The 576,716-nt window shown below is 38.5% G+C and overlaps 6 protein-coding genes and 1 long non-coding RNA gene across 7 annotated transcripts in view; 5 read left to right on the forward strand and 2 right to left on the reverse strand.

The window, feature by feature from the left end:
* The window catches only part of slc7a8b (solute carrier family 7 member 8b), a 23,155-nt gene extending 1,336 nt beyond the window's left edge, over positions 1-21,819 (reverse strand). The window contains exons 1-11 of the mRNA XM_059344648.1: positions 21,703-21,819; positions 19,858-20,047; positions 14,458-14,662; positions 11,367-11,518; positions 7,934-8,059; positions 4,769-4,922; positions 4,497-4,620; positions 3,561-3,664; positions 2,088-2,184; positions 1,837-1,986; positions 589-766 (exon numbers count right to left, since the gene is read on the reverse strand). Of these exons, the coding sequence (XP_059200631.1) occupies positions 589-766; positions 1,837-1,986; positions 2,088-2,184; positions 3,561-3,664; positions 4,497-4,620; positions 4,769-4,922; positions 7,934-8,059; positions 11,367-11,518; positions 14,458-14,662; positions 19,858-20,020 (1,453 nt within the window). The 5' untranslated portion in view covers positions 20,021-20,047; positions 21,703-21,819. The remainder of the gene's footprint in view (positions 1-588; positions 767-1,836; positions 1,987-2,087; positions 2,185-3,560; positions 3,665-4,496; positions 4,621-4,768; positions 4,923-7,933; positions 8,060-11,366; positions 11,519-14,457; positions 14,663-19,857; positions 20,048-21,702) is intronic.
* Positions 21,820-27,771: 5,952 nt separating this feature from the next.
* On the reverse strand, positions 27,772-42,480 carry prmt5 (protein arginine methyltransferase 5). The gene is made up of 16 exons (XM_059344644.1): positions 42,272-42,480; positions 41,832-41,950; positions 38,802-38,887; positions 38,490-38,624; positions 36,965-37,077; positions 36,794-36,843; positions 36,514-36,677; positions 35,585-35,746; positions 35,414-35,491; positions 33,423-33,481; positions 33,125-33,247; positions 31,620-31,795; positions 31,257-31,460; positions 29,872-29,982; positions 29,711-29,775; positions 27,772-28,465 (listed from the first exon to the last, which is right to left on the reverse strand). The coding sequence occupies exons 1-16, from the start codon at positions 42,463-42,465 to the stop codon at positions 28,313-28,315; spliced, it is 1,992 nt and encodes a 663-aa protein (XP_059200627.1). The 5' UTR covers positions 42,466-42,480; the 3' UTR covers positions 27,772-28,312.
* A 1,447-nt stretch (positions 42,481-43,927) lies between these two features.
* Positions 43,928-44,935, forward strand: psmb11a (proteasome 20S subunit beta 11a). Its single transcript, XM_059344428.1, has 2 exons — positions 43,928-44,523; positions 44,608-44,935. Exons 1-2 carry the CDS (start codon positions 43,928-43,930, stop codon positions 44,933-44,935), a joined length of 924 nt encoding a protein of 307 aa, XP_059200411.1.
* Positions 44,936-44,946: 11 nt separating this feature from the next.
* psmb5 (proteasome 20S subunit beta 5) lies at positions 44,947-58,450 on the forward strand. Its single transcript, XM_059344429.1, has 4 exons — positions 44,947-44,969; positions 47,201-47,462; positions 51,636-51,942; positions 57,801-58,450. The coding sequence occupies exons 1-4, from the start codon at positions 44,947-44,949 to the stop codon at positions 58,082-58,084; spliced, it is 876 nt and encodes a 291-aa protein (XP_059200412.1). The 3' UTR covers positions 58,085-58,450.
* A 33,494-nt stretch (positions 58,451-91,944) lies between these two features.
* Positions 91,945-200,401, forward strand: LOC131980421 (uncharacterized). Its single transcript, XR_009395226.1, has 3 exons — positions 91,945-92,166; positions 93,467-93,558; positions 200,355-200,401. It is a non-coding gene; the product is annotated as an uncharacterized LOC131980421 (long non-coding RNA).
* Positions 200,402-200,750: 349 nt separating this feature from the next.
* On the forward strand, positions 200,751-375,807 carry LOC131980217 (uncharacterized). Its single transcript, XM_059344430.1, has 13 exons — positions 200,751-202,217; positions 236,139-236,433; positions 254,602-254,721; positions 270,489-270,656; positions 316,329-316,510; positions 340,001-340,257; positions 344,737-344,873; positions 351,262-351,383; positions 354,978-355,095; positions 360,994-361,314; positions 368,837-369,044; positions 372,641-373,130; positions 374,815-375,807. Exons 1-13 carry the CDS (start codon positions 200,784-200,786, stop codon positions 375,805-375,807), a joined length of 4,845 nt encoding a protein of 1,614 aa, XP_059200413.1. The 5' UTR covers positions 200,751-200,783.
* A 60,359-nt stretch (positions 375,808-436,166) lies between these two features.
* The window catches only part of carmil3 (capping protein regulator and myosin 1 linker 3), a 193,435-nt gene continuing 52,885 nt past the window's right edge, over positions 436,167-576,716 (forward strand). The window contains exons 1-23 of the mRNA XM_059345443.1: positions 436,167-436,256; positions 447,291-447,385; positions 475,768-475,818; positions 478,670-478,729; positions 478,822-478,943; positions 484,546-484,640; positions 484,998-485,068; positions 487,182-487,255; positions 500,451-500,526; positions 502,265-502,353; positions 505,887-505,981; positions 522,666-522,752; positions 530,441-530,550; positions 532,670-532,747; positions 541,455-541,531; positions 549,692-549,796; positions 555,609-555,678; positions 555,779-555,860; positions 561,760-561,856; positions 561,955-562,009; positions 568,230-568,402; positions 571,739-571,807; positions 572,216-572,309. Coding sequence (XP_059201426.1) covers positions 436,199-436,256; positions 447,291-447,385; positions 475,768-475,818; positions 478,670-478,729; positions 478,822-478,943; positions 484,546-484,640; positions 484,998-485,068; positions 487,182-487,255; positions 500,451-500,526; positions 502,265-502,353; positions 505,887-505,981; positions 522,666-522,752; positions 530,441-530,550; positions 532,670-532,747; positions 541,455-541,531; positions 549,692-549,796; positions 555,609-555,678; positions 555,779-555,860; positions 561,760-561,856; positions 561,955-562,009; positions 568,230-568,402; positions 571,739-571,807; positions 572,216-572,309 — 1,983 coding nt within the window. The 5' untranslated portion in view covers positions 436,167-436,198. The remainder of the gene's footprint in view (positions 436,257-447,290; positions 447,386-475,767; positions 475,819-478,669; positions 478,730-478,821; positions 478,944-484,545; positions 484,641-484,997; positions 485,069-487,181; positions 487,256-500,450; positions 500,527-502,264; positions 502,354-505,886; positions 505,982-522,665; positions 522,753-530,440; positions 530,551-532,669; positions 532,748-541,454; positions 541,532-549,691; positions 549,797-555,608; positions 555,679-555,778; positions 555,861-561,759; positions 561,857-561,954; positions 562,010-568,229; positions 568,403-571,738; positions 571,808-572,215; positions 572,310-576,716) is intronic.

Genomic DNA, 576,716 nt, shown 5'->3' on the forward strand with positions numbered 1-576,716 from the left:
CTAACGATGACTGCTGCAAATGATGATGCTAGGTGAAAAAGATGATGCTGGGTGGTTTAGGTACCCCCCACCCCAGCTGTTCCTGTTCTTCATTCTGTATAAAATGTTAAAAATTCCTCAATAAAAAGTGAATAAAAAAAAAATAGAACTAGAGATTATCCTCATCTTACCTGTCACATGTTATATTTGCAACCTGTTTTCATATTGGCAACATTTAAAATTCTGTGTTTTTTTTTTATGTTTTCCTTTGTTTCTTTTGGGTTCAACATTTTTATCAAGTAAGTCAAAGTTAAAAAATTAATTATCAGGACATATAAGTGAGGTACAAGTAAAAGTCCTGCATTCAAAACTGAAGTAGAAGAACAAAAGTATCAGTATCAAAATCACATCACATTTCCCTGTTCTTGTGGAGAATGTATTAGCCTTTACTAAAGCGTGTGCACCCTTAAAAAAGAGGCATGTGCAACTTAATAAACCATGTGCATGTAAGAAAAAAAAAGAAGCATGTAACACCATAGAAACACAGTAAGTGAATGAAATGATCAAAAGTCAAGGTCTATTATCAGAGACATAAGAATGCTGCTTTACCAATAGTAATATCACAACACTGAGGCTTGTTTTCCCAATAGACTCCCAGGAAATATACGGGGACCCCGGTCATCATGATGGCCAGACCAACACCACACACGACGGGTTCAGACCAGATGGAGAAGACCAGCAGGAAGGCCCAGAACAGCAGGTAGATCACAGGCCAGACCAGGCTCACCTGGAGGACCAGGGGCACACGGGGTGGGAAAACAGGAAAAAAAACAAGTATTTATACATTGTTTGTGTGACACATATCCATTTCTTAATCAGTCTGTGAAGAATTGGTTTAAAAGATTTGTGAAATTGGATTATTGGTTATGAATAAAGAGAAAATGATAGAAGTCTGGCCAAAAAGTCAGTGCGTTTACATGCAGAGTTTCATCGAGCTTCGCTTAAAAGTAAATTTTGGCGTCTTATCGGACTTCTGTCCTTGTCCCAGTTTACATACAACTGGGGTATGAGAATAACTGACGGGAACGTGTCCTCCTCCTAAACACTGGATAGAGATATGAGTCGTTTCACTGGGATAATATGACGCCCTTTCTAGTTGTAGTTTATTTCTTTGTAATTCTTTTAAGTCTATTTATAATTATTTTGTGTCTATTTATAGTTGTTTTATGTTTCTGTTTAGTCATTTTAAGTCTCTTTTTAGTCCTTTTGTGCATCTTTACAGTCACTTTGTTTCTTTGTAGTCATTTTAAGTCCCTTTTTTAGTCCTTTTGTGTCCATTTATAGTCGTTTTCTGTGTCTTTGTAGTCCATTTGAGTCTCTTTTTAGTCATTTTGTGTTTCTTTAAACTTGTTTTGTTTCTTTTTCTACATTTTAAGTCTCTTTTTAGTCCTTTTGTGTCTCTTTATAGTCATTTATTTCTTTGTAGTCATTTTAAGTCAGTTTTTAGTGCTTTTGTGTCTATTTATATAGTCATTTTATGTTTTTTTGTAGTTCTTTTAACTCAGTTTTTAATCCGTTTGTGTCTATTTATAGTCATTTTATGTTTCTTTGTAGTCATTTTAAGTCTCTTTTTCGTCCTTTTGTGTCTATTTACAGTCATTTTGTTTCTTTGTAGTCATTATGAGTCACTTCCTGGTTACTACAAGTCTTTTTCAAGTGACACTGACTATCTGGGCGCCTTGTAGGCCCATCCATCCATCCATCCATCCATCCATCCATCCATCCATGGTGCCACGGCACTTGATGGTTAGTATAAATGGAGTCATCAGCCCAAAGCTGCTGCATTCGTGTCTTTACCTTGATGGGCCGATGCAGGTTAGGCTCTTTGATGCGCAGCACAATCTGCCCGGCGACAGTGACGCCATAGAAGAGGTAGTTGACGAACCCCACGTAGTTTATGAGGGTGTAAATGTCACTGGTGCACAACATCAGCAGAGTGGAGATGAGCTGAATGTAGAGAGAGAGAGGAGGTTATATTTCTGGACAAGGTGAGGACAAAGGACACAAAAAACCGACAAAGTAGAAGTGTTTCTGTTGTTGGGACTGACCGTGAACACTAAGGCTGGGATAGGAGTGCAGCGTGTGACGTGAATCATGGCCAGCAGACGGGGGAGATGACCTTCCCTCGCTCCGGCAAAAAACAGCCTGAGAGACAGAGACACAGAGAGAGTCAGGTCCTGAGAGCAGAACCAGCTGCTTCCTGCTGACTGTGTACTCGCCAGCTGAACGCTCAGGAAACACAAAGTTCAGGTGATTATTGGAGCACCAGTGAGCAGACACCAGACAGAAAGGACAGGGGGAAAATGGACCAGAACAGGAGTACAGTAGTAGGAGTACTTTGGGATGTGCTATTGGTCAAGTGGGATCATCTTAAATGTCAGATATGCTTCTAGAGGCAAACACATTTATATTCAGGCTCTTTCCCTACAACCTGAAATCCAGCGTGTGGCTCCAGAGATGAGCATTTACACTGCTCATGCATTTTCTTCTTGTCTGGCTTCTCATTTCTCAAAACTGCCCAAAATTTTGCATTGAAATGGATGGGACGGCCGACAAAAAATGAGCGAAAAAGAACAATGATTGGAGATCATCACTTCTCCGGCATAATTTCACCTAGAGACTCCATTTAAACTTTAAACAGTAGACACAAGTCTTGTGTATCGGTGTATTAATCCACGTTTCGATAGGTAATATAGTTTTTTATCAATCCCTGTTCAATGACCATGATCATTTTTGGAGAAATTCTGAGATTATAATGGGTGTGTATTGCACGGAATGTTCGTGTCACAGTGTGTGACATCATCGCCAGAGTGTAGAGGGAGAGAAAAAATTGTCAAATTGGGGGGTGGGGGGGTGGGAAGGCCTCTTGATTTTAAGGGGTAATGCTGTCGCAGGTTATTTTGCTTTAGGCACAAAAAGAGTTAGATGGAGTTAGTTAGTAATTTTAAGTCTGTTTTTAGTCTATTTATAGTCATTTTATTTTCCTTGTAGTTCTTTTAAGTCTATTTTTAGGCTTTTTGTTTCTATTCAGTCATTTTCGGTTTCTTTGTAGTCATTTTAAGTCTTGTTTTAGTCCCTTTGTGTCTCTTTAGAGTTGTTTTATGTTTCTTTGTAGTTCTTTTAAGTCTCTTTTTAGTTTAAAAAGAGTTGGATGGAGGTGCTGTGACATCACTTGCACCTGCTGAAACCACCAATAGTGACCCATTTCGCAGAGTATTCGAAAGAAAACAATATTGGAAGTAGTACTGAAAGAGTATGAATACAGGTGTGCCTGAGATTTAAAAACCACTGATCTACAGATATGGGTAGCGATATCAACAAAGATTCAACTTTTAAAAAAAGAGAAAGAAAAGAAGCTGGATCGAGGAGAGAGGGAGGACAGGTGAGGAGGGGGGAGGACAGGTGAGGAGGGGGAGGGAGGACAGGTGAGGAGGGGGAGGGAGGACAGGTGAGGAGGGGGGAGGGAGGACAGGTGAGGAGGGGGAGGGAGGACAGGTGAGGAGGGGGGAGGACAAACTGACCGTGACGATGTGAAGAGGGATCCATTAACCCCCCCGAAGGTGGAGAGCGCCACGGAGATCGGCATGATCCATGACATCACTCCCAGCAATTTCTCTCCAAATGTCTGGGAGAAATATGAGGAGTCGAGAGAGACGAGGAGGAGGAGGAGGAGGAGGAGGAGGAGGAGGAGAAGTACACACTTGATACACATCCTTGAATAACAACGACTCATCATGACATTTCAGAACGAAGGACAAAAGAGTTACAAGCTTTCTGCTGCAGTGACGAGCCTCAGATCAGAGAGGTGATTGAGACGGCTGCTGGGAAATGAAACGCTCCACTCAAAGTAATGATGAACTCAGATAAACGACAAGAAAAAAAAATTAAAACGCAAAAAATTCAACCCAAAAAGATTTTACCGAAAAAAATTCAACTGCAACATCCGGGGACCGGGGAATTTTTTGAGGTTGAAATTTTTGCGGTTGAATTTTTTGCAGTTGAAACCATGACATTTTTATCTGGACGCATTACGGTAATGAATTTGTGAATAAAAATATGTTTAAAAATATAGACAATATTATTTTAACACAAAACAATGATGTTCATTCATATAAAAGTGAAATATATTTAGTTTAATAAAGTATGTCCTTATAATCTTCACAGACAGAACTTAGACTGGCTTCATGAGAATCACCCATATATATATCATATATATGGGTGAGAATGATCGTCTGTTGATATATATATATATACACACACATATAGATATATATACATTTATCAACAGACGATCATTCTCACGCTGTGATTGGAGAGATACAATTGTTTGATAAATCACACGTGAACCCTGCCATAAGACGAAATATATGCTAGTTTCTACACTCCTTTGATAAATGGAGGGCCAGTGTGTGTGTGTGTGTGTGTGTGTGTGTGTGTGTGTGTGTGTGTTTCCTCACCACGGCCACAGCGTTGGAGGCCAGCAGCTCCTGTGGGCTCATGGCCGTGACGTAGGCCACGTTGGCAAACACGTAGACGAAGGTGACCACGGGGATGGAGATGAAGATCGCACGAGGTAGATTCCTACAGGACGACAGACAAGATAAATAATAAATTATTAGTTTTCCTTTTAGCCATTTCTTTCTGTATGTTGGACCAATTATTTGTTTTTTTGTATGTACTAGGGGTTATTTGGGTTTTTTTGCTGCTTGTGATAATGTGCTTGTGTTACTTGTGTGGCTCCACCAGCTCCTCTGTGACGTAGTTGAGGAAGTTCCAGCCTCCGTAAGCGAAGGAGCCCTGCAGGAAGGAGAGCGCTATGTGACCCACGTCGTACTCTCTGAAGGAATCGAAGGCGTGCTCCGGCTCCAACCAGTAATAGTGACCTGTCGACCAACAGGCAACCGTCACATTTCAGAGCAATAAAGTCCAAGTTGGTGTGAGCTGCTTCTCAGTACAACAACCTGAGCAGCAGAGGTCACCAAACACCACATCACAGTTCTCTTCTACAGGCTGTTCAAAGGCCCTTTTCTTGGGATTATTTCATGTTTTTCACACTTCACTTTCTGATCATGAAAGACTTTTATTTTGAAAGGTCTGGAGTTTTGTTTGTGTTGGTACTCCCAAAACAGAGTATGGCTTCGTATACATTAACTTTAATTTACTCACCTTTCAGGCCCTTAAGGCTGAAAATGTCCACTTACAAAAAAAAAAAAGGCAATAAAAACTTTTCAGATTGATATTTTTTTCTACTTTTTTTCTGCATAAACCTCTTAAACAACTTCCGCCCTGCTCAAAACTACAGAACATTCAAAGATTTTGAGGATTTTAACCCGTTAAATGCCAGTTTGATTACATGATGTCACTGTTTTTCAATGCAAAAACACACAAAAATTGAGGTATTTTCCATATAATAAATCATTTTTGTCTGGGGCATTTTTTATTTTTTTATCACAGTCTTGAATCAAAGATTAGCAACAAAACTGATTTTAAATCTGACTCTGCAAAAAAACTTTAAATGCATCAATTTCAATTTTGTTCTTAATCTTTGACAAATCATAAGGCTGTGATAAAAACCAATGCCCCAGACAAAAAATATTTATTATATGGAAAATGTTTGTGTTTTTTTTTTCCATTTCTTTTCTTAAAAAAAAGACATCACTGATTGTGCAATCAAACTGGCATTTAAAGTGTTAAAATACCAAAAATATTTAAACATTTGGTAGTTTTACAACCCAATTTTTGTGTGTTTTTTTTTGCATTGAAAACCAGTGACATCATGTAATCAAACTGGCATTTAACGGGTTAAAATCCTCAAAATCTTTGAATGTTTGGTAGTTTTGAGCAGGGTGGAAGTTGTTTAAGAGGTTTATGCAGAAAAAAGTAGAAAAAAATATTAATCTGTTAACTTTTTATAGCATTTTCTTGGAAGTGGACATTTTCAGCCTTAAGGGCCTTCAAGGGTAGTACACAGTGTATTATATATAATATATCAAGAAAAAAATCCCTTTCCATATGCAGTTTCACAGTCAAAATTATTGCCAAAACAAAAGTGAAAAATGACAAATATGGCTGAAAATGTCCCTAATGGCCCCAGTGGGTTAAGTTTATATTATATTTAACTTGTTGAAATCTAGAGATCTAGAAAGGTGAGCATAGTATTGATGATCTCTGCAATTAAACATGTAAAACCTGCAAATATCTTCAACTTTTCTCACTGATTGAAAGTAATAAAAGGTCACATAAAGGTCTGAACAAAGACACATTACTTAAACTGCATCACTGGCTTTTATGTCACACAGAGTGGGATCTGAAGGGGCTGAAAGTCACATGAATGAGTTTGCTGGCTGAGCCTGGCGGTGTGTGTGAGTGTGTGTGGATTATAAGTGGGATGAAGAGCTATGAGGGACTGTAATCCCTCTTTCACGTTGGAATCACAAATCCTAAGAAGAAGCACAACGGGGCTACAGTGTTATGGCAGTACAAGTGTTTCTACTTCAAAATGTTTTGGCACCATACCTTTAGACAGGTATGCCCAAATAAGGAGTGATGAGATGATTAGCTAGAGTTAAGGGTAAAACTACAACATCATGGTGAAATACTGGACTGTTTTACAACTACAGAGTTCTTAATACGACTCAAATGAGACACTGAGAAGGAAACCTCACTCTTTGACCTGCTCACATCTCAGACAACCTGCAACATGAACTGATGCTGTTTCACTTTAACCCTCTACTACAGTAGTTCTCAACCTTTTTGAGTCGCAACCCCCAATTTAACATGCATGTTGTCCGCAACCCCCGCTCACTGAACACAATCTCACACGCACAGTTCAGATCATACAACTCAGTGTGACCCAAAAAAGGAAACAAAATGACCAAAAAGACACAAATTGACCACAAAATGACCAAAAAAAGACACAAAATGACCAAAAAAAAGACACAAAATGGCAAAAAAAAGACACAAAATTACCAAAAAAAAGACACAAAATTACCAAAACGACTAAAACACATTAACACATGAACACGTTAACACAGTGGAGACAGAGCTGACTTCCAAAATGATTTGGCGACCCCCAGAAATCATCTCGCGACCCCAAGGTTGAGAATAGCTGCTCTATGGTACGGTGTCAAATTTCTACAATGCATGTTTTTAAGTGATGCAATACTTTAAAAGAGAGGGAAGAGTATAGGGAACCAATAGCAATGCCATTTTGCGCCTCAAAAAAGCACTCAAAATGTCATTTTTGTCATCATTCCCGGCCCTTCTCCATCTGGAAAAAAATAATAATTGCTACTCCAGACAAGAAACCGGTTAAAAAAAGTTCCTTTTATGTTTTTCCAATTTAAAATGTTGTGTATTGTACCCTGTTGAAGCTACTGAATCTTCTACACGTTTTTTTTTACTTCGTTTTTTCACTTGTGCACAGTTATGGTACAAAGTTGCCTACGGGCAACAAACCCCAAAAAACTTCTCCAATTTTTTTTTTTTTCTTTAATAAAATTTCTTCAGATTATGTTTATTTAGTCTATTTTAAGACAAAGAAAAACACTCCAAACATCTTTTCCCCTAACGGTTTAAATATTAGTTAGTTTTGTCTGTTGTTTTTGTAAGCTTATGGGTGCTGACCTCTTTTTGTTCTTTTGAGCCAAGAGCTTGGTAACTAATTTATTCAACTTTGCATAGTGCTTTGGTTATTTGTCAGTCCCTGTATAGCCTCTTTCTGTTATATTTTATTGTGCAGGAGCATTCTCTCTCTGGTTAAATAAACGCCTCCACCTCATTTCCTTTCCCAAATATACGTTACTGCTCTCCAAAACGAGCCGGGTCGTAACAGCACCATAATGCGTATCATAGAGGGTTAAAAGAATTGCCAGACTGACAGAGCAAGTACTACCTTTACATATCTGGACGAAGCCCATGATGATGATGAGGCCCAGGGCCAGGAGCTTCCCGGCGGTGAAGATGTCTTGGACGCATGTGGCCCATCGGACACTGTGGCAGTTCACCCAGGTCAGAAACACTACGGGACACAGAGACAAGAGGTAGAATGGGAAACAAATAACCAAAACTAGAATTGAAAAAACATTTTCATTAACTGAAATGAAAACAAAAACAAGAGTTTTTAAGAAAACAATAACTAATTGAAACTGTATTGTGTGGTTACAAAACTAAAACTAATTTAAATTATAGCGAAAATGTCTTTCGTATTTGTCTTTCACAACTTTTTCCATACATAATCCAGTGTCTCCAAAGAGGATTATGTTGGTGAACATGCAGGAACACATTGGTAAATATGTTTATGGAGACTGTTTTGAATGCAGGACTTTTACTTGTACTAGAGTAATTGTTGTATTAGTACTTTTACTTAAGTAAGGGATATTTCAGGGATACTGAAGTTCTTGAGTCCTGATGTTGGACTCGAGTCGGACTCGAAGCCTGATTTTTGTGACTCAGACTCGGTAACAAAGCCTCGACCTGGACTCTTCTTGGAGACTCGGACTCAAACTCAGGTATTGATGACTTAGGCTCTTTTTTTTGGTGACTCCGACTTGAACACTTAGGGACTCGAGACTGACTCGGCCTTGAGGATTGAAGACTCGACTAAAACACTGGTTGGAACAAAAACTTGCAGCCACATCGGCCCTTTAATGCAGCTATTCTCAACCTTGGGGTCCCGACCCCAATTGGGGTCGTGAGATGATTTCTGGGGGTCGCCAGATCATTTTGGAAGTCAGCTCTGTCTCCACTGTGTTCAAGTGTTCATGTGTTTTAGTCTTTTTGGTCATTTAATATCTTTTTTTGGTAATTTTGTGTCTTTTTTGGTAATTTTGTTTCTTTTTTGGTCATGGTGTGTCTTTTTGTTCAACATTTTGTGTCATTTTGTGGTCAATTTGATTCTTTTTTGGTTACTTTGTGTCTTTTTTGCTTAATTTTATGCAATTTTTTGGTCATTTTGTGTCTTTTTTTGATCATTTTGTGTTCAATTTGATTCTTTTTTGGGTAATTTTGTGTCTTTTCTGACAAATCCCAAAGTATCAAGTTGTTACTTTCCAAGGAGTCTCTGGCTTGAAGCTGACGGTTACACACTCAGGAGGTCAGAATGGACCTTTAAACTGATAGCAAAGGATTTAGATTAAAAGTAACAATAAAATATAAAAAAATGTATAAATGCACAGAAAGAGAGATGTTTTAGTTGTTGTCTGCTTCATTATTTGTCCAAAATTCGTCGTATCATCTGAGTTTGTCTGATCTGAACTGTGAGATTCTGTTCAGTGAGACAACATGCATGTTAAAATGGGGGTCGGCACTCAAAAAGGTTGAGAATAGCTGCTTTAATGCATCAGTTTGACGCCCCTGAGCTAAATGCTAACGCATCTTAGCTTAGCGTGCTAGCATGCTAACTCATTCATCATCTTCATCCTTCACATAGTTAGAGATATTTCAGTCTGCAGCACGGGGCAGAGATGTCCTGACTTTTGTCTTCAGTGTGGCTCAAGTTCCTACACTGCTTATAATGCAACTCATGCATTATTAATGCAGCATCTTGTGTTGCTTTGCACATTGATTTCAGTTTGCATTTCAGGCATTTTGTTGAAAAAAAAAAATTGTACGAAGCTTGTCATCCAGCTCAAGCCAAGAACACTTAAAATATCTCTGGAGGGTTTTTTTCAGATTTAACAAAACTACCAGAGAACCAGATGACATTTAAAACTGTTTAACAGACTGCAGGACTCTGGAGTGCTGCATTTGTTGAGCGTTTGCTGCTCACAGTCAAGTCGTGTTAGCACAGCCTCCAATAACACCAACAATTAGATCTGACACCTATAAGGGAATCTTTGAACCAGCTGAGCATCTCAGAAACAACAACGGTGGAAAGAAGAGTCTTGATAGAATCAAATAAATTCACCAAGTGGGTCAATATCACTATAAAGTGCCTTTGGTGTCCTCATCAGAATTGCCCAGTCATCATGAAAATGGAGCAAAATAATGAAACTCTGAGGTCTTATTATAAATGGACAAACATTTATACACATATCAGTACAATGAAAAGTCTGCTAAAATGTGTTTCCTTCATTTTATACTCTTTTTACTATTTTTTCATGAGATGTATGTGATTTTGGCAGCATGTCCCACACACTGCTCCGCCTACTACAGTGTGTGTAATTAGTAGTTAAATGATACTAATTCAGAAAAACAATTACATGGTTATATTGTCCGCAAAGTTATTTGATAAAATTAGTCGTTTTGATCATTTATATTTTATTTTCATAATCATATCAAACTTTTTTCATGTGTCCCTTAAATGTCAGTCCACCCTGTAATTATGGGGACACTGGCCCTTTAAGAAACCCTCTGACGCTCTCAGTGACACTTTTCCCGTCAATTTGTCTTTCTTTAACCCTTTATCGGGCGAAGAACCGTATTTGGTAACTTGATATTTCGAGAAAAAAGTTGCAAATTTACTAGATAAAAGTGACAAATCTACAAGAAAAAAGAGTCGCAGATTTAAGAGATTTAAAGTAGCAAATCTGCGCCCAAAAAGTTGAAGATTTACGAGAAAAAAGTGTAAAAAGCTACTTTTTTCTCGCAGATTCACCACTTTAAATCTCATAAATCTGCGCATTTTTTCTCCTAGATTTACAACTTTAATCTCGTAAACTTTTTTCTCAAAATATTACCCCCCTCCCCCGTATTTTTTTTTTTTTACACATTCTGACTGTATGTAATATCCTCCAATATTCTCTAGGGTTGAAATTTGGAATTTGCAAGTATTCCAATGAGTGTCCTATTAAGGGTTAATGGAGAATGAAACAGTGGCTAGTTGCAAAATAAGTATTAACGCTTATATTTAGTAATTTTCATCAAACCATGTGTGTAGCTGAATGTTGTCAAGCTTAACATATCCACCCTGTCATAGTGAAATATCAGGTAATATAAAAAAAATTCTGAAATATATTTTCTAAACAGTACTTGCTAACTGAGTCATGTTACTAACTGAAGGTCCATCCATGTTAAATGAAATGCTAAATTTAGCCCAATTTTGCTGTTTGCATGTACATTGTCTGCCTATAGTTACTTAAAACAAAAAAAGTGTGGGAGCTTGACCAACATGCATTTCTAAAAGCATAACCTCTACTTAATACAATAAATATGAAATGAAATGGAAAATCTGAACTTTTTTTCTTTGTAAATGGGGACGTCTCAAAGGCACCTTTTGTTGATATTGACTGGAGTCTGACTCTTCAGCTTTGTCTGCTGTGTCAGTAGATTTACTAGCCTCAACCAGCAGACATTTAATCTTTTATTTTGGTAATTTTATGACTCACGCAGGCAGACTGCAGCCAGCAGGCGGAGGCCGGTGTCTGGAGGGAAGCAGGAGGGGAAGAGGGGCTGCAGGACGTAGTTGGAGAAGGTGAGAGCGATCACAGCCTGGTTAGTGGGGTAGATGATCAGCAGGGCGATCCACAGACGCAGGAACCTGGAGGGGGGACAACAAGGGGGTTAATGAGACACAGCAAAAGACCAGCAAGTACAGTAAAGTACATTAAGAACACAAGCACAAAAAACAAACAAAAGAAAAACATAGGAAATGAAAAGATTTCCCTTTATGTAATAAATAATGCAAGAACCATTTTCAACACAATTCGCTTCATAATTATTCAGTGTAGGGCTGGACAATATATCAATATAAAAGACATAGATATATTTTTTAATGTGATATCGAACTAGACCATATCGCATATATCAATTTAAAAAATGTTTAATATATAAATGCTGCCCTTGCTAGGGTTTGTCATATTTAGTTCTTTTGTAATGTTTTTTATTATTTTCTCACACACACTTTTTTTTTTTTTTTTTTTTTTAAATCAAAGCTCTATAAAGTGCACATTTAAATAAAAAAATTGATATTAAGTAATCTGCCAATGGCAAAAAAAAAAAAAAAAAAAAAAAAAAATTATATATATATATATATATATATATATATATATATTTATATATATATATTTTTTTTTTTTTTTTTTTTTTTTTTCCAGAAAAAGATTGCCATTGGCAGATTACTTAATATCAATTTTTTAAATTTAAATGTGCACTTTATAGAGCTTTGATTTAAAAAAAAAAAAAAAAAAAAAAAAAAAAAAGTACTCCTGTTATTATACAGTATTTATGTTCACTTCACAAGAACACAAGCACAGTGTGTGAACATGCGAGCCCTCGTTACTGCAGAATATATTGGACAACAAAAGAAAGTTAAGCATATCAGCTCAGCGTATTATAGAAACACACTGGGGCATTGTTGTGAGAGACAAGAGAAACCAGTGGAAATGGGTCAGTGACATTCTGGGATACTGGGAATACAAAACATGACAGATTAGGGGAGGCTTTCATTATAATGTGGACGGATGAGGGCGGGGCTTTACTGCTAGTTCTTAATTACAACATGCTTGCTACAACCTGTGCTATGTAAAGGTCTGTGGAGTTTCTGTTGGTGGGAACAAATGGGACAATCCCAGTTCAGACTGGTACAGTATTCTGTTTAACACTTCCATTAGGAGACAGCTACAGGTACATCTCAAACATTAGAATATCATGAAAAAGTTTTTTGGTAATTTTGTGTCTCTTTTTGGTCATTTTGTGTCCTTTTTTGGGGATATTTTTGTGTCTTTTTTGGTCATTTTATGTATTTCCTTGGTATTTTGTGGCACTTTTGGTCATTTTATGTCTTTTTTTTGTCATTTTTGTGTCTTTTTGGTCATTTTGTGTCTTTTTTTGGTCATTTTGTGTCCTTTTTTGGGGATATTTTTGTGTCTTTTTTGGTCATTTTATGTATTTCCTTGGTATTTTGTGGCACTTTGTCATTTTATGTCTTTTTTTTTGGTCATTTTTGTGTCTTTTTGGTCATTTTTGTGTCTTTTTGGTCATTTTGTGTCTTTTTTTTTGGTCATTTTTGTGTCTTTTTGGTCATTTTGTGTATTTTTTTGGTAGCAAAGGACGATAAATCCATTGACACTTTTTCATGATATTGTTAATCCCTGTTCAGACTGGTACAGTATTCTGTTTAACACTTCCATTAGGAGACAGCTACAGGTACATCTCAAAACATTAGAATATCATGAAAAAATTCAATATTTTTGGTCAATCATTTCAGAAAGTAAAACTTGTTCATTATATAGATTCATTACACATAGAGTGACATATTTCAAGATTGTGTATCTTTCAAAAAACTATAAATAGCAAACAGCAGTATAGTAGTAATAGAAATATAAGAGGTATTAGCAAATAAAAAAGTACAAATATAAAGTATGAACAATTTACAGTATAAACAAGTAAAATATAAGAAGTATTAATTTAAAACCAAAATAGATTTTTTTTAAAACGTATGAACATTAAATACAATGTAGACAGAGTCAGCAGTTGGATAGGGACCATAGAATATTGCACATTTACCTATTGCATATTTGCCTTAAAATTTAGTGAAGTAGAAGTATAAAGGTTCATAAAATGGAAATACTTAAGTTAAGTAAAACTAATTAACACATTTACTGAAGCACAGTACTTTGAGTACATGTACTTACAGGTACTTCGAAAACAATTAGAATATCATGAAAAAGTGAAATATATTTTGTCAATTATTTCAGAAAGTGAAACTAATACATTGTATAGATTACGCAGAGTGAAATATTTCAAACCTGTTTTTCTTGTAATTTTGATGATTCTGGTTTAGAGATAATGAAAACACTAAACTCAGTGTGTCAGTATAAAAGTATATAGAATATATAGAATATTGCTGGTCAGTATAATCTGCTGGTCCTGGGTCAGTGGTGGTTTGGGGACATGTCCTCTGCTGCTGTTGGTCCACTGAAGTCAACGCCGTATTAATGCAGAAATTCATGTAAAAGGAGGCCCAACTCTTGGTAATTTTACATCCTTTTTTGGTAATTTTATGCATTTCCTTGGTATTTTGTGTCACTTTTGGTAATTTTGTGTCCTTTCTTTTGGATATTTTTGTGTCTTTTTTTGGTAATTTTATGTATTTCCTTGGTATTTTGTGGCACTTTTGGTAATTTTGTGTCTTTTTTTGGTAATTTTGTGTCTTTTTTTGGTAATTTTGTGTCTTTTTTTGGTCATTTTGTGTATTTTCTTGGTAGCAAAGGACGATAAATCCATTTACACTTTTTCATGATATTCAAATTTTTTGAGGTGTAGCTGTAATCTATAAAATGACTAAGCCAGAATCATCAAAATTACAAGAAAAACAGGCTTGAAATATTTCATATAACAGTTTCACTTTCTGGAATAATTGACGAAAAATATATAACTTTTTCCACAATATTCAAATTTTTGGAGATGTACCTATAAATCTGATCCTACACATAAAGGTTCTAATCTGATAATCAGACAGATAGCTTTGGTTCTCACCCAGCCAGTCCTCCAAAGATGTCCTTGACGTAGGAGTAGTCTCCCCCTGACTTGGGGATGGTGACGCCTAACTCTGCATAGCAGAGAGCTCCGATGGCTGTGATGAGTCCAGTGGAGGCCCACACAATGATGGCCACGCCCACTGAGCTGGCGTTCTCCAGGACGCCCTTAGGACTCACGAAGATCCCTGATCCAATGATGTTCCCTGAAGAAGGAAAGATGAGGAAACTAATGACACGCTGGGCTGGATGCTCTGCTTTCAAATACACACAAACAATAATGTGAATCAGGCACAAGTTTTCTGTGTAAAGCATGGGTCTCAAACTCGCGGCCCGCGGGCCAATAGTGGCTCTCGTGACGATATTTTGTGGCCCCCACCTTGATATGAAAGTTTAATGTGAGTTTTATATGAATGGCACTTTACTGTGTTGTGTGTGGAAGGTCCCTTTAATTACTGTTTTTGGTAATTTTATGTATTTTTTTGGGGGTAATTTTGTGTCTTTTTTTTAATAATTGTGTGACTTTTAAAATAATTGTGTCTTTTTTTAGTAATTTTGTGTGTTTTCTTGGTAATTTTGTATCTTTAAATAATTTTGTGGGTCCTTTTGTGTCTTTTTCTTAATCATTTTGTGTCTTTTTTGGTCATTTTGTGTTTTTTTTTTTAAATAATTGTGTCTTTTTTGGTCATTTTGTGCCTTTTTAAAAATAATTTTGTGTCTTTCTTAAAATAATTGTGTGTCTTTTTAAAGTAATTTAGTGTTTTTTTTCAATCACTTTGTGTCTTTTTTTGGTCATTTTGATACTGCCTCCAGCGGCCCCCAGGTAATTTGAGTGTGAGACCCCTGGTCTAAAAGTAGAACATTGCAGGTAATACACTCATCCACAGAGTCATGTACATATTCAAAAACAAGCTTCAGGTCTCCGAAACAGATAAAAAAAGGGAAAGATGCAATTTCCTGTCACGTGATGCCCCATTTCCTGCTCATGTTTTGCTCCAGATAAGTGTTTTCTAATGCACAATTATGAGTTTCATGGGACTCAGTTTCCTTAAGCCAAGGCTGCTGCTCAGTCTAGCCACTAACAGCACAGACAGAAGTACTAAAGAAGTGGGTGTAACCAAAATAAAGTCACCCATTGGTAAACCTCACGTTTGGCATTCTGGATGTTGCCGTATTAGTGTTTTTGGAGCCAGAGGTCTAGAGGAGGACCCAGTATACCTGCAGCCTGACTGGATCTGGCTTACATAATTACAGCTAAACCAAAAGTTTACAGCTATTTAAATGTAGCCAGTGCCATTGACATGCATGCATTGCTACTACACTTTTATGATCGATTGATTTTATGATTGACTAGTTGCCATTTTAGTGTCTCGTCAATCACAAGCAGTTGTGCAATGTAACTAAGTAGGGCTGGGCGATATGGCCCTAAAAGAATATCACAATATTTCAGGCTATTTTTGCGATAATGATATTCTTGACGATATTAGGAAATACTTAAAAAGATATAGAAAATTTGATTTATTTTTAGTCTGTACAAATAAATAAAAATCTAAAATGTAGTTTGAAGTGCAAATCTCAACAGTTGCCAAATACAAATAAAATTTACTCTTGACTTTTGAGTATGAGAAAATAATAAAAATAACCATTTAGGGGTTCTGGTGGATTCTCTTAACACACTGTGCTCTTATTTTGAAAGCTGCATGTGTTTAGCGATAGAGAGTAAGTAGCTTTTTGTGATTAAAACAACTTTAACCACTACATCAAGAAGTAGGAACATTGCCAATATCATGATATGCATTTTAATCATAAAAAAATATACCGATATTATCGTGAACGATACGATATGGCAAGTACATTTACTCAAGTACTGTACTTCAGTTCAATTTTGAGGTACTTGTACTTTACTTGAGTATTTCTATTCATTGTTTCGTGTCCGTTTATTTCGGTCAATACATGTCATTAAAACAGAAGTAACAAACCAGAAAAAAACATTGATCAAAGTAAACAATAAGTAAATAGAGAAAGAAAATTGATAATAGACATTTGGACCAAAAATCTTATCACTCCTACCCTGTTACAACTCAAGTTAATTTAAAAATTAGAAATGTACAATCTGTTATTTATTAATAAAAGAAATAAGCGGTCACAAAAGAGAGAAAAAAAAAAGAAGCCGCTTGATTTTTCTTTTTCCTAAATAGTAGCCGCATAGATTCATTCAATCATTGTAACTTTTACTCCATTACATTTTGAGGCAAATATTGGACTTTTTACTACATTTAGCTGCCAAGTTTAGTTACTTTTCAGGTTGAGATTTAACATAAAAACATGATAAAGTTAAAGTGATTAGACATTTTAAACCTCATGACAGAGGATCTATATTAAATAGTTAAAATAAGCCTTATCTTTACAAAATCAAAACACTGGGTACATAAATGCATTAATACAAATACTGAATACTTCTTCCACCACTGAACACAAGGTAGCCCCGCCCTGAAACAAATCCTGCTTTATCTTCTATTTTACTCTAAGAAAATTTAAAACTAGTGATTGAGACTGTAAACTAATTAAGAAAATGTTTACTGAGGTAATAAATCAAGTAAGAAGTAGGGTCATTTTCTCTTCTGAGCATGACACACACTTCTTGCTTAGATTTTCGTTTCACATCGGGCCCATGTGGGGAAAACTTTGCTTGTTTTGGATTCATTTTGTTTTGAGTCAGAGTTTTATTTTGCATTTCACTTTCCACATAGGTGGTTGAAAATAGCACAAGGCTGCTACAGAGGTAATAATGTCACCAGAGAGCCAATTATCCTCTTTGGTGTTTTTTAATATTTCTTTCTGTATTATATTTACGTTGTCTTTGTTTCAGGAGAGAAGATGTGGCAGAATGAGTTCATGTCTGGTGTGAGCTCTTGGGACCAACAAACAAATCCAAGTCTGAAGGAAAACAAGGTATGTTTGTTACTTTGTTGGAAAAAAAACATCAAAACCTCCACTGTGAAATGTTCAGCAGCAGACTTATGACACGGCCGAGCCTGAATTCATGGAAATAAGTCACTTGCTCCTTTGTGTCGTTTTAATTAACTGACACCTCATCCGTTACAGCAAAAGTGAATCAATTATCACTGACTGGATGTATGAGCTGTTGAGCTTGTGACTAAGAGTCTGACTCAGCAGAGTTCAATACATTAAGGATTAGAGGTGATACAGCATTGTATCACAATATTATATCGATTCATGGCCGCCAAGTATGGATATTTAGTTTTTTGGTTTTTTTCTGGAGGACGTAGTGGGCTCACTTTTAGGAATACAGTCATTATTAGATTATTGTTTTCTTCAATTTCCTGTTCATTTTAATGCCTGGTACAATGAAAGGTACATTTGTTTGGACAAATATAATGATAACAACAAAAATAGCTCATCAGAGTTTAATTTTAGAGCTGATATCTAAACATTTAACATGGTTTTCTTGATAATAACCAAAATCATTATCAAGAAAACCATGGAAAATGTCTACACATTTGTCGACACAAAATGACCAAAAAAAAGATGCAAAATGACAAAAAAAAAAGGACACAAAATGACAAAAAAAAAGACACAAAATGACCAAAAACAGACACAAAATGACCAAAAACAGACACAAAATGACCAAAAACAGACACAAAATGCCCAAAAAAAAAGACACAAAATGACCCAAAAAAAGACATTAAGTGACCAAAAAGACTAAAACACATTAACACATGAACACTCACACAGTGGAGACGGAGCTGACTTCCAAAATGATTTGGCGACCCCCAGAAATCATCTCGAGACCCCAATTGGGGACGGGACCCCAAGGTAGAGAATAGCTGCCATAGAGGGTTAATGATAACTCATAAAATGACTATTACTCTTTTCTGTTGATCAAATTTGATCATTTCTTTGGACCTTTTCAACATGACAGCAGGTCATTGTTCTTTAGATGGTCTCCAGTATATATATATATATATATATATATATATATATATATATATATATATATATATATATGTATGTATGTATATATCAGGGTTTGGTCTCTGTTCTGTTTGAGGCCCAGTCAGACCCTCATGGTCCGGTTGTTTCTGGTCCCTGGTTCAGTGAACTCGCTCCAGCCGTGCTTAAGGAAACGATGGAAAATGCAGCCTCAACAAATGTGGACACTATCATTAGCGGGATTGCTTCTTATTGACCATTCTTTTTTTCTCCACATGCATGGGAGGTAACCCTGACGGAGCAGATCTCAAGGCGTCGGACAGTTTCCTGGAAACATTAGTGACGATGAAAGAACACGAGCAGGATGGATGAGTCCAGGAGTAAAAACAGAGAGAGACGATACACTCAGTAAGGCTCAAACACTTAACGTAAACAGTTGTACTTTTTTATATTTTTAACTTAGTTATTTGCTTATATCTTTCTTATATTTCTAGTTTATACTGCGGTTTACTATTTATTGTTTTTTTGCTGTACACTTTGCTGCTGTTACTCTGGAAATTTCCCCGTTTGTGAGACTAATAAAGGAAATCTTAAATGGATGTCTTGAATACGTTCAGCTAGATTCAGCGGTTTTCTTTACACATGTACAGAAAGACTGTTTAGCAACATCATAGAAAATGCTTTTAGCATGCATTTAACCCATTTAGGCCTAAAACGGCTGGAAAAAATGCCTGTAAAACCTCTGTGCGATTTTAAAATAACCCCCTAAAACCTGAAGGGTTTTTTTTGGTAATTTTATGTCTTTTTTTTATTTTTATTTTTTTAATTATGTGTCTTTTTTTTGTAATTTTATGTCTTTTTTTTGGTAATTTTGAGTCTTTTTTTTGTAATTTTGTCTTTTTTTGGTAATTTTATGTGTTTTTTTTATTTATTTATTTTAATTCTGTGCCTGAAGGTTGTTTTTGGTAATTTTATGTCTTTTTTTCTTTTTAATTCTGTGTCTTTTTTTGTAATTTTATGTCTTTTTTTTGTAATTTTTAGTCTTTTTTTTGTAATTTTTAGTCTTTTTTTTGTAATTTTGAGTCTTTTTTTTGTAATTTTGTCTTTTTTTTTAGTAATTTTGTGTCTTTTTTTTAAACCCATTTAGGCCTAAAACGGCTGGAAAAAATGCCTGTAAAACCTTTTTAAAATAAGCCCCTAAAACCTGTTTTAGTTTTTCTGGTAATTCAACAAGTGTCAACTCTTCCTACTAAATAATAGATGTTTCAGCCTCTGTAGCAGATAGAAATGTAATTCACCTGTGGCTTTCATGAGAAGTTGAGTTTATTTGTCCAAACCTTCAATAAAGTTTTTTTTTTTTAAATCAACGTGTTGCATTGCGACACTCCCACATTATTACAATAATAATGTCATTTTCTGAGTTTTCCTGCTCGATGGATGTACTTACCGATTATAATGGCACAGCCGCTGACCAGGCCGATCTCTTTCTTCAGAGCCACCCCGGAGCTTCCTGCTGCATCTTTCTCCAGCCCAGCCTGGGGGTCCTGGGGGTCCTGGGGGTCCGAGGCCCCGGCCCCGCTGCTGCTCCTCTTCCTGGGACCTTCTGTCATCCTGAAGTCCTGTCCAGTGTGTCCAGTCTGTCAACAATTGTTTTAACGGACAAAGATATTACCATGAAACTTCCCCAGATGATTGGAAAAACCTTTTGACCCCAATATGGCAAGACCTGATTTGTACATTTAAACATAAAATGTCTGAAAACTTGTAATAAATCAAGATAAAAAATGTATTGTCTTAATGTTCGTAGAGGGATTTTTGGTTATCTTTTTATAATTCCATAAAATCAGAAAATACTGTCAATGCCTTTTTAAAGTGAGAAAAATCCATTTCATCATGTTTTTAGGAATAAATGTTCCATAAATCAGTAAAACATACATTTTACAACATAGTACAGGTTTCAGTTTTCTGACATTTTGTGTTTAAATATACTAATCAGGTCTCGCCATGTTAGAGTCAAAAGATTAATGCAGAGGGAGTTTTGGTTATCTTTTCATAATTCCATAAAATGTTGTCAACACCAATTTAAAAAAAAATCTATTCTTATCATGAACAAAACATTCCATAAATCAGGCTGTGAATGATATATGCACAGACCAACAAACAATATAGATAGGAATGAAACAGGAAAGGAGATTTCTGGTTTAGTGTATGAGAATATCAGTTGTAAAACTCCATACATTTTACAACACACTACAGGTGAAACAAAATATTAGATATCATTATGAAACTTCCCCAGTAGATTGCTTACATTAAGACAATACAGTTTTCTGACATTTTATGTTTAAATAAATCTATTAAAAATCTATTTTCATCATGTTTTTAGGAATACAGTGTTCCATAAACCAGGCTGTGAATGATATATGCACAAACCATAAAACAAAAAAATAGATAGGAATAAAACAGAAAAGGAGATTTCTGGCTAATGTATGAGATTTTTTGTGTGTGTGGAGAAAACATACATTTTACAACACACTACATGTGATTTTTTTTTAAAATTAGATATCATTATGAAACTTCCCCAGTAGATTGCATACATTAGGGCAAGTATTTTTGTGTTTTAATATGCAAATTGAGCATTATCCAATGCTTACTTCTGGTGAGTTTAGGAGACGTTTACACAGACAAATAGACACAGTGTAGGGAAATTTAAGCATCGAGAAGCAGCATTTAGACATATACTATACATACAGTAAACTTAACCTATGATAAATCTGAATTTAAATTAAAATCTTTGCTAAAATATCTATCTATCTAATATGATACTAATTCTAGGCATTAGAAATTGAGGCAAAACAGCCAAGAAACTGAAAACTGATGAGAGCATGAAGCTCCTGTCTGAACAACCATCCGGACACATTTGCTGAGTAATTTCTCCCCTTGTCTCATTAACAGTCAGAAACAATGCAGCCGGCAGCAGCAGAGGTTTCCATCTTTAGTTGGTGCTAAAATTAGAAACATGGTCCCAGCATTATTAACTCAGTGCGGCAACATGCACGGCCACACACACACACTCTGACATGATTTAGTCTGTTCAACACAAAGAGACTCAGGCTAACTTTGATTAAAGAAGAAAAAAACATTGAGTCAAGTTTAAATTCACCGGTTTAACACGACCCGGAGCAGCACACACAGCTTCTGTGTAAAACACTCACGAGACTAATTAGTAATAATTAGTAATAATTAGCCAGCAGCTCTAGCCTCGTGGTGAACTAATATGAGAGTGAGGACTCACCTTTCAGCAGCTAAGGAGACTTTAAACCCTGAAACGTCCCAGTTAAGTGACGGTCCTCATGTTGGACATCTTTCTGTCGGCTGGCCGTGATAACAAAAGACCTCCAGCTGACAGCCTGGATAAATAGAAGAGCTGGTTACTCTCAGCCAATCAGAGGAGCCCAAACTGTCAACACGCCTCAAGCCCCGCCCCCTTCCGCGTGGACCCTCTGCTACGTTTTTCCCATTGAAGAAATATATAAATCTATTATAGGCCACTATTTTTAGGTTTCTTGGCTATTTTGCCTCAATTTCTAATGCTTATAATTAGATGTTTACACTGTGTCTATTTTTCTGTGTAAACGTCACCTAAACTCACCAGAAGTAAGCATTAGATAATGCTCAATTTGCATATTGACCCATAAGAACCCACGGTGACACCCATGTAACAAACACTTTAAATCTTCTAGGTTAGGGGTCTCAAACTCAAAATGACCAAAATTAGAAAAAAGAAAAAAAAAAGACACAAAATCACTTAATTACTTAAAAAAAGACACAAAAAAGACACAAAATTACAAAAAAAGACACAAATTGACCAAAAACCCCAGACTAAATTACTTTAAAAAGACACAAAATTACTTTAAAAAGACACAAAATGACAGAAAAAAACTAAAATTATTAAAAAAAGACACAAAATTACTAAAAAAAGACACAAAATTACCCAAAAAAACCCCACCATAAATGTGTTTTATGTGGTCCACTTGGTCTGTGATATATCCCCCATAATTTTCTTTATGGACAACTGGGTCTGGGTTCTTATGAGTTAAAACACAAAAATATTTGCCCTAAAGTAAGCAATTAGGGCTGGGCGATATGGACAAAAAGTCATATCCTGATATATTTAGGGCTGAATATCGATATACGATATATATTCCGAAATTTTATTGCAAAGTGAGAGCAAATGTTCAGTCAAAGTCAAAGCCGAGTATGACATTTATCCGTTTAACCGTTTATTTAAGTGAACATAAATACTGTATAACACAGGAGAACCTTTTTTTTTATTTTTTTAAGTCAAAGCTCCATTAAGTGCACATTTAAATAAAAAATATCTTAAATCAAAATAGCCTATGAAATAAAATAGGCCAATCCTTTTCTGAAATAAATATATTTATGGGAGAAAAGAATAACGAACATTACAAAAGAACTAAATATGACAAACCCTAGTAAGGGCAGCATTTATATATAATGAAAGAAAATGTTTTTGAACTATATCAATATATGTGATATGGTCTAATTCCATATCACATTAAAAAATATATTGATATGTTTTTTATATAGAGCTGATATCTACATATTTTCCATGGTTTTCTTAATAATGATTTTGGTTATTATCAAGAAAACCATGTTAAATGTCTAGATATCAGCTCTTAAGTTAAACTCTTATGAGCTATTTTTGTTGTTACCATTAAGTTTTCTCAAACAAATATCATTTTAGTTGTACCAGACATTAAAATGAACAAGAAATTTAGGAAAACGATGGTCTTATATTTTTTCCATGACTGTATATTGTTATATTTATATAATATATTGTTTTTGTTACCTATTTTGTTCATTGTTTTTCTTATTTTATCCTATATTGTGATTTTTTTACATTGTTTTGGAGGCTTTGGAGCAATCTGGAACCAGAATTTTCTATCTTAGTCTACCTTGTTTACTCTATAAAGTTCTATCTTATCTTCTTGCTGAACAAAATTATATCCAAAATACTGCATTACAAAAAATAAAGGTCAGGTTACATTGACAACTTTAGTATTGCCCTTAGTCATCTTTTTTAATGTTCATTTAAGCAAAAACAAACAAACAAACAAACAAGAAAAACAGACCAATTTTAAAAAAATATTTGTAATTATTTATAATTATCAAATTATAGCAGTGTCAGCTCATTAATGGTCAAGGATTTTTATATTTTAGAGAAAGGTTTTAATGTAAATTCATATTGATCATAGGTCAGTTATTTATAGGTTAAGTTTATTTTTAATGTATGTTTGAATGCTGCAACTGGATGCTTGAATTTCCCTTGGGGTAAATAAAGTAATAAAGTATCTATCCATTTTCTTTTTTGCAAAAGTAGATTAAAATTAATTATTAATCTTATTTGCTGAAAATTTAAATGGTTGTTCAATTTCATATGTAATGTCAAAATAATACAATCTTTATATTACTTGTGTCAGCATTTCAACTTACAAGTAATTATACTCTCCTGAATAAGATAATTATGCTTTACAGTGTTTGATTTTACATGGATTCATTTACTGTCTGCATTTTTTAAATTTAACCCTGTGGAGTCTCCAAAAGCTCCAAATAATCCAGACTTGTTGACTCCATCCAGACTAGAAAACAAAGCAGCGTGGAGCCCTACTGTAAATTTACCTCTAAAGTTCTGGCTGTAAACTCCATGAGGCCAGTTTCAGTTTGATGATGATATACCAAGTAAAACTGGAGACAAGCTCAAATATATTTAGTATAAAATGATAGAACTGGATGGAACCCTCTTATATGTGAGATTTGACACCTTTGTTCACATTTGCAACATTTCAAATTCTTTATTGAGCATGATAGTGTTTTGAAAGTAAAAAAAGATTCAAAATCACATTTTATGTTGGACTAAAGGACTAAAAAAGACACAAAATGATTAAAAAAAGACACAAAATGACTAAAAAAAGACACAAAATGACTAAAAAAGACACAAAATGATCAAAAAAGACACAAAATGACCAAAAATGACACAAAATGACCCAAAAAGACACAAAATGATAAAAAAAAACACAAAATGACTAAAAAAAGACACAAAATGACTAAAAAAAAGACACAATATTATCAAATAAGACACAAAAAGATCATAAAAAGACACAAAATGACCAAAAATGACACAAAATGACTCAAAAAGACACAAAATGATCAAAAAAATACACAAAAAGACACAAAATTATTACAAAAATACACAAAATGACTAAAAAAAGGCACAAAATGATTAAAAGACACAAAATGACTAAAAAAGACACAAAATGACCAAAAAAACACAGAAGACACAAAAAGACACAAAATGATCAAAAAGACACAAACTGACTAAAAAAAAAGACACAAAATGACAAAAAAGATGCAAGAAAACACAAATTAACTAAAAAAGACACACAAAAAGACAAAATGACCAAAAAAGACACAAAATGACAAAAATTGTTCGGCTAAACACACAAGACACAAATAAAATAGTCCCACTAGAATAGAAACCAGAGTTGATGACAGGATCACACACAATCACAAGATCACATTTATGTTGGTTTTCTTTTGTTTCTTTTTGGTCCAAATGTTGATCCAGTAAGTCAGAATTAAAAAATAATTATTATCAAAATATACCAACATGGCATTTAAACATGTTTAAGTGGTGTATACAGGCAGGATGAAAAGGATTCAAAAATAGACAAAATAGCCAAAAAAAGATTCCATAGAGTTCAGAATTGCTCAAGCAGGCAAAACACTTAAAAATCCTCTTTTGACGCAAATTGTGTGTTTCTATCTTGAACAACCGCACCTTCTAAGATATGTGCACACTAGTGTATGCAGCATGATAAGAGCCGACAGGCTGCACTCTCAACACTCATAAGTAATGGTAATGTTGAACTAAGCCAGGGTGAATGAGTGTGTCAGGCTCCAGAAATGCTAACGCTGGCATTACATCACACTGAGCCGGATCACTGTCGGCCATGATTGAAGAGCATATTTAAGTGCTTTTGTAGTGTGTGTGAGAGTTAAATTGATCTTGACAGTGGCACCGAGGCAGAAACACACTTGTCAAGAGAGCATTTTAGTGTCAAGTCTCTAACTGATGACTAAGTTTTGTTGCATCAGACGGAGCTTCAACCTGTGCTAATGAGGTTCAATGCTCTCGGGATAATGAATTTCCACTCAAATTAAATTTAAACAGCACACCTGCCAGTTCTACCTCTGCTGGGCTACACATTAGGTTAGTGAGAGCCAAGAATACTACTGATACAAGTCCTCGTGGTGCAGCAGCTCTTCATCATCATCATCATCGGAGGGTGATGTCTTCTGGACACACACACTTAGCTCGCCAGCTTAGTCACACTAACTAAAAAACATTTAAATAACTAGTGCTGTGCCCGTATGTATTCGTATCTTGGGAGATTAAGGAGATTTTTCAGTTATGGCCAAATGAGGTTGTGTGTGAAAGTGGGATGTACAATGAGGTGTAATACTCTATACGCATAGTGTTAATATACAAAGTGTATATTGGGTAATACATGGATGTACATTGAGACAGAAAGTTATTTTAAGAAAAATAAACAATCATGCAACACTTACTTTTCATAAGGTACCACACCAGCCAGCACATACACATTAAACATTGATATTCGCTGGAAACTATTAGAATATTATTGTTAAATGGAGCCTTGTAGCCACTTTAAAACTCCTAAAGATAGGTAGGCTAAATAGACTTCCAGATGAGATGAGTCAGGGTGGAAATCCAGAGTGAATTGTGTTACTGACCAGGTGTAGGCCTATCACACAAGGGGGCGGAGCTACTGTAAAAGGCGTCCGATCGGACGTGTTGCTGCCTACGTAAATAATATTTTGAAAAATGATTTCAAAAATCTTCAAAATTGAGGATGCACACCTTTGTGCCATGTGGAAGACACATACAAAATCTGAGGTCAGTCTGACTTACGATCAGAGAGATATGAACTGGACACACACATTCTTGTACTTCTATCTTTGTGAGGACCCTCATTGGAACAGTGAATTCACTACCAAGGTTATAATAGTTTGGGATTTTTCATTTGTTTTCAAATTCAGTTAGTTTTAATGATTTTTTTAGAGTGAGTTTGCTAGTTTTAGTTTAGTTTTTATTAGTTTTAGTTTTTTGTAATGGGGTATTTGTTGGGTGGGAGATTAAAAGAGGTCACAGTAAATTTTACCTTTATTTCCATTGTCTGATCCATCTTCATTATGTATGAAAAAAGTTAACAAAAATGAAAATGAAGGACATTTTCACGATAATTTTAGTTAGTTTTGTAACCACACAATAGTTTGTTAGTTATCGTTTTTTACTTTTAAACTCTTTTTTTTTTTAGTTAACGAAAACGTTTTTTCAATTCTAGTTTGTTATTTAGTTTCCTTTTCGTTAACTATAATAACCTTGATCCCGAGCCCCTTAAATTAATCCTTACCCATACTCCACTATCACAACTAAATGCCCAACCCTAACCATGATACATGGTTACCTTTACATGAACCTAATGTAACCTGAACTCCTAAAGTCTGAGCTCTCAAAAAAAGCATTTAAAGTGAGGACCAGCCAAAATGTCCTCACTGTGTTGGTTAAAAACGTGTCTAATCCCCCTCTCGAGTTCTTGACTCCACTCATCTGGACGTTTTTTGTTTCGGTTTCAATAACTATATTAGTATTAGTCAGTGCTATACATGTATACAGCAAACTATCTTTATTTAATTTACTAGTATTATCATTTGACTTGATGTTGCTCTTGTCATCAATGTTATCACCCCATGATAAGATACTATTTGCAGAAGAAAACATGGATGAAGGAAGGTGCACATGGGGCAGATAAACTCACTATTAATACGGTTGTTATTGTGATTTTCTAATTATTATTGTCTATTTTTTTCTGATTTTCAAGTTGCCTATTAATTTAGGTATACGTATGTCTTTATAGGAGTATTGTGATAGAGAGTACATGCTTTTGCAAGGATGTGATTTTGATTTTATTTCTATATATTTTTTTCTTCTCTTTAATTTTTTTAAAAACCGTTTTTTTTCTTTTTACATTTTGATGAAAAACTTGATACTTGATATTTACAAGATGTAGAGCAACATGTATGTGCTGTTTTGTTTTTCTTCAAATAAAAAGTTTAATAACAAAATCGTGTTCTGGTCCTCACTACGTAGGAAGTACAAGAACACACGCATGCATGCTTCTTGCTTTCACAGATAGATTTACATTCCCAACCCAAAACCCCACAGTGCATGTTGGTACCAAATAAAGTGAAAAGCATATTGGAGAACATTACAGCGTTGTTTTTATTGACATGGTTCAAACATACAGAAAAACAAAAAAAAACAAACGGGTATGAAGACACAGCCCCCCCCAAACGATACGGTATGTGACCTGAATAGCCTCGGACCCTCGTGTGTGTGTGTGTGTGTGTGTGTGTGTGTGTTTCATCAGTATGTCAGTGTGGTATGGAATGTGTGTTTGATAAGGCAAAGGTTGGATTGAGTGTGTGTGTGTGTGTGTGTGTGTGTGTCAGTTCTGGGGAAGAAAAGATTGAAAAAGATGAACCAGTGGTGAGGGGTTTGACCTATATCTGAACACAGCAACATACAGTTTGTGGAGGTGGAAGTCCTGAAGAAACAGACGTTTTCATTTCAAAAGTGCCTTCAACTGGGAATTATAAAAACCCTGATTAAGGGTTTTTTGCACCACGAGTCCAGGTTTAAACCGTGTATATAAAAGGAGCCGGGACACCTCGTCTTACAGAAACCTGTGTGTGTGTGTGTGTGTGTGTGTGTGTGTGTGTGTGTGTGTGTGGCGTCTTCACAGGCCGATGGTGTAGGAGCGTCCTGCTGGGTTGTGGATGGCGGAGCTGGACGGCTCGGTCACGGCCCACTCGTACCAAACCTTCTTCCCGTTGTTGCAGCGCCAGAATCGCACTGTGACATCATCGTCCCGGGAGATGGGGATGGGTTGCTATTGGAAGGAAGAACAAGGGATTCATTTAGAGCAGGGGTCTCAAACTCAAATTACCTCACTGGGGTGAAAAAAAAAAAAGACACAAAATGACAGAAAAAAACCTAAATTACTTAAAAAAGACACAAAATTACTAAAAAAAGACACATTGACCAAAAAAGACACAACATGACTAAAAAAAACCCTAAATTACTTTAAAAAAGACACAAAATGACCAAAAAAAGAGGCACAAATTGACCAAAAAAAGGACACAAAAAGACCCCAAAAAGACACAAAATGACGGGAAAAAAAACAACTAAATTACTTAAAAAAGACAAAATGACAAAAAAAGACACAAATTGACCAAAAAAAGACACATGACTGAAAAAACACTAAATTACTTAAAAAAAAGACACAAAATTACCAAAAAAAGATGCCAATTGACCAAAAAAAGGACACAAAATGACCCCAAAAAGACACAAAATTACCAAAAAAAGACAAATTGACCAAAAAAGACAACATAACTGGAAAAAACCCTAAATTACTTAAAAAGAAGTCACAAAATTACCAAAAAAAGGACACAAAAAGACCACAAAATGACTAAAAAAGACACAAAATTACCAAAAAAGACACAGAATTATATAAAAAAAAGACACAGAATTATAAAAAAAAAATAAAATAAACAAAAATGTAAAATTTAAAAATTTAAATACAAAGGGACATTTAGAGGAGGGATCCAGAATACTTGGGGGGGAAAAAAAATAAAATTTGCTCTAATAATTTGTATATGTTGTGCCTAGAGTTCGACCACCGAACCAACATCCCAAAAACAATTACTGGCCATTTAAAAGTTGTATCAGTTTATCTTAATTAGAACCATCTATCTTAATCATCTAAGGATGGAATGGACTCGATTAAGTTAAAAGAATGGGATTCCAAGTTTTATTAAATTTGTCGGAGCACCCCCCAATACTGTACTTGATTAAAGTGTAGAAATGACGTTAGATTATCTGTGTGTTTTTTAACAATGTTATAAAATGTACGTGCCATATTAATAGTGTGTTGTGTATCTGCTGGTTAGAGGGTACAGCACGTTCTGTAGTCGCTACAGAACATTCAAGACCAGATGAAGAAAGAGAGAGCAGGAGTGGAACATTGTAGCAAACCAAAACATTTCAAGCATCAGTGAAGAGCAGAGAAACTCTACTAGTGTTGTGTGAAGTTGGTTGCAGCAGTATTGTTAAACTCAGACTCATTAGAACTTACTTTCAGGGGGAAGAGGATGGGGAACCAGGAGAACATTCCAGGTGAATGTGTTTCTGGTTTTATACCTGCAGCAAACACAAAAAACAAAGGAAACATTTACCTTTTGTTCTAATCTGAGCAACAATAACAACACGTCTTCTTCTTTATAGAAGAGGACTTACTGAGTGTGACGTCTTTGTACAGCGTGGTCTCAAAGTAGCCGGCGAAACCATGGAGCACCGAGTTACAGCCCACGGAGAACTTGAGGCACTGATACCGGTTATTGTTCATATCTGAAACCAGACAGAAAAAGGTGGTCAGCACAGGAACATGTTTCAAAATAAGGGATGGGGAGAAACCTGCCAACTATAAAATATAAAATTAATCGCTATGTTTTTATACATTGTCCAGTTTGGATAAAAACATGCATACATGGGAAAAATAAAAGATATATATACAGTTCAATGCAAAAGCCTGTTTTGATAACGGACGCTTTTATTTTGAAAGGACTAAAAGAGACTTGATCGTGTCAATTGTAAAACTAAATCAACTGAGATGATACTGTAACGATAACGTCAGGGAGTTCAATGTTTTATGTTGGGTGTAGGTGCTAAAGTACTACATATTTAATTTATAAAAATTAAGAATGTAGCAGTAGTAACAATCTCAGATATATACTCAGGCCAAAAAAGTAAAAATGTTTGCTTCAATTTTCCTACAAATCACTTGAATAAAAATGTACTGCCATCAAGATATTCAGCAGAATGGGAACAGCCTTTTCAGTTTCTGATTTTCTTATAGGACCAAACATTTATGATCACTGGACACCTTTATGTATTGATAGTAGGGATGAAACCTGCCAACTCGATTATCTATAACGATCAATTAATCAGTTAATCGCTGCATGCATACATGGGCAAAATAAAAGATATATTTTCAGTTCTATGCAAAAGCCTGTTTTGATCGACTTCCTGTCGTTCGTAAAACTAACTCAAGTGGGATAAAACTGTAAAGATAACGTCAAGAAGTTCAATGTTTTATGTTTTAGCCCCCGAAGAGGCATGAGATTAGTTTCCACAGTAATCTTCATATTTAAATGTGTTTTTGTGTTTAAATAAGTTTTGGATCAAATTAAACTCAGTAATTCATGCTAGCAAGGTTTGATACAGTAAGATAGTTTTGCTGAAATTAATCCTCTTGTGTTTCTGTGTGTTTTATAATTGTTATTGCAACTTTCAGTTTGTAAACTGAAGCTTTATCCAACTTAATTCTCAGCTTATTGGTTTATTGACGTACGGCCACAGAACTGAACTGTAAAAATTATTGTTTTGATATTTGATTTGACTCTACCTAGGTTTTTATTTGTTTGGTTTTTTTTTTAATTACTTTTATTTTTTTTACTACCATTCTGTTCTTTTGTGTTGATTTCAAGCATAAATGAACATGTGTATCGTGATCGACCAAATTCTTAACGACCATTAATTGAACATCGATTAATAATTCCCATCAGTAGTCAAAATGTCCTTGTTTGTGGGCGTTCACACTATAAATGAAGGTGTGTTTCTACCTGTTGTGGGGTGTTTGAAGGTGAAGCACGCTTTGGGTTCGGCCAACTGGTGGAAGTTATGGAGGCGCACCACGTAGGGGGTCTCAAAGTGGCACTCTGGGTCCTTGTTGCGCTCCCGGCAGCCCCGCACCTCGTTGTAGAGCTTGGAGGAGGACAGAGGAGCCAGGAAGGAGGTGTAGGAGCAGGGGATGCTCACTCCGTCATCTGAGAGAGGAGAAGGGAAAGTGATTGGAGCTGCGAGGAAGCATGGAAGGTAATGGAGGATGACGGATGCTTGGCTCATGTTTGATGTGGTAAACAGCTGAAGGATGCTTCATGTGTTTGATCAGGTGAAGAAGGGGAACAGACAGCTGACTGAAGTACCTTTGAGGAAGTGCTGCGCTCCGTCTAAGCACTCGGGGGAAAGTTCGTTGTCACCAAACGAGCCCAGCAGCTCGCTGACGATGATGTCGGCTTTCTCCGGTGCGGCCCAGTCCCGCATGTCACATGACACCACCGTCACCTGATCCCCCCACTCCTCAAAGCGCCAGTTCTCCAGCCTGGACAGGTACGGAGCAGAGAAAATGTTTCAAATGCATTGAATCAACACCAACATTAAAAAATGTCTATGCTTTACTAATATTAAGTATTAGGGTTGTCAAAAATATCGATACTCAAAAAAGTATCGATACTAAAACGTTGTATCCGGATACGATACTAATCCCCCCCCCCCCCCCATTTTAGTTGACTTAAATGTCAAAACTTTTTTAATATGCTGTAAAAAGGCTATACAATTTTACAATTGAAGAATATAAATCGTTTGTACGTGTCGTGGTCTACACCATTGATAAATGAAAATTTAAATGTAAAAATATATATATAATTTTTTTGTCTCAGCCATGGGGGGACCCTGCAGGCGGCCTAAAGAGCCACATGAGGCTCTGGAGCCACAGGTTGACCACACCTGATCTAAGGAATCTATAGTCATTGTGTGTGTCAGGATATCGTTTCGGAAAGTTGTCGAAATAACGCTGCAAAGTTCGGCTTTTTTTGTGTTTCATTCAAAAAAATTTAGAGCAGTGAAGCTTGTTGTTTGTGAAAGTTTGATAAAATGCTGCAGTTGTTGTCGTCCAACATGTTTGTTATCAGTTGAGTTCAGTTTGACTGAATACTTTGTTGGTCAGTCTGTGGCTTTGACTCTCATTGTGGAGAAATAAAAAGACTGAAGTGAGATGAACAGACTGAGAATTTTCTCTTATTTGACAAAACAATTCTTGATTGAATTTAATTTCGTGGACACAAAATGCAGTTAAACAGTTAAATCGCAATATATTGTATCACAAAACGCTTAAAATCACAATAATATCGTATCATGACTCAAGTATCGGGATAATAATCCAAGGTTCGTACAATTTAGCAGTGGTCAAATTCAAGCATTTTTCAAGGACTTTCCAGGTCCATTTTCAAGCTTTTCCAGTATCTTCCACCTGTTGTAAATTGCATGTTTTAGATGAGTACTTACATACTAAAAGGGGGAGATTTCACTGAACCATACCAACAGAGATGGTGTTACACTTTTAGGAGGAACGGTCTTCATTTCAGATAGGCTACTCATTATTTTTCTACATTGAACATGTGATTATCTATAGTCTATAGATGGATATAGTCAGATTGAAGAGAAATACAGGAAGAATTTCAAGCATTTACAAGCACTATATCCAAAATCCTTGAAGCACTTTTAAACCTTGAAAAACATTTAAAGTCAGGCATTTTCAAGGATTTCAAACACCTGTACCAACCCTGATAATCGTATCGTTTGGGCCTCTGGTGATGATAAAAATTAAACTTAAATATTCACCCACTTGGGGACAGATGTGTATTCCACTCACGTGATTACAGCATTGGGGTTTTTCTCCACAGCATACACCTTCAGCTTCCTGTCTGCCTGTCTGGCAGCACGCAGCGACGCGTTGACCAGAGGACCCCGCCCTGCTCCCAGCACCATCAGCACCCTGGAGAGAGAGGCCTCACTTTACAGGCTGCAAATATGGTCCCTTCTTCAACTACTACAGGCATCATATGGAGCTTTATAAGGAAGTGTGTCTAGGCTGGAACATTTAAAACTCAACCAGACACCAACAGCAGTTTAAGTAGTCAAACTCTACAGTTTTGGGAGCAGATACTCACTGAACGTTTGTGTCTTTCTGCTCCTCTGGAACTCTGTCAAGTAGACATTTATATACAGCCTGGAGACACAAGGACAGAGCAGCAGCATCAGTATGTTGAGTGTCTCATCAAACCAAACTTCACAGCAACACAAAGACATGTGAGTGGTGTCAGAGTGCTGCGTCAGCAATCTGTCCTGTCTGCACACGCTCTCCCATCACTGTTTCTACTTCCATTATACTGGGGGAGGCAGCCTGCCTGGCCTGAGCAGTGGGGAATTATTAATTTCATTTAATCATTGATCAGAAACAAATATATATGAAATGAACTCACACATTGTTTTTATTACTGGCAGTCATCAATAGTTGTTTCTTTGCAAATGAAGATTTTACATATTTGCAAAATATGATGCATTGTTATACAATAAACTCAATTATAATATTAATACCCTATTGCATGGGTCGCAAACTTGCGGCCCGCGGGCCAATTGCGGCCCTTGTGACGATATTTTGTGGCCCCCACCTTGATATGAAAGTTTAATGTGAGTTTTATATGAATGACACTTTACTGTGTTGTGTGTGGAAGGTCCCTTTAATTACTTTTTTTGGTAATTTTGTGTTTTTTTTAAATAATTTTTTGTCTTTTTTGGTAATTCTGTGTCTTTTTTTAAAATAATTTTGTGTCTCTTTTTTGGTAATTCTGTGTCTTTTTTTAAAATAATTTTGTGTCTCTTTTTTGGTAATTCTGTGTCTTTTTAAAAAAAATAATTTTGTATCTCTTTTTTAGTAATTCTGTGTCCTTTTTGGTAATTTTGTGACTTTTAACAGTAATTTAGTTTTTTCTGTAATTTTGTGTCTTTTTCTGTCATTTTGTGACTTTTTTTAAGTAATTTAGTTTTTTCTGTCATTTTGTGTCTTTTTTTGGCCATTTTGATACTGTAGTTCAAGTATTGTGTTTCTGAATTTTGTGGTTTTAATACATCATGTTTTCAGAGTTGTCTGGAGGTGACTGAGGCTGCAGTCAGGCCAGTTATCACTAGTATCTCTGTGGTCAAACCAACTGTAGTCTCACACAGCTAGACCCAGCATCTCCACAACATCTCATACACCTATTAATATTTTTTTCAGGATAACAGAGAAAAAGCTCACTCGTTATTGTATTTCTTTAAAGTAATCACAGTCTCCTGGGGCATCGCTCAGCCCAGAATACAGCAGAGAAATCAGAAGGGAGAAGCTGTCTGAAAGAAGCAGCCAGTCCCAACAGTCCACATCTGCTGAGTCAGACTGAACCAGCTGATGAAGTTTGGAGTCATTTCAAAAGGCATAAACAGTCCTGGATACACGTGACTGACAGTGGTGGAAAGCCTTTGGATTAGGTGTTTAGTATTGTTGGTTTTAACTGAAATGTTACTATAAATGCAATTGTAAAAAAAACATGTACATAAGGTCTTTTTTCTCTATTACCTCACCCCGTCTGACACTTCAGGAGACAAAAAACATGTCACATGGGATAATATCATTTCAACTTTTAAGGAGATTTTTTTGATTTACATTATTTATTGGTCAGATAAAACACCAGATTATATTAAAATTCAAGCATATACCTAACCTGAAAACAGGGAAATTATTTCATTCTTTAAATTAAGGTAACAGGGAGAAAAATCCTGACAATGAACTTTGTTTAACATTTTGTAGACTTACTGAAATTAAAGTCATATATTTGTATATGCCAAGTAGCTAAGACTTAATGTTTTTCTTTAGCCATTATGTGACTCAACACCACACCCCAACTACTTTAACGATGGGACCCTTTATATTTCTGTCTTGAATACGCTACCAAACCAGTGGCTTCTTTACATTATTTTCCCCAGTAAGCTACACACATGAGCCTGCAACTTACCCACAGTGTAGAGAAATCCACTAAATATACACAGACTTGGACGTGTGTGTGTGTGTGTGTGTGTGTGTGTGTGTGTGATTTGAACAGCTGACTTCATTGTTTGATGATCTTACCTGTTGGTACTGGGAGTATTTTATAGGATCCTTCTCAAACACTTCATATGTCTGAGACTCCAGGTTGTCCATGAGCGGCTAAAGGGAGAAAAAAAAACCTTCAGTCTTCATCAAAAGGAAATCTCAAATATGTGAAGATATATGATATATATATATTAATATATTCCTGACCTGGAGGGGAGACTGCAGGTAGTCTTCGTAGCCCTTGGCGAAGAGCTCGTAGGCGTTGGGAGCAGGCCGGTTCTGGTTGAGGTATTCCAGGTACTGCAGGTAGGAGCGGAAGTCCTTCTCAGTGTGGCGGCTGGTGCCTGTGAAGATGAACTGCGCCTCCAGCTAAGAAAAGAGACCGTTTTAGTTCAAACACTGCAGCATTTGGCTGGTGACCTACGACCCCGTTTCCATTTAGCAGTAAAATGTGGTCTGAGTGAACACAAGTGGACAGCCATCTATCAGCTATCTAAGTATCTATCTATCTATCTAAGTATCTATCTATCTATCTATCCATCCAAGTATCTAAGTATCTATCAAAGTATCTAAGTATCTATCAAAGTATCTATCCAAGTATCTAAGTATCTATCAAAGTATCTAAGTATCTATCAAAGTATCTATCCAAGTATCTATCTAAGTATCTATCAAAGTATCTAAGTATCTATCAAAGTATCTAAGTATCTATCTAAGTATCTATCAAAGTATCTATCAAAGTATCTATCTAAGTATCGATCTAAGTATCTATCTAAGTATCGATCTAAGTATCTATCTATCTATCTTTGTGGCTTTTACTTCCTAAATCGTGGAGATTCAACCTTAAAGCACCTTCTTCCATTTCCACAAATATGTGGCAGAGTGCTGATGCTAAAGCTACATCATGTCGTGAATTGGTGAATTTAAGCAGGACGTCCAGTTACGCATTACACCTGCACACTCTGAAGGCTGCTCCATTATATTCATGCGTTATTACTGTGAAAGGACGGACTCTGGCCTCTGGAGGACCCGACTCTGAAGGAAGGATCCCACCAAGGAAGGATCCTTGACATTAGGATACAGCCACTTGGCTGCCCAATGGAAACAGCGTCTCTGTCAGTTGAAATGTGGCTTCATACCTTGAATAGACTGAAGATTATCCGCTGGTGGGCTTTGGACAGAACAGGGAAGCCCTTCTTATTAGTCAGGAAGATGTTGGTGGGGAGTATGGCTGCTTTGATGGGTTCCCCGAGCCACTTATCGATCACTGAGTCTGACGGGATGTCTGCTCCGATCTCAATAGCTTCAGGAATACAAAACAAAAAGAGCATTTTTAGTGGCAGACAGCGACATAATTATTCCTTAATGCAGTGACTGGGCCACAGGCTGATGCTGCGCTGTGCTCTCTCTCTCTCTCACCCAGACAGATCCTGTTGTTGTAGTCACAAAGGGTTCTGAATGAGTGCCACCTAAAGGAGCAGAGGCAAGTAAACAGAATGAGTCACGATTCTTAAAGGAAATCAATGGCGGCTGTTTTAGCATGCAGACGGCACTCGGCCGCTCGGGAAGTGTAGTCGGGGTGAAACCCACCAGCTCCAGGTCCTCTCATCAACTATTCCTTCATCGATGGAAGTGCTCGGCTCGTTCTCGATCAGATCCTCCCGCACGTCCTCTGATGCCATCAGCGGGACACGAATCCAGAACTAATCAGAGACAGAACGGGGACAACAACGGTTAGATAATTAATTCAGCCGTCTGTCTGTCTGAGAGATAAAATCCAATCTACTTGTGCAGCTTGTTAACCCTTTGATGCTCAACATATAAACACCTTCTAATGCTCAACATGATGAGGTCAAAAATGAGCCGCATTAAGCCTTTGGAGTCTGAGGCTATTCTGTTGGTTTTGGACTCTTTTTCATTCTGCCTGTATAAACCACTTAAAAAGTGTTCACTATGCCATGTTGGTATCATTGTTTTCAGTACAACCTCACATATATGACCTGATTATTCATTTTGACATACTGGATCAACATTTTGAACACAGAAACACAAAAAATACAAAAAACACAAAAAAACAACATAAAAAACACAATACAATTACAAAAAAACACATAAAAACACACAAAAAAACACATAAAAATTACACAAAAAACACCAAAAAATTTACAAAAAAAAACACATAAAAAACATTAAACACAAAAGATTGCATTAAAAATGCATTGAAATGCTGAATGCACACTGCAAAATTCAAACAAATCTCTTCAAAAACTTCAGTAAAATCATGTTTTTTTTTTTTACTTGGTCAAGGTAGTTTTAACCTTTGCTGAAAAAGAGTTGATGCGATAATGGGACATGGAAACTTCTAGAAAAGCCAAAACTTTAGAGGGAAGCTGACAGCAGCAGGGCTCTCCGGCGCTTTTGTGGACTCCAGAAGGTTAATTCCCCACGTTATTTCATGCTGCTGTGTGTTTGAATATATTTTCTTTATTACAACAGATCATTATATCCATTTTTCCTTTCATATTTTATGAAGAAAAATATTTTTTGTATTATAACATCAAGTTTACACACATGGGTCAAAAATGACCTTGTGCATTAGAAGCGTAGTGATACAAAAAGTGATTCACTAAATTAACAATTTGAGTATATGTGTAACTATGTTTGTTTTATTTTGAAGGTTTCACTTTAAAAGAGTTGTTAGAACCACCAGGTTACATTGGAAAATCACATATTTTAACATTTGAGACTTATTAGAACCACCAAATAATAATTTCCATTGGAAAAACACCAATTTAACAAAATAGGATAGTTAATATTAGTGTCTTCTTCGTCAGGTTTTAAATTGGTGACAACATATAAACACCTTCTAATGCACAACATGGGTCAAAAATGACCTTGTGCATTAGAAGCGTAGTGATAAAAAAAGGGTTTTTACTCAAAAAGTAAGAAATGAAAACAAAAAATTAGGACATATGATGATCAAAAACAAGTTAATTGAGGAAAACCTGCAATACTGAATGATGAAATGAATGCATTGCAAAGATATAGAATATAAAAACTTAGTCGGTTCACTTTAGACCATGTTGTGCATCAAAGGGTTAATGCTCTGTCTTACATTTGAGGTATGGTGTCCGGTGTGGATGTGGTTTAGCAGGACCCGGGCTACATTGGCGTTGTGAGGACCCCTTAGAGGGATCATGAAGACGGGCAGACCCAGGTAGGCTGAGAAGTTTAACTCCTGTGTCAGAGCCTGGAGAGAAACACGAGGAGAAGAATGAGCAATGAGGAGAGATGATGAAGGGAGACAGATGGATCAGGGTGAAGGCAGGACACACTGGACAAGAAGAGTTCAGCACGCCATAAAATCAGGAGATCAAAGAACCCTTTTATCATTAACATCCACTAGTACATCAAAGAAGAAACTTACAGCCTCCGAGTTTCTGCGCTCTGTCTCGATTTCTGAATCTGCATCGATCCAAGGAGAGAGCTTCCCCACAATGAGGGTGTTCCAATCTAGACGAAGCACAATGGAGATTTTTAAAAAAAGCACCAACAGACTTATTATAGTTTCTTATCAGCTCCTTTAGTCATTTCGTTAGCCTCATAGCATATTTGCATAAGTCATATTTGAACGTTTTCGGGAAACAAGAAAAAACACAATTTTTTGTAAGCCCATTGGTATTTTTAATTGATATTGTAACAGTAAGTTCAAATAGAAGTGTGAACAAGTTTGCATAAAAAAAAACACATCGATTTCATAACAGATAAAAGTGACTTAGGCACAATATGCCTCGACTAAGGCAATCTTTCTCTTACATATAAATAATGTAAATTATGTATATAACATGTAAATAATCTTTCCTGCCACATGCCATCACCCTGTACAATAACAGATAATAGTCTGGTTCATTACATACTGTCTATGCACTTTATGTGTTTTTTATGCACACTGTTCATTGCACCTTATTTGTTTCATAGCACCAACATTTTTATACTGTATATACATATTTATTCTGCACTGGAATTCTATTCTACTCCTTAATACAATCTCCTTCTTTAGACACTTTATTTTTTATTGTATTTTTATATTTTATTGCTTGAAGTATGTCTAGGTTGTTCTTGTATTTAATTGTGTTGTCATTGTCTCTGTGTGTAATGCTGCTGCTACGCTGTAATTTCCCAGCTTGGGATAAATAAAGTATATCTATCTATCTATCTTAGTATCTATCTATCTATCTATCTATCTATCTATCTATCTATCTATCTATCTATCTAATGTTGTTTGGTTTGTATGTAGCGGCAAAAATGCCTAAGTCAAAGAGATGACTAAGGCAGAAAGTGATTTTGGACTCTAACAAGTGTTCTGATAGGGAGAACATAGGCAATAAGGCAGAAAGATGCAGCAGTGGTAGGAGAGTTAAGTTAGGCAGATATCGCAATTTGGCCAAAAAATTACGTAGGCAATTATGCTATGAGGCTAACGATTTAAGAACTCAATAATAACATGTCCATATTTAATTTGTTTGTTCCAACTATTCTTCTTCTTTTCGAACCGAAAAATAAACACAAAGTACAACAGCGTAGGCCAGATGCATACACATACTCACATAGACACCATTAAACAGATGTACATAAATATATCAACATTTACACACATACAGTATATATAGCCCTATACATATACATGCATCTGCCCCGTCTAAGTAATTAGATAGAAATAAGAACCAGTTAACTTAATATTCACTACACATTTCCTTATATCATTATCACTAGAGGTGTGAATCAGCGTGTCGGCCCCACGATACGATTTCATCCCGATACTTTAGTCACGATACGATATTATTGCAATTTTAAGCATTTTGCGATATGGTGAGTATTGCGATACAATATATATTGAGATTTAACTGTTTAACTGCATTTTGTGTCCACAAAATTAAATTCAATCAAGAATTGTTTTGTCCAATAAGAGAAAATTCTCAGTGTTTTCACCTCACTGCAGTCTTTTTATTTCTCCACAATGAGTCAAAACTTGAAGCTTCACTGCTCTGAATTTTTTTGAATGAAACATAAAAAAGCCGAACTTTGCATCGTTATTTCAACAACTTCCCGACACGATATCCTGACTATAGATTCCTTAAATCCTCTAGTTTCATGTGATACCAGTATCTCCAGTATATTAAGAAAATTGAGCGGAAAAACACTAAAAATACTGTTAGCCCGCCAGCTGCTGTAACGCTAAATATCGATACTTGGCAGCCATGAATAGATATAATATTTCCACACAAAATATCTCAATACTATGCTGTATCAATTTTCCCCCACCTCTAGTTCAAACCAACACTGCGTTGGAAAATCAAATGCTTTATGTACTTTTAGTTGATCTACTGTTGCATGCAGTGTGCATACAATTGGGACATCCTACATCATTATAACATGGTGTCTTGAGCTTTGGCTAATGTATATGTGGCGCAAAATCTAAACCATTTTTTTCTGGCACATTAATATTACAGTTAGACTCAGGCTTGCAGCTCTTCTGTGTGGAGTTTGCATGTTCTCCCTGTGTCAGTGTGGGTTCTCACCGGGTACTCCGGCTTCCTCCCACAGTCCAAAAACATGCACTTAGGTTTAAGAGGTGACTCTAAATTGCCCGTAGGAGTGAATGAGAGCCAATTTCAGCTGGGATTGCCTCCATCCCGAGTGTGGATAAGCGGTTAAAGATAATGAATGAATGAATATTAATAGTCTGGAATTATTGGAATGCACAGTAGGTGTTAAAAAGGTTAATATTTGATGTATACACCAAATAGGACATGCAGGGTTCCCAACACATTTTCCAAACTAAAATTCAAGCACTTTTCAAGTCTTTTCAAGGTGCATTTTCAAGCTTTCCAGCACTATACAACTGTAGCAAATGGAATGGTTATACTATTGCCAAATGGTTTGATAATTTCACTTCGTTGTCACTTTAAAGCAACTCTGCCTGTGGACAAAAACAAGGCCTCTCATTTCACTGCAGCAGTATCTGACACACTGCTCTGCTCAGTCCTGGTTCTGGTACTTCCATGGTTTTCTTGATAATAACCAAAATCATGATGAAATTTAATGTAATTTTTTGAAACATGCTTTGATTTTGAATAAAGTTTTATATTATATAGGATGCCAAGTCTACCTAGAAACAGGTGACACATTTTGAAACATTTTCCATGGTTTTCTTGATAATTATTTTGGTTATTTTTGGTCTTCCTTTAATTTTTTTTTTTATAAAATGCTGTCACTGTGATTTTTTTTCTTTTCTTTTATGTCTGAGATGTACTGCACATTGTCTGCTTTATAAAAAAAACTTAATTTGAAGTTGTTACAATTTAAAGCAAAATCCCTAATTACATGCATCCACCACCGGCCTTACAGTAGTTTAACGCCTGCCACGTTAAAAGATAAAGAGATATTAATGACAAACCTCTTCCACACAGCAGCAGGTCTGACCGGGTATGGGCTCCGGATCGGGATTTAGCGGGCTCCAACTCAAACTCTCTCTTGAACCTCGAGTGGAAGAGGGGCATGCACAGGAAGTCAAACCTGCACCCCAGAGACACAAAGCACACAGTTAGAACATCAACATGATGTATAATGTCAAGTAGAGGTGAAACACTAAATTATTTATACTTATATAACTATTGTCCAGGCAGCTTATGCAATGCTGCCAGACTAGTGTGCATGAGTAAATAAACCCTTGACACCTGGATCAGCATCGCTTTGATTGGGCACGTGTTGATAATTCACCGGCTAGCTTAGCAACCATCACTGACATTATGCTAGCAAACCCACGCACACACATTGTCCTGGAAACCCGGCGCCTGTCTCTCAAAACCACAATTCTACGTCAATAAATGTCCTCACCCGAGTTTGGCGACCGCAGCTAGAGTGTCAGCGACCTCCGGCACACAATTCAAATCCCTCCCGCAGGACACTCTGCTCCCCGAGCTGCCGGACGCCATGATTTTAGCCGACTGTCTGAATGGATTGACTGGGACCATGGTCTCGTAAACTACTGGTGGTTTTCGAGGAAACTGGCGGCCATCTTGGATCCGCATGGACGTGCGTGCTCATTGGATATCAAGATCGTCTCGAGCCAGAATGGCTACACAAGAATGTCAGTTTCAGATCTCGTAAATTCTCGCGATATTTGTGTATTCAGGGTCTTCAGTTTGTGGATATTGAATTCAAAAGTTTATTTTTTATGTCAAAGCCTTTCTACATATTTTTTTGCAAAACATTTTTATTTCATTTTTTGTTCTTAATACTTCCTATTTCTTCTTGTTGAAATTGTATTTTTTTATACATTAAAAAAAAAAATATATATATATAATATATATATATATATATATATATATATATATATATATATATATATATATATATATATATACATATATATATTACTTGTTAATTGCTTATACCTTTCCTATATTTCTAGTTCATACAGCTGTGAACTATTTATTGTTATTTTGCTATCCACTTTGCTGCTGTAACTCTGGAAATGTCCCTGTTGTTGGACTAATTAGGGAATATAAATAAATAAATAAATGAAAATCAAAATGAACATTATAGTTCCACCATCACGTTATCTCAATATTTCATTTAATCACAATATAATTCCATTTAAAGACAACAAATGATGATATTTAATTATCACCCAGCCCTACTCACAGATTAAGTATTACTTAAGTCTTATATGTCTCTCTTATGTCTTATAAAGATAAAGATATGACTTTATTTATTCCGCAGTATGGATATTTAGTTGTCACAGCAGCTTCAAGATACAGACACAAAATAAAGAATATAAAAAATGGGACATATACATACATTCTATACACATTCTATATATACATTTCTGCTATTTAGCATTTTATTATTAATAATGTATATTTCTTGCCTTTGTTTTCCTGAAAGTACTTTGCATTTTACAGATGTTATAGATACTTTTACAGATAATAATAGTGTTAGTAGGTCTCTGGGCCTTTTTAAAGTCAGCTACAGTATGGAAAGCAGGTTTGTCAGAAGATCCTGCTGCTGCATAACAAACTGAAAATGATAAAAAAAAAAAAAAAAAAAAGATATGTATGAACTTGCACACAAAGAGCAATGACTCTGTCACTCTGCAAAACATATAGGGTTTGCAGAAAAGGGCTTCTCTAGATATTACGTTCACAGCAGGTAGGATAAAATATCACTTATGTCAACTCAAATGGTTTTGAACATAGGCCTGCCTACGTGTCTGTGTAGTTTTATGCAAGGTGTCATATTTGGAGAGGCTATATAAGGGTGAACACCTTTCAGACGATGGATTAGATGTTAGACTCAGTGGCAGCAGTCACCATTACAAGACAAAGTGGAATTTATCAGATTTATGACTTTGTTTGACCAATTTTCCGAAAGATGACTGTGGTTTAATCTGTGTTTAAGGAGTACTTTTTGCCTGCTGATCTCTGGGAAAAACACTCTTATAGATATTTTAACCAAGCAATCTCTCTGTATCTGCTTCATTACACCGTTATGGCTTTGGAAGATATTTGTGGCTTCACAGACTCTGCTGGGCATGGCAAGGGGTTTCCTGCGTCTCATTTCGAAGATACAGTCACGTCTTTTCACACGACTGACGATTACAATTTTGGATTAAGGAGAGTAAAGAAATCTGGGAGACGAGATGGGACCCCACTGCAATTCTTCATCCCAACTGGACCAAATTCTGCCTCTTACAAACACAAACCTTCAATGGTGCACAGGCCTTTCCCTCTGTCTCATGGAACAACAACCTTGGGTTTCATCTTCCAAGGAGGGGTCATTGCAGCTGCAGACACACGAGCCAGTGCCGGGGGCCTTGTTGCCTGTCCAGCTGTGCACAAGATTACCCCTCTTCACTCCCATTTAGTGGTCACCTCCTCTGGCAGCGGTGCAGACTGCATGCTGTGGGAGCGAATCCTGACCAGAGAGATCAGACTGTACCAGCTGCGACACGGACGTTGCCTTTCAATACGTGGCACTGCCAAGCTCCTCTCATTCATGCTGCACCCCTTTAAAGGGACTGATGTGTGTGTGGCTCTGACACTCTGTGGCTGGGATATGGGAGCAGCAGGTAACACTGCAAAGAGGTCAGAAGACTCATCCTATATGACTGATGCTGATAGCTCTATTGTTAGTAAGCAGGACGCTACACATTGTGCATCCCCTAACAGCGGCCCACAGCTGGTATATGTGTGCAGCGATGGAGCCCGGCTGCAGGGGGACGTCTTCTCTGTGGGCTCTGGTTCTCCTTATGCCCTAGGAGTCCTGGATGGAGAGCTGAGGTGGAGCCTGAGTAAAGACGAGGCTATCTCCTTGGCAAGAGAAGCGGTGTTCAGAGCCACTCACAGGGACGCCTACTCGGGAAACAATGTGGACCTCTTCCACATCACAGCCCGAGGATGGAGGCAGAGAAAGAGAGAGGATCTGAAAGAGGAATATTATAGAGACATGGAGAGGAGGGCCAAGATGGTGGAGGAGAGGAGAAGAGGGCTTGAATAAGATGCTTCAGGATGAACCAAAAAGTAGAAATAGTGTAAAGTCAGCCACCTGCTTCGTCCACTTAAATCATGGACTTTAGTATAACCTGAAATATTGCTTTAAAATTATTGTAATTAATTGTTATTATATGTTCTTAGATGCAGTGGTGGAATGTAAGTACATTTACTCAAGTACTGTACTTAAGTAGAATTTTGAGGTACTTGTACTTTTCCACATTTGTAACTACTTCTACTTCACTACATTTTGAGGCAAATATTGTATTTTTTTACTACACTATATTTAGCTGCCAGCTTTAGTTACTTTTCAAGTCGGGATTTGACATAAATACATAATAAATTTAAAGTGATTACGCATGTTTATAAATTAAACCACATAAAGTATATTAAGTAGTTAAAATGAGCCCTACATTGACAGCAGTAAAACGCTGCTTACATAAATGCATCAATATTAATAATAATAATCTAATAACCTATTTAGAATATATAAAACAATCTGAGTGGGGCCATTCTGCATAATGAGTACTTTTACTTTTGATGCGTTAAGTACATTTTAATGCTGATACTTTTGTACTTCTACTTCAGTAAGTTTGGACTGCAGGACTTTTACTTGTAGTGGAGTCATTCCACAGTGTGGTATTAGTACTTTTACTTATTCTGAATATCCCTCCACCACTGATTAGATGTTTGTTAGTCAAGGCACAGTTTTTACAGCTTTATATTTACCTCTACATCTCATATATACAGACCGTTATATCAAATCAAATCAATCAATCAAAATCAAAATTACTTAATTTATCCCTGAGGGTAAATTCAGTGAGTGTGTTATCTCTGTTAGAATGAGACAGTCTGATGGCTGTAGGAGAGAAGGATCTTTTGAATCTCTCCGTCCTGCAACAGAGAGAGGAGCCGTCCACTGCTGTTTTTTTGGTCCATAAAGGTTTTGTGTAGCGGATGATCTGGGTATTTCAGGATGGCCTCCAACATGTTGACAGGTCATCTCTCCACCAGAGATGCACTGTCAAGATGGAAGAAATTATTAGACCACCCTTGTTTTCTTCAATTTCTTGTTTATTGTAATGCCTGGTGCAACTAAAGGTAAAATTTTTTGTAAAAATATAATGATAACAACAAAATTGGCTCATAAGAGCTTAATTTAAGAGCTGACATCCAGACATTTTCCATGGTTTTAGATTTAGATTTAGATTTGACTTTATTAATCCCACAGCGGGGAAATTTCTTTTTTACAGCCGCAGAAAATCACACAATTTTAAGATAAGATAAAAAACAATCTAAGAAAAAACATTTAACAATATACAAAATATACAAAATAATAATAATAATATACTATATACAACTTAGTGCAAATTAAGTGGAGAATGTGCAGAGTGCAGATTATATGCAAAAATGTTCAGATTGTGCAGGTGTTGTACAGTCTTGATAATGATTTTGGTTATTATTAAGAAAACCATGGGAAATGCTACAACTAAAGGTACAGCCTCTAGTTGTACCAGGCATTAAAAATTAACAAGAAATTGAAGAAAATAAGGGTGATCTAATTATTTTTAGATTAACCCTATAAAGCCAAGTGTATTACATTTGATACACACGTTTTTGAGACCTCTACATCATCAGTGTGATATTTTTTTCCTGATAAACCTGATACATGATACATGTGTTGAAGATTTAAAAAAAACTGAGCAACAAATTGCACAAAAATACCAGATGTATCAAAAATGATATGCAGGTTCCACTGGTGGATCAGTCATTGCAGCCTGAAAACTTCATATCAGCAGATGTATGATGTTGTGTTATATGGAAAAAAAATATTTTGCATGTTTGAGGAAAATGTTAAAAGGAAATTCAAAGTTTTAGGATAATAGGATAAAAATGTTAGGCTTTATATGTTTTTGTTAGTTCAAGAAAACAAACTGAAAGCAAAAAACTGCACAAAAAGACCTGATGTGTCAAATATGACACAAATTACAATTCATGTATGCAAATTGATATAGATTTTTTTCTTATTTGTCAGCAGGTTCACTAATCATTCCAGTTTTAAAAAATTAGAATTTTCTGGCAATTATTTCATGGTTCAGGCTTTATAGGGTTAATACATCTCCGCAGTAAATTATTCAGTCCTCCACAAACACAGGGGGCGCTGTGTGGTTTCCCTCCACTAACACAGGGGGCGCTGTGTGGTTTCCCTCCACTAACACAGGGGGCGCTGTGTGGTTTTCCTCCATGTCCCTATAAACATTCTCCCCTTCAGCCGGCGGAAGTTGCTTGCTCATCAGACAGTTTCAAAGATGGCTCTTGCTAGTGTGCTGAGCAGTGATTGTGCGGATTTTTCATATAATAATTGCCAACCTTTTGGCTTCGGCGGTGGCCGCGAACAGAGCGGTGTGGGGTTCGACTCCACGCCGGGAGACGGGCTCAGCTTCTCGGTCCAGAACCCGCTGTGTGCCGGAGAGGAGGACGGCGTCGAGAGGAAGATAGAGTTCCTGCACGGAACCACCACACTAGCCTTCAAAGTAGGTCCATTACTGTCTAAAACTAGCTATGTGGGGTCGGTAAAGCATAACAAACTGTATTATTGTCATATTAGGCGTTTAATAAATCATTCAGACTGTACATAATGCTCACGGGTTTACGTAACAGTCCATCTCGACCGTTAGCATCCAGCTAACGGCTACAAACCGCTTTCTCATTGCAGATGTTAACACAACGTGAGCTCTGTGATTGGTCCACTTTGACATTTATTTCTGGATTAACCCTATAAAGCCTGAACCATGAAATAATTGCCAGAAAATTCAATTTTTGTAAAAACTGAGTGCTTATTAACCTGCTCACGAATTTTAAGAAATAAATAAATTGCATATATGAATTCTAATTTCTATCATATTTGATACATCAGGTCTTTTTGTGCAATTTGTTGCTCACAGTTTGTTTTTCTCGAACTAACAAAAACATATAAACCCTAACATATTTAACCTATTAAGACTTTGACTTTTCCTTTTTCCTCAAACATGCAAAATACATATTTTTTCCATATAACACAACATCATACATCTGCTGATATGAAGTTTTTTAATGCAGCAATGACTGAGCCACTCGTGGAACCTGCATATCATTTTTGCTACATCTGGTATTTTTGCGCAATTTGTTGCTCAGTTTGTTTATCTTCAACACATGTATACATCAGGTTTTTGATGATGTAGAGGTCTCAAAAATAACTGTATCTAATATGATACACTTGGCTTTATAAGGTTAAAGGCAGTTTGGCAAACATAAACTGATCATCTCCTGTGTTGATTTGACAGCCACGAAAGGAATTATTATATTAGTGTCACAAGTCAATAGCTGTAGCTAGCTATAATGCGGCTTTATTTGCTCCTGCGTGGATGGGAGATGACTTAGACTGAACTTTATTGGTGCCTTTGGGATGACTCCCTCAAGGAAATTGAAGTTCCATTAGCATACAAATACAAATGCATTTTAAAAAAACAATCTACAGTAAACAAAAACAATACACTAAAGTTAATAAGTGAAAAAAGATCAGGTAAATAAATATAGAGTTATTGCACAAGAAAAGGAAGAAGATGAGTGTCCAGCTTATTATTGTGGGAAGAACGGTTCAGCCTGGTTTTATTAAATTAATCAAAAAGTATTTTCTCAACTCGATGTTTTAATGTCCCCATGACCTGGACTGATCTTCAACTTAATTTACACTGAGGATCAATACGCCTATAACATTTTTTCAATTTCGTTGCTTGCTTGCAGACTTTCCTGCAACTTTCTGCAGCTGTTTTGAGCTTTGGTCATCTAGGGCTGGGCAATATGGACCCAAAAGTCACATCCAGATATATATATTTAGGCTGAATATCAATATACAATATATATCCCGATATTTTTATCGCAAAGTGAGAGCAAATGTTCAGTCAAAGCCAAATATGACATGTCACATGTAGTTTTATTGAACAGTTAATTTAAGTGAACATAAATACTGTATAACAGGAGTAACTTTTTTTTTTTTTTGCCTGGAGCGAGGATCACAGCGCAAATTTAAACTTCTATATTTGTCGATTTATACTACACTGATATATGTGATATGGTCTAATTCCATATCACATTTGAAAATATATCGATACATCGCCCAGCCGTATTTCAAATAGCATTTTCACGTTATTTATCTTGTCTGGTATCTGTATTTCAAATTTGTATTTCTGTAGTGTTTGTCAGTGTACTCGTCATCACTATAAATGAGAGAAACCTCAGTACCTTATGAGTTTAAATAAAGTGTTATATAAGTGTTATAAATGTCACCTCAATTTGTACTCACACAAAGGCATTTAGTGTTTCCAGTAGAACAGGTAGTAGCATTTTTTGCATTGAGGAATAACATTAATATTAATAAAGAGCTGTCTTTAAAGTCTTTCCTAAGCTTAACATGTCAAAGAGGATTGGGGTGTTAGCTTTATTGTACATTATTCACTGTGCTCATCAGATTTTGTACAATTTTCTTTTAAATCTAATAAACTATGTGTGCCCTAAAAAGGCCATTTAAATGTTTACTATCTGATTAAACAGGCTAAAATGTGAGTTAATGTATTCAGTAATAATATATTCTAGCTTATAACTCCTATGATTGGAAGAAGGAATTCAATTTTTAAATACAATTTCTTTTTTCACATCCACTATTTAATTTAATTATAAACAAAAATGTAAAATCAATTCAATTCGAAGGCTTCATTGGCATTAAAGTTTCAAAAACACATTTTGCATCAAAGTACAAATTGATAAATTGTTCAGGCAACATATAAAAACAGTAATATAGTAATATCATACTCTCGGTAAATGTTAATATTGGGGCAGATGTTTCCCGACCAGATGATCTATATATCATCTGGTCAAACTAGAAGATGTAATTGAAAAAAAAATTAAAAAAATGTTGGTACGAGCCTTCAATAACTGATGAGTCATAAGTATCACACTACAAGTTTATCTCACAAAAAGCAAACAATAATACTATGATGGAAATTCTTATTGGATTTAGTCGGATTAAAGGAAAAAGCTCTTTAAGGAAAATGAATGCCAACAAAAGAAGAATTCAGATTAGAGTTTATGGCACATTACTTTTTTGTGCTGTGAACATTTAAGCAAGGCTTAAATTATGTTTAAAGTGAGTCTAGATGTGTTTATATTCCACTGAAAGAACACTGCTATTTTGTAAATAACAAGTCCCTTTAAAATGCTGAGTACAATAAATTCATGCTGCTAACAAGATAACAGCCTGATATAAGTTCTGCTTCTGTGCCACAGAACACAATTGTTGTCCATAAACTATTATAAGCACATAAAAAATACCCTTGTTATTGCAACTGAGTGAGAAATGCTTTCATTACAATGAAAAGCAGCTTTTTCGTCTCTCTGTCAAACTAGCAGAGCGCTGCAGACACTGAACCACCTTCCTGCACTCGGTTTTGGTCTCTTCAGGGGATTTCTTGATAAAAAGAAAAGATAAAATAACGCCAACTTTATCCCTTAATCCCTCAGTGGAAGGAGGCGGGTGGTAGATGAAAACCTCCCCAGCAGACATCTCCCTCCTACCGGCCAAATCTGTTGTCTTCACTTTAGCACAATACAGCTGTTGTGACTGTCACTTCAGTGATAGAGGATTTTGGAGGGAAGAGCAAAGGTCTTTCCTCTTATCCAGCAGCTTTCTGGCAGAGCTCAGCTATATATTGTATCTCTTAGACAGGAGGAGAGCAGCAGCACATCTCAGCTTCCTCTCAAGAATAAGAGGCAGCTAATGGGGAGTTAATCTGTACATATGGATCACTGATCCATCACTGACTGCTCTCTGTGTGTGTGTGTGTGTTGCCCACCTGCTGTAATGTGCTTCATTAACGTGTCCCCCCTCCTGCTGTTTCCTCTCAGTTCCAGCATGGCGTTATTGTAGCGGTCATCCCTATCACAGTCTTATTGTAGCGTTTTAATCAAATAGAATCGATTCTATAAACGTTTAGATCAGGGGTCTCAGACTCAAATTACCTGGGGGACGCTGGAGGCAGTATCAAAATGACCAAAAAAAGACACAAAATTACAAAAAAAGACACAAAATTACTTAAAAAAGACACAAAATTACTTAAAAAAGACACAAAATGAAAAAAAAAAGACACAAAATGACCAAAAAAGACACAGATTTACTAAAAAAGACACAAAATTACCAAAAAAAAGTATTAAAAGGGACCTTCCACACACAACACGGTAAAGTGCCATTCATATAAAACTCACATTAAACTTTCATATCAAGGTGGGGGCCACCAAATATTGTCAAGAGGGCCGCATTTGGCCTGCGGGCCGCAAGTTTGAGATCCATGACTTGCATGAATATATAAATATATTCAATGCGATTAAAAAAAAATCTTAATAAAATGCAATAAATACAAATTTAAGTGAAGAAATAATTATAAAAGTAAATAATAAATTGGTAATAAAAAATAAAATACATTTTGAGAGCAGCAGCACATCTCAGCTTCCTCTCAAGAATAAGAGGCAGCTAATGGGTAGTTAATCTGTACATATGGATCACTGATCCATCACTGACTGCTCTGTGTGTGTGTGTGTGTGTGTGTGTGTGTGTGTTGCCCACCTGCTGTAATGTGCTTCATTAACGTGTCCCCCCTCCTGCTGTTTCCTCTCAGTTCCAGCATGGCGTTATCGTAGCGGTGGACTCTCGGGCCACAGCGGGCTCCTACATCGCGTCTCAGACGGTGAAGAAGGTGATTGAGATCAACCCGTACCTGCTGGGCACCATGGCCGGAGGAGCCGCAGACTGCAGCTTCTGGGAGCGCCTGCTGGCCCGCCAGTGCCGCATCTACGAGCTCCGCAACAAGGAGCGCATCTCCGTGGCAGCAGCCTCCAAGCTGCTCGCCAACATGGTGTACCAGTACAAGGGCATGGGGCTCAGCATGGGGACCATGGTGTGCGGCTGGGACAAGAGAGGACCAGGTAAATATACCAGCAGATAATCCTCTGATAGGAGTTTCTGAAATTATAACCCAGAAATCAGTGAAGCAGACCCACTCATCACTCATTCTCCATTCATCTGGATTATTTTTATTGACATATTCAATTTTAACCTTTTCACTGCAAGCATGAAGTATTTCTGTTATTTGTCAGCATTGAAGCACTGGTTATACATATGTACAGGTGTATTGGGTAGGGCTGGGCCATATGGACCAGAAGTCATATCCCGAAATATTTAGGCTGAATATCCATATACATACTGTATATATCTCTCGATATTTTTATCGCAAAGTGAGAGCACATTTAAATAAATATCTTATGCCTATGAAATAAAACAGGCCAATCGTTTTCTGAAATAAATCTATTTATATGAGAAAAGAATAACCAACATTACAAAATAACTAAATATGACAAAACCTAGTAAGGGCAGTATATATATATATATATATATATATATATATATATATATATATATATATATATATATATATATTATATTAGTTTTAATTAGTTTTAATTTTTTTGAAAATGCTTAGTTTTAGTGTTAGTTTTTTTTATAATGGGGTATTTGTTGGGTGCCAGATTCAATAAGGTCACAAATGTTAAAATAAACAAATAAATGTTGTGACCTTATTGAATCAAAGACGAAAACAAAGGACATTTTCACTATAATTTTAGTTAGTTTTGTAACCACACAATACAGTTACAGTTAGTTATTGTTTTTTAAAAAACTCGTTTTTATTTTTATTTCAGTTAACGAAAATGCCTTTGGGTCAAGTAAGATGGCTTTCCATTTACATAATTAACTATATAAACACCCTTTTGTTTAGAATATCGTTTATTTTTTACATTTAGTCAAATTAATTTAAGGTAGCAACATTTCTCAAAAAGTGAATATAAATATATATATATATATAGCATGTTCGAGGTGGTGTTTAGAATGTAATATCAGATTTAAAACATACAAACTTTATAGACATAAAACTAAATAGAACTTTTGTATTCGAGAAATAAAAACTTTTTTTGTTGCATTAGTTTCAACTGATTATTTTCATCATTGATCAATCGGCAGATTATTTTCTCAATTAATCAAATTAATTACAATGATATAAACAGACAAAAGCAGCAAATCCTTGGATCATTTTTCCTTGAAAATGACTTTAATTAACGATCTCCATGATTAATCAGTTATCCAAATGAATTTTCTGTCGGCCGAAAGACGGATCTGTTAATCTTCTCAATTAATCTACTAATTCTGATTAGTTTGAATAAACTAAAGATCTGTGATTTACTGAAACAAATGACACAGTATGGACTTATAATTCTTTTCACTCTCTTAAAGTTCTGTTCTGTTGAACTGCATCTTTTGGAAATGTAGACTTTTTTGTCAGTTGGGTTTTTTTTATATTTCTATGTGAGTTTAGTATCTTTGTCAGTTATTTCAGCCTTACCAGACCTGTATTTCACTCCAATCATGCTAAAATGAACACTGCAAATTTATTTGCAAATGAAATGTAAATTCAGGTTTGAGTGACACACTCAAACTTACTGAAGCACACATTAACTGCCCACTCTTGGAATGTGATTTTCACTAATTAATTTTGACTTGCAGCTCACGCGGTGAGCCAAATAATCCACTCATTTAAATACACACTGTCAGTGGCTTTAGTGGTGACAGACCGGCCATATGCTTTAGTCCCAGAGAAATTATTTGATGGCATGTATTACTTCCAAAAATAAAGTTCAACTTGAGTGGCCAGCTGTTCAGTATAAGCCTGAAATATAGGTACTTTTGTTGCAGTGTCGTGTTAGAAGTTTCTCTGTTGTATATTATGTTATGTTTGTTGATGTATCGCAGGCTCTCCACAATAATTATTAGATGTATATATTATTTTGCTTAAGGCTCTTTTTTTTAAATATTTAAAGTAATATTAAATGCAATATGATACAAATACAATTAGACGGAATATTTCCGCTCCAACTGAGCACCATCCCTATCACAGTCTTATTGTAGCGTTTTAATCAAATAGAATCGATTCTATAAACACTTAGATCAAGGGTCTCAAACTCAAATTACCTGGGGGACGCTGGAGGCAGTATCAAAATGACCAAAAAAAGACACAAAATTACTAAAAAGACACAAAATTATTAAATAAAAGACACAAAATGACTGAAAAAAAACTAAATCACTTAAAAAAGACACAATGATTTAAAAAAAAGAAACAAAATGACCAAAAAAGACACACAATTACTAAAAAAGACACAAAATTATTTAAAAAAAGACACAAAATGACCAAAAAAAAGTATTAAAAGGGACCTTCCACACACAACACGGTAAAGTGCCATTTATATAAAACTCACATTAAACTTTCATATCAAGGTGGGGGCCACATAATATTGTCAAGAGGGCCGCAATTGGCCCGCGGGCCGCGAGTTTGGGTCCCATGACTTAGATGAATATATAAATATATTCAATGTGATTAAAAAAAAATCTTAATAAAATGCAATAAATAAAACATTTGAGTGAAGAAATAATTATAAAAGTAAATAATAAATTGGTAATAAAAAATAAATGATGTGGTTTATAATAAGTATAAATCTACAATCCATTGGCACCCATTTGTTCTATAGTATTAACAATGATTTCCCTAGCATTTCTGACCACAGCCTCTTAGAATAGTGAAATTTCTCCAATGTCAAATGATGTAGGACGTCTCTAATCCATATTTTAAAGGTCGGAGGATTTTTTTCTTTCCATTTAAGCGGAACAAGTCATCTGACTACAAGAGATGTAAAAGCTATCATCATTTTTGCCTGGTGACTAAGATGTATAACTCTTACTCTGAAGAGATCTGAGGAGATTTAAAATATTGATTTCCAGAATCTATTTAGTTTTGGATCAAACCAAAGGGTGGCTGATGATTGCCTGTATCGGCCATGTAGGAATTATTAAATAATTTCTAAGGAGATTCTCCAGATTTCCTCGTCAGCCGTGAAATGTAACGATCCATTTTGTACGGAACAGTTAAATTATGTGGCTTTTCCAGTTACATCTGTTGTTTCATCCAAGTGTAACCTCTCCTGTAGTTCCCTGAGCTGGCCACTAGATGGTACTGCAGCCTCTCTAATGCTCTGCCCCCTCTCTGTACTTCAAGCTGTGGCTTTTGGATGCCACGCAGTGTGAGGCCGTACATCACAGAAGGTGTGCTTAAAGAGGCCGCCACAGTGACACAGTAATGGGAAATCGATGAGGCTGGGACTGCGGGCCAGCGGGAACGCGGCGGGATGATGGACGTTGGGTCTCAGCCCCGGACAATTGGGTCGCATGCATAATGCCAAGTACACCTGCTGAGATCGATGCCGGCTTTGTCTGGAAAGCAGAGAGGGCAGCGTGAACAATGGCGGCCCGCCCGTATGCCAACAAAACGTAAATGACACGTGTTAAATCCTGGGCAATCAATTGGGGAAATAATGATCCCTGTATGAGTTCAATAGGTGTGGGAGCCCGGCCACGGCCCTACAATGCCAATGATTGAATGGAGAGGTAAATGTCATGTAAATTAAATCAATCGCGATTAGGAGGGAAGCTCATTAGCCGGCTACAATCATGTCAAGAGCACTTACTCCCCTGATGGAGTGTCTTAAGCTGCATGCAAAATAAATCGAATAAAAGCTATGTTGAGGAGCTTGTCAAATAAGACTCTATGTAATAACATCAAATGTTATGACACTTGTAATCAGTGTATAGTTAATTGATATCTCAGTAGAGGCTTCAGACAGAGAAAATCGACTGTGCGCCGCTATGTAGCCGCCGCCTCCGCTGCTCCCTGCAAGGACATGAAGGGTTTGCAGTGAGGTGATAATGTGATTAAATGGGATGCGGCCCTCATGACACACAAGAGCAGCGTATGATATGAGACCTTGTCGGAGCAGACCCATGTGGCACTCCGTTTTACAGCCACTCCCAAGAGAGTGATGTAATAGTTTTTTTTTTCCCGCCCTCTGTTCAACCGCTGCTCTCTCTTTAACTCCTGATCCAGTGGTGAATCGTAGTGGGAAAGGACAGATGACGGACAGACACTGACCCTCTTGATGCCGGCCACCCATCCATCCACTGTGCTCCTCACCCTCCTCTAAAGGCTGTCAGTCCAGCCAGCTGCACCGGCCGCTGTTTAAAAAAAAAAAAAAAAAAAAAAAAAAGCACCTTAAGCACCTGTCAGTGGATTGACAGAGTGGAAGGAGTCTCTCTTGGCCGCTGCTGCTGCTGCACTGCTCCACCATCCAGGCATCGCCCCCCCACCACCACCACCACCACCACCACCCCGCTTCCACTTTAAACAGGCCTCATGAATTTCACCCCACACACCATTTTATCCCCCTTTCTGAGCACTTACTGGCGCCTGCATGCTTTTCTGCGTCACAGTTTGAGGTGTGGAGAGCAGTAAGCGATATCGCATTGGGCTCTACAAAGACCCAGGTGTGTTAGGAAAGGAATGGATACGGGAAGTGTTTTTCGGTGCCGCTGTGCTTCTATACTTGGACCTCCGAAAGAGTCCTCATCCACCTCCGTCAACTGTGCTACTCAACACAAGAGGCCGCCTTTACAACTCTCTCTCCCTGCCTATTATGTTTTTAACGAGTCCCTTACAGTTTTCAAGAGGAACAGACAGGTCTCAGAATGGCAAATTACCCCCGTGCATAGACGGGCACTGGATGATTATCATGGCAAGCTAACGACAGGCTGAGGAAGCTGCAATTTGCCCGTTGAAAGCAATGGTAAGCCCCTTTTTCAGAACCGCAAGTGGCTCTCTATCCCTAATAGACTGTCACTAGTTTAGCTGAGGAACTCTGCAAGCGAGGATGTGCAATCCGAGGGCATTTTGAAGTGGTTTTTAATGTGGGAGATGAGCAATAGCGGTGGATATTGGGCAATTTCATATGCATGTGTCTGTGTCACTTTGCGAGTATCATTTTCACAGGTTTCGCTTTGTAAAGCGCGATGAAAAACATGCCTTTTCGCAGGCTGTCTTTTTACCATCTGCAGGCTGGCAGTGGGCGAGCTCACAGGCTGGTGCTAGTCACCCGTTCCACGTCACTCTGGGATCAGGCCTAGCGAGTGTGTCATGGCGCGGAACAAAATGTCTTGCATGCGTCCACGAAGCGTGGTGTGGAGCAAACTGTCCCTCACAGGTTCATCAGAGCATTGTGGGTCCGCAGTGCACGTTGGATTACATGTTTGTCAGTTTGAGTGTGGGGTGAGCGCGCTCCTCGTGTGTCATTCAAGTGTGGAGGTGAAGGAAACATCTCCTTAGAAGCGTTTGTGTGTGTGTGTGTGTGTGTGTGTGTAAGAATATGCTGTACTGGTCTCGTGTCTACAGGATGTGAAAGCGCTCTTGTTTTATTTGTCCTCTCTCTTGAGGTGCGAGGTGCAGTTACCTGTGCAGCTCGGGTTGCGGGTCGATAGTTAATTTTTGGCGTGTTTGCTGGGATCAATAAGGGCCGGAGCAGGGCCCCCGGGCAGACAGCGATGTGGCCCGTGCCTCGTCAGCAGGTTCCTGCGGCCGGCTTCGTTTTACTTGAAGAGGATGCAGCTGTTCATATCTGCCAGCCTTACTTCACTTTGAGAGGTTGCAGCTGTTCATATTCTCTCTCTTGAGGACGTGGTGCGTGTGTGCGCGCTTACAAGTTTGTGTGTGTTTGTTTGTGTGAGAGCGGTAGTATTAGATGTACACCATCTCCGTTTTCCTGACAAAGCTCAACACCCGAGTCAGGAGAACGGAGGAACACGACTCCCTTTGTCTTCTCGCCCTCCTGACCTGCCGTTTGTCCTCTGTCCTCAGGTCTGTACTACGTCGACTCGGAGGGGAACCGGGTGTGCGGCGACCTGTTCGCGGTGGGCTCGGGCTCCATGTACGCCTACGGTGTGATGGACAGCGGCCTGCGGCAAGACCTGTCGGTGGAGGAGGCCTGCGAGCTGGGCCGCCGCGCCATCTACCAGGCCACGTACCGCGACGCCTACAGCGGAGGGCAGGTCAACCTGTACCACGTCCACAGCGAAGGCTGGACCAGGGTCTCCCAGGAAGACGTGCTCATGCTGCACCAGCAGTACAGAGATCAGGCATAGGCACGAGAACCAGAAAGTAAGGGAGCGTTAGGAGTTTATTCTAGTATGTAATGTTTAAAATGTTCTGAGATATGAATAAAAAGGACACACCTGCCCATTGATTTCCACTTGTATTACTTCTGTGACCCGTTTAGACTTGTTGCTAGCTTCAACCTTTATATTGTACATTTTTTCAACAATGTTGCCGAGCACCACTCAACCCTCACAGTGTGATTTGAGGGGCTGGAGAGACGGGGCCGATGACTCAAACATGCTTTAATACAGTGTGGGAGTAGTGTGCTGCTTGCCCTACATACATTTAATTTGGATCATACCCTGGAAAAAAAAAACCATTTCTCAATAAAAACCTGTGATATTCTTTTTCAAGGGCTTTGTTTTTCTTATTTTAACCTTTAGGTTTGAACACAGTTCCTCTGAATGTACTCTTTATGTAAATGCACCGCCCTGATGCCAAATCTTCCTTTGATGTAGTCATTTTGCCGCTGTTTGTGTTTACATTTCAGTCATCTGTTCCCCCAGCTGTTGGGATTGGGAGGTACACCCAGAGCCTGTTTTGTCTCCCCTATATGTTCTGGGTTTATTAGCAGGGAGTAGCACTGTCTAAATAGCACTATTTAATTGCATACCACCAGACTCAGTAATTGTGCCTCCTGAGTTGTAACAGTGTGTTTTCTTCCCCTCATTGATAATGTTCCCTTCCTCCGCTCACGTTGCACAAATACGTCTTTTAATTGGAAGGGGGAAATTTATTCTTTAATTCCTCCCCGACACACTTAGCTTCTCAATGCGCAATGTTGTGTGCCACCCTGCCATGGTGTTTTACAATGTAACGACCTGCGCTGGCAGTGTGTGCCCCTCCAGCGGTTTTATGGTTGGGAATAAACACTAATAAAGGGGATGGGGGAGACATCTGAAGCCAGTGCACTTTCAAACCGTGGTTAAAAACTAGTTTCACAGGTGACTAGTTAGCAGATGGAATAGAAATGGGATTTCGATAAATGGAAATGAGCGGGGTCTCGTCTGTGATGCTCTTAGTAAATGAAGTGATGGGAATAGTGCTATCAGTGGAAGCAGAAACTGAGAGCCACTAAGCATGTGCCCATTGAGATATGCTAAAATAGAGCAAATGTGGATAAAAGCATTAACGCTTTATGGGAGACATAGCCCCTTAACCATCCTCTTGGGTTAAGGGGTTAAAGGAGTGATTTTTCAACAAACGAGCTGAATATCACTCTAAATGATTCCCTCAGAGTAGCGGATAAAGGCCTGCAGCACCATTATATATCCAACATATTGTATTGTCAATTTAAGTGTGCCATAGGAAATCTTGCCTTAATAAAAAAAAAGGCAGCTTTTAGAGACTGCAATTTTACTCTGTAATTGCTTGATGAGATACTATGTGAGCAAAAGTGGAACATGTGTACAGGGAGCAGACTAAAAACCTTTTTTTATTCTATTCCAGTGTAACACATGTACCACATGTTTAACTAGCAACAGATACATTACTCAAACTAAAAAGCTACTGTACAGGTGCATAACAATGCAGGCACAAGCATGTTAGGTGTTTTTTACTCTGTCTTAATTATTGTGTGTATATATAGTTATTTCCTAGAATAACATACAGTACAGGTGCATCTCAATACATTAGAATATGATGTAAAAATCCATTTCCAGTAGTTTCCAGAAGTATAGAGTCATATAGATTGACTATTTTCAGAGGCCAACATTTCCAATTTAAACATACTTTTTAAAATTGTTCTTTTGTAATATTACATTTTTTTTGAGACACTGAATTTTAGGTCTTCATTAAATGTAAGCCATAATCATTATAATTAGAATAAATTAAATAAATGAATAAAAGACATGGAATGTTTCATTCTGTGTGTAATGGATCTATATAATGTGTTATTTCCACTTTTTGAATTGAATTACTGACATAAATGAACTTTTCTATGATATTCTAATTTATTGAGATGCACCTGTATCGATAATATTTTATCATTTGCATCTGATTTATCATTAGAGCATGGGCTCTGTCACCTTTGTGTTCAAGTCTAGATCTTAAAAACAATAAGAAGAAAGCCTGTGTGACTGTGAGAAGGGGATCATATGGCACTATTTTCCTATTTTTCTTTGCTGTGTTGAAAGCTTTCAGGTTAAAGGCGTCAGTCAGTTTGCTTCAAATGAAATACTTGTCGGATTGCCAAACAGCGTCTGAAATCCCCTTCAAACACCTTTCTGAATCTGGAATTGGGGGAAGCAATAATTCTTGTTACATGTGGAGGTGGACAGTTTTACACTTCAAGTTGAAGAACAAGTGAACAGGTTCTCTCTTACTTATATTTTGCAGTCACTTTTTCGCTGGGTTAGCTTTCGTTGGTGAGCAGCGTTGTGTGGTCAACCAGTTCATCTTCCCCTGACTCACAGCTGTTGGATGGATTTCCATTTAATTGACCATTGCTAAGACTTGCCTTGTTCTTTGTGCTCCAATAACAGCTGATCAGGCTTAGTACCAGCCGTAACCTTGGTCAGCTTTTCCCTCACCAGTGATACTTTGATATTCTATGTACTGGGCTTGTCTATTTTAAAAAATCAACCCATTATTTTGAAGAATGTTACCTGTAAAAGCAATACCCAGCACCTCAACAGAGTCTCAATCCTCACAGACACATTACATTGTATAAAATAGGGCTGGGCAATATGGGCATTTTTTTAAATCTTAAATTTAGTAATTTCATATATCCATAATAGTATATTTCACAATATAGTATGTTTTCTGGTAATTGATTTAATATTAAACAACCACATGGTCAACCCTAGTTTCTACTTACTGTTAGCTTAACAGCTTCCTTGTAGTTTGCTCAAGTTTTGCTCCCACATGCAAGGATCAGAACATAAAGCATCCTGCAAATAATGTAAATATTGCCATAATGCAGTTCGGCCACTGATTTTTCAACATTGTGATGGAAACGATAAAGTAAAAACATACTATGGATATTTTTATATAATTTTTTAATTATGTATATCATCATATTAACCAGCCCTAGTTTTCGGTCACATCTTAAGTTAGCCAAAGTTAGCGAAACACTATCTAACTAAGCTACTAGCTAACGAACTTATAGCTGCATCAAGAGTTAGCTTAATGTCAGATCCCGACTGTCCGCCAGGTTTGCTTCCTCCTCGTTTCTGGGGTAATGTTGAATTTCGATAAGAACAGGATGGTTACTGAAACATTTTTTTAAGATGTCATGAAAAGCCAGAAAAGTTCAAGACTAATGTTTCTTGGTGTATATTATTTCTCTTAACGCTTCGTGCTGCCTTGCAGTAACTTTTGGTGTTTTTTATTTGGATGTACATGACATTAAGCAACCCAACAAAAGTATTATAATCTTGCTGTATGCTTCTTGAAGCTATAGGTGTGTTTCCACTGAATACTTTTTAGAAAGTGGCTGAGTTTTTTGGCTCCGCCCACTAGTTAGTTCCCCTCGGTATCTGTTCCCATACAGGTACTTTTGTAGCGGCTAACCAACGGAGTCCGAATGTGACAACAGACCGACACGGCAAGAAGTGTTGCCAACTTAGCAACTTTGTCGCTACATTTAGCGACTATTCAGACCTCTCTAGTGACTCTTTTTCAAAAAAGCGACTAGCAACAAATCTAGCAATTTTTTCTGGTGTTATTAGGGACTTTTGGAGACTCGTTCCTACTCTTCTTAACGAGTAGTGCCGTCCCAAAGCACTCACAAGCGGCCCAGTCCTCCTGCAGCAGTCTCTCCCAGCTGCAGTCAGAATTGTCAGAGATGTTAAACCCTCAGCGTCCAGTCACCAAATTAATCGCGCCTCAACCGCATCCAATCAGCGTCGACTAGTTCGTAGCGGCTCAGAAAGAACCTAACCTAACTAGACAGGTACTTTCTGAGCCAGTAGCTAACTGGTGAAGTTGGGCAGATCCTCTCTCCCAAGCCACTCTCATAGCGGCTCACTAGAGGGAAAAGTATCTAATGGAAACGTGCCTTATATTGCCTGATGCCCAGAAAGTAATACACATGACAGCACCGGCTAAGCGGACCTGGCATCACAATGTTTCCCTTTTTCTAGCTTGTCCAACGTAGCAACAATAACAAAAGGGGCGGGGCTTTGAAATGGTCAATTTTGTACAAAGTGCATTGAAGACGTTACTTTTTTTATCTTGTGGAAAACGTGTATAAACATGCCTCTCGACATGCTCAGAAGAGTACGAGCTGGGTTGTTTGAAGTTTTTTGACCTCCTAAGTCACTCTTATTTGGTAGTGAGATATTTTTTTTTACAGATTTAGAATTATAACCCTGTAGTTACTGGTGTGGATCTTCCTGTCGGCTCTGTTGGCCCTTTTGGCCTGTCTGGTCATGTATAGAGGAAACACTTCTCACCTGCGGTTTTGCTCCTTGTTTGGACTCACCCGTCCTGTCTGAGAGCGTTGACCTTGGCGTCGGACCAGCAGACAGTAGGCAGCGTGCTGTCAGTGTCGGCGGTCGTCTGTCTGGCACAGAGATTGCAGGTTGTCAACAGGTATAGCTGCTGGTAAGTACCAGCTTTCAGAATATTTCACAAAGCTTTACACTCAGGGCAAGATGGTGACACTCTGGGGAGGCATGACAAAATGAAGAAAATAGCTTTCTTTTTTTCGCCTAAATTAGACGGGAATGCTATGAAAAAGACCAGCTGGCGATATTGAAAGACGCCAGCACGATGATTTTCACACTGTCAGAAAATAACCCCTGTGCCCACATTATGCCATCTGTCAGGTGGTCATATGTGTTTTCAGTCCCAGACACCAGATCATATCAGTCCTAAGGGTGCTCTGACAACCTTTTTGGGGATTCACACACACCTCACATGTGTGAGGCGTTATTTCCCATCATTTGATGCTAGGACTTTGTAATTGGATCTTCAAAAAAGGGAAAAACACCCTCTGCGAGGGTGCACGCTTTTGGTGATTGAGTATCTATCAGCCATTGTTTATTCCTGTTGATGCTTTACCCCGATGGAAAAATAAATGAGAAGTCTATTTGGTTTGGATAATGACTCCCGGCTGGCTGCCTCTTGTCCACCCCAAAGGCTCTCTGGGTGTCATATAATCAGTACACCCAAGTCCTTAAATGCGTGCCAGTTTCTGACAAACAACAAAGCTGGCGTGAAGATAATTGCGTTTGTGGTCCCTGCGCATCCCCTTCTTTGCTGGCGCAAGAGGCAGCCGCTGCCTCGCCTCGTCTGAGAGGTGCTGTTTTTCATCCCTCGCGATGACAGCAACACTCTTGTCATTCCCGCCGCGTGCTTGCCACTGCCGCCTCGCTCTACTCGAGACTGTTCTTTTCTTTTTTCTCCACACCCCCTCTCCTCCCCAGCAATGTTTTTTGGCAATTGCTTTTTCTTTTTTTTTTCTTACTCGATTAATTCAGTGACACGAATGAATACGGCCCGGCAAAGTAAACAGTGCAGCCCTTTGAGTTTTGTCCGGTCCTCGTCCGATCCCAGCAGGCACCCAGGAGCTTCTGCCAACACCTCTATTGCTGCTCTTGATGATGATGATCATGAGGGTGATGGTGAGGATGAGGACAATGATAGCCCCTACTATTAGTGTAGACTGTGACTCAAGAGGCCCGAAGCGGTGGGCTGTTTATCCCTTGTCATGACACCTGACTGTATAAATGGGGCCTGTCTGTTTGTTTTATCGTCAACAGCGCCAGGCCTTGCCTCCCAGGCAAACACAGACAGGGTCAGGGAGACTACAGCTAAAGACGTGGCAGTAAGAGCGATGGTGGCTGCCACGGTCACTCCACTTACTCCCATGTGGCTCCTGGCTTTTTTTTTTTTCCTCCTTCTTATATTGTCCTTTAATACGTGGTGACTAAGTCCCTCAGGGTGGAGAAAAGTGAATGTGGATTCTGTTGTTTCACCGTATCAATTGGCTTTTTCCCGGCCGTTTTAGCTGCAGTTCAGTTCCGCTCATGTGAGCACTTACATTTGTTTAGGTGACGCACCATTATGGGGAAATGTCTGTTGGTTTTCTTCTTCTTTTGACTGACCTTGCACAGCAGTCGATACTTTGCTCCTATAATCTTATCTGTTTAAATTTTAAATTGTGGGTTGTGGAGGTTGTCATTTTCTATAAATCATTGACAAGTATGAAGAGTATCTCCAACCATCACTTCCAGCTTTTGGATTCCACATTATTTTCCCTCTGGATGTCTCCGCTCTGCAATTCTGATGCAGGAGTACAAAACTACAGTGTGTTTTTTATTGGTTTGAAGTGTCACTCAGAGCTGCAGGCTTTTTGACAGAGTGGCCAGCCCCAGCGGAAGTCCCATCTCAAGAGGAACGACTCTGCCAGGCTTAAAGCCCCACCATCCCTCCTTCTCTTCTTTTCCTCCCTCTCTTTCACCTCTCCATCCATCCATCCATCCCCTTCTTTCTGTTCCACATTTTGACTTAATCCCCCCTGCAGAGCTTTCGGCCTGTTGCCCGCTTCCCTCCGGCCTGATCCCACTCTGATCAATGTCACATCCCCCCCCGACAATACCAATGGGGGGAAATGGAGGCATTAATTACCCACCCCAGAGCTCGTTACCCAGACTCAGCCCTTTCAGCTTCCTGGCTCTTCAACTGACTCTGCAATTGTAATTCAGCTGGGGGCCCGAGACGTGAGGGTAATAACAGAGGGTACCCGTCCAAACGGACGATCGCCCACTGATAGATGATCCGCTGGGCCGGACGTGACGGAACTGACGCGAGGGGGCCGCGAGTGACTCCGAAGTGATTGACACGCAGCCCTGGCACTGGGATTATGTGTGAGAGAAATAATTTATGACTTTCTCTTCCGGAGCCGAGACGAACGCCAGAAATGAGTAATGACCTCTTGGAAGTTCAGCTCCTCTGATCGCAAACAATAGCCCAGGTTGTCACTTCGGTGGAAATGACAGAGTTGATGGCGTTATGAGAACGAGAAGCTAATGGACTAAATCATGGAAATGGCAGTTTAATTAAATATCAGGACCTCGCTACGAACAACATTTTTAAAATTAGAGACGTCCTCGTTGCTCCGTACTGTTCCTCGTTGCAGCACAGCAAAAAAAATTAAGGTAAAATTGTTCCTTTCTTTCGTTAACTGCCTCTCTTTTGCTACGTATCTTGTCATCCTTTCTTCTACCTACCCTATTGTGTTATGTTTTTTCCTTGACAGCTTGAGTGCCAAAGTCTAAAGTGCCCAGCAGTTGGCCTCCTTTGTGTAATTCAGCCTCTGATGTTTTCATGGGAGCACTTGCTGTGGAAAAATAAACATTTATTTTCCAAGCCTCCTCGAGCATTTTCTCTCCATCCCCCATTTTTCACCTTAACCCTTAGTCCGTGTTCCCTCCATCCCTCTATCAGAAACTTTTCCTCACCTCCCATGCTATGTTCTATATCAGGGGTGGTCAACCTGTGGCTCCAGAGCCTCATGTGGCTCTTTAGGCCGCCTGCAGGGTCTCCCCGTGGCTGAGACCAAAAAAATTATATATATATTTTTACATTAAAATTTTCATTTATCAATGGTGTAGACCAAAAACTATTTGTATTCTTCAATTGTAAAATAGTATAGCCTTTTTACAGCATATTAAAAAAGTTTTGACATTTGTGTTTCATATTTTTATTGATGTGTATACAAAAAAAAACAGAGGGACATACCTACATCAGGGTATATTGGTGTCGACATTAAACATGTTGTACACATCCTTAGATTTAAATTGTATGATTTTAAGAACAAACAACAGTCACACAAAACGAAACCAAATAGACTATACAATATTTAGATATTTAGACATAGTCTGTATAAAATGAATAAACTGACCACATAAACATAACAGATAAAATACATAAATAATAATAAAGGAGAGAGGGGAAAGAGGAGGAAGTAAAAAAAAATAAATAAATAAAAATATATATATATATATATATATAATAAAATAAATAAATAAAAAGGGACAAAGAAAAGAAAAGAAAGGAGTGGGGGGGGGGGTTACATCGTCACAAAAAAGTCCATAAACGGTTGCCATTTATCGTAGAATTTGCTCAAGTTTCCCCTTCTTGAATATCTAATTTTAAAGTTTTGACATTTAAGTCAACTAAAATGTGCTTCATGTCTTACGAAAGTCTCCGGCCCGGCGCCTTAACCTTTAAGTTTTGAGTTTAGTTTTGAGTTCCCCAAGATAGACTAGTTTTCAAAATCATATTAATAAATGCTCAATATTACTATTAATAATGTTGGTAGGCTACTTTAGACTCATTAGGCTGTTTAATTTTCTTGTTTAAATTTTTTTAGGCTCAATATAAGGTTTGCGGCTCCATTCCGCGATTTTCTCTCCTTTTTTTGTCCAACAGTGGCTCTTTAGTTCGTAAAGGTTGCCCACCCTTGTTCTCTATCTATATCCCATTTTCTCTCAGCCCCACCGCTTTCCACCTTCCACCCTCTTCTTTCCCCATTACCCCTGCCGTTCCTCCCTCTTCTCCCTCTTCTCCCTCCTTGCCTTTTCTTTGCTCAGGACCGATCTGCTCTCATTACATTGATGGCCCTGATGATTCAGTTGAATGGTGCACTCTCTCCCCGGTGTCTCTCCAAGGCCTTTTTCTCTGCAGCTTGCTCATGCAGCAGCACTCAGCAGTGACAGCAGCCTTGGCTTCTTCTCTGCAAGCACAATGACAGAGTGGCACCTGCTCCTCCAGCCCTGTGACCTCTTGATATGATCAAACAGGTCACCCAGAGATCTGAGCTTTCTCTAACAAGGACTCTCCTGGTGTAAATGTTGCGAGACGATCGATCAAACACCGAGACGCGGCGAGGAAAACTCGGCTAGTTTGTATGTGTGCAGGCAGGCGTGTTTTTTTTCTTCTCCTAACTGTGGGAGTATTTAATAAGCTTCATGTTTCTAACACTGAAGCGCTCTATTTCAGATCTCCGCTATAAGACTTCCCCTTTGATTTTGGCCTTATCCAGCGAGTGCCAACACTGCACGCTACCTGAACCCCAACCACCTTCTATTATTCATTCCTAAAGGCGCATGTTTCACACATTCAGAATTACCTGCAGTGCAGCTGACTGTGGTTTGCCTCCACTCAGTGGCTCTCACTACTTCCACTGCATTTCTTGCTGAAATGCAAATGTGCAGGCTCAATCTAACACTGTGTCCCATTTCTTCTCTCTCTGCCCTCACCCTCCATTCTTCCCCATCTGGATGTACACTCGTGTGAAATGTAATGTTATTTCAATACAGAACTCAATGTAGTGCACTGACTGTTTATCCTTCCATCTCTTATTTGAAACAACACTGATATCAGCACAGTTTCACCCCTTAAAATCCATGATTTCGATTCCAAGCTGTGGCCTTTTTTTTTTTTTTTTTTTGCTGCATCTCATCCCTTCTTTCTCTCCACTATTGCACCATCTATCTAATAAAGGGGAAAAAAGCCCAAAAAATAATCCACTTCCCTCTTTTAGCTCTCCTTCAGTCACTTCAAGAGTTCTCCAATCATGTGGCTTTGCACCCAAATTACATTTTCTGACTCACCACAGACAGTCAAAAGGATCCAAACTGATGCAGCAGAACCAGACATATCTCTCTTACTCCACGTGTCCTTCTTCCTGGTAGAAACCATGCACCTAGATTACCCACAATGCATGCATGTTGCAGACGGTTTCGTCAGAGAGGTAGCCTCGAGTCACTAGCCTTAAGCAGAGATGAGGAACTTGCTATACTTGATATTTATTTCATTTTCAAACTTAGGGTCTTGAAGTCTGACTCAGGTGACGTCACTTGAGGCTATTCCTGGTGGAGTTCCACTTTAAAGTTACACTGTAAAAAAATGTTTGTAGAAATTACAGGAAAACTGTCAAATTGCATCAGAAATAGGGCGTAAATTAAAAATTGAACGTCACCATAGTAGATGCTTTTAGATACCATAAATCAAGGAATAGTACAAAACTTTTAAACTGTAGAAAACACACAGTTTTTAACCCTTTGATGCACAACATGGTCTAAAGTGACCCGACTAAGTTTTTATATTCTATATCTTTGCATTAAATTAATTTCATCATTCAGTATTGCAGGTTTTCTTCAAATAACTTGTTTTTGATCATCATACATCCTAATTATTTGTTTTCATTTCTTACTTTTTGAATAAAACCCTTTTTTTTATCACTACGCTTCTAATGCACCAGGTGATTTTTGACCCATGTTGTGCATTAGAAGGTGTTTATATGTTGTCATCAATTTAAAACCTGACAAAGAAGACACAAATATTAACTATCCTAGTTTGTCAAATTGGTCTTTTTTTCCAATGGAAATTATTATTTGGTGGCTCTAATAAGTCTCAAATGTTAAAATATGTGATTTTCCAATGTAATCTGGTGGTTCTAACAACTCTTTTAAAGTTAAACCTTCAAAATAAGACAAACACAGTTACACATATACTCAAATTGTAAATTTAGTGTTTCACTTTTTGTATCACTACACTTCTAATGCACAAGGTCATTTGGACCCATGTGTGTAAACTGGATGTAATAATACAAAAACTATTTTTCATCATAAAGTATGAAAGGAAAAATGGATATAATGATCTGTTTGTAATTAAAAAAAAGACATTCAAACACACAGCAGCATGAAATAACATGGGGAATGAATGCGGGTCATTTTGGACCCATGTTGTGCATTAGAAGGTGTTTATATGTTGTGCATCAAAGGGTTAATGTAAAAATAAAGGAGAAATATAATGTCACAAGGACACAATAACCCTCAAAATAAAGTTGAATCTTGAATGTATAAAACATGCATGCTGTTTTTACTACAACGCCTGATTTCCTCTTTTGCTCCCGTCAAAATTTCTACAACCACTAGAGGTCACCGCTGAACAAGAAACATAAAGAAACATAAATAATTTAACTAGTCGATCACTAGTAGGTGTAGCAGACCCCTTCTCACCCATTTATATGAGGCTGATTATGTTCATTCATCTGAGTAATAATATTCAAAGTTTCGTTGAGCCAGGGAGGCGGGGCTACGTTATTATGTTGTGTTTACAAACATTATGTGACAAGTCCTGCATAATATCCCTTTAATCCTTTACTGCAGACCCAAGAGATATTATTTTTGTCATTTCTCACAAATGCTTGATTCTATCATTCCAATTATTAATTAATTTGTCATCAGTTGGCTGCTGATGACTTCATATCATTGTTTACTGCTTCTTTTTGAATTAGTGCTTCTTTGAAACATCAAAAATATAAGTATCACACACTCGCACTCTGTACGACAGACGCAGATTTCCTTTGTCTATTTTTGTTTTACACATGCAAATCAACTAACTTTACTAAAATATTAATCAGTTTTTCCCCTTCAGATGGCATTATAGTTCATATTTTGCTATGATGATTTTTTTTCTTACAGTAGTTTATTCTTGTTTATTCAGTTCCTTGTCTGTTAAATATGTTGGCAGGATGAGGGTAAAGGTTAAAAAAACAACATTTTATTCCACTCTGTTTGGCAGTATCATATATATTCTGTATTAGCATGTTCCAACTCTTCACTCATTTATATTTACAGAGTTAATTATTCAAATCCCAAGACGCCATGCTGTTAACGCTGCACTATTCCATCAAATGGAAATATTCACGATGCCTTCTGCACCGTTTTACATTTCACTATAAAGTTGTGTGGGCTTGAACAATGCTCGGCTGCAGAGCATGAATATATAATGACTGTCCCACACGTGGATCAGCCGGGTTTTTAGATGTTATGTTGGAAAGCCGATGTTGATTATATTAGCATTAAACTGGATGTGATCGCCAATTAAAGGGTCCGTTTTTCCAAATCAAAAACAAATAAAAAACTCTGCTGATGAGCTGAGACAGTTGATCGGATATTCTTTTTTTTCTCCAACTTTGTTTATTGAATTTTCATCACATAAATGACAGTTATAAGAAAGCAAGTGTCAAGTTTTACATTATTATTATTATTATCACAAAACTCTAATAAAGACAAACGATGCACAAGACTAAAATATAAACAAACAAAAATAATAATAATAAAACAAAAACAAACAAACAAAAACAATTAAGTAGTCCACCTATACAAATTGAAGAATGAGACAGTTACATATGGCAGTTATTAAAGTCACATTGATGTGTACAATCACATACATCTGTACAAAGCACATCATTGTTGTTTGTCAGATCAGGATGAGAGGAAAAATCTACTTATTTGCATACTCAAAAATGTTTCAAAAAACATGTTTTCCTGAAAGTACCAGATGATCCCCTCAGTGTGCAACAGATTTTCTCTATTTAATAAAGTAAAAAATATCCTTTATCCATTCATGGCAGGTTGGTGGAAGTTGATCGTATATTTAAGTTGGAAAACATTCCAAGGTTTTTAAATATGTATAACTTTGAAAATACTAACTCAATTGCTTTCATTTTCTGCTACAAAATAGTGTTGATTGTGGTCTTTTTATGAGATTTTTTCTTCATAGACTTACACTACCGGTCAAAAGTTTTAGAACACCCCTATTTTTCCAGTTTTTTTTATTGAAATTCAAGCAGTTCAAGTCAAATGAACAGCTTGAAAGGGTCCAAAGGTAAGTGGTGAACTGCCAGAGGTAAATAAAAAAAGGTAAGCTTAACCAAAACTGGAAATAATGTACATTTCAGAATTATACAAGAAGGCCTTTTTCAGGGAACAAGAAGTGGGTTAACAACTTAACTCTATGGAGTCTTGTAATTTTTTAATTATTTTCATGTCTTTCTGTCATTTTGTGTCTTTTTTGGTAATTTTGTGTCTTTTTTTAGTCATTTTGTGTCTTTTGGTGTCGTTTTTTGGTCATTTTGTGTCTTTTTTTAGTCCTTTAGTCCAACATAAAATGTGATTTTGAATCTTTTTTTTTACTTTCAAAACACTATCATGCTCAATAAAGAATTTTAAATGTTGCAAATGTGCATTAATTTCAGAGTACACTGAGACATTAAACTGCATCATTTTCAATTAAATTCTGGAAAAGTTGGTGTGTTCTAAAACTTTTGACCAGTAGTGTATCTTTATTGGTTACAATTGTAAAAAGCATCAAAATTTCCATTTTTCTTGCAGTACCCACTCATTAAAGGGGTGCTAATGCGTTTACTTACTCTGCATCTACACTTGGAATAACATATTACACATTGGGAATTACTAAAATTGTTGGAACTTAGGAACCATATATCACATATTGGGAATTTACTTTCAGGCCTTTGAAACTGAATTGAATTGGAATTGAAGTATGAAAGTGATGTTTGCATTTTTTTGTTTAAGTATGATGTTCAGTTTGCAAGATTTCAGTTTGTTTGTATAAAAATGTATGTTGTGCTGCTAAAAGCAACACAACAACAGTCTGTGGTGGTTCTATTGAATTATCTCCAGACCTCGCTGTAAACAGTTTCTAATGGATCCACTCTGTAGCAAAGAAACGGCCCCAGTGAAACTCCAGTCCTTACAAGAAGTGAAGTGGTTCCATTGTTCAGTTCAACTGCCCGGAGTGCTATTTTCCAAAGCCAAAATCGCTCCAGTGCACTCGATGTCCGACTGAGTAAAGTCCCAGGATGCACTGTAAAAAGCAGTGAGCATTGATTGGAAGTGATGTCACTGCATTTCCTCTCCTCTCTGCACGCCCCAGAGAACCGTGCACAGCCTCGTATCAAGGACACGGCGCTGCAGAGCTGCCACCGCCAGGAAGACAAGTAATGATTGTCAAAGTATCTTATTATATTAAAGCTGTCTCCTAACGACTGTAGGGGTTTCCTCATGAAAGCAACATTCTTAATGCAAGACTTTATCCGCAGTTATAAAGAGAACGGGGACTAGACTGATGCCTGGAAGTTAGGCAGAAGATGAGAGAACAAGCTGTCCCATAAGAAATTATGCAAAATATTGAATGGCTGTTTCGTGAGTGGAAGTGAAAGAAAGAAAACCTCGCAACAAAGCGGCAGATAAAACTAAATCTACTGTAGTGTCCTTTTACTGAGAGGAAGCTTCATGCACGTTACTGAACATGAGCAACATTTCATAGTTTCATATTACTTTAAGCCCAAAAATAACCTTCCAAAAAAACCCTTCAAAATAAGAAAAACATAGTTACACATATACTCAAATTGTAAATTTAGTAAATCACTTTTTGTATCACTACGCTTCTAATGCACAAGGTCATTTTTGACCCATGTGTGTAAACTTGATGTAATAATACAAAAACTATTTTTCATCATAAAGTATGAAAGGAAAAATGCATATAATGATCTGTTGTAATAGAAAAAAAGATATTCAAACACACAGCAGCATGAAATAACATGGGGAATGAATGCAGGTCATTTTGGACCTATGTTGTGCATTAGAAGGTGTTTATATGTTGTGCATTAAAGGGTTAATGTAAAAATAAAGGAGAAATATAATGTCACAAGGACACAATAACCCTCAAAATAAAGTTGAATCTTGAATGTATAAAACATGCATGGTGTTTTTACTACAACCCGCCTGAGGTTTTTCAAATTTTGCAGTGTGCATTCAGCATTTTAATGCAATATTTTGTTCTGATGTTTTTTGTGATTTTTTTTTTGTATTTTTGTGTTTTTTGTAAGACAAAATATGTTTTTTGTGTGTTTTTGTGTTTTTTTTCTATGTGTTTTTTGTATTTTTTGTGGGGTTTTTGTGTTTTTTTAGTTCGTGTTTTTGTGTGGGTTTTATGTAGGATTTTCTGTATTTATATGTATGTATATTTTTTTTTGCATTTTTTGTGTTTTTTATGTGTGTTTTGTGTATTTTTGTGTTTTTTTTCTATGTGTTTTTTGTGGTGTTTATGTGTTTTTTATGCATGTTTTTGTGTGTTTTTTGTGTGGGTTTTATGTGGGTTTTTTTGTAAAAATGTTTGTATTTTTTATGTTTTTGGTTAAAAAATGTTTTTTGTGTTTTTCTGTGTGTTTTGTGTGTTTTTTTCTGTGTTTTTTTGTATTTTTTTTGTGGGGTTTTTGTGTTTTTTATGCATGTTTTTGTGTGTTTTTTTGTGGGGGTTTTATGTGGGATTTTTTGTAAAAAATGTTTGTATTTTTTGTGTTTTTGGTTAAAAAAATCATTTTTGTGTTTTTTTATGTGTTTTTGTGTGTTCAAAATTTTGATCCAGTAAGTCAAAATAAAAAAAATAATGATCAGGCCATATAGGTGAGGTTGTGCTGAAATAATGATACCAACATGGCATGGTGAACATTTTTTATGTGATATATATACAGGCAGAATGAAAAAGAATCAAAAACCAACAAAATAGCCCCAGACTCCATAGGTTTAACCTTCCTCTTGTGTTAGCTTTCTGTTGCTATCCCTGATGTTAGCGGGTCTTAAATGATCCATAAATTACCCTCAAAACAATTACTTATCATCCAATTTGTGTCTAACCTCTTGGTCACCTTGTTAGGCTTCTTTATCAATGAAAAGATTAATTTTAATATTCTTGGTGTGGCCTCCTGGGCCTCTCTTTTGACAGCATACCCCTCGTTTTCAATTTTTAATAAAATGGTAAAATCAACCTCAAGAGGATGACATAAATGAATAAAATATTATTATGGTACCTGACTATTACTGAAGGTTATTAGAAGACATCTTTCAAATAAATTGTTTTATTTATTTTTTATTTTAATAATATTAACTATAGTAACATCTACGGTGTTAGGGTCAATTTTGACATTTATATATATTTACATTTACATATTATAACTGGGTCGAAAACCAACCCAAACAACACAGGGTATTTTATAATTTAATGACATTGATTTTTTTTTGTTTTATTTTGTTTAAATAGAAGTTCCAGACAAAGTCAAAAGCCTTGATGCAAAAAAAACAAAAAGTTTTGTGGTACTTTTCCAGCATTAACCCATAAGAACCCACGGTGACACCCATGTCACAAACACTTTAAATCTTCTAGAACAGGGGTCTCAAACTCAAATTACCTGGGGGCCGCTGGAGGCAGTATCAAAAAATCTAAATTACTTAAAAGACACAAAATGACCAAAAAAGACACAAAATTACTTTTAAAAAAAGGACACATAATGACAGAAAAAAACTAAATTACTTAAAAAAGACACAAAATGACCAAAAAAAGACACAAAATGACTGAAAAAACACTAAATGACTTAAAAAAGACACAAAAAGACAGACAAAATGACTTAAAAAGACACAAAATTACTTAAAAAAGTACACAAAATGACAGAAAAAAACTAAAATACTTAAAAAAGACACAAAATGACAGAAAAAAACTAAATTACTTAAAAAAGACACAAAATTACTAAAAAAAGAGACACAAAATGACCAAAAAAGACACAAAATTACTTAAAAAAGTACACAAAATGACAGAAAAAAACTAAAATACTTAAAAAAGACACAAAATGACAGAAAAAAACTAAATTACTTAAAAAAGACACAAAAAAGACACAAAATTACTAAAAAAAGGACACAAAATGACCAAAAAACACACAAAATGACAGAAAAAAACTAAATTACTTAAAAAAGACACAGAATGACAAAAAAAACCCCACATCATAAATATGTTCTGCGTGGTTCACTTGGTCTGTGATATATAACTTTCCTTTATGGATAACTGGATCTGGGTTCTTATGGGTTAAAAACCTAAAAACGGGTCTGTGGCGATCCTAACACAAGAGGAAGGTTTAATCAACTCTTAAAGCTGTGGGAAAAAGAACTTTCGTCAAACTTTCTTTTCATACGGACAGAATGTGAGAACTAATTGTGTAATTATGGCTGTTGTTTAAAGAAGGCACAGCTGCGTGGTATAAAATTAACAACAGGTTAGTGTTAGGTGAGTCACTGAGTACGCCCTGAGACCACACTGATTGTATAAACGCAATCAAACCTACCTATAATTAATTTTTTACTAGCTGCAGCTGTGTTTCCAACAATATGACAGCTCTGTGAAAAGAGTCCCTTCAGAAGGAAATGTAAGCACTGTTACACCTCCACATGCTGCACAAATTGGTCTTATTTTGTGACGCTGCAGCCCAGCAGACTTAGAGGAGACACTGTAGGTCACACGGTAAATCCACATGGCTCTTTATAGGGTGCCACTCCGAGCTAAGGTGACTTTGAAATGAGGGTGCATACTGGGACAAAAGCCCATTACACAGTGATAGCATACAGTGATGTGTACTGTCACAGAGGAGGCCAACCATATGCCATGGAGAGCCTAAAGTCTGCAGGTTTTCAGTCCAACAGATCTCCTCAGCGGGGGACTGTGCTGATGAGTTCTTCCCCTCCACCTGACGGAGCGCTAATTAGTGGCTCTGGAAACCTGCAGCAAGTGGTTGGCTGCACTCGAACTACAGCGTACTGTTGCAGTTATTTAGGGGGAAAGCAACAGGTGTCAATCAAACTTCACAGAAATGCATTGGCAATTAGCATGACTTCTTCATGACGTCAAAAAAAGACACAAAATGACTAGAAAATAGACACAAAATAAGCAAAAAAGACACAAAATGACAAAAAACAGACACAAAATGACTAGAAAAAAAGAGACAAAATAACCATAAAAAGACACAAAATGACTAGAAAAAAAGAGACAAAATTACAAAATGACCAAAAAAGACACAAAATGACAAAAAAGACACAAAATTACTAGAAAATAGACACAAAAAGACACAAAATTACTAGAAAAAAGACACAAAATAATCAAAAAAGACACAAAATTGTCAAAAAAGACACAAAATAACCATAAAAAGACACAAAATGACTAGAAAAAAGACACAAAATAATAAAAAAAGTCATGTCAAAGTCAGAGTCATGAATTTGATGACTTTTGACTCAACTTGACATAATGTAAAGAACTTGCAACTCAACTTGGACTAATAACTTGTGACTTGTGACTTCACTTGGACTTGAGCCAGTTTTTATAAACAAATAAAGAGTTTAAAAGCATACATGATACGTGTAAATATTATTACTCTGTTGTTAAAAGGACTCGAAAGGACACGAAAGTCAAACTCTAGGACTTGAGACTTGTCGGTCTTGACTTGGGACTTGACTCAGGATTTGAGGTCAAAAAGACTTAGTACAGGCTTCGTACAGGTCCTTGAAATCCTTGAAAATGCTTGAATTTAAATGTTGTATTTAGTAAAAAGTGCTTTGATTTTGGATGAAGTAGAAATGACCCCTTTTAGCATGTTAGTACTCATCTAAAACATGCAACTTACAACCGTTGTAAGGTAATGGAAAAGCTTGAAAATGGATCTTTAAAGTCATTGAAAAGCGCTTGAATTTGACCACTGAAAAAGTGTATGAACCTTGAGATAGACAATCACGCTCTCATTCACTCCTACGGGCAATTTAAAGTCACCAGTTAAACTTAAGTGCATGTTTTTGGACTGTGGGAGGAAGCCGGAGAACCCAGAGAGAACCCACGCTAAAACAGGGAGAACATGCAAACTCCACACAGAAGAGCTACAGGCCGGATTCGAACCGGGGACCCTCTTGCTGTGAGGCAAGAGTGCAACGTGCAGCCCACATCGGCATCATGTTGTAGTTATTTTGTCCTACCGATTTGTTTATTGCAATGAAATCAAAGCAAAACCATTTTATTCAGGGTTCCTACCGCTGCAGTAGCACTGTACAGACAGTGTGCAGAGGCTGAAGTAGACCTTTCTACACTGTAAAAAAATTCTGTTGCTTTCACAGTAAAAAAATGTCAGCTGTGGTTACCAGAATAATTCTGCAAAAAATACAGTACAAATGTAAACAACTTTACAGAACAACTTGTAAATTTAACTGGTATTCAGTGTACAATAAATAATAACTGAATGTTAATTTACTGGTATTCAATGCACAATAAGCAAAATCTGCATGTAAATTTTGCATAAATAATTAGTATAAAAGCAGCATCGTCCTGTTAAATGTTAAAAAGCAGTAAAGGGTGATATAATCTACAACTTTAAAATGTTTTTTTTTAAAAACTACTACAATTTTAGGATGTAAAATTGACAAGTTGTTCTGTAAAGATGTTGATATATGTACTACGGAAATATTCTGGTAACCACAGCTGCCATTTTTTCCTGTAAAAACAATGGGACACATATTTATTATCAGAGGTGGGTAGTAACGCGCTACATTTACTCCGTTACAAATACTTGAGTAACTTTTTGGATAAATTGTAATTTTAGGAGTATTTTTTTTGGACCATACTTTTACTTTTACTTGAGTATATATTTGAAGAAGGAACGGTACTTTTACACCGTTCTATTTGGCTTCGTGATGGTAGTTACTTTTTTTTTTTTAATCTTTTTTTTTACTACATGCAAGATCTATTTCTGCGTCTTCAGCTTTCAACCAATAAAAAACATTAGAAAATGATCTTGCCAATCAAATGGGTCAGATGACATGTGTTGTCATGTTGGTCGTAGCCATAGCAACAGTGAACGCGCACTTTTTAACGGCCCGTCACCTGCCTTGACTCACATATGAACTAGTGACATCCCATTCTTAATCCATAGGGTTTAATATGATGTCGGTCCACCCTTTGCAACTTATGGCAATATATTGTATCTTTAGTTTGAAGATTGCTGTTTTATATGTTGTTTGCTACTATTTTATACTGTTTGTGTTGCTTTCAAAAATAAATCCGGAGAAAACGCAGTACTTGTACTCTTGAGTACTTGAGTAGTCTTTTCACTGCATACTTTTTTACTCTTACTTGAGTAATTATTTTTATGAGTACTTTTACTTTTACTTGAGTAATTATAATCTTAAGTAACAGTACTTTTACTTGAGTACATTTTTTGGCTACTCTGCCCACCTCTGTTTATTATTGTAGTTTATTTATTTATTTAGGTTTTTTTTTTTTTTTTTTACTGTGTTTGTCCATTGGTGATTTATGTTGTGTTTTGTTTAAAATAAAAAAATAAATAAAATAAAAACAAAGGGACATTTTTACAGTGTTCTAAAAAAGAGCTGCATATGATGCTGACTGGAGCGCTGAGAGTGAATCAAAGAGTTCCTGGCCATAAAAACCAAAACAATGAGCTAAAATATGCTAAAAAAAGGTCAGGTTGTAACAACACGTCCACATTATGCACAGTTATTTCAGCCATTATTTATGTAAAATGGTGATTAAAGCAGCTTTAAGGGTTAAATTGACCCTGAAACAATACAACAATACGCCTCCCTGTCACTGAGGACACTGGCACAGCAGGGAAAGCACAGGTGTACCTAATAACACAGTTAATGGCATAATTTCACGTAAGCGTACCATGACACAAAGCCAGCATGCACAATAGCAGGTCCCTGGAACTGGAACACATAAATGGCACACAGCTGTCATTAATGTCATTAGATATGCCTGTGTGTGACAACGTCCACTCTGAGAGGGGTCCAGGTTTTTAAAATGTCGCTGCAGGTGTAACTAATAACATTAATAATAGCTGCATTCCATTCAGGTGTGCCAGTTCCAGGGTCCTGATATTGTACATGCTGAGTCACTGCCAGTGGCTTACTGGGACACTTCAATGGAACATTAATGTGATTAGTTCCACCTGTTCTTCCCTTTGCTATGACTTGTAAAAGCGTCTGCTGTGTGGGAAAAAAGAGGCTTGTTTGCAGTGTTCTTTGATTTCTGGGTTTATTTTTTTGTTCTACTGGTGTCTTTTTACTTTCCTTTCCTGTTGATAAAACCTAGACACAGCAAAAAACTTTCAGCTATCGGAAAACTTCAAAGGTAAACATCTGATTCAGATGTCGGTCCCTCAGAAGAGAACAGGCTTCTGTACAGACTCGCCGTTTTACACTGACATGTAGGTATTAAACCGGTGGAGAGCCTTTACAGAAGACGCAGAGATACCAATTACTCCTCCGACAGAGGCCTCGATAGACTGCAGTGCAGCACAGACGTATGTTGTGTTTGAGGACGGGGCATGCCTCTGATGTTTGTTGAAAGCAAAAACTCTAAATCTGGCAACAAAATAAAATAAAACAACATTGCTTTGTTTAAAGTATCAGAGACGGTTCAGAAACTAGATGGCTCACGAATTACTTAATTTCACGTGGGTTTCACCACGGCCCCGCCCCTCTGGGACACAATCGGTCCTGTCGAGTCACCACAAGTCAATATTGGACCCATTTTTCACACTGAGGGTTTTTCCACCAGAGGCGGTTCCCGGCCAGTGCCCAATTGCGAACGGTTCTTTGGTTTTCCACCGCCAAAGAGCCGGCTCCCGGCTGCTGGTCTGCTGGTCTTGAACTGCTAACCGCTACACAAGGGGCTGGGGGCGGGGCTATCACAGAGACCAACTAAAACATGTATTAGACTAGGGTGACCATATTTTGATTTCCAAAAAAGAGGACAATCGGCACGGCCTCGAGACAAAAATTCAGACAGGCTTTTCGGAGGTTGATGAACATGCTTTATTATGCTTCAATGGTGCAAAATTAAGTTCTGTAATAAAATAAAATGAAATCTGTAAAAACAAAATAATAGCTCTCGTAGACTCTTTTCAAATAAATGAATAAATAATATGAAATAATGTTCTAAATATGAACTCTTCTGTTAGAAAATCTAGCTTCAACAATATATCTCTTAATAACTGCAATAAGATAAATAATAGAAGAGTCTCACAAAGATACTAACTTCACAAACAAAAAGGATCTCTACTTTTCATCTTTAGTTGTCTTTGAGCTTTGAGATCTCCAGCACCTTTATTAGACACTGAGACTTATGTGCCAGCATTGCACACGGTGCACTCCGCCTCCAACCCGACCTGTACGTCGGAAATTTTTTTTGCAGTTCATCTGTGAAGCTGCACTTACGCTTTGGCATTTCCTGTGCAATGCTGCTCCGCTGTTCGATCTGCCCTCTGTCTGCTCTGCTCTGTGTGTGTGTGTGTGCGCGGCGCTGATCCGCCCACAAGGCAGCCTCTTGGTAATTACGTCTCGCAAAATTGTGTGCAAAGCACCGGTCAATTTATGTGCACGTGTACTGGTCCTATGAAAAACAGTGAACACCGGACATTTTCGTGAATTTATAAAACCCGGCCGGACGCCCCGGACAGGACGTAAAAAGTGGACATGTCCGGGCAAAAGAGGACGCTTGGTCACCCTTTATTATAAATTTTTTTTATTTGTTTGCCTGCAATGTGATTGATACGGGCTAGCGGGCTAACGTTTGTTGTTTGTGGAGAGGGACAGTTGGTTGTCAAAAATCACGCCAAGGTTTTTGGCGGTTTGTGTGGAGACAACCACTGTGTCCTGGACAGTGATGTGGGGGTCAGTGGTGGGAGAGCCCTTCCCTGGGAGGTAGAGTAGCTCAGTCTTTCCCAGGTTGAGTTTGAGGTGGTGTGAGGACATCCACTGGGAGATGTCGGCCAGACATGCAGAGATACCTGCCTGTGTTTCAGACTGGGGAAATGAGAGGATTAGCTGGGTGTCGTCGGCATAGCTATGATAGGAGAAGCCATGCGAGTGGATGAGGGAGCCTTTTTTGGCTTCATGCACCACTGAGCAAATTTCATAGGAATGAATGGAGCCCTGCCACCAATGCTGTATCCAGTTCTTCTTATACATCACTCTTGGGCCTCACAGATACCATTTGTGTCTTTTAAGCTAACGTTAAGTAATTTTTGGCTTAAAAGCTTGTTGGTTTCTGTTTGCTGTGTAAATAATAAATAAATTTATCTAATTTTAGCAATGAAAACATAAATTCATTATGCTTGACATCCTCAACACTTTAACACCCACACTTAGGGCACAGAAGTGTTTACCACTTCATACTTTTAATAGAGCATCTTTGGTTGTATTAAATATTATCTGAGAGTTTGTTATTGTATATTTTTCCTTTAGATCATGGTGTGGTTTTAAGCAGATGTTAAAATTCTTGCTGTGTCTGCGCACTGGTTCCTCCACGTCCCATCTGTCTCTTCCAAGCCAGCTCTGCTATTTTCTTCCCTTTTTTCTCTTGTTAAAACATATCAGAGTAAGCCTAGTCTTTGCTTCGCCTTTGCCTGTAATCCCTATAGTGCTTGTTACTACAATACCCTTCATCTAACTATTCAGTAGTGGGGTTTCTTATTGCTTTGGGAGGGTCTTCCAGCACCGACGCTTGTTGTGGATATTTACTACTGCGTCTCTCTGCTGCCACGCATTGTTGTTCTTCAACACAACCTTGTAAAACTGTTCAGGTGTATTTATACAGTGTCTCCTCCACAGTATGCGCTGGTGCCACTGTCCCACAACATAAAACATTAAAGTGTTTTTCTCACCTCTGAGTGTGGAGACACTTCTGTTTGTACAGTTTTCCCTTTCATAAATATATTTTTTTCCGAAGCCGTAACCATTATCCATCGTCAAAACAGACATAAACCCTTTTATGGTCTCATTCGTTATCTTAACCTTTTGCTTGTTATTGTACCCTGTCTTCTTCTTGTAAATAAATGTAAGCTCTACGCTCACAGAGAAGAAAAAAGCCCTTGAAGAGCCTCACTCTGCCTCCCGTTGTCCCTCCTCTCAATCTGCAAATGATATCACGATGATTTGCAGCTTTAAATTAAATTTGTTTGTTTGCTTGTTTCGCTGCTCACCTGAGTCCTGATAATCTCTCCTCGCCGCCTGTGATCTGGCGGCCCAGCTTCGGCGTAGGCTTTCATCTTGCCTAATTGGTTCTGATGGCCTCTGTGGGGAATTTCAGGGGGGAGATGCTGCGGCACTCGCCTGGCGCCGACGACACGGGGAAGAGGGGGAAGAGGGGGGGGTAAAACGCACCGCGTGGGATTAATGAAGGGTTAAAGCAGCAGATGACAGGAAAGGGCAGGAGGTCTGACCGCCATGTGAAGCTGCATAACCCAACTGCTCGTCTTCTCCTCCGCCGTCTGCTGCCAAGACTCCAGGCGCAAGCCGAGGCTACGGCGAGGAGTCGGTGGCGGGGGTACACTGTCGAGCATTATTATGCTTGTTAACATGTGGAATGCATTTTGCTCACTTGTCTCCGCCTGTGGTGCTTTCTCTAATTTGTTTGTATCTGGTGGATGTTATGTGAGCGTGTGCATGCGCGGGGTAGCATCTGTGCATGCTGCGTGCGTACAAGTGGACGCCATCAAGGCCGCCGTTCCCTATTTTCCGTGTGGTTTCATCTCGTGCGTCAGGGGACTCGGGTTTCTGATGGTCTTCCACTTGAATACAGTTGGCCTGGTGCCCGTAGCAACCCCTGTGACCTCCTTGTTTCTCTCCCTCCTCCATCCTCTGCATTGTCTCGCCACACCTGAGGTCTCCAGGCGCGGGCTGCTTCTTGCCAGGTGTGTCCCTAATACCGACTAAAACACACACACACACACAACGAGCCAGAGAGTGTGTGCACCATCTACATCAGGGATGGGCAACTGGAGGCCCGGGGGCCACATACGGCCCGCACCCTCACTTGAAGTGGCCCTCAGTTCAACTACATGCATTTGAGCATGAAATCTTAAAAGTGCAGTGTCAAAATGCACAAAATTACTTCTTGTAATTAATGTTGGTCTGTTGTTCTTGCACTGAAAAAAAAAGAAATCACAGAAAGTGGTTATTTTTTATTTGCTTCAAACCTTTTGTATTCCTATTTATACTGTTATACATGCATTTGAGCATGAAATATGTTAATTTACTGCACTGTAAACATATTTAAAATTGCAGTTTCATCATATCTGGTTAAGTGCACGCTCCTATATGTGGCCCTGTGGTAGTGCTGATGAAAAATTGTGGCCCCCTGCAGCATTAAAGTTGCCCATCCCTGGTCTACATGAAGAAGAAATAAAAGCAGCGAATGATTCTCATCCTATGCATGTATTTCACATTGTTTTCTGTCCTTTATTGAATATTTGAACAAGCAGAACGTCTGAAGAAATGTCCTGTCACTGCGCTCTCTATTCTCTCTTTTCTTCCTCAGAAGACTGTGATCACATTTTTGACATAAGTCTTCCATCTCTAAACCAAATATCACTGTCTCTGCATCTGAAGCGCACAGACTTTGTGCTGCTGAAGGTTATGTAGGTATATGAGATTTTTTGAAAATGTCAAAATTCTGTTTGTTTTTCATTTTTTTTTACGCTTCTGCTTAGATATTCACATCAGGGTGAGGCAGCAGGGGCTTGCATAGCAAAATATCAGTCTGCCTGTCCGTCTGTCTGTCTGTCCGTCTGTCATTTTGCCCATCTGTGCATCTGTGTGATTGTCCAGCATGCCTGTCAGACTGTATGCTTTACCATTTCCCCCCCCCCTCTCTTCTTCTCCTCGTTGCCACGTGTCTGAAGCAATCACTCCACTCCTCGGGCTTATATGCTGTTTATCTCCCTCTACGCCTGAAATTGTCTCATGGCTCGTGCGTGTGCGCCTACATGTGTTTGTGCCTGACCATCCACATGTGGGCTTAAGATGTGTGTGTCTATCTCAGTGTTTGTGTAAGACCGCGGCGTGCCCACCTGTCAGTCAAACGTCTCTCAGCAGGGTATTAGCTATCTGTAAAAGCAAGGTCAAGGTGACTGGAGACACGCAGAGACAGGTAGAGCTACCTCCGAGCCTCCAAGCCAGCAGTGCTCTGCTCTTCGTCTCTTTCTCTGAATGAGGCAGCTGAGCACGACATGTTCTGTTTATTACAACTTGGATCCCATTTAGGTAGTTCTGTCAGTCTAATTGGTGATAATTAGGGCCGGGACTTTAACGCGTTAATTAAGATTAATTAATTACACAAAAATGAACGCGTTAAAAATTTGTACGCATTTTAATCGCACTTATTTTTTCCACGGCGGAACGTTTCTCACTGGATGAGTTTCAGGAGGACCGATTATACTGGAGCACCAACTAGTGTTGATGAGTTGAGACAACAACAAACCACAGTGAACATGAAGGAAGAAGCTGATGAGACCTTTGGTTGGCCCCGTGCATGATGGGACATTTAGTTACTAAAAACCAACGGATGGAAGCGTCCATAAGAGCATGGTTGTGTTGCTATGCAACAAGGAATTCACATATCACCATAGCAGCACATCCAGCCTCAAGTATCACCTCAATGCTAAACATATAGCAGCTAGCGGCTAGTGTGCTAGCTAGCGTGGATTGTCTTTTACTTCAAAAACCAAAGTATTATAGTTTACAGAAGGTCTGTTTTGGCTTCACTTTTAGGGAGCCGGCCATCTTTAAATACAGTCTATGGTCCGAAGGGAACAAAATCTATCAAACAGCAATCCTAAAGCTAACTGATTATTGTATCAAGTCTAGTTTGTTTAATCTGTACAGAATCCCAAGTGTAACAGCAGTAAATTGTGATTTTGTGGACAAGGCTTCCATATTTAATTTTGTTTGTAGTTTTCAATATGATTGTAGGTGGATTTTGTCTTTGGACTCAGTCAGGCAATCTGTTTTCCTGTTTTCAGTCTGAATGCTAAGCTAAGCTGCCAGCTGCTGGTGGCAGCTTCATGTTTATTGTACGGACACGAGAGTGGTATCAATCTTCTCATGTAATTCCCAACAAGACTATGAATTTTTATATCCCAAAATGGCAAACTATTCCTAAAATGCTGGTCAAACAAAGATGGGTGACACAAATATCGCATGTACACTTTACTCTCAAAACACATTTTAGTGTATAATCAGACTAACACCCCACAAATGCAGAAATACTCCAACAGATGGTGGGTGTGCTGCACACACACGCAGACAAATTTGGCTACCTAAGCAGATGTGTACACAAACTCGCACAAACACACACACACACACAAGGAGACACAAGTTTCAAGAAGAGCTGTCGTCAGAAATGGCTTCAAAACACGGGCAACCAAACAGATGCGTGCAAACACGCAATCAGTGCAAGAGGGAAGCGAGTCACCCCAGTGAGCGCTCGGCGTCTGAGGGAACTGAGGGTCCTGTGTGTACAAAACTTGGATCTCAACCACATGAAGCACAGAGCAGTGAGGGAGAGAGAGAGACGGAGGTGGAGAGCGAGGGAAAGAGGGGGAGCAGATGGGTCAGCCATCTGGTGGATGGAGGAAAAGCGAGGGAGATGAAAAGAAGAGGGAGGGTGCGCTGGAAAGAGAGAGAGAGAGAGAGTTGGAGGGATGTGTGAGGAGGGGGAGGGAGGAGGGGGGTTTCATGGGAAATATCCATGTGTGTGTGAATAGAGTAGGAGTGAGTGTGTTCGCGTGGGATTGTTTATGTGTGCAGCAGAGTTGGTCAGCCGAGACTCAGGTGCCAGCAGACAGTGCAGTTGAGTTATTCTGGCACACTGTTGAATACACTTACGTCATACGCACACACACACACACACACACACACACACACACACACACACACACACACACGTATGGATGGTAATTAGGACCCTACAGACACACACAAGATTTTGCTTTCAAATATGAATGCGCGTAACATATATCTTAATTGGAAAAAAACCTCAACCATTGACTCATTATTTCTCATTGAAAAAGTAATGACATCACTCTCCCATTCACTTCCAACAACTTCCAAACCGGTTGATCCTACTATACAAGTGTTGGCTGTGTGGTTAAAGCTCATTATAGCTTGCCCCTCTGTGCCATGGAGCTCCGTTGTTGACCAAGAACGATTAAAAATACATCAGTGAGGCACACTGTTGCTCTGGATGACATGCTCTTCACTACCATGAACACACAGTTTATTTTCAGTCAATCCCACATACACCGTCCTGCTGCCAGGACTACTCACTAGAGCACCAAATGTGTATTAATACATGGCTGAAAATAGTTCTCAACAAATGCAATCGCACTATTTACTCCTGTGAGACGTGTTGCTCACAAACAGTATAGTAAAAGTCAACTCTTGGAGAGACAATGAGAGGGCAGGCTCTAATATATTCTCCTGTGTATATAAGTGCCAACCTCTGGACCTGAACAGTGAAGTCAATGCAGAAGTGCCTTTAACGTGTATTCTTTCTAATGGCCAGCAGAGGGCGACACCACCGACTGCAAAACGAAAACCGTCTGCAGGTAAGTAGGAAAAGGACCTTTCTTACTTGATTTATTACGTCAATAAACATTCTAATAATGAGTTTATGGTCTCAGTCATTAGTTTCAGGTCTTTCAGTTGGTGACAGCCATAAATAAAGATGCCAATGGCCAAAATACCCAAACTCAGGGTCCACAAACCAATGGGTGACATCTGAGCAGTGAAACACCCAGAAGTGCCTTAAGCCTGCAAAAATCCAACTCCGGTCCTATCTATCCCAATATAAAATGAGACTACCTCTCACTTGATTTATGACCTCAGAAAAAATAATTGTGGCAACATTATGGTCTCAGTCGCTAGTTTCAAGTCTTCTTCAACCCAATATGATGTTAATTGTGTAAAAAATGGTTCCATTTATAAGAAAATAGATAATAAAGAAGCTTATGATTTTGGGCGTGGCTACCTTTGATTGACAGGTCGCTAACATGTCGAGCAAAACAATGTGTATCTGAACAGCTGGGAACCTGTTTGTCGTTGTCTTTGTTTTTGCCTCAGAACTTTTACTTTTTCACTGTGTGTTTTCAGTTTATTATAACATTTTGTTCATTTAAAAATTTGTCCAGCATTCAGTTTTACTAAAAGACTCTCCAGGGAGTCTGTAGATACCTGTCCTCGCACCTCCCCAGTCCAAATATGGTCTCTCCCGGTTTCAAAAACAAAGATGGCCGCAGACATAACGCCGAACTTGATGCTTCATGATGTGGCAGTGGTTTAATCTAAAAACCATTATTATTGGATAATGTTTTATATTTGTAAAAACTGTTTAGCTCCTTCAAGATAATGTTAGCCAGCTAAGCTAACCAGTGAAGTAGCTTCTCCAGCCTGGCTAACTCTACTGTCCAAACCAAGAAACAACCGTAAGAATCTCAATTTGAGTTAGAAACTCATATATCAGTGCTATAACAACAGCAGAGTGAAACACCTTGTAGTGTTAATAAGTAGCCAGGTTTTATTATGTACTATTGCTGAATTTCTGGCTATTTCACTGAGTTGTATGTCTAGGGATTTTTGTGTGAAATGTAAGAATGGAAGATGTATAGTGTGATTGTGTGGGAGGCAATAAAGAGTTTGCTCTTGGTTCAGGCCATTTTATTACCTTCATAAGAACAGACGTGATTCATGCACTATATAGAGCCTTTATTCTCCTGGGGGACCGGCCCTTGGTGCACTGATGCTGATGGTTTTATTGTTACTATTATTGTGTAGCAATTCTATTGTGCGATCAAGTTTTGCTTCTAAATGGTCAGTTAAAGCAAAATACTTGTCCAATAATTCACATACTTACCAGTTGTGTTTTTTTTTACCCTTGCTTTATTTCAATTTTCTATTTTATTTATGATGTGTGTACACACCAGTGAGGGCTCTGCTAACTCAGAATGTATCTCAGTCATCACACAATAGGGTTGTCAAAAGTATCGATACTCAAAAAAGTATCAATACTTAAACGTTGTAACCGGATACAATACTCATTTTCAAAAGTAAAGAGTATCTGAAGCTTGTTATCATAGTTGCAGTTTCTTTTTCCACAACTATTTTTTATTATAAATATTTAACCTGTGGTTCTGTTAATTTTTTACATGTTGCATATTTCTTGTTAATAAAAATATTTCTGTTAAATTTTGGGGTCTTTGTTTTTATCCTTGTGGTATCGAGAATGGTATCGAGTTGAACATTTTAGTATCGTGACAACCCTATCACACAACCATGACTCAAATTCTAAACAAAACTGATCTTTTTAATTTATATGTATTTTTTTTTTTTTTTACATTTATTAGAACAAGTTCCTTGACAGAGTTTCACACATTATGGCAAGTATCAATACTCATATTGGTATCAAACTGACAAAATACAAGGACAATCAAATAGCAAAGAGGTGAAGGAATATTCTTTGTAGATCTAATTAGCAATAGTAATAATAAAAAACACAATAATAATGATAATAATAATAATAATAAAAAATAAAAATAATAATAGAAAAGTAAAAAACACCATCCAGCCCAGTTGAACAGAGACAGTATTCTCACCTTTCCAAATACATTATAACACGCGACCATTTTTCAAGATACAAGTCCGTCTGAATTTATATGTATTTTAAGAAAATAAAAACATAGATATCAAGTCAGAGAGTGTGGAAGCACGGAGGGGTTTGAAGTCTAGATGGGGTGAAATAACACTCAGGTAGCTTCTCCGACAGCCACACTCATACTTTGGATCCCTTCCCTGGTAGATGTATTTTTCATGGGAATTACAGCTTAAATTTACATTTTGACTTGTGTAATATGAAATGGAACTGACCAACAGAAGTGAGAATAATTGCTGCCCCATCTGGCCATCGAGTCCGCCCCGTCCACAGAACCATGGCAACCTGCAGATTGAAGACATGTGAGCGGCGGCCCAGACCTTCTGCCCAGGAACTCTCACATATTGGATAAATTGGCACGGGCCTCCACGGCTCGGCTTCACTTCGACTGGAATGGATTCTGTACCAAATGCATTAAAAATTAATTTTATAGCCTTGATGGTAGTTTTGCACTTTATTCTTACGAATGTGATGAGTAAAGATGTGAGTCTTTACCATCAGCGTGCTGGTTGGATGCATGTATGATGAATTAATAACACTTAGGGTCTATAATGCCACAGCTGTGCGTAAAGATGGCACTTCTTACATTCTAGAAACACCTTGCTAGTGCAACATAAACATATGGTAAAGTGATAATTTCCCTTTGTCAATGACAGGTCTGAAGACTTGTGGAGCTATGTAGTTAGACACATCACCACACACATTGGCAAATCTCAGGCACAGCAGATGTAGGAAGCATAAGCCACGTGTCACATAGCAGCCAATGGAGAGGTGTGCTCGAGGTGGTTTCATAGTACATGTACAGTGATTCTTTATTTACATTTACATTTAGTCATTTAGCAGGCGCTTTTATCCAAAGCGAGTTACAGGAAAAAGGGGGTATTGCGGCCCTCGTGACAATATTTTGTGGCCCCCACCTTGATATGAAAGTTTAATGTGAGTTTTATATGAATGGCACTTTACCATGTTGTGTGTGGAAGGTCCCTTTTATTACTTTTTTTGGTAATTTTGTGTCTTTTTTAAATAATTTTGTGTCTTTTTTGGTAATTCTGTGTCTTTTTTTTGGTAATTTTGTGTCTTTTTAAAAATAATTTTGTGTCTTTTTTTTGTGCAATTTTGTGTCTTTTTTTGGTAATTCTGGTCATATTGGTCATTTCATATTCATTAGTCATTATTCATATTGGTAATTTGGTCATTTTGTTCTTAAGTAATTTTTAGGTTTTAAATTCTAAATTAAAAAGACAGTTTGCAGAATCAAACCATTAAATTATAGCCATTTGGATTAAATGTAAATGTAAAATAAAAAGACACTCTCTTTTTCCACCCCGCGGCTGGGGCAGTCGCAGGCGCATCGCGTCGCCTTCGTCCCCCTAAGTGCAGATTTGGTAATTCTGTGTATTTTTTTTGTCATTTTGTGTCTTTTTAAAGTAATTTAGTGTTTTTTCAGTCATTTTGTGTCTTTTTAAAAATAATTTTGTGTCTTTTTTGGTAAATCTGTGTATTTTTTTTTGTCATTTTGTGTCTTTTTTCATTTTGTGTCTTTGTAAAGTAATTTAGTGTTTTTCCAGTCATTTTGTGTCTTTTTTTGTAATTTTGTGTCTTTTTTGATCATTTTGTGTAATGGACATTTAGAGATGCATACAGGTGCACCTCTATAAATTAGAATATCATGAAAAAGTCCATTTCCAGTAGTTCAAGTCAAACAGCCCCAACCAAGTATTGAGTCATATAGATGGACATACTTTTCAGGCCAACATTTCCATATTAAACATACTTTTAAAAAATTGGTCTTTTGTAATATTCACATTTTTGGAGACGCTGACTTTTAGGTCTTCATTAAATGTAATTCATAAGCAAGTATAAGTAGAAGAAATTAAATAAATGAAGACATGAATTGTTTCATTCTGCGTGTAATGGATCTATATGTGAGAGGACGCTGGCGCTGTTTGTTTCACCGCCATCCAAATTTTATTATATGTATGTTTATGTATATGTATGGACGGGTTGATGGCTAATTCTTCCATCCCTGTCTTCCTGTCCTGTCCACCCCTATTGCCTGTTAAGCGTCTTTGGGTGTCTAGAAAAGCGCTATATAAATTAAATGTATTATTATCATTATTATTATTATTATTATTATTATTATTATATAATGTGTTATTTCCACTTTTTGAATTGAATTACCTACATAAATAAACCTTTCTATGATATTCTAATTTATTGAGATGCACCTGTAAATCGGAGTATGCATTTAAAGATTGAGATATAGTTTCACAACTCTTAACATACATTAAAAAATATTGGTACAATAATATCCCTAAACAAGTCACAGCAAATCTGTACAAGCCTTTAAATCAATTGGGGAATTGTATAGTGCTTTTGATAGGGAGCTAAAATCTCTTTATTATACTGGCTGGGAATAACAAGTTTGTTCTTAATCTATTAAAAACAAAAGGTTTTGTGTTGGGATTCAGTTTTAGGCTTCAACATAAGCCACAGCTAAATTTGTCTGTACAGGGAGTTCCTTTTTAACAGGTGGAGGAAACCAAACTCTTAATAATAAGAGAGAATAAGAGAGTAATATTGGAGTCTCTTCATATTTGGCTCACACCTGGTATTAGAATACATCTCCACATGCCTCTTATGGTTGGATACTGAATATCTGCAGTAATATCCTGCACAAATGTTACTTAGGGGACATTTTAGGAACCTAAAATTATGTTTTTTTTGTCTACTGGTGATTCCTGCAGGCCTCTGTGCTGCTGACACGCCACCTTTGCCAGGAAACACAAAACTACTGAGAGCCATGGAGGAGTGTAGGCGGGCAGGCAGCTTAGCGGAAAAAAAGGCAGACATCATAGACAGTATGATAGGCTTAAAACACAAGATTCTCTCTCAGTAGTTACTGTGTGTAACCCAGCTGAACGAAACAGATAAAAAGAGACATGTATCATCTGTTCTGAAAAAAAAAAAGCATGTTTATTCTATCAATTAAAGAGATTTTCCGAAGTAAAAGTCCAACATTTCTACTGTAAAATAGCTACATTTCGTTTCAGATCTTAATTCATTTAAGAATGTTAGTATTTAGAGATGTCATTGTCAGAATTATAGAGCCATATATTTTTGGTATTCACAAGTATTCACAAAGGTAGCCTAGCTATTTCAAAGTAAAACTTTTGAACATGTCTAAATTGATTCAGTAAAAAAAGTGCTTTTGTCAAATATTTCAGTCATTGACATAAATTATTTATTAAGGGACAACGTTGAAATGTTTATATGCAGTTCCATTTAGTCATATTTTAATAAATGTACAGTCATGGGAAAATTATTAGACCATTGTTTTCTTCAATTTCTTGTTCATTTTAAAGCCTGGTACAACTAAAGGTACATTTGTTTGGACAAATATAATGAAAACAACAAAAATAGCTCATTAGAGTTTAATTTAAGAGATGATATCTGGACATTTCCATGGTTTTCTTGATAATAACCAAAATCATTATCAATATATCATATCTTAAATAAAACTTTTATGAGCTATTTTTGTTGTTTTCATTATATTTGTCCAAACAAATGTATCTTTAGTTGTACCAGGCATTAAAAGAAACAAGAAATTGAAGAAAACAAAGGTTCTAATAATTTTTTTCATGACTGTATTTTGTATTTACTCTGATCAGCTCCTTTTATTTTGAAAAACGGACATAATCACACGTGTTTCCGTCCGTTAACTTTACCAAGTAGCGAAATAAACAAATAACGAGACAACCGTTGATTTAAAGTGTTGTGACCATGACAACCGTTGATATAAAGTGTTGTTACCATGACAACCGTTTAGGACTTTCGTAGCTCTCATATAAGAGAATGAAGGATACGAGTTAAACATTTCCCGCGTCTGAAGCTTGTTTACATCTTAATTAGTTGCACCTGGAGTGACTTGGTAAGCTATCTTTCCACTTCTGTTTAGCTAGTATTGTTTTGTTGTGTGTTACAACCGAAGTAATTTCCACAAAAAGGTCATTTTGGCATCTTAACCTACTTTCGTTTGTTAATAATATGTCAAATGTATGACGGCTAACATATTTGAAGCTTAAAATGTAAGTTTCAAAGTAATATTCACCATGTTACAAAGAGAGAAAAAAAGGTTATTATAATTTTGTGTCTTTTTTTTGGTAATTTTGTGTCTTTGTTAAATAATTTTGTGTCTTTTTTGGTAATTCTGTGTCTTTTTTTTTGGTAGTTTTTTGTCTTTTTTAAATAATTTTGTGTCTTTTTTGGTAATTCTGTGTCTTTTTTTGGTAATTTTGTGTCTTTTTAAAAATAATTTTGTGTCTTTTTTTGTGTGCAATTTTGTGTCTTTTTTTGGTAATTCTGTGTCTTTTTTTTTGGTAATTTTGTGTCTTTTTAAAATAATTTTGTGTCTTTTTTGGTAATTCTGTGTCTTTTTTTTGGTAATTTTGTGTCTTTTTAAAATAATTTTGTATCTTTTTTGGTAATTTTGTGTCTTTTTTTGTGGTAATTCTGTGTCTTTTTTTGGTCATTTTGTTCTTTTCTTAAGTAATTTAGTTTTTTTTTCCTGTCATCTTAACTTACTTTCGTTTGTTAATAATATGTAAAATGTATGACGGCTAACATATTTGAAGCTTAAAATGTAAGTTTCAAAGTAATATTCACCATGTTACAAAGAGAGAAAAAACAATTATTATAATTTTGTGTATTGATATTATATGATATATGTAATATTGACTAATTACTCGTCATGATGCTGAGTGGTATTTTTTGATAAGAATCAGTGAACTGCAAAATTCGTTTTTTTTTTAAAAAACATTGGAAATGTGTATGTTTTGTTTGTTGTTTACTCAAATATTGAGTATGAAACGGTTTATTTTTATTTTCAGAGTTGATATTTGTATTCGGTTATAAGCATATTTTGTCACAACAAAAATAATTCTAATATCATTTTGTCAATTAGAATAGAATATCTCTAAAAAAGGTATTCTATTCTATATTCTACTCTGATCTATCCTAATTCTAATATCACTTTGTGAATTTGGAAGTTGAACTAGAGAGTAACAAATGGTTATTTTTTACGTTTTAAAGAATTTATATTCAGTCAGGGCTTACTTTGATGTTATGCTCTAGTATGATGTTGTTTAGCACAATAGAGACATAAAGAAAGAGAAAGAGATGAGATATAAAGAAAATCAGAGCAGACACTATAAGCCTGTTTGTTAATGCAGGTCAGGTCTTTATTGAGCGAGCAGATCCAGAGAGAAGATCAACGAGATGGCGAGCCTTCCAGCTGGACTTCCAGGAACCTGAATCTCATGTGGTAGGATCATGCCATTTCATTTTGATTTTGGATTGGTGTTAGCTTGAAACCACATTTTACTGAAAGAGTGCATTCATCAGACCCCGACAGATCACACTTCCAACTGATCTGAACTCAGAGTTGACTTTGGCCAATTTTCACCGACTGGAAGTTACTTGAAAACTAACAATTATCCAACATGATCTCACAGAAATCCGTGAAATAGCCACGGAATCGCTCAAATTTCCGTGAAACTGACACGGATTTCGGTACAATGCAAGTTAATGACAGTCATATCCCGTGGCTATTCCAACATACAAAGTGATTATGTACATTCACTGAGTGAATATTTAGAAAATAAAACATATATTTCTCGCTAGAAATGTGATCAAAATCCATTTTTGTGCAGAAACAAAGTCAAAATATGAATTTTTTCACTAAAAATGAGAGAACTGTCCGCCATGTTTTTTGTTCTGACCGCCGGAACCTTGAAAGTCACGTGACTTGGAACAAACCAATAGGAACAAATATCAATGGGATGGCCATGGGATATGACTGTCTTTAACTTGCATTGTAGCGAAATCCGTGTCAGTTTCATGGAAATTTGAGCGATTCCGTGGCTATTCCACGGATTTTGAGTTAAGCGAAATCCGTGGCTATTTCACGGATTTCTGTGAGACCAGGTTCCAATTATCTTGAGTTTAAAGGTGTAAATTGCATTGTTTTAGTGTTAAGAAGTACACTTAACTGGCAGTACGTAATCTGGCCAAGAAAGGAGCATTTGCTGCTGAAAGAATGTGGCCATATTTGGCCAAGATCACCTCAAAATGTGGTCTGAGTGATTGGATCTTGAATGCGTCCTCTGTGCGTCTTGAGTGCGTTCACACCTGCTCTTGGAGCTGTCCGCTTGTGATGGACGCATGTTAATATCAGGTCTGAATGGGACCCAAAGCCGCAGATTGACTGTTGCAGTTATGGGGAGAGGGCTGGCACTTATTAAGAGATGTGCTAAATTTTTACCACAGCAATGAATCTCTCACATTGTTCAATCAGTATTATTAGTAGTCAGGGTGTCTGCCGGGTCTTAAAAAAGTCCTAAAACGGCTAAAATCCAATAATTTTAATTTGACCCTTTATCGGGCGAAGAACTATATTTGGTAACTTCAGTGGATATCAAACTGGGTCCCCATGTCTCTCTGTTTGGTCGTAGAACCACATGGATTTCTTCCAGCTAATCAGCAAAGATCAGGCTACGTCACAGACAGTGACACCATGACATCTGACCAGTCAGTATGATAATCCTATAATAATATTCACTTTATTGACCTTGACCTCCAATGTAAAAATGAAAAATTTAGAAAAAAAACATGCAAGAAACAGTTGTACAAACAGAGTTATTCTTGAACCTATGACGGCATATTAGGGGCAAGTATGAATAAAAATAAAAATACAAACCCGGGGAATGGGGGGTAATATTTCGAGAAAAAAGTTGCAAATTTACTAGATTAAAGTGGCAAATCTACAAGAAAAAAAGTTGCAGATTGAAGAGATTTAAAGTGGAGAAACAACAACTTTTTTCTCGCAGATTCACCACTTTAATCTTATAAACTTTTTTTCTCAAAATATTATCCCCCTCCCCTGGGTTCCTATGTTTTTTTTTTAAGTAGCCAAATAAACAAAAAACAAAAAATAAATAAAATAATAATAAAAAATAAATAAAATACAATAAAATAAAATAAAAAGGGACATTTAGAGAAGGGATCCAGAATGCTTGGGGGAAAAAAAACAAAAATTAGCTCTAACAATTTGTATATGTTGTGCCTAGTGTTCGACCACCAAATCAACATACCAAAAACAATTACTGGCCATTTTAAAGTTGTATCAATTTATCCTAATTAGAACCATCTATCTTAATCATCTAAGGATGGAATGGACTCGATCAAGGAAAGAATGGGATTCCAAGTCTAACAAATGCATAAACTTCAGTCTCGCTTTTAAATGCTTCGATTTTTGAGTTCAAAACAAATATTGGTTCGCAATAGAGAAGCTTCTGGTGTTTTTAGTTAGGTTAAGCATTTTTTTTATTCCATTGTGAAAGAGCTGTGAATAAATTCATATACTTTGCAAGTAATTCCGGGCCAGTATGGATGTGAAATGGGTCTTAAATTGTATTCATTATGGTCTTAAAAAAGTCTTCAAAGGTCTTAAATTTGACTTGACACCTGCAGAGACGCTGGTGTGGTCAAGTGTGTCAAACACGGCCTTTGAGCTAACATCATCATGATGCACATGACTTTCAACTGGTCTTTGGTGCTGGACCGGCTGCTTATTTCTCTGCTCTGTTTATGAGTAATATTGTCAGAATCGTGAATGTCCTGTACCATTAACTTTCACATAGTAGTAATGGCCATAACTTCTCTAATAGGCATGTATCTAGAGGTTGTTTTTTGCTTCCTGTCTGTTTTGTTACGTTCAGAGGAATGCAAATATGTTTTTTTTTGCCGTGAGACATTACCGTTTAAAAAGTAAATCCGTGTTTAGAGTTTGAGGAAAAACTTTTTTGTCTTGTTTTCTTGGTGTTTTTCCTTTTTATGACACATTGGATTTACATTATGATTTTATCTGTATGTGGACACCAGAAAGAGTTGTTGCTACCTTGGTAGCGGCTAATGGGGGATCCAAATGAATAAACATCTGTATATGCGGAAGAACAGATACACGCACAGAAATACACATACAAAGACATAAAACACACACGGCATGTGATGGATGCTAAGATGCAACCAAAGGCATGACATGGTATGTTACTGATAATGACAGCGGCACAGCAAGAAGGAAAAGAAGATGAAAGTAAGATAAGTAAGACAAGCGATAAAGAAAAGATAAGTGACAGGATTGCGGGAAAAAAAAGACTTAGGGGAGGCAGATAGTTTGATGATGAGACAGAAAGAGAGATAGACAGGACGAGAAGAAAGAGAGAAGGAGGCAGAGAGGGGCGATGATGTAAAATGGAATACCAGAAATCGTCTGGTGGGGCTGAAAAGATCAAAGAAATCATACTTCCAAAAGCCTAGATGTCAGAAAATGGAGACCAATTTATTGTGGATGGCAGCGAGCCTGGCTCCACCTGTGAATTACACTCTGTCAGCCGGAGCAGTGCCGAAACAATGCCGGCCCCTGATGAAAGAGAAGGAGAACATGATGGGAAATGACTTTACACAGAGGAAAGACAAAGATTCCACTTTCACACTCCAACCTTCAGCAGGACCAGTTTGCATGCGGCTCACGGACTCCACTTTCATCACTGTATGAAATACACTAATGCAATAATTATTGTTAATATGATGGCAGGTATGGACAATTTATCATTGTTAGCTGCTCAGCCACTGCCAACTCAATTCTGTGCGTGCGCTGGGTGCAGGAAAAATTAACCAGCATATAATTTGTTCAAACTTTATTTTCTCCCTGCTCGGATGGTCGGTGATTATCGTCATTATTGTGATTATCACTCACTCGGCTCTTGGTGTGTTTGTTGTGCGCACGTCCAGACTGATTGTGCAGATGTATCGCAGATCCTTTTTCTCCCTCATATTATAACTCTTATGATGTTTATGCAGGTGTGCGGACTCTTTGTTGTCTTGGTATTCCGGTGTGGTCGTTTACCTCGGGGGACACACTGATGCAGAATCTTTACTCCGGGAACGAGGACGAGAAACGCGAGGGGGAGGGGGGGCGAACAGAAGCCATCTATCAGCTGGCAGCTTGACATTGAGCCTGTACTCTTGAAGATGAAAGATGACACCACACACACACACTCATATTCACATCACACATTTTTTTTTACAGACGGCAGATACATTTCCAGACATTTCACACATTAACAATGCATCGTGAGACAATTCTACAAAATTCAGTTTGAAATCCCGCGGAACTGTTCATTTATTTATCGCGGATGAAAAGAGTCTTTCAAAGGTATTCACTTGACTTGTTTTTCTTAAAGTTTATAATGTATTTATCAGAGCCTCACGCAGTACTGTCATATGGAAAAAAGACATTTTTAGATGTTTTAATGATGAATAAATTATAGATAATAAGGAAATGACAAATATACAAGACAACATTTCCAACCACTAAGATTTAATTGCCTGAGACCAGTTTTACCTACTCATTCCAAACTTATATATAATAACAATTTTCATGATAATGCAAAAGTATTTTGTCATTGTCATTAATGTACAGCAGTGTTTCCAACACATAGGCTTTACTTTGGTGGGCCGCCCAGGAATATTAGGTAAATTAAGCAACCCACAGACTGTATAATAAGTGATAAGCTGATTATGGTGCTGCTTCACTCTCTTCTAGGCTTGGGCCACTGGTTGATTGATATTGAATTGATAATTGATGGTGGTCTGAACCAATTGGCAATGCCTATCTGACTGCAGATGGTTTGGCATTTTTTCTTTCTTTTCTTTAAAAAAAAAACACTGCCATGGTGAATTTTAAGGTGTACAAATTTCCCTCTTTTACCAAGGCAGTTCAAAGGACGGTTTGGAGCTGGGGCCTCATCTCGAACCAGTTCTTTTGACAGCCAAATAACCAGCTCTCGGCCAGCTTTCTGTGCTAGGTAGTAGAGGTGGGGGAAATTATCAATACGGCATAGTGTTGCGATATTTTGCCTGGCAGTATTATATTGATTCATGGCCACCAATTATCCATATTTAGTGTTCCGATAGCCGGCCCGCAGTATTTAAGTCTGTTCTTCTGTTTGTTCGGGAGGCCGAGACGGGCTCACTTTTACGAATATACTGGACAACTAGAAAATCTAAGTAATCTATTGGCGTCAGGGTATTATGTCGGGAAGTTACAGAACAGAATTACCTTTATTGTCATTGTTCAGAGTAACAAGTAGCATTACAATGAAATTAGCCATCATCCCGTCCAAACGTATACAACACACACAAACAGTAAGACAAAGTTGTCGAAGTAACGCTGCAAAGTTCAGCTATTCGGCTGAATTTAATTTTCTTGTCACAAAATGCAGTTGAACACTTAAATTTCAGTATAATGTATCGCAATACTCACCATATCGCAAAATGCTTAAAATCGCAATAATATCGTATCGTGACTCAAGTATTAGGATAAAATCGTATTGTGGGACCGATACGCTGATTCACACATTAACATCTTACGTTCAGTGTTAATAAGGACCTAATTGCTGTCCATATTGATCATGCCAATGTCATCTCGCAACATTTGTAGAGAAATGCAGTCCGCTATTGTTATTATGCTTGAAGTTGGCCACACTGAATCGACTATTGGATTGACGATGCTTAGGGAGGTCAATGCGATGATGGAGTTTTGCAGACAAACATTACTGACACCAAATTGAATGGAGTTGTCACTCTGGAATGAGTGCTGAGTCAAGCTGGTCTGCCTTTTGCCTAAATCAAACTGGTTGAAAACTTTTATACCGGTCCAACCAAGGTAAGGTAAGTGAATATTTAAATAAATAAATAAATAAATAAATATATATATATATATTTCTTTACCCCTCACACACAAAAAATGTATTCACTTATGGCTCTCCATTTTAAACACACACCTTAGTTGGACCGGTGTAAAAAAAATAATATATATATATATATATATATATATATATATATGGGACCAATATGTTTTCAAATGATTTGTTTTTATTATGATAGTCTATGCTGACAATATTATGGAAAGAACCCCACAGGGACAAACAACACTTCTCTTTACTCCGTTTGTTATTGTGCCCTAGCAGGCCTTACTCAAGGAGCAGTCTTCCCTTGAAACATTGTGTGGCCTCTTCCACATTGACAAAATAATGTAAATTTTCTGCAGTGTCATTGAAAATATTTTAGACAACAGCTGCACTTTCTGTACTCACAACAGAACACAACAGAATGTTCATGGACTCCTTCATTCAACTTCCGTTCACCTTTTCACCGTCGGCTCCTCTCATGAAATCTTCAGAACAAGACGTCTCCTTGAGCCAGACATGGTCGAACACAATAACAAACAGACCAGATAAAGCAATATTACTGTTTTATTTATCTACAAGGTCCTTTCCATTATGTTTTCAGACGCTTCTAATATCAATGTGAGCCTGTCTCGGGCAAAATCTAGCACTTGTAGTGAACATTTATTGATTAATGTCTCCATCAGTGACTTAGACCAGCGGTTCCCAAACTTTTTTAGCCGCGCACCCCTTCTATGTCCCAACCGGGTTGACACACCCCCAATCCCCCACACCTTAAAAAAAACCCAAAATGCAATAAGCTGTTTTATAGCCATATTAAAGGCGACATGTTTAATCATGCTCAAATGACCAGAACACGCATATAATTAAATAATCACCATCACAACAATGAGCTCTCACATTTGATTTAATCTGAAACACAGTTTCAATACAATGTAACAAAGTTATGCGCAAGCTTCCACTTTTAAGAGCAGAAAGCAGATAAGTTGGGGAAAACCTTATAATATTTTGAGCCGCGTCGAACAAAAATTGCAGCAAGTTTAAAGGAAGCTAACACAATCACGTCATCATAACACGGATTGGAAATTGGAAGAAGATTCTTCTACTTCTTCTACGCTTCATTTTAAGATGAAGTGCATTTTGAATAGCCTGCATTTATTTATTAATTAATATTACAGTTTTTGATTTTACATTTTACAACGGAAATGTTTATTTACACATCTTTATTGTGTGGGGAAAAAATTTAATTGTGTAATTATCAGACCGCCATTACAATTTTCATCTCGCGCACCCCCGAGCAGCAGCTTGTGCACCCCCAGGGGTGCACACACCACACTTTGGGAATCCCTGACCTTTCTCCACAGCACTGTGTCAGGGCTTCAGAAAGCTTTGGCGGTCATTCTGCAATTGGGGAAATTATGCTCCAAGTTGTATGTATTTCTTTCAACCAATCACAATTGCATTGCGGGATGCAAAGCCCCAGATGCAGCAATGGTGCCCTTGAAAGTAGATAGTGGAGATAGCGGAAGTATGCTGGCCTACAAAGTTGTCTCCGGTACTGCTCCTACCTACCTGAACGCCCTGATTCAGACATATGCTACCTCACGACCGTTGCGCTCTTCCAATGAACGGCGCCTGGCTCTGCCCCCCGTTGGTCCAAGGCAATCCAGACTCTTTGCACTTCTTGTTCCCCGCTGGCGGAACCACTACCAGTTCCTACTAGAGCAGGGGCGTCCCTCTCTACCTTTAAAAACCTCCTGAAGACCCATCTCTTAGAATAGAATAGAATAGCTCTTTATTTGTCATTGTCACATGTACAACGAAATTCAAAGTGCTCTCCAGTAAGTGCAACATTTAAGAGTCTCTAAAAATATGAATATAAAAAGAAAAAAAAATATGTACAATTCAAAATACCCAGTTTAGACAAACACATAAACACACCCAGACATACATGTATAGTCGCACAGGAAAAAAAACAACAAACAAAACAGCATGAAAACACAGTCGAGACAACAACAGTACAGAACATATCTCAAATGTGTTGAGCCATCAATGTGAATACAGTGCCAATATTATCGTTTTTTTTTCAGTATTGAGGGTGGTTATTGCAGTTGGATAAAAGCTGTGTTTGAGTCTGTTAGTCCTTGTGTTGAGTGATCTGTACCTTCTGCCTGAGGGCAACAGTTCAAACAGTGAGTGACCGGGATGGTGTGTGTCCTTAATAATGTTCTGGGCTTTTTTGAGGCAGCGGGAACTGTGTAGTTCTTCCAGTGTGGGGAGAGGGCAGCCGACAGTCTTTTGGGCGGTGTTGATGACCCTCTGGAGCGCTTTTCTCTGAGCTGCTGTGCTTCAGAGAGCATCTTCTCTCCTAGACCACACGATAATTCTACTCCTCAAAGAATTGTCACTAGCACTTATTGATGCACTAATAGCTCTTATTGCACTAAACCTTGATTGCTTGCTTTTACTCTTCCTGTAAGTCGCTTTGGATAAAAGCGTCTGCTAAATGTAAATGTAAATGTAAGGGAAAAGAAAATAGCGCGTGAGAAACATGAACGATGGCCGGCTAATATCAACTGTATCTGTATCTGTATCTGCATAGACCCTGTGAGACCATAGACGGTATACAGAATGGTGGACATGTTTCCACTTCCTCTAACTGTACAATAGTGAAGCCAAAATATCCCCAATACAGCAACTTCCATCCTGCATTGCTCATGAGATTTGGAGCCAGAGTCTGTGAAGTAGTGACAAAAAAGATCCTGGATAGAAGGAAGATGACGCATTACAAGCTTTGCCAATGCTATGAAATTGTATAAAAAATACAAATTAGTGACAAAGACTGGAGCTACAGTATCAAGTTCCCACCTAAACACCAGTCTAAACAATAGTGAGTCAATCGCTGTCAATCATGGCGTTACACCTCTGTTTTATATAATCAAACATATCAGAAAAATGAACATCAGTGTGATGAGAACTACCTGAAATGACAGAAACCATCTTTCGGAAAAAAATTATTTGACTTATTTGATTAATTTGACCTATTATTTTTATTTTTTATTTCGAACATATGCGAGTAACACAACAAAGTAAACTGAAAAACAAACAAATCCAATGAGAATAATCAAAACAACAATAGCAATAGTCAAAACAAAAGCTATAATGTGAACGTAACATGTCCGAAATTTAAGTTTTTGAGTTTGGTCCATGTCCCATTAACTAACAATGAGGGAGTGCTGTTTATGAGCTATACTGTGGCCCACCACCAGGGGGCGATCAAGATGTTTTGTCATCTCTTGGCCACATCTTCATATACAGTCTACTGGTGAGACAGACTACTCTAGATGGGGACTTTCATAGTCTCTACAGATTTTAAAAAGACTCTGAGTACACACTACATGACTGGTTTGAACAGATTTTTGTATGACGACTGAAAGACTGGGGATCACACACTTAACGATGGGGGATCACAGACTACATGATTTGTCAGACCGACTAAAGCCAACTCAAACTCTGGCAGGGGCGACAGTTTAAAGGGTAAACGAACATACCAGTTGGAGGCGGTAATGCATCAATTTGTTGTTTGTCAACTGCCAACAAAACTTAAAGAAGAAGAAAAAGAGGAGAAGGAAGACGTAAACAAACATGGATGACGATCAGCTCGCTGCTGCTGTTGTCTGTGCAGCCATCTGTTTGGAAAAAAACATCAAGGAGAAGAAAACGGGGTTTGGGCCGATATATTCCTGCTACTTCCTGTCGTCTTCTGATGCTTTCCATTGGCTGTTGGCAACACATGTTTGTAGCTGGGTTTGTAAAATGACCTGATACCTGATAACGTCCAGATTCGGCTCAAAAAAAGTAAACGACTGAGTTCAGGTGGGCTCTGTTCCCCTCACACACTTGCAGATTTGCATCTTTACCCCTCACACACTCTAAGAAATCATTCAAGGAGCCTGTAAATGTGACAGTAATATAAAGGTAGGGATACTAAATAAAAATGCTGAATATTATCATGATGAGTATTTGAGTTGACTTCATAAAAATTCATTAGTAGAATTCCAACAGGAATCTTTGTGTAAAATATCCATATAGAAACTAAGTTTACTTCTTCAAATAACAAATAACAAATATTTAAACCATGTTATCTGTGAGTCAAATATTTGTAATAATAAGTGTAAAATCAGTCAGTACAACACATTTTTTAAGAAAAACAAAAGCAAATTTGCAGTTATATCATACAAATGTTTTCAATCATATTTTCTTAGTTTGTTTAGTGATTTCTACTCAGTTTTCCATGTGGTTAACATAATATTTCAGTTACATTTACTCAATCTATGTGGTAATTGAGCCAATTCATTCAGATGTACTTGAAAATATTACTCAATTTTTTTATTTAATATTTAGTCATAACTTACGTTTTGTTTAACCGATTTGAGAGCTTTCAAATCAACTCAATACTTTTAAGTGTAAAAATGTTGCACTGATTGATTATTTGCACACTGCGAGTGCACACTAACAGATTTTTGTGCCAACTAGCCGTGCCGACTGTCCCCAACTAGTGCAGACTGGTGCAGACTTTGCCCAACTGGCAATCATGGGTAAAATCTGGTAACAAATCTTGTAGTGTGTCCTCAGCTTTGGCCACAAAAAGTCCAGTTTAAAAAATAGTTTCCCATTATTAGTTACAACAGGGATGGGCAACTGGAGGCCCGGGGGCCGCATACGGCCCGCACCCTCACTTGAAGTGGCCCTCAGTACAACTACATGCATTTGAGCATGAAATCTTAAAAGTGCAGTGTAAAAATGCACAAAATTACTTCTTGTAATTAATGTTGGGCTGCTGTTCTTGCACATAAAAAAAAAGAAATCACAGTAAGTGGTTATTTTTTATTTGCTTCAAACCTTTTGTATTCCTATTTATACTGTTATACATGCATTTGAGCATGAAATATGTTAAGTTACTGCACTGTAAACATAGTTAAAATTGCAGTTTCATCATATCTATTTAAGTGCACGGCCCTATATGTGGCCCTCAGTGGTGGAATGTAACTAAGTACATTTACTCAAGTACTGTACTTAAGTATAATTTTGAGGTACTTGTACTTTACTTGAGTATTTCCATTTTATGTAACTTTTTACTTCTACTCCACTACATTTTGAGGCAAATATTGTACTTTTTACTCTAGGATAAAGCTGCCAGTTTTAGTTACTTTTCAGGTTGAGATTTAACATAATATATATGATCAATGTAAAGTGATTAGACATTTTTTTTAATTAAATCTTTTAACAGTATATTAAGTAATTAAAAGAGCCCAATCTTTAATTAAAACACTGCATACATTAAATCACCAATACAAATAATGTAATAATATATTTAGAATATATAAAACAATTATAGTGGGTCCATTCTGCATAACCCGAGTACTTTTACTTTTCATACTTTAAGTAGATTTTGATGCTGATACTTTTCTACTTTTACTTCAGTAAGATTTGGATGCAGAAATTTTACTTGTTGTGGAGTCATTTCACAGTGTGGTATTAGTACTTTTACTTAAGTAAGGGATCTGAATACTTTTTCCACCACTGGTGGCCCTGTGGTAGTGAACATGAAAAATTGCAGCATTTAAGTTGCCCATCCCTGAGTTACAATATATAAATAGTTGATAACTATAAGCTTCCAGTCTTTGCAGTCATGTTTGGTATACAACTTTTTAGGGAGATTGTTGTTCCTCTATGGCTCACTCAAACTGAACAGCCAGTTTTCCTGACACCGAAGCACAGAAGATTGGATTGTTCATGGTCACCAATTGCCGCCTCCAACAGATAAAGGTAGTCTATGTGAATGTGGATGTTACTCAGTGTCAAAACACAAGTCTGAAATGTTGTTTTTTTTGACAGAGGCTTAGTGGGACAAAATTACAATGATGTACCACTTTTGTCCAACCTCCACATGCTAGCTGTTAAGGTGTCAGGTGAAGTGCTTGTTGATCATACAACAGCACCTAAAAACTCTTCCCCATTCACCTTTCTGACTTGAGAATCAGAAGAGCTGAGTCCCAACATTTCTGTAACTTTGTGAAAATGACAAGCACACCTGCTCTGTGCTGAGAAAGTGCTCTGCCTAGCTTTACCTGTCACTTGGTACCAATGAGTGAAACACAATGAATGGCTTTGAAAAAAGGACAGTGAAAGTGTGCACGCTCTTATCCCCATTTAAAAGATTATTATCTTTTTTCTATGACAGCAGACTCTTTGACCCGCCTTTAAGAGTGGCCATTTGGAAGAGCAAAAAACACTTTTGCCTTCAGATGTTGGCAGAACACACGTGCCAGCACTACTCTTCAAAATCAACAAATATAGGATAATGAATCGACAAATGTAACACAAATACAGCCCCGCCATTAACCCTCTGGAGTTTGGGGCTATTTTGTCGGTTTTTGACTCCTTTTCATTCTGCCTGTATATAAACCACTTAAAAATCTTTATCATGATGTGTTGGTATCATTGTTTTCAGCACAACCTCACCTATATGAACTGATTATTATTTTTGAATTTTGACTTACTGGATCAACATTTTAAACACACAAAAAAACACACATTTTTACAACACACAAAAACACTTAAAAAACACAAACATTTAAAAAACACACATAATAACACACCAAAAACACACACATTAAATACAAAAGACACAAAAAAAAAAAAAACACACACAAAAAACACATAGAAAAGACACTCACAAAAACACACACAAAAAACACCACATAGAAAAACACAAAAACACACAAAAAAATTACAAAAAACAATAAACACAAAAGATTGCATTAAAAATGCATGAATGCACACTGCAAAATTAGAAAAATCACAAAATAATGTTAGGACACTTGGTCGAGGTGTTTTTTTTACCTTGTCTGAAAAAGGGTTAATGCATTAAGTTGGACATGGAAACTTCTGGAAAGACACGTTTTTATGTTGTGACGTCATGAAAAAGTGGTGGACTCCAGAGGGTTAAGAAACAATCTGAAACTTACAAATTTGTGGTCAGGGAACATTATGCAGAGAACAGGGTTTTAGATGGAACATTATGATTTCACAGAGATGAATTACAATGAATAATATTCAATAATTTTTGCTTGTCTTCTCTTTTTTTGTCCTAAGTTCCGTAAGCTCATGGTTAGGGTAATTTATCAGATGACAATACAGTCTAGCCTTGTCTAATAAAACTGTGCTTTGTGAAGTTTAAAAGTATAATATGTAACTTTTCTACATTATAATGTCTTAAAACAAGTTCATCTACAGTACCAATCAAAAGTTTGGACACACTTTCTCATTCAATGGTTTTTCTTTATTTTTATTGAGTTAATTCATGGAATTCCTTGCCTTCTTAATGTGTTTGAGACCATCAAAGCAAAAGGTGGCTACTTTGATATAATATTTATAATATCGTCACACAGTTAAAATAATCGCCTAACTCAAAATTGTTTTTTTTGCCTAAATCATCTCCTCCTATAGTAAAATCTCCTCCATCCTCAGTGGATCAGATCATGTGATTTTACCCCTTTAAGATAATGGCCTATGTCAAGTGTGTGACTTAAGCGGATTTATTATGCCTAAGTCAAAATAAAATGTGACTTAGGCATTTTTTTGAACATGCCTTTGTGACTAAAGCAAGATATGGTAACACTTTATTTTGAAGGTGTCTACATAAGAGTGACATGAGCGTGTCATAAACATGACATGGGATGTGTCATGAACATTAATGACACTTTGAAGTAACATTAATGCTCATGATACTTGTCATGTCATGTTTCTGACAGGCTTGTGTCACTCTTATGTAGACACCTTCAAAATAAAGTGTGACCATATCTTGCTTAAGTCACAAAGGCATGATCAAAAAATTGCCTAAGTCACATTTTATTTCTCTTAAGTTACATCATTTACACACAGTGTTATTACTATGCCAATAGCCATCCTTTGTTACATCCTTTTTGAGTGAAATGATCAATAAATGTCATATGTTACACTTTTGGTGAAGTTTTTTGTGTTTCCTGCAAAACTTGAAAAAATGACATAGGCGATTTTATTTTAACAGGGAGACGATATAAAACCCATTCTGGTTTGTTTGACATGTTTCTGTTTACTACATAATTCCCTATGTGTTCCATCATAGTTTTGATGTCTTTAATACTAATGTATAATGTAGATTTCATAAAAATAAAGAAAAAAACGATGAATGATGGTGTGTCCAAACTTTTAATTGGTACTGTATGTTATGTATGTTGTGACCGTCTGTTAGTGGAATCATGTTAACTCTGCACATGCCACATTTTCATGCTGCACCTTTTAGATTTTCTAACAGGATGAAGGATTTTAGTCATCAAGTGTTTGGCTATTAAGCAAACATTAGTGGCAGCTTTCCAGTAAACAGCATGGGAGGAACACAGATTTTTACATGAAATTGCTTTATTCAGTGCTTTTGCTGGTTTTAATCACCTGTTCTGTTTATATTGGAAAGGAGAAGACCTCTGCGGATAAATCTGCTGAATATCCGGATCTTAAGTTATCAAAGAATCTTTCTGAACAAATGTTAGTGGCAGCTATCCACAAACGACTCAATAGAAGCACGCTGAAACTGCTTTATTCAGTGTTTTTACCAGCTTAAAAAACATCAAGGACAGATTTTAGTATGAGAAATTAACACAGAGATTTATGAAATTAGATTTTTTGAGATCTAATGAATGCTTATACACCAATGTGGAACATTTGTAATAGAGGTGGGGGAAAAAATCAATAGTATAGTATAGTATCGCAATATTTTGCAGGGCAATATTCTATCGATTAATGGCCGCCAAGTATTGATATTTAGATATTAAGGCAGTATTTTTGCCGTTTTAGAAATATACTGTATATACTGGTATATATAAGTAGAAGATCTTAGGAATCTATCGGCACCATGTGCATCAGGATATCATGTCAGGAAGTTATAATAATGCTGCAAAGTTCAGCTTTTTTTATGTTTCATTCAAAAAAAAATTCAGAGCAGTGAAGCTTAAAGTTTTTGAAAGTTTGATAAAATGCTGCAGTTGTTGTCGTCCAACATGTTTGATATCAGTTCAGTTTGACTGAATACTTTGTTGGTCAGTCTGTGGGTTTGACTCTCATTGTGGAGAAATAAAAAGACTGAAGTGAGATGAACAGACTGAGAATTTTCTCTTATTTGACAAAACAATTCTTGATTTAATTTAATTTTGTGGACACAAAATGCAGTTAAACAGATAAATCGCAATACTCACCATATCGCAAAATGGGCAATATCTTAAAATGAGCAGTCCGTGGCCTAAAGGTAAGGAATCGGGCTTGTAACTGGAGATTCGCCGGTTCGAATCACCAAACCCCCCTGCACAGCTCCCCGGGCACAGTAATGTGCTGCCCACTGCTCCTTGCATGGTGTGTTCACTTGTGTGTAAAAAAGGGTGGGTAAAAGGCAGAGGTTTCTCCATTGTGGGATTAATAAAGTAATTAATCCTAATCTAAAATCACAATAATATTGTATTGTGACTAAAGTATCGGGATAATTTTAATTTTTTAATTCGTATGGGGGGAAACTATACGGCTGTACACATTTCCACCTGCATGAAATAAAGCCAGTCAACAAATATATTTTTTATTTATTTTATTTAACCTTTATTTAACCAGGGAATATCCCATTGAGATTAAGAACCTCTTTTTCAAGGGAGCCCTGGCCAAGAGGCAGCAAACACAGAATACAGTTACATATTTACATAACATACAGACCTTAAACACATCATGAGAAACAAGTGCATGTTATGGAATTGGCCTCAATAACTCTTAGTTTGGATTTAAAAGTGCTCAAAGAAACAAATTCAGTTAATTTCCATTCTTTCTGTAGCATATTCCATGCATATAAGATGGGCTGAGACTTTTTAACCCCCTGAACAACCTGTCTCTGTCTGTCTATTTCATGTATGTTTGACTGATGAAAAACCTTGTTACAAGTGATGTCATAACTCCAGGTCAAAGGTCATAGCTGCTGAAAGCACGGGAGCTTTGTGTTGGACCGCAGGGAGGAGGACGTTTCCAGGCCCGGGGCAGCAATAAAAGGCAGAGACAGGCTGCTCAGGGGGTTAAAAACTCTCAGTACATCTTACATTTGTTGTCTGACTTTATTTCATCATGTAGCAGCTTCTTCAGGACATTTCTCTTTGCAGAAGTGAAATCCTTTAACAACAGCATTACTGCACACTATTTCAAGTCAGATGTCGCGGCAGTAGTGGCAGCTGGTTTATTTCTGCTTAGAAAACAGATTACTCTTTATTAAAGCCTCAAATGTATTTATCAGTGCGCTGCACACCTATAAATAAAGTGAAACGAGGTTAAAGTTGACCAACTCCACTCGTTGGTTCGGCTCCACCGGGCCAAAAAAACTGCAGCTGCATCTCCACAGGCTCAGACTCATTTGACAGGGAATCTCTCCTGTTGTTTGGGCAGCGGTCCTTGAGGCCAGACTGCGGAGCTTTTTTCTCACCATGGGAGCCGGTTGTGAGCTGGCCAGGACAGAGGAAATAGAAGCCACAGTCGCTGGCATGACTCCTGCACAGCCACTGGCCTCGAGCTGCTGGAAGACGTGGGACAGGTGGCCTTCGAAGGAGCCCGGCTACTGAGAATTGAAGGCGAGCCAGAGGGCAGTGGATATTTGACAGCGGAGAAGGGAAACCAGACGAGTGTATTCAGCTTCTTAAAGCATTCGGCTGCAAAGACTCCTGAGAAGATAATGAACAAGGTCGGCTTAAAATTAACTTTCTGGAATGAACCGTAACTATCTGTGACGGTATTTTATTCACTGGCTGTAGCCCTTTTTCACGGGCTTGTTTGAAAGGCTCATGTTTTCAACAACCTTGTCAGTTTGCTGCTTAACAAAACAGCAAAGTGTCTGATCATAACACAGTGCAGATTAACTGACTTATTGAGAGCCTTGGGATAAAGAAGAGAGCTTTTGTCTCTTCTCAGCAGGTCCCTGAGTACCTGCATCTCTTGGACACACTGCAGGTTTTGAATAAAAGTTAAATTATTTAACCGTCATGACAATCGGATGACATCTTCATCATTCCACAGAGAAATAAAGGAGCAACAGGACTCGGGAGTGTTCGTTGCCAACAGTTGTTTCACACTACTTAACACTCCATTTAAGAAATCATTAACTCAGTTTGTCTCCGTAGAAAATTGAACAACCTTGGAACACTGATGTGATCATACACTAATTCAATGTAAAATCGTTCAGAGGCAATAATTAGAAATGAATAGCAACAGAAAAAAGCAAGAAGTTAGCCAGCGGGAGGCCTCTGTTCCATCAGTCCCCCGGAGCCAATGTGCACTTTCTCCCATTCAATTTCACTTCATCGTCGCCGCATTCAAGTCATGAGATTAGGATTAAAGAATTTTGATGGATTAGATTCATTCCATGCATGATCGATGAAAGAGGGTATTTAACCTGCCATAAAATCAACTTACAAGGCAAGTTATAAAGCTCTCTGCAGCCCTTAAGGTGTTGGGGAAAATGTTACGCTTGCTGCAGCGACTTAAATTAGGCTGATTTAGCCAGCGGCCGGGTGTTTTACCTGGTTTTTTTTTTCCCGCTCTGTTGGAGCCGCTGCTGATGCTGACAACATCTTCTGCTTGTAGGCTCTGTTTGACTTTTGTTTGCAGTTGATATCCAGCTGGAAGGAAGCAAGCATCTGGATGCACGGGCATATCTGCTCTCCAGCATGCACACTGCAATTAAATATGGCCACTGACACTGCTAATAATCATCAAGCAATTATCTATGTCATTTATTGACCCAGTAAGTGATTGCTGTCCTGCTCTAACATCAACTTAATGTTAATACAGTTACCGGATATGATTAATTTTGGCACTGCTTACTTTCTACTGTCTGATTCTGTTAAGTGTGTGTGTGCTTTCTTTGATGGAGAGTATAATGTTCCACAGAGCAAACCAGCTATAGCCAATAGGCTATTACCACAAGGCACATTTATTCTCCCACACCTCTAAAAACATTGTCTGATGTCGACGTATAATGTGTTTGTGAGCGTCATTATCACGGATAGAATGATTTCTTTTGAGATTTCATCTTAAAGAAAGGTACTTTTTAGCAGTTTGTGGGTGTGAAGCAAAAAAAAAAAAACCCCGGAATTGCATCTGTGCTTCTTGCAGCTCAGACGAAAAAGGGGTCATTTAAGTTCTGTCTAAACAGATGTTCACTATCACACTAAAATTATCCTGAGCAAGCATTCCTAGACTACTTATAAATATGCTGTGTACTCCAAGTTTAGGGGGCCTTCAGCCATGGGCTGTGAGGTTGCATAAATCCCATCAAGGTCTTGTTTTATTGACACACAGCACATTTTCCCAACTCATCCTGATATGCATGAGTTTTAATTGAATATATTTATTGTGTTGCTTAGTAGTGGTAATATAGGTGAGACTAATTTGCAAAATAATACATAATAATACATATAATAGAATACATAATACAATAGAATACAATCAAAACGAGTCCAAAATGAACCAAGTGGCAACCTCCAGGCCTCAAAATAGAGCATTTAAGTGTTTAAACCTGCATTCTTTCTAATGGCCAGCAGGGGGCGACTCCACTGGTTGCTAACATGGTGTCGTCCAGTTTAGGTGTTGTCTGTGTTCTCAAATTCTTACCCTTTAAGAGTGTACTTACTCACCGATTTCCAGAATTTTGCGGGATCGCGATCGGCCGATTCTTTTACGTCAAACCGATCTTATCTACCTCCGCAAATGTCTGAAAGTGCGTCTGCGCGTACGCGTACTTCTGCATGACTGTGTTGTATGTATGTTGTACTATAACGAAACCAAGAACTCAGGACACTTTATTTATGGTTGCAGTTCTTTTGTTAGTTTGTCCTGTAAATTGTTGCTATTTATTTTAAGTTCAATGCTTTATTAACTACCTCAGACATTGTGATTTCCTTTATTTGTTAAAGAAAAATACTGCTGTGTTATTTTTTTTCAGTAAAATAAGATTCAAACATTGTAGGTGTATGCTGTGAGTTATAAAAAAATCGGTATCGGCCAAAATCGGGATCGGCAGGTCAGGCTTTTTAAAAATCGGTGATCGGCCAGAAAATTGCAATCGGTGCACCCCTAGTACTTACAGTTTACATTATTTTGGTCGCCTATCAAATCTGGTCACTCAAGGCTTAAAAAAACAAAGATCTCAAAGTCAGAAAATCTAAATATCCAAAATACCAAACTCAAACCTTCACATTGGTAGTTCAAAAACCAATAGACCAATTATTTGTATACCAACATTGACAATGCATGAGCATGCTGGTTGAAAAGAAAAAGGACCGCCATTAAGAAAACTGTGATCGCGAAGAAAACTAGCTAGCAAAAAAGACTACTTTCTCACTGGACCTTTCCTGATTTTGCTGTTGAAATGCTGTCTCGATATTATAATAACTTGTCACTATTGGATTGATAAGTATAAAAAAATGTATAAAATGATAATGTAATGTATATGACTCTATTAGTACCTTTACGGTTTTGGCAGCCCACCGCACAATACGACATGAAAACAGATCTTCCTGTGATTAAAGTTTTCTTGTGTATTTATGCCGAATTCTGACTCGTTCTGCAACCGAGGTGCACGTGAAATCGTGTCTGATGCGAGAGTGACGTGTTCTGATCGGGGGTCTATTGGTGACATCACGGCGACTACATCTAACGGAGACACTACCGCCGCAGTCTGCAGACCGCGAGCCACTGTGCTCTGCAGCCGGCTTGCACTACTCTTTTGGCGGTCAACCTAGCATGCAAGCAGTGTTGATGGTGGACGCCAGATCCAGAAATTCTCAGTTCGGGAGGAAGAGCAGACTTGCTTCCAGTCCTTTCTCAAAGTTTCGGAAAACTAAATATTAATCATAGCAAAGTATAATCCATGTCCTCAGGGAGACTTTAAATAAGAAGTGCATTATAAAAATGAAACTCAAATAACAAAACTCCAGTTAATAGAAGAACAAATTAATTAACACATTTGATGAAATTTTGCTCTTTTTGGTCATTTTCCATTTAGTAGGTAGATATGCACAATACATAAGTATTGGCTTTGAATATTTCTGAGCTGACCCTGAACTCTCTGACTGCACTTGGCATTCATTAGATATCTGTGATTCAGATTCTGGGGAGTGGGAGCCAACCTTCACCAAATTAAATAGTAATTAGCCAGCCAGGAAGCAAATTACTATTTTTACTGTTTGATTATAGGTGTGGGGTTTATTAGCATTTTTTGAATCTACCATGAAAAACATTTGACTTTAGCTTTAAATAAGTAAGTAACAAAAGACCTTCTGTTGGTCGAGAAGGCAGAAACTCTTGTCTGTTCACAACCTGTATAAGACGAGCAGCAAACTGAATAAAATGTTTCGCAAATATGTATTTATTTTTCATGCTTCAGAACTATTAGGTTGTTGCGCTCAATCGATTTTATGGAAGCAGCTGATTGCTTCACTAGAAGAGACTCGCTGCTCTGTCGAGCCGCTGAAATCCTGATTATAGCAGTGTCACAGAATGGTGCTTCTATCAAACAAACAATCTCTGGCTGAATACAGACACCAGAGGCTACAGAGAACATGGTAATTAGGAGTTGACCAAGTTATGTTTGGTTTTTTGGCAAACATTTCTTAAAAAGAATGCAACAGCTTGTGTTGTGTCACAAGTTTGTTCCGTTATTAGAGCCGGTTCCAGGTTGATAAAAAAACTCTTTAAAGCTGCACTAATCAACGATTGGAAAAGTAAACACATGTCATGTGAAAGGGGTCACTCTGAGAATTTTAGTAATTATCAATTTTCACCCGACTCAGCAGTTCAAATCAGTTTTATGGAGCATTTTAGCGTCTTTTAACTAATTGTTTTGTTTTTTACAGCCCTCAACTTAACTGCTCGAGTTCCCTCTCAGCACGCTCATCAGTGCTGTTTCTGGATGCAGCAGGCAGCTATTTTCAATGCAAAAGCTTTGATAAACCCACTGTACACAACAGGCACAACACAGCAGACAGACAAAGTTAATGACTAAGCTGGTGAACATGGTGGAGCTTTGTCACAGCTTTGAAACCAGTTTTTTATTCAGAGGTTACAAACAATACAGCTAAAAAGAGAGAGAATATTGGACGTCTGTCAGATGACAAAAGATGCAAATCATTCCCCTCACGTTCTGTGTGTTCTTAAATTAACATTACATACCTAAAAATACCTTTATATCCATTTTGACACTGACTTGTAACAGGGAGAATGGTTCCTCTGTCATTCCCAGTTGAAGCCTCTAAAACCATTTCTTGCACTATGTAGTTTGATCAGTGTGTAAGAACTGCTGCGAGAAGAAGCTTCAGGGACTAACACACCATCATGTACTGTATGTCACTGGTTTTGGTGAAACTGGGTCATATTTTATGGACAAAAGTGTTTTTTGGTTTTCCGACTTATTTATAGGTTCACGAAAAAGCTCCAGAATTAACAGGTATGTAGGATATTACTTAAGTCAAGTCAAGTCAAACTTTATTTATAGAGCACATTTAAAACAACCAGGCTTGACCAAAGTGCTGTACAGATATCACAGTTGCAGGAAATAAGGTAAAAACTAAAATACTAAAACACATAAACACAATGCAACAATATAATAAAAAATAAAAACAGACTTAAATAAATTAAAATTTTAAAATTGAATTTTATGATTTTAAACACAGCCAAGAAATCTAGTTTTATTTCTTTTTACATGTTTTCAGCTGTTATTTTGTACCTTGTAAAATAGTGATGGGAATAATTAATCGATGATTGTTTAATGGTGGTTAAGAATTTGGTCGATCACGTGGAATTTTGAATTGATCTGTGTATTTTTCATTTTAATTTTATCTCTGAATGGTATCAGTATCACTGAACTGAAACACGTTGAGCGTTCAGTTCTGCAGCTGTACGTCAATCAGCCAATGAGCTGAGAATTGAGTTGAATAAAGTAAGAGTATTAATTTAATAGTTTAATTTTATCCAAAACTTATTTAAACACAAAACACATCTAAAAGTGAAGATTACTGTGAAAACGAGTTCGTTTTTTACGATTAACAGGAAGTCTCTTTTCATCCTTTCAAAATAAAACAAAAAAAAAAATCAAAAAAGGCTTTTGCATTGTACTGTATATATATCTTTTATTTGTATGCAATGTATGCATTTAAACCTAGCGATTAATTGATTAATTGATTAATTGATCAATTGATCGTTAACGTTATAGATGCTTGAGTTGGCAGGTTTCTTCCAAATGCCCATCCCTACTGTAAAATTAATTATTGTAAACTTTTACTTTTGGTGTCACAGTGGACACATGCATCACTCTCCTGGCTGAGGCCTGTGTGTGATTCCTGTGTTTTTCTAGTGTTTCTTAACTCATCTCTCAATGCTCCTCCTCACAAAGACTTTGTTACTCTTTATACTGCATCACCTCCCTTTCTCCTTTGCTGCTGTCTTAATCACTAAAGCCTCCATTATGAAGTGATATCAGTGTGTTGTGTTGTTGTGCTGCCACCTAAAATAAGTCAAAGATGCTTTTTATTGAATATTTTCTCTCTTGCTTTCCTTGAAGAGAAATGTAAAATGTTAAGAAGCCTCACTTTATGTCTGCACTGAACCTCGTAATCACCAGTTTAAATGACAAGTGTTGCAAGCTCCGACTAATACAGTTTTCTATTTGTATTCATAAAAGCAGCCTGCCAGCAAATATTTTCAGGTATGTGAATGTTTGGCTTCATGCAGAATAATACAATTGCCAATTGGACTCAACAATCCTACTGTATCAAATGTGACCAGCTGGACTGCTAAAACCTGCTATATCAGACACGCGGCGATGCTATTCTATGAATATTTTCCAACGGCCCTGTGTGAAGGACGATTGTCCGGATTTAGCAGAGCCGAGCGGCTTCTTCACCTACACCCCCTTCTCCCCTTACTCTTTTCTCAATTCATATTTTTGTCCCTTCCACCGATTGTCAACAGCCGTTTAAAGGCTGATATAATTTGCTAGAAGAATCTTTGCCAGTTGGATGAGTGACAGAGACAAAAGGAGGCAGGAGGAAGAGCTAAATAACAATGCATCCATATATGGTCATTTGCATTCAGACAATGGCTGGTGCACCCTCCCTGGCACAAAGCCCTTGTCATATTCATACCTGGACTCTCGCCACCAACAGACACACCATTATACAATCCGCTCGCCGCTGTCCTGTCTGTCCATGCTATTCTTTTGAGGGCAGCAGCGCTCTAAATGGCAAATGCCACAAATAAAATAGTCAGAAAAGGGAAAAAGGAAAAGGAAAGGAAAAGGAAAGGAGACTTGAGCGAGGAGGAGAGAAAAAGAGAAGATGACAGTGCCTTAGGGAGCAAACATCACCTCCTGTCTGGCTCCCTGACAGCAAGGAGCAGACAGGTGGAGAAGGGAGGAGGATGGAGCGGAGCAGTGTGTGTGTGTGTGTGTGTTTCTGCATGTGTGTGTGTGTGCAGAGGTGCGGCATCTCTCCAGCCGAGAGAAGGGCATCTGTCCGTCTCTGCTCGACTCGGACTATAGCGCGCGGCAGCTGTCTGTGTCTGCCGTGCTATTAAACACTATACCTGGCCCGCGTCTAGCCGCAGATCTGGACTACCATCATGCATCAGTCCGGCCGTCTGTTATCCTCATGCTATCTGTCACTCTGCCTGTCTGTCCTCGTGTCCGTCTATCACTGAAGCCAGGCTGCATGTTCTTATTGCAGTGAGCACAATTTTCTGTCCATTTGCCCACCTGCTTGCCAATCTGACGCATCCATCCCTGGCTGTTCTTCCTCTCCGTCATTCTACATATCATCACTGGCTTTTCTATCCCGTGCCAGCGCTCTCTCTGTTCCCTGTGGATCTTATATACTGATAGATGACTGGAAGATATACTGGGATCAAAGCTCCCTATTTGCTGCAGGGAGCTCCCCCTCCTCCCCACTTCATAGCACATGACAGTGGCCTTCAAAACACACATGCTGTCAGCCTCTACACATATACCGCTGCACATATACACTCGCTGGCACACACGGATAATAAAGTGCCTGCGAGGGCAGTGGATAAATAAAGTGTGCATGTGTGTTTGAACATGAATCTGCGAAGGTTTGTTTGATTTTTGTGGTTGTTTTTCTGTCCCTACAGGGTTAAAGAGCTTAGTATTAAACCGTGGACAGCAAAAGAACAGCAGTTGAGATTTTTTAACCTCACGCCAGCATCGTCTGATATCAGTTCTGAGTTTAAACAACTCACTAAATAATTATCTTTGATAGTATAATTTAAATATATATCAGTTTTGCTACTCTAACCCTGATTAACATGCCTCAAAAGTGATTCATCCTGCTCCCGGTTCATGAAAGCTTTTACATTTGCAGGTAGATCTTACCTGTGGTAAAATTGCTTTGGTACAAAGGTAGTGATAATTTCTGACATAAGAGGAGCTGATTATTGTGTATGATCAGAGATAGCCCCCGTGGCCTTACAGAGGAAAAAAAACCTTATGTACAGACGTAAAAACTAGACATCTTTTAAAGATCTCCTCCAGCTGTGTTGAGCCTATTTTTAACACAAAGCATCTTTTCCTAAGCCTAATTAAATCATCTTTGTATCCAAACTTAACCAAGTAGTTGTGTTTCACAAGGTTAACCACATGTTTAATCCCACAACCATTTCATAACATTAAAAATAATGATTTTTTTAAAAAGTCATTTTTGGGGGTGGGGGGCACTCTTGACTCACACAAGAGGGTCACCGGTTCGACTCCGGCCTGCGGCTCTTCTGTGTGGAGTTTGCATATTCTCCCGTGTCAGCGTTGGTCCTCACCAGGGACTCCGGCTTCCTCCCACAGTCAAAAAACATGCACTTAGGTTTAATTGGTGACTCTAAATTGTCCGTAGGTGTGAATGAGAGCGTGATTGTCTGTCTCTATGTGTCAGCCCTGTGTTAGTCTGGAGACCTGTCCAGGGTGAACCCCGCCTCTTGCCCAATGGCAGGGATCATCTCCAGCCCCCCTCCACCCCCCTCTAAATTGCCCATAGAAGTGAATGAGAGCGTGATTGTCTGTCTCTATCGCCGTGTTTCCATTAGGGTAAAAAGTGTCTGCTGGGAAAGTTTCAGGCCACGCCCCCTCAAATGGTATTCCACTCGGTGTGTCTCCATTACAAAAATAAAGGCCCCAGAGGGATTTACGGGACTCTGGAGGTGACGTATGGTTTTTGATCGTCGCGTAATCGCTTAGCGACAGTTTCGACTGTGATGTCACATACGCAACGGATTTAATGGGAGAGGAACGTAAACAAAAAGTAAGGAGACACCGAGATGGAAGGAGCAGAGCTGGCTGTGTTTCTTGTCGCTGTGTTCATGCACATAGTGGTTCATGCAAATTATTGTTGTGACAACTCGCTACTTCGCCGGCTTTTAAAAATGGCGCGTGTTGTTGTGGCATCGAGTACTACGTCACATCCCGCTTAGCGTTCTATCCAATCAGCAACCAGGCTTTTTGCAGGGGAGAAAAATGGCCCTGCTCTTTGACAGGGCCAAAAAACGGCTGGTCAAACGACTGCTAGCGACGGCTCACATTCAAATTAGGTGCGTTTGGCGAGGGAGACCCGCCTCATTCCGGTAATCGACTCTAGTGGAAACGCACCTTACGTGTCAGACCTGTGATAGTCTGTCCAGGTTGTACCCCGCCTCTCGCCCAATGTCAGCTTAGATCGGCTCCAGCCCCCAGCGACCCGAGTGCGGATAAGTGGTTAATGCACATTTTTGGGGGGTGCTACCCACACGTTTAGCCCCGTTGCTCATTCCATGAATGCACGATCCTTACAAGCTGTACCTCGTTGTAAAGGTGACTAATCAGGCTTTCCAACAATATACAATTCTTCACCAATTGGTATTATTAAAAGGGCAGTTTTTATTCATTATTGGTTTATTCGTATAACAAATGCCTGCCACGGCCACTAGGGGGCGCTTTTGAGGTGGCCCAATATCCAGATTTGTTTGAAACATATTCACCAACACATCTACCAAATTTCATGCTTTTATCACAAAGTGAACGATTGGTGTAAAATATTGAGCTAATCCGCCCCACTATTAAGGATAATGAACGAATGAGGTCATTTTGGGGGTCATTAGCATCATTTGTGGGTATACATAGTATCTCAAAACCAGTACATAAAACCACCAAAATCACTAGTGGTGATTTGTGAGGGGGAAGTATTTTTTTTATAATTTGGGTCAACTAACCTTTTTAACTAGACTAACACATAGTTTACTAGATCATAACCAGTAGAGCAAATGAAGAACTGGCCTGACACACAAGTCGAATTTGCAGCTGTGATGTTGTGAGGACACAATAAACCCCTTTAGCTTGTTGTGGCTCAAGTTGTCTCTTTACACAGTGCCTGAAAGCCTAAAAGTGTATTTTCTGGTGCTGTGTACAGTACATTCAGCCCGGTCCTGTTGCCTGGCCAGCTGACTTAGCCTGCCAAACACATGTATGGCAAAAACTGAGTCCCCGGGCTGCTGCAAAATGCAGCACATCCAGGCAGACGTGCTCCTTGGCCCTGGGAAGAGGAGGAAGGAGGCATTGAAAGCCCACACACACACACACACACACACACACAGACACACACACACAGATGTGTACGTTTAATTCAATAACGTACACAGACACTCTGTCGTTCAATAATAAAGAGAGCAAAACAGACAAGTACACACTGCTCGCTCTCTTTCTTTCTCTCTTCCTCCCTCTCTCTCTCTCTCACACACACACACTCACACACACACACATAGTCTCTCCCTGGTGGATAAATCAGTCCTTTCATGCTCTGTCGTCTGCCTGGCCCTGTTCTACTGTGTTTCTATAATAGAGAAGGAGCAGTCCCTCTCTTTTACTATTCCAATGGTCACACATACATCTTCCTCTTCCCTCCTCCCTCCCTCTGTTCTTCAAAGAGCTTCTGGTGGAGTCAATCTACAAGTACACTGTAGACCGCAGATATGGGACTTAGAGCACGCGTAATGACTGAGGAGGATATATCCGCCTGATGAAATGTGTGTATGCATGTGCACGTGTGGGTGTGCGAAGATGGTATAATTTGCTCTTAAGTGATAAGGAAGGAGGTAATGGCTTTTTGAAATAGGACCGCGACGATGATGAAGGTGGTCTGATTAACATGGATATAATAATGTTATCATTGGCCTGTAATCAGCTGATGGCTTAGTGTTGATAATGATGATGTTAATGATGATGATGGTGCCCCTGTTGAAAAAGATATGTACTGATTCAAAAGGCACATTTATTAAGATTAGTGTGCAGTAAGTGGGCAGCAAAAAATGTCATAGTTTGGAGAGGAATGTGTGTTGAAAATGCCCTGTGGAGTTTTCTGTGTTTTCATCCAGTAAATGCTAGAGGTGGCGGAAAAAATCAGCATAGTATCGCGATATTTTGTGTGGCAATATAATATCAATTCATGGCCAACAAGTTTCGATATTCACCGCTCCGACTCCGAAAATGTTTAAAATCGCAGAAATAATATCATATCGTGACTCAAGTATCAGGATAAAAATGTATCGTGGGGCCGATATGCTGGTTCACACTTCTAGTAAATGCATTGGATGCATCCATAAAGTCAAACAATTGTGTTAAGTCCAGCTTCTTGCTTATGAAACATTTGTGAAAACTAATCATTTTAATCGTACAGTGTTCAAACTCATGTCTTTGTTGGCACATTACTCATTTTCTTGATACATTACCACCATTGACTGTCAATCAGCTAGATAGTGTGAAACCATATGCTCGTATTTTTTTTTTTCTTTTTTAACTTCTTAAATGTCCTTGTTCTATTCTGTGTTTTTTTCTATTGTTGTTTTTATTTATGCTACCTCAGTATTTTATTCTATTGTATTTTATTGTACTTGAATACCGGACTGCTGTGACAACCGAATTTCCCTTCGGGGATGAATAAAGTAGTCTATCTATCTATCTATCTATCTATCTATCTATCTATCTATCTATCTATCTATCTATCTATCTATCTATCTATCTATCTATCTATCTATCTATCTATCTATCTATCTATCTATCTATCTATCTATCTATCTATCTATCTATCTATCTATCGGAAGTCATGTACACAAGATGCTTGGTGGCGTCGTGAGGCCACATGTCTAGAGGCTAATAATAATTTCAGCAAGCTATAATGAACAGGTAATGTTAATGCAGGGAATGCTAATGTGTAACGGCTCTTTGGAACATTATTATTGTCCTTGTGACATTACCCATTGTAAGATTATGAAGAAAAACTCTAAATGCCAAAAATCACAATATATTTACTTATCATTTACCAAAACATCAAAGGCCTCAGTGATTTTCTGAAAAAATCAGCACATACAGTACAGGCCAAAAGTTTGGACACACCTTCTCATTCAATGTGTTTCCTTTATTTTCATGACTATTGACATTGTGATTCATCAAAACTATTAATGAACACATGTGGAATTATGTACTTAACAAAAAAGTGTGAAATAACTGAAAACATGTCTTATATTCTAGTAAGCAAAGGGTGGTTACTTTGAGGAATCTAAAATACAAGACATGTTTTCAGTTATTTCACACTTTTTTTGTTAAGTACATAATTCCATATGTGTTCATTCATAGTTTTGATGCCTTCAGTGAGAATCTACAATGTAAATAGTCATGAAAATAAAGAAAACGCATTGAATGAGAAGGTGTGTCCAAACTTTTGGCCTGTACTGTATGTCACAACTTGAGAACTCTGAGCTTTTAGATATTTTCCACTTTCCGAGTTGTAAATAAAACAAGAGGGTGGCGTTCGAATGGGCCGTCTCGTAAACATGCTAAAGACGCTAAACACTTCCCCATTTAAAGGCAACACATGAAAGAACAACAAGTTCTCCAAACTAAATGACAGAAGAGGTCGTATCAGTCCCACAAATTACGACACGTATGTACATATTGCAGCTCGCGTTTCCAGGCTCATGGTACAGCGAATATAGCAAACACATCGCACACTCGCGGTTGTACAAAAGGCTGCAGTTTTTGTGGATTTATGTTATAAATCCACTGACCTTAGGTTTAGGGCAAAAAACTTCCAAGTAAGGCGTTAAACAAGACAGTTTAAACATAAAATAAATGTATGTAAATGCCGAAAGTGAAGTAGTTACAAGGGCTAAATGACTGCTGCAAGTTACGTAAAAAGCGCAAGTTACGTTCAAAAATGTGATTGACGTAACTTAAGTTAAAAATAATTTACTTTTGTCTTCACACGGGAAGCGAACCCTGCTCTCCTGGGTGAAAATTGGCCATTTGTTCGACCCATTCACCACCCCTTCCTCCAACTGAACGCGGGAAACTGCCTTTTTAACTTTGCTTGGCTGTCAATCACTTCTACCTCAACAAGTTGCCAGCAGTCGCCTTACAGCGGACGGTGAAATACAGTACAGGCCAAAAGTTTGGACACACCTTCTCATTCAATGTGTTTCCTTTATTTTCATGACTATTTACATTGTAGATTCATCAAAACTATTAATGAACACATGTGGAATTATGTACTTAACAAAAAAGTGTGAAATAACTGAAAACATGTCTTATATTCTAGTAAGCAAAGGGTGGTTACTTTGAGGAATCTAAAATACAAGACATGTTTTCAGTTATTTCACACTTTTTCCTTAAGTACATAATTCCATATGTGTTCATTCATAGTTTTGATGCCTTCAGTGAGAATCTACAATGTAAATAGTCATGAAAATAAAGAAAAACGCATTGAAAGAGAAGGTGTGTGTCCAAACTTTTGGCCTGTACTGTATGTAAATAAAGCTTGTTTTCTGCTGCCTGTACACATGACCTATACTGGCGTTTTTGAAAGGAGAACAGGCTAATAAGAAACAAAATGGGGACCCACTTGTGAAAGCATTGCTCCATCGTCAGAAGGACATTTGCTCATTTTTAATGGGGGTGTGGGTGGTGCTTCTGTATTAAACCACCCACCTCTCCACCTCCACAGCAATACAGTTTAGCGGATATTATAAAAGTGTGGGACTCAGAGACAAAGACACAATTATAAATCTGTCTGCTACTTCAGCACCATGGACAGCGCCATGGTTTTATCAATTCACAGCAGAGTTAGGCCACTAAAATTGAACAGCCGTGGTAGAGACCATAGATTCGAACATGCACAAACCTGGCTCGGATAAATTAGTAGTGTGTCAGGCTGACTACACTAACAAATTCATCTAAAACAACCCCTCTGCCCCGGCTCTTCCTCTGCATCCACTCTCACACTGCCTACTGTCTGTAGCCCTAATAGTGCACTAATATGGTCAAAACCCCCACAGGGTACCTTTAAATATTAAGGTAATAGAATAATGATAACCTGCTGTAAGAGTTTAAAGGTTCCAGGGTAAATGCCAGAATGGATGGTCTGCAGGGAGGAATAGTTAAGGTCAGGATAGTCTGTAGGTTAGGGGATAGAAAACATAGGCAGGAAAGGGAAGGACCAGGCAGGGGTCCCTCCAGACCATCTATCCCAGCATTAACTCAGTTCAAGACGCTATGGGAAGAGGTCACTATATGATAGGTAGCAATGGCTGATAGTCACATCTACAGCAAGGCACTACAGGAACACCCAGGATTCTGCAGGAAGGACAAAAAGTTCAAACAAGCAAACTTTATGAAGGGTTTATTCTTTTATTCTTTTATATTGAGTTATTGACTGATGCTTTATAGCTCTATTACAAGACATTAACAAGCTTATGAATGAAAAATTGCTTGTCATGTAAGTAAGAGGTTAGTGTGTGAACATAACAAGAACACTGTGTATCACTTTTTATAGAGACCACCTTTATAAAGGGTGTAACTAATGTCTTAATGAATAAGTACTTATTAGCAATTAAGAATATAGGAAACGTTCATTTATTCATTCATTCATTATCCTTTACCGATAATCCGCACTCTCCAGACTACTGCAGGGCTGACACGTAGAGACATTCACGCTTTCATTCTCAACTCAACTCAACTCAACTTTATTTGTAAAGCACTTTAAAACAACAACAGCCGCAACAAAGTGCTGTACATAAACAAACAGAACAAGAGACAATAAAATAAATAAAACAGGAAATAAACACTAAAATAAATAGATTTATTGCTTTTTAAAAGACAATTTAAAAAACAATAAATAAAAGCAAACCATAAAACACTAAAAACAAGAGCAGAGTCTCATGCGTGGTTAAAAGCCAAGGAATAAAAATAGGTTTTAAGATGACTTTTAAAAATGAACATATAACAAATGAACACACATACGGGCACGTTAGAGTCACCTTTAAACCTCAGTGCATGTTTTTTGGACTGTGGGAGAACATGCAAACTCCACACAGAAGAGCTGCAGGCCGGAGTCGAACCAGCAACCCTCTTGCTGTGAGGAAAGTGTGCTAACCAGGACACCACCGTGTAGCCCCTGTGTTCATTTAATGTGTCCTTATACAGCTGTTCATATAATATTTTACAAAATATGACCATCTATTTAATGGTTGTGAAGTGGTTGCTGTTTTAAACATTTGGTTATAAAACAGAAATACTTGGTCCTTGGTTAAGTTAAGAAAACATGTAAATAACAAGGTCACGTAGGACTAGTTATGTAGTTTTTTTTAAAAGTTCACTTTCACGTGGACTTTCTCACTCTTTATACTTCATCACCTGACTTCCTATTTTGCTCCTGTTATATTCACCGACCACTAGAGGTCGCTGCCTAACAGCAAATGTCAATATGGGCCGTAATAAGCTGCACCTCCTGGCTCACGATTTCCTGAACTATATATGAATTATAATGCATTACTTTTTGTTGCTAATTGAGATCAGCCTGATTTATTCATATTTGACACTCACTGGTTTCTCCATTCAAATAATCCTGGTTACTAAACACTATAAACCAGGGGTCTCAAACTCAAATTACCTGGGGGTTGCTGGAGGCAGTATCAAAATGACCAAAAAAAGACACAAAATAACTAAAAAAAGACACAAAATGACAAAAAAAAGACACAGAATTACCAAAAAAGACACAAAATAATTTAAAAAAAGACACAAAATGACCCAAAAAAGACACAAAATGACCAAAAGACACAAAATGACAGAAAGAAAACTAAATTACTTAAAAACGAAAAAAAAAACACAGATTACTAAAAAAGACACAAAATTACCAAAAAAGACACAAAATTACTAAAAAGAAACAAAATTGCCAAAAAAGACACAAAATTATTTAAAAAAGACACAAAATTATTTAAAAAAAAGACACAAAATGACCAAAAAAAAAGTAATTAAAGGGCCTTCCACACACAACACGTAAAGTGCCATTCATATAAAACTATTAATCTTTCATATCAAGGTGAGGGCCACAAAATATCGTCACGAGGGCCGCAATTGGCCCGCGGGCTGCGAGTTTGAGACCCATGCTATAAAGCATTAGTATAACATAATAAACATTAATAAAATGATGAGTTTAGTGCTTACTGTGTTCCAAAAGTTATTTTTGAAACGTGTTCCTGTAGCAGCTTGCAGTACTGTATGTCCTTGATGGGTATTAATAAATAACTCGTCTTTCATTTTCTAAACAGCCTGGCAACCCAGTGTGGTTAACTGCATTTCTTATCTGATTAATGTCTTCTTAGTGATCAATAAAGCATTAGTATATTATTTCCAAGCAGTTAATTTGAGGCATTAGTTACAACATATAAACCCTTTATTAGAAAGTGGTATTAAACTTACGATCTATGATAGTTATTGGAATATTATAGGGGGAAATGTGAGAGGATTTCTTAACGTTATATGAATTAGTATGCTGTATTGATTCTTGGATGTCATGATGATGATGGTGGTGATGATGATGGTGAGGACGTAGTGGTGATTTATGAGTGATGATGGACATCATACTAATAATAATCACTTCCGAGAGAAAGAGAGAGAGAGAGTGGTGATGAAGAGATCAAAAAAGGAAAAAAGAGACCAAACGGAAAAATTTTCAAGAGTCACGTTATTAGAGGAGAGAGAGAGAGAGAGTGAGTGAGTGGGTGAGAGAGAGAGAGAGAGAGAGAGAGGCGCGATAACAGCGTTTGTCCTTCTTGGACTCAGTTTTGTGACCGGCTGACGGGCTGAACGGGCGACGGACGAGGAAGAAACTTGAGACAATCACATCGAGATCCGACATTCAGAGGTAAATTCTCATCGATCTGACTGAAAGCAGAACCTGCTGTCATTGTGAGCGTGTGTGTTTCTCTCCGTCGGTCAGGCTGACTGAAGATCAGACCTACTTTCTCCTCTCGCTTGGTATTTGGGAATTGCGTTTCTCTCTGCCTGCTCTGCTCTTTGGCACCGCTGCTTGACATTCCCCACAGCTCACATTTTAAATTGAAAAAAAAAAGAAAGAAAGAAAAGACGGTACGTGCCACTTTAAATACTTCAATCTAAATGTGTCGATTCCTTTAATTGTTTCTGTGAGATAGATGCATGTGGTTTTATTCTCGCCGCGGACGGACTTCGTGCGTATTTACGAGACCCCGAAGGGTTTTGCAGGATTTCTGTCGTCATAAAAGTACATCCCTTAAAGCTTGGTGCTAAATTGGCTGTGACTTGTTGTTTTAAGAACACCCGGATCAGTTTCATAGCGGACGACATTGAACATGCAGTCCTAATTGGGAGCCCTTGGTCAAAGAGATTGAGGACCTGTCCGCTGGCGCACACTCATATGTGCTTTATGTCGGGGAATTTCAGCGCCATAATAACTCCTGTATACACTGATCGATTCTCCTATCGATCCATCCATGTATTCTGCCAGATTTGTAGTCCGTGTTTTCTCTCGACCACAAGGTTGAGGAGAAGAGGGCTGTCACTTTTTGTGCAAATTGGACCGGCGCAGTATTTTTACGCGTGCGAGCTCCGATTCCCTAACAGACGGCGTGCGTGTGCGCACTCCTGTCTGTCTGCACGCATCCGTTACCGAAGGACGGCTAAGGGGCAGCGGCTGCCAGACTGTCACATACCGAGCGCCGACATCCCGGGGGCAAATATTTTACCTGCTCGCCGTCTGTATGCGCAATTTCTCCGCGGTTCAGCGCGTCTCTAATGAGGTTGATCGGCTCCGAGTCGCTCCAAAAACCCGGCTTAATTGCGTCCATTTATAACGCGACCCTATAAGTCTGTGATAATAAGTATTTGGCTTCATATCCATGGGTGTCAGTGATTGCACTTGTGCAAAATGCTCCTTTTTCTTTTACGCTGTGCACAAATAGTAATAATGTTTGTGTTTGTGTGTGAAACCTTAAGCATCCATTGCCCTTCTGGGAAATACATTTGCTTGGATTTACGACCTGCCTTCCCAGGTTATATCGATTATCGCAGCCTGCTGTGTACTATATTTCTGTAAGAGCAAGAAAAGTGGGTCTGCCATATCTATATATAATTTCTTGTTGATGTAGAGAGCAAGGCGAGCTTTTGATATAGTCATCTGTGCAGCTGGGGCAATTCTCAAGTGGAAAATCTGTGCTCTTATAGCCTCTTGTTGAGCATATACATAACAACTAATGTGCTACATTGATGACTCCCACATACACACACACACACCTATGATGGGCCTTAAGCGCCTGTAATGCCTCTGATCAGTGTGAGACATGTTTATGTATGTGGAACGCTCATGTATTATACATCACTGTCCCACCAGGGTAATAGGGTACAATCAGTTCAACGTCACGACTATTTTTGTTTGCGTGCATGTGTGACTGCTATGATAAGCGCGTGTATCTCTGCATATGATTATTTTCTACCATGTGTAGCTCTGATTGCACGAGCACTTTTCTGCAATTTTCATCCGAAACACCCGTGGCATCAAGAGTCTTTTTTTGGTTGTTGTTGGAGAAAACAGGATGAGGGAGACTAGTGATTGGACACACACTCCTCTTATAATGTGGTTAAGAGAGAGAGAGAGAGAGAGAGAGAGAGAGAGCACCGCAATCTGTGTGTCAGCATTCAGTTAGCGATTGTTTACACCAGATAGCTCTTGCATTTGCCCAGATAGGGGCCATAGAGTGATAGGGAGAAGAGGGAGAGGAGAGGTAAGGAGACATAAAGAGGAGGAGAGGAGGGGTAGTTAGATGGAGAAGGGGAGGGGGGTAGATGATCGGTGGCCAGAGGTAGGGAGGGGTGGCACAGAACATGAGGAGAGATTAGAAGAAAGACTGGAAAATGAGTGGAGAGTGAGAGGAAGATAGAGAGGAAGAGGTGGGGGTGGCGGTGGTGGCAACAGACGGGTCGCAGTCCGAGTCAGTGACTTATGCTGGCGATAAAACTGGCTGAAGAATGGAAGCTGGAAAGAAAGGTGCTGTAGTGTGACAAGCGAGGGACACAGCGAATCCCATTAGCGGACATTACTGTGTATTATGGCCGACAATGAGGACGGGGTTGGGGATAGATGACAGGATACTGAGAGAGAAGGGAGAATGGGACATAAAAATCCACCACCAAGGACACATAGAGAAGGTGTGTGTTCAAGAAAGAAAACTAGAAAGTCGAGGATGCACTGGGGAACAGAATTTGAATTCAGGTCTTGAACGAAAGATTTTCTTTAACCATCTTCCCCCACCAAATGTTACATAACCTTGTTGCCTCTCCTGCCTGGAGTGCCTTGTAAAGTTTTGCCAGGAAGACAGATTACTTACTAATTATGTTCCAGAGGCTCCACTGGCTGTCTTCCTTTAAAGACTCAATCAAACTCCATCAATGACGTGCCCCTGAAGATGTTAGAGACGCTTTTAAACATGCTGATCACCCTTCTTTGGTGAGAAATAATGGCCTTATATGGATGCCCCCCCCTCCCTATCTCACCGCCACCCCCCCAATGGGACACACACAGAGGCAACATTGTAAACGATCAGTGAGCTTCTATTTCCGTTTGATTCCCTCTTAATGAGAATGGGTGAATCCCCAAGATGTGCACCCATGGGGGCTTTTCTCTTCTGACAGAGTGTGTGGCAGGCGACGGACGCGTACCATTCATTAGCTGACAATTCTGTGAAATGAATCAGACAACATGGCCTCCCAGGGATCCTCGCGGAGAACAAGGAAATAAATGCTTAGTGTTCAAGACAAGAACATTCCCAAGGGCCCTCGAGCACAGAGATAATGTAATGGCAGAATTCCCTTTCCGATTGTTTCAAACGGGAAAGGAAACAAGGAGCTTCCAGGATCTAACACTCCCTATAATCCCGCTTGTACTCCCCTTTATTCGCTTTCCAGACATGGGGAAAATGGAATGAGCTGTTGAAACCTTCGGCAGAATGCTTTCCCTCTGGTGTCAGTCTTTTGAAGGGGGAGCAGAGCGCCTGTGACTCTGCAGTGACTTTGTGCGGAACCGAATCTCGACTATATCATCTCCAATTACCTACTCAAGGCGAGTGACTGACGAGCAATTTCTCATCCATACGTGATGCTCCCCTTTAAACTCCAGCTAGATGTGAGGGATGATGTACTATAGCTTCCCTCAGTGCCCTTTGATGGTGATCGTGCATCAAAGGAGGTGAAGACGTATGATTGCTGATCCAGACACTTTTTAAAGACGGGGGAATTCACGAAGGGTTTCACGTCATGCATCTCCCAGGAAAAGTGTGGGAATTAGCTCCAACATCCTTCACGCTGTTTCCCAGTCGTCCCCAATACGGCGCCGTGTCCCCAGCGTGCCCCGATGCAGCGCCGCGTCCCCAGCGTCACCAGATGCGGCGCCGTGTTCCCCAGCGTCCCCAGACGGAGGTTAGAGCAGGACACGTTGACCCCCAGTCTGAGCACCGCTATGCCGAGACATGGAGCCATTCTCTCCCCGGTGGTGATTGGAGAGAAGGGAGGGGAGGAGGGCGGTCATTTAGAGGAAATGGCTATGTCTAGCGGTGCAGTGTTTTTCCTCTGTGGAGGCCTGTGGGATGGTGCTGCAGAGTCTGTCACGGTCTGATTGTTCTCAGACCAACATCGCTGTTTACTCGCGGGCACGTGGTAATGCAGGCAGGTGAAGATGCACATATGCAAGCATCTATCAGAGAGGAGACACACACACTTGTTTGCGACTTTGAAATCTCATACATAGTCATTGTCTTCAAACTGTCTGGAAATTGCACGCATGCACACACACACACACACACACACACACACACGTAGGCGCATGTTATTCAGATTTTCCTCAATTTTTTGCCCTTCGACAAGAACTGAAAGTATGGAGGCGCATTCTCTTTCCGCTGTCAGCAGGGGGTCTGAATTACTGCCGGAGAGGACTGAATTTCAGAGTGGGATGTTAGATGGGTGGAGGCAAGTCCCAGCGCGTGCTAGATAGCTGCTTGGATGGGTGGGATAAAGGAAGACTCTAGTGAAAAAAGTCCACCAGCTCGTTCCAACGGAGACACTATTATGCACAGAGACGGGAGGGTGCTCCAGGCTGAATGTGTGTGTTGGTGTGTGTGTATTTTCTGTGTATTTACATTTATACCCTGCTGTGTAGAAATGACGAAGAGAGAGGCCAATAGATTCAGACATTGACAGAACGAGAAAGCTTAAATGACTGCCGGTTGTGTGTATGTGGTGAATATAGACTTACTGCCACTGGCTAGTGTCGGAGTGTATTGGAGTGGTAAGCTAAAATTAATCTTTTCTCTAGTTATTTCTGCTAAAAAGTTGAATGCGATCCAGCAATCGAGTGCTGGATAATGATACTGAGCATTTCATTATATTTCTGTCAAATCCTATTGGAAGGATTTCAGTGGTTGCATGCATCAGGTGTACAAGGGTATGTAAGGAGAAGAACACTGTTTAAATGGTTAGATTCTCAGGGTCCCACATATATATGGGATTACTTGTTTCAGAGTAGAGATTTCTATTTAAAATTCAACAATAGTGACTGTTGCTAGGTAGGACAAACTTGACAAAAAGAGACATGGGCCGCACATTGTTGGCAAATTACCAAAAATCCTACCAAATGCACCAAAAATGACATTATCCCAAAAACAAACACCCATTGCTCCAAAGGCCCAAGAGTCTGAAAGTACACACTGGGTTTGTTGGAGTCCAGTGATTGCTGAATGATTGCCAGTCAAGGAATTATAAGGATTTGGGTTAAAATGTTACTTGTAAGTCAAAATACTAACATATTAAGTGCTAAAAAACTGTAAGAGACTGTGTATTTTTGGCGCAACTGGCCTTTGGAGCAGTAGGTTTATCTTTTAGGTATAATAGGTTGTCGGAATTTTGGTCCAATGGGAAACTTTTGGACAATTGGGCTGTCAAAAACAAATGCATGGCACCAAAAGAAATTTGGCATTGCCAGTTCTGTTTAGCTGGGTGTCTTAGTGTGTTAATGTCAGAGAGTTTGTGGGTGTCGGGCTTCAAGAAGCAGACAGATGGGCTGCAGCCTTTTTCCCGTTGGGATGCTCGACGTGCTAGATAAAAAAAAAATAAATCCAATAGTTATTTTTACAGAGATATGAACAAAGGACTGTTAGCCTCTATATTTTCTGGCCGATGGTTATTCATGTCATCTTCTGAATCGGTTCATTTTCCCAAGTAACATATCCAACACTGCATAAAACTCATTCATGTCCACACAGTTTTTGTCTCCCTAAATGCACTTAACCTTAACTTCTCAGTGGAAGTAATGTGAGCCTCAACCAGACAGCACTCAAATGCATAGTGCTTGACGTATTGACCTACTCTTCTCTGCTCTACATGAGAAACCAGAGAAATGATTTCCCATGTAACTCAAGCTAAGCTCAAAGTTTTCAAAGTCGAATTTTGGTAGATTTTCTGTATGGAGCTCTGCCTTGGAAATTTGCTTGCTCACAACCTTCATTTACATCATGAGTCACTGTGGTGGGAGGACTAAGGTGTACAAGTGAAGAACAGATCAAAGAACATGCAGATCATTCACACAGCCCGTCTCGCATTAGTTACATGTAGAAGGATAATGAAGGTGGATTCTATAAGAGGGGTCAAATCTCACTTAGCTGCACTGGAATGAAAGAAGGCTACAATTAGCACTGTAGCAAATATGACCTAGAATATTCAATGTTTATTCATAATTCATATTCAGACATTACATTGAAGTGATAGTAAGTGGTGCAAATATCAAATGTACCAGCATTGGTAGTTTTAGACCATTTTAAAGTGGAGAGCCAGGTTGGAGGCCTAATGCGATTTTAGGGGTACCAATAATAATAAATAAACCCCCCCCCCGTGAATATAGTTTTTATTTATTTATTTTAATTTCCAGAGTATTGTATACAGTCATACCAGTTTTTTTCTGTTTACAAAAAATTATTCAGTATTTTCATGCAGCTGTTTCTGTTTAAGACCTACAGTTTTTATTTGTATATATTGTTTTATACATTATATTTAAATACAGACAAGCTAGCATTCATTGACAATGGTTGGTACCAATGGATGACTTAAGTTGTCTTGTTTCATATAATGCTAGTACCTTTATTGTAGTTTAAAACCCGCGGCAGCCTCTTAAAGTCCAAATTGTTAAAGTATCTTTAACTTCTGTACTGTATATTTGATTGGATCGCTTTAAAATGGGCAGTTTTAGAGTTGAGTGGAGCTACTGCTAGCCAGAGCTTGCTAGCTACTTTCATTGGAAAAGAGCGGGCTGGTGGCGCCAGCGTTCATGCACAGAGCCGCTTTAATAAGCAAAGCTCCTTCTGAGTGAATCAGAACTCAGATATATTGTTAATTAAAAGCAGTTTTGAGTACTTTGCCAGGCGTTTATAAGTTTGTCTGTGGATGTCATGATGTTATTTGTTGAAATTGGCTTGTACCAACTTACGTAAGAACACTTTATACTTTTTGTTTTCCAGGAAAAAAGTATGATTGTGTTTTGATTCTTGTATTTTTTTTTGGACTATTTCTTTAAAATAGGTACATAATATCCACAGGAATATAATCTAAATGTGCTCATCTCAACTATAAACAGAGATCTTTACAGAGACACTGGCCCCCCCGCCCGTCCCCCCCTTAGAAACGCCATTTAGTACCAGCGGTTTTCATTTTCACAACATTCATTGACTTTCCATTTCTTTCCCCATTTCTCTATTCATAACATGAAATTGAAGGCAGTAACTGTAGCTACTTAAACAATTTCACCATGGTTTAACACAATTTAGGAAGACTTTAATAAGCTGTGCAACAAAAGGTGCCAATGACTGTAACAGGCGTTTTGGAATTAAATTTATCGCACTCAGGAAATTAACTGTTTTTCTGAACAATTGCCTTTGAATTGAATTTGCTTATACAGATGGTAGCTCATTTTTTTGGTCTTATTTATCACTTGTGTGTTTTGCCTCATCTGCATCAAGGCTGACAGTTATCCTGGGGAAGGTGGGAGGGACTGTGTAGGTGTTCGTTTGGGCTGGTGGTGGTGCGCATCTGCACGGCTGCATGTATCACATCTACTGCAGACCTGCGTGTGTGTATGTGAGTGTGTGTGTGTGTGTGGCCGTGACAGAAAGGAACCTACAGACTAAGCTGCCACCCCTGACATAGGAGTCCTGTAGGAATTGAGTAAATCCTATTGTAAATTTGCCTACTCCATGAAGATAATTGGCTTATTCCTGTGTTAAATAGCCGGTCCTACAGGACACTGACTGGGCTTAGCATGCTCCGTGTAGACACTGTGTCTGTTCATCTGCTTCTTAGGGACTTAGAGGCACATTACATACTGAATTACTGTATGACAATGATGAACTGATAGCTGCAGCGTGTAGCCCAGAGCTCCTGTGCAGGGACTGACATGCACAAGAGTCTGCAAGGGCATGAGTTTGATTCCCACAAGGTTCCCCTCTTATTCAGCATAGTACTCGCTGCTTGATGCATGAAAAGAAGTCGGGCCGGTCTAGCAACAATCTGCACATCCAAAACTTCAGAGCTACATTTCCCATGCCTCGTAAAGCTCTCAATTTCTGGTTTTCATGCTGAAGTCTATACAACAGTTCCAGGCTTCAATTGGGCTTGGATGTGGAGAAAGTGTTGCTTAGCCTTACCTAAATCATTATCCACACATCAAACACCATCTGGGTTTCACTGCGTTACTTTGAAGATTCCTTCCTCATCAGTCCTGTGCCTAAAGGAATCGCCGCAAAATAAGTGTGCGCGATGGGCGCGCGCATGCAAACGAGCTTACATGTGGCTCTTTTCATGCTCGTTTTAACCCCGTAGTTGCTCAGTAACCACGCTAACAGCGGTTGCCTCTCTCGTTCCTTGGCCTCTGGGCAACTGCTTAGTAATGAACGCGGCCCCAGCTGATCCAGCAGCTCAGAGAGAGGGGAAAAAAAGGCACCAAAATGCTCAAACCAGAAAATGAGAGATTCAGAGATGGATGAATTGTCAGCGGATGTGCAGCTGTTCGTGCCTGTGTGAGTGTGAGGGAATCTAGAGAGCTAACACGCATAATTCTGGGACATGACCGAAAACTGTCTAGTTAGAGTGCATCAGGAAATGGATGAAAGGGAGAATTCCCTGCACGTGGCGAGAGGAGAGAAATGGAGCTCAAAATGCTTCATCTGTGTGTGTCCTGATGGCTGCTTAGCCGAACAAAGACAAGCGAGAGACAGCCACTACAATACCTTTTTAAACCAGTGCTCAGTCTCCGTCAAAACATGCCGGACATGCTGTGAAGAGAAATGGTTGAAAGCATCTTTTTAAAGGTTGACTGATGATATTGAGCAGATGAAATGGCAGCACCTCAGGGAGGATTTTTTGAAGCTAAAAATACGGAGGCAAAGGGAATGTTTGTTCATGCTTATCCCAGTGTCAAACTACACTGATAAATATACCATGAGTTTTATTTAGTTGGTGTGATGTGATACACCCGATCCTGTCCCAACAGTGTTACGACTCTCTCCCAGTGACTCTTGTGAACATGTGTCCAGGTGTGTGTGTGTGTGTGTGTGTGCATCTCTGCCTCCACCGGCACCACAAGGGGCGAGCTCCGGAGCACAAGTTCATCAGTAGTGTAATTAATGTAGTGCGGTTCGGTTGTCATGCGTGATATTTCAGCGCCGCAATCTACTTGAGAAGGCTTTTTGATGAATGGCCAATTAGAAGCAGACTCCTCAAGCCTGGTGGCTGACTGATCTCTTTTTAATGGCACTCCTGTTTCTTTGATAAAACGCAAAATGAATCATCGATACCCTGGCCCCGAGGAGCAACGAGCGCAGAATTTAATTGTAATTGGGTGTGTAGCAGCACTTTGGGGTCGAGGCTGTGCCTGTGTGTATATGTTAGAGTGTGTGAGAACACTTTTGTGGTAATGGCGGTCAATCCCAGTCATCCTCTGATGCACACGGCTGAGCCTCTAAAGCATTATATATAATTCACTGGTTATGTGTATTCATCTTTATTCCTCTATCCACATTATCATTGATCTGCTAAATGTACATTTCAGTTGTGCAGCCCAGCTGTGTCTGCTTACAACAACACCGCTCGGCCCTCATTGTCACTGATTTTTTTATGCGTTTGATTGCTATTAAAGCATGCTTCAATTAGGCCTGGCAAGTTTCCCTTCCCGAAAAAATCCATGCTGCTGCGTTTCTGATGCTTTAATCAAAATGGAAAAAAAATCTCATTTTTTATGCATAATTAATGCTACAGAAATGAAAAGACGAGAGCGGGAAAACAGCCTTAAAACCTTCAAAGAAATACAAAGTCTCTTTTCTTCTTTATTTGCCAGTTCCTCTGGAGATGGCCAAGATGTGTTTGCTGTTTCTCAGAGGGGGGGTGTCATGGCAGGGAAGGGTATTGTTTGAACGGAAGCTGTGAAAACACACCGAGTAACAATTTGAGCAAGCAGCTAGCATCTTGAACCAAAGAGCCCACCAGGAGTTTTTGGACCACCCAACGGGCGGCAAAGATCTCTGCTACGCCTTTTTATTTTTGCTGCAGTGTTTTCCCGGGGCTCAGTCACAGGAGACTTCTCCGCTTCCCTGAGCAAACAGAACAGGTTCAGAATGAGGTGATTAGTGTTGTCAAAATGTCACACCATCCCCCCATTGATGCCCAAGGCTTGGGACAATACCGTTATAATTCACTGCATGAAACCTCAGGAATGTGTCTCTTATACCTGCCTCCCTGCAAATGGCACATCCACTACGCGCGCTCTGATTCTGAGCTTGATGTGTGCTTTCCTCAGCCCTCCGTCCTCAGCTCTGCCACACAATATGATGCGGCTTTCCAGCTGAAATTGCGAACCAGACCTTTCACACTCGGTCACAATGGAGGCTTGCTCGGCAGGTAGGCACTTGGGAAGATACAGAGGGAATCTTATTTTGTGGATTTAGACTTCATAAACATCATTATCATCTCCCCGACCTTGAGTTGCCGCGCTGTTCAGCGGCGACCCCAATTTTGTCAGAAACCTTGAATGGTGATGCGTGCGCTTTTCTCGGGCACATGGGCAATCGAGTCAACAAAAAGGATTTTTTTTTGTGTGTGTGTGTGTGTGTGAGTGGAGCGTACGCTATATGTGCTATGTGTGTCTGAGAGCGCACGCTCCACGTACGTGAGCTGACTCAGTAATCTTTCTCGCTTGCTGCCTGAAACCGTCAGCATCTTTCCCCCCAAACAAAGTTTTCTGACTGTGCCTCTGCCAGATCTAAACTATGTAGAACATTAGTGTAACAGCCCACGCTCTTAGAATACAGATTTGTTCTTGAGTGCACGCCAAATGGCCTCTATATTTTATGAGCCTTCTCTCTACTAACATACCGTCTTGAGACTAATTATCATGGTCGCACTCAAACACAAAGCTCGTTTATTATTGCATTGACATCACATTTGTTTTGGCTTGGCCTACATGGCAGGCACTTCACAGCGCTACAATGCTGGAATCATGTTTAGAGCTTGACAGAGCATGCTTCGGATGGAGAATCTGTTCCGTGTTGCCTTGTACACGGTGAGAGGCAGAAAGGTTGTTTGTTCTTTAAAGTCTTGTCACTCATCTCTCTTCAAGTGGACTGTTATTCCTTTTTTCCTTTTGCACGTAGAGGGCGCCTACACACTGAGTGAACTGCTCGCTGGGGAGTCATGCTCGATTCTTGGGAAGCAGTTTTCCTCCCTTGGCCTAGAAATGCCTTGATACTTTTTTTTTTATAATCATAATACTTTTCCCCCTAGCATATTGTTTCTGTACACTGATTCCAGCTATTTTTACACATACTGCAAGACTATTAATAAAAGCTGGAGTCTGAAAAATGGAATGGGCCATGAAAGAGGAGAAAATGTAAGATCTTTTAGTAATTGATTTATAATTGATTCTATCTTTTGGTGTGTTTCTATGATGTGTGGACAGAATTTAAATATGCTTTATACACTGCAAAACACATCACAGGCTATTTTATTGTTAAGGGGGGAATAGCTGATGAATAATAAGTATTTTACCAATCTTAAAAAAACAAAAAAAAGGCAGAGAATATTCATTTAACATGCCAACTTATTCCTGTCTAGGGTCATAAGTTCCCCTGAGCCTATCCCAGCAAGCACTGGGCAGAGAGCAGAAAGCATCCCGGGCAGGCTGCCAGTCTATTGCAGGGTGAGAACAGACTGACAGGCTCAGATAGAGACACAAACACAATAATCCTCTAATAACAGAGGAGAGTTTGAACTATGGTGCTTTCAATGGGGTCCCAAAAAATACAATTTTGGTTTTATGTCTCGGAGTCAATGCTTTTTTTCACATGCAGGGCATAAAACATGGCATTGTGCTGAACACAAAAACTCAACAGACTGTCTGTGAATAGAGGCCGGTGTACAATCACTGCACAGCAGCATTACAGCCCCTACTCATTCACTGTAAACCCACACAGGTGTTTCCACTTTATTGGCCGATTAGTTCTAGTCCTCCATAGGTTTAAGAGGAAATGAATGCAGTGATTTACCAAACCTGGTTCACACTTGTGAATCACCACCCATGTCCCAGATGTGAGCAGGGATACAAATAGCTCCTGTGTGTGCAGAACGTCGTCTGTCACTGTCGTCCAATCGGCTGCAGGGACACGCTATTTAGAGGTGTGAATCAGCAGAGGCCCCGTGATACGATTTTATCCCGATACTTGAGTCAGGATACAATATTATTGCGATACAATACACTGTAAAAAATGTTTGTAGAAATTACAGTAAAACACTGTCAAATTGCATCAGGAATGGGGCGTAAAATTAAAAATTGTGTATCACCGTAGTAGGCACTTTTAATTACCGTAAATCAAGGAATAGCACAATTTTTACTTTTACTGTCATGAACTGTAGGAAACGCACAGTTTTGCTGTAAAATATAACATTTTCATGTAAAGTTCATGGAGATTTGCTATGATGTGTGAATGAATGACACAATTACCTTAAAAATAACGAGAATATTCAGTCTAAATTAGTTTTTGCTGATATTTAAATTTACAGTAGAAAACTCACTCACTGTATTTTTTATGGTGAAGTTCTGGCAACCACAGCTGCCGGTAATTTACTGTAAATTTAACAGATTATTTTTTTACAGTGTATACTGAGATTTACCTGTTTAACTGCATTTGTGTCCACAAAATAAAATTCAATCAAGAATTGTTTTGTCAAATAAGAGAAAATTCTCAGTCTGACCAACAAAGTATTCAGTCAAACTGAACTGTTCCTAAAAGTGAGTCACTAAGGCCTCCGAATTTGGCGGACATGAATCGATATAATATTGCCGGGCAAAATATCGCAATACTATGCTGTATTGAATTTTTCCCCCACCTCTAATGCTCTTCCTGTATTTCTAAAAGTTTCAGTTTATCACATTTATCTCTATCAGGATTCAAGTACATTAGAATAGAATAGATAGAATAGAATAGAATAGCCTTTAATGTCATTGCACAGAGTAACAAGTACAAGTACAATGAGATAAGCCATCCACCCGTCCAAACGTATAAAACACCCACAAACAGTATGCATATCTGTATATGTGGAAGTTCGAGTGTGTAAGCCTGAGACCCGCCTTTGTCCAGCACCTAAACATTCATTTAGGAAAACTCCGGCCTGTGGCTCTTCTATGTGGAGTTTGCATGTTCTCCCTGTGTCAGCGTGGGTTCTCTCCGGGTCTTCCGGCTTCCTCCCACTGTCCAAAAACATGCACTTAGGTTTAATTGGTGACTCTAAATTGCCCGTAGTGTGAATGTGAATGACCATTTACTTGACATATTTCTTTTGTCAGTGTGAAAAGTGTTTTTGCTAGACTAAAAATTACAGTTGCAACATATCACTGTCTACTGAGTAAAAATAAGTGACCTAAAAGAGGCAAGAGTTAATCTCAGACTGTTTTTTCTTGAGCTTTGCAAAATAAAAAGCTGCAAGGCGGATGGCAAGCAGGTCTTTTTTTTGCCGTTGGACTAGGAAGCAATACTAGCTGGTCTTGGCTTTTTTGTAGCTCCTGGTTCATTTTATTTGAACCAATCTCAGCGATACGAACCCATCGTTTGGCATTTCTGCTACCCGGGGATCGATACTGTAAGATACTTTATTGAGTTGTGGGCTGTTTTGGTGAGTTGTGAGTTTTATTCCATTCTCAGCTATTTTGCTTCTTAGCAAAATGCTCTCTGGTAGGCTTTTATTGTGAAAGAATGGAATGAAAGAAGTTAGGCTGTAATGTGCTGCTGATGACATTGTGCCATCTTGGTTCAGACTACGGAGCCTCCATGCTATTATGTTATTATGTTCATAAGTATAGGCGCAACTCATGAGCACTTGCTTTTTGCCGTAAATCGAACCTTCATTTTCCCGAAATGTTGGCAGACGGAATTGCAAAGTAAAAGGAAGGCTTATAGGAAACCATTTAGACACTGATGGTGCCATTATTCTATAGCCATTACATTGTGCAATCATCATTTACTTCATATTGATAGGTTAAAGCCAAAAACGTGTCTATTGCCACTATAAGTTTTCGGGCTAATATCTCCCGCCATTGGGCAGGTGTTTGGTGTGACTTCATTGACATCTCTCTGCCTCATCTGTTACTTTTCCAAGGAAGCCAAGTTTAGTGACCTCAGCAGTCTCCCAGCAGAGCTCTGCACTCTAATCAGACGGCGAAAACACCTGTGTGGGTGTGCAGGTCAGTTTAGGCCAATGTTGCTGTGCAAAACAGCTGAATATCAGTGTTATTACTCAGTGCCACCGTCAGCTGAATTAATACCTAATACACACCGACAGATCTATTTCTGTCAGGATAAGGGGTGGGCTACGTATCACTGTTCACTGGATGCCCACAATATATTTAATCTTGTTGCAAAGGTCATAGAATGCAAATTGCATTCTGGAATATTTAAAGGATATGTACACCCTTAATTTCTCCTCCTCGCCAGAATAAAAAAAATCCATTGCAGGGGACGAAAATGAAAATAATAAAGGTCCTGAGTCATATCCTTTGGCCTTGTAGATGCTGGGTCTACAGAGGTCAATGACAGGGCGAAGGATGTACAAAGCTAACGTTAGCTAATCTTCATTCTTCCTAGATTAGCTGCTGTTATGGCCAGTTTCAGTTTTCACTAAATATTTTGGTATGAGCTACACAGACCAGGGTCATTATATTGTTTGTGGAAGGGAATGGGTCTGTTGGCGTTCCTGCCTTTTATTTACAGAAACTATTAGGGGAGGTCAAACAGAGTCCAGTGTAAATTGCCTTTCAAATCCAAAGAGATTCATTCAAGCTAGTTGTAAACAACAAAAATGTATTGTTGGAAACATTTAGTCACAAAATACGAGACTGTCCTCCCCCTAAAAACCACCACATTTCCGCAGCTTATTTCAATCCACACTATCGTTTATTGTTCGGCGGCCCCCTCTGGTGGCCAAAGTAATTATGACGGGAGCGAAGGAGGAAGTCAGCTAATGTAGTATAAAGAGTAACAGAATAGGGAGGAGTCCAGGGTGGCCTGATGGGACACAAAGTGTAGTTTTAATTTGAACTTGTCTATGTAAGTAATGTACCTAACGTCACAGATAACATAAGAACATAAATTAAGTTACATAACAAACCGATTTCAACTCAAATGTGACCAAACTGTGAGGTCAACCACGTCTTTAAAACTGCAGCTGTTACTTTTCAGGAGTCGAGGTAATGCCCCTGTGGTAATTTAGGAAAGGAACAAATGGCATTTGTTGTGTTGAAGGACTTGTTGCAAAATACACCAACAAGAATCTGTGTGCCAATGTGCATAAAAAAAATATCTCTTTTATTTTTTGTAAGAACGATGTGTACGGCAGTGCAGGTATTTCTCAGTAGCACTTTGCTTTTTTGTGGCTCCCCTCTGTTTAAAAACCACGAATGAAACATCATCTGGAAGCCTGCAGCGAGAATAAATTCCAGTATAGCACTGCAGGAACAGATTGTTCCTATAGCTGTTTGACATTTCTCCTTATCCATGAGCAAATAAATCATACTTGTACCCAGACTTTTTTTTTTCTCAGTACATGTTATCATGTCCTTGATGGCATAGGTGTTTGCTCACCTGTTGCCAGCTGTTGTCTTTACATCCTCATCACTATGGAAGCATACACTGTGTATTTGTCACCTATAATCACAAACTGTGATGGTGACTAGACTGCTGACGTGCAGCTGACTCACACAAATTGGCTAGTAAATTTTCTGTCGGAATACTTTGGAAAATTGAATCCTTCTTTGATGTGTTTCAGTGTGTCAGAGTGACATGTTTACAATTGTTGATTCGTTCCTGTGTTGTCCCAACTCGATGCACATTAACATATTCCTCTGTTCTACTTTTGTCACCGTCTCTCTGCGTGCATCCTCACAGATATGCTGTGACATACCCAATATGGCAAATGTCAGCAAAGACAAAAGTATGCATGATCTGTAGGTGCACAAACACAATCACAAGCTTGAAGTGCAACCCCCCCACCACCACCCATCCCTACCCCACCCTCTACATATGCAGGGGGAACAGCTGGAGATAAAGCAAATGTGTAGGGATTGTGTGTGTGTTCTGGTGTGACACATCTGGGTAAAGCAACACGAGGGGGTCCTGACAGATAAGGGCTGAGTGAGAGCCTGTTTCTGTTGTGCTCTGTCACGTTGAGGCTCCTTCCACATGCCTGCCTTCCACCGTCTGCCTGACGCTTCTGCTAGCTGTTAGGTAACCCGATGCTAGCGTGTGTGTGTGTGTGTGTGTGTGGTGGTACCTCCACCACTCTCACACGGATGTGGCGTGGCCTCCACACACTGTAAAAAATGTTTGTAGAAATTTCAGTAAAACACTGTCAAATTATATCAGAAATAGGGCCTGAAATCAAAAATGTAATATCACCGTAGTAGACACTTTTGATTACCGTAAATCAAAGAATAGCACAAAACTTTTACTTTTTTCTGTCATAAACTTTAGAAAACACAGTTTTGCTGTAAAAAATATTAGATTTTTCATTTAAAATGAATGAAGAAATACCATAACGTCACAAAGACATAACTACCCTAAAAATAATAGCAGACCAAAGGACCTAACAAAGGACCTAAAATGACCAAAAGAGTCACAAAACGACCAAAAAAAAAAAGAACAGAAAACGACCAAAAGAGACATGAAATTATCAAAAAAAGACACAAAATGACCAAAAAAATACGTCAAATTATCAAATGAGACACAAAATGACCAAAAAGAGACACAATAGGGATAAAATGGCAAGTGATTTTTCAGTCTAAATGACAGATTTAGCTGATATTAATTAATTAATTAATTACCTTAAAAATAACGAGAATATTCAGTCTAAATTAGTTTTTGCTGATATTTAAATTTACAGTAGAAAACCCACTCACTGTATTTTTTACGGTAAAGTTCTGGCAACAACAGCTGCCGGTATTTTACCGTAAATTAAACAGGATATTTTTTACAGTGTCCTGTAAATTTACCTAGACTAAGGGACTAGAAAAGACACAAAATGACTAAAAAAAAGACACAAAATGACCAAAAAAAGACACAAAATGACCAAAAAAGACACAAAATGACTAAAAAAAAGACACAAAATGACCAAAAAAGGCACAAAATGACTTAAAAAAGACACAAAATGACTAAAAAAAAGACACAAAATGACAAAAAAGACACAAAATGACAAAAAAAGACACAAAATGACCAAAAAAGACACAAAATGACAAAAAAACACACAAAATGACCAAAAAAAAAACACACAAAATGACGAAAAAAAGACATAAAATGACGAAAAAAGACACAAAATGACTAAAAAAAGACACAAAATGACAAAAAAAAGAGACAAAATGACAAAAAAAACACACAAAATGAAAATTACTAATCATCACTATTCATTTAACCCTGTGGAGTGTCCAAAAGCTCCAAATAATCCAGACCTGTTGACTCCATCCAGACTAGAAAACAAAGCAGCGTGGAGCCCTACTGTAAATTTACCTCTAAAGTTCTGGCTGTAAACTCCATGAGGCCAGTTTCAGTTTGATGATGATATACCAAGTAAAACTGGAGACAAGCTCAAATAGATTTAGTATAAAATGATAGAACTGGATGGAACCCTCTTATATGTGTGACATGACACGAGGGAGGGTCCCACGAGAGATGGAGGGTGAGAGATTAAAAGGGCGTGGGAAAAGAGGGCGCTGCTTTGTGTGGCGGGGAAAGTTCAGGTGATGAATGAGAGCGTGTGGCATCAGTGCATCAGTGTGTGACCATGGAGACGCTACGAAGGCCACAGAGAGCACAAAACCATTTCTATTCTGTGTTATATTCCGTTTCTCTCGCCACCATGTGCTCCAAGGTTAAGCTTCGAGTATGTGTTGAATTTTTTTTTTTTTGTGACTGTGCATGAGCTTTCATAAATGCATGTGCGTACCTAGTTGTGTTTGCGGGCTCCCAGTGGGGATTGTATTTCGGTCGGTCAAGCTTGACAGATAACAGCCCACCGTGCTCGTCACATCTATTATTGAGAGGACGGGAAATTGATCGGCTCTAACAGTGAATGTTACCCTGCCTTCCTCGGCGCTCCAGTCCCTCTGTCTCCTCTCTCCCTGCGTTATTTGTCCCCTTCTGGCTGTCGGACTCCCCGCCGCCCTTGTTTTCAGTCATCCGGTTACTTTTCGCCTTCTCTTTCATCTCCCAACCTCCAGGACCGTCCCACTTCCTGCAGCTTTCTGCCCTCTTTGATTTCTTTATTCCAAATTTTTAAGTGAAACTTTCAGATCTAATCATCCCCGCTATCTCTGTTTCTCAATTACCAGCATAATTTGACTTTTCTGGCAGGCTCTTCTCCTGTTGAAGTTGTTGTTCCACAGTGTATCAACACAACTCTTTCCCCCGTCAGCTCACAAGTGAGTCGGAGACCTTTTCACCCTCCTCTCCTGCATTCTCTCCTCATCTGCCCTCCTCCTCATCAACGAGAAATCACGACTCCGGCTCACCTTTGATCACACTCCCTGGGAACTCTTTATCGCCAAGAGTCAAGTGTTTTATCTTTGTTGTGTGACAATTCAACTCTCGGAAAAAAAGACCACGTGCTGCCAGCCAACACGGCTGTTTGCGGCCCGGAATGTGCGGCGCGGAGAAGAAGAAAGCCTAATTTGAGCTCAATTCATCATGGCAAGATTGCCCTGCATTTATTGATAATTGCTTTTTTCCGTTTAAAGGGATGGCGTTTAAACCGTCAGTCGTGTAAACATGAGAGATGCAGCTGTTGCCGCAATTAACTTCTCACTTTCCCTAATGAAAGGATTAATCCGCCAGCAAATCTCTCGGCTTCCTTTCAAATGCCAAGCCTCCATTCAGCTGGCTGCCAGTGGAAGAAAGGCGGGCCGTGTCGAACAAAAATGGGACTATCTATAACCAGAGCCAAAAGTCACATTCATTTGCTCAGCCTGGTGTCACATCATCAGGGTCTCTTTACTGCTGTGGAACAAGAGAGACCCTTAACCAACTGCTGTTTGATGATTTCCTGAGCGGAGCGTCTGTTTTCACATGCAGGCCTCTCCTCAGCACCTCCTCCTCCCCTCAGCCTTTTCCTCCCTCTCCATCTCCAGCTCCGATCTCCGCGTTCAGCCCCCTCCCCCCCTTTAAAAAAACTCACCATCGCCTCTTGTCAGTATCCTTCAGAATGGACGACAGGGAGTGCTTTACTTTCCACAGACAGCTGAAAGCCAGAAAGTGAATAGCTGTCTCCTGTTGGAATAAGACGTGTTTGGGCAGCCTGGGGTGAATGACAGCACGTTGACAACGGAGCAGAGCTTAGGCTAAATCTTTGAAGCCATCGATCTCATTTATTGATCAGTTTTTTTTTCATCACTTTGCGAGACGGAGACGGGGGACAGGTGTGGAGAAGAACAGATAGATCAAATCCATGACAAATGCCAATCATCCTTCCCTTTCCTGGACTGGGTATTGATCAGAAAATGAGAGCGCTTTCTTATCAATGTCAACATTTACCCAAGCTCGGCTTTGAGATGTTAGTTTAGATTATGAGTCTGGTTAAAGAGAATTTTCTCTTCAAACTGGCTTTTTTTTCAAACAACCCGAGAGCTTAAACATAAAGTTAAGTAGAGTGACAGCACTTTAAAGAGCCTAGAGTTCAGGCAGAGCACAAGTCGTGCTTGTAGATGATTAACATCAGCTGTTTCATACATACTTCACAATCACTGACTCATTCATTCAGCCAGCAGCATGAAATCATATTCATCCAGGTGTACAGCACGTCAGTCAGAACTGACACTCCCTCCTCCTAACACTACTGTTTCACATACACTGATCTGTTGGTACTTATTATTTTTTTAACCTGGTCTCACAGGAATCCGTGGAATAGCCACGGAATCACTCAAATTTCCGTGAAACTGACACGGATTTCACTACAATGCAAGTTAATGACAGTCATATCCCGTGGCTATTCCATGGATATTTTTTCATATTGGTTTGTTCCAAGTCACGTGACTTTCAAGGTCCCGGCGGTCAGAACAAAAAACATGGTGGACAGTTCTCTCATTTTTAGTGAAAAAAAACAATATTTTGACTTAGTTTCTGCATAAAAATGGATTTTGATCACATTTCTAGCGAGAAATATATGTTTTATTTTCTAAATATTCACTCAGTGAATGTACATAATCACTTTGTATGTTGGAATAGCCACGGGATATGACTGTCATATGTCATTAACTTGCATTGTAGCGAAATCCGTGTCAGTTTCACGGAAATTTGAGTGATTCCATGGCTATTCCACCGATTTTGAGTTAAGCGAATCCGTGGCTATTTCAAGGATTCCTGTGAGACCATGTTGTATTTTCTACTATTTAAAATGGGTAACAACAGACCAGTGTGAGTGAATTGCTCCGTCTAAAGCGGGGGTGGGCAATTCCTTTTCCCAAGAGGCCACATGAGATACTGTGAAGGTTGCGGAGGGCCGGACCAAAACTCTGAACTTAATTCTGCTCAATATTGATTCCATCGCTTTATAAAATGCAGAAAATTATCTGGTTTTGAGCTGCTGCTGGTGAGAATACATGTTATGATAACACTATGCTAATGTAGAGTCAGTCAAATAAAGTGGTAGAAATAGTAAAAACTCCGATCATTATCTCACTTTTCAATTTACTCTAAACACAACATACATTTAAACCACAAAAACAATATACAGCATGAATGTTTTGTAGTAAACCATCAATTTATTCATATTTTTCATATTTTTAAGGTCCATTCTGTCTTGGGCTTGAATGTCTCATATGTTAAAAAGTTTACATCCCGTGTCAACTTTTCTTTTTTTACAGTGAGATGCCATTTTAGCAACAAGGTAACTTTTTTTTAACCTTTGAACACATTTCTGTTCAGGTGTGTATGCATGCACACACAAAAAGACTTAAATGGCCTTCAAAATAAAAGCGCTGCGGTTGTATTGATATCTAATTTCCCGGTAATGATTGTGACATGGACAGCCAAGTCTTAAAATGTCCAATAATTTGAATCTAAGATCTTAAAATGTCTAAAATTCTCTTAAAATCACAAAAAATGTCTTAAATTACATTTATAAAGGTCTTAAAAATGTATAATGTAATGTAATGTATTTAAATGTTTCGATTATCATTATTATTATTAGTTGACAATAGAGAGGCTCTAGTGTTTTTAGGTTAAGCATTTTTTAATTCCAATGTGAAAGAGCTGTGAATAAATTCATATACTTTGCAAGTAATTCCAGGCCTCAGATTTTCCTTTATGTCTTTTGTATTTTTTTGCCAGTATGGATGTGAAATGGGTCTTAATATATTCATTATGATCTTAAAAAAAGTCTTGAATTTGACTTGTTTAAACCCGCAGAGACCCTGAACGTACCACCCCTGCTGTGTGTGTGTTTGGTAGATAGAAAAAAGTTCTCAAGTTTGTTAAGGTTTGATGCTAAAATACTGGTGAAGTTCTGACTTGAAATGGATCTCAAGTACTGCTGTTAGCTGTTTGAGTGTCTGTTTTATGTGTTTGAGTGTGTGTGGGTGTAAAATGCTTCATAATAAGTGTATAAATATTAAATTACTACTTTTTATTAGTCTTTTTTCAAAGCAAGACAAGTTAGCAAGTTAGTTAAAAGACGATTAGCTGGAGGCGATGTGGAGCCGGGTTGCCCATCTGTCCATCATTGTGACCTCACAAATCATGTTTTTGGCATATTTTGGGGCATTTTTGACATTTTATATCTGAAAGGTCAAAGGTCAACTTCTCTGTGAAATCATAATGTTCTGCAAGAGCACTTTTCTGGCCATTATTCAGTGCCATAACTCAGGAACAGAAGGAGAGATTGTGAACATATTTCACATTTTTCTCAGATATTGAATTGGTGACACTTATCTTGGGTGCCCACTTGGGTGAAAATGTGGTGATTGATGGCTTTTCTGTGCTGCTAGGTTGAAGATATGTGTGAATCATCCACCATAAGAATTTCTATCTTCTATGTAGCAACATCCATATTTGAAGCATTGCTACTGTCATGGCTACACTACAGAAATGGATGTAAACTGGAACTTTGTTGTTTGGCAGACACATACAAGACTGAGGCTATAATTCTAGTTAGTGTTGTTGATTTAAGTAAGATTTAATACTCATATGTGTTTATTAAAGGGAATTGGCTCTATCAGCAGAGCGCTTATTACTACACACAAGATCCCTCAAAGAGCCGTTTCTGCCACATCTAACTTTATAACCATAATGTTAAAATTCACATTAGTGTGTCTCATTGAACTGCTATTTATATGTATTTAACTACTTTTCTTGAGTCTCTGCCTCACTGTATAAAATGAGCTGCTGTGACCTCTAGGATAATCACAGCCTCGTGAAACTTTACATCAGTAAACTAGAGACCTAGAGCAGGGATGGGCAACTGGAGGCCCGGGGGCCGCATACGGCCCGCACCCTCACTTGAAGTGGCCCTCAGTACAACTACATGCATTTGAGCATGAAATCTTAAAAGTGCAGTGTAAAAATGCACAAAATTACTTCTTGCAATGAATGTTTTTAATGTCTGCTGTTCCACAGTAAGTGGTTATTTTTGCTTCAAACCTTTTGTATTCATATTTACACTGTTTTACATTCATTTGAGCATGAAATATGTTATATAAGTTATATAAATATAAGTTACTGCATTGTAAACATGTTTAAAATTGCAGTTTCATCATATATGGTGAAGTGCACGGTCCTATGTGGCCCTGTGGTAGTGACCATGAAAAATTGTGGCCCCCTGCAGCATTTAAGTTGCCCATCCCTGCCCTAGAGCATTCAGAGGATGTGCAGCTTTCTTGGGTGTATTGACAATAAGAGGGTTTCTCAGCAGTTTAGAGAAGGGAAGTGCTTGTCATCTAATAGCTGAAAATACAGAAATCTCCAAAATGACCAAAGTTTGTGAACCCAAATCTCAGCATGGACTCTTCTATGTTGGTCCAAAGGTCTTGGCATATTGATGTTTTATTCTGGAGGGTTTTTTGACCATTTTTATCCATCCTCAGTATGAACAAAATTGCATTATTCAGCCACACAAATGGTATCAACCCAAAAATTGGGACATTGTTGAACATGGAAATGGACTTCAGATAGCAACCTATAAATGTTATGATCCCTTTCACACCTTAATAGGTTTCAATAAATAATGAATAAACTAATTAAGTCATTATAATTAGATATTTTTGACCAGAACAACTTGACACACAGTGCTGATATTCAGGTTCACAGCTTTTAGACCACTTCTATGTTGCATTTATAGTTGACCTGCTATCTCCCCCTAAACATCCACTGCCCACAACCATCAATTCTCAAAAAAAGACCTTGAACACTAGGTGGATAAACACTCTCTGCTGTTACAAAAAGCAGAAAGAAATAACTGATTATGAGCATCATTAACCAAGACTGCCACTTGACCATGTATTTAAACTAATGATAAACAGGGTGAAATGAAAATAAGGTGAAAATAAAGCATAAACCTCATAATTTAGCCTTTGAATTCATGCTTAAATATCATAAGAACTATAACAAACATAACCCGCCTTTGCAGGAGGTGCTGGCCCAGCTGTTAAGTCTGCACCCGGTTTTGATTGACAGCTTTCAACACCAGCCGAATGAAATAAATTCAAAGGCTAAACGGATACAAATCAGCTATGAAATCCATCTGCTGATAGTGAACTGTTAATATAGCGATCTCCCGATCTGTATAAAGGGACGTTTAGCCTCTATTTATACAAGATTATTTTGTACAGTGCAGGGATTTTCCCTGATCAGTCAGACAGAGGAGAGGAGTTAAACCAGATGTGTGTTCAGCTTGTGCCCTGCTCTGCAGCTCTATAATAACAAGTGAGTCAAAATGTGGCTCCCATACAGTGACTGTCCTCCTATACACAATCCTTTTATTCGACCTGACAGTTTGTCTTTATTTATGATGGTGGTCCTGCTGCAGACTCGGCCAATAATCGGCCATTTCTTGGAGAGCTCAGACAAGATAAACAAACACATCAGGTTCAGTAAAATGCAGCTTATAAAACAGATAATTCCGCTCCTCAATCATGATTGGCTGGACCGCATCCAAAGCCATTGTAAAACACTCTATAAACCCACACCTGTGACCGCAACACACCTTATATTACTGCCTCATTCAAATTGTTTCAAAATGTCAGATTTTGTTGTGGATTTTGATTCACTGGCTGGGCTTGTAAATGATAATTAGAGGTTGGAAGAGATGGACAGGATAGAGGAGGACCATAAAAAGCAGGAGACACGTTGAAATTATTGAGAGAGAAATTGAGAAGCCAAGACCAGGACCTTTTAACAGACTGTGTGGTTCTTTTGCCACATCGTCAACCAACCACTGCTAGTGGTGCACCACCGTACAAAAACACAGGACACAGAACACAGGATACCAGTGTTCATGTCCCCTGTAAAACCAGAAATGTTGTTATTTTAAATCAACTTGTAAATTAACTTTCTTATGTAAATACCTCCAGTTCTACATCACATCACCTACATAACCAGCAGTTACATACAAAGTTATTTTAACCCAACCCTTTACTAAGAGGTTTCATGTGACAATATTAACCACATGCTTAAACAGCAACTATCATGTGTTTTAAAAAAACCCAACCATTTCACAATGTTTAAGAGAACTGTCACATTTCGTAACATATACGAACGGTTGTGCACTAGTTAGGGCTGGGCGATACGACAGAAAAAATGATCACGATGTATTTTTTCATATCGTCCGATCTCGGTTATTATCACAATTTTTTATATTTTTTGCAACTGCCACTTTTCAAACTATCTGTATTGAAAACTAAAGAAACTAGAGATTAGTTTAATATTTGATTAACACACAAAGTAAATAACAAAGCAAATAAAATAAGATGAATTTTGAAAGATATGAAAACAATTTTTACTCAGTAATACAACAAATTTAGAAAAATATAAAAAAAAACACAGTGAACTACTTTACAGTCCTGAGTGTTTTTGCAGGTATACTAGACCCAAAATAAACACATTGTGAGCCTATTTTCTCCTCTTGAAACGTCCCTGTGTTGCTTTACAATCATTCAGCTAAATGTTGCTAAAAACTATATTGCTTGGCGGATAAAGTATTGTTTTTGATTGATCAATTATTGCTGTTTTTGCTGTGTGTTTATTTTATGAAACCTTGTCCGGTATATGTAGTAACCATTGTATAAAAGCAATGAACCATGTAAGGCCGTGGTTTACAGTGATTATACAATGTTCTAAAATCACTGTAAAGCACGGCTCTTTGGGCCTTATTGCTTTAATTTTTGCTGAATTTGATTTCTACATATTGGTCCAAGTGGCACTGATGATGCAGTATGACGGTCCCCAAAATATCCAATGAATGAGCTCCTCTTCGGTCCATTTAAGGCCCTTCTTACAGCTCTTTGTAATAAGTCAGTGGGGACATAAACCGGACTAGGACAAAGGGACAACAATGTTCATGTTTGTTCCTTGGACCAGAACAAAATATACTAAACTGCAGGTGTCAAAGTGACCCTGGTTATTCAGCCCCCAGCAGAGAGCGATTAACATCCTTCACATGAGCCTAAACGAACCCAACCACACGAACAAATGTCCATTTAAACCCGACCAAACATGTTCGCTGTGAAAACACTTCTCAAGTTCACATTTAAAGTTTGATACAAGCCAGTTTGAAAAGGTTAATAACCTCTCTCCTGCTAATATTACCAGAGTAAAGTCATTTATATGGCTTCACCCAAGTCCATATCCTTGGTTATTAGTCCATCGATTGAGTGAGAGAGCTCTGGCTAAAACAACCATTATTGGTCAGGCTTGGATCGCTGGGTGTTAAGTGGCTGCTCTCTTGTTTAAATAATCATCTGCGGCGGCTGGACCCATAACAATTTAAATTCATTATTCCGTCTTATTTGTTTTGCTATTTTTGGATCTGTAGCCTATTTTCCCTCATTTCTATTCAATTTGCATACATCATTGACACAGCCTGTGTAGTGTGTGTCGTTCACTGAGGTACGTATTACAGGTTACAACTCAGAGTGATTTTGCACAAAAGCAGCTGCAGAGAGAAGAACTTTTATCTGAGACAAACACCGACTTCTTATTTATGCATTTTTTTCTCCCCGTGTCTTGTGTACAGTTTGTTCCGCTTGAGCTAAATGAAGTGATATTTGAAAGAGGGGGATTAAGTATATCAAGACGGCGCGCGGATTCATAAACAGCTATTGTCTTTATCCTCCGGATCGCAGACCCCTTTATCTTCGTCATTATTAGTGTCTCTGTATCGCTACCTATTTCTCCCACAATCCCCTCCGTTTATAATCTCAATTTAGAGCTCCTATTCTGACCACACCAGTAGCCAAGTCATTTTAAAACCCAAGATTACACAACTGCCCTTCTCCGTATCGCGACCTCTTCATCTCTCACTCTCTAGCTCTCTCTCTGCTAATCCAAGTATCTTATCTCCCAGCTTTGACTGTCTCCCAACTGTCCATTCTCTCCCTCCCTCCCTCTCTCTCTCTCTCTCTGTCTGTCCCCCCCTCACCCCTTCATTCCTTGACTTTGCCTTTGCTCTCTCTACACCCCCCCCCCCCTCTTTTTCACATTTAGGGCCTCACATTGAGTTTATTGCGATGACAGGCGATCATCAGCAGAAGCTACAAAGCGTAATGGGCGCATGCACGCACTCACACAGGCATTAAAGCACGCAGGCAGCTGGAGAACACACACACACACACACACACACACACACACACACACACACACACACACACACACACACACACACACACACACACAGTCTCTTTCACAGCTGAATGAGCATTCACTCCCTGCGTGCCCCGTTCTCTCTGTCTGCAAAGAAAGAGAGAAGGAGAAAAAAGTGGCCGGCTCGGACCTCAGCAGATAGAAACTAATGACTGTCTGATTAATTCATTAGCCTGACACTTTATTGCCTGGCTGCTGGAGTCATCGCTGTTTACTTTTTTATTATAGCCCGACCCCATGTACACACTCTGCTCCTGACACTTTCTCTCTCTTGCTTTCTTTTTTTCCCCGCAGCCGGAGAAATAATAGGCAAAAATGATGATGTTTTTTTTCTTCAGCCTGGCCAAAGCAAGATGATACAGTCTTGGAGGGCTCTTTGGCTGGCCCCTCAGAGTCTAGTTTTTCCTCATCTCCATCAAATCCTTTGTCTTACTGACAATCTCTGGTCTCAGCTGGCCCTCCGCTATGGAGGCAAAGACTTTCTAAAGTCTCATTTTGGCCGAGGACGAGATAAACCGGGACCGGTCCTCTGCGAGTTCAGATTGATCCGCGGGGCTGATTGGTGATTAGTCTGCCACTTAATTCTATCTTTAGTCAAACCTGGAAAACAAAGTACTTTCCAGAGCACTCCAGTTGGCCAAGGAGTTTTGAAGAGCGAGATGAAAGAGCAAGCAGCTGTCGGAACGGGCTTTTTCCATGGCGCGGGTTGGCTAACTTGGAACGGAAACGAGTAGAGCAAATGGATTTGAAGAGTCGAAAAATGAACGCGCAGAGCGGAGCGGAGCAGAGAGAGCTGTCCTAAATGAGAACAGTCACCTGTGGGGAGTGATAAGAGCTGGCAGATGGATAGAGCGATAAATAGACAGATGGGTAGTTAGATAGATGGAGGGCCCTGATTTGCTGAGATGGAGAGGTTGAGAGAGATGATGGGCAGATGGGGTAAAGAGATACAGGAGGAGACAGGCGAAACTTTCTCTCCGTGCTTTAAGGCTCACTGTTGTCTTTGGGTTTGTTTCGCCAGTCAGTCAGCTCTCTCTCTCTCTCTCTCTCTCTCTCTCTCTCTCTCTCTCTCTCTCTCTCTCTCTCTCTCGAGCTTGGCCTCGTGTCTCCTACCGTCACTCCCCCCCCCCCCCCCCCCTCTTTCTTTTCTCGCCGTCTCCGTCTCAGCCACCACTGCACTCACGGGATATTTTTAATAGAATTAGGCTGCTCTTGTTATCAGTGGAGCGGGTAGCCACGGAGTGAGGCGAGATTGAAACAGCGATTTCCAATTTGAGATTGTGTCACACACATCTCCCTGTGCCCAGATAGCATCAACGAATCACCGCCACCATCTCTCTCACTCACTTTGTCCCCTCTCGCTCTCCCTCGCCGGGTATTTTAGCCTCGCGTCGGGCCTTTTCCGCACATGCATGACTAACATCTAAATGCATACATGCTTCCTCCTCTGTCGCTCTGGATTCACTGGCTCCTCCTGACAGTTTATCTCCTTGTCTCTTTCGCTCTCATCCGGGGACATCTCCCCCCGTCCTCCTCTTAGAGCCCTGTCCTCCGAGTCACTTAGTACCTCCAAAATACCGCTCCGCTTTCTCTCTCCACTTCGTGTCTTTTCCCACTCCTCCTCCTCCTCCTCCTCCTCCACACTTGTTCATTCCTCATACCTCCACCTCTCCGTTTCTCTCCTTCGCATCTCTCCTCCCACACCGCCTCCTCCTCCTCCTCCTCCTCCTTTCTCCGCCGGTTTCCGCCTCCCCTCTTTCTCTTCTCATCTCGTCCGGTGTCACTCTCTCTATCCCCCCTGTGAATCCCCCTCTCTTCCCCTTCATCCTCTCCTCTCTCCTCATCCTCTCCCCTCTGCCGCCTCAAGGCGCTGGATCCCTTTGACTTGTCTTGTCAGGTCTTTGGATTTCTGTCTTACCTCCAGAGATATATAGTGTGTGTGTTCATGCAGTACAGTCCTCATTGCTTGTGCGAGTTTTGTGTACGAGCCTGAGAGCCGGAGAGGCGAGATTGATGCTGATGCTGCTGCGGGTGTGTGTGTGTGTGTGTGTGTGCATGTGCATGTGTGGGTGTTTGTTGGGTCCTTTACTAGTTTCCCATGGCCGGAGGGTCTTTTTTTCTCTTCAGCACAATGCCACAACTCCACCTTTTGAAATAGCTCGACACAAGTGCTGCCTTAACACGCAGCCCTTATTTAATATCCTCTTCCATTAGCCAAGCCAGCGGAGCAACCTTGATTCTCCCACTTCATTTTTAAAAAATGTATTCCTCTCCATGCCAACATTTCTCTCATCACAATAATTGCTAAATCCACAATGTGTGAACACTTCCTATTACACACGTTCTCGACTTTGTTATGGCAATGAATGCGGAATGTGACCTGTGCTTGCCAACATTTGACCCCTCCACTGAGTAAAAGTGTCTTTCTCAACGTTTTCCACCTCCTCCACTCTCTCTCCATGAATTCAATATACTTGGAAATCTATGCAGACTCGTGTTGTTGTGCTGAAGCTTGTAGCTAAGGAGCCTAAATGGAACAGAAGGACAGGTCTTAAGTCTGCTCCGTCAACTGATTGTGTACGTCAAAGAGCTTAGAAAGGAAAAACGATATCGGCAGAGAGCCCACTTTATGTATAATTCAACATATGGGTTGATAGTTCAAAGACACACATTGGAAACTTCAAACTAACTTCCATGATGCAAGTATTTGCATGCTGTCTACGCCCACATGCATGCACAAATGCACATGTGCACGTGGAAACAAAGAGAAATCGCTCTCCTTTCTCTTTAATTTACTCACTTTGGACAGCGTGTGCTGAAGGCTGCAGTCGGATGCACTAACATGTCTGTAAAAGTCCCCTCAAGCTTGTCGGTGGATAATAAGAAGTGGAAAAAGTGCTTTTAAATGTCAGCTGTCAAATTCGCCCACATGCACCTGGACGAGGGCGTACGTCTCCCTTCAGCTAGAGCACGGCAAAGCCCTGCTGCTGAACTGTGGCATGTTCTGAGCTGCTACATTTCACTTCTGAGCTGGATCACGTGTTCGGGGGGGAAACAAGCACCGCTCTGAGATGAAAACTATTTTTCGCTTAATTGCATTCGGATATCTACTGGCTAAAGTAACTTTGCACCCTAAAGATTGCTTGAGGCGTTTCATCAAGTAGAGGGAGAGAGCTTTGGAAAGGCGAGACGGAGCTCCCGGCCGATAAAAAACAGATGCTTTTAAGCTACTGTACTTTTATGTTTCCCAACCAGTTTGTGTCTGCCTGTATTACAAAGTGATCCTTTGGACAGAGCTTGTCAGTTACACTAAAGAGTCATTTTTTTCAGTTGTGAAGTTCAGGCTTCAACTGAAATATAGTTTTGTTGCAGTGGAAAGCTTAAAAAAAAACTGGCTGAACCTTGAGTTGTGATTGTTTCATCAAACTTGTCTCGGCAAGGTCAAGTTATTAAATAAACATAATTAAAAATCATTGAAATTGATTTTATTATTTTAACCCTCTGAACCCAAAGCAGTTTCAGGGTGTTTTTTGCTCAGTTTTTTGTGCAGAATAACACAGTTATAATGACATGTATCATAAAAAAAAACATTTTTATTTCAATCGGAATAAAATTGAACTTATAATATATTATTATACAAACAACACTGTTCCAAGTGCCAACAAGTGTCATGAATATTTAAAAAAGGCTCTTCACATGTTGTAGATATTGAACTATTTGCTTTTTTACACCCTCTACTTGCAACCTTTCTTGTCCTCTCCTCTCTGCTCTGTGTAAACAACCTGCTGTTATGTCCGTTGTTTTAGTGAATATTTTCGTCTCATCATGGCTTCCTAATGTTGATTTTTTATGTTTTTAACAGCATCTGGTTACAAACAGTTTATTTTTGGCAACGTTTTAAATTATATATATATATATATATATATATATATATATAGATATATACATATATCTCACAATTTTGAGCTTTGTTTTGGTTACTTTTTCTAACAGAAACTTTTGTAACCTATAATCTGTTCAAGGACTGTCGGAAACTTCATCTTTTGACGAGAATGCCTATTTTTTTCAGTTTGTTTCTACAATAAAGGGTACATTTTTGGCATAAAAAACATATATTTAAATCCTAGTGGCGGGTTTAGAGGGTTAGAAGACTATAAAGGGGGCCATGTACAATTTTAAGACATTTTCAGCAACATTTAAAACCATTTTTTCAAAGTCTGATGTGAGAAATCAATCTCATCAAGTGACACATACTGTATTGTAACAATCAGGAACTCTGATGGTTTTCCAACTTGTCTGCTTGTAATTACAATCTGCATCACAAACTCGGCATAAGAATGAAACTAGTCAGTTTTGCCTTTTGCCCAGCATGAAACTACCTCTATAACCATAAATTATGTATGGCTAGACCAAACAGAATTACAGTATTTTATCTTCAGCCTTAGAGATATAAAGGCTAAACACACCCTAACTCCAGCTTTGCAACATTATCTAATGTCTTGACAAGAGATTGGTATCAATCCAAAAGTGTCTTTGAGATGAATAAACATTATGTTTTCTCAGAGCTTCAAGAGAGAGTTCAGATTTTGGGTTGAATGTGGTACTTATCCACAGTCAGTGTATCATCTAAGTAGACAGGAATACTGGCATGTAATGTCAGTTATGTACTGCTGTGTACAGAGGCAGCAACAAAATATATTTTAGCCACCTAAAAAACATCAATATCAGTTTAAGTGCACATTAGATTTAGAATATTTTCCCCACTCTACCTTGCTTTTAGACGACACACAGGTTGTTATCTGTTCTCTCTTCAAAAAGCCACCACACTCCTTTGATAAAAAACAGTAATTTTATATTGCAGAACACGCGAGTCTACCACTTCCTCCATTGTTTAGTTTGTTGTTTGTGTTATTTTGTGACAATCTGAACCAACCCCTAAAAAACCAAAGTCACAAAATAATAACACAAACAAACTAACAGCAGTAGAACAACAACTCATGTTCCCATGAGGTAAAATTACTGTTTTTGTCAATGGAGTCTGGTGTCTTTGAAGAGAGCATAGATGGATATAAAACGGCTCCAGTTCCCTTTTGAAAACCACTCTCTGACTGCAAGGTAAAGTGGTGGAAATATTCTTAATATAGCATACACTTGGACTGATATTGATATTTTTAGGTGGCTCAAATACATTTTGCCTCTGCCCCCACAGCAGTACTATGCTTAACTTCTGCCAGCTCTCCTGCCTGCTTCTATAACCTGGGGGCGTGCTGACCGCCAACAACTCTACAGTAGGTTATACACTGATAAGTACCTCACACTAGGGCTGGGCGATATGGACCAAAAGTCATATCCCGATATATTTAGGCTGAATATCGATATACGATATATATCCCGATATTTTTATTGCAAAGTGAGAGCAAATGTTCAGTCAAAGTCAAAGCCAAATATGACATTTATCCATTTAACCGTTTATTTAATTGAACATAAATACTGTTTCATAGCACCAACATTTTTATACTGTATTTTCATATTTATTCTGCACTGGAATTCTATTCTACTCCTTCTTTAGACACTTTATATTTGATTGTATTTTTATTGTATTTTTATATTTGATTGCTTGAAGTATGCCTAGGTTGTTATTTTTATTTAATTGTGTTGTCATTGTCTCTGTGTGTAATGCTGCTGCTACACTGTAATTTCCCAGCTTGGGATAAATAAAGTCTATCTATCTATCTATCTATCTATCTATCAATCTATCAATCTATCTATCTATCTATCTATCTATCTATCTATCTATCTATCTATCTATCTATCTATCTATCTATCTATCTATCTATCTATCTATCTATCTATCTAACAACAGGAGAACCTTTTTTTTAATCAAAGCTCCATAAAGTGCACATTTAAATAAAAAAATCTAAAATAAAAATGGCCTATGAAATAAAATAGGCCAATCTTTTTCTGAAATGAATATATTTATATGAGAAGAGAATATGTATATGTATATGTTATATGTGGCCTATATGTATGTATTGTCTGTACCTGTACTGTTATTACTGTAAAGCAGTTTTTTTATTTTTTATCTTTTCTATATGACAGCATTGGAGTCCAAGACAAATTTCCTTCCAAGGACAATACAGTGTATCTTATCTTATCTTATCTTACCTTATCTTATCTTAATAACGAACATTACAAAAGAACTAAATATGACAAACCCTAATAAGGGCACCATTTATATATAAAGAAAAAAATGTTTTTAACTATATCGATATATGTGGTATGGTGTAAAACCATATCACATTTAAAAATATATATCGATATATTTTTTATATCGATATATCGCCCAGCCCTACTTCACACAACACAAAAATCTGAACTATCCCTTTAAAGCTACTTTTAACTTTGGATCTGCGGCCTCTTGGCAGGTCATGATTAATACATACACACAATTACTTAAGACACTAAACAAACAGGATAGGACACTTAATGTGATCATACACACACTGGGTATATAGGCACATATACACACTAATATAGCAAAGTGAGCTGTTTAGTCATGAATGATGAGCTTCTGATGGGAGTGATTTGATTACGCCGGTTGTTTGTCCTCGGATATATCTTCCCCTCCACCTCTCCGTCTCCCTCCGTCTCTCTCTCTCTCCCTCTGTCTCCTCTTCCCCCTCCCACCGCGGCAATCCATTTCCCTCTGAAAGTGACACTTTAAAAGGCTGATAGCTCTTTGGCCAAGTCTCAGAGCCTCAGATCGATGGCTGGCGGAGAGCGGCGTCGAGGTACTGCGTGTGTCTCGCGTCTCCAGACACGGGGAGTTGAAGTCCACACACCAGGTGGAGATGCTTTTCGATTTGTTGCCACCACATGATCGTCGGGTCCCCGCGGACCGGGAAATGGAGGAAAGGTGACATTGTTTAGCTTTCTACCGCTGCCGGTCTGAAAGCAGTCGGGGCCGTGTTGTTTTAGTAGACAGGTTGGAGTGGACTTCACACCAGCACAGACAGAAAGTAAAAGGCCCAGAAATGTACTTTGTTTAATTTTAGGGATGTAATGATGCATCGTGAGACGGTTAAATATCGATATACAAATGTGACGATTAAAGATGATGAAAATTAAATTGCGATACCATTCACTGTCAGAGTGCATTTCAGCTCTGAGGGGAAAACAACAAGTTAAAGAACCAGAACTAAGTTTTTACAAGCTGACAAACCAAAAAAAATTAAGATTAACCCTTTGGAGGTTGAGTCTATTTTGTCGGTTTTTGATGACTTTTCATTCTGCCTGTATAAACCACTTAAAAAGCCTCACCATGCCATGTTGGTATCATTGTTTTCAGCACAACCTCACCAATATGACCTGATCATTATTTTTTTCATTTTGACTTACTGGATCAACATTTTCAACACAAAAAAACACACAAAAACACACTAAAAACACACAAAATTACAAAAACACACATAAAAAACATTTATTTTATTTTTTACAGAAAACAAAAAAAAACACTTAAAACACACACAAAATACAAAAATTTACAAAAATCACACAAAAAAACATGAAAGACAAAATATTGCATTAAAAATGCTGAATGCAAACTGCAAAATTTGAAAAACCTGCAAAAACTTACACTTGGTCGAGGTGGTTTTTTTTTAACCTTTGCTGAAAAAGGGTCGATGCACTAAATTGGACTTGGAAACTTCTGATAAAGCTGACAGCAGGGCTCCGTGCTGCTTCGTTTTTACGTTGCAACGTCATGAAGAAGTCTTGCTCCGGTGCTTTCGTGGACTCCAGAGGGTTAAATATCTTCAGCTTGCTTCCATATAGTTAACAGGGACACTGTCAATGTGCAGAAAGCTCAGCTTATTATATGCTGATCTTCCTGAGAAACAACAACATGTAAATTCCAAAATAGGAACACATGCAAGACTTAGTTTGTTTATATGAAGATATTTTATTTATTTGTATTATTCATGTAGTTATTTTGAGAGATTGAGAGAGAGAGATTTTTCCTTTTTTTTTTTTTTTTTTTTTTTACATAAAACATAATTTCAGTTGCAATATTAAGAGGACATGCATTGTTTTGCACAGTTTACTCTTTCTCAGAGAAATAATACGGGATCCTCTTTAATTTGTTAAAGATAAGAAAAATATATTTTGTAGTTTTTATATATTTGCATGTATAGTTTGTGTTTTGCAGTAACACTCTACCTCAGAAATGTTTTGTTTTTTGTCTGAGAAATAATTTCAGTCACAATCTGTCTGCAAGCTCATTCTGTTGTGAAAAAAAAGCGGAAAAAATGATGTGTATGTAAAAAGAGTTGAGTGTATCATTACATCTCTATTTAATTATATAGGACGAGATACATGTGTAAAAAGAGCGCCATTTTTTCTATCCGTTCCCACTCCACCACTCTCCCCCGTTGTTTCTTATTGTTGTAAAATTCTTCCCTGCAACATTATTCTGCAATCAGAGAGCTCATTCCGGCTCCTATAATTATTCTACCTCTTGTGTTCAGCTTGCTGCTCCTGAACAAAGTTGCAGTGAAAATGGAACCCATTTTTATTTTGACAATGGCTGCTGAGGTGTGCAGCTGATTGCCAGGAGCAGCAGATGAGAAAGACATGCAGAGGAGTCTGTCTGTGCTGCTGTGTGTCTCCAACCAGCCCTGTGGTTACCAGTGATCTATCCACACTACCTGGCCCCAGTTCAGCTCCCGCTGAGCCCCCCAGAGGAGGACCTCCAGCCCCGGCTCTGCTGTTTCCCTCCCTAAAGCGGCCCGGCCTTGGCCTCCGCATGCAGCCAGAGCGGCCTTAGGGGAGCCGAGAGCTGTGGAGCACGGATGGATAACTATCCAGGGCTAAAGCCCACCTTGAGGTGCAATGAGCGGCATGGGAGAGGGGTAGAAAGGCCCCCTGGAGGTGTGGAAAAGAGAGAGTAGCCAGAGTAGCGAGCCAAGCCTGTTTCCACACCAGCTCTGTACACCCCAGGGCCTGTCACACGATCAAACCATGGAATCAGGGACAAGAAGTAGGAAGAGTATGGAAAAAAACACACACACACACACACACACACACACACACACACACACACACACACACACACACACACACACACACACACACAGACATTTCCCCATTAGAGACACAGTGTCCCAAACTTTGCAGCTTTATTCTCACATTCACATGTAGCGCATCCAGCAGGGCAAAATGGCAGAGCTGAGATCAGGCTGTGTTAAAGTGTGAACAGTATAAATATTCATCAAGTCAGTGTGGAGCAGCAGTGTGGAGGAGAAGCAGTGGATCTCAGAGGGGGAACTGAGATTTTCTTTTTCATATTCTCGCTGCTGTGAAACGGGGTATTACTGTGTCAGAACATTTGCTCCACTACAGTTAGAAATGTCATCGGTGTAACTATAGGTTAAATCTATAACAACCTCTTGCTAGAGGACACTTTCTTGTCGACCGGACTGGTGGCTTTTTGTGAACCCTTTTTGTAGTTTCTCACAGACCCACGAAGGGAAAACACAGGCTTTTAGTCCACTTTCATGCAGCCGGATGAAGCTCCGCCTCAACACAAACACACAAAAACACACTAAAAACACACACAAAATTACAGAAAAACACATAAACATCACATTTTGTTATTGTTATTTTTTTATACAAAAAACCCATAAAAACACACTTAAAACACACACAAAAATTGACAAAAATCACACAAAAAAACATTAAAGACATAATATTGCATTAAAAATGCTGAATGCAAACTGCAAAATTTGAAAAACCTCTGCAAAAGGTTTGCTGAAAAAGGGTCGATGCACTAAATTGGACTTGGAAACTTCTGATAAAGCTGACAGCAGGGCTCCATGCTGCTTCGTTTTTACGTTGCAACGCCATGAAGAAAACTTGCTCCGGTGCTTTCGTGGACTCCAGAGGGTTAAATATCTTCAGCTTGCTTCCATATAGTTAACAGAGACACTGTCAATGTGCAGAGAGCTCAATTTACGCTTATGCTGATCTTCCTGAAAAACAACAACATGTAAATTCCAAAATAGGAGCACATGCAAGACTTAGTTTATTTATTTATTTTATTTATTTATTTACATTTATAACCACCTCTTGCTAGAGGACACTTTCTTGTCGACCGGACTGGTGGCTTTTTGTGAACCCTTTTTGCAGTTTCTCACAGACCCTTGGAAGGGAAAACACAGGCTTTTAGTCCACTTTCATGCAGCTGGATGAAGCTCCGCCTCCTGCCGGTGACCCTCCCTAGGCGCTGGATGCACCCCAGCATGCGGGGGCCTCCGGGGGGCCCCTCTTCTCTCCTCTCCTCTCCTCTCCTCCCCTCTCCTCCCTCTGAGCACGCTCTCCTCATATCGCTCCATCTCCCTGAGTCTTTATCGCAAAAACACAGCACCACCACATTTTAATCATGCCCCCGAATGGAAGACACTTTTCCAATTAATGGAACTGCCGCCGTGATGCACTGTGACTCCGCGACGCCGCACTGCGCAATCGGCCCAATAAGCCACAGCCGCCGCCACCGCCGCCGCTTGATGTATGACCGCCTCACAAGTTTTGAATGTGAACAAGATGATTTTTTGAAATAGAGAAATCCGTAGTGAATGGAGGCCTATTGGCGAGGCAGCAAAGGGAGGAAAGTGAATGAGTAATGCTCCGGTGAAGCTGCTGAGTGGCCAACAGTGGATGTCTGTGGTTGTACTTGGGCACCTCTCGGGCATGAATGTATGGAATTATGAATGTGAAGCAGGGTATTACTAAAAAAAAACAGCGTGCACGCTCAGCAGAAAGCCGCCACGGATAAATAAAGGGTCAGAAACTGTTGTCATCACTCCAGATTGTGTCATTTTAAAAATCACAATCTATTGATAGGTCATTCGGTCACTAACAGACAGCCCTTGTTATCCTCCCCCAGGCAGGCACTGAGTTATTTCCCAACAAGTGAATGACTTTAAAGAGGGTTTTTAGTTCCTTTGCCTGGCACCGTAAACAGTGAGAGGAAGTTTAGCAATAAATGGAAGCGTTGCACTTGCTTCTGTATTGCTCCTGCTTTATTTCAGGGATATATTTCCCAGTGTGTATTTATAACTCTGGGTTCATTCCAGCTTAGACAGGGACCTATCACTTCTCCCAGAGATACAGCCCACAAACACAGCGGTGCTAGCGGTTGTGTGTGTGTGATTATATTTGGGTGAGAAGACATAATATACGCTCTGAGTCATTTGTACTCCAGTCCAAATGTATGTGTGCACTGTCGTAAAGGGAGGGCATTCAATTTCTACATGTGCACACACACACACACACCTGAGAGCATAACATTTCCAGCGCCAGACACACTCATGCCGCAGCTCTTTATGCAACTTCACAGCTTGCCTTCTTGTTGCTCCGTATATTAACTTGCCCTCCCACTCCATCAATCAGCTTGACACCAATCAGCGGGAATCCGCTGCGCGTAACATGTTTATGAAATGAAATAATTTCCTAATGCCTCACTAGTCTCAGAAATATGTTGAGCATTTTATACCTGGCTCTCCTCGAGGACACACTCCTTCGAACAGAATTAAGAGGAAAATGGCTTCTCTCCCGCGCTGACAGGGAAGGTTGAGCGCGCGTATTAACCAGAGGTAATTGAATGTAGAAGTAACAGGGCACAGTTTAGTGTTCGGATTAACCCTTCGCACCCCTGCTCCCTCCACCAAGTTCTGGTAGAAGAGGCCGGTGGAAGTTGGGCTCCCCCTCGGTGGGTGGGAGAAAGAAAGTTGTTGTGTTGGTCTGGAAATATTTAGAGTTTGGGACCTGCGAGACCGCCATAGTTCAACTCAGTTCGTTGCTATTTATCATGAGTGACGGGTCGGGAGTGAAAAAACTCAACACCTTTCTGCGTGAGCAATGGAGCTGTCTTATTACCCACAGTTAGGAAGCCAACTGGGTGCTTACTAGAGTTCTTTTCTGAAAAAGACAGAAAAACAAGCGCCGGCAATTCATTTGTTTCTTGTTTTTCTAACTGCAGAATTCACTCTTCTAAGGAGATTTCATTATTTTGAAGGAATCACATTGCTACGGAGAATGTCCCTGCTTGCAATTATTTTTTAATTTGATGGTAGACATGTGGCATTTTAATGGATAATCTGTTAAGTTATGCAGTAACAATGCTTTCAGAGGTGTCCTGAAGTGAAATCTATCATTTATTGTCAGGCAGTGTGTTTTTTTTTTATAGCACCTCAGAAATAAAGCCCAGCTATTTCAAGGTACAGACATGAGACTTTCACTTTGGAAAATCAAATGCTTACTCCTGTGGAGATGTCTTCAGCTCAAATTTACATCTCTGACTCAAAAAAACAGAGTGAAAAATTCAAATTCAGAATGACTGTATATATAATCTGGAGATAACAAAGCTTGTTTTCTCAAGATAGGGATTTAATTATCTTGATATATTTGAGATAGCAAAATTCATATTAATTAAGATAACACAGCTCATTTTATCTGATTAATGAGTTATAATATAAATATCTCAAGTAAACAAAGCCTGTTTTTCACAAGATAGTGACTTAATTATGTCGAGATAAAGAGATAACAAACTGATTACCTTTCGAAAACAAATTATCTTGAGTTAAAGGGACAATTAACAAAACTTGTTTTCTCAAGAGATCTCGAAATAGCAAAGTTTATAAGATAATGCATTCATTGACTTATATAATAATGTCAATATCTCAAGATAACAAAGCTTGTTTTTGCAAGGTAGTGAGTTAATTATATCATAATCTTGAGATAACGACATAAAAAACCCCAGTTGTGGATCTTCTGTAGACAACAGAGAAGAGATGTAAAAATGATAAATGTACATCCCTGATTCAAGAGAAAGTTGAGACACTGTGAAATGTAAAAATAACCCAGAATGCATCAAATTCAGAATGACTGTGTATATAATCTGGAGATCATAAAGCTTGTTTTCTAAAGGTAATGAGTTAATTATCTCTAGATAAAAAGATAACTAACTCATTACCTTTCGAAAACAAGCTTTGTTATCTTGATAAAGAGATAATTAACAAAGCTTATTTTCTCAAGATAGGGATTTAATTATCTCGATATCTCTAGATAGCAAAGTTCATAAGATAATTGAGATAACAAAGCTCATTTTCTCAGGTTAATGAGTTAATTATGTCAATATCTCAAGAAAACAAAGCCTTTTTTGGCAAAGATAGTGAGTTATTATGTCATAATCTTGAGATAACGACATGACACAGCTTGTGATCTCGAGATAATGGCATAAAAAAACAGTTGGGTTATGAGTTTATTTTGTCAATATCTCAAGATAACAAAGCTTGTTTTCTAAGGGTAATGAGTTAATTATCTCAAAATGGGGGAATAACTAACTCATTACCTTTGGAAAACAAGCTTTGTTATCTTGAGATAGCAAAGTTCATAAGATAATGCATTCTTTTTCTCAGTATAATGAGTTAATTATGTCGATATATCTAGATAAAAAAGCTCGTTTTCATAAGATATTGAGTTAATTATGTCATAATCTTGAGATAACGACATGACACAGCTTGTGATCTTGAGATAATCGTATAAAAAAACAGTTGGGTTGTGAGTTTATTTTGTCAATATCTCAAGATAACAAAGCTTGTTTTCTAAAGGTAATGAGTTAATTATCTCAGATAACTTACTCATTACCTTTAGAAAACAAGCTTTGTTATCTTGATAAAGAGATAATTAACAAAACTTGTTTTCTCAAGATAGGGATTTAATTATCTTGATATCTCGAGATAGCAAAGTTCATAAGATAATGCATTCTTTTCTCAGGGTAATGAGTTAATTATGTCGATATATCTAGATAAAAAAGCTTGTTTTCATAAGATATCGAGTTAATTATGTCATAATCTTGAGATAATGACATGACACAGCTTGTGATCTTGAGATAATGGCATAAAAAACAGTTGGGTTATGAGTTTATTTTGTCAATATCTCAAGATAACAAAGCTTGTTTTCTAAAGGTAATGAGTTATTTATCTCAAAATAGAGAGATAACTTACTCATTACCTTTTGAAAACAAAAGGTAGAGATTTAATTATCTCGATATAGCAAAGTTCATAAGATAATGCATTCTTTTCTCGGGGTAATGAGTTAATTATGTTGATATATCTAGATAAAAAAGCTTGTTTTCACAAGATATCGAGTTAATTATGTCATAATCTTGAGATAATGACACGACACAGCTTGTGATCTTGAGATAATGGCATAAAAAACAGTTGGGTTATGAGTTTATTTTGTCAATATCTCAAGACAACAAAGCTTGTTTTCTCAGGGTAATGAGTTAATTATGTCGATATATCTAGATAAAAAAGCTTGTTTTCATAAGATATCGAGTTAATTATGCCATAATCTTGAGATAATGACATGACACAGCTTGTGATCTTGAGATAATGGCATAAAAACAGTTGGGTATGAGTTTATTTTGTCAATATCTCAAGATAACAAAGCTTGTTTTCTAAAGGTAATGAGTTAATTATCTCAAAATAGAGAGATAACTTACTCATTACCTTTAGAAAACATTCTTTTTCTCAGAGTAATGAGTTAATTACTTGAAATATATAGATAAAAAAGCTTGTTTTCACAAGATATCGAGTTAATTATGTCATAATCTTGAGATAATGACATGACACAGCTTGTGATCTTGAGATAATGGCATAAAAAAACCCCATTTGCTGATCTTCTGAGGACGGCAGAGAAGAGATGTGAAAATAATACAAATGTGCAGTTGTTGGATTATGTCTTGACATGCCCATGATGATACACCAAGATGACATCTGGTTCAGCAGTCCTGACTTGGAACCCATTTTACAACCGTTTTTTATTACAACATTGAATCTGACAGGGAAAAGCAGATATAACCTTATCATGCGAAGGTCAGGATCTTTTCAGTATTCTGCAAGCATTTCAAATCTTTTTCTTCTTCTTTTTTTCTTGCTGCAAAACTTTGTGAAGCTCAGCGGTGTCATGTGGCCCCTGGAAGGTCATGCAGGGAGACATGGGCGAATTGTCGTCCCGATGGAGATGTCAGAGATGGCCATACCTTTTTACCAGTAATTGGTTCTGGGGCATAATAAAGAGGAGGGTCAAGATCACACGAGCTGGGGTCAACCAGTAGAAGTACAGTATACATAGTCAACCAAGGCCAAAGGAAAGGTGAGAGATTTATCCACAAATCTTTTAAAAACGACAGGTACCGAAATAGAAAAGAAGGAACCTGGTCTCACAGGAATCCGTGAAATAGCCACAGATTCGCTTAACTCAAAATCCGTGGAATAGCCACGGAATCACCCAAATTTCCGTGAAACTGGCACGGATTTGGCTACAATGCAAGTTAAAGACAGTCATATCCCGTGGCTATTCCATGGATATTTTTTCCTATTGGTCTGTTCCAAGTCACGTGACTTTCAAGGTTCCGGCGGTCAGAACAAAAAACATGGCGGACAGTTCTCTCATTTTTAGTGAAAAAAATCAATATTTTGACATAAAAATGGATTTTGATCACATTTCTAGCGAGAAATATATGTTTTATTTCCTAAATATTCACTCAGTGAATGTACATAATCACTTTGTATGTTGGAATAGCCACGGGATATGACTGTCATTAACTTGCATTGTCGCGAAATCCGTGTCAGTTTCACGGAAATGTGAATGATTCCGTGGCTATTCCACGGATTTTGAGTTAAGCGAATCCGTGGCTATTTCACGGATTCCTGTGAGACCATGTTGAAAAGGAGAGAAGGTAGGGAGAGAGGGAAAAGCAAGAAGCTGTGAATGAGAATGGAAGCAAAAAGTACTCTAATTGCTCCAAAGGGAATTTGCCTTACACATGAGTAGCTTCGACAATGCGTGGAGCAAAATCAACAAGACGAGAAAGCGGGAGGCGGGATGAGTAGAAAGAGCCGGAGAGTGGATGGAGGCGGGGCGGGACGAGACGGAGAGGGAGATAAAGAGAGACAAAGTAAGAGAGACAGAGAGTAAGAGCACTACTACGTCTCCATTTCCACGGAACCACAAACCGAGCTAGTTTCCACCAATTACATTCATGTCAGCGTGCGTCCTGGATTCAAAATGCAACAACAGCCTAGAGGGGCCTTCACTCTCCTGGTACACACTCAACATCTCTCTCTGCCTGCCACTCCAGCCTCCTTTCGCCACACACACACACACACACACACACACACACACACACACGCACACCAAATATCCACCCACACGCGCAGACGCTGTGTGTGCACATATCACACTCGCACACATAATAATCTCATCACTCCCTCTAGCTTTGTCTCTCTTTGTCACCCACACACACTCGCTCACACACCCACCTACCAACCAGCCAAACACATTCCCACCCAGCACACACACACACACACACACACACACACACACACACACACACACACACACAAACACACACATACTTCGACACACACAAATCTCCTCTGTCACTTCCCTCCACTGTCTTCCAATTCCATTTCTCTCACTCTCTTCTCCTCAGGCTCTCCATCCATCCATCCACCCCCTACTTGTCTCATTCTGTCTGCACACACACACACACACACATGCAAACACACACACACGCACACACACACTACTGCCTATACTTGTGGGTCTCGGTGTGTGTGTGCCCTCCTCTCCTCTCAGATGATAGTAATAAGGCCGGTGATTGCCTGAGATGGAGATGAGGGATGGCGCCTATTGATGATGGTGCCTGTGACAGCCTGGCAGCAAGCTAGACGTAGGGCCTTCATTATTAGTGGTAACAATAACAGCAACACTCGGGCCTTAATTGAATGAAAAAAGGGCGCTGGCAGGCTGCCTCACGATCTCGAGGTGGGTGGGAGAGTTTGAGGAGAAAAAAACGGACAGGGGGTGGGAGTGACGGCGAGGTAGAAGGGAAGAAAGATGATGACAGGGAAGCTTGAAGAAGAAGGGAGTGTAATAGAAGTAAGGGGGAGGCCCACAGAGAAGGAAATGCAACGAGAAAGAGGATAAAAAAAACAGGAAAGTATGAGGTGAAGTGGAAAGTGTGACAGGCGGCGGCCCAGTGAGTGCTCTGGGAAGAGCGTGACAAGGCGCGCAAGAGAAGCGTGGACAATTAGAACATTATTATTGAGTGGAGAGATTAATAAATAATTGACAACATTCTGTTCGAGTGGCGAAGAAGGGGAGAAATGAGGGTTATAAAGCAGCAGAGGGACTGCCAAGAGTGGAGGAGAGGGAAGCACAGAGAGGGAAATACAGACAGAGAGAGAGAGAGAAATATAGTCAGGATTGGAAAAAGTCCCCACACGCTACATGTCTCACTTTCCTTCTGGATAGCTTTATTTTGTAGCGCAGCTTAAGGAGATATTCAACATTTCTGCTCCCATTCAAATGTCAATGGATTCAATAGTGGTGCTCAAAGCGTTGATATAACATTGTATTTAACTCTCTGGAGTCCATCTATTTATTGAAAATACACGTTTTATTTACAGTAATAACCTTATTTATATATGATGTGTGGACAAGCTGAGAAAGCCAGTTGAAAGTTCAATCATAGGAGCTTTCACAGTGTGCCCCTTATGTTTCTAGACCATTTTTAAAATGTGAATTTTCTTTCTACAAGGAAAACTATTATTATTTTTAATTTAAAAAAGACACAAAATTACAAAAGAAGACACAAAATGACCAAATAATACACAGCGTTGCCAAAAAAGACACAAAATGATTAAAAAAAGACACAAAATGACCAAAAAAGACACAAAATGACCAAAAAAAGACACAAAATTACAAAAAATACACAAAAATGCAAGAAGACTGTTTTGTAGTTTTATTATTCATTATTTTTTCTTCTGTTTTTTTGTGTATTAATGGTTAAAAAAAGAAAGTACATTTCCATAGACTCCTGTGTCTTTTGTTTGTATTTTGGGTTCCTGGCAGCTTTATACTTTGTTAATTAAAATAAAATGAAAAAATCTGACTGATAGCCAAGTTTGTGTGGAGAAAAAGGAGCCATGCATGTGATGTAAGGACAGACTGAAAGATGCTGAACAGAGACAGAAGTTAATGCAGAGGAAGTTGACAAATTTGAACCAAAATCTCCTGGACTTCAGAGGGTTAAGCAAAAAAAATATTTCAGCTTGATCAGATTAGATAAGGTGGAGATTCTCAAAAGTTTGAATACGTTTAAATACTCGGATTTCCATTATGTCTCAAAATATTCTGGTATTGCAAAAGTAAAAAAAAATCCAAACCCTTTAAAAAATGAAAGAGCAACATCGCTGTCTGAAATCAGTGACCCAGTTGAGGCCCTGTCACACCAGAAAGTAGCACAGCAGATACATGTCGCTGTCTGAAGCTTTGTTACATTAAACCATCTGAGAAGTCTTCATTGGAAACTGTTTGGAAAAGGGCAGACACTTTAAAAAAACAACTACCTGGCAGGTGATTGGATGAACCATCTGTCCGTCATCGCCACACACCGTCTGTGCTGAAACCGAAACCACTCGGGGCGAGAGCTAAAGCCTTCAGTGCTGTTCTCTCTAGGTCTCTTAATGAAGCAATATTCTTCATTTCTAATGTAACAGATGCTTGTACAGCATCTACGCTAACCTCTTCAGGAGTTCCGCCATTGTTGTTATTAAACAAACTGTCACCTCTCCCTGTTCACAAACATGTAGCTGTCAGTAACTTCTCATCAACTGGAGGGCTGAACCTCCAGTTGACCCATTAAAAAGAATGACCTGTATTACTGGCAAGTTGATAGATTTGCGATATATATATATATGTGTGTGTGTGTGTGTGTGTGTGTGTGTATAGAAGTCTATGAGAAAATTACCTTACTTCTAGCAAGTTGATAGATTTGCGATATATGCATAAAAGTCTATGAGAAAATTACCTTCTAGCAATATATATATATATATATATATATGCATAGAAGTCTATGAGAAAATTACCTTCTAGCAGGTTGATAGATTTGCAATATATATATATGCATAGAAGACTATGAGAAAATTACCTTATAGCAAGTTGATAGATTTGCTGTATATATATGCATAGAAATCTATGAGAAAATTAGCTTACTTCTAGCAAGTTGATAGATTTGCGATATATATGCATAGAAGTCTATGAGAAAATTACCTTACATCTAGCAAGTTGATAGATTTGCAATATATATATGCATAGAAGTCTATGAAAAAATTACCTTACTTCTAGCAAGTTGATAGATTTGCGATATATACATAAATATATATGCATAGAAGTCTATGAGAAAATTACCTTCTAGCAATTTGATATATTTGCTGTATGTATATATATATATGTGCATAGAAGTCTATGAGAAAGTTACCTTCTAGGAAGTTGATAGATTTGCTGATATATATATGCATAGAAGTCTATGAGAATATTACCCTACTTCTCACTTTATTTACTATCTCAGGAAACATTTTCCTAATTAGTTTATGGTTTCAACATGACGGTCATTGTGTAAATGATGGTCCTATTTGAAGTAAAATAGATAGGGGCATTTAGGGCGGTGCTATCTTGTGATTGACAAGCCGCTACCATGGCACACTTGGTGTTTATGTATTCAAACTTTGACCGGTTTCAGTTCAACTGGTTAACTGTAACATTTTGGCGACCTTCAAATGTCTTGTTTAGCATTTGATGGCTGTTCAATCTGAGTTACAGTTGTGTCTTGCTAAACAAGCTAGTTTATTTTTACCATTAACTCTCATCTAATGCCCGACCGATATGGTATTTTTTTGAGACTATGTTGATAATGATTTTAGAAGGGGATTATTCATCAATAACTGATATGGTGGCCGATATAGTAATTTTTTTAACTGGAATGAAAATAAACCTTTTTATGTGGATTGTGCACCGATTTTTCACCACTCTACAAGTGTACGCAGAGAACTACTTTCTCAAACATAAAACTGTCTTATATAATATTTAACATTGTCAGCCAATTAAATGATAACTGACACAATACATAATAAGTAGGAAATTAAATAAATAGCCAAATAAACATCATTATTGTTCAGTTTCAGTCAATTGTTGACTATCTTTTTTTTTAAAAGAATAAAATGAATAGCTAACACCATTGCTAAATCATGTCAAGCAACATTTTCTGCATTATATATTGTGTAAAAAGCGTTCTCATATCGGAGAGCATTGATAGGATATTGATCTGTCAAACGATATATCTGTCAGGCTCTTCTCTGGCCTCTAAACGGTTTGTGCTTTGTGCAGAAGTTTATACTAACAGAACAGGATTAAATAACAGTAGACGGTGCTTCCTTCATTTTTGGACTTTGAGGCTTTCCTTTCCCCAGGTCAGCGCTGTGAAGACAGCTTACTGTTGGTCAACAGAGCAAATCTGCATATCAAAGTCCACCAAGGTTGAGCTCCACATGAAGAGTTTGTGCAGACTTACATTGCCCCCACAAGCAAATCCACCGATTCTGGCAAATCCGTTGATGCAAACTGATTTTTTATTTTTTTTGCAAAGTTTGACGTTTTAAAATTTGTTATGATGGGGCTTTTACTCTGGATAATCCACAGACCACACTGGCAGCTATTTTCACAGGAACCATTTCTTGTGTAGAAAGTGAGTCGGCTCACAGTGAGCGCTGTTGATTATCTTGATAAAAACAAGGACATCGCTCCTGGTAGACACGTTGCTGTTAAAGTTTTCAATGCTGCAAGTGTACACAACTCTATTCACTTCCATTGCATTGTGGTGGAGGCAGAAATTTTAAAACCTTGGCACACAGTACCAAAGCTATCTGCATAATCGGATGCTACTAGAGGTCATTAAGAATTATTATTATTGTAATTGCAGTGAACGAATCCTTGAGAACAAAGCGAGGTAGATCTAATAAGACTGTGTGGATTCAGGTGATGTATGATGAAGATTTTTTTACAAGGAAAACGATAAAAGAGACAACTTTAAAGTCCTATTCAGACAAACTGTGTGCGTAAATATGATAAGTGTGCTTTTATTTAGTGTGTGTGCAGGTAGGAATCTGCGTCACGGCGTGTTTATGGCTCTATATATCTCTGTGATTTTGTGAGTCAACATGAGATGGCAGTCAATCTGTGCCGTGCCCTTTTTGACAGACTTGATTTAGCAGTGTAATGGCTCCACATCCAAAGCCGCTAATCAAATTGTCACGGCGCGCCGCAAACATGCTAACAACGCAATGAGACAGGTCCAGGGATCACACTAACGACATCATCACTCATGTTAATAACTCAACGTGCCTTTTTCCGATGCCCTTTCTCTCTCTGCTGGCATTAAAAAGACAGAAAAAAAAAAAAAACATAACTGAGGAAAAATCAATTTTTGCATCCGCACCTTGTTTCCGCTCCATCGTAGGAGAAGGGGTTTATTAATCAGGGTCAAATCACACTCTGGCTGTGATGTGGAAAAAAAAAAAACACACAGGAAGGAGGGAAGGGAAGGAGGAAATGGAAATGAGGTTGTAAGAGAGGAGAGTAAGGAGAATAGGGCCGTGATGAAAGCAGGAGATACGAGGCCGGAGGTACGGGGCTGAATATTGATAAGATAGTGATAATGTCTGGAACTGAAGAACGGAGGAAAAAAAAAAAAAAGAGAGCAGCAAAAAAGACAGACGGGTGCATCGGCCTGCACCTGAGGTGGATTAATGACAGAGGGAGGCTCTCTGGTGGCGACAGCAGCAGCTGCCCTGAATTTTTCATAGCCAGCTTCACGGAGAGCTGGCTGAGAAACACCATGATACGTCTCACCCGTGTTCCTCCGAGATCCGCCTTTCATTAGCCGTCCCCCGACCCGAGGTGAGAGCAGCGGCGGCGGAGACGAAGTCGGGAGGAAATAAAAGTCGAAATTGTTTTGAGAAAGGGGGCCAAAAGAAAGTTAATACTGAGGAAGTTGTGAGTGTATTTATGGTCCTCGGGAAAATAAAAGCATTCCGTCTTTGCTGTTGGGAGCTGTTATGATGGATCTTGGGTAATGGAGTTTTGATGGATGAGCGGTGTCTGGCCGGTGCCGGGGTCTGAGTGGAGGGCGGGTACCACTGACTCCACTACATTGATATCTGACCACCAGAAATTACAGCATCTCCGGCGTCTGGCGCTCCGTACCCAGCGTGTTTAATTCTCTAGCTAAATTGTTTAGGTATGTGATATTGAATATCCCATAACCTTTTTATAAGTGCTATAAAACGACTGCAAACCCTCAGAGACAAAACCACAGAGGAGCTTCTGAAACCCACTTTCCCTATGATCTCAAACATCCAGAAATTCCCTTTCGGCCCCCCCCCCCTGCTTTAAAGACTGCAATTAGGCGAGGTAAAATGATAATGTTTTCGACTTTAACGTCCCTTTGGTAAACATTGCCGTTAGGATCAATTAACCAGCGGCTAATGAGCAAAGTGGGGGTCTGCCTCAATATTGCACCATTGTTCATTGGCGATTTTTAATTAATGGGTTTTGAAGTAAAAATCGCAAAAGTTTTTAATTGTTTTTCTTTTCGAGTGAGGGGGAGGGAGGAGGGGGGGGGGGTTCGGGGGGGACGAGATCAGAGTGTTAATTATAAAGTAGGGGCTTTAAAGTGAGGAGGATTTAGACTTTTAATTAAAGAGGAATTTGATGCGACCAACAGACTGAGTTCAATTGCCACACAATCCCCCGTTATTCTTCCTCGCTCATCTTCTCTCTATCTTCTGCCTTCCCCCTTCTGTTTCACAGCCTTCCATCTTCTGCCACTCATCTCTCTCTCCCTCCACCCCTGTATGGTGTTGATGTCTCCCTCCTTGCAGGGTGTTGCTATCAGAAGCCGGATTAGGGACTTTGAGAGCTCTGCACTCAAATGCTGAAGATGAGGCCTTGGTAGGGAGGAGGAGGAGGAGGAGGAGGAGGAGGAGGGGGATGGAGCAGGGCAAAAGGGGGGGGGTGGCTCAGTCACTCCGTCGGATTTCCAAGATTGAATTAGTGAGCTTTAGACAAATTAGAGCCCTTTTGGACATGTTCACAATGTTGCTTTCTCCATTTTCCCCTCTTTTCTTCTCTCACACAGCCTCGTCGCCTCCTCCTCCCTCCTCCTCCTCGTCTGCTCTCCTTTAATAGCGCATAAGATTGTTTTCATAGCAATGATAAATTAGGCTGAAGTGATTAGCGTGGTGTGAAACGTGATTACATAGTGTAGCTTTGCTGATTTGTCGAACAGATGCCCTCTACCAGCTAGACTTTGGTAGGTTACAGTGTTAAACTCAGTCTCCCCCACAGCTGGAGCTCCCAGCAGACGTATGCAGGTTAATTGCCTTGATTGTGGATATAGCTCCACCGTACCGCCGGGGAATGCAACCTGCAGTCCATTTGTTATTGCGGTAGCTGTTAGCAGTCGTGCACGCTTTTCCACGCCTACGCACACATAGACAAGCCTGTTTGCAAGCTTGTTTTTACATAAATAAGGGAGGACTGAAAAAGTATTTGCCAGCTGAGAGGCAGCAGTGACGTGGGATGTTTTGGGTTTGTTGAGTCATGATGCCGTCAGTTTTGACTCCTAAAAGCCACGACAAAGCCGTTAAAATTAGAATATAAGAACACAATATTTGCCAATCAAGGGGATTAATTGTCTGCTGGCGTAACTTCCATCAGCAGCAGTCGGATGTGCGACAAAGTGCCGTTATTTTTTCGAGCAGCGGCATCAGCAGGGGTGGAATAACATGAAAGAATAATAACTAGAGGAACAGCTGACCTCCCGTTGTCTCACCCCTTCCGCCCGTGTTTCTGTGATTACGCCAATCACTGTCATTAGCATTCCCCGCGATTAATGTGATTTCTCATGCTTTGTTGCATGCATGCTAATGACTAGCAGCTCCTTTCTTCCTTTCAGCAGCACAAACTATCCCCAGCTTAACCCGACTCCTCAAGCTCTACTGTATTAATACACGCCTTGCAGTCTGCAAATCCACTCCTGATTAAGGCGACAACCTGACCCAGCATTCATCTACGCCGTAATCAGCCCTTATCCATTTTAGCTCAGTGTGATTCTCATCTCTCATCCATCTTTCTCTCCCCTTAACTCATCTCATTTCCCCCCGTTTCTCCTCCGCCGCCCCCACCGAAAAAGGGCAGAAAAGAGGAGGAGTCGGGATTACCAAATGCCAATCTCTCCCCTCATCCTTATATCTTTTTAACTTTCTTGCCTTGCTTCTCGTCACATGCATGCTTTCCTTATCTGTTTATCCCGCTCTCGCTAATCTTCGTTTTTTTCCCTTTTTTTACCCGCTAACATCCCTTGCTCTCTGCATTAATGCCTTTGTTGCCTTTATCTGACTCTTAACGTCTCCCACTCTCATGCGTTCCTTGCCTTTGCTCAAGGTTTCTCTTCTCTTCAATATAGAAGCACATTCTCTACCGAGAAGATTGAGTCCATAGTGAGAGAAACACTATTGTTGCTTCTAGCTTTCAATTCAGCTCTCAAACATGATTTTGATTTGTATTTTAAGTCAGCAAATATGTTATATTATTATGCGGAGATTGAGATACGTTTCTGTATAAATATGCTCAACAAGTAGCCATAGTTTTTATCTTTTTTACATGTTACTTTATTATAGAGTACTTGATTTCTTGCAACAAACAAACAGACATCTGACTAAATAATAATATTATCGATGGGGTCTAGGGTCATTACTACATTACATGTAGATATTTATAGGTAATATAATAATAAACGGAGCCTGAACCAAGACATCAAATTCTTTATTGGCAGCACATTACAGCTTCGCTCCTTCCATTCTTACCTTTCACAATAAAAGCCTGAGACATATACACTACAGGCCAAACGTTTGGAAGCAAGATCAAATTTGTACAAAAAAGATCATAGTTTCATTGCTATACTTTGCAACAAAATAAACATGATTATTATATAAAGAGTCACTTATTAGAACACATTTTTACAATAATTATCAGGTCTTTGGGTTTTTATTGCTTAGACATTGTGTTTCCTTCTTTCCTTAACGTATAAATCTGAACTCTTGTTTCTTTACTCAGCTGCTTCAGTTTGATCCATTTCTCTCGTAGTTTGTCAGAGATATGAACACAGTTGAGATTTATTGGGATTTTTGTATCCAAACTCTCAAAAGCCAAAGCGCTAAAGCGAATATTGCAAACTGTGATTTGTTTTTGACTTTTGCACTGAAGTTGTGACTCTTCCAAATCTTCTCAACCCTAAAACTAAGCCCTTCTTTTCTCTTCTTAACATTTATTCAGCAATGGTCTGCTAACATCAGTGTGTACCTAAAGGTCAATGGAGGAAAATGGTTCAATTCAATAAAGGTAAAGTCTGATCATGCAGTAAACACATCCAAAAATCCAATGAATCCAGACTGGTTTTTAAGAAAATTTAACTTGCTTCCAAACTTTTGGCCTGTAGTGTACACTGCATCACTGCTTTCCAGAGAGAACTTTCTTTTTATTTAGAACTTACCATTATATGAGTCACCCATGCGGTTACTGGAGCCTAAGTTATGTGGTGAATTATGTTGTTAGATAACCCACAATCATACAAAAAAATAACTGTATGAGCTTGGTGCCTAAACCGAACTATTATGGCAGCCTTGTTACACCATGAAACACAGAAATATACTTAGATATTAAGGCAAAAAAAGTTGTTAGAGGTTGCCTCATCGGAACACCAAACCAGTGTGTTAATATTCAACATGATCTCCAACCTAAACAACATGAAAGACCTTTTGTCAATACAACGCATAACAACACATATTAATTAGTGTTTGTCAAAATTAGTGTTTCGCGGCTCATGGTTAAAAAAAAAAGCACACACGTCATTATACATACACCCTCATGTTGCAGTTGTAAAAAAAGGCTGGTAAGCCTCCTGGTAAGCCGTTATAAAAGACAGTTTAAAGAGTAACTAAATGCACATAAAAAGTAAATAAATGTATGTAAATGCCAGAAGTGAAGTAGTGACGTGAGCCACAGAAGTTACGTAAGAAGTAATTCACTTTTATTTTCACTAGTGACACAAACCCCGTTCTCCTGGGTGAAAATGTTTCCTCGACCGTCAATAATTACTACTACGTCCATCGGAGGACAGTCTAAAACATAAATGTGAATCCTATAGTGCTGCATGTACAAATGCCCTATATTGACGTTTTTTAACCCATTTAGGCCTAAAATGCTTGTAAAACCTCTGGGCGATTTTAAAATAAGCCCCTAAAACCTGAAGTTTTTCTGGAAATTCAATAGAAGTGTCAACGCTTCCTATGAAATAATAGATTTTTCGGCCTCTGTAGCAGATGGAAATTAAATTTATTATACATGTGGCTTTCATGAGAAGTTGAGTTTATTTGTCCAAACATTCAATAAAGTTTTCAAAAAAATCAACATGTTGCATTGCGACACTAGAAGAATAAAACCAGAATAAAAACAATTTAAAACCATTAAAACCATTTAAAACCAGAATAAAACCATTTAAAACCAGTTCCCACATGTATTCTGATGCATTTCATTGGCCAAGAGACCGAAAAAAGGTGGAAAAAACTACAAATACTACAAAAGGACGTATCCGCTTTCCCGGTTTTAATGGTAGAAATGCGGTAATGCCTTCCAGGCTTAAATGGGTTAAGGGAAGACCAGTCTCTTATTATTAGTCATCAGACATTGATCACTTTTGTTACCCGACCCAAAAAAACCCCAACTTTATCTATATTACTGAGTTCTGCTTATATCATCATCATGTTTCACTCAGTAAAACGCCGACTGAATCACTTAACGTGGAGCTGAATTATTTGAAATCATGTTCGCTGAATGAGTAGGTGTCTATTTATGAGTCATAACAAGTCGTACATTATCTTTTAGAAGGAGTTTACCTGTAAGCTCAGCTCCTTAAATTTAACAATATGTGAGTTGGAAACAATTGAAGACTTTATTTGCCTCGTCGTCCGCCTCTTAAAATGTAAATTAACTTCTCAAACACACTCTCACTTCTCCAACTTCTTTTGTTTTTTCAAATAACAGGCTGTCAGGCTGAGAGGCTTTTTGAGCCAATGAGACAGTTTTTGGACCATTTGGGTTTCAGAATAACAGGCCGTCAGACCATTGTGCGGCCATTTATTTTGCGCCCTCATGGGGTCAAAAATTTCAATATCAATTAGATTTAAACCTGGCCTCAGATTTACTAAGACTTTAATGCTCACACGCTAAAATAAGATGTCCAGCTCCATGTTACACCTGCTAAAAAATCATCATGTTAACATTGTCAGCATATTAGCATGCTGATATTAGCACAATTAGCTGCATTGTTGTGCCCATCAACTGTATAAATAGTGGACGTTGTCACCGTGACGTCACCCATTGGTTTGTGGACTGTCCGTTTAAGGCATCGAGTTTAGTGTTACACTCGTCGCCATCTTGTTTTCGGAACCAGGAAGCAGACCATATTTGGACTGTGGAGGAGCGAGAGGGATCTGATCACTGACTACAGCCTCTCTACACCTCAGCCTGACTGAGAGAAGTCACTGCTAATTCATGTTAGCATTAACTGGGACATTAACTGGGATGTTAGTTTTGGCTAGCAAAAAACAAAAACAAAATGTAAGTTACTGACCTCAAAAAAATGAACAGCGACTCCTTGGAGCGTCTGTTAGTCCAACCAAACGCTGAACAAGACATTTTTAATGAGCAAATCGTTGAAGTCATGAAAATACAGTGGAAGGGTCGAAGTTATGACAGGAAAGCGGTCCTTTTTTTATTTGTTACTTTATTGACACAATACTGTGTATATGCATTGCTTTTCGTCTGTTCTGATGACGGCTCTTCTTGTTAGTGACCTGTCAATCAAAGGTAGCCCCGCCCCAAATCATACGATTCTTTATCTTCTACTTTCTTCTAAATGGGGCCATTATTTACACAATAAACAATATTATCTTGAAGAAGATTTTTTACTAGCGATTGAGACCATAGTGTTGTCCTAAAAAATGTTCTGAGGTAACAAATCAAGTGAGAATTTGACTCACTTTTCATTTAAATGAATGGACCCAAATGCTTCTGCAGCCAAACTTAGCGCCCCCTGTTGGATTTTTTGGTAGAATGCAGCTGAAGGCACTTCGTGGTTTGCCTCCCTGCTCAGACCCGGAGGTTGCTGCTTGGTTGTGCCTCACAGAGCAGCAGCTAGCATGGCCTGTTTAAAATGCAGATAATGTCAATGCGTTCCTAATGTTAACATCTAATGGCATTATTTTTTTTGTCCAGCGTTGCTTTCTTTCGTCTACGTGGACTAATTTCTTGATGCACAGCATTTCCAGCCCTTTTTGTTTTCTCCATCCTAAAGGCTCACTCGACGCAGGATAGCATTCATCATGATTATGCCGCCCTGATAATGAGAAATAGTGGAATTAATATTCATTTGTCGCTCTCCATCCACAGGGACTCTGAAATGTAAATGGGTGTTCTCTCGTGTGGCGCACCGGCTCATGTGCAATCAAAGTGTGATTTAAAGTGAAAGTGCGGGCTGTTACTTTGAAACTTATCGAGTCAGTCAAGCATGTATCCTGCCGAATATGGCCTGTATTTCTGTTGAGCGTAACGCAGTAGTTATTAGTAAGATATGGAAGTCAAAATGATGCAGCGCTGGAGAGACAATCCAGCATGAGGAGCATTCAGTGTACAGGGATGTTTATTTCCCTCCGTAGCACTTGTGGCCAAGGCGTTTCGCTAATTAAGTGGGAGCATTTTTTTAGAGTCACAAATGACTTTTATTGGCACAACTTAGAGAAAGAAAGCAACACATTTAGATTTTTAAAACTGCACCTAATTATACTGGTGGTTGCTCATGCGTTGCATTTGTTGCTGTGCTTCTCCTGAGCGCAGTCTGTGCTTTTAAGTAAAATGTTCCACTGGGGGTTTGGAGTTGAAAATAACATCAGGTGCGCATTGGATAAAATGAGTACCCCCCCCCCCTCAGCACACACGGTGGAAAATTAAAGCACAATAATGTACATAACGCGTTCGTAATCATAACATTTGGATTTGCTGCATTGAACCGACGAAGAAAAGATATTTGTGGATTTGTGAGGTGATGTGCTGAAGGGGACAGTTTCCACTCCTGGCCTTTAACTTTGCAGTTTATTAATTCCTCTCTGTGGTGCTGTAGCCCGCCGACAGTGCACACTGGTGCCTCTGTTGATGGTTGTGGTAAGTGTTTTCTGTGCTCTGAAGGGTAGAGGGGGAGTCTGAGTGCAATCGAGTACAATCAGCGAATTTCAAAAAACTCAAATCCTTTAAAAGTGAAAAGCTTCTTTTGAAAAACGGCACACGGCCAAATGTGCGCGTATTAAATGGCAAACATTTTGGATTTGTATGCCGAATCTGACCTCAACGACAAGTGTTTGTGCCTTCTGACGCCTTCGAGTGTTGTGTGTCAGATTGCGGGTGTTAACATCTGCTTTGCTTTATAGTTTGGCCCGCTCGATGGACAGCGAGCAGGTAAGGACACGGCTCAGGGTTAACAGGCCGGGCTGAATGCAAAAAGTCCCCCGAGCCTTTTGAAGTGAGAGCCAGAAAAGAAATCCAAGAGGTGGAAATGGAAAGAGAAAGCGAGAGGGAGAGAGAGATGCGAGGGCAAAGCAGAAATGACCTCTGCAGTTTTGTTGATGACATGAAGCAGAATGAGACGACGAGAGACGAGGGAGAAGAAGAGGGGAGACAAACTGAGCAAGGAGGGGGATTAAGAAAGCAGCTGGCGAGGATGATCCAGAGGAGAGAGCAAAGGCAGGGGGTGCAGACAGGGGGGGGGGAAGAGGAGAAAGAAGGAGGTAGAAGAAGAGGAGGTGCAGGAGATTGATGAGGGAGAGTGAGAAACTAATTCTCACTTCACTCTGGGCTGGAAGATTAAGGAAGATTAGAGAGATAGAGTGAGGGAGGGAGAGAGATGGGGTGATAACTTCTACCACATGCCACAGAAAGATCTTTGAATGCCTAATACCCGGAGAGAGAGGGAGAGAGACAGAGAGACAGAGAGAGAGGGGGAGATTATGAAACAGAGGTAAAAAACACAACAACAGAGTGGATGCGCGGGGAAAGAGGAGGGAAGAGAAAAGAGCTGGAGTGACAAGAGGATAGATAGATAAGGACAGGAGCAAATCAGGCTCAGAGGGGTCCTAATAGTAGTGATCCGTGAGCGTATAAATGTCCTTTATATTAGAAGCCATTTCTACCAGTGCGCAGTAATCCATGCCATGGGAGCACGGATACAAAATCCAGGTCATCTATATACCTCTCCAGCACTCGCTTTCACTGAGACTTCCCATTGGGATTCATTCTCTTGTACTGTGCAAGTCTGTGTGACGGTATCTTTTACATTCTGTTCTTTCACTTGCAAAAAAAAATAGAAAGGGGAAACCTATTTTCCATTCCCCGCCACTGACATCTATTTATTCACTCTCTTGACTGTTGGTGCAAAATTTCAACAGAAAACAGCTATAGGCTGCCATATATTTTTTAAAGGAGAAAGGGGTAATGGAATGAATGCGAGAAAAAGCGCACATAGGCACACGGCGCGGGGCGCATTATGCGGATGCCCGCGCGCGCACACACACACACACACACACACACACATCTCGCGGTGTCTTTGACGAATGTCTGTGTCCGCACACTCCAGCACACGCCTGCTGCCACAGAAGTTTCTGCTGGAAACGAGGAGGGAGGGGGGTAAAAAGAGAGGGAGAGTGCTGCAGTGGCAGACTCAATCCGTCATGCAGGATTACAGTGTAAGCTTCTCCACGGCCATAGATGTGGTTTTTATGGGAGAAACACAGGGCTTTTCTAAAGGCAGCAGCCCCTGCTATAGCTGCTCCATATTAGAGACAAAGGCAGAGGGCGGAGAGGGGTGGAGGGGATTCTCCCCCTGCGGTCCTCTCTTGTCTGATGGCTGCTATCTCCATCCCCGATGGGGAGGAAAGAGGTTCCAGGTCTGAGGGCGAGCCGGGCTCCCGCCGCGTCGCCCTCACACGCCGGAGGTGGGATCATTACTGCTCCTACGCCGGCGAGGAGGTGACCTTGGAGAAACTGGTCTCACAGGAATCCGTGAAATAGCCACGGATTCGCTTAACTCAAAATCCGTGGAATAGCTACGGAATCGCTCAAATTTCCGTGAAACTGACACAGATTTCGCTACAATGCAAGTTAATGACAGTCATATCCCGTGGCTATTCCATGGATATTTGTTCCTATATTGGTTTGTTCCAAGTCACGTGACTTTCAAGGTCCTGGCGGTCAGAACAAAAAACATGGCGGACAGTTCTCTCATTTTTAGTGAAAAAATCAATATTTTGACTTAGTTTCTGCATAAAAATGGATTTTGATCACATTTCTAGCGAGAAATATATGTTTTATTTTCTAAATATTCACTCAGTGAATGTACATAATCACTTTGTATGTTGGAATAGCCACGGGATATGACTGTCATTAACTTGCATTGTAGCGAAATCCGTGTCAGTTTCACGGAAATTTGAGTGATTCCGTGGCTATTCCACGGATTTTGAGTTAAGCGAATCCGTGGCTATTTCACGGATTCCTGTGAGACCATATTACATTACATTACATTACATGTCTTTTAGCAGACGCTTTTGTCCAAAGCGACTTACAATAAGTGCATTCAACCTGATGGTACTAGACATAGACCATAGGAATCGAGTAAGTACACAACTTTAAGAGCTAACTGTCATTGCCACAGGAGTGCTATATGTTAAAGAAGAAAAGAAGAGAAAAGAATAAGAGTTTTTTTTTTTAGTTTATCTGTTAGGTGACCATGACTTAACCGAGGTATTGTTGACCATGACTTAACCGAGGTATTGTTGGAATATTGCCTTGGAAGGCAACAAGAGACTTGCAGTTTTCTTTCTGATGCTGTGATTGGTGTGAAGTGGATACTTTAGAGCGTATTTCTGCTTGTGTGTTTCTTCGTGTGTCTGTGTGTGTGTTGGTCAGCCCCCCCACGTCTTAAATAGACTTTATAGTCCCAGTGCTGGAGCTGCGCCAGAACATCCCAAACATTACACGGCATGGATGCACCCCGCAGAAAAAAAAATCGCCCTGAAAAATACAGCACTGCCAAACTTTGATCTCCTACACCACCCTGCAACACACCACCGAGACGGGCAAACACAGCTTGGAAATCTTCCTTCAACATACACCCACTGCCTTGTTGTACTTGTTTGAAGTAGCATGGTAGAAGGTCCCAATGAAAACAATGCCGCCACAAGTATTGCTGGAAAGCAAAAAAAAAGGGCGGATAGTGATAGTGAACTGTTTGCCCACGTCGTTTGGGCTGACGGCCGCGCTGCTGAAAAGCAACTGCTGCACTGCTGATGCTTTGCTGGATACAGCACACAACATCTTGCAACACAAAGCACTCACTTTTAATTTCCACATCCTTTATCCGATCCTCACCCAAGGTGGCCCCGGCGCTCTCACCTGCCAGAGATAGCGACTTAAACATGCCGCAATCTGCTCCGACTCCCCGAGCCGCCGGAAAATCAACAAAACAACAAACTGACCCAAATAGAGGGAGACAAAAGCGAAATGAATTTGAAATTGGGGGGGGGCCACATCATTAGAATTACAAAAATATGCTGTCAGTTTTGATGCAGAAGCAGGAGAAGACCTAGGGAGCATGAAAGTCATACAAAGAGGGGAGGGAGGATATATGCTAATAAGGCTGGGATTTAGAGACTTCAACGAGGGGGATTAAAAGCTGTGACAGTACAGGCTTCCAGGGCCCACGTGTTCGCACAACGTTCAACCAGTGCAGCAGAGGCGTGAAGGCAGCCGGCTACGATAAGGCGGCAGGACACAACATCCTTGGGATAGATGGTTCAGACAAAACACAGATAAAAAGTCAGCGTTGAGGAGTTGTGAGCAAGCAGAGAACCGTGTTCTCTCTTTGATTAGGCAGATCAGCAGTTCAGCGGCAAGAGTGGGCCAGGGGCCTCCTGTGGTGCTGGAGTGGGTACCAGGGGACAAAAATATATAATTTAATGAATGAATTATAAGGATGGATGTTATATACCAGTGTATCCCAACCATTTCCCTACTCAGTGCCAAGGAAAGTCTATTCAAGACTCTTCATCTCTTGTCTGTGAGTTGTGAGCAATTCAACCAAAGAGTGATTTTCCCTTTTCGCCAATTGCATTTGAATACATTTAAAGGCTGTTAGATTCCTCCTGCATCCCAACTTCCTGGCAGGGAGCCACTGCTATACAGTATACTGTGGAGCAGAAGGCTGGGCTTTGGTGTCGTGCTTTTCACAATCCAGTTCTGGTTCAGAAGGGGGCGTGGTTCCAAACAGAAGCAATCTGTTCTGGGTTTAGCTACGCTAACAGCTGGGCTCAGGCAGGTCTGTCGTTTGGTTGGGTGGTTGTTGTGTTGATGAGGGAGTGTGTGAGTGGGACCGTTACTTTGGTCTGAAACTGAAACAACTGGACAAGTAATGGATGGATAACCATAAAACTTTGTACAGACATTAATAGTCAATCAGTGAATCGATGACTTTTTTTTATCTCGTGGCACCATCAGGTTACAGTCATGGTTTCCAGAGGATGTATCTTAATGACTCTGGTGGTCTTCTGACTTCTGACTGACTGCAGAGTCGAATTTTTTATTTTTCATTTATTTTATTTTATTTTATATTTATTTATTTATTTATTTATTTATTTTTATTTTTATTTTTATTTTTATTTTTATTTTTATTTTTATTTTTATTTTTATTTATTTTTTCAGAGTCAAATATCTATTAAATGGAATGCCCTGAAATTTGTTAGACATCCATTTTAGTTCACACAGAATAAATCTTAATTATTTAACTGAACTGAACATTAAGTACCATCATCAGGGCAAAAACATGATTTAGAACAGACTGCTATGTTGATGTTAGAATTGACTTGAGGTGGGGAAAAAATCGATACAGCATTGTATCGCGATATTTTGCGTGGCAATATTATATCGATTCATGGCCGCCAAGTATCAATATTTAGTGTTCACTTTTAGGAATTTACTGGATATACTGGTAGATTCTGTGCATCAGGATATCGTGTCGGGAAGTTGTCGAAATAATGCTGCAATGTTTCGGCTTTTTTATGTTTTATTAAAAAAAATTCAGAGCAGTGAAGCTTGAAGTTGAGGAAAGTTTGATAAAAAGCTCCAGTTGTTGTCGTCCATACATGTTTGATATCAGTTGAGTTTGACTGAATACTTTGTTGGGTTTGACTCTCATTGTGGAGAAATAAAAAGACTTAAGTGAGATGAATGGACTGAGAATTTTCTCTTATTTGACAAAACAATTCTTGATTGAATTTAATTTTATGGACACAAAATGCAGTTAAACAGTTAAATCGCAACATATAACAAAATGCTTAAAATCACAATAATATCGTATCGTGACTCAAATATCGGGATAAAATCGTATCGTGGGGCCGATACGCTGACTCACACCTCTAGTTTTGACCTCATATACCACTTGTGGTCTAAGATTGGTTTCAAGAATACCCAAACCTGTACACATCGGCTATTGGTCTGTTGACGATTCAGCCTCTGGGGACAAGGGCTGATATTTCTACATTTACTTCTACATTTCTGGGCTTCCAGTATATCCAACAGATATCCAGGAAGAGACGTGTGTGCCAGGCATTCTTTAGAGTTTATAAGATCTGAATTTGAAAAAAAAACAAAAAACAACAACTTCAACACGGCCCGATTCAAGCCCAAGGGAATTTTTAGAATCACAGCCCAGCCCAAGCCAGCACGACGGGCACAATTGGGTTCAACCAGAGAATCTAAGCTCTACCTGGTATTTAACTGTGTGTTAAACATGGTTTGCAGCTATAGAGCTCTTTGAATATTTGGCAGGTTCTCAATCATTTAAATACAAAGTTTAACAAAAATCCAGTACCAAATTAAGCCAGACCCGTGAAATCTAATCATCCCTCTGGTGCTGCTAAACACTGAATATCAAAATAACACCTGCTATTAAAGCTGGGAAATAGCAGTAGAACCACAAACCCCGAACACCTGTAGAGATCACACTCAGAGAAAGTTTTCATTGCACAGCAGAGGCTTATTGATTCTATCAGACGGCCATTAAAAAGTCGATCCCCCCCTTTTTTCACTCGCTGCCTGCCTGGATGGGAGATAAACATGAAAAAGATCCTTAAATGTAAATTGAAGAGAGAATCGGGCCGATTAAGGTGGAATATTGGGTGTCATTATTCACTCTCCTTCTTGCCCAATAGCCTTGGTTCTATCCTACAATGTGCCATATCGTCTCCGGCAATTCATCACATATTATCACCGACAACCTTGGGTGTGTGTTGTGTTTATTCATCTCTGAAACGACCCTCTTCCACCTCCGTGTGTCCTCTCCACCAGCCTCTTGTCCAGCCTCAGTGCTTCTTGAAAGAGGACACCCTTGAAAGGTAAACAGCGGAGATGCGTATAGGGCGGGGGCGTCATGAATTAAAGCTCAGACAAAACATCTTCAAGTGCTGTGCGGTAAAGTGCCTCTCTTTAATAAAGGCCGTACTTTATTAACCTGATCTATGGTGGTTGGTGGCTTATGGATATGATAGGTGACTGTACTCTGAGCCCATGCCAGAAGGCTCTTTTAGTGGGTAATTTTCTTACAATCTGTCCCTGACAGCCTGCATGACAAATTCTGTCTTTTCTCATTCTTTTTGCACACACTTGTTCATACTATTCACACACACACACACACACACACACACACAGCTCCCAGGGAGACAAGTCCATCTGCAATTCCCGAGGACTTTTGCTGAAATGTCAGCCAGTGTGTTGAAAGGATCAGATAGCTTTTTGATGTTGTGCATGAAGTCGGGCGGAAGGAGAAGAGAGACAGGCTTGATAGGCATCAGGTGTAATTTTGGTAACTGCTTTGGCAGCTGATGACTCACCATTCAGAAAATGCAGGCTGAGCACCTACCTAGAAAGACATTGGCTCAAACCAGATGAGCCGGCCGATACAACAACATCCCCTGACCTTTGTGCATGAAGATCATTGAAGCTGATCAGCTCCGTCTACTTCTCAGCACAGGGGCCTCAAGGTGGAGAGGTGTAGTCGTACATCAGTCACATAATAATCATTTTGGGTGGCCGTAGTCACAAGCAGGATCACCCACCATGAAAAGACATCTTGTTCTTTCTTTTTTTAATAGATTATACAAGATTACACCTCACTTGGTGCACATAATTCATAAAAATGAAACACTACATTTGAGATTAAATCAACGTTGCTGTTCTATGTAAAATACTGTTTCCATGGTATGTATAACCATATCTAATTTAAAGTTACAACAGGGAGGGAGTATTTCTTTTGGATGGTGATACAGGTTTTTTTTTTTTCATATCTGAAGGCATCTTCCGCTTGTTACTTTTAACAACATTAGTCATTTGAACTTTCCTTTTGGTGTTGTTTCTCAGCTGCTGCAGCTAAATCAGGAACTGAGTTGGTGATTACTAAAGGCAAGGGCACGTAAATATAGGTATGATTTACACGACATAACTGTGTGGACAAAGTGAGAGCGTTTCATTTTACTTGTTGGTGCTGACAGCCGGCGTCGTTGGGCAAAAATTCCATAATAACCCTTCAGCATATTTTAATTCAGTAGTCTGAGAGAAAACTAGATTTAGTAAAGCCTGAAAACAGAGCCAAGGACACGCACCAGTGACAGGAGACTTTGACCAATCACAGATCATTTCACAGAGGCGTTTCTATTGGCTGTTCTACAAATCCAGATGCATTAAATGTCCCTTGAGATGGTGAAAGTCTGATTCATGGTGGAAAAAATCCTGCAGAAAAAGTTGCTATTCCAGCACTGGCAACTGCCTGCACTGCAAATGAACCCAAAATGGATTAACCTAAATGTGATAACTTATCAATGTCGGCAAAGTGTTTCAGAGACAGAGGGAAAATGTTGCTAAAATGTCAACCTTCTGCTAACTATCTTAAACCACAGCAACATTTTCTATCCATCTTTGAAACCCTCAGCTGATTATGACATCTGTTTTATCCATCAACATGGTATGTCATCTCAAGATTTTCAGTCCCATACATTTGCAGGGTTTCTGCTATTTTGACTGAAAAAGATAACTCCCTGCTAAGCTTTAAGTGATAGTTTGGTATTTTGGACATTAAGTTGTATGAAATACTTGCCAGTAGTGGATGCAAAGCTATAATTTTACTTGCTAACCTCCGGTTTTGGAGTTCTTGCCAGATCTGTAATATTACTACTCACTGCAGCTGGTACAGCATACAGGCTAGCCAGTAGCTGTCAATAGTGGTTTCTGATATGCACGAGAACCATTTTGTTGTGGATGTGTGAACTTTTAGTGTACATGTAGTTTTGTGGAGTAAAACCTTGTAGTTTCGTGACCCTGCCAGCTTGCTGGAATCATCTATTCTACAATCGGACCCATCCTGAACTCCGACACCGGAGCTCAGAAAGTAGGTTTATAGCTTTGCTTCCACTACAGTACTGGCAAATATTTCATACAACTTAATGTCCAAAATGCTGAACTTTGTCTTTACTACAGTTTAGGCTAGCAACAACAGCTCAGGCTCACTTAACATGGACTGATGTGGCCCAAAAAGACAAATGACCCTCAGCTACCAGGCCTAACAACCCTGCAGACAATAATAAACATTTGGATCACAATCATAAATGCCGTAATTGGAATGAATGACAAGTACTTGTACATGTTAGAACAGGAAAAAAAGCAGTGACTTGAATCACAAGATGCAATGAGATTATCAAGACTTACCTGAAACCCACACTATTGCAGCACAATTTAGTAATATATTGACTACAATTTAGTAGGGATGCACGATATTGGATTTTTTGCCGATATCTGATATGCCGATTTTTTACAACCCATTAAGCCGATTACCGATACCGATATTTTTTTCCCGCACAACTAATACCCACAATCAGGGCAAATTTGGCCAATTTCCCAATTGACATAATAAGTAAACATAACCTGTGTTCGCTGGGAACATGTGAAAAGTGCAACTGTACAGCAATTAAACCCAAATTGAATAAAACTACATGTACCTTACAGACTGCTGCTTAAATTCAAATTTAACTTAAAACAGGAGCCCAATAAGTGACGACTCAATCTGCACTGTGCAAACAAAATCACAAAAAGTACAAAAAATATTAGCAGCTTCAGTCCCTAATCAGAACATAAATAAATAGGTGGGCTCAGACTACACTGCACAATTCTATGAGCTACAAACAAGGTGCAACAGAGAAGTGATGTGAACGCCATTATTTAATCACTTTATTATATCGATAGTTCATTTTCAAGCCAATATCGGCCGATAACGTGCCAATAATATCATGCATCCCTACAATTTAGCATTATGAAATCACCTATAAACACAAGTTCTTGAAGGCGCAGTTGGGAAAAAATGAGAAGTGGCATCAGATCCTGAGAGTTTCTCCTGAGTTGAGGTCTGGGTATCATGAGAGAAAATGTTGGACTGGTGCACCTCTCAAAAGGATATTAATAAAACAATGTCCAATGTGAGAAAATGGCAAAAGAGTGCAGTGCTGAGATTCACCTGACTTTTATGAAGTTCACTTCACTCCTGCTCCACCTGCAGTATCTTACTGGCCTTGTCTTTCCATACAACATCTCATCCAAATTTAGCTTCTCTTAGCCTGTCTCCTGGCTGAAATAGTTATTCTTGGTGAGCTGTCTACTCTGTGTGGACTGTGTGGGTTCACCATGCTACAATACTGACTCAAGAGACTATATAAGGTCAATTATGTGCTTTTCTGTATATTGCCAATCAATACAAAAATATCCCTTGTATGGTATTAATTCCTGCCTCTTACCAGTAATGCATATCCCCCACTACTTATGCATGATTTATAATTCAAAAGGGCTAAATGATGAGCAGACTTTAGCTGTAAATCCGAGGTGCTCAGTGGGTCAGCGCTGTCACTGTTGGTATATCCACACACTCTTAGCCAGCACTTCACCTTACGACCAGACAAATCAGACCGAGAACTACTTGAGCTCATGCCAAGGCAGTAAAATATGGGCCACAAATGTTGTCCCTGTCGTGACCTACTGGCACGTCTCCTGGCATTGTGATTCTCCGGACTGTCTCCTGTCAAGATTTATTTGATCTTTATGGCACCTCTCACGGTTTATATACTGTAGCCTAAGATAAAACAGCAGCTGAGGAGCTTGGGTTTGCAGTATACACAGCAAAGCTGGAGCCAGTTGTACCAGCTTTTTCAAAAGCCCCAAATCTTTGCTCGTTTAGCAAAGTTTTACTGCCGTTTTTGTGTTTGTGCAAATTAAAGCAGCTGGATAACATAACAAGATATTTCCCACTCATATTTAACTGCACAACTACACTGCAGTACTAAGTCTATTCCCTAACCATAGACTGTATAGAAGAAGTGGACGTGGTCACCATTAGTTTGTGGACTAACAATTTAAACAGTGGTGGAAGAAGTATTCAGATCCCTTACTTTAATAAAAGTACTAATACCACACTGTGAAATTACTCCACTACAAGAAAAACTCAAAACATTCAAAATTTACTTAAGTAAAAGTACAAAAGTATCAGCATCAAAATGTACTTAAAGTATCAAAAGTAAAAGTAGTCGTTATGAAGAATGGCCTCACTCAGATTGTTTTTTATATATTCTAGATATATTATTGGATTATTATTTTTGGTGCATTTATGTAAGCAGTGTTTTATTGTTATCCAGGTAGGACTAATTTTAATTTTATATTATCAAAAGATATGGAAAAAATATATAATAAACATTTTATTATTGTTTCTTTTGGCAATATTGCCCAGCCCTAATTTGCCCTAATGCATACCCTACTTTAATGTAATTTTTTACACCAAATGGGGCCATCATTTTCAAAATGAACATCATCCTGCATTTAAAAAGACTTCAAACTAGTGATTGAGACCATAAATTTATTAGTAGCCCAAAAATCTTTATTGAGGTAATAAATCTAGTGAGAAATAGGGTAATTTTCTCATAGACTTCTTTCTGCAGGTAGTGGAGTCGCCCCCTGCTGGCCATAAGAAAGAATGCAGGTTTAAGAGACTTCCACATTGATTTCACTTTATAAACTCACCACTTCTTTTACACAGTCTGTCATCTTCAGATAAGATAAGACATTTTCAAACATGTTTTAATGGTTCAACCTGCTCTAGTAAATCACCAGTTTCCGTATTAACCCATTGACGCCTGAAACTGCCTGTAAAACCTCTGGGCGATTTTAAAATAAGCCCCTAAAACCTGAAGTTTTTCTGGAAATTCAACAGAAGTGTCAACGCTTCTACTAAAAAATAGATTTTTCAGCCTCTGTAGCAGATAGAAATAAAATTCAAAAAGCATTTGAGAGCTTATACAAATACTACAAAACGATGTACCCGCTTTCCAGGCTTCAATGGGTTAACTTGGATGGTGCGGCCCAATCCTCCCTCCTATTGTAAAAATGGGTTTAACAAGATTGAACTCTCACATTTCTCCTGCTGGCTGCTTTCAATGCACATATTGTATTTTGAAATGCAATGCTCTACAAGCCTCCGACTCTTGCCATTTAATGTAACCTCATTGATCTAGCTGAGAGCCAAGCAAATCCAAAGCCCCCTGTCGCAGCTCTGTTACACTGAGTCTGTTCAGCCCTAATCTCACCAATAGGCAAACAGCCACCCATAAGCGGGGCTATATTTCACAGCTCTTACACCATGCAAAACTGTAAATTCATCCCGGTGCTTTTTACCGTACAGCCGTCGCTGTCACATTGTTTACCTGCCGTTGTTCCTTCCCTCGGCCTCCACCAACCTCCGGCCCCCGGGGAGTTCTCTTGTGTCCATAAGCCGGCGCTATGTACTCTCCCAAGGGATGCTAGCACCTGCTGTCACTATATCAGTAAGGCTGAGACGGAGACAAGGCTGGGGACAGAGGCGGAGAAGGTACTCATACATTAACCGACGAAAGCCCCCGCTGCTTTTCACCTCCTCGCACACTGACAGGTCTGCTTTTATCTGCTAAGGTTCAAGGCGAGGACGGAGCTGCTTTACGGCGCTTTGCACTTAAAACTACCCACTCGGTCTTCCAAGGAGGCCCGGCTCCCCCCTCCTGGTACACCTCCCGTCCTCTTCTCCCACACATGCTTCCACACCCACAACCACAACCATTCCCCCCCTGCTTTTTCTCCTTCTCCATCTCTTTTTCTGGAGCTCACCTTTGTTGCTACATGCATAATTCTTTTGGGGTGGCTGCTTTTTCTCTTCCCTCCTGGTGTGAGAGAGCGCTCCCTTTCTTCTCTTTGACTTCAGCGCGTCCAGCGAGGCGGTCCCCAGAGCTTTCCTTAGATACGAGGGCTAAGATGAGGATTTGTGTGTGTGGAATATTCAGGTTTCGTCTGTGTGAACGTCGTCATGAATGGTTGAGCGGGCGGATGAATGTGGCTTTGTCCGGGCTTATTTTTATATATTTTTTTCATCTGCGAGTACATAAATACATTTTTTTTCTTCTGGAGAATGTTTTGTCAACAGGGCTTGAAGTGACACGGGCGGGTGGCTGTTTGTTCATTGTTGTGGCGAGGGTGCGCGTGGGCGTGCTGCTGCTGCTGTCGACAGCGGGGGTTACGCGGAGAAAAAGAAGACAGACAGACAGCAAGGAGGTGAATCGTAATTAAAATTTTCAGTCTCGTTAAATTGGTGACAGCTTGCGATCGATGGCGAGGATCTGCCTCTAATACTAACTATTCAAAGGACCATTTAGGTGGAATGGAACCAGTAAGGGGGGAATTAATTAAGATATTTATGGCCCCAATTAATCAGGTCACTGAGAAACTTGCTGTAGGTGTACAAAACTTACAAAGAACTACGCTACAGCTGGATTCACATGGTTTTAAACTGGTTGAGAATATACCGCAGCTATACATCCTCTCAAACTCTTAATTAGGAAGCGAGAGCTCCCCGGAGCTCCCGACTGTATCACCCTATCATCTCTATTTACTCTACTCTCTAGAAATCATGGGAGCTCATGTAAAGGGCTACAGGTAAAATCCCCATCTCGACGCTTGCTGGTTCCACAAGGATGAAAACAACAATTCCTCCATATTACATTATGTGAAACCCTAATGAGGAAATATGAGCTCCCTCGCGCTTTAAACCAGAGCACCCAATTATCTTCACTTACTGCTACACAGGCCCATGCACCCGGGGTAATGGCATTACAGTAGCTCTCCCCAAAGGTGCCCGGCACCATGTGAAAGGCTGTGACACAGATCAATACGCTACAGAAATGCCTCGACTCCGCTCTGAGTGGAATTTCGGCCTTGAAAAACGGCGTAAAAAGATAAAAGGATGGAAGAATAAAAGCGTTTTTTATCCCCCCCAAAGCCCCCCCCCCCCCCGCGCTACTTCGGCGCTTCAAAGCAAAAAACCTCGCATTGACAAAACGTCCCACATGAAAATGTTTTAAATTTGTGCTCAGCTGGTGACAGTGCCATGTTGATATTCTGCCCTGCATCCCGCCACCTGCCCCGGGCTTGTTAACAAGGTGCCCGTGGCAATGATTGCCTGGCCATCAAACTCCCAGCTGATAAGTTCCTCTGGGAGAGAGAGCAGCTCTGTCATTGAATTCACCCCGATCGCATCCTCATGCTGTACATTGGAGATAACACGCAGCCAAACCCAGCCTCACATCCTCCGTAATGGCCTCTTTGACGTTTATATATTCTGTACATTTCCACCCAGCATGTTGCAGCTCCCCTCATCTAACCATTGGATATATCCCATTATATGATTCTGATGACTAGATTTATTCGTACAATTACGGCACCGTAGCCCGTCGTCAAGATGGTAGCCGGGTAGACACCTGTCACTTCCAATGTAGCAAGGCCGAGGAAGGAGATTGGCTGATTGATTAAAGCCTCAGAGTGCACAGAGGGTGAGGGACGCAGTGACAGGCCTGTGATTGACACAGATGAGGAAAAGAGGATAGGAGCGAGCGGCGGTTAGAGGACAGGATACTAAAACAATAGCCGGTTAAAGACAGGGGATAGAGGGAGATTTAGGGAGATAGATAGGCCGAGGATGAGACAGGTGGTGAGTGGGAGAGGTGGGAAAAAAGAGCGTGGAGGAGGGGGTGGATAATCTTTTTTTTTTTTTCTCTTTTGCATTACTGTTCATCAAAAGGCTTTTCTTAGTGAAAGAGGGACAGAGGGAGAGAGAGAGAGAGAGGGGGCTGAGGACGTTGAGGAGAAGATGAGAAAGAGGGAAAGGGTGAAAAGTATTCCAGGAGGAACATCCCAACTTCAGTCATGCCCCAGTGAATGTGCTGACAGGGTCTGTCTGCGCCACAGCGGAGCAAGTGTCATACACTCTGACAAACCACACCGCGCTGCACAGGACCAGAGCAAACTGCAACTATTTAACACACACAGCACACACGTTTCACCATGCAAACATTAAATACAGTGTGGTGGATCGTTGCTGGTTTTGTCCACGGGAAAATGCATTTTAAAAAGAGATTTCACTGATTTTGCATGTGAAGGTTGTCTTATTCATCACGGAGGGTGCTATTCAACCTGTAACACAGTTGCATTATTGCCTTCAAATGAGCTTTCAAATTCTGACAGAAAAAAGCCACGATGATGTCAGCTAGGGGTTAAAGGGGCTGTGTTATGCTCATTTTCAGGTTCAACGTTGTATTATGGGTTTTGAGGATTTTTTAAACATAATTTCATGTCCAAAAAACAATTTTTCTCACATTGCCCATGACTGCTGCATCTCTATTCACCTTCTGTTTGAGAGGCTCTTTTGTGGAATTACAATCCACTGGTTTGTCACATGATAAAAGGACTTTTTGGCAAAGACTTTGCTTGTGAAAGAGACATCTGTAATTCAGCGGATACGTTTTTTGAGTGTCAGAAACCTAAAATGACTTGTTTCACTATCAGAATTAGACCCCCATTCACTAGTGCGTGCTCTATGGGCCCAACAGTGCAGAAAATCCATTCATAGAAGATCAAGAGCATTAAATAGACACAGGTCTAACTGTCTTGGCTTCATGTGACTTTGTGCAACTTTCATAGGAATGAACAAGGCCTCGTCTTTAACACTGTATCCAGTTCTCTTTAGACATCCATGGTATTTTTGGTGTCTATGTACAGTGTGTTGTTGCAGCCAAGGGAATGACCGTAACCAAAGAGAGCATTACTTTTTCAGTACAAGACTAACCAATAAAAACTTTTTGTTATTTAACTTTTTATTCAATTTCTTATAGGTCAAACATCATATAAAATACATCAAACTTCCACACAAACAAATCGACCATATTAAACAAAAATACATCGAATAAAAAAAAAAAATGCATATACATGTAAATACACATGCATACACAAATCCCCGCCCATAAACAGTGCAGCACATTTCCCAAAACTAAACACTATATTCGCAAAGTTAGTATATGATAATATATATACACATACATACATACACGCATATATACATATACTTTTATATATATATATATATATATATATATATATATATATATATATATATATTCCCCTTTTGTATGATTCAGAAAATGACCCCAGACCTGGTTCTCAATAAAAACTTCAAAATTACAATATACATAACTGCCCCTGACGTTAGCATATAGCTACATGTAGCAGCAGTAATGTGCCTGGAACTTACATCATGGATCTTTAATAGAAGTGGATATGGTGCTGTCTGTAAACTGTAAACAACAGCAAAACAGGGTGAATTATGACTTTTTCTATTATGATTTCTTGGTCCATGGAGATTTTGTGTTTTTTAAAACTTTACTCTAAACTGTAAACAACATCAAAACAGGGAGAATTATGACTTTTTCTATTATGATTTCTTGGTCCATGGAGATTTTATATTTTTTTAAACTTTACTCGAGCCAAGAGAAACCATCTAAAAACCTGTGATGTCATCACAATATGAAATCTATGGGCCAGCAGGAGAAACACTACTGCAGCGGTCCTCAATACGTGGAAGTAAGCCCAGAAGCTAGAAAACCTTTTTTGGCATATTTTTTTAAGCAATTCCAATTGAACTGAATGGGTGCCATGTTTGGGTCCAGAATCCAGTTCTTATAATACATTTATGGCCTACAGCAGCTCGAGCAGAGAGTAAAAAAAAACCCAGTTGGAAACGGAGTGTTCGGAACAGTCAGATACCTGAGGTTTTTGTTTGTATGTTTGTTTATTTATTTGAAACTTTGGCCCCATTAAGTATGAACATTCGACATTGTAACATTGAGCATTGTGCAGAATAACACAGTTATTATTTGATTTGATTTTGATTTGATTTAAGTTTATTTCGAATATGAAAACAAATAATAATAAATAAAAAAAGAGTCAGACAAAACATTTAACATGACAGAATACATATTCGAAAAGGAGTGAGAAGAAGTAAAACTTATAAACTCCCACCCCCTCTCCTTAAATATGACAAGTTAACATCCTTGTCTAAACATGTTTTGTATTACAAAAACATAAATATAATTTACCTATACAGCGAAATTATACATACATACTACATACACGCGGCCACATTTGGATACATACCCAAACACACGCACACATACATATGAAAGGAGAAGAAACAACAACACAAGGAAAAGAAACAACAACACAAGGAAAAGAAACAACAACACAAGGAAAAGAAACAACAACACAAGACATATGACATATATCATTAAAAAAAAATCAAGTTGCATCAGTATTTAAATACAAATTGATATGGATATGACCAGGGCCGGTTCTAGCCCATTGGCTGCCCTAGGCGATATTGAGATTTTGCGCAAAATACAAATAAATAAATAAGAAAACACAGATCTTCATCAAATTAAGAATGGCAAAGACTGAAAATAAATAAAATGTAGACATACAAATGCAATAAAAATAAACATAAAAATGAAATTTAAATGTACATTTATATTTGATACATGAACTACATACAGGCAATATAATGGTCTCAACATTTTAATTTTTAGAAACTTTGGAACTTTACCAACAACAACTGAATTGAAAATAAGAATAAATAAATGAGAAAACACAGATCTGTTGATTGTAAAGACTGAAAATAAATAAAATGTACAAATGCGCCAATTTGGCGCCCTAGGCAGCCGCCTTGGTGGCCTGTAGGAATAACCGGCCCTGGATATGACAGACAATAAGTAAATGCATAATAGCTTCCAAATTTTAAACAGAAAAACTGTGTTACGAACTTGGAAAGATGTGTGCATTTACCAAGCAGGGTAAATGCTGTTGAGTTGCATTATGGGAAATTTAGGATGCACTATTTTAGGAGCCTGACCCATGCTAGGGACTAAAAGCCTCTAAAAGCTCTCTTGCATTAATTTTCACCATCCTTTTTTTAATTTTTAATTTTGATCTATTTTCTATCAATCTATTATTTTCAATCTGTTTCTTATGAGTCCTCCAACACTATAGAAGTGCGATGCCAATTTGCCGGGCAAACATCTTTGAAATGGAGATTTCGGAGTTACACATGTCTGTCTTCGTCTCCACACAGTAATAACAAACAGGTTTTTATGTTAATGCAATCTGGCAAATAGCCACATTATTGACTTGTCAGATGCGTAGGCTGATGATACTGAAATACTACTGTGAAGTGTGCCTGCTCTTATCTGAAAACAAGCACACTGATTGATATCTGACATTTTGATTTGGCGTAGGATTTCCATTTGAGGCTCGAGTGCATGAGAGGCACGCTGGGAGCGCGAGTCAGCTGCGTGAGAGCCGAGGAACCTTTTTACATCGCTCAAGGCGCCTTGTACAACAAAGTGCATCTGTATTGGGATTCTAACAGAGTGATCAAAGGACAATATTAATCCAGCTAATTAATCACGCATCAAAGTGATACGAAGCTCGCTGGTCCCTTTTTGCACTGCAGTCAGAAATCCTTGACAGTTCCCATTAATAGCTGCTCAGAGCGACTGTTATCCTATCTTTTTCCATGTAGAATAGTAAGATGATAACTTTGTCTCCGTCTATCTAATAGATATAAGAAAAAACACCCGGGTCATTATGGAGGTATAAGTGGATGTGTGTTCTGGGCCTAAAAAGCCCTCTGTGCTTATGAAAATGTGATTGCCGCTCTGTCCTGCCTGCTCGTCTGCCAGTTCTCCTACCTGCCTATGCCGCTTCACTTTTAATTAACGCAGTGCAATGATTAAAGTTTTAACTTAATTATCTTTATCTTTATTCTCAGGGTGTCCAATCCTCCGTGGGAAACTGAATGAGACACTTCGCAAGAGGAGTGGGAAAAAGAAAAACCCCAGCAGAGAGAGAGAGAGAGAGAGAGAGTCTCGGCGAGATAGAGGAAGATATTACGCAGCGTGATAAAAAAAGGGAGAAGGAGTGACTGACACCTGCCCTCCAGCTCAGTGTGAAGGGCACGGAACGAGAGAGTGAGAGGAGGGGGGTATGAAAAGAGGGGAAAACAGAGGAGAGAATGAAGACAACCGGAAAACAAGGCCTGCCTCACAGCAAACCTCGCTCAAATTAGGACATCTAGCCACAAGACAAGATGATTACCAGAAATCTGCTCCTATTGGTTTCCCTGTGCCTGTGGGCGGGGCTTGCGGGAGTCGCCTCGGCCAGTAAGATCCTGCGGAGGAGAGGGGTGGGCGGATCCCACATGCTGAAGCTAGGGGAGAGCAGAGCTGCTGACCAACGGGATGCAAGCGTGGATGCCAATGCAATGCCCGTGGTGACTCTTAGAAACCTGATTAGTCATGAACAGGCGGGTGACACCGGATCTTTCTCTCATTCCAAAGGATTGCAGAGTCATGCTGCCGCTTCAGGAGCCAACAAGGAGAGGCAAGCGTTCAAGCCCAAGCGTGAGGTCGACTCCGTCACTAAAAAAGAAGTGACTTCGCACATATCGGCCAGTAACAAGGAGCTGAATCAGGATGTAAAGAAAGTCAAGAATAACACCAAGAACTCTGAGACTTCCACCAGAACCGGAAGGTCAGAGAAGACGTTCGCAATCCACCATAAACCAGATCAACACACCAATAAAACCAGGTTTAAATCAGGCTCTAGATCCAGGAGCAGGCCCGATTTGGGTGTCCACACCACAGGCGTCCCAGGGAAAGGGTTCAGTATAGATTCAAACCGAAAGCTGAACCTCACCGGCAGTTACGGGGTTCTGAAGCTGCTGTCGAAAGAGAACCTAGTTAGGATCGTCAATTCCCAAATGCAGAGCGTTCCCAGCCTGAGCTTTCCGAGCAAGGGCAGCCGGAGCAGGAAGAGAGACTTGATTGACGTTAATCACAGACAGTCAGAGGCTCAGAAAGCGCAGAGACAAGATATGGCTGTCACTCAGCTTCACACTGGATTTGATAATCAGACCGCATTTCCTTATTTAAGCCCAGTCACCACCCCAGATCTAAATCGAGAGCAGGGAGCTAACACACGTCTTAATCCACTAAGTGAAGTCAACCCGGCTTTGAGCAAAGGCCAGGGCAACTTGGGAATGCAGGGTTTAGATAGCGGCGATAGCAAGAGCAAACACCTCGTCCGTTTGCTGTCAACGCCTCGCAGCGAGGTCAGCCTGGGCCCCGAGAAGGAAACGCTAATCAGCCAAACAGAACCTCCACTTACATCGACAAAACATCTCCCGCTGCATGTTCCCTCTGAAACAAATGATTCTCCGCCGTCTGTGCTGACAATGCAACCCCTGGGAGTACGACCGGGGAACAGAGCAGCAGATCCCCATAGAGACCCATTAACGGAGTCAGTTCACACTGCTCAGGCAGAACTCAGCACAGCTCAGTACCCGGCAGATGAAGACAATAAACTTGTCAACAGCAGTCATGTCCTGAGGCTCCACCCAGCTCCCGAATGGAGCCACGACGCAAAAGACGCTGCGATGCAAGCTGTCGATCCAGAAAGTGCGAACGGCCTCGTGTTCGAGGAGGCAGAGTCGGAGGAGGAAGAGGAGCCGCCGCCGCCGCGAGATCGCATGGAAACCACCGGGTCGCGCTCCCGCAGCAGGAGGAGCTGGATCTGGAACCAGTTCTTTGTGATCGAAGAGTACGCCGGGCCAGAACCTGTGCTCATCGGACGGGTAAGGAAAAAGAAAAACTTCATTCATCATTTACAAGGGCTGTGAACTATTTTATGAATATTTGATGAATATTTAAGATGCCCTTACAAGTCTCTTACATGGCTTATTTAACCTTAGGTCCTTCTCTCAGGTACACACCTCATACAAGAAGTGCTTAGCATAATTTAACCCCACAGTCACGCTCACAGGTTTTTTTTTCCCCTTGCATTGTTATAAAGCTGCAATTGGAATTGATTTACATTGCTTCGGCACGATGTGGTGCCTTCCAGGTAGCAGTAAAAACTTCAATGAATCAATGGTGTACTGAGGCGCAACAAAAAGCCCCGAATCCCGCGCGCCCAAGGGGCTAGTCATGATCACTACCAATCTGCAGCCGCCAATCGAAATTGACATATCCAGGAGAATTAATGGCTTTACTTTTTCTTTCCGCCATTGATCCTCACCCTAAGGCAGAAAGCAAGAGTAGTCCCAGTGTTCCCTCATTTTCCTGTAGGTCAGACCTGTCAGCTCTCCTCCCTCATGGTCCAGAGGTCTGCAAGGTCCCGCTAATGCTATTTCATTCAGACTGATTTACACTTGCTTTGACAGGATTTATCACTGCCTCACCACAACACACACACACACACACACACACACACACACACACACACACACACACACACACACACAGATACACACACACACACATACACACACAGGGCTGTAGTCCTATTGCTGTGCTCTGTAATTTATTGCAATCATCGACTGGGCATGTCTCACCCCCAGCGCCTGATGCACTCCCTCCTCCTTTTTAAGCGCAGATGAGCGTGGAGGAGGTCACGTGGACCTGGACAGAAGGTGTCTCGGAGCCCCTTGCTCCGTAATGGCTGCACTCTCGGTCCTCAGCATGCGCCAACTGTCTCAGTACCCAGCTGCGGTAGATGAGCTAATTTATAAGCCTGTGTGGCCAGTTTGCTGAGCAAATGAATAGTAATGATCCCTGTGTGACTGCTGCAGGCTGTTGGAAGCCACACAGTTGGAAGTTGTGTGTGTGTGAGGGAAAGAGAGGGAGCTCTAAGTTGCGCTAGTGGCGGAGAGGTCTGGCTCGATTGGAGCTAGCTCACATTCATTAGAAGGAAAAAAAAAAGCTCTTTGTGTTTTAATATTATATATCCAGGTGCACACAGATGGGCAGGAGCCTGCAGTCCTCACACACTGACTCCCTCAGAGCAACGATGATCAGCCAACATTTAATTTGGCTGTTTTTGCTTTTGCACTATGAGTGATGATGGTCTGAGCTGAATGCTATGAAGCACTGTTAGTGGCCACGGAGAAGATGCAAGAGCGAGCGGTCCAGCTTACAGATGGCAGCGCGTGTAAAGCCATTAGTGCCAATCTGCTGTGTCAAGCAGGTATTTATGCCAGCACATTGTATGGCACTCAAGGAGGGAACACCGCCAGGCCACACACATGCCCATATGATAGTGCTGACACTTGGAGTACACCCAGAACGCTATTGTGTTTGTGTGTGTGTGTGTGTGGCGGGCTAGAGATGCGTATGATTAGTACCCTACTGTATTGGACAGTGACGGCACACATGAATAATGCTCTTATAGATCTTAATACGCTTATGAATTTTTAATCTCTGCTCCAGTGCAGGCCGGTGCTATAGGTAGAGAGATCAATGCAGCACATGCTGCCTTGTTTTTTTCCTCCTCTGAGGGACCTGATTGTGCTTTAATGGAGAGCGCTGTGATGGAGAGCGTGAAGAAACTGACTGTACAGGCCAGAACAGCTCCACCTGCCAGATCCAACACAGTCCAAATTCAGACTCAATCAGCTACAAACACTCTCCTTGCCTGTGACTCACAGCACGTTTCTCTCCTGCAGCCGGCTTTACCGTGTCAGCGCACACACTCAGACACATGAACCGTGTGCATCTGAAGGTGTGATTCTGCTCATGTTCAGTTTCATACTCATACTTTTTTCATCCTCATATTTTTTTTTCATGTTGCGTTTCTACTAGATCGTATTTACATGCCTTAATGTTAAAAAATGCATTATTTTTCTCACCCTGTCAGAAACAGGAGCATTTTAGCGCCTGTCTCTTTAAGAACCAAGTCTGCTCTGATTTGTCAACAATTAGTGTCTCTGCACAATCATTGCAGCCGGGGAATGACGAATGTTAAATAATACATTATTTTTCTCACCCTGTCTGAAACAGGAGCATTTTAGCGCCTGTCTCTTTAAGAACCAAGTCTGCTCTAATTTGTCGGTTCTTTGTGTCTCTGCACCATCATTGCAGCTGGGGAATGACAAATGTTAAAAAAAACATTATTTTTCTCACCCCGTCAGAAACAGGAGCATTTAAGCACCTGTCTCTTTAAGAACCAAGTCTGCTCTGATTTGTCAACAATTAGTGTCTCTGCACAATCATTGCAGCCGGGGAATGACAAAAATGTTAAAAAATACTAAATATTATTTTTCGCAACCTGTCAGAAACAGGAGCATTTTAGCGCCTGTCTCTTTAAGAGCCCAGTCTGCTCTGATTTGGCAGCTCTTTGTGTCTCTGCACCATCATTGCAGCCGGGGAATGACTGTAACTGTAACAGCACTCTAACAACATTTTCTACCAAAATACAGTATTGCAGTGACATTACTACTGATGTGACATCACTACTGACATCATTATTTCTCCATGAATTGAGCATTTGGATACTTTCACAGTATTTACATAGCACGTAGACCCACTTTATGATAAAAAAAGAGATGCAAATCTCACTTCTTTTTCTATTTTAACACAAACCCAGATTTTTTTTTAACCTTTACCATATATTTCAGTTGTCTAACCATAACAAAGTATGTTTGTTCGAGTCCACAACATTACCTACTTCAACATCAAAGGCATAGCTTTATTATCACCACAGGCAGAAATGAGAACAGGTTGCATCGGTTCAGGAACATTGAAATTCAATGTGTCTGTGGTTCAGTGTATTTCTGGTTTGCAGAAACATACAATGCCAACACTTATTCTGGCGACTGGACTGAAAATCCGCCCCCTAACACTGATTCATGCTGCTGTTTTTTTTCCTGCGATCCCGGACAGTTTGGCCTGGATAAATCTCTACTAAAGCTGGAAACAAGAGCCAAGACTCTAATCTGTGATGTCAATGGGAGACAAAGGCTCTGCTGGTAAAGTGATAATGAATTAGGGGAGCAACTTTGTGAACACAGTGACACCACCCAGTGTAATTTTGCATGGGTATTTATAAGCACTTTTGTTAGAAACGCTCTAAAAAAACCCCCACATTTGTATTAAATCTAAAAGCAGCAGCCTCCAGAGCCACCAGATATCCATTCACTTCTGTTTGAGTGGCTCTTGAAATCCATCAAAGTAAGTGAAAACCATCAAAGGTCTAAGTTTTTGTTTACTGTGTCCTATCTTCTTTTTGGATGGTTGTTCAGGTTCATAAGAGTTGCCAGAAAGGGCAAGAGAAAAATTCTGAGTAGTGAATTGTCTGACTCAATTTTCTACTCTCTGTCCACACACACACACACACACACACACACACACACACACACACACACACTCTATCTCTCCCTTACACACACACATGCACATATTCACACACTCACACACTCACACGCGCTCACATACGCAGACGATGTCATGTTACTATATTTTCTCACGCTGGAGTGTCTCTGCCCCATGATAATTGTGAATTTAATTGATGCTGTCACATGGTCCGTAATGGGGTTTCAAGTGATTGCAGAGGCAGTGTGAAAGAAACACAGATTTTTCTTGAGGAGAAAAGGCGCCTCAGCAGAGCTGGGATTAAGAAAAAAAAACACCACTTTCTGATTAGCTTTTCTTCCTCTTTTACTCTCCTCTTGAAATGCAAACTCCCTAACACCTCATGTGGGGAGACAACGTGACATATATATAGTTTCTCTCTGAGAGGAGATTCCAGCATCTCCATGTTGCCCTGTTTCACCTTTTATAACATCTGAAGACTGCCAGCTACCTGACGCATATGTAACCCACCAGTGCAACAGGAAATGGACCTAGGCTATCATCATTAGCATAATATTAACATCAGCATGATCATACATAATTCATAGTTAGTGAAATATGCCTTTATTACACAATTAGCATTGTTTTCCCCACACATGACACACTACAGCACATCAAACATGCAGACATCAATGTGAATCAGTAATTAAATACTTTCACGTTCCGACTCACCAAACAGTAACCTTACATTCCCAGGGTGGCGTCTGCTCATATTTCTCATTATATCCAATCATTCATTAACAGTCGGTGCTGGAAATTGCCCTTGCAAAGTGCAGCTAAAAGATTCCTCCAGCCCCAGGGTATCTTAAGATATATAAATAACATCGTTATTGACCGTTCTGGTATTGGCGCCGGCGGGTGCAACGTGCACACACATGATATTGCGAAAGCGCCTGTCAGAAGCTGGAGGTGTGATGCAAGGGCAAGAAGGAGGCTGTCGCTGGAAGTTAAGTGCTGGTGTTGCAGACTGTGTACGTCTGCATGCACATTAGGTTTTTCCTCTGATGCTCACTCTAGCAAAGCCCTTTTAGTCATTAGCCACAAGCCAGTGGTGGGAAGTAACTAAGTACATTTACTCACATGCAATTTTGAGGGAAAGTGCTTTTATTTAATGATTTATACTTTAAGCTGTTTTATAATTCTCCTTACCAATTTCAGAGGGGAATATTGTACCCTTTGTTTCATTAAATTTATATATCCGAATGAGGGAAGAAAGATATGATGAACTGTTGTTAATAAAGCTTCCACACAATGGTAAAATTAACTAAAACTCCACTTGGGTCTCTTCAATACTTAAATACTGCTTACACGTGGATGCATTTATAATAATAATAATCCAATAATGCGATGAATAATTTACTTGTCTGAAACGGGGTGGTAATACATTTACACACAGATTTTACACATAATTATTAACGTGATAAAAGTTGTATTTTTTCTTCTAAAGTTTGAGAAAATAGTCCCATGCTATTGGAGCTTGATTCAAGTCTTTGTTGTATTTCTGACAAAGTAGCTGCTCAAAGTGAGTTTTTCTGAATCCAGTTATCCATTAATGTGTATTTCTTATTGGAAATCTGGGACTTTTATTATTAAAGGTCCCATATTTTAAAATCTAAGAGTTCCTTTCCTTTTGCACACAGCCCATATTTAGAAAATATGTATTCAAACAGAGCGTTCTTTAAGGTTGTAATGCCACAGATATACAACTGCAAATACAAAGAAGTTGCTACCTTGTCTAAAATGCAAATAAAACAAAGTGCGATAATTTGCTAATCCCTTGTGGCATATATTCATCTGAACTGTAGAAAGACAATTATATTTTGTGTTCAAACTTTTGTTTTTGTTAATACATACTCTGCTTTACTCTGAATTTGATGCATTATTTACTTCTTTACGTTTTATACAGTGTCCCAAGTTGTTTGCAATCATCACAGTCATTCCCCGGCTGCAATGACAGTGCAGACTTCGAGAGGGCAGACACCCAGGAAACACTGACCAATCAGAGTGAACTGGGCTTTTTAGGGGGGGGGGGGGGGGGGTAACTTAAAGAGACAGGCACTAAAACGGAGAGTTTTAAACAGTAGGTAAATACAGGTATATTCAGAACACAGACATGGGCTTTAAACATTACAAGCATGTGAACATTTTCTTTTTTTGGCATTAAAAAACCTCTAAATACATGTTGCAGACAATACCTTTCATACACTCAGTTCTCCTCATGTCAGCGTGGGTTCTCACCAGGTCCTCCAGCTCTTCTTCCCTCGGTCCAAAAACATGCAGCTTGGGTTTAATTGGTGACTCTAAATTGCCCGTAGGTGTGAATGAGAGCACGAGTGGTTTTCTGCCTCATGTGTCAGCCCTGTGATAGTCTGGCGACCTGTCCAGGGTGTACCCGCCTCTCGCCCAGTGTCAGCTAGGATCAGCTTCAGCCGCCCACGACCCGGTGATAATGGATGAATGGACTTTGACAGCAAATCCTTTACCTGACACATACAGAGTATGTTCACACTATGGTTCTGCTACTTAACCTCTTGAAGCCCGCCTGCCCACTGGCACTGAGCGTTTAAACATTTTTTTTTAAAAATGAACGAAGAGCACATACATAAAATAAATGAAAGGGCAGACAGTCGTCATCTTCCAGGGACAGATGAAGAGTTACAGCTTCTGTAAAAAGGAATGCAATGGTTCCCAGATCCTCCAGAACTTGTCTGATTTGTGATTAAGGTCATGAGTCGACTTCTCGAGAGGAATGAGAGCAGAATATATTTTATTTTTAACACATATATATTTTACTGAATGTTATAGTTACCCCCAGAGTGTTGGACTCAAGTCACATGACCTGGTTTGAATTTTTTATGACTTTAAACTTGATTAAACAAAATCAAAAAAAGACCTGCAACTTGACTTTTACACTGATGAATCATGTGTCTTTTGTTGGACTTGAACCCTTTGACTTGAAAATAATTCCTTTCTCCAAACCGTGCTCTATGCTCTAAAAATACTACTTGTTTTTATGATTAAATTCAGTTGCCCTTCTTTTGGAAAACTTTTTTTACTTAATAAATGCAAATATATTATATTATCAGGCCATAGTGGCATTAGATTTGGTGAAGTGTACTTGTGAGTAATTGTGACTACGACCTGTTGTGACCTCATACCTAATACCAATTTTGGAGAGGTTTGGGAAGAACAGAAACACCAGAAACTAAACAGTTTTTAGCTCACTTTAGATGAGGTCTGAGAGTCACTTGTTATAGACGAGGACCAAAAAATAGATTGTGCCTCATGCTAAACAAACTTTTTCATCACATCTTCAGAAACTAGAAGATTTTACCTTTCAATTGAAGCCTCCCAGACATACATTTCGCTTTCTAGTTCTTTTCCTTATGACCCTTTCATTTGGAGAATAAAGTAAAAGACTGCTGCTGTATGCACATGCTCAATTTCCTCCCCTGACCTGAATGCAGGCTGACATAAATACACAAAAACATGCAGATTCTAAATACATATTTGTGACACTAACACTTCACAAAGCACAGAGAGCTTGTAAGTCTTGCTTCAAAGTCCTAAATAACAGGACTCGGATGAAAGGGGCCTTTAAGAAGCTGAAGAAAAGAAGAGCGGGGTATGGCAGACAAAAAATCTAAGACTAAGAGTGTGAGAGTGCCAATAGGAGGGCCTGCACGAACTGTAAACACACACCTCCTGACAAGGAACTCATCAATAATGATAAAAAAAAGTGTCTCCTTGCAAGCGGCTCTGTGTGTTTGTGTGCTTCCATTCTTACACTCCCTGTAGAAATCATTTAGCCTCCGGGTCCGAGCACAGCAGGGGTGAGACAGCAATTAGAGAGTGACTGCAGTGTCGGAGGGAGGGAGGAGACGGTGAGATAACAAGACAGAAGAGAGCGAGATTACCATGCAGGACGATGAAGGGATGATGTGTAAGAAGGGGGGGAAGGGGGGGGGGTAGAACCGGAGTGAGCACAGAGAGAGGTTAAAAAAGAAAGGCGATGTGCGGCACATTAAGGGCAGCGTTAATGGCATGTGGATACACAGAGCGGAGGGGTAAGGGAAAAAAAAAAGTGAGAGTGGTTGGAAAGTGAGGAAAGGTTAATAGCTTACAACTGGCGGAGGGGAAGAACGTGCGAGGCAGTTTAAGGAAAAAGAGAGGAGGGGATGGAGCGAGAGATCACACACGTTTCTAAAGCTGACCTCTCAGCCCGACAAGGCCCCGAAGCGAGCCGCGGAGAGACAGACAGGAGAGAGGAAGAGAGGGTTATGAATAGAGGCAGCAGGGAATCCAGGGCATTGGAGGTTTGCAGGGAGAAAAAATACAAGAGAGCAGGGGAAGAGAAAGAGTGAGAGAATGGAGGAAGCAGTTAAATACCATTTTATTACAAGCCCCCGTGGAGGCCACATTCAAATCTATGTTTCTGTGCTGAGTGGGTGCAGGATCACATAGAAAATAATAGATGGGTAGACTGAAGGGAACAAGGCAACGAGGAGAAAAGAAGAGGAAGAAAAGAGGAGAAACTGTGGAGTCTATTAAAGATGGAATTCAAAGGAAACACAGGCTGCCTTTCTCTTCTTTACTTCCAATCTCCCCTCTCTCTTTATAGCCCGTGTTTCATCTCGGGATAATGTCGAACAAATCAGCAAAGCGAGCTCGTGAATTTAAAGCGCCGTTCTCCCGGATGTGAGAACGGCAGTATTTTATCTCCGAGAGTATATGAACCGCTTAGAACACATCTACACCGTTTCCAACTTAATATAAAAATGCATTTGTAGATAACCCAGGATATTTGGTTTGGCATGTGTGCAGCCTTAACAACCTATGGTAATGTAATAAGACAAAAAATAAAGCGCAAATTGGAGCCGGGGCTGGTTTATCGCCCCGAGGTTAACCCTTCGAGGTCATCCGTGTCACTGGTGAGAGATGCGGTGAGTGTTTAGCCAGTGTGCAGTAATGTGACATGGTGAATATGTGAAGTGAAGAGGCCGTGCAGGAGTTGAATTCATGATTATGCATAGGCCTGTGTGAGCTCCGTGACCTTGAGCTAATATTTATGCGTTGGCCTGGACCGTGCTCTCCACTTCTCCCCGTGGCCCTGAAGGAGGCCGTGAGTCAGGGAGCGCAGGGCAAGGCGAGAGAGGAGAGCAGAGGAGGCTGCAGAAGAATAAAAAGTCACATGACGGAAAGAGAGAGGAAGAGAGAGAAGAGCTGTCAGGTGGTAGAACTCCCCCTCAAGCATCCACAGCGGAGCAGCTAATCACAGGCTCTGATGAGTTAATCATCACTGTTGCTAAACACCAAAATTCTTCACAGTTACCAGTAGATGAACTTTGTTGCTTGTTAAGTTTTTATCCAATCTTAGCTCGACATTTTCAATATCAAAGTATTAAATCAACAAAATTAATATTTGCTTTAATCAGTGCGGAGTACTCCCATGTTAACATTAATGCTGCGGTAAATTAGGTTGCCGGGTGTGCTTCTGAGCTTTAGTTTCCTTGGACTGGATTTCAAAGTTTCAAATCTAAATATGGTAACAAGTCTGCTATCAGAACATGAATTTTATGTATAATGTGCAATATTTTCTCTTGGTTTGCGTTGGTTTGAGATTGGGACTTGGGGGAGGATTAAAAAAACAATTTCTTATCATTTTGGATCATAATTATTACCTTGTACACCTCTGTGTACAAAAATATGGAAAAGCTAGAGCAGATAATGGAAAAACAACATTGAAGCTTGAAGACAAAAAGCGTCACTGGGGACCAGCTACAACCCGTAAATCTGGGAAAAGACATTTAGTTAGTTTTAATGCTCTCCACATAGATTTTACATTTATTTGGCTGAGTTGGTGCCCAAAATGGCTTTGGTGCTGCACCAAAGCTTATAATGGAAATCGTATGGAAAACTAACAGTTACGTAACATGCTGCAAGTTGTTGCTGTTGGGTGGAAACCTTCTATGGCCAACATCATTACTCTAGAAAATTACAACAATCATTTGTGATTTTGGTTTCCCTAGGTTTGTGGTACACATATTTGGTGAGGCGTTTGGGACTTGGGGGACGATTAAAAAAACATTTGTCATCATTGTGGACCATAATTATTACCTTGTACACCTCTGTGTACAAAAATATGTAAAAGCTAAAGCAGATAATGAAAAAAACAACATCCAAAAAGCTTCACTGGGGACCAACTACAACCCGTAAATCTGGGAAAACCCATTTAGTTAGGTTTAATGCTCTCCATATTGATTATACATTTATTCGGCTCAGTTGTGTGCTGCACCAAAGCCTGATAATGGAAATGGTATGGGAAAACCCTGACAGTCACAACAATGCCAGAAATTGTTGCTATTGGCTGGAAATCTTCTGTGGCCAACATCCTTACTCTTTATAAAATGACCACAACCATGGCCCAATGGCCTATTGCCACAAAAGTTACTCCTAGCTAGTGTTTTAGCTGTTTAGCTGTCAAAGCAAGTTTTGAAATCACGGCCCAATAAATAATGCATGGGGGACATAACGTTAGTTTGGATCACAAGTCACACCATGACACCAACACATCAAATGATTGAATGAGTTGGTGGTATTCTGCAAATTTAATTTTGTCAATGGAGTCTGGTGGCTTTGCAGAAAAAACTAAAAACGGCTTCAGTTTGGAGTAACAGCATGTGATTTGGTATTAATAACTTGAACTTTTTTTATATGAAAAAGAAGTATTTTTTTTTTTTGAAGAATAAGACTTAAAACTAACAATAGAGACCATAACTTTTAGCAAAATGTTTTATTTGAGGTACTAAATTAAGTTAGAGGTAGGGTTTTTTACTCATAGACTTCTACACAAACACACTTATTTTTGCAACCAGTGGAGTCGCCCCCTGCTGGCCATCACAAAGAATGCAGGTTTAAGGTACTTCTGCTTTGGCTTCACTTTTCAGACCTGGAGGATGTCGCTTGGTACCCATGGAACGTATTTTTATTTAGATATCTTGAGGTCAAAGGTCAAGGGAACCATCTGAAAAAGGCTATGTTCGCAAGTTTGTCACTCACAAAAAATTTAGCCTAACTTTGGAATGGTATTTACCCCCCTTGACAATATATCCCTGTTGCAAAGTGCTGTCTGCTGGCAAGGTAAAGCAGTAAATATATTCTAAATATAGCGCTTTTTAGGTGGCTAAATCTGTTGATTAAATGATAATGATAAAAGCAGTAATTTTACCTCGCAACACACAAGCTGTTCGTTTGTGTTATTATGTAACTTTTGGTTTGTACCCAAACATGTGATAACAATTAATAGCTTCCGTGCTGTTACTCCAAACTGCTGGTATACCATGTTACATTAAAGTTATGCAGTTGCAGTCCATAACCCATTTTATCCAATTTGTTCGCCAGAGACATTGGTACATTGGTGAGTGGTAATAGCCGATGAGGAGTTAGCTTTACCCCTGCCATTACCCTGTGTGGTTGTATTTGTATTAGTATGTGTTTGCAAAGAATTTTGAGTTTTCAATTTAAATATATAATTATATATTTCCTGTTAGGGTCTTTTCATTTATTGAAGTGTTACAGTTATTGGATTGGATTTCCAAAAAGCCCACCAACAGACTGACAGACTGATGAAAAATATATAATTGAGTTACAGACAGAGACACAGACACATAATAGAAACACACCCTCCATTTTATTGGGAAGGTAAAATAAGATTTTTCTTCTCCCTGGTCCTTTTTAGATGGGATGTTTAAACAATTGTATACTGAAAGTGACTTGTCTTTTTTTGTAGTTTACACCAAGTAAAATATTACATTAAATTAAGGTGACGACAATTTGAATGTGCTTATAGCTGCATTCTTTCTAATGGCCAGCAATGGGGCGTCTTCACTGGTTACAAAAAAGAAGTATGATTGTATAGAAGTCTATGAGAAAACTACCCTACTTCTCATTTGATTTATTACCTCGGTGGACATTTTCCAAATTAGTTTATGGTTTTAATCTGCAGTTTCAAGCACAGCGTGACTACCTTGTGATTAGATTCACAAGTCTGAAACTTAATGACCTGTGTTTTAGGCCTGTGCTTCACTAGCCAAAATGAGCATACTAATTAATATTACAGTTAACATCAATTGCAGATGCAGCTATTGCACCAGCTGGGCTGGTTACCACCCTTTTCTCCAAATATGGTCATCACTGGCTCCAAAAACCAAGATGGCTACGACCAAAATGCCGAACTCTGGGGTTCAAAAAACGATCAGACCACAAACCAGCTGTGACATTTTTCACTGGAATTCTGAATACTGGTTCATTTACTTTATTTAGATCATGATTGATTGATTGATTGATTGATTGATTGATTGATTGTCTTTATTTCGAACATGCAAGCAAGTAAAAAAACAACAACAACAACAAAAACAAGTTTAAATATTAATAGATGAATAAATAAAAAACAAAACAAAAAAGCAAAAAAAAAATTGAGAAGACAGACACTTTCTGCAAGCTCAAAAGGGAGTAGGAAGAAGTAAAAAAACGTATCGAGTCCTACCCCTTAACAGGTCTCTATATCTATATACATATATATATATATATATGAATAATCAATATAGTCATATAAAATATTATAAACAATTATATATATATATATATATATATACTATAAACAATTTATATTACATTGTAAAAACCTATACATGTATATTGTAAATTACTATATAAATATAAATATTATAAATTTAATGATAACTTCATTCCCCGTAAAACTCACTTTTAGCTTCTATGTTTTTAAAAGAGGTATGATTGTTATGGTAAACATTTAGACACACTGTTGCCTATTTACACCTCCAACAGACATGGAGCAACATTATCATCCATTTGAAGTTGTGTTTTTGGCCACTGGACAAATGTAAAGCCATGTAAAGCCACTCTCTTATATTCTGTTGGTCTGCCCTCCCTCCTGAGCAGAATATCTGGCTCTTTAACTGTTAAATGCTCCCCTCTGTTTCCCAGCTAGTCTGTGTGTCTGCTGTTTAGTGTTGGGCAGGCAGCATACAGTGGGCTTATGTGGGCTTTTTTTGTTGAAAGCGGCTGCCTGCTGTGGGTGAAACAAGGTTGATAAAAGCTATGAGAGTAAACCAAATAGTAAAACAGTGAAACCAAAATAATGAGCAGAAAGACCTCGAAATACTACATAAAACTGAATTATTCCATTCGACGGTAGTATAAAAGTATGGATTAGAGCTGCTTTTCCGGCATTGTAATAAAGGCATCAATATTTCACTACATTTCTTTGAACACTTGCTCCTTGTGGAAACTGGGCAGTTATTTATGGACAACAGCCGGTGCGAGTCGCGGAGGCCACGGGAGAGAAGGGAAGAGGCTCGGCCACGGAGAGGAGCAGGAGGAGGCACGTGGCAAGGGCAGGTCAGAGGAAGAGAGCGGGGTCAGGAGGAGACGAGCAGCAGGCCAGAGGAGAGCAGAGTGAGCGGGTGATAGGTGGCACCTGACGGGAGGAGGGGGACAGAGGTGAAGGAGGAGGAGGAAGCTGGGAGAAGGAGAACAGGAGGAGGGATTCTTCTCCTCAGCCTGCTGACAGATGCAGACACACAGGTTAATATTTTAATGCATCCTGAGAGGCATGCCAGGGCAAACACACACACGCTGAAATAATTCAACTACAGTGACACATGCATTAATAAAGCATAAAGTATATACTGTCCATGCATCTTGTTATATAATATATTAATAGCTTACCATGCTGCCCCCCTTTTTTGTTGGAGGAGACAGATAGAAGTGGTGTACATCATTTGAAAGCTGGGAACCTGAAAATTAATTTGAGATGCAGCTCAGCAGTGTGTGTCAAGTTGTCACAAATCATAAATAACAATGTGCTAATTAATTGAAATGATAGTGTATTAGTGCTTATGATGAAAGTAAGTGGTGGCCATCCCCATGCTCATTATGTAGGGTAAGTGGTTGCAGTCATTTTTAGCTTGACACCATTTGTTGCACAAATTTGATGCAAAATTGAAACCACTTTAAACACAGCAAGACTTTGAGGAAAACCATAGAAAAATATGTTCTGTGATTTGTTTTTTGTTTTTTAATTGAGAATCTAAACTAGCAATTGAGACCATAAACTTATTACGAAAATGTTTTAACCCATTTAGGCCTAAAAAGGCTAGAAAAAATGCCTGTAAAACCTCTGGGCGATTTTAAAATAAGCCCCTAAAACCTGAAGTTTTTTTGGAAATTCAACAGAAGTGTCAATGCTTCCTACTAAATAATAGATTTTTCAGCCTCTGTAGCACATAGAATTGAAATTAAAAAGGTATTTAATATAATCAAAAGCTTATAGCTGTTATATCTGAGCTTCCTACGCTATAGTCGTCTTCCGCCATGATTTCAGTTCTGGAAAAGTCCCATGTTGCATTGCGACACTCCCGCATGTATTCCGTTGCATTTCATTGGCCAAGAGACCGAAAATAGGTGGAAAAACTACAAATACTACAAAACGACGTATCCTCTTTCCCGGCTTTAATGGTAGAATAACGCAAGAGCGCCCCCGGTTTTAATGGTAGAAACATGGTAATGCTTTCCCGACTTAAATGGGTTAATTGAGGTAATAAATTAAGTTCGAGGTAGGTTTTTCAACCAGTGGAGTCGCCCCCTGCTGGCCATCACAAAGAATGCAGGTTTAAGGTACTTCAGCTTTGGCTTCACTTTTCAGACCTGGAGGATGTCGCTTGGTACCCATGGAACATATTTTCAATCAGAGATCTTGAAGTCAAAGGTCAAGGGACACATCTGAAAAAGGCTATTTTGGCCAGTTTTATATATTCAGCCTTACTTTGAAATGATATTTACCCTCCTTCCTGATTATATATCCTGAAGATATTATAACATGTTCTGTTTCCTGAGGTCTCCTAGTTTCATATGATATTATTACCATCAGAGCCCGCTACAGGCTCTGAAAGGCAAAAACTCCTGCCAGCAGTTCAGCTGAATTATATATTTCAAAATAGAGACTTTTGGTAAATGGATAGCACTTGTATAGCGCTTTTTGGTCTTAATGGCTTAATGACCTAATGATCATGGAGGAGTTGAGTCTAGAGGTGGAAAAAAATTCTATACAGCATAGTACTGCGATATTTTGCATGGCAATATTATATCCATTAATGGCCAAAAGTACCGATATGTAGCATTCGGACGCCCGCAGTTTTTTTGTAGGGGGCTCAATTTTAGGAATATACTGGAAATACTGGTATTAAACATATTAAACCAGAAGATCTCAGGAACACTGAATGTGCGTCAGGATATTGCGTCGGGAAGTTGACAAAATAACGCTGCAAAGTTAGGCTTTTTTATGTTAAATCACAATATATTGTATCTCAATATTTACTATATTGCAAAATGCTTAAAATCGCAATAATATCGTATCGTGACTCAAGAATCAGGATATCGTGGGGGCCTCTGTTGATTTACACCTCAAGTTAAGTCTATGTAATAATATACATAATAATAAATACATTTACTATTTTATTATTTATTTATTTACAAGTAACTTAAGTAGCTGTGTAAACATCATAGTCTTAAGTAACATGTTCATTTCTGGCAGAAAATAAAAAAATCGTACCTCCTTTCACAACCACAAATATTAAAAAAGATGAACCAGTGTTTGATATTCCTTTTCATGAATTGCTCTCTTTTCCTTCCGACACACACACACACACACACACACTCACACTCACAAATGGATACAAACACACACATTCTCGTGGTTCCCGACGGTAAAAGCCATTCCTCTCGGCAGTGGCACGCGGTGGCATATATGTGGGCGATTTGCCCTTTAAATGTACAGCAGTGAGTTAAGCCTCCAGTGGCCTTTTCCATGCTCGTCTCCTTCGGCTGAAAATATGATGTGAAGTATACACCACCGGAGTGGAGCACTGAAGCAATAAAACACAAACAATCGCTCGACGAGCCGCCGCACACGCGCGCCGCCGCGCACGCTCTCTCTCATACATCAGCTGATTATGATAATCAAAAGTGGGATTTGCATACTCTGAGGCTAAAAGCACAGTTTTGTTCTGAATAATGTATTGCGGAGGAAGGGAACAGTGGCGAGATGCATCGAACAGCTTATGGTGCTAAAGGAAAAGTCTAATAATGATGAATAATGAATGTTCTATTAGGAAGTGTGAGAGTGGGAGGAAGTGTGTGTGAGGGTGACAGAGAAGAATTTTCGCAGTTTGCATGTGTGTGTGTGTGGCCACACAGTGTGCCCTCCAGAGACAGACTGAATTAGATCAGATGAGAACAGGGCAACATGTCCACACCGCAACCGAATTAAAGAGGCGATGGACGCTAACCAAACTTCAATGGCTGCATCAATGGCGGATCAATGCTTAAACAATTAACTGCCAGTCCTCATGACGTATTTAAAGCGCGTCTCGCTGTAAGACAAATAGACAGCCAGCGAGAGGAGACTGTTTTCAATACCGTCTGACATTTTACTGTGAACAAAAGGGAATCCCCCCCCTCTTGCACATTCTCTGCCAGAATGGGTTTGATTGAAAGTTCAGACGGAATTTAAAACTTGTCACAGTACAAAGGTCTTTCTTCTGAAGTCACAAGTGCTCCTCAGAGGCTGCCTGCTTTCTGCTTGTGTTTCTGTTGCGGGGGGGTTTATGTTCGAGTGCCTCTGCATAATTGGAAGGTGTTTTTGTTATGTGTGTTTGCATTGATTAGAGAGGCGAGGCAGTGGAAGTAGAGCGAGCACATTTGCATGCATGCGTGTGTCACACCTGTGAGAAACACTATTTGCATACTTTTTATGGTTGTGTTTTATGTGCTTATAATGGCTTGTTTTCGCCTGCTCAGGAGTGTTTTTACATCATGGCAATTATCTTTATTGGGATTGCAGTGAAATATTTTTTGACTTGGGTCTTATTCTCATAGTTTGGGCCTAATTTCTATCTGTTAACCCTTTGATGCACAACATATAAACACCTTCTAATGCACAACATGGGTTAAAAAATGACCTGCATTCATTCCCCATGTTATTTCATGCTGGCTGTGTGTTTGAATATATATATTTTTTTATTATAACAGATCATTATATCCATTTTTCCTTTCATATTTTATGAAGAAAAATATTTTTTGTATTATTACATCAGGTTTACACACATGGATCAATAATGACCTTGTGCATTAGAAGCGTAGTGATACAAAAAGTGATTCACTAAATTAACAATGTGAGTATATGTGTAACTATGTTTGTCTTAAAGATAAACCTTCAAAATAAAAGAGTTGTTAGAACCACCAGATTACATTGGAAAATCACATATTTTAACATTTGAGACTTATTAGAGCCACCAAATATTAATTTCCATTGGAAAAAACTCAAATTAAACAAAATCACTTTAGACCATGTTGTGCATCAAAGGGTTAAGATAATATTATACCCACCAAAATAATTGCAGGTTAAGAAACAAGAGGTCAAATGTTTAGACCAGATGGACAAAATCCAACAGTGTGAAAATTATCTAATATACTTGTTTCTGAGGTAAAATTACAAGTGTGTGCACACTGATTACAGTCATGGAAAAAATTATTAGACCATTGTTTTCTTCAATTTCTTGTTCATTTTAATACCTGGTACAACTAAAGGTACATTTGTTTGGACAAATATAATGATTACAACAAAAACATAGACATTTTTATGGTTTTCTTGATAATAACCAAAATCATAAACAAGAAAACCATGGAAAATGTCTAGATATCATATATTAATCCAAAAAAATGTACCTTTAGTTGTACCAGGCATTAAAATGAACAAGAAATTGAAGAAAACAAGGGTGGTCTAATCACTTTTTCCATGACTGTACAGTAGAAATCTCACGTTTCTTGAAACTTCTTACTTATTATGAGCAATATTAATACATGTCCAGTTCCCAGCAAGTACAGTGTTATTTACACCAACAGAAATTATGCCCAAAACTATAACAATAACCACCAAAACATTTTAAAATATCCTTTTATATAATCAGTAATTCATAAGGGAGTGTATGCAAATGAAACATTCCTGGTGTGCATATTCAGTGACAATATTAATAACCGTTTATTTTCTCAAAAACACTTTTAGTGGGTTATATTTTGCAAAGGCTAATGTGGTAATGCCTCGCCTTTGAGATTTGTAATTTCTAAATAGCTTATGAATATTTTTTTTACTGGAAACAACTTTGTAATTTTGCAGAAATATGAAATTTGGAATCATAATGTTGAACTGCTACACTTCAGTGAATTAAGTGTAGCAGTTCACTGCAGTGAATTAATTCTCTTAATTGTTCACACATCCAGTGATAAATAAATAATGGCTGCATGTTAACTAAAATTCATATTTTCTCATAACAAAAGCATTTTCAGGAACTATCTTTGACATTTAAAATTATTTTTGGTAACACTTTATATTAGGGAACACATATTCAACATTAATTAGTTGCTTATTATCATGCAAATAATTGACATATTGGCTCACTGGTAGACTAACATTGATGAAAAGTGACTTTGTAGAGTAATGATTGACATTATAATCTACCAATCCTCATCTAAAAGGAGCCACAAGTCACGTCAAAGGTCTGGAGAAGGTGTTTGCTATTTGCCGTTTCCATGGTTTCGCTCACCAATATGCAGAGACTTATAAAGTCCATACAAAGTACATCATATTAAGATCATAACTCATATACAACAACTTCCTTACTTACTACTAATAAGCAATAATTCTGAGGTTATTGAGGGAAAACTCTTAGTTAATGACTTACTGCTTGTATAATAAGGCCATGCAGAATAAGGCATTAATAACTACTTAATAACGACTAATTAAGAGACAATATGTTACTTATTTGCATGCTAATAAGCATCTAATTAATATTGAATATGTGTTCCTTAATATACAGTCTAGTACAGTATGGGACATCAGACAACTATATATCGATGTAAGAGAAATATCGATACATTTTAAAATGTCATATGGAATTAGACCATATCGCAACTATCGACATAGCTCATTTTGTCCTTTCTTTCTATATAAATGCTTCCCTTACTAGGGTTTGTCATATTTAGTTCTTTGTAATGTTTGTTATTCTTCTCTCATAAAAATATATTTATTTCAGAAAAAGATTTTATTTTTATTCTATTTCACAGGCGATTTTTATTTAAGATATTTTTTTTATTTAAATTTGCACTTTATCGAGCTTTGTTTTTTTTTTTAAAGGTACTCCTGTTGTTAAACAGTATTTATGTTCACTTAAAGAAACGGTTTCAATAAAACTACTTGTGACATGTCATATTTGGCTTTGACTGAACATTTGCTCTCACTTTGCAATACAAATAACGGGATATATATCATATATCAATATTCAGCCTAAATATATGGGGATATGACTTTTGGTCCATGTCACCCAGCCCTACAGACAACTGGAACTCCAACTTTGAGTCGCGTTCAATTGTACTTTTTCCAGTCAGAAGTCAGAACTTTTCGAGTTCTGAATCATCTAGAAGAAGATTAATCCCTCCCTGAACCTGCTCTACCTGAGTCCACACTGGGCCTGTATTAACCGTGTGTTGGACCTGGCTCTCCTGAGGCCCAGATGGGGATCCATTGCTCTCCAGATGGGAGAGAGAGCGAAGACATCTGATGATGGCAGAAGCGATCACAGCCAGCCCAGAGAGTTGTTGACTTTAATTACTAGTCGGCGTGTAGATGTTGGCCTCGGCTTTGTGCTGTGCTCTATTAACCGCCGCACACTTCCTGGCTGGCTCTCAACTGTTTCTTTCCTCTCCAGGTCAGGCTCCGCTCACAGTCACAGGCACACACACACGTACTCTTAGTCACGCCTTGGCTCCTGGTCCACTCTGGCAATGACTGAGCCAAGTGGAGGTTCAGCCGGGGCACAAGAGACTCACACAGTCATTACACCTCTTCTTTAAAGCTACTGTGACCAGCACACACACACACACACACACACACACACACACACACACACACACACACACCTGGAAAAACTTGTTAAAATGGTCACGTATAGTGTAAGACACACACACACACACACACACACACACACACGCACGCACACACACACACACACACGCACGCACACACATATTCTTGTACTTCTATCTTTGTGGGGACCCTCATTGGAACAGTGAATTTCCTTGCAAGGTTATAATAGTTTTGGATTTTCATTAGTTTTTGTTTTAATTTCATTGTGATTTTTTGTTTTCAAATTCAGTTAGTTTTAATGAGTTTTTAGGGTGAGTTTGCTAGTTTTAGGTTAGTATTTTTAGTGTTAGTTGTAGTTTTTTGTAATGGGGTATTTGTTGGGTGGGAGATTAAAAGAGGTCACAGTAGATTTTGCCTTTATTTCCTTTGTCTGATCCATCTTCATTATGTATGAAAAAAGTTGACAATTAGGAAAATGAAGGACATTTTCACTATAATTTTAATTAGCTTTAGTTAGTTTTGTGACCACACAATACCGTTTCAGTTAATTATCATTTTTTTTAACGAAAATGTTTTTTCAATTCTAGTTTTCATTATTTTGTTAATTTTTCGTTAACCATCTTAACCTTGTCCCCGAGTCCCCTAACCTAACCTTCACCATCACAACTAAATGCCTAACCCCAACCCTAACATAAACCTAATTGTAACCTTTACCTTTAAAACAATGTCTGAAATTTCAAAAAAGCCTTTAAAGAAGTGAGGACCGGCCGAAATGTCCTCACTTTGCAAAAATGTCCTCACTCTGCTGGTTAAAAACGTGTTCCGGTCCTCACAATGTAGGAAGTACAAGAACACACACACACACACACACACACACACACACACACACACACACACGCACACACACAAACACTTCCACATACCCTGAAGCTAAACTAATGGTATCTGGGTGGTAGGTAGGCTGGCCACGAGGCACGGTTTCATTTCAAACGGGCTCTCTGAACTCTTATGGGCCCTGTCCCAAATTAATTTCGCTGCCGTTTTCCCTGATCGGCCTGTTTCTTCAGACATCTCTGTGAATTGGTGGGCCTGCTCCAAATCGATTGGCTGACCCTCTCCCCTCTGCCCTGCTTGACACTTCCTGGCTGATATGAAAGAGCTGGCTGGCTCCCAGCCCCCGGCGCTACCACCACCCAGCCTTGTTGTGGATTTTCGAGCGGCCGGCGGGGCTCGCCGTCGTCCTATAGGCCTGCGGTTCTTTTGAAGTCGCCACACACAAGATGAATAGCTTCCCCTCCTTCTTGGGAGAGGAGATTGGGGGATATTCTCACACCTGCCTGCCTGCCTGTGTGCCCTTGCAAACTCTCCCTGATGTGTTCGGGGAATTGAACCTTGCTGCCAATCGCAGAACTCAGCGGCACCGCTTTACGCCTATTGGCGTTTCACGTGAGCTGCCAGCAGATTTTCCACAGTTTGTAATTTTTTCCTGCGTCTCTAACCTCGCCTCCCTTTTAGCCTCACATAAGCAGACCACACATATACACCCACACTGAATTTGTGGGGGGAAAACATCCACATTCATTAGGCTAATGCACGACTGTGGGAAAAAAAAAACACATTTTCCTGGTGTTTTTATGATTTATCGTGCAGCCGAAATGTGAAATTGTGTATATGGGATATTAGTTATTTAAATGATTTAGAGGTTGGCAGAGAGTACTTTTCCTCCTCGCTTCATGATTTATGGTTATTGCAAAAATGTGAAATTGAGTATATGAGTATAAGCATATTACCTTATGATAATATAAGTAATTGAAGAGATTTAGGAGTCTGGGGAGGCTGGGTGTTGCATACACAACTGGCACCAGGGAAAATGGAAATGGCAGCTTATCAGGGCGAAATCACTCTCCAAGCAGAGGTGACACATCCGTAAATTTGGCTTTTGTGGCCAGTGCCTTCATATTGTTTGGCTCTTGATATATTTGATGGTATATCAGGGGGATATGAAACTCAGGAGTTATGAGATGTCATATTATTCAAGTTAAGCGGAAGTGAAATATGGTGATATCTAGTTGTTGATATTATATTGTTTGGACGTTCTTGCACACTGACAGTTTGCAGAAAGAATCCCGAAGCTGTGCCACCTCCAAACCCATAAAATATCCATAGCCATTATATCTGGTTAAGTGCGTTTTCCTTATTATACTTTCCTATTAATCTAGGAGGAACAGATAAGGGTGAGGGGTCAGCCTTAAATGGATTTGGTTTCCTTCGGCTGGGCTCTCCTGCTCCGGAATGACTCTGAGCTGTGCTTTCAATCAGCGCTGCCACCGCTCACTGTGGTAATGATGGCCGGGGCTTCATTAAGAAGCTCGTTAAGTCCCCTCGTTAAGCTGCAGGGCCGTTAAGACTTTGATTGTTAATGGCTCTTCGTTAAGAAGAGTGAGGAACCGGGCTCCCATGGTGGTCCTGACCAGCCGGGTGTTTTTGGCCAATTGGCCCCAGTTGGCCCCCACATAAGATGGAGGATGAGAGCCGGTCTAAACTCAGAGGAGGTTCAAATGTGATATTTTACAGTGAACTTGTACGACCCCGGCCTGCAGCAACACTATACTATACGACTTAATACAGTGAGAAAACCAGTAAACCGACACTGGTTCATACCACTCAACTATACAAGTTTCAGCTACATGTTAAAGTATCCTTGAGCAAGATACTGAACCAAATTTCTCCCGATGCTGTGTTCATCGGTGTGTGAATGAATTCCCGATGGTGGCAGGTGTCACCAGTGCCACCAGTATGAATGTATGGGTGAATGAGCGTATATCGCTTTGGATAAAAGCACTATATAAGTGCACCCCATTTATCCAGTTGCATGCTCAATACTTCTCAAAAACTTTAATTTATGCTGAAATTGTATTATTACTATTAATATTATTAACAATTTTACCACTCCCATTTTTACTCATCCAGTTTGAGACAGCACTGACAGAAATGTTTATGATATTAAGATTTTGTAACGCTTTACATAAAGCCCGTGTCTATAATGCATTATACTCACAATGTGTTATAACCTGCTGACAGCACTGTGTAATAAATAATAATGCTCTATAATAACAATTATATCACACTATTAATCATTTTAGCACGGTATAATTAAATAATAATAATGCTCTATAATAACAATTATATCACACTATTAATCATTTTATAATTAAGCATTCTATACTAGTTAATACAAAACCAAATAGAAGCAGGCCATCTCATAGACAAATAAAAAAAAACAAGTGCCATTGTGTTGGATGTTAGAAGGACAGCAATAAATGCAGATTCTACTGTTCTAAATGTATAAAAAAATCTTCGGTAATAGTAGGGCTGGGCGATATGGATCAAAAGGTCATATCAAGATATATTTAGGCTGAATATCGATATATATACAATATATATCCCGATATTTTTATCGCAAAGTGAGAGCAAATGTTCAGTCAAAGTCAAATATAACATGTCGCAAGTAGTTTTATTGAAACTGTTTATTTAGGTGAACATAAATACTGTATAACCACAAGAGTACCTTTTTTTTTTAATCAAAGCTCCATAAAGTACACATTTAAAAAAAAAAAAAAAAGCTAAATAAAGAGAAATTTGACTGGTTTCACTTAAACACACTCATACAACCAAGTGCTTTCCAAAATCAAGCTTTAGAAACATCTACATTAATATAATTTTGTCGTTTCATAGTTTTTTTAAATTAACACCAGTCATAATCATAAATATCAAACATTACATTCATTTATTTTCTGAATTTTAATCTCGTAAGGGATTTTTATGTAAATTTGCCAAAATTTGAACTATATAAATATACACTACTGGTCAAAAGTTTTAGAACACACCAACTTTTCCAGAATTTAATTGAAAATGATGCAGTTTAATGTCTCAGTGTACTCTGAAATTAATGCACATTTGCAACATTTAAAATTCTTTATTGAGCATGATAGTGTTTTGAAAGTAAAAAAAAGATTCAAATCACATTTTATGTTGGATTAAAGGACTAAAAAATTACCAAAAAAAGACACAAAATGACAAAAAAAGACACCAAAAGACACCAAATGACTTAAAAAAGACACAAAATGACCAAAAAAGACACAAAATGACTTACAAAGACATGAAAAGAATTAAAAAATGGACAAAATAGCCCAAGACTCCATAGAGTTAAGTTGTTAACCCACTTCTTGTTCCCTGAAAAAGGCCTACTTGTATAATTCTGAAATGTACATTATTTTCCAGTTTTTGTTAACCTTACCTTTTTTTATTTCCCTCTGGCAGTTCACCACTTACCTTTGTACCCTTTCAAGCTGTTCATTTGACTTTAACTGCTTGAATTTCAATAAAAAACTGGAAAAATTGGGGTGTTCTAAAACTTTTGACCGGTAGTGTATGTGATATGGTAAAACTCCATGTCACATTTAAAAATATATTGCCCAGCCCTAGGTAAGAGCTTATGGATACGGTAGAGTTTTCTTTATACTAGGAAAGTTTTCTGAAGGTTACATTCACTTAAAAGGGCATCTGCACTCTCAAATTGGTGCGAAAACCTTTCTTTTCTTTTTCAGCTTTTCATTCACAGAGTTTCTTCAAGGTTCTTGCCTTAAAGCTTGAATATTGTACACTACACTAGTATAACATGACCTCATAGCTCACCTAGAGTTGGCACAGATACTATAGATATTATTGTCCCGCTGTCTGCTGTGTGTTGTCTGAGGACAGTGATGGCTGAGCTGAGTGTTTCTTTTCCCTCTCTGGTACTTTCAGCCGATCAAGCTCACACACCTCTGCTCCCCCTGCAGTGATTCTACACCATTTTCTTGTGTCATTTCGAAATATAGTGAAATTGAGGCATACGCCGGTTTGCCTGGACATTTGCAGGTCTGCCGGGTTTGTATATTGTTCCGGAGCTGCCTGTAAGAGGTCCGTACGGAGGTCATTTGTTTACTCTCCTACAGTATAAATATAGATGGTGCCCCGATCTGTCTTAGGCACCATTTACACTTCATATGTGTCTCCAGCGTCCGACTGAGACCGACTCTCTCCAGCTCAAACAACACAATGTCTCTCTCTTCTTTACTGTTTCCTTCTGCTGCAGCTGTCAGTTGTTTCAGCTGCTGGCAGCTGCTGCTGTTTCAGGACGTGTCGGAGGTGCAGAGTCCACACAGCAAAATCAGGAGTGTTAGTTCAACTCACAGGGAGTTAAATTTATATAAAATTTCTATTTTTGGTAACACTTTACAATAACCAACTAAGTAATGTTTGTAGATGGTTTATAAGCCAATTATTAACATTTACAAAGTGCTATACATATTTAATCGTTAAATGTTTTCAACCAATTTCGTAAAGGTATATGAATCATTTCAAAATCATCAACATACTTAATATGGTGTTAAAAATGTTGTAATGAGTGCAACTAAAACTATTAATAAACTATTTATTATTATTTAATTGTTTGTTAATAGTAAAGTAACCAGAAACTTGCGTCATCTATTTGCCATTTATAAATGATTTAGATAGTTTTACATTTACAAATGATCTATTTTCCATTCTAAATGGTCTATATATGGTTTATAAATGATGATTAAACATTAATAAACTATCTGTTTACCATTTATAAATGATGGTTATTGTAAAGTGTTACCCAATTTTTATATACTTCTAACCAAGGTTATTATAGTTAACGAAAAAACTAACAAAATAATGAAAACTACAATTGAAAAAACATTATCGTTAACTGAAATAAAAATAAAAATGGGAGCTTTTTAAAAAACGATAACTAACTGAAACTGTATTTTGTGGTTACAAAACTAACTAAAACTAACTAAAATTATAATGAAAATGTTTTTCGCTTTCGTCTTTGTCAACTTTTTCATACGTAAACCTTTTTGGTTAATGAGAAATCTATTTCATCTATCTGGTTTTATGACTTAATAAACTTAATGGAGCTGAGATGGATATTAAAAGGAAATAAAGGAAACATTTATTATGACCTCTTTGAATCTCGCACCCAATAAATACCCCATTAAAAAAAAACTAAAACTAATAAAAACTAAACTAAAACTAAGCATTTTCAAAAACTAAAAACTAAACTAAAACTAGCAAACTCACTGTAAAAACTAACTAAAACTAACTGTATTTGAAAACAAAAATTCACAACGACATCAAAACTAAGACTTATAAAAAATCCCAAACTATTATAACCTTGGTTCTCACGGATTCTGAGTTAAAATTACACTTTGAAAAGTGTTAATATTTTAACTCTTTAATAGTGTTAAATATTTGACACCCTCGGTGTTATTTTATGACGCCACATAAGTGCACTTTTTACTCGAAATTGTGTTATTCCTTTTCACTTTGAGTGTTAATTTTTAACATACATTGTGTTACTTTGACACATTAAAGTGTATTTATAACCCTAAAATCATGTTATTTCCTTTCACTAAAGAGATAATTAACATTTATTGTGTTTGTTTGACACATTAAAGTGTATTTTTAACCCTAAAATCATGTTATTTCCCTTCACTAATGTGATAATTAACATTCATTGTGTTACTTTGACACATTAAAGTGTATTTTTAACCCTAAAATCATGTTATTTCCTTTCACTAAAGTGATAATTAACACTTATTGTGTTACTTTGACACATTAAAGTGTATTTATAACCCTAAAATCATGTTATTTCCTTTTACTAAAGTGATAATTAACATTTATTATGTTACTTTGACACATTAAAGTGTATTTATAACCCTAAAATCATGTTATTTCCTTTCACTAAAGTGATAATTAACATTTATTGTGTTACTTTGACACATTAAAGTGTATTTTTAACCCTAAAATCATGTTATTTCCTTTCACTAATGTGATAATTAACATTCATTGTTTTGTTTTACGATACATTCAAGTCACAAAATCTGAAAATCAACTCCAACTGAAGTCAATCTAACTCAGGTATTAACATGTAAAGCTGGCAGAAGCTTTTTGATCACTACAATGTTAAAACAACTCCAAAATCAACACTCACCAACTCAAAATTATTAACACAGAAAAAACAACACTACAGATTTTGCTGAGCACAAGCATGGACCACTCTTGCCTTATCTCCCAGCACTGACACTGCAACAAACTCCACTGTGATTGTTTATTATTTCTTCTTTTTCTCTAATTGGACCTTACTGCATGGAGATGTTGCTCGTCTTGGCAGTTGCGCTCCCCTGCGTCCATCGAGATGCTGCTAGTTATTGTATGTGGACTGAAAATGTAGTTGCATTTACACTTCTTCTGTCCGTGAAGATTATAAGGACATACTTTATTAAACTAAATATATTTCACTTTTATATGAATGAACAATATTACCAAAATGAGGCACAATTCATTGTTTTGTGTTAAAATAATATTTTCTATATTTTTTAAACATATTTTTGATTCACAAATTCATTACTGTAATGCATCCAGATAAAAATGTCATGGTTTCCCCACATTTATATACAATAAATATTTAATAAACTTTATAAACATGAATATATATTTGTTTAAAAATGTATAATTTAACAGAATATAATCAAACATAATGGCTTTTAACAATGTATAAAGAACACAATCCGAATTAAATTTGATGAGAAAAAATGGTTAAATGTTACGGTAATGATAGAATCGTTTGCATTAAAAATGTGTATATTTTAATAAAATACATTTTGGTGATAGCAGCTAACCTTGAGCATATTTAAGTGCTTGCCAAGGAAAAAAAACAAAAACTTTTGTTGTTTTTTTATTTATTTTAGAATGTGTTACAGTAATGAATTTTGCTCACAGTGTCTCTAAAAATGTCAGAAAGAACCTTATAATTCTTTAAAAAGATTATAAATTCATATTAAACAGTGCCTTTAGATTGTATAGGTTATAAAGGGTCAAAGAAAATATGTATTCAATGCTCTTGGATTATTGCTATGAGCTGCACCATGTTGATGAGAATCACCCTTGTGTTGAATGTGGAGGAGGTTCAGCCAGTTAAATCTGAGCTCAGTGCGTTTTGGGGGCATTAACATCTGTACTTTCATGTGGTCAAACACTATCTCATCACCCAAAATGTATTTTAATACAAGGTGTATAGTGGCTCTCAGATAGGTACTAGATATACTGCATTCATATTCACAAGGCAGGTGTTATTGGTGCCATTAATACTGAGCCTGGCTCAGCTCTGGTAGGTGTTGTGTGGGCTCAAAACAAAAGGAGTAAAACGTTAGTTAATGTTCAGAGCACATGGGAAAAGCAGACAGGTAGAATCAGGCAGGAATAATTCTAGAAGAGCTAAAACTAGCTGAGGACTGGTGTTCATGGTAAACAGGCCTGTAGACAGTGGCTGGTCATGTGACTTAGAGCTACTGGACAGGATGGCGACAGCAGGGTTTGTCTTTGTGTAACAAACTTTCTGACATGCCCCTATGGAAGTAAATCTGTGTCATCAGAGTTTGAAATAAAAAAGATTTCTAAGAATTTCTAGCACTGAATATTTATGCATTGAAATTATGTATCTGAATGTTTTTCAACGTTAAAAATTCAACCTCAAAAAAATCAACCATAAAAAATTCAACCTCAAAAAATTCAACCTCAAAAAAATCAACCAAAAAAAATTCAACCTCAAAAAATTAAACCTAAAAAAAATCAACCATAAAAAATTCAACCTCAAAAAATTAAACTGCAAAAAATTCAACCTAAAAAAATTAAACTGCAAAAAATTAAACTGCAAAAAATTAAATCGCAAAAAATTTAACCGCAAAAAATTAAATCGCAAAAAATTCAACCTCAAAAAATTTAAACTGCAAAAAATTAAATCGCAAAAAATTCAACCTCGGATGTTGCAGTTTAATTTTTTGAAACACGCCTATAGTTACGAAAAAACGTGATGCACGGAGGTTAACTCTATGGAGTCTTGGGCTATTTTGTTGGTTTTTCATTCTGCCTGTATATATCACATAAAAAAATGTTTACCATGCCATGTTGGTATCATTTTTTTCAGCACTATACGACCTGACCATTATTTTTTTCATTTCGACTTACTGGATCAACATTTTGAACACAAAAAAAAAACACAAAAAAAAAAAAATACAAAAAATGCCACATAAAACCCACAAAATAACACACAAAAACACATGGAAAAAAAATACACAAAAAATCACAAAAAATATTAAACACAAAATATTGCATTAAAAATGCTGAATGCACACTGCAAAATTTGAAAAACCTCTGCAAAAACGTCAGTAAAATCATGTTTTGCTGCTATTGACGCGCTAACTGGGACATGGAAACTAGAAAAGCCAGAACTTTAGAGTTCAGCTGCCAGCAGACAGGGCTCCATGCTGCTTCGTTTTTACGTCGTGACGTCATGAAGAAGTCGTGCTCTGGTGCTTTCTTGGACTCCAAAGGGTTAAAGGATGTTTAAATCACGTCATTTACTTTTATTTTCACATGGGACATGAATCCTGTTCTCCTGGGTGAGTCCTGGGTTTGTCTGACCGATCCAACACCCTCCCTCCCAGTCTAACTGCATCTGTTCTGCTTCAGCATCATTCATAATAAGAAGTCGCCAATCATTCAAAGTGTAAACATGGAGATGGATTGGCTTATCAAACAACACAAATTCTATTTTGGCGTATGCATTGCACGTAATTTGAAGGTCTAAATATTTTTGTCCATAGATTCACACTCAAAAAAAGCAAACTGGGTGTCTGTTACCTTCTCCTTAGTCTAACATGTAGCTTCTACTAAATAAAATGATGTTTTGTGGTTGAACAGTTTTAAAACATGTAGTTTTAGCATAAAATGCAACACTTTAAAGAAGAATAAGAATACTTTCTGTTAAAACAACCTAATTAAATTGCTGAATATAATATTTATTTCCTGAATAATTACTATTATGTTAATTTTCATATGATAAAGGTAATTTTAAAACTGTTTTGTTGGCTCAGCACAATTAATTCATGTACTTCACTATTTTAAAAAGTAGTTGTAACTAACCTATTAAATAAAGTAACTCTTAATAATGTCATACACGTTTAAATGGCCCAAGAAAATTACATTAGTATGTTACAATTACCCTTACAAATCTAGTTGGACTGACCCTTGGTAATTAAGTAACAGAAACGCAAATACATCATGTTGACCCGACATATTTACATTTTGTTCACTCAACAAAACGGTTTCTCGCTAAATTAAAGCATTTTATTTAGGTGGAAATTATTTCCATAATTTTATTTTGTTCTGGGAACAAGTTATTTATTTGAGTGCAGGCGAACGGATTGCAATAAAACTCGTAATGATGTCTGAATTCCAATTAGCTTCTTCAGTGTCAGTGTCCTGGTTCTGTGCATGCTGGCTCACTGTCACACTGTCATACCTCACTGAGACACTTAAATATAACAGAGTGATCATTAATGTTATTAGTAAATCCTGTGCCTTTTTCTTATATGACAAGTCAAAATGTCTGCAGGGGGAAGAAAAAAAAAACCTCGTGTTTGAACAGCGGGGAGCAAAAATAGATGGTGCTGTAAGCCTGACAAGTCTATATTGAGAAAAGTTACATGATGACACATTGAAGAAATGATTCACTGCTGAAAATCTGTCTTCTGAGAGTCTTAACAATGGAAGAAACATAAAGTGGAACTTTTCAAAGGACCTCTGCACCTCTGCCCTACGCCTGTATGCTCAGTATGTGTTGAATACAAGACTTCCTTCAGCCTACTCCAAGGTCTCAACAATGGGAAAATACTACTCTAATGAGTGCACGTGAACTCAGCAGCGCTGTGCTTGAGCACTGACATGAGTGGTGTATTAAGGTTCGGTTGGAAGATAAAAGCTTTATATATAACATAGTGAACATATGGATGGTTTGGTCTTGCAAGGGCGGTTTGATAATGTTTCTGTGAACGTTTTGACCATTTTTTCCCACAAGACTAGTTACTTTATGATACAGTTAAAAGTGGAATGAATCCAAGCTGACCTCAGTCTCCTCTATCAAGGAGCAAACTACAAAGTTTTACTGTTCATTTTAAAGCGTATCGCGTAAGGGTTTGATAACGACAGTAAAATATTTCACTTCAACAGGGATTATCCCTATGTATCCCCCACTGTTTGTACATTATAAGTGATTGATGAGGGCTATCTTTCCACAACTGAAGGGAGACGGATGTTTCAAATGGAGTTTAAATTGTGAAAAAGTGCAACTGTGGTGATATAAATGTCAAGAGTCAAGAAAACTGTCTCGCCAGCAAATTTGAGGGCGTATTGAGGAGTATATCAGTAGGCTATAAGCTGTGGCTGATTTCAACACATTGACCCGGGGAGGAGAATATTTAACCTCCAGATAAACATTGCTGAGAACACAAAAGCGTTTCAAAGGTCTCCATAATATGTCATGTTAATCCTCTAAACCCCAAGTAGTTTCAGGGCGTGTTTCGCTCCTGCCACATTTGTCACTGCAGTATATAAGTCCTGCACTTCTATGGAAACAAGTAGCATAAAAGCGGAATTCAAAAATACCTTTTATGCAGAATTTCACAGTTATAATGCCATAAATCATCCACAAAAACCCACTGGATGAATATTTAAAATATATAATTTTCAAAAAATTGGAACTGGAATAAAATGAATATGTGTTAACCAATATTTTAAAGAAGGTTTGACATGCTGAACTATTTACATTTTTACAACCTCTCTTGTCCTCTCCTCTCAGTTCTGTGTAAGTGGCCTGCTGTTCAGTCGGATATTCACAGAATTTTTATCACTGTTGGTCTTTGCCAAGTCAATTGCACTGAAGAGCGCAGAAATAGCTTCTTTTTTTTTTCTCTCACAGGATCTGGTTAGAGCAAACTGTCTATTTTTGGCAACAATTTAAATGAGACAGAAGAAATATCACTATTTTAAGCTTTTGTCTGGTGGCTTTATCTATCAAAACATTTTATTTTCACATGATCAGATCAAAGACCATCTGATGATAATGGCTCTTTTTACAGTTTCTGTCTGTGATAAATGGTGTAATTTGATAATATTTTAAAAGGAAACATGCTTTTGAAACCTGCCAGCCAGTGGCGGACTCAGGCTCTCTAGGGGCGAGCAAAATAAAAAGGGCACCAACTGTATGGAGAACGTTTTTTTAGCATGTAGGCCAGCCTATATGGCACTGCAATATATCTTCTTAATTTTCGAGGCACTCTAGAGGGCACATTAATATGTTTTCAGAGGGTTTAGAGCAGGGGTCTCAAACTCCTGGCCCGCAGGCCAATAGTGGCCCTCGTGACGATATTTTGTGGCCCCCACCTTGATATGAAAGTTTAATTTGAGTTTTATATGAATGGCACTTTACCGTGTTGTGTGTGGAAGGTCCTTTTAATTACTTTTTTGGTAATTTTGTGTCTTTTTTTGGTAATTTTGTGTCTTTTTAAAAATAATTTTGTGTCTTTTTTTCATAATTGTGTGTCTTGTTTTAATGATTTTGTGTCTTTTTTGGTAATTCTGTGTATTTTCTTGGTCATTTTGTTTCTTTTTTAAGTAATTTAGTTTTTTCTGTCATTTTGTGTCTTTTTGTTCATTTTGTGTCTTTTTTGGGTCATTTAGTGTCTTTTAAAAAAAATAATTTATGTCGTTTTTGGTAATTCTGTGTATTTTTTTGGTAATTTTGTGTCTTTTTTGGTCATTTTGTGTATTTTTTTTTTAATTAATTAAAAAAAAAAAATCTGTCATTTTGTGTCTTTTTTTGGTCATTTTCATACTGCCTCCAGCGACCCCCAGCTAATTTGAGTTTGAGACCCCTGCTTTAGAGGATATTGAGCTTGGGAACAAAGGACCCTGGGAGCATAGATATGCTTCCCTTTAACACATAATCACTTTAGTTCCTTGGGAAAGTCTAGAAACAGATTTAGCATGAACATACTCAAGCTAGTTAAAGATAACCTCCATCAGTGACATTACAGGATGCATAGCTATGGAGTGGATATGGAGAACAGACTTCAGAACAGCATCAGGTCTATTTCTAGTCTCCTAAGTGCATACTGCTCTCACACAACACCCTTTCTGCTGGCTAAAGTGCTTTCAGAATTTCCAATTTGCATTGTCATTTAAATAAAGGGATCTTTTGAAGGTGAAGTGTTGTTTAACTTTCGACTTGGCGCCAAATTGTTCACACAGATTTAGTGTTCAACTTTCAGACGGTCTGAACTTCTGATTGCTTTCTTAGCCATAAACAACCTTGTCAACATCCGTACTCATCGTTTACCCCCCGGGAAGCTGGCGTATCCGTGCTATCCCCCCCCTTGAAACATGCCGATCCTCAAAGTAAATGAACATTTCGATTCACAGTATCCATTCTCATTTCATTTAGCAAATGTGCTTAGCTGTTGCCATGCAACAATGCTCTCCTGAGCTAACCCACCCATCCCCTCCCCAGCCGGCTCTCCGCTCTCCTCTCCATCTAAAGTCACAATGTCACACTTTCTTGCAAGCGGCGGCTAATTTAGCACTCCTTTTTTTTCTCCTCCCTGACACAGTTGCTATTCGATCCACGTAGGTGCGGGGTAATGAGATTGAATCTTGATGTGCTGGGCGCATCCCGCTGGCGTGTCTCTCTCGTCGGGGACGGAGGACAGTGTGGAGCCTTCCCCGATATTACCTCTCCCTGCATGAGAGGACGCCGGGCGCTCCGCTGCTCCGCCATCCCGCCAGGCGCTGATCCAATAAGGCTCTACACAAGGCTGTGATCGATACAGCATGTCCCCCTCCCATTCAGCCCTCTACTCTACCTCATACACACCTATTAGTTAGGGAATAATTGATTGGCCTACTGTTCATTATTCCTTTGATTTGGTGCTTTCATTAAAAAGTCAGGGTTGCATGTGCGCAGACTAGTAAGCTCTTGGCGTCCACAGCTGCTGGGAAGTGAATGGAGGCTTTAAGAGTGAGCAGGAGAGTATGTGTTCTGGATATCATTGGAGATCAAGGAGATCCTAGTTCATAACTGCTCATACTGCAGGAATAGAGAGATGACACAGTACAATGGCAGAAAAGTGTGTGTGTGTGTGTGTTTGAAGGAGGTATTGTGTGTTCTTCTTTTGTCTGCCTCTGTTTAAATTCATTATATCCTGGAGGCATGCAGAGGATAATCTGCTTGTTTTGTCTTCAATGCCTGTCTCGAAAAAACAAACTTAATTTTTAACCGGTGTTTACTTTTGTCTTTCTTCCTCCCCCTTTCTCTCCTTGTCTGTCCTTACCTCTCACATCTTTCTGTTTTCCCTCCTTGCCTCTCTTTCCTCGTGCTTTCCTTCTTCTTCTCTTCATCCAGCTCCACACCGACATGGACAGGAACGATGGACGCACCAAGTACGTCCTGCGAGGCGAGGGGGCCGGCTCGGTCTTTGTGATTGACGAAAAGACCGGTAACATCCACGTCACCAAGCCGCTGGACCGCGAGGAGAAGGACGAGTACCGTCTGATCGCCACGGCGACCGACAGGCAGACGGACCGTGCCCTGGAGCCGTCGTCACAGTTCATCATCCGGGTGCAGGACATCAACGACAACCCGCCGATCTTTGACGAAGGCCCCTACATCGCCATGGTGCCTGAGATGGCAAATATAGGTAACTGGAGTATCTGTCAAAGTATTCACTGTTAGAATAAATAGATCCAACATTATGCAATGATTAATAATTTGAATAGACAGTATAATATCTAAATAACCAAATACATTTAATGAATTAACACAGAATTTAAGGCACACATCCAATGAAAATTGAGTTTTTAACCTTGTTAAAATGTCCATCTGGTGTTTTTGGAATTCTTCAAAGAGACATCATGAACAAAATATTCAGCCAGTGCCCTGACTGAGCATTTCTGCCTTTGAACTGCAATGTACTAATGAGTAGAGATAAAGGATTCATAAGGGAACAATCCCTTCAACTTGCCGAATGTGGCTATCCACAACGTTAGCATAACGCTACAGCAAAACGAGGGCTATTCAAGGAGAAGCCAGGTGTAGCTATGTGTTGGTATGATGCAAGCTACGTTTCAGACGTATAAAATCATGTTATGACAACAGGTAGTGTGATATTGTAGCAGATATTATTGTTTGTTTCACAATAACTAGCGCTGTGTTAGCCACTGCCACTTAAGAGCTAACAAGCTAGCGAACAACATAAACAAATGAAAGATGCTAACTTCACTGCCAAGAACGTTTTTACAGACTCCTTATCTGTGTCTGGGTCTGACTGAGGCTCAATCATATAAGTCTGAGGCTCTCCATTGTTTCCTTGATTGGAGAAAATAGACGAGACGCTGAAACTATTGCTGCAGATCAAGAGATGGACCAGCTGCAAAGTAGAGCCTTCTGTCTAAACAGCTCGATTGGTTAACATGGGCGTCGTGTTTCCCGACGCCTCTGCCCCCTCTACCTCAAACATATATGGCTGAGTGTATCGGATGTTTCCTCTCATGGAGAAATTAAAAAAGATGCTGTAATGAAAGCTCCTTTATTGGCTAACCTAGCAAAGTTGTGCTTCCAAACCCTTTTCATTTTTTTTAATTGGACAAATCAGTAAACCTGTCTCTAGCTCAACACCTGGCAACACAGACAATGTTAAAGTTAGCCAAACCGTGTCAAAATGTTAAGCTAACATCAATTAAACACATTAAATGACCGTTCTAGCTAAGTAATTTTTGTAAAGGCTTAATATGGCATTTAGCTGTTCAAATATGTGAGGTTAGCAAAACAAAATGTAATACATCATTCCTGACATTGGTCGACAGTAAGTGTATACCATTTAAAGTGTCATTTTGTTATCACAAAATGTCACCACGAACCACTTATGCCAGGTGCTGGGGGCGGGATTATCGTAACCAACAAGACCAACTTCACTTCACTTTATTTTATTTGTTTAACTGCAATGTGATTGATACAGGCTAGTGTTAGTGGGCTAGCGTTAGCGGGCCTAGCGTTAGCGGGGCTAGCGTGAGCTTGCAGCATTAACATCTTATGTTCAGCACAAATGAGAATGTAATCTCTTTCCATGGAGATCAAGACGAACAGCACAAATGTGTTGCACCAGTCATGTTTGGATGCTAATGTTGGCTCACTAAGTCAGGAGCAACATTTGTAGAGAGACGATGTTGTCTGCCGTTGTTGTTATTGCGAGGGGTGGTCACTGTATACGTCTGTATATGTCTCCACTGCGAGGAGTGGAGACATATACAGACGTATACAGTGACATAATGACGTGGCTCTCGAGCCTGTAGAAAAGCAAACAGGTTCAGGTTCAAACAGGTTCTGAGGTTTGCAAGTTGAACCAATGAACCAGAACCAGAACCAGCCCAACAAAACAACCAGGTCTGCATTGGTCGAAAAGGGTTAAAAGAGCATCTTTGGTTGAGGGCACATGTGATTGGCTAAAAGGTAAAGGGGTAGACACTGACACTATTGTGAAAATGTTATTAATAATATTAATATTTTATGTATTTTTTAAAATGGTTATTTGAAAATGATGAATTACAATTCCATAACAATAGATTAAGTTTTATTGCGGTGCATATTTATGTACCATAATAATTTATTCTCTTTTGTCCACCGAGGCCCAATATGTTGCATAACATGAATAAATTGCTATCGCAGCGCCATCTGCCATGCAGACAGCAGCCAATAGTTACATTTGTAATGACAGAAAGATGATTAGGTTTAATCTTTAGACCAGAAGACAACATGGAGGTACCGTCTATTATTGTTTGACCAGATAAGCTTTGTGCAAAGCTGAGCATGAGGTAACATAATTACAGCTCTGGATTTGGAGATGTTTCCTGGTTGCTCATTTAGCTGACGGACCAAAATCGTTGTCATGTCGCATATATTTCTTCATCTCATCTTTCATGTCCTATCTCCGCTGTGATTGAGTAATGAGAGCGAAAGAGATAAAAAATAATCTTAATAGCTGAGATAACAACTTCCCTTGATTGAGCGGGTTATTGAAGTCACATTGTGTATACAAACTACGGCTGTAACATTTTATTGGTTTGCTGTTTAATCAGAATAAAGTAGCAGTCAGTCACGGCTGTCAGGCTCCAGAATGATGGATGTCCCCCTTGACCACAGCGAGACAGCATGTTTTATTATTTCTATCTCAAAGGGGTGAATTGTCTGAAGGTATTTTATTCAACAGCTTTGAAATGGTAGTCTGTGTAGCCTGCACAAAAACTTCCCTGTCACCGAGAAGAATGTGAAATATCGAATAATATAAAAAAGTATCAATTACTGTCATCTAAATAAAGGCAATAATTGACTCAGCGTTGGAAGCATTTAAAACGGCTATTAGATGAACTGTAATATAAACACCTATTATGAAAAGCACTTCAAGTGTGACATGAACTAATATTTGAAATACAATGAGCATATAAATGTAGCCATGGATGTTTTCAGTTTGAGCTTTTGACAGCTGCAGCTGTTATACAGTTATACAACACGGCACTGCTATAACATTACTGCCTGCTGAGATTTCATTCACACTGTATTACCATTCTGTACACAGTCTTTTTAGCCTTCATCAAAATAAATCAGGAATTGGATGTTGTATGGCAGAAAGACCTGCACTTCTGTAGCTTCAGTACAATTCAACAGGTTCCATGCATGGATGGTTTTCAGAACACAAAGTTTATTTAGAAGTAAAGATGGAGTCTGAATACTGCATCCAATATCAGTACAACTGTGCACAGCTTACTGCAGCTGATGAAAAGAATCTCCGTATTGTGATTGATTGTTCTCCAAAGTTATTGGTTTTCATTGGAGCTGCGTATAGCCGCGCAGCCAAAGCAGCATTCTGCGTGAGTGCTTCTTTCTGTAACAAAAGTTTTGAATTATTCAATTGTTTCTTAATAAATGCACATAAAAATACACATTTACATGATCAGTTTGAAATTCAAAACACTGTTTTTTCTGTTATCAGCTTCTCACTATAAAGGATGAGATCCTACATAAACATAATACTTTCTGCCAAAGTCAGAACAGTTATTTTTTTTAATTTGACAGATTTTTGTGTTTCTTTGTTCTCATCAGTTTGATGAGATCAAGATTCAATCTGATGACAGTTGGTTATTGTCTTTAACTTTATGGAGACAACAGACAATATTTCTGGAGTTTCAGTGTTGCCAGCAGACAAAAAAACGTCCCCTTATTTACCCTTGGTAAATTACACTAAGTTGTAGTTGACATTATGGAGTTGAAAAGAAAAGGAGGAAGTGAGGACACGGAGTATAAAGAACAACAAGGTCCGCTTTGGGCAGGCAGCAGGGTCAAACACAGGACATTCACCTAGGAGACCAGTGTTTGTGTCCTGTGTGATACCAAAGTAAACATTCTGTGAGACCGCTTTATCTTTTCCTTTATTCATCTTTTATCTATTTTTTGGTATCTGTTTGTATGTTGTGTATGGACTCTTAATTTTACTGTACAAGTGTTGCATCATGTCTTTTGATACATGTTTGTCAGCGTTTATGATTGTATATGTGTTGTGACTGTATTGACTGTTGTTGTTGTTGTTGTTTTTGTTTTGTTGATGATCTCGGAGAATGGATAATTTGATTTAATGTTTGGACTCCAGGAAGAATAGCTATGCTAATGTGCTGGTGCTAATGGAGATCCAATAAATAAATAAATGAATGAATGAATGAATGAATGAACAAACATTGTTATTTAAAGTAATGTAACTTAACTTCCATGCATTGCTACATCATGCTGTACATCATGCTTTACGCCAAATATACGACAAACTTTACGCCAAATGCTGTACGTTTTGGAAGTTATTTATTTTAGATTTATTTTATTGATGTTTTTAAACTATCTTTTGCAAAGCCTGGCCATGTAGTACATCTCCTAACCATAAACAATTTGTTTTGTTGCCTAAATCTACCCAAACTGTGACTATTTCATAACATTATCGACGTGTTTTAAATGGTTACCGTTTAGGTTTGAGGACGTGTTGACTTAGCCTGGCTAACACCAGACTAATCTCAAATGAGGTCTAGTCTGGCAACCAACCATTCATTTCTCCGTAGAGGAGGTGTGGTTTACGATCCTCCAGAGCCGTTTATTGGACGCTTAGAATGTCTATCAAAGCGTCTGTAGGTAGCTCTTAGCCAATCAGATCATTTATACCAGATGACGTAGTAGAGCAACAGAGATGGATGTTTGTTGTGTGTGTGTCTGTGAGAGAGTGTTGCTGCTGCTTTGCTTCTCCAGTTCTCGCTTTCTCATGTCATTCAGCCACACACATCCACTGATTTTATGGGCAATAAACAAGCTGCCCCCCGGCTCGTAGCGACATCACCCCCGTCACGCTAGCGCTGGTGATTAGCGGCGCTAATAGCCCCGCTACCGGTGATCTCGCTACCAGCCGGGGGACAGCGGAGCTGCTGAGAGACCTTTCGCCTTTCAACTTTCGCTCTAAACTATTTAAAACACCATCTACAGCTAAAGAGAGTTTCGCGTCTGCAGCAGCCATGTTGGATCCGTAAGAAAATTACAAGCTTCCAAGTGCCGAGTAGTACGCGTCATCGCCTTGCCGTCCCTCCCCGCTCTGTGATTGGATCCCTAAAACAGGGCTAAGAAACCTCCCTGGTTGCCAGACTGGATGGAGGTTCGAAATTAAATTCGAGCACGCAAGGCAGTATGGGTATACCCAGGCTAGTGTTGACTGCCTGTTGTGCTAATTTATAAAATGCTCCTGCGGGTCATAATTGGGGGTGAGAACAAACTGTGTGATGGTACGGCTTGGAGGACTTGTTGAACTTTATTGAGATGTTTTTAGTGGTTTTCGGATGACATTTTAGCTAATCTCTACATACAGATTTCTTTATACACATGCAGTTAAAATGTAAAACAAATGTAAATTGTCTTCAAACGATAGCCAGTGGGATCAGAGATTACATCCAGCCAAGGCGTTCTGCCTCATTGCTCTCTCTCAGACTATAAACTGACTACAAATGGAAACCAGCAGGCTTCCTTTCCCAAAATCGTGTCTCGTTGCCTACAGATTCTGCATTTGCATGCATAAATCTGTTTATAGAGACTGGTCGTTTGATCACTATCAATCAAATGTGATCAAACCAAACTCACAGTGTCCTGATGGAGTAGATTAGCTGAGATCTTTAAAAGATTCTCAATAAATAAATAAAAAAGACATCTTTTCAACTGTGGTGTTGCCTTTTTAGTCATGAAATCATAAAGTTGTTGAATATTACTCAAGGTTTGACATTTTCGGGGGCTTTAATGCAGCAAACAAACATAATAAAGAGATATGACCACTCATGTAAACAGACATTAAATGATTAGGCTACTATTAAACTACTTCTATTGATAAACTCTGTGATATTAACACAAGCACGTACAGATTTCTGCCAATATAGGATCCAGTACATTTCCATCAACAGCACCACGGCTTATATTCAAGGTGAAGTTTTACACACAAGGTGAGAATTCATCTGTAAAATGAAATGGGCTGACATTTCCACTGATTTGTATTCAGCACAATTCACCTCATACTGTAGTCTTTTACAGTTTCTTTTTTTTTTTAAACTGACTTGATATTGTATTCAAAACAAGCAACGCGGTTTGCCTCGAGCGATTTCCAAATTATTCCACTTAATATACTGAAATATAATTAAGTAAAAACAGTTTAACCTGCGCTAAGTCTAATGAATGAACAACTCGGTGACGCATGTCCACATGATTTGTTAATAAGGAGCCTATTTGATCCTCCATGTGTTTCCCTTAAGGCTCCAATACTTTCGCAAAGTCAAAAGCACTCTGAGAAGAACTGTGCAAACATATACTGATGTTACAAATCTGGCTACAAAGTGGCAGGCAGGTGCAAGAGCGAGGAAAGTGAAATATTCCCCTCTGTATAGTTTCTACACAGCTTTGTGTCCATGTAGCACAAGTCAGAATCCAAGGATCTGCCCTTTTCAGGGTGTTACACCTAGATATAGTTTCTAAAGGGCCTTCAGTGCAGTTACAAGCTAAAAGCGGCACAAGGTGAAGGACATTCGTACCGCTGTAGTTTCTTCATATGTAGGCCACATGCTTTACCTCCCATTAAAGGGATAGTTCCAATTTAAAGGGGTTATATGAGGTACTAAGTTCTGTCTGTGAAGATTATAAGGACATACTTTATTAAACTAAATTTATTTCACTTTTATATGAATGAACCATGTAGCCAAAATGAGGCACAATTCATTGTTTTGTGTTGAAATAATATTTTCTATATTTTAAAACATATTTTTGATTAAAAAATTCATTACCGTAATGCGTCCAGATAAAAATGTCATGGTTTCCCCACACTTATTTACAATAAATATTTAATAAACTTTATAAAAATAAATATACATTTGTTTAGAAATGTATAATTTAACAGAATATAATCAAACATAATGGTTTTTAACAATGTATAAAGAACAGAATCTGAATAAAAATTGATGAGAATAAATGGTTAAATGTTACGGTAATGATGAGGAATAATGTGTATATTTTGATCAAATACATGTTGGTGATACCAGCTACCCTTGGGCATATTTAAGTGCTTGCCAAGGAAAAAAAACAAAAAAAAATCTTTCGTTGTTTTTTTCTATGAAAAAACGTGTTACGGTAATGAATTTTGCTCACAGTGTCTCTAAAAATGTCAGAAAATACCTTAAAATTCAAGCCATTCATTTAACATGACTAAAGAAGTTTTCAGCAGTCATGAAGCCTGGCGTCCTGGGTCAAAGTTTGTGTCATCCACTTCCCCCCCAACACCCCCTTAATCCATCTGAAGTCTGTATACTATCTTAATAGACCAAATTTCAGTGGGTGACTTTTCATTGGAATAACTTGACCACAGCCTGACTATTTTATTCACCAGAAAAATCCATATCAGTGTAAAGTGTATGCTTTATTTAGAATACTTTCACAGCTTTACCTTGCTATCAGACAGCCCTTTCCAATGGGGAACTGAAGCTGTTGCTCTCTTTAAAGCCACCAGGCTTCATTGACAAAAACAGTCATTTTACCTCACAGAACACAGGAGTTTAGCTGCTGCCTCCATCAACAGTGATGCATCCTGCCTGCTTCTCCAACCACCATCTACTGTAAATAATACACTCGATATGGGTTAGATCAGGGGTCTCAAACTCAAATTACCTGGGGGCCGCTGGAGGCAGTATCAAAATGATCAAAAAAAGACACAAAATTACACACAAATAAAGACACTAAATGACCAAAAAACACAAAATTACTAACAAAAGAAGACACAAAATGACCAAAAGAAGACACAAAATGACCAAAAAACATAAAACTATTAGAAAAAGACTTAAAAAAGACACAAAATTATTTAAAAAAAGAAACACAATTATTGAAAAAAGACATAAAATTATTAATAACAATTATCAAAAAAGACACACAATTATTTTAAAATAGGCACAAAATGACCAAAAGAAGACACAAAATGACCAAAAAAACACAAAATTATTAGAAAAAGAAACAAAATGACCAAAAAAAGACACAAAATGACTAAAAAGGACACAAAATTATTTAAAAAAAGAAACACAATTATTGAAAAAAGACACAAAATGATTTTAAAAAAGAAACACAATTATTGAAAAAAGACACAAAATTATTAAATAAGACACACAATTATTAATAACAATTATTAAAAAAGACACACAATTATTTTAAAATAGGCACAAAATGACCAAAAGAAGACACAAAATGACCAAAAAAACACAAAATTATTAGAACAAGACACAAAATGACCAAAAAAAGACACAAAATGACTAAAAAAGACACAAAATCATTTTAAAAAAGAAACACAATTATTGAAAGAAGACACAAAATTATTAAATAAGACACAAAATTATTAATAACAATTATTAAAAAAGACACACAATTATTTTAAAATAGGCACAAAATTAACAAAAAAGACACAAAATTACCAAAAAAAGTAATCAAAGGGACCTTCCACACACAACACGGTAAAGTGCCATTCATATAAAACTCACATTAAACTTTCATATCAAGGTGAGGGCCACAAAATATTGTCAGGAGGGCCACAATTGGCCCGCGGGCCACGAGTTTGAGACCCCTGGATTAGATAGAAATTATCACACAACACCACTCAAAGAAATAATCTAAAAAATGTCCAACGAGTCTCAAGTCTAATTTAAATGTTAGAGATTCAGATATACGGCCTTAAACCAACTTTCACAAAAAAATGAAGTGTAAATTTGCTTTGCGAGCACATGTAAATTATACATCACAAAGTATATGCTTTTTGTAGAAGTTTTATATGAGTATTCAAATGCACTTTTTTGTTGGGAGCAGGCAGGTCAGGCGCTGCTGTTCAATTTTATTACTCTTTTGGCATGAAATTGCATCTCTGTTTCCGCCTGCTCAGACCAGACAGAGGAAATTTCATGGCTGGAGCTGGCGGATGGATTTGCACACGCAAACCTCTCCAAAACCCCAAAATCAAATGCAAATGGGAATACAATTTAAATGCAATGCAGGCAGAGTCTGTAATGGGTTAGATTAATGGGTGATTTTTAATAATCCTGTCACCACAGCTGCTTGGAGGATGTATGAGGTATTTCCCTTTTGTTGATTAAATACCTGTAGACATCATACAGCAGCGGGAGTGATACTGTGCATACGCTCCATCTGCAGCGTCTAATTTAGGAGATGTGGAGCTTGTAATTATGCACGGGCCGAACAGTTTGGGTTATTGTAATAATAATGTGGTTATTATTATTATGGGGAGCTCCCTGCTTATGTAATCATCTAAATGGCTTAAACAGACTATTGTTTTTGTCTCTGTACTGTGGCCTGATAATGTGCATGTTAATGTATTATACACACATACAACTGAATACAATATATTTAATCATTTGAGCATAAAAAAGCATGAGCAAAGTACACTACAAATAGATACAGCTTGTATTGTTTTACATTCAAAGAAGACATAATGTGCCTATTAGGGATGCTGTCTATTCACATTCCGGTCGTGTATATGGCGTTCTGCTGCTTTGGGATCTGCTCTTTCCAGAGAAGAGCACTTTCCTCTCGGCTCATTAGGAAACTGTCAGCCGCTTTTAAGCAGGATGTGGCGCTGACGCGATTGGCCAAATCTGAAAACTACCGTGACTCCACCTGCGAATAATCTATTCCGCCTACCAATCATGTATTCATACACTTCCAGCCTCTTTTACATATTGCAATGCGAACCGAGAATTAGTTGGTCACACCCATCTGCACTTGCAACCCATGTTTGTGCTGTTTCAGGAAAAGACAGCCCTCCATTTGGGATGCATTATACTCTGAAATGCTTTTACTGTAGCAGAATTACTGGGTTCACGGTATAAAATAAAATATAAAGGGGTTTGTGGGGCAAACACCTGTCAATCAAGCACCAACCTCTGGGCTGAAAACTAAAACTTGTGCCAAAGTGTGTTAAGCCTGCATTGTTTCTAATGGCCAGTAGGGGGCGACTCACTGGCTGCCAAGAAAAAATGTCTGATTGCATAGACGTCTATTCGAAAACCACCGAACTTTTAACCTGATTTATAAGCTCAGTGAACATTTTTCTCATGAGTTTTTGGTCTCAATTGCTAGTTAAAAGCCTTCTATTGTCACACACATCTGCACTTGCACCCCGTGTTTGTGCTGTTTCAGGAAAATAGAGCCCTCCGTTTGGGATGCATTATACTGTGAAATGCTTTTACTGTTGCAGAATTGGTGGATTCATGTTATAAAATAAAATATAAAGGTGTTTGTGGGTCAAATAACAATCAAGCACCAACCTCTGGGCTGAAAAGTGAAGCTTGTGCCAAAATGCATTAAACATGCATTCTTTCTAATGGCCAGTAGGGGGCGACTCCACTGGCTACAAAAAAAGTCTGACTGCATAGACGTCTATGAGAAAATCATCCAACTTTTAACCTGATTTATTAGCTCAGTGAACATTTTTCTAATGAGTTTTCCGCCTCAATATCTAGTTTAAAGTCTTTTTCAATACAGCATGACGCTAATTCGGTAAATTATGGTCCCATTTAGAGTAAAATTGGTGATAAAGCAGGGTAGGTTGCCTTGTGATTAACAGGTCGCTACCCCAATGTCTTGTTCAGTGTTCAGATAGACTGAAAGACACTAAGGAATCTGCTGTTCATTCTTACATAAAGACTGTCTCTTGCTAACTAAGCTAGCTAGCACTAGCATTAGCTAAAAACATTGCATCCTTGTCTGGTTCCCAATCTGTGCTGCACATGCGCTGGTTGCAATTAACCAAGATGGCAACATCCAGAAACCAAGATATTGACGGACAAAATACCAGTATTAAAGCTTTTAAAACCACAAACCACATCCATCAAAAGTCGATTGTGGAGCCCTCAGGTTGTAAAACATGAAAATGTACAGTAAATCTGAGGGTACATTATAACAAACCCTGTTTAAACACTGTCCTGTTTCCGTTTGGCATTGATGTATGGCATTGTCTACTGTATCAGATAATGTTCACCCCCCAAAAACCACAGTAGAGTTTATCGACTGAATTCACAAGAACAGAGTCATTCTTAGAAAGCAGAGAGAAGCTGTTGTGCGAGATTAGGGTGTCGTGGCATACAAATGCGAGAAATTACCCTTTTTTTGCAGTTTAATAAGAAATTATAGAGGATTATAAAATTATCTTCTACTTTTGAGAGAAATCATTTTCATTTTCACTTGAGAAGCTGTGACAGGGTGCATGTCACAGCCACACTGACCTGATAATATTTCCTCGACTGAAGAACGATCATGTACAGTGTGACAGGGAGTGCTTGGAATGGGAATGAAATAAGAGGTAGGGGCAGAGATGGGGTTTTTTTGCGCTCATATTTCAGGGAGATGTTGGAGTGACAATAACTGCTGGGGATTGTAATTCAGAGCATGACTGCAGAGTGCCTGTAGGAAACAGTTTGTATGTACCAAAAGTACTCTAATCTCCATTTAAACTCCGCTCTGCCCCTTGAAAATGGGTTCTACTTTGAGGAGCACTCTTGCCTTTTAAAAGCAGGGCGAATTGCTTTCAGGAAAACTCTTGAATTTGCCAGAAAAGAGGGTATTATTTTAAATAATTCACCCCTAAACTGGTTAGTTTAGAGAAGTTCAACAAATGTGGCCGGAGGTCTTTGTCATCTGCCTTTTAAACCTCTGAAGTCCAGGAGATTTTGGTTCAAATTTGTCAGCTTCCTATGCATTAGTTTCTATCTCTGTTTAACATTTTCCAGTCTGTCCTTACATCACATGCATGGCTCCTTTTTCTCCACACAAACTTGGCTATCAGTCAGATTTTTCATTTTTATTTTAATTAACAAAGTATAAAGCTGCCAGGAACCCAAAATAGAAACAAAAGACATTTTTTTATACCATTTATACACACAAAAACAGCAGAAAAAATATTAAATAATAAAACTACAAAACAGTCTACTTGCATGTTAATTAAACATAGTTTAATTAATAATACTTTTCATTGTAGAAAGAAAATTCAAATTTAAAAATGGTCTTGAAACATAAATGGTACACTGTGAAAGCTCCTATGATTGAACTTTCAACTGGCTTTCTCAGCTTGACATATCATATATAAATAAAGTTATTCCTGTAAATAAACATGTGTATTTTCTTGGGCTGGGACTTTAACGCGTAAATTAAGATTAATTAATTACACAAAAATTAACGCGTTAAAAAAATTGACGCATTTTAATCACACTTATTTTTGCACCGCGGAACGTTTCTCACTGGATGAGTTTCAGGCGGACCGATTATACTGGAGCACCAACTAGCGTTGATGAGTTGAGACAACAACAAACCACAGTGAACATGAAGGAAGAAGCTGATGAGACCTTTGGTTGGCCCCGTGGATGATGGGACATTTAGTTACTAAAAACCAACGGATGGAAGCGTCCATAAGAGCATGGTTGTGTTGCTAGGCAACAAGGAATTCACATATCACCATAGCAGCACATCCAGCCTCAAGTATCACCTCAATGCTAAACATATAGCAGCTAGCGGCTAGTGTGGTAGCTAGCGTAGATTGTGTTTTACTTCAAAAACCAAAGTACTAGCAAAAATTGCACTGGTCTGTTGGACTTGAACAAAAATAAACAATATTTTTGTTGCTTAAGCTTATGTATTCAGTCATTATTCAATGGTATACTAAAAATCCATGTGAAAAAAATGACTTCTCACTGTTCTCAGGTCAAATATTTATATGCGATTAAAATGCGATTAATTTCGATTAATTAAAAAGCCTTTAACTAATTAGATACATTTTTTTAATCGAGTCCCGGCCCTAAAATAAAGTTATTACTGTAAATAAACGTGTATTTTCCATAAATAGATGGACTCCAGAGGGTTAAAGGTTGTTCTTAAACCTCCCCCCACTCCTCTTGTACCGAATTGTTTAATTCAGATTAGAATGATGACCCTGCCAGCAGCCTGTCGGGGTGGAGACGAGCACTATTTAGTAATCCTATCAGCCGCCTTATGAGTGTCTGCTCCTCACAGCAGCTCAGTCTTCAGATTGAGTTGTTCAGTCAATCATGGATTCAATATTTACTTGACGATTCAATATTTACCAAGGCGCTTTTGCAGCACGCGCGACTGAAGAGATAGCGCGGCTGCTAGGATCCTATCAAACGCTCGTTACATGAGACGTTTAAGGGTGAGGGTGCGGCGAGGGAGGAGGGAGTCGCTGTCTCATCTATAGTGATGAGACACTGATGCAAGGTGCGCTGGAACTGAGCCAGTCCTCTTCTTGAAATCTGTGTCTGCAAAGTGTTTTGTGTTGGTTTCACTCGACTGGGTACAAACATCTCACCAGATGTGTATCTGCATTTGGGGAGAAATGACTCTCATTTAAAGTTTAACCTTGAGTATAAATATTATAAATATTGATATAAATATATAAAGAAACCTAGAGACTCCTATTCCTTTTTTCCCCAAGAGGACAGATGTCTTATGGTAAGTACATGCGTTTCAGATGGATGCATGGCAGTGTGAATATTTGATCCTTGTGAAGTGTGACTGGCTGTAAAGCTGTAAAGGCTGGCAGGCTGCATACCAATAAGCTTTCCTTCGCCTTACACTTGTTGCATCAACCCTCAGAGCCAAACTGTTTGATCCCAAAGTCTGATTAGTTTTTACTGCTGTCAAAAGAAACATTTTTGTCTACTTATCTACTTATGCCCTCCTGCACTTATCTACAATATCTATAGTGAAAAAAAAGAGTCTGGAACATAAAGGGATTCAATAGCAGACACTTTGTAGTCTTTGTCAGTGTGTGAGCGGAACTGGTATGGTGAAGAAGTGCTTTGAAATAAAAACAGAAAGTGCAGATAGTGCAGTAATAGTTTTTTTATTCTAGCTGGCAAAAAGAAAGAGTGTGAAATGGAGAATGAAATCAAAAGTGAGCATGGATTAAAAATAATGGCCAAACATCTGAAAACACAGGTAAAGAAAAATGAGGCACCTTCTCTCCGTTTTACTCTAATGGTCCCACTGTCTCTCATTGTGTCTCAGTTTCTTAGAGTTATTGTACCCAGACTGTACTGTGTAGTAGTCATAGTTTACTGCTTTTTGTCATGTTTAAGGTTTATTACCAACATTGTGCTGTCGGTGGTTGTTTGAGGGAGGAATGACCTGATTGTTTGGTTTATTCACCCAGGACTAGAAACTACAGGTACATCTCACAAAAATAGAATATCATGAAAAAGTTCAGTATTTGATGTCAATCATTTCTGAAAATGAAACTCATACATTAAATAGAGTCATTACACATACACTGCAAAAAAAGAAAAGTTGGGTGAATCAAAATTTCAAGGCAACAAACTACGATAAAATTTTAAGTTGGACAATTAAACTAAATATTTTAAGTTTTGTTTTTGAGTTTGCTCAACTCTGAATTCAGATTTTTGTCAACTCAACTGGAAGTTGTACTAAGTTATAATTTTACATTGTAATAACTTTTAATCCTTATGCTGCTATGAAATGTCAGCAAATGTTGTGACCACAATTTTGAGTTAGCATTGATACGCTAACGGCTACTCTTGTAGCTGTAACAAGCAGCGCCGCTAGCATCAGTTAGCCGCTAGCTTTCGCGAATGACTGAATTTCACCGCTTTCCTGCATTTCACAACAAAGAAATAAGAGTTATCAGAACTATTGTCCCTTGTTTTGAACCCCAACTTAAAGATATAAGTAACAACAACTCACCAACTTGTTTTTGAGCAGACAACTGGCTTCCTTTGTTGTGCTAACTTACATTATTGACCTAAATGTCAATAATTTATATTTCCAAGTTTTACCAACTTAAATCACTGTTTTAGGCCAAAAAGTACAAGTTGGCTTTTTTACAGTGTAGAGTGAAATATTTAAGCCTGTATTTATTTTAATTTAGATGATTCTGGCTTAGAGATAATGAAAACACAAAACTCAGTTTAAAATTTAAAAATCTAACAAAAAAAAGTTTAAAGTATTTTTTCATAAAAAAAGATGTAAAAAAAAAAAGAAGTAAAATAAAAAATAAAATCAATGTCATGTAAAACAATTGTATTTTTATATGTAGGTCTTTCCAATGTACAAAAAACAGTGAATTATCCTCATTGAACCTGATCTGTGAGAGGTAAAGAGCACCATTGCACTAAATATTGATTGAAATGGTTGTTGATGGAGTTATTAAAGAAATAAAAAACAACATTTATAGGAATTTTTTAGTTTCTGACAGTTTTTTAAACATGCCCCGGGTCAATCTGACCCACTGACATTATTGCTGTTGCTGAGAAACAAACATAACGGGAGGGTCAATACATTCTTATTTTATTTATTTATTTATTTATTCATAGGCTTTCTGGGTCCTCAAGCTTCCTCCCACAGTCCAAAAACATGCAGCTTAGACTTAGTTGGGGACTCTTACTAGCCCATAGGTGTGAATGAGAATGTGAATGGTTTTCTCCAATGAATGAATGAATTATTTTATTTACATTTAAACATCATCCCAACTTTTTGGGAATTAGGGTTGTACAATCATTTGCACTCAAATTAAAACGTATACAGAAAGGTGAAAAAAAAAGAAAAAAGGTTTGTAAGAGACCTGCTGAAAATATCTGGCCCATTTACATTTCCTGGTTTTGAAATCTGTACCAATTGAATGTGTTATTGAACAGCCCTGGTTTAGAGAATATTATAAATCCAAGATGAACCTGACAGGAACATGGAACTCATGGAGAAAAAGCTGCAATTACAAAACTGCTCCTTCGGCACCACGGACAGCGCCATGGTCTCACAGATCAATGAGGTGCAATGCGGATAATTCACTCGTTTTTCATAAAAAATGCACGTTAAAACTTTTTTTTGGACATTGGAAAGACCTTCAAATAAAATACAATGGTTTTACATGGCATTGTATTTTTTAAAATTATATTTTACATTTTTACATAAATTCTTTTCGTGAGAAAATACTTTAAAACTATTTTTTTTTTTAGATTTTTAAACTTTGAAATGGGTCGATTAGACCTTCAACATAACAGGTGTATTAAAGGTTTTACCAGAAAGTGAATTTTCAAAGGAAAAAGTACTCTGCAGATGGTTTAAAGTAATAAAAAGTAGACCCAGATTGTACTCATCCACAATTATGTTTTCATTTTCCACTTTATCATTATGAACACCCAGTGGATACTTTGCTCTAAGAAGGTTCTGGTCAAGTGTTCAGACTGGCCTCAAGAACATGAAATACAAAATAAAGCTGAGTGCTCTCCTTCAATAAGAGACTACATGTTTATAAAGCAGTCCATGCCATATTGTTTGACACCAAAACCTTGTTCAATCTTGAGAACTGGACAACTTTGGTCTCAGAGCTTCTATTGTGTGACAAGGACAAGAGTTCCTTTTGAAAAAATTGAACTGTGACAAACTCTGTGTTGGCTGTCTGCTTCTCCACCTGTCTGATGGCTCTTCTGGGCTTCTTCCTTTTTCTTTTGAAAATCTTATTTCCATATCCTTCAAGCCCTTCATGGCCTTAGTGAAATAGCTACCACCAGATGCCAACACGTGAAGGAGATCTGATGCTTGAATGAATCTGTTTACTTCTGTTTGATGATGTATTAGTTTTGAGGCTTTTAATGAATGATCAGTATGACTGATTGACTGATGAATAGATCCAGTTCTTTATGTCTTCAGCTCCAGGGCTGTTCATGAAACGTTCAGGGCTGCAGCCTTGGATAGACACACACACACACACACACACACACACACACACACACACACACACACACACACACACAGGCCACACACATGCATGCACGCACGCACGCATGCACGCACACAGACACACACTAACAAACAAACACACACACACATTCACACATACACACAGACACACACACTTTAATTCTCAATCTTGAACACTCCCCGTGCAATGATCACACACACACACACGCACGCACGCACACACGCACGCACGCACACACACACAGAAACAGACACACACACACACACACACACACACACAAACACACACACTTTAATTCTCAATCTTGAACACTCCCCGTGCTATCATCACACACACACAGACGCACGCACGCACACACGCGCACGCACACGCACGCACGCACACACGCGCACGCACACGCACACACACACACAGACAGACACAAACACACATGCACACACACACACACACACACACACAGACACAGACACACACACACACACACACACACACACACTTTAATTCTCAATCTTGAACACTCCCCGTGCAATCTTCACACAGACACACACTCATGCACACACACACCAAACGAACACACACACTCATGCACACACACACACACACACACACACACATTAACTCTCCGTCTTGAACGCTCCCCGGTGTAATCTTTGCAGATTTTACATCTGCCATCTGTCAATAACTCATCTGACTTCCAGCTACCTGTAGTCGGCCCCTAACCAGATGATCTCACGCCCCTTTCCCCGCTCTCCCAACACGCCACACACACACACACACACACACACACACACACTCACCTATCTTCCCTATAGTGATGCTGTCACGGCTTTGATCAGAAATAATGCAGCTGCTGCTCCCACAATTCCCCTCTTTCCTCCTATCTTGTCTGGCTCCAGTCCCACCGGGAAAAAACTGCATAAATATAGACATATATGAATACTCTACATAAAAAATATGTTTACCATACAGCGTATATTTCCATTTTTTTTCCGCCAACAATTTAAAAAAACTGCCAAATTGACTTCTCTCTCCGCGAGCCGCAGAAAGAAGATTTAAAGGAGTGAAAGGGAGAAGGAGGCCGTCGAAGAGAGACAGACGGTCCGATTGAGGGAGGGAGCTAAAGGGAATTGGAGACGGAGATGAAGAGAAATGAAGTGAGACAGAGGGAATCGAGGGGGTTTGGGGGGGGGGGGGAGTGGAGGGGAGAGGGTGCGTGCGGGGGGGCCGAGTAAAGTATTTGTCACACTGCCACTAGAAAGAGATTGAAAAAGAAGGAGTGAGAGGAGGAGAGTAGAGGTTGTCTTGATATAAAGCTTTCTTATGCTCTTAAAGTGCTGCTGAATTCTGTCCACTTAGCTCCAGCTCTGCCTTGTTGTGACTCTTTGCTTTTTTCTCCTTCCCTTTTCTCCTCCCTCCTCTTTCTTTTTTTATCCTCCTCCTCCTCCTTCCCCCCTTTCTCCTTCCCCGTCTCCCCTCCCGCAGGCACGTCTATAATCCAGGTGACAGCGACAGATGCTGATGACCCGACTTATGGGAACAGCGCCAAGCTAGTGTACACACTGGTGCAGGGCCAACAGTACTTCTCTGTCGATCCCCAGACAGGTGAGTGTGTTTATATTTCCCCGGGTTGTGTGTGTGTGTGCGTGTGTGTGTGTTCCCGCCATCAACACACATGAGTGGAGAAATGTAAAAGATGCGCAGATGTCAGGGAAGCAAACACACACACACACACACACACACACGCTGCAGGAAAGCAAATATACTCAAGATGTTGAAGCGCAAACACACATACTGTATGAGCAAACAAGTGAATTCAGGGCCTGAGTCGTGAACACACACACACAAACACACAGGCAGCGATGAGTGTGTGAGAATGGACGGACATGTAACGCACACACACACTCACACGGTGTGGATGAGTGTGTAGGTGGAGCTAAGCAACTGAGAATGAGAGGAGCTGCATGCACAAAGAGAGAAACACATCTCTGTGTCGTTTTTTTTTTTTTTTTTCCTGCTCTCATTCACTGACACATAATAATGCCCACGCACACACACACTTACACACACACGTTTTTGTTCCTGTCACATTTGGGGACCTACCATTTGGTTCTGTCACCCGTTTGTTCAAGGCGTCCCTCTCTACCTTTAAAAACCTCCTGAAGACCTTCAGCTCTTCAGAGATCATCTTCTCTCCTAGCACCACACAACAACTCTATTACTTAAAGAATCGTTCAGCCTGTCAAAACGTCGATATCGGTCGTGTGTACAGGCAGCGAAACACGAGCGATATCTATGAATTTCACCATCCCCTGTATTGCAGCGGCCATCTTGCTGACGTTATAGTGATTGAAAGCCAAGCGAAGTTTAAAAGGGCGCATTCCCGCGTTACGTAAGTTAGGCGAATCACGTTTTTGTAGGAGATTAATTAAAAAAAAAGATTATATATATATATATATATATATATATGTGTGTGTGTGTGTGTGTATGTGTGTGTGTACCCAAACATGTATACACTCTTCAAAAGAATAAATAAATAAATAAAAAAAATAGAAAAAAACAAAAAAAATAAACAGAAAAAAATAAAAAAAAGTTATTTCCTTCTATTAAGAGCACTTCTATAACCTGCCTTCAGACTATGTGTTCTGGATTAATTACCATTTCAATCAATATTTAGTGCAGTGGTTTTACAGCATAAATCCACAGAAACTGCAGTCTTTTTATTTACAACTGCGGACTGTTTGTGTGTGCTATTTTTAGAATGCGCCGGTGTACCGTGAGCTGCGCCGCGATACCTTAATATGTGCCCTGAAACGTGAGCCACGGTACGTGACTACGTGCCGTAATTTGTGGTACAAACCCTTCTTCTGCTGTTTATGTTGGAGAACTTGTTGAATTGTCACTTGCACTAATTGCTGCACTAACGACTCTTATCACACTATACCTTGGTTGTTTCCCTTTTCTGTCAGTCACTTTGGATAAAAGCGTCTTCTAAGTGTAAATGTAATTACTCAGGGCAACAAGTTCTCCAACATAAACGGCAGAAGAGATCGTGGGTCAGTAACACATATTACGGCACGTAGTCACGTACGGTGGCTGACGGCTCGCGGTACAACGTTGCGTTCTAAAAATACCACACACATACGGTCCACGGTTGTTAAAAAGGATGCAGTTTTTGTGGATTTATGTTGTAAAACTACTGACCTTAGGTTTAGGCCAAAAAACGTCTGGTAAGGTGTTATAAAAGACAGTTTAAACAGTAAATAAATATACAGAAATGCCTGAATAAAGTAGTTACAAGGGTCATGTGATTCTCTTAACCCTCCTGTTATGTTCTGGTCAAATTGGCCCATTTCAAAGAAATGGAATGAATAAAAAATCTAAACAAAAAAAAAAAAATTGTTATTATTTTTTGACATGAAAAATGACCATAAAATTACCAAAAAAGACGTAAAATTTACAAAAAAGACACAAACTGACCAAAAAAAGACACAAAATGACCAAAAAAAGACACAAAATGACCAAAAAAAGACACAAAATGACCAAAAAAGACAAAAATTGACCCAAAAAAGACACAAAATGACCAAAAAAGACATAAAATGACCAATAAATTGACACAAAAAGAACAAAATAGATGTGTAATGACCAATAAAAAGACACAATTGATAACAATATTGGTTATTATCAATAAAATCATGTTAAATGTCTAGATATCAGCTCTTAAATTAAACTCTTATGAGCTATTTTTGTTGTTATCATTATATTTGTCCAAACAAATGTACCTTTAGTTGTACCAGGCATTAAAATGAACAAGAAAATAAAGAAAACAATGGTCTAATAATTTTTTCCATGACTGTATTTTGATGTTTTTGAAGGTAGCACTGGCTCCTCAGGGACTAACCCTGACCCTTCTTCTAACCTCTTGCCTCTTCTTAACCCTTACCTTTACCGTAAACATAACTTAAACCAAGTTCTCAACCTAAAAAAGTAATTATTTACCTTATGGGGACTTGTGTTGACTTGAGTTGTGTCCCCTCAAGGAAGCCGGTCCCCACAAGCTCTCTGTGTAAACAGATTTATGTCCCCATAACATGAGTAATATTGAAACACACACACCCTGAATCAAACTAACACTTTTCCCCCTTGTGTGCATCCCTCGTTCTCTTGTCACACTTAGTCATCCATCTTTCCAACTTCCCTTTTTCCCTCCGCCTCAAACACCCCGCTCTCAACTGACACACACAGACACACACACCACACCACACACACACACACATACAGATCCCCCCTCCCCACCCCCACCCCCTCCTGGTTCGCTCCAGTATGAGTTGGCAGAAATGTATTCATGCTGCCAGGCCCTGCATGCGTGGAACAAAACACAGCAGCAGCCTAATGTTATTATTTCTGGATGAAGCAAAAACAAAAAAGACATGTGTTCAAAGAGAGATGTCAGCAAAGGTTTGTGAACTATTACACAGGACAGATTACAGGGGGCCTCAAAGGACCTGTCTGCCGCGCGAGTCTCGATATGACTCCGTGTCTTGCATGTCACCCAAGGGCAATTTTTTTTTGCTCAGTGGAGGGTGCTTTATTTATTTATTTATTTCATTTTATTATGATGACTTTTTTTTTTTTTTAGCATCATACCTTGGGGGGGAAATCATTGCTTGGTTGACTCAGAAATGGAGCTCTAACTGTCTGATGCTTCAGATGCTGCCTTGATTGACAGCGCACATATAAACACTTAGCATTTAGCTCACGACGAGGCTGCTGAAAGTTTCCTGTGTGGATGTGGGAGCATGTGTCTGCATGTGAGCTTTTTATTTAGCAGGTCACAGGTGGACCGTACTTGTGTTTTTCTCATTAAGTGCCCGTGTTTTGTAATTGATAGCTTTGACATGTAAGGAACCCCGGCAGGGAGCGAAGAGCTGCCTGGCTTTTTGAAATGCTAATTGGGAGAATATCAACCTAATTCCATGTGTGTGTATTAGCCGCGACACCGTGCTATTAGACTAGCGTTAGTATTCTAAACGTGTTCGCTCCCTGCACTCACTATCTCCCTTTTTCAATCACCCCGTTCCTCGATGGCTCCATCACCAAAGGTCTTATTCAGTGCAGACACTCACATTTGCTCATATATTCACTTTGTTTGCTTATGAATTCTGCTCAGAAAGCGAGACGCGTTCCCGCTCGTTCGTTAGCATTCAAAACAGCGCGCGCTGACTGTGATTCACCTTGAGCTGCCAAGTCATCCAGGCCGGTGTTTTGGCTGATGTTGGGTGAGAGCAGCCAGCACTTGATGTGCAACATCCAATCATATGTAGCAGAATGAGGTCATTTACACAGAGGAGGTGATCGATGTCGAATGTTGGTGCGCCGTTAAAGAGTGTGAGATACAGAACCAGATTTTACGCTCCGTCAGCATACCTGGCTGTTGGCGGCGGGTGATTTATCACTCCCATATGAGCTTCTTCACGTATCTGTGTTTATATATGTGTGTGTGTGTGCTTCTGTGCTCCTTTAACGGGACATTAAGCAATATATTGTTGCTGTCAAACGGAAACTGGGTGTCTCCAAAAAAGTCAGAAAAGCTGTCAGGTTGTCAGGGAGAGCAGTCATGTCTTCAGCCTGATGACAAGACGCTCTGACATCATCCGATAGCTTCTGAAAGGGCTTCAACAGCCCAAGAGCTCTGAGATGAACTTCTTCTGTCAATTAGAGGGAGAGCGTTTTAATTAGTGGAGATATGGGTTTTTTTTTTCACAAAGCAACCACTTTGTGACTTTATTACCGTTGATAATGTTCAAGGAACTGCTATCAGCACTGACAGGTTTATGGAACAGCTTACAACGCTTTGTGTTTATATGAATTCAATACACAAGTCACATTTCTGTCCTGCTATTTCAGTGATGATGAGTAAACTACTGTAGCCAGTGGTCTAATGTACAGAAGTACATTTACTCAAGTAGATAGATAGATAGATAGATAGATAGATAGATAGATAGATAGATAGATAGATAGATAGATAGAGTGTAGCATCAGTATTACACACAGAGACAATGACAACACAATTAAATAAAAAGAACAACCTAGGCATACTTCAAGCAATCAAATATAAAAATACAATAAAATACAATAAAAAATAAAGTGTCTAAAGAAGGAGTATGTATTAAGGAGTAGAATAGAATTCCAGACATGTAACTTTATACTTCTTCTGATCTACATTTTAGAGGCAAATATTGTATTTTTACTCCACTACATTAAGCTTTAGACAGCTTTAGTTACTTTTCAGGTTAACATGAAAAACATGATAAATGTAAAGTGATAAGACCTTGAGTCCGATCTTTACAAACTTCAAACACTGCTTAAATACATACATTTTCAGGTCAATATCTAGCGTAAAAAACATGATCAATTCAAAACGATTCTGCATGTTTATATGATAATATATTTGAAATATAAAACAATCTGAGTGGGTCCATTCTGCATAACGAGTACTTTTACTTTTGATACTTTAAGTACATTGTGATGCTGATACTTTTGTACTTTAACTTCAGTAAGTTGTGAATGCAGGACTTTCTCACCTGCAGTGAACTGAACTCTGGTGCACTTGGAAGCAAACTGAGGACCAGAGCTTGGTTCTTTGGTCTGTACTAGAGTTTATTTGAGCGTTCATACTTGCAAAAACCAAACGGACTATTCGACAAAACCCACACGAGTTTGTTTCAAATGGGCCAAGCAGCTAAATGAATCACTGTGAACTGTAAAAAAAAAATCTGTTTGATTTACGGTAAAATACCGGCAGCTGTGGTTGCCAGAATTTCACCGTAAAAAATACAGTGAGTGGGTTTTCTACTGTAAATATCAGCAAAAACTGTAATTTAGACTGAATAATCAGTTATTTTTAGGGTCATTGTGTCTTTGTGACATTATGGTATTTCATTATGGTATTTCTCCATTAATTTTACATAAATCTTTTTAAAGAATATTTTAAGTTTTGTACTATTCCTTGATTTACGGTAATTAAGTGCCCACCAAGGTGATAAACAATTTTTTATTTTAGGCTCTATTTCTGGTGCTATTTGACAGTGTTTTACTGTAATTCCTACAAACATTTTTTACAGTGTGTATTGCTTCAACAGTTGACAGGATTTCCGAGGCTATTGCAATGTGGCTTTTTGAGAGTTCCAAAAGTGTAAAAATGGTGAATGGTAAATGAAAATGTTTAGATACAGCAATATATCTTTGCACTTTAGTTTCTAATACAATAAATATGTAATTCAATATAAGGCTCAGGCTAGAATGTGTAAATCATGTGTAGTTTAAAGTTATATTGTAAAAATTTTAATTGAAGTTCCTCTCAAGACATTCCTCTCAAAAACAGGGCTGTTTTGACTACCACTCTGACCCAACGTTGTAATATTGCAGCACTTATAAAACAAGCTCTAAATAAAATGTAGGGCACATTTTCCACAAACACTACATATGTTCATGTTCTAGACACTGTAATAAACACACAAAAAAATATTCAAAGCATTTTACTCACTTGAATCAGATGAATCCAGTCCAGTAAATCGAAGGGATGTTGCTCGATCACAAAATTGGAAGTTGTGTGACTTCTTGACCCTAGGGCGGGCCTTATATACAAATGTTGGATCCAAACGCATTGTGAGAACAAACAATAGGACCCAATGATCATGTTAATGTGGTTGAACCAAAAAAAAAAAAAAATTTTAGAGGTTTTTTGGGGATAACCAAAATTGTTGTAATTCTGCAACACTGGGTCTTACAGGGTTAAACAAGGAAAGCTAATATATAGTGCTGCTGCAGAAGCCGTGGGCTGTGGCTTCTGTAGGAGGGCAGTGGTTGCTGTGTGCCCTGTACTTTGTTTACAGATGAAAGTAAATGAAAATGTCGAGCCTGTGGGAGTCTTACACTGTCTCACAGAGACCAGGGACAAGGTGTTGTACTCTCTATTAAAACATAAGAGGTGAAAGATAGCCATGTTTCTTTTCACCTTACATTTACATTTAATTGTATTAAATCACTTTTATAAAAAGAGTGTTCTTGTTGGACTGTGTAATATTTTTTCCTCATTGATTAGGGAGCTGAATAGCAACTAAAAACCTTTTGATCCAGTTCATTTCAAAAAAGAATCTTTTTTCATTTCTTTTCTTTTTCATTTGAAAGAAGCTTGTATTTAAGGTTGTTTCATTCATTTGGCCAGCTGAATAAGTTGCTAATTCAAAGATAGTGTAATGAAATACTCAATTAATTTTAAACCACTTTATTATAACTTTTAATACAGTTATTTTACTGTAGCAAAGGGAGAAATTAATCACAAAAACAAAATAAACCCAAAACCACAACGACAAAAACATCGGTATCGGCCAAGTTGTTGCTTTAACCTTTTATCAGGGGAAGAACTATATTTGGTAACTTCAGTGGATATCTAACTGGGTCCCCATGTCTCTCTGTTTGGTCGTAGAACCACATGGATTTATTACAGATAATCAGCAAAGATCAGGCTACGTCACAGACAGTGACACCATGACATCTGACCAATCAGTATGATAATAATATAACTAGAAAATTTCCTCTGGGGAAATTTTGAAAGGGCCACGGGGGCTACTGCCGGTGTGTGTGTATGCATGTGTGTATGAGGGGCATTTTATGCCAGCACACTATACTAAAACGCGTGTACAGCGCCTATGCGATGACATCAAACGTCTAACGTGCGCGTGTAAATTCCATTCACTTTCAATGGACAGACAGGCGTCACGCAGGCGTCACGCAGACGCTGTACACGCGTTGTTGCGCATACGCCTACGTGACGGCTGCGTGACGGGTGAACTACGCCTCAAATACGTGACATGAAGACCCGCGTGACTGTCTACATAGGCGTACAGACACGCGTATTGCGAGTACACCAGATAACATGGGTGACGGGTGAAAAGTGCCACGAGCGAACGCAGTGGACGCCTGTGTGTGTGTGTAACGCGTGTACGCCTATAACAGTTCAGCTGTTACACAGAGTCTCAGCTTCATACGGGGTTGTGAAAGCAGAACTTATAGATGAACTCCAAGCCCCCACAGAGCTGTCAGGATATTTCTATCATTTTCAGGCCCGTTTTTATTTTCTTGATGATATTTAATGATAGCAAGGGTGAAAGGGATAATTAAAATAATTTAAGCTACTTAAAAATAGTAATAGGCTACTAAAGTGCGACGCTCACAGCCAGTTCCCAGTTCGCTCTTGGACATACAGTTCATTACGCATCAGCTGTAATGTACAAATTGAATATTAAGTAGCCATGCGGACCTGTCCAATGAATAAGGATGCTTTTTTGAGTAATTTTAAGCGCTTGGACATACAGTTCATTAAGCATCAGCCGAGGCGTGTACTTAAATTGCATTTAGGTAGACTGAAACAGCCTAAACTGTGTAATAGGTCTCTCTTGGTAAAACATGGATTGCTTTAATTGTGAAGCGAAGCGGCTGTTAAACTCAAAATTCGCCATCATAGTTTGATAAAAACATATTTTGTTACAAAAAATGTAAACAAGTATGTAAGAAAGGATATTAATGTATAATTGCATTTGTAACTCGGCCCTTGTGACCACCCTGGAACTCTTCGTTGACGGGTGGTCGTTATATTTGCGGCTCGCTCCGCGTCGTGCTTTATTTCTCACAACGGCTGGCGGCTCAACCTTAAACAGTACCAGTAAACACTGGCGTGAGACAACAGAAAGATTAAAGGCCGGTGTTGTGTCCTTACTGGTTTCCACACTAACTGGTTGCTGTAGGATATGATCTGCGCATGTTCTGTTACGCATGAGCTGTCCGTGGTACTGAAACAACAATCGCCGTTAATGTGAGGATTCTGTCTGATGTTATGCTGTTCCTTAACACCTTATCTACTGTTTGGGTTCATCTGTAGTCGGCACTTTGTGCAATAAAATGATTTATTGTGCCGTGCGATAGAGCCGATACGCATGTTTTGTCTTTACTGTTGTATTGTGTACAGCCTTTATAGAGCTCTGTTGGGAGAGCTTGTGTACGGAAGCGCATTGCATTCACTGGATTAAAAAAAAATAGACACCTTTTCTCGTAGTTACGAGATCCTGATCTCATAATTACGAGATCCTCGTAAGATAAAGAAAAAGGAAACGTCTGTAAATCCTCTCTCAGTGGCAATGATGGCGCTATCGCAGTTAATCTGCTACTACTACCTTCTCGGTTTGAGATACTGGGAAATACTGATGGTATTAATATTAGTATGTCAACAATGCGTGACAAAAAAAAGTCCTGTATTAATAAATACTTATTATCAAGCATAAAAAAGAGGGAAAAAGTATCATCATGCACTAGTATAGGCTACTGTTCTCTGAACCATGCACGGTTCACATTTATTAACATAGTTATTATTATTGATTATTAATCATAATCATAACTAATGCCGGTGGGTGAGCCTGATGTTTGGGAAGGCCACATGTTATACAGAGCGCCGGGCAGAAGTTGACCGGGCGGAGCCCGGTCACCGGTGCTGCTGATCGCTTCTGAAGTAAGCTACTTTCATGTTGTTTATCTCATCACCATGGCAACGCAGTAGCTGCATCATAATAAATCCCTGGAATATGGGGGAAGCTTGCTCGCGATCGCAGCTCCTTTGATGAGAACGCGCACAGAGCACAACGCTCAGAACCGGACAATGCTCGGCTGATGCTTAATGAACTGTATGTCCAAGCGCATAAAATTACTTAAAAAGCATCCTTATTCATGAGACAGGTCCGCATGGCTACTTAATATTCAATTTGTACATTACAGCTGATGCGTAATGAACTGTATGTCCAAGAGCGAACTGGGAACTGGCTGTGAGCGTCGCACTTTAGTAGCCTATTACTATTTTTAAGTAGCTGAAATTATTTTAATTATCCCTTTCACCCTTGCTATCATTAAATATCATCAAGAAAATAAAAACGGGCCTGAAAATGATAGAAATATCCTGACAGCTCTGTGGGGGCTTGGAGTTCATCTATAAGTTCTGCTTTCACAACCCCGTATGAAGCTGAGACTCTGTGTAACAGCTGAACTGTTATAGGCGTACACGCGTTACACACACACACAGGCGTCCACTACGTTCGCTCATGGCACTTTTCACCCGTCACCCATGTTATCTGGTGTACTCGCAATACGCGTGTCTGTAAGCACGCCTATTAATCAGACTTTATGCTGGCACAGGCGACGTGTTTTAGGCGTTTAAGTATAGTGTGCTGGCATAAAATACCCCTCATATGTGTGAGGAGTGTGCGTGCTTACGCGCATGTGTGTGTGTGTATCTGTAACTGTAATCACATCAAAGATCAAAGGCAATCAGATCAAAGCAATCAACAGAATTAACTGGCACCACCTGTTAATGAAAGAGTGACAGCAGCCAGAGGTGGACTGGAATTTCTGGCCTCGAATAGAAAGCATTTTTGGCAAAACCATAATACCTATCATTGATCCGACTTCACTTTGAGCGTCCCGAGTTCTTCCTGAACGTCTACATGTGATTTTTTTAAGAAAAATGAAAAAATAGCTTTGTTAGAGCGATCTAAAAAAACTGTTCCATCTTCCCTTTTTCCGAAATCTCCCTGCGTTTTTAATATGGGAGCCAATGAGGCTGTTGGTGGTTTTGGTGGCGAATCTGTGCGTCGTACGCCCAAACTATAACTCTGACAGCTTTACCAGAGGATTGTGACAAATTTTCCTACATTTCTATGTATACATTTTTTCTGTAGAGTGGAATTTGCGGCCTGGAGTGCAGTTTTGAAATTTATTTTTTGACCATTTTTTCTCTCCCTCTGGACCAGTGCTCGGTGCGATTGCCCTGAGGCCCTAATAATATTAACTTTATTGAGCTGGACCTCCAATGTAAAAATGAAAAATCTTGGGGGAAAAAATCAGCAAGAAACAGTCGTACAAACAGTTATTCTTCAGTGGCATATTAAGTATGAATAAAAATAAAAATACAAACTCAATATTTTATTGGCAAATCTGCACGAAAAAAGTCGCAGATTTACAAGAAAAAAGTGAAAAAAAAAGCTACTTTTTGTCGCAGATTCATCACTTTAAATCTCAAATATTTTATTGGCAAATCTGGGCGAAAAAATCGCAGATTTCCGAGACAAAAGTGGAAAAAAAGCAATGTAGATTTACCACTTTAATCTCGTAAACTTTTTCCTCAAAATATTACCCCCCTCCCCCGGGTCCGTAGGTTTTTTTTACACATTCTTTTATTTTGCCCATGTAGACATGCAGCGAAAAATCAATTAATTGATCATTAACGTGATAGATAATCAAGTTGACAAGTTTCTTCCAAACACCCATCCCTAGTCAGAACACCAGAGCAGATTACGGCCGGTACATTTAATAATAAGGTACTCGGTTTGAGCTCGGTTCCATGTTTCTGATGAATGATTGATGCATGTATATATGTACACTCAAAAAAATAACTTGTTCCCAGAACGAAATAAAATTATGGAAATAATTTCAGGGTCAGTCCAACTAGATTTGTAAGGGTAATTGTAACATACTAATGTAATTTTCTTGGGCCATTTAAACATGTATGACATTATTAAGAGTTACTTTATTTAATAGGGTAATTACAACTACTTTTTAAAATAGTGCAGTACATGAATTAATTGTGCTGAGCCAACAAAACAGTTAGGTTGAAGTGGTTTAGCCTAAAAGATTACCTTTATCATATGAAAATGAACATAATAGTAATTATTCAGGAAATAAATATTATATTCAGCAATTGAATTAGGTTGTTTTAACATAAGTATTCTAGTAAATTTGTAAAAGTGTTGCATTTTATGCTAAAACTACATGTTTTAAAATTGTTCAACCACAAAACATCATTTTATTTAGTAGAAGCTACATGTTAGACCAAGGAGAAGGTAACAGACACCCAGTTTGCTTTTTTTGAGTGTATGTATGTAAGAATGATACTTGTTTGATTTATGTAAGATATGCTGCTACTTGCCCCTGTCTCCTGCCTTATAGGGACCACAATGGAAATAAGCCTTGGGGCTTTATTGTGTCATCCCTGACTATTTTTTATATATTTATATTGCGTATGACACAGGTTGCTGTTTCATATTTTTTATATCAAGAATGGTCAAATAAAATCAATCAATCAATCAATCAATTCTTTGTTTATATTTTTTATTACTGCCAACTTTTTAACCAATAAGAAATAATAGTGCGAGTAGATTTCCAGCCCTCCATCTTCATAAACCCCACTCTTCAAATCTTTTTTTTATTTGGTCTTCTTAAATTTCTGCACTGTGAAAGCAAACCAGACTAAATACAAAACGAACCAAATGTATCAGTTTCACTCTGATCCGGACTAAACAAACAGAGTTGGGTTGTGAAAGCGCCCTTACTCTGTCTTTGTATCTCTCTAATTATCTGGCAGAGCTCTCCAATGACTTGTTGTACCAGAAGAGCTGCAGAGCATCTGGACCAATCTCCATGAAATAACAACTTATTAACTTGTTAATTTATAACTGTGGGCTAAATGAGTTAGCGCCAAGCAAGAATCCCATGACCTTTTATTAATGACTTACTAACATGTAGAAGTGCAGTCTTGATGAAGCCTTTGATAAAGGGTCACGACTCTCGCAGTTCATAATAAGCAATCAGATGGGCTGTTATAAATGTTAATAAGTCATTAATAAAAGGTCACGGTGTCTATTAAGATTCTCGTTTCACCATTTCATAGGATATCTAGTTAAAGTCAGCTGGATTTTCTGTTTTACTACCAGAACATAGTTAATCCAGTGGAAAAAGGTCACAGTTTTGTCAGAGCACAATCAGCCACCAGGGGCCTTATTACAGAAAAATATTTATATATCTATCTTAACTTAAGTTTCAAAGATAGGAAATCTTCCTGTCACTAAATAAATTCTATATTAATGTGTCATATCCAATCTCAGACTCCCTGTAAATTAGATTCTTCAATTGTCATACCTGTCTTGTATCTATGTTTCTGTGTGGTAACTAATTACATTTACTCAAGTACTGTACTTAAATACAATTTTGAAGTATTTGTACTTTTCTCGAGTATTTCCATTTTATGTAACTTTATTCTTCTACTCCACTATGTTTGAAGGCAGTGGTTCCCAAAGTTTTTCTACTAATATTTCGAGTAGAGTCATGATCTGATTTAGCTTTTACCACACTGTAAAAAATGTTTGTGGAAATAACAGTAAAACACTGTCAAATACATCAGAAATAGGGCGTAAAAATAAAAATTGTATATCACCGTATTAGACCATTTTAATGACCGTAAATCAATAGAATAGCACAAAACTTTTACTTTCTTTTGTCATAAACTGGAAGAAATACACAGTTTTGCTGTAAAAATATAACATTTTCGTGCAAAATTTATGGAGAAATACCATGATGTGTGTATGAATGACACAATTACCCTAAAAATAACAGGAGTATTCAGTCTCAATTACAGTTTTTGCTGATATTTACATTTAAATTTAGAATAGAAAACCCACTCACTGTATTTTTTATGGTGAAGTTCTGGCAACCACAGCTGCCGGTACTTTATCCCATGAATTAAACAGATTATTTTTTACAGTGCAGCATTGGAGAACAATGAAATTATTTTAATTTAGAGGCCGCTGTATTGTTTGTGATCTGTTTATGACCACTGGCAAAGCAACATGCCTCCTTGTAGGCCTCTCCAGAGCTGCATTTTAATCAAATTTATAATTGGCAGTCAATTTACACCCATTAATACTCGACTAGCTCCTCAATCATTTTATTGATATTCATGTTGTTCTTCATCGTCACTGCTATAACAACGGTGCTGCTGCCATTTTTGCCAGTAAACTTGGAAAATCTACGTTAGGATGGCTCTGTAAAAGCTAAAATCCTATTCTGAGATGGAATATTTGCAGTTTCATTCAACAAAAGTGAAAGCAAACACTAGATTCCCTCTCGTTTGCTACACTGCAAAAAAAAGAAAAGTTGGGTGAATCAAAATTTACAAGGCAACAAACTTCGATAAAATTTTAAGTTGGACAATTAAACTAAATATTTTAAGTTTTGTTTTTGAGTTTGCTCAACTCTGAATTCAGATTTTTGTCAACTCAACTGTAAGTTGTACTAACTTATAATTTTACATTGTAATAACTTTTAATCCTTACTTCTGCTAACTTCTGCAATGTGCTGAATTGGCACGATTGTAACGGTACTATGAAATGTTAGCTAATGTTGCGACCACAATTTTGAGTTAGCATTGATACGCTAATGGCTGCTCTTGTAGCTGTAACAAGCAGCGCCGCTAGCATCTGTTAGCCGCTAGCATCAGTTAGCCGCTAGCATCAGTTAGCCGCTAGCTTTCGCTGATGACCAAATTTCACCGCTTTCCCGCATTTCACAACAAAGAAATAAGAGTCAGCAGAACTATTGTCCCTTGTTTTGAACCCCAACTTAAAGATATAAGTAACAACTCACAAACTTGTTTTTGAGCAGACAACTGGCTTCCTTTGTTGTGCTAACTTACATTATTGCCCTAAATGTCAATAATTTATATTTCCAAGTTTTACCAACTTAAATCACTGTTTTAGGCCAAAAAATACAAGTTGGCTTTTTTTGCAGTGTATGATTGTTGTCTGCTCTGTGTTTTGGAGTGAATTTTGTCTGCTTATTGTTTAGCCTCCATATTTTTGGGTTTGTTTTTTTTCTGTTTTTGTAGCTTAAAGCTGAAGAGTAATGCCGAGGAACAAGCACACACTTCTAGTGGGTCATGTGATGTTTGAGAGTGACGTATGAGTATTTACATTGTTTTTAAAGAAGAATCCTGCACACTCAGATTGTTTTATGTATTCCCCGTAGAATCGATTTCTAATCGATTCTTTTACTGTTTTATAAATCTCTTAATGGTCTTAGTCCAGCCTATTTATCTGATTTACTTTCATCCTATGAACCCTCGAGGACCCTCTGGTCTTCTGGGAGCCTTTTAATAAAACCAAAAGTTAGAACTAAAACCGAGGCGTCGTTTTCTCTCTGTGGTCCACGTTGGTGGAACAGCCTCCCTGAAGACCTGAGGACATCAGAGATGCAAATTTAAGACTTACCTTTTTAATTTGGCTTTTACTTTAACCATTTTTAAATATTTCTTTGCTCATGCATCTTAGTGTTACACTCTTCTCTTTTATTTATTTGCTACTATTTATTACTAAAAAATCATTTGAAAGTGATTTTTTATTTATTTTATTTATTAATATTTATTATTTTTTTATTTTTGTTTATTTGCTACTATTTATTAGTCTATTTTATATATATATATATATATATTATCATGCTCTACTTTTTTATTATTTATTTATTGTTTTCATCTTTTTTTCTAGCTTTTTTACTTTTTATTGTTATTATTATTTACTTTTGTTTTTTATTTTATTTGATCTTACCTTACTTTATTTTTATTTATTTTATCTTATTAATTTCTAACCCACTTCCAGTGTTTCCTCACTGCTCCACGTTGAGATGGAGCTTCCTCAGTTTGTGCTTTGTTTTTAATGGAATGGGTGGATGGAGAGTGTTTGCTTGTTTCTATGTTTTATTATTATTATTATTATTATTATTATTATTATTATTATCATTTTCTCCTTTTCATGTGAATCACTTTGTGTTACATATCTTTTGTATGAAAAGTGCTATGCAAATAAAGTCTGATTGATTAATTGATTGATACCTTTTAAAAATGTAAAACGTACATACAATAATCCATCAAGTTTAGAATTATAAAGGGTGTAAAAACGAGAGTTCAGTCCATTACTGATGTGTTAAACAGCTGGACTGAGAGACAAAACTAAGCTAAAGTAATTACTACAAATGAACTGATCCGCAAAGCATTAATATATGATTTATTAACCATTAATACGGTCATTAATTACAGCTTGTAAAACTGTTAAAATAAAGTACGCCTTATTAGAAAGTGATACCTTCACACGCTTGGTGAAGAGAGAAAAGCAATTATGAAACAAAAGCTGCTGTGATACGACTCTTCTAACAGAGGAGAGTCTGTAGTTAAAAAATGTGAATAGAGCTGGATGAGATCCCAATGTGCAGCTTTTGTTCCAAACCAGAGCCCAGGCCAGAAAAGTGTATTTTAGAAGCCAGAAGGTTCAGTGCCTAGTAATCATTGAGTCATAAATATTGATCAAAAACCCTTTTAGTCCCCTGCAGATACATCATGATCATTTGGTGGCGTTTGGCCGCAGTAAAAGCCTTATTTTACCCCGATTTAAATGCTTCACCGCCACACTGATCCTCATGTTTGTGTGTGTGTGTTTGCTCGCTAGGTATTCTGCGTACGGCCGTCCCCGACATGGACAGGGAGACCCAGGACCAGTACCTGGTGCTGCTTCAGGCCAAGGATATGGGGGGCCACCTGGGAGGATTATCTGGAACCACCACCGTCACCGTCAGGCTCACTGACGTCAACGACAACCCTCCACGCTTCACTCAGAGTGAGTAGCTCACGCACGCATCCACCCACAGGGAATGAATGGCTTCCAGGAATAGACCGACACAACATAATAGAGAAAAATGACAGGCTGCGCTTTCTGTGTGCACACATATGTACAGTAATTGTGTGTATTGCCACCCACAACCGCACGCTCACCATGCCGGAGCCCACCGCTGTTTGCAAATACTTCATTAAAGTTTCTCTTACCCGGCTCGGAGATCGGTTTGGCTTCACCTCATTAAAAAAAAAACGCCGTATCAAGTGAGCTGTCAGTCACCGTGTACTAACAGAAATTACTTTTAATGACTTTGTTGTGCCCGTATTAACTTTCTAATACTCATTATATGGGGGAAAACACCACGAGAAAACAAACAGCCGGCTGCATAACGGCATAAACAGAGTGTTTGTTTTGCACCAGGAAGCAGAAGACTTCCGAGACCTTTGTGACCTGCAGGTCCCGTCTGGGTTTCTCACAGCAGCAGCCGTCAGGCAGAGGAGACCGCTGCCTCATCACACATTCACTCATGGATTCAACTCGCCTCTCCTCTGATAGATCAGCCACTATTTCCTCCAGCAGCTGTACTTTCACATTATAGGAATTATCCCGACAGCACCTCTGACGAGGCCAACCTAAATAACTCTCTGATAGCATTTAACTTAATTCCACTGTTTGTTATCGTGGCGTTATTTAGCTGAAGGATGGAAAAGGTCCACATCCTGTGTAGCTTTGTGACTTATTTCGACCATAAATTAAACAGAATTATCCCGTCGCCTAGTTTACTTTCGCATTAGTATAAATAAGATTTGAACCAAATTGATATTTACATAATGGACGCTGGTCGCCGTGACGACTCTGTAATCAAGTTGAAATATTGGACATTATCGTCCCAGTTGGACATTATATTGTAAATCATTCTTTCTGCTGTGGCGTCTCTGTTTGTTTGTCTCTGCTGTTGTTGGATTAAGTGCACTGATGTGTCTTAGACGCCGATATTAATCAATCCTGTTTTTGTTATACCTCTAAAATTGGTAAGTGTGTCCTCTATTACGTCTAAAAGGACAAGCCAGTTAGAGCCAGTTAGTCCCCCTGTGAATGAATTGGGAAAGCAAAGGGCCTTGACGGCCAGTGTTCTTGTCATCCTTTGCTTAATGTCATCCTTTCTGCCATTTCTCATCCAAGCAAGCGCCGTCTCTTCCCCGATAATTGCTGACCTTGTTCCAATTAAAGTGAGAGGAGTTGACGCTGGAATATATTGCTTTTGTACAGTTACATTTAATTCTCATTTTTTTTGGAGGGGCTGATGGGAAAGATAACTTACTTTTCCATTAAAGTATTACTGAAATTGAGATAACAAAAGATATATCACTTCTTTCAGGGAAAAAGCAATAATTATTGGAAGGGGCTGAAAGATTTGAAGGAAATAGCTCATTTGGATTTTTCTGAATATGGTTGCAAATTAAAATTGTTAATTATTTTTCACTAAATTAAACTGGAGCTTTGCAGCTGTAGTCTACAGTTTTAAAACCAGACAAGTTTGTTCCACATGAATAAATTCAGATAAGATAACGCAGTTGCTTGTTGTTGACGTCCTCCCAGGGTTCAAACCAGCTGGTCAGAAAAGTTCAACTTCTAACCACATTTGGCTTGTTTGTAGAATACTTTATGATATTCAAATATAATAAGTGATGTGGTCTTTTTATCTGTACAATATAACAGAATTCAACTAATTAAAAAAAGTAATGTCAGACAAATCTTTGACATCTGACTTGCAAACTCTAACGACACTATTGACGACACGATTTAGCTGCTAATGCTAACGTTACAGTTGTGGATCACAGTCTTTATTCTTCATAGAGGGGGGCATTTGATGCAAAAGGATATACATGTTATTTTTTTTCCTCCAGATGCACTTGTAAACCAGATTATCAATTGAAATTTAGGTTGTTTATGAAAATATGTATATTGTTGTATATTTTAGTGTTGAAAAAGAATCAGGTGAGTTAGATTTTTGCTAGAGAATTGTCTTCCGGAGGTGTGATTTATGAGGTGAATTGATGCAATTTGGCGCTGATGGTTTTAAAGTAGTTTAACAGCGTGCGTGACCTGTGTCCCAGCCGTTACTGCTGCAGCTCCAGCTCCTAACTGTGTGGATTATTGAGCCAAATCAGCAGCCAAATTACAATAACTAACTTCCAGTTGAGTTCAGGACACTGGCATACACCTTTCCATTCAGCTCATACAGTACATCTTTGCCTCTGTACGTATACTGTATGAACCAGACAACACAAATATTTTTCTAGTTGTTTGTCCAACTCAGACTTAAAGTTAATCAGCTGGGTGAATTTGTCCGCAACAGTTGCCAAATCGGTGCTTGGCGGCATCAACTAGCTAGAACTCTGTTGAATTAGGTCAGTGACTTTAAAGGGGGTGAATATTTATTCAATCATAAATTTAACCTTATATATTTTTAATTAATTTACATTATTTGTAAAAATCTTTTTTCTACGACGGCATATTAGGTAGGTCCAAGTATGAAAAAAAAAAAAAAAATACCGACCCATGGGAGGGGGTTAATATTTCGAGAAAAAAGTGGCAAATTTAATAGATTAAAGTGGCAAATTTACGAGAAAAAAGTCACATATTTACGAGATTTAAAGTGGCAAATCTGTGAGTGTGGTATCCCCTGCTTTCCAGGCGGCGTCTGTGGTGTATTGAGGTTCCTTGACAAATACAAAACACTATTTTTGTGACTTTTTTTGCTCATAAATCTGCTACTTTTTTCTTGCAGATTTGCCACTCGTAAATTTGACTTTTTTTCTCAAATTTATTCGATTTTTGCTCGAGAATTGTCTACCGCAGGTGTGATTTATGAGGTAAATTGATGCAATTTGGCGCTGATGGTTTTAAAGTACCTTAACAGCCTCTGTATGTATACTGTATGAACCAGACAACACAAATATTTTTCTAGTTGTTTGTCCAACTCAGACTTAATGTTAATCAGCTGGGTGAATTTGTCAGCAACAGTTGTGATTCTTGCCGGCCAAATCAGTGCTTGGCGGCGAAAAACTTTCACCTCCTACAGCTTGTTAAGACACTGTTAATTATGTAAATAAGGGTTTAAATCCTGCAGTTTGAAAATCACACTCTTTAAAATGCAATTGAAGGAATCTGTTCACATCTACATATAACTGTAATAAAGGAAAAAGTGAAAAATGAGAACTATATGAAGACCATTTCCTTGCTCAATTAGGGCTCATAAATTGTTGCAGCAATTTCTGGGTTGATGATTTGTTACACACATTTGGTACTAAATTGAGCAATTTTTTTTTTTTTTTTAGATATAGAGGATGGATAAAAATGGTCAAAAATCCTTCCTAAAAACCACATTAAGACAATAAGATCTTGAGGATTACCATAGAAAAAAACGTGCTGTGATTTGGTTTTACTCTACTTTAACTCTCCTGTTGTGTTCAAATTCTCAGGAACACCAATAATGTTCGTGGGTCAATTTGACCTGGGGCATGTTTAAAAAGTGTCAGAAACCAAAAAGTCCCAATAAATATTGTTTATATTTCAATATTAACTCAATTACTTTATCATTTTAATCAATATTTAGTGCAATGGTGTTCTTTACCTCTCACAGATCATGGTTCAATAAGGATAATTCACTTGTTTTTCATATAAAAGGCATGTTAAAACTTTTTTATGTACATTGGAAGGGCCAACATAACACAAAAAATACTTTTAACTATTTCTTATTTCTTTTTAAGCTTTGAAACAGGTCAGTTTGACCTGTAACACAACAGGGGGGATAAACATGTTCGACAAGTTCTGTATTTTTGGCAATTGGATGGTGAGCACTTCTTTTCAGTTATGGAAACTGCTGAGAAATCCCCTCCGGATCGCCAGGGGGTAAAACTGCACGATATCAGCATAAAGTAGGCAAATATGTAAAGAGGAGACTTGTTGGTATTCATAGAGCCCATTTCCATTCATATAACTTGAAGTGTCCCCTTTTTCCTGACTGAAAAATAAACCAAACTTCCAAACTTTTGAACGTTATATCCTCCCTCCATGGATTCCTTAGATCCTAGTTTCATATGATATCAATGTATTCTCTGCAGCTTTAACCCTTTGATGCACAACACGGGTCAAAAATGACCCACATTCATATCCCATGTTATTTAATGCTACTGTGTGTTTCTGTGCTCTATCTTTTGATATGAACTTATTTTATGATTGAATATTCCAAGTATTCTTTAAATATCTTGTTTTTGATAACAACAAATCATTATTTCCATTTTGCCTCTCATACTAAAAAACGTTTTCATATTATTACATAGCTTGCTAAGCTAACTACATAGCCAAGAAGTTAGCTAAGTAGTTAGCTTAGCAAGCAACTTAGCTAAGTAGTTAGCTTAGCAAGCTACTTAGCTAAATACTTAGTTAAAAAGTTAACAAAGTAGTTAGCTTAGCAAGCTACTTAGCTAAATACTTAGCCAAGAAGTGAGCTAAGTATTTAGCTACTTAGCTAAAAAAAATGGATATGGGTCATTTTTGATGTTGTGCATTAGAAGAGTAGTGACACAAAAAGGGAATTTATTAAAAAAATAATAAAGGAAAACATAAAATTAGGATGTATGATGGTCAAAAACAAACTAATTAAGGAAAACCTGGAATACTGAGTGATGAAAAAAAAATTATTGCAAAGATACATAACATAAAAACATAGTCGGGTCACTGTAGACCCATGTTGTGCATCAAAGGGTTAACACTGAGTCCAATACAGCGTCAGAAAGGGAAAAAATGCTGAATAGTCAGACGGCCCGCCAAGGGGTTAAATGAACTTGAATCATCTGACAGATGCAGGTGCAGGTGAACATGAGATAAGAGCTCAGCAGAGTGAAGGTGGATGAAAGAAAAAGAGCCGTCAGGAGCTGGATATGTGATGAGGGTTTAGTCCAATAGATTGTGGCTTTATTGCCAAAATGGAGCTAATGATGTCCTGGGGTGGGAGGTTTGTTGGTCGAGTTGAACCCCCATCAAAGCTGGTGTTTTGGCCCGGTTGCTCTGACGACTGGAGGGCTTCTTGGAAGAAAACTGGGCTCATTCTGATCCGTCTGGGTGATGAGGAGCCTCATGGCGCCAGCGTCTGTTCTCAAACCCCGGTCTACCAAAGCTCCTGTCTGCTGCCTCCACTTGTCCCGCCGATGACTCCCTCCATGCATGTGCTTTGTTCAACGCATTGATGTTGTGTGTGTTTCTTTCTGTGTGTATTCCTGATCCTCTGCAATGCCTCCTTTTTTCCCCACACGCACACTCCCGTTCCCCTCGTGCTCGCGTGAACACCATCAAAGCGAGCCACCCCGCCGCTCTACTCAATTACACACCCAAGCTTTTAAAGAGACACCCTCAAATCTCCCAAGGTCAACACTGCTTATTCCTCGTGGCATTTACCAGAGGGAGAGGATTACACCGGAGCGTATGAACCAGGTATATAGTGTACATTTTATCCCTAACAAGAGGGGGAAAAAACAGGTCCAGCTTTGAGAGCTTGTAATTCACAGAGCCTTAGAATTTCTCCCTTTTTAAAACATGATTCCAGGAACTAAGTGGGTTTGTTATGTGTACGGTTTTGAACGCTGTCAGGGGGATTCTTATGCCCGGAGGAGGCGGTATAGCAGAGGAAAAGTAGGCTACCGTTCGTATTGTAGTTGTTGTTTGGTTAAATGATAAGTGGGATATTTTCAGAGGCTTCATTGGCAAACATAACACTCTAACCACACTTTCCTTTGGGTCTCATTATCAAATGGCGAACACCGTGCTCCAAATGTATTTGGACAGCAACATGTTTTTTGATGTTGCAGCTCAGCGGTGAAAGAAAAGCTTTAATTTTATTTTCATCCATATCAAATGAGCCCTTAAAGGTAGCGGCGCTGTTTTGAACATTTCAAGGTGACAAATATTTAGACACGCAGTAGACAAAGTTATCATTTTTAGAATCTTGCTGTAAATTATTCAAAGATTGTTTGAAGTCTTTATTCCAGAAACATCACTGCACTATTTTTACTGCTGCTTTCACATTTACCCCTTTTTGGGGTTGGGGATAGGGGATTTTAGGGGGGGATAAAAGGTCAGTAGTAGATGCCACATAGAGGTTGTGGATATCATCTGAAAACTGGGAACCTGAAGATTAATTTGAGATGAATTTCAAAAATAAATAAATTGTTCTAGTCATTAGTCAGGTCACACCTGCAGGTCCTACTTCCATCAATCAGGCAGCAGCTCTGTTCTCCAAGTCAACATGGTGAAGATTTTGATTAGATCACATAATAGACCCTCAGCCTGAGCAAATGTACTTTAATCTGGGAATCTTGGATTTAAGTACAAGCCTGATTCTGTAACAGTTGGGACACTGTTACAACTCTGAACAAAAAGATTCAAAGAACACAGAGACATCTCTATCCCCAAAGCAGCACTGCATGAAAAACAAGCTGATTGTAACAATTGTAAATAAATAAATAAAATAAAAAGTGTACCACTCCAGAATTAAATAGAAATCCTTTCAGAGTACCACATTAAGACACTAAGACCTTGAAGTACACCTTTAAAAAAATCAATGCTGTGATTTGGTTCCAAAAAAAGTTTCAGTTTTGGAGATTTCTGCAAGAATTGCATTCTTTGACGATTAGATGGCGAGCGCTGTTGTTCTGTAAACCCTTATGGTTAATACACATCCTCTGAATGCTTTAAGTCTCTAGTTTGTGGTTGTAAAGTTTCATGAGGCTGTGATTATCCTAGAGGTCACAGTGTAATGGAAATCCTTGAAAATGAATATGTAGTATAAGCAGTGAATGCATGATCTGGTATCAGGTAGTATTTCAGTTTTTATAGGAAAGGAAAAACTCATTAGACAAGTCAGCTTAGCATATCCGAAGTGGATGCTCTGGTTGATATGATAACATTAGAATAGGAATCTGACCTCCCAAGTGTGCTCTTAAATCAAAAGTGGAACATAACAGGAAATTACAGGGCATTGAACTTTAGTTACACAGAAATAATGACGCATGAACCTGCAAACTAAACATCTGTATCTGTTTTTGATACCTGTATCAGCTGTAATTCGAATCTACCTGGCCGTCAAGTGTTTTTCTGAAAAGATTTGCTATGACAACAGCAGCTATGCCAAGTTTCAAAAAATGCCCTGACAACAATAAAGTTGATGAAAAATTGGCTCATTGTCAAAAGTCTCAGCTTCCCTGTCAAAGCCAATTCAGGCAATTCCATGACTGTTTAAGAGACAACAGTGTGCAGAAATATTTATACGCAACAGGTGAAAACTTGCACTGCACTGTGGTGACCAATAGAAGCCAGTTTTCATTCAGATATGTGGAGGAAAGATGTCGAGGGAGCCCTTGAAGAATGGACATGTCACCACCGGATTCCCTGGTTGTCTTGTCTTGTTTCCTATGACACCAATATGTTCAGTGTAGCATTAAAACTGAGCCTGCTACAGTTATTAATGCTCACTGGGCTACATACTCCTCACCGGGCCTGTATTTGTGAGAACATGTCAGGTTGTGAAGAGACACATTCTAGTTCCCCACCGCTCTTTTAAAACTGGTAGTTAACAAGGCAGACGGATGTAAAAAATAGTGCTAAAGGGGAGTTGCTATTACCGTCTCATTCCACATCAACTCTTTGCCTGATTAAGCTCTTAATTATGGCTCTGCTGTGTGGAATACATGCTTGGCTAATTGTCTGAGAGTAAACAAGTGTGTGTGTGGTATCAAATCACATCTCAAATGATCAACTTCCTGTTACAAAGCTTCGGGATAGGCGTAGTAGATGGCTTTTTACTCCTCTGGTAATCCATTGGGAAATTAAGACGATGGGACTTCTACGGCATCATGTCGCTTTGTAGTCGGCCATATAGTGTTGTTGTTGCTGCACTGATGTGAAATTTCATACCCTTGTTTCCATGTAGTCATTTATTCAGACATGTTTTTCCATGTTTACTGTAGCTGAATAATTTATAGCCGTGTGTATGTACTCCACAGCTGAATTCTCTTCGGGATAAATTGAAATAGAGGCTGGGGCATCAGCTGGAAGTGTACCTAAAAATAAGATGACCACTTAATGTAATACAAAGAACGACTTCTTTATACTCGGGAAAGTAGGTTATTTAGTAAAAAGCATGGAGAATGTGGACATTATTACAAACAAAGTCGTAATGGAATAGACAATCTTTATTTTTTAAATGGATTTCACATCCAACCAAAGATTAAATCCACCATTAAGTACCACATCAACAAAAACAGCAAAGAGAGCATCCCCAATTAACCAACACTCTCTTTTCTTTTGCCTCGCTTATTTTTTTTTAGCTTCTTTCACACAGTATGAAAATTAAATGCAAATATTGCCTCGTAGTTTCAGCAATTTCTACACCGACACCTGAGGAAACGATATGCAAGGCAGCTCAAACAGAAAAGAAATAAAGGTGGAAACACATGCTTTTCACATCTCAAGAAAAAAAAAAAACTGAAAATAAACATGACCCAGTTCTTCCTGTTGCATGAGAATAGTCCCAATATTGCACTGTGTCAGAAAACAATGCAGGCAGCATTATTCCTCCAGTTGAGAACAATCTGCTGCTTATAATAAACCAATGCATGCTGATGAATTCATCATATAAATAACTGATCAGGGAAGTATAGTCAGGTGCAAGGATATAGAAATATATAGTATTTTGCTTTAACATTAAGTCTGGGTCGTCCCTGTTTCCTGCATTCTAGTACATTTGCATGCACCAGTTTGTGAATTAAGATAATTATATAATATGGTAGAGGTGGGAATTATGATTTTTATCCCGATACTTGAGTCACGATACTCTGTAAAACTAAAAAAAGTAAATTACTGGCAGCAGTTTTGCCAGTAAGTTACTGTAAAATTTACAGTACCTCTACTGTATTATAGAAATACAGGTCCGTTTACTGACAATATGTCTTGTAACTTATTTTAAAAAGACACAAAATGACCCAAAAAAGACACAAAATGACCCAAAAAAGACACAGAATTACCAAAAAAGACACAATATTATTTTAAAAAGACATAAAATGACCCCCCAAAAAAAGACACAAAATTCCAAAAAAATAATAATAGCAAACGTTTAAATATTTAACTCTAAATTATGTTACAACTAATCCATTTAAACTCTATATTAGGGTTACTGGAAAAAAACAACACATTGTGATTATTTCAGCCCAAACAAAAGAAATAAAGAAATAAAACTTTTCTTCTTTTCGAAAATAACCGCTTTATTTTCCCGACATGCTCAGCTGAAAACAGTAAATTCCTGAAAAAAAAAATATAATTTTGATCATTGGAATGCCTGAGCAATCATGATAACTCCCACAATGCATTGTTTTCACAGCAATATACTGTACAATCATTATACAGCAAGTTACTGTTAGAATTTGACTGTAAATTTACAGCAAAGTCTTACAATATTATTGTGATTTTAAGCATTTTGCAGTATGGTGAGTATTATAGTAGTAGTAGTGAATCGATATAATATTGCCACAAAAAATATCGCGATACTATGCTGTATCGATTTTTCCCCCACCTCTAATATATGGTGAAAATTGTATTATTCATTATTATTTATGTAAAAAAAAAACTCACAGAATTCAGTCATGATTTTCTTTTTATTATAGTATAAAATTATAATGGAATAACCCTCTCAGGCATTCTGTGCGGCTTTCAAATATTTATTCTCCAGTAGATCAACTTTTCTAATTTCCTGCTGAGTCAGCACACATGTAAGCATTATTTAATCTTCCCTCCTCTCTTTTTTGGGCTAAGTAACCTCTTTAAATGTGCATGCAGAACTATTTCTCAAAAGTGCTGCATGCACACTCAAGATTTCTGCTCATATCCATATCCATCCATATATCTGTGCTGAGAGATGTTGAGAATATAGTTGTAATTTATGATAATAAGAAAATAAGCTGCCCTCTAGTCAGCTGTAGGGCTGTAACTAATACAGGTTACTTTGTTGATTCTTTTTTGGATGAGTTGGTTTATTGTATTTGTTTACTAGACGCCCAGACACTCGTCCAATCACAAACTTGGCATGACGTATCTATATGTAAATCTGCCTTCCGTTTTATAGCTCTATAAGCACGTAAACCAGGGGTCTCAAACTCAAATTGCCTGGGGGCCACTGGAGGCAGTATCAAAATGACCAAAAAAAAGACACAAAATTACTAAAAAAAGACAAAAAATGGCAGAAAAAAACTAAATTACTTTAAAAAGACACAAAATGACTGAAAAATACACAGAATTACCAAAAAAGATGCAAAATTATTTTAAAAAGACGCAAAATGACCCAAAAAAGACACAAAATGACCCAAAAAAGACACAAAATTACAAAAAAAATATATTAAAAAAGACAAAAAAAGACACAAAATGGCTAAAAGAAAGACACTTTTTTTTTTAAAAGACACAAAATTACCAAAAAAAGACACAAAAGTATTAGAAAAAGACACAAAATGACCCAAAAAAAGACACTTTTTTAAAAAAAGACACAGAATTACCAAAAAACCCCACAGAATCACCAACAAAAGACACAAAATTATTTAAGTCAAGTCAAGTCAAGTCAGATTTATTTATATAGCGCATTTACAGACGGCTGAGCCGCACCAAAGTGCTTCACATAAAAGTGCAAGAAAGTGCAATAAAATACAGAATTGACAAAATTGGCAAAGGTAACAAAGAAAACAAGATTTAAAAAAAGACACAAAATTATTTAAAAAGACACAAAATTACCAAAAAAAGACACAAAATTACCAAAAAAGCAATTAAAGGGACCTTCCACACACAACACGGTAAAGTGCCATTCATATAAAACTCACATTAAACTTTCATATCAAGGTGGGGGCCACAAAATATCACCACGAGGGCCGCAATTTACCCGCGGGCCACGAGTTTGAGACCCATGACGTAAACATATTTCCAACATGTATATGCAGTGGAAAGTGGTGTTAATAGATACATTTTCAGCATGGCCATTAGCAGGTACTTCAGTGTTGTGAACAGAGAGACACATTTCAGCTCTAGTGTTTTGAACATTACATTATTCAGAGCGTCTGGGAGACTCAGAGGCTGTTATGGACTCTCAGAGAGACGAGTTACGGGTAGCGGCTGATCGCTGCTCGTCACTGGAGGTAAAAAACTGAAACTAACTGTCAGTGATGTATTTCTTCACAGTTTGTAATTCTCCTCCACAGCATGCATTAGCAAACTCAACAAACTTGATACTTAGGTATGTGTGTTTTTCAGGAACAGGCTTTGTATCTCTACTGAACATTTGATTTAAGATATTGATAAACAGACAGAAGATAAGATAAAACTTTATTCATCCCAAAGGAAATTCTTGTTCCAGATTGCTCCGAAGCCTACAAAACATTTACAAAAACAATCACGACATAGGATAATATAAGAAAAACAATGGGAACAATAACAATATAAAATAAATAACTAGAAAATTTCTAAAGAAATCCTACGCCCAAACTATAACTCTGACAGCTTTAGCAGACGAATGTGAGAGAGAAGACAAATTTTCCTATGTTCCTATGTATAATTTTTTTCTGTAGAGTGGAATTTGCGGCTTTGAGCGCAGTTTCCAAATTTATTTTTTCTCTCCCTCTGCACTCTAGCGATGATGTCATCACTCTAGCCTCTCCATAGGGTAACATTGGGCGTATTTTTGCTGAATAATTTGAAAACTGTTTGCTGAAACCCTTAGAAAAGTCATAGCACACTTGTCAGGGCCGAGCCGGTCCATTTGATACCTTTTTCAAGCACACTCAAAGTTTAGAGGAAGTCATAGACAGATATATTGTAGAAAAACACCTGCGACACAAAACCCTGGAAACAAAGTGGAAAAAAACACTAATACACTGAAAAAAATAGATTTTTTTGGCCCTTTATTATTATTAATTATTATTTCAATCACCTATATACATTCTACAAAGAAATAAGAATTCAGTGCTTTTACTTTAAAATAGCAATTTTTCATGTGGTGCATTACTTAGTGATTGTTTGTTATTATGTGTCCTCAGTTTTGTATGTAAATTGAATCATTCGTTCCAAGTAATATTCACTAAACCAGTTCATTGGCTTAATTGAGGGACATCAGTGAATCTGCAATTTACTTGTGTATTTTCATAAAAAATAAGTGGTTCTATTAAATGAATATTACTAAGAAACAGCCTGAGTAAAGATTACAAACACTTTCTGTGTGGAAAAACTTGCCTAATTTTTTTTAAGTAAATGTCACTCCAATTTTTTTCAGCGTAGAAACTATTTCAAGAAACTGGGGGGCCCCAAACAAAAAATCCTGCTCCAAACCCTAAAATAAATCTAGGGCCGGCCCTGCTCATCACGCACATTCAGCAGATAAAGCAGTTTAGAAGTGTGAGACACTGATAAGAGATTATGTTGTGCTCCTCATTGATCCACCAGCTGTATTTATTTCATACCATAAAGAACATTTCATGCATAATTCTGAACTATTGAGCGGATGAATATCTGAAGCTGTGATCAGCTGTAGAGAAGAAGAATTTTCACATTCAGTGCGTCAGTGAAAGCACAAAGAAAACATTTAAAAACACACAGCCTTCAAAATAAAACCACTTCAAAAACAACTGCCTTCACATATTTAATATGTACAAGGCGAGCTCAGCTTTGATCTAAGTCCTCTAAATTAAAAACTCCTCAGACATGATTCGCAACCGCATTCTTCTCTGTGAACTATCTGAAAGTGAAATGTCACTCATCGTATGCTTCTTCCCGGTGAAATGTCAACATTTGATGAGTGATCTTGGCCCGATCCCTGAGATCTGTACAACCAACCGCGGCTCCTTTATGGAGCTCAAATGAATCTGGAGGCTGTCAAAGGGCAAAACATTCATTCATTGGCTCGTGACAGTCGGAGCAGCACTTTGTTATAGTTTAACTACACACACAGAAACTCTCAGACGCATCCAGAGACTCATAACTTGTGTTCCTGGAACACTCGGGCTTCTTCCGCTCCGCCTGCGAGAACTGTTTGAATAGCTACAACTCTGCTCGGTGACAAGTCCGCAGACGGAGACGCAGGTGCTGCTTCCCGTTTTTATGTGGTTTCTGAACAACCTTGGCTTGCCAACGGTGCCACATAAAAACGTTGAGGGAGCCATCACTCTCCCAGAGGTTTGATGGATGGAAAGATAGATGGGCTGACAGATGACTACATAGGTAGCGCCGATAAGATCAGTGTCATTTTTATACGCCAGGGAGATGAAACAGAGAGGGGGAGAGATAGAGGGAGTAGTTCGGAGAGGGCTCCATCATAAATATTACTAATTCATTTCCCTGGAGAGCCAGGCTGTAACAGAGAAAGTGTGAATGGGAGAAGATAGAAAGAGAGGGAACTGAGGTGCGTGCGAGTTTTTCCGATGTGTGCGTCTCTTTTGTGCTTAAGAGTATTTCTTTTTCCCTGAAAGAGGAAAAGACAGAGTCGCTAAGAAAGGTGCGATAAAGTCGTCAGAAGAGTGAGACAAAGGGGAAGAGGGAGTGGGTGAGAAGAGGCTCCGAGAATATAAAGGAAACCTCATAGAGACGGAGGAGACAAGGAGACAAACCTACAAGAAAAGGGAGCGGGGGAGTGAATGAAACGGAGGAAGTCAGGAGGGATAATCAGGGTATTATGTCCCTTTAGTGAGAATGGAAAAAAAAGGAGTGCAGACAACAAAGAGGGATGAGTGGGTGAGCTTAAAGAGTACTCACAGATTGGCATAATGACTTAACCTTCTGTATCTGCTGCAGGAGCTGCTCTGCATCCGTTGGAATGTGTGATTTTCTTTATTTGTAAATATTTCATTGTGATTAATCAAATTTTTGTTTCATTTTTTATTGTGCAATAATGCAGTACAGTGATATGGACAGACAGACAAATAGTGCAATAATACAATACAGTGACATTGACAGACAGGGAATGAATATTAAACAACGACAATAATGGTACCCCTGTGTGTGTGTGTGTGTGTGTGTGTGTGTGTGTGTGTGTGTGTGTGTGTGTGCGTGCATGCATGTGTGCATGCGTGTTTCAGTTATAGATCTAGTAGTTAAGTATTAATATATGATAATAAATATTATGTATCATTATTAGGCAGAGAAAGCGGTACTACTAAAATGTAAATAGAATAAAAAATAATAATGATAAAAAAACAAAAAAACAAAAAAAATATATATATACAATAAAACATAAATATTTAGGCCAGGACTTTAACGCCTTAATTCAGATTAATTAATTACACAAAAATTAACGCGTTAAAAAAATTGACGCATTTTAATCACACTTATTTTTGCACCGCGGAACGTTTCTCACTGGATGAGTTTCAGGCGGACCGATTATACTGGAGCACCAACTAGCGTTGATGAGTTCAGACAACAACAAAAGTATCACCTCAATGCTAAACATATAGCAGCTAGCGGCTAGTGTGCTAGCTAGCATGGATTGTGTTTTACTTCAAAAACCAAAGTATTCTAGTTTACAGAAGGTCTACCTACCTATAGGCTACCTGGATTTATGAAATGTACTATATTTACTAGTTGGACTTGAACAAAAATAAACAATATTTTTGTTGCTTAAGCTTATGTATTCAGTCATTATTCAATGGTATACTAAAAATCCATGTGAAAAAAATTACTTCTCACTGTTCTCAGTTCAAATATTTATATGCGATTAAAATGCGATTAATTTTGATTAATTAATTACAAAAGCCTCTGATTAATTAGATGACCTAATATATATATTTATATATATTATTAAATATAATATAATAATTAGAGGAGAAGAGTGATTAATCAAATTGATAGTTAATTGCAAATCAATCACACGATTTTTCATCTGTTAAACCCTACCCAAATGGAAGATTTTACAAACATTTAATACTCCATCAACTTTCTATTCTGCCCCCCAGCAACGACCCTAGTTAGGATAAGTGGTTGCGTTTAATGAATTAATTTATATTCTTATTCATAGGAGTAGATGTGTTTGCTTCATGCACATGCATGTAGAAGTAATCAACACTCTTACCAACCCATTAGTAAGAGGGCTATGCACGTCTTTATGGAACTGGAGTTACATCCAGTAATTACTATTTCCAGCTGCTGTCTTATATAACAAGCTGTCCCCCTGAGGGTCACTTTTCTGTTTACTGGTTTAATAAAGAAAAAACACTGAACCAAAGGGACTGGCATTTCTCATGATGCAGAGCGAACAACTGTAGATGAATTATACAGGAGCTACACCATGTTCAGAGTCTAGTGACGGTGTAAACATGTGACAATCACTTTAAAACCACTTGGTTAAGGTTTGAAAGCTTTAAAAAACATCCATCCTGGACAGAACTTTCAACAACAGGCGCAAACTCCAGTCTAAGATAAGATAAGATAAGATAAAACTTTATTCATCCCAAAGGAAACTGTTGTTCCAGATCGCTCTGAAGCCTCCAAAACATTTACAAAAACAATCACGACATAGGATAATATAAGAAAAACAATGGTAACAATAACAATATAAAAAAAAAACTAGAAAATTTCGAAAGAAATCCTACGCCCAAACAATAACAGATGAATGTGAGAGAGAAGACAAATTTTACTATGTTTCTATATATATTTTTTTCTATAGAGTGGAATTTGCGCTTCAAGGTTGGACGTGTTGTGTGTTCAGAGATGCTCTTCTGCAGACCTTTGGTTGTAACCAGTGGTTACTGAGTTACTGTTGAACCAGTCTGGCCATTCTCCTCTGACCTCTGACCTCTGACCTCTGACCTCTGGCATCAACAAGCACCAAGGCTCTCTGGAGATTTGCTCTTTTTCTAACCATTCTCTGTAAACCCTAGAGAAAATCCCAGTAGAGCTACCTCATTTATAAATTATAGTATTTTCAGTAGCCATTTATTCATTTTAAACTTTTTTTATTACATCACAAGTCCTTGTTCTTGTTTTTGTCCTTGTTTAGCTCGGCATTTTCAAATGTTTTTACTCATGTTGTTTTGTGTTATGATTGTCTTACTATGCACCTTATGCAGTGGCACTTTCAATTTTGTTGTATTGTTGCCTATCTAATGACAATAAAGGCTATTTAATTTAATTTAATTTAATTTTGACATCAGCAGTTTGTGAAATACTCAGACCAACAACCATGCAGCGTTCAAGTCACTTAAATCTCCTTTCCTCCCCATTCTGATGCTCCTCTTCACCATGTCTACATGACTTGATACACTGAGGTGCTGCAATGTGATTGGTTGATTAGATAGTTGCGTTAACGAGCAGTTAAACAGGTGTACCTAATAAAGTGGCCGGTGAGTGTATGTGGCTCTTGACATCAAAATGTTTAATCACCTGACAAGGAAAAATGTTAAAGATTAACGTATCAGTGGTTTGCAGAATTAAAATGCCAAACATTTTCCGGGCGACTGGGCTGATATGTAAGTGTAGAAGTTGGATACAATCCAAGCTCTGAACCTTGGCCTCCACAGTGTTAACTGGCCTGCTGCAAGCTAGATATTTTGGGGCTAACAGGACTGCCGGCATTAGCTGTGTGCTTGGTAAAATAATGTTGTTTAAGACTCGATGTACCCTGGTGGTAACTTTACTTACATCAACAGTAACTCCAAATAACTCCAAATTCGTCTTGTCGGCAGATCCAACTGCAGCTGAACTTCTTGTTCAAAATACCTTTATTATTATCCATCACCTGTTGGTGCAGTCTGACTTTGGCAGAGGATTATAATGACACAACCTGCGTTATTGTGTCAACAATTAGTGGCATTTAAGGCTCATTTATGCTCAACTCTCAATACGTTGATGGATGCAAATGGAGCCTTCTGTCCAAACACTGTGTTCTTCCGGACACGGACAAAACAGAGCATTACCATGGAGAAAAGTGCTACACATTAACGTAATAATTGTCCTTTTCTATACTAATTTTCTATGTACTATTCCATCAACCTGCCCAGGGACAACAGGTGGAAAATAGCAATCTGCTAGAACCTGGCACAATGCATATTCTCCTGTTGTACAAGATTAATGTCTTATTGTGCTTATTGTGTCCCTGTTTTGACATAAATACAATTACAAATTACAAATTACATCCATAGGCCAGAAAAATGGCAGAACTTTTTGATTCGATTCGGAGAAATTTTCTCTCTGCATATTGCGCAATACCTAATGACATCACAGGCCAATATCTATAGTTTTAACTTCCATTTTATGAATTGAATGTTTTTAATATGTTCATTTTTGATGTTCAATGTGAAGCACCTTGTGCAGCATTTCATGCATGAAAGGTGCTATACAAATAACGTTTATTATAATTATAATTATTATTTTTTTAAATCTATATTTGTATGTTATGGGGTCTTAAATGGGGCTTAAAACTAATTTGCTTTTGTGTGGAGTTTGCATGTTCTCCCTGTGTCAGTGTGGGTTCTCACCAGGTACTCCGGCTACCTCTCACAGTCCAAAAACATGCAGCTTAGGTTTAATTGGTGACTCTTAATTGCCCGTAGGAGTGAATGAGAGCGTGATTGTCTGTCTCTATGCGTCAGGCCTGTGATAGTGTGCAGATAAGTGGTTAAGGATAATGAATGAATGAACGTGTTAACTTTGACAGTCCTATTTTCCAATACACGTACATGGATTTGGGTCACATACACACACACACACACACACACACACACACACACACACACACACATTCGTGCACGCTTGCCTGATCTGTCAGAGGTGAGGAGACAAGGAGACAGAGAGGTGACAGACTTTGTCATCTCCTGTCAAGCCCAGAGACACACATGTATTCTCCCTCCAACACACACACACACACACACACACACACACACACGCAAAGACTCAGGCACACACATTCCTGACTCCCACTCTCTCAGTGTGTGCTCTTCACACACCCGGTACCCTCGTGTCCCTTATCACAGTCTCTCCCATCTGTTCCTGTTTTAAAACACCCTCAGCGCACAATCATTTTTAGTCAGTGTGGCAGAAAGTGTCTGTGCTGAGAAATCCCATTTGTCAAAGCGTCCACTTTCACAATCCCACCATCAACTACTGTAGCTGTTGTTAATGAACATTTGAGTTCGCTGCCAAGCCATCGCTCCAATTCCTGGGGTTAATATCGGCCATCAAAGTTTCCTCAAATACTGTTCTTTAATTATGAATAATGGGCTCTGCAATATTAATCCTTCGGATGAAACATAAAGGCCTTTTTTTTCTTAGTTTCCATAGTTCTTTCTGTGTAAAAATGGCACACAGCGCAGAGAATGGAATAAAATATAGAATAAACAGCCTATAGACGGAGCAGCCACCAGTGCTGGCATCAGCCTCCATCATTTTCTGTTATATCCTATTTAGCAGTCGCATCACATTCAATAAAATCTAATGCATATCGAAAATAACTTGTGTCCTCTTCAATAGGGCATCGATAATGAATTTAGTTAAATGGCATGACTAATGTGCATTTGCGGACTCGTAATGGGCTCATCAGAGTAAAGGGACACGCGCGCAGGCCAATCCGGTCCAAGTCGGCCTCCCACGTCCTGTCGCCCTGTCCAATGATCGCCACCCACGCGCTGACGTCTCCCATTGTTTGGACTGGCACGATAAAGACGTGAAGCCGGCGCTCTTTAGAATGCATGAAAGCGAGTCCTGGGGGCAAGTTCACCAATGCGTGAAGGAGGGAGGAGGGAGGATGGAGGGATGGAGAGATGAGGGGAAACAGAAAGAAAGGAGGGGAGGAAAGCTAATGGCTTTATGGCGACAGTGATAATCAGGCTAGCTGAAAATCACTTCATCTCACACAGAGCTGAAGGGGATGCTGGGAAATGGAATGAAGCAGGTTTAGAGGCCATGACGCAGACAGATGTATCAGTTTCTCTTTATTTATGCATGCGTATTTGTGCTCATGTAAACTTGAAAGGGAAGTTTAGGATTGCAATGTGATTTATTTATACAAATATAGCTGAATCTGTGTGTGTTTTTTTAAAGACGTCCTTGGAGAATTCTCCCGCATGCTAATGCATACAGTAGAACATACAGTACATATGCAAAATTGGGATATGCAGCCAACCTCAGGGGCAGCAGATAGCTCTGAGGCATGAAAAGCCTTTTCTGAAATGGCTCGCTCATATCACACCACACAATTAGGCCTGCCATCGCAGCGCCTTTGCCCTGGAGTCAGTGGTGGCACAGTGCACAGCTCTGCTTAGATAGATTCCTCAAGGCTTTACCCTGCGTGGGAATGAATGCTGCTGCAGCAACCCACTAACTGCATTGTGTGTGTGGGGGTGTGTGTGTGTGTCGCGTGTCCATGAGTGTTGGAGGAGCAGGGTCGGCCGGTCGGCCTCGTGCGTGGTGGCTTTTTGTTCTCTTCCCTCACTCGTGTTCTCTTCTGCGCATAAACATAAACAAACAAATGAGGCTCTGCACTGACATTCGGGCCACATCAAATTGCCGTCTCCAGCGAGAAATCCGCGGGCAGAGCTTTCCCCTGATGGGCTTTTCTTCCACAATCCTGTGCAGCCAAAAGAGCCTGTGAGGAGAGATTCATCGTGCGGTAATCGCCCTATACAACACCAGGTTTTCCAATAGACCTACATGCAGCCAATCCGGCTTTACGGAAACCCAAGAGGCTCTTAAATTCTCCACACTTAGACAATCTCCATTCTCACAACTTTACCTGCCATCACAGAGAGAAAAAACAGGGAAATTTAAAACTTCATTAAACCCCCCAAATAGGGCCATTTCTATCCCTGTTTCTTTTTTTCCTGTTTCCCCCAGTATATAAGCTAGGCCTTCTGTGAAAATTAGGTGAATCCATCACACTTTCTGCTGCAATGCCCGGCTCCTTTTCTCATAGAGAACACACAGAGAAGCAGGGAGACAGGGCGCAAAGAGACTGTCTTGACAATTCTTTATTTTTTTGCGTTACTTTTTCATCTGACCTGGCAGTGTGCCCCCTCACGCAGAATAATAGGAGCTAAAGCCATTCTCTTTTTGCCGAGCCATCAGTGAGCCATGGAGAGCCGGGGAAGAGGAAGTGATTTCCATGTTAATGGGAAACTTCCCAGCAGCGTCGAAACCTTTCTTTCCTTCTTCCTTCCCTCCATCTTTCCATCCTTGCATCCTGTCTGTTCCTTCTACCTTTACCTGCTGTCGTCCCCGAGCACTCAATCCTTGTGTTGTTTGCCGGTAACGTTACCTTTCACCTCTCAGCCTCTGTTTACTCCTCCTTTCTTCCTCTCCTCCTGCATGCTCTCTTTCTCTCTGTCTAGCTTGATGAATGGAGTCGCTGGACTGTGAGCGGCACATCCTCAACGGGGTGTGGCGGGCCATTGCGAGCTGTCTCAAATCACTGTGTGTTTTTTTTTTCTTGTGTGGTTTTTCTTTCACGTAGCCTGCCTCTCTTGTTGGTATACACGAGTGCAAATCCTGTTTCAAACCAACCTGGTCTCACAGGAATCCGTGGAATAGCCACAGAATCACTCAAATTTCCGTGAAACTGACACGGATTTCGCTACAATGCAAGTTAATGACAGTCATATCCCGTGGCTACTCCAACATACAAAGTGATTATGTACATTCACTGAGTGAATATTTAGAAAATAAAACATATATTTCTCGCTAGAAATGTGATCTTAATCCATTTTTATGCAGAAACAAAGTCAAAATATTGATGTTTTTCACTAAAAATGAGAGAACTGTCCGCCATGTTTTTTGTTCTGACCGCCGGGACCTTGAAAGTCACGTGACTTGGAACAAACCAATAGGAACAAATATCAATGGGATGGCCACGGGATATGACTGTCATTAACCCTCATGTTATGTTCGTTTCTCAGGAACAGCAATAATGTTCGTGGGTCAATTTGACTCGGAGTATGTTTAATTATTCAAAATTGTCAGAAACTAAAAAATCCCAATAAACATTGTTTATATTTCACCATTAACTCCATTACTAACGATCTCAGTCAATATTTAGTGCAGTGGTGTTCTTTACCTCTCACAGATCATGGTTCAATGAGGATAATTCACTCGTTTTCATAAAAAAAGCATGTTAAAACTTTTTTTTATGTACATTGGAAATACCTACATATAGAATACAATAGTTTTACATGACATTGATTTTTATTTTTTTTTATTTTACATAGTTTTTTTCTTTTTATGAAAAAATACTGTTAACTATTTTTTTTAATTGTTTTTTAAACTTTGAAATGGGTCAATTTGACCCTCAACATAACAGGAGGGTTAACTTGCATTGCGAAATCCGTGTCAGTTTCACGGAAATTTGAGTGATTCCGTGGCTATTTCACGTATTCCTGTGAGACCAGGTTCTTTCAAAGTCATGCCCATCAAAATGGATCTGGGAAGAAGTTGGAGAGAAAAGAGTCTTTGAGAGTCGCTTAAAATCCCTGATCCCCTGCTACTGAAGAACTACACTGATGTCCACTCGGCTGAACATGTACAATCCCCACCTAACCCTCTGAGGATCCCTGAGCAGTCAGCTGAACATGCTTCCTCAGGTCTTCGCCATCCTCCCCTGCCCTCTCCGCACTCTTGACCCTATTCTCCCCGGGCCCCCTAAAAACATGGCTGGAAATGGGCCAGCACGTCATCTCCCCTGAGATACGCTCGGCAGCTCCATCCACTATACGGCGTGTGTCAGAGAAACGGCGGTGGGTAAACTGCTGTGCCGCGGGGGTTCCAAATGAATCGCCTCAGCCCTGCACTCTCATCCCTTATACATAAAGGCTGGCGAGTCCAAACTGAGTGCTGCTCCGAGAGTTTACGGCATCCTTATAAATCATAAATACACTCCAACATGCTAGGTAAACACGGGATCATTCTGTGAGCCCAAAAGTAAACTTTGGAGGATTCAAAGAGGCAGACGTGACACCAATATGGTCCCTGCAAGGCTTTCTGGGAATCTGTTGCTTCCAGCTGTTTAAAAAGTTGAGACACTTTGAAAACGTGAAGTTCAATCATTTGCAAATCCTTTCTGACATATATTAAATTGAAAACTGTACAAAGACAATATATTGAATGTTCAAACTGTTAAACTTTATTGTAAATATACAGTTAACTGAATTTCATGTAGCATATTGCAAGAAAAAGTTTGGACATGGCCGTGTTTACCACTGTGTTACAGCAGCTTTTCTTTTAACAACATTTAGCAAGTGTTGTGAAAATCTTTCACATTCTTGATTGATACACAGCAGATACACAAGACAGGCTGGACTGCAGGCAATAAGCAGGGACGTCCCTAGAAAAGACATGTCTGTCTGTCTGTCTGTCTGTAAGGCAGCATATTGTTGCAAAACCTGCATGTACCTGTCAGAGTTAATGGTGCCTTCACAGATGTGCAGGTTCCCCATGATACCAGTCACTAACTCATGCCCATTTTATTAGAAAGATGCCGGCTTTTAAACTTTGTGCTAACAATCTAGACCAGGTGAGCTCCAGCCCCGAGAAGTTGGCAGCGTTTCTGAGCTCCAGCCCCGAGAAGTTGGCAGCGTTTCTGAGCTCCAGCCCCGAGAAGTTGGCAGCGTTTCTGGATGTTGTTGATATCTGGCTTTCTCTTTGCACGATAGAGTCTTAACTTGCATTTGTAGAAGCAGAAACAAACTTTGTGTACCAGCAGCAGTTTTCTGAAGTGTTCCTGAGCCCTTTATACAATCATTTCAATTTTTATTGCAGTGCAGCCTGAGGGGTCGAAGGTCATGGTGGTGGTTTTCAGCCTTGGCCTTTAGGTGCAGAGATTTCTTTGGCTTCTATTAATCTTTCATGATGTTATCGACTGTAGATGGTGTAAGTCCTTGGTAAATTCCTTGCAATTGGACATTAAGGAACATTTTTTTTTTTTTTTAAAGATTATTTTTTTGGCATTTTTTATTGCTTTATTGGATAGAGAAAGATAGAAAGGGGGAGACAGAGGGGAAGACATGCAGCAAAGGGACCTCAGGCCGGATTCGAACCCGGGTCCGCTGCAGCAAGCACACGGCTTTCATGGCTTTCCATGTTTATGTCTGCCATATGTTTGGATTTTTTTATTGTTTGCACATCACCTCTCTGTTGCACCTTAGGCACATGTTTACTTATTATGTCAATTGTGAAATTGGCCAAATTTGCCCTGATTGTGGGCAAATTTTATTTGAAAGCAATTGTAAAAAATAAGTATGCAGTTTTAAGCATCAAGTATTTTTCTTATTTTGCACGAGGAATGAATATTACACAACAAATGCGATAAGAGTACAGAAGAGAGATGAAGATCTCTGCAATTAGTTGTGTGGGAAAAAATATCGGTATCGGTAATCGGCTAAATGAGTTGTAAAAAATCGGCATATCAGATATCGGCAAAAAAATCCAATATGGTGCATCCCTAGCTGGTACCAATGAAGTTTACCTGCAGAATGTTCCAAACAGGTGCTTTTTTTTTTTTTTAAAGATTATTTTTTGGGCATTTTGTTGCTTTATTGATAGTGATAGATAGAAAGGGGGTGATAGAGGGGAAGACATGCGGCAAAGGGAGCTCAGGCCGGATTCGAACCCGCTCCGCCGCAGCAAGCACATGGCATACATGGTAAGCGCTCTACCGGTGTGAGCCACCGGGACGCCCCAAACAAACAGGTGCTTTTTGAGTGTTCCACAACTTTCTCAGTCTCTTGCTGCCCCTGTGCCAACTTTTCAGAAAATGTGTTGCTGGCATCAAATTCAGAAAAAGCATTTGCAAAAATCCATGAAGTTGATGCTGGAAAACATTAAATATAGCATCTTTGTACCGTTTTCAACAACAACATGTCCTGGAATAAGAACTCCAGGAGCAAAGGGCTTAGACTGGATGAAGACAGGAGGCCTGTCCTGAATATAACCTCATAGAGTCACTCGGAGGAGTAAACAAACTGTTATCACAGCTCCAAACTATTCATTGTAGCAGCAAGTTGAAAGAGGCCTGGGATGAATGGCGGTGGATCCACACTCTGGCTTCAAATAAAAATCTCTGTCTAGATTTTTTCTGCATGTTGTGTTTTTCTCTCCGCTAACATTGTGGAAAGCTGTGCACCTGCACTGTCATTGTTTTTCCGGAGCTGTGCGAAGGCTCCCGTGTGGTTTAGCACGTTGTAACTGCTGCACTTGCAATTATGGGTTCAATTCTCACCAGGCTCATTTTGCTACAGTGCTTGAATGCAGAGCACGCTGCTTTGCATAAAACACGCTAAACGCCAGAGAGGGGGAAGGCTAGTTTCCAAAAGTAATCTGTTACACATAAACTGCTTCAGATATATTCATCTGTATCAATGGAAATGACACATTTATTCAGCTCACAATCTGTACATTTATATTCATAGTGTTATCAACATCTGCCACTGTTATCTGATGCTAGTTTCAGATGTAGAAAATATGATAATTGCAATAAAAAACACCAGTTTGCCTTAACTCTCCTGGGTTAGCAATTATCCTCTAGTTCTATTGGACTTATCTGAATGTCAATTGCTGTAACCACAATGCATTGCATCTAGTTTTATAAAGATCAGATTAATGTAATCTTATTCATGCTTCAGTTTATCTTCTCTTCTCTCTTTTTTCTCTGACACATGTATCTGCTGCTGTATTTATCAAGTATGAAGTGCTCAGCGTAAGAAATAAGTCTTATATAAGGAGAAATAAGCAGATCTTACCATACTCGCCTCTTTTTTTTTTACAAAAAAAGAGGGATTGGGGCTAGAATGATCATTCATTGATAAAAGGTCAAGAGTAGAAGCCACACAGAAGTGGTGCACATCATCTGAAACCACTGTGTGTTGAGGTGTTCCAGTCAGAAAAGAATAATAAATAATATCCATCCATCCATCCATCCATCCATCCATTTTCCTCCGATTTTCTGGGGCCGGGTCGCGGGGGCTGCAGGATAAGCAGGGCATTCCAGACGTCCCTCTCCCCAGCCACAACGTCCAGCTCCTCCTGGATCCCTCCACCGTGTAAATAATAAATAATAAATAATAATGAATTAATAAATGATTAATTAAAAGTAAATGTTGAAGGTGTATGTGTATATGAAGTCCGTTCCCATGCTCAATTATGCTGTTTTGGGTTAATACCATTTGTTACACATATTTTATTTAATTGAACGATTTTATACTCCAGATTTGATTTTAAAAATGGTCCTAAATTCCTCCAAAATACCACATTAAGACACCAAGACCTTGAGACTAAACACTAAAGAAATATCCATCCTGCCGTTTGGTTTCAAAAGACTTTTTTTGGAGGTTTCTGCAAGAATTGCATTTCAGCTATTGGATGGCCTAGTTTGTTGCTGTAAAGTTTCATGAAACTGTGATTATCCTGGAGGTCACAGCTGCTTATTTTATACAGTGAGATCAAGTTTGAAAAAGAAAAAATGCTCTCACTTCAATGAAGTGGCTCCTGTGGAGACTAACATCATCACACATCAATACTATTGAGCTCATTGAATCAAAGCCTGTTTAGGGACCTCAGTATGTAGAAATATTCAAATTCAATAAGCAATATAACTAATGTATACAGCAGAATAAAAATGGTGTGGTTTTGCCTTAAACTGCATGGAGATAAGCATAAAGTGGCCGTGTTTGTAATAGTCAGGCAGCTTAGGAGGAAGAATGGGGACAAGTCGCACAAATGCACCACATTTTTTCCACATGCTCTCCATCACTAAGTTTCAATATTTGATGTGAGCCACTTCATCAAGACGGCCGATCGGAGATGGCATCCATATAAAATCTATGAGAACCAATATATCTTCCAAGCCACTTAGAAGGTCAATCTTGGTGTCAAAATATACATTTTTCAGAATACATGCACTGTATGTGACCTATATTAACCCTCTGGGTTCTGAGCCTATTTGCCCTTTATATACCACATAATATTTACTATACTCATGTTTGGTATTTGGTATTTTCTCAGCACAACTTCAACACGATCTGACAATTATTGTTTCACTTTAACCCACTTTATTAACACATGAGCCCAAAAATACATTAAAAAAATCATGAAATCTGAAATAAAATTTTACTATTTATGACAATAAAAAACACAAACATGCTAAATTAACTGTTTAAGACCTGAAAAATGTAAAACATAGGTTACAAATATGAACATATAAAGGTAAAATTCAAATACAAGAAAACTATACATAAAAAAAATACCATAAAACATGTTTATTTATAGGAGCAGTGTTAGATGATTAGAACCCTTTTTTTCCATTTTTACAGAATGCCACGCCTGCCTCGTCCCATCCTACTTTTACAGGAATAAATATTTTGGTACTATCAAATTAAAACGATCATATCGCTTTGAAAAAAAGACAAACACCAATATATGTCAGACCGCTTAGGAGCTGAAGTGGAAATTACATAAATACATGGCCAAAATGAACATGTCTGTTTGATCAAGTAATCATCTAGTGATATTCTCAATAGCTTTAATGTATTCATTGACCCAGAAAATGTATATTTTGATACCAAGACTGACCTTATAAGTGGCTTAGAAGATATATCGGTTCTCATAGATTTTATATGGCTACGATCTCCAATCGGCCATCTTGATGAAGTGGCTCCAATCAAAAATGAAATGAAAATTTACGGTGATGGAGAGCATGTGGAAAAAAAGTGGTGCTTTTATCCCCTTTATTTTGCTAAGCCGCCTGACTCTAAAGGGGATATTTGTGGATTCCCATAAAACAAATTATCATTCAGAAATCTTGAGCTCAGAGGACAAGGGAAGCCAGTTTTTTCCTTGCTAAAGTTTAGTCAACTGACAAGCAAACATGACATATAATGGTTGGTAACAATGGATTACTTAGCTCTTCTGGTTTCATGTGATATTTCCACTGTAGCATTAAAACAACCTTTGGCCAAAGGTTCTGACTCTAAGACATTTTGGTTCCTAATTTTAGGAGCAGGAGTCAAAGCATTTCGTCAGCTTAGAAAATGACTTCTGTCTCTGCTGATGTGAAGGAAAGCTCATTAAGTGTCCTCACCTGTTAGGAGCTGCCAGGCGTTGACCTTTAGCTAGACATATTCAGGAGCATTCAGCAGAGGAGGGATATTAATAGAAGATAGTGAGATTATCAGGAGATAACCGTTGTTGAAAATATTAATCTTTTCTTTTTTACTGATGCAAAAGAAAGCACACATGCAAAAAACCACAAACCTGGCAACCTCACGGTGACGGCAAAGTGTTGTAACAGAATCAACAATATCTGCTGAAAAAACTCTAACTTTGATCGCTGCTGTAACTTCCCAGATAATGATTCATTCATTCCCCGCCACTCAAGGTGAAGATATAGAAAAACAAGCCTCATTTCATTTAAGAGATATATTTCTCAATACGGTGTGACTTTACAGAGATGAATCATTTGTTCGGAGCACCTGTAAGGGCACCAAACAATAGGTGGAGAGTGGAAAAATAATTGCTGAGTGCATAACAATGCACAACACGAACGAGATGTGGCTCTGATATAAACATTGTAAAACAATGAAGACTTATCTAAGTCAAATCACTGCTTTAAATTGCATTCATATATTCTTTATTCAGTGTTTACTTACAGCATATAATATCTAAAAGCACTTTCTATCTACCTGTATGTAGTCTATTTGTGATTATTTGTTATCACTGTCTAACAGAAGTCCTGACTGGCTTGTTTAAAGGAACACTTTCTGAGTGCATTTCTCTGCGAATTGGGTATTTTGACACTTTCACAGTATTTATATAGCACCGAGACTTGCTATATAATCAAAAAAGGGATGAGAATCTCTCTTTTCCCAATATGGAACCTTAAAGCTATTTCATTTCCGCATCAAATTTAATTGCATACACAGTGGTGCAGTTAGCACTGTCGCCTCACAGCAACAGGACGCTGGGTTTGAACCTGCTGCTCGGCTGGGACTCAGTGGCTGATCTCTCTGTGCCTCGGGGGCTTCCAGGGTGCTCCAATGACATGCAGGTTAGGGTTATTTGTGCCCATGGGAGCGAATGTGATTGTGAATGGTTGTCTGCCTCTGTGTGTTGGCTCTGGTGGCAGACCAGTCCAGGGTCTGGATAAGCAGGTATGGATGGACCAAAGACTAGTAGATGTAGTAGTGGTCGACTGATACGGGTTTTTTAAGGCCGATGACGATTATTTTGCCATCAGTCTTAACTGATCCCCGATATGTGCTGCCGATTTTTTGGGGGCGATTCTTGAAGCCGATATTGCCTTTTCTCCCTCCATTTACATGATAAAAATGACACGATGATAACAAATCTTACACAAGTTTCAATTTAAACAAAAAAAATAAGCCAATGAGCTGAGAATTAAGTTGGATAAAGCTACAGTTAACAAACTGGAAGTTGCAATAACAACTATAAAACACACAGAAATACAAGAGGATTAATTTGAGAAAAACTAGCTTACTTGATCAAACCTTGCTAGCGTGAATTACTTTTTTTACATGAGTTTTATTTGATCCAAAACTTATTTAAACACAAAACACACTTAAATATGAAGATTACTGTGAAAACTAACTTTTTAACTTTTATTTTGTCCATGTATGCATGTTTTATACATACTGGAATATGTATAAAAACATTTGATTAATCGATTTGATTAATCGATTAATTGATCGCTAACGTTTTAGATGCTTGAGTTGGCAGGTTTCTTCCAAACGCCCATCCCTACAGCTAAAAGTAACCATATTTGGACGAGAGGGTGGATCTGACATGATGCTGGCTGCATCTGGGGACTAGCTTCAATATGCAAATTCGCCATCACTTCCCTTATTCCATAACCTGGCTTCATTGTCGATTTTAGTCTAAATGGGACCATATTTCACAAAATGAACATAATGCAGTATTAAAGAAGACTCAAAACTAGTGACTGAGACCTTAAACTCATTAGAAAAATGTTTACTGAGGTAAAAAAATCAAGTGAGAAGTAGGGTCATTTTCTCATAGACTTCTATACATTTAACTTCTTCTTCCAGTGGATTCACCCACTGTTTGCTATGATTAACAATTCAAGTTTGGCATTGGCTGAACTTTTCAGACACAGAGGCTTTTATACAGTCTAGATGCACTATAACCACAATAATTTAGTTCTCTAATTAACTCGCCTGCAAGTTTTTAATTATTCCACTCAATGAGCGTGCACTTTGTCATTTTCTGTAACCAGGGGTCTCTCAATCAAACGATCACAGAAGGTGTAGCGATGCTGTCACTGCAGTCAGCTTCTCCTGATTAGAATTCCTTCGGTGTTCATTGTTCTTAACCAGGAGCCTCATTACCTGCAGAGGTCTTCTCCTCTTCAAAACAAACCGCCCAGGTGATTAAAACCAGCAAAAACACTGAATAAAGCATTAAATTCTCACATTAAAAATCAGTGTTTCAGCTTGTTTCTCTGAGAAATTAGCATGAAAACATCCGATGACGACAACCCTTCACTGGTTAAAATATAGTTAAAGATGAAAACCAAAATCATATTAATGCATTTGGCTTAAAAGTGAATTAAAAGTGAATTTATTTCTCTGACAGACAGACATAACACTGACGCATGCACAAAGTGGACAAGACGTCATTGACAGGTGACGGACATAGTGCGACCATGATTTCTCTCTGTTTGACACTTTAATGTGGAAATGTTACATATTATACTTTTAATATGTCAAACTGCAACTGCATAGAAAAGCTCCACGTCATCATAAATTCCATTGTGCAGCCCGGAGTGTCGTCCTTGGGGAGGAGAGCGGTCCTTCATGCTGGAAAAGAAAGTGTAGGAAGCTTCATTAATAACTTACAAGTTCTACTGCGAGTGTTTTTAGTCCGAGGTTAACTTCCAGCACAATTCCTCCGAGTGACTCAGATGCTTGATAAATACAGGCCCTGATTGCATTATCCCACCCCTCTGGCATCATATAATGTATTCAATCAGTGTAAATCACTTTACGCAAACAAGCCTGCGAGAATATTCAATTTCGGTCTCCTTTCGGTTCCTCTCTTCCAGCTTGTCCTTCTTTAAATCCTCATCAATGATGCTCTTTTTGTCTCAAGAGGAAGCATTTTTCATCCCGGATAAATCCATGTCCAGTGTGCAGCGTGCCTCCAGGCCGGGACAACACCTTGTGTTAATTAAAGCAGACCTCTGCATTCGCCGGCTCCGCACCAGCACGTTCTGGGCGAAAATTGAGTGTTTGATTCCTAAAACGGTTTGACTAATTCCATCTGGCTCCGCAGCTCGGGTTGTGGTTGCGAAGAGTAATAATGATTACGGCGATAACTTAAACAATTAGGTAATAGGCAATAATTTCCAATAATTGTTATTCTCTAATTAAGTTTTACATCTTCTGAGCCCAAATAAGAGATGGAGGAAATGAAATGAAAGGAGGAACTAATTAAAATGGAGGTGGCTAATACCAGCGTGCTTTTTATCCCTTTATTTCCTCCATCCCTCTGTTTCTCTCGCTCTGTATTAATATTTCATCTAAAGTTCAGTGCTTTCTGCTTCAATAGACGGTAAAATCACTGCTGGAAACATTGCTCTCAGTCACATCTCTCTCTCTGTCTTTTTCTTCTTCTCACTCACAGTTCTCCTCGTGTCGTATCCCCCTCCCCACCCCCCACAAGCTTCTTTTTTTTTTTCTTCCCTTGAGCTCTCGCTGTTCATTTTTCTGTTTCTCTCTCTCACAATATCTCGCAGGTGGAAGTGAATGTCAGCGGCGAGTCTAACTGGTTGGAGCCAGCCGCAAACTGTACTTTCTCTTCTCTTAGTCACATCAGTCAGTCATTCAGCCAACCAGCCAGCCAGCCTGCCACTTTGTCATTTTATCATTTTGTCAGTGCGCTTTAGAGTCAGTCAATGCAAAGCTTTTTAGCCCCATATCATGGGAAAGGCTGGAGCTGGAGCTGGAACTGGAGCTGGTGTTCACATTCTCTGCATCCTGTTGCTGCTGGATTTCATTTCAATTGAATATCATTTGAATTGAATAGTCAGGAGTGGACAGTGGAGTCTTTTGTTCTGAACTTAAGTGTTGTTTTGGTGTGAATCCTTCGGAGGTGCCAAATAAGAAAAGTATCTATTTTTAAGTACAGTGTGGTTATTTTAAATAATTTCTTAATGAAATTCGAGAATCAGTTACTCTATCATGATATATACTGTTACCATGATATTAACCTGTTACCCTTGGAGGACATTTTTTTGCTGTTTTTTTGGCCATTTGTTTTGCCATTTTTTGCCTTTTTGCCTTTTTTATCTAAGATCTAAGGAATTCATTGGTACCAAGCATGTCAGAATATCAGCAGTCATGTGACCTCTGACGTCATGTTCTCTGAATGAATCTGGATCTGGAGCTGGTGTTCATATTCCCTGAATACTGTTGCTGCTGGATTTCATTTAAATTGAATATCATTTGAATTGAATAGTCAGGAGTGGACAGTTGAGTCTTTTGTTCTGAACTTAAGTGTTGTTTTGGTGTTAATCCTTTGGAGTTGCAAAATAAGAAAAGTATCTGTTTTAAAGTACAGTATGGTTATTTTAAACAATTTCTTAATGAAATTCGAGAAGCAGTTACTCTATCATGATATATACCATTACCATGATATTAACCTTTTACCGTTGGAGGGCAGTTTTTTGCCATTTTTTGCCTTTTTTTTAAATTTTTTTTTTACCATTTTTATCTAAGATCTAAGGAATCCATTGGTACCAAGCATGTCAGAATATCAGCTGTCATGTGACCTCTGATGTCATGATCTCTGAATGAAAGGCTCTGAGCTGGAGTTGGTGTGCACATTCTCTGCATCCTGTTGCTGCTGGATTTCATTTCAATTGAATATCATTTGAATTGAATAGTCAGGAGTGGACAGTTGAGTCTTTTGTTCTTAACTTAAGTGTTGCTTTGGTGTGAATCCTTTGGAGTTGCTAAATAAGAAAAGTATCTATTTTTAAGTACAGTATGGTTATTTTAAACAATTTCTTACTGAAATTCGGGAAGCAGTTACTCTATCATGATATATACTGTTACCATGATATTAGCCTGTTACCATTGGAGGACAGTATTTTGCCGTTTTTTTGCTGTTTTTTGCCGTTTTTTTTGCCATTTTTTGCTCTCGATTTTTTTGGGCCGATTCCTGAAGCCGATATTGCCTTTTCTCCCTCCATTGACATGATAAAAACGTATCAGCCGGTCGATATATCTGTCTATCTCTAGTTATTTTAAACAATTTCTTAATTAAATTCGAGAAGCAGTTACTCTATCATGATACCGTTAACATGATAATAACCTGTTACCGTTGGAGGGCAGTTTTTGCCGATTTTTTTGCCATTTTTTGCCATTTTTTGCCTTTTTGCCATTTTTATCTAAGATCTAAGGAATCTATTGGTACAAAGCATGTCAGAATATCAGCGGTCATGTGACCTCTGACTTCATGATCTCTGAATGAAAAGCTCTGAGCTGGAGCTGGTGTTCACATTCTTTGCATAGTGTTGCTGCTGGATTTCATTTAAATTGAATATACTGCACAGTATGTGACTTGTAAGAACATTTCAATGAAGCCGTTGCAGGAAGCTCCATTATATAAGTTACTAGTACATTTGCTCTATCCTGCTCTGAAAGGAAGCGGTGTTGATTCAGGATCCAGGCGGTGTGCAGAGGCGCAGCTTGTGAAGAGTAAAGGCAGCCAACTGCATGGGGCCCCTGAGGGCCGAACAAGCGCGACTCCACAGAGTGTCTCGGTATGTGGCGGCTGCAGCGACATTCTCCTCCCTGACTCAAACTGGCACGATGCCCGAAAAAAACTTCTCAGCATTTGAATTGAGAGTCAGTGAAGGAAAGTGAAGAGGAAGCAAGACACTGTGGAGCAGAGTTGAATAGGAAGTAACTGAATGCTGTTATTAAGGGGTTCAGTTGTCAGAAGTGGACAGTTGAGTCTTTTGTTCTGAACTTAAGTGGTGTTTCGGTTTGTATTGGAAGTTACAAATAAGAAAATAACCTACAGTCATGGTTAAAAAAATATTAGACCACCCTTTTTCTTCAATCTCTTGTTCATTTTAATGCCTGGTACAACTAAATGTACATTTGTTTTGACAAATATAATGATAACAACAAAAATAGCTCATAAGAGTCTAATTTAAGAGCTGATATCTAGACATTTTCCATGGTTTTCTTGATGATAACCAAAATCATTATCAAGAAAACCAAGGAAAATGGCTAGATTTTGACTGAAAGCATTCAGTTTCTCTGCCCCCTCTGCTTGGAATACCCTTCAATCTGAGCTGAAACTATCAGAACTGATTCCTTTGGGAGCATTTCGCACAACTCTCAAAAAACATCAATGTAAATCTTTTGCACAGTGCTCATGTTCCTAATTTGCTACTGTATTTATCACTGCTGCACTTTATACTGCTTATTTATGCTACCTATTTATACCGCCTATTCACTTGCACTTTAGTACTTTTAATATGTTGGACTTTTCGCTGCCTGTTTATTGTTATTGTTCGTCTGTCTTGTAACTTTTGACGTGTGCTGCTGCCTTCTTGGCCAGGTCACCCTTGTAAAAGAGGTCTCGATCTCAATGGGTTTTTTATCTGGTTAAATAAAGGTTAAATGAAAAATGAAAAAAAAGATGTCAGCTCTTAAATTAAACTCATTACAATGAACAAGAAATTGAAGAAAACAAGGGTGGTCTAATATGTTTTTCCATGCCTGTAATTTTAAGTACAGTATGGTTATTTTAAACAATTTCTTAATGAAATTTGGGAAACAATTTCTTTATCTTGATATGTACTGTTTCCATGATATCAACCTGTTACTGCGGGCAGATGGGTTTTGCCGTTTTTTGCCGCTTTTTGCCGCTTTTTGCCGTTTTCATTTAAGATCTAAGGAATCTATTGGTACCAAGCATGTCAGAATATCAGCATTCATGTCACCTCTGATGTCATGATCTCTGAATAAAAATAGGCTCTCTGGGTTCCCACAAGATTCCTCTTTACATACATGGGTATTTCATGCTGATAACATGTAATTTGAGGCAAAAACCACATAGTTTTTCTCATGAATTATAATGTCCTGTTTCCGCCCACTGTATTTGAATATTTGTGCACACTGGGGTCCCTAAACAGGCTTTAAATTACATTAACTCAGTGGAAAGCTGAGACTCTTGTGGATTCATTGAGCCCAGTTTTATTCATGTGGGATGATGTTAGTCATCAGTAGTAGCCGTTTCATTGCAGTGAGGGCATTTCTTGAGTCTCGGCCTCACTGTATAAAATGAGCTGCTGTGACCTCTGGGATAATCACAGCCTCATGAAACTTTACAACCATAAACTAGAGACCTAGAGCATTCAGAGGATGTGCAGTTTTTTCTAGGTATATTGACAATAAGGGGGTTTCTCAGCAGTTTAGAGAAGTAAAGTGCTCGTCATCTAATCACTTCCAGAAATCTCCTAAAAAGCCAAAGTTTTTGAACCCAAATCACAGCATGGATACTTCTATGTTGTTCCAAAGGACTTGGCATATTGATGTTATATTCTCGAGGGTTTTTTTGACCATTTTTATCCATTTTCAATATGAATAAGATTGCATAATTCAGCACCAAATGTGTGTAACAATTGGTATCAACCCCAAAATTGCTGCAAAAATTTACGGGACACAGTTGAACATGGAAATGGACTTCAAAGGGACATATATTAATGTTCTGAACCCTTATACACCTTAATAAGTTGAATTCATTCATTCATTTTTGACCAAATCAACTTGACACACAGTGCTGATCTTCAGGTTCACAGCTTTCAGATTATGTCCACCATTGCTTTGTTGCATTTATTGTTGACCTGCTATCTCCCCCTAAACATCCACTGCCCACAACCACCAATTCTCTATAAAAACAACTTTGAATGCTAAGAGTTTGAATTATATCAACCCTGACACAAAATTTTGGTCATATTGCCCACCCCAGTTTTTTTTTTTTTACTTATTCAAAGAATTTGTGCTAAGCTAGCCTGTTCGCCAACAAGAGCATTTGTATGATATATGAATAAGTAATGATACTTAAAGTTTGTCTGTATAATAGAATATAATGAGGAGTCAAAGTAACATACGGACATCATTTGGTACATTATGATACTAAAGGATACAAGTAAGGATGTAGTTTAGCACTGAATAGTTTAACATAATGTATAGTACAAAATATACAACCCCAGTTCCACTGAGTGTTAAACACAAATAAAAACATAATAGTGTATATTTTACAAAAAGAAAGTTAATCAATTTAAACATTAAGTTTTTAAAAACCCAATTGCCCAGGTAGGTTTAGGGGAAGAGTTGGGATTAGACCAAAACAATGTTCAGACAAGGCTTATAGCAGATTTAAGCTACTTTCTGTAATTGTTTTTGTTTAGCATGTGGCTAAAACGCAACCGAATCAGTTTAAAAAAACCCATCTTTTGACCTACCCCTACCCATAAATAAATGATATCATATGACAAAGTATAATACATATTTCATAGAGTATTCATTGGTGTCAGATTTTGTACCATAATGGTGATGGACACTGGTTGTAGCGGCCCCCAGGGACCAACAGGCTCTAGGATCGCCACTGGCAGTGTGGCGGACTCCACGTTGTGTTGCAGTGTTTGCACTTAGGCACCTGTCGCCCACACCAGACACTCACCACTTACTAATGGACTAATGGACACACACACACACACACACACACACACACACACACACACCCTCCTACTCCATATGGCATTAGAGCAGAGCTCCCTAATGGCTAATGGCCTGTCTTTCTGCACAAGGCAAGTTAAACAGCAACATGCAGTGTTTTATACCGCTTGCCCTGGAGCCTATGAAGGAAAAAAATCTACACAGTTTCATTATTAACCCCATTAGCACTGAAATGGAAGGCGTCACTTTCACTTTCACTTCCACTTCCAGTCTATTTTAACCCTGTCGTGGCTTGGGGAATAATAAAAATTCCGCTGATCCAGCAAACGGCGCGTGCATCCCTCCATCCCTGCCTCGCCTATCACGACCTCTCTCTGTCTCTTAACACTCCTGATGATTCCTAAATCACACTCTCCGCGCCTTGATCCTCCCTTTCCGTCTCTTCGGCCTTTTCCCTTAAGCCCTCTCGAGTATGAGTGCCTGTGTGATGGACTCCCCTCCCTAAACGGATGCAGATTTTATTCAGGCTATTTTCAAAACCACCGCGTGCGCTTTAGCCAACTAGACATTTTTTTAATGACTCCCCTAACTCGACGCCTTCCACCACCACCGTGAGAAACACTCTGCCTCGGCTTCAGATAAGACGTGGCGGAGTCACATTCTTTTTTACTTTATTTTATTATTCCCACTCAACCCCCCCCTCCCCCTCTTCCCTCCTCTCCTCACCGAGTGCTTTTACAGCACAGGCCCCGGTCCACACTTGTCTTTAAAAAGTGGTTCCCTGCTGGTTCGTCAGCTCCTGCATTCCTCCCCGTCCCTCCAGTGTTGCATCTTTCATTTCACATTTATCTGTCCTTTAACAGTCGCCCACCTCTTTTAGATCATCCCCCAGCTCCCCCCCTCCCTTTTTCCAGCAGTTTGTCAATTTAAGCTCTTTTTCTGCACTTTTAAACCTGTATTAAACTGCCTAATTAACACTCACCACCTGTCATTTCACTTCATTTCCAACTAATCCCCCTGCCAGCGTGGCACTTTTCATCCGATCACCTGCAAAAACCGGCGGTCCCTGGCCAATTGTTCAAACAATCGTCACTTAGTTTGTCATGGGGAATCAGAGGACGAGGTTAGAGAGAGCAGTGGAGAGAGTGTCTTCTTGTCTGTGAGCTAGTGCCCAAAATACAGCACAGGAGGGCTTTCGATCTTCCCTCTGTGGCACAATTATGGTCAGCTCAGCGGGGAGCGCCCGTATTAGTGGGACATGAAGCATTGAAGCGACGCGCCCATGCTGTTTCCTCACAGCCCACTCTAATGACTTTACCTGTGCGAACAAAAGGCACAGGACAGATCCCAGTCACTCTCTATTTCCATCCAATGTGTGATTTTATCAGGACCTGTGCTGCTTTTTGAGCTTCTTTATGTGCAGAATGAGCTGGGAATCTCTCCCCGACACTCACCTTTTCTCTCCCCCCCCTTCCCCCCCTTCATCTCCCCTGTTGGATTCCTCTTTTTCTTTTCCCCCAGTCCATCACAGGTGGAAATGATGTACGACTTGTGTTGCCAGCTGCTCTCCTATGTGAGCAGAAAGCTGATAATGACTAAGTCTAGCCTACTTTGCCAGCATCACACCCCCTTTGTCACTCTCTTCGTGATTGCTCTGTGTGTGTGTGACAAGTGTGTATGAGAACGTGGCGAGGCTGCGTGAGTGTGCGAGAGAAAGAAAAGAGCCCATGACAGGGACTGTTGTAGGCGTAGGCGTGCGTTGCCCCGTTTCAGCGTACAATAGCGCAGATCAATAGAAACTGCCGTCTCTGACTTGTAAATAACTTTCCTAATTTGCTGTCTCATTAGCAACATCCCTGTTTATGTTCGAGTTGTCTTCGTCTCAGCCTTCTGGTGCTGTGTCAGTCCCAGATGGTAGGCATGGTAGTCACGCCGCATAAACTGGCATTTAGTGTTGATTCATTGGCACATGTTGTCCCCCTCCAGTGGGCAGACCCCTGCAGGGCCACGTGGGCGTCGGCATACTCTGTCACTCATTACACATTGTTGTGTGACACATGCTTACTTATGTTTTATCATAACTTATCAACAAGTTTTTATACCATATCGTGCTCAGGCCCAACAATGCTGCATTCTGGCAGGTTGTGCAACAAATTAACTAAAGTATTTAGCTCTCCCAGATGTGATTACTGAGAGATTTTGGAACCTGGCTGCAGGGATTTGCTCCGGTTCAGCCACGAGAGCATCAGGGAGGTCAGACACTGATGTTGGGTGATAAGGACTGGCTCACACTCTCTCTGTTCTGATTCATCCTGAAAGTGCTGTATGAGGATGAGGTCAGGGCTCTGCACAGGCCGGTCATGTTGTTCCACACCAAACCCAGACAAACATTTCTTTATTCTCCTGGCTTTGCAAACCTGTCTCCTAACATTCTCATACATTGTCAGTTACGTTTTGAGGGAAATTTACTTGTTCCTGGATTGCAGTTGCAGCCATAAACACATTGTTAACAGTATACATTTAAATAAACCTACATGGTGAGGTTTTTTTTCTTTCTTTTTTTTTCTTTTTTATTAATTTAAACAAAACACAACATAAATCACCAATGGACATACACAGAAAAAAAAGAACAACAAAATCACAAAACCAACCTAAATAAATAAATAAAACAAAAATAAATAAGAACTTTAACACATTGAATAACATTAAAATTACACTAGACACAAACAGACAGCAAACATAACTACCACATAAAACATACAGTATATCAGTAAACTTAATAACCTAAGAGAAAATTATAAAGGGTTAAGTTACGTGGTGAGGTTGAGGAAAAGATCATGGTTGGGGTTAAAATTAGTAAGTCTGTTGCAGAAAATCATTGAAAACAGCCAAAACTATATCCATGTAATACAAGGGTGTTATTTATGTCATTTTAACATTCATTCATTATCCTTAACCACTATCTGTACTCGGGTCATGGGGGCCCAGTTGGGTGGTCCACTGATCGGAGGGTCGGTGGTTCGATCCCTGTCCATCGCAGCCTACATGTCGAAGTATCCTTGAGCAAGATACTGAACCCCAAAATTGCTCCTGATGCTGCGTTCATCGGTGTGAGAATGAATTCCCAATGGTGGCAGGTGGCACCATTTAGGGTAGCCTCTGCCACCAGTATGAATGTGTGGGTGAACAGGTGAATGAGCGCAGTCTGTAGTGTAAAGCCTTTGAGTGGTCGCAAAGCGACTACAAGAGTGCTATATAAGTGCAGGTCCATTTACCATTTTAACATTTACAGGTCACCAGACTATTACAGTGCAGACACATAGAGACAGACAATCATTCACACCTACGGGCAATTTAGAGTCACCAATTTAACCTAAGTGCATGTTTTTGGACTGTGGGAGGAAGCCGGAGGACCCACAGAGAACCCACTCTGACACAGGGAGAAAATGCAAACTCCAAACAGAAGATCCGGAGTTGAACTGGCGACCGTCTTGCTGTGTGTCAGGAGTGCTAACTACTACTTCGTGTAGCCCTAATTTTAACATTTGTAGAGTTAAATCCCAACTAAAATGGTATTTTGGTAATTGAATCTTCACCTGCTATCAATTATGATTAAATATTCCAAAACAACACCATGACCATAATTTCCTGATTCGTTTATGTAAGAAATACATCAAACGACTCCTAGAAAGTGGATTCATATACTACTAATTTGTTTTGCCAATTATGTTTTTGGGAGAAGCCTGACTGGATTATGTTCCATAGCAGCATATTTTTTTCTAGTGTAGAAAGTGCTACGTTCAACTTGTGTTTTCTCATTATGTTGGTAAAACATAGTCCAGGCGGCATTATGTTTCTCCCAAAACATATTTGCTTTTGCAAATTACTAGTATGCAAACGTAATTACAGAGTTGCATGAAAAGTTCTCTCTTACAGGCTTCAAATGATTTGCACTTCAGTGGGTTGATCAAGCTGAAAAATACCATTTGGTGTTTGTGATCACTCTCAAGAGAGAGTGGAGCCAACTGATCCAATTTTTTTTTCTTTTTTAAATGTAAGACTGGAGGGAAATTGACAGTTTTGGTGACTGAAAAGGAAAAGAAGTAATGAAGTGTAAGAAAATATTCAAAGAGAGAAGTAATGACATAATAGCATTAATTCTGGGACGTCAGGGGTGTTGAATAATGAGTAATGTATTCCCTTTTATCAATAACAGCACTGTGGGAGTTCATTTTGTGTCCAACTGTGAAGTCCTGCTCATGAACTACTTTTCAACTTTCTTTTCTTTTTTTTAAAGAACACGACCCATCTTTTCTGTTGTATGTAGTCTATTTCCCCCACAATGTTGTTTGTCTGTCCCTGCTTTAGTCGTTAAATAAAACAATGTCCAGCCACTGTCCTGGTGGTGGAGTTTCACACAACCAGCTCCTTGTGATGGTTCAGGTATCAGGATTTAAAAAACATGGATCGCCTTCTTTTGAATTATATAACAGGGTAGCAATCCTAGGAACAATCTAGGGTCCCTGGGAACCAGAACCAGAACGTTTGTATTGTTTTGACATGGCAAGAAAAAATCAAGTCCTCCAATCCCCACAAACACATAGGACATTGGCTCCTACCCTCTACTATAGGAGTGGGCAACTGGAGGCCCGGGGGCCGCATACGGCCCGCACCCTCACTTGAAGTGGCCTTCAGTGCAACTACATGTATTTGAGCATGAAATCTTAAAAGTGCAGTGTAAAAATGCACAAAATTTCTTCTTGCAATTAATGTTGGTCTGCTGTTCTTGAAAAAAAAAAAAGAAATCACAGTAAGTGGTTATTTTTGATTTGCTTCAAACCTTTTGTATTCCTATTTATACTGTTAAACATGCATTTGAGCATGAAATATGTTAAGTTACTGCACTGTAAACATATTTAAAATTGCAGTTTCATCATATCTGGTTAAGTGCACGGTCCTATATGTGGCCCTGTGGTAGTGTCCATGAAAAATTGTGGCCCCGGGCAGCATTTAACTACAACCAATCTAGTCCTATATTTGGGCCGGACCGGTGTCAAGAGGTCAACACGTCCTCAAACCTTAATGTTTTAAGGTTTGAGGACGTTTCAGTGTCTCAAAAATGTTATGTAAAGTATGTTTAACATGGAAATGTTGGCCTCTGAAAAGTCTGTCCATCTATATGATACGTGGCTTGAGTTCAGTAGGTTTTGTACATGAGGTAGATTTGTTGCCTGTTATATTGGCATCAGAATTACTTGGTTAGGTTTAGGAAAAGAAATCTTGGTTTTGATGAAAATAAGTATGTTGGTGACAGTAGGTGACACACGAACAGAAAGTCCTGTGTTTGTTTGACCCATAAATCAACACCAACCTCCTCCCTGCACGGACTTTGTCTCTCTTTATAGCCTTCTACAATACGTGACTTCCTCCTTTGCTCCCGTAATAATTACTACAGCTGCTAGATGTTGCTGTCGAACAATAAATGTAAATATGGGTCACAAGCTGCTTAAACAAACAACTTATGGAGTTGTTTTTGGGAGAGTAGAGTGTTGAAAAGATGTGAGTTATTGGTATTCTTTGCCCACACTGTTTTCAGCAGCGCTGCCGTTTACCGATTGTTTATTTTTTTATGTTGGTAATAAAAAAGTGGACCAAATTCTTCCATACGAATGCCCTCCATCTTTTAGAGCTCGTGGAAGTGTTTTGCCTTCTACACATGGAATGCCAATGGCTCTTTGACCGTTTAATATTCAATTCTAGCTCCCATTTCATGGACTACTTTTAAGTAACCTTAAATTACTTGTTCCTGTTCTTTCCTCTTCAAAAAGTAGCCATTAGTCTATAAGTTATGGTAAGTGCTCTGAAACCAGGCATTACATCCTGCACATTACACTTTAAGCAGTGGGAAACACGCTCCAGAGCATCCTGTGTAACACCTTGAGTAAATTGCTGAGGAGGGAGAGGAGGAGGAGGGAGCAGTTGTTCACCAGGAGGTAAATGAAGTAAAGTAAAAAAGAAGTGGGTAAGGAGCAGCCTGGAGAGGAGCATATGGTAATGGGGCCAATTCATGGCCCTTTAGAGCCATAAGGCCAGCAGTGAGCTCTGCTACTGTCTCTCTGTGCTTGTAATATGTGCTGAGGAAACACTGTGCCACTAGCTAATAACTTAACGTATTTAACTATGGAAAAACAAATATATTTTATTCAATGTCAGGGGTGACTTTGTGTCATTTGTGCTGTTATGTAATCTCAACCAGCAGCAGCTAGAGAGGAAAAACCTTAATAAGCAAGCTATACATTTGATTTGTGTTGTGTTTTTTTTAGGAGAGAAGTTCTCTCCAGCAATAAAACAGTAATTAATATCAGCCAATCAGGTAAACATGGAGATCACAGCTGGAAAAACAGCGTTATTATAAAGGGCAGCTTATTGAAGAATGGTAAACTATTAGATTCACTGTGGCTTCCTCTTCATCAAGAGGGAATTAGTTCTAATCCCATCAAATCCATCTTGGCTGTTGTTATTTTAGAAAGTTTACCATGCAAATATGCTGACTCCTTTTAGCATAGCAATAGCACGCTGATTCTTAATTTAGTAACGGCTGGGGAGCTGGGGGAATGACAAGGTTACTGATTTATTTCCTTCTGACATGTCTATTGATCTTTGCGCCAAAGTCTTCCATCTTTGACAAGTAATCAAACAAACCGTCTCCTTCTCCCGATCCTGTTCAGTATTTAGTACTGATCTCACAGATGGGTGTCCTTATTGCGAGGGTGACACTTTGTTTCGTCAGAGGGAATCTGAAGTCATGTTCGGTTTCTGCAGACAGAGACATCGCATGTTGTGTTCAGACAGAAGAGTCGATAACTAGAAGTGACTTGAGACACGGAGCAAATGACTCAAGGATAGCAGGAGTTATATTACTCAACAGCTCCGATTGACTCTACATCAGGGGTCTCAAACTGGCGGCCCGCAGGCCAATTGCGGCCCTTGTGATGATATTTTGTGGCCCCCACCTTGATATGAAAGTTTAATGTGAGTTTTATATGAATGGCACTTTACCGTGTTGTGTGTGGAAGGTCCCTTTAATTACTTTTTTTGGTAATTTTGTCTTTTTAAAAAATATAATTTTGGGTCTTTTTTTTGCTAATTCTGTGTCTTTTTAAAACAATTTTGTGTCTTTTAAATACTTTTGTATCTTTTAGTAATTTTGTGTCTTTTTCTTTAGTAATTTTGTGTCTTTTTTTGGTCATTTTGTGTCCTTTTTAAAAAAAATAATTGTATGTCTTTTTTGGTGACTCTGTGTCTTATTTTGATCATTTTGTTTCTTTTTTAAGTAATTTGGGATTTTTCTGTCATTTTGTGTGTTTTTAAAAAAAATAATTTTGTGTGTTTTTCGGTAATTTTGTGTATTTGTTAGTCATTTTGTGTCTATTTTTAGTAATTTTGTGTCTTTTTTTCCTTTTTGGGTTATTTAATGTCCTTTTAAAAAATAATATTGTCTTTTTTGGTCATTTTGTGTCATTTTATGTCTTTTTTTTAATAATTTTGTGTCGTTTTTGGTAATTCTGTGTATTTTTTGGTAATTTTGTGTCTTTTTTGGTCATTTTGTGTCTTTTTTTGGTCATTTTGAAACTGCCTCCAGTGGCCCCTGCTCTACATGTTATATTCCAAAAACAGATTGTCAAACAAGTAATCTCATCTTTAACCTTTATACGAATGACTGATTATTTGGCCTAAATGGCAAGAAAGGTTGTTTCTTGCCAAAGGTTACCAAAGTAATAACGTTTTCATGACTTTCTTGACCTTTTTGTCCATGCAAACAGCTCATTATTGTTGCACAGCTGCAAAACCTCTTACAGTCGTTCTATATGTAGTGAAAGCTCTGTGTAACCAAATTAGCAGCTTCAATCCTTTGTTACTAGATGTTCACTGGATGTGTTCAGGTACAGTACTGAGAGTAGGTCACCTGTGTTCTCTCAGAGCCCACAGGTGCTGAAAGTGTGCAGGTAAAACAAGAAAATAACATATCAAAATCAAGCAAAATCAAACCCATTTGTAATCTGCAACATTTCAAAAGCAACACAAACTTATAACTCTTTTGTTATGAATGTAATGTTGTTTGTGTGTTTTGTGTTATTAATCTAACATAAAAAAATGTTGAACCTGGATATGTACTGACACCACAGTGACAAAGAAACTGTGACTAATTGATTGCAGTTTGGTGTTAACTAAATAAATGAGACCATCAGTGAGATGATTGGCTGTTTGTATTTCTGTTATTTTCTATTCTAAATACCTGCCGCACCAGGTCAGATACAGTTCTGAGGCATTAAGTAGGTCTCGTCATTAATGACATGAAGTTGGTTGATAATTCGACAGCACTTTAATGTGTATTCTGTACAAGTTCAAGAACCTTTTCTGAGCCGTTCACCTTTATTTAAGGCACAAAAAAAATTTGTCTGGTAAAAAAAACACTGTGGCAGGTGGATGTCAAAATTTGGCCACAGTGGCTGCTGGCCAAAAAAGTCAACTTCAGGCCCTGCATATGACCGATCATAAAAGGTTGATATCAAATTAATCTTTATACTAGTCATGTTCCTGAAGGCACTGACATTATCTGTTTATTCATTCAGGTTGTAAGACTTGTTGGAGTGAGAATCCCCTGTGCACTTTTAAAAAATTAATGAAGACTCTAAACAGAGAACAATCAAATACCCTGGGTTATTACTTTGGCTGCCGATGCCACTCTGATGTCTTAACTGTAAATCTAATCCTCAAAGTGAAGTAACCTCACATTTTGTGTTGCTGTGATGTTGTCAGATTTACAGAATTCATCTGACTGCGTGTTGGCCCAGATACTGTCTCGTTGAAGTGGTGGCTATCTTTTATTCTGTCAACCCAATGTTGTTCTCGCTCACATTTACAGGTCTATCTGATTCCCTTAGCTTTAGCTGAGCAGATAACAGCTCTGTTTGAATGAGCCTGTCTGTTCTGTGTGTGTGAGCCAAATAGTGATATCTTACCTTTTCCCTCGCTCAATTTCTATCTTTCCTACCGTACTTATTCTTGTCAGAGCAGCTGCATGGTGGCCCCTGTGTGTGTATGTGTGCATTAGGTGGAAATAAAGTGGTAGGCGGTATACGGATTTATATGAGCATGTGTGCTTTTTATGCAGTAATGCGTGTTCATAAATGTACTCCATATTTACATCAGATAGGTGCATCGGGTGAATCACAAGAGAAATGTACTGTATATAAACTGCAAAGCCAGCAGAAGGACTCTAATAATGTGTTGCTTTAATGGGCCCAGCACTAAAAGTAAAACCAGCATGTTTAAACATGATGGCAGTGCACATGAAAGAGCCTGTTATCTTGATTAATTCTTGTTAGCGGAGGGAGGAAAAGAAAGACCGGGAGACTAAAAAGTGGATGTTTGTGATGAGTAGTTAGCGTCATTAAGTTCAAATGTTTTGAGGGAGACAGAGCCGCTTTTCTTACCTGTTATCTGTGCCTTTTCTTTATCTCCTTCTGTTTTTTCTTCTTCTTTTTAATCTTAGCTTCTTTTAATTTAGAATCTTTTTTTATTTTAAAGTAGGTTTTCTGGCCATATTTTACCTGGCATTTAATAAAACCTCAGAGCTGAGCACTCAAACGTACAGTCTGCCTTTCTCCTCTTTTATCTCTTTCCTTCATCCGCCCAGTTCTGTTAAATTAAATGCCGCCTTATCGGAATGAAATATTGCAAATATTTGCTCAGCACAGGTGCCGAACAGCAATTTGAAAGCGGTTCAAAGGACCAAATTAAATGTTTAGTGTTTACATTAAGTGTATCAGCGCTAATGAAACAACTCGCTGCTTTAATAAGAGCCGTCATGTGTCTCTCTCAGGTATGTGGTCCTTCTCCGTCTCCGAGCTGGCCATCCCGGGGGCCGAGATAGGCCGAATCTCAGCAGCCGACGCTGACCTCGGCGAGAACGCCAAGCTGGAGTACACCATCCTGGACGGGGAGACCGGGGATACGTTTAACATCACCGGGGTGAACCAAGAGGCGGTCATTACACTCAATAAGGTGAGAGACGGATGGAGAGAGGTGTTGAAGAAGAGTGTGTGTGAGTGGAAGAAGTGGAGAGAGCGGTCATTTAAATGTCACGAGAGAGAACAGCTATGATAAGGCTGTGCTAATGGATCCATGCTAACTGTTTTAACAATGACTACATGTGCTTCTACATGGAACAAAATGAGGATAACACAAAGACATTTTGGGGCAAGTAAAGCTTGCGTCTATCGTTTTTCTAATGATGAAAGCTTTGATACAGCAGCAATGGCTGTGTTGATGTGCTCACTGTGCTGTTATAGGATGAGGCAGTTAGCGGCTGGCTAGGTAGCTAGCTATCTTGCTAATTCCACCATGCTAGGTTCCCTGGGTCCTATGTTTCCCAGGTCCTATGTTCCCCGGGTCCTATATTTCCTGGGTCCTATGTTTCCTGGGTCCTATGTTCCCCGGGTCCTATGTTTCCTGGGTCCTATGTTCCCCGGGTCCTATGTTTCCTGGGTCCTATGTTCCCCAGGTCCTATGTTCCCCGGGTCCTATGTTCCCCGGGTCCTATGTTTCCCGGGTCCTATGTTCCCCGGGTCCTATGTTTCCCGGGTCCTATGTTCCCCGGGTCCTATGTTGCCCGGGTCCTATGTTCCCCGGGTCTTATGTTTCCCAGGTCCTATGTTCCCCGGGTCCTATGTTTCCCGGGTCCTATGTTCCCCGGGTCCTATGTTCCCCGGGTCCTATGTTCCCCGGGTCCTATGTTCCCCGGGTCCTATGTTGCCCGGGTCCTATGTTTCCCGGGTCCTATGTTCCCCGGGTCCTATGTTGCCCGGGTCCTATGTTCCCCGGGTCCTATGTTTCCCGGGTCCTACGTTTCCTGGGTCCTATGTTCCCCGGGTCCTATGTTTCCTGGGTCCTATGTTCCCCGGGTTCTATGTTGCCCGGGTCCTATGTTTCCCGGGTCCTATGTTGCCCGGGTCCTATGTTCCCCGGGTCCTATGTTTCCTGGGTCCTATGTTCCCCGGTCCTATGTTCCCCGGGTCCTACGTTTCCTGGGTCCTATGTTCCCCGGTCCTATGTTCCCCGGGTCCTATGTTTCCCGGGTCCTATGTTCCCCTCTTTGTATGAGACATGGGAACATAGGACCCTTTTTCCTTGATTTTCCCAAAAAGTGTCCTATGTTCCCCGATCTGTTACTTTTTCCACCATTACTGCCAAATTCCATGGCAAATAGGCCTATGTAGGCCTACTGGCTGTTTGACGCGCATATGCAAATAGGCCTAGACAAGGAAAGATTAGGTCAGGGGTGGCAAACCTGCAGGTTTCGAGCTAACCCTAACCCTAACCTCATCTATACCTTTTAATCTCCTCCGGGTAACTAACCGGAGCAGCCCGAAAAAGATTTCACTTTTATTACTTAATTTTAAAATTAATTTTAATTAACCAAAATAAATGAATCGCTCCCTCAACCTCCGCCCAGATCTCCGGCCTCCATCTTTTAAAACCACTCTTCTAACTATTTTATAGATAAGAGACACCTTTTTAATAGCTTTTATTAAAGAAAAACCCTCTCATTATCCTCCTGCACCCGTGCCCTCCGTAGCACTCTCTAAGAGTGCTGCGTTTTAATCTGAACCTAACCCAGCAACAGTGGGGGAGCTCCCCGGTGTGTATTGCTACAGGGGAACATAGGACCCTTTTTGGGAAAAACAGGGAACATAGGACCTTTTTTCTAAAAAAGGGTCTTATGTTCCCAGAGCGGGGAACATAGGGATGACCCCCTTCATTCTCCACTGGTTGCAGAAAACAAGTCGAACGAAAGTTGTGAGTAATCTGATTATAGCAATGTGCTTTCCTACGCTGGGACAAGAGTGTTTGGATGAATGTTTACACATTTAGCGGCTGGCAATTTATTTATTTATTTATTATTATTATTATTATTATTATTATTATTATTTTAAAAAATATATATTTTTTTGTTCATCTGTATTTTTATTTGAATGTGGATGCAAAGATAAAACAATTTCCATACAACAAAATTCACCCAGTTTTACATTATTAAAACATGACTACAGCCAAACAGCCAAGTCCTCTTATTAACCAGGCCTGAGGGCTATGATAACATAAAAAAAAGGATTAAGTCAAACAAAGTCAGACTTTAAATATACATACACACACATACGTTACATAGCGGCTGGTTGTTTAGCTAGCTAGCTCGTTTGCTAATTCTACCATACTTTAATGCTACACTTGTTGCATAAAATGAGTGAAACAAAGTTGTCACTCATCTGGTGATAGCAATGTGCTTCTCTATGCTGTAACAAGAGTGTGTGGATGGAGCTAGGCTTAAATTGTTTAGTTTTACTAATTTGGCGACTTCCTAGTCCACTAGTTAGCTAGAATGCTAATTTCACAATCTCAGTGTTGACTGTTTTTGACCCTAGCAATTCTATTTCTAAAAAGCAATAAGCATAAAAAATGTACTCAGCTCATCAGGCACTTTTAGCAACTTTTGGAGATAGTGCTAGCTGCTTTCATTTGAAAAAAGTTGGCAACACTGCACTCAGCCGGACCATGGGGTGTTAACAACATTGACTTGGTTTTACAGGGGGCACGAACAGCAGTTTTCTTTAGTAAAGTCCTGTGTTTTTGGACTCATCTGACCACCCTGACTTTCAATCGTGGACTTTGTCTCTCTTTATACTATATTACCTGATTTCCTCATTTGATTTAATCATAATTATTACAGCCACTAGAGATCTCTGCCAAACAACAACTCACACTGTGCTTGTGAATGATTTTTCTGGTTAATACATATCACTGTTGAGGGGCAAATGTCAGCTAAACACTGTAGAGCCCTGGAGCACATAGAAAAAGGCACCAGTTGTAAAGGTACAAAGAAGAAGGGCTGGGCAGGAGTTGGGAATAAGACCAGATGAGGAGGAGGAAGAGTGGTGATGACATAGGTAATGTGGGCAGGTTTTTGTAAGAGAAGAGTTTTGTTTGGCCTATGAGTCAAAGCATATAGCCAGCAACATGCTGCTTAAGCCCATTAACCTAAAATTATCCTGATACACACAAAAGACACAGTATAAGCCTCTGAGATTTACCATGATTCATCTCTCTGCAGCCTTTTCAGATGGGATTTTTAAATAGGTGATCTATATTCCTATCACCTTTTCCCCTTATTTAACTTCCATCAGATGAGAGTGGCTTGATGGGTTTCTGACAAATGAATTTCTTGCTTGATGCAGTGTGAACCAGCCTACTCTTTTTTTATCAATATTTCCATCTGTTTACAGCAAACATAATGAAGCATCCGTGCAGAGCTCAATCGAAGCATGACGCATCCAGATGCAAATGTTTGCAGCGGCTGAGTTGACTGCAATTTGCAGCAACAATGTTTTGACCAGCGTTGAGGTGTTTTGACTGCTGCCGCTCAGCAAAGGATTTTCCATGCGGAGCATTAGCACGTACAGAAGAGTCAATGAGGTGTTGCCTTTCCATCCTGACTTCAGCTGGCTAATAGTTCCCTTTAGTGTGATACTAGATGATTTCAATTTCAAACATTCCCCTAAGCTTCCTGTCATCTTCAATAATCACATTCTTGCGAAAATACATGTGCACAGTGGGGGGTGAAGAGCGCTGACACCCACTCATTAACCAGTGTGGCTTAACAGTACATATGTGTCAGTCTCAAGAGGAGGACAGGGGCCTCTCTGCTCACATGAAATGTAGACTTAATGGGGAAAGGGGCCCTGTGTGGGAGGCATGTCTGTGATATGAAGCTTTCATTTCAAATGAGCCTGACAGAAGTGCCTCGAACACTTCAATAAAAGCATGCGTGTCTTTATTAATGCTGGGAGACACCTCTCAGACTCTCAGATCTGTGGGCTGTCAGTCATAACAGGGTGTGCTTATGTGCTTAATGTGAATCCTGTAGGTTATGCATGACAGGTAGTCCAATGCAAGAGTGTATGTTTGTATATCTAGAACAGTGATGGGCAACTTAAATGCTGCTGGGGGCCACAATTTTTCATGTTCACTACCACAGGGCCACATATAGGAGCGTGCACTTAACCAGATATGATGAAACTGCAATTTTAAATATGTTTACAGTGCAGTAACTTAACATATTTCATGCTCAAATACATGTTTAACAGTATTAATAGGAATACAAAAGGTTTGAAGCAAATACAAAATAACCACTTACTGTGATTTATTTTTTTTTTCAGTGCAAGAACAGCAGACCAACATTAATTGCAAGAAGTGATTTTTTGCATTTTTACACTGCACTTTTAAGATTTAATGCTCAAATGCATGTAGTTGTACTGAGGGCCACTTCAAGTGAGGGTGAGGGCCGTATGCGTCCCCTGGGTCTCCAGTTGCCCATCCCTGATCTAGAACATGCATGTATAATATGCAGCTAGGGCTTCCAATGCATGGAAACTGCTTTGTCAAGTATAGAGACTGTATCCCACATCGAACACTGTTCTGCGCTTATATCCCTGATAGGCCACATCTGCAATGCTGCATTTTCTGGTGTTTCATGTCATTTTGAATAACATTGCCACCACCAGGTAGAATTGATTTATACATATTTAACAATCTACATGTGAAAGTTCATTCATGTACATGGAGATTTACATGTTTAATTACAATACAAAAGTAACTCTGATGAGAGAAAGCAGAAAGAAAACTCAGGCGACGATCTTAAAAGTACAACTGTATTTTTACTGTAGTGTATTTTATTGTGAAGGACAGAAGTACGGTCCGGGTGTGATGGTAACGATGGTTGATAGCGGTGTTATTTATTTGGCTTACCCACACTGTAAAACCCAATGTTGCTTGTTTGTTATTATAACAAATGTTTCCTTTTCCATACAACAAAGATTTGTGAAAAAAGGAATTTTAACCTAAAATATTCAGTCAAATAGCAAGATTAATTTGAGTAAACTCCATTGTCTTTGTTGTCTTGACATACAATACTTTTGCAGCATCAACACTCAAATATTTAAGTTGAAACAACAAGTCTGGTTTTACAGTGCAGAAACATCCAATTTCCCCCGAAAAACTCAGCAGCCCCCATTGTTTTACAGCGAGGAGATACAAGTGACCGATGTGGGATACAGTTAGCACACGGCTAATTCACCGGCATTAGCGTCCTTTTGCCGACTCTGGTAAACCCGAGGCTAACGTACACGGTTAAAACGATGTACAGTCTGAAAGATAAGAAGTTTGACTCTAGTTTCACACCACTTAAACATAACATGATAATTTATTTGAGTAGTTAATGTGAATTTTGGATAGAATGTTAGATAAAAGCTGTCCGATGAGGGATACAGCTTCACTGTGTGTCGAGGGAAAGGCATTTTCTCCCAGATTATGTTCGTTCTTGGCATATAACAGTTTCTAGACAAAGTCCCAGGATATCATGGAGGTGTTTGTTGGAAAGGGGTCAAACAAGCACACCAATAACACTTTCATCCAGGAGATTGCTCTTCCTGTCCCCTGTGAAACCAAATGTCAGCAGTGACAGAAAGTGTCCACCCAAGAGAGTCTACCCAACACCCCCCTGACCCAACCACAGCTCAATGCAAGATCAAGTCAATCACACTGTCCCAATCCCTGTTTTATAGCATCGAATAAGGAATATGCATAAAGACAAAGTTACTTCAAATGCATTAGCATGATATGAACTACCTAAAATGATAGAAATCATCTTTAGGAAACATTTATTTGGCCTGTACTTTAATTCATTTTTTTTTAGTTTGGCCCATCCACTAACATGGAGTGGGCGTGGCTTATGACCCATACTGCAGCCAGCCACTAGGGGGCGATCAAGATGATTTGACTTCATTTTGGGGATCTAAAATCTGTGGGCTAAACATAGAATCTTTACATTTGAAAGACTGACACCATGTTTTTTCTCGATGACTAACTAAATTGATTCAGTGATTATCAAAGATTCCCTCCAGACAAGTCATTGAAAGAAGTTCTTCTGCTTTTAGTAATAATTTGTGTCTGATATGGTATTTTAAATAAAAAGGTCAATTGCCTCATAAAAAGTTTTTTGTAATGAGGTATTAATTTAAAAGGACGTCTACTTATTCTTCATTCAAAAAATCCAGAATCTATGAATAGACAAATGTCTACTCCATTAAAAGGTCCATTCCCATTTTCTTTTTTTTTTTGCCAAAAGTAGGTGATTGGGATGGTTGTAAAGATCTCTCGCCAAGAGCGTCAGCCATCTTTGTTTTTTTCTGTGCCACTAACTGGGGGTTGTAGCTTCAACGTCACTGACGAGCCCTTGGTGCAGCTCTACTTTTTTGTCCTTTGTAGTATTATAAGGCAGGACGGGCCGAGGCTGGCTGGTTAGCATGAGAATTTCAGTGGATTTCTCTGCAACAGAATACGTAGACGTCTTCAAAACTGTCACTTCCTCACATTCTCAACTTCATTATTTGAATGTTTTGAATTAAGATTCAAACTCTGGTCATAACTTACACATTGCACCTTTAAGGTGAGCTAAGATAAGCTTATCCCAGAAACTCTGCATGAACATCATTCTGCACAGTAAAGGTCATCTACATAATAGGGGTTGGGGGAAAAAATTGATACAGCATAATATCACACTATTTTGCATGCCAATATTATATCAATTCATGGCCGCCAAGTATTGATATTTAGCGTTCCAACAGCCCGCCATTTTCGCCACTCCAGACGCCATAGCGGGCACACTTAGGAGAATACTGGAGTCATATGAAACGAGAAGATCTAAGGAATCAATATGCACCATGTGCAACAGGATATCGTGTTGGGAAGTTGCCGAAATAATGCTGAAAAGTTAGGCTTTTTTATGTTTCATGGTTAAATCGCGAAATTGTATTGCATTACGCACTAAATCGCAAAGCGCTTAAAATCGCGATAATATTGTATCATGACTCAAGTATCATATTGTGGGGCGTCTGGTGATTCACACCTCTACTAAGTAAAGCAACAATAAGCAATAGATATTTCTGAGTGGAGTGAGAGATTAAAATTCAAAAGTCAATCCATCATTTCAACATCAAATGTCGTCAGTCCATTGAAATGATGGAGTCAGTCGTACTGTCTTATAGACTTCCTGGGCTGTATCACCCCTGTGCAGTAGAATCTACAGTATTTCTTCAAAATCTGGCAGTTCTAAATTTTTCAGATAACTTGAAGTTGAAGAAAAGTTTCCAAACTTGTATACCCATAATATAAAAACCCAACAAAAATGTTCCTGAAGTTTCTGCAATATCCTTTTTTTGGAGTTTTGCTTGTTTTCAGAGAAGAGACACAATCTGGGCAAAATAATATTGATTTGGCAAAACATTGCTGTTTGTATTCAAAAGGCCAGATTAGTGAAGCTGTGAGATTAGCTTCTTCTTTAAGTCGAGCATCAGAGTGCACAAGAAATGGCGTAGTGTGTGTTCTTGAAGTCAGGTAGCCATTCATACTAGAGAGAGAGTGTGTGTGTGTGTGTGTGTGTGTGTGTGTGTGTATGTGTGTATGTGTGTGTGAATTCACCACTGTGTCAGCTCTCAGCTTTGGGTTTGTAGGATTCATTAAAAACAATCCGCACCTGGAGGTGGTGTGTAGAGCAGGATTTCCAAACCTGCAATGAGCTCCTTTGAAGAGGAGCACAGATGCAGCGAGAGGAGTGGATACGGTGAGAGATGCAAGAAGAAAGAAATTAAAGGCAAGGACCCAAGAATGAGTAAAAAGAGTAGGGATGGAGAAGGAGAGAGGAGATGGGAGCACTGGGGGAGGAGAGTTAAAATGAGGTCCTGAGAGGCATTGACAGCTGAGAGTACATTATAACAAGAGAGTAAGAGTATGAAGGAACCAGAGAGAGACATGCAAAGAGAGAGGAAGAGATGCAGAGACAGCAAGAGCTGCAAAATCAGTGACAGCCACAGAGAGAAATTAGCACAGCTAGAGACGGAAAGGCACAGGGAGGCAGAAATACCCATCCAGTGCGACAAGTAGGTAAAAAATGAAAAAAAATAAATAATAAAAAGGAGAGCAGAAATGAAAGAAAAAACATAGAGATAGGGAGGGAGGCAGCATGGCAACAACAAGACAGAGTGAAGAAGTGAGAGCAGGGAGGGAAGAGGAAAAAAAGAGCAACCTGCTGTGTGTAAAAGGAGAGTCGATCAATTCAACATGTGCTGGGCGACCGGCGAAACCGGCAGGAAAATTACATGTAAACAAATACGCCTCCCACCAACAGTATTCCTCCCACTGGATTCAGCCACAGCGATCTCAAAGACACAAACAAAACGCACAATTAGTATTTCAACACTGCCTCCTTCATGCTGGTTTGTGCAGCTTTAATCCCTCTACAAAGGCTCCAAGATAGGCGAGGGAGAAATAGATTAGACCGGCATTGCTGTGATGGGTAAAAAATTAACCCTCTGAACCCTGAGCTGAGGTTTTTTTTCTTTCCCCTGTCACATTTTACTCACTGTGACCTAATTTTCCACAAGTCTTGCACTCTATGGAAGCAACACAATCATGGCAAGAAGTAGGGAGAACATAAAAATGCCTTTTTACGCAGTAGAACACCATATATCATTAAAAAAGAAAAAAGAAATGCAATTTTTATGTTTTATTCTACAAAACTTGGAGCAAAATAGAACCTTCATAAAGAGCATTTTTCAAAATGCCCACAAGTAATATTGAAAAAATGGGGGCTCCATATGCTGCGTATTGATCTATCATGTTTTTACAACCTCTCTTGTCCTCTCCCCTGGGCTCTGTGTAAACAGCCTGCAGTTCAGTTGAAGGTTCACTGGATTTTGTGTTACATCACTTTTGATCTTAGCTAAATCATTTGTGGCTTTCTAGTTGCACTGAAGAGAGAATGTAAGTGTTTTTTACAGGATCTGCTAAGTGCAAACACTATTTTTGGCCAAATTTTACATGAAACTTGTGGAATAAAGTGATTTTGATTTTAAGCTTCAATTTGGTTAATTTTCCTGCATTCACCACACATGAATGTCTCTTTTTACAGCTTCTGACTGTTATAAATAATTTAGTTACAGCAGAAAACAGACCTTGATACTAACTTTTAAAAGTGGCTGCTAGGCTGGCAGACTGGCATCAGCTTTATATTCACCTTATATTTTCAGTAATTAGGTTTAAAGAGTAAAGGTTTTATTATGGTAACCAAACAAAATTCTTCGTAGTTTGTGTTTTATCTGATCCTCGTCATAAAACAGAAGCCTGAGTACTAGTGATGTCCAAATGAAGCTTCATGGACCATTAGTTGTATTTTTTGACCCCACTAGACGGCGTTCTTGGTTTAAAGATAAATGCTCAATAAAGGCTAATTCAATGTGCTTTTAACCATTTTTTGGATAGAGAGCGCCATCTAGTGGGCTCAGAAAATATAGAAAATGGTTCATGAAGCTTCATTTGGACATCACTAGTGAGTACATGTGATTAAATGAACATGTCGTTTGTCTGGCTCATGTTCTGACCAGATCAGTATTTTAATATCTCTAATGCAAGAAATATTTCCCATGTATTCATTTTGAGGTGCACATTTTGCTGTTTGTAGCGCCTTTTTTTTAAATATTTTTTTGTATATAAAAAGTGGTTGGCAGCCAAAGACAGGGAATTGGTTGCCATTAAATCAGAATGGTTTCCAATGGCAGCTTTTATTTTCTAGCCCTGCTTTCTAAGCTGCTGGCAGGTTGTGTGGTTCAGAGGGTTAAATAACACTCCCGGGTTACATGTGGATCATTTCTGAATGATTGCAGACTAAAGTGGAGCATCTATTGACGATTTACACACACTGCAAGGCATCATTTCAGAGGTCAGCTGTAGTTTTATTGGGATTTTGTGTAAAAGTGGGTGTGAAAGTGAGCAAAATCTTCACACAAATGCCAAAAGATCTGAATAGGTTAAAAAGGGATTTAGCCTTGCAGGGAATCCACGCACAACTAATGAAAACCATGTAAGATAGGCTACAACTAATAGAATTAAAAACAAACAAAGCGTTAAATTGGCGCTAAGCTCCCCCTTCAGTTTCCACTTCATTAAACAAACAAGAAAAAAATAAAAAAGCCACACGTTTTTTTTAAGGTTTTTTTTAGTTTTTTTTTAATGCACGTGTGCATATGTTTAGGGTGCATATGTTCATTTTCTGGAGTCAGAAGGCTTTTTAACTGTGAAGAATTTTAAGAGGGGAGCGAGATGATCTGTGGTGCCCCCGAGGATGGAAGGATTTCCGAGCGGAACAATTTGTGTTGCCACAGAATCGGCCTTGACCTTGCTGGTCATCTCTCTGCTGTGGGCTGAATCTCTTTAACCGTTGATCTAAGATACACACACACACACACACACACACAAAGACACAAAGACACACATAAACGCGTGCAGGAACCCACAGAACAGAAGATGCACCTACACAAGCACCAATAAACCACAGAGATATATACAGAGGCACACATCAATATAACACACTTGACCTTGCGGCTCTGTGTTTACACTGAGGGGAACGGAGAAAAAAAAGAGCTGCAAAGAGGCGCGATTTGCTCATTTAAAGACGGAGAGAGGGATGCTGCGGTGCTCGTCCTCACCTCGGAATGATGTGTCAGATGGGAGGTGGGTGGGTGGGAGACGGAGCCCAGGAGGGGGGAGGAGGAGGGGGGGGGGAGGAGGGGGGGGTTAGCAGCAGCAGATTAGGATGAAATAGAGTCAATAGAGGGAGCTGCTGGAGGAAGGAGTTAGTTAAAATGAGACTGAGAGAGAATATGTGATGACAAAATGGAGGAGAAGGCTGCAGCAGGCGGGGAGAGTCTGGGAGACTGGGGGAGACGTGCTGGAGAGAACGTGGTAACGCCATGGACAGAAAGAAAGAAAGAAAGAAAGAAAGAAAGATAGAAAGAAAGACAGAAAGAAAGGCGAGGGTTAGGTTGGGACACGCCACAGAAGCTGGGTCATTAACAGCCTGCAAGTCAGGGTGCCGACTGAGGCTGCCTGCTGCTTATCACTGCTTATTTACTGTCAGTCCCACAGAGACCCCCAGCAATAAAAAGATTTCTCCCCTCCTTCCCCTCATTCTCCCCCCCACCTCCTCCCCCACTCTTATCCCCCTATCCTCACCCCCTCCTCTCATCATCAGCCGCTGTCTCCCTGCATTTCATTACTCTCTCTCCCTCTCTGTCTGATCTTAGCCACACATGTCCAAATATGCAGGGCAGGGAGGGACACAAGTAGATGCAAACACACACACACACACACACACACACACACACACACACACACATACATATAGAGCCTCCCCACCCCATCTCGTGCTCCCTCGCTCTCTCCGTCCTCGCTCTGGATTGTGTCTGGAGGCCATGTCAGACAGTGTGTGCTGTTTGTCTGTGGCTCTGCCTCAGCCCAGGTCTGCCTCATTCTAATTCACACACACATGAAGACACACACACACACACACACACACACACACACACAGATGCGCATGTCCGGGAAGATGCATGACCACAAAATCAGTGTATTGTATCTCTACTGTGTTATTTTATGCTCCTTTTACGGCCTAGAAAATGGAGGGAAATAATCACGAGAGTGGTGTTTCTTCAGCAGGACCTCGACTCTAATAAAGCTTTTACAATGGTACAGCAATTTACTTTTTACAAGGAAGTGCATAGCAGGAAATGCTTCTTGTTTTAGAGAGTCCACGTGCTATTTTTTGTTACCACAACACACAGTATTTACCTAAAACATAATTATACTGTTTTATCAGATACTTCGATTACATAAGCAGCTTAAACTCTGAAAACACATACAGATAATAATACAAAATCGAATTAATTATGTGTACAAATAATTTTTTTCTGTCCTCTACACTGACATCTATTGCTTGTCTGTCCATCCTGGGAGAGGGATCCCTTCCTCTGTTGCTCTCCCTGAGGTTTCTTCTTCTTTTCCCCTGTTTTTTGAGGAGTTTTTCCCTGGCCGATGTCAGGGTCAAAGGACGGAGGGTGTCAGTAAAGCCCATTTAGGCAAATCTGTGATATGTGATTTTGAGTTATATAAATAAAATGGACTTGTACATGTGAATTCTCAGCCCAGACTGTATAAACTGTACAAACAGAAGCTGAAATATCCTGGATATGGCTGCTGCCATGTTGCACTGGTGATGTCATTTGGAGCCAGAATCTGCACAGTAGTGTTACAACCCCGTTTTATAGCATCAAATAACTAATTTAAACCTCAAATAACAAGCTCTTTTTGGGAAATGTTTATTTATTACATGTGTACTTTGAGTTTTTAAGTTTGGCTAATGTCCAATCTGCTAACATGGAGGGGGCGGGACTTTTAACCTTTACTGCAGCCAGCCAGCAGGGGGTGGTCAAGATGTTTTGAGATGGTTAATATTTCACTTTATTCACTTTTTTTCCGTCAAGAAAGTAGCCCTTTATTAGTGAACCGTTTCTTTATTTTCTGAGCCCGCTAGAGGGCGCTGTATGCTACTAAACAGACTCTTTGCAGACTTTACAACCTCTAAATCCAAAAAATATAGTCACTGTACAGTTTTCAATTAAATATATGTTTTTTAAATGTACTTTTAACCCAACATCCCAACTTTTTTGGAATCAGCCTTGTACAAGACTTACTCTAATTCACTCAAAATGTTGCACAAACTCACTTAAAAAAATTTGGAAATGTTGGCGAGCCATGTTAACTTAATCACAAGAGTGATAGTGTGTTGTTTTCTCAGCAAATAACTAATGAGGAATATACCACGACTGCCGCTAGGTCGGTCTGTGTGTGGAGACAAAAGCAGCTGAGCTCAGAATCTTAGATTAACTTTTAACTCTTAATAACCCCCATGCATGTACCTGAAATGTACCTTTAGTTGTGCCAGGCATTAAAATGAAAAATATGAGAAAGAAAACAAAGGTGGTCTAATAATTTTTTCCATGACCTTATAATTGAAGGACAATAAAGTCTGTCTAAGTCTAAGATTAAAAAACACTTACATCTTAAATTCAACAGTAAATAATAAAGTCAACTAAAAACTACTTTTTTTCAGCATTTAAACTGATTTGAACTATGTGACAAACTTCCACTATTTGACCTGATTCTTATGCACTGCCACTTAAAAATGTCCTTTTTTAAAAACTAATCACATATTTTATATGTCAGGCCGTGGATGTATTATATTTGAACTTGTCACACTCTTTCATTCTCTTCTTCTCCTCTCCTCCCTCTGACCGGTCAGCTCCCCTCCGATTATTTACTTCTCGCATATTGCTCATAATGAAAGTACATATTGCTGCTAATAGATTTTTGATACAGCGTGTGAGCAAGGCCACAGTGTAAGTAGCAGGTAATTGAAGAATTAGCATAACACTCTCCAGTACAGTAGCTCCTTGACTCCGCTCTGCAGCAGTGCCCCCTAATGGCCAGAGGGCGCCACTCACAGGAGCCCTGACATGGTCCGGGTTGCTTTGAAATCAATCAACTAATCAAAAGCTAATGAGATGCTACAATGAGGGGCAATTAGAAGTAAAGGAAAAGACATAGAAGGTCTTGTCATCAGCTGATGGACGCAGGTATTTAACATGCAAATCAGACGTGGTGATTTAATAAAGGCTCTTTGGATTGTGGCAGCATTTATATTTATAGCCACTGATGCAGCGAGGAAACTTTAAAAACAAACTGGGATAATGCGCCGGTTTCACAACACCTCATTACACATGTAGACTGAATTTAATAGCATGGATATAACAAAGTCGGATCACTAGATGCAACACAAGGCATGTCACAACATCATTAATACGAATCCAGCAGTATCCCGATTCAGGAGGTTCCCTTTTGAGGTATGTTTTGGGGGGTGCTGTGAGCTGTGTAAGCCTGCTATTTGTGCGCCTTTCATTCCTCTTACCTGGGGGACAAGCTCGCTCGCGCATGTGTCAGTTTGCCGTTATTATTTCCATATGCTCTCACTTAAAACGGCTGGCTAATCCTCGGTCACACGCCAGCAGCGCGCCCAGGATTATCTGTGTTTGTTTTCTCACGCGGAGGAGAGATTGTGTTAATCTCCTCAGAAGGGAAAAGAAGAGAGGGAGAGTGAGAGAGAGAGAGAGAAAAGAAAAAGGGAAAAGAGAGACCAATGTCTTGCACATGACTTGGAAAAAAATAATGGAAGACATGGGACATCTGAGAGTGGAATAAGACAGAAGACAAGAGACGAGTGACAGAGGGAAGGGATGGCGGCAGAGGAAGAACAAAGTCAAAAGGGAGATTTAGAAGAGCCTTTGTTCTCTCAACTCTGCAGTTGTGCTTGTTGGCAGAAATGTCCAAAGCTGCGTTTGTCATCAGACAAATGTGATGTATGATCTTGATTTAGAATGCACACAATCAAGAAAGAACTCAAGCTGCCAAGGACAGCAGGGTGCAGAACACACAAGCACACACACACACACACACACACACACTGCAGACCAGACCCAATCTGTGGCACACACACACACACACACACATTCATAGGTATTGGCACCAGTATGCATTCTTCTTATTTTACATCATTTATTGAGGAGTCAGGGAGAGGCACCACCTCTGTGATTTGAAGCCTCGCCCTGCAGTAATGTACATTTACTGGAATGCACTTACACACACACACACACACACACACACACACACATTCTCAATAGAGCATGCACGCCGATGGGTCGGCCTCTCGGAGAAGAGATGTATTATGTATCGCCAGTCTAGCATGCAGGTTAGCTAATTAATTTCTGCTAACTGTGAAGGGAATTTAAAAGGGAAATTGTATAGAGAAATCTGAATTTCAAAAAGGACACTGGGAGCATGGCGGGACAGGAGAAGGACGCTTGTAGAGCGTGTGGGTGTGTTAGAGGAAGGCAGCATTAAATATGAACCAGGGCTAAAACATTTCTTTTTTCACTCTCAGTTAATATAAAATGCCCATGACAATTTCTACCACAGCACAAAAGTCTTCAAAGGCTCATTTTGTCTAACCAACAGTCCAAAACGGTACAATATTCAAAACACAATGATATAAAACTGAGAAAATCATCTAATCCTCCCATTTTAGAAGCTGGACCCAGTGGATCAGTGATCATTTAAATGAATTCAAACTATCATTTAAGCGCTTGCTTGCACACATATTCTCAGCATGTGTTTATATTAATGAAAACTAGTGCAGTGCCCGTAGGAAGTTTGTATTCGTTAGCATGCTAATCGTGAGATAGCACATTACGCAGTATGCTGCACTAAAAGTACATTAACATGAACCCAGTTAGCTGATATACTATATTGTATGTAAGTATCTCATATTAGATGATTATGGGCATTACGCTAAGCAACATGAATGTCATTCCAGAATTGCATAGTAATGCAACATAAGAAGTGAATAAAGCTAAGTATCCGCTTAGCATGCTAATCGCGCTACAACAACGTCTGCAACTCCATAAAACACTTACTTTTCATAACGTACGCACACCATATACACGTTGAACATTGATATTCGCTGGAAACTATTCCAATATTATTGGAAAATCGAACCTTGTAACGCACTTTAAAACTCTGAAAGATAGGCAGGCTAAATAGACTTATTTCTACATTCAAGAGTAATTTTTTGTTGGGATTGTCACTTTTCAATATAGATTCATGGTTGATTTTTCTCTTGTATCATTTTTTATCATACAGACTCGAAAATAATTTTAAAAACCCCACATTTTTAATATATTAACCAGTATTTTGTCATATCCTAAAGAATATTGTTATTGCAAAAACACCCTGAAATATGGTGATATTCTCTCCCAGCACTCTGAATGGAGCAAAACAAAGTGTCATGTGGGTTTCACGTTGTTCCACTGATTAACTGCTCAGTGGCTGTAATGCAACAAAAAGTGCAGTTAAACAGCAAGAGGTGAAAAAGAAGAGGAGGACTGCTGGCTGCTCATCAACTCAAAACTTCACTTTATCGGCCACCATAATGCTAATCTGTGTCAGCTCCTATTCTAAAATCAGTATCGGTATCCTTCTAAAAAAAATCCATCATGGTCAGCCTCTAAAAGAGAAATGGAAGGAGTCAAAAATGACTTGCATAACAGAAATTCTCTTCACTAGATGCAGTGAGCTTTGTGCAAAATCTATGACATGCCATGGGACACCTGTGTTATGAGTCAATGTCAAATTCACTCCACCACAACCTCCTCACACACTCACTCCCCTGGCATATAAATACAGCATTACGCTCTCACTACTGTGGGCAGTATGGGGTATGAAAAACTGAGAATGGCAGCAGTAGAAATGCTAAAGTAGTAGAAACCCCGTCCAGTGTTGAGGTGTTTGCAGAGACACCTTAATATTCCTTTAAGCCCCGGGGCTGCTCATGTTTCCTCCCTTCATATTATGCCACAGCAGCATTAAATCAGCTGCCCCTGTCAATGGACAACGACAAATAGTAAAGCCCATCTAATCAGTAAACAGAGTGTAAAGCTCATCAATATAAGACAACATGTCAACAATTAGTCAAGATAAAGCTCTGTCAGCCAAGTGGGCCTGTTGGTACAGCAGCAACATGAGGAGATCAATTTAGAACATGTAAACATTCAATCATCATTTCTTTTTTCCTTTTTATAGAGCTGTTTATTGAAAGACATCACATCATGTTACATGACCTTTACAAATAGATGCATGATTTCCCCCCCGCTCAAATAAACAAACAAACAAACAAGTAGAAAACATTTAAAAAACATTTTCCCTTTTCTAACAGAATATCTCATCAACCACCTTACATTTGTACATTCATATTGATGTAAGAGCACAGCTGGACAAAAAAACAGTTAGTGTTGCTCACTCCTACACCGTAGGAGTTGTAGCTACATTATCGAAATATGAGATAAGAGGCTGCCATGTAGTATAGAATTTCTCAGTTGACCCTTGGAGTGAAAAGTTGATTTTTTTCTAATTTAAGGAATGACATTAGGTCAGTCTGCAAAGATAGTTCTGCTGGGGGTTTAGGCAACTTCCTGTGTAGAAGGATACGCCTGCAGACAATCAGAGAGGCAAAAGCTAAAACATTTAATGTCTGCTTACTGAATTCTGAATAATTTGAGGGAACTCCAAAAATAGCAATGAGCAGACAATTAGTTTTTTCGTTTGTTCGTTCGTTTGTTTGATCTCCATTAGCACCAGCACATTAGCATAGCTATTCTTCCTGGAGTCCAAACATTAAATCAAATTGTCCATTCTCCGAGATCATCAATAAAACAAAACAACAACAACAACAACAACAACAACAACAACAACCGTCAATACAGTCACAACACATATACAATCATAGACACTGACACAACACTTGTACAGTAAAATTAAGAGTCCATCCACAACATACATGACATACAAGACATGATCTTGAAAAAGCTCTTCCAGAACCCTGTTAGCTTGGAGCATGACCAGCAAGTAGAAAGTCTGGGCTAAGTCAGCTGGGACGAAGGCTCATCTATTGCAAGCTTCACTACTGGCAGGAAAAATCTTTGCTAGTTTTACTTTGCTGAAATGCATTCTATGCAGTACTTTGAATTTTATTAAGTTAAGACGGGCGCAGGATGAGGAGCTCAATCATCATTTCTGTCAAAGTTTTTTGCCTGAATTTTTCTTCCAGCTTATAAGGTGGGCAGAAATGTTGGGTCCTTTTCGCTGTATGTTTATCACTATCCAGTGATAGATATGTGAAAGAGTAGAATAAAATGTTGCAGTCCTGCTTGTTTGGCACGTAGAGCTGTCCATGGTGCTGATCATGTAGAGCTGTCCATGGAGCTCATCATGTAGAGCTGTCCATGGTGCTGATCATGTAGAGCTGTCCATGGAGCTCATCATGTAGAGCTGTCCATGGAGCTCATCATGTAGAGCTGTCCATGGTGCTGATCATGTAGGTGCTGATCATATAGAGCTGTCCATGGTGCTGATCATGTAGGTGCTGATCATATAGAGCTGTCCATGGTGCTGATCATGTAGGTGCTGATCATGTAGAGCTGTCCATGGTGCTGATCACGCAACTTTCACACTGTTTAGGTGACTTTTTTTTGCACCGTCAACAGACTAAGGCCTCTACAGAAAGCCTTCATTAAGCACTTAGAGAAAAAAGATGAAATGTCGAGAATAAAGTCAACTTGTGTTCGGTGAAGTTGGAAAAATATTCACAGATTCATTGTCCCTGTGTCAGTAAGTCATCACAGGAACATTGTTCTACAGAAACTGCCGTCTATCTGAACACTGCAAGCTACAACCGGATTCTCATCAATGTCATAAAATGATCAATAACCACAATGTTTAAGGGTGTAGTAGAACTAAAATACCCCGACACATAAATGAGCTATTCTTGGTAGTCGCTACTACAACTATTGTTCAGGGAAAATCTGCTTTTATGTCATTTATGTGGATTTTTTAGACATATATTAGACATATTGAGGAAAATCAGGTTGTAGCTTGCAGTCTACTTTACCAAACTCAAAAAGTAAACCTTATTCTCATAATTTCTCCTATCTGGCCCTAATCCTCTTCTGTAGGACTCTGACGGTTTCTGTGTGAAAAGTTTAATAGCTGAGGGGAATTTTAAATGTCCACTTTTGCTTTTTCTGTCCAGATCATCTCCATCCAAACAGGGCCTTAAACACAGCAAGTTCCACAATCACCAACTGTGGTTTGGTTGAAAATATGTTGTCTTTACACACTGTTTTCCAACACTGTCTCTGCTAGCATCTTTGTAGAGCCGACTGAGAGCTACAGCTCAATGGGCAACTTGTTCTTCCATTAAATTAGCAAAATAATTACCACTACCTTTCACTGTGTTCTTCGTTATAGTCTTTATTAAGGTTTGTGGACCGATGTTGGTCGAATACTTTATGATAAATAAGATAATTTGCTTTCTTGCTGAGAGTTAGCTTGTACAATGGTGTATAAGGTCCAAGTATAAAAAAGAAAAAAAAAATATGAACCCGGGGGAGGGGGTTAATATATCGGGAAAAAAGTGGCAAATCTATGAGAAAAAAGTCGCAGATTTATGAGATTAAAAGTGTCAATCAAATCTCGTAGATTTGTCACTTCTTTTTGCCACAATCTGCTACTTTTTTCTTGTAGATTTGACGCTTCAACCTCATAAATCTGATACTTTTTTCTTGTAGATTTGCCACTTTAACCTCATAAAGCCGCTACTTTTTTCTTGTAGATTTGCCGCTTCAACCTCATAAATCTGATACTTTTTTCTCATAGATTTGCCACTTTAACCTTATAAAGCTGCTACTTTTTTCTTGTAGATTTGCCATTTTCAACCTCATAAATCTGCTACGATTTTCTCATAGAGAAACTGCCACTTTTTGCTCAAAATATACTCAAAATACACCTGCCTCCCCTTGGTCCATATTTTATTTATCTTTTTCATACTTGGCCCTAGTATGCCGTCGTAAGCTTGGCTCTTTTTGTGTTGTTAACGTGGAAAATTACAAAATTTTATAGCCTCAGAGCAATTGTTGGGGTGAAAAAAAAAACTATATTTGTGAGAAATGTTCGCAGCTGTGGACACACGTGCACCAGACAGAGAAATAGAAAAAGCGGCTCGGGTTCTGTGTGATAAGTGCTTCCCGTAGGAGCGTATGAGAGAGAAGGATGAGTGTGTGCGTTGCGGTTTGTCAGAGCTGGCCCCTGTCGCACACACAGGAGGAGAAAAAAGATGGGCAGAGGGGGGCGGGGGGGTGATGGAGTGTGTGGGGGGAGGCAGAGTGATGGAGTGCTGGATAGAAGGAGGGCGGGGGGTGATGAGTGTGTGCTCACAATGTAAGTGACACCTCTCCTCCTCAGACAGATTGTCTCTCTCTCCTTGTAATGGGGACCCCGTTAGAGAACCTTTTCTCTCCTTCTCCCCACCTCAACCCCCCCGTCCACACACTCTCTCCCTCCACACACAATTCTTCTTGTTTATTTATCTTTTCTGCAGAGATATTCCCCAAATTGCCTACATTTCAACGTCTTTCAATTCGCCCTTTTCTCTGCATAATCTTAAATCAATCTTCACCTCTTTCTAAAACTGCTGATTTTCTGTAAAGCAGTTTACTCTGGTTTACAGCTCAGAGAGAGGGAAGAAAAGAGACGGAGAAATAGAAAAAGAGAGATCAGAAAGGAAGGAGAGAGCGAAAGCGAGAGGATATCAATATTCCTACTGCCGCTGGGATCCTCAGAATGATTTTTTTCTCCCTGTTTGAATCTGACAGCGAATATTCTGCATAGCCAGGGAGCCTATTTATCCTCTGTCCAACACGGTTCTCTGTGCCAATCACACTGAGAGGATTCATATGCGCACTTACTTTAAGGACACACACATACTGACAGAGGATCTGAGGACACGCAGGCTCAAAAGAACCACTTGTACTTGCACATAAGCCCACAATACAAAACCTCAAACAGGTATTTTGAACCCAGCCCTGAAACATGTTGCATTTCAGGAACGTAATCAATAGCGGGTGTATGTTCAGGGTGTGTGAGAGACAGCGGACGTATGTGAGTCTGCCCTTGCTTAACAATCATCTGGGCAAACCAGATCAGAGGCTATCTTTTCTCTTCAGAGGCGTCCCGCTGGTGGGAGCATGGCACGCAATCACAAAGACACCTCAGACAAATAGACTTCATAACTTCGCCGTAACAAACAATCGCTGGGGCCTGAGCCCCTTATCCCAAATGAAATCTCTTGTACCTGTGGAGATGCAAGGATACAAAGGAATTTTTAACGCTTCTCATAGCCAGGTACGAGTCTCCATGGTGACAGTAGAGTCACCATGGTGATGGAGATGATGTTCTAAACAAAGGCGGGTTTTTATGAGAAAACTCGGCGGTTTCTGTTTTTCAATTTTGAAACGTAGGAAAAATTGCTCGTGGCAACTGTTTGTCAACACCTCAGCTATATCCAATCTGCTCTGCCTCTCTGAATGTGAACTCCCCAATCCATTCTGGATGTTCACAAGAACAAGTTTGTCCAAGTTTCACTCCCACTACATCTCACTACTCCTACCAACACGTTTGTAACATTACAACAGAACACGCTACCTGCCAGGTATCCACCAACACAGTTCCAAGCGTGTTGCCAGCACTGCAGCACCAAACAATGCTGGAGCGAGATAAAACGTTCAATGCAAACATCCCAAGTAGCTCATAGTTACATCCATCTGTGCAGCATGTAGATAGCAGCTCTAATCTTACACAACTCCTACGAATATACAGCAGCAGCATCCAGTGTAGTGGCAAAGAACCCTCCAGCTTTATATCCTCTTGTTTTAGCATGTTGAGAATACACCCAACGCCAACTTTAGGCAATATGAAACCAACATCCAAACATGTGAAAGTGTTTCCTCTTTGAGCATCAGGAATCTCATTGGCAATGCTGTAACATCAACACAACTAGGTCATTTCAATTTCGTCCATTAACCCTCTGGAGTCCATCTATTTATTGAAAATACACGTTTTATTTACAGTAATATCTTTATTTATATATGATATGTAGACAAGCTGAGAAAGCCAGTTGAAAGTTCAATAATAGGAGCTTTCACAGTGTGACATTTATGTTTCTAGACCACTTTTAAAATGTGGATTTTCTTTCTACACTGAAAACTATTACTATTTTTAATTTACATGCAAATAGACTGTTTTGTAGTTTTATTATTTATTATTTTTTCTGCTGTTTTTTGTGTATAAATGGTAAAAATAAAAATAAAAAGGTACATTTTCGTAGACACCTGTGTCTTTTCTTTGTATTTGCGGTTCCTGGCAGCTTTATACTTTGTTAATTAAAATAAAATGAAAAATCTGACTGATAGCCAAGTTTGTGTGGAGAAAAAGGAGCCATGCATGTGATGTAAGGACAGACTGAAAGATGCTGAACAGAGACAGAAATGAATGCAGAGGAAGTAGACAAATTTCAACCAAAATAAGAAACACACTTTGGGTCGAGCTACTAAAACATGAGCTGTTAGCGGCCAGTATAGCCCATACAGAGTTACATAAGTGTCCACTAAACTAAAGATGTTTGACGATCAGATGTAATATATTGGCATTAAGATGCCTACCACAATAGGGTCATGTCTTCAGTATTTTTATGGGAAATTTTTCATCCTTGGGGCAGTTTACACTCCACACGTAAACATTATTCTGATTTATTTAGAATTTCATACCGAAATAAACACACCATCCCCACCCAAAAAACATCATTTAGGGCTTTTGTACAAGCAGCTTATTACTGTATTGTATTACTGTACCACCTACATTTACATTTATGTTAGGCCAGGGATGGGCAACTTAAATGCTGCAGGGGGCCACAACTTTTCATGTTCACTACCACAGGGCCACATATAGGACCATGCACTTAACCAGATATGATGAAACTGTAATTTTAAATATGTTTACAGTGCAGTAACTTAACATATTTCATGCTCAAATGCATGTTTAACGGTAGAAATAGGAATACAAAAGGTTTGAAGCAAATAAAAATAACCACTTACTGTGATTTATTTTTTTTCAGTGCAAGAACAGCAGAACAACATTTATTGCAAGAAGTAATTTTGTGCCTTTTTACACTGCACTTTTAAGATTTAGTTGTACTGAGGGCCACTTCAAGTGAGGGTGCGGGCCGTATGCGGCCCCCGGGCCTCCAGTTGCCCTATGTGGATGGATGGGGCAAACAAACACAGGACATTGACCCAAGAGGATTCTATTTGTGTCTAGTGTTAAATCAAAAGTCAGTGTTTTGCTGTTTCAACTTAAATTTAACTGTGTTTTATACATAAAACACTATCACTCATCTTGCACAACTCCTATGAATATACAGCAGCAGCATCCAGTGTAGTGACAAAGAACCCTCCAGCTTTATATCCTCTTGTTTTAGCATGTTGAGAATACACCCAACGCCAACTTTAGGCAATATGAAACCAACATCCAAACATGTAGTTTACTTCAGTGAGAGTGTCAACTCTTTGAGCATCAGGAATCTCATTGGCAATGCTGTAACATCAACACCTCATGAATGTCTTTTCCTACTTCACACGAACCCAGCATCTAAGCATCCACCCACAACAACCTTCAAAGTAGCACTTCAAAACTCCCAACGCCTCGCCATGTAAGGTATCCATGGTATTATTTAATCCAAATCATTCTCCGCTGATTTCGTATGGGACCATTCTCGAGCCTCTGCGAGCTGTTATCTGTAGGAATAATTCATTATTTGCCATCTCTTTGCTTTTGATATGAAATTTAGCAGTTATCTGTGGAAAATTTAGTCTGAGTATTGGACCAAATGAAAGCACAAGACACTTCATTGGATCCAATGTGACTTTTGCATAATTTCTTGCTACTAAAAAAGTGTCACCATTACTCATTTCACAGTAAGTGCATATTTAAACCTCCAACATTAAATATTTTTACCCTCATAATTAACTATCCCTTCTGTGTTGTCCTCGCCAGGCGGTCGACTATGAGAGCCGGAGCTCTTATTCCTTCTCTGTGGAGGTCCTCAACCCCATAGTGGACCCTCGCTTCTTGCGTCGAGGCCCCTTCAAGGACCGGGCCTCCATCAGAGTAGCGGTGCTGGATGCAGATGAGCCTCCGAGGTTCTCCAGAGCCCGATACCACATGGACGTTTCTGAAAACTGCCCGCCGGCCTGTACTGTGGGTCGGGTCAGCGCTGTAGACCCTGATACTGGTCTTACCAATAATATCAGGTACAGTAATCCGCCTCTGTCCTCATGTTGCACACTGCAAAAAAGCCAACTTGTATTTTTTGGCCTAAAACAGTGATTTAAGTTGGAAAAACTTGGAAATATAAATTATTGACATTTAGGGCAATAATGTAAGTTAGCACAACAAAGGAAGCCAGTTGTCTGCTGAAAAACAAGTTTGTGAGTTGTTGTTACTTATATCTTTAAGTTGGGGTTCACAACAAGGGACAATATTTTTTGCTAACTCTTATTTCTTTGTTGTGAAATGCGGGAAAGTGGTGAAATTCGGTCATTAGCGAAAGCTAGCGGCTAACTGACGCTAGCAGCTAACTGACGCTAGCGGCTAACTGATGCTAGCGGCTAACTGATGCTAGCGGCGCTGCTTGTTACAGCTACAAGAGTAGCCATTAGCGTATCAATGCAAACTCAAAGTTGTGGTCACAACATTAGCTGACATTTCATAGCGGCATTACAATCGTGTTGAGTTGACAAAAATCTGAATTCAGAGTTGAGCAAACTCAAAAACAGAACTTAAAATATTAAGTTTAATTGTCCAACTTGAAATTTTATCGAAGTTTGTTGCCTTGAAATTTTGAGTTCACCCAACTTTTCTTTTTTTGCAGTGCATATATAACTTTTGTAGGTCTTGTATATTTCTTATAGATTAAGCATATGAGCATTCAAAGCTATACATTCATGGGATGATACAACTTTCGGTCCAGTGAACGCTGGCGTGCTTTGTAGCCGCTGCTCACCCGTAATCAAAACGAAATAAAACATTGTTACTCTTTATTTGTAGCATTTTTGGCTGTTCAGACAAGCATATCCCACCTTAGTCACTCACTCACTATCTCAATACTGTCTGATGTTTTATTTTGTTGCCACTGTTTGTTTTTGTTTTGTTTTTAATTTTATATTTTGTTGTACAGCGTCCTTGGGTGTTTTCAAAGGTGCTTTAAATATAATGCATTATTATTATTATTATTATTATTATTATTAGTAGTATTATTATTCATTAAAGTCTTTCCATTGTTTTTGAATAAAGCTTTGAATGTCTGTCGTCCTCCTCCTGTAGTTTCAGCTGGGAGGACATGTGTTCGCTAAAACAAGCTAACAAGCTATCTTAGCTTTTTTTGGCTAAATAAACATACATAAATCACTATTACTAATCTTGCACAACTCCTACTAATATACAGCAACAGCATCCAGTGTAGTGACTAAGAACCCTACAACTATAGTTCCTCTTGAGGAAATGTTTTAGCTAAAACAAGCTAACAAGCTCTCTTATATAAATAAACAACATTAAAACACAAATTAAATTCATAAAATGTCAAGAAAGGATATTCTTTGACATATTTTCTGAACCAAACAGAAAACTACAATGGCACTCCTTTTGAAATTTTGAAAAAGTTTGTTTCTTTTACTGAACTAGATTAGCTTAAGTACCTTGCTGACTCATCGTAAAAACACATTTCATTAAAACTTGGCAGAAACAAAACAAAACACACCAAAACAGTCTCAGTTAGTCTTTCCACTGTTTCAACAATCACCAACTGTGGTTTGGTTGAAATACACACTTATTTTACAGAGTGAGATATGAAAATATGTTGTCTTTACAAACTGTTTTTTTTAACACTGTCTCTGCTAGCATCTTTGTAGAGCCGACTGAGAGCTAGCGCTCAATGGGCAACTTGTTCTTCCATTAAATTAGCTAAATAATTACCACTACCTTTCACTGTGTTCTTCGTTTTAGTCTTTATTAAGGTTTGTGAAGTGATGTTGGTCGAATACTTTATGATCAATAAGATAATTTGCTTTCTTGTTGAGAGTTAGCTTGTACGATGGTGTATTAGGTCCAAGTATGAAAAAGAAAAAAAAAATACGAACCCGGGAGAGGGGTTAATATTTCGAGAAAAAAGTGGCAAATCTATGAGAAAAAATTTGCACATTTATGAGATTAAAAGTAGCATCGAATTTTGTAGATTTGTCACTTTTAATCACATAAATCTGCTCCTTTTTTCTCATAGATTTGCCACTTTTAACCTTGTAAATCTGCTACTTTTCTTGTAGATTTGCCACTTTAACCTCATAAATCTCCTACTTTTTCTTGTAGATTTGCCACTTTAACCTCATAAATCTCCTACTTTTTCTTGTAGATTTGCCACTTTAACCTCATAAATCTCCTACTTTTCTTGTAGATTTGCCACTTTTAACCTCATAAAGATGCTTCTTTTTTTCTTGTAGATTTGACACTTTTAATCTCATAAATCTGCTACTTTTTTCTCATAAATTTGCCACATTTTACTCAAAATATTACCCCCCTCCCCCGGGTCCGTATATCTAAAAAATGTTCATACTTGGCCCTAATACGCCGTTGTAAGCTTGGCTCTTTTTGTGTTGTTAACGTGGAAAACTAATAAACTTCGGAGGTGCTGGTCGGTGGATTTTATAACCTTAGAATAGAGCCTAGGCTAGCTGTTTCCCCCTGTTTCCAGTCTTTGTGCTAAGCTAAGCTAATCAGCTGCTGCCTGTAGCTTTTTATTGAGCATACAGAGCATAAGAGAGTTTAACAATTTTCTCATCTAACACTTAAGATTAAAGTGAAGAAGCATATTTCCCCAAATGTTCCTTAAGAATTCAAAGCATCAATACTGTTGATGAATACTGTTTTTATCTACCACAGAGGAGTAAACAGTGCTAAATGAAAAACAAGCACAAGATGTTGCTGAGAGTTATATTTCTTAAGTTTATTTAATGTTTAAGAGCCTAGGATTTGGGCTTTTTTTTTTTATTTTTTTATTATTGATTGTTTTAATCAAGGGGTGTTTAGTTTTTTGGACTTAAAAATCAAACTCAACGAAAAAAGAAACAAAAGTGAAAGCTAAACAAGCAAATGTAAGCCGACCAAACGCCCGCTGCGCGTTCCCTCGAGCCGATTGTAACCACATAAGGTTTTGTGGTCCAATCCTGTCACTTGTGTTTGCAGTCGGTTTTGTCTGGGAGGCGAGTGATTTGCCTGTAACAACCATAGAAAACCGTGTCCCAATTAGCACGGGCAAAAGTGCTAAGAGTGAGTGTGTGGGGAGGAATGATAGTTGGTATATTCATAGAGATATTTAGATAATCGGTGGCACTTCAAAAGAGCCCCTATCAGCTGCGATAATCTCCCTATATTAATTCTTTGGCCATTTGAATGCAGACTTTCTTATCGCTGCCTCACACACTTGCCCTGTGTGCTTCTTTCACTCTGCACCCCGCTGCCATCTCTGCTTGCCTCTTCCCTTCACACTTTCTTTCTATACTTCTCTCCACCCCGTCCTCATTTCACTTTCATTCACCTTCCCTTTTCTCAAACACAACTATCTCTCTCCTCCCACCCTATACATATATATATATATATATATATATATATATATGTATATTCTAGAACCTGATCTCACAGGAATCCGTGAAATAGCCACGGATTCGCTTAATCAATCAATCAATCAATCAAACTTTATTTATGTAGCGCTTTTCATACATATAAATGCAACTCAAAGTGCTTTACAAAAGCCATCAGCCCGTCCAAACATATAAAACACCAACAAACAGTATGACAGAAGGTAAACAGGACAGGAAGACAGAGTATGAAGAGAGAGAAATACAGCACAACATGGGGGGAGGAAAGGAGGAAAAAAAAAATAACCTCGCAACATAAGCAAATACATTTCACAAACATGGACAAACTCAAAGCCATGGAATAGCCACGGAATCACTCAAATTTCCGTGCAACTGACACGGATTTCGCTACAATGCAAGTTAATGACAGTCATATCCCGTGGATATTCCATGGATATTTGTTCCTATTGGTTTGTTCCAAGTCACGTGACTTTCAAGGTCCCGGCGGTCAGAACAAAAAATAATATGGCATTGTTCTCGCTTTAGATCCCTTTAGCTACAAAAAGCATAGTTAACTGTTAACAAGTGCATAGTTAACTTATAATAGATGAGCAATAAAGTATATTTTAATATCAATAAGCAAACAAAAGATTAATAAAGGCATGGCAAAGACATAATGGGTGGGTTATAGGTGTTTGTAATGCTATTATGAAGAATTATAAGATACTCATGAGGCAAATGTTGTTTTGACATGATGAGGAACAAGTGTGATCAATTTTGAATGGTTGTGTTCACTGGATGACACATGTGTTTCATTTGTGTTCATGTTTTGTCACTTGTTGTCACCATTATGTATCACAGTGCATCACAGTGACAACTGTGTCTTACTGCAGGAGAATAGTGTTTAGAGTTTTGCAAAAGGAACGACTGAGATCTGCAAATAGTGTTTTACTAGATAAAGATAGTGGTTTTGTCAAAAGGATGTTCGATTCGGGGAATAAGTTTAGACAACTGAGCAATTGATTCACACAACAGGAATTAGTGTTTTAGCAATTGAGAAAAACAGTATTATTATTATTTATATATTACTCTCTCTTTCTCCAGGTTCTCTATTGATCCTCAGTCCGACCCGGAGGCTCTGTTTCGCATCACCCCGGACACCGGCCTCATCACCACGGCGATGGAGCTGGACCGGGAGCGCGAGCACTGGCACAACATCACTGTCATCGCCACCCAGAGAGGTCAGAGGTCGCTCGTTGAACACTTAACCCTTTATCGGGCAAAGAACCGTATTTGGTAACTCCAGCGGATATCCAAAATGAGGTCCCCATGTCTCTGTGTGAGGTCGTAGCACCACACGGATTTTGGGTAATATTTCGAGAAAAAGTTGCTAGATTAAAGTGGTAAATCTACAAGAAAGAAAGTCACAGATTTAAGAGATTTAAAGTGGCAAAGCTGCACGAAAAAAGTCATATATTTACGAGAAAAAAGTGGGGAAAAAAGCAACTTTTTTTCTCGCAGATTCACCATTTTAATCTCATAATACAGTTATTGCTGTAGGCTATTTTATATTTTTCTATCCTTGAAATGTTTTTTCTTTATTTTTTTGCTATTTATTCTGTTTGTTTTGAGACATGTCTATGGTGAAACCAAAGAGGAATTTCCACTCAGTGGATAATAAAGTTGTTTTTTTTCTCGTAGATTTGCCACTTTAATCTTGTAAACTTTTTTCTCAAAATATGACCCCCCTCCCCCGGGTCCGTATGGTTTTTTTACACATTCTGGCTGTATGTAATATCCTCCAATATTCTCTATAGGGTTGAAATTTGGATTTTGCAAGTATTTCAATGAGTGTCCTATTAAGGGTTAACACTGAGACGTTCCAGCTCGTCCATTGGGTCTTTTATTCAGAGCTTAAACTCTTCCATGAAACCAACATTTTGCCACCACTGACACCTGCAGCCACTTATAGAGCATGAGAGTTTAAGAGGTTTATGGAAGTGTAAACTGTAAATTGTGCGGTATCTGAAAAGCACAGTATCCACTGTGTGATGCAGTTCACTAAGCGGCTTAGCGCTCGAATCATCAAGCCATGAGGGGAATGCTGTTTGGCGCTACAAATAGTTTGTTACAGCTTGCCTGAGGATCAATTGATCTATACTGTGTGAGTTATCTGATGCTGCCATAGATCTGTTCTCATAAGGATTCAGCAGGAAACAAAGAATTAAAGCAACAAATCGATTACAACCAGTGCTTTACAGGCACACTGTTGCTGCGAGCGAGTAAACACCTTTTCAGTTTCCAAGCAAGGATTTTCAACAAACATAGAGGCACTTCACAGGTTGTTTTTCAATCAGGTGAACATCACAAAAGAACAAGAAATGCAGATAAAAGCACAATGGTAAAGTCCGTTTAGCAAGGCCGCAGTTATGATGAGAGGCGGTGGAGACATAAGGATGAAAAAAATTATTTTCTAAAGCGGCCTTCGACAGATGCATTTCCAGGGGGGATTGGTATGAGGTCAGAGTAGATCATTACAGCTGCTCTGGGGGAAGATGCACAATAGTATAGATAGAATATCATAGACTCCTACAGAGTGGACTGTATGAAAATAACAGGTGGCAGTAATCCATATGCATCACATCCACAGCTGCAACAGATCAACACATGCACCTTTTTGGGTCAGTTTAGAACCAGTGTGCTATGTTTTTTTTAGCATAAATTACATTTTTGGCACAATGCCTCTACTCTATTTATACATTACATTGTGTTTCTTCTTATTGTGCAAATGAGCCTTTCAAAAAGCTTTCCTATTTGTTAGGCTAGTTAACTTTTCTTCTTCATTTTTCAATTTCTAACAAAATATGCTTTTAAAAAGTGGTGAAGAGAAAATTCCAAAAAGTTGCCCCATTAGTATAAACCTTTATGCCATTTCATATTTTTGTAGTATTTAATATTTATTTCCTAGCTTGATCAAGGTGGTTGTTTTGTTCCAAGCTCAAGAATGAACTTTGAAACAAAGAGATGTTTTATATTAGCTAGAAGGGCACCATACGATTTTATCCCGATACTTGAGTCACGATACGATATTATTGCGACTCTTATTATTGACACTCATTGAAATACTTGCAAATTCCAAATTTCAACCCTAGAGAATATTGGAGGATATTACATACTGCCAGAATGTGTAAAAACAACATACGGACTCAGGGGAGGGGGGTAATATTTTGAGAAAAAAGTTTACGAGATTAAAGTGGCAAATCTACGAGAAAAAAAATTGCAGATTTATGAGATTTAAAGTGGTGAATCTGCAAGGAAAAAAGTTGTTTTTTCCCCACTTTTTTCTCATAAATCTGTGACTTTTTTTGCGCACATTTGCCACTTTAAATCTCTTAAATCTGCAACTTTTTTTCTTGTAGATTTGCCACTTTAATCTAGTAAAATTGCAATTTATAGTAATAATAGTCAAGTTCTCCTGGTACAAGTCACTGAAGAATAACTCTGTTTGTACGACTGTTTCTTGCAGATTTTTTTTCAAAATTTTTACAGTCAATAAAGTTAATATTATTATATTATTATCATACTGATTGGTCAGATGTCATGGTGTCACTGTCTGTGACATAGCCTGATCTTTGCTGATTAGCTGGAGAAATCACAGAGAGACATGGGGACCCCATTTTGATATCCACAGAAGTAACCAAATATATTCTTCGCCCGATAAAGGGTTAAATAGTATAGTAGTAGTATAATGGAGACAGAAATAATAAATCAGTGTTTTATGTAAGTGTATCTACTTCATGCAGTCAGTGGCCCACTTGGGCAACCCCAGTGAAAAATGTCTAGACATGCTACAAGGTGAAAAATTATTTGTGTATCCACCTCGTGATTCGTATCAGCTCCACCCTTCAACCATGTGTCTGAAAAAATAAATACATAAATGACAAGCCATTTGGAGATCTCCCTGGAGAGTCATAGCTGTGGCCTTGACATTGGGGAATGTTCAAGAGCAAAGACTGCAGCGACTGCATGAGAAGCAAAACACGTAATGCGGTTTGGTTTAAAAGGCTAAGGCTGGAAATATTGTATATTTCTTGTTATTGTCTACAAATGCCATGAAAAGACCAAAACTAACAATGGTTCATCTCTCAATACTCTTCGATTCCCCTAATCTGTCTGTTGCACTCGTCTCAAGCCCCATTGTTTCCAACTGAAAAAAAGGTCATGAATATATAGTTTCAGTTTTGTTTTAATGGCAAAATAATCTTCTGAAACAGCTGGGGATTAACATGTGGTGCTATTGTGACAATCCATTGCAGAAGGTGGATGTGGCTCAAACTACAGGACCTATGTTCAGATAAGTGTGGCCTTATGATGTGTTGTTTTTTACCCCATTAGAGTAACAGTTGTGATACAACTTGTGATATTCTGACCAGTTACTGTCTTAAAAAATACATTTCTTGAAGGGATTACTTTAGTACCTCCCCCAAGGATAAGGTGATGTTTTTGGTTGGTTGTTTCGGTTTGTCTGTTGGTTGGTTGGTTGGTTGGTTGGTTGGTTGGTTGGTTGGTTTGTTCCTTATAGGGCAGGGGTCTCAAACTCAAATTAGCTGGGGGCCGCTGGAGGCAGTATCAAATTGACCAAAAAAAGACACAAAATGACCCAAAAATACACAAAATTACTAAAAAAAGACACAAAATTATTAGAAAAAGACACACAATTACCAAAAAAAAGACACAAAATTACCAGAAAAAGACACTAAATTATCTAGTCTCTCATGCTATGCCCAATTTTCTTTATACATGGTAGCCAACAGTAACAGGTGTTGAACCTTTTGTTGAACAAGTATTTCAACTGTTGCAAATTTGCATTGCTGCCAGTATAAACAGTGTAAAGGCGAAATATTTGCAGGGACATTTTTTACATTTTCATCTCATTTATTCGTCACGCCCTCGTCTGTATAGCCCTTAAACCAAACCATACCCATCATCTTATTAGTTATCTTAATGGTGCTATGCATGTTAGAAAGCTTTAACAAATGATGTCATTAGGCTGACTAAAAAACTTTAGCATCATGCACCAATGAGTAATTTTCATAGGAATGAATGGTGCCCCGCTTCTCATGCTGTATCCAGTTTTCTTTATAAATAGTAGCCAACAATTACAAGTTTTTTCTATACTATACTTGTGTGCTGAGCCTGCACAAAGGTATTGAAGTTTTATTGAACAAGTATTTCCACTGGTGCAAATTTGCATTGCTGCCAGTATAAACAGTGTAAAGGCGAAATATTTGCATATAGCCCTTAAAACAAACCATAACCATAGTGGATCAGCAAACAATCTTATCAGTTATCTTAATGGTGATATGCATGTTAGAAAGCTTTAACAAATGATGTCATTAGGCTGATCGTGGTGCCAGATCAGAAAATGATAATACATGTATGGGTCACATTGAAAGGCAATGACAGACAACCTATTCCCTCGTTTAGACTTGATGACAGTTTCACCTGCCTCCTGCTAAATCTTGGCTAAGTTGTAATAGCCGCTCTTGACAGGTCCAGAGCTATTATATAGCTCTTCCACTCAGCCTTAAAAACTCAATCAAACCGCTGGGTGTTAAAGTGAAAGTGTTGCTGCAGATTGCTGTCCAGTGGCTACTGTGTGCAGCGAGAGGAAGTTGTTTTCCTGCCAACTCCTGCTCTGGACAAAGTTAATCTTTACTTAAAATCTACTCAGGGCTCCTTGTGGCAGCAGTGTTGGTAGGGCTGTGAAGGCAGCACAGTGAGTGCCTGTCTTGAATAATGAGCTCTATCTAATAAACAGACTGTTGGAGGCAGTGTTGACATAAAGCACAGTAGGAGCCCTGCCATGGCCACGGGCAGGCCAGCTCACCCAGAAGCACTGCAGCAAGAGCTCATTTTCAGCTTTTCAGCGAAAGGGAAGCAGTCGCTGTCATCCGTGACACAGTGTTACTGCTCTGGGTTTGAGAACATTGTGTGGGAGTCTATGTCTGTCAGTCTGTGTGTGTGTGTGTGTGTTTGTCTTAATTTACACAATGTGCGGCCCACTGTGTTGCCTGCTTAGATAAATGAGTGAGGATGTGAGCTGCTGAGCCCGGATTGTGTCTGAGCCTGAAATGTAACGGTGAATGTTCGGCTCAGAGTACGACGCGCCGCGTTTCAAGCGTGGCTGCGACAACTTCTTGTTTGGAGTGTGTGTGTATATCCAAGTGAATGGGGTGTGGGAGACCCTCTGCCAATCCATTTAAACTGCGCCCTTGTGTAACTGCATGCAGATTGACTGCTTTCTACATCCCTCCTCTGCTCCCGCTCTCGCTTTCTTAGAAACACACACGCATAGACACTTGACGCTGTGAGATGGTTTGGCTAAGAACGGAACAGTTTGATGTGGAAAAATTTGACTGCTATGGAAGCATCAGTCGTACTCCAGCTGGGAGCCTGTAAGCCGTAGCACGAGCCAAATTAAACCAAATGTGCTTCTGTATATTTAGCCAATTGTGGCCTCGCTAATGTGATTTGAGTGCTGTTGAAGTTTCTGGACAAAGACTGAAAAGCTTGATCTCAATGAGGACATGGATATAATGGGGTGCAAACACGGCACCTCTGTGTGAGCACACACTGCTGTTGCTTTGGGGAATTAAATTCATGTTTTTTTCCAAATACAGCTGTCCTGCATCCATCTTAAAGGTGCTATATTGTAAGCTGCCTGTTTCTGATTGGTTCTTGCAGACAACCTCAGTCAGAATGATAATGCAAACTGTATTACTCCATTCAATAGCACTCCTTCTGTTCGTACCTTTCACAATAAAAGCCCTAGAAATATACATTATTTAACTGTATACCAGTGGTTGGAGGGTGAGCCCTAGAGATGCAGAAAATCCAGGTAATTTTACACACCAAAGTCAAAAATTTTAGCATCATGCACCAAAGAGTAATTTTCATAGGAATGAATGGTGCCTATACTATACTTAGGTGCTCAGCCTGCACAAAGGTATTGAACCTTTTATTGAACAAGTATTTCTACTGTTGCAAATTTGCATTGCTGCCAGTATAAACAGTGTAAAGGCGAAATATTTGCATATGGCCCTTAAACCAAACCATAACCATAGTGGATCAGAAAACAATCTTATCAGTTATCTTAATGGTGATATGCATGTTAGAAAGCTTTAACAAACAATGTCTTTAGGCTGATCGTGGTGCCAGATCAGAAAATGATAATACATGTATGGGTCACATTGAACACCGAAGTCTAAAATTTTAGCATCATGCACCAATGAGCAATTTTCATAGGAATGAATGGTGCCCCGCCTATCATGCTGTATCCAGTTTTCTTTATACATTTTGTACATATGTACAGTATATATATATATATATATATATATATATATATATATATATATATATACTGTACATATGTACATGTATATTGAGCCAATTGTGTGCTCGCCAATGTGATTTAAGTGTTGTGAAAGTTTCTGGACAAAGACTAAAAAGCTTGATCTCTCTGCTTTGGGGAATTGTATCCATACTTTTTTTTTCTAAATACAGCTCTTATGCATTCATCTTACAGTGCTATATTGTAAGCTGCCTGTTTCTGATTGGTTCTTTCAGACAACCCCAGCCAGGTGTCCAGAGTTCTGGTTGCAATAGAGACATTGGACCTGAACGATAATGCACCCGAGCTGGACAGGCAATACACAACTGCCATGTGTGACTCATCCTCCATCGGACAGGTCAGTATTTTTTTGTATTTAAATGACCTTTTATGTCGATGTATTTGACCGTTCCAAAGCTACAATTTAAAGTCCCTATGTTTAACAGGAATATTTTAATAGCGTCTTTGAAATTCTGCTGGAACAAGCTTTTATTCACATAAAAATGGGACAATCCAAATTGGTGCAGACTATTTGTCTTCTCTTCACTGCAGTAATGTGACAAACATAATTTGACGTAAAGCCATTGTCCCATGTTCTGCTTTTGTTCCAACACTTTACCACCCACCTTGGGAACAAGTCCCTGGAACTATATTTTGGCACTGCTCATGTGGTGATACTAAATGCAAGTTCCAGGTGCTTTCAAGTGCCTCGGCTGTGCTATAGATTGGGATTAGTCAGAAAAAAAAGCACAAAAGAACATAGAAACAAAGCCTCACTTGGTTTTAAAAGGTCAGGTTGATTTATGTAAGACTCCCCTGGGTGGAATCTTTTTAACATGTCCAGTAAATGGCACCAAAGGTAGACATTTTGAGTCCTCTACATTGTGGGTTTTATACGTTTTGGTTATGCTTGCAATGTGACTTGATTTTCATTCACCAATTCTTTGGTTCAAACATGAACACAATATCTGAACCCCTTACCTAACAGACTCATTTTTAAGCTCTGGGGCCAAATTTTCTGGAGATCCGGCATAACCAACAGATAACAGATATGCAGGCAGTATTAAAAAAGACAATCATCCCGTTCTTAACCCTTTATCGGGCAAAGAACTATATTTGGTAACTTCAGGTAATATTTCGAGAAAAAAGTTGCAAATTTACTAGATTGAAGAGGCAAATCTACAAGAAAAAAAGTTGCAGATTTAAGAGACTTTTTTCTCCCAGATTCACCACTTTAAATCTCATAAATCTGCAAAAAAATGTCTCGTAATTTGCCACTTTAATCTCGTAAACTTTTCTCAAAATATTATTTTCGTATGTTTTTTTACACATTCTGGCTGTATGTAACATCCTCCAATATTCTCTAGGGTTGAAATTTGGAATTTGCAAGTATTTCAATGAGTGCCCTATTAAGGGTTAAAGCCATTTGATAGTTTCAAGACCTCAGAGTCTGATCAGCAACTTCATCAGTACTTCCAATAGGTTGTTTTAGGTCCAGACGATATCTGCATATGAATTGAGATAGATTCTTATTTTAAAAGCAGATGGATGTATGTCAATGGATTCGGAGATTACATTTTGGGCCTGTTTGGTTCGTCTCTTTATGCTCTACAAACAAAAGGAGAGCAACCAATGTGAGTCAATACAACTTGGACTTAAAACACCCTACAAACAGAAACCAAAGAACCCAAAGCTATTATTCAGCTCTTCTACTCAGCCTTAAAAACTCAATCAAACCACTGGGTGTTAAAGTGAAAGTGTTGCTGCAGATTGCTGTCCAGTGGCTACTGTGTGCAACGAGAGGAAGTTGTTTTCCTGCCAACTCCTGCTCTGGACAAAGTTAATCTTTACTTAAAATCTACTCTTGTGGCAGCAGTGTTGGTAGGGCTGTGAAGGCAGCACAGTTTAGTACACTTAGAAAGATCAAGTTCATTATACTTGCTATTTTTAAGTTTAATAACTTAACAAAAATAAGTCAACACAACTGTTCAGTTAAGTCAGACTCACTTGGCATACTTAAGTTGCAACAATTAGAAAGATCAAGTTTATAATACTTGCTGTTTTTAAGTTGAATTAACTTAAAAAAATTAAGTAAATAGACTTAGATTTAAAGTAAACTTAACAAGTAGATATCAAGTAAACCTAACTTAAGACTATCAGTTATATTTACTTACCTTTTTTAGTGCAATTGGTTTCCTAGATTATTTTGATAATAACCAAAATCACTATCAAGAAAACCATGGAAAATATCTAGATATCAGCTGAGAGAGGACCTAAGACTGAGCCCTGAGGAACACCTTCAACCAATTTTGTTTATTGATAATAAACAAAATAATAATAACCAAAATAATTATCAAGAAAACCATGTGAAATAGCTAATTATTTTTGTTGTCATCATTATATTTGTCCAAACAAATGTACCTTTAGTTGTACAAGGCATCAAAATGAACCAGAAATTGAAGAAAACAAGGGCGGTCTAATAATTTTTTCCATGACTGTATATGATTAATATACCATGTATTAACCATGTTTTACTGGGGTACCAGCACACACAAAGTAAAAATATCCCTAATAAAACTGGATTTACGTTCATTATTTAAGACAAAATACACAAATACTGCATATGTTCATGAATGAATCACATGCGCCCAAACTGTAAACTCAGCTTTTTTTTCATGGAATTACATTAGAGGTTATATTGATTATTTCTAAGCATTGAAGTCTACCATAAAGAAACATACAGTACTTCAAAGCTTCTTTTTTTCATTAAAAGAAGGGATTGTCTTATACAAAGCGCGGAGCATATAGAGTTCAGTGGTTTGGAGCTATTCACACAGCCACAGTGTGCCCATTCACCATGCAGGCAGGTGAATCCTCCACGGCCTGTTATCGTAACACAGCAGCTATTCACATTGTAATTAAACTGGAGCCTCCTCTCAGACTGCCTGCCATCCGTCTTGCTCTACTGCTATATTTTCCTGCATCATGGTGCTCCTCACCAGATTCTATCTCAATTAAAGAAATCATCTTCTCCGCTCCTCGGCGTCTCCCTGGACACCATCTTTTTGCTCTCTGTTTCATTTCTCCATCTTCAGTATTCAACGCCGGCTCCGTCGCCATAATTTTCGCGTCTTGGCCCATCTGTTGTGTTGTTGTTTTTTTCTCTGCTTGTGTCTTTGTTGTTTTGCCACTAAATCTGTGATCCCACAACAATGACGTTGATTTGTCTTTGCCTGTGATGTTCATGTTTGTGTCTGTATGAATGAGTGCGGAGACAGCTCAAGAAAGAAAAATGACGCGTTGGAACGTGTTAGAGTGTGTGCACATCTCTGTATGACAAGTCATTAACTGTTTGAAAATGCACACCCAGCAACTGATCCCATAATGCAACTCCACATAACAAATGTTCTTAAGGCCTGGAGACACTGAATAACTAGAAGGGGGAGAAGAAAAAAAAAGCACGCTGCACCCTTCATCCCTTGCATTCAGCCTCGTAACTAGCACTCGAAAGCATTTCTGAGAGCATGTCTTGCATAATGACCAGAGTTTTTCATTAAAAATAAATTACCCATCAGCTTAGGCTGCGAGAGATTTATTTTTCAGATTAATTTCGTTACGATTGCCACTGTAGGCTTTGTCGCAGATGCTATTACCAAATTGAAAGCCGCGCTGTATTTGTAAAAAAGGCGAGTCACGTCACACGCGGTTATTTATTGGGTGTTAGTATCAGACACAGCTCGCTTGTGTCTCTATACTAATTGTTTGGCTTGTTTTGATTCCTGCTGACGTCGGCTAATGGTTTGTAGCTAGAAGCACTGTCTGTGTAACTGTTTCTGCCATTACCTCCCTTTTTTTCGCCTTCTCCCCCCACACACACACACACACACACACAGACACATTCACACCCTCCCCTCAGCCAATCTCCTCTGCTCTCTCTATCTCTTGGTTTCAGGTGGTGCAGGTGTTGCGGGCGATTGATAGAGATGAGGGAGGGAATGACAGCACTGTGTATTTCAGCATCCCTCCGGAGTCCAGCGCTGCCCTCAACTTCAGCGTCAGGGACAGTGGTGGTAGGCACTCAATCTTTCCCTCTTGCTGTATATCTCTTAATTCCTTTTTTTTTGTTCCCCTGGCAGACTCACACTGTTTTTTCACACTTTTTTTACCCTCTTAATCCTACATTTTCTTTCCGCCTTTCTCTTCCCATCTTTGTCTTGTCTGCTACTCTCCCTCTTCTCTCTGCCTCCCTCCTTTTCTCTTTTTTCTGTCTCTGCCTCTCTCTTCTACCATCCATCTCCCAACTCTGGTGGCCCCATTGTTTTGCTTTGTTATGCTGCCTCTCTTTTATTCGTCCCTCTTGTTTGCCTTCCCATATCCTCTGCATCCATCTTCTCCTCCTCCTCCTCCTCCTCCTCTTCTTTTTCCCCCACAACCACATATACTTACAGTTTCCAATGAGAAGCTTTTGAAGAAATCAGAGCTGCTTCATTTAATTCACTTCAGCTCAATTGAATTTAGCTACTTAGTATTTGTTTCTAGTACATTCTCCGTCTGTACCGCTTTCTTTGGCCCATTTTCCAGCACAAATACACACACACAGACACACACACACACACACACACACACAGACACACACACACAGACACACACACACACACACACACATGCACGCGCTGAACAAAGGCCAAGTACACACTAACAGACATATACAGTACAGTACACTTTCATACAGTTGAGCTTGTTCATTCAAGGATGTTAGATGTATTATTGCATAATGTCATAGATTACTTAAAAAAAGGCACAAAATGACAGAAAAAAAACACAAAATGACTAAAACAAAAGACACAAAGTGACGGAAAAAAACTAAATTACTTAAAAAGACACAAAATGACTAAAAAAGACACAAGATGACTGAAAAAAAACACTAAATTACTTTGAAAAAAGACACAAAATAACTAAAAGAAGACACAAAATGACCAAAAAAAGACACAAAATGACCCAAAAAATACACATAATTACTAAAGAAGCAACAAAATTATTAGAAAAAGACACAAAATTACCAAAAAAAGACACGAAATAACTAAAAGAAAAGACACAAAGTGACAGAAAAAAAACTAAATTACTCAAAAAAGACACAAAATGACCAAAAAAAAGACACAAAATTACCAAAAAACATTTCCACTTCTTCCGGTAACAACAACACGACAGATAATAAACGCTCCGGTAGCAGCTGCCTTTCTTTTTGTTAACGTCGTCATACACCTTCCACATACAACACGGTAAAGAGACATTCATATAAAACTCACAATAAACTTTCATATCAAGGTGAGGGCCACAAAATATCGTCACGAGGGCCGCTATTGGCCCGCGGTCCGCGAGTTTGAGACCCATTGTTTAGGGGCTCTTTCTGATGAATGAAACCTTTAATAACACTTTTTTTTATGCATAAAGAAAATATTTGTCCACAAATATATATTTTTTAAAAGTTAACCTTCACCTGTGCAGTTTCCCTGTAAACAAACAGAAGCGTCTTTGCAGTCAGTGTTTCACACCGAAACACATTGTTCCTATCCTTGAGCTCCAACAAACATGCTGAATAAAACATAAAACATCTGCAAAGCTCAAGTTTTTTTTTAAATATTCTAAAACCTTCATTTAATATGCAGTACATCCCTGATTACATCAGCCAGCAGTCCTCCTCTTCTTCTTCACCTCTTGCTGTTTTACTGCACGTTTTGTTGCATTATAGGCCAGTCAATCAGCGGAACAACGTGAAACTCACATGACTCTTTGTTTTGCTCCATTCAGAGTGCTGGGAGAGAATATCACCATATTTTAAGGGTGTTTTTGCAATAACGATATTATCAAAGATATGACAAAATACTGGTAAATATATAGAAAATGTGATTCTTTTTTTAATCATTTTTGAGTCTGTTTGAATAAAAATGGTACAACAAAAGAAAAATCAACCATAAATCTAAATTAAAAAGTGAAAATCTCAACAACAAATGACTCTTGAATGTAGAAATAAAAAAATAAATGTGGACATCACTAAATAAATGGAAAAAATGATGATGTTGACATCAATGAATACATGAAATGGTACAAATAAATGCCATACATTGCCATACATACAAACATAAATTAAGGTCTGTGTCACTGGCAGAAAGTTGAACATTGCTCCAACAGTTAATTGAGAAGAGGATTAATTGGAGCGAAACTATCTTACTGTATCAAACCTTGCTAGCATGAATTACTGAGTTTAATTTGATCCAAAGCTTATTAAAACAGAAAACACATTTAAATATGAAGATTACTGAGAAAACTAACCTCTTTGGGGGGTAAAACATAAAACATTGAACTCCTTGAAGTTATCTTTACAGTTTAATCTCATTTGAGTAGCGTTAGTTTTACGATCAATAGGAAGTCTCTTTTCGTCCTTTCAAAATAAAAGTGTCTGTTATCAAAACAGGAAGGTTCCTTCCAAACGCCCATCCTATGTGCAAAAAAATACCTAGAACAATTGATGCTGGGTTGAAGACAAAAGGGGCTGTCACCAAATATATATATATATATATTTATTTTTTTATTGGTTTTTCCATTTAGTTTAACACAAACAAACAAGCAGGTGTGGAAAGCATCAATTGGGCAATAATAGCAACAGCAGCAAAGAAGATAAAATGGTAGTGTAGCATAACAAACAAAATAAATAAATAAATAAATAAATAGCAATGGCAGTACTACCAACCAAACATATCAACAATATTGAGTGTTGGAAAAATAAGAAAAAGGAAGAAAAAAAAAGAAAGAAAATATTGATTTATTTTTTTCTTCTGTTCGCTCATTTTGCATTTTGTTAATTGATAAAAAATCCACTGCACCATGCACACTAATAGGCATCACAGCCAGTGGCTCACATAACAAGCTGCTCTCTAGTTTGTTGAGACTTTGTGACTAAAAGTTCACATGAAATAATTTAGAAGGACAGAGCAACAACAGAGCAGCTCTGGCTTCTACTGGTCTGACTAACTTTTAGGCAAAAGAGCCTCTGAGTATCTGCATGGGGGTTATTTTTAGATTTTATCTAAATTAGACACAAAATGGCAGAAAAAAAACTAAATTACTTAAAAAAGACACAAAATGACAAAAAAAAAGACACAAAATGACCAAAAAAAGCTAAATTACTTTAAAAAAGACACAAAATGACAAAAAAGGACACAAAATGACCAAAAAAAGACACAAAATGACTAAAAAAGACATAAAATGACAAAAAAGACACAAAATTACTTTAAAAAAGACAAAAAATGACCAAAAAAAGACACAAAATTACCCCAAAAATAAACAAAATTACTAAAAAAAAGACACAAAATTATTAGAAAAAACTTACTTGATGCTGGTTTGAAGACAAAGGGTGGTCACACCACATATTAATTTATTTTTTTCTTATGTTCACTCACTTTGCATTTTGTTAACTGATAAAAAATCCACTGCACCATGCACACTAATAGGCATCACAGCCAGTGGCTCACATAACAAGCTGCTCTCTAGTTTGTTAAGACTTTGTGACTAAAAGTTCACATGTAACATTTAGAAGGACAGAGCAACAACAGAACAGCTCCGGCTTCTACTGGTCTGACTAACTTTTAGGCAAAAGATCCTCTGAGTGTCTGCATGGGAGTTATTTTTAGATTTTTATCTAAATTAAATGTAAAAAGGCTTCAAAAAAACAAGATAAGAGGGCACCCAAACATAGTGTGAAAAACATTAATCAGCATGAAAGGCTCCACAAAGTCACATAAACAAGACTCATTATATAAACAATCTTCTCTGATCTGAACCGCAGATCAAATCATTAGCCATTTTTAACAAAGCAAATAATGCAGCGAGGCTTTGTCAGACAACCTGTCCATATGAGAACAGAACATGTTCTTCTTTTTCTCTGTTCTGCTGTTGGATGACACATCAAAGAGGCCTTTGATTCCACATGTCACCGAGTTTATCTTCCAGATCCACATCACAACCGGAGCAGGTTCACTCAGCACCGTTCTGCCAAGTTTCGGGACAATTAGCAGGCCAATGGTGCAAATGATAGCCAGAGACTTCTCAGATCATTAGCAGGTCCAATTACAAATCATACTGCATGTCAGAAAAACACATAAATAATAAATAACTGAGGGACAGAATAAACAGATCAACATAACTTATCTGTCAACTATTTAAGCATTTAGAAATATTTGAAAGTCTGACCCCAACATAAGAAGCCAAGATGTCACTCTGTAGGTCCAGAACTCACAATTTCCTCACAAACACAGAAGTACACAGAGCAGAAACACACACTCAAATGTTACCTAAATCATGGGTCTCAAACTCGCGGCCCGCGGGCCAATTGTGGCCCTTGTGACGATATTTTGTGGCCCCCACCTTGATATGAAAGTTTAATGTGAGTTTTATAATGTGAGTGCTGTGTGTGGAAGGTCCCTTTAATTACTTTTTTGGTAATTTTGTGTCTTGTTTTGGTATATTTGTTTCTTTTTTAATAATTGTGTTTCTTTTTAATAATACTGTGAATTTTTTGTAATTTTGTGTCTTTTTTTTGTAATTTTGTGTGATTTTTTTGGCAATTTTGTGTCTTTTTAATGATTTTGTGTCTTTTTTTAGTAATTTTGTGTGTTTTTTGGTAATTTTGTATCTTTTTTTGTAATTTTGTGTCTTTTTTGGAAATTTGGTGTCTTTTTTAATGATTTTGTGTCTTTTTTAGTAATTTTGTGTATTTTTCTTTTACTTGGTCTGCACTTGGTTCCACATTGCTTTGTTTACATTTTTCACCGCCAACTTTTCAACCAATAAGAAATATCAGTGCAAGTATATTGCCAGCCCTCCAACTTCGTACACGCCCCTCGTAACCCCTCCTAATCTTTTTTTTTTTGGTCCGCTTACATTCCTGCACTGTGAAAGCAAACCAGACTAAATAAAAAACACACCAAAAGTATCAACTTTACTCTGATTCGGACGAACCAAACTGACTTGGGTTGTGAAAGTGACCTAAAGCTAATTTCACCCTTCAACTGAAACAAGCTTAAAATCACAATGACAACTGTGAGGAGGTGAAGTTTTATAGAACTCATCTGCTTGATTCATTTTAAGGCACAAAGTCATCCACAATTAAAGGCGTTGGCACTTTGACTGACAGGCAGTTGCCCTCACACACACACACACACACACACACACACAGACACACACATACACACACACAGACACACACACACACACACACACACACACACACACACACAGACACACACATACACACACACAGACACACACACACACACATGCACACACACACACAGACACACAGACACAGACATACACACTCACTCACACACACAGACACACACAGACATACACACTCACACGCACAGACACACACACTCACACACAGACACACACAGAGACACACACAGACATATACACTCACACACACACACAGACACACGCACACATACATACATGCACACACGCACACAGACACAGACACACAGACACAGACACAGACACACACACATACACATACACACACTTACACACACACACACACACACACGCAGACACACACACACACACACACACACACACACTTACACACACACACACACGCAGACACACACACACACACACACACACACACAGACACATACAGACACACACACACACACACACACACAGACTCAAGGTGAGGAGAATAGCGTCTGGTAAAGTGTAAAGCCTTGTGACATGTTCCCTGTGTGCCTCTTCCCTTTGTCTTATAAATCAATCACCTATTGATTGGAGACACAAATTTGCAAACACAAGCAAAGTGATGTATGTGGATCATTTGATAATTATGACCTCCTGCTGTTCTCTGGGCTCAGGACGAGGAATAAAGAATGGCTCCCTGCAGGTAACATGGTTGTATTGTGTCCCTGCAGGCCCCACAGCCAGCCTGGTGCTGCTGTCCCAGGTCCAGCCTCTGTCCCGCTCCTCCTCGTCCTCCCTGACGCTCCACGTGCCGCTGGTCCTGAGGGACGGGACGTCTGGCCTCACCAGCACCGGGACGGTCACCGTGTCCGTCTGTCCCTGCCTGAGAGGAGGGGCGCGGGCCGGGGAGAAGGAGAAGGAGAAACAGGCGGAGGGCGAGTGGGACTGGGAGAGGGAGGCGGTGTGTCTCCCTCAGCAGTCCACGCTGCCGTCCCCCGGCCTCAGCACCGCCGCCCTGCTGGCCATCCTGGCTTGTGTCGCCACATTATTGGGTAAATACTTTAAGATAAGATAAGATAAGACTTTATCAGACTTTATTTGTACAGCACTTTTCATACAAGAGAGATGCAACACAAAGCGCTTTACATCAAAAAGGAGAAAATAACAATAATAATAATAATGAAAAAATAATGAAACATAGAAACAAGCAAATACCCTCCACCCCACCCACCTTCATATATATATATATATATATATATATATATATGTGTATATATATATATATATATACATATATGTATGTATGTGTATATATATATATATATATATATATATATATATATATATAATAAAGTAAAAGTCAATAATAACAATGGAAAGTTAAAAAATAAATAAATAAAAATTAAAAATAAAATAAAAAAAGCTAGATAAAAAAGATAAAATAATAGATAAATAATTAAGAAATAGAGCATGATAAAATATGTATAGATAGAAATAGACTAATAAATAGTAGCAAATAAGATAAGATAAAATAAGATAAGACTTTATTTATCCTGCAGCAGGTCACTGATGCTGCACAAAAAGGTACTGTAGACTGTATAGAGAAGAAGTGGATGTAGCCTCCAGGTTTGAGAAGTGAAGCCATGTACCCATTTAAAGTCTTAGCAAATTTTGAAAATGCGATTTAGGGGCGTTTCCATCAACTGGTTTAGAGCGAATAAACAAAGCTGCATAAACATAGTTTGGTCAGAAGATGAGAGAAGATATGACTTTATTTATCCTGCAGCAGGGAAATGTAGTTGTCACAGCAGCTAAAGATACAGACACATAGATATAGAAAACAGAATAAAATAAAACATATACAAACAGTCATGGAAAAATGATTAGACCACCATTGTTTTCCTCAGTTTATTGTTCATTTTAACACCTGGTACACCTAAAGGTACATTTGTTTGGACAAATATAATGATAACAACTAAAGAAAACTTCAAGAAATTGAAGAAGGGTGGTCTAGTATTTTTTTCCATGACTGTACATTCTATACATACATTTCTGCTATTTGTCATTTATTATTAATATATATATTTGTGTTTGTTTGTTTTCCTGAAAGTACTTTGCATTTTACAGATTTTGCACATTGGAGAAAATATATTTTAGCATGTTAAATAGGTTAAATAAATTGCATGTAGTGGTATGAATCAATATGTAAATATATGTGGTAAATGACTAGATAATATAGAAAAAATACAGAAGGCTTTGAGTTTACACACATAGATACACAGTGATGAAATCACCATGAGACAATAACAAGAAAAAAGAGTTAATAGGAATCATTTTTTGTCCCTGGAAAGACCCTCACTTATATAACCAACATCATATTTTACTACAGCGCTTAGCATTATTTATGAAGTCATACCATTAAGATTTACTGCCTATAAAGGAGTGTAATGCTAATCTACAAATGAAAACATGAGTAAATAGTGTTTAGGGCTGTTTACCCTCCACTACATCCCTGGATGCTTAATCTGCATATGAAAATAATGGAGGCTGCAGCGTAAATATTTTTCTTAGTCACAGCTGCTCAATAGCCGGGTTTACTTTTCCTCGCAATTTTGGTCCAGTTATCTCCTGCAGCAAGGTCAGCACTAATCACTGCTAAAATAACAATTCTGAGTGATTATCCGGGCCCTCCGGTTTTTGATAGCGGCATAATAAAATGTCACCGCCACCTTTGCAGAAACTCTCAAATGCTCAATTGGATAATGTCTAGGTGCTGAGCAGGCTTTGGCTCGTGGCCAGCATCATTGTCATTTCTATGCAGTCTGTTGGATCACTACTCATGCCTTGTTGATAGGGGCATTATCATTCTGCAGGAGACCAGTTCAATCAAGAAGGAAGCGCAACATGGCGTGAAGGTGATCATGCAAAGTGGCTTTCAGTGGAGTTTAGAATTCAGCGCTCTAAGTGACAAGGGCACAGCGGGAAACACACACAACTTTATAGCGTTCGCCTCAAGTTTGTAGATTTAACCTACTTAGGCTTAAAATGCTTGGAAAAAATGCCTGTAAAAGCTCTGGGCGATTTTGAAAGAACCCCCTAAAACTATAAATATACATGTTTTATGGGACTTTTTTGTATATAGTTTAATTATATTTAAATGATTACCTTTTTATATGTTCATATTTCTATCCTATGTTTAGGATGTTTAGGATCTCATTGAGCATATTTGTGGTTTTTATTGTAGTAAATAGTATAATTTTCAACTCCGATTTCATTATTTTTGGGCTCAATATGTTGATCAAGTAGGTTAAAGTGAGAAAATAACTGTCAGATCATATAGGTTAACCCATTTAGGCCTAAAACGCCTAGAAAAAATGCCTGTAAAACCTCTATTAAAACCCTATTATATTTAAATTATTACCTTTTTATATGTTCATATTTGTATCCTATGTTTACATTTTCAAGTTCCAAAAGAGTTCATTGAGCATATTTGTGGTTTTTATTGTAGTAAATACTATAATTTTCAAATCGGATTTCATGATTTTTGGGCTCAATGTGTTGATAAAGTAGGTTAAAGTGAGAAAATAACTGTCAGATCATATAGGTTCACCCATTAAGGCCTAAAATGGCTGGAAAAAATGCCTGTAAAACCTCTGGGCGATTCTGAAAGAACCCCCTAAAACCTGAAGTTTTTCTGGAAATTCAGCAGAAGATTTCTCAGCCTCTGTAGCAGATAGAAATGAAATTGAAAAAGTATTTGAGCGCTTATACCCGTGGCTTTCATGAGAAGTTGAGTTTATTTGTCCAAACCTTCAATAAAATTTTTTTTTTAAATCAACAAACTCCGTAAATGTTACATTTGACTGATAAAAATCCTATGCATAATACTAATACATGCCCATTAGCAAGACGCAAACATGATATGACCACTGGAAGAAATAGACAGTTCTCATTAGACTACTGTAATAAAATAAAAAAAGATAATAATAATAAATAATAAAAATACATTTTATCTATATTGCACTTTTCAGGGTACTCAACGACACATAAAGTAATATAAAACATAAACAGTCATGATTTCTTATAACATCATCACAATCAATTTGTATTATTATTGTTATTATCTCCAGATGGCCACAAATCTGTCTGTTCTTCGGTGAAAATATGTCGTCTAAAAACATATTCCTCATCCATAAATGCCGGTCGATTGGTTCCGAGGGTTCAAAGTCCAGATCAGCAATAAAATCATCGGCGCTGTTTTCATCAGATCTCTTCCGTCACTTCCTGCTGAGCTCCTCCGCTATAGTCGTCTTCCGCCATGATTTATAAGTTCTGGAAAAGTCCCATGTTGCATTGCGACACTCCCACATGTATTCTGATTTTGTGTCTTTTTTTAGTCATTTTGTATCTTTTTTAAGTTATTTTGTGTCTTCTTTTAGTCATGTTGTGTCTTTATGTGTCTTTTTTTGGTCATTTTGTGTCTTTTTTTAGTCATTTTGTGTTGTTCTGGAAAAGTCCCATGTTGCATTGCGACACTCCCACATGTATTCTGATGCATTTCATTGGCCAAGAGACCGAAAATAGGTGGAAAAAACTACAAATACTACAAAACGACGTATCTGCTTTCCCGGCTTTAATGGTAGAATAACACAACAGCGCCCCAACAGGTTTTAATGGTAGAAATGTGGTAATGCTTTCCCGCCTTAAATGGGTTAAAATAGAGCTGAAGCTTCGTGCCAGGACAATTTCGCTTTCCTTGTCCATAAGAGGTTCTTGCTAATCCAGAACAGTATAACAGGGCCCTCCACAAAATGTTCTTACAGCTCAGACAACAGCTCCATCAGGATCCCATCTGGTTATTAAAAAGGGGCTTGGCACACATTAGCCGGATATGCAGCCAACTGGTAACCATTCTCTATGTCTCCTATGAAGACAGAAATACATGTTTGTCATGGCGTATGGGTGATCCCCCACATTATTAGGAAAGATGTGCCACTCCCCTACAGAATCATTAGATTAGTTTGATGAAAATCAACTAATGCAAACCCCAACAATGTCAAGGCTGCAGACTTATTTCCTGCAGAACATTAACCATATGCAGAACATCCATATAGAGACACAGTGTGCAGACATAAACCAGGACATACAGGCAGACAGTGTAGGGGAAGCTTCATTTAAAGCATTGAAAAGCTGCCAATTACTTTACTGCTACTGGAGGAGGCTGAATGAAGCAAAGTTAGGAGTAAACTAAAGCTACTTTTTTAATGATGAAATTGAAGGGGTACAAAATTATACCAGAATATAAAATATTCAAGCAAAAGTGCCTCTCAATTGAGTTTATTGCAAAAGTTCCCACTTGTTTCATTCATTATCCTTAACTGCATAATGTATTTAAACTGCTAGTGGGGCCCATTGTTCATTTTGTAATAAAAGCACCAAATTTGGTACATATATAGCTTAATATATTTGGTAAAAGACTGGATATTTGGCCATCGCATATTCGCATTCTGATGACCATGGCTGGCAATTTTCCAAAAATGGCGGCCAGCTGTTACAAGTAGATAGAACCTGGGCCTCCAAGCTGCTGTTCACATGTTTACAACACCACAAATATTAATTACATACAAGTTCAAGTGAATATATGTTTTTTGACAATGTAAAACAATAACAAATTAAAGAAAACGCAACAAAATGTGGAGATTGCCTCTGCATGTTACAGTAATAAATGGAACTCCTTGGCGTTCATATCTATCTTTTGAAACTGTCTTATAATAAAAGATCTAAGGAATCCATTGGTAAAAAGCACGCCAGGATATCATATCAGGAAGTTGACGTAATACGGTGCGAAGTGACCCTATTTTAAAAATGGCTGCCATGGCAACCAGAGTCTGAGTTTGTGATGGCCCAATATCCAGTTTTGTTCCCAATATATTAATCAACACATCCGCCAAATGTTGTGCTTTTAGCACAAAATGAACAATTGGTATGATATTTCAAGCTATGCCGCCCCTCTATGTTAGTTTATTTACATGTAGTTCACTACAACACTGTAAGCAGAGGTTTTTTCAAATTGGATCTAGTGTAATTGACTGTTTATTAAATAATCTGGACCCATGAACAAGTGTTCCTTTTATTAACTGTAAAAAGTACAATATTTCCCTACTTTATCAATGTTTTCTCATGAGCAGGTCTGTATTATTTCTCATGAAAACTTCTGCAGTACGATTCGTATGACATGCTACAAATTGGATGAACGAACAAACGCTGTTTTCAACATTACAGTTGGCCACCAAACGTCCTAGCAGATCAATGCCAACCATGTCCAGGGTCGCTAATACCTGTTCTAAAACATTTAGGCTGTAGATTTACTTAGTGCAGAACATTAACCATATGCAGAACATCCATATAGAGACACAGTGTGCAGACATACACCAGGACATACAGGCAGACTACAGAGTGTAGGGGAAGCTTCATTGAAAGCATTGAAAAGATGCCAATTACTTCACACTGGAGGAGGCTGAATGAAGCAAGTTTGGGAGTCAATTAAAGCTCAAATTGAAGGGGTACAAAATTATACCAGAATATAATATATTCCAGCAAAAGTGCCAAGTTTATTGCAAGAAGTTTCCACTTGTCTCATTAATTCATTCATCATCCAGAACCCCAAAAATTCAGTTAAACTGCTAGTTCACTTACACTACAACACTGTAAGCAGAGGTTTTCAATCCAATATAATTGACTGTTTTTTTCAAAATTTTAGACCCATGAACAAGTGTTCCTTATATTAACTTTACAAAGTACAATATTTACCTACTTTATCGATGTTTTCTTATGAGCAGGTCTGTATTGTTTATCATGAAAACTTCTGCAGTACGTATGAAATCCTAAAAAAGCACTTATTGATGCACTAATGGCTCTTACTGCACTATACCTTGATTGTTTGCTTTTTTCTTCCTGTATTCGCTTTGGATAAAATCGTCTGCGAAATGACTAAATGTAAATCTAAATCTAAAACTTTGACAAACGAACAATGTTTTCAACATGTAACTATCGATCGATGATCGCTAATTTACAACATTAATGCTGTAAAACATCCAAAATGACATGTTTTTGGCTATTTACCAAAACCACTTGGCTATAAGGTTAGGAAAAAACAACAGTGTTAGGCTTAAAAAACACTATTTACAGACATAACTCACTTAACCCTTTGATGCACAACATGGTCTAAAGTGACCCGACTAAGTTTTTATAATCTATATCTTTGCAATAAATTCATTTCATCTTTCAGTATTGCAGGTTTTCCTCAATTAACTTGTTTTTGATCATCATACATCCTAATTTTTTGTTTTCTTTTCTTACTTTTTGAATAAAACCCTTTTTATCACTACGCTTCTAATGCACAAGGTCATTTTTGACCCATGTTGTGCATTAGAAGGTGTTTATATGTTGTCACCAATTTAAAACCTGACAAAGAGGACACAAATATTAACAATCCTAGTTTGTTAAATTGGTGTTTTTTCCAATGGAAATTATTATTTGGTGGCTCTAATAAGTCTCAAATGTTAAAATATGTGATTTTCCAATGTAATCTGGTGGTTCTAACAACTCTTTTAAAGTTAAACCTTCAAAATAAGACAAACATAGTTACACTTATACTCAAATTGTTAATTTAGTGTTTCACTTTTTGTATCACTACGCTTCAAATGCACAAGGTCATTTTTGACCCATGTGTGTAAACTGGATGTAATAATACAAAAACTATTTTTCATCATGAAATATGAAAGGAAAAATGGATATAATGATCTGTTGTAATTAAAAAAAAGATATTCAAACACACAGCCAGCATGAAATTACATGGGAGATGAATGCAGGTCATTTTTTACCCATGTTGAGCATTAGAAGGTGTTTATATGTTGTGCATCAAAGGGTTAACAGGACCCGAACACCAGTCTCCTGGGTCAAAGTCCTAGTTTGGTTTGGGCCTTCCATGTCCCCTTCCATAGTGGTCCTTCATGGCTTTTAACACTTGGAATACCTACAAACTCCAGGAGAAACTATTAAAAGTTCATGAAAACAGCCTGGTTTTATACAGCACATGACAAACTTATTGAGTTTTACCAGAAATTGTCAGATCATGCATGACCACAGCAGAACAAATCCATCTTACCGGGTTGGATTTTATCACCGGTGGCCTTGTTGGACAAGAGCTTCCATGGATTGGTTCTTTGCCCAGAGCCCTGGGTCAAATGTAGCTCTCTGCTCTGGGAATATGGAAAAGGAGTCGAGGGGTCATGGGAGAATAAAGCGTCCATTTTCCTGACTGAAGCTAAAAAGTCAATTACATGGTGGAGGCATGTATCCTGCTGATATGATATAGCAGCCCTCCAACCCCAGGCCTCCTCTGTATTTGTTTTGTCTCACCTCTTTGTCTGCCTGAATATTTCTCCCTTGCTCACTCCCTCCTCTTCCTCCTTCCTTTTTATTTCCCCTGTGACTCCTGCCCCCTCCCTGCTTCTTAATCATTCTTTTTCCAATTTCTCTCCTATGCCTCAATATCCTTTATTCCCTCTGCAGCGGTGAGTGCCCTGTCATTGTCGCTCCGCCGTCAGAAGCGAGACTCGCTGTCACCGCTGGAGGAAGACGACGTACGTGAGAACATCATAACGTACGATGACGAGGGCGGGGGCGAGGCCGACACCGCCGCCTTCGACATCGCCGCGCTGCAGAGCGCCCCGCACAGCTCACGCTCACGAGGCTACCGCACGCTGGACAGCAGGAATGTGTGAGTAGGCACAGGGAGTGTGTGTGTGTGTGTGTGTATCTGTGTCTGTGTGTCTGTGTGTCTTTGTGTCTGTGTGTGTGCGTGTGTGTGTGTGTGTGTGTGTGTGTGTGTGTGTGTGTCTGTGAGTCTGTCTGTCTGTGTGTGTGTCTGTGTGTGTGTGTGTGTCTGTCTGTCTGTCTGTGTGTGTGTGTGTGTGTGTGTGTGTGTGTGTGTGTGTGTGTGTGTGTGTGTGTGTGTGTGTCTGTGTGTAAGTCTCTTTGTCTGTCTGTGTGTTACTCTGTCTGTGCCTGCGTGTGTGTCTGTAATAATAATAATAATAATAATACATTTTATTTGTAAAGCACTTTTCATACAGAAATCTCAAAGTGCTACAGAGACCAGAAACAAGAAAGAGAAAAACTCATTAAAATCAGCAGTAGATAAAAAAGACACGGGTAATAAAGTACATTATGCAGAGACAAAATAAAAAAAAATAAAAAAAATAAATAAAAGTCTGTCTGTCTGTCTGTGTGTGTGTGTGTGTGTGTGTGTGTGTGTGTGTGTGTGTGTGTGTGTGTGTGTGTGTGTGTGTGTGTGTGCTTGTCTTTAGATAGTTGTGAGGGCCAACCCCTAGCAGAAGACCAACATTGTGAGGACATTTGTAGTTGTGAGGACATTTTGCCCGGTCCTCACAAAGAAAATGCTAGGATAGCCTCTAAAGGCCTTAATTAATCATCTTTATGAAGTTCAGGGAAGGTCCTAACAGAGATGGTAAACCCTGAAATGTGTGTGTTGGGCTAGGGGAAGTGGTGGCCCTCACAAAGAACTCAACGATCGTGGCCCTCACAACTATATAAAGACGTGTGTGTGTGTGTGTGTGTGTGTGTGTGTGTGTGTGTGTGTGTGTGTGTGAATGTGAAAGATTATGTTACCATAGATAACTCTTGTTGTTTAATTACATCAAACCTCACGCCTGGCATCTTGTTAAGTGCTAAAAGGAAGTTGAGGAGGAAACAATTTTATCCCTTCAGAGTAAAAGCTTTCATCTCAGTCCAGCCCTTAATTGTTCTCCTTAAGTAACTGATCGGGCCTTAACTCCCAGATCATAATCAGTCACCGATCAAACTGCTGAGACAGAAGGCTATCAAGCTCTGCAGTCCTGGGAGACCACTTTGTTGTGCTCATTTTGTTAAAGCTCGTTTATGTTCTGCTACATCAGAGAGTTGTTTTGCACCCACTTTGATGTTTCTGTGGAACATTGTTTTTGCCTTTGGACTAATAATTAGCTCCGATGAATTCATGCAAGCCATATGGAAAAGGCCATAAACAAGTACAAAGGCTGCATTTAGTTTATCGGAAATTGCTTCTCGCAATTTACGGAGGTGGACACAACAACATGAAAACCCCTTTAAATCTAATGCAATCCATTGCAATATCCCTGCAATAAACGCCACCTTTGTGGTGTTTTTAATGCGTTTTCTTAACTGTGTGTCACAGAGGAGCGGGGAGTTTAACTTTATGGCAACTTTACAGCTGCAGTTTGTGGTTCTGTTGTATTTGACAACTTACAGAGACTTTTTTTTTCCAACAAATCTGAATTTCTGTCGTCATGGAGATTAGCAGCAGCAGTTGTATAATGTCTTCAGTGGCTCTGCAGGGAGCTTTTGTCAAGTCTGATAAAGTAACCCTGATGATGTCGTCAGGGTTATCTGCGATTGTCCTTTGAGACTACAATTATAAAAGTCTGGATATCTTGGCCTTGGCTGCGTCAATTAAAAAAATGAAATCTGTCTAAAGAGGTCACTTAACTCTATGCAAGTCAGAAATAAATCACTAGAGGACCCCTTTAATTGGATTTGTCCCACCTAGGGACTTTTTCCCCAATGTGGACGAACGAACAGAAAAACCATACTACGTGGATACACTGCCATAAGATTCAACACTACAAATTATGGTAGAAGCTAGAACAGGGATGGGCAACTTAAATGCTGCAGGGGGCCACAATTTTTCATGAAACATATTTCATGCTTAAATGCATGTACACTGCAAAAAAGGTGAGTCTAAAAACAAGATAAAAACAATAAATCTGAGGGAAATGATCTTGCTGCATGGACAGATAATTTCACTTGACAAGATGTCTTGAATTAAGATGATTAAATCTAGAAATAAGCATGTTGAACACTTAAAATAAGAAATTAACTCTTAAAACAAGATCAATTATCTAACACTTCTAAATCTAAGTTTGTTTTACCTTAAGAACCAAATTATTTGCAGTGTATAACAGTATAAATAGGAATACAAAAGGTTTGAAGCAAATAAAAAATAACCACTTACTGTGATTTCTTTTTTTATCAGTGCAAGAACAGCAGATTAACATTAATTGCAAGAAGTCATTTTGTGCATTTTTACACTGAACTTTTAAGATTTCTTGCTCAAATGCATGTAGTTGTACTGAGGGCCACTTCAAGTGAGGGTGAGGGCCGTATGTGGCCCCCGGGCCTCTAGTTGCCCATCCCTGAGCTATATGGTACCTAAGGAACGTAGTTAGATTTAGGCATGAGAAGTGAGGTCGGTTAAAGCTGGGGTAACAGGAGAAATTCATAGAATCCGAGATATAACTTAACTCGTAACAGCAGCCTGCTGACTTGTTGCTCTTGCTACCAATATTAATTGCTCTGTTCCAACAATGTAAGGCTGAAAAAACATGCATAATGGTTGAGATTCAACCTTGGTTTTGCATCTGAATAAAAGGGAAGAATGGCCCGGTCTCAGTCTATGCTGCAGGGAACAAAGCTTGCGTCATCCGGCGGGAATAAAGCAGTGGGTGAAGCAGGGACAGCTCTGTGGGCTGCTGCACTGGAGGGAACCTGGGCTTCCCCGGTTCCCTACGGAACGTGCAGCTACTAGGGATGGGTGTTAGGAAGGAACCTGCCAACTCAAGCATCTATAACTTAATCATTGATTAATTGCATACATGGGCAAAATAAAAGATGTATATACAGTACTGTGCAAAAGCCTGTTTTGATAACGGACGCTTTTATTTTGAAAGGACAAAAAGAGACTTCCTGTCAATCATAAAACTAACAAGTGATATTAAACTGTAAAGAAAACATCAAGGAGTTGAAAGTTTTATGTTTTGAATAAGTTTTGGATCAAATTAAACTCATTAATTCATGCTAGCAAGGTTTGATACAGTAAGCTAGTTTTGCAAATTAATCCTCTTGTATGTATATCTTGTGTGTTTTATAATTGTTATTGCAACTTTCAGTTTTCAAACTGTAGCTTTATCCAACTTAATTCTCAGCTCATTGGCTGATTGACGTACGGACGCAGAACTGAACGCTCGGCGTGTTTCAGTTCAGTGATACTGATACACAGTCAGAGATAAAATTAAAATTAGAAAATACACAGATCAATTAAAAATTCCAAATGATCAACCAAATTCTTAACAACCATTACTGTAGCTACTGTAGAAAAACAATTACCATCAAGTTTTCAGAATTTGGGCATAAACTTGTCCCAAAGTATCAGTTCTCCTGACATCCGCCTGTCAAATCAAGTAAAAATGCCTCGAAAAGAACCTGAGATGAACGTAGATTTTGCTTTGTGTCTTACAGACGTTACTCCCACCACAACCAAGACAAGTCCCGCACCTACAGCTGGGCTCAGAATCCAGGTGTGGAGCACAACTACTCAGGACCAGGAGGTCCTCTCTATGGCCGCCTCTGTTACAGCAGCCACACCTTACCGGTTCTACGCCGCGCACCGGGTGGAACATTTGAACCGGGCCTGGCCGAGCTGGGATACCGCTACCCTGGAGGCCAGCCAGACCACTCTCTGGTCATCCAGAACCAGGGGGCCATGGTCGGGGCCATGGAGTCCGGGGCGGTCTACATATCTCCCACTGACATCAACACGGGAAGCCGAACGGGGAGTCGCACGGGAAGCCGTGACGGGACCGCGCCACAAAGTGGTGTTAGCACGTCTGATGGAGGAACGCCGAGGACCAGCGACAGCCAGGAGAGAGGAGGAGGGACGGGGACCGCCAGCAACTGTACAGAGGGGAGCAACGAGGACAAAGTCAACACCTGTCAAGATGTGGACTGGGTAAGTAGACTGTCCGCTTTCACACCAAACACACCATTTGGGATCATTGTTCAACTGATCTGATTTGACCCTAAGTATTCTGATCTCCATGATGCCAGAAAACCAAACACTGTTGTGTGATAAATAACATAATCCTGAGTTTACTGCATCTGTAGATACAGCAGTGCTATAGCTGACATATCGTAAAAAAATAAACACATTTTGCTGTGATGTTCTTCCAATAAATGGATCAAAAGTATGCTGAAATAACTACATCATGATGCAGATATGTAAAAAGTCAGGATCCTTGCTGTGTCAGGTCGGTCCGCAGGACAAGCAAGCAAACAACCTTTAAAATGTTTTCTGAATAGTTTGGACCAATGCTAGACTAAAGACCATGCTATGCAGGCAGATTTTTTTCGTGGACTTGGTATGTTAATGTGCGGCAGGAAAAAGTAATTTCCCGTTAGGTGTAAACACACCATAACACTTCAGGTTATGACATTCTTTATTCTATATTGTGCCAAAATATTTGCTCGTTTGATGCGAAACTGGCATTTGAATTTATTCTGTACTGAATACAGTTTAATGGATGGATAATGGGTGGGTGGATGGATGGATGGATAGATGGATGGATGGATAGATGGATGGATGGATGTTGGATGGATGGATGATGGATGGATGGATGGATGGATGGATGGATGGATGGATGGATGGATGGATGATGGATGGATGGATGATGGATGGATGGATGGATGGATGGATGGATGGATGGATGGATGTTGGATAAATGTTGGATAAATGTTGGATGGATGGATGGATGGATGGATGGAAGGAAGGATGGATGGATGGATGGATGGATAAATAGATTGATGGATGGGTGGGTGGATGGTTGGATGGATAGATAGATAGATTGATGGATGGATGGGTGTATGTTTGGATAAATAGATTGATGGATGGATGTTTGAGGAAGGGGAAAAGGTGACAGACGTTTCATAAAATAATGAATTAAAATTGAATGAATGGCTTGATTAATGATAAATGGCTGCACTGGAGAAAGCATTAAAGTTGAATGAATAGCTTAATTATTAAATTTAATAAGCAAACGAGTAAGTAAGAAAGTAATTAAGCAAATATAAAATAATTATTAGGTTTGCGCTGGACCTGACATGCCGTATTATTGCAGTGATTGCAGCGTTGTGATATTTTTCATCTCTAGCAGAAATGTCCAGGACAATGCAGGAGTAGGATGATGATTCAGACATATCAGCACATTTATGTCCTGCTGTTCATTATCTTTTCTATGGTTTGTTTTATTTATTAGGCCATAGCAAGGCTGTCTGGCCCTTCCTTTATTTAATTTTCAAATATTTTATCTCTCAATCACTTCCCTCTCCATCTCCCTCTCACAGTGCAGTGTTAGCTCATTCTAGTGTTCAATTAATATCTTTGGCTTCTTCCAACTCTGCTCTGCTCAGTGTCTGTCTCTCCGTCTTCTCAATCATTTTTTTTATCACCACCATCTCCTGCTTTTCCTCTATTTGGGCACTATGTCATCACAATCCCCCATCTTTCTGCTTTATTATGCCTCTCATTTAATGAACCTCCATCCCATTTTTGTGTCACTATAACCGAACCCTAACCGCCCCCCACCCTGCCCCAGCCCCGTACTGAAACCACTCGTGCTCGCCTACGTTCCCTCCAGGTGCAGTCGGAGACGTTACCCAGGGAGCATCACCTCGTCATGACCCGGTCCGGCTCCATGGTCGGCCACGGTCACACCGTGGGAGGCTGGGTGTGCGACTCGGCTACCCTGCCCTTGGCGGGACGCAGGGGCTCCCGCACGGGGTTGTCCCCGAAACTCACAAGCTCCGGCCAGGCTGTATCTGACTCCGGTGGAGGAGGAGGAGGAGGAGGAGGAGGAGGGGGAAATGGAAATGGGGGCGCCTCCACAGATGGACAACAGCAACCTGCCAGTGGACGCAACTACGCTACTGTCCTGCAGGGGGAGGTATCCGGACAGAGGGACTACCCCGGCAGCTTGGGGAGAGGAGGACTAGAGATGGGGAGCAACTTTGTGGTGGCGAGGCCGGACAGGGAGGGCGGAGGGATATCGTCTGTCTACCCAGAAGCAGCCGGCTTTATTGGGGACTGGCGCGACCGGATGGGTCTGGGGGGGTATGTTTTAGGCAGGAGGGATATGACCCCCCAGATTTTTCCCTTCCCAGGGCAGCCTCGAGGAGCGTACGGCGGAGTGATGGGCTTCGGGGCCGGCTGGGTCCCAGGAATGGATGCGGCGAGAGGAGCTCCAGGACCCGGGGGTCCCTCCTTGGCGCTGCGGGTGGGTGAGTTCCTCCGCCTGCGTCTCGCCCAGGTCACTTTCGACCCGTCGCAGCCACCGTACGACTCTGTGCAGGTGTACGGCCTGGAGGGCACAGGGTCCCGGGCCGGGTCCCTCAGCTCCCTGGAGAGCGAAGGAGAGAAGGATGCGGAGAAGGAGGAGTGGGGGGCGGGGCTCGAAGAGTGGGGCCCCCAGTTCCAGAAATTAGCTCAACTCTTCAAAGACAGGGAGAAAGAAAGGGAGGATAAGGAGAAAGACGAAGCGGGTGCCAAAAAGGAAAAGGAAAAGAAGGACGAGCCGCAGAAGAAAGAGAAAAAAGAGGGAGGGGAGCAGGGGGGGGAAGAGGGGAAAGACTGAGGAAGGATAAAAATGAAACAAATAGGGGCAAAGGGGGTAAGAGGGAATAGGAGGATGATGAAAAGGCAACCAGAGCTAGAATAATGTGAAGAGAAGTTAAAGGAGAGAAAGATGAAGAGGCAAAGTAATAAAAAGAGACAGAGAAAAATGAGCCTAGGGAGGGTGGAGAGTGCGAGGGCAGGGGAGGGAGTGATTGATGTAATTTAAAGCAATAAGTGTTGAAACGCTGATATGGTTGAGCACAGATACTGAGACAATGCAGAGGCTGCTTCTGCTCGGGGCAGCAACAATTTGTTAAACGCTTTGGACAAAGAAAAACAACCCAAACATCCAAGACTCGATTTAATTCAACTCTCACGTATGGAATGAGAAAGAGCAGGAAACAAGAAGAAAGACGTTTGTGTGTCCGCTCTTTGTGTCCGCGTGTGTGTGTATGTGTGTGTGTGTGTGTGTTTGTGTGCCGGAAAGCGCCAGAAAAAGTGTGAGTGTGTGAATATTTAACAAAGACGGAGCAGCGGTGGCGGGGAGACACCACGAGACAATTTAAAGATGATGACTGATGGTACGTAAAGCTGCAACATTAGTTTTTCGGGGCTACGTGCAAGTAAACATTTAACAAGGAAGTTTAGAAAGTGGGATAACACACGGGGGGTGGGATGTGTGTTTGAATATAAAGCGAACGGGACAGGGGATGGATGTATAGAGAGGGAAACAGTCGGGGGAAAGTGAGACGATTGTACAGAAACTGTTACTTTTTATTCCATCTGCAGTGGCGGAAAAGTGAATTATTCAGCTCACTACTTCATTCCAAATGAAAATGATGAATCATTTAAATCCTGCAAAAGATTCTCCCTCCTCTCAGCCCACAAGAAAAACAGACATTGTGAAAAATTTAAATGATTTAGGGATGTGATCCTCCCCCTCCGCCCCCCGCCCCCCCTCCACCACTCTCATCCCTGCAGCTTTTTGTAGTCGAGTGTTGGTATGTTTACAAAGACTTACACACAAACACACACACACAGACACACAAAAGAACTGATGAACACCATAAGGCTTTGATTGTACTACAGTAAATTATAAAAGCTAAAAACCATTCACAAGTATTCAATTTACTATATGGAGTAATGATGACTCCGTTATTCATCTCTTAAATGTTTTTATGGTACAAGTCTCCTATTTTTTATCCCCACTGTAGTCTCACTTGACACGTCTAGAGGACAAAGTATGCATGATTTTTTTTTTTTAAACAACCGCAAACCCCTAAGAAGGCAATCAATTCCGTTTTGAACACTTCCCAAAATGAAAATTTCCACAGATCTGTAGTGAAATTATAGGGGGAACAACACCACAGAGACTCCCGCGACAGGCTTTTTGTTCTTGTTAAAGGTCAGGATGCAAATGAGCTGGAGTTTTCAGCTGGAATGCACTTTTATACTGTGTGACGTTCAATAATAGATAATGAATCATGTCAAAGATTACAGTTGTTTTATAAGATGTCAATTAAAGAGAAAAAAAAGATGTTTGACTGTATGTAAAAGCATTTCAAATGTAAATACCACTGAATATTATTGCTAAAAGAGAGTATATAAAATGAAAAAAAATCTAAAACGGAACTTGGAGCACTGTCGGGACTATCTGTATGTACTGTAGAATAGATTAACTGATGGACTTGACAGCCTCCTGGACTGAAAACAACACCGTGTATCGTACACCTGTGTAGTAAGTGAACAGGTTTGGTTTGTGGTAGCGCTCGTCTGAGATGGACAAGCCAGGGATTCAATTATACATGTGGCCTCTGGCAGAAGTATGTTGTGCAAAATATTAGTTACAGGAAGCCTCGGAGCTAGTGAAAATCCCAGTGCGATGAAAATCCAATGGAGTGAGGAGAAATTCCCCTACTGGGCATACAACAAAGATTCTGTATTTCCCCCTCAAATCTGGATTATTATTCTGCAAAAGTAGAATGATACACTGAAATGGAATTGGTAATAAGCTGGGAGGACAGCTCTGTCGTGAGTGCTGCACTGCCTGAGAGATATGAAACTGAAAAGTTTTATAGATGGAACTCCAGAAATATAATAAACTCTTCATTTAATTTTTAATAAAAGTACATGAAAGCAACTGTCCATCTATTATCTCTCATGCATTTCAATGACAATGCAACTCAATGACCATATTAATGCTGCATTGTGTAGTAACACTTTCTATGATGCCCATGTCTATAGTTACAAGCACTCATTCATTTCATAAAGCTCTATAACAATAATCACAACACATTATAAAGCATTATATGATGACTTATAAGGTCAAGTATCATAATACTACAAAATTGCTACTCACTGACAAGCCCATGTCTATAATGCATTATAAACATACTTATAATGTGTCATAGGGTTAAGATTAGCCTAACAGCCTGATATAACCCTATAATCACATTATAATGCATTATAACAGTAATTAAAATGCATTATAGATCAACTTTAATATAGTAAAACTATGAAAATTCGACTTCAATAAAAATTCAACATGACCAGCAATTATTATGATATTTCACCTTACAACATATTATAAAATGCTTTATAATGTGTTACAATTATTGTTATTATTGTTAATAATGCTACATAACTGCTCGACTTTTGCAAGAATCATACTGTATAATAACTGCCATTCGTTATATATTCATAATGTATTCATAAAGTATGTTTATAATGCATCATAGACATGGGCTTGTAAGAACAATGTCATTGAGGGACAAGCTATTTTAAAGTGTTATGATATTTGACCTTGTAAGTCATTATAAAAATGCTTTATAATGTATTATGAATATCGTCGTAAAGCATTATATTATATTATGCATTATAGGTCATTTTATTTGTTATGAATATTGTTATAAAGTGAGTATTTATGGATACTTATAACTATAGTGCTATACGCAGATGATAATGCATTATAAGTATGTTTATAATGCATTATAGGTAATTTAATCAGTTATGAACATTGTTATAAAGTGAATATTTACGGATACTTATAACTATAGTGCTATATGCAGATGATAATGCATTATATGCATGTTTATAATGCATTTTAGATATGGGCATTATAGAAAGTATTATCCATTTTGCTTCACCTTGACTGCTGCTTAGATCTAAAGTCAAGTCTCTAGTTTTGTGGAATAATAACCCAACAGTCAGATTGAACTTTTTGGAGTCCCGAGGGGGAATTTAGCCGCGTACCCTAAAACCTGAATGTGGACGTCTTTGGTGTGCCGTCGCAGGAACGTCACCGTTTGTCACAGGTTCACTGTAAAGCCACCCACATGAGTCAAGCTGCCAGCTTCGCTATTGTCCGCCAGTTTAGTCCACCATAATCTTGTTGTTAAAGTCTGCTTCTGTCAACACTTAGTTAACCAATCAGGGAGTCAGGCTACACACTGAAACCCATACACACCTCTGTACCCTTTACCTGAGCCACAGACTCGTCCATACGGTGCCACTGTGCAGACTGGATGGTATCAGGACCAATGTACAAACACTGCACAATAACTGGAGAGGAGTGGGGGGGTGCAGAACCTCACGGGGGTTCTGCATTATTAGTCATTTTGCTGATCATCAATACCTCAACACCCTAAAGCTACTTCAACCTTTCATTTGCTGTGTAATCCAAAGTGACAAAGCATATTTTAGCTGTTAGACACTTACAGCTATATACTGTGTGCCAACCTTAAAGGATAACTCTGGTTTATTACGACTTGGGTCTTATTTTCATAGTTATAAGTCCAACATGGCAAGAAACACAAACTTAAACAACCTCAGTTAACAGCTAACGGCTAACTTTCTTGGAAGAAAAATCTATCAAAGCTGACAGACTTTCCTAGTTCATATTTGATCGAAACTAGCTGTCGGCCATGAGAGAATATTACAAACATTCTGACCCCATTTACTCTGAGTCAGTTTATGTGTCTTGGGTGAATTGGATAGCCAAAAAAAGTTAAGTGTGAATGCATCCGAGATGGACTGAAATCCTCTTGCTCCCAGCTACATGTTGAAGGGTGCAATTGCAATTACTCCACAGTAAGCAGTGTGTGGAAGGGTCCGTCCTGTGACACTGAGAGTAAACTGATTATCCATTGTTCTCCCTGTCACATTAAAGTGCATTTATCTGATTCCTGATCTGTTCAAACCTTAAGTAATTGCATTGCCACCACCCTCAAGACTGACCCGAAGCCTTGAAACTAAAACAAATCGCTATCAGTTGAGTGTTGTGTTCTGGGCAACCAAGTTGCATTTAAATAAAAGTGTATTAAATCTCATTTAGATTTTATGTGGATAATTAAAATAACAAGTTGCACCTGAGGGTGTGTTCCCTCTCGGTTAACCCTCTGGAGTCCATCTATTTATTGAAAATACACTGAGCATGTCTTATATACAGTAATAACTTTATTTATATATGATATGTAGACAATCTGAGAAAAATAGTTAAAAGTGCAATCTTAGGGTGACATTTATGTTTCTAGACCATTTTTAAAATTTGGATTTATGTATGTATTTGTGTATCTGTATCAGATGCTGTGACAAAGTGACAACTTGGCAACGAGACTAGTCTGTGTTTCTCAGCCAATAGCATGTTGTGTAGAATGTTGTCATATATAGAGAAATTATCGTCAGAACTACAAGACCCAGATTGTAATAAACCAGAATTACCCCTTAAAACTAATTTTATTGAAGTAGAATATCAAACAGTTTAGAATGGAGCGGATGAATTGATGTCTTGAATGACAATTTAAATGGTACACCTAAAATGACTGCCAAAGAACTTGGAACCATTTTGCTATGAGAATGAGGATTGTTTGTTTAAAGCATGAACATGTTGCTTTGCCAATGTATCATCTGGGCAACATTTTCCTTAGCATTTATGTGGAATGTGCCAACTTTCTGAGTCTCTCTGTCTCTCAACACACACACAAAAAACTATCCTCATTTCCATAACAGTATTGCCAACTCTGGGGTAGCCATTGCAAAAGCAATTAGCATGGTATACCAATAAGTGACCTTTCGTACCATTCCAATTATATGGTTTATTCCACACTTCTTGATTGGCTCCAGGTGTTTCATCTCCGCTGATTGGTCTAAATCAAAGTTCTGCTCTGGCTGATTGGTCAAAATCAAAGTGATGATTCTCCTGATTTGTCTTATTTCAGAGTTCTGGAGTGTTGCGCCGACTAAACCACTTGACGGAGCTGATTATCCCACCTCCTGAGCCCGGCAAATTGGTTCAATCAAAAGCGTGATTAGTTGACTCAGTTGTTTTAAATAGAATAAAAGCCTGCAGTCTCTGCTGCACTCCACAGCTCTTTTTCACTCTTACAGCCAGTTCAGATGCACCAAACCCACAGTGACTGACTAAAGTGGTCCTGTCAGGCCATTTGTCAAGTCCTCTGTCCAAAAAAACTCCACAAACTCTGTACACTTGAGGAGAATTAAGTCACACTCAAGGATGAGAGCAGGTATCTTAGCGTTTAGAGACATTGATGTGAAGCTGAAGGGTGCAGGTTAAAGGTCTAAAAGAGTCCTCTTGACCCCAGACAGGTAGACCCCCTTGGTTCTGTGCCCCCCTCCCAGGGACTTCATTGCTCCTGCACGATGTTGATACAATTCCACAATTGCGTGCTGAACAAAGTGTATTTATTTCTGTTGTACTTTTTCTTTTTGTAAATTTGAATAAAAAAGGAACTATTTCAAAGAGATGAGTCAGACCTACTCTATGCTCCTTTCTGCAGTCTCCCGAGTTTCTGGATAATCAGACTTCTGCTGCGTGTGTGTATGTGCCCTCCCTGCGTGTGTGTGTGTGTGTGTGTGTGTGCAAGAGAAATAGACAGAGGGAGAGAGAGCGATTGAGAGATGTTCTGTGCAGTGCATACAAATGCGTGCACACCTAGTGTCTTATTGTGAGTAGGTGGGTGTGCCTCGTCAAATTGGCCCCTTGAAATTTTCCGAACCACAGACAGTGTGTGTGTGTGTGTGTGTGTGTGTGTGTGTGTGTGTGTGTCTGACTGCAGGATGAAGGAACACCTTGTCTGGTCTGATCAAACCCGGTGGGGGGATGTGAGGTCAGTAATAGAGGACAGACAGAGAGTTCTGCAGAGCAATCACGCTTTCAGACGGAGGGGGAGAGTTCTCTGTTTGTTCGCCTGTAAAAAAAAGTAAAAAAAGGACATTTTGAACTCAACAGCAGCAGCAAACAGAACAGACCTGACAGCTGCGTCCAAAGAATACAAGGCCCCTTTACCAACCCTTGCAGCTCTCCCGTATTCTGCAGCCTTCACCCCTGCTCCATGATGGATCGCGGAGATGTGCGCCATCTCTGTGTGACTGAATAGCTGGTTAAAAAGATTTATTACAATAATCAAATATGAAGGAGGGGATTATTTCTACATGATGGTTTAGAGAATGATCGTGTTAGCTGGGTCTCCGCTTGATTACAATGATAATACCCGCCTCAAGTCAGGAGAGGGAGAGAAACAGAGGGAGAGGGAACGGATGGAGAGAACCATATTAGCAGTTAATATGCAAGTCTGTTGCATTACATAAAACTGTATTTGTGATTGGGTTAGAGCTGATTCTGCTGAGTGCCGAGGGAGAAGAAAAAAAAAAAGTCCCTGCCCTCACTTGTGTGTCTGTGCATTCCCATAATGATTAGATTCATGGAGCTGACTTGCCCCCTACGGAAGCAACATCCTGTATCTAAAGAGGATGTGAAGTCAGTTGGAGGCAAAACAGACTTTGACTGGCTTTAACCCCCGCCACCAAACTGATAAAACGCACCAACTTGTAACCGACGCGATGTTCTTATCGATTTACGACTCCTACTATATGTACGTTTATCAGTCTGCCTGTAGCATCAACACCGCAATGCAGCATTCTAGGTGAGTTGCTGCTGTCATGGCACTGTCAATAATTACAGCATGCATAATTGATCATAGTATAATGGCAGAGCTGGAGATAAAAATGAGCTCTGTTAAAGCCGTACACCAGGGAATGACTAACTACACTGTACTGGAGAGCTACGTACACACTTAATGTGCTGCAGGATTGCATCACAGGACGTGTGTGTGTGTGTGTGTGTGTGTGTGTGTGTGTGTGAGTTCAAGTACATGTAGATTCCTCATTCTGTTTGAACCTTACTGACACAGAATCCCTCTGGCTATTCAGCACAATGTGAGTGCTTGTGTGTGTGCGTGTGTGTGTGTACAGTGTGTGTGTGTGTGTGTGTGTGTGTGTGTGTGTGTGTGTATCTTTGCATTTCAAGTACGTATAGGCTTTAAAGGCAGCTTGGAAACACAAGAAAGTGTAAGGGGAAGGTGAATTTCAACAGCGGCAGAACTCTGAGCCGAGTGTAACCTGGTGGACGTGACTACTTCCTGCACTGTAGAGAAACATCTAACAGCCTCCTACGACTTGGGGGAGTAACGAGTCTGTTAGGGGGGTTAATACACGTCATTAGTGATGTCCAAATGAAGCTTCATGAATAGGATGGCCATTTCCTTCACATCAAAAAGGAGGACACTTTGCATCCACTGGGACGCACAAGCAGATATTTGTTTGGTATGATCCGGTTTTAAGCAGAGTTGTACTCCGATTAGCTCGATGCTAGTCAGTGCTAGCATGTCTCTCGATAGCTGCTTTACCTTTGCTGCTCACATCTACATCGCTTCAACATAATGTACAAAAAAAATTAAACTCCCTCTTACTTTTTGTAACAAACCCGTGTTCTCTGGCCCATTCCGGGTTAAAGGAGATCTTTTGTTTGGCATTTTCAGACTTTCAGTCGATTGATTGACAGCCTGGTGGTAACAACTGGCCTGAGCGCATGTTGTTGCGAATCAATACATGGCTCATTAGAATATTCAAATGAGCCATGTGTTGATAGGTCGCCACACGAAAATAGAAACAACGAAATTACTTATTTTGACACAGCTTTTTTCAAGACGGACCTTTTTTGTTATTTTCTTAAAAGGAGGACAAATTAGTGTTCTTAAGGTTGCGCCTGCAGCCGGACAGGGCATTTAAAAGCCGGACGAATGTCCACCCTATTCATGAACCATTAGTTGTATCTGTTGACCCCACTAGATGGTGTTCTTGGTTTAAAGAGAAAGGCTCAGGAAAGGCTAATTCAGTGTGCTTTTAACCCGTTGTTGGACAGAGAGTGCCATCTAGTGGGCTCAGAAAATGTTTCATGAAGCTTCATTTGGACATCACTACACGTCATGTATGGCCATTTCCTCCCTGACCTAACTGGTGAAGATTATAGCCCAAATCGCTGGTTTTCAGGTATGTATGCTCAGTAACTTTTGACTATTTTGACAAGTACAAATACTGCTGAAGTTATAATTATGTAAACTCAGAGAGTAGTCTCTTGGGGAAAATGTGAAGTATATGTCTATTCCAATTTCACAGCTAGCTAAACAGGGTCTGACAGCAGCAGGAATGGCTGTAACATAAGTGTTAAAATGAACACCAAACCAAATAAAACACCTTTTTTTTCTATCTATTTACTCCCTTTTTCAGCATGCCAAGACAGTTAGTGTGTGCGACATATTAAAATGTGCATCAGATGAGTTGAGGCAGGGAAAGACAGTAAGGTCTGCCCCCAAAGGAAACCCTGCCTGCCGTTTGACATTGAGCAGATTCTGCAAGTAGTGACAAAACCTCAGAGAATGAGGATTAACACAGCTGCCCTGTGTGGGCGATCACAGCAGTCAAAAAGTCTTAAACGCCCAGAAAGAGGACATCTTAACTGGTTCGTTGACTGATGCAGCAGACGATTTTAAAGTCACTTTATGTGAGACATTTTACAGGTACAGGTTAGCAATTTAGACCTCAGTAAGAAAGATGTTTGTGTCAGTTTCTTGTGTTTATTCGTTGTAATTCTGTACTCTTTAATTATTCACTCTTATTGTTACAACCTCTCCCAGCAGTGGAGCAAGTTTAAGCAATGGCGCTCTTCGTATTGGACATCAGTTATTGAATTCTGTGATATAGTTGGAGAAGTTGGAGACATTGCTATTTGTTGTAGACAAATGAAGGTATTTCCTGTCAGAATTTAAGACTTCGCACATAAAAATTCAGCAAGTTACAAGTGTTGCAACCCTACCCGGTCGCTCCTACATGTAAAGATGGTAGATCTAACAGCTGAACACCACATGTTACAGTTATGTAAGTTCGCAAGCAAACATGGAAGTTTATACAGGCAACTAAAAGTATGGACTAATCAGTTCAATTGATTAACTCTAGCTAAAAGTAAAGAGTAAACAGCTGAAATAGTTCAAATTGATTGTTGGCTGCTGGCTTAACAGATAATTGTTTTAAATAATGGAGAAAATGTTTAAATAGTTCTGTCAGGATTCCCACTTGGACAATTAGTTTCTCCCCTACCTGTCAAGTACACCCTGCAAAAACAAACTGACGAAAATGAGAAATAATTAACTAGAATTAAGCAAATACATGCTCAAAACAAGTAAAATCTGCCATGCAGTAAGTTAATTTTTCTCGGTAAGAATTATTTAAGTACATGAAAAATATAGGCACTGGAAAAACAATGATGTCTTAAAATAAGTCCAAAAATACTTATTTTGAGCAATTATGGCTTAAAAGCCCAACTGTAGTAACATTAAAATAAGGCAGCAATACTTGAAACTCGCACGTTTTTATCTCATTTCAGTATCTGTGGGTAGATACTGGTGGTAGAAAATGCTTTTGAAATAGCATTCAAACTACATGCAACTAAAACTCTCAATTGGAGGTCAATTTTAGGTAAAAGCTCGCCATATTTAACAGTTGAATAGCTTGAAAAGCATGAAAAAGCTCACAATGTCAATCCTTGATAGAAGTCTTTACACAAGACTAAAATCCCTGTGAAGAAGTTATTCACTCATTTTAGTTACAAAAAGACCCATGTTCTTAAAATAAGCACATAAAACTTTGGTCAGTAGGTAAATTATACTCAAAACAAGATCATTTAGATACTATTGCTAGATATAAGAAGAAAATACTTGGTAACCTTAGTGATTTTTGCAGTGTAACAGCTCTGAACTTTGTTTTTGTTTACCCACCATGTGTTTCAGTCATGTGCCCGGGGCCACGCCCCTGTCCTTGTTTGGTCCTTCCTGCCTTTGTTCTTTTTCCCGCCTTTTTCTCTGTTCACCTGTCTCTCATTTGTGCCAATCAGTGTGAGTATTTAAACCCTTTTCAGTCTTTTCAGTTGAGTTTGTCAGATTGTCACAGTACTGTATGTTGCCTGAAGTCCATGTTAGTGAGACTATTAAAGTTGCAACAATTATTCGATTAATGGAACAATAATCGATTATTAAATTAATCGTCAACTATTTTGATAATCGAATAATTGATTTGAGCAGTTTTTTTAAAGACAATAAGTCCAAATTCTCTGATTTCAGCTTCTTCAATGTGAATATTTCTGGTTTCTTTCTTCCTTTCCTTTTACATCCTGACAATAAACTGAATATCTCTTTAGTTTGTGGACAAAACAAGAGATTTAAAGACGTCCTCTTGTGGTTTCGGAAACACTGATTGATATTTTTCAACATTTTATTGACCAAACAACTAATCGATATATCGTTTAAATAATAGACAGATTAATCAATCATGAAAATAATTGTTAGTTGCAGCCCTAGAGACGAGTGTTTAGTTCAAGTTTATTTTGGAGAGATTTAAGAAAGATTGTGTTCTGTTTTGAATCCTGCCTGGTTTTTGAAGTTATCTGCTGTTGTGTCTGGATTATCTGCTTGTGTCTGACTCTGTTTTTGCCAACTGGGCTATCATTGAATAAAATCCAATCAATGCAAGTGTCTGCTCTTGATTCCCCACCTGAGGTCTGACAAGTGACCTAAAAGTAATGGATTTGCATTTCAACTAGTAACCTTAAAGTAATGGATAAGCTGCTGAAAAAGTTAGCAAAGAACTAACAACTAAACAGTCCAAATAACAAGCTTAAAGTAACGGATAACTGATAACAGTTAGCTAAAAGTAATGGATAAATGGTTGAAATAGTAACCTTAAGGTAAAGACTAAACGATTGAAATAGTTAGTTTAAAGACCAAACGGTTGAAATAGTTAGCTTAAATTAAAGACTAGATGGTAGAAATAGTTAGCTTAAACTCTAAACGGTTGAAATAGTTAGCTTAAATTAAAGACTAAATGGTAGAAATAGTTAGCTTAAACTCTAAACGGTTGAAATAGTTAGCTTAAATTAAAGACTAAATGGTTGAAATAGTTAGCTTAAAGACTAAATGGTTAAAATAGTTAGCTTAAATTAAAGACTAAATGGTTGAAATAGTTTAAATTAAAGACTAAAATGTTGAAATAGTTTGCATAAAGTGAAGACTAAATGGTTGAACTAGTTAGCTTAAAGACTAAACCGTTGAAATAGTTTGCATAAAGTGAAGACAAAATGGTTGAACTAGTTAGCTTAAAGACTAAACCGTTGAAATAGTTTGCATAAAGTGAAGACAAAATTGTTGAAATGTTTCACTGAAAGTAGCCTGATGGATAAATGGTTGAATAAGTAATGTATAAACCCTGAGCTTCACTCTCAGTAGTACTAGTATGATTGCTGACCAAACTAACGTAAATATTTACATTGTATGAAAAAAAATCACTATCAATATTTACAACCCATAACAGGTTGGGAACCACCATCCTAAAGGACTTTTAACTGAACCGGTTCTTTATACCGTCCTCATCCGTTGTCCTCGTCTCCTCTCGTCTTTCTCCCTCTATCCTTTTGCGCTCTCTCGCTCATGCGTTTCGCTCTGGACGCTCTCCGAGTTCACTGGCTCATTTGAAGTGGAAAATTAAATCTTCATTAACAATCTTAATTAGAGTTCGATCTCCCCATAGCAAGCCGACAGGGAATCCATAGTGTAACAGGGGGAGACCTGGAGCAGGAGTTGGTTTCGGCAAGGTGGGGGGAGGATTAGAGGGGGTAATTAGTGAATGGGAACTTCAGGGTAAATTACACAAGAGGTATTTACACTTCTGAAGCAAAGGGAATGGATGGAGGAGGTGGATAATTAAAGCGCGGCCTGCTGGTTGATGGCCGACACTGGGATGATAGACCAACATGTGTGAGGCGTTGGTGACCGCCGCACTTCTTGTTTCTGCACTGTTGGCATACACGGGCTCAGCAGGAGGAGAGGGAGGAGGGAGCAGGGTTAAAGGGTCCATTATCCCTTATCATGCTCCCATAAGCATAGAGCATTTGCCTAATACCAGACAGTAATCATTCAAAGACACTGCTAAGCATGCAGCCCGACACTCCCTCCTCTTATCCACATTTACATACTACACACCACATTATTTAGCCACTGTGTGCAGGGATTGGGTGGTAAATAAAACAATTATGTTTCCAACCCTGTTAAAATATGCATACAGCTTGTAAAAATGAAAGCGGGAAAGTCACTTTTCTTGCAGAGCCTCTTTTCAATCCCTTCACTGACTGATGTCTTTTCTCACCGAGGCTCTATTGTAGTTAGCTATCCTATCGGAAACCATCAGAATCCCTCTGCAGTCCTCTTTGTGCAGGCAATGAGCTGAGGAGAAGAGATTTTTGCCCGAGGGAAACCAGGACTAGCCCAGGACCTAATCCTGTAACAGCAGGCCCACAAAAGCAGCACAGCAACCTGGTCCAAGTGAGACTGTATTCCCCCTACAGAATACATTATTTGTTCAGCTGTCCAGCTCCTGCGTTATTTGCACAGAACACACAGATACACGTGGCTGCGGAATATTTCTAAATGGTGAGGGCAGGAGATAGTGTCTGGACCTTGGTTTTATTTATCTGCTCCGTACGGTTTCCTGGGAGCCGCGCTGGTCGACTGCTTGGAGCAGGGTGATCATATCTGCCGTAATGTTGTTGTGGCGGCTCAGGACTCGGGGGAGAAGTCTGCGGAAATGTGTGGATGTGTGTGTCGGGAGGTGACAGACTCTATTTACACAAGTGATCATTAGAGGCAAAAAGAAAAATAGAACATGATAACCAATTACAGACACACAAACACAGAGAAAGAGAGAGGGAGTTAAGTGCGTTCATTAGCCCTCTGTGTCAGATTGGTTAATTGTTCAATGAAGTGAGTGGAATAATAAGTTGAGGGGGATGTTATGCCGTTAGCAGAATGTTCATGGGGATTTATTCTCATCAGCTGTGCTTCTTATTGTCCTACATAGATCATGGAGGCAGAGTTAACAGCCGAGGGCTGCAGAAAAGGCAGAGGAAGTGTTTGGTCAACTGCCCACTCACTAAATACCAACAGACACTCAAACAGTGTGTCTGACCATTAAGAATTCCCTTGTCGTCTGGCTGAATTTTTCTATGCAGCACTAGAGCCTCGCCAAATAAACTATAACTGTCCATCTGAGTGCGCAAAGTACTGGTTGAGCTTGAAATATATTGTCTGTGGTACAATGGTAGCACTAAAAATAAGACAAAAAAGGCCACACAGTCTGAATTGATTTATTGAGTGCAGTAAAGTGTGACGTTTTAACGTCACATCTTCTGCCAGTGACCAGAGATAAACACAGACTCCAGTTTGTTGCTTAAACTGATAAATCAGGAATGCATGATAGTAGCTCCATAATGGTGAGGGACCTGTAGGAGACACATTTAGAAGGTTCATCAAAATTGTCAACTTCAATTGTCGTCCTCTGTGTATATAACCACCTGTTATGTAACGCCACCATCGAATGCATGGACTCGTAATTCGTCCAAAATGTTTAACCCTGAAATACTTGCAAATTCCAAATTTCAACCCTAGAGAATATTGGAGGATATTACATACAGCCAGAATTTGTAAAAAAAAAAAAACATACAGACCCAGGGAGGGGGGTAATATTTTGAGAAAAAAAGTTTACGAGATGAAAGTGGCAAATCTAAGAGAAAAAAATGCACAGATTTATGAGATTTAAAGTGGTCAATCTGCAAGAAAAAAAGTTGTTTTTTCACCCACTTTTTTCTCGTAAATCTGCGACTTTTTTTGCACAGTTTTGACACTTTAAACCTCTTAAATCTGCGACTTTTTTTCTTGTAGATTTGCCACTTTAATCTAGTGAATTTGCAAAGTCATTGAAGATAACTCTGTTTTTACAACTGTTTCTTGCAGATTTTTTTTTCTAAATTTTTCATTTTTACATTGGAGGTCCAGGTCAATAAAGTTAATATTATTATATTATTATCATACTGATTGGTAGCCTGATCTTTGGTGATTAGCTGGAAGAAATCCATGTGGTTCTACAACCAAACAGAGAGACACGGAGACCCAGTTAGATATCCATTGAAGTTACCAAATATAGTTCTTCGCCCGATAAAGGGTTAATATATTTATAACATCCCAAAACACATCTGACAGAATGTAATATAATGAATCTGTCCTGTGAAGGAAAATATTACTTAGAAACATGCTTCAACAGTCCTTAATATCTCATTTCCTTCATTTTCCATTTTAGCTTGAAGGTTTTTAAAGGGATCTCTGTCTGATATTATCACAAATATATTATTCATTTGTATTTATGCCTGCAGCATGATTCAAATGGAAATATTATAGATGTGTTGCACATCATTTATACAAATTCTTTTCCCAGATTCAATTTGAATTATGCAATTTCTTTGGGATCGTTGTGATCGCAACCAAAATTAACATTTACAGTAACTGGCTGCACAGCATGAGTTGTATAAAGTGTTTAGCCAGCAGGAAGGAGGAAGCCTGCATGAAGCTGACGGTGATCTGGTGAAGATTCACTCTTTACCCTGCTGCTGCTGAAGAACATTCAAGATATGAATACATGAAAATGACAATAAATAAATAAAATATAACAAAGACACACAGGCCTTGGAATTAGAAAACATTAGGAAAACATTTAGAACCAACTTTCTAAGAATTAGATTTTTGATTTGATTTTGATTTTGATTTGATTTAGAACCAACTTTCTAAAAATCAACATCAACTTGATGACACATGTGCAACATTTAAAAAACATCATCGACTTGATGACACATGTGCAACATTTAAAAATCATCATCAACTTCCTGAAAAATGTGCAACATTTAAAGAAAAGCAACTCCCTGACACATGTGCAACATTTAAAAACATCATCAACTTGATGACACATGTGCAACTTTTAAAATCAACTTCCTGACACATGCAACTTTTAAAAATCATAAACTTCCTGACACGTGCAACATTTAAAGAAAAGCAACTCCCTGACGCATGTGCAACATTTAAAGAAAAGCAACTCCCTGACACATGTGCAACGTTTAAAGAAAAGCAACTCCCTGACACATGTGCAACGTTTAAAGAAAAGCAACTCCCTGACACATGTGCAACGTTTAAAGAAAAGCAACTCCCTGACACATGTGCAACGTTTAAAGAAAAGCAACTCCCTGACACATGTGCAACATTTAAAAACATCATCAATTTGATGACAACTGTACAACTATTAAAAATCATCAGCAACTTCCTGACACATGTGCAACATTTAAAAATCTTTAGCAACTTCCTGACACATGTGCAACATTTAAAAATCTTTAGCAACTTCCTGACACATGTGCAACATTTAAAAATCATCATCGACTTCCTGACACATGTACAACATTTTAAAAAAATATCTTCATCAACTTGATGACACATGTGCAACATCTAAAAATCATCATCAATGTCCTGTCACACATGCAACATTTAAAGAAAAGCAACTCCCTGACACATGTGCAACATTTAAAAAAAAAAAAAAACATCAACTGATCAAAAATCAGGTTAGCTTGCAATCTACACTCAAATAAAAAATATGTTGGATTTACTTAAAAATGTTGTTTCAAGTGGTTCCACATAACTTTGTTAAGTAGATGTAAATAAACCAGTTTTCATACCATTTACTCACTATATTGAAGTATACTGTACAACAGTGACTAAAGTGACTTCAACTTAATTGGGTTACTTTCTTTTTATGTATGAAGTCTAAATTAAACTTATGTCATATGGTTAAGTTCAGTGAATGAACTAGATATACATTACTGCAATACATGGTTATTGAGTCAGAGTAACTTGATGTGGTTAGTTAGTCTTAATTGAGTTTAGTTTGTTCAATTAAAATGATAAAAATAGAAAAAAGCTGTTAACAGAGGGGGAAATAATCACAACTTGTCTCCAAACAGCACTTTGATCAACCACTCAAAGCAGCCTGTTATACAAAAACACTTTTGCAACACTTGGCATAAAAATGCTTGTACTTGCACATGTATGAACATTACATGTTTACCAAATAGTTTAATGTATTATTAGCTGAGATTTAAAGAGCACCCACATCTACATTTTAACATAACATTGTAAAGTGTCACAATATATTTTTTAATTTAAATAAAATATTCCCCCGACACATTCCTTGTAATAGCTTACTACAACTACTGTTTTGGGAAAATCTGCTTTTATAAAATGTTTTTTAGACATATATTAAACGTATTGAGAAAAAATCAGGTTGCAGCTTGCAGTCTACTTTACAAAACTCAAAATGATGACTTTATTCTTGTTGTATCGACTTTTTTCTTGAAGTACATAATGATTTTTCTTCCTCCTTTCATTATTTTTTCTCCTTCCTGGCCCTAATCCTCTCCCGTAATAGTTAGAGCAACTTTACACCTGATCAAATCTTGATTTTGCTGACTTCCAGTTAAACTTCTCACCCTCCTGCAGTAATAGAAGTGCACTCTGGGGTGTTTCAGTATCTGCCACACCACTGTGAGGTGTGATTACAGGTGCAACACTTTAACCTCCCACCACTGTTGTTGGTGTAACACATTTGCAAATTTAATTCAGAGAGGGCCTTAAAACACCAGCCAGGTGTTACTATAACTTAGTCTTCATTAAATTAAAAATACACAGAATTACAAAAAGACACAAAATTATTAAAAGAGGACATAAAATGACCCAAAAAAGACACAAAATTATTTAAAAAGACACAATTATTTAAAAAGACACAAAATTAGAAGTGCACTCTGGGGTGTTTCAGTATCTGCCACACCACTGTGAGGTGTGATTACAGGTGCAACACTTTAACCTCCCACCACTGTTGTTGGTGTAACACATTTGCAAATTTAATTCAGAGAGGGCCTTAAAACAGCAGCCAGGTGTTACTATAACTTAGTCTTCATTAGCTGTGTGAGTGCCTGCAGGAGTGTCGGCTCTTCCAGCATCACAGTTTCTCTCATTCCTGACAATTACAATAATAGACTGACGCTGATCTCCATGTTGTGATAAATGTAGGACACTTTATTAAAGCATCAACAGTTCCAGTGAGAATGAAACCCCAGCTTGTCCAGCCAGGCTTACATAAACACACTCAGCCTCCTACACACATGGGTGTGTGTCTGCTGCCACCTGCTGGAGGAAGAACAACCTCTAACAAAGTTGGTTTTCTCTGCTGATATTCATTCAGAGGCTGTCTGGAGCCTATCCCAGCATGGGAACACCCTTCACACATCATCTGTTCATTACACAGCTAACTCACTTCTACAGACTATCATTCACATTCACACCTTTGGTCAATTAAAATTCTCCACTCTTTCCTTGACCTGCGTGTCTTTGGAATGTGGGAGGAAAAATCAAATCCCACAGAGAAAATGATGGGCCAAGAAATCAGACTTTCTGGTTGGGAAATTAACACACTGGGGGTTCAAGCTGCAGAACGCCTTCATGTAAAGAATCTCAATGTGGTTGAAAAGCTTGTTGAAATGACTTATTGCATGGATAACATCAGATATAAGGGAATGGACTCTATAGATGGACTCTAAGAGCAGGGGGTCTCAAACTCAAATTACCTGGGGGCCGCTGGAGGGAGTATCAAAATGACAGAAAAAAGACACAAAATTACAAATCAAGACACAACATGACTGAAAAAACACAAAATCACTTTTCAAAAAGACACAAAATGACTGAAAAAACACTAAATTGCTTAAAAAAGACACAACATGACCAAAAAATACACAGAATTACAAAAAAGACACACAATTATTAAAAGAAGACATAAAATGACCCAAAAAAGACACAAAATTATTTAAAAAAGACACAAAATTATTTAAAAAGACACAAAATTATTTAAAAAGACACAAAATTATTTAAAAAAGACACAAAGTTATTTAAAAAATACACATATACATTAAAGGGACCTCCCACACACAACACGGTAAAGTGCCATTCATATAAAACTCACATTTAACTTTCATATCAAGGTGGGGGCCACAAAATATCATCACTAGGGCCACAATTGGCCCATGGGCCGCTAGTTTGAGACCCATGCTTTAGAGAATAATGGTTGGAGATTTACTTTAGTATATACATATCTTATGATTCTGCTGCATGATAAAAAAATGTAAATCTCTGCCATTACAATGTCTGTAAAAAAAAAAAAAAAAAAAAAAAGACATTTATAAAGTAACAATCCAGCTCAGAATCCTCCATCTGAACCAAACTGTTCATGAAACTGGTGTCACCTCAGAAATCCTTAAATTGGGATCGATGTCACGACGTGTCACACAGCTGTAATCCTGCTAAACTCACTTAAAGGTTTTATATTGGTGCATGATGTCTATATGACAGCTCTAATAAGATTATGTGGGTTTTATTGGCTCCCTGTAACAACCCTGATGAACATCCTGTTGGGTCAAAAAGACAGCCAAGTGATGTAATGTCATGTTTAGTATATATAAAGATGTCATATTTTGGATGTATTTTGATTATAGGATCACTGACTGATTTCCTATACATGTCTCAATATTTAAAAAAAGATTATATAACTTTTTTTTTTTGCCAGAACGTCATTCACAGACAAATAAATGTACAGCCTGCTGTTTTACATGCATTTCTATATAGAGCAGTTGCTGTATGTTTGGAGTCAACGTCGATAACTAAATTAAATTAGACTTATTATGTAATTGGGAGGAGCAAAGCTGTGAAAAGAGCTTCTTAAATTGGTTTCAACTGCACATGTACAGTAAAGCATACACTGTGAAAACCCATTATACTTAGCCAGCTGATAAATCAGAGATAATTCATGTTTTGAAGCAGTTCTTATAAGGTTATATAGAAAGTCATCAAGTTTTAGGCTGATATGAATTTGTTATGTAAGTTGACTTATTATAAGAGGGGTCCCCAGGATCTCTAATAGAAAATTAAGTTCAATTTTATGTGTCCAGTCATTTTTGAGAAAGTGTATTAACATAATTGGACAGTTTGGCTAACAGATGAAAAATATGATCTTTTACTTCTGGCTATGAAAGTTACTGATGTAATTAAACTTTAAATTGCATCCAAGAAAAAAATATTTCACTTTGTTGCTATCTAGTTTAAGACTCTGTATAATCTGTCCATCAATGTGAGAGGGATAACTGTTTTAAAGCTTCCAAAGATTGTTTTTTTTACTAAATGTGGCTTTACAGACTAACTGGTGTTTCAGGCCTTGGGCTGTTGTGACACTGCATTCGGACATAAAACAATTACAAAGAGTCACAAAACAACTACAAAGAGATGCAAATTGACTACAATGAGACAATAACAACTACAGAGTGACACAAAATGACTACAAAGATTCCCAATACAACTACAGGGACACACAAGTACTTCGAAGTGAAACAAAATGACCACAGAGAGACACAAATAACTACAAAGACTCACAAAACAACTACAGAGTGACACAAAATGGCTAAAAAAAACAACAACAACTACAAAGAGACTCACAAAACTAAAGACACACAAAGTGTGGACAAAGAGACAATAACAACTACTGAGAGACTCAAAACAACTACAAAGAGTCACAAAATGACTACAGAGTCACAAAACAACTAAAAAGAGAAACAAAACTACTACAAATAGTCACAAAACAACTACAGAGTCACAAAACAACTACAAATAGAAACAAAACAACTACAAATAGAAACAAAAAGACTACAAATAGAAACAAAACAACTACAAATAGAAACAAAAAGACTACAAAGAGTCACAAATTGACTACAGAGTCACAAAACAACTACAAAGAGAAACAAAACAACTACAAATAGAAACAAAACAACTACACATAGTCACAAAACAACTACAAATAGAAACAAAACAACTACACATAGTCACAAAACAACTACAAATAGAAACAAAACAACTACAAGTAGTCACAAAACAACTACAAATAGAAACAAAACAACTACAAATAGAAACAAAACAACTACAAATAGTCACAAAACAACTACAAATAGAAACAAAAGGACTACAAAGAGGCACAAAACAACTACAAAGAGACACAAAACAACTACAAATAGATACAAAAAGACTACAAAGAGTCACAAAATGACTATAGAGTCACAAAACAACTATTGTGACACAACATGGTTACAAAGAGACACAAAACAGCTACAGAGAGATGACTACAAAAGGGGGCAAAATAATCACACAAAAATAACAAGAAAAACACAAACATTTACAAAGTGACACAAAATGACCTTGTACTGCATGTAATACTGCAGAGACACTAAACAACTGTAAAGTGTGTCTCCTCCTGTGTAGGAGGTGGTTAGACAGTATGTCCGGGGCCTTTTGTCTCATGATCTGTCCACTTTCAGTCAGAAAAGCGACATTAAAACACCACCACCCTGCTGCTGCTCCTGCAGGCCGTAGGTTGTGGATGTGCACTATGTGCTCACAGAAGAAACATATGGGTTGGATAAACTTTTGTGTTGAATGTACTTTTGCCCTCGTCCACAAACTTTTTGCTCGCCACAGGTCGTTCTGTTCTCAGGCTGCTCTGTGAAGCCTCCTAGTCAGCGATCATTCTCTTTCATCCTACAGTACGTCCATCAATCTGCTCTGCTCCAAACCTTCGCCTGCCTCCTACTTCTTGCCCCCTGGCTTAAGACATCATCTCAAACAATCACATTCAATATTTGGATCCAGATATCATAAAGTGAGGCATACTGAGAAACTACCATGTGAGGTTTCCTCAGGCATTTTGCAACAAGATACAAAAATACTTCTTGCACTGCTGCCATGTTTCAGTTTATGTCTTTGCTGCTGGAAGAAGACATGAAAAATTGAAATATTTTCTATGGACTGATTTTTATTTTTATTTTTTAGATGTATTTTTTTGCACACACCTGCTGCAGATCAAGTAAATATAATTGATTGTGTTTTTGAATTGTTTTTAGTTGAATCTGTGAAACATATTTCTCCTCTGTATGCAAAATAGAGTTTGGCTTGCCATCTAGTAAACAACTACAAAGGGTCACAAAACAACTACAAAGAGTCACAATAAACTACAAAGAGTCGCAAAATGACTACAGAGTCACAATCAACTACAAAGAGAAACAAAACGACTACAAAGAGTCACAAGAACAACGACAAAGAGACACAAACAACTACAAAGAGTCACAAAATGACTACAAAAAGTCGCTAAATGACTACGAAGAGACACAAAATGACTACAAAGAGTCACAAAATGACTACAAAGAAACACAAAATGACTACAAAGAAACACAGAATGACTACAAAAAGTCTCTAAATGACTACAAACAGACACAAAAAGACTACAAAGGGTCACAAAACAACTACAAAGAGACCCAAAATGACTACAGTCACTAAATGACTACAAAGAGTCACAACATGACTACAAAGAAACACAAAATGACTACAGAGTCAAAGTGAGTACAAAGAGACTCAAGAAACTACAAACACATCTTTTATCTTTTTTCTTTTAGCTGACTGTATTCTACTCACCTCACATAATAATCACATTTCCCATATAAGGCTCAGCTCCCCATTGAGCAGCAGCTCCAAGAGGTCAAGAGAAACTCCTGTGAGAGCTGAAAACAATACCTTATCAGGTCTCAAGATAACAATTTAATATATTTCACAGACTTATAGACTCAGTAGGTTTTTATAAGCCAGCTGTCTGAAATCCTTCTCCTCTGATCGCTGTCATCAGTCCCCTGCTGATGCAGCGGTGGAAAATATAGACCACAGCTGCTTTCTTGATGGCTGCTGTGAAGGATGGGCAAACAGGCCTGTCAGTAAAAATTAAAGGCAGAAAATGGAGGAAATCGTGAACGTGGGGGGCTCAGAGGGTTTAAATAAAGAAATGGCACACATGAATAAAAATGGAGCACTTAGTCCATAATTAGGGGCACAATAAATCTTTTGAAAGTGGAGTTTTCAAAGTGTTTCCTCTAAAAGCGGCAGAAAGGGAACACTTAGGGATCCTTGGGTGAATTCCAGATGGGTCCCAGAAAATGTAGCAGTCATTTAGTTTTAATTCCCTAATTAGCACATATTTATTTATCACGTTTTATCCTTCCCATCATCATTTAACCATTTATTGACTTTACAATATACTACCATTCCAACACATTAATACGTGATGGTAGAGCTCTAAGTCAGTCTGGACATAATGCAATATTTGACCAAAGCACCTCCAGCTTCTATTTACTGTTAATAGCTTTTTTATATTTATTTTTTTACCTGTTTTTCCCCTCATCTTAACCATGTAGCTTATCTCTTTAATCTAATTTTAGTGATTCTATCTTTGTGGAATAAGTCTGTAGTGGATCAGTGTGGCCCATCCAACCATAAAAACATGATTTTATTTTATTTTTTAACATGTATTTATTGATTTTCAGATTTTCCAAAAACTACAAGAAAAAACATTTATGTCTTTCCCTGTTTGTCTGATCCTCCTGTGTCTCCTACTGTCTGTTCTATGTGTGTGAGTGTGTGGGCGTGGCTTTATTCACAGGTAGGACCAGGTGAACCTGATCCACCAATCAACCCTCACAGTATAAAACCCTGGTCTCCTCTTCACTCCTGGCCAGAGAGATATTCGTCACCTAGTGTGGTAGATTGCTGTGCCTTGGTTTCTTTACTGTATTAGCATCCCCTGGTGTTTATTAGCTTATGTGCTAATCATTTCTGTGTTTTTCTGCATTACTTAAGCTCATGCCTGCCTGTCCCTTGCTACCATGAGCTCCTCAGTCGTGTGATTTTAACTGTAAGATTCATTCTCTCCGAGTGCTGAAGTGGCGTTTCCAGGCCACATGGTGGACGCAAAACTAAAGACTTTGTTCCCTTGTTCCTAAACTCTCGTCTCCTCACATGCCACCGTTGGATCCTGGGAAGAACTCTCCACCCCCCAACCCGCACATTACCTCTGCTAACATCAATAAAAGACTGATGTTGCACTAGGGCACTCAGTGAAATACTTTCAAATTCCAAATTTCAACCCTAGAGAATATTGGAGGATATTACATACAGCCAGAATGTGTAATAAAAAACATACGGACCCGAGGGAGGGGAGTAATATTTAGCGAAAATAGTTTACGAGATTAAAGTGGCAAATCTACAAGAAAAAAATGCGCAGATTCATGAGATTTAAAGTGGTGAATCTGCGAGGAAAAAAAAAAGTTTTTTTCCACTTTTTTCTCGTAAATCTGTGACTTTTTTCGCACAGATTTGCCACTTTAAATCTCTTCAATCTGCAACTGTTTTCTCTAAATATTGAATCGTGCATTTGGGTCCAGATCTCACATAGTAACTATTAACTAAGCCTGTTGCTACAATGGAAAAGCAAAAACTGTGCATATACCATGCATTGCCTGCAGAGGGAGCTAACGTTCCTGCAGCTATATGGATTTTCGTGGTACCCAGAAGTACCAAAAGTACCAGAAGTACTCTTAAAACAAGATAAATCAAAGCTGCAAGCAGCGAAGAAACTGGCCCGAGCAGAGTGACCTGAAAATTATTTGTTTCTTACCAAAATAAAAAACACATGCATATTTCTAGATTTAATCATCTTAATTTAAGAAATCTTATCAAGTGACATTCACTGTCCATGCAGCAAGATCATTTCCCTCAGATTTACTGTTTTTATCTTGTTTTTAGACACACCTTTTTTGCAGCGTGCAGGTCAAACTCTAAAAATAGCTTCTAAGATCCTCAGCATGGTGTTCATTCCATGTAACAGCAGCACTGCAGCATGTAATGAATATATCTGCCTGCAGGCTTTAACTCTCTCATTTGCTCCTTTTCTTCTATTGCAGGTTGTGCATGTAGCTAATATCTTTTACATTATGAGACATTTACATGAACTGCCTGACCTGGCATCCATATATCCGCTCCCGTCACTAATTAATACACCACCCTGTCTAATTATGAGCAGATTGAAGTCGGGATTACACCCACACAAACCGACACACACAAAACACGATGAGATAATTGGTTTATTTTTACATTTTGATATTAGTTCCAAGGATACAGCTAATTACCCATCATTTCATAAAACATATGTCTTTTTTTGGAAACAGGCTGAAAGAAGGTAGAGCATTATTAATCACTGTAAGAGATGAGTCACCGAGAGAGTTCAGGATTAGTATGAAAAGAGGTTATTGAAAAGTTTTGTTGTCATTGTAAAAACACATCAATAAATACATTTTTCACACCTTTTTCTATTGTCGATGTCTGCCAAAGACTTAAATAAAGGAAAGGACATTCATCACTTGCACCGAGCCTGAGAGAAAGACTCGTCCTCTGTTTGTTTTGTTGCCTGCTGGTTATTGAAAAGTAATTTGATTTGCAGGCTGTGATTGATTGAGGACTTTGTGTTCAACCTGTGCCTCTCCACTGCAAACATCAAAAGGTGCAGCTGTTTTCAAATGAGCCCTGTCACAGTATGTGGTGTTGCTGTTTATGCAAAAAAAAAAAAAATTCTGAAACAGTGATATATCATCCACCAAACCACCTAATCCTTCTTCCAACATTTTTTCTTTGATGCTGAAATAAGCGGCGCAGGCTGCGCTGCATATAAATCTTTACCTCAATAAATCATTAATCCAGTCTTAAGTCTAAAACACCCCTGAGAAATGTGTTGAGAAATTCCAGTTTCACTGCAAATCAACTTGTTTAAGACCTCGTTTCAACTCGGGGGAAGTTATTCTGAATATGACGGATTCAGGATTCAGATATGAGCTCCACTTGAACTTTCTTCACTGCACCCTTTCAAAATAAAGGTCAGGTTAGAACCGATGGGGTTCTTTATGGTGATGCCAAAGTGGAACCTTTTTATGGTCTGAAAGGAACCTTAACTATTGGTTCTTCAGAGAACCCCTGGACAAAAGGTCTTCTCTTTTAAAAACCTTATGGTTCTTTAATCCTCTGGGTTCCATCTATTCATTGAAAATACACACATTTTATTTACAGTCATAACTTTATTTATATATGATATAAATGGCTCACTGCGAAAGCTCCTATGATTGCACTTTAACTGGCTTTCTCAGCTTGTCTCCATATTTCTAGACCATTTTTAAAATGTGAATTTTCTTTCTACAATGAAAACTATGACTATTTTTAATTTACAATAAAATAGACTGTTTTGTAGTTTTATTATTTATTATTTTTCTGCTGTTTTTGTGTGTATAAATAGTAAAAAAAAAAAAAAAAAAGGTACATTTCCATAGAAACCTATGTCTTTTGTTTGTATTTTGGTACTTGCATAGTACTATATTATTATTACTACCAGGTAGATTCAAATTACAGCCTTGTGTGGGATTTATTGTAGTATCAAAAACAGATACAGATACCAAAGGTGACAGACAACTCCAATAATCAGAACAACACTGAGGAGACAACGCCTTGTGTTGTCTTTTTAACTTTGCAGGTTTGTGCGTCATTATTTCTGTGTAGCTAAAGTTCAATGTCCAGCAATTTTTCTGTTATGTTCCACTTTTGATATAAGAGCACACTTGGGAGGTCAGATTCCTATTCTAATGTTATCGTATCAACCAGAGCATCCGCTTCGGATATGCTAAACTGACTTGTCTAATGAGTTTTTCCTTTCCTATAAAAACTGAAATACTACCTGATACCAGATCATGCATTCACTGCTTATACTACATATTCATTTTCAACGGATTTCTACCACACAGTTTGCAAACTGTAGCTTTATCCATCTTAATTCTCAGCTCTTCGGCTGATTGACGTACGGCTGTAGAACTGAACGATCAACGTGTTTCTATTTAGTGAAACTGATACACAGTCAGAGATAAAAATTAAAATTAAAAAAATGCACAGATCGATTAAAAATTCCATGTGATCGACCAAATTCTTAATGACCATTAAATCGACCATCAATTAATTATTCCCATCCCTCCAAGAACCTTAAACTGGAAATATAAGATTATTAAACTTACATATATATTCTTTTAGATGTATAAAAAAAGTTTTTAGAGCACGTATGAAGAACCTGTTTTGACGTTGACTGGCAGGTTTTTAGAACTCATGAAATATTTTTTGACTGAATATAGAGATAAAATGACTCAAACTATAAAAAAAGTATCTATAGTTGTAACTGACAGCTGTTATACTGTCTCACTTTCAGCTTGACCAGTCTGACTCCCATCCTGCAGATACCCACCGTGTTCTCAGCTCTTTCTTGGAAACAGACTAGCCTGAAGGGCAGATCGCAGCAGGGCTCCTCAACAGAAATATCCTCAGAAAAAAAACAAAAAAAACGCCATCATCTTTGATCATTTTCGCTACATCAAAACTCCTGCAGCTTATATTCCCACCTGGAGATTTCTATCATAACCAGCAGAGTCCTTTAGATCAAACCGTGGTGTTTGAGATCAGAAAAAGGTCATAATCATTTCTGAACTGGTGTCCAGAAATAATCACACAGCCTGTGGTTGTATATCAGCTTTTGTGAGTTTGTAAAGAAAAGTCAGTACAACAAAGTCAAAGATTTGTAGTCATGGGAGCATTTTAAAGGTCTGGAAGTAGCATTTATTAACACATTATTTCAATAATGAAGGAGCAATACATTGTAAAAGAAAGAGAAAAGTTTTCTGGTTGGACCATAGACTGTTTATAAATAATCGACTTCAGCGTTATACTCGTCTCCATCTTGTTTCCGAAACAGGAAGCATGACCATATTTGGACTGTGGAGGAGGAGAGGGATCTGATCACTGACTACAGCCTCTCTACACCTCAACCTGACTGAGAGAAGTCGCTGCTAATTCATGTTAGCATTAACTGGAACATTAACTGGGATGTTAGATTTGGCAAAAAACAAAAACTAAATGTTTGTTACTGACCTCAGGAAACTGAGCAGCGACTCCTTGGAGTGTCTGTTAGTCCAACCAAACACTGAACAAGACATTTTTACTGAACAAAACGTTCAAATAAACTGTCATTAAGTGAAAATACAGTGAAAGGGTCAAAGTTATGAGACCAAACCGCTAAACGTCCTCTTTTCTATCTATATAACGTTATATATAACTTTATTGACTCGTTGCCATGGATACGCATCGTTCTGATTCTCTCCTGATGACGGCTCGCCTTGTTAGTGACCTGTCAATCAAAGGTAGCCCCGCCCCAAATCATATGATTCTTTATCTTCTATTTTCTTCTAAATGGGGCCATTATTAGAACTATTGACATCAGATTGTCTTGAAGAATATTTTTAACTAGCGATTGAGACCATATTGTTCAAATTTTGCATTGAAATGAATGGACAGATTTTTTTTGCAGCCAAACTTAGCGCCCCCTACTGGAATTTTCGGTGGATTGCAGGCTTAAGGCACTTCCTGGTTGGCCTCCATGCTCAGACACGGAGATTGCCGCCTGGGTTGGACAAAATCTGATATTGGGCGAGAACACTAAAAGTTAGGAACATGACAGAACTTGTTTTTTTCTTTACAGGTCAGTGTGACGAGACAATTAACTGGTGATGTCTAAATGAAGCTTCATGAACCATTTTCTATATTTTCTGAGCCCACTAGATGGCGCTCTCTGTCCAAAAAAGGGTTAAAAACACACTGAATTAGCCATTCTTGAGACTTCCTCTTTAAACCAAGAACACCATCTAGTGGGGTCAACAAATACGACTAATGGTTCATAAAGCTTCATTTGGACATCACAATTAACCCTCTGGGGCCACTCGGGACAATTTCAGCCATATTTGTCATTACTATTTGTCACTACAATACTTTTGGCTGTGATGCTGCAAATGGCATGATTTTGCAAGGTGTTTTTTCTTGATATATTTTGTAATAAAAATTTCATTTTTTCTAATGGCTCTATGATATACTGTGTATGCATTTGCTACCCTTTCAGACCCTTCGGGCTGAAAATGTCCACTTCCAAAACAAATGCTATAAAAACTTTACAGATTATTATTTCTGCATAAAACTCTTAAACAACTTCCACCCTGCTCAAAATGTCAAAACATTCAGTCATTTCGAGGATTTTGACCCTTTAAATGCCAGTTTGATTACATGATGTCACTGTTTTATCAAAGAAAGGGGTTTTTACATTTTAAATCTGACACTACACAAAAACTAAAAATGCATCCAAATCAATTTTGTTCTTAATCTTTGACATATCACAAGGCTGTGATAAAAACCAATGCCTCAGCCAAAAATTATTTATTACATGGAAAATAACTAAATTTTTTGTGTTTTTTCTTTGAAAAACAGTGACATTGTGCAACCAAACTGGCATTTTAAGGGTTAAAATCCTCAAAATATTTTAATGTTTGGTAGTTTTGAGCAGGGTGGAAGTTCTTTAAGAGGTTTATGCAGAAAAAAAAGTGGAAAAAATATTAATCTGTGAAGTTTTATAACATTTTTTGGAGGTGGACATTTTCAGCCTAAGGATATAATTATAGTGATCCCAGAGGGTTAATTAACCCTTTGGAGTTTGGGGCTGTTTTGATGGTTATGAATCTTTTTCATTCTGCCTGTATAAACGACTTTAAAAAAATGTTTATCATTCCATGCTGGTATAATTTTTTTCAGCACAACCTCACCTGATTATTATTTTGTCATTTTTGACTTACTGGATCAACATTTGGAACACAAAAAAACCACACACACAAAAACATACCAAGAACACACACAAAAGAATACAAAAACCACACAAAAAAAAAACATAAAACACACAAAAAAATTACAAAAAACATAAATAAAAACATAAAAATACACAAAAGCACCCAAAAAACACACAATAAAATACAAAAAAACACACGTAAAAATTAAAAAAAACAGACAGAAAAACACAAAAATACAAAAAACACATAAAAAAAAACATTAACCCGCCCCCACAAAAAATACATATAAAAACACACAAAAATCACACAAAAAACATTAAACAGAAAAGATTGCATTAAAAATGCTGAATGCACACTGCAAATAATTCAATAATAATTCAGTAATATCATGTTAGACTTGGTCGAGGTGGTTTTTACCTTTGCTAAAAAAGAGTTGATGTGCTAAATGGAACATGGAAACTTGGAAAAGCCAGAACTTTAGAGAGAAGCTGACAGCAGGGAAACATGCTGCTTCGTTTTCACTTTGCAACGTCATGAGGTGTCGTCTGGACTCCAGAGGGTTTTAAAGTACGTGGCTACCCATTAATTGCGCAAACAGAAAGTCAGTTGTCTCATCATCAGTGTGATGGTCTCTGGTATAAAGAGCCAAAGTCTCACGGCTGTTTCAAAATAAAAAAGCAATATATTTTGTTTGCATTCAACAACTCCAGCTCTCCTCTGCCCACCTTGCTGCCCTCATGTTCAGAAAACACAAAAAACGCTGCAGGAGAGCCCTCTGACGCCCCGTGGGAGATAAAACATGATAAAGTGCAACAAAGCTCCCGAGGCTGGAAGTGAACCCAAAAAATGAATAAAAATGTGATACACGGTCGGCCATAAAGCTGGAGTAATTTTGTTTTCAGACACAAACCTCTGTTAAGTGTGGTTTCATTTTCATTGTGATATGTTTGGAAGAGATTGATTAATAAAGTTTTTAGAAGATATACACTTCATCTGTCAAGAATAAGTCACATTGTCACAATCATTTCATGTAAAGAGGTAAAAAAAATATTTTATTCCAACTTTATGGCCGACCGTGTAGCTATAATCAGGACTAATTCATTAAAAATGGGAAATAATAATATGTAGTGTTTTTAGAGCGGTAGAAGGGAAATTTTTTGCCCTCTGATGCATCATCATTGACATTTCTCTGATGCTGAAGAACAAAAACCCATTTAGTACAGAAACTGTCAATAGTTGCATTATGTAAACAAACTGATTTAAAGGGTTAAAGATTTAACCCTCCTCTTATATTACAGGTCATATTGACCCATTTTAAGGTTTAAAAATAAAAAATAAAATAAGTATTTTTTCATTTAAAAAAAAGTAAAAACATTTTTTAAAATCAGTATAATAAAAAAATATTGGGGTTTTTTTGTAGGTCTTTCCAATGTACATTAAAAAAAGTTTTTACATGCATTTTTTAAAATGAAAAACAAAAGAACACCACTGCACTAAATATTGATTAAAAAGGTTAGTAATGGAGTTATTTATGAAATATAAACAATGTGTATTGTAATTTTTAGTTTCTGACACTTTTCGATAATTAAACATGCCCCGGGTTATTGCTGTTCCTAAAAAACGGGGGTAAAAAAAATATATAATTATAATAATAATCTTTATTTATAGAGCACTTTTCAAAACACATGTTACAAAGTGCTTAACAAAGACAAGTTAAAAACAGACATAAAACAACAGATAAAAGTAATGTTAGAAAATGAGATATTTCTGTACAATCAAAAGACAGTTCAAGGTAGTTGTCTGATAAAGGTTTAAAGAAGATAAATGTTTTAAGAAGATATTTGAAAGAGATCACTGACTCAGCCGACCTGAGGAGGGTTAAATGTAATACTTTTATTTTATACAATAATTGTATGGCATGACATCTTTATTCTCTATGGACATCAGAGCAACTTGTGAGAGATTCAGAGTGAAAGGGGGAGACGAGCAGGAAAAAATCTCCGAGCCAGATTCAAAATCTGATACACGTTCGCACATAAGGTTGAAATAATTTCTTATTTTAAGTGTTCAACATGCTTATTTCTAGATTTAATAATCTTAATTCAAGAAATCTTGTCAAGTGAAATTATCTGTCCATGCAGCAAGATAATTTCCCTCAGATTTAGTGTTTTTAACGTTTTTAGACCCACCTTTTTTTTGCAGTGTACAGAGTAAAAAGGGGGGACTTGCAGGAAAAGGGCTCTGAGCCAGATTTGAATCGGGGCCGCCTGCTTACGAGGACTAAGCCTTAATGCTTTGTGCTCTACCAGTGAGCCACCGGGACGCTCCAGAGCTACTTTTTTAAAAGAGAAGGGCAACTTATCCAGCATTATCCCTCTACGGTGTCCAAGGACTCCTCAACCGACGACTTGCTGTCCTGCAGAATGTTCAGTGTAGAGATAAAGATGGCGGACGTCATCAGATGTATTAAAGAGAGAGACTCTCTGTCCTTAGAGATGAAAAAGTGAAATCATATAAAGAGGCATCATTTAGTGCCATCCCACTGACCTTGGAGATGTTCTGTTCTGTGTAACACAAAGCTCTTGGTAAAAAGAAAAAAAAAACATAATAAAATTGATGGCCTCTAAAATTGAAGCTATAAAGGACCAAACTCAGCTTTTATTATTTTTAAACAAATCACTACAACTGAAGTGGTCGCCTCAATGAATTAAATTAGATCAACTCGAAAGTCGGTTATAAAATACAGTCTGAGTAAGTGGTGTCTCTGAAAGCTTCAGCAGCCAGGATTTTTTCAAAATAAGAGAGAATAATGGGGCTAAAAACTGCACTGCAAAAAGTCAGCTCTTAAAAACAAGGGGGAAAAAGTATAAAAATTAGGTTTATTTTATTTTTATAATAGCAGATTTATCTGCCAATGGAACAAGAACATTTGGCTTGTCAAGACTTTCCAAAACAAGTAAAAATATGTAATCACAATGAACCCACAAATACCTTAGAATTAGTGTATAGAAAAATATTCTTGAATTAACAATTAACACCAAAATAAAATAAAATGAAAGTAAAAAATAAAAAAAAAGGCTGCAGTTTCTGTGAATTCATGCTACAAAACCACTGACCTAGGTTTAGGGCAAAAAAGAAACGTTCTGGTTAGGCGTTATAAAAGACAGTTTAAACTAGTACTTAAATACTAGCAGTGAAGTAGTTACGAGGGTGATGTGAGCCAAGGAAGTTGCGTAAAAAAATGTGGCAATATGGCAGTAGAGGACAGTTTAAAACGTAAATATGAGTTGTATTTTGTTGCTTCCACAAACACCCTATAATGTCGTTTTTGAGGAGAGACCAGTCTGTTGTTACTTACTTACTTTACATACTTACTTACTTACTTACTTACTTACTTACGTACTTACTTACTTACTGACTTACTTACTTACTAACTTACTTACGTACTTACTTACTTACTTACTTACTTACTTACTTACTTACTTACTTACTTATGTACTTACGTACTTACTTACTTACTTACTTACTAACTTACTAACTTACTTACTTACTTACTTACTTATGTACTTACTAACTAACTTACTTACTTACTTACTTACTTACTTACTTCCTTATGTACTTACTTACTAACTTACTTACCTACGTACTTACGTACTTACTTACTTACTTACTTACGTACTTACTTACTAACGTACTTACTTACTAACTTACTTACTTACGTACTTACTTACTTACTTACTTACTTACTTACGTACTTACGTACTTACTTACATAGTTACTTACTTACTTACTTACGTACGTACGTACGTACGTACGTACTTACTTACTTACTTACTTACTTACTTACTTACTTACTTACTTACTTACTTACGTACTCACTTACTTACTTACTGGCAGGCTGGCTGGCTGGCTTGCTTGCTTGCTTACTTACTGCCCATTATGCCTAGTGGCATGTAGGGCAGCAACAAAGGTTCTCCACTCCTGTCTGTTCTGGGCCATTTTCTGGACTCTTCCCCAGGTCAACTTCCTGTCTTTTATCTCCTCTTCCACAGTTTGACGCCAGGTGGTTTTGGGTCTTCCTCTCTTCTTTTTCCCGTCTGCTGTTGACTTCTCTCCTCAGTAGATGTCCAATCCAGTTCCAGCGCTGTCTAGTTACGACGGTATCCATGCTACCTAGCTGACATTTCGTGAGAAGAGCTTGGTTTGATATGGTGTTCGGCCAAAATATTCTGCAGGGTCACAGGGTCAAATGGCATAATATCATTAGGGTCCAACACATGTGCAGAGTAACTGGAGCTGTGATGTTAGTTAGCCCTGCAGCCATGTTCAACTTGTTCTCTGTCAGTTTGTACGTTGGCTTTCCAACAACAGGAACCTGCCTTCCTGTCTTACTCCCAGCAGCTGCCTGTAAGTCCATATATATATATTTATATACAGTATATATCCTCGCCTGCCTGTGTTTGGGTCCAATCTGTCAAATCCCATCTTGACAGTACTGCTTATTTTCTCAGCGAAGCAAACTAAAAACAGCATCGTCAAGGAATGTAGAATATAAATCTACTTTAATCATCAGCATACATAAACTGACAGCACAGAGTCATCACACAGGATAAAACCATGCATGTGCTGAATGATGGTTGAAAGCTGCATTGGAACTATATTTTGTTAATGCTACAGAGTCTGTGTGTATTCAGTCCAAACCCTCCTGCCACAACAGATCAATAGGCCCACAGACAAATGACTACAGGACACTGTACTACTTTTATTTTAGGAAACCTGGTGGAAAAGCTTCCACTGCTCACAATAAATAAAACAGTAGATATGGAGGGTGACAGGGACTGGGAGACGTGGGCTGTAATGTGACAGGATAAACAACTATATACATGATATACCTGGCCTAGCTGGGGATGTTACAGTTGCAGATGATGCAGTTTGCTTCATGTGCACGGTGCATCAATCAACAGCGGTCAGTGGAAACTTTCTTCGACACAATGTAGTGAGCGCCGATGGGCCGGTTCACTCTCAACAGCTTTTACTTACTTACAAACTTACTTACTTACTTACATACTTATGTACTTAATTATGTACTTACTTACTGACTTACATACTTACGTACTTAGTTATGAACTTACTTACTTACTTACTTTCTTACTTACTTACTTACATACTAACTTACTTACTTACTTACTTACTTACTTACATACTTACTTACATACTTACATACTTACATACTTAGTTATGTACTTACTTACTTACTTACTTACTTACTTACTTTACTTACTTACTTACTTACTTACTATGACTTACTTATTTAAGTACTTACTTACGTACTTACTTAATTACGTACATACTTGTATACTTACGTACATACTGACTTGCATACTTACTTACTTACTTACTTACATTCTTACTTACTTACTATTACTTACTTATTCACGTACTTACTTACATACTTACTCACTTGCATATTTACTTACTTACTTACTATCTTACTATCTTACGTACTTACTTACTTACTTACTATCACTTACTATCACTTACTATCACTTACTTATTTATGTACTTACTTACATACTTACTTGCATACTTACTTACGTACTTACTTACTTACTTACTTACGTACATACTTAATTGCATACTTACTTACATACTTACTTACTTACGTACTTACTTACTATTACTTACTTATTTACGCACTTACTTACTTACTATACTTACTATACTTACTTACTTACTTACTTACATACTAACTTACTTACTTACTTACTTACATACTTGCTTACTTACTTACTTACTTACTTACTATTACTTACTTACTTACAGGGACTGGGAGACGTGGGCTGTAATGTGACAGGATAAACAACTATATACATGATATACCTGGCCTAGCTGGGGATGTTACAGTTGCAGATGATGCAGTTTGCTTCATGTGCACGGTGCATCAATCAACAGCGGTCAGTGGAAACTTTCTTCGACACAATGCGCTGAGCGCCGATGGGCCGGTTCACTCTCACTGCTCTCATCAACAGCTTTTCTAACAGCAGCTGGCAGCTGTTTCAGCACAAACGCTCACAAAAAACCCACTGCATTCTACCTGCCCGAACCAAATAACAGACAGAGTTTAGCGATTAGCTGGTGAACAAAGTGGAGCATTTAGTAGCTAAAGAGCCAGATATTTCCCTCAGGAGCAGGAGACTGACAGCTGTTAAACTCTCACAGAGCTAAAAGGTGCGTGAATGTTGGTCCAAGTGGCCAAAATGTGAGTCAGTAAGGTTGTTATGTGTGCTATGGATGTATACATAAACTGTATAGGTTTCATCAGGTACTGTATGTCTGCGCTGTGTGTCTGTCTGCTGGTTTTGGAGGTTTTCTGCCACCTTGTGGACAAAAGTCAATGCAGCCTGAATTCAAAGATGACACCTTTAATTTAAGGTCCTACAGTGCTGCAACACAAACTGATTGGCCTTTAATTCATCTGCTGCATGACTTTAGAATGAAGACATATATTTATATTTAAGACAGGGCAAAACAGAATTGATGGTGTGAGAAGCAGAAGACATACATTTTGAGGTTGAATATGATAACAAAAAATGACCTAATGCAATTAAAGTAGAATACAAAAAATGTAATGATAGTTTCTTTTATCCATTCATATGCGTAGTTTTGATACCCATTAAAAAGTAATAAGTCAACTTTTAAAGGCAGAATAATTAAACAGAATTATTGATTGGCACATCCATTACACATTGTACTTGTATCATTTAGATACATTTTAATTATTTTTATTTTTTTTAAATGGGACTTTTTTTGGAGGGGGGGCATTAAATATTTTTGACTTTATTCTTGTAATTAATTTAATATTTTCAACTTTATTCTTGTAATCAATTAAATATTTTCGACTTCATTTTCCGTAATTAATGAATTATTAACTACTTTAATCTCGTAATTAAATGTTTTTGCATAATGTATGTAAATTTAATGCATAACTTTCGTCACCTATTTTAAAAGCAATCATCAATTGACTTACTGATTAGTATCAACCACAGAAACAGTGCATTATTAATCAGATGGTGCATAATTAATGATTATTATTAATAATAATAATAATAATAATAATTAATTTCACACTCCTTAACAGTGTATATATGGATCATAGTGACTGTTACCAATAAAGAAAATCAAAGGAATCTATATATAAGAAATTCTAAGACAGGAACAAGTGACTAATTTAAAGTACATTGCTACAATCTTAAATGTCAACGCTGTAAATGATTACAACTGTAAACATTTGTGTGAGAGTCTCAGACTGGATATTTTGCTCTGTGCTGTCAGGAGACGCACTGATGCAGCTGTATAGAGTACAGTAAACTGTTTGGATTTGGCATTTACACACCAAATTAAGTTTTCATTGCTGTGCTAGTTTATTTCTATGTTCAGGGTGCGTATCAAGATCCACAGAGAATCAGACCGCATTAACTATGCTCCACTCGATTTGAATAGAACAGCTACAGCATTATGTTTTCCCCGATGCAATAAAGGTTGTGTTTGTTCAATCCAGACACACATCTACACAGTCTTCTCAATTTCTCCCAGTCAGATTAGACTAGTGTTGAGTGTTACTGATCTAGTCATGCTTCACATCCAGTGCATGCTGGGATGTTCTCCAGCCCTCCCTGCCCCAGAGAAGGAACAGATGGGCAAAGAAAATTAATGAGTAAATGAATGAGGAACTGCAGGTATGCCTGAATAGGCTGCTCACCTGCTGATCACTGATTCTTAAGATCTGAAGGAATACTGCCTTTCAATATTCATGATTTAAATGCATCCATCATTGATCTAATATCATCTTTAATTTAACATTTCTTGTCCTTGCAGAACAAAGGTGTTCATAAGCAGTACATAGATGTTATGCAGTATTTCTTCTTGTTATTCAAACACATCTGCAGTCATAATTCCCAAATGCACGTGCAGAATTATTTATATGATGTACTGTAGATGCAAATGCATTTTCTATAATTGCACATTGTTGTGTTGCAGCATGCAGCTAGTCACAGATAAATGCATGCTATTTGTAGGACTGAATGGACTCCATGTAGACTTTTAAATACTGCAGGTGTTGTAAAGCCCACTGTGGTGAATGTGGTAATCATTCCAATAAGCAGAGCTGCGGCAGCCACTGATCGCACACGCCTGAGCTCCGTCCTTAAATGCATAAACATTTGCCCACTCTTCCGCTTGAGCTGTTTCAAAAACCGTGCTGTTGAATTAAATGGAGTGTGCTTAACTATGTCACTCTTAAACTCTCAGCCTCAACTAATGCAAGCTGTGCACATATTGTAATTTCACCTCCCTTTTAAAAAACCTGGAGCTTGAATACATTTATTGACTTTTATATAATCCATTATAACTCTGCCTCCTGCTTTATTCAGATTTTACCACATATTTCCTAAAGACTTTCCTCTATTATTATGCCAAGGATCAGGAAGTAATCTTTTTTTTATTATTAACTTTAACTTGAAGGTTGTTGCTGAATGCCACGGAATTTTGCAGGGTCTTGTTGACTGAATTGTAATGATTTTCAAGTATTCTAAAGACTTCTAAAAACCTTTCAGGTTGCTGGAAAGGAGGCTCCGACTGCTTGTCAAACCTCACATTCAGAAGAAGACAAATTACTGCTCAAATTACCAAAAAAGACAGAAAATTGCAAAAAAAGACACAAAATTACCACAGAAAAAGACACAGAATTACCAAAAAAGACACAAAATCATTATAAAAAGACACAAAATTATTAAAAAAAGACAAAAAATGACCCAAAAAGACACTAAATTATTAAAAAAAAAGACACAAAATAACCCAAAAAGACACTAAATTATTTTTAAAAAAGACACAAAATAACCAAAAAAAAAGACACAAAATTACCAGAAAATACACAAAATTACTAAAAAAAAGACACATTTTTTAAAAAAGGCACAAAATTACTAAAAAAGACACAAAATTGCTAAAAAAAAAAAAACCCCAAAAAACTAAAATTACCAAAAAAGACACAAAATCATTATAAAAAGACACAAAAAATCATTAAAAAAATACACAAAATTACAAAAAAAAGGAATTAAAAGGACCTTCCACACACAACACAGCGGGCTGCCAGTTTGAGACCTGTGTTATAGATGCTCGAGTTGGCAGGTTTCTTACAAACGCCCATCCCTCGTCACTACGGTTACAGTTTGATATCAGTTAGGAGTGTGTTTCACTAACAGACAGTTGATCATTGTTAAGAAGATAAAGAACGAGTCAAGAACACAGTCAACAGTGTGACAGCCCTCACAGTAACATATACTTCACAGTCAACACTGTACTGACATTATTTAATAAGAGCAGCCAAACTGTGGCCTGATGGAAGTGATTTGTGGTGGGAGTGTGAATGTACACAACAGATTTCATGCCAATCCGGCCATTAGCTTTAGAAATATGTTGATCAAAGTAAACAAACAGATGGACAGAAATAATCTGCTAACCTTATGGGTGGAGTGAAACACATACGACTCAAAGGATATATCAAAGGAGATATTTTTATATTTCATTTCATTTTTCATTTTTTCATTTTATTAATTCTTCTTTTCGAACTGAAAAAATAAACAACATAAACTACAACAGCGTAGGCTAGATGCATATACATATTCATACATATACTCACATAGGCACCATTAAACAGATGTACATAAACATATCAACATTTACACACATACAGTATATATAACCCTATACATATACATGCATCTGCCCCGTCTAAGTAATAAGATAGAAATAAGAACCAGTTAACTTAATATTCACTACGCATTTCCTTATATCAGGGGTCTCAAACTCGCGGCCCGCGGGCCAATTGCGGCCCTCGTGATGATATTTTGTGGCCCACCTTGATATGAAAGTTTAATGTGAGTTTTATATGAATGGTACTTTACCGTGTTGTGTGTGGAAGGTCCCTTTAATTACTTTTTTTTTTTAGTAATTTTGTGTCTTTTTTGGTAATTTTGTGTCTTTTTAAAATAATTTTATGTCTTGTTTTAATAATTCTGTGTCCTTTTTTGGTAATTTTGTGTCTTTTTAAAATATTTTTTTGTCTTTTTTAGTCATTTTGTGTCTTTTTTTAATAAATTTGTGTCTTTGTTTAATAATTGTGTGTCTTTTTTGGTAATTCTGTGTATTTTTTGGTCATTTTGTGTCTTTTTTAAGTAATTTTGTGTCTTTGTTTAATAATTGTGTGTCTTTTTTGGTAATTCTGTGTATTTTTTGGTCATTTTGTGTCTTTTTTTAAGTAATTTTGTGTCTTTTTTGGTAATTCTGTGTATTTTTTGGTAATTTTTGTGTCTTTTTGGGTCATTTTGTGTCTTTTTTTAGTAATGTTGTGTCTTTTTTAAATAATTTTGTGTCTTTTTTGGTAATTCTGTGTAATTTTTGGTCATTTTGTGTCTTTTTTCAGTAATTTTGTGATTTTTTTTGGTCGTTTTGTGTCTCTTTTAAGTAATTCAGTTTTTTTCCTGTCATTTTGTGTCTATTTTTAATAGCAATTTTGTGTCTTTTTTTGTCATTCTGATACTGCCTCCAGCGGCCCCCAGGTAATTTGAGTTTGAGACCCCTGCCTTATATCATTTTGGTTCGAAAAAAAAGGGAGTATGCTGAAGTATAAAATACTTATCTAGGCCTCTCCCCTGATACTCAACACTTCAAAATAAGAAATGTTATCTCTATATATAGCCACTTAATGTCAAATAAATGTGTATTATTAGTAGTAGTAGTACTATTTATTTATTTACTTATTTTCTTATCAGTCCACCATAGTATATCAAACAACTTAGATCTGAGAATTTCTATTACTCCAGCAAAGAAAACAAACAAACAAACAAACAACAACAAAACAAAACAGTGAAGGCAGTTACAAGAACGTCCTCATCCAGTTTGCGACCTATACTTTTTTAGCATATCATTTTTCATAAGCCTTTTTAACTTACCAATTGTTGTGCACACTGCAAAAAATATCTGTAGATTTTACGGTGAAAAACTGCTAAACCATGACAGTAAAAGACCATAAAATGATAAACGGGTTAATTCAGTTTCAGTAACAATGAAACACTGTAAATGTATATATCAGCCAAAACACTATTTTTTACATTTTTATTTATTTTTTAAATACATTACTCCACTGTAAAATACACTGGCACCGTGTTTGTAGCAAAAAATATGATGTACAAACCATCATTTTTGCAATCATTTTTTGTAAAAAAAAAAATTCTCTCTGTTAAATGTACTAAACACCATATCTCCAACAGAAATAAACTGTAATATTTAATGGTAAAATCTTTAATTTATGCAGCATTTATAAAATATTCTCTTGTCAATTATATGGCAGAACAAAGTTTCTTTTGATGGAAAAACTTTTTATTTATACGGTAAAATATGGACTAAAATGGCAATCTTAAACGTGAAATCGACAGCGCTAATATCATTTTACCGTAATGTTACAAAAAGTTGCACCGTATTTATTACGGTAAAGTTCTGGCAACCACAGCTGCCAGTTTTTTACCGTAAAAACAAAAGTCTTTTTTTTACAGTGCATGATTTCATTTCATCGCTGCAGTTATTCCATAGTCTCACTCCTTTACTTGTATACAGGGCATGAAATTGGCACCCGCCCACACGCCAAATGCGGGTAAATTTTGTGATTGGCGGGTGAAACTGTCAATCAACCTGCCACGTTGGCATGTAGCCGATAAGACAACACAACACTGAGCAAGTGTTGTGTGTTGTTGACCAATCAGGTAGCCTATTGTTGTTGCTAAACAAGCCCTGCCGTTTTTTGGGATTTTCAAAAAAATAAAAAAAAAACAAAAGGTGGCGGGCATATTGCTGGCATGAAGAGGCCGCTGGCTGTAACAGAACAAAAACAGGATGAGGACGATTCAAAGAAAAAAAGAAAAAAAAGACGTTTTAATACAAAGTGGAAAGTGGAAAGGGATGGCAAGGCTCGCGACTGGCTGGTGTACGACTTCACAACAGGGGAGATGCAATGTTGGGATTGCCGTATGTATGGCTTGGAGAAAGCTAAATCAAACCCATTTGTAATCGGGACAAAAAACTTAAAGTTAGAGGCAATTAAAGACCACAAGTCCTCAAAAAGCCACTTGCACACGATCAGTTGTAAGGTGGGGAAGACGGCTCCCCCAGAGCAGACAGCTGCGGTCAAGGCACTGACGTTGATGAAAACAGCGCAGCTGGAGAGGATGAAGCTCCTGTTTAGGAACGTCCATGCCATTGGAAAGAATGCCATTGCGACTAATGGATTGCAGTTGGGTGTTCACTAAATAAATGAGACCATCAGTGAGATGATTGGCTGTTTGTATTTCTGTTATTTTCTATTCTAAATGCCTGCCACACCAGGTCAGATACAGTTGTAAGGCATTATCTAGGTCTAGTCATTCATGAGATAAAGTTGGTTGATAATTTAACAGCACTTTAATGTGTATTCTGTACAAGTTCAAGAACCATTCTTATGCATTTTCTGAGTCGTTCACCTTTATTTTAGGCACAAAAAAATTTTGGCTGGTAAAAAACCACTGTGGCAGGTGGATTTCAAAATCCACCTGCCACAGTGGCTCTTGGCCCAAAAAGTTAACTTCAGGCCCTGCTTGTATATCAACAAAAATGAAAAATATGGCTGCTTTATTCTGCTAGCTCTCTGTATGTCAGCTGGATGACTTTGTGTGATGACAAGAAATGTTCAATCAATGATGACAGCGGAGATAAAAACAAGACTAAGCATGAGTATTGTGTGTTTTTCTGGGCCATGAAGATCCACAGAACAAGTAAATGTGCAGTTTCCACTCATGCTGTGGATAGAAGTACTTGTTTCAGTCTGGCTGCTGTGTAGTCGACTGAAGAAGCTGCTCTCTACCACATAATGGATGCAGCTGCAGCAAGAAGGACTACAGATTTACTGAGCACTCTTACTGACTCTATTCAAGGAAAAGCAGCAGACATTTGCCTGAAAATCAATAGATTTGTCACTCGACTCTTTTCTTGGAAAAAAAAAACATTCCTAAAGGGGCCTTGAAAGTTGTCACATCTGGAGACGCAGGTGCTAGCCGGCCTCACTGAGTCACCTGTTGTTTATGTGACTTTCAACAATGATGCTACTATTTATATAATGTACCTGTTAAAATATATGTGACCAGGTCCTTCTATGAAGAAGCTGCCTTTTTAATGAACCAGACAGAATATCCCAAATGTGTTTTAAACCATAAACTCTATGGAGTTTTGGGCTATTTTGTCCATTTTGGAGTCCTTTTCATCCTGCCTGTATACACCACTATTTTTTTTCAGCACAACCTCACCTATATGACCTAATAATCTCATCTTCATCCTGATTTACTGGATCAACAGTTTGATCCCAGAAGAAACAAAGAAAAAACAAGATAACATGTGATTTTGAATCAGTTTTTTTTTTTTTCTTTCTAAACACTATCATGCTCAATAAAGAATTTTAAATGTTGCAAATGTTAACAAAGGTGTCAAATCTAACATATAAGAGGGTTCCATCCAGTTCTATCATTTGATACTAAATCTATTTGAGCTTGTCTCCAGTTTTACTTGGTATATCATCATCAAACTGAAACTGGCCTCATGGAGTTTACAGCCAGAACTTTAGAGGTAAATTTACAGTAGGGCTCCACGCTGCTTTGTTTTCTAGTCTGATGGAGTCAACAAGTCTGGATTATTTGGAGCTTTTGGAGACTCCACAGGGTTAAAGTGATGTACATTTTGGGTTTAAAATCTCACCTTTGTCTTTTTTGGTCAGTTTGTGTCTTTTTTTTGGTCATTTTGTGTCTTTTTTGTGTCTTTTGTGTCTGTGTCTTGTTATTTTGTCTTTTTTTGTTATTTTGTGTCTTTTTTTTGGTCATTTTGTGTCTTTTTTTTGGTCATTTGAGGTAAATTTACAGTAGGGCTCCACGCTCCTTTGTTTTCTTGTCTGGATGGAGTCAAAAAGTCTGGATTATTTGGAGCTTTTTTCGGTCATTTTAAGTCTTTTTTTTAGTCATTTTGTGTATTTTTATGTCTTCTTTGGTATTTTTTTTGTCATTCTGTCTTCTCATTTTGTGATTATGTGTCTTTTTTTTTGTCATTATGTGTCTTTTTTAGTCTTTTTTGTGTATCTTTTGTTTTGTCTTTTTTTAGTTATTTTGTGTCTTTCTGTGTGGGGTTTTTTTTTTTGGTCATTCTCTCTTCTCATTTTGTGTCTTTTTTGGTCTTTTTGTGTCTTTTTTGGTCATTTTGTGTCTTTTTTTGGTCATTTTGGAGGTACATTTACAGTAGGGCTCCACGCTGCTTTGTTTTCTAGTCTGGATGGAGTCAACAAGTCTGGATTATTTGGAGCTTTTGGACACTCCACAGGGTTGAGACGACCACAGGACACAACAAATCATCCACTTTCAGAAATCAGAAAACTTTATTGTCTGTCGTGACAGAAAATCTTCTTTGGGAACCATTGGTTTCATTGTTTGACAAAAGAAATCCTAAACTCAAGATCCACTTACTAACCCTTTTCCTGAGCTTTCAAGTGGAGCTTACAGGCTTCATCAGTTGTCATTATGTGACCTACAGTACAACTAATCCATCCCTGTTACAAGTGGCCAAACTCCCTCTGCTGGTGAAGAAGATGGGGCTTACAGTTTTTCTCAATTGCTAAAACACTAATTCCTGTTGTGTGAATCAATTGCTCAGTTGTCTAAACTTATTCCCCGAATCGAACATCCTTTTGACAAAACCATAAACTATCTTCATCTATTTGCAGATCTCAGTCGTTCCTTTTGCTAAACTCTAAACACTTTTCTCCTGCAGTAAGACACAGTTGTCACTGTGATGCACTTGTGAAACATAATGGTGACAACAAGTGACAAAACATGAACACAAATGAAACACACGTGTCATCCAGTGAACACAACGATTCAAAATTGATCACACTTGTTCCTCATCATGTCAAGACAACATTTGGTATAATGTTAGTTTTCACCATGCTGTCAGAGTGAGACAATGGTTCAATATGAAACCAAGTTTCTGTAACCTTTATTAGCCTCCATACTCTCCATTCCTCAATGTGATAGAGGAGTTTTTCTCCACTGCATTGTAGGCTGTACACTTTCATTTGTATTTGTCAATTTCAGGATGATTTTTTTCACAGTAGCTATGTTTCAATGCAGAGTAAATGCTGAATCCACTGAGTTGTGCAATCTATTTTCATTTTATTTATTTATTTGGTAACGCTTTATATTAAGGTCCTTGTAATAACCATTAATTATCAAGTAATAAGTCCTTACAAGATGCTTATTAACATAACTGTGTGTTTATAAGCCTATATAAGTGTTAATAATGGCATTATAATACAGCTAATAGCAGGCTATAAGAGATGTATAATAAGAACATTAATAAAAGCCTCATGAGTATCTTATAATTCTTCATAATAGCATCACAAACACCATAACCCACCCATTATGTCTTTGCCATGCCTTTATTAATCTTTTGTTTGCTTATTGACATTAAAATATACTTTATTGTTCATCTATTATAAGTTAACTATGCACTTGTTAACAGTTAACTATGCTTTTTGCAGCTAAAGGGATCTAAAGCAAGAACAATGCCTTATTACTTGTTAATTAATGGTTATTACAAGGACCTTAATATAAAGCGTTACCATTTATTTTTTACTTTTGAGATGCAAAATGCATGTGCTATACTTTAATGTGACCAATAAACATTTCTCCATGAGCTACATGCCTTGAACACTGTGTTTTCAATTTTTTTTGGTGTAGTGTGTAATGACTGCTCAGCAGTTTTTCTATTGTGACCGATTAGTTCAAGATGTGACAACATTGTTTGGTTTTGAGAACAGGTAAAACTATTTTGAGGCGACGGGATGGTTTTGCTAAAAGAATCAGAGGTTTTGTGAATGTAGTGTGAGAAAAGAGTTTTGTGTTTAGAATTCTGAGAAAAGGGCAGGAGGGTTCGGAAAATGTGTTTTAGCAATTGAAGAAAAACTGTGAAGCTCTGAAAAATCCTTGAACCAATTTTTTATTTGAATGAAACCCAGTTATTCTGACGTCAGAGGTTACATGCCGTCTAATCACATCCGACCACAACCTACTACAATCTTTGGTCCTCATTCCTTCGTCATGCTCCAACGCTGAGCACTGATCCTTGTTGCTGCACCACCTCCTTCTCCTCCCTCGCTCCTCTCCAGCCTGCTCCTGCATTAGCATTTAGATTTGTGTGATTTCAGGATGTTTCTCTCAATGGCTTCATGTTCATTCAAATGTTCCGTATCTGAGGCTGCGCCACAAGGTCTGTGAGCTCAGAGTCAGTCTCTGTCAAACCTTTTTTTACATTTCTTCCTGCAGCATATCACACCGCCAAACTCAAAATGATTATTGCAATAAACGGTTAATAGTTGACTAGAATTATCCAAGTGAAGGTCTCCTCCTGAGCTCTCATTCTGGCATGATGTCAAATCTTGTCTGTTATGAGACATCTAAGACCTGAAAGATATCTGAAACGGGACAGTGAAGCGCTTTAGGCATCATGTCCAATCAATACTCTGTTCAGCGGTTTGGTGTGTGACATTAACAGATCAGTGGAGCCATGAAATAGAAAGCCAGAGAGTTCAGCTCACGCTGTTATCCAGTCTCCGCTCTTATAAGTGATCCTCCATATTGCTTCCAATAAGTCACTGACTCTCTAGCTTTATTTTATTTTTTTCTTCTTGAGGCACCATTGCAGTGGAGAGAGGAATCAGACAAAATAAAGTCTTGTAACAGCAGGAACCCTGACAAATGTGAGTGTGTAGCCTCTGGTGGAGTGCAGCACATGCAGGCAGTCAAGCTGTCTCCGTGTTGCCAGCTGTTTCACACTCCCTCTTAATCTGTATGCAGGCTCATTTAGCAACTGGCTGCTGTGGACTGGGTTTTCTCAAGTAGAGTCATTGCTGTGAAGGTCAGCTAAAATATTTGCCCTTGGGAAGCGCCAAAAATAGACTGGAATCAAACCATAGAAATAGAATAAGAGTAGAATGGACACTGCTATTCAGATCAAACCTGTACCATGGTTATGGTACAGACTATTTAACCATTGTAGCGGGCTAACATCTGTATAAACCATAGACTGTATATAAATGATGGACATAGTCACCGTGACGTCACCCATTGGTTTGTGGACTGCCCGTTGGAAGCCTCGAGTTCAGCGTTACACTCGTTAACTGGAGCATTAACTGGGATGTTAGATTTGGCAAAAAACAAAAACAAAATGTTTGTTACTGACCTCAGAAAACTGAGCAGTGACTCCTTGGAGTGTCTGTTAGTCCAACCAAACGCTGAACAAGACATTTTTACTGAACAAAACGTTCAAATAAACTGTCATTAAGTGAAAATACAGTGAAAGGGTCAAAGTTATGAGACCAAACCGCTAAACGTCCTTTTTTCAACCTGGTCTCACAGAAATCCATGAAATAGCCACGGAATCGCTCAAATTTCCATGAAACTGACACGGATTTCGCTACAATGCAAGTTAAAGACAGTCATATCCCGTGGCTATTGGTTTGTTCCAAGTCATGTGACTTTCAAGGTTCCGGCGGTCGGAACAAAAAACATGGCGGACAGTTCTCTCATTTTTATTGAAAAAATTAATATTTTGACTTAGTTTCTGCATAAAAATGGATTTTGATCACATTTCTAGCGAGAATTATATGTTTTATTTTCTAAATATTCACTCAGTGAATGTACATAATCACTTTGTGGTGAAGATCTCGCCAGAAAAATATGACTGTCATTAACTTGCATTGTAGCGAAATCCTTGTCAGTTTCACGGAAATTTGAGCAATTCCGTGGCTATTCCATGGATTTTGAGTTAAGCGAAATCTGTGGTTATTTCACGGATTTCTGTGAGACCATGTTGCCTTATTTATATCTATATAACGTTATATATAACTTTATTGCCGTGGATACACATTATTTTCTTCTAAATGGGGCCATTATTTGAACTATTAACATCAAATTGTCTTGAAGAAGATTTTTTACTGGTGATTGAGACCATAGTGTTGTCCTGAAAAACATTTCTGAGGTAATAAATCAAGTGAGAAGTTTTCTCATTTTGTATTGAAATGAATGGACAGAATTTTTTTGCAGACAAACTTAGCGCCCCCTGATGGAATTTTCAGTCGAATGCAGCTTAAGGCACTTCCTGGTTTGCCTCCCTGCTCAGACCTGGAGGTTGCCGCCTGGTAGGACAGACAACTTTGTTAGGCTCATTTTTATAGCATGAAAGCATGGTGAAATGAGCAAGGTTGCGGAGGGATTAGTTAGTGTGGGTTTTTTGCAGAACAGAAGAGAGAAGAGTAATATCATTTTAGCTATTTATTAAGCCAGTAATGAAAGAGTGAGTGTGTACATGGACCTTAATCTGATCAGAAATCACAGTCTGTAAAACGCTGCAACCACCGGATTGACTATCTTACTGTTACACAAAGTTTTATAATGTGAATGTACAACTATCTGATTGATCAAAACTGTTGGGGCAGCACCCTGGTTTAGACTCGGCCCGCCCTCGATGACACACAGGCTAACTGCTTTGTCTCTTGATGTTACAGCTTCCAGTCAACGCCTGTTGAAGGAATACAATCTATTCACATTTCTCCTTATCTGGCCCTCTCTACCTGTAACTGTTCCTCTGAGCTTTACTCCTTCCGAGCCCATAACCTTGGATGTATCTCCATTAATGTGTCTCTGTGTTACATCTGCTTTCCCTCAGGAATGTGCATAAAGTGTGTGTGTATGTACTATGTACTATGTGTGTGCTCTTGTTGTATTCAATCTGTGTTTTATGCTCTGCTAAATACACTTTTTAAGCAGCATTCGCTAAAGTTCATAATGCAGATCATTTGTCATTTTTATGAATCTCCAACATTAGCTAGCTAGCTTGTTATACCACCAAGTAGTGATGTCCAAATGAAGCTTCATGAACCATTAGTTGTATTTGTTGACCCCACTAGACGGCGTTCAGTCTATGACAAAGACTCAATAAAGGCTAATTCAGTGTGATTTTAACCCTTTGTTGGACAGAGAGCATCTAGTGGGCTCAGAAAATATAGAAAATGGTTCATGAAGCTTCATTTGGACATCACCACCACCAAGCTTTCATGCTACACTGGTTAAATCAAATGAGCCCATCAGTGGGCTTATGGCCATGCGGACCATCTAACGAGGCGTGCTAGCTAGCGAAGTAGCTAGACGTTCACCTGCAGCTGCTGACAAACTGAAGTATGTTGTCAACATAAAAACCAGCAACAATCACCATTTTGTTATGCACCAAAGCGGCCATGGTAAACAGTAGTGATGTGCCAATGAAGCCTCATGAACCATTTTCTTTATTTTCTGAACCCACTAGATGGCGTCTTCATTTCAGGAAAAAGGCTCAAGCAATGGTTATTGAGTGTTCTTTCAGCCCTTTGGTCAACAGAGAGCACCATACTCAGAAAATAAAGAAAATGGTTCATGAGGCTTCATTGGCACATCACTAGCATTCCACTCTCATGAGTCAAATGGAAAATGCTAGTGACTTATTAGCGGTGGAAAAGCAACAAAGTACTGCTTTGAGTTACTTTTCTTACTTCTGACTTCTTTTCAAAGAGAACTATTGTACTTTTTTACCAATTTGATATCACGTAGGGACAGTACACTATCAAACAGTCTCTCCTGTAAGACATTCATAGTGTTAAAGTCAGTTTCGCACATGGAGATTGCCATATATAGTTGTGTAACAAATGCTAAAAGAGAGTTTGAGTGAGAAGGTCAAAACCTGCTCACTTCCTCACCTTCGCACAGCTGGCCAGTCACAGTACGGAGCGGATGAGGATGTCAGTTTTTGGTTTTGGAAAGCTATCGAAACTGTCAGACGCAGCTCCTAATCTGACATAGGAAAGGTTTGTGTGTGTGTGTGTGAGTGTGTGTGTGTGTGTATTTGACAAGCACTTCTGAGTATACTGGCACCTTTAGCAGTTTCACCAAAGAGACTCCTCTTCTAAACTCCTTAGATGGCTTCATTTAAATAACTGAGATCAGATTTCATGCAGCATAACTTTATTTTTTGCCTATTCGTCCATTCAAATGTATCTTTAGACCCTTTGGAGGGAGCCTGACCAGTGTTGCCAGATTGGGTGCATTCCCACCAAAATCAGGCTGCTTTTGGCTTGCTTGGGCAGGCGTAAATGGTTTGGGGCAATTTATGATAATTTCACTACTTTTTGTACAATTTGGCCAGTTTCCCCAGTGAAAAATAAAACTATATTCCAGTCCTCTTTTCCGTTAACAAGACTGAGTTTAATAGAATTGGCACAGAGAGAACAAGCTCGTTTTCTCTTTCAAATAGCCCAGTAAAAGCTTTTTTTAGAGCTAATTTTGCCATAAAACAGAATACTGGGGCAATTTGTAAGATTCATTTCCACTGAAAATATATATGTTTAGTTATGTATGAATACAAATTGGTTTACTTTGTTTACATATTTCTTTAATGTATAACTTGAAGGACGTAATGTTAATGTGCTTGTGTTACCTAGACAACTAATTTGCACCCATAGACCTGACACCACTGAAGATGACAAAGATAATTAAGTTACTGTGTAAATATAAGATACATGGCAACATTTAGCAATCCTTAGATAACAATGCAATTACAATCAGACAAGTATAAATCACGACAAATAAGTGTATCTATAAAAACATCACTACATCAACAAGTACATTTTGTGCTGTTGCATTTTTCCAAAGACTTAATCAGACAAATAGCTGCCAGAGCAGATAAATGGTGGGAAATGAAACAGGAACTCAGCTTTTTTGTCCAGTCTATTATATTCTGAATGTAGGCCTAGGTCTTAACTACATATTGCAATCATTTCTGTCTGCTTTTCTCTGATATTTCAGAACTATTATTACAGAAATTGCTACTATTGGAATACCTGTGGAATATCTGTCATTGACATTGTTAAAAAAAACATATAGAATTTTTTTTAATATTGAAAAAAGGTACATTTAGCTGTCAAAATAGCTCCTACTACAGTATCAGACTGCAAAAGGATCAGTAACAGTCATGGCACATATGCAGTTTATGTTCTTTTAAGTCACTTCTCAAAACACATTTTTACAGACTTGCATTCATGGGATGTTATATGTATATATTACATTACATATAAAGGATCCAGGATATGGAACTCACTTCCTCCTTACTTAGTCAACGTTTCTCTTTTATCATTAAAAAAATCTTTGAAAAACCTATTACTATTTCAATAACCTATTATAATATGTGTATAATATAATAATAATAATAATAATAATAATATATAATATGTGTCATTGCTATGTTGTGCCTTTGTTTTGTTCTTCTAGTTTCTTGCTCTGTATGATTCTATGTTCCTTGTTCTTTTTTGTTTTTACGTTATATTAGGGAATCCCATTATTCAAGCCCCATGAGGGTTTTTTGGGCTTTCCTGGCATGTCTTTATTTTATTTCATATATATATATATATATATATATATATATATATATATATATATATATATATATATATATATGTATGCATATTTATATATATATATGTATATATATGTATGTATATATATATATTTTTTTATTATTATTATTATTTTTTTTTTTCTTCATTGTTGGTTTCTTATTTTTTTTATTCTGTCAAAGCACTTTGTAAAAGTTGTTTTTAAAGGTGCTATATAAATAAAGGTATTATTATTATTATTATTAACAGTCACCAGAACTGAACACAAACTTTTATTCTGACATATAAACTAGGATTTTGTATGTATGTATGTATATAAATGTCACCAGGCCGTCAAGCTCCTGAAGTCTTTGGACGATACCACCCTCATCTCTGGTGGGGATGACTCGGCCTACAGGTGGGAGATGGACCATCAGTGAGAACAACGTGGAGCTCAGTGCTCTAGAGACAGTGGAGATGATGGTGGACTTCAGGAGGAGCCCAGCATCACCTGACCCCCATCACCCTGTGCGACTCCCCGCTTCCTGGAATAGAACTTTATTGTCCTTGTACAAGACAACGAAATTTTGTTTGGAGCAGTAATGCTTTTTCAAGAAAAAACACAACATTATCAACATTATCAATGCTGTCAGCAATATATGTATAAATATAATATATATCTAAGTAACAATGTTTTAAAAAGTCCAAGTCCTTAAGTGCTTGGACTTTTTAAACATTGATATTTATACATATATTGCTGACAGCATTACGTATATATAGATAGATAGATAGATAGATAGATAGATAGATAGATAGATAGATAGATAGATTGATAGATAGATAGATAGATAGATAGATAGATAGATAGATAGATAGATAGATAGATAGATAGATAGATAGATAGATAGATAGATAGATAGATAGATAGATAGATAGATAGATAGATAGATAGATAGATAGATAGATTGATAGATAGATAGATATACTTTATTTATCCCAAGCTGGGAAATTACAGTGTAGCAGCAGCATTACACACATAGACAATAACAACACAATTAAATAAAAGAACAACCTAGGCATACTTCAAGCAATAAAATATAAAAATACAATAAAATATAGTAAAAAATAAAGTGTCTAAAGAAGGAGTATGTATTAAGGAGTAGAATAGAATTCCAGTGCAGAATAAATATGAATATACAGTATAAAAATGTTGGTGCTATGAAACAAATAAGGTGAAATGAACAATGTACGTATTTATATGTATGTATAAATAACAATGTTTAAAAGGAAGGTCCGACTGCAGCGCATCAGTTTGCCTTCCCTCCAGGATGTGAACACCTCCAGGACCCTGAGGCTGCAGCCAGGATCCCTAACACGCTGGTCACAGAGAGTCACTCCCCTCAGGCAGGAGGCTGCAGTCCATCAGGATCAAAACCTGTCCCCATAGAGCAGTTTCTTCCCCTCTGGATCTGGTCTCATCAACAAGGCCAGAGAGCCCCGCTTCCTAACTCTATATATTACATTAACGTAATGCATAGCCACCTTATCTGCACATTGCAATGCTAATATATAGTACTGTGCAAAAGTCTTAGCCAGATTAAAGACATTTTTAGGCAGAAAAAATGCTGTAAAATAAGAATGCTTTCTTTCAACTAACAAAATGCAAAGTGGGTGAACAAAACTAAAAATTAAATCAAATCAACACTTGCCTTCAAACCAGCATCAATTCTTAGACATTTTTTGACACCTGCCTAAGACATTTGCACAGACTGAAGAGACAGTCAGACAGTCAGACTTGACTGAACCTTTATCTATATTTCAGTACTTGTTTGTACTGCAGCAAATTCCTTACTTGGCAATAAAAATGGATTATGATGTATTTTTACATTGTAAGTTAATGACAGTCATATCACGGCGGACAGTTCTCTCATTTTTAGTGAAAAAAAATCAATATTTTGACTTAGTTTCTGCATAAAAATGGATTTTGATCACATTTCTAGCGAGAAATATATGTTTTATTTTCTAAATATTCACTCAGTGAATGTACATAATCACTTTGTATGTTGGAATAGCCACGGGATATGACTGTCATTAACTTGCATTGTAGCGAAATCCGTGTCAGTTTCGCGGAAATTTTAGTGATTCCGTTGCGAATTCCACGGATTTTGAGTTAAGGGAATCTGTGGCTATTTCACGGATTTCTGTGAGACCATGTTGGTCACATCACAGATCTTTGACATTTAGGGGTAGTATTTAAAAAAAAAAAAAAAACATCATAAATTTGTTCTATGTGGTTCACTTGGGCTTTGGTATATCCCCCCAAATTTTGTTTCAAGGATAAATGGGTCTGGGTTCTTAAGGGTTAACTTAAACAAAGGATCTGACTGTTTCTGTTGCCACTGTGGTATGATGACAGAAATCTATTAAGGTGTTTAAGAATCACTGCCATCCTGATCAACCTATCCAGTCAATATAAGAACGGTCACCTTCATCCTTTAAATGTAAACGTGTCTGTGGGCCTGATGTTAACTGTGTTCCACCAGATGAGGGCAGTGTATCACAGCTCTGCTACCAGGCCCAGCAGCTGTGTGTTACTCTAGCACATTCTATACACTGAGGAGAGCCCAGCCTGTGGTGAATGTTGGAAATCGAAAACCTGCTTTGAAGCATCATCTTGAGTTATTACTGACATCAGGATGAACAGTGATACGGCGGGTGCTAACACTTTTATATCCGCTGGCTGTTATAGCCTGGATGTGGTTGCCAGTGTATTACACACTCCTCTTCTCCCCTCTCTCTCTCTCTCCCTCTAAGTGTTTCTGTGATATGTGAATTGCCTCACTTCTTCCATATGCACAGATGTTGCGTTGTCTTGTGTAGTTATTGCCTGCCAAATGACAACCAAATGTCTGCTGAAACCGGAGCGCAAACAGATTATCAACAAATGAGCATTTCCTGTTGTTTTTCACATCAGCTTTGTCTGCTTTAAACACATTGCTGCCTAAGTAGTGGCGCCTTTGTAAAAACCTTTTATTCCAGCATTGTTTTATGTGCGCAGATTCATGCACATACCTAGACAGACAAGTAATTGAGGGCATATCGAGCATCTCGACTCCTGTCTATGCTGCATTGATGAATAAATAATGCAACGTCCTTTCAAGTGCATCTTTGAACAGTGCTGAAGTTTTTAACCCGATGAAACCTGGAGACAGCTACAGTCCCCCAGACTATAAACCTCTTATTCTCGCTGTCTTGGCCCTCCGCCTTTTCCCTTCAACACCCCCACCCCCTCTCTCTTTAGAATAATGCCCCCCACTGGGTCGTCTTTCATCAGGGTAAAGTATCAGTGAGACACAGACACAAAGCTCCTCAAACACACATGCGCAAACTTACATAGAAGCATACAGCAAACACTGCACTTCTTCTTCTTCTCTGAGGGCCAATTTTCAAAAATGACACCAGACTTCACACATTTTATGTTGGACTAAAGGACTAAAAAAGACACAAAATGACACAAAAAAGACACAAAATGACTAAAAAAAGACACAAAATGACACAAAAAAGACACAAAATGACTAAAAAAAGACACAAAAAGACAAAAAAAAAACACAGAAGAAGACACAAAGTGACTAAAAAAGACACAAAATGACCAAAAATTACTAAAAAAGACACAGGAAGACACAGAATGACAAAAAAAGACACAAAAGACATAAAAATTACAAAAAGACATATAAATTACAAAAAGACACAAAATGAGAAGACAAAATGACCAAAAACAAAAAAAAACACAGAAGACACAAAATTACTGACAAAGACACAAATGACTAAAAAGACACCAATTGACCAACAAAAAAAGACCCAAAAGACACAAAATAACAAAAAAAAACACAAAATGACTTACAAACGCACAAATGACTAAAAATACACAAGATGACCAACAAAAAAAGACACAGTGACAAAAAAAGACACAAAATTACTAAAAAGACACAAATTGACCAACAAAAAAAGACCCAAAATGACTAAAAAAGACACAAAATGACCAAAAAAAGACACAAAATGACCAAAACTTTTATGCTAAACACACAAGACACAAATAAAACCAGAGTTGGATGACAGGATCACACACAATCACAAGGTCCCGTTTATGTTCTTTGCTGCACCCTTCCACTCATTTGTGTCTTCATGAGCACATTCGTCATATGTGGGACTAAAAGGGTTAAAAATCCCAGTCTAATTCTGGCTGCGTCTATGAAAAACAGCTGAACTGTGTTGCATAAGCGATGACATTGACAAGTGGCAGCCATTCAGATGAGTGGGTGAATCATATATCATTGTTACTTACAGCTTGAGCTTCAACCTGGTCTCCCAATTCTCCATCCCAAATCCTATCACAGCCATGAGTAGTGATCTCGCAACATGGAGGAGAAAGGCGCTGAATGAAACTGTTTGATATATGGCTCTATTCCCTCTATGTCCTCACATCATTACAGAAATATTGCCACGAAAAGACATTTATCAAAAGCATCAAATCAACTTTCTGCTCCGACATAATAAAACCATTACTTTTCTGGGGAAGAGCTATAGTTTAAAGATTCTTCAAATAAATAACTACTTATTTTTTGGCCATCATGACTAAATTATCTACAGTAGTCCAAAAGGAAATAAAAAAGTCAGGTACTTGGACCTCTATTTGGTGATCAGACTTATGGCTCCATTACAGAACTGGTTAAAGGAGCTTTATGAAGGCTGCTGCCAGTGTTTGGAGCCTTCTGCAATTGGATCTAAAAGTGTGAAATGTGGTCGTTTTCCAGAGAATCTGCTCGTCGGGCTGCCAACCTCATTGTATGATTGTATTGGAAATATTCTTCATTCTTTTGTAGTTGCATTTATAGTATGTTAATGTCTAAAATCAAAACAAAACCTAAAAATATAAAAAAAAATGGCCACTGCTAATTCTACTTCTACTACTACTACTGCTACTAATATTAATAATAATAACATAATCATAATAATTAATTTAAAAAGCACCATTTCCAGACCAAGGTTATTATAGTTAACGAAAACTAGAATTGAAAACACATTTTCGTTAACTGAAACAAAAAAAAAAACGAGAGTTTTTAAAAAAAACGATAACTATCTGAAACTGTATTTTGTGGTTACAAAACTTACTAAAATTATAGTGAAAATGTCCTTAGTTTTCGTCTTTGTCAACTTTTCTCATACATAAACCATTTTGGTTGATATGAAATCTATTTAATCTATCTGGATTTATGACTTAATAAACTTATTGGGGCTGAGATAGATAAGAGAAAGGAAATAAAGGCAACATTTATTGTGACCTTTTTGAATCTCGCACCAAACAAATACCCCATTAAAAAACCAAAACTAAGCATTTTCCAAAAAATAAAAAATAAACTAAACAAAAAACTAGCAAATTCACTCTAAAAACTCATTAAAACTAACTGAATTTGAAAACAAAAAATCACAACGAAATTCAAACTAAAACTAATGAAAAAAACAAAACTATCATAACATTGGTACCAAAAACAATATATGATAATAATAATATATATGAATATATGGAATAAATATAGCCTGTAATGTGACCATTAAAAAAATAGTTTAATTAAATGTTAAAATTATTGTGAAATGTTATTTTATCACTTTGTCACGTTTTATTTTGTTGACAGCGGAATCGTCATCAGTGAACACGCCCCCTCACCGTTCAACCAATCACATGTGTCCTCAGTCTCCCAGGGCAACAACAACCAGCCGCAAATTATTCTCAAATATGGAGTAATGAATGGGTGAACAAGTGAGTGTATTCGGAAAGCTTCTGTGTGTTTTACTGTACTTTACTTACTTTACTATGAGAAAGTCTTTAGAATCACAACGCTGCAAAGGTAATACAGAATTAAGGAGCTAGTTAAGTTAGCTGCAACAGCTATCATTTTCGTTTTGATGCATTATGTTATTTTAACTCATAAGCCAGCCAAGCAGCTAGTTAGCTGGCTAGTTTTAATTGCATGTGTAGCGTTATTAAGCTGAATTAAAGGATAAGTTAGTTATGGTTCTGTAACTGTGCACTGTGTTAACTACAGCAGCAGTTTGTTGCTCTGCTAACAGCTAGCCGGCTAAATCTTTGATAACGGTTGGTGAGCTTGCTCAGTGATTGGCTGAGAGATGAAGGGGCGGGACCAAGTGACAACTCCACTGTCATGGATAGTGGCATTGAGAAAAAGCCTTTTAACATTTAAATACAGTCATGGAAAAAACAAGTTTTTTTTTGTTTGTTTTTTTTTATTTTATTTTTTTATTTTAAGAGTTTCATTTAAGAGCTGATATCTAGCCATTTTCCTTGGTTTTCTTGATAATGAATTTGGTTATTATCAACAAAACCATGGAACATATCTAGATATCAGCTCTTAAATTAAACTCTTATCAGCTATTTTTGTTGTTATCATTATATTCATCTAAACACATGTACCTTTAGTTGTACCAGACATTATTTGTTTGGTCAATAAAATATCATATATGATAAAAATATCAATCAGTGTTTCCCAAACCACAAGATGACGTCCTCAAATCTCTTGTTTTGTCCACAAACCAAAGAGATATTCAATTTTTTTGTCATAAAGGAGCAAAGAAACCAGAAATATTCACATTGAAGAAGCTGAAATCAGAGAATTTGGACTTTTTGTCTTTATAAAACTGCTCAAACCAATTATCCGATTATCAAAATAATTGAAGATTCATTTAATAATCGATTTTTGTTTGATTAATCGAATAGTTGTTGCAGCTCTGATATATATATATATATATATATATATATATATATATCAGAGCTGCAACAAGTATTCGATATATATATATATATATATATATATATATATATATATATATACATACAGTCATGGAAAAACATATTCCTTTAATCATTAATCATTACATTTCACAGTAATAGGCTACATTTATTTTTCATAATAACTAAGTTTTAGTTTTGTTTATATATTTTACTGTATTTGTCTGTATTCATTTAATAGTAAGCATTTTGGGGTATTGATAAGGAACAGTTGTTACAAACGAGAAAATGAACATTTTGAACCCTCACACTATTAAAATGAGTTTGGATAAATTTGCTCACCATTTAGTGTTGTCAACGATAGACTTGAACCTTGTTAATCAGGGATTAGAAGACATCTTCAGGGGAAATACTTCTTGCAGTTTAAACCCTTTAAACCTTTATTGATTGATTATCATTACAGTCAGTCTGATTTATTAACTGGATCTTTCTACGGTTCATTGCTGCCAAATGGTTATCAGTATGTGTTGTCTATTAAAGAGGTTTTCAATCTTTTAAGGCCAAGGACCCCAAATATAACAAGACAGAGAATATACCAGGACCTCACATCCAATTTGGTCCAATTCAGGACACACTCATACACATATGAAGAGATTATTTTAACTAATATACAGTAAAAATACAAAATATAAAAATATAGGCTTATCCTACATATATTTATATAAAATGAATAATATAAAATAAAAAAAAAGCATTACAGAAAGCCAGGGACTTGAAATATGATAGGCCTATAAAATAGTTTGTGGAAGGGAAATTGTTTGTGTAAATAATTAATGCATGATAAAAGTCTAATCATAAAAGAAATGGAAGCTATCACAAACTTTACATTCATATATAATTGTTCATCGCAGCCAAAGTGATGTTACAGACCGTGAAAGCAAAAGGAGGGAGCGAGGAACAGAGTATAAAGCACTGAGTGGTCGTATCTTTGCATCTTCTGTGTGGAGGTTTAATTGGTAACTCTAAATTGCCCGTAGGAGTGAATGAGAGCATAAATGGCTGTCTGTCTCTTAGTGTCAAACCTGTGATAGTCCAGCGACATGGATAATGGATGCATATTAAACCAGGAGTTATCTCAAGGAATGTTTTTTGTAATTAAGTGGGTCTGTCTTGTTAGATGTTGTGCATTTCCACCCTCCTTAGTAAACAAACACAGCTACATATCTACATATCTATATTTTAATTATCTTTTATAAGCCAAACCATTTGCCTCTAACCTTGGGGAAGTAGTTTTGTTGCCTTAACTAAACTAAACTGCAGCCGTCTCACAAGGCTTACAGTGTGTTTAAAAAAACAACCATCACTTTTATGTATGGGATGTGTATGGTGTTGATTACCTGCAACTCTTAAGGAGAATACTTTCGGAAACGCTCCTGTGTGTCATATTGGACAGTATGAACAATTGAAATACAGTCATGGAAAAAATGATTAGACCACCCTTGTTTTCTTCAATTTCTTGTTCATTTTAATGCCTGGTGCAAGCCATTTTCCATGGTTTTCTTGATAATAACCAAAATCATTATCAAGAAAAAAAAACATGGAAAATGGCTAGATATCATCTCTTACATTAAACTCTTATTAGCCTATTTTTGTTGTTGTCATTATATTTGTCCAAACAAATGGACCTTTAGTTGTACCAGGCATTAAATTGAGCAATAAATTGAAGAAAAAGGTGGTCTAATCATTTTTTCCATGACTGTAGACTCACCAGCGAGACACACTTGTATCAACAGCTTGTAATGCAAAAATCTCATCAGCCAATCACATAGCAGCAACTGCTGATGTACACCTTGCTAGCTAATAAAGTTGCTGGTGAGTGTATGAGGTCATACATGTAAAGTAAGAGAGGAAGAGAGAGAGAGAGGTGGAGTGAATGATTGCATCAAGTGCTAATATATCATGACAGCACATGTACTCGATCTATAAAAAACTACCTTGGTACTGAACACTGACCTCTTTCTAACGAATAATCTGGTATACAACATTTACAAATTGAACATTGTAATAGTGTGATATTTATAATATATATGCAACTGCCTTCATCTGGTTCTCTGCATTTTTAAACCTCTGAGTACATTTATAAACTGGCCACCAATGAAACCAGGGGTCTCAAATTCAAAGTACCTGGGGGCCCCTGGAGGCAGCATCAAAATGACAAAAAAAAGACACACATTTTTTTTTTAAAAAGACACAAAATCACCCAAAAAATCTAAATTACTTAAAAAAAGACACAAAATTACTAAAAAAAGACACAAAATGACAAAAAAGACAGAAAATTACTAAAAAAAGACACAAAATGACAGAAAAAAATCGAAATTACTTAAAACAAAGACACAAAATGACCAAAAAAAGACACAAAATTACTAAAATAAGACACAGAATGATAAAAAGAAAGACAAAAATGACCAAAAAAGACACAAAATGACCAAAAAAGACACAAAATTACTTAAAAAAGGACACAAAATTACAAAAAAATGACACAAAATGACTAAAAAATGACACAAAATGACTAAAAAAAGACACAAAATAACAGAAAAAAATCTAAACGACTTAAAAAAACACACAAAATGACCAAAAAAAGACACAAAATTACAAAAAAGACACAAAATTACTAAAAAAAGAAACAAAATTACTAAAAAAAAAAAGACAAAAATGACCAAAAAAGACACAAAATTACAAAATGATTAAAATACAATGGCACAACCTCTAACCCTTACCCCCTCCCCATACAATTCTCTCTCTCTCTCCCTCTCTCTCTCTCTCTCTCTCTCTCTCTCTCTCTCTCTCTCTCTCTCTCTCTCTCAGCTGTAGTCGGAGGCGCTCCTGGGGTATTTGCCAGTGCGCACCACAGTATCGCTTCACATCACGCTGCTGTCCGGACTGTTGCTGCTGCGCCCGGAGCACCTGCAGGCGCGGAGGCAGGAGGAAGACAAGGAGGCGAAAAAGAAGAAGAAGAAGCAGAAGAAGAAGTAGTGCGGAGGGGATATTTGAGAGGGAAGAAGGAGAAGGAGAAGGGGCTGGACCGGCGGGAGGAGCGCACCATGGCCTCAAAGGAAACCACAGCGGCGGGCTTCACCAACGTCAGCAGAGAAATCACAGGTGAGCTCCAACACGACTTTTCCTGCAGAACTATGTTTTAACCTTTTATTGTGAAGGGGCGAGGAGAAGGAGGAGGCTGAGGGCGTCTTTTTAGGACGCGTGGGGTTAGTTTGTCTTTACTCCGTTGCTCTTTAAATCTCTCGCGTTTGATTTCTGAAAGGAGTTATCACCGCAGGAAATGCCTCCCGAGGCAAAAGCAGAGTTAATGGCTGTTGGAGCTGGAGAAGATTGTAATCCGATCGATCTCGGAGCGGGAGTGTTCACTTTCCCATTGATTTGGCGTGAGGATCCGCCGCTGAATTTATCGCGCACAGGGGTCCTGTGGTGCTCCCGGGAGTTATTTTTTAAGTGTTGCCGTGCATGTGCTTTTCATGTGCATTCATTATGAGTTTGCATCTTTTTCTTTTTTCTCTCTGCGTGTGTGAGCGTGGGAGTTATTGTGCGACTGGGAGCGCTTTGCGTGCAGCAAGCAAGCAAGACAGGCAGGCAGCATGGGTTCAGCTGCACTCAGGCTCTCAATGCTGCGCACACACACACACACACACACACACACACACACACACACACACACACACACACACACACACACACACACACACATTAAGTGTTTGGATGATATGGTGTTAGAGAAGGTGTGTCTCTCACTGCTAATTATCCAGACATGGCGAGTTAAATCCTGCTGTTTACCAGCTCGACCTGGTCAAGCCCCGTCTGTCTGGCTTGGTGATAAGAGCCAGGCGGCTTTAGGCCATTAACACACCTGCCAGTGGACAACAAGAGAGGGAGGGGGGAGGTGGTGGGGTCCACCATGGGGGGATGAGTGTTCATCAAAGTGTCAAAAAGGCAGCGAGGCTACGAGGAAGAACTGAAGTGGAAGAAAAGGGAACTGACCACATCCTCGTTGTTCCCCTTCACCCCGCATCGCTCCTTTGGGAGCAGATGCCGAGGTCACGCCAGCAGGCCCTTGGGGGGGGGTGCCGCAGAGTGTGTTAAAAGGTTTAAGCGATTGGGTCTTAGCCAGCTTAACGTCAATAACTCTCTGTTTGTCTGCGGCTGATCCTTCCTTCGATCTGCCCCTGTGATTTCCCCCCCCACCACCTCATCCCATCCCTGCCTCGTCCTCTTTGCATCTGCCCCTGCTCACCCAAGTGTGACAGCCAACTTCATGGTTGTTGCAGGATGTGGAAAGTGAGAAGTCTGAGTACGCACTAGTGAGAGAGTTTTGGGAGATTGGGACACAATTGAGCATCGTGACACAGCATGACGCGCTGAATCTCCATCTGCTGGGCCCATATTTAGCACTGGAGGCCCCCCTTGAAATGTGGACTGTGAATATCACACAGCTTGTAGGCATATGTACGTGTGTGCAGTGTGAGGGTACAGGTTGACATTGTGTTGGTTTGTTTTGTTTTCAGTGGCTGTTCTAGGCCAGCGTTCCTGTGGGGGCCAAGCAGGGGCCAGTGTTCAATCAGAGGGGCACATTAAAAAATGGCAAAGATTAGGGGTGGGCGATATGGCCCTGAAATAATGTCACGATATTTCAGGCAATTTTTACGATAATGATTAATCTTCACGATATTACAAAATACTTAAAAAGATATAGAAAATATGATTTTTTTTAGTCTGTATAAATAAATAAAAATCTAAAATGTAGTATGAAGTGCAAATCTCAACAGTTGCCAAATACAAAAAAATGTACTCTTGAGTATGAGCAAATAAGAAAAATAACCATTTAGGGGTTTCGGGGGCATATTTTAATGACATTTTGTAAAGGAGAATAAAGGTTCTTGTATGTTTTGTTTAAGGCATCTTATTTTGTCTTCTTGTAAGTTCTGTGGTGGATTCTGTTAACACACCGTGCTCTTATTTTGAAAGCTGCATGTGTTTAGCGACAGAGTAAGTAGCTTTTTGTGATTAAAACAACTTTAATTGTTAGCCTTACGCCACTACATCAAGAAGTAGGAATGTTGCCAATATCATATGCATTTTTTTAACCATAAAAAAAAATACTGATATTATTGTGAATGATACGATATGGCACACCCCTAGCAAAGATGATATTTAAGCATTCAAAACCTTTATTTTAGCTTATTTAAGCATCTGATTTAAGTATATTTGGAAGATACAAATACATTGAAACAATGAGACTCACCAACAATAACAACTATTTTTGTACAACAATGACATTTTCTCATTTTTGTGCACATTTACTTTTTTTATATTTTGGAAGTGCAGGACAATCATAATAATCTTATTTTATATATACACAAGCTTTTATTGAACAATTAAATTATGAAACAATGTACATATTCTGGGTTCCTTTTGTCTACAATGAGGTATTGTTTGAACAAAAAATATGTAAGAATTGTTCTGTCGTTCATTGTTTTTCATCACTTTATTATTAATTTAACACAGGGGCCACAGCAGGGGCCAAGGGCTTCTTCACAGGGGCAGTGGCCCCTGTAGGCCCCTGTGTAGAACCGCCACTGTTTGTTTTAGTTTTATTAAAGGATCCCCATTAACTTATGCCATGGCAGTTGGCTAGTCTTCCTTGGGTCCACATTCCAACGAGTAATACCCAACAGTCCTACAACAACTTTAACAGTAAAAATACATTACAAAATACATTAGAAAAGTGCAGCAAAAGTACATACCGTATTTCCTCAATTTAAAGCGGGGCCCCTATTAATGACCGGCCTCATTTAGTAACCGGGTGTAAAAACAGTTTTTAGTAAATAAAAGCCGGCCTCTTTTATAAGCCGGGTGTCTTACCGGTGTTATGTCAAAGTCTGTTCCCCCGTCGATATGTGTCCCCCTTACCTTAACCTGCACCAACCTGACCCCTGACCCCAACCAGTCCTCCTTTAAGTTGTTAACATGAGCCCAAGTTTACCTTAACCTCAAACAGTTCTCTCTACAAGGCCTAACCTTAAACTTTAATCCTAACTCCAACCTGGAGGTGATGCTACGGAGAACACCATTCAGGAAACATCATTTGACGGTTAACAGATTTCAACACAACACCTGTATTTAGAAGTTTGGCCACCCGAGTTAGTACTGTAGGTAAATATGGTTGTTTCTCCAGCTGTCCTAGTCATTCTCTGTAAAGTCGAGCCGTTTACGCACGTTCTTCTGGGCTTTTTAGTAGTTTAGACATTTTAAATCCTGCTTCAAATGAACATTCAGCGTGCTGTTCATCGTTTGTTTACATCCCAGTGCTTCCAATATGGCCGACATCCGGGTAACTGGCTACAATGCGCTGTGTAAAACACTCTAAAAAGTGCCGGTCAGAGCTGCTCTGATTTTCTTCTTTTAATAAAAGCCTCCTTCAAATAATAGCCTGGCCCTATTATTAGCCGGGTCCCAAACTGATTTTTTATTAATAGAAGCCCCGGCTACTATTTGAGGAAATACGGTAACAAAATGCAGCACAAAATACATTACAAAAGTGCAGCACATAGTGCATTTGATCAGAAAACAAAAAAAAAAAAAATAAAGCTTTAACCAGTATCATTCATTGTAATCCTGGCAAACATGGCTTCTATAAAAAGTAGCGTCATTTCAACCAAAATAAACAGAAAAAAATAAAATAAACCCCACACCTGACATTAACTACTGACAAAGTACATCTTTAATTTCTTTTTGAAGGATATTTTTCTTTCTTCGTGGTGAATAGCAGGTTGTATTATGTTGGGTGGAGATGCAGGAGGCCTCTGACGCGGTTCACTGAGCTTCAGCAGGGTCATGTGGCGTGGTGAAGCACAGGCCCCTCAAGATTGCAGCTCTGGATCTTGTAGTCGGTTCCATTGAGATGAGCTGGGCTGCTTCTTTCTGTCTTTCTTTCTTTCTTTCTTTCTTTGAGGCTATAAATAGCCCAGTTATGAGTCCTCTTCAGCTTGAGGTTTTGTGTGTGTGTGTGCCTGTCCTCAGGTTTGTGTCTTTGTAGCTGTCTACTTTTCTCCATGACTGTTCACCCCTGTGCAGCTGTGTTTAAAGGAATAATCCACCAGTCTGTCCCTAAGCTGACGATCAAAGACAAATCACACTGACAGCATCATCGTGCTGATTCTACTGAGATATGGGCACATTTTCTGATTCACAGTTTACTGCAGAACTCTTTTCGAGGGAAGATTTCAAACAAAAGCTCTCCAATAAACGACACTGATTCATTCCCATATGACCATGGAACCTGGTCTCACAGGAATCCGTGAAACTGACACGGATTTCGCTACAATGCAAGTTAATGACAGTCATATCCCGTGGCTGTTCCATGGATATTTTTTCCTATTGGTTTGTTCCAAGTCACGTGACTCTCAAGGTCCCTGCGGTCAGAACAAAAAACATGGCGGACAGTTCTCTCATTTTTAGTGAAAAAATCAATATTTTGACTTAGTTTCTGCATAAAAATCGATTTTGATCACATTTCTAGCGAGAAATATACGTTTTATTTTCTGAATATTCACTCAGTGACTGTACATAATCACTTTGTATGTTGGAACAGCCACGAGATATGACTGTCATTAACTTGCATTGTAGCGAAATCCGTGTCAGTTTCACGGAAATTTGAGTGATTCCGTGGCTATTTCACGGATTCCTGTGAGACCATGTTGGACCATGTCCTAGGGTTGTCAAGATACTAAAATTCTCAACTCGATACCGATACTCAGGAAAATATTCGATACTTGATACCATTTTCAATACCACAAGGATAAAAACAAAGACCCCAAAATTTTACAAATAAGAAAAATGCAACATGTAAAAATGAACAGAACCACAGGTTAAATATTTATAATAAAAAACAGTTGTGCAAAAAGAAACTGCAACTACGATAACAAGCTTCAGGTCTGAGGTAGTGCAATAAATAAATAAATATATATAAACAATAACAATTAGAGCAATATTTTCGGCGGTGTGTGTTGCTGTTTGGTTTTCTCTGCTTCATTCTGGAACTTTAAGAGAGAAAATAACACTTTTCAGTCACCAACATTTATGTAAACATATTAACTCTATGCTTATGTATACTGACACTGTGTCAATTAATGTCGATACTTTTGAAAACGAATATCGTATCCGGATACAACGTTTTAGTATCGATACTTTTTTGAGTATCGATACTTTTGACAACCCTACCATGTCCAAAAAGTTTCCTAAATCAACTCCTAATACTTTGATTTGATTTGATGATTTTTTAGCAGCTTTTTAACTGATAGTTGGCACTCTTGGCAACAAATAATCAGCAGATTAACCATTAATAATTTCTGAAACAAATTTTCTGTTTTAACCAGTGATGTGACCCATATCTGACACAAAATCCGAGTCTTCTTCATTTGGAGTTTAAGAACTGATAAAGTAAAGCATCTTTCTTGGATGACAAACAAAAACACAAAGTAATTGTTTATTTTATTTTATTTTAGAGTTGTGAAGCTCTGTTGTTATACAACAACTGGCCCATCAAAAAGTATTACACGCAGCAAACACAATGTTGCTAACTGTAGTCAATCTTCTCAGCTGGAACTCCGACTTTATCTCTTCATTTACTTTCACCACTAAAATTAATTTATTTTAAAAGCAGGGCAGTGTCGCTGATATGGTTCCTCACATTTGTGCTAATTTTGTTGAAAGCTTGTGTAATTGGGGTCCAGCTGTCTAACATTCCGCTCATTTTTTTAAGCATAATTGCATATTTTTTTGTAGAGATTCACAGTTTTACAGATCTGTTGATTCTATGAACTTATCTATTAGTCAGCAAAATTGCATGAGAGTTTGTCGACTAGAAATTTCTTCAGTTGAAGACAGCCCGACAATGTAGAGACGGACCACAAATGAATAGAAACCCAATAGAAAGTGTCCTAATAAGGTGTTTGGACACCACAATCCACAACAGCTTTTCCTTTGCATAAGTTGTTTATAGGATTACTCCACTAATATAGCATTGTTGGACTCACAATAAACAGTAAGAAAAAATAAAAAAGGATGAAAATACACTGTAAAAAATGTTTGTAGAAAATCACAGTAAAACACTGTCAAATTGCATCAGAAATAGGGCGTAAAATAAAAGATTGTGTATTAAAAATCACCATAGTAGACACTTTTTATTACTGTAATTCAAATAATGGCATAAAACTTTAAATTTTACTGTCATAAACTGTAGAAAACACAGTTTTGCTGTAAAAATATAAACATTTCATGTAAAATAAATGGAGAAATAGCACAATGACACAATTATCCTAAAAGGAAAGAGATTATTCAGTATAAATTACAGTTTTTGCTGATATATACATTTACATACGCTAAATGTATTTTTCACCGTGAAGTTCTGGCAACCACAGCTGCTGGCATTTTACCGTAAATTTAACAGATTTTAATTTTTTTTTACAGTGTAGTTGCAGCAGCTCCAGAGATCTCAGCTTACATTGTGCATTCTTCATTGTCAAAACCTGGTGCCTAAATTACCCACAATGCAATTAAACCACTGTTTGTTAGGGGTTTTGATAACATTTTGTGTTAATGTGTCGTGGCTAATGTCGATGAGGAGTCTGCTTGTAATTTTCCATCTTTCCAACTCAAACCTCCAGATCTTTTTCATTGTCAGACTTGTAGTCTTCTTCTGCCCCGGAAGGCTTTATAAAACTTTTATCCATGGACGATGTCATGTTGCGGCTCTGTCTTCAGTATTGTGTTCTTGTGAATGCAGCATTGTGTGCCTCAGAGACATGGCTGCATGGATACAAACAACCTTAGTACAATATAATACAATACAATAAATCTTTATTATAGACATGGTGGAAATTTGCCTTCGGCTCACTGTAAAGATGCAGAATTTCATTAAAAACATACAGCAGTTGAGAATGCAGTTAAACATAGAATAAGAAAAGAAAAATACAATTAAAAATATATCTACAGTTGAAACCAGAAGTTTACATACACTATATAAAAAGACACACATGCTTTTTTTTCTCACTGTCTGACATGAAATCAGACACTTTTCCTGTTTTAGGTCCGTTAGGATTACCAAAATTATTTCTATTTGCTAAATGCCAGAATAATGAGAGAAGGATGTAGCAGACACAGGTGTGTCTCTAATTAACTCTAATGTTGTCAATGAACCTATCAGAAGCTTCCAAAGACATGACAGCATCATCTGGGCTTTCCCAAATTGTTTCAAGGCATAATAATGTTAGTGTATGTAAACTTCTGACTTAGAATAAAGTAATAAAAAATTGTCTTAAAAAATCCTTCTCTCATTATTCTGGCATTTAGCAAATAGAAATAATTTTGGTAATCCTAACGGACCTAAAACAGGAAAAGTGATTGTCTGATTTCATGTCAGACAGTGATAAAAAAGCATATGTGTCTTTCTATATAGTGTATGTAAACTTCTGGTTTCAACTGTATATATCTTTGATATCGATATATCGCCCAGCCCTATATCTGTTGTAAAAAAACAATTTGACCAGTTAAGGATTTTATCAAAAGTAAAAGGGTACCTGCAGCGCAGAGATCTGGAGACTGTAATCCATGCTTTTATTAATATGAGATTGGATTACTGTAATTTACTGTATGTTGGCCTGGATTACTCACTTTTGCAGCCTGTAGCTGGTTCAAAATGCAGCTGCCCGTCTCTTTACTGGCACAAGCAAACGTGACCACATATCACCGTCCTAGCTTCGCTGCTCTAGCTCCCGGTTGCTTTTAGAATAGATTTAAAAAGTTTATTGTTTGTTTTTAAAGCTCTTAATGGCCTAGCCCCCCAGTATTTGACCAAGCACCTTCAAATCCAGAACACTGAGATCCTCCACTCAGCTGCTACTGGCCACCACTAAAACTAGACTCAGAACCAAAAGGGGACCTAAAACTAGACTCAGAACCAAAAGGGGACCTAAAACTAGACTCAAAACCAAAAGGGGAACGGTGCCTTTTTGGCTCTGGAATAACCTGCCCTGGCACGTCCTCCCTTTTTCTCCCTGGCTTTTAATCAAGTTTTAATGGACATCCCGCAAAAAAATACACATTTTCATTTATTTTATTCTTTTTTCTTTTTTACTTTTTTATTCTATTGTATTGCATTGTGTTTATGTATTTTTTTTTACTTTTTTTAATTTACTTTTTTTAGTTTTTTACCTTATTTCCTGCAACTGCGATATCTGTACAGCACTTTGGTCAACCCCCGTTGTTTTAAATGCGCTTTATAAATAAAGTTTGAGTTGAGAATTATAAACATTATTATGTGCAACTATTTTGATGTTGTTTTATTTACCTTACATGATAGTGAACTGAATTTATATCAAAACTGAAGACATCATTTTGTCCTAGCTTCTTAATTTTATAAATCCAACAGTTAGGTGATAATCAAGAGATTAATGATAGTGGTGTAACAATTCTCCAAATGCAGAGTTTAAGAGAAAAATCTCAGGTAGATTAACTTATTGACCTCATTTATTGAATGAAGAGGAGCAGTCCACATGCTGCTGAGAACTGACTTTGTCCATTCATTAACTTAAAATTGAGCCCAAATAACCCATAAAATCAAAGACAAATTGCATTGTTTTACGTTGTCCCTGACCAATAGCCAACACCTTCACATTCTTTGCTTTCTGTAGAATGGACAGAAAGACTCACTTTATTAATTCCAGAGGGAAATTTGACTTACAAGCACTGAGCTGCTGAGTCGGTGGTTTAGCTTCACGGAGTGGACGGTGTCACTCACTTCGCCCCGAAAAGCTGATGGAGGGACGTCCCTGTCCCCCCGCCCTGTCTGAAACTCTACTAGTGAACTCGTGAAAGACGTTAAAGGGTCCCACTAGCTAAGGGAGCCTTTAAAAAAATCTTTTATCCACAACGCTGCTTGCCTCCTCAACTCAACATAAGTGATGCACTAACTTTTAACTGCTCTAAAATGTGATATGGAATTAGACCATATTGGATATATCAATATAGTTAAAAAAAAGTCTTTCTTTATATATAAATGCTGCCCTTACTAGGGTTTTGTCATACTTAGTTATTTTGTAATATTTGTTATTCTTTTCTCATATAAATATATTTATTCCAGAAAGAGATTGGCCTATTTTATTTCATAGGCTGTTTTTTTTAAGATTTTTTTTTATTTAAATGTACACTTTATGGAGCTTTAATTAAAGGTATTCCTGTTTGGTATCCAGTATTTATGTTCACTTAAACAGTTTCAATAAAACTACTTGTGACATGTCATATTTGGCTTTGACTGAACATTTGCAATAAAACAATTATCGGGATATATATCGTATATCGATATTAAATCTAAATATATTGGGATATATATCGTATATCGAAATTAAATCTAAATGTATCGGGATATGACTTTTGGTCCATATCGCCCAGCCCTACCGAGCTAACCTGACGATCAAATTCCAACCTGTCATCAAGTATTACCAAAAGATTTTTTACTGATGACCGAATGTTGGTTGTAATTCTGTAATTTTGCACATTCAAAATCTTGCCGGTTCATTCTTGACCTTGAGTGAATCTCTTCCATTCTTGGAGCTTTGATGATGACGGTGGAGAGCGTTTTTCTGACACATCATATAGTGGTCGACCGATACGTGTTTTTTAATGCTGATACTGATTATTTTGACATCAGTCTTAACCGATCCCTGATATGTGCCGATTTTTTGGGCCGATTCTTGAAGCTGATATTGCCTTTTCTCCCTCCAGTTACATGATAAAAATGACATAATGATAACAAATGTTACACAAGTCTCAATTTAAACAAAAAAAGATACGTCGATACAAGTAAAAAACGCAAATATCAGCCGATATATCGGTCTATATCTAATTCAGTCTCCAGATCTCTGCGTGGCAGATAAAATCCTTAACTGGTAAAAGCTGTTTTTTACAACCAAGCTATAGGGCTAGGCGATATATCGCTATTAAAGATGTATAGATGTATTTTTAATTGTCTTTTTCTTTTCTTATTCTATGTTTAACTACATTCTCAACTGCTGTATGTTTTTAATGAAATTCTGTATCTTTATGGTGAGCCAAAGGCAAATTTCCACCGTGGTGGATAATAAAGATTTAGCTAACCTGACGATCACATTTCAACCTGTCATCAAGTATTACTAATGTTGGTTGTAATTCTGTAATTTTGCACATTAAATATCTTGCCGGTTCATTCTTGACCTTGAGCGAATCTCCTTCATTCTTGGAGATTTGATGATGACGGTGAAGATCGTTTTTCTGACGCGTCATTCCAAAATCTCCCACAGGTGTTTGAGCTGTGATCTTGTGATTTGTGAAGGTTGTGTTGTACCATTCACACCATTTTTTTCCATGCACATCAATCAGTTCAGTGACTCCTCCTGTCCTGTACTGAAGCATCTGCATTCCTTCTGCAGAGACACTCTGGCTCTGTATCAGCGCTGATACTGACCTTATTAAGCAGAGCGAGTATCGACTTGATCCATATTAAAATCTGCTTTTTATTCACTGCCGTTTCACAGATTCCCCTTTTTACACAGTTGCATTGAGCTGTCTACAGAATCCTGAGCACCATAGCAACCCTTTGTGCAAAATGTTGTCTTATTTATCAATATTTGTTTGCGGTTCCTATTCATTCTCGGCATTGTCGCAGCAGGAGGCGCGTTGTTTCTTGTTTGGCTCCGTCTATATTGTTGTAGTGAGTCACTTCATGAATAGTAACTCTTAGCCTCCTGTTAGACTTAAGAAGAGAGGTGTCCTCAGGTTACCTTCCACACAGAGGAATGACCTAATTGGATCCATGCAGTCAGGTCTGAAGGCGATCCCTGGTCCTGAGTTAAGATATAAGAATTGCTGTCTGGAGGGAAAATGTGCATCCTTAATGTTTCTCCATTCATTTATTCATGTTTTTTCCCTTTCATTTGTCACCCAGCTGTACATTTGAATTTATAAATTTCCCCCCATAAAAGCTTTTTACAGTGTTTCTGAGTGCATATCAGGGCAGCTGGTGCTTTTCATTCTGTTATGTGTTTACATTACGTAATTGGCTCTCCTGTTATCCCCTTTATTTCTCTCCAGAGAGCATCAGGAAGGTGCTGGACAAGCAGGCCATTAAGTTTGTGCGAGCCATCAAGCAGGACACCAGGAGCGGCAAAACAGAGGACAGGATTCTGGTGAGAGACGCCAACACCACTCACACCCGGCCCCCCGTTTCTCCTCGCCATCCTCCAGGTCACCTGAGAGAGATATTCACTGTCAGAGTGAAAGCCTCTTTACTGTATGTTTGTTTATTGTTTATTGGATCCCCAACTATTCTTCCTGGGGTCCCTAAAAAGCAAGACAAATACCTAGGGTTGTCACGATACTAAAATCTTCAACTCGATACCGATACTCGGGAAAATATTCGATACTCGATACCATTTTCGATACCACAAGGATAAAAACAACACCCCAAAATTTAACAGAAATATTTTTATTAACAAGTAAAATGTAACATGTTAAAATGAACAGAACCACAGGTTAAATATTTATAATAAAAAACAGTTGTGCAAAAAGAAACTGCAACTATGATAACAAGCTTCAGGTCTGAGGTAGTGCAAAAAAATAAATAAATACAATAACAATTAGAACAATATCTTGAGGTTGCATGCTGTGCACAATATTAGGCAAGAGCATAACTTGGGTTTAGCTGCTTAATAAGTTATTGGAACCCAGGTTTCTCCACGGTGTAAATAGGAACCTGATCTATACATATGTACTCTGCCACAGCTCTGTTTGTTTTCATAGCTTCTGGGGACTTCATCATATTTTGGCCGTATCGATGCTTTTGAAAATGAGTATTGTATCCGGATAAAACGTTTTAGTATCGATACTTTTTTGAGTATCGATACTTTTGACAACCCTAGCACCTACACATATATACTCACACATATACACAGACACATTTAGAGATCAGTTCATTAAGAGCTGTCTGTGTACAAGTTTAAACAAAAAAAAACAAAATAAGGCACTCTGCAGCTTTACACATATCAGTCAACTGAATTTAACTAACTCCTGATTTCTTACACTGAAGAATGAAGCAGTACGGAAGTCCTTTCCAGTATACAATAGCTCTGTACAATACAGTTCTTTTTTTTGTCCTAGGTCTAGGTAGTCTGAAACGACAGCTTAAGGCCTGTCTGGTATTAAAATCATGTGTGATCTTGGTAGGTACTAAAAGAGAAAACAGGCTGCTGGGTTAAGGCAAAGTACAAATATTATTCAAATACAAAATAAGACTGTGTGAGCTGTTGAATATGGAACAGAACGGCTCTTCAGAGATAAAATGGGAAATCAATGGGAGTTAATTGGGACAAATTGGAAGAGCCATAAGAAGTGGCAGATTACGCATCCTTAGACACACAACAGACGCGTTGAAAATCAGGCTTAAGACAGATGCTGCCTAAGCAGAGCAAAGTGGACATGGCCTACTGAGTCCATCCTCAGACTTTATTAGATGTGGCAGCATGGCCTTAATGCCACAGGCAAGAGTTGGGTTGGTGTGTGTAAGCCTGACATGGTGTACATACAGGGGCATCACTCATTGTTGTGTTTTTATTTGAAGAAGAGGCGTGTGTGTGTGTGTGTGTCTGTGTTCTTGTACTTCCCACATTGTGAGGACCAGAACATGTTTTTAACCAACAAAGTGAGGACATTTCGGCCGGTCCTCACTTCTTTAAAGGCTTTTTTTGAGAGATTTCAGACATTGTTTTAAGGGTTAAAGGTTACATGATAATGATAATTAACTGAAAACTGTATTACTGTATATACTGTAATTTGTGTGGTTACAAAACTAACTAAAATTATAATGAAAATATCCTTTTTTCATACATAATGAAGATGGATAAGACAAAGGAAATAAAGGCAAAATTTACTATGACCTCTGTTCATCTCCCACCCAACAAATACCCCATTACAAAAAACTAAAACTAATAAAAACTAAACTAAAACTAGCAAACCAACTCTAACAACTATTTAACTATTTAAAACTAACTGAATTTGAAAACAAAAATTCACTGTGTGTGTGTGTGTGTTGCTCTGTCTGTGTGTGTCTCGTGGTGTGTGTGTTGCTCTGTCTGTGTGTGTGTCTCTTTGTGTCTCTGTGTGTGTCTGTGTGTGTGTGTTGCTCTGTCTGTGTGTGTGTCTCTGTGTGCGTGCGTGTTGCTCTGTGTGTGTGTCTGTGTGTGTGTGTGTGTGTGTGCCAGAGGGTGTGTGGGCAGCCAAGGCCACCTCTGTTATTGCGAAATTGTCAATTAGTCAGCCACATCAGTGACTGATCAGTTACTCATTTCCTCCCTTGGAGACGACAAAAAAGACAAGCTGATAAGACAATCAGAACTATTAATCTCTACTTCTTTGAGTTTTTTGTCTCTATTATGTCTCGCCCCCCCCCCCCCCCACGCCTCCGTCTATCTCCATCATAACCACCACCACCACCCCTCCTCTATTTTTGTCATCTCCCTTTGTTTCCGCTCTCCCTCCCTCCTTATCTGTCTATCTCGATTATTCTCCTCCCCGTCATCACCTCCCCCCTCCTCCCCCCCAGTCGCCTCTCACTTTCCCTCCGTCGCTCCCCTTTATGCCCTTCCCTCTTCCCTCCATCTTTACTCAAACCTGTAAAAGGGTATCGAGCTTCTCTTTCCATCAGAAGCAATTCAATTAGGTCTCTGCCTTACGAGAGTTTTTTACTATCCAAATGGGCCTTGGCTGCTGCTGCTGCCACCGCCACCGCTCCAAATTCTTTCAAGGGAAGGGAGGAGGGGGGGGGGGAGATGGATATGAGCATTTATTCTAGCTCGTTGTCAAGGTCTCCCCCTCTAAAAGGCAATCTTTTCACTCTAATGGATACACATGTTTGGATATGAAGGATGAGCAGATGAGGGAGTTTGTAAATAGATGTTTGTTTCACTCTCGGGGTATTGTGCACAAATACTCACTCATGCTTGAAAATGTCATACATGAAAGAGAAATTGGGATATTTAGGGACCGAGCACTAACAGTGAGAGGACCCTATTGTAATTGAAGGATTTATTATTGTTATTATTATTATTTTTCAGGTAAATAAAATGCCTTTTTGGGGGCTTTATCATATTCCAAAACTCACCATATTTGGAATATAAGTGAATCTCGCGTGAAATTTACGTGTTCTAGTTTAGGATTGCTTTCTAATATGGAGATGAAACTTGGAGAATCATTTTTTTTTTTTAAGCCTGAAGGCTTAGGCGACACCTTCTTCTTTACCTTCATCCTCCCTTTCATGTTGATTCCTCCCTCCACGGCTGAATATAGCAGGTCAAATCAGAACAGGATCACGGCTTTCATCTCGGTTCCTCTGGCTTGTTTGGTTTGCGGACAGAAGTTTTTAACCCTCTGGGGTCTATGATGGTGGCGTCCTGATCAGATCATGTGACGTTTAACAAAAAAACCTGACTGGCTCATGTAAAACCAAAGATATGATGGTTTTAATTTGATAGTACAGAAATATTTGAGTGTTGGTGGAGCTCTCTGTAATTTCACACATAGTTTGCTTTGAAGAGTTGCAGCTAACAAGGAAAAAAAGCCTATAAATATACATGTTTTTATGGGACTTTTTTGTATATAGTTTTATTATATTTAAATTTTTACCTTTTTATATGTTCACATTTGTATCCTATGTTTACATTTTCAAGTTCCAAAACAGTTCATTGAGCATATTTGTGGTTTTTATTGTAGTAAATAGTATCATTTTTAAACTCGGATTTCATGATTTTTGGGCTCAATATGTTGATAAAGTATTCACAAAAAAAGGTATTCAAGTACGGCCAAAAACGGCTAACATCGACTCAGACCCCAGAGGGTTAAACGGCGTATGCATTACAATGCAAACATTCATATTTTGGTAGAAATATGAAATAAGTTTTAGTGTCAAAATGTTATTTTCCAAAGCCCTTCAAAAAAGTTTTGCCCATGTGAACTTATGTAGGTTTCTGGCCGATGATATTACTACATCTATCCTTATCCAGAGCCAGTGTGTATTCCTGATAGGCCTGTCATGATAATAATAATTACAATATGGACATATCAAGCTAAGCAAAAATGTTTTTGTGTTGCTTTCGCATTTTATGTTAACATGCATGTTTATGTGAACATATGATTGTCACCAACACATGATGCTAGAATAAACAGCAGGGTTTTCCTGACCATAATGAGACCTAAGGAGTTTTTCATAACTCTGAAACAGAATAAAATGAAAAAACCACGTTGAGGCGCGTTTTGCTGTCATTTACAGTTTGAGTTTCACCATGGGCGGGGCTCAGGCAGCTCCTCCACACACGCACACACTTAAAGCTGATTTCTCTTTGAAAGGACATACTTATAACTATATTAGTATAAAGGGATGCACCAATCTGATATTCAGTATTAATAAGCAGAAGTTGCTGGTCTAACATTACCGCTGCCTGGTTCAGTTTGTGTTTTTGTGTTACTCTGTGACTTTTGGATCTGAACCAGCCGTATATTCTCTGCCGTGATTTCCAAACTTCGCACAGCTACTGTTCATATACCTCGTCCTAGCAATCCCAGCTTGTTGTGGTAATATATGTCACTGCTATTTGCTAAAGCTGAGTGGGCGTTTCCATCTCAAAATCCTGCAAAAGAACGCAGATGGACTGGGCCTTCAATGCACTTCATCAAGTTTATATTGACTGTATACAAGTCTTTGTTCTACAGCTTGTTCTGTCTTTTCGCCCCCTTTTCCCTCCGGAGACTGCTGCTATCCAGCTGTCTGTGTGTGTTGACTGTACCAGCCATCAAGCTGCGACACACACACACACACACACACACACACACACACACACACACACACACACACACACACACACACACACACACACACACAGTCACTCACAGAAACACACACATTAGGGTCTCCTCCACCCGTCTCAGACAGACACAAGGAGGGCTCAGCATGCCATCCAAACAGCACCCAGGGCAGTGCGTTGGGGAGCATTAACATTCATGTTTCCATCTTGGGGCACACACACACACACACACACTCATGCATACAGTTTGACATGTGCAGGAGGCATCTATGCAGACACACATGGCTCGGCGCATCAAAAGTTGCCTGCATACACACACTTACGGCCATTATTAGATCACCCTATTTGAAGATTAGAGGCAAGTCAGAAAACAAAGCATCTTCAAAGGCAGAGAGACACGGAGGGAGGGAGGAAGGAGTGGGTGGATGTGATGGGAGAGGAGGGGAGGGGAGGGCATTCCCCACAAGAGGAACGGGAATGGAAGAAGGAGCGAGGGAGGAGAGAAAAGAGAGAGAGAGAGGGGGAAGGAAATCTCTGATGTGTTGTGATGCCCCAGTTGCCGATTTGGCTCTTCCGCCACTTATTTATCCCGATCGGTCTCTCCGTTTTATCCTCCGTTGACTCTGTGGTTCCACCTAATAATGGGCCTATTACTGGCTGAGATTGCCGCTGTTTGACAGTCCCGAGCACACTCGAGCGTTTCGGACGCTCATTTCCACTCAGAAGTCCCGCTCATGAGACTCTACTGGTCTGCTAGGACGGAGGAGGTCTGAGGGCGAGTTAGTGGTGCAGCATTTAAAGACTTTTAAGGTTCCTGTTGCGTGCTCATTGGGTCTGTTTTGGGATGTTTGCAACAGGGCTGTTTTTTTTTTTTTTTTTAGAAAGTTGGTGGAAGTAATACAGTTATGATTTATGGTCAGCAATCACTTTTTAAAGTTGCTTTACTCTGCAGAAAAATCATTTATGCATGAAACTCTTTATTTACTTAAGCCTGGAAAAACACAATTGTTTTTCTGTTGTTGCATTTCTTATTTCCTTTTGGCACTCAGCAAAATAAGATTTCTTTTTTAAAAACCATACGGTAAAAATGTCTATTTACTGTAAAAGCCAACTTTTAATCTGCATGATTTTTCCCCTCCATTAACCCACTGTGGCCATGTCAATATTTCAGTAAATTAGTCTTGCACCTTTATGGAAACAACACAATCGTGGCTAGTAGCAGAGGAACTCATGAATATATTTTCTATCTTCAGTATAACGCAGATATCATGCTATAAATCATGGAAAGAAAAACACAAGTTGAAATTCTTTGGTGATTTATTTAACAAAAAAAGAAATGGAATCTACATATACTGCATTTTCCAAGTGCCCACAAGTATTACTGTGATAAATAGTGTAATTATGGCTATTTTTCTGTCAAACTTCTCAAACCCACCAACTAGTTAGGATGATATAAAAAAGGTATATATATATATATATATATATATATGTTACATATGAGCAATTTATGGATACAGTAAACAAAACATTTGCTAATGCAAATAACTTTTTTATGCTTTCTGTTTTTAAGTATTTCCTATACACTTCTCTTGGTTACACCTTTAGGACAGGATGAATAAATGTGGCTTTGCTCAATTATTGTACCAGTATTTTCAGTATCACACAATATATGGGTGAGTGACAAATAAGGGTTGGCAAGATGTCAAATGGTGTAACCACAAAAAAATTATAAATATTAAATATTTCATCCACCTACAGTGTAGTTAAGTGGACTTATACATATAATTACTTCTAAAAAACATCAAATTCATTTTTTTCTGAGTATTTCTACATTTACACATTTCATCAATATTGAGCAGAACATATTATACAAACCACCATTTTTTTTCCAAAGTTTTGACAAATTATGTAAAATTTGTTATATACCATAGTGTTGCAATGTAAATGTGGATTGTATTTTTTTCTTATTTTAGTTCACATTTATTTTCCTGTATATAATCAGATTTTTATGGGGAAAAAATTACTGGCTACACCAACTTCATTGACCCATATACCTGATTAGTGATTACATTTTCATTGAAAAAAAGTCCACAAAATGGCACTGAACACTTTATACTGGACACTTTATGATCATAAGCCACTGTATTCTATAATAATCCATTTTTGTAAATAAAACAATTAAGCAATACAGTACCATATTTTAAAAATTACTACAAAGTCATCAGGCGTTTGGAGGGTATTAATTTAAACCATACTGTTCCCTCTGTATTGAAACTGTGTGTAAAATTAATTCTACCACATGCTGAGTGGTTGTTCCGATTGTTCCGCCTGTAATTTCCGAGCAGGAAGGTCTGGTTGTTAAAACTGCAGTGCACCCTGGGAACATACTCAAAACAAGTGGTAGAGCTGAACAGCTCATTTTCTATGACTATTATTATACTTTCTGTTACGTTTAAGTGTTATTTTCTGAACATTCTTATTCTCTTTCACAGTATTATAATCCCACAACTGCTACTTTATCTGCTCTGTACATTGCACAGAAGAGGAGGGATCCCTCCCATGTTGAGTTTTTATGGAGTTCTTTATCTGAATTTTCAGTCTGAAGAAATGAGAGTGTAAGCTCCACAGAGATTAATTTATGTTAGTGTGGTAAATACTATGAATAAAATAAATTTTACTTCCATTTCTTAACATTTGGCAGTTATTACCATTGCTAGTGTGGATGCATGCATGCAATCAGTGCAACATTTTACACTTAAAACAAAACAAAACATGGAACCTGGTCTCACAGGAATCCGTGAAATAGCCACGGATTTGCTTAACTCAAAATCCGTGGAATAGCCACGGAATCACTCAAATTTCCGTGAAACTGACACGGATTTCGCTACAGTGCAAGTTAACGACAGTCATATCCCGTGGCTATTCCATGGATATTTTTTCTTATTGGTTTGTTCCAAGTCACGTGACTTTCAAGGTCCCGGCGGTCAGAACAAAAAACATGGCGGACAGTTCTCTCATTTTTAGTGAAAAAAATCAATATTTTGACTTAGTTTCTGCATAAAAATGGATTTTGATCACATTTCTAGCGAGAAATATATGTTTTATTTTCTAAATATTCACTCAGTGAATGTACATAATCACTTTGTATTGTTGGAATAGCCACGGGATATGACTGTCATTAACTTGCATTGTAGCGAAATCCGTGTCAGTTTCACGGAAATTTGAGTGATTCCGTGGCTATTCCACGGATTTTGAGTCAAGCAAATCCGTGGCTATTTCACGGATTCCTGTGAGACCAGGTTGAAACATGAGTTATGAGTAAATTTAGGTAATATTTTCCAGTAGGTCTGAATGAATTGACTTGGCTCAGTTACCACATAAATTGAGTAAATGTAACTGAAATATTATGTTAACCATATTATTTAGAAAACTGAGTAGAAATCACTAAACAAACTGAGAAAATATATTTGAAAACATTTGTTGGATATAACTGCAAATTTGCTTATGATTTACTTAAAAAATGTGTTGTACTGACTGATTTTACACTTATTGTACACTTATTATTACAAATATTTAAACCATGTAATCTCTAAGTCAAATATTCATTTATTTTGAAGAAGTAAGCTTAATTTATATGTGGATTTTTTACACAAAGATTCCTGTTGGAATTCTACTAATGAATTTTGATGTAGTCAACTCAAATACTCCTCATGATGATATTCAGCATTTTTATTTCTCTATTATTTCTCTATTATTTCTGATATTATATCTCTGTTATATATTATATATATCATTTTATTTCTTATTTGTAAAGCACTTTAAAAACAACAACAGCCGCAACAAAGTGCTGTACATAAACAAGCAAACAAGAACAATTAAATATATAAATCAGGAAATTAACACTTTAATAAATAGTTTCATTGCTTTTTAAAAAACAAGTTAAAAAACAATAAATAAAAACAAACCATAAAAACACTAAAACAAGAGCAGAGTCTAATGCGTGGTTGAAAGCCAAGGAATAAAAATAGGTTTTAAGATGAGTTTATTATTTACTATGCATAGCTTTTATATTCCTACTTGAATCACTTCTTAGAGTGTTTACTGGCTAACTGATGGTTTTGGGACTAAATAGATAAAAGTAAATTAAAGTAGTGTGAAGATCATTGCTTCCAAGATGTTTGTATTTAATCAGCATCATCAACATCTTTCTTTCTCATTTTCTCTAACTGAGTTGTCTTTGCTCGTTATTGTAATTTTGTTTCATTTTTTCCCTTCTGCCTTTATTGTTTTTTTTAAAGCTTCTATGTCTCTTCTGCTCCTTTGGGTTTTTCTTTAACCTCATCTACATGAATTAGTGTTTTCAATCTTCCCGCTGTGCATCTTTTTAATTATTGAATTTTATCGCTCTTTGGAATTGTTTAATTGCTTCTGTTCCTCAGAGCTCTGTCCAGTGTAAACCACATCACTGACTTCTCTCAACTGATTTATGAAAAACCCCAAGGTAATTCACTGGTGGTAAATCCAAGTCTATGAAGTCAGGATTCTCATATTAGACCACTGGCATTAAACAACCTGCAATGATTTCACGATCCAGTTAATTTATTCATCATAAGTTTTGCTGCTCGGCCAATATAAACCGCTGTGAAATGTCTACTGTGGGCCTGGAAGCTTTAGAAGTTTGAAGTAAAAAGAAGGAAGGGTTTTTAAAAATAACCAAGATAATGTCTGGTTATTTGGCTGGGGCTTGGAGAGTTATAGAGTTTTATTATCAAACAGGCAAAGATGGTTTAGTGATGAGTCTCCAATATGGGAAATCATAAAACAAAATCTTGTAAAATCGCCTCACTGCAAATTATTTGTTTGAAATAACTTAGATTTAGAAGTGTTAGATAATTCATCTTGTTTTAACCCTTAATAAGGCACTCATTGAAATACTTAAATTATCCAAATTTCAACCCTAGAGAATATTGGAGGATATTACATACAGCCAGAATGTGTAAAATAACATATGGACCCGGGGGAGGGGAGTAATATTTTGAGAAAAAAGTTTACGAGAATGCGCAGATTTCTGAGATTTAAAGTGGTGAATCTGCAAGAAAAAAAGTTACTTTTTTTCCCACTTTTTTCTCGTAAATCTTTGACTTTTTTCACACAGATTTGCCACTTTAAATCTCTTAAATCTGCAATTTTTTTCTTGTAGATTTGCCACTTTAATCTAGTAATTTTACAACTTCTTTCTCAAAATATTACCCCCTGGGTTTGTATTTTTATTCATACTTGGCCCTAATATGCCATCATAGTCAAGTTCTCCTTGTACAAGTCACTAAAGAATAACTCTGTTTGTACGACTGTTTCTTGCTGAATTTTTTTCTAAATTTTTCATTTTTGCATTGGAGGTCCAGGTCAATAAAGTTAATATTATTATATCATTATCATACTGATTGGTCAGATGTCATGGTGTCACTTTGTTACCAAATACGGTTCTTCGCCCGATAAAGCGTGAAGAGTTAATTTATTTTAAGTGTTCAACATGCTTATTTCTACATTTAACAATCTTAATTCAATACATCTTGTCAAGTGAAATTTTCTGTCCATGCAGTAAGATCATTTCCCTCAGATTGAGTGTTTTTATCTTGTTTTTAGACTCACCTTTTTGCAGTGCTCTCACATCCGTGAGTGAGAATTGGTTTTGTGTTTCTGCCCTGTAATCCTGCTGACAAATCAACAGACAAACGTCACCAAAACATAACCTGTCTGGTTTTTGTTTGAGGTCTTTTCAGATTTTCATTCATGGTCTGATGTCTTTCAGGAGTTGTAGAAAAAACTAAAATAAATCAAATTTGTGTTTATTTTGCCTGATGAAGGTCCAAGAACTGAAACAACATAGACAAAGTGCGTTCAAGTGATCCGACCGTGTGCAGGAATTTCTTTTCACAGTCACAGTTTATTATTAGACACATGTGTCTGAAGAAAGGAAGGTAGCTGCTGAGTGCTACAGTAATTGCTAAAAATCCATTTTATTAGACAAAATGTTTCCAAAAGCACACAGAGGATAACAGAACTGAACTCTGGGCACATTTTGGATTGCCACTGAAATCACTGATACTCACAGTAATTGAAACTGTTGACGGTATTCTTCAAATTAGCATGTTTCACTGCAGATTAAAGTAAAACTTCTATACCTGCCATAGACAATAAAAGTAGCATTAAAGTACTATTAAAGTATATAAAAGAAGTAGATGAAGCCTCCACAAATGCATAAGTGCCTAACCCTGCATTCTTTCTAATGGCCAGCAGGGGGCGACTCCCCTGGTTGCAGAAAGAAGTCTGATTGTATAGAAATCTATGAGAAAATGACCCTACTTCTTACATGATTTATTACATCAGTAATACAGTACGTTTTCCCAATCAGCTTATAGTCTTAATCAGTAGTTACAAGTTTTCTTTAATACAGTTTGGTGTTAATTAAGTTAATTATGGTCCCATTAAGAGTAAAATAGACAAAGTATGCTTTAGGGCCTATACCTTTTAATAGACAAGTTGCAACCATAATGTTGTATCCTTGGGTTCTCAGTTAGCTCCACCCTCCACTACCACTAAGCCCCACCCACATGTCCAAATATGGTCACCTCAGGCATAAAAAAAAGAACAGGATGATACCAGCCAAAATGCCAAACTCTAGACCACGGGTCTCAAACTCGCGGCCCGCGGGCCAATTGCGGCCCTCGTGGTGATATTTTGTGGCCCCCACCTTGATATGAAAGTTTAATGTGAGTTTTATATGAATGGCACTTTACCGTGTTGTGTGTGGAGCTGTGTGTGCGCAAGTCTTTTTCTAATAATTGTCTGTCTTTTTTTTTTGTAATTTTGTGGGTCTTTTATGGTCATTTTGTGTCTTTTAAAAAAAAAGTAATTTAGTGTTTTTCAGTCATTTTGTGTCTTTGTTTTGGTCATTTTGTGTCTTTTTTGTTGTTGTAATTTTGTGTCTTTTTTGTTGTAATTTTGTGTCTTTTTTTCTTTCATTTTGTATCTTTTTTAATAGTAATTTTGTGTCCTTTTTTTGGTCACTTTGTGTCCTTTTTTAAGTAAATTTGTGTATTTTTTGTGTCATTTTGTGTCTTTAAGTAATTTAGCGTTTTTCAGTCATTTTGTGTCTTGGTTTTGGTCATTTTGTGTCTGTTTTTTAGTCATTTTGTGTCTTTTTTTTAAGTCATTTAGTTTTTTTTCTGTTTTTTTTATGTCTTTTTGTTGTAATTTTGTCTTTTTTGGTCACTTTGTGTCTTTTTAAGTAATTTATTTTTTTTCTGTCATTTTTGTGTCTTTTTTTAGTCATTTTGTGTCTTTTTTTGGTCATTTTGATACTTCCTCCAGCGACCCCCGGGTAATTAGAGTTTGAGACCCCTGCTGTAGACCAAACTGGCCATTCACAAACCAATGATGTGATGTCACTGTGGTTACATCTACTCCTTCTTTACAGTTAACCACACATCCCTACTTACAGTATCATCTTAATCAATTTATGAAGTGTTATAATTAACCTTCTCAGTGAGCTCACTGCCTTGTGCCATTCAATTACTGATTCCTCAGAATAACTTTTTTTGAGACTAAAAAATGAAGCCTGACAGATTTCTGGACTGTCAAAGTTAAAGTCTAGAGATTCTAACCACATTGGATCACATTGGAGTGAATCACTGCGGCTAAAATCGAGCCTAGTTAAGCCCACTTTTGAACTACTTGTTTTTAAGCTGGAAAATAATGTGTTGGGGAAAACAAAGTTCAAAGCATGACGTTCGCTGAATTGCATAATCAGGCTCGTACATCTTAAACGGTGAAACTGGGCCTTGCTTTCAGCTCCGAAGACGCTCTGGTGCAAAGACTCCAGCTGTGCGTTGGACTGTGAAAGAAAGCCGAGTAAAGCAGTAAAGCACAGGCGCCCCCGTGCTACCAGCACTCTTCTGTTCTTTCTGTCTCTAAACAACACTTTCACTTGTGCGTAATAGCAAACGTTACCACTGCATCATCCACGGATCTCTTTTCATGGCTTTTCCCTGCGAGATACTCAGCGTGGAGTCATTTTCTCTGCGAGTGCCCGGGATTTACCATCTGACAGAGCAGCGCTCTGTGCTGTAATTAGGACTGTGCTTTCTTTTGATTATCATAACACATGTTGCTAGCCTATGGCGGGGAGGATATGAAGTGTGGCTGCTGACCTTCTCTCTTCCCTTCATGAGAAGGAGAGAAAGTGTGGCCAAGGCCCGGAGGCAACTCAAGTGTCTCTGCCTCTGTTTTATCTCTCTATCCTTTTCATTTTCTTTCTCTCCTTTGCTCCCTCGCTCTCATTGTCCTGATCCTCCTCTCCGTCCCCTCTCCTCCTCTTCCCTCATCCATTTGGCCTCTCCCACACTCACTGCTTGTCTCATCTCAGTTCTCATTATGGAGCCGCTTAATGGATTTTTTCTCAGCCGATACAGATAACCGATAATTACCTGCTTCTCTTGGCCGATAATCATAATTTCCCATTTTTTTGTGTTTTAAAAAGAGATTCACAACATGTAGTTTATGTCCACGTTAGGTTAAGAAAGGCTAAGATATCATTATTGTTAACAAAACAAAAACAAGGGAACAGTTCTGACTCTTTTCTAGAAATTACATAAAAATCGGGAGCATTTTGCCAAAGAATTCAAACTAGATGCTTTGACATAATCTTATGTTAATGTATGAAATACTCAATACAAAAATAAAGACTTTTATAGAACCCAAAGCCTATGGCTGTAGACGAGTAAAATGCACTGACATAATGTGCAAAACCCCCTGAAAAAGATGTCTGCTTATTGAACAAAAGTGAGACAATAAGTAAAGTGCAGCTCTCAATACAAAATGAAAAGCTTATAGAACCAAATACCTGCTTAGTCTGCAGATGAAACACAATGGTGGAAGGCATATAATACAGAGTCGCTTACATTTAAATCTATCAGACCTAGGTTATATTAGAGAAACACAAAAGAAACAGGGTCTCGGGATAGTACCCTGGGGTTCTTAATGCAGCATTAGTTGGTATGGATGGCAGCAGTTCCGTACATTAAAAGCTTTTTCAAATGAAGCTTCAAATGTCATGTCTTACTTGAGTATTTCCATTTTATGTAACTTTATACTTCTACTTCACTACATTTTACAAATATTGAACTTTTTACTCCACTACATTTAGCTGACAGCTTTAGTTACTTTTCAGGTCGAGATTTAACATAAAAATACATGATACATTTAAAGGGATGAGACATTTGAAAAAAATTAAACCTCATAACAGTATATTAAGTTGTTTAAAAAGGGGATCATTCAGCATAACAAGTACTTTTATTTGTGATGCTTTAAGTACATTTTGATGCTGATGCTTTTAAGTCATGGGTCTCAAACTCGCGGCCCGCGGGCCAATTACGGCCCTCGTGACGATATTTTGTGGCCCTCACCTTGATATGAAAGTGTAATGTGAGTTTTATATGAATGGCACTTTACCGTTTTGTGTGTGGAAGGTCCCTTTAATTACTTTTTTTTTGCCAATTTGATGTATTTTTTTTTGGTAATTTGGTGTCTTTTTTTTAAATAATTTTGTGGCTTTTTGGGTCATTTTGTGTCTTTTTTAAAGTAATTTATGTCTTTTTTTTTTTTTTTGTCATTTTGTGCCTTTTTTTGTTTATTTTCTGTCTTTTTTTGGTCTTTTTGATACTGAATCCAGCGGCCCCCAGGTAATTTGAGACCCCTGTTTTAAACTTTTATTTCAGTCCGTTTTGAATGCAGAACTTTTACTTGTAGTGGAGTCATTTCATAGTGTGGTATTAGTACTTTTTCTGAAGTAAAGGATCTGAATACTTTTTCCACCACTGATTATGACATTGTCAAACAAGAAATCAGTGAAACAAAATCCTAATTTTTAAAATAGTAGTAGGCGTAAAACTTTGTTACAGCCGAACCTAATCTTACTTTGATAAAATAAATATAACTGGTTTTGTTAGATTGCTGCAAAACAAACTGTTGGCATTTTAACAAAAGAAGTCAAGCAATAACTGGCATATTCCCATCATTCTGTGACCACAATCTATTTTATGCTGCATGGAGCATGAGTCTGCACAGAGCAGAGTGAAAGTAGTTGGTAACCTCGTTGAGAAGTTGGAGGATGGAAGCTCTTCATCTAACAGCTCACTGGTCCTGACTGTTGATAACTCGCCGCAATGTTTCAAACTGAGCAGCTGTCAAAAAAATGACAGTTGTTTTATTCCATAAAAGCATTTTTGATGAATGATCGCGGTCAGTGTCCATCTCACTGGCAAACGCATTACATTTCCTGTGACTGCCTCACAGTAAAAGGCAGCTTATGTTTCACCAGTTAAATCATTGTAATGTAAAGCTTTTGCACTTGCAGTAACTCAATACAGCATTTTTTTCCTGCAAATTTTGGCCTATTTACAACCGGCTACTTTAATATGGAATAATGGAACACACTAGCAGTTCCAACCAGAGCGGGGGCGTCCCTCTCTACCTTTAAAACCTCCTGAAGACCCAGCTCTTCAGAGAGCATCTTCTCTCCTAGCACCACACGATAATTCTACTCCTTAAAGAATTGTCACGAGCACTTATTGATGCACTAATAGCTCTTTTTGCACTATACCTTCTTTGTTTGCTTTTATTCTTCCTGTAAGTCGCTTTGGATAAAAGCGTCTGCTAAATGACTAAATGTAAATGTAAATGTTAATAGAATAAATGGACATAATTGCACTTTAGTTGACTTCTTGCATCTTCAAAAGCATGTTGAATACACAGTAATGCACAAGCTGCTGCTTTCTATCTTTCAATACATCTTCATTGTGATGACAACTTTTACAGGTAGTTTAAAGATATGTTTTGTTCAAACTAAAATGTGTGTCGTCTTCAGGCAGCAGCTTCTGAGCTTGAAAAGTGAAGCCAATGTAGAAGTGCCATAAGCCTGCATTATTTCTAATGGTCAGCAGGGGGCGACTCCTCTGGCTGCAAGCATAGACTGTATATAAATAATAGACGTAGTCACTGTGATGTCACCTATTGGTTTGTGGCCCGTTTGAGGCATCGAGTTCAGCGTTACACCCTTCGCCATCTTGTTTCCGGAAACTGAGAGCAGCCTCTCTAGACCTCAACCTGACTGACAGAAGTCGCTGCTAATTCATGTTAGCATTAACTGGGATGTTAGTTTTAGCAAAAAACAAAATGTATGTTACTTTTCTAAAAAAAACAGCGACTCCTGGAAGTCTCTATTTGTAAAACCAAATGCTGAACAAGACATTTTTAATGAACAAAATGTTAAACTGGTGAAAATACCTACCTTTAGGTGAAAAGGGTCAAAGTTATGAGACGAAACCAAAACGTAACTTTATTGACACGTTGCCATGGATACTCATTGTTCTGCTTCTCTCCTGATGACGGCTTGCCTTGTTAGTGACCTGTCAATCAAAGGTAGCCACGCCCCAAATCATACGATTCTTTATCTTCTATTTTCTTCTAAATGGTGCCATTATTTACACTTTTAACATCAAATTGCCTGGAAGAAGATTTTTTTTACTAGCGATTGAGACCATAGTGTTTTTCTGAGGTAATAAATCGAGTGAGAAGTTTTCTTATTTTGTATTGAAATGAATGGACCAAAAGGCTTCTGCAGCCGCTGTCAGCGCCCCCCCTGTTGGAATTTTCGATAGAAGTCAAGTCAAGTATAGTTTATTTGTCCCAACTTGGGCAATTTGATTGCAGTCTATAAAAGTGTATAAAAGACATAAAAAACAATACGTTCCAACACATATACATACAACAGAATGCAGTTTAAGACACTTCCTGGTTTGCCTCCCTGCTCAGACCCGGAGGTTGCCGCCTGGTTGCAAAACAACAATATTGCGATGGCCATAGACCAAGATGACAACTGCAAAAATATAGATTTTGAGGCTTCATAGTCTACAAATGAATGGATGACATACGTCCATTACTTTCATTCAATCTGAGATCGTAAACCAAGATGCATAGTCAGCTTCAATTTAATTATCGGAATAATAAATAATAATATAAAAGTCCTGTTATATACCATGCCTCCCACTTGCTCACATTTACCCACGTTTTTTATTCCCCCCCTCCCCCTTTTTCCCTCTCAGCCCAATCACCCAATCCCGACCACTCTCCAGCCTCTCATACACTCCATCTCACCTCTCTTACTTCCATCTACAGTCCAACCCCACAACCCCGTCCCATTATCTCTCTCCTGTTCTCTATCTCCTTTTTTTCCCTCTTCTCTTTTTTTAAGAGGTCCTTTGGGTTTCAGAGCGCCTCTCTTTGCCATCTCTTTGATTTAGATGCATTGGACTGGTTGGTTTTTATGAGAGAATCTGGAACAAGATGTGTTTTTGAGCTTTGCATTTCTTTCCTCTCATTTGGCTTCATCTCTCTCTCTCTCTTTGAACCACTCTAAAGTCCACTTATAAAGGAGGACCTGGGGCATCTGTGCTTTCAAACCCCCTGTCACTTACACACACACACACACACACACACACACACACACACACACACACACACACACACACACACAGATACACACACATGCACGTAAGCTGACAGATTGACTGATGGCAGGGTTGTGTTCTGGTGATGCTGAGTTCACTTGAGTGATGGTAGCTGACTGTGTGTGTGTGTGTGTGTGTGTGTGTGTGTGTCTGTGTGTGTGACGGGAAGAGGGAGAGACAGGCGAGTGTAGTCCAAAGCCAGCTTAGTGAGCTATTGTGCATCATTATACGTGCATGAGAGTCCAAATGGAGAGTGTGTGCTGTACGAGCATGCCGGACTTATGCAAATGTGTGTATCGGAATGTTTCTGATTTTGCAACGTGTGTGTGTTTGTGTGTGTGTGTGTGTGTGTGTGTGTGTGTGTGTGTGTTTAAAATGCCCTTGTGGCCGTGCCAGAAATACCGCAGGCGGCCAAATCTGGCACTGATCCTCAGCTTGTTCCCTCAGAGGCAACGCTGCAACACACACGACCCAGAGACACACTTTGATTTGCACCATCTCGTTTGAAGTGCAAGACCCAGAGCCTGACAGCTTATGATTAATATAAGCCCCCGCCCTCTGCCCTCTCAGCCACGCATGCACGCAAACACACACGCATGCACGAGTACACCCAGAAAAGAGACACATTTGTTGTCCTCGTGCTCGTACTGTACACTCAGCCCCACTGTATGACACACGCCCCCCCCCACCCTGCCCTGGCAGTCTGCTCCAGGGCCCGGCTGGCTGGCTGGCTGGCTGGCTCTTTGAACTAGTGCTTCTGACACTGTGCCGTCACAGCAAGGGCACCTCTGCACCCGCCTGCTCCACCCACCCATCCAATCATCTCTGCCAACCAGTCCGTCTCTCTCTTTTCTTTCGCCACTTCCTCAGATTGTCACCTGCTGTTTGCCACGGCTGACCAGGTCAAAAAAGTCCACCATCTCATCTCGGGGGATTTCCTCGGAAGAAAATGTATCTTTGAGGAGCTTTTAGGATTTTCAATTGATCCTTGGAAGGAGGAGGTTGCCAGAGTGTCACATGAAGGGAAACATTTTGGTTCAGACTAGTGGGGCTTGACTTTAACTTGGCTTTTTGTACCAATTAATATTTATAGATGTGTAATTTATCCCTACGCGGGGTTTCCCTCTAGGTTTTTAGAGGGCTACCGAATTGGCATCTGACGATATTCACAATGGATGATGATATCATCGTTGGTGGTCCTATTCACCAATAAATGGATGTCATCATATCAATTGTGTCCAGACGTGAGTGTGTTCTATAGACTGTGAGAATAACTGTACCATTGTGGTGTAAATTTACCACCTCTCTGAGTGAGAAAAGTGGATTAACCCTTTGGAATCTTTGGCTATTATGTCCGATAAAAAAATCTGTTTATTAATCTTCACCATGCCATGTTGGTATCAGTTTTTTCAGCATTACCTCACCTATATGTCCTGATAATTAATTTTTAACTTTGACTTACTTGATCAAAATTTTGAACCCAAAAAACCCAAAGGAAACATACAATCTGATCTTGAAAATTATGTTTCAAAACACAGAATTTTAAATATTGCAAATATGAATACAGGTTGCAAATATAACATAACATGTAGAATGAGGATATTATCTAGTTCTATATTTTTATACTAAATATATTTGACGGTATCTCCGGTTTTACTTGGCCGAATATCATCCAAAAAAAAATCTGGCATGTAGTTTCAAGCCAGAACTTTAGAAGGAAGCTGATGGAGAGACTCAATGTTGCTTCATTTTAATGTCTTGACGTCAGGAAGAAGTAATGTGCCGGTGGTTTCATGGACTCCAGAGGGTTAAAAACCAAGTAGAAGTTCCTTTTAGTTTTCTTTGTCAATCAATCAGAATTCACTGCCCAGGTACAGCGGAGGAGAACTTTGTCAATTTCGAGGCTGCTGAATGAAAGGTGTCCCGAGTCCAATGGAGCCTTCAGTTCTCTCTCAAATTTCTCTCTTTGTGAAAGGGTATTATAGGGTATTATAGGGTATTTAAGTCAAATGTTCCAGACCATACACAACGCATGGGCGTGTCTTTCCGGGATGAGCACGCTGCTAAATCTACTTTTTAACCTTAAACAGGGTTCGTACAGGTGCTTGAAATCCTTGAAAATGCTTACATTTAAATGTTGTATTTTAAATTTTTAAAAAGTGCTTCAAGGATTTTGGATTAAGTGCTTGTAAATGCTTGAAATTCTTACTGTATTTCTCTTGCAACCTGACTATATCCATCTATAGACTATAGATAATCACATGTTCAATGTAAAAATAATGAGTAGCCTATCTGAAATGAAGACCATTCCTCTTAAAAATGTTGTTCAGTGAAATCTCCCCCTTTTAGTATGTAAGTACTCATCTAAAACATGCAACTTACAACAGGTGTAAGATACTGGAAAAGCTTGAAAATTTACCTGGAAAGTCCTTTAAAAATGCTTGAATTTGACCACTGCTAAAGTGTACGAACCCTGCTTAAAAGGATACAATCTATACTTGCTTATCCTCAAAAATTCCAATACCTTTACTGTCTGACAACTCCCAGATATTAATGTTCATTATTCTGGTTTCTAACCAGTTGGTACCTGGAGACTCTGGCTGTTCTGAACCAAAGGTCATACTGAGGCCTTTTAGCAAAGCAGAACTTTTATATTAGAGTAATATAAATTTGTAGCATAAAATATACTACACCATTAACTCTCACTCTCTCTGTCTTTTTCTCTCTTTTGGCTGCGTGCTCTCCAGAGATAATACGCAATTACAACTATCCAAACCAATGACAAAAATTCAGTTTGGTAAATTAGATTCAGTTGAAAAACCCTCAACAGAACATTTGACATGGGAGCAATGGAGCTTATTCAGGGTGGATGATATATTGAATATACTGAATGTATTGTGAGAACTTAATTAAAGGACAAGAGGACTTAATTATGAAAAATATTTCATATAGTAGTATTTAAAAAAAAAAAAAAAAAATCAACTGCAAACCTGCATACAGAAAACTTGACCAACTTACTGCTAATATTAATATTACTTAATATTAGTCGGGATAGTTAAAATCCAAAAATTCTAATCATTACATTTAAAAATGTAGTTTTATTTAGGGATGTCTGCTATTATGGTAATAATTGTAAACTTCTGGTAAGTCAAATCAAAAATCAAATCGGCTAGAGAAATCAGATTGTGTAACTTCTAAACCCATTCTGTTGACAATCTACCATCAAAGTAGAACTAACTTTTATTTACTATCTGCTAGCGTTAGCAGTGGGTCAGAACTCGACAGCTGTTTAGCGACAACATACGAGCTGGAAAGTGAAGTGTGTAGGTAACACTTGATGATTCATTAACCAACAGATATATCTCTCTGTTTATCTTTAAGAACTTGCTTTTTAAATACAGAGCGGTATTTTCACTCCTCAGAAACGTGCTTGGCAGAGCTACAGCTACTGATAACAGCCAACAGTTGGTTTTGTAGTTTGGCTAATTTACAAAATAAATGTTGATACAGCCATTAAAATCTAACACCAATCTACGGCCCACGCAGCTAAAACCACAGCAGGTTCAGTCCTCCTTCAGTCTGCCACACAGGATGCCTTCAGATGTAGCACTGAGTGTGGGTCACTAGTGTACTGACAAACAACCATCACTGTAGTTATGCACATAAAATGGTAGAGCTTCTTCCATTAGGAGTCCTTGAGTGTACATCATGGGTCTGAAACTCGCGGCCCGCGGGCCAATTGTGGCCTTTGTGACGATATTTTGTGGCCCCCACCTTGATATGAAAGTTTAATGTGAGTTTTATATGAATGGCACTTTACCGTGTTGTGTGTGGAAGGTCCCTTTAATTACTTTTTTTGGTAATTCTGTGTATTCTTTGGTAATTTTGTGTCTTTTTTGGTAATTCTGTGTATTTTTTGGTCATTTTATGTCTTTTTTAAATAATTTTGTGTCTTTTTTGGTAATTCTGTGTATTTTTTGGTGATTTTATGTCTTTTTTTAAATAACTTTGTGTCTTTTTTGGTAATTCTGTGTATTTTTTGCTCATTTTATGTCTTTTTTAAATAATTTTGTGTCTTTTTTGGTAATTCTGTGTATTTTTTGGTCATTTTATGTCTTTTTTAAATAATTTTGTGTCTTTTTTGGTAATTCTGTGTATTTTTTGGTCATTTTATGTCTTTTTTTAAATAATTTTGTGTCTTTTTTGGTCATTCTGTGTATTTTTTGGTCTTTTTATGTCTTTTTTAAAATAATTTTGTGTCTTTTTTGGTAATTCTGTGTATTGTTTTGGTCATTTTGTGGCTTTTTTTCGTAATCAAAAACTCAAAAACTATTATAATCCAAAGAGAAATTACACCATTTATTGGCGACCAAATGCCGGTTAAAATTACAAATTTCTCTCGGTTTGAAAATGAATGGAAACATTTAAAAAATAATTTAAGTACACAACACAACAAAATATACTATCATAAAGATCTAATTATTCATAGGGCAGAAAATGTATAGCATGCGTATCGTTCAAGTAAAATGTGAACCATCAGGACCGATACAAGTATACTTAAAGTAATATCAATACAAATAGACTTTATTTGATATCATTTCTACTTCATTCTATCATGTGAATTGTAGCATTCAGTTGTGTAAAATGCCAAAAGCCATTTCAGTAACATTTAGAACTGTCACATCAAATCCACCATGCATGACTCCACCTCACCACAGATTGTTTAGGTTGTAGCTGCTGCAGCAGTGGCTCAATGACATCAGACCAAAGAACATGATTGTTTACAAACAAAAACCATACAAATATTAATCTTATTCCTGGGTCTGCGTGTAAAAGGAATCGAATGAAGGCATCCCTTACAGTTGACACCTTAAAGAGCTACTTGGTGGTTTTTGAGCTTTATCTCAGTGTGGGAAGTGTAAGCAGATGATCTGTGTTTAGCTTTCCTTAGTTGCCGGAGCGTGGAGCCGGGTAATTATCAAGAAAACCATGGAAAATGTCTAGATATCAGCTCTTAACCCATTGACGCCGGGAAAGCATTACCGCATTTCTACCATTAAAACCGGGAGCGCTGTTGCACTGCTAATGGGCATGTATTAGTATTATGCATAGGATTTTTTATTCAGTCAAATGTAACATTTGCTGAGTTTGTTGATTTTTAAAAAAAACTTTATTGGAGGTTTGGACAAATAAACACAACTTCTCATGAAAGCCACGGGTATAAGCTCTCAAATACTTTTTGAATTTCATTTTTATCTGCTACAGAGGCTGAAAAATCTATTATTTAGTAGGTGTTGAATTTCATGAAAAACTTCAGGTTTTAGGGGGTCATTTCAAAATCGCCCAGAGGTTTTCCAGGCATTTTTTTCCAGGCGCTTTAGGCCTTAATGGGTTAAATTAAACTCTTATGAGCTATTTTTGTTGTTATCATTATATTTGTCCAAACAAATGTACCTTTAGTTGTACCAGGCATTAAAATGAACAAGAAATTGAAGAAAACAAGGGTGGTCTAATGATTTTTTCCACGACTGTAGAGCTAGTCGCGGTGTGCAGACTCGGACAGGGCTGCATTCCCAAAAACCCCGACTCTGAGAAGCCCGTACCCTGGCATGACCGGGTTGATGGGGTTGCGATTAGAGGTAGACTTATATATCGGCCAGCCGATATACACTACCGGTCAAAAGTTTTAGAACACCCCAATTTTTCCAGTTTTTTATTGAAATTCAAGCAGTTCTAGTCAAATGAACAGCTTGAAAGGGTACAAAGGTAAGTGGTGAACTGCCAGAGGAAAATAAAAAAAGGTAAGCTTAACCAAAACTGAAAAATAATGTACATTTCAGAATTATACAAGTAGGCCTTTTTCAGGGAACAAGAAATGGGTTAACAACTTAACTCTATGGAGTCTTGGGCTATTTTGTCCATTTTTGAATTCTTTTCATGTCTTTTTTAAGTCATTTTGTGTCTTTTGGTGTCTTTTTTGGTCATTTTGTGTCTTTTTTTAGTCCTTTAGTCCAACACAAAATGTGATTTTGAATATTTTTTTTACTTTCAAAACACTATCATGCTCAACAAAGAATTTTAAATGTTGCAAATGTGCATTAATGTCAGAGTACACTGAGACATTAAACTGCATCATTTTCAATTAAATTCTGGAAAAGTTGGTGTGTTCTAAAACTTTTGACCAGTAGTGTATATCTTTGTTGTTTCTATTTGTTGTTTTTTACTTGTATCTGCATCGGCCGAGTGCGTGCGTTCGCCGATTAATTAGCCCATTTCACTGAGCCAACAGCAGGCTTTTTTTGTTTAATTTGAAACTTGTGTAACATTTGTTATCATTGTGTCATTTTTATCATGTAAATGGAGGAGAAAAGGCAAATCTGCTTCAAGAATCGGCCCAGAAAAATCGGCAGCACATATCGGGGATCAGTTAATGTCAAAATAATCGGTATCGGCATTGGCATTTAAAAACCCATATCGGTCGACCACTAGTTGCGATAAACCGCAAAAACGTAGCGGTGCTTTTCCTTTTTCTCTCAAGAACTCTGCACCGTCACAGCCTGGGTAGTACAGTGACACCTGGACTCAAACCTTGTATCTGGTAAAACTCATTAGGTTTTTTTCCTTCCCTGCTACACATACCCCATCCAAGCAGGCAAAAAATAACCATCTTGAATATGGATTTCTTCTAATGATACTTCAATGGGCTGTAAATGATATATCAATAGAGGACAGGCTCTACGTGAGAGGCCTTGTTCAGCACCAGGACCAGCCGTCAGAGACGGTGCATTATTGATGCCTGTGTTTACATTATCAGATCCTCTGACAGTTGGGAGGCTTATGAACGGAGAAGATGCTTCAATCTTTTATTTTCTCACCGTGTCTCACCTCTCTCACTTTCCTCTTTCTGTACGCCTCAAGGTCCCATCACACCCCCCCCAAGCTCCTTCTTGGATTTATGTAACAGAGTTTTCAAACTTGTCAAGGAGCTGTGATTGGACTAACAATCTTCCACCGAGGGCCCTTTCACCGTCTTGGTGCGGAGGTTTTTTTATTCTCATGGCGGGGGCATCACTCTGTCTCCTCCTTTTTGCATCTCTTGTTTTCATCCCTCTGTCCTCCCCCAGTGGGAGTCCGTTCTGGATGTCTATACAGTTAAGACGCAGGGCTGATGGGTGAGGCCAGCTTAGCCGGGAGTAGGTGTATAGTATCTGAAGACTTCATTATCAGGAGGGGAATCTGGTGTCTCCGTCCTCCTCTCTCTCTCTCTCTCTCTCTCTCTCTCTCTCTCTCTCTCTCCTCCCTCGATCTCTTTGTATGTTTCATTTTCTTTCTTCCTCTCACCGCCACACAGCAGGGCGCCATTAGCCATTCAGCACAGAGAGGCCTTGAGGAATTGAAAGTGACGGAGCAGAAAAAGAAAAGAAAAACTGAAACGGGGAAGGAGACAGGGGAGTTGGGAGACGGAGGGAGGAGGAGGAGGAGGGATGACTGGGTGAGGTGTTAAGGCGGGGGGCATACCAGACAGGGTTAGCATTGTGGCACATAGGGAGATGGAGGGATTAGGGATTAAAGAAGAAGATGGGGGAAATGGACAGATTTCCATGAAGATGAAGGGAAATGACAGAATGCAAAAGAGGGAATTTGAGTCAACCGATATATCTGTCGGGTAGGGCTGGGCGATATGGCCCTAAAAGAATATCACGATATTGCAGGCTATTTTTGTGATAACGATATTCTTGACGATATTAGGAAATACTTAAAAAGATAGAAAATATGATTTTTTTTGTAGTCTGTATAAATAATAAAAAATCTAAAATGTAGTTTGAAGTGCAAATCTCAACAGTTGCCAAATACAAAAAAATTTCCTCTTGAGTATGAGCAAATAATAAAAAATTACCATTTAGGGGTTTCGGGGGCATATTTTAATGACATTTTGTAAAGGAGAATAAAGGTTCTTGTATGTTTTATTTAAGGCATCTTATTTTGACAGTCTTCTTGTAAATTCTGTGGTGGATTCTCTTAACACACTGTGCTCTTATTTTGAAAGCTGCATGTGTTTAGCGACAGAGAGTAAGTAGCTTTTTGTGATTAAAACAACTTTAACCACTACATCAAGAAGTAGGAACGTTGCCAATATCATGATATGAATTTTTTTAACCATAAAAAAAAATCTACCGATATTATCGTGAACGATACGATATGGCACACCCCTACTGTCGGGCTCAAATTATTAAACATTTTGGATTTGTACATTATCAACTAGGGATCAAGGTTATTATAGTTAACGAAAACTAACGAAATTACGAAAACTAGAATTGAGAAAACATTTTCGTTAACTGAAATAAAAATAAAAACTAGAGTTTTTAAAAAACGATAACTAACTGAAAATGTATTGTGTGGTTACAAAACAAACTAAAACTAACTAAAATTATAGTGAAAATGTCCTTAGTTTTCCTCTTTATCAACTTTTTTCCAATCATAATCCAGGGTTTCTATTTCTCCACTGCTGAGTGTGTGTATTCCTGTTTTGTGGCTTCCGGGAGAAGCGCGAGTGAAATTACCGTAATGACACCATATCGGCTGTAAAGAGCAACTTCTCAGTTTTCAGAAAACATTGGAAATTTTCCGATAGCGTAATCCGTTCAGTTATTATGGTAATCCTTAGGCCTGGGCCGATAATCAATAAATCAATTAATCGCACGATAAATTAAATGAACTCAATAATTTTGCCGGCCTCGATATATCGCCATGCGCATGCGTGTTTGTTTTCCTCGTCTGTTGCCTCCAAGCAGGCTGGATGACAAGAGGGTTCACTCTGTGCTGGATCTCTTTTGTTCCATAGCAGAATGAGCGGAGTGAACCCTCCTGTCAGTCATCAGTCTCTTTGTCTCTGTGGGGAAGGCTGGGCCGCTAGCATTGGCTACACACAGAGTGCAGCAGGTGAGCCTTGTGCGGAGCAACGCCAGGAAAAAAGATGATTGCAAAGCCAAATGCCACAGCCCCGGTGTGGGAATATGTCGGTTTCAAACCGAATGAAAAAGGTGAGCCCATCAACACACGGACGAGCCTGTATGCCCAATTTGTTCAAAAGTGGTGGCAACAAAAAAAGCCACCACAACAAACTTGCATGCCCATCTAAAGCAGAACCACCCGACCCAGTTTTCCCAGCTGGGGAAAAAAACTGCAGCTGGAGATGCAGAGCCTTCGTCCCGACAGTCAACACTGGTCGACAAAGTAAATATAAACGCTGTGCGCTCACAGAAAGTGGAGTTTGCTACATCGCAAAATAAATACTGCCCTTTTAAAAAAAAAAAAAAAAAAAAAAAATGTTTTTATTTATTTAGGATATTTAAACGTTCTTAAAATTACGATTACAATGGCAAAAAACACTGAGAAATAAAAGTGTATTGTATTTGAAAGGGTGTGCATTATTATGATATATTATCATGTTGACAATAATATTGTTTATCGGCAATAATTTGTGGGACAATATATCGTCCAGCAAAATTTGTTATCGTCCCAGGCCTAGTAATCCTGAGTGTGCTTGAGCAAACATGTCATGGATGTTGGATAAACAGGAAAGGAAAAAAAGGAAAATTTTATTACGACCTCTTTGAATCTCACACCACAAAGCCTAAACTAAAACTAATAAAAACTAAACTAAAACTAAGCATTTTCAAAAAATTTAAACTAAACTAAAACTAGCAAACTCACTCTAAAAACTAATTAAAACTAACTGAATTTGAAAACAAAAATTTACAACAAAATTAAAACTAAACTAATGAAAAATCCAAATCTATTATAACCTTGCTAGGGATAGGAATAATTAATCGCTGATCGATTAACGGTCGTTAAGAATTTGGTCGATCACGTGGAATTTTTAATCGATCTGTGTATTTTTCAATTTTTATCTCTCAGTATCACTGAACTGAAACGCGCCGAGCGTTCACTTCTGCAGCCGTACGTCAATAAACCAACGAGATGAGAATTATGTTGGATAAAGCTACAGTTTGCAAACTGAAAGTTGCAAAAAACACACAGAAATACAAAAGGATTGATTGTTTATTATTACTGCCATTGCTTTTTTATCATTATTGTTTTGTTTTTAATTGTTTATTGTAAGGTGACCTTGAGAGTCCTGAAAGGCGCCTATAAATAAAATGCATTATTATTATTATTATTATGATTATTAATTTGAGCAAAACTATCTTACTGTTTCAAACCTTGCTAGCATGAATTACTGAGTTTAATTTGATCCAAAACTTATTTAAACACATTTAAATATGAAGATGACTGTGGAAACTAACCTCATGCCTCTTCAGGGGCTAAAACATAAAACATTAAATACATACTGGAGTATGTATAAAAACATAGCGATTAATTGATTAATTAATTGTGAAGAAATTAATTAGAAATGAAAACTGACTTTTCATATTTCCCCACATATAGACAGTGATAGGTGGCACATAGGGAGATGGGGGGATTAGGGATTAAGGAAGAAGATGGGGAAAATGGACAGATTTCCATGAAGATGAAGGGAAATGACAGAATGCAAAAGAGGGAATTTGAGAGAAAGTGTGGCTGTGAATTGGAAGAAGAGCTGGTGAGACATATAGATGCACTGTGCATGCATGGGGTATGCTAATTATGGATTTTTGAATTATGAATGAGATTAATTACATAGGCAGATGTGAATATATTCACATTTTGTGTCTCTTGCATTACCCCGGACCCTTTTAAATGGTAATGGCTTTCTTTTGGCAAAAGCACACCTCTTTTTTTTTTTTTTTTTGCTCGCTCTTCCCGTCTTTGTCCTCTGTCTCCCTCTTATCTCACCATTAGTTTCCTCCCTGACGCAATGAGGCATCTGTTGAATAAGTGCTACTTAGTTCCATCAACACAACTTAGCGCGATAAATCGGACTGTCATATGACTCTCAGTCCCGCCATAATATTTCTTTCACACACGCGCGCTATCATCATTAGCTTGCTAATGTCTGGAGTGCTTAGCATGACTTACGAGTCATCGGGACGAGCCGCAGAGATGATTTGCTCTCTTTATGGGGTGTTTGTGCTGTGCTATTTTTTGCTGCCATTTGCATTTTGCATTTCCTGCTTCTGTGACAGAAAAATGAATGTGTTCTCCCCTCAGGTCCTGGCAACATGGAGACTGTATCTCTTTGCTGTCAAAGTGCCCACCAAGGTAAATGTTCCCCCGCTCTCACTGGAATTTTATGGCTTTCACTTGCCAGCCTTGATCTTATGCTAATTCGCAAAGAGACAAAAAAAAAAAAGTAGCAGACTTTCAGAGCAGGAGAGAAGAGATAATGATGATGACTGCAGTGATGATGTTTTTGAATGATAGCGATTACAAAGAAGATGATAAGGTGGCAGGTGGCATGACGTGAGTGATTTAGAGCAATAGTTTTTGGGAAATATGCTTATTCACTTTCTTGCAGAGAGTTGCATGATGAGACGATCGATATTTAGTGGCCTGTGGACTGCAGCCAGAACTATGTGGAATTTTTGCGCCTGATGCCAATTAACAGAACCAGAAGGCTGCTTTGTTAAACAAATTACTTTATTAAAGAACATTTAACATAAGTAATGAATAAGAGCCCTGCCGATGTGGGATTTTTGAGGCTGATTCTGATTTTAGATTTTTAGGAAATGGGAAATATATATAGGAAAATTAATCAATAACCGATATGGTGGCCGATACAGTAATGTGTGAAAAAAATGAGTGAAAATAAAGCTTTTAAGTGGATTGTCCACCGGTTTTTCACCACTCTACAAATGTACCCCGAGAGTAACTTTCTCAAACATAAAACTTTATTAAATAATATTGGTAACACTTTACAATAACCATCATTTATAAATGGTAAACAGATAGATTATTAATGTTTAATCATCATTTATAAACCATATATAAACCATCTAGAATGGTAAATACATAATTTATTAATGTTTAACTTCATAAATCATTTATAAATGGCAAGTAGATGGTATATTAATGTAAGTTTATGTTACTTTACCATTAACAAACAAATTATAATTAATAGTTTTAGTTGCACTCATTATAACATTTTTAACACCATATTAAGTATGTTAATGATTAACGATTAAATATGTATAGGACTTTGTAAATGGTTACTCACTTATCACTTAGTTGGTTATTGTAAAGTGTTACCATAATATTTGACCTTGGTTATACATTATACAAACAATGTATTACATTACTGTTTCTATAAATGATAACTGAGAAAATAAAGAAGAAAAATCGAAATAAAATAATGGCTAAATAAACATCATTACTGTTCAGTGTCAGTCAATAGCTGAAAAATAGAAAATAAAAAGCTAACTCCATTTCTTAATCACTCCAATAAACATTTTCTGCATTATATATTATATAAAAAAATCATAATTGCGCATATTGGACAGCATATACACTGATACTGATGGACCTTTAATATGCCGACATCAACCGATAATATCTGTCAACAGATATATCTGTCAGCCTCAAATAATAAACATTTTGTATTACACTATCAACTAGGGATGTGATATTTAAACACAAAATATATTTAAATGTGAAGATTACTGTGGGAACTAACATCATGCCTCTTCAGGGGCTAAAACATAAAATACATACTGGAGTATGTATAAAACCATAGCGATTAATTAATTAATTGATCAACCACTTCTAGAAATGAAAACTGAGTTTTCATATTTCCCTACATATAGTATCATAACAGTGATGTGTGTTTTTTCTTAATACCGGTTGACTGATAAAACAGTCGGACTAACTCTCTGCAATGAAGCAAATTAGCATATTTCCCAAAAATGTCAAACTGCTTTTTATGGATAAGTCATTTTTTTTAACTTTATGAAGTTTTGCCATCACTTTTATCAGTCATCATAACAGTGAACACAACAGAATAATTACTGAGATCTGTGACAGTGGCAACATCACAACAACAAAGTGAAACAGGTCAAGAAGTATGAATGTTCAGACAGACGATTCAAGTGTTTCATTCTCTTCTTTAGAGATCAATCACGAGTCATCAAGGCAACAGAAAAATGATTTTACTGTTAGCCTTTGTTTTCTCTTAACCCTTTGATGCACAACATGGGTCTAAAAAGACCCACATTCATTCCCATGTTATTTAATGCTGCTGTGTGTTTCTGTGCTCTATCTTTTGATATCAACTTATTTTATGATTGAATATTCCAAGTATTCTTTAAATATCTTGTTTTTGATAACAACATATCATTATTTCTATTTTGCTTCTCATACTTTATGAAGAAAAAAACGTTTTTGTATTATTACATAACTAACTACTTGGCTAAGTAGCTTGCTAAGCTAACTACTTAGCCAGGAAGTTAGCTAAGTATTTAGCTTAGCAAGCTGCTTAGCTAAATACTTAGCCAAGAAGTTAGCAAAGTATTTAGCTTAGCAAGCTAGTTAGCTAAATACTTAGCCAAGAAGTTAGCTAAGTAGTTAGCTTAACAAGCTACTTAGCTAAATACTTTGCCAAGAAGTTAGCTAAGTAGTTAGCTTAACAAGCTACTAAGCTAAAAAAAAATGGATATGGGTCATTTTTGACCCATGTTGTGCATTAGAAGAGTAGTGACACAAAAAGGGATTTTGTTCAAAAATTAATAAAGGAAAACATAAAAAATAGGATGTATGATGATCAAAAACAAACTAAAAGAGAAAAACCTAGAATACTGAATGATGAAAATGATTTATTGCAAAGATATAGAACATAAAAACTGTCGGGTCACTTTATACCCATGTTGTGCATTAAAGGGCTAAGTTCAGCTAACCAATTGGACTTAAAAGATGAATCAGCCAGACTGCTTGTGTTTTTTTGTTGTTGCTCCATCTGGCTTCTTTTAAATGATGTTGCCAGATCTCAGCAGTTATTATAGTGACTGCAATATAATTGAGATTAAAAGAAATGCCCATAACCAAGAAAATAAAGACCCAGACTAAAGCATCCTATAAAGTGTCAGAGTGGACCACAATGATATTTTTCTGCTGTTTTCAGATGGAAGTCACCTTCAACTTCTTGGAGATCCGAGCAATGAACACGTATCCAGAACACCAGGTGACACTCTGAAAAAGTCTCCCTGCTGTTTTGACTTTCACAACAGCATGAAGAATTACTTTTTTAAACCTGCCATGTCCGTATTTATACAGGTTGTAATCGATACAGACAAGACCACCTACTCGCTGCGGCTGCAGACCCAGGACCAGCTGGATCACATGGTCAGCCACATCAACTACGCCCTCTCCCGAGTCTTCAACAACTCCATTTATGCGTAAGCATCTCTGAGCATCCCTGCCTGGAGCAGAGAAACAAGTCTTTTCTGTTTTTGTGTTGTATGTGCTGAGGAGCGAAGACAAGTTGGCCGACGTTAACAGCACTCGACAGTGCGTTGGCAAGTTGGCAGCTTCACTTTCGGGGCAGCTTTCCTCTTCAGCAGCCAAATGCGTTCTTGTGTTTGCTGTAGTTTGCATCCAACCCATTTCTGTGTCACGGTAGACTTTAACACCCAGCAATCAGTGGGATTAAATCAGCCAGCTGACACTGAGTAGGCCGTTACCTGAAGGCATTGTGTTGGCTCTTCTTTTTTCCCTCTTTAAAGCAGCTTATTTAGTAGAAGGAATGAGTAGCAGAACACTCAATCACTGACGGAGCAATAGAGTCAGGCCTCCAGTCAAAAAGACATTCTTACACAGTTGAAAATCCTCAAATGAGCTGTGTGTGTCCTCTACACTTTCCAAAAAAGGGAATACACACTAAAGAAAAAGCCTGGATAGAGTTAAGTTTAAAGTATGGGTGTGAGAGTTTATTCCTCTCTCTCTCTTGGGCCTCATCTACAGTTTCTAAGAGCAATAGGATTGACTGTGCTCCGGCTATTGACCTGCACAAGGCTATCTCCGCACTCTATCATCTTTCAGAATGGCTCTTTTCCATTTTTTTGATCATTCTCTGTCTTTCTTGGTCATTTTGTGTTTTGTTTTCTTTAGTATTGTTGTGTCTTTTTTGGTAATTTTGTATATTTTTTGGTCATTTTGTGTTTTTTTTAAGTAATTTAGTTTTTAACTGTCATTTTGTGTCTTTTTTGGGTCATTTTGTGTCTTTTTAAAAAATAATTTTGTGTCTTTTTTGGTAATTCTGTGTTTTTTTGGTCATTTTGTGTCTTTAAGTAATTTTGTCTTTTTTTTGGTCGATTTGTGTCTTTTTTTTTTGTCATTTTGTTTCTTTTTTGGGCCATTTTGTGTCTTTTTTTGGTCATTATGTCTTTTAGTGGTAATTTTTTGTCATTTTGTGGTCAATTTGAGTCCTTTTTTGCTTAATTTTATGTAATTTTTTGGTCATTTTGCTTCTTTTTTTGATCATTTGGTGTCATTTTGTGGTCAATTTGATTCTTTTTTTGTTTAATTTTGTGTCTTTTCTGACAAATCCCAAAGTAGCAAGTTGTTACTTTCCAAGGAGTCTCAGAATGGACCTTTAAACTTACAGCAAAGGATGCAATAGAGTCAGGCCTCCAGTCAAAAAGACATTCTTACACAGTTGAAAATCCTCAAATGGGCTGTGTGTGTCCTCTACACTTTCCAAAAAAAGGGAATACACACTAAAGAAAAGCCTGGATAGAGTTAAGTTCAAGCCCTGGACATTTTTATCCCATGATCATGTGATTGTATGGGTGTGCAGGCGAGCCAGGCAGAGTTTATTCCTCTCTCAGAATGGCTTTTTTCCATTTTTTTTGATCATTCTGTGTCTTTCTTGAACATTTTGTGGTTTTTTTTTAGTATTGTTGTGTCTTTTTTGGTAATTTTGTGTCTTTTTTTGGTCAATTTATGTCTTTTTTGGGTAATTTTGTGTCTTTTTTTTTTGGGCCATTTTGTGTCTTTTTGGTCATTATGTCTTTCAGTGGTAATTTTTTGTCATTTTGTGGTCAATTTGAGTCCTTTTTTGCTTAATTTTATGTAATTTTTTGGTCATTTTGCTTCTTTTTTTGACCATTTGGTGTCATTTTGTGGTCAATTTGATTCTTTTTTTGTTTAATTTTGTCTCTTTTCTGACAAATCCCAAAGTAGCAAGTTGTTACATTCCAAGGAGTCTCAGAATGGACCTTTAAACTTACAGCAAAGGATGCAATAGAGTCAGGCCTCCAGTCAAAAAGACATTCTTACACAGTTGAAAATCCTCAAATGGGCTGTGTGTGTCCTCTACACTTTCCAAAAAGGGAATACACACTAAAGAAAAGCCTGGATAGAGTTAAGTTCAAGCCCTGGAAATTTTTATCCCATGATCATGTGATTGTATGGGTGCGCAGGCGAGCCAGGCAGAGTTTATTCCTCTCTCAGAATGGCTTTTTTCCATTTTTTTGATCATTCTGTGTCTTTCTTGAACATTTTGTGGGTTTTTTTTTTGTATTGTTGTGTCTTTTTTTTGGGGCCATTTTGTGTCTTTTTTTGGTCATTATGTCTTTCAGTGGTAATTTTTTGTCATTTTGTGGTCAATTTGAGTCCTTTTTTGCTTAATTTTATGTATTTTTTTGGTCATTTTGTTTCTTTTTTTGATATTTTGGTGTCATTTTGTGGTCAATTTGATTCTCTTTTTGTTTAATTTTGTCTCTTTTCTGACAAATCCCAAAGTAGCAAGTTGTTACTTTCCAAGGAGTCTCAGAATGGACCTTTAAACTTCTAGCAAAGGATGCAATAGAGTCAGGCCTCCAGTCAAAAAGACATTCTTACACAGTTGAAAATCCTCAAATGGGCTGTGTGTGTCCTCTACGCTTTCAAAAAAAGGGAATACACACTAAAGAAAAAGCCTGGATAGAGTTAAGTTCAAGCCCTGGAAATTTTTATCCCATGATCATGTGAATGTACGGGTGCGCAGGCGAGCCAGGCAGAGTTTATTCCTCTCTCTCTCTCTCGGGCCTCATCTACAGTTTCTAAGAGCAATAGGATTGACTGTGCTCGGGCTATTGACCTGCACAAGGCTATCTCCGCACTCTATCATCTTTCAGAATGGCTCTTTTCCATTAGGGTCCACGGCACATGATTGCTTCCAGTGAGAACATTTAAAGCGAATAAAGAGAGGTGGGAGGACGAAGGGAGGGAAAAGTTGTTTGTGGGTTTGATTGCGCAGCCCTGTAACCGATTGGTGCCGCCGTATTGAAATCCACACAATGCAGATAGTATCAAGACAGCGCGCACGCACGCACACAAGCGCGCTCCAGGGGCGGGATGATGATTGTCGAGATAAGGTGGGGATTAAGGTCACGGATGTGGCTAGGTGTTGTGTGTGTGATTTGTTGACAAATGGGATTAAGGCTGGTGTGTGTTGAATGCAACAGTATAGTGGTGTAATCCTATCAAAAAGCCAAAGCAGGTAGAGCACAGTATTATGTACGAACACTGTATTTACTTTGTGATCCCAGCCTTTACCATTTTCTGCTTACTGGATGATTTTGGCAAAGAAATGTTTGAAAGAAAACAAGCAGTAAGCAAAGGAATATGCCTTTTTTATATTTATAAATATATATATAATTGCAGCGGGGAGCAGCAGCATCTTAAAAAAGCATCCCGGGGATTCGGTTTTATAGTTTACGTGTTATTTATTCACAACCAAAGCAATGTCATAAGCAGTTTTGACATTGCAGACGCTCACTTCCCATCTACTGGAGCGGCTATAATCAATGAAAAACAAGTCTGCTGCAAATTAGCATCCCGCCAATGCAAATAAGACAGCCTTATCATTTTGGAAATATTGTGCAGCTGTGTTTGGTTTACTAGACATATTTGGCTCTAAATCTTTGTTACTCAAATCCCCTTTTTGGTAGCATTATTTACTAAGTTGTCTGAGAATGTATTTTGATTCAAAACAATGTCTTCTGGGAGAGTTATATTTATATAATCATTGACACCTGGAAGCAGCTATGTACCAGCGTGTAGCGTCTCCTGGGCACTGAAGTGCTCCACTTCTGCAGCTGGGAGTTTGGTGCCTTGGTTAAGGGCACTTCAGCAACAGCAGCTTCGGGAGGGGAGAAGCAAAATATTTACCATCCTCTTTCTCCCCCCGACCTATAATTGGGACCAGAGGCTTTCTAACGGCAGCAGCACTGCTTCTTAAAAGTCAAGGACAGTGCCCCTCCTGAAATGATAATGAAGGCGATACATTTTCAGTCATGCTAGCAGTTTGACTCCAGGGATGGCAATGACTCTGTCGGTCGGTCCACTACTTTGGTATTTCATGATTCTGCAATACTACAATGTCATTTAGCAGACGCTTTCATCCAAAGTGACGTACAATTCAGAGTTAATACAACACAAGCAGAGATGAAGTCAAGAAACATAGCAAGAGTAATTGCTGTGGGTCAAGTTCAGTAGGATGCAAGTGCTTTTAGATTTGATAAGGATTCAGCAGATCCTATAGAGTTTGGAAGTTTGTTCCACCACCAGCGCACTACAGAGGAGAAGAGTCTGGTTCACTGTAGAGGAGTCTGGTTTGAGCTGTAGAGGAGTCTGGTTTGAGGTGTAGAGCCCTTCAGTGGCGGAGGAGCCAGACGCCTTTCACTGGAAGAGCGTAGTGGGCGGGAGGGTTTGTGAACCTGAACAAAGGAGTTCAGATATGCAGGAGCTGTGCCCGTTGCTGTTTTGTAGGCAAGAGACAGGGCTTTGAATTTGATGCGGGCTGCAATATTTTAGTCTGGAACCAAGTCATGGGCAAAATATCAATATTATATCAATATCATCATATGAGACTAATTTTTGTCCTCAATTTATAGATAATGTAATATCATAAGTGTAGACTTTTCCTGGTTTTAAAGGCTACATTACAGTAAAACCATGTAATTTTGTAATTGTCTAATTACATTTAGATTACATTTGTTATTGACTTCAAAATGGGAGTGTAAAATTTGTATTTTTTGTAGAGTTGCGTGCATGGTACTGATGTGCTCAGCCCCTTCTTACCCTGCTATCTATCTGTTTATCAGACCACAAATTATACAAGAATTAGCTAGCTAGATAACCCTCAACGCCACTACCCACTGCTGAGAAAACTTCACTAGGAGGAGAGCATCAGACCCTAGGTGCTTTGGTTTTTGTTGACTCAATTTAAGTTGCTATAGAGCGCTAACTAAAAGTTTGTGTCCTCACACCGTCCGCCATTTTTCACTTTCTTGCTACCTCATTTAGTGGCTGGCTAGCTAGCTAGCTAGCTTGCTATTTCCACCCTTTGTCCCTATGCTACACTGGCTACAAAATATAAGAAAATAAACAATATTGTCACTCATTACTCTTCTTTACAAATCAAATGCTGAGACTGTCATTGTGAGCATATTAGGGGAGCGTGTCTATGTTCCCCTCTTTGTATGAGACTGGAGAACATAGGACCCTCTTTCCCTGCTTTTCCCAAAAAGGGTCCTATGTTCCCCAGTCTGTTACTTTTTCCACCATTACTGCCAAATTCCATGGCAAATAGACCCTTTTTCAGAAAAAGGGTCCTATGTTCCGCGGTATGTATTGCTACAGGGGAACATAGGACCCATTTTGGGAAAAACGGGGAACATAGGACCGGGGGAACATAGGACCTGGGGAACATAGGACCCTTTTTGGGAAAAACGGGGAACATAGGACCCATTTTGGGAAAAACGGGGAACATAGGACCTGGGGAACATAGGACCCTTTTTGGGAAAAATGGGAGAACATAGGACCCTTTTTGGGAAAAACGGGGGACATAGGACCCTTTTTGGGAAAAATGGGGAACATAGGACCCGGGAACATAGGGATGACTCCCTGTGGCTGTCATTGTGAGCATATTAGCATCCTAAAATTAGCATTTAGCTCAAAGCACCACTATGCCACTAACTACAGCTTGATTGTTCTCTCCTCTCTGTTTCTCAGTCCTCCGATCTGTCGAGCAGAGGGAGACCTGACCGAAGGAAGTCACAAGTTTTCACCAAACTCTGAATCACCATTAGAGCCCCAGAAAACATGCGGTGAGTCCTCTATGATTGTTACACACCAGAGTCTGTCCACTCACTGACTCACACCAAATCATGTTAGCGACTCATCCTTAAGTGGGTCAGAAGACCAAAGTTGCTGGATGCTCTCCCTTTCTGCTCGTAATCCCATTAATCTACACCAAGTGCTCTTTCATGCTGCAATACTTTCATCTCACCTCAATATTTACAGCTAATCTCTCTCTCCGCTGACTATCTGTCTCGCTCTTTCATCTCTCCCTCCTATTCATTCCTACATACATCCTCTGCCCTGCTTTATTCTATCCTTGCTATTTCCGATCTGTTATAGTCTGCTTTGGATTGATTTGTTGTCTTCTTCTCTCCATCTTTCAGGAGGTTTTTCTGAAACCTATGCAGCTCTTTGTGACTACAATGGAATTGGCTGCAAAGAAGAAGTGCAGTGGGTGAGAATACTTTACATGCTGTATAAAACCTCCTGTTTGTTGTGTTGTTTAAGACTGCAATTCCCAACCCTTTTGGTCTGAGGTACTCCCACTGACCTGTCGGATGAACTCATGTACCCATTCATCAATTCCCACTGTGTGTTTCAAATGACTTTTCAAACACTATTCATTATAGAGAAGTGGATATTGTTCTTTTCTTTCATACAATAGAAATGTCAGTATTAATGTTTGTTTACTCAGCAATCAAACTGCTTCTACTACTTGCAGTATAGCTGTATATTTTTCAGCCGTGCATTACTTCTAACTAACTATTTAAACAGTTTATTTAATTACTTAAAGCTAATTATTCCAGCTGGTTATCAACTACTTGGAGGTTTAGAAAATTAGAAACATTTAAAGGACTAAATTGAGTCTTAAGTGCTTTAGTCAGTGTGTTAAAATGTAAAAAAAAAAAAAAAGTCAAATACTTTTCAACTACTTATCCATTACTTTATGCTAGCTATTTCAACTACTTATCCATTACTTTACGCTAGCTATTTCAACTACTTATCCATTACTTTATGCTAACTATTTCAACTACTTATCCATTACTTTATGCTAGCTATTTCAACTACTTATCCATTACTTTACGCTAGCTATTTCAACTACTTATCCATTACTTTATGCTAACTATTTCAACTACTTATCCATTACTTTATGCTAGCTATTTCAACTACTTATCCATTACTTTACGCTAGCTATTTCAACTACTTATCCATTACTTTATGCTAACTATTTCAACTACTTATCCATTACTTTATGCTAACTATTTCAACTGCTTATCAATTACTTTATGCTAGCTATTTCAACTACTTATCCATTACTTTATGCTAGCTATTTCAACTGCTTATCCATTACTTTATGCTAACTATTTCAACTACTTATCCATTACTTTATGCTAACTATTTCAACTGCTTATCAATTACTTTATGCTAGCTATTTCAACTACTTATCCATTACTTTACGCTAGCTATTTCAACTACTTATCCATTACTTTATGCTAACTATTTCAACTACTTATCCATTACTTTACGCTAACTATTTCAACTGCTTATCAATTACTTTATGCTAGCTATTTCAACTACTTATCCATTACTTTACGCTAACTATTTCAACTACTAATCCATTACTTTATGCTAACTATTTCAACTATTTATCCATTACTTTACGCCAACTGTTTAATTCTTTACTTATAACTAACTATTTCAGCTGCTAATCCATTAATTTAAGACAAATATTTCAACTGATTGTCCATTAATTTTAGTTCACTATTTCAACCATTTATCAATCGATGTTACTTTAAGCCCACTAAAGTACCTTTTAACCTTTCATTCATTACTTTTAGCTAACTGTTTGGTTATTTGTTTATTCAGTTCTTTAACCCTTATTTTGTCTTGGGGATAAAAACCGACCCGCTACTAATAAACAGCAGAGGAAACCCTTCTTAATGATTTTTTTTATTATAATTTTTTTTTAATGATGAAATCATAATTTTTATTTTTTTTAATTAGCTTAGCTACTCTGGGGTCCATGGTTCCATTTTTGGTAATCACTACACTGAAAATTTTTTTTAGCCCTGTAATTATTATTTCAGTCATCTATATAAATTCTACAAAGAAATACAAATTCAGTGCTTTTACTTTAAAATAGCAGTTTTTCATGTCGTGCATTACTCAGTGAGTGTTTGTTATTATGTGTCCTCAGTTTTGCATCTAAATTGAATAATTCGATCCAAGTAATATTCACTAAACCAGTTCATTGGCTTAATTAGTTGATATTTCCAAGTAAAATGTCATTGAGGGACATCAGTGAATCTGCAATTTACTTGTGTATTTTCATAAAAAAGTGGTTCTATTAAATAAATATTACTTAGAAACAGCCTGAGTAAAGATTCTGTGTTTTTTTTAAGTAAATGTCATGTCAGTGTTTTAAATATTCCCCTCTTTTGTAAAAATCAAGAAAACACACCTCTTTAAATGTTATGTCCCATCTCTCTCACTCTCTGTAACTCAGTGACACATTATTTGTTTCTTTTCTCTCATCTTTCCTCTCTTCCTCCCCTCCTCTGTTCCAGGATGTCGACACCATCTACCACTCTCAGGACAACAGGGAGTTCAATTTACTGGATTTCAGCCATCTCGACAGCAGGTGACATACTTTATTGACATCTTAACCACACACAGGCTGATTACAGTATGCCAGCATGCACTGATTGGAAAGACACAATTAACTTATTCCAAACATAGACTGCTGCAGCCTACAGCGCAGTCACTTTGTGTGTGTGTGTGTGTATTGGCCATCTACTCAACACATTAGATTTGAAATGAAGCAGTGAAAATGAGAGTAAAGTGCTGACTTTCGGCAATAATTTGAGGGAGTTTACATTCACATCAGCGGGCATTTAGGGGACAGACAGTAATTGGACAAGTGAACACAAACTCATTATATTTGATATTTGTCAGTTCTGTTCTGTTGCAGCCAAAGTGTGGCTGTCTGTAACCCACAGAAATAAGCAGATATTTGGCATTCTCCTATGTGATGCTTTGCCAGAAGAGAAGCAGCCATCTTTAAGGTCCCCTTCCACTCCAGAATGTGTTTTGTCAGATTGTCACTTTTCCTAATTTCCCAGCTGAAGGGGGAAATGTGTGTGTGTGCACTCCCTTAAAATATGAGATTCAAACCTACGCCAGAATAGCTACTACTTTGAAAAAAGCCAATCCAAAGATGTAAAATAAAACTAAAAGCTCAAAAGCAGAGCAAACTTGTCGGTACAGAGCTCAAAAACACAGTGTAACACATGGGTCTCAAACTCGCGGCCCGCGGGCCAATTGCGGCCCTCGTGACGATATTTTGTGGCCCCCACCTTGATATGAAAGTTTAATGTGAGTTTTATATGAATGGCACTTTACCGTGTTGTGTGTGGAAGGTCCCTTTAATTACTTTTTTGGTAATTTTGTGTCTTGTTTTAATAATTTTGTCTTTTAAAAAAATGTTTTGTCTTTTTTGGTAATTCTGTCTTTTTTTTTGGTCATTTTGTGTTGTTTTTTTTAGTAATTTTGTGCCTTTTTTTGGTCATTTTGGGTCTTTTTTTTTAAGTGTCTTTTTGGTAATTCTTTTGTTTCTTTTTTAAGTAATTTAGTTTTTTTCTGTCATTTTGTGTCTTTTTGGGGTCATTTTGTATCTTTTTAAAATAATGTGTATTTTTTGGGGGTAATTTTGTGTATTTTTTGGTCTTTTTGTGTCCTTTTTGTCATTTTGTGTCTTTTTAAAGTAATTTAGTGTTTTTTACAGTCATTTGTGTCTTACTAAAGTAATTTAGTTTTTTTTCTTTCATTTTGTGTCTTTTTTTTGTAATTTTGTGTCTTTTTTTGGTCATTTTGATACTGCCTCCAGCGGCCCCCAGGTAATTTGAGTTTGAGACCCCTGGTGTAACAGATATTATAGTATGTTTCACAGCCTCTAATGTTGTGTCAGCTACTGCCAGTTACAAGCTGACAAACAACGTAAACAAGGTAAAAGATTCTTAACATTCTGATACGTCAGCTAGTTCACAACAGAAAACTCCTCTGGAGTCTGGAGGCTCGCAGATTTTTCATCTTACAGAAAAAACAGACCACATGTAGATACTACTGCTGCGGTCCAAACTACTCTTTAATCTGTTGACCAAGTACACAAGCAGCAGCAGTGGTGGGCTGGGGCGGGGGACAGATCCTGAATTTCTCAGTGGGGGAGGAAGAGATGGGCTCCCAGGTCCTTTTTGAAAAAAAAAATCTCTACTTTTTATGTGGGAAAAACCATGTTAAATAAAATATTAATCATAGCAGATTATTTTTACATACTTTAAAACATGTCTGGAGGGGGACTTTAATTGTTTCCCATTTTTAACTTTGGTCTGGTCTTCAGAAAGTGAAATACCTACTTAGCTGTACTGGAGTTTTAAGTGCTGACTTTGCCAGTCAAGAACATTTTAGTGGATGGCCCAATGTAGATATAATTCCATAAAAAGTTTAAAGATTGGTATGAATATGCAAATGATTTTCAAAAGTTTAACTACTAGACACAAGAGGCCTCTTACTTTACTGAAAAGTTCTACTTGATGTGCACTGGAGGTTTCAAGTTCCCACATCACACTTGTGTAAGTTGAATATTGGGACACATTTGGCTCCAAACTAGATCTGCTGTCACGAATCCTGCTGGTACAGACAAAGTGGCAACCGCCAAGGCAGAAAAATAAAGCGCCAAAAACTGTAGTTCATCAAATAACCACTTGGCTGCAAAAGTGAGTCCATCTCCATAGACTCCCATGTTAAAGTGCCCCATTTTACCCGTGCTCCATCATGCAAAATTTTAGATTAGCCAGGAGTTAGGAGGAGCTGCTAAGATGGCGATGGTTGGAGCCAAGCTCATTGAACTTTATTTTGACTCTTTGGGAAGCTACAGGTGACGTCCCATAGACTACATCCATTTATTCTGTAGTCTATGGCAGTAGTTCTCAACCTTTTTGAGTCGCAACCCCCAATCTAACATGCATGTTGTCCCCTGCTCACTGAACAGAATCTCACAGTTCAGATCAGACAAACTCAGTTGATACGATAAATTTTGGACAAATAATGAAGCAGACAACAAGTTTAAAGGTCCATTCTGACCTCCTGAGTGTGTAACAGTCAGCTTCAAGCCAGAGACTCCTTGGAAAGTAACAACTTGATACTTTGGGATTTGTCAGAAAAGACACAAAATTACCCAAAAAAGAATCAAATTGACCACGAAATGACACAAAATGATAAACAAAGACAAAAATGACCCAAAAATTCCATAAGATTAAGCAAAAAATGACTCAAATTGACCAAAAAATGCCCACAAAAAGACACAAATTGACCAAAAAAGGCACAAAATGACCAAAAAGGGGAAAAAATGACCAAAAAAGACAATAATTGACCACAAAATGACCAGAAAAGACAGAAAATGACCAGATAAGACAGAAAATGACCAAAAAAGACACAAATTGACCACAAAACGACCAAAAAAGACACAAAATGCCCCCCAAAAAGACAAAATGAGAAAAAAGACACAATTACCAAAAAAAGACTCAAAACGACCAAAAAGACTTGAACACATGAACACTTTAACACAGTGGAGACAGAGCTGACTTCCAAAATGATTTGGCGACCCCCAGAAATCATCTCGGGACCCCAAGGTTGAGAATATCTGGTCTATGGTACCTACACAGTTCTAAGGTACTCAGAGAGACTTTCCCCCTTCATCTGATGATTGAAAAACAGTCTTCTATTGTCAAACTCTGCACATACACCACTTTGCACAGTGAAGGTCAAACTTCCAAGTGAAGTAACAGTAAGCAAAAACACATTTTGAGTGAAGGGGCAATTTTGAAACACTTGTTAGCCTACATCAAATCCACCTTTCCCACACAAGTTCTTTTGTAGAAACAGAAGTTGGTCCAGAGGTTCTGGTTCTGTGCCGCTGTGCTTTTGATAATTGAATGTTCTCAACAGTGAAAAACAGACTATACTCTCTTGCTACAAGGCTAGTACAAGAGAAATCCATCATTATCTACAACACTGTACAGACACATGCCTTTCTAAATCAAACAGACTATGGACCAGTGTAATATTCTTTGCCAGCGTTGGTTCAAAGTGGAAACCTTGCAATTCAGTACTACAGTTTGCAAACAATGGTCTGTTTTTTATTCTGTTTTTAGTAGTCTGTGGGTGTTGGTGTACATGACCCCTCTTGTTTAATGTATTCACTAAACTCTTCATCTATCTATGAGTTATGTCAAACTAATTATTTCCTGGGAATTAGTCAATTTAGAATTTGCCCGTAGGCTTCACTACAGTGTATGAACGCCTTACTAAGCCCTGGAGCTACACTTTCCTTGTGGCACAATTCCGATTTATCTGATTCCCCTGCCTAGCGAGAGGAAGCCATCATTTTCTAAATGATGTAAAAAAAACAACTGTTTTTGTCATTTTTAGAACCTGAATATTTATTTAGAATTGTAGAAGATAAGACATATTATCCTTTTGTGAAAATATTTCTTTTGCCACCTCTACACACAATGCATTGACAGGAAAGGTGAGTGCACACACCGGACATGTTGTGGCAGACACCAACCAATACTGGTGTAACCTGATAATGAATTCAGCGCTTTATCCTCATCCATCCTCCTCTCCCTCCTCTTTGTTTGGGTGCATTGTTAACAGATACATGATATATGCTTTTCTTGTAGCTGCTTAAGGAGTGTTTGCTGACCCACTGGTCGATGTGGCACATGTCATGGGACCTATAATCTCTATAAACTGATATCCACATAAGTATGTAGAATCTGTCGGCAGTGGAACAAGATTTTGGTATTGGAAGTATTCTGGTTTCTGTTTGAAGTCCGTTTACAGTCCAAGTATTGACCAGTCACCCTTGAGAGGGCTTTGGTTGCATGCAGGGAAACATTCAGTGTGCAGAGCAAATTAGGCGTAACGCACAGGCCGAAATGCAATCTTGGAACCCATTGGCGATCATCTGATGCTGATTGAATGGCAAATAAAGAGCTAATAAAAATTCACAGCTGTGACCGGGGGCATTATGATATAAGGTTTTCTGTTTATCCGTCCGTCCATCCATCCCATAATTGGGAATTCAGATTTGTCACAAGCGTCCACTTGGACTCAAGGATGTACTGATTAGATTTTAATGGTCAAAGGTTTGACTCACTGTGACCATATGTAAGCAATATGTCAGGGATACTTTAAGGGAACCGGAGCCGTTATGTTATCAGGTTTTCTGTCCATCCATCCCATTCTTGGGAATTCAGATTTGTCACAAACGTCCACTTGGACTCAAGGATGTACTTATTAGATTTTGATGTTCAAAGATCAAGTTCACTGTGACCATATGCACATCCCATCCTTGTGTAAGTGATATGTCATGAATACTTTAAGGGAATTTCTTAAAAGTTTTAAAAAAAAAACCTAAAAATTGCCACTTCGACTCAAGGATGAACTGATTTTAGAATCAAAGTCACTGTGACATCACAAAATGCATTTTTAGCTATAAATGAGGAATTCATACGCTAAGACCAATAGCCGAGATTGTGGGACATGTAACTGAAAATCCATTTGCCATTACTATCAAAAAGACAGTTGTCACCAATCAACCAGGACTGAAATGTTTGGGGTTGTTCATCCATCTCATTCTTGAGAATTCAAATTTATCACAAATGTCCACTTGGACTCAAGGATGTACTGATTCGATTCTGATGGTCAAAGGTCCAGTTCACTGTGACCATATGTTCATCCCATTCTCGTTTAAGCAATATCTCAGGAATGCCTGAAGGGAATTTCTTCAAAGTTTGCAAAAAAAATCCCCCAAAATTGCCACTTGGACTCAAGGATGAACTGATTTTGGATGTTAAAATCAAGGTCACTGTGACCTGACAAAAGATATTTATCGGTTATAAATGAGGAATTCATACGCTAAGACCAATTGCCGAGATTGTGGGACATGTAACTGAACATCCATTTGTCATTATCACCAACAGGTGTCACCGATCAACCAGGACTGACATGTTTGGGAACTTTACTAAAGCTGAAATTCAACAGTTTACAGTTGTGATGCTTCAAATCCACTTTGCTGGAGTTCAGACCCAGAACAACAAACAACCAATTGACTGTGAATTGTTATTAGCTCTTTATTTGCCAGCTGTGACCAGAGGCTTTATGTTATCAGGTTTTCTGTCCATCCACCCCATTCTTGTGAATTCAATTCATTTGTCACAAATGTCCATTTGGACTCAAGGATGTCAAAGATCCCATTCTTGTGTAAGCAATATGTCAGGAATGCCTTCAGGGAATTTCTTCAAAGTTGGCAAAAAAATCAACCAGGACTGAAATGTTTGGGAACTTTACTAAAGCTGAAATTCAGCAGTTTGAAGTTGTGTTGTTTCACATCCACTGTGCTGGAGTTCAGACCCAAAACATCAAACATCACTTCTTGTCCTAATACTTTCTGACTACTCTGTAGTTTTGAAAGACTTTCCGTCCTCTGCATCATGTTTTACAAAAATGTTTTCCAGACAGTACAATGCATCTCATCATCTGTCATCCCTCGTCTTATCCAACATTAGAGTGGCTCGTCTAACAGGACCCTCCCTGGGTAAAATGTTAAGTGTATTAGTCTGTCATTCGTTCTCCGGCTCTCTGGCTGTCCTTTGTCTCTGTTCCGTTCTGTTAGAAGTTTGGCAAGATCATAGAGATGGGGAATGATCAGCCTGTCAGAGGCGGAATCCAGTGCTGGGAAACAGCTGTAAAACGCCATATGTCTTCTCCTCTACCACCCCGCTGGTATCTTTTTAACTCCCCCATTTCCTCTCCCTGACATATTGAGGGAAAAGTGTACGTGTCGCTCGAGTGCTGCCGATCATTGAAAGATTTGACAGCTGACATGCAAATGGAGCATTCAGCCTAACTTTCTTGTCTTTTCTTTGAGGAATGTTTTGTCCTTAGAAAACCCCAAGGCCTATGGAAATCTTTCTACTTCCCTGTGTAGAAACAACAATCCCGACCGGAGAGGACGTATTCACACTTAAAAATGCATTTCTCATTATAGGAGCGAAGCCCTACTATGCTGCTAAATCAAAAAGCCATTCATAGAAGCACGATTGCAGCAGCAACTCATGAATATATTAATGTCTTTCATATTGAGAGCCAAAATCCCTGCATCGCTGTTGTTTTTCCTTCGATATTTTATGTAGTGTGTGATAAAGAGAAAGCCTTTGCAGTGCAAGCTGCCTGCCTATGCTGTTTTGTAAGATCTTCCTTTAACACATTGTTCCCTTGAGCCAACAATCCAGTACTAAAGACTCACTCCCCTGTAATTCTAGAGAAGTTGTATCAACTGAAATAGAGACAGGAAGCAAAGATTTAACAAGAGTAAGCATGGAATTGCAAAAAACAGTGCAGGGAAACAATCAAGAAATGGTGCAAATGACTGAAGGAAGGACCTAAAGGTTGGTCTTTCAATGAGCATGTGCCGTAGGCTATTTGTGGTACATTACTCCCTTCCTCCCTTCCTTGTCCTTCCACATTTCCATCCTCTCCATCTACCCTGATTGAGCCCATCTACCGTTACCGCGAGCGACAGAGCGGTGCTTTTTCTGCTGACTGCTGTCCGTCCAAACATCGTCTCCGCTCATTCCTCCCGACTGAAAGCGGACACCTTTTTCTCTGGCCCTGTCTCTTCCTGTTGTCATCCACTTCCTCCGTTTTCTCCGCTTTCATTTTACTCAGCTCTCTCTGTCTCTGAATCCCTCACAAACAAACACAGACACACACACTCTGCCTGTCTCTGTCGGTTCTGTCTGCGGGTTGACAGCATGTTGCAGAGGGGACTGCACATGTGTGTGTCAGTTTAGGTTTAGACATTATGTTCTTTCATATATATGCATTTGGACCTCCTCTGGCAATTCTTACTAGACCAGGGATGGGCAACTTAAATGCTGCAGGGGGCCACAATTTTTCATGTTCACTACCACAGGGCCACATATAGGACCGTGCACTTAACCAGATATGATGAAACTGCAATTTTAAATATGTTTACAGTGCAGTAACTTAACGTATTTCATGCTCAAATGCATGTACACTGCAAAAAAAGTTTGTCTAAAACAAGATAAAAACAGTAAATCTGAGGGAAATGATCTTGCTGCATGGACAGATAATTTCACTTGACAAGATTTCTGAAATGAAGATTATTAAATCTAGAAATAAGCATGTTAACAACACTTAAAATAAGAATTTAACTCTTAAAACAAGATGAATTATCTAGCACTTGTTTTATCTTAAGAACCAAATAATTTGCAGAGTATAACAGCATAAATAGGAATACAAAAGGTTTGAAGCAAATAAAAAATAACCACTTACTGTGATTTATTTTTTTTCAGTGCAAGAACAGCAGACCAACATTAATTGCAAGAAGTCAATTTCTGCATTTTTACACAGCACTTTTAAGATTTCATGCTCAAATGCATGTAGTTGTACTGAGGGCCACTTCAAGTGCGGCCCCCGGGCCTCCAGTTGTCCATCCCTGAACTAGACTATCTTTAGGAGGCTATAGCCGGCTCTGTTTTACAGCTTTGGATGGATCTTATGACATTAGACATTCCAAGGCATCCATTGGTCCCAACCATGCCGTGATATCTTGTTGAGAAGGAGGCTAATGCCCCAACATTAGGTGACATTCTTGCCGCGAATGCCCGGACATGGTGATTTTCAAAGGGGTCCATTGACTTCTGACCTCAAGATATCTTAATGAAAATTGGTTCTATTGGTACCAACGAGTCTCCCCTGCTAATCCCATACAGTTTGGGGCAAAAACCATGCAATTTTTCTCATGCACTACAACGTTGTTTCCACCTAATGTATTTGAATATGTCTGGTCCCTAAAAAGGCTTGGAAACTTGGAGACTCTTGTGGAACCAACGAGGCCGATTTTATTAACACATGATGCTGTTAGTCCCCATAGTAGCCATTTCATTGGAGTGAGAGGGTTTTTTTTAACTTGACCTCACTGTATAAAATGACCTGTTGTGACTTCTAGGATAAAAACAACCTCATGAAACTTTTCAACCACAAACTAGAGACCTAGAGCCTTCAGAGGATGTATGGCTTTTCTTGGTATATTAAAAATTAGGGGGCCATTCAATCACCAAAAAAGCCAATTCTTGCAGAAATCTTTTGTTTTTTATTCCTCAAGGTCTTGGTGTCTTAATGTGGTGTTTAGGAGGGATTTTTGACCATTTTTATCAGTTCTTTAGTGGTCAAAACTGGTCAAATTTAGCACCAAATCAAATACAAATGTAAATTTATTTTACATACCCTGTCCCCCTCTAAAAACTTGCATTTTTTTTTCTTTCTTTTTTTCTTAAATGTGTCTTTGTAGCAGAGAAATATCCACGCCTTACTGCCCCCAAAACTTGTTGGGGCACTTCTTGCCTTGACAATCAGTCCTCTGTGTGCATACACACACATTCACACATTCACACATTCACACTAATAAGGCTGCATACAGTGTCCAAATTTCTCCAGCTCTCTGTCTGGTTAGTTGTGTCTGTTACTGAAGCAGGACAGCGGCTCCACAGCTCACTGCTACCATCTGCCTCACCTGTCACTGCTACAGGACCTGAGTCACGCTCTGGACGGGGTTAGACTCTAGCATTGATTTATTACCATACCAGATACTGGTGTGCTTCAAAATCCAACCATCTTCCAACAGCTCATGATGGTTCAACAATCAGCCAGATTGCTGTCAAATCAGTTTTGAATATTTATAATCTCCAACTCAATGATTTTTGTGTCTTCTGACCTTTTTGACTCTAGTGCTACCAATTAGGTCAGAATATCCGCCTTCCATGGTTAGAATATTCCCACAACGTGCCATTAATATTCATTGTCCCCACAAGGTGAATAATAATGTTTTCGATGACCCCCATCGACCGACAATAAGGAAAATATTTCACTTTTACGCAAGAAATATGAAAATCTAATGGGCACATTCCCATGAAATTTACTGAGCAGATCCATGCTCCCTCGAGGAGGAACCCTGTTTATTGTGGACACTTCATGTCCTTCCCATAACTTTACCCACAAGCTATTAAATAATCTAATAGGCTTATTTCCATGAAATGTTCCGAGAGATGTCTGGCACCCAGGGAGACTTTGATTTGAAGGACCCCACGACCTTTTCTCCTGTAACATCTCTGGAGAAACTCTTTTTGGATGTTGGAGTCTTTAGGGCTTACGAGAAGGTCATAATCAAAATTTAATAAAGTCAGGATTTTATTCAATTAATTTCTGATTGTTTAAAGGCCAGTCAAGGCCTGATATGCTTAAAAACTTAAAAACAGACATGAGGGGTGTTTCCATTACAGTCCAATACCCGGAATGAGGCGGGTCTCATTCACCGAAACGCCCCTAATTTGAATATTAGCCGTACTGAGCGGTCTTTTGGCCGGACTTTTTTTGTCCCTAGAGAAGAGCAGGGTCTTTTTTCTCCCCTGAAAAAAGCCTGGTTGCTGATTGGATAGAATGCTAAGCAGGATGTGACGTAGTAGTCTACGCCACAACACGCGCCATTTGTAAAAGCCGGCGAAGTAGCGCTTAGTCACAAGCGACAATAAACATTAGCCCCTTTTTATAGTGTGGTCCCGCTAATCTCCGCTATATTGCTGGAAAGATCTGTGCCAGCCCTTCGCCTTCGGGCGTTCATAGTGATCCCGCAAAGGCAAAGTCATTTTCTGCCCTTTCATAGTGCAGTCCGGCGTCGCGGAATGAGGTGCACAGTAACACAGTTCTAACAGTTAGCTCTGTAGCAGTACAGTGTGTATGTGCTAACAGGCTAACAGTTAGCTCTGTAGTAGTACAGTGTGTATGTGCCTCTGCTGCAGGAGGTGTTCACTTAGCATTTTCTGTTTGTTTACAACAAGCACCAGACACTCTGTGCACAGTTAGCGATGCCGGTTAATTCACAATCACGATGTTTATGATCAGCGGAGACGCTGTGCATAATTATCCATGCTGCTTTGTTTATGATCAGTTGCTGACGTTGTGCACAGTTCAGGGTTCGTACGGGTGCTTGAAATCCTTGAAGATGCTTGAATTTAAATGTTGTATTTTCAAGGTTTAAAAAGTACTTGGATTTTGGATAAAGTGCTTGTAAATGCTTGAAATTCTTCCTGTATTTCTCTTGCAATCTGACTAGATCCATCTATAGACTATAGATAACCACATGTTCAATGTAAAAAATAATGAGTAGCCTATCTGAAATGAAGACCGTTCCTCCTAAAAGTGTAACACCATCGCTGTTGGTATGGTTCAGTGAAATCTCCCCCTTTTAGTATGTAAGTACTCATCTAAAACATGCAATTTACAACAGGTGGAAGATACTGGAAAAGCTTGAAAATGGACCTTGAAAGTCCTTGAAAAATGCTTGAATTTGACCACTGCTAAAGTGTACGAACCCTGAACATTATCCAACTCTTTCTAACTTAAATCTCTCTTAAATCTCACTAAATTGCAGTCCTAAACCTAAACGTCTCTGTGTGAAGAAGCTACCAGCTGCACCAACATGTCCTCATGTCCTGCACAAGCACAACACACTGCATGACTGAGTGAGACATCACAGAGGTCAATTACATGTCCTGCTGTCAAAACATGAATCAACAGTCCGTGTCGATGATGAATCCTGACATGTGCATCATCTGCTCAGACACACACACACACACACACACACACACACACACACACACACATTCTTGTACTTCTATCTTTGTGAGGGCCCTCATTATAGCAAGGTTAAAATAGTTTTGATTTTTTTTATTTTGGTTTTAATTGGGTTGTGAATTCTTGTTTTCAAATTCAGTTAGTTTTAGAGTGAGTTTGCTAGTTTAAAAAAAAAAAAAAAGTTTTCAGAGTGAGTTTGCTGATTTTAGTTTAGTATTTTTTTATTTTTTTTTAATTGTTTAGTTTTAATTTAGTTTTTATTAGTTTTAGTTTTTTGTATTGGGGTATTTGTTGGGTGGGAGATTAAATGAGGTCACAGTAAATTCTGCCTTTATTTCCTTTGTCTGATCCATCTTCATTATGTATGAAAAAAGTTGACAAAGATGAAAATGAAGGACATTTTCACTATAATTTTAGTTTAGTTTAGTTTTAGTTAGTTTTGTAACCACACAATACAGTTTCAGTTAATTATCTTTTTTTTAAACAAAATTTGTATTTTTATTTCAGTTAACAAAAATGTTTTTTCAATTCTAGTTTTCGTTATTTCGTTTCGTTTTCATTAACTATAATAACCTTGTTCCCGAGCTCCTTAACCTAACCTTCACCATCACAACTAAATGCCCAACCCTAACCCTAACATAAACCTAATGTAACCTGAACCCTTAAAACAAAGTCTGAAATCTCAAAAAAGCCTTTAAATAAGTGAGGACCGGACGAAATGTCCTCACTTTGCAAAAATGTCCTCACTCTGTTGGTTAAAAACATGCTCCGGAAGTACAAGAACACACACACACACACACACACACACACACACACACACACACACTTTCCTTTGAGTTGCCTTGCAAGGTTCTAATAGTTTTGGATTTTTCATTAGTTTTAGTTTTAATTTTGTTGTGAATTTTTGTTTTCAAATTCAGTTAGTTTTAATGAGTTTTTAGAGTGAGTTTGCTAGTTTTAGTTTAGTATTTATTTTTTTGAAATGCTTTAGTTTTACTTTAGTTTTTTTTTAGTTTCAGTGTTAGTTTTAGTTTTTCACTATAATTTTAGTTAGTTTTGCAACCACACAATACAGTTTCAGTTAATTATCATTATCATGTAACCTTTAACACTCAAAACAAAGTCTGAAATCTCAAAATGCCGAAATGTCCTCACTTTGCAAAAATGTCCTCACTCTGTTGGTTAAAAACGAGACCTGGTCCTCACTATGTACACACACACACACACACACGCACAGACTCAGCTGCGTCAGTCAGCGTGGACTGGTCTGATGGCTGGCACGGCATTGAAAAAAGGAACACAGCCTGTAGCCATTTTGCTCCTCTGAGATCTACTGTAATGTCCTGGCTACTGCAGTTACTGGCAACACGAGCCTCCCTGGCTAGATTACACTTTCTCTTCCTCTCTCTTTCACTTTGTATTTTCCCTCTGCCTCCTCCGTTCTTTCTCTCTCTGGGTTTATTCTCTTTTCTCTGCCTCCTCCCTCCTCTCTCTCTCTCTCTCTGTGTTACTGCTTGTTTGTCAGATGATGTATAGCAGGTGTAGCAGCAGTGTGGCTTTAGTTGGACCTTGGAGGATTCTAAAACTCTCTCCCTCTCTTCCGTTTCTCTCTCTCTCTCTCTCTTTCTTTTTCTCTCTCCCTTACCAACACACAGGATGGTCTGTTTGTGTAGCAGTGGATGTAGCAGCGTTTGAGGTCTGTAGCCGGGATCAAACTGTGGCTTTATTGAATAATCCACTGACCTGCAGGCATCGATCTTTACATCTTTCTCCCTCCTCTTTTTTTTTTTTTTCCTTCTTCTTATTCTCTGCTTCTCGTCCTCAGCAGGGCTGCAGTATCAGTCATCTTTTAGAAAGCAGCCCTGCCCATAGTGTACTCCCTGTCACAATGATAAACTGCTTTTTACCAAACGGGGAGCTGAGAAAAAGTTTGGCTCACGATAATGCAAATTTATGGATCAATGACATCAAATGGTTTCGAGCAGATGGAGTTTGCTAATTTAAAGATTTGAATTGTATCTCTAATGTGTGTGTGTGTGTGTGTGTTTGCATTCCAGGGACTTGGCGGTGATCGTGGCATCCATTGCGTACAACACCTGGTTCACCAAGCTGCACTGCAAAGACATGAGAATAGTATGCAAATATATATATTTTTTATCTTCCTCACTTATAAACTATGTTGCCAGATCGAGACAACAAATCAGTTTTCTTTTATCCATTATTGTCTCTTTTCTTCTCTGCTGTCCTTTTGTGTTATTGGATTACATTTGTTTTATTAAATAAGCTTTTGTATCTGCTCATTTGGCAGGCTGGAGTCCAAATGTGTATAAAGAAATCTGTTGCTTGTAGGATTGGTTGGCATTTTTTTTTAAGTCAACTTGAATCAATATTATTTATGGAACAATGCATCATGCTCATAAATCCTCCCTTGGATGTCGTTATATCTCTTGAGATTATAAATTAAATGAGAATCAAGTAGAAAAAAAAGCAATATTGAAAAAGTCATTCTAGTTTAATGTACCTAATTTAGATGATGTGAGTCTATTAAGTGTTCAAAACGGTAAACAAATAAATTTGAAAGACATTAGATTAAATCTGTTGATCATTAAAGGCCCACAAATCTTGGCTTTGAATTTTACAAAACTAAGTTAAAAAGAGAAACTTTATTTTATTGAAGGTACCCTGTGGAATTTTGTGGTAAACAAACTCTTGTTTCTGTTTTATATTCAATGTTTTCTTTGAGGTCAAACAGACTTCTTTATAAAACATAAGGCTTAACATTCTCTGGCATGGAGAATAATTTAAGATATAAAGCAGCTTTTCCTTCATATAATGCTTCATTCAATAAATTGTAAACATATTCTCCTGGACAACTGTTCAGACTCACAATTCTTTTCTGGCTTCAAGCCCTGTAAAAACAGATTTCTTTTTTAAATATATTTTTTAGATATGCTTTATTTAAATCTCACACTTGTACCTTATGTGCCACAAAACAACTCAAAACTAGCATCAGATTTTGTATCAGATCTCTAAATGGTTTTTATATGAGCTAAATCTGAATCTGACATGAATGTTCACATGATTTTATGGAGATAACTGCATACAGTGTTGAAGGCGGGACCCTGTTCATTCCTATGAAAGTAGCTCAGAGGCACATCAAGCCAAAGAAATGTACTTCTATGGATGAAATTACCCAGAGATAAGCCCCTCCTACTTCAGACCAGCGAGATGAGCACAGAGAAAAACAAAAAATAGAGAAATCTCCAAGATCCCAAACTGTTGTAGCCTCTGCAGAAAATGTTGAATTTATGTAGGGGTGCATTGTAGGTTTTGTCCCTTATTTTATATGCATTCTATAGCTTCCATATACAGTCTATGAGGGTATTTATCTTAATTTACATGAAGGAAAAGTAAATTACTGTTTTTATGAAGCTGCTTTTATAGTCTACAGTTTGATGTAGCTTGCTTTTTTTTTTTACTTCCCCTGCCTAAATCCTTCCATTTCTAACCTCTGGTCACATGATCTGGTGTTGTTTTGTTTGTCTCTTTGTAGAAAATGTTGTAATAATGTAAGGGTACATTGTAGGTTTGGTCCCTTATTTTGTCCCCCAACTTGAACTCATATGATATGCATGCTATAGCTTCCATATACAGTCTATGAGAATATTTATCTTAATTTACATGAAGGAAAAGTAAATTACTGTTTTTATGAAGCTGCTTTTATAGTGTAAAACTGCAATCAATCAGAAGTTAACAATGCTAAAACAATCAGTTTGCTGTAGCTTGCTTTTTTTTTTTACTTTCCCTGCCTAAATCCTTTCCATTTCTAACCTCTGGTCACGTGATCTGGTGTTGTTTTGTTTGTCTCCAGGGGTCGGAGGTGGTGGACCAGGTCCTGCACACCGTCAGCAAGTCCAACAGTCTGGAGGAGCTCACTCTGGAGAATGCAGGACTGAAATCGTACGTTTCCTCTTCCCTGACACCATCAGCCCTGCCTGTCACCTCTCCCTTAATCTAATTTCCTCTCCTTTTCTTCCTCTCCTCACACTTTCGCCACTCCTCCACCTCTCCTCCTTTGTCCTCTCCACCCGCTCTAGTCTTTTCTCCCCCTCCGTCTCCTTTTCTGCTTTGCTTGTATTCTCACTTCCATCTCTTTCGTCTCACCTCTTCACCTGAACTCATCTCACCTCCTCCCCCTCCCTCTGCTGTCTTAACCTTTCCAGTTCTGCCTCTCCTCCCTTTTCTCCCTCCCTCACCTCTCTTAACCTCCACTCTTTTATTCGATAAAGGTCCCTCCTGTCTGCCTCGTGGCAGGTGTATTGTTTCCCCACCGAGACATTAGTGAAATTTTGGGCTTCACCTGGCAAGACTTTTCACCTTCTATGCATGGCTAGTATCATTTAGCAGAGCAGTTTCCTTATTTAGTATTAATTGAGATGAATTGGCTGCCTCGAGGCAAGACAATTTACTGCAGCATAATGATGAGGTTACCCAGTTTTTATACTTTCCCTGTGTTAAATCTCTTCCAATAGAAAGGGTAATTTTTTATGAGAGCCTCTCCACAGGCACTGCACCAAGTGAACAAAATACCCAAATACCTCACACTAAGATACTCAAACAGCAAGATATATGACTCCCACTGAAATACACTTGTTATGTCATTGTAAATATGTGCTTTTTTTGCTTGCACAAAAGCGAGTCCTTGAGTTAATTTTATTCCAAACACTTGTTTACAAGTGCAGAAGAAAGCTAGTTTAAGTGATCCTGGCTGCACATGCTCACGCTTTGCTTGAAGGAGATTTTTCATCCAAGTGAAGGGGGATTCCCAGCAAATAAATCTTTGTCAAGATGAGATTGGATAAGCTACACCTGTATCGATTCCCAGCAGGGAAATTCGGTTGACGCAGCAGTACAAGAGAAGCAAGAATAGAAAGTAACAGAAATAGATAATAAGAGGAACACAATAAGAATGGAATAACAAAAGAAACTATTAAAGAGTGTTTGGAGACTGTGGTGCTACACCAAGCTGAGATGATATGATTAAGTGATTGTTAGGGATTCAGATTATATTATTTTACTGATGGCCAACCCTGTTAAATGATCATTAACTGTTAACAGACGAGCAGGCAACTGAGTCCCAGTTGATGCGTCTGGGAGAGTTGAGGATCGAACATATTTTCCGCGTCCAAGAACAGCCGCAGACTAAAGGCTGATAGTTTATCGAGGTTCCTGTGGGATTCTTGCAGGATGGAAGGCAATTTTACCATTAACCACAGAACAGAGATGAGATTCAGGATAAAACCATCAACGGGGAGCGGAGGGCTGGGAATCACCATAACCGTAGGGCAGTTTTTGGCTTTTATATATAATATATATTTATATATATATTTAGACACTCAGCAGCCACTTTATTACGAACACCTGCTCAGCTACTCTTTAACACAACTATCTAATCAGCCAATCACATGGCAGCAACTCAGTACATTTAGGCATATAGACATGGTGAAGAGGAGCTGCTGGAGTTCAAACAGAGCATCAGAATGGGGACGAAAGTGATTTAAGTGACTTTGAACGTGGCATGGTTGTTAGTCTGAGTATTTCACAAACTGCTGATCTACTGGGATTTTCTCTAGGGTTTACAAAGAATGGTTAGAAAAAGAGAAAATATCCAGTGAGCCTGTTGTTGATGCCAGAAGTCAGAGGTCAGAGGAGAATGGCCAGACTGGTTCAACAGTAACTCAATAACCACTGGTTGCAACCAAAGGTCTGCAGAAAAGCATCTCTGAACACACAACACGTCCAACCTTGAAGCAGAAGACCACACCGCCACTTTATTAGGTACACCTTGCTAGCTGATAAAGTGGCCGACGAGTGTATATAAATACTTTCACTGACAGACTCAAGCCCTTAAAGTGTCAGAAACAAGGATCTAACTGTTGGCCCTTATTAGAAAAAGTATAAGGACCTGTCGTGGCAGTTTTGACAACTGAAACTCCAAAGAAGACGCACACAATACTCACTTCTCCAGGTTTTATTAGCACATTCGTATTCCATACACCGCACAATCCCGAATGGCTCTATTACAGTACTACAAAGCCCCATACACCGCTCGACTTATGACTGTTGCACTTTTCAGCATTGACTCTTCAGCAAGACTCAATGCGGCCCTATCTTCCTGCCCTATACAATACATCAGGACAGACCCCACTCATTTACACGTTCCCCTCTCACAAGGGTTAAGTTCACAGTTCTCACAAGTTCTCACAAGGCCTTGCGTCTTGAATATCAACTACTTCATGCCCCAGACACCAAATTTCCTTCACAGACCCCTGGCCAATGTGGGTTTTTTTATGTTTCTGTGGCCTTAACAACGGACAGGATCGACAGGAAGCTATTCTTCCAGGATTGGGACAGGACAGTTTTTCTGTTACTATGTCTTGGTATTGGGGAGTGATAATCCACTCCTGTGTCACCATCTTCTGCAGACTTGTACCAGTCACCTGCCACCAGTTATGTACGTTGTCATGGACACCTGCAACAATGTCCCCAACTTTTCAGTGCTACTCTAGCTGCAAGGTTGTCAGCTGTGTGTCGATTCAACCCACCACTCCTCATCAATATAGCATCAATATAGTGGCATGTGTCACGTAGCTCAATGTGTGAAAGCCACAATTTGAGCTAAAACACAATCTATACTGCAGTAGCAATACAGTATGTCAGGTGGACACTCTGCTGACACGTAGAACTTGAAAAAAAAAAAAAAAAAGTCATCCAATAAGTTACTTTAATAAAAGGAACATTTTTTACTGACTCAAAAATTCTTAGTTCGTAGTTAAATATTTACATCCCTAGTAATAGTACTTAGTGTTTGTCAGCCCTAACATACTTCTGTAAACCTTTCTGTAAAGGGACATTGCAGCTATTGAGCAGGACATTACCAAGAGGTGAAGCAATGAAACATTATCAGGTGCATTCAGTTGAATCAGGATAAATATCTCCAGCAGATTTAGATTCAAGCTTCAAGAGTCAATACTTTAATTGCCATACAACAGAAGTTGTTAGGGATTTGCTGCAGTGTGCTCTACAATACAACAGACGAGACAAACACCACACAAAATAGGAAGCCACAGACATAGACATAAGACATAAGACATAGTACATACATGATTCACTCATTCATTCATGGCTCGTCCCCACATAGGCAAGAGTCTAAAGTAGCAAGTGACTTTAGTGGAAGTTCACCCAAAGTGCAGGTTTAAGGTTCACTTCCAAAAGTGCAAATGTAACATGAGGATGCTGATGTGAGAAATAAATAATATATATATACACAGACATATACATACATACAAATACAGTTTAAAAACATTGCTAAGAAAATCAGAAACACACTATCCAAGACCTGTATTGGATTGATCTACCTCTATGAGGTATTTACTTTGGAACTAGCAGTTTTTACAGAAAGCTTAATTATCCTTTTTACGTTTTGTCTGCAGGGACTTCCCGCAGAAGATGGCGTCGGCGCTGTCGGAGAACCCGGCCTCTGTCATCCACTCTCTCAACCTGGCTCATAACACGCTAGACAACCAAGGTACACCGTCCTGGACTCTGTGAACTCTCCCACTCTCTCTCTCTCTCTCTCTGCCTCCTACTGCTGTCTCTTTCAGGGCGCCTCTGATTGTTCTTTTGCTTTTACTTCGCTGCCGCTTTTGTTTGCTTTCAAAGAATTCAAAATCAATGTCTCTCCTCACAGAACCCTTATTTTGTGTTTCTCTTTGTTTCTCTCTCATCCGTCTTTCATGCTATACACTGTGTCTATGAGCGGCCGTTCTCTTGAGAGAGAAATGCTTTTTATTTTTTTAGTCTCGCCCACAACTCTCCTCACATTCTGAACCTCTTATTTTGGTTACTTCATACACACACATAGTACATTTTAATGTGCTGCAGTCGATGATATAAAATATTAACCGCCATACACCTTTTTCTCCTTGTATTGCTTTCAGACAACAGAAAAGAGTGTTTTCATGGCAGGGTCAGGCTTTGCATTCATGCTAGTATCACTCATTAGCTAATTCCTGTCGTCCCGTCTGACACGTGTCACTTCCACTCGCTTCAATAAATTCTTTGTCCTCACACTTGCCACCCTCTATGTGTGTGTGTGAAATGACAGTGTGCAGACTTACTTTACTGCGACTGCAGCCATAACCACCGTGACAATAATACCCATAATCACAGTGAAGAATGACCTTCAGTGTCGTGTCTCTTGGCAATGGTTACAATGTTTATTATGCCTTTAATGGCTGTAAGAGTTCACATTCCTGCTGGAACCAAGAAACAAGTTTTGCCTCTACAAAAAGACATTCCATTTTTAATAAAGCCGAGCCTTTCATAATATTCTAATCATGGCTGCACTGTGTTTAATCGAATTGCCGAGCTGAAACGAGGTGTTATGTAATCTTGCTTGGCATATGGTGTTTATATTGGTTTGTGTTTCTGCACTGGGTATGTGGGAGAAAGTGAGATTGTCAAGTATGTTGGTGTGATGTTTTTGTAGCTGTAGTATACTTGTGGGTATAGCTATGTATATGTGTGTTTTGGAGGGGGTGTATTGAGAGAGGTTGCATTTTACCTTGATGTTTTGTGGCAGAGGTCTGTGTGGGCTCATAACTCTGAGAGTGGATGGGTGCAGGGCTGTAAGTTGTATTGTTACTGGTCTGTTTATTTTTTCTGATGATTCAAATGCATTTTGGGGGCTTTATCATATTCAAAAACTCACCAAACTTGGAATATACGTCAATCTGGGTGATAAATTACGTATTTCATTGGTCTCAGAAATTGACATGTACCAAAATGACTCACTAACGCCCCCTAGAAAGTTTAAACGGAGGGGCACCCTATGGGGAACATTCACGTAAACAAATGAAATTTGGTACACAAATGTATCGGGGGGAGACGCACCAAAAAGCCTCTTGGGCCAATACGCCAAACTCAAAAGGAAGTCGGCCATCTTGGATCGAATAATAATAATAATCCATTTTATTTATAAGCGCCTTTCAAAACACCCAAGGTCACTTTACAAAAAAGCATAAAATAATTTAAAAACAGTGGCAACAAAATAAAACATCGAACAGTATTGAGATGGTGAGTGGGTGACTAGGTGGTGTATGCTTGTCTGAACAGATGAGTTTTGAGTCTGGATTTGAAAAGTGGCAAAGAGTCAATGGTGCGGAGGTCAGGAGGGAGATTGTTCCAGAGCCGGGGAGCAGAGCGGCTGAAGGCTCTACTGCCCATGGTGACGAGGCGGGCAGGAGGGACAGAGAGCTGGAGGGTGGAGGAGGAGCGGAGTGAGCGGGCAGGAGTGGAGACGTGGAGGAGGTCCGAGATGTATGGTGGAGCCAGGTTGTGAAGCGCTTTGAAGGTGATGAGGAGTATTTTGAAGTTGATCCGGTGTTTTATTGGAAGCCAGTGGAGTTCTTGCAGGATGGGGGTGATGTGGTGAATGGTGGGAGTCCGGGTTATGATGCGTGCGGCAGAGTATCGCACTTTTCATCAATTTTCGCCATTACAATGTTGATTACTTTAACCATGTCCTCCTACAGATTTAACCAAATCAACTTCAAACTTGGTCAGTACCATCATAATGTCTTTGAGATAAAAATTTATTAAAAGCTTTTCTGACCGTCACACTGTGTGGGCGTGGCATGGCGGCAAAATACGGCGTTTTGCCATAAAACACGAGATTGTCATAACTTTTCCATACTTTGTCCGATCTGGTCCGAACTCCTCATGCTTCATAAGAGTCCAGCCATATTTCATAAAGCCCCGCCCCTTATGCTTTAACCACACCCCCTTTCATAAAATGACCACGTTGCTTACTTTAACGAACTCCTCCTACAGATTTAACCCAATGGACTTCAAAATTGGTTAGTACCATCAAGGCCTTTGGGATCAAATGTTATTTTAAGCTTTATCGATCGTTACACTATGTGGGCGTTGCATGGCGGCAAAATATGGCGTCAAAACCATAAAAGACGAGACTGTATAACTTGACCATTCTCTACCAAATTTGTCACATATGATAAGGGTCCAGCCCTGAACACAACCATGTCAATGTTGACACATAGTCATAACGCCCCCTACTGGCGACAGGAAGTTACATGTTTTACACCTAGCCAGAGCAGTAGAGACACGACATTTGATACACATATGTATCATGTGGGGACGCACCAAAAAGCCTCTTGGAGCCTTACCTCAAATCCAACAGGAAGTCGGCCATCTTTAATCGAATATGGTATTTTAGCCGTTTTTAGGCCATTTCCACGTCACATACTTTAACAAACTCCTCCTACAGATTTAATCCGATCGACTTCAGACTTGGTCAGGACTATCAAAAGGCCTTTGAGATCAAAATTTATCGAAAGCTTTGCAGAACATCACACTCTCCAGGTATGGCATGGTGGTAAAATATGCCGTTTCACCAAAAAACATGACATTGTTATATTATTTTTACAACTTTGCCATACTTTGTCCGATCTGTCCAAAATTTGTCATGTATGATGAGGGTCAAGCCCTGAACAAATCCACTTTTGGCAGGAAGTAGCATGTTTTACATATTGGGATGTCTTTCTCTGAGCAGGTTGATCAGATCCATGTCAAAATTGGTCAGAAAACCTCAAGATGATGCTTGCTGATGAAGATTGGTTAGTTTTTGTTTAACCCTGTTGCTGCAGTTAATATTGATCATTCGCCATGATACAGGAAGTTGCTGTATTTTCACTATACATTGTCCAGTCTGCCTAAAACTTGTCATACTTGATGACTGTCCATCCCTGAACACCTCTACTGAACTATTTTTCATAAAGTCCTGCTCCTTATGTTTTAACCACAGCCCCTTTCATAACTAAGGAACCATTTGTCGTACAGACTTTTATGAGGTGTCAGTGTACTCAGCAGAGTTCCTGTTTAACGAGTGAGTTATTACCCCACCCCTTATGCTTTAACCACGCCCCTTTTCATAACTAATGAACTGATTTAATTGATGTCGCCTTGCCCCTGCCCCCTTTGTTTCACTCTGCAGAAAAGGCCTAATATGTTTGCTCCGCCCATTTATGTTAGCCATGCCCTCGTACACCCTTTTCAGAGGTGTCGTTGCACTCACCAGAGAGTTCCCATTTATTCGGTGTTGCCTTGCCCCGCCCCTTAACCTGGCCACGAGCCCTTTTGTAACCACCGGCCTGTTTGTTGTAGGTTCATTTGGGAGATGTTCAAACATCCTTCAACGCTGCTTGTAACTTTAATGCCATTGTTTTTCCCTGTTAGGATAAGAGTGGGTTCCCTTGGAATTTGTTTGGGGGGGTTTATAGTGTGGGGGTAGATGTGGTTTTCAGCAGTTGTCTTGGGAGGACATCAGGAGTTGCAGGAAGCTGGTTGCTGCATTGGGCTACCGGGCTGCGACAAAAATTGTATGTCTTGAAAAATTGTATTGGCTTTAGTATGTAATTATCCACCGCAATTAGCCTTGACAAACATTCACATTTTTGGCAAGAGAGTGATTCTTTATTAAATTTCCAGAAAATGTACAATTTCATGTAAAATTGCACACTGTGATTACATTTTATCCACATGGCCAAAACAAAACATGTGCTCTGGTTAACATCCTAAAAAGTATCATGCCTCCCACTAAAAAACAACTGATATTAAGATAAATAGTTAGTACTTTAGTTTATTATCTGTGCGAACATTTAAAAAGCCAAACAACATATAAAACATATAACTTGTGTGTCTGTTCAAAAGTTATTGAACAGACACACAAGTTATATGAAAAATAATGATTTAAAAATCATATATCTGAAAAAATAAACAACAAAATGTTAATGAGACTTTAATGTCCTAAAGAGAAGCTAACAGCTAATTTTTTTGTGTTAAATATTGCAAAAACTGTCGAACAAAGACTTCAATGAGCTCAGTGAACCAAATATAATATCTGATATGTGTCTGTGATTAAAAGATGATAACAGAAATCTAATTACATCTAACACACTAATATAAACATATTTGTTGAAGTCGTCACTGTGAACCTCAGCAGGTATAACAAAACATTTCCCAACAGCAGTCAAGACAAAGCTTCCTAGAATTTGGAAATTAAATCATAAGATGACATAATCTGTCTCTGTCTGTTTTCTTTCTACTTTTCTATAATTCTTCTTTTCTTTCCCCTTCTCTCTCTCCATCTCTCAATCTCTGTCTCATCTCTCTCTCCTTCTTCCTCTCCATCTCTCCCTCCATCGCTCTCCCTTCTCTCTCTCTCTCTCTCTCTCAATCTCTCCCTTTCTGTCTCTCTCTCCATCTCTCTCACTCGCTCTCCCCTTCTCTCTCCCATCATCTCTCTCATCTCTCTCCCTATCTCTATCTCTCTCTACATCTCTGTCCCCTTCTCTTTCTCCATCCCTTTCTCCATCTCGCTCTCATCTCTCTCCCCTTCTTTCCCTCCATCTCTCTCTCCACCTCTCATTGCAGACATGTTCACGGTAACAGAGCTGTTTTCATTGTCTGTTCTGCAGCGACACACACATGCTGAAAGCTGGCGTATGGTCCCTTTCTTCATGAATATATACAGAACTAAGTCTGCCAGAGGACTAAACTTAAGAAACATAGGAGCCAGATCCATGAGATTGACAAGATGTTGGCTGTTTTGTCCAATTACAATTATTCCTGCACCCTTGTACGCATAAACATACATAATGATGGCGGGCAGGAACAGCAGCAAGTAAATCAGCAGCACCAGGATCAACATTCCTGCAATTCGTCGTTTTTCGTCAGTCGGGACCGAGATGGAAGCATACAGGGCTTTGACGGTCGCAATCAGGAAGAATATGAGCAGTGGGAGAGGAAGGAAGTAAAACATTGAGTTAATGACAAAGGCGATACAGGAATAAAAAGTGAAAGTCGCAATGAGAGGGAAGGCAGGAAGGATCCAGGCCAGGACACAGATCAGCACAGAGAACTTGATGGTTCGTCTGCAGCGGTACCACAGTGGGTGGACGATGACCAAATACCTGAAATACAAGACAGACAGCTTCAGAGTTCTACAGGGATCCAATGGTCAGACAATGAAGCTTCACACATATGGGATAGATAGGTAGCTACCTTTCCAGAGCAATGCACACCATGAATCCAGTACTGGCAAACAGACTGTAGATGTAAATCCTGCTGAAGACAGAGAATATCATGTAGTACGGTCCTGTAGTCAGTCCGATCATGTACTTAGGCTGTACAACCTCAACGATGAAGCAGCAGAACTGAATGATGTCAGAGATGAGAAGGTTGATGACGTAGATCGGAGCAACTTCACCATTTCTCACCTGCAGGAAAACAAAAGGAAACAAGCAGCTGAAGCATGATCTGAACCACCGCACTGAACCATCTAGGGCAGGGATCGGCAACCTTTATGGGCAAAGAGCTTCTGTTTGCAGAAAAAAGAAAAAAACAAGGGTCAACAAATACAACTAATGGTTCATGAAGCTTCATTTGGACATCACTAGTCTTTACCAAAATAAAACTCAAATAGGTTAACACACTCCGAACCAAACAAAATTCCCTATTAAATTTGGGAAAAAAACCTGACATTGCAATGGCGGCAGCACATTATGTCAGAGCTGAAAGTTAAATAAACACATGTTGAGCCCCTCAACAAAAAAAAGGATCCACCATTACATTAAATTCTTGAACTACAGTGTATACCAGCTTATCATATTCTAATTCTTATTCGAAACTTGAAACTGGGCTTGAAGTTGGCAAAATTTAGAGGTTAAGGTGTCGTGCCTATAATGCACATTTAAGTTGACCAAAAAGTTTTTTAAAAAAGTGTTTCAATGCCATATATAAGCTGCACATTTGTATAGTCCAAGAATAAAAAATGCTTTAGGCCTACACCAATGTTAAATAAAAAATTAAACGTAAACAAATAACCGTTTCATTTCGTATAAATGTTTTGGTCATAGCCACAGGCTGCCTACCCCTGATCCAGGGGGTTCCGGGGGCATGCCCCCCGGGAGAAAATGTAGTACATTTATAAGTAAAATGCATCAATCTTGTGCACTTTGAGAGCTAAATAAGAAAAATACACCTCACATAACATTTTTCACAATTGGGAGATACCATATTATATAATCTTTGTTATCCTACTGTGTCATTTTTTATTGCTGTCAACATAGAGCTGCCAGTCAATGTGGAAAAATAGCTGGCTAGAGATTTTTTTTTCATAAAAGCCTCTTTCACATTCTAATGCCACTATTCCATCATATACACTAATCTTAATGATTGGGTATTTTAAAAAAAATATTTTAAAGGAGAATAAGGGTTCTTGTATATTTCATTTAAGGCAACTTATTTTGACAGTGTTCTTGTAAATTCAGCATGCGTTTAGTGAAGGGAAGTTATTCAAAACAGTTAGACAGTTTAAAGTGATTAAAACAACTTTAAAAGCTAATGTTAGCTTGCGGCTAACGAATGGCATACGAACGGGCAGCTCGGTAAAGTCAGTGTGTGAATACTATGAATCATGTAAAAATACTTTCAGTAGCTTAAAATGTGACGTTAGCGCAGCACATTAGAGTCTGGGCGGGACGCCAGAGTCTAGGTCAGGGACGGGCAACTTAAATGCTGGAGGGGGCCACAGTTTTTCATTGACACTACCACAGGGCCACATATAGGAGCGTGCACTTAACCAGATATGATGAAACTGCAATTTTAAATATGTTTACAGTGCAATAACTTAACATATTTCATGCTCAAATGCATGTATAACAGTATAAATAGGAATACAAAAGGTTTGACGTGAATAAAAAATAACCACTTACTGTGATTTCTATTTTTTCAGTGCAAGAACAGCAGACCAACATTAATTGCAAGAAGTAATTTTTTGCATTTTTTTAAGATTTCATGCTCAAATGCATGTAGTTGTACTGAGGGCCACTTCAAGTGAGGGTGCGGGCCGTATGCGGCCCCCGGGACTCCAGTTGCCCATCCCTGGTCTAGGTAATTAATGGGAAACCCTGTGAGTTTAAGAGAAGGCTGAATGGAGTCACTGCATGTGTTCAGGGTCCAATCAGGTTTGTGTACATTTAATTATAGAGTCAGTTATTCCTGTAAAACCCCCTGAGACCTGCCCCCCAACCAGATCAAGACCCCTCACAGACATGACACTTACAGTAAATAAATAACTGTCAGTTATAATGTTCTTACCAGAGAGAAAAGACCATAGATGGCTCCGAGGGTCAAAGGAAGGCCGAGACAAATGATTAGGCATGTCACCACAAACTGGTTGAAACCAACTTCATTGTAACCGTGTTGGCCAAAGAGGTTAATAAACTGATAACGGTTGTAGAAGAAGTCAGGGTAGATGCTGGTTTGGACATTGGGGCCGTTGTCCAGTGAAGTGTTGTCCATTGTTCAGAGTGAAACCTGTAAGTTCAGAGATCAGGTTATAGAAAAGCAGCATGTTGTTTCATATCAGCCTAACATTGTTCAGTGACATCAATAAAGCTGTGACACACACACACACACACACACACACACACACAGTATACACACAATCAATGCAGAACATGAAACGCTGTCTTTTCACTTTTTATCAGTTTTCATATTACACCATCTCTGTAAGGTAAACTAATAATATTTAATAAACTAGGCCTGTAAACAGGACTGAACGGGACCGAGCCGAGTGGAGCCGTCGGGGGAGGCGATGTCAGCGGAGGCTACGTCGGGCGCGGCGCTGTAGACTCAGTCTCTATGCGTACCAAATGGCGTGTCTCCTACCAGTGGGCGCATTGTAGGTTTAAAACATGTTACTTGCTGTTGCCAGCAGGGGGCGCTATGACTGTGTGTCACTATTGACACGTGGGTGTGTCCCGGGCTGGACCCTCATCACGTGTGTGACATTTGGGACAGATTGGACAATCCATTGTCAAGTTATGCAGTCTTGCGTTAGATGGCGAGACGCCATATTTTGCTGCCATGCCACGCCCAAATGGTGTGAGCGGCGGTGAAGCTTTCAATAACTTTTGATCCCAAAGGCCTTGTGATGCTACTGACCAAGTTTGAAGTCAATGGGGTGAAATCTGTAGGAGGAGTTCGTTAAAGTATGCAGCATGGAAATGGGTGAAATCGATGAATTGTGCGAAATTTGAACCAAGATGGCGGACTTCCTGTAGGGTTTGAGGTATGGGTCCAAGAGGCTTTTTGGTGCTTCTCCACATGATTCATGTGTGTACCAATTTTCGTGCCTCTTCATGAAGCCTACTACTAGGGCTAAGTGTAAAACATGTGACTTCCTGTTGCCAGCAGGGGGCGCTATGATTGTGTGTCACTATTGACATGTGGGTGTGTCTCGGGCTGGAGCGTAATCACGTGTGTGAAATTTGGGACAGATTGGACAATCTATTGTCAAGTTATGCAGTCTTGTGTTAGATGGCGAGACGCCATATTTCGCTGCCATGCCACGCCCAAATAGTGTGACCGTCGGTAAAGCTTTCAATAACTTTTGATCCCAAAGGCCTTCTGATGCTACTGACCAAGTGTGAAGTCAATGGGGTGAAATCTGTAGGAGGAGTTCGTTAAAGTATGCAGCATGGAAATGGGTAAAAACAAGGAATTGTGCAATATTCAAACCAAGATGGCGGACTTCCTGTTGGGTTTGAGGTATGGGTCCAAGAGGCTTTTTGGTGCGTCTTAACATGATTCATGTGTGTGCCAAATTTTGTGTCTCTACGTGAAGCCTACTGCTAGGGCAAAGTATAAAACATGTGACTTCCTGTTGCCAGCGGGGGGCGCTATGACTGTATGTCAATATTGACTTGTGGGTGTGTTCAGAGCTGGACCCTCATCACGTGCAAGCAGTGTGGGACAGATGAGACAATGTATGGTGGAGTTATATAGGCTCGTGTTTTCATATTTTGCTGCCATGCCACGCCCATATAGTGTGACGGGCAGTAAAGCTTTTGAGTACATTCCATCCCAAAGGCCTCATGATGAAACTGACCAAGTAAGAAGTGGATAGGGTTTAATCAGTAGGAGTAATGCGTTCACGGCAGAAAAGTTTGTAGGGGGCGCTGGTGAGCCATTGTGCCACGCCCATCCCCGGGACCATTAGAATATGTAAATTTCACGAGAGATGTATGTATATTCCAAATATCAGGAGTTTTTGAATATGAGAAAGGCCCCAAAAAGGCGATTAGAAAATCACAAGAAGAAGAATAATAACTAGGCCTGTAAACAGGACTGAACGGGACCGAGCCGAGTGGAGCCGTCGGGGGTGGCGATGTCAGCGGAGGCCACGTCGGGCGCGGTGCTGTGGGCTCAGTCCCTATGCGTACCAAATGGCGTGTCTCCTACCACTGTGATCGGGGTAGGTGTAAAACATGTGACTTCCTGTTGCCAGCAGGGGGCGCTATGACTGTGTGTCAATATTGACATGTGGGTGTGGTCAGGGCTGGCCCCTAATCATGTATGTGAAATTTGGAACATATTGGACAATGTATGGTCAAGTTATACAGTCTGGTGTGTTATGGGGAGACACCATAATTTGGCGCCATGCCACGCCCACATAGTGTGACCGTCGGGAAAGATTTGAATAACTTTTAATCCCAAAGGCCTTGTGATGGTACTGACCAAGTTTGAAGTCGATCAGGTAAAATCTGTAGGAGGAGTTCGTTAAAGTCTGCGAGGTAGAAATGGGGCAAAACGCTGAATGTTGCGATCTTCAAACCAAGATGGCGGACTTCCTGTTGGGTTTGAGGTATGGCTCCAAGAGGCTTTTTGTCTGGTCTCCACATGATCCATGTGTGTACCAAATTGCGTGTCTGTACGTGAAGCCTACTGCTAGGGCTAAGTATAAAACATGTGACTTCCTGTAGCCAGTGGGGGGCGCTATGACTGTGTGTCAATATTGACACGTGGGTGTGTTCAAGGCTGGACCCTGATGACGTGTGAGAAATTTGGGACAGATTGGACAATGTATGGTCAAGTTATCCAGTCTGGTGTTAGATGGCGAGACGGCATATTTTGGCGGAATGTCACGGCCATATAGTGTGAAGGTCAGTAAAGGTCTTGATAAGTTGTGTTCCCCAAGGCCTTGTGATGGTACAGACCAAGTTTGAAGTCAGTGGGATTAAATCTGTTGGAGGAGTTATGTGAAGTATGCAACGTGGTCATTTTCTGAAAGGGGGCGTGGATAAAGCATAAGGGGCGGTGCTTGATGAAAGATGGTTATTTAGAAGTGTGAAGGGCTGGACTGTGATGAAGCATTAGAAGTTTGGAGCAGATGGGACAAAGTAGGGAAAAGTTATAAAGATCTGTTGTGTTTTGGCGAGACGCCATCTTTTGCCGCCATGCCACGGCCCCATAGTGTGAGCGGCGGTAAAGCTTTGAATAACTTTTGATCCCAAAGGCCTTGTGATGCTACTGACCAAGTTTGAAGAGAATTGGGTGAAATCTGTAGGAGGAGTTCGTTAAAGTATGCGGCATGGAAATGGGCAGATACAGCAGGAAACGCCATGTTTGACTCCAAATAGCTGACTTCCTGTACGCTTTAGGGTATGGGTTCTTGTTACATTACGGTGCGTCTTGCCATGATACATGTACGTAGAGAATTTCGTGTGTCTACGATATTCCTGTGCGAGGGGCTGAATTTTCTTGACTTTCAAGGGGGCGCTGTTGAGTCATTTTGCCACGCCCATTCCCGGGAGCACTAGAATACGAAAATTTCACCGGAGATTTATGTATATTCCAAAAATGGTGAGTTTTTGAATATGATAAAGGCCCCAAAAAGGCGATTACTTCGGGTCAAGAAAAAGTATAATAATAAACGGACCAATAACAATAGGGTCCTCGCACCTCGGTGCTCGGTCCCTAATAATGCAGTTCCAGATAGTTAGAAGTAGTAAAATAATTACATAAAAACATAACAACACACAAAACTAGTTTTCATATCTCAGCTGCCAAGATGTCCTGGAAAAAATGCAAATGTAGCTACAAATACTTCTCAGTCTACTTATGTTGGCTCCGAACAAGAGACAATAAAAATAATAATAAAAATAGGTTTAAAAATGCTGCTGTAGCATGTTTTAGATATCTGTTTTACAAGTTTTCAAAACTGCTTTGTTATAAGATCACCAACGTATAATCCTCACAATTTAATAGAAACATTGTGTTAAAAGTCCAAATTCAATAAAAACATAGCTGTTTTTTTGCTTGTTTGAAGTTGTATATACATAGCCCTGTGATAGTCTGGCGGGACTGGCTCCAGCCCCTCGCAACCAGAGTTTGGATAGGCAGTTAAGAATAATGAAAATAAATACATATATATATATATATATATATATAATATATATATATATATATATAGTCACAAAATATACCTGTGAAAGAATGAGTTCTCTCCTCCAGCGATGTTTGTCCACTGCTTCTAAACACTGACAGGAAAAATGACGAGTGATGCCCTGCAGCAGGTTGATAATCTACACCTCCTCTTCTCAGGTAGAGAGTGGGTGTGGCCATAGCGGTCCAGTGGAGCGCTGCAAACTTGGTGCCCAGAATAGATGGATGATGGGTCAATGGGCCCCTGGGTACAGACATGTAAAAAGCCCCTGACCCCTCTTGGTGGTGGTCATTACGGTCCTTTCTCGTCTCTTTGTGGTTTTTTTGCATCTTGTTGTAGTCATTCTGTATACCTTTTTTAAACTAGATTTTGGCATGTCTTTGTGGTGATTGTGTGTCTGTTTTTGTCTCTTTTCACCTCTTCTGTCTCTCTTTGTGGTTGTTCTGTGTGACCTGATAGACTCTGATAGAGTCCAAACGGTACACAAAAAGGTTCTGGTCCCTCTTGGGCCCTTTCAATAACACATCTATGATGAGCACATAAACTGACTGCAACCTGTTTCCAGCTACACAACATCATCAACAGTCATATTGTTGCAACTCACGAAACTCTTTTGCATATCTCTGCTGCCATCACGTCCTGGAACAATGCAGACCTCATTATAAGCACCTCTCAGTATATTCATGTTGGCTCAGAAAAAGAGACACAATAATTTCAAAAAGATCATGATCACTTTTTAAAGTAATTCTACAGAGTTTGCCCCTGCAGGAAGATGTGTGTTTGCCTTGTAGGGCCCACAACATTTCTGGACTTTAGTGGTTTTCTGTGGACATCAGCTCATACCTGCTCACACTCAGAACAGAACAGTTCTCTATCGTCTCGAGACTATCTCTCCACTCCGTTACATATTTCATGTGTACGGGGAATGGGCCCCCTGCATGTAATGGTATGTGGTAATCTCTTTAACCCTCTGGAGTCCAGGAAAGCACCGGCACATTACTTCTTCATGACATGAAGACATAAATATGAAGCAACATCGAGTCTTGCCATCAGCTTCCCTCTAAAGTTCTGGCTTAAAACTCCATACCAGATTTTTTTTGATGATATATATTCCAAGTAAAACTGGAGATAATGTCAAATATATTTAGTATAAAAATATAGAACTAGATATTATCCTGATTTTAACCAGAGTCAGAACATGCTGCAGAAAAACGCTGCAGAAACAGAACTGAGCATTTTAGTCTCAAAGTAGAGATGGGCTAGTCCGGCTATGTAAACATCAATTTCTGTCACTCTACATACGTCATCTGGTATAACTGATACAATTGGCTAAGAGCTAGGTACAGACGCTTTTGATAGACATTCGTAGCGCCCAATAAACGGCGGAGGATCGTAAACCACGCCTCCTCTACGGAAAAATGAACAGGCGGTTTCGTGAGTTAACGTGCTGTGAGGCCGAGAACACGCTTCCCCAACCTGCCGGTACAAAAAGATCAACCAATCAATCAATCAGACATTATTTGTATAGCACTTTTCATACAAGAGAGGTGTAACACAAAGTGCTTTACATAAAAAAAAAAAGGAGAAAATAATAATAAAAAGATAACGAAACATAGAAACAAGCAAACACCCTCTGCCCATCCCCAACCCTCCACCCCACCCACCTTCATCCCACCCATCCTATTAAAAACAAAGCACAAACTGATGAAGCTCCATCTCAACATGGAGCAGTGAGGAAACACTGGAGGCAGCTTAGAAATGTATTAGATAAAGAATAAAGTAAGAGAAAAAATTCTGAGAAACAGAGAATTTTTGTGCCTCAACCAGTGCCGGGGGTCCCAGCGTCGTGACCAGGTGACCTTAGGCCCCAGCTGGAGGCCTTTCGTAGGCGAAACAATCGCCAGCAGGGCAGAGGAGGAGGACCAACTTTCAGAGTTCGTAGGTGAGTGGGGGGCTGGTCTTCCTCCTCTGCCTTGGCCCCTTGGACCCTGACCTGCCAACCTGCTACACTGCTGCATGATTGGCCTTGGGGCGCACCAGTGGGTTGTGTTTGCCGTAAGCCATGGCTGCCGCCTGCAGTTTGCCCACAGACCGTCTGTAACACCCCGTACGGGCGCTCGACAAGTTTCTCCGCCCCCTGAGATGCAGGATGGTGACGGTGAGACAGGCTCCCAGGTATTGGTGTATTATTCGCGGTGTAACGCGCTGTACTGGGCATCGGTGCTGAGAGCAGACCTAGTCGGCTAACAGCGGACCTCTTCCCTCTTCCCCGAGGCAACACTCTGCAGCTCTCACAGTCCCAGCTGGAGGCAGAGAAATCTGCCACCACTTTGTGCAGTGCCTGGGTCTGTGCCTGAAATGCAGGACGAGCAAGCTTCAGCCTTCCCAGCTGGACTCTGGAGGTCCTGCGGAGGCTCCACAGGGCCCTCCACTGGTCAGTCCATGAAGGTTGTGGGGTCAAAGGACAGTGGTTCGGAGCCTTGTTGAAACAGCGTGTGGATGTTGAGAGCTGTGTGACTGGGTGACTTTCATTTCCGAGTGGCCACTGTTCACAGGTTTGGCCTTTGCGCTGGGCCGTCATCTGTGGTTCTCTAGTCAGTCTTGAACTTGGCGGACTGACCTAGGCAGTCCCTCTGCCTCTCAGGCCTAGCCTTTGTGCCGGCGGGGCCCTGTCCTACATTTATTGCACTATGGTGTTAGAGTTTATGGGCTGCACTATCTCCTCACAGGGTGTCTTTAAGAGCTTCCCCATACATATGACATATGTAACGGAGTGGAGAGATAGTCTCGATACGATAGAGAAAGTATGGTTACGTTGTAACCGTGGTTCTCTGAGTAGAGACTTTCTCTCAACAGGTGCTTTATAGGTATCTGTGGGGCGTGGATGGGCAAGCCGGTGTGTCTTAAAGAGATCACCTTGTGCCGTGACAAGCAGGGGGGTCATTCCCCGTACTTATGAAATATGTAACGGAGTGGAGAGATAGTCACTCTACTCAGAGAACCACGGTTACAACGTAACTGTACGTTATCTGACTCAGTTCGGGACCCTTTTACCGACCCTTTTAAGGGCAAGTCCTTTTTTAATTTGCATTCCTGTTCTGTTTGTTTTACTACATTGTATTTACATTAATGTATTATATTATGCACAGAATGGAATAGAAAGTGATATTTAAGAAAGAGAAAAAGGCGTCAGGGTTAGGGTATGCTCTAAAACAACTAATTTGTGTGATGTGCAGAGAGATAGTCCCTCTACTCAGAGAACATCGGTTACAACGTAACTGTACGTTATCTGACTTAGTTCGGGACCCAAACCGACCCTTTTTCTTCAGACCAGTGACTCCATTGTTCCCAGTAGAGAAACAGGCTCAAAATTGGCTGCAGGTTTCCGTGTTCTTCTGCATTCCCACACCCTTCTTTCTTCTCCTCCTTCCCGTTATTCAACAGTGCAAATGAGTGGCATGAAGTTATTTATACTCTGTGGAAACAAAATCAGATAATGATCTTACTTGCACGTCAAATTTGAATGAAGAGACACGAAGGCTGACAACACATGCCAGCCGTTTTGCAAATGAATTTGCATTCCCGTTCTGTTTGTTTTACTACATTGTATTTACAGTAATGTATTACATTATGCACAGAATGGAATAGAAAGTGATATTTAAGAAAAAAGGCGTCAGGGTCAGGGCATGCTCTAAAACAACTAGTTTGTGTGATGTGCAGACCGAACACGTAAGAGAGCAAAAGTGTTTAGAATTCTTGTGAAAAGTGACAGTTAGTGAGAAAGATGAGTCATCCATCATGTGGTTTGCACACCTGTTTGTTTGCTTCCCCCACTTGGTGGCTTGACAACTAAAAAAAAAAAAAAAGGACAAATGTAGTGTTGTGCAGCCTTATCCTACACTGTAAAAAATGTCTGTAGATTTTACGGTGAAAAACTGCTAAACCATGACAGTAAAAGTCCGTAAAATGATGAATGGGTTAATTCAGTTTCAGTAACAATGAAACACGGTCAATGTATATATCAGCCAAACAGTATTTTTTACAGTTTTGTTTTTTGAAACATACAATCCTTCACTGTAAAATACACTGTAATATGTATTTAATGCAATATATATACAAGCCACCACTGTAATTTTTGCATTTATCTTTTGTAAAAAATACTTTTTCTCACTGTTAAATGTATTAAACACCATATCTCTAACAAAAATATACTGTAATATTTAATGGTAAAATCTTTCATTTATGTGGCAAGTATTTTCTTGTCAATTATATGGCAAAACAGCGTTTCTTTTGATGGAAAAACCTTTTATTTATACAGTAAAAAATGTAATAAAATGGCAATCTTAAATGTAATATCAACAGTGCTAATATCTTATTACCGTAATATAAAAAACAGTTGCACCGTCTTTATTACAGTAAAATTCTGGCAACCACAGCTGCTGTTTTTTTTACCGTAAAAACAACAAGGTTTTTTTTTTACAGTGTAGACATATACACTATGTGATTGTTTACCAGAGGGAACAGAGATTCACTTAGAGCATTTCACTCAAAGGAAACTCAATAAAATGTCTTAAAGTAGCAGACAGATGCTGCTATGGTCAATAAGATCCTGGTAGTTGTGTTGTTACTGTTGCAAACTTATAAATAGATTTAATGCAAAATACTTGCAGAGGAGTATTCAGCATTTTCTGGTTGTTTATTCATCACAGCCCCTGTGTGTAAAGGCCTTTAATTCAACATTTTCTTTTTAAAAAAAAGACATGGACAATTAATCAATAATTAAAATAGTGGCTGATTTATTATTCTTGAATTAAACACTAATTGTTTTGGCTCTAGATGTGTGATTGATTTGTGTTTTTGTGATAACACAAGGCATTTTTCTCTTTTTTCGTCCAACCAGGAGTCTCCAACCTGATTCAACAAGTGTGTCGTCTCAACAAAGGACTGCGCCTCCTCAATCTCTCCAAGACCTCCCTTTCCTCCAAAGGTAGGAGTGCTCCTCTTTGACCCAGCAGCCTATAGCAGCCGACCTACTATGGAACATATATTTGAGGGTTTCGTCTTACTCTAAGGCACTGGTTCTCAACCTTTTTGAGTCACGACTGAAGAGAATCTCACAGTTCTGATCATACAAACTCAGTTCATACGATGAATTTTGGACAAATAATGAAGCAGACAACAACTAAAACATCTCTCTGTCTGTGCATTTATATATTTTTTTATATTTTATTGTTATCTTTAATCTAAGTCCTTTGCTATCAGTTTAAAGGTCCATTCTGACCTCCTGAGTGTGTAACAGTCAGTTTCAAGACAGAGACTCCTTGGAAAGTAACAACTTGCTACTTTGGGATTTGTCAGAAAAGACACAAAATTACCCCAAAAAAGAATCACATTGACGACAAAATGACACAAAATGATCAAAAAAAGACACAAATTGACCAAAAGACACAAAATGACTGAAAAAGACACAAAATTACCAAAAAAAGGAAACAAAATGACCAAAAAAGACACAAATTGACCACAAAATGATAAAAAAAAGACACAAAATGACAGAAAAAGACACAAAATGACCAAAAAAGACATGAAATGGCCCAAAAAATACACAAAATGACCAAAAAAAGGAAACAAAATGACCAAAAAAAACCACAAATTGACCACAAAATGATAAAAAAAGACACAAAATGACTGAAAAAGACACAAAATGACTGAAAAAGACACAAAATGACCAAAAAAAGGAAACAAAAATGACCAAAAAAGACACAAATTGACCACAAAATGATAAAAAAGAGACACAAAATGACCGAAAAAGACACAAAATGGCCCAAAAAATACACAAAATGACCAAAAAAAGGAAACAAAAATGACCAAAAAAAACCAAATTGACCACAAAATGATAAAAAAAGACACAAAATGACCAAAAAAAGACACAATATTACCAAAAAAGACACAATATCACCAAAAAAGACACAAAATGACCAAAAAAAGACACAAAATGACAAAAAAAGACACAAAATGACAAAAAAAGACACAAAATGACCAAAAAAAGACACAATATTACCAAAAAAGACACAATATCACCAAAAAAGACACAAAATGACCAAAAAAAGACACAAAATGACAAAAAAAGACACAAAATGAAAAAAAAAAAAGCCATTAAATGACCAAAACAACTAAAACACATGAACACTTTAACACAGTGGAGACAGAGCTGACTTCCAAAATGATCTGGCGACCCCCAGAAATCATCTTGCGACCCCAATTGGGGTCGGGACCCCAAGGTTGAGAACCACTGCTCTAAGGCACTCGAGCTCAGTGAAGAACTTTTTTGTGTATTGTTGAAATCACGTTCTCTTATTTGAGAAGAGCTGCAATGCTGCCCCGCTGCCCCAAATGCAGTTTTATTTTGGCTGGCATTTACTCACGTAGATGAACTGAGCCATGCATGGAGAGTATGAGCCATCTACCGAATGATAATCAGGTCAGAATCATAAGTAGTTGATCTGTTTTTGTTCCCCTTAAAATCCTACGTAGGCATTAGTGCAGTGTCCCAGATCTGTTGCTTTTATCCCAGACAATACAACCATCCACCAGCATTACAGCAGATTCAACAGGATCATATAGATGCAGATGGAAATACATCAATTAATAATTCATAGAGCCTGATTGTAAGAGCATGTTTGGTTATTATAGTGTCTTTTATTGCATTTATGGGTAATACGTTTCTGAATGATCTTGTTTAGCTTCTATGAAGACTTAGTAGCATGCACAGTAACTACATATTTGGTCAAAATTGAGTTAAGAACAGAATCTGACTCTGTAATGTCTGTTTGGCCATGAAAAAATGATTGTGGCATGGATATTAACATTTCGGAGAAAATACAAGGTTGCCAACATTCAGCAGTCAGTTGGAGGCCGATTCTGTTTGAGATTTCTGTCTTCAATAGTTGAGGTGAAAATGTCTCACCACTTCTCGGTGGAACATTTCATTGGGAGTATTTCTTTAGTTAGTTAGCACTAATCATGGGAAGAGATACTGAACTTAACAAAATTTGGATGGATACTACTTGGGTTGGAGCGGTGTAAAAATAAACGGTTTAAACGGTTAAATGTTATGTCTCATCTACACTGCAAAAAAGCCGACATGTATTTTTTGGCCTAAAACAGTGATTTAATTTGGTAAAACTTGGACATTACTGACATTTAGGGCAATAATGTAAGTTAGCACAACAAAGGAAGCCAGTTGTCTGCTCAAAAACAAGTTGGTGAGTTGTTGTTACTTATATCTTTTTAGTTGGGGTTCACAACAAGGGACAATAGTTCTGCTAACTCTAATTTCTTTGTTGTGAAATTCGGTCATTAGCGAAAGCTAGCGGCTAACTGATGCTAGCGGCTAACTGATGCTAGCGACGCTGCTTGTTACAGCTACAAGAGTAGCCATTAGCGTATCAATGCTAACTCAAAATTGTGGTCACAACATTAGCTGACATTCATAGCGGCGTTACAATCGTGCCAGAGAAATTCAGAGTTGAGCAAACTCAAAAACAAAACTTAAAATATTTAGTTTAATTGTCCAACTTAAAATTTTATCGAAGTTTGTTGCCTTGAAATTTTGAGTTCACCCAACTTTTCTGTTTTTGCAGTGTAATGGTAAGTTAGCATGAAAGCTAGCATAAGCTAACATTCAAGGGAAAGTTCAGCATTTTGGACGTTAACCCTCTGGGGTCTGAGCCTATTTGCTCTTTATATACCACATAATATTTACTATACTCATGTTTGGTATTTGGTATTTTCTCATCACAACTTCAACATGATTTGACAATTATTGTTTCACTTTAACTCACTTTACTAACATATTGAGCCCAAAAATCATGAAATCTGAAATAAAATCATACTATTTATGACAATAAAAACCACAAACATGCTCAATGAACTGTTTCAGACCTGAAAAATGTAAACATAGGTTACAAATATGAACATATAAAAGGTACAAATCAAATATAACTATACATCAAAAATTACCATAAAAACATGTTTATTTATAGGAACAGTGTTAGTTGATTAGACCCCTTTTTCTCATTTTTACAAAATGCCACACCTGCCTCGTCTCAGCCTACTTTTATACTTGAATAAATATTTCTGTACTATCAAATTAAAACGATCAAATCTTTGGTTTTACATGACCTCGGAACGACAAACACAAAACTGGAGTATTAAACTTTTCTTTTTAGGTTGTATGGCAGTATTTTAGGTGTTAAAATAACACTGCAAAAAAGGTGTGTCTAAAAACAAGATAAAAACACTAAATCTGAGGGAAATGATCTTGCTGCATGGACAGATAATTTCACTTGACAAGATTTCTTAAATTAAGATTATTAAATCTAGAAATAAGCATGTTGAACCATTAAAATAAGAAATTAACTCTTAAAAAAAGATAAGTTAAAGCTGAAAGTGCACTGCAAATTATTTGTTTCTCACCAAGATAAAAAAAAACCTTTAGATTTAGAAGTGTTAGATATTTATCTTGTTAAAAATATAGCATAAAATGAAGTCATCACAACCTTTCTATCTGTTACATGGTTTGCTTTAAAACCATTTTTCCCCAACTCCCCTGCCTTTGTAGGGTAATTATGAGGCTGCAGTGTTGTGTACATGCTGCAGACAATGACCTCGATATCCTGTTAGTTATGAATGGGAAAACCACACTAGGTGTGATTTTTAAAAGAAGACAGTGAGTTGACACAGTGAATCAGGGGGAATGCAGCGATGGTGTTGACCTTGGATGGTGGGTGTAGGTATGACTTTGCAGGGGCTGAGCATTTTTTGTTGAATATTTATAGATCTGTCTCCCCCCTAACACCCCCCCCCCCCCCCCAACCACCCCCCTCCTCCCCGCCTCTATCTCTAAAAACACCTACACACGTGAGGACACAAGTACACACACTTACGCCTCTCTCTCACACACACATACATGCACACACACACACAGACAATGTCCTCACTTTGCAAAAATGTCCTCACATGTTCCGGTCCTCACTATGTAGGAAGTACAAGTACAAGTACAACACACACACACACACACACACACACACACATGCACACACACACACACATTCTTGTACTTCTATCTTTGTGAGGACCCTCATTAGAACAGTGAATTCCCTAGCAAGGTTATAATAGTTTTGAATTTTTCATTAGTTTTAAATTAAAAATTAAATTTTGCCTTTATTTCCTTTGCCTTATCCATCTTCATTATGTATGAAAAAAGTTGACAAAAACGAAAACAAAACTATAGTATAAAAACTACAAAAACTATAGTTTTAGTTAGTTTTAGTTAGTTTTGTAACCACAAAATACAGTTGCAGTTAATAATCTTTTTTTTTTAAACTCATTTTTATTTTTATTTCAGTTAACGAAAATGTTTTTTCAATTCTAGTTTTCGTTATTTTGTTTTGTTTTTATTAACTATAATAACTGTTTCCTGTTCCCTAACCCCTTAACTTAACCTTCACCATCACAACTAAATGCCCCACCCTAACCCTAAAATAAACCTAATGTAACCTTTAACCCTTAAAACAAAGTCTGAAATCTCAAAAAAAGCCTTTAAAGAAGTGAGGACTGGCCGAAATGTCCTCACTTTGCAAAAATGTCCTCCCTCTGCTGGTTAAAAACGTGTTCCGGTCCTCACTATGTAGGAAGTACAAGAACACACACACACACACACACACACACACGCACATTCTTTGTGTTGTGAGGACCCTCATTGTAACAGTGAATTCCCTTGCAAGGTTCTAATAGTTTGGGATTTTTCATTAGTTTTATTTTTAATTTTGTTGTGAATTTTTGTTTTCAAATTCAGTTAGTTTTAATGAGTTTTTAGAGTGAGTTTGCTAGTTTTAGTTTAGTATTTTTTTAAATGCTTTAGTTTTAGTTTAGTTTTTATTAGTTGTAGTTTTTTGTAATGGGGTATTTGTTGGGTGGGAGATTAAAAGAGGTCACAGTAAATTTTGCCTTTATTTCCTTTGTCTGATCCATCTTCATTATGTATGAAAAAAGTTGACAAAGACGAAAACGAAGGACATTTTCACTATAATTTTAGCTAGTTTTGTAACCACACAATACAGTTTCAGTTAATTATCATTATCATGTAACCTTTAACCCTTAAAACAAAGTCTGAAATCTAAAAAAAGCCTTTAAAGAAGTGAGGACCGGCTGAAATGTCCTCACTTTGCAAAAATGTCCTCACTCTGTTGGTTAAAAACGTGTTCCGGTCCTCACTATGTAGGAAGTACACACACACACACACACACACACACACACATGCGTACACTGAGCTGTGATCAGACATGCAAATAGGCAGATACATGCTCTCACTAACTCGTCACACAGAGCGGATGGCTTGTGAAAGTGTGATAGATAGATGAAGGGGGGGATTAGAAACCCTGTCCCCTCTTCCCCTCATTTCGCTCCTAATCGCTACAAATTAGGGATGAAGGGCTTAGCGCTCTGCCAGTTTGCAGCACATGTAGTAGCTTCCACACACACTCCCCAAAGCTGGAGAACAGGAGAAATCCACTTCCTACAACTGCTGGCTATTAATCGATGATATATCGTCGAGTGGATCCTCGGCTTTCTTTTACTTTTTTACCCTTTTATTTTTATTTTCTATCTCTAACTCTGTTTTTGGATTGATTTTTATTTTATTCACTATTTGTGTATGATTTTATTCTATTTTAATTACTGTACAGCACTTTGGTCAACTGAAGTTGTTTTTAAATGTGCTCTATAAATAAACTTTGACTCGACTTGACTTGAGTGAACAGGTGAATGCTGCGTTCAATTGCACTCGGAACTCGGAAAGATACGAGTTGGAAATTCCGACTTCCGAGGTAAATGCGCTTCATTGCTGAACCTCGGAAAACATGGCCAGCCACAGCAAGTTGATGTTTGTTTGGATGTCTTTCGAGCATTTAAAAATCATTCTGGGGAAGTAGATCAGCTACCTGGGGCAACATACAGTTAAATGGTTGTGTCCTCTCTGGGTCCAAATATAGGTCTGCAAATACTTAAGAGACAAAAATATAATTAAATCTTATCAATTTCCTGGATATAATGAAAAGAAGTGCAGTATTACAGCTTATAGACTAATGTAGTTTAAATATGAGAAAAACTATAACATTTTTTATACTTTTACTGAGCTTTTTCGTCCCTACTACGCTACCACAAACTCTTTAATTAACAGAGTGGGAGTGTAAATACCACTACAAAGTAATCCTACACTTTTAGTAACAAACATGCTAAATTAACCCTGTGGAGTCTCCAAAAGCTCCAAATCCAGACTTCTTCATGACATCCAGACTAGAAAACAAAGCAGCGTGGAGCCCTACTGTAAATTTACCTCTAAAGTTCTGGCTGTAAACTCCATGAGGCCAGTTTCAGTTTGATGATGATATACCAAGTAAAACTGGAGACAAGCTCAAATAGATTTAGTATCAAATGATAGAACTGGATGGAACCCTCTTATATGTTAGATTTGACACCTTTGTTCACATTTGTAACATTTAAAATTCTTTATTGAGCATGATAGTGTTTTGAAAGTAAAAAAAGATTCAATATCACATTTTATGTTGGACTAAAGGACTCAAAAACACACGAAATGACTAAAAAAAGACAGAAAAAGACACAAAATGACAAAGACACAAAATGACTACATAAAAGACACAAAATGACAAAAAAAAGACATCAAATTACCAAAAAAAAAAGACATAAAATGAGAAGACAGAAGGACCAAAAAAACAAAGAAGACATAAAATGACGAAAAAAGACACAAAATAACTAAAAAAGACACAACAACAGACACAACAACAGACACAAAATGACCAAAAAAGACACATAAAATGACTTACAAAAATGCAAAAAGACATGAAAAGGATTAAAAAATGGACAAAATAGCTCCAGACTCCATAGAGTTAAACAACACATAACAGACTAAATGTTGAAGATGAAAAGTGACTGTTTTCCTCATATTTCCAACCTACTCGGGCTGCTTGGATCCTACCCCAATTCCCGAGTCAGGATCCCGAGTTCAAGGGCCGTTCTATTGCACTTTTCCGACTCGGAGGTCGGATCTTTCCGAGTTCAGAGCGCAGTCGAACGCAGCATTAGTAACAGTAGTTGTAGACTCTTTTTTTAATTTGTTGCTGCTGCTTGATACTTCTCCCGTGTTGTTATCGAGTCTATATTTAATCCTCAACTTGCCATGGCGTGCTGTGCTTTGCATCAGTCTTGCAGGGTGAGGATTTTAATGAGGGGTTCCATCGGGCCTGTGGGTGTAATTGTGTAGTGATCTGATTTGAGGGAGTGATTTTCTTTTGTTTTGGCTTTCAGGGTACACTTGGTACTGGGATAAACAGTGGCTGGCTTCCTCCAAAAGCTCTTTTGATACTACCCTGCCAGCTTCTCTAGTCTCTGCTTTTTTTTTTTTTTTTGCCACGTAGCTCCATCATGTAGTTTTGTATTCATTAGTTGCTAATAAGTCACGTCCAGAGCATTAAATTGGCCCATCAGAGGGAAAAAAAGGGTGATTATAAGTTAATTAATTGACTCAAGGACGCTTATGACTTGTTTATCTTCTCCGTTTCTTCCCCCTCCGTCCCGTCTCTTCTCTCCTCCCATTAGGTGTGGTGACTCTGTCCCAGGCGTTGTGTTCCAGTGATGATTACTCCAATTCTCTGCTGCATCTGGACCTCAGCAAAAACCCCGGGGTTCTGTCTGGAGAGGACGCCACGGTGAGACACACACACACAAGCACATAAATAAGATGTTGGAGTTTATCATGTTTTGGTGTGTTTCTACTAGGGTTGTCATATATTCGTATATTTCGTAATATTCGATACTCGATACCATTTTCGATACCACAAGGATAAAAACAAAGACCCCAAAATTAAACAGAAATATTTTAATTAACAAGGAAAATGCAACATGTAAAAATTAGCAGAACCACAGGTTAAATATTAATAATAAAAAACAGTTGTGCAAAAAGAAACTGCAACTATGATAACAAGCTTCAAGTCTGAGGTAGTGCGAAAAAAAAGATAAATATATATAAACAATAACAATTAGAACAATATTTTTGGCTGTGTGTGTTGCTGTTTGGTTTTCTCTGCTTCATTCTGGGACTTTAGGAGAGAAAATAACACTTTTCAGTCACCAACATTTATGTAAACTTATTAACTCTTAATGCTTACGTATACTGACACTGTGTCAATTAACATCATATGGGCATACTAAGTGCCTGATTTATTTATTATTATTATTATTATTATCATTATTATTATTATTTATCGATACTTTTAAAATGAGTATTGTATCCGGATACAACGTTTTAGTATCGATATCTGTTTTCATACACATTTTCAATCTGCACATAACCAAATGAGTGAAATGCTTTAAATTCTGTTGGCAAAAAAAGTTCTTCCGCTTGTTTGAAGTTGAAAAATGAATGCATAGTAAAAAAAAAACAAAGGGCAATGCAATCCTCAGCAAATAAATCATGACCTACGTGACTTAAAGGTCTACTGAAGAAACAACAAATTGCTGCAGTCGAACCATTCCATCTGTGTGAAGCCAGTGAATACATGAACCACACAGAAATATTATAGATCTCTATATCCAGCATGTTTTTATATCTCTGTTTGAGGTTTCGACTGGTACTCGACCGGAGAGCTTGCACCACCAGCTGTGTTTCTCCATGAACAAGCCCCTTCTTTTTGGTAGAGGATGGAAACATTTGGAGGAAACCCCTACTGTTTTCTAACATTGATTCATAGGGTATTTAATGTTGTAACAGAAAAACACCCTTTAATGTCAGAGTGGAAAACGATTGTTGGAAAAGGATACATAAATTACAAAATGGAAAATACATGGTTGTATTTTTTTGTAAAACTGCTCAAGCTTTCTCAGGCTGCACAGGGTGTTTTTTTTCTGAGTGAAAAGTATTTTAAAATCCAGCCACAGATTCTGGACTGGATTGAGATGTGGACCTGGTTGCCTTGGGACATTAACATTGTTTTTACCTGTGCAGCTTTGGCTTTAGTTATTGTTTGCTAGAAAACAAATAGGAACAGGAACAACTCCCAAGGAACAGGTTTTGTGTTTTTTCGGGTTGTTGGTCTATAAGTGATATCTCAGGAGCACCTGGAGGGAATTTCTTCAGATTTCGCACAAATATTCACCTGGACTCAAGGATGAACTGATTTCATGAATGTGATTTCTCAGCAACACCTTGAGGTAATTTCTTAGAGTTTGGCACAATGTCCACTTGGACTCAAGGATGTACTGATTCAAATTTGGAGGTTTAGGGTCCCTGTTAGGGACCTCGTGAATGTGATTTCTCAGGAGCACCTTGAGGGAATTTCTTCAAATTTGACATAAATATCCACCTGGACTCAAGGATGAACTGATTCAATTTTAGAGGTTAAAGGTCCCTATTAGCTTATATCTGCCCTATTCTCATGAATGTGATTTCTCGGCAACACCTTGAGGGAATTTCTTCAAATTTGGCACAAATGTCCACCTGGACTCAAGGATGAACTGATTCAATTTTAGAGATTAAGACAAAAAATTTTTTTGAGTGTGGTCGTCAAGTGTTTTCCTTAAAAGATTTTCTACGACATAAGACGATGGTTCAGTCTGAACAAACCATTCCGGCTTTAAAATGCAATCAATTGTTTGTATGTATTTTTTATATTTCAACTAGGGACAGGAGTTGAAAATTAGCTGAAGCTATATCTCTATATGCAGCACATCGGATGCATGCCCTGTATCTATGCTAACTGCATTGTCCCTATCAAATAAAATAAAATAAAAAAAAATAATGATGCATTCTCTGTTGTTCCATCCCTGCAGAACCTGTACCTGTTCCTGGCCCAGCCCAACTGCCTGGTCCACTTGGACCTGTCTGGGACAGACTGCACCGTGGACTCGGTTTGTACTCACTGTCTCTGTTACAGTCACTATCCACCCATCGCCGTCTGATCTCATCTCCAGGATGGGACTCAGGCCAAGAAACAGAAAGGGGGCAGCGTCCTGAATACGAATCGCCCACCACACAAAAACAACGTTACCTCAATAGACTCGCAGTCGTTCTTGGATCTCATAAAGCTCTGAGTGATGGTGAAAGCTCTTAGAACGCACTACAAAATCTAATGTATAGCCCCCTATGAATTATACAACTGATTCATCGTATGAGGAGCATGCAGAAGCCAGCGTTTCATGCGTTTGTTCACATCGTTGTCACTTCAGAGCGAGATGACTTTGTCTGTGTTGTTACTGTGTCTAAATTTAGCATGTCTGCCACTGTGACAAAACGGTGTCTTGCCGCATTAGCACATACGCTAACAGCTGGAAGGATGACAGAGCTTTCCCTCTGATGGAGTTCAGTGACCACGCTTGGAAGTGTCTGCCCCTGCTGGTTACTGCTGAGACTGCACTTCTCCCTGGTGGATATACAAGGCTCAGTAGACAAAATGTTGAAAGTTACAACTGTACTTGTGGTGGGTTTTAGTGTCCGTGTCCCTCTGGAAGATGTAGAGGTTTGTGAAAAGTGCCGGCTGAACGGGAGGTCACATTTATTGTTTATGTGCCGTCGCTGCTGCTTTGTCAGTGCTGTATTGCTGCTGACAGGATAACGTGCAGCGGGGACATGCAAGGTTGAATAGAATAGACATAAATATAATATTTCATCTTGTTCTCTGCTGCTGGGAGGTAAGAGGTTAGAGTCAGTGAGAGCTGCTGTGAGCTCTGTTCTTGCTTGTGTCACCTCAGCAGGCCGCTGCTTGCTGACGTGGAGGCTGATGTCTGTACTCACTATATTCCCATGATGCCTTGTCATGTGATAAATCAAGCAAATTTGCTGGTCTGCAGGTTTTAAAGCAACACTCTCACCTGCTTGATTTAATCCCATTGGGAACATTTGTAATTTGTAATTTATTTATTTCAAGACAGGGACTCAATAAGCACAATAAGAGATTAATCTTGTACAACAAGAGAATATGCATTCTAGGTTCTAGCAGAGACTCCTTGGAAAGTAATAACTTGCTACTTTGGGATTTGTCAGAAAAGACACAAAGTTACCCAAAAAGAATCAAATTGACCACAAAATGACAAAAAAAGACACAAAATGACCAAAAAGTTACATAAAATTAAGCAAAAAAGGACTCAAATTGACCACAGAATGACAAAAAAACAACCACAAAAAGACACAAATTGACCAAAAAAAGACACAAAATCACCAAAAAAGGACACAAAATGGCTAAAAAAGACACAAAATGACCAAAAAAGACCCAAAATGACCAGAAAAGACACAAAATGACCAAAAAAAGACACAAAATGACCTGAAAAGACAAAAAAGACACGAAATTTCCAAAAAAAGGACACAAAATGACAAAAAAAAGACCCAAAATGACTAAAAAAGACACACAACGACCAAAAAAAAGGACATTAAATGACCAAAAAGACTAAAACACATTAACACATGAACAGAGCTCTGTTCTTGCTCGTGTCACCTCAGCAGGCCGCTGCTTGCTGACGTGGAGGCTGATGTCTGTACTCACTATATTCCCATGATGCCTTGTCATGTGATAAATCAAGCAAATTTGCTGGTCTGCAGGTTTTAAAGCAACACTCTCACCTGCTTGATTTAATCCCATTGGGAACATTTGTAATTTGTAATTTATTTATTTCAAGACAGGGACTCAATAAGCACAATAAGAGATTAATCTTGTACAACAAGAGAATATGCATTCTAGGTTCTAGCAGATTGCTATTTCCCACCTGTAGTCCCTGGGCAGGCTGATGGAAAAGTACATAGAAAATGAGTATAGAAAAAGAAAACAATTAAGTAAAATAACAGAACAAGGCAAAGAGACAATAGAAACATTGAAGCAGATTTCATTTCATAAATGTGTACACTCTTGTCTTGACGGTAGCCAACGCTTAGCAAGATGTGAGAAGGCATGGGGACTTCTTCATGAAATAATGTCTGTTGGCAGAGTATTCAAATTTCCTCAAGTGCTGTACTTAGCGCTCGCTCGTTATTTATTTAGGCAGCTACATGAAACCTTAACTATGCATTCGCCCCCTGGTGGATGGTGGACTACTGGTGTAGAAAGTGCTTGATTAGATCTGCAGGAGAGACGCATTTTAAAATGGAAATATCACCGACGATCAGGTTAATTTAATCGTGATCACAATTAAAATTCAATTAATTGTGCAGCCCTATGTCACTGTCACCAGTACAATGAAATTAGAAAACATGCTCACCAGTCCATACCAAAAAAAAAAATCCCTCAATTATATCAAATAGCTAAAATGACAGAAGGTAATGATAAAAAAAAATAGATAAAACTTAATAATAAATAAAGACAGCATTCATATCGACATTCTGTTAGTTATTGCACAACCACAATCAGAAAACAATCTTCATGTTTGGAAGAGATTCTTAGAAAAAAAATCACACCATGATCATTACATTACATGTCGTTTAGCTGATGCTTTTGTCCAAAGCGACTTAGAATAAGTGATCATTTTAACTCTTAACCAAAATATATCGGTCAGCTGATTTTATCCGATGATATTGGCCAACACACTCTCTAATATGTGCTGATATTTTTATTTTAAGAGAATAATAATATAGAAATTGAGTCATTACATAGTTAGTCTAGCAGAGGAAGCTCCAACTTGCAATCCGGTGGCAAGCAGCATCACATGAGAGGCAAAAAGCTGCTCTCAGCAATGTCAGCTCTGTAATTTCATTTAACACAGGGGACGAGAGCTGACCGAGGGTGAGAGGCTGATCTAAAATAGTACATTGAACAGGGAAGCTGAGATCTGTGTGGGAACATGAGTCCCTCAGAAGGAGGAGTAATCACAGCGAGTAGCACCAGCTGCTCCAGGAGCTCCTGATGGACCATGGGTCATGTTAAGGTTTATTTTAGGAGGTTTGAGTCAGTGTAACCTCTGAGTTCATCTTATTAAACAATGGGGGGAAAATGCACGTTGGGTTGCTTTCTTTTAGACTCGAGGCGTTCAGGGTTCTCCTGCAGAAAAAGCAAGGAGCTCAGAGGGGAAAACGTTAGACGCTCAGCAACACAAAAGCAGCTTCGCTCTCACTGAAAACAATTACAAAAAGCCTCCACAGGCCTCCCCTTTGTCTGATCTGGCCCTGACTGTTGTTACTTCAAGTTCATTTTGGCTGAAAAATTCTATTCTTCACTTGTGTGAAAGTTTGGCTGCAAAACATGCAATCGATTTTTTTTTCTTGTTGTATAATTTTCTTCATTTAAAGGTATATTTTGAAGGGATTTTGGAATATTCCTTTACTGCTTAGTATAAAATCAAGGAAAAAATGATTAGACCATTGTTTTCTTCAATTTCGTGTTCATTTTAATGTCTGCTACAAGTAAAGGTCCATTTGTTTGGACAAATATAATGATAACAACAAAAATAGCTCAACTTAAGAGCTGATCTACCCATTTTCCATGGTTTTCTTCAAAATAACCAATTAACTTAAATAAACCTATTTAGCTAAAGGCTTTGGATAAATAGATGAATAATAATAATAATAATACATTTTATTTGTAAAGCACTTTTCATACAGAAATCTCAAAGTGCTACAGAAACCAGAAACAAGAAAGAGAAAAACTCATTAAAATCAGCAGTAGATAAAAAAGACACGGGTAACAAAGTACATTATGCAGAGACAAAATAAAAATAAAACGATGAAAGTAATTTAGTTAGTTAGTTAGTTAGGTAGTGAGTATAGTTAGCCTAAAGTAATGTTAATTGAGTAACGGTTGAAATACTTAGCTTGAAAAGCTAAAAATATGCAGTTCATATTGTTAGCTAGATTATCATTAATTGATGTGGTTGAATGAGAAAAGTAATGGATAAATTGCTGAAATGTTGGGATTCACTCCAAGTAGTAGTAGTAGTAGTAGTAGTAGTAGTAGTAGTGGTAGTAGTGGTAGTTTTCCATGGTTTTCTTGATAATAACCAAAACCATTAACAAGAAAACCATGGAAAATGTCTAGATATCAGCTCTTAAATTGAACTCTTATGAGCTATTTTTGTTGTTATCATTATATTTACCCAAACAAATGTACCTTTAGTTGTACCAGGCATTAAAATGAACAAGATATTGAAGAAAACAATGATCTAATCATTTTTTTCCTTGATTTTATACTAAGCAATTAAGGAATATTCCCAAATTCCTGCAAAATACACCTTTTAATAAAGAAAATTATACAACAAGAAAAAAAATCGATTGCATGTTTTGCAGCCAAGCTTTCACACAAGTGAAGAATAGAATTTTTCAGCCAAAATGAACTTGAAGTAACAACAGTCAGGGCCAGATCAGACAAAGGGGAGGCCTGTGGAGGCTTTTTGTAATTGTTTTCAGTGAGAGCGAAGCTGCTTTTGAGTTGCTGAGCGTCTAACGTTTTCCCCTCTGAGCTCCTTTTCTTTTTCTGCAGGAGAACCCTGAACGCCTCGAGTTTAAAAGAAAGCACCCAACGTGCATTTTCCCCCCGTTGTTTAATAAGATGAACTAAGAGGTTACACTGACTCAAACCTCCTAAATTCATTTTTCCATGACTGTATCTCCTCGCAATAATGGCCTTTTGTGTCCAATATTTTTGTTGCATTGAGTGCAAAAGGGAGATGCTCCGAAACGTCCCGATCACAGCAAAATGAAAATGAAAGAGAGACTACATGCAGAGGGCCACCACACACTTCTAGAGCAGCTATTCTCAACCTTTTTGAGTCGCGACCCCCAATCTAACATGCATGTTGTCTCGCTGAACAGAATCTCACAGTTCAGATCAGACAAACTCAGTCGATACGACGAATTTTGGACAAATAATGAAGCAGACAACAACTAAAACATCTCTCTGTCTGTGCATTTATATATTTTTTTATATTTTATTGTGACTTTTAATCTAAGTCCTTTGCTATCAGTTTAAAGGTCCATTCTGACCTCCTGAGTGTGTAACAGTCAGCTTCAAGCCAGAGACTCCTTGGAAAGTAACAACTTGATACTTTGGGATTTGTCAGAAAAGACACAAAGTTACCCCAAAAAGAATCAAATTGGCCACAAAATTACCAAAAAAAGACATAAAATGACCAAAAAGTTACATAAAATTAAGCAAAAAAGGACTCAAATTGAGCACAAAATGACAAAAAATTACCACAAAAAGACACAACTTGACCAAAAAAAGACACGACTTGACCAAAAAAGAAACAAAATGACCAAAAAAAAAGGAAACAAAATGACCAAAAAAGACACAAATGACCACAAAAAGACACAAATTGACCAAAAAAGACACAAAATGACAAAAAAGACACAAGATGACCACATAAACACACAAATTGACCAAAAAATGACCAAAAAAAGACACAAAATGACCACAAAAATACACAAATTGACCAAAAAAAGACACAAAATTACCAAAAAAAGGAAACAAATTGACCACAAAATGTCCAAAAATGACAAAATTACCAAAAAAGACACAAAATGGGGAAAAAAAGACATGAAATTACCAAAAGACTAAAACACATTAACACATGAACACTTTAACACAGTGGAGCCAGAGCTGACTTCCAAAATGATTTGGCGACCCCCAGAAATCATCTGAAGTTTGACCCCAAGTTTGAGAACGACTGTTCTAGAGAGTCGTGTGATGGTTTAGCAGGAGTCTATACAGTTTTCAGAAAAATCCTGCACAGTATACGTTAAACCAAAGGATCCGAATACTTCCTCCCTTGTTCTTTCTTCACCACAACGCCTTGCTTTTTACTGCGCCGGTGTTTGCTTGCTCTCCGTGCTGCACTTCACTCGAGCGGTTTTAAACCCCAAGGAGCAGGCAGCTTGTCAGGCAGGAATGTGTTTCAGGAGGGAATAGTCCACCACCATGAAAGCAATCCTCCTCCCTCCCCCGTAAATGTGGGCCATGAATTTTGTCATGAATTATGTGCTTGAGTGGAAGTCATTGCATCTATTCTGCTTTATTTGCAACTTCTCAAACTTTGCCTGCCCCTGTTTGTCTTTAAAAATCCCCTTGAGACTCCGAGTGTGCTCCCTGTGATAGCTGCTTCATGTCCTGCTTCGCTAATTGTCATTTATCCTTTGGAGAGGAACTGTCTGAGGGAGAATTTGTCTTTTTTAGTGTTGGCCTGTTGGATTGAATTATTAATAAGTTCCTGTTTTAATCTGCGTTGATGTACCGACAACGGTCGATTAGTCAATTTGCGTGATGGATCGCTCTGCCAAGGAAAAATGGATTTGTCCGATAGTTTAACCTCTCTCAAGCGATGAGATGCTACTCAAAAGTCTTGGAAGAAATTGGGTTTTGATGCCGATCATATTTGCCTGGAGCTCTCTCCTGTCTAACAAACACATATTTCATCTTTATTTCAAGATGAATTGGGTCAGAGATTCCCGTATATATTCATTCGGTACTTTCCAGAGCCCTGTAGTTTGAAAGCGAGCCATATCTTCACAAGATGAGACCTTGATTGGATATGCACTTTGATGGATGGCAGATGAATGGTGGCATTGCTGCATGATGTCACGTTAATTATAAAAGCAGGGAAAGTTGAGGTGACACAGCGTAATTAATTTCCTACACAAGTTTTCACTGGCTTTTTTCCATATTTAATGTGAAACCTGACGTTTGATGAATACTCACTATAACAAATTGAAGAATGTAAGTAATTAATTCTCTCGCTGGTGTGGTTTCAGCTTGATTCTGAATCAGTGTAATACAATTACTCTTCTAATACTCTTCTTATTGCCCATTTGGTCTTGCTATCAGGGTTTGGTGGACTTTCTCTGACATATGGGCACTTTCCGTACACACTTTGAAAGATTGGTGGAAACACAGTGTCTGCTATATTTCATTCGGCTGCTGGAGCTAGGGGGCATTAACCCTGAAATGGGCAGGAACATGAAACATTAACTTAATGCTCTTTTCCTGCCATTAGGGCCTAAATAACCCAGACTCATGTTTTTTTTTCCTTTCCTTTTTAATGCAATCATTTTTGAAAAATCCCAAATCTATGGCCTGGCTCCAGTCAGTGGCAGTGCTGGTCTGTTTGTCTTTTCCTGTAGCACCATTAGGTCGATGTTTGTGGGTTTAAGTTGGGCTGATCGTCCATCGCAGTGGCTACATGAGCCACCATCCACACCTACACCTGGGCATGTGTTTGCAGTGACTTTTATTAAGTGCTTAAAAAGTAACAATTCTGATTTATTTAGTAGTGCACAGACTGGGCTACCTATCAAAAATAAAATACCACAACCTTACTGCTGCGCAGGCAGACACACATATATATGTGTGTGTATATATATATATATATATATATGTATATGTGTGTGTGTATATGTATATATCTATATGTGTGTGTAAATGTATGTGTGTATATGTGTGTGTAAATGTATGTGTGTATATGTATATATGTGTCTAAATGTATGTGTGTATATGTATATATGTGTATATATATGTGTCTGTGTATATATATGTATATGTGTATATATGTATATATATATGTGTGTGTAATGAATATATATATATGTTTATATATGTGTGTGTATATGTGTGTATATATATATGTGTATATATGTATATATATGTATATACATATATATGTATATATGTATGTATATGTGTATATATTCGTGTGTGTGTGTGTGTGTGTGTGTGTGTGAGATGAAAGGTTGCCATACAATGCTAAATATATCTTTAGCTTCAAACATGGCAGTGTATTACTGATTCAATGTTTAACAGAAGGGAGAGGTAACCTGCTCCCGACTGACTAAAATGAGTCCTCTGGCTAAAAGAGTGGTATACGTGATGCAATTTGACGGTGCCCCAGAACGATGATGGTCCTCACACGGGGCACCAAAAACGGCTGTAAGAGGATTTGGTTATATTGGTCTTCTCAAGTGTCTTGACCAGGGAATCAAAAATGGAAGACAAATCTTCCAAGAGGACCTAAAGATACATTTAGCATTGTATGGCAAGCTTTCATTGCATATCTGCCTGAGCAGCTGTCACGTTGTCGTATTTTATTTTTTGGAGGTCAGCCCTACACATGGGTCTGTATAATGTAATAATGTAGCATCTTGGTATTCACACAGAAAAGCAGTCGTAACAAATATATGAAATTCACCTCAGATGACTGTAGATGCTCTATACACTGTGTGACCATATGAACTTAATGACAAAGGTTGTATTATCTTGCATGAATCCCAGAACATATGGTGCAAAAAGGATCAAATAAATCCTAAAACAAATTGCACATTGTCCTCATTTGACCAGCAGTAACATCTAATTTGTTCTGGTCCATTCTCTCACGCACCAATCTGCAGAGTCAGGCTTCTATGAACTGCTATTATTTAATGCCATCTATAATGTAGCATGATACATTAAAGGGACATTTTTATCGAAGGGAAAGAAATATGACGGCGTCATTTTTTTTAGTGTGTTCAAATTACATTTGTGTCAGCTTTAATCTGTGCCATCATCATTTGTGCAGCGTTGGAGAGCCAAAATAACTGTTACACAACACACTCACATTGTAGTGAACGTAACACAAGCCATTTATTCTCTATGTGTCTCTGTTTCTCTGCCAGTTGTTTGGGGCCTTGCTGCGAGGCTGCTGCGCTGACCTCTCCTACCTGAACCTCTCCAAGAACTCCTTCTCTCACAGGTGGGCGTTCACAATCCCTGTTAAGGCTCTCAATTATTTAATTTTTTTTTAAAGAAAACAACACATTTGTTTTCCTCTTATGACTCAGCCAAACAGCTCTGGAGGAATTCCAGTCAGGAGGCGCGGTGCCGAGCGAGCATCATCATTTATTTTCTGCTGTAGATTAGTGTTTAGCCCTGGACCTTGCTAGCGGAATTAGCGTGCACGCTCGGCTCGCGCTCCCTTAATGTGCTCTGGCTCACTGCATTCATATATGCGTGTGTGTGTGTGTGTGTGTGTGTGCAGAATGTTTCCCCCGTCTGCCTTTAATGTACACATGTCTGTGTTTGCTAACAAGTTTTCCATCTGTCAAGCACTTGTTTGCATGCCCACAAGTCTTTTTTGCGTGCCACAAGATGCATGTGTGTGTGTTGGTGTGTGTGTCTGTGTTTATTTAGCTAGCAGGCAGAAGCAGCTCTGGCTCTCATCATGTCGTGTCCCCCAGGAGCCCAGGAGCTTCCCTGCTCAGCATATTACATTACAGAATCACTGAGAAAGAAGTTGGTGAAAAATGAGACTAATTTTAGACGGGGAATTATTGTTCCAATCCCCAGGCTCCCACTCCTACATCTCTCTCTCTCTTTCTCTCTGTTTCTTTGTATCTACTGTATCTCTCTATCCATCTTTCACAATCTTTCATTTGTCTGGCTGCACCTCTTGTTGTCTCTTTTACCTTTCTTCCTTCATTTGTTATTAGGAGTTCAAGCCCAAAAGGCTGAACGCTATTGCTTTTGTGCTAGGTTATTGTTACTATTATTATTAATCTTCTTCTTCTTTCTGAACCTTATTACAAATTTGTGTGAGATGGTACACCAAAGACACATGAAATTTACACCGTGATTGGTAGTTGTCACCAATTCTCAAGTCTGAGTCGGTCTCAAATCCCCACAGTGTTCGAGTCCAAGTCACTAAAGAAGAGCCTGCGTCTGACTCAAGTCATCACAACCTGAGTTTGAGTCCGAGTCCAATCCCCAGTGTTCAAGTCTGAGTCACTAAGAAGAGTCCAAGTTGAGTCGTCATTACTTGAGTTTGAGTCATGAAAATCAGGCTTCAAGTCCGACTCCAGTCCTGACTGTCATAACAACAAAGGCACATGGCTACTTATAATGCAGAATGGGTCATTCTGCATAATAAGTAGCCATGTGCTTATAGTATGTGTCATGATGGAGGACATTTTGAGAACCGAAAGCGACTCATTACCACAGAAACCCAACATCTGTGACCCGTGGTTCAGTCACATTTGAGGCTAACATTAGCTTTGGTTAGCTAGCTTAGCATTCGCTTACTTTTCTGGGTTCAACTGTGACAGGTGTTGATTGAAATTCAACGTTGTCCCAGTCTTTTCCTCAGTCGCAATCTGGCAAATAGAAAATTTTGCACCGCTCATTCCTGATTTGGAGGTGAAATCTGTGAAAGCAAACAACATGATGCGCCGTGTCTCTGGACATCTTTTAATCGTGCTTCGAGTCCGAGTCAGGAACCGAGTCATCGCAGCGCGAGTCGAGTCATGAGTCCCAAAAATCTGGCTTTGAGTCCCAATCCAGCACTCAAGTACTCCATCCCTGGTTGTATGCAAATGCTGCCAAAGAAATATAATTCCATCCCTGTAATTAATGCTACTATAAGGAACTTTTAACTGGTTCTTACACACTCTTAATTTAATACTGCTGCCTCTATGTGGCCAGCATAAGCAAACGAGAGCATCAGCAGGAAAGTTGACTATTTCTATATAGTTATTCCTAACGTCTGCCACCGTGCGCTCAGGTTGGATTCTGAAGAAAACAGACAAAATCTTACAGGTTCCCCAGAACCTCCAACAAAACTCCTGCTAATTCTGGCCATGAAGGCCAATTCTTCTACTTGTTGTTACCATTGTTTTATTGATTTTATTGTCTTATGGTATTGACATCAACCTGCCAAAGGGACTTAATATGGAACTTAGCCCTTGGCTATAATCTTGCATATTTACATGTATATGTTCATTAATATGTATTGTCCCTATTTTAAATAAATAAACTCAAACTCAACTCAAAATTTGGCCACAAATGAATGACAGTTGGTCCAAATGTCACAGAACTTAGTGGATATTTTTAGACATGTCTTCTTAAAAGTTTTCTATGCATTATTACTGGACAAAGCTTAAAAAGTTGTGTAAATCGTGTTGATATCTTATTTTGTTTTGAAGGCGTTGCAGCTTTGTTGGCTTGAACCCCAGAACCGCCACTTGTGTCTTTAATGTTTTTATATCATTGTTTAAGCTCTTGATCATCAACTCTCTGGTCCCTAATGGAAATAGTGAATTTCCCAGCATTTCACCCTCCTTTTACCGGAGACATCCACACTCCATCCATCTTCTCTGTCCTTTCCACGGCTGTTTTCTCCTCTCTTATCCCTCTCTTCTTCTTGCTCACTGCCTCCTTCACTCTATCACCCTCTTAATCCTTAGAAGTCTAAGCATTCACATTACTTAACCCTTTGGAGTTTGGGGCTATTTTGTCGGTTTTGGACTCCTTTTCATTCTGCCTGTATAAACCACTTCAAAATCTTTACCATGCCATGTTGGTATCATTGTTTTCAAGACAACCTCACCTTTAGTATACGATCTGATTATTTTTTTCATTTTGACTTACTGGATCAACATTTTGAACACAAAAAAACACACAAAAATGCAAAAAAACACACATAAAACACACAAAAACACACAAAATTACAAAAAATCCATACAAACACACTCAAAACACACCAAAAACATAATAAAAATACAAAAAACACAAAAAAATTACAAAAATTACAAAAACCACACATAAAACACGAAAACACACACAAAATTACAAAAAACACATGCAAACACACTTAAAACACACCAAAAACATAATAAAAATCCAAAAACACACATAAAAAACTCTTAAAAACACAAAGAAATGCAAAAAACACAGATAAAAACACAAAGAAATTATAAAAAAACAAAACAAACAAACACGTAAAACACATAAAACATGAAAAAAAAAACGCACACAAAATTCAAAAAACACATACAAACACACTCAAAACACACCAAAAACACAATAAGAAAATACAAAAAACAAACCACTCCAGAGGGTTTACTTCCTCTCCTCTTTCCTCCCTTCTCTCTGATCATATTCTCTCCTTACCCTCCTCCTCCCTCTCCACATCCTCCAACTTTCATCCCCTTTACCACTGCTCTTCTTCCCTCCCCTCTCTTCATTCTCCATCCCACCCCTTTTTTTCCGGTCATGGGTCTTCTGGTATTAAATGCACGCTGCCTCAGTGCTGCCGGTCAGACGGCTGCGGTGTTGTGGTGACAACACGGAGCCACAAAGCTGAACCGAGCTGATAAGAACCGCCCGGCTGACACTCATGAATATGGAACGGGCCTCTGCAGAACCCACCACACACACACACACACACACACACACACACACACACATAAACAGTGGATGCACACACACGCACAGATATATGGCGCTTTCCAGTAACAATGAGCAGTCCATGTAGATTCAGTTCCACACACGTGTGCTAACAAGTTGCTGATACAGCTCCCTGGAGAGGGTTACGTGAGAGAGACAGTGACACTTTATCTGCTTATGCGACAGAAGCCATTCTGTATTAGCCGAGTCCTGACAGGCTCTATGCTAATCATTACAAATGGGTCAAAGAAGAGCTGGTGTTCCACTCACTGGGAGGTTATCACAGTAGCAGTGACAGGGGCTTGTAATGCAGCCGTCTGCTCCCCCTCACTACTATCTTAATGTCTTTATCTTTTTGCCTCCCATCGTTGCTTACTCCTTTTACGACCTTTTCCATCTTTACCCTTCATAACTTAATTTTTTATTCCTCCTTTATCTCACATTTTCTTAATCTCTTCCCTCTTGCTACGTACCGTTTTTTTTTTAAAAAGCCAACCGAGTTAACGTGGTTTTATCTGCGTGGGGTGAATGTCAGAGCGTTATGAAAGACATGCTGCTCAGTCAACCATACATTTGTGAAATTACTATGAAAAATGTGGACACTGTTATTCAAGGGGTAGAATGAGTTTTTGGGCCTATCTGCATGTGCATGTAGAGTTTGAAATTACACATCCACAAAAAAAGCCAATTGTGGCCGGTATCACTGTCAAGTTACAAGCCAACTCGGCAAGTCCTAAATCATATTCTGATGGTCTTATTTATAACCATGCAATCATAACAGTCAGCGTAAATCACTGGGTCATGGGCACAAGGATAATAAGGGCTTATACTCACAGTGCAATATGCACAAAGGAATTTGGTGAAGCGGAATAGAAATTGGTGGGGTGTAGTGATTATTCATTATATCCTCAGCCAGTCACATTACCACTCACATACCAATTAAACAGCTGTGCCAAACACATGGGCACACGACAAAGTTGGCTCAGTAATCAGAGAGGAAAGTGCAGAGCAGCTTTTCAGTTATGATGTCCTAGAGGTTCAGATGTAATACAGATATGCTGCCAAAGGCAGGTGATCTGTTGTTTCAGACTGAAATTCATCAGTGGAGATACTGAAAAAGTCATGTTGATATTTTCCAAATGTTCTAACAAGTTAACTATTCATGTAGCAAATAAGTACAGTGATAATGAAAATTTGTACCACAAAACGCTTCATCTAGTGAGAAAAAATGTTGTTCTCACAATTGAAAATGTGCAGTTGAAACATTAAGTAATGTGTTTATATATATATATATATATATATATATATATATATATATATATATATATTAACACATTACTTAATGTTTCAACATGTATATGTATATGTATATGTATATATATATATATAAAATATGGGGGGAAAAAATAACAGCCAGCTCCTAAGAGCTCCCTTTGTGTTTTCCGTTCATGAAAATTAATTGTAGCATTCGGTTGATCCATGATCCTTCAATTTGAGTTTCTTGTAGTACAACTCAATGCTGAAAAAAACATTTTAAAGGGACCAAAATGTTATTTTTGACGAACTGAAAACACTCTGTGAAAGGGTAAAAAACAAAGAAAAACGTGTAGCACTTTGGTAACAACTTGGCTTTATTTGCTATTTTTACTGTAACTGGGACCATAATTTACAAAATGAACATGATGCTGAATTAAAGAACAAACTAGAAAATTGAGACCAAAAACTCATTCGAAACAGTTTACTGAGGCAATAAATCAAGTGAGAAGTAGGGTAATTTTCTCATAGCCTTCTATACAATTGGACTTTTTCAGCCAGTGGAGTCGCCCCCTGCTGGCCATTAGAAATAATGCAGGTTTAAAGCGCTTCTGCATTGACTTCACTTTTAAGGACTCGATGTTGCCGTTCGGTTAAGACGCTGACATGTTTAATGAAGAAAATAAACATATGCTAAACAATAAACCTGCTGAAAATAAGTAGTTTCCATCGTTGTGTTAACATGCTGACGATAAAATGTGTCTCAAAGCAGAATCGTGTTTAAGTATGGCCTCACAGAGCCGCAAGCATGGCTGTTTATCTTTATGACTCCATTACTCTATGATGTGTGGCTTTTATTTTGAAAGAAAAAGATTCACTCAACCATCTGGTGTTAATTGATTCTGTGGCAAAAGGAAAAGAGTCCAATCAAAGTAAAGAAAACTCACATTTTTGACATGCGATAGCTGAAAACACACAGCTGTAGTTAATAACATTAATGACTGCGTTCCCTCATTAACCAAATTAGCTCCACCTGTGTGTGAGTCAAAAAGGTTTGAAATGGAGAGAACAACTATGTTGAAATAGTAATACAAGTGGTTTTCTCTCTATATGCTCTTCATAGATATCCCGACAGTGATTTTCTGCAATGCACACTGAAAAAAAAAGATTTTTTCGCCCTGTAATTATTATTTCAATCGTCTATATAAATTCTACAAAGAAATATGAATTTGGTGCTTTTACTTTAAAATAGCAGGTTTTCATGTCGTGCATTACTTAGTGATTGTTTGTTATTATGTGTCCTCAGTTTTGTATCTAAATTGAATCATTCGTTCCAAGTAATATTCACTAAACCAGTTCATTGACTTAATTAGTTGATATTTCCAAGTAAAATGTTATTGAGGGACATCAGTGAATCTGCAATTTACTTGTGTATTTTCATTAAAAAAAAAAAAAAAAGTGGTTCTATTCAATAAATATTACTTAGAAACAGCCTGAGTAAAGATTACAAACACTTTGTGTGGAAAAACTTGCTTTTTTAACACTTTGATGCACAACTTATTGACCCCCCTTCTAATGCACAACATGGGTCAAAAATGACCCTCATTCATTTCCATGTTATTTAATGCTGCTGTGTGTTTCTGTGCTCTATCTTTTGATATCAACTTATTTTATGATTGAATATTCCAAGTATTTTTTAAATATCTTTCAGATCATTATTTCTATTTTGCTTCTCATACTTTATGACGAAAAAAAGTTTTTGTATTATTACATAGCTAACTACTTGGCTAAGTAGCTTGCTAAGCTAACTACTTAGCCAAGAAGTTAGCTAAGTAGTTAGCTTAGCAGGCTATCTAGCCAAGAAGTTAGCTAAGTACTTAGCTTTGCAAGCGACTTAGCTAAATACTTAGCCAAGAAGTTAGCAAAGTAGTTAGCTTAGAAAGCTATTTAGCCAAAAAGTTAGCTAAGTACTTAGCTTAGCAAGCTACTTAGCTAAATACCTAGCCAAGAAGTTAGCTAAGTAGTTAGCTTATCAAGCTGTCTAGCCAAGAAGTTAGCTAAGTACTTAGCTTTGCAAGCGACTTAGCTAAATACTTAGCCAAGAAGTTAGCAAAGTAGTTAGCTTAACAAGCTATTTAGCCAAAAGTTAGCTAAGTACTTAGCTTAGCAAGCTACTTAGCTAAATACCTAGCCAAGCAGTTAGCTAAGTAGTTAGCTTAGCAAGCTACTTAGCTAAAAAAATGGATTCGGTCATTTTTGACCCATGTTGTGCATTAGAAAAGTAGTGTCACAAAAAGGGATTTTATTAAAAAAATAATAAAGGAAAACATACAATTAGGATGTATGCTGATCAAAAACAAACTAATTGAGGAAAACCTGGAATACTGAATGATGAAAATAATTTATTGCAAAGATATAGAACATAAAAACTATGTCGGGTCACTTTAGACCCATGTTGTGCATCAAAGAGTTAAGTGAATGTCACTCCATTTTTTTTCAGTGTAGTTTATGAATAACTGAAACGATGAGTCATATTAGCATTGTATTCAAAGTGTCTCGTCACTGAAACAACACCCGTTTATCAGGATGAGGAGGGAAGAAATATGCAGTAAAAAACAAAAGCCTTCTGTGCCGCGCAAATAAACAACACATCAGCTGCCTGAAGAGAGGTAGCAGGTAATCTTTTCCTGAGAAAATAAACCACATTTTTCTGGAAGATGAATTCACCTCCTTCCCCTCCCTCTCCCTCTATCTCTCTCTCTTTCCTCCCCTGCCTCTCATCACTTTCTCCCGCTGTCTTCAGATCCCCTCCTTACCTTCCCCTGTGGTGAATTATTTGTGCAGCGGGGGCTCAAATGGCAGATTGGCTGCTTTGACAAGTTCTAAACACAGATCCGAACCGGTGTACGACATCCATCCTGTGAATGCAGACGACGGTCCCCTTATGTATTCTGGCTCAGAGTGATGTCGTACATACACACAGGCGTTTGTCTGTGTCCTTCCTCTGACGACAGGCTAATTCACTGTATATACCAAGCAGATGGTTGGGTAATTGGTCAATGCTACCTTTTAACCGGTGGCAGTAATTAATACCAACTTCACCTTTTCAGAGTCTGTTGATATAAAACTGACCTAAATGTCACAGCCAGCATCTGTCTACTTCAGCTTTCTTTCTCTTTCTTTTCTTGCTCCTGTTGTTCCGTTTCCTCTCTGTCAGTTCTTCTCTTGTCTGCCGCAGAAATTTCTGTCACTTTCCATCAGCTTATCAACTCCTTCTGTCATGTGCTGTCTTGTCTCCATCAGTCTCTTATCTGCTCTCGTCCTTTCATTCTCTGTCTAAACTGCCTGATTGTGGTTTGTCCTGCTCATCCCTCCCACTCCTACACACTTAAAAAAATCTTTTTCTTTTGTTTTTTTTACTTCGCTTGTTCTTTTCCAGGAAAGCGAGAGACTCTCTGCCAACTTTCCGCCAGTTCTTCAGCTCCGCGTTCAGCCTGACCCACGTCAGCCTGGCCTCTGTGAAAGTTCCTCCTGATTCACTGAGGTGAGTCACTGTCACAGGCAAGGATTTAAAGGGACCTTTGAAACGCCCTGAAAAGGATAGTTTGGATTTATTTGAAGTGGGGTTGTACGAGGCACTTGTGGATAAGTACCTGCTTGGAAAATCGGGTCGGAGTACCGGCCTGAAACCTGCAAAGCATGCTGAGGACAGGGGCAGCAGCACCACCTAAAAAGAGTATATATATATATGCTATATTAAGTGTGCTTTCACTACTTTACCGTGCTGTCAGAGAGCCTTTTCCAGTAGGTAACTAGAACCGTTATATCTTACTATGCTCACTTTAAAGCCGCCAGACTCCTTTGACAAATATAGTAGTTTTACCTTGCAGAACTGAGGCAACTGTAGACCAGCAACTCCAGTGTAATGTGAAGTAAAATCCAAGTTTTTGTCAATGGAGCCTGGTGGCTTCGAAGAGACCATAGGGCTGTTTCCAATACCCGGAATGAGGTGGGTCTCACTTGCCGAAACGCCCCTAATTTGAATACGAGCAGTCCGGAGCGGACTTTTGTCAGGACTTTTTTAGTCCCTGTAGAAGAGCAGGGTCTTTTTTTCTCCCCTGAAAACAGCCTGGTTACTGATTGGATAGATCGTTAAGCAGGATGTGACGTAGTACTCTACACCACAACAACACGCGCCATTTGTAAAAGTCAGCAAAGCAGTGTTGCCAACTTAGCAACTTTGTTGCCACATTTAGTGACTTTTCAGGCCCCCTTAGCGACTATTTTTCAAGACTGGAGACAAATCCAGTGACTCCTCCTTACTCTTCTTAACAGTTAGCTACAGTTAGCTCTGTCGCAGTACAGTGTGTATGTGCTAACAGGATAACAGTTAGCTCTGTAGCAGTACAGTGTGTATGTGCTAACAGGCTAACAGTTAGCTCTGTAGCAGTACAGTGTGTATGTGCTAATAGGCTAACAGTTAGCTCTGTAGCAGTACAGTGTGTATGTGCTAACAGGCTAACAGGTTAACAGTTAGCTCCGTAGCAGTACAGTGTGTATGTGCTAACAGGCTAACAGTTAGCTCTGTAGCAGTACAGTGTGTATGTGCTAACAGGCTAACAATTAGCTCTGTAGCAGTGCAGTGTGTATGTGCTGCTGCACTTAGCGATCTCTGTTTGTTTACAACAAGGACTCATTTTCCATGGTTTTCTTGATAATAACCAAAATCATTATCAAGAAAACCTTTGAAAATGTCTAGATATTAGCTCTTAACTCTTGAGCTAGTATCATTGTTATCATTATATTTGTCCAAACAAATGTACCTTTTAGTTATACCAGGAATTAAAATGAACAAGAAAATTGGGGGTGGTCTCATCATTTTTTCATGACTGTATATCCGATAATATTATTAATGATTTTTTAGTATCCGGCCTCTGGCCTCCTGTCATTTGAAACTGGCCCCCAGGCAAAGAAAGAAAAAAAGAAAGTCCTGCCTTTCTGTAACCTCATTCAGATTATAATTCCAAACAGCAAAAAATAAATAAAATTGACATGTAAATGCACTCAAAATGTATTAAAGATCTTATCCCTCAGACAACCTTGGGAGGTGATAACAGATGCACGTGGCCTTGTTACCTACAAAATCCATCTCGGCGAGATATAAATAAATAAGCGCTAAATAAACAAATCAATCCAAGAAGCACATCAAAGCCAACTTTAAAAAATGCAATGTCAAGATTCTCACAATTTCCCTTTTTTAAAGGCCCGTTTTGATGGAGAAAGGTATCTGTGAAAAAGAAGCTCTGCATTTTTTCACAAGTGGAAAAAAAATCGATGTCCCAGGTGGGATTGTAACTACAAGGTTATCCAGAGTGCAGACCTCGGCCAAGGCCATGCAGTATCACTAAATGTTAAGAAAAGAGGGAAAATGTCTATTTGTACTGTCAGGGCTCCAGAATTGAATCAGTTTTTTCTTGGCACATGCGACACCTTTCCACTAGGGATGGAAATAATTAATCAATGATCGATCAATGGTCGTTAAGAATTTGGTCGATCACGTGGAATTTTTAATCGATCTGTGTATTTTTTTTTATTTGAATTTTATCTATCACTGCGTATCAGCACTGACTGAACTGAAATACACAAAATTACCAGAAACACATACAAACACACTCAGAACACACCAAAAACAATAAAAATACAAATAACACATAAAACACACACAAAATTACAAAAAACACACACGTAAAACATGAAAAACAAACCAAAAACACACACAAAATTACAAAAAACACACTCAAAACACACCAAAACACAATAAAAATACAAAATAACACACAGAAATTACAAAACAATTACAAAAAACACATATAACACATAAAACATGAAAACAAACCAAAACACACACAAACACAAAATTACAAAAAACACATACAAACACACTCAAAACACACCAAAACACAATAAAAATACAAAAAAAACACACAAAACACAAAAAAATTACAAAAAATACGTAAAACACATAAAACATGAAAAACTAACCAAAAACACACACAAAAAACACATACAAACAAACTCAAAACACACCAAAAATACAAAAAACACACATAAAAAAACTTTTTACACAATTACAAAAAAACAAAAAACAAAAAAACAGTAAACACAAAAGATTGCATTACAAATGCTAAATGCACAAAGCTAAATTAGAAAAATCTCTGCAAAAAAAGTAAATTCATGTTTATACACTTCGAGGTGTTTTTTTTAACCTTTGCTAAAAAAGGGTTGATGCGTTAAATTGGACATGGAAACTTGTGGAAAAGCCAAAACTTTAGAGTTGAGCTGACAGCAGGAAACATGCTGCTGAAGTTTTTACGTCATGAAGAAGTCGTGCTCTGGCGCTTTCGTGGACTCCAGAGGGTTACTGGGAGCTTCATCTGTTGCCATCAGGATTCATTGGTTGTGATGGCAACACATCACACAATAAAAAGGTGGCGTTGGTGCGTCTCATTGACAGTGATAGACTACAGTAGTATAATCAGAGGATACCCAGTGGTACTCACTCATTTGGTAACCAAATCTTCTGTCACTGTTAGTATTTGCCGCTGCATTAGCTGTGGCGTTCCTGATGTGGGAATGTCATGAATATTCCGGTGACGGTGATCAGCTCTGACTACTGTGTCACCTCCTGTGACAGCCAATTGGCAAACAGTTACTTCCTCTTTATTCAGAGCACCTCTGGACAGGATACGCATACTGCGTTGGCAAAACAAACTGTGATAAAAGCCAAGAGGACGCGCTAATATGCACATCAGACAGCCCATGCAATATCATAGTGATATTATGTGAGAGAGATGAATAAAGTGACTATTGTTGAATCACAAAGGATGCTTCTGTATGATATGCCAATTGAATAACTTCTGGATGAAGTCAGTAGGTAGATACCTTTATTACCATATTATACTATTAAAGGCCTAATTATGTGATTATTATATAGTGCTTGAAATGATTAAACAAATTAATGCATAGCTCAAATAAAGAAAGAAATGCATTGAATAGTAACGATAGCATTTCTATCATGCATTTCATGCACACATATGAGTAAATTAAATCCATATAATAATCCAATTATAAATGAAATACTGTGAATGAGGCGTTATGGAGGTGTTGTTTGTTTATTGTAAGAGCGATGAGAGATTGTCGCTCCTCAGATTACAGCAGCTCACAGGAATGTGAAGACTAACGGGGAAAATGAAACTTTACACATGTATTAATCTATGAAGAAGGTTCATAATATAAGTATCCTATAAGACAAGTTGGTAACACTTTATATTAGGGAACAACAGTAATTAATTTCTTATTAGCATGCAAATAAGTAACATATTGGCTCTTAATTAGTCATTATTAAGTAGTTATTAATGCCTCAAGTCTCTTTTTGTCCTTTCAAAATAAAAGCATCAAAATAGGCTTTTGCACAGTACTGTCTATATATATATATATATATATATATATATATATATCTTTTATTTTGCCCATGTATGCATCTAAAACATAAAATATTGAACTCTTTCACATTATCTTTAAAGTTTAATCTCCCTTGAGTTAATTTTACGATTGACAGGATCAAGTCTCTTTTTGTCCTTTCAAAATAAAAGTCCGTTATCAAAATAGGCTTTTGCATAGTACTGTATGTATATATTTTATTTTGCACATGTATGCATGCAGGGATTAATCAATTAATTGATCATTAATGTTAAAGATAATCGAGTTGGCAGGTTTCTTCCAAACGCCCGTCCCTAGTCCCAAGACAGTTTAGGAATTGCATAAACTGTGTATGAAAGTTTTTCTAAGTTGTGACAAGAATATGTAGATGAAGCCACCCGAGTCACATGTGAATGGGACACATTTACACAGGAGGGATCCTTTTTAGACCTGTTGCCTCCACACATGATGCATACCACTGTTGACCTGCTATCTTCCCCTGAACATCACCTGCCGCCCTAAAAAAGACAAAAATGGGTCTAAGTGTGTTTCTAGTGTTTTTTGCCTCTCTGTGTCAACAACCATTTGTGCTGCCGACAGTGTTTAGTCAAACTTGAAGTCTAAGAGTGGTAAAGGATGAATTCCCACTATGGCCACTCAAGCTAAAAATGTGTCCACTCGTGATGCTGTAAGGTGCTTCAGTTTAAAACACAGTCTAAATTACACACACAGGAAACATCAGAGTTAAGAGGAGACTCTTAAAATATAAGATTTAACAGTTTTTACTGTGTCAAGCTGCAAAACTAAAATAGCTCCCACCATATGGAGCGTGGTTTGCATCCAAACCATCAGTTAGATTTAATCATCAAGGCTCACATTAGGCTTCAAATGCTTTTCCCTCAAAAGTAGAGACATTTTTCTATTATGTTGCTAGACTGGCCTTCAATCTGAGGACACAGATTGAAGCCCCCGTATTGGCTGGCGTCCACTGTGCTGACGTGTCTTTGTACAGCACTCTGTATCCTTACCAGCTTCAGGAGATCTGTAGCTAAATCGGCTCAGAGAGCGGCCAAACAGAAGAAAAGCTAGTTTCCCTATGAGAATAGATGGAACATTGCTGTATTACAGTTTCTCTGTAAGGTGTGTAGCCTGCTGTTAGCCGCTCGTAGCCAAAAAACACAATCAATAGCAGAGCAAACAAAGCAAACCGCCTACAATTGAGATGATTGTGTGCTGCATGATGGATCTCAGCCAGAATTGGACTGAGTGGACTCCCCACTTAGCACTTCTCCTCATTACCTCCTCATGGTGCATAACTCTTAAATGTGTATTCGTTGCACAAGAACAACCTCCAGCAGAGCCTTGATGTGCAAATGCAGTTTCTTTTTGTATCCAGCTGGGCTTGTCTGTGTGTGTGTGTGTGTGCGTTTAATGCATGTGTGCATGAGCAACAATTGGCCACATCCCCTGAATAAATATTGAAGGTTTGGTTTTTAAGGTGATTTCTGGCTGGGGAGTTAGTGAGCTATGGATCTTCCCTTTTTAAGCTACTTTTCTCTAAATCCTTTAAGATGCCCCGAAAAGTTTTAGGTGTGCAGAGGGGAGCATGGGGCCGGATGATCTGTTCAGGTTGTTAAAGGGAGGGAAAGAAGCAATTGGATTCATGTGGGATTGGTCTTTCTTTTGTTGTTTTTTTCCCCTATTTTTCGATGTCATTTTGGCCTTGCCTTGGTCCATTAATTGCCCATTGTTTCTCCTCTATTCCTTCTTATCTACCTATCATCCTCTTCTCATTCCTTCTCTGCTTTCTCTGCCCTCTCTTACATCCATCCTCTCTCTCTCTTTTCTCATCCTCCCCTGCCTCTGTTTTCCTTCAGGGCTCTGTTCCTGGGTCTGTCCAATAACCCTCATATCAGCGATTTGCACCTGGACATCAGCAGCTGTGAGGTACGCTCTGTTAGTCTGCGCTCTACTCACTCATCTGGTCATAGATGGACGCTTGTGGCTATCGCATCACGTCTCACTCCTCTCCGTTTCCCTCCCACAGTTGAGGTCAGCGGGTGCCGGGGTGATTCAGGAGCTGTTTCCTCGAGTTTCCTGCGTGGGGACGTTGGACATCTCTGATAATGGTGAGAGACACGCCTGCACACGCCCACACAGGATAAACTTAGATGGGCTCTTGGATATTTTTACATTATGACACATTTCAAAATTTTTACTCATGCAGGTTTTTTAAAGCCTTTTTTTTTTCCTGGCCATCATGGTGTGCACATGGTGCAGCTTTATCATTTGAAATGTGTCATTTTAGAACAAACTAGGTCAGGGGTCTCAAACTCAAATTACCTGTGGGTCGCTAGAGGCAGTATCAAAATGACCAAAAAAAGACACAAAATTAAAAAAAAAAAAAAAAGACACAAAATGACCAAAAAAGACATAAAATTACCAAAAAAGACATAAAATTACCAAAAAAGACACAAAATTACAAAAAAAGGACACAAAATGACCAAAAAAGACACAAAATGACAAAAAAAGACACAAAATGACCCAAAAAAAGACACAGAATTACCAAAATAGACACAAAATTATAAAAAAAAAGACACAAACTACCCAAAAAAGACACAAAATGACAGAAAACATTTCTGCACAATCAACATACAAACGGTCTATTTTCAGCTCAAAATGTGCTATATTGATCACCTCTCAGTAAAGTGTGAATTGTCCCCTTTAAAATCATTTATCGCATTATGGAGATTGTAGGATCCAGCTTTTTGGAGCTTGAACCAGTCTGTAAACTCAGTCAGGATATCTCAACCTCTGCTGAACAGATTTGCACCATTATTTTCTGAATGTTTGCGTAACACAACTTTAACGAAGTGCAATACTAAATTATTGCAGAAGCACTACATGCAAGTCCCACTAGGTGTTACTAGACTAAAAAGTCCTTTAAACTTCAAACGCTCAACTTTTTATAATTAATTAGTGAAATGTTTTTACAAACACAACAAAAATTCACTCAGACATTCATGCATGCATATGCCAAGGAATGTATTATTTATAGCAAATGCTGATGCTGTTAGATTTGTTTAGAAAATGCTTTTTGCTCTGTGAGGACACTAGGAAGAATTCAAGCAGCAGTAAGGATTCTGCTAGAAGAGCTAATCCCTCCAATGAACATACATGAACATTAAAGCTTAGTTAAATTAACTGTACTAAAAGCTAATCATGACAAAGAAGAAGAAGAGGAGGAAGAGGAGGTTGGGGTGGTGGAGGCAGCTAACAGTGTTAATAACAGAGTATCAGCAGAGGGAATAGTAAGTTTTACAGCTGTACTGCAGGAATCTGATGGTTGTAGCCAAGCAGCTCAACCTGACTGAGAGAAGTCGCTGCTAATTCATGTTAGCATTAACTGGGGCATTAACTGGGATGTTAGTTTTGGCTAGCAAAAAACAAACAAAATGTATCTTTCTTACCTCAGAAAACTGAACATTGACTCCTTGGAGTGTCTGTTAGTCCAACCAAACACTGAACAAGACATTTAATGAACAAAACATTCAAATAAACTGTCATTAAGTGAAAATACAGTGAAAGGGTCAAAGTTATGAGACCAAACCGCTAAACGTCCTCTTTTATATCTATATAACGTTATATATAACTTTATTGACACGTTGCCGTGGATACGCATTGTTCTGCTTCTCTCCTGGTGACGACTCGTCTTGTTAGTGACCTGTCAATCAAAGGTAGCCCCGCCCCAAATCATACGATTCTTTATCTTCTATTTTCTTCTAAATAGGGCCATTATTAGAACTATTGACATCAAATTGTCTTGAAGAAGATTTTTTACTAGTGATTGAGACCATAGTGTTGTCTTGAAAAAAATTTCTGAGGTTATAAATCAAGTGAGAAGTTTTCAAATTTTGCACTGAAATTAATGGGCAGATTTTTTTCTGCAGCCAAACTTAGCACCCCCTGCTGGAATTTTCGGTAGAATGCAGCTTAAGACACTTCCTGGTTTGCCTCCATGCTCAGACCTGGAGGTTGCCGCCTGAAATGCAGCTGTATTGTTTACTGACATATTAGCCTACAGCGATACATCACACTGCCATCTTCTGACCAAAGTACGTTACTGCAGCTTTTTTTATTCTCTCTTGATAATTGTTTATTCTCTCTAATAATTCGCATTATCTTTAATGTGAGACTTCAATATTTCGCTTCGAAATTAATTGTGACTTTAATGGAAACTCTGCTACTGTTTCATTCTTTTATGAGGAAACTAATTATTCAAGGCTGGATCACCAGCTGAGCAAAGACCCAGACTTGGTGCATCAGACTGTAATAGCCCCGGGTTCACTGCATGTCACTTGGTTTTGCTAATTCCATTGCTGACTAATTAATTAAATTAATTACTAAGACTTTGAAAGGGAAATGGCACCTCTAAAGTGCAATTCCAGCTAATACAGGTCCTTCATCATTAGCTAATGTCAGCCCTGTCTAGTAGAAGCATTTGGTACACATATAACATTTTCATTGTGGTATATTATTTCATCCTGAGTCTGCTGGTTGATCTCTGTGCTTCTGGGCATAAAATGCAGTTTCTACATAATATTGTGTACTTAATGTGGAGGTGACAGGGTACATGATTTGCCCGAAGGCTTCCAACATAACGTTTAAGAAAATACATCTATTAGAAAATCATGGTAAACAAGATTAACCCTTTGATGCACAACATGGGTTTAAAGTGACCCAGTGACAGAGTTTTTATGTTCTATATCTTTGCAATAAATTATTTTCATCATTCAGTATTCCAGGTTTTCCTCAATTAGTTTGTTTTTGATCATCATACATCCTAATTTCATGTTTTCCTTTATTCATTTTTGAATTAAATGCCTTTTTGTGTCACTGCTCTTCTAATGCACAACATGGGTGAAAAATTACCCATATCCACTTTTTAGCTAAGTAGCTTGCTAAGCTAACTACTTAGCTAACTTCTTGGCTAAGTAGTAAGCTACTTAGCCAAGTAGTTAGCTATGTAATAATACAAAAACTTTTTTTCTTCATAAAGTAAGAGAGGCAAAATGGAAATAATGATCTGTTATTATCAAAAACAAGATATTTAAAGAATACTTGGAATATTCAATCATAAAATAAGTTGATATCAAAAGATAGAGCACAGAAACACACAGCAGCATTAAATAACATGGGAATGAATGAGATTCTAATGGAACTGTCTGATTGGGGCCTTAAAGTGTCTTTTAGCACAACCAAATGTTGAACTAGACATTTTTAGGCAGCCAAAATGTTGCAGTTAACTTAACACAATGTTAAAGCGTCAAAGTTCTAAGATGAAAACAACATCCATCAACATGTCGATAGCTCTTTAACCCATTTAAGGCGGGAAAGCATTACCACATTTCTACTATTAAAACCGGGGGCGCTGATGAAATGCATCAGAATACATGTGGGAGTGTCACAATGCAACATGGGACTTTTCCAGAACTTTGAAATCATCACCAGAAAAAGACACAAAATGACCAAAATGACCAAAAAAAGACACAAAATGACTAAAAAAAGACACAAAATGACCAAAAAAAGACACAAAATGACCAAAAAAAGACACAAAATGACTAAAAAAAGACACAAAATGACCAAAAAAAGACACATAAAGACACATAATGACTAAGAAAAGACACAAAAAGACACAAAATGACTAAAAAAATACACCAAATGACTAAAAAAAAATACACAAAATGACCAAAAAAAATACACATAAAGACACATAATGACTAAGAAAAGACACAAAAAGACACCAAATGACTAAAAAAATACACATAAAGACACATAATGACTAAGAAAAGACACAAAAAGACACCAAATGACTAAAAAAAGACACCAAATGACCAAAAAAAGACACAAAGTGACAAAAAAAAAGAAAACCGCTATAAGCGCTCAAATACTTTTTGAATTTCATTTCTATCTGCTACAGAGGCTGAAAAATCTATTATTTAGTAGGAAGCGTAGACACTTCTGTTGAATTTCTAGAAAAACTTCAGGTTTTAGGGGATTATTTTAAAATCGCCCAGAGGTTTTACAGGCATTTTTTACAGGTGTTATATATATATATATATATATATATATATATATAGCTAGATTTCAAACTAGATTTTATCCTCATTTTTACCTCTTATCATTTTCAAAATCATCTGTTCATATAGGTGAGGTTGTATTATAATACCAAATATGGCATGAGAAACATTTTTTAAGTGGCAGAATGAAACCCTTTAAAAAAACAGACAGAATAGCCCAAGACTAATGAAAGGGTTAATGAAACATCTCTCCTCTAACACACGTCTGCGCTGCACCTGCTTTCATCTCAGCTTTCTGTCACTGACAAGAATAAACTCACTTCACATCTGAGGCATGTGAGTTCTATTTCACCATCGGTATTTTTGCTTTCTGAATGAGGCATTTATGTCATTGTTGCTGAAATATCTTACCATGGTAACCACTTCCTCTTAGCAGCATCCTCCATCCTTGAGCCTTTGAAAAAAAGAAAAACACGTGAGTGGGTGGGAGTGGGGGGTTAATTAGGAGTATTTTGGAATTTCAGTGGGCAGTGAGATTTTGTTCCGAAACAGACCATGGAAAGGAAAAAAACAAAAACACTGAGCTGTGAAAGCCAGAAATGTTCACACCTGGCAGAAGACGCGATGAGTCACCGCTGAGACAGCCCAGAACATTTCTGTAGTAAAAAGAGATTCTTTCAGTGTGACAGGAATGTTAACATTTTGTCTTGTTTGTGTTGAAGTTCTCTGAAAGTTTCATGCCTGTTCTCTTCAGTACTTAAACATGTAATTAAGCAGCTACTTCAGGGGTCTCAAACTCGCGGCCCGCGGGCCAATTGCGGCCCTCGTGAGGATATTTGTGGCCCTCATTTGATATGAAAGTTTAATGTGAGTTTTAAATGAATGGCACTTTACTGTGTTGTGTGTGGAAGGTCCCTTTAATTACTTTTTTTGGATAATTTTGTGTCTTTTTTTTTTTAGATTAGATTAGATTCAACTTTATTGTCATTGAACAGAGTACAAGTACTAGGACAACGAAATGCAGTTTACCATCTAACCAGAAGTGCAGAGTAGTAAAGTGCAAGGTATATACATATGAACACAGTGTATAAATATAGTGCAGGTATGAATTGAATATGCTATAGGATATATACAGTGAATGAATATGTTATAGAAATATATACAGTAAAGAATGTACAGTAAAGCAGCAGTGGTAATTTTTTGTATTTTTAAAATAATTTTGTGTCTTTTTTAAATAATTTTGTCTTTTTTAAATAATGTGTCTTTTTTTTAATAATTGTCTTTTTTTAATAATTTTGTGTCTTTTTTAAATGTCTTTTTTTAATGTCTTTTTAAAATAGTTTTGTGTCTTTTTTCGTAATTTTGTGTCTTTTTTTGGTCATTTTGTGTCTTTTTAAAATAATTTTGTGTCTTTTTTGTCATTTTGTGTCTTTTATAAGTAGTGTTTTTCAGTCATTTTGTGTCTTTTTTAAATTTTGTGTCTTTTTTAGTAATTTTGTCCTTTTTTTGTAATTTTGTACCTTTTTGGTAATTTTGTGTATTTTTTGGTAATTTTGTGTCTTTTTGGGGTCATTTTGTGTCTTTTTTAAATAATTTTGTGTCTTGTTTAAATAATGTGTCTTTTTTAGTAATTCTGTGTCTTTTTTTGGTAATTTTGTGTCTTTTTAAAATAATTTTATGTCTTTTTTTAGTCATTTTGTGTCTTTTTTGGTAATTCTGTGTATTTTTTGGTAATTTTGTGTCTTTTTTTGGTCATTTTGATATCTCCTCCAGCGGGCCCCAGGTAATTTGAGTTTGAGACCCCTAATCTACTTGGAAGCAGGTTTGCACAAAGGCTCCGGAGAGCCGTAGTTCTGCTGGCGTTGCACTCAGACTCAGTGGTGTGTGTGTGTGTGTGTGTGTGTGTGTGTGTGTGTGTGTGTGTGTGTGTGTGTTGTGTGGTGTGCAGGTCTGGATGCCGACTTGCTGGCTGTCATCCCAGCGTTCTCCAGGCACCCTTCCCTCAAACACCTGATGCTGGGGAAGAACTTCAACATCAAGGGCAGGTACGGAGCACACGGGGAACCAGCAGGACAGATGGTTGTGACGCCGATACTGATGATGAATGTTTTCCTCTTCTCTCTCTCTCTCTCTTCCTCCTCAGGGTGCTGGATGAAATTCTGCAGAAACTGGTTCATTTGGTGCAAGAGGAAGAGTGTGTGAGTTGGATTATGTAACATATTGTACACTAATCCTCTGTGGCGCTCGGCGCAGATGCACGCCTACACTTGCCTCACAGATTCTCACACACACACACACACACACACACAGATTCCCTGCGCATGCACCAGCACACACTCGTCGCCGTTTTAAATTCTCGTGTCCTCATTCATGTGCATTTAAGCGCTATCTCCCACCTGCCAAACGCACAAGGTGTGAACATGCACACGAGTCATGTTTTCTGTGGGCTCTGAGAATGATTCATTTGGTCTCAGTGTATTTGTGAGGCTCCCGGGGCTCTCTCTGCTCTCCGCTCTGCAAATCCAGCATGACAAGTAGCTTACTCAATTATTTACCACTGTTGATGGTGATAGCTCACAACGATGCTCTCGCACCGAGGAAACACTCTGATGCATGCGTGCAAACAGAGTCAAAGCTGGGTGTCATAGTGTAAGTTTAAAAGAAGTGCACCAAGTTTGTCAGAGATTGGCCTCTGAGTCGACTCCTCCACTAAGTGATGACAACACAAACATCCCAATTATCAGTGTGTGTGTGTGTGTGTGTGTGTGTGTGTGTGTGTGTGTGTGTGTGTGTGTGTCTCCTGCACAGCGTTTAGTGAGTTAGGGCCCCCCATGCTCACACTGAGTCACAGAACGCTGCAAGCAACAAAAGTGAGAAAATAAGAACAAACCATGGGCTGTATTTGTTGACACTTCTTCCTCCAGCTGTCCAAAAATGAATCGACATATAACAGATATTAGAGCATAATAAGTTCATCCTTTTTCACAGAAAAGAAAAGAAAAGAAATCTCAAGAATATTAAACATTGGAATTGAAATGTGGAAAAGAAATATTTAACATCCTGGATAAATAAAACATAAATAAATGAACTACAACCAATTCCTACTGCCTGTCAAACATTTTCAGCATTACTTGATCATAATGGCCAAAAAAAGACACAAAATTACTAAAAAAGACACAAAATGACCAAAAAAGACACAAAATTACTAAAAAAGACACAAAATGACCAAAAAAGACACAAAATAAAAAAAGACACAAAATGACCCAAAAAATACACAGAATTACCAAAAAAAAGACACAAAATGATTAAAAAAATACACCAAATGACCCAAAAAGACACAAATTTACCAAAAAAGACACAAAATTATTTTAAAAAGACATAAAATTACCAAAAAGAGACACAACGTTATTTAAAAAAAGACACAAAATTACAAAAAAAAAGACACAAAATTACCAAAAAAGGTAATTAAAGGGACCTTCCACACACAACACGGTAAAGTGCCATTCATACAAAACTCACATTAAACTTTCATATCAAGGTGGGGGCCACAAAATATCGTCACGAGGACCGCAATTGGCCCGCGGGCCGCGAGTTTGAGATCCCTGCTGTAGACTGTCTGCTGATACTTTTCCTAGATAAAACAGCTGCACAGTGGATACGTGATGTAGAACATTAAAGTCTGCTTGACAGTTGAATGGCTCTGCGTTGCAAAACAAAATCCTGTATAGGCTTTCCTCAAATATTCCTTTTATTTTCTACAAAAAAAAGTATAAAATACCAAACTACCATCTTAATCTTCTTGGCCTTGTCGCTGTATCGAGAGGATTTTCTCTCTACTTTAAAACGTTTTGCAGCCTTTGCCTGAGTTACCTGAATGAAGTGCACTCCGCTGAGTGTTAATTTTCATCATTTGTAAATCTTTTGTGTGGATTAAATGAATAAATTGCTCTTATTGGCTTTTTGCTGGCGGGGCTGCCTGTCTCTCCTCTGAGCGGGAGCCGGGCGCCGCTGCAGGGACACGCCATGTGACAGCACCACGCTAGAGACTCTCACACTGAGCTGAAATGAAACAAGTGCACATAAATTAGGTAAATTACATAGATAAACAGTATCAAACTGTGTTTATCTGTCATTCATAGTGTGAGTCTCACCACCACCAGGGCTCTGCCCCTGCTCTAACACACACAGACAGACAGACTGGGTATTGCTCTGCAAATAAGAAAGTAGAAACAAAGGATCAGATCAGGATCAATACAGATCAGTAGCTGATACTGATCAGTTAAAAAAATGCCTTGATTTGACCCAGCAGCCATGCCGAGTGGAACATAATGAGACTGAGAGGAGTCACATGTACCTGCAGTTTCACAACTTCATTTCTGGGACCCTAGTTTTTCATCATAGACTATATAAATAATAGACGTAGTCACCGTGACGTCACCCGTTGGTTTGTGGCCCGTTGGAAGCATCGAGTTCAGCGTTACACTCGTCGCCATCTTGTTTCCGAAGAGAAGCCGCTGCTAATTCATGTTAGCATTAACTGGAGCATTAACTGGGATGTTAGTTTTGGCTAGCAAGAAACAAAAACAAAATGTACGTTACTGACCTCAGAAAACTGAGCAGCGACTCCTTGGAGTGTCTGTTAGTCCAACCAAACGCTGAACAAGACATTTAATGAACAAAACGTTCAAATAAATAATTAAGTGAAAATACAGTGAAAGGGTCAAAGTTATGAGACCAAACCGCTAAACGTCCTTTTTATATCTATATAACATTATATATATATAACTTTATTGACACATTGCCATGGATACACATTGTTCTGCTTCTCTCCTGATGACGGCTCGCCTTGTTAGTGACCTGTCAATCAAAGGTAGCCACGCCCCAAATCATACGATTCTTTATCTTCTATTTTCTTCTAAATGGGGCCATTATTTACACTATTAACATCAGATTGTCTTGAAGAAGATTTTTTACTAGCGATTGACACCATAGTGTTGTCCTAAAAAAAAATTCTGAGGCGATAAATCAAGTGAGAAGTTTTCAAATTTTGCACTGAAATGAATGGGCAGATTTTTTTTGCAGCTAAACTTAGCGCCCCATGCTGGAATTTTCGGTAGAATGCAGTTTAAGGCACTTCCTGGTTTGCCTCCCTGCTCAGACCAGGAGGTTGCTGCCTGGTTTTTCATGACACTACCTGTCATCATCAGGTGGTCTAGTAATTAACCCTATTAATGAATTAACCTTAACGACTATAAAATGCTGTTTTCATCCTCTCTAATATGCCGTTTTTCTCTTTTTCTCTCTTTTTTTTTTTTATCATAGTAAACTGATTATTTATAAGTTTTGGGTTCACCAAACAAGACCATCAACGAGACTTTAAAAAACTGGGATAGACATTGTCGTGGCAATTTTGTGGATTGCACTAAGTTAATGGGTGAGCTGGCCAAACACAAAGCACTTAATACTCTGTTCAGCAAGTTTTATCAGCACATTCGTATTCCATACACCGCACAATCCCCAATGGCTCTTTCACAGTACAACAAAGTCCCATACACCGCTCGACTTATATCTGTTGTATTCCCCAGCATGGATTCTTCAGCAAGTCTCAATGTGTTCCTATCTTCCTGTCCTATGCATCACATCAGGACAGAGCCCACTGAACCACATGTTCCCCTCAATCATAGTGTTATCAGAGTTAAATTCACAGAGTCAGTTCCCACAACGCCTTGAATACCAAGTAGGTCGCCACCTACTTCATGCCCCACCATGCAGAAAACACCAGATTTCCTTCACAACATTTATCACTGTTTCCCGAAATTTTGTAAACAAAACCGTAGATAGATTAATAAAGACAATAACCAATAATGAAGATGAAGCCCTAATTTCAAGCGTCGGTGAGGCTGATTTTCATGAAATCAAACCAGTTTAAGTTCGTAGAGCAGACCGCCATAACTGATCAATTTTAAGAGAAAATGTTTGTTTATTTGAACTAACTTCAACACCAGAATGATTTATCCTTGTGCTCAAAAGTTGTAATATGTTCCGCTGCAAGAAAACAGTCCACAATAGTCTAGAGCAGATAAGGTCAAATTGCAAAAAGTCCCTTTCATAAAGTAAACAAAAAAGAAAGTGGAACAAAAATGGGGCGAAAGTGCAAATAGGAAATTGATTATTATGCACCGGGTGTCTCTAAGCGAGTAGAAACACAATAAATGATTGAACTGCAGAGGGCTGAAGATGGGCTTCTGAAAACTTGATATTCATCCAGGTTCTTGTATTATTGATTTTTAAATATCAATAATGCAAGAGTGTGAATGAATGTTTTGTAATAATCATTAAAACACTGACCCATGTCCAGATATTAAAAAAAAAAAAAAAATGAAAGCCTATCATATATGTGGAACACATGGATGACTTTGTTTCTCTTCTCAAATAAATAAATCCATAAATGAAAGTTCTTTCCCTAAACCCTGGAAGTGCTCTGTCACCACACCAGTCTTTAAGTCAGGTAATCCTGCCAGTAGTCTCCAAATAATAGTAGTGGAGCAAATTGTAGATCACCTGAACCCTCTGAAATCTTGGGCCATTATGTCCGATAAAAAATCTGTTTAAAAATCCTTACCATGCCATGTTGGTATCAGGTTTTTCAGTGTTACCTCACCTATATGTCCTGATATTTAATTTTTAACTTTGACTTACTTGATCAAAATTTTGAACCCAAAAAAACCCAAAGGAAACATACAATCTGATCTTGAAAATTATGTTTCAAAACACAGAATTTTAAATATTGCAAATATGAATACAGGTTGCAAATATAACATAACAGGTAAAATGAGGATAATATCTAGTTCTATATTTTTATAATAAATATATTTGACATTATCTCCGGTTTTACTTGGCCGAATATCATTAAAAAAAATCTGGTATGGAGTTTCAAGCCAGAACTTTAGAAGGAAGCTGATTGCAAAACTCAATGTTGCTTCATTTTTATGTCTTCACGTCATGAAGAAGTCATGTGCAGGTGGTTTCATGGACTCCAGAGGGTTAACAACAGTCTGTATACCTTGAACAGGATGCAATTTGGCTTTAGAAAACATCATTCTACTGAGACGGCGGTTTGCTTCTTTCTGGAAAATATAAAATCAAAGCTGGATGCAGACGGTGTCATCGTTCTGGAGCTCATTCTGGCCATGACGGCCAACTCTTCTACTTGTTGTTACTGTTGATTTATTCATTTTATTAATAATGGTATTGACATCAACCTGCCAAAAGGGACTAAAGAAGGAAATTAGCCGTTATCTTAGCCGGCTATAATCTTGCATATTTACATGTATATGTTCATTAATATGTATTGTCCCTGTTTTGAATAAATAAAAAAATTCAACTCAACTCACCCATTAATGACACGTCCAGAAGCCTTTAACATGGACATTAAACATTTACATTTACATTTACATTTACATTTACATTTAGCAGACGCTTTTATCCAAAGCGACTTACAGGAAGAAAAAAGCAAACAATCAAGGTATAGCGCAGTAAGAGCTATTAGTGCATCAATAAGTTCTTTTAACCCTTAATAGGGCACTCATTGAAATACTTGCAAATTCCAAATTTCAACCCTAGAGAATATTGGAGGATATTACATACAGCCAGAATGTGTAAAAAAACATACGGACCCGGGGGAGGGGAGTAATATTTTGAAAAAAAAGTTTACAAGATTAAAGTGGCAAATCTACGAGAAAAAAATGCGCAGACTTATTAGATTTAAAGTGGTGAATCTGCGAGAAAAAAGTTGCTTTTTTTCTCCACCTTTTTCTCGTAAATCTGCAACTTTTTTCGCGCAAATTTGCCACCTTAAACCTCTTAAATCTGCGACTTTTTTTCTTGTAGATTTTTGCCACTTTAATCAAGTAAATTTGCGAACCCACGGGTTTGTATTTTTATCTTCATTCATACTTAATATGCCGTCATAGTCAAGTTCTCCTGGTACAAGTCACTGAAGAATAACTGTTTGTACGACTGTTTCTTGCATATTTTTTTCTAAATTTTTCATTTTTACATTGGAGGTCCAGGTCAATAAAGTTAATATTATTATATTATTATCATACTGATTGGTCAGATGTCATGGTGTCACCATCTGTGACGTAGCCTGATCTTTGCTGATTAGCTGGAAGAAATCCATGTGGTTCTACGATCAAACAGAGAAACACGGGGACCTCATTTAATATCCACTGAAGTTACCAAATATAGTTCTTTGCCCGATAAAGGATTAAAGAGTAAAATTATGGTGTGGTGCTAGGAGAGAAGATGCTCTCTGAAGAGCTGGGTCTTCAGGAGTTTTTAAACATCATTATTTTTTACCTCTTTTTGCACCACGTTTTTATTCTCACCTCGTTAATCTCTGTCTGCCTCCTCCAGGCCCTGCAGTCCCTCTCGCTGGCTGACTCGAGGCTCCGCCAGCGGGGCACGGTGCTGGTCAACGCCCTGGGCTCCAACGCTTGCCTCCGGAAGGTCGACCTAAGTGGAAACCTGCTGGAAGACTCCGGGGCCAAGATGCTCAGCAAAGCACTGCAGATCAACACAACACTCAGGTTTGTTTGTGTGTGTCTTAATTAACTCACTCCCTCATTTTAGAGGGGTAGGGAACAACCCTTGATTAACTAATCAATTCATTCTTTAATTAAACTGTATAAGAGCTTACTACACTGTGATATGAGTATATTATGGCCATCAGCATGCTCACTTTTAATCAACTTGCTTTCAGTAAGTTGTTGCAGCAGTTTTTGCATTAAGACCATTTGTTACGCAGATTTTGCCATTTTTTACCACTTCAAAAAGTAAGAAATCAAAACAAAAAATTAGGATGTATGATGATCAAAATCAAGTTGACTGAGGAAAACCTGGAATACTGAATTAATAAATAAATTTATTGCAGAGATATAGGAAATAAAAACTCATTCGGGTCACTTTAGACCAGGGGTAGGCAACCTGTGGCTCCAGAGCCAAATGTTGCTTTTTAAAGCCATCTGCAGTGGCTCCCTGTGGCTGTGACCAACCTTTATACAAAATAAAATCTTTATAAAAATATTTGTTTACATTTTATTTTTTATCTAACATTGGTGTAGACCCAAAGTAATTTGCATTCTTAGATTGTAAATGTGTAGCTTATATACGACATTGAAACATTTTTTTTTTTTTAACTTTTTGGTCAACTTAAATGTGCATCATAGCTTACAAAGTCTTACTGGGGATTTCCACCGGATGCGTTACAGCAGCAGCACGTCTCCACAGCGTTTTTGCTGCATCTGTCAATTCACACCGGGTGCGTTACAGCAGCAGCACGTCAGTTTAGCGAGCCGGCCGTATACACGCGAGATAACGAGATCACGCAATAATCCTGACCATACGAGACCGCAAGATCCCGTGATAAACTTTAAACTCTATTTATACAGTCTATGGATAAACTGTGTGTATAAAGTAAACAACAACAACAAAAACCAACTTACTTTGCTTCTCTGAGGTGAAAGATCTGTTGATCTGACCATCTATCCTTATAAAAACAATATGTTATGTCATAAATGATTGTATGATGTTCCACTTCAACAATCAGTCTCTTGTCTTCCGTGTCGCCGATCCTCTGAGACCCTTTGATTGATTGATTGATTGATTGATTGCTGATCTGGTGCCCCGGTCATAACATAATGTTGATGTGAAGTAGTTTTAGGCTGCATGAACTGCGTATTGTGTTTTATTTTGAAAGGGGCGGAAGTGTTTTACGCTGATTCTGAGTCGGACCTTGAAATAAGGTTTGCAGCTCCATTCCGACATTTTTACCTTTTTTTCTGCCAACAGTGGCTCTTTTGCCCATAAAGGTTGCCGACCCCTGCTTTAGACCCATGTTGCATCAAGCATCAGAGGGTTAAAGGACAGATGTGAGAATAGGGTCAGAGAGAAAATGAACATGTTGGGTATGGTTGGAGGAGAGGATATAGTGAGGTTGCTCCGAGGCAGAACAGTGAGTTCAATGCAGTGCTGCAGAGATAGAGGAGGGGAACCATGTAGGAGATAAGAAGGTAAGACTGAGGAGTCGGAGGGATAGGAGAATCAGGGGAGGGAGGGGAAATGGCCTTCAGGCATACAATGTATTGCACCAGAAAAAGAAGAGACGTGTGTTGTGGAGGTGGAGGAATGGAAGGAGCAGATGGAAACTCTCAGATAGGCAGAGAGGTAAAGGAGGACAGGAGCGAGACGGGGGGTAGATGGGAGCGATCGGATGGGGAAAACGGTTGGATATGGACTAGAGAGGGAGATAGTTAGGAAGGGGATGCACTGCAAAAAAAGACAACTTGTATTTTTTTGCCTAAAACAGTGATTTAAGTTGGTAAAACTTGGAAATATAAATTATTGACATTTAGGGCAATAATGTAAGTTAGCACAACAAAGGAAGCCAGTTGTCTGCTCAAAAACAAGTTGGTGAGTTGTTGTTACTTATATCTTTAAGTTGGGGTTCACAACAAGGGACAATAGTTCTGATAACTCTTATTTCTTTGTTGTGAAATGCGGGAAAGAGGTGAAATTCATTAGCGAAAGCTAGCGGCTAACTGATGCTAGCGGCTAACTGATGCTAGCAGATAACTGATGCTAGCGGCTAACTGATGCTAGCGGATAACTGATGCTAGCGGCTAACTGATGCTAGCGGATAACTGATGCTAGCGGCTAACTGATGCTAGCGGATAACTGATGCTAGCGGCTAACTGATGCTAGCAGATAACTGATGCTAGCGGCTAACTGATGCTAGCGGCGCTGCTTGTTACAGCTACAAGAGTAGCCATTACGTTATCAATGCTAACTCAAAATTGCGGTCGCAACATTAGCTGAGATTTCATAGTGGCGTTACAATCGTGCCAATTCAGCACATTGCAGAAGTTAGCACAAGTAAGGATTAAAAGTTATTACAATGTAAAATTGTAATCGTAAAATCTGAATTCAGAGTTGAGCAAACACAAAAATAAACCTAAAATATTTAGTTTAATTGTCCCAACTTAAAATTTTATCGAAGTTTGTTGCCTTGAAATTTTGAGTTCACCCAACTTTTCTTTTTTTGCAGTGTGGGGGAGCGAGAGGGAGAGGGAGAGGGAGAGGGAGACCACCTAAGGAGTGAGATTTGGGTTTAGCTGATTGAATTTCTAGGGCAGAGCGAGTCGAGGGAAGGAGAGATGGAGGGAGGAGGAGGAGGAGGACGGTTGAAAGGGAAAAGAGGGTCTGAAAATGAGTGATATATTAAAAACAGGAGTTAGACAGTGCCGAGTGTAGGTGGAGAATCTGCACTGCGAAATAACAGAAGCTCATTAGTTGCATGGCAGTCGTTCATGCATTCTTAATGTTTTGATACGGACTCACTCTAGGCACGGAGAGGGAGAGAAAGTCCCGACAAATGTGATGCGTTTGTGCAGCTGCATGGTTTCTCTGTTCGTTTCTCATGAACAGCATTAATGTCCGTGGGTCAATTTGACGTTGCATGTTTAATTATCCAAAAGGATCAGAAACCAAAAAATTCCCAATAATCATTGTTTATATCTCATTAAAAACTCAGATCATGGTTCAATGAGGATAATTCCCTCGTTTTTCATAATAAATGCGTGTTAAAACTTTTTTTTACGTACATCGGGAAAATCTACACGTAAAATACAATAGTTTTATATGACATTGAGTATTTTAAAATTTTATTTTACATTTTTAATTTTTTTCTGATGTTGATAAATTAACATGAGTCACCTCTTCTGTTCTGTCAGATAAGTGCATTAACTGTGATGCGTGTGTGTGTTTTAGGAGCGTTAGAAAGTGTCTGATCTTCTTCTTCTTCTTCTTCTTCTCCTCCCTCTCTGTGCCCGTCTTTCCCTATTTCCTGCCGGTTTGATCCCTCTCAGGAGCGTGACGTGGGATCGCAACAACACCACAGCGACAGGCTTCCAAGATGTGGCGAGGGCGCTGGAGCAGTAAGACGAACACAGAATAAAAAAAATAAAACGTTAGAAAGGGGCTGCACACACACACACACACACACACACACACACACACACACACACACACAGAGAGAGACCCATATGAAAGGCAGATTACCATCTCTGTACATATTTACTATTACACAGTGTTTCATCAGTCGCCTGACGTGAATGCCAGTCAAACTGTCAGGTTTTTTTAAGCGTGCGTGGGTGTGAAGTTTGTGTTTATGTGTGTACAAGGTTGTGTGGGTGCATGTGCGTATTAGAAGGGGAATTGAAGAGAGTTCTTTAAAAAGTGCCCTGGGTGCTTCCTGTTTGTTCTTATTAACATCATAATCTTTGCAGTTTGTTATTGCAAAAGGGTAATATTATCTTTTTTCTCTCTTTCTGTTCCTTAAAAAGCAACTTCACCCTCCAGTACATGCCCCTCCCCCTCAGTGATGTCACCCAGGCGTACCGCAGCGCCCCGGAGAGGACCGACCAAGCCCTGACCAAGGTGAGACCCAGTTTGTGATGTTTACATTTGCTGCATCATGCTATAAAAGATGCATAGTTAACAACATTACCTGGCAATTATGATTATGATGACTCATGGGTTTGATGAATGACTTTCATTTGCATTTGCATTGCAAGTAATGACTAAATGTTGATGTTGTGATAGATGATTATACAGTGGAAAGCCTGTATGCACACAGAAAGTTTGCATGGAAAGACAATTACTTGTGTGAGACTTTCTAATGCCCTCTGAATATTTCTGTTGCAATATCTCAACAGTACAATGCAAATTAGATTACTTATGCCTACTGAACCACTAAATACCCGATACAGTGCTGCAGTTTATGTCATATTTATATCAGAGGCAAAACATTTTAGTCTCTTTCAGTCTAAAGTATAAGGAGGAGATACTTTAATACAGTGGCCCTGATAGCTCAGAGCAACTGCAACTTAAGAAAACACATGTAAATACACAAAACACAAGCGAATTGAGAAAACATCTTCATCAATTTGACAACACAAGCGCAGCATTTAGAAAACGCTGCAAATACCACAACACAACAGAAGTGTTTCCAGAAGACACTTAAAAGTGATGCACACGTCTAGCTGGCGATTGATAGCATGCTAATGTTAGCCATTGATAGCATGCTAATGTTAGCAGGCTAGCAAGACCAACTCGTTGTCATTGACAGAGACTAACTAAAATGTGTGTCATTCATTTATTCGATTGCAATTTAATTGATACGGGCTAGCGGGCTAACGCTATATATCACGTTATAACATGAAAATATCATTATCATGAAATAATGTGATCATTTCACATATAACGTTATAACGTGAAATTATCATTATCTTCAAATAACGTGATAATATCAAGCGTGTCCAGTGTGCATCACTTTTAAGTGTCCTCTGGAAACACTTCTGTTGTGTTGTGGCCTATTTGCAGCACTTTTTCTTTTTGTGTGTGTTGTGGTCTTTGGAGCGCGTTTGCAAAATGCTGCGCTTGTCTTGTCAAATTGATGAAGATGTTTTTTTCAATTTGCTTGTGTTTTGTGTTTTGCATGTGCGCATTGAGCTCTCAGGGCCACCGTATTTTAACCCTTAGAGGACAAAAATGTCGGCACCAAAAAACTGCTGTAACATAATATATTAATATAATTCTCCACTTTCACCAAGTTAAATCTTTTAATCAGCTATAGTTTTCATTAAAACTATGAAATATTAATTATTTTTCAGGAATGTAACCTTTGAAATGATACTTAACTATTTTTTATTTTAGATTTTTAAACTTGAAATGGGTCAATTTGACCCGCAACATAATGGTTAAATGAGCCGTCAGGACTTCCATAATGTTGTGATGTCGAAGCTATTATATATAGATAGAAAAAAACAGTAAGTCATTCTCCAGCTGCAATGAAGGTGCAGAGACACAGCGACCAACTATCAAAGGGTGAATACAGCTCTATTCAGCCAGACAGTATGAGAAAAATAATGTGTTTTTTTAGAACATAAAAGCAACCCAAAACTCGAGCATGAACCTGAAAATGAGCATAATATGTCCGCTTTAAAACCCCAAACAGCAAAGTGATTGATCTCTCTCACAGCTAACATCCTGCTTGTTCTCGCTGCACCACATGTGCTCTGAATATTGATGTCATTCAGTGTCAGTGCCCATTCACATTTTTATTTTGTGATCACAGTGGTGCCCCGTCTGTTCATTTATGTGTCTCTGTGCCGTTATCTGGCTGTGTCATCACAGAGGTTCTCTTCATACAGCCAATTAAAACATTTAATTTCAGACATTTGCATAAAGCAGGCAGTAACCTCCCCTCATCAGCATGACAGTGACATTTACTGACAGCAGCTTCCAACAGAGACACAAAAGAGACTAAGACTGTGTGCAAACAGACAACATTATCTCCTTTATGCCTCGATACATATCTCATCTTACACAGTTTAAATCAGGGGTCTCAAACTCAAATTACCTGGGGGCCCCTGGAGGCAGTATCAGAATGACCAAAAAAAGACACAAAATGACTAATAAAAGATACAAATGACAGAAAAAGACACAAAATTACCAAAAAACCCCACAAAATAACAAAAAAAGACACAAAATGACTGAAAAACCACTAAATTCCTTAAAAAAGACACAAAATGACAAAAAACACACAAAATTACCCCCCAAAAAACACAAAATTATTTTAAAAAGACACAAAATGACAAAAAAAAGACACAAAATGACAAAAAAAACACAAAATTATTTAAAAAAGACACAAAATGACCCAAAAAAGACACAGAATTACCCAAAAAAAGACACAAAATTACTAAAAAAAGACACAAAATTACCAAATAAAGACACGTAATTACCAAAAAAACATAATTAAAGGGACCTTGCACACACAACACGGTAAAGTGCCATTCATATTAAACTCACATTAAACTTTCATATCAAGGTGGGGGCCACAAAATATCGTCACAAGGGCTGCAATTGGCCCGCGGGCCGCGAGTTTGAGACCCATGGTTTAAATGAACTAAATATCCTTAAGAGAAGTGCTAACATTGCTCCAGGAGGGATAGCTGAATACATAAAGGTCTGTCATTTAGATACTGAACGGTGTGGTCATTTTTGTCGATCCCACTGCAAACTAAATGCTGTTTGTCACTTGGCTTGTAAGCTGCAGTTAACAGAGCAAGTCTGTTTACATTGCATGTCAAACTCCATTTCCCCGGCGGCTCAGCTGTCACTCAGTCACACACAACATCCTGCCTCTCCAGAGACTCGGAGGCTAAAGGAGCATTTCTGATGCATCTCCAGAAACACTGGAAAAAAAACTTATTTTGACAGTATATTTTTTTTTGTACACCAGTTTAATATATTTTGACTGTAACATCAGAAATAGATACTCTGCGAAAACCAACTGACAAAAAATAAGAAATAAATAACTAGAATTAAACCTCTGAAGTCCACAAGATTTTGCTTCAAATTTGTCAACTTCCTATACATTCATTTCTGTCAGTCTGTCCTTACATCACATGCATGACTCCTTTTTCTCCAAACAATCTTGGCTGACAGTCAGATTTTTCATTTTTTTTTAATTAAAGTATAAAGCTGGCAGGAACCCAAAATACAAACAAAAGACACAGGTTTCTGTGGAAATGTACCTTTTTTTTTTTTTTTACCATTTATACACACAAAAACAGCAGAAAAAATAACAAAGAAAACTACAAAACAGTCTATTTGCATGTAAATTAAAAATAGTAATAGTTTTCATTGTAGAAAGGAAATTCACATTTTAAAAATGGTCTAGAAACATAAATTGCAGACTGTGAAAGCTCCTATGATTGAACTTTCAACTGGCTTTCTCAGCTTGTCTACTTATCATACATAAATAAAGTTATTACTATAAATAAAACGTGTTTTTTCAATAAATAGATGGACTCCAGAGGGTTACGCAACTACATGTTCGAAACAAGTTAAATTATCTGCCAGTGCAGTAAGTACATTTTTCTTTGAAAGAATTATTTAAATAAGTAAAAATATCTAGGCACTGGAAAAACCAATGATGTCTTGAAATAAATCCAAATATACTTATTTTGAGCAATTGTGGCTTGAAAAGCCCAACTAAAGTAACATTAAAATAAACCAGCAATACTTGAAACGAGCATGCTTTGGTGGTAGAAAATGCTTTTGAAATAACATTCAAACTACATGCAACTAAAATTCTCAAGTGGAACCAATATTTTAGGTAAAATCTCACCATATTCAACAGTTGAATAGCTTGAAAAGCATGAAAAAGCTTACAATGTCAAACCTAAAAACAAGTCTTTAAACAATAAGATAATTAAATAAGCACATAATAATACTAATATAAGCACATAAAGCTCTGGTCAGTACACTGCAAAAATTGTGGTGCAAAAAAAACACAATTTTGAGTTAGCATTGATACGCTAATGGCTACTCTTGTTGCTGTAACAAGCAGCGCGGCTAGCATCAGTTAGCCGCTAACATCAGTTAGCCGCTAGTTTTTGCTAATGAATTTCACCGCTTTCCTGCATTTCACAACAAAGAAATAAGAGTTATCAGAACTATTGTCCCTTGTTGTGAACCCCAACTTAAAGATATAAGTAACAACAACTCACCAACTTGTTTTTGAGCAGACAACTGGCTTCCTTTGTTGTTCTAACTTACATTATTGCCCTAAATGTCAATAATTTATATTTCCAAGTTTTACCAATTTAAATCACTGTTTTAGGCCAAAAAATACAAGTTGGCTTTTTTTTTTATTTTTTTTTTTTAAAGATTATTTTTTGGGCATTTTTGTTGCTTTATTTATAGTGACAGAGTGAAAGGGGGTGATAGAGGGGAAGACATGCAGCAAAGGGAGCTCAGGCCGGATTCGAACCCGGC

Source organism: Centropristis striata, chromosome 11, assembly GCF_030273125.1.
Source record: "Centropristis striata isolate RG_2023a ecotype Rhode Island chromosome 11, C.striata_1.0, whole genome shotgun sequence".
NCBI lineage: Eukaryota > Metazoa > Chordata > Actinopteri > Perciformes > Serranidae > Centropristis > Centropristis striata.

Coding starts and splice junctions, on each gene's coding strand:
- psmb5 (XM_059344429.1), top strand. CDS start 44,947: ATGAACCAAAAAGTAGAAATAGT. Junction 44,970..47,200: donor AACCAAAAAGTAGAAATAGT/GTAAAGTCAGCC, acceptor TCTCCCCTTCAG/CCGGCGGAAGTTGCTTGCTC. Junction 47,463..51,635: donor CCACCACACTAGCCTTCAAA/GTAGGTCCATTA, acceptor GTTTCCTCTCAG/TTCCAGCATGGCGTTATCGT.
- psmb11a (XM_059344428.1), top strand. CDS start 43,928: ATGGCTTTGGAAGATATTTGTGGCTTCACAGACTCTGCTGGGCATGGC. Junction 44,524..44,607: donor GCAGGTAACACTGCAAAGAG/GTCAGAAGACTC, acceptor ATCCCCTAACAG/CGGCCCACAGCTGGTATATG.
- prmt5 (XM_059344644.1), bottom strand. CDS start 42,465: ATGCGGATCCAAGATGGCCGCCAGTTTCCTCGAAAACCACCAGTAGTT. Junction 36,844..36,964: donor GATGAGAGGACCTGGAGCTG/GTGGGTTTCACC, acceptor CTGCTCCTTTAG/GTGGCACTCATTCAGAACCC. Junction 31,796..33,124: donor AACCCCAATGCTGTAATCAC/GTGAGTGGAATA, acceptor GTACCTGTCCAG/GCTGGAGAACTGGCGCTTTG.
- LOC131980217 (XM_059344430.1), top strand. CDS start 200,784: ATGCTGAAGCTAGGGGAGAGCAGAGCTGCTGACCAACGGGATGCAAGC. Junction 254,722..270,488: donor CTCTGTCGATCCCCAGACAG/GTGAGTGTGTTT, acceptor TTTGCTCGCTAG/GTATTCTGCGTACGGCCGTC. Junction 344,874..351,261: donor TGTCATCGCCACCCAGAGAG/GTCAGAGGTCGC, acceptor TGGTTCTTTCAG/ACAACCCCAGCCAGGTGTCC.